At 55.3% G+C, this 413133-nt stretch overlaps 135 protein-coding genes and 4 non-coding genes across 139 annotated transcripts; 73 read left to right on the top strand and 66 right to left on the bottom strand.

Moving 5' to 3' along the window:
- Nucleotides 1-665: 665 nt before the first annotated feature.
- On the bottom strand, nucleotides 666-1274 carry B0T26DRAFT_804963 (uncharacterized protein; the record flags this gene model as incomplete). Its single annotated transcript, XM_060447142.1, has 4 exons — nucleotides 1164-1274; nucleotides 972-1032; nucleotides 718-832; nucleotides 666-686 (listed from the first exon to the last, which is right to left on the bottom strand). The coding sequence occupies exons 1-4, from the start codon at nucleotides 1267-1269 to the stop codon at nucleotides 666-668; spliced, it is 303 nt and encodes a 100-aa protein (XP_060292489.1). The 5' UTR covers nucleotides 1270-1274.
- Nucleotides 1275-16335: 15061 nt separating this feature from the next.
- On the bottom strand, nucleotides 16336-16562 carry B0T26DRAFT_720714 (uncharacterized protein; the record flags this gene model as incomplete). Its single annotated transcript, XM_060442502.1, has 1 exon — nucleotides 16336-16562. A coding segment is annotated over one exon (206 nt), but the record flags the coding sequence as incomplete, so codon positions are not given.
- A 3387-nt stretch (nucleotides 16563-19949) lies between these two features.
- B0T26DRAFT_754432 (uncharacterized protein) lies at nucleotides 19950-20335 on the top strand (the record flags this gene model as incomplete). The annotated part of the gene is made up of 2 exons (XM_060445822.1): nucleotides 19950-20112; nucleotides 20169-20335. The coding sequence occupies 2 exons, from the start codon at nucleotides 19950-19952 to the stop codon at nucleotides 20333-20335; spliced, it is 330 nt and encodes a 109-aa protein (XP_060292487.1).
- A 12390-nt stretch (nucleotides 20336-32725) lies between these two features.
- B0T26DRAFT_397519 (uncharacterized protein) lies at nucleotides 32726-33806 on the top strand. Its single transcript, XM_060434791.1, has 2 exons — nucleotides 32726-33158; nucleotides 33222-33806. The coding sequence occupies exons 1-2, from the start codon at nucleotides 33014-33016 to the stop codon at nucleotides 33698-33700; spliced, it is 624 nt and encodes a 207-aa protein (XP_060292486.1). The 5' UTR covers nucleotides 32726-33013; the 3' UTR covers nucleotides 33701-33806.
- B0T26DRAFT_397520 (uncharacterized protein) lies at nucleotides 33807-34784 on the top strand. Its single transcript, XM_060434792.1, has 2 exons — nucleotides 33807-34032; nucleotides 34093-34784. Exons 1-2 carry the CDS (start codon nucleotides 33913-33915, stop codon nucleotides 34744-34746), a joined length of 774 nt encoding a protein of 257 aa, XP_060292485.1. The 5' UTR covers nucleotides 33807-33912; the 3' UTR covers nucleotides 34747-34784.
- Nucleotides 34785-36610: 1826 nt separating this feature from the next.
- B0T26DRAFT_742743 (uncharacterized protein) lies at nucleotides 36611-37668 on the bottom strand (the record flags this gene model as incomplete). Its single annotated transcript, XM_060444161.1, has 4 exons — nucleotides 36611-37138; nucleotides 37199-37306; nucleotides 37405-37509; nucleotides 37552-37668. 4 exons carry the CDS (start codon nucleotides 37666-37668, stop codon nucleotides 36611-36613), a joined length of 858 nt encoding a protein of 285 aa, XP_060292484.1.
- Nucleotides 37669-37892: 224 nt separating this feature from the next.
- On the bottom strand, nucleotides 37893-40501 carry B0T26DRAFT_720678 (uncharacterized protein). The gene is made up of 8 exons (XM_060442501.1): nucleotides 40139-40501; nucleotides 39944-40064; nucleotides 39795-39867; nucleotides 39585-39705; nucleotides 39266-39514; nucleotides 39112-39197; nucleotides 38876-39038; nucleotides 37893-38788 (listed from the first exon to the last, which is right to left on the bottom strand). Exons 1-8 carry the CDS (start codon nucleotides 40412-40414, stop codon nucleotides 38195-38197), a joined length of 1683 nt encoding a protein of 560 aa, XP_060292483.1. The 5' UTR covers nucleotides 40415-40501; the 3' UTR covers nucleotides 37893-38194.
- Nucleotides 40502-41760: 1259 nt separating this feature from the next.
- On the bottom strand, nucleotides 41761-42891 carry B0T26DRAFT_754429 (uncharacterized protein; the record flags this gene model as incomplete). The annotated part of the gene is made up of 4 exons (XM_060445821.1): nucleotides 41761-42359; nucleotides 42428-42599; nucleotides 42705-42738; nucleotides 42827-42891. 4 exons carry the CDS (start codon nucleotides 42889-42891, stop codon nucleotides 41761-41763), a joined length of 870 nt encoding a protein of 289 aa, XP_060292482.1.
- A 935-nt stretch (nucleotides 42892-43826) lies between these two features.
- Nucleotides 43827-44751, bottom strand: B0T26DRAFT_678638 (carbohydrate-binding module family 52 protein; the record flags this gene model as incomplete). Its single annotated transcript, XM_060440253.1, has 2 exons — nucleotides 43827-44468; nucleotides 44647-44751. 2 exons carry the CDS (start codon nucleotides 44749-44751, stop codon nucleotides 43827-43829), a joined length of 747 nt encoding a protein of 248 aa, XP_060292481.1.
- Nucleotides 44752-45841: 1090 nt separating this feature from the next.
- B0T26DRAFT_678637 (uncharacterized protein) lies at nucleotides 45842-48082 on the bottom strand (the record flags this gene model as incomplete). The annotated part of the gene is made up of 5 exons (XM_060440252.1): nucleotides 45842-46000; nucleotides 46065-46602; nucleotides 46662-47240; nucleotides 47311-47620; nucleotides 47746-48082. The coding sequence occupies 5 exons, from the start codon at nucleotides 48080-48082 to the stop codon at nucleotides 45842-45844; spliced, it is 1923 nt and encodes a 640-aa protein (XP_060292480.1).
- An 847-nt stretch (nucleotides 48083-48929) lies between these two features.
- On the top strand, nucleotides 48930-50741 carry B0T26DRAFT_720660 (inosine/uridine-preferring nucleoside hydrolase). The gene is made up of 3 exons (XM_060442500.1): nucleotides 48930-49244; nucleotides 49438-49792; nucleotides 49876-50741. The coding sequence occupies exons 1-3, from the start codon at nucleotides 49093-49095 to the stop codon at nucleotides 50485-50487; spliced, it is 1119 nt and encodes a 372-aa protein (XP_060292479.1). The 5' UTR covers nucleotides 48930-49092; the 3' UTR covers nucleotides 50488-50741.
- On the bottom strand, nucleotides 50742-52498 carry B0T26DRAFT_720658 (uncharacterized protein). Its single transcript, XM_060442499.1, has 3 exons — nucleotides 52014-52498; nucleotides 51391-51928; nucleotides 50742-51317 (listed from the first exon to the last, which is right to left on the bottom strand). The coding sequence occupies exons 1-3, from the start codon at nucleotides 52478-52480 to the stop codon at nucleotides 50838-50840; spliced, it is 1485 nt and encodes a 494-aa protein (XP_060292478.1). The 5' UTR covers nucleotides 52481-52498; the 3' UTR covers nucleotides 50742-50837.
- Nucleotides 52499-54244: 1746 nt separating this feature from the next.
- B0T26DRAFT_678634 (uncharacterized protein) lies at nucleotides 54245-55066 on the bottom strand (the record flags this gene model as incomplete). The annotated part of the gene is made up of 1 exon (XM_060440251.1): nucleotides 54245-55066. One exon carries the CDS (start codon nucleotides 55064-55066, stop codon nucleotides 54245-54247), a length of 822 nt encoding a protein of 273 aa, XP_060292477.1.
- Nucleotides 55067-55820: 754 nt separating this feature from the next.
- B0T26DRAFT_654218 (uncharacterized protein) lies at nucleotides 55821-57161 on the bottom strand (the record flags this gene model as incomplete). The annotated part of the gene is made up of 3 exons (XM_060438525.1): nucleotides 55821-56016; nucleotides 56100-56644; nucleotides 56718-57161. The coding sequence occupies 3 exons, from the start codon at nucleotides 57159-57161 to the stop codon at nucleotides 55821-55823; spliced, it is 1185 nt and encodes a 394-aa protein (XP_060292476.1).
- Nucleotides 57162-58389: 1228 nt separating this feature from the next.
- B0T26DRAFT_742735 (major facilitator superfamily domain-containing protein) lies at nucleotides 58390-59899 on the top strand (the record flags this gene model as incomplete). The annotated part of the gene is made up of 6 exons (XM_060444160.1): nucleotides 58390-58484; nucleotides 58539-58717; nucleotides 58754-58773; nucleotides 58996-59297; nucleotides 59405-59581; nucleotides 59617-59899. 6 exons carry the CDS (start codon nucleotides 58390-58392, stop codon nucleotides 59897-59899), a joined length of 1056 nt encoding a protein of 351 aa, XP_060292475.1.
- Nucleotides 59900-60866: 967 nt separating this feature from the next.
- B0T26DRAFT_397120 (uncharacterized protein) lies at nucleotides 60867-62825 on the top strand. Its single transcript, XM_060434790.1, has 2 exons — nucleotides 60867-60885; nucleotides 60943-62825. Exon 2 carries the CDS (start codon nucleotides 61034-61036, stop codon nucleotides 62627-62629), a length of 1596 nt encoding a protein of 531 aa, XP_060292474.1. The 5' UTR covers nucleotides 60867-60885; nucleotides 60943-61033; the 3' UTR covers nucleotides 62630-62825.
- Nucleotides 62826-63379: 554 nt separating this feature from the next.
- On the top strand, nucleotides 63380-64705 carry B0T26DRAFT_396965 (uncharacterized protein). Its single transcript, XM_060434789.1, has 2 exons — nucleotides 63380-64443; nucleotides 64512-64705. Exon 1 carries the CDS (start codon nucleotides 63541-63543, stop codon nucleotides 64339-64341), a length of 801 nt encoding a protein of 266 aa, XP_060292473.1. The 5' UTR covers nucleotides 63380-63540; the 3' UTR covers nucleotides 64342-64443; nucleotides 64512-64705.
- Nucleotides 64706-65071: 366 nt separating this feature from the next.
- B0T26DRAFT_742732 (Scytalone dehydratase) lies at nucleotides 65072-65756 on the top strand (the record flags this gene model as incomplete). The annotated part of the gene is made up of 3 exons (XM_060444159.1): nucleotides 65072-65108; nucleotides 65171-65268; nucleotides 65370-65756. The coding sequence occupies 3 exons, from the start codon at nucleotides 65072-65074 to the stop codon at nucleotides 65754-65756; spliced, it is 522 nt and encodes a 173-aa protein (XP_060292472.1).
- Nucleotides 65757-66410: 654 nt separating this feature from the next.
- Nucleotides 66411-67937, top strand: B0T26DRAFT_742731 (uncharacterized protein; the record flags this gene model as incomplete). The annotated part of the gene is made up of 2 exons (XM_060444158.1): nucleotides 66411-66507; nucleotides 66610-67937. 2 exons carry the CDS (start codon nucleotides 66411-66413, stop codon nucleotides 67935-67937), a joined length of 1425 nt encoding a protein of 474 aa, XP_060292471.1.
- Nucleotides 67938-69825: 1888 nt separating this feature from the next.
- B0T26DRAFT_678627 (Zinc/iron permease) lies at nucleotides 69826-71019 on the top strand (the record flags this gene model as incomplete). The annotated part of the gene is made up of 1 exon (XM_060440250.1): nucleotides 69826-71019. The coding sequence occupies one exon, from the start codon at nucleotides 69826-69828 to the stop codon at nucleotides 71017-71019; it is 1194 nt and encodes a 397-aa protein (XP_060292470.1).
- A 703-nt stretch (nucleotides 71020-71722) lies between these two features.
- B0T26DRAFT_754417 (SNF2 family N-terminal domain-containing protein) lies at nucleotides 71723-75197 on the bottom strand (the record flags this gene model as incomplete). Its single annotated transcript, XM_060445820.1, has 2 exons — nucleotides 71723-73983; nucleotides 74042-75197. 2 exons carry the CDS (start codon nucleotides 75195-75197, stop codon nucleotides 71723-71725), a joined length of 3417 nt encoding a protein of 1138 aa, XP_060292469.1.
- Nucleotides 75198-76604: 1407 nt separating this feature from the next.
- On the bottom strand, nucleotides 76605-81480 carry B0T26DRAFT_396664 (Urb2/Npa2 family-domain-containing protein). Its single transcript, XM_060434787.1, has 6 exons — nucleotides 81360-81480; nucleotides 79127-81249; nucleotides 78920-79074; nucleotides 78596-78855; nucleotides 78397-78542; nucleotides 76605-78333 (listed from the first exon to the last, which is right to left on the bottom strand). Exons 1-6 carry the CDS (start codon nucleotides 81375-81377, stop codon nucleotides 76845-76847), a joined length of 4191 nt encoding a protein of 1396 aa, XP_060292468.1. The 5' UTR covers nucleotides 81378-81480; the 3' UTR covers nucleotides 76605-76844.
- Nucleotides 81481-81684: 204 nt separating this feature from the next.
- B0T26DRAFT_720627 (uncharacterized protein) lies at nucleotides 81685-82849 on the top strand. The gene is made up of 3 exons (XM_060442498.1): nucleotides 81685-81872; nucleotides 81985-82094; nucleotides 82299-82849. The coding sequence occupies exons 2-3, from the start codon at nucleotides 82017-82019 to the stop codon at nucleotides 82491-82493; spliced, it is 273 nt and encodes a 90-aa protein (XP_060292467.1). The 5' UTR covers nucleotides 81685-81872; nucleotides 81985-82016; the 3' UTR covers nucleotides 82494-82849.
- A 301-nt stretch (nucleotides 82850-83150) lies between these two features.
- B0T26DRAFT_678624 (uncharacterized protein) lies at nucleotides 83151-84302 on the bottom strand (the record flags this gene model as incomplete). The annotated part of the gene is made up of 2 exons (XM_060440249.1): nucleotides 83151-83475; nucleotides 83545-84302. 2 exons carry the CDS (start codon nucleotides 84300-84302, stop codon nucleotides 83151-83153), a joined length of 1083 nt encoding a protein of 360 aa, XP_060292466.1.
- A 775-nt stretch (nucleotides 84303-85077) lies between these two features.
- B0T26DRAFT_654595 (uncharacterized protein) lies at nucleotides 85078-86221 on the bottom strand (the record flags this gene model as incomplete). Its single annotated transcript, XM_060438561.1, has 3 exons — nucleotides 85078-85782; nucleotides 85871-85971; nucleotides 86179-86221. 3 exons carry the CDS (start codon nucleotides 86219-86221, stop codon nucleotides 85078-85080), a joined length of 849 nt encoding a protein of 282 aa, XP_060292465.1.
- A 1760-nt stretch (nucleotides 86222-87981) lies between these two features.
- Nucleotides 87982-88573, bottom strand: B0T26DRAFT_678622 (uncharacterized protein; the record flags this gene model as incomplete). Its single annotated transcript, XM_060440248.1, has 3 exons — nucleotides 87982-88054; nucleotides 88216-88331; nucleotides 88424-88573. 3 exons carry the CDS (start codon nucleotides 88571-88573, stop codon nucleotides 87982-87984), a joined length of 339 nt encoding a protein of 112 aa, XP_060292464.1.
- Nucleotides 88574-91092: 2519 nt separating this feature from the next.
- B0T26DRAFT_396352 (guanine nucleotide-binding protein subunit alpha) lies at nucleotides 91093-92370 on the top strand. Its single transcript, XM_060434785.1, has 2 exons — nucleotides 91093-91548; nucleotides 91609-92370. Exons 1-2 carry the CDS (start codon nucleotides 91244-91246, stop codon nucleotides 92183-92185), a joined length of 882 nt encoding a protein of 293 aa, XP_060292463.1. The 5' UTR covers nucleotides 91093-91243; the 3' UTR covers nucleotides 92186-92370.
- B0T26DRAFT_396357 (uncharacterized protein) lies at nucleotides 92370-93212 on the top strand. Its single transcript, XM_060434786.1, has one exon. The coding sequence runs from the start codon at nucleotides 92555-92557 to the stop codon at nucleotides 93053-93055; it is 501 nt and encodes a 166-aa protein (XP_060292462.1). The 5' UTR covers nucleotides 92370-92554; the 3' UTR covers nucleotides 93056-93212.
- Nucleotides 93213-97736: 4524 nt separating this feature from the next.
- On the bottom strand, nucleotides 97737-98863 carry B0T26DRAFT_652701 (uncharacterized protein; the record flags this gene model as incomplete). Its single annotated transcript, XM_060438391.1, has 2 exons — nucleotides 97737-98152; nucleotides 98221-98863. The coding sequence occupies 2 exons, from the start codon at nucleotides 98861-98863 to the stop codon at nucleotides 97737-97739; spliced, it is 1059 nt and encodes a 352-aa protein (XP_060292461.1).
- Nucleotides 98864-99384: 521 nt separating this feature from the next.
- B0T26DRAFT_396204 (uncharacterized protein) lies at nucleotides 99385-100366 on the top strand. The gene has a single exon (XM_060434783.1). It carries the CDS (start codon nucleotides 99507-99509, stop codon nucleotides 100197-100199), a length of 693 nt encoding a protein of 230 aa, XP_060292460.1. The 5' UTR covers nucleotides 99385-99506; the 3' UTR covers nucleotides 100200-100366.
- Nucleotides 100367-101151: 785 nt separating this feature from the next.
- On the top strand, nucleotides 101152-102630 carry B0T26DRAFT_742727 (uncharacterized protein; the record flags this gene model as incomplete). The annotated part of the gene is made up of 2 exons (XM_060444157.1): nucleotides 101152-102336; nucleotides 102598-102630. The coding sequence occupies 2 exons, from the start codon at nucleotides 101152-101154 to the stop codon at nucleotides 102628-102630; spliced, it is 1218 nt and encodes a 405-aa protein (XP_060292459.1).
- A 506-nt stretch (nucleotides 102631-103136) lies between these two features.
- Nucleotides 103137-104334, bottom strand: B0T26DRAFT_652448 (3-ketodihydrosphingosine reductase tsc-10; the record flags this gene model as incomplete). The annotated part of the gene is made up of 3 exons (XM_060438369.1): nucleotides 103137-103940; nucleotides 104050-104181; nucleotides 104290-104334. The coding sequence occupies 3 exons, from the start codon at nucleotides 104332-104334 to the stop codon at nucleotides 103137-103139; spliced, it is 981 nt and encodes a 326-aa protein (XP_060292458.1).
- Nucleotides 104335-105036: 702 nt separating this feature from the next.
- Nucleotides 105037-107787, top strand: B0T26DRAFT_720596 (Sas10 C-terminal domain-containing protein). Its single transcript, XM_060442497.1, has 3 exons — nucleotides 105037-105700; nucleotides 105776-106741; nucleotides 106798-107787. The coding sequence occupies exons 1-3, from the start codon at nucleotides 105239-105241 to the stop codon at nucleotides 107293-107295; spliced, it is 1926 nt and encodes a 641-aa protein (XP_060292457.1). The 5' UTR covers nucleotides 105037-105238; the 3' UTR covers nucleotides 107296-107787.
- A 709-nt stretch (nucleotides 107788-108496) lies between these two features.
- On the top strand, nucleotides 108497-110229 carry B0T26DRAFT_720592 (PQ loop repeat-domain-containing protein). The gene has a single exon (XM_060442496.1). The coding sequence runs from the start codon at nucleotides 108887-108889 to the stop codon at nucleotides 109814-109816; it is 930 nt and encodes a 309-aa protein (XP_060292456.1). The 5' UTR covers nucleotides 108497-108886; the 3' UTR covers nucleotides 109817-110229.
- Nucleotides 110230-111791, top strand: B0T26DRAFT_720588 (enoyl-CoA hydratase/isomerase). Its single transcript, XM_060442495.1, has 2 exons — nucleotides 110230-110855; nucleotides 111055-111791. Exons 1-2 carry the CDS (start codon nucleotides 110662-110664, stop codon nucleotides 111701-111703), a joined length of 843 nt encoding a protein of 280 aa, XP_060292455.1. The 5' UTR covers nucleotides 110230-110661; the 3' UTR covers nucleotides 111704-111791.
- Nucleotides 111792-111984: 193 nt separating this feature from the next.
- B0T26DRAFT_652984 (uncharacterized protein) lies at nucleotides 111985-114621 on the bottom strand (the record flags this gene model as incomplete). Its single annotated transcript, XM_060438413.1, has 2 exons — nucleotides 111985-112366; nucleotides 112475-114621. The coding sequence occupies 2 exons, from the start codon at nucleotides 114619-114621 to the stop codon at nucleotides 111985-111987; spliced, it is 2529 nt and encodes an 842-aa protein (XP_060292454.1).
- A 983-nt stretch (nucleotides 114622-115604) lies between these two features.
- On the top strand, nucleotides 115605-116932 carry B0T26DRAFT_653697 (NUDIX hydrolase domain-like protein; the record flags this gene model as incomplete). Its single annotated transcript, XM_060438479.1, has 2 exons — nucleotides 115605-116160; nucleotides 116247-116932. The coding sequence occupies 2 exons, from the start codon at nucleotides 115605-115607 to the stop codon at nucleotides 116930-116932; spliced, it is 1242 nt and encodes a 413-aa protein (XP_060292453.1).
- A 2997-nt stretch (nucleotides 116933-119929) lies between these two features.
- B0T26DRAFT_874297 (uncharacterized protein) lies at nucleotides 119930-123446 on the top strand (the record flags this gene model as incomplete). Its single annotated transcript, XM_060448034.1, has 2 exons — nucleotides 119930-121405; nucleotides 122149-123446. Exons 1-2 carry the CDS (start codon nucleotides 119959-119961, stop codon nucleotides 123444-123446), a joined length of 2745 nt encoding a protein of 914 aa, XP_060292452.1. The 5' UTR covers nucleotides 119930-119958.
- Nucleotides 123447-124078: 632 nt separating this feature from the next.
- B0T26DRAFT_t215 lies at nucleotides 124079-124166 on the top strand. The gene has a single exon. It is a non-coding gene; the product is annotated as a tRNA-Asp (tRNA).
- A 214-nt stretch (nucleotides 124167-124380) lies between these two features.
- B0T26DRAFT_720578 (uncharacterized protein) lies at nucleotides 124381-126129 on the bottom strand. Its single transcript, XM_060442494.1, has one exon. It carries the CDS (start codon nucleotides 125736-125738, stop codon nucleotides 124542-124544), a length of 1197 nt encoding a protein of 398 aa, XP_060292451.1. The 5' UTR covers nucleotides 125739-126129; the 3' UTR covers nucleotides 124381-124541.
- A 367-nt stretch (nucleotides 126130-126496) lies between these two features.
- On the top strand, nucleotides 126497-127794 carry B0T26DRAFT_813965 (uncharacterized protein; the record flags this gene model as incomplete). Its single annotated transcript, XM_060447347.1, has 2 exons — nucleotides 126497-126558; nucleotides 126670-127794. 2 exons carry the CDS (start codon nucleotides 126497-126499, stop codon nucleotides 127670-127672), a joined length of 1065 nt encoding a protein of 354 aa, XP_060292450.1. The 3' UTR covers nucleotides 127673-127794.
- A 537-nt stretch (nucleotides 127795-128331) lies between these two features.
- B0T26DRAFT_654589 (CAIB/BAIF family enzyme) lies at nucleotides 128332-130127 on the bottom strand (the record flags this gene model as incomplete). The annotated part of the gene is made up of 2 exons (XM_060438560.1): nucleotides 128332-129662; nucleotides 129722-130127. The coding sequence occupies 2 exons, from the start codon at nucleotides 130125-130127 to the stop codon at nucleotides 128332-128334; spliced, it is 1737 nt and encodes a 578-aa protein (XP_060292449.1).
- Nucleotides 130128-132757: 2630 nt separating this feature from the next.
- B0T26DRAFT_720572 (uncharacterized protein) lies at nucleotides 132758-134027 on the top strand. Its single transcript, XM_060442493.1, has 2 exons — nucleotides 132758-133277; nucleotides 133330-134027. Exons 1-2 carry the CDS (start codon nucleotides 133153-133155, stop codon nucleotides 133928-133930), a joined length of 726 nt encoding a protein of 241 aa, XP_060292448.1. The 5' UTR covers nucleotides 132758-133152; the 3' UTR covers nucleotides 133931-134027.
- A 1856-nt stretch (nucleotides 134028-135883) lies between these two features.
- Nucleotides 135884-138687, top strand: B0T26DRAFT_653152 (fungal-specific transcription factor domain-containing protein; the record flags this gene model as incomplete). The annotated part of the gene is made up of 5 exons (XM_060438427.1): nucleotides 135884-136376; nucleotides 136442-136659; nucleotides 136721-137072; nucleotides 137127-137814; nucleotides 137910-138687. 5 exons carry the CDS (start codon nucleotides 135884-135886, stop codon nucleotides 138685-138687), a joined length of 2529 nt encoding a protein of 842 aa, XP_060292447.1.
- Nucleotides 138688-139426: 739 nt separating this feature from the next.
- Nucleotides 139427-140430, bottom strand: B0T26DRAFT_652434 (Intradiol ring-cleavage dioxygenase; the record flags this gene model as incomplete). Its single annotated transcript, XM_060438366.1, has 2 exons — nucleotides 139427-140140; nucleotides 140236-140430. 2 exons carry the CDS (start codon nucleotides 140428-140430, stop codon nucleotides 139427-139429), a joined length of 909 nt encoding a protein of 302 aa, XP_060292446.1.
- A 708-nt stretch (nucleotides 140431-141138) lies between these two features.
- On the top strand, nucleotides 141139-142276 carry B0T26DRAFT_395802 (uncharacterized protein). Its single transcript, XM_060434782.1, has one exon. It carries the CDS (start codon nucleotides 141441-141443, stop codon nucleotides 142137-142139), a length of 699 nt encoding a protein of 232 aa, XP_060292445.1. The 5' UTR covers nucleotides 141139-141440; the 3' UTR covers nucleotides 142140-142276.
- Nucleotides 142277-145244: 2968 nt separating this feature from the next.
- Nucleotides 145245-145336, top strand: B0T26DRAFT_t216. The gene has a single exon. It is a non-coding gene; the product is annotated as a tRNA-Asp (tRNA).
- A 421-nt stretch (nucleotides 145337-145757) lies between these two features.
- B0T26DRAFT_742709 (OPT family small oligopeptide transporter) lies at nucleotides 145758-148640 on the bottom strand (the record flags this gene model as incomplete). Its single annotated transcript, XM_060444156.1, has 7 exons — nucleotides 145758-146245; nucleotides 146309-146550; nucleotides 146600-146805; nucleotides 146881-147076; nucleotides 147136-147354; nucleotides 147426-147765; nucleotides 147824-148640. The coding sequence occupies 7 exons, from the start codon at nucleotides 148638-148640 to the stop codon at nucleotides 145758-145760; spliced, it is 2508 nt and encodes an 835-aa protein (XP_060292444.1).
- A 5350-nt stretch (nucleotides 148641-153990) lies between these two features.
- On the top strand, nucleotides 153991-155421 carry B0T26DRAFT_653731 (putative3-oxoacyl--synthase; the record flags this gene model as incomplete). The annotated part of the gene is made up of 3 exons (XM_060438484.1): nucleotides 153991-154407; nucleotides 154473-155195; nucleotides 155260-155421. The coding sequence occupies 3 exons, from the start codon at nucleotides 153991-153993 to the stop codon at nucleotides 155419-155421; spliced, it is 1302 nt and encodes a 433-aa protein (XP_060292443.1).
- Nucleotides 155422-155781: 360 nt separating this feature from the next.
- Nucleotides 155782-156912, top strand: B0T26DRAFT_754394 (ubiquinol-cytochrome C chaperone-domain-containing protein; the record flags this gene model as incomplete). The annotated part of the gene is made up of 2 exons (XM_060445819.1): nucleotides 155782-156298; nucleotides 156365-156912. 2 exons carry the CDS (start codon nucleotides 155782-155784, stop codon nucleotides 156910-156912), a joined length of 1065 nt encoding a protein of 354 aa, XP_060292442.1.
- A 282-nt stretch (nucleotides 156913-157194) lies between these two features.
- On the bottom strand, nucleotides 157195-158499 carry B0T26DRAFT_720550 (dihydrofolate reductase-like domain-containing protein). The gene is made up of 2 exons (XM_060442492.1): nucleotides 158012-158499; nucleotides 157195-157927 (listed from the first exon to the last, which is right to left on the bottom strand). The coding sequence occupies exons 1-2, from the start codon at nucleotides 158162-158164 to the stop codon at nucleotides 157301-157303; spliced, it is 780 nt and encodes a 259-aa protein (XP_060292441.1). The 5' UTR covers nucleotides 158165-158499; the 3' UTR covers nucleotides 157195-157300.
- Nucleotides 158500-158501: 2 nt separating this feature from the next.
- On the top strand, nucleotides 158502-158589 carry B0T26DRAFT_t217. The gene has a single exon. It is a non-coding gene; the product is annotated as a tRNA-Tyr (tRNA).
- A 47-nt stretch (nucleotides 158590-158636) lies between these two features.
- B0T26DRAFT_874288 (uncharacterized protein) lies at nucleotides 158637-163187 on the bottom strand. The gene is made up of 4 exons (XM_060448033.1): nucleotides 162796-163187; nucleotides 162575-162695; nucleotides 159715-162503; nucleotides 158637-159607 (listed from the first exon to the last, which is right to left on the bottom strand). The coding sequence occupies exons 1-4, from the start codon at nucleotides 162796-162798 to the stop codon at nucleotides 158942-158944; spliced, it is 3579 nt and encodes a 1192-aa protein (XP_060292440.1). The 5' UTR covers nucleotides 162799-163187; the 3' UTR covers nucleotides 158637-158941.
- Nucleotides 163188-163755: 568 nt separating this feature from the next.
- Nucleotides 163756-166255, top strand: B0T26DRAFT_678601 (rRNA processing/ribosome biogenesis-domain-containing protein; the record flags this gene model as incomplete). The annotated part of the gene is made up of 2 exons (XM_060440247.1): nucleotides 163756-164091; nucleotides 164153-166255. 2 exons carry the CDS (start codon nucleotides 163756-163758, stop codon nucleotides 166253-166255), a joined length of 2439 nt encoding a protein of 812 aa, XP_060292439.1.
- A 964-nt stretch (nucleotides 166256-167219) lies between these two features.
- On the bottom strand, nucleotides 167220-168651 carry B0T26DRAFT_395676 (uncharacterized protein). Its single transcript, XM_060434781.1, has one exon. It carries the CDS (start codon nucleotides 168365-168367, stop codon nucleotides 167411-167413), a length of 957 nt encoding a protein of 318 aa, XP_060292438.1. The 5' UTR covers nucleotides 168368-168651; the 3' UTR covers nucleotides 167220-167410.
- Nucleotides 168652-169844: 1193 nt separating this feature from the next.
- B0T26DRAFT_754389 (uncharacterized protein) lies at nucleotides 169845-170813 on the bottom strand (the record flags this gene model as incomplete). The annotated part of the gene is made up of 4 exons (XM_060445818.1): nucleotides 169845-170036; nucleotides 170142-170542; nucleotides 170614-170655; nucleotides 170720-170813. 4 exons carry the CDS (start codon nucleotides 170811-170813, stop codon nucleotides 169845-169847), a joined length of 729 nt encoding a protein of 242 aa, XP_060292437.1.
- Nucleotides 170814-178977: 8164 nt separating this feature from the next.
- Nucleotides 178978-180131, bottom strand: B0T26DRAFT_395556 (uncharacterized protein). Its single transcript, XM_060434780.1, has 2 exons — nucleotides 179564-180131; nucleotides 178978-179472 (listed from the first exon to the last, which is right to left on the bottom strand). Exons 1-2 carry the CDS (start codon nucleotides 179917-179919, stop codon nucleotides 179133-179135), a joined length of 696 nt encoding a protein of 231 aa, XP_060292436.1. The 5' UTR covers nucleotides 179920-180131; the 3' UTR covers nucleotides 178978-179132.
- Nucleotides 180132-180818: 687 nt separating this feature from the next.
- Nucleotides 180819-183501, top strand: B0T26DRAFT_754387 (uncharacterized protein; the record flags this gene model as incomplete). Its single annotated transcript, XM_060445817.1, has 2 exons — nucleotides 180819-180851; nucleotides 180958-183501. 2 exons carry the CDS (start codon nucleotides 180819-180821, stop codon nucleotides 183499-183501), a joined length of 2577 nt encoding a protein of 858 aa, XP_060292435.1.
- A 3029-nt stretch (nucleotides 183502-186530) lies between these two features.
- On the top strand, nucleotides 186531-190503 carry B0T26DRAFT_652320 (uncharacterized protein; the record flags this gene model as incomplete). The annotated part of the gene is made up of 3 exons (XM_060438358.1): nucleotides 186531-188003; nucleotides 188079-189109; nucleotides 189171-190503. 3 exons carry the CDS (start codon nucleotides 186531-186533, stop codon nucleotides 190501-190503), a joined length of 3837 nt encoding a protein of 1278 aa, XP_060292434.1.
- A 1511-nt stretch (nucleotides 190504-192014) lies between these two features.
- B0T26DRAFT_754385 (uncharacterized protein) lies at nucleotides 192015-192504 on the top strand (the record flags this gene model as incomplete). Its single annotated transcript, XM_060445816.1, has 2 exons — nucleotides 192015-192140; nucleotides 192226-192504. 2 exons carry the CDS (start codon nucleotides 192015-192017, stop codon nucleotides 192502-192504), a joined length of 405 nt encoding a protein of 134 aa, XP_060292433.1.
- Nucleotides 192505-198581: 6077 nt separating this feature from the next.
- On the top strand, nucleotides 198582-199826 carry B0T26DRAFT_654156 (serine/threonine protein phosphatase PP1; the record flags this gene model as incomplete). Its single annotated transcript, XM_060438520.1, has 4 exons — nucleotides 198582-198761; nucleotides 198869-199270; nucleotides 199360-199659; nucleotides 199731-199826. 4 exons carry the CDS (start codon nucleotides 198582-198584, stop codon nucleotides 199824-199826), a joined length of 978 nt encoding a protein of 325 aa, XP_060292432.1.
- Nucleotides 199827-203085: 3259 nt separating this feature from the next.
- Nucleotides 203086-203839, bottom strand: B0T26DRAFT_620351 (Rdx type Seleno protein; the record flags this gene model as incomplete). The annotated part of the gene is made up of 2 exons (XM_060436064.1): nucleotides 203086-203403; nucleotides 203774-203839. Coding segments are annotated over 2 exons (384 nt in total), but the record flags the coding sequence as incomplete, so codon positions are not given.
- Nucleotides 203840-204870: 1031 nt separating this feature from the next.
- Nucleotides 204871-205283, bottom strand: B0T26DRAFT_742698 (GGL domain-containing protein; the record flags this gene model as incomplete). Its single annotated transcript, XM_060444155.1, has 2 exons — nucleotides 204871-204991; nucleotides 205123-205283. 2 exons carry the CDS (start codon nucleotides 205281-205283, stop codon nucleotides 204871-204873), a joined length of 282 nt encoding a protein of 93 aa, XP_060292430.1.
- Nucleotides 205284-206520: 1237 nt separating this feature from the next.
- On the top strand, nucleotides 206521-209944 carry B0T26DRAFT_678592 (uncharacterized protein; the record flags this gene model as incomplete). Its single annotated transcript, XM_060440246.1, has 2 exons — nucleotides 206521-206523; nucleotides 206699-209944. 2 exons carry the CDS (start codon nucleotides 206521-206523, stop codon nucleotides 209942-209944), a joined length of 3249 nt encoding a protein of 1082 aa, XP_060292429.1.
- A 1894-nt stretch (nucleotides 209945-211838) lies between these two features.
- On the top strand, nucleotides 211839-212942 carry B0T26DRAFT_720498 (uncharacterized protein). Its single transcript, XM_060442491.1, has one exon. The coding sequence runs from the start codon at nucleotides 211867-211869 to the stop codon at nucleotides 212239-212241; it is 375 nt and encodes a 124-aa protein (XP_060292428.1). The 5' UTR covers nucleotides 211839-211866; the 3' UTR covers nucleotides 212242-212942.
- Nucleotides 212943-215759: 2817 nt separating this feature from the next.
- Nucleotides 215760-219502, top strand: B0T26DRAFT_652531 (WSC domain-containing protein; the record flags this gene model as incomplete). The annotated part of the gene is made up of 4 exons (XM_060438376.1): nucleotides 215760-216339; nucleotides 216420-216702; nucleotides 218533-219185; nucleotides 219276-219502. 4 exons carry the CDS (start codon nucleotides 215760-215762, stop codon nucleotides 219500-219502), a joined length of 1743 nt encoding a protein of 580 aa, XP_060292427.1.
- A 367-nt stretch (nucleotides 219503-219869) lies between these two features.
- On the bottom strand, nucleotides 219870-220924 carry B0T26DRAFT_720487 (RNA polymerase, subunit omega/K/RPB6). Its single transcript, XM_060442490.1, has 4 exons — nucleotides 220755-220924; nucleotides 220413-220685; nucleotides 220147-220266; nucleotides 219870-220060 (listed from the first exon to the last, which is right to left on the bottom strand). Exons 1-4 carry the CDS (start codon nucleotides 220787-220789, stop codon nucleotides 220024-220026), a joined length of 465 nt encoding a protein of 154 aa, XP_060292426.1. The 5' UTR covers nucleotides 220790-220924; the 3' UTR covers nucleotides 219870-220023.
- A 248-nt stretch (nucleotides 220925-221172) lies between these two features.
- On the top strand, nucleotides 221173-223110 carry B0T26DRAFT_720483 (uncharacterized protein). The gene has a single exon (XM_060442489.1). It carries the CDS (start codon nucleotides 221239-221241, stop codon nucleotides 222775-222777), a length of 1539 nt encoding a protein of 512 aa, XP_060292425.1. The 5' UTR covers nucleotides 221173-221238; the 3' UTR covers nucleotides 222778-223110.
- Nucleotides 223111-223309: 199 nt separating this feature from the next.
- On the bottom strand, nucleotides 223310-224567 carry B0T26DRAFT_678587 (uncharacterized protein; the record flags this gene model as incomplete). The annotated part of the gene is made up of 3 exons (XM_060440245.1): nucleotides 223310-224338; nucleotides 224424-224450; nucleotides 224541-224567. The coding sequence occupies 3 exons, from the start codon at nucleotides 224565-224567 to the stop codon at nucleotides 223310-223312; spliced, it is 1083 nt and encodes a 360-aa protein (XP_060292424.1).
- A 1200-nt stretch (nucleotides 224568-225767) lies between these two features.
- B0T26DRAFT_653350 (uncharacterized protein) lies at nucleotides 225768-227852 on the bottom strand (the record flags this gene model as incomplete). The annotated part of the gene is made up of 1 exon (XM_060438450.1): nucleotides 225768-227852. One exon carries the CDS (start codon nucleotides 227850-227852, stop codon nucleotides 225768-225770), a length of 2085 nt encoding a protein of 694 aa, XP_060292423.1.
- Nucleotides 227853-227902: 50 nt separating this feature from the next.
- B0T26DRAFT_813944 (Isoprenylcysteine carboxyl methyltransferase family-domain-containing protein) lies at nucleotides 227903-230999 on the top strand (the record flags this gene model as incomplete). The annotated part of the gene is made up of 3 exons (XM_060447346.1): nucleotides 227903-227912; nucleotides 229524-229626; nucleotides 229799-230999. The coding sequence occupies 3 exons, from the start codon at nucleotides 227903-227905 to the stop codon at nucleotides 230634-230636; spliced, it is 951 nt and encodes a 316-aa protein (XP_060292422.1). The 3' UTR covers nucleotides 230637-230999.
- A 761-nt stretch (nucleotides 231000-231760) lies between these two features.
- Nucleotides 231761-234189, bottom strand: B0T26DRAFT_394883 (WD40-repeat-containing domain protein). The gene is made up of 2 exons (XM_060434779.1): nucleotides 233563-234189; nucleotides 231761-233502 (listed from the first exon to the last, which is right to left on the bottom strand). The coding sequence occupies exons 1-2, from the start codon at nucleotides 233746-233748 to the stop codon at nucleotides 231823-231825; spliced, it is 1866 nt and encodes a 621-aa protein (XP_060292421.1). The 5' UTR covers nucleotides 233749-234189; the 3' UTR covers nucleotides 231761-231822.
- Nucleotides 234190-235797: 1608 nt separating this feature from the next.
- On the top strand, nucleotides 235798-237724 carry B0T26DRAFT_652317 (MBOAT family protein; the record flags this gene model as incomplete). Its single annotated transcript, XM_060438357.1, has 4 exons — nucleotides 235798-236187; nucleotides 236246-237068; nucleotides 237184-237372; nucleotides 237477-237724. 4 exons carry the CDS (start codon nucleotides 235798-235800, stop codon nucleotides 237722-237724), a joined length of 1650 nt encoding a protein of 549 aa, XP_060292420.1.
- Nucleotides 237725-238862: 1138 nt separating this feature from the next.
- B0T26DRAFT_678581 (uncharacterized protein) lies at nucleotides 238863-239984 on the bottom strand (the record flags this gene model as incomplete). The annotated part of the gene is made up of 1 exon (XM_060440244.1): nucleotides 238863-239984. One exon carries the CDS (start codon nucleotides 239982-239984, stop codon nucleotides 238863-238865), a length of 1122 nt encoding a protein of 373 aa, XP_060292419.1.
- Nucleotides 239985-241808: 1824 nt separating this feature from the next.
- Nucleotides 241809-243465, top strand: B0T26DRAFT_654371 (Zinc/iron permease; the record flags this gene model as incomplete). The annotated part of the gene is made up of 3 exons (XM_060438539.1): nucleotides 241809-242006; nucleotides 242089-242739; nucleotides 242797-243465. The coding sequence occupies 3 exons, from the start codon at nucleotides 241809-241811 to the stop codon at nucleotides 243463-243465; spliced, it is 1518 nt and encodes a 505-aa protein (XP_060292418.1).
- Nucleotides 243466-244275: 810 nt separating this feature from the next.
- B0T26DRAFT_t218 lies at nucleotides 244276-244388 on the top strand. Its single transcript has one exon. It is a non-coding gene; the product is annotated as a tRNA-Thr (tRNA).
- Nucleotides 244389-245023: 635 nt separating this feature from the next.
- B0T26DRAFT_394644 (SNF2-family ATP dependent chromatin remodeling factor like protein) lies at nucleotides 245024-249895 on the bottom strand. The gene is made up of 3 exons (XM_060434778.1): nucleotides 249636-249895; nucleotides 245459-249532; nucleotides 245024-245392 (listed from the first exon to the last, which is right to left on the bottom strand). Exons 1-3 carry the CDS (start codon nucleotides 249723-249725, stop codon nucleotides 245159-245161), a joined length of 4398 nt encoding a protein of 1465 aa, XP_060292417.1. The 5' UTR covers nucleotides 249726-249895; the 3' UTR covers nucleotides 245024-245158.
- A 1096-nt stretch (nucleotides 249896-250991) lies between these two features.
- Nucleotides 250992-252719, bottom strand: B0T26DRAFT_652684 (WD40-repeat-containing domain protein; the record flags this gene model as incomplete). The annotated part of the gene is made up of 1 exon (XM_060438388.1): nucleotides 250992-252719. One exon carries the CDS (start codon nucleotides 252717-252719, stop codon nucleotides 250992-250994), a length of 1728 nt encoding a protein of 575 aa, XP_060292416.1.
- Nucleotides 252720-253139: 420 nt separating this feature from the next.
- Nucleotides 253140-254326, bottom strand: B0T26DRAFT_813939 (uncharacterized protein; the record flags this gene model as incomplete). The annotated part of the gene is made up of 6 exons (XM_060447345.1): nucleotides 254305-254326; nucleotides 254177-254251; nucleotides 253837-254034; nucleotides 253799-253802; nucleotides 253456-253720; nucleotides 253140-253329 (listed from the first exon to the last, which is right to left on the bottom strand). The coding sequence occupies exons 2-6, from the start codon at nucleotides 254243-254245 to the stop codon at nucleotides 253140-253142; spliced, it is 726 nt and encodes a 241-aa protein (XP_060292415.1). The 5' UTR covers nucleotides 254246-254251; nucleotides 254305-254326.
- An 870-nt stretch (nucleotides 254327-255196) lies between these two features.
- On the top strand, nucleotides 255197-256326 carry B0T26DRAFT_653256 (bucentaur or craniofacial development-domain-containing protein; the record flags this gene model as incomplete). Its single annotated transcript, XM_060438441.1, has 2 exons — nucleotides 255197-255546; nucleotides 255618-256326. The coding sequence occupies 2 exons, from the start codon at nucleotides 255197-255199 to the stop codon at nucleotides 256324-256326; spliced, it is 1059 nt and encodes a 352-aa protein (XP_060292414.1).
- Nucleotides 256327-256594: 268 nt separating this feature from the next.
- Nucleotides 256595-257818, bottom strand: B0T26DRAFT_652085 (thioredoxin-like protein; the record flags this gene model as incomplete). Its single annotated transcript, XM_060438334.1, has 6 exons — nucleotides 256595-256697; nucleotides 256783-257156; nucleotides 257271-257418; nucleotides 257490-257534; nucleotides 257604-257682; nucleotides 257785-257818. The coding sequence occupies 6 exons, from the start codon at nucleotides 257816-257818 to the stop codon at nucleotides 256595-256597; spliced, it is 783 nt and encodes a 260-aa protein (XP_060292413.1).
- Nucleotides 257819-258149: 331 nt separating this feature from the next.
- B0T26DRAFT_394436 (uncharacterized protein) lies at nucleotides 258150-259985 on the top strand. The gene is made up of 4 exons (XM_060434777.1): nucleotides 258150-258555; nucleotides 258642-258847; nucleotides 258992-259357; nucleotides 259492-259985. Exons 1-4 carry the CDS (start codon nucleotides 258423-258425, stop codon nucleotides 259810-259812), a joined length of 1026 nt encoding a protein of 341 aa, XP_060292412.1. The 5' UTR covers nucleotides 258150-258422; the 3' UTR covers nucleotides 259813-259985.
- A 1650-nt stretch (nucleotides 259986-261635) lies between these two features.
- On the top strand, nucleotides 261636-263564 carry B0T26DRAFT_804900 (RNA polymerase I associated factor, A49-like protein). Its single transcript, XM_060447141.1, has 3 exons — nucleotides 261636-261864; nucleotides 261924-262216; nucleotides 262273-263564. The coding sequence occupies exons 1-3, from the start codon at nucleotides 261708-261710 to the stop codon at nucleotides 263119-263121; spliced, it is 1299 nt and encodes a 432-aa protein (XP_060292411.1). The 5' UTR covers nucleotides 261636-261707; the 3' UTR covers nucleotides 263122-263564.
- Nucleotides 263565-265166: 1602 nt separating this feature from the next.
- On the top strand, nucleotides 265167-270415 carry B0T26DRAFT_654588 (uncharacterized protein; the record flags this gene model as incomplete). Its single annotated transcript, XM_060438559.1, has 2 exons — nucleotides 265167-268238; nucleotides 268295-270415. 2 exons carry the CDS (start codon nucleotides 265167-265169, stop codon nucleotides 270413-270415), a joined length of 5193 nt encoding a protein of 1730 aa, XP_060292410.1.
- Nucleotides 270416-273051: 2636 nt separating this feature from the next.
- On the bottom strand, nucleotides 273052-286085 carry B0T26DRAFT_720443 (uncharacterized protein). Its single transcript, XM_060442488.1, has one exon. It carries the CDS (start codon nucleotides 285703-285705, stop codon nucleotides 273079-273081), a length of 12627 nt encoding a protein of 4208 aa, XP_060292409.1. The 5' UTR covers nucleotides 285706-286085; the 3' UTR covers nucleotides 273052-273078.
- A 2085-nt stretch (nucleotides 286086-288170) lies between these two features.
- On the top strand, nucleotides 288171-289493 carry B0T26DRAFT_720439 (ribosomal protein L7/L12 C-terminal domain-containing protein). Its single transcript, XM_060442487.1, has 2 exons — nucleotides 288171-288855; nucleotides 289045-289493. The coding sequence occupies exons 1-2, from the start codon at nucleotides 288628-288630 to the stop codon at nucleotides 289378-289380; spliced, it is 564 nt and encodes a 187-aa protein (XP_060292408.1). The 5' UTR covers nucleotides 288171-288627; the 3' UTR covers nucleotides 289381-289493.
- A 472-nt stretch (nucleotides 289494-289965) lies between these two features.
- On the bottom strand, nucleotides 289966-290921 carry B0T26DRAFT_653433 (CTD kinase subunit gamma CTK3-domain-containing protein; the record flags this gene model as incomplete). Its single annotated transcript, XM_060438457.1, has 3 exons — nucleotides 289966-290288; nucleotides 290367-290688; nucleotides 290766-290921. 3 exons carry the CDS (start codon nucleotides 290919-290921, stop codon nucleotides 289966-289968), a joined length of 801 nt encoding a protein of 266 aa, XP_060292407.1.
- A 656-nt stretch (nucleotides 290922-291577) lies between these two features.
- On the top strand, nucleotides 291578-292746 carry B0T26DRAFT_742678 (pyrroline-5-carboxylate reductase dimerization-domain-containing protein; the record flags this gene model as incomplete). Its single annotated transcript, XM_060444154.1, has 2 exons — nucleotides 291578-291647; nucleotides 291782-292746. The coding sequence occupies 2 exons, from the start codon at nucleotides 291578-291580 to the stop codon at nucleotides 292744-292746; spliced, it is 1035 nt and encodes a 344-aa protein (XP_060292406.1).
- A 284-nt stretch (nucleotides 292747-293030) lies between these two features.
- Nucleotides 293031-294996, bottom strand: B0T26DRAFT_394242 (acyl-CoA N-acyltransferase). The gene is made up of 3 exons (XM_060434776.1): nucleotides 294877-294996; nucleotides 293428-294793; nucleotides 293031-293372 (listed from the first exon to the last, which is right to left on the bottom strand). The coding sequence occupies exons 1-3, from the start codon at nucleotides 294890-294892 to the stop codon at nucleotides 293315-293317; spliced, it is 1440 nt and encodes a 479-aa protein (XP_060292405.1). The 5' UTR covers nucleotides 294893-294996; the 3' UTR covers nucleotides 293031-293314.
- Nucleotides 294891-297181, top strand: B0T26DRAFT_754355 (Zinc/iron permease; the record flags this gene model as incomplete). The annotated part of the gene is made up of 5 exons (XM_060445814.1): nucleotides 294891-294907; nucleotides 295685-295769; nucleotides 295862-295878; nucleotides 296012-296920; nucleotides 296992-297181. The coding sequence occupies 5 exons, from the start codon at nucleotides 294891-294893 to the stop codon at nucleotides 297179-297181; spliced, it is 1218 nt and encodes a 405-aa protein (XP_060292404.1).
- Nucleotides 297182-300102: 2921 nt separating this feature from the next.
- Nucleotides 300103-301274, top strand: B0T26DRAFT_394172 (uncharacterized protein). The gene has a single exon (XM_060434775.1). The coding sequence runs from the start codon at nucleotides 300505-300507 to the stop codon at nucleotides 301090-301092; it is 588 nt and encodes a 195-aa protein (XP_060292402.1). The 5' UTR covers nucleotides 300103-300504; the 3' UTR covers nucleotides 301093-301274.
- B0T26DRAFT_678565 (uncharacterized protein) lies at nucleotides 300121-300486 on the top strand (the record flags this gene model as incomplete). Its single annotated transcript, XM_060440243.1, has 1 exon — nucleotides 300121-300486. One exon carries the CDS (start codon nucleotides 300121-300123, stop codon nucleotides 300484-300486), a length of 366 nt encoding a protein of 121 aa, XP_060292403.1.
- A 95-nt stretch (nucleotides 301275-301369) lies between the features above and the next one.
- B0T26DRAFT_720427 (uncharacterized protein) lies at nucleotides 301370-301643 on the bottom strand (the record flags this gene model as incomplete). Its single annotated transcript, XM_060442486.1, has 2 exons — nucleotides 301587-301643; nucleotides 301370-301550 (listed from the first exon to the last, which is right to left on the bottom strand). Coding segments are annotated over exons 1-2 (216 nt in total), but the record flags the coding sequence as incomplete, so codon positions are not given.
- A 1860-nt stretch (nucleotides 301644-303503) lies between these two features.
- Nucleotides 303504-305736, top strand: B0T26DRAFT_742674 (WD40-repeat-containing domain protein; the record flags this gene model as incomplete). The annotated part of the gene is made up of 5 exons (XM_060444153.1): nucleotides 303504-303941; nucleotides 304004-304626; nucleotides 304676-305038; nucleotides 305102-305450; nucleotides 305506-305736. The coding sequence occupies 5 exons, from the start codon at nucleotides 303504-303506 to the stop codon at nucleotides 305734-305736; spliced, it is 2004 nt and encodes a 667-aa protein (XP_060292400.1).
- Nucleotides 305737-306668: 932 nt separating this feature from the next.
- Nucleotides 306669-308735, top strand: B0T26DRAFT_720419 (dehydrogenase E1 component-domain-containing protein). The gene is made up of 5 exons (XM_060442485.1): nucleotides 306669-306870; nucleotides 307037-307170; nucleotides 307272-307639; nucleotides 307709-307795; nucleotides 307860-308735. The coding sequence occupies exons 1-5, from the start codon at nucleotides 306730-306732 to the stop codon at nucleotides 308369-308371; spliced, it is 1242 nt and encodes a 413-aa protein (XP_060292399.1). The 5' UTR covers nucleotides 306669-306729; the 3' UTR covers nucleotides 308372-308735.
- Nucleotides 308736-309765: 1030 nt separating this feature from the next.
- B0T26DRAFT_654341 (ATP-dependent DNA ligase) lies at nucleotides 309766-312155 on the top strand (the record flags this gene model as incomplete). The annotated part of the gene is made up of 3 exons (XM_060438535.1): nucleotides 309766-310736; nucleotides 310794-311562; nucleotides 311619-312155. 3 exons carry the CDS (start codon nucleotides 309766-309768, stop codon nucleotides 312153-312155), a joined length of 2277 nt encoding a protein of 758 aa, XP_060292398.1.
- A 1621-nt stretch (nucleotides 312156-313776) lies between these two features.
- On the bottom strand, nucleotides 313777-315910 carry B0T26DRAFT_393832 (uncharacterized protein). Its single transcript, XM_060434771.1, has 2 exons — nucleotides 313963-315910; nucleotides 313777-313896 (listed from the first exon to the last, which is right to left on the bottom strand). Exons 1-2 carry the CDS (start codon nucleotides 315687-315689, stop codon nucleotides 313848-313850), a joined length of 1776 nt encoding a protein of 591 aa, XP_060292397.1. The 5' UTR covers nucleotides 315690-315910; the 3' UTR covers nucleotides 313777-313847.
- Nucleotides 315911-317144: 1234 nt separating this feature from the next.
- On the bottom strand, nucleotides 317145-317829 carry B0T26DRAFT_653161 (ribosomal protein S8; the record flags this gene model as incomplete). Its single annotated transcript, XM_060438430.1, has 3 exons — nucleotides 317145-317334; nucleotides 317393-317462; nucleotides 317697-317829. The coding sequence occupies 3 exons, from the start codon at nucleotides 317827-317829 to the stop codon at nucleotides 317145-317147; spliced, it is 393 nt and encodes a 130-aa protein (XP_060292396.1).
- Nucleotides 317828-319360, top strand: B0T26DRAFT_742669 (40S ribosomal protein S12; the record flags this gene model as incomplete). Its single annotated transcript, XM_060444152.1, has 4 exons — nucleotides 317828-317830; nucleotides 318804-319113; nucleotides 319172-319263; nucleotides 319331-319360. The coding sequence occupies 4 exons, from the start codon at nucleotides 317828-317830 to the stop codon at nucleotides 319358-319360; spliced, it is 435 nt and encodes a 144-aa protein (XP_060292395.1).
- A 263-nt stretch (nucleotides 319361-319623) lies between these two features.
- B0T26DRAFT_618139 (uncharacterized protein) lies at nucleotides 319624-320112 on the bottom strand (the record flags this gene model as incomplete). Its single annotated transcript, XM_060436022.1, has 2 exons — nucleotides 319624-319751; nucleotides 319881-320112. Coding segments are annotated over 2 exons (360 nt in total), but the record flags the coding sequence as incomplete, so codon positions are not given.
- A 1230-nt stretch (nucleotides 320113-321342) lies between these two features.
- B0T26DRAFT_596663 (PUA-like domain-containing protein) lies at nucleotides 321343-322448 on the bottom strand (the record flags this gene model as incomplete). The annotated part of the gene is made up of 2 exons (XM_060435621.1): nucleotides 321343-321628; nucleotides 321712-322448. Coding segments are annotated over 2 exons (1023 nt in total), but the record flags the coding sequence as incomplete, so codon positions are not given.
- Nucleotides 322449-322555: 107 nt separating this feature from the next.
- B0T26DRAFT_394031 (uncharacterized protein) lies at nucleotides 322556-323628 on the bottom strand. The gene has a single exon (XM_060434773.1). It carries the CDS (start codon nucleotides 323347-323349, stop codon nucleotides 322747-322749), a length of 603 nt encoding a protein of 200 aa, XP_060292392.1. The 5' UTR covers nucleotides 323350-323628; the 3' UTR covers nucleotides 322556-322746.
- A 490-nt stretch (nucleotides 323629-324118) lies between these two features.
- On the bottom strand, nucleotides 324119-326131 carry B0T26DRAFT_678555 (uncharacterized protein; the record flags this gene model as incomplete). The annotated part of the gene is made up of 4 exons (XM_060440242.1): nucleotides 324119-325018; nucleotides 325137-325812; nucleotides 325872-325912; nucleotides 326126-326131. 4 exons carry the CDS (start codon nucleotides 326129-326131, stop codon nucleotides 324119-324121), a joined length of 1623 nt encoding a protein of 540 aa, XP_060292391.1.
- A 1474-nt stretch (nucleotides 326132-327605) lies between these two features.
- Nucleotides 327606-329678, bottom strand: B0T26DRAFT_742667 (uncharacterized protein; the record flags this gene model as incomplete). Its single annotated transcript, XM_060444151.1, has 3 exons — nucleotides 327606-327638; nucleotides 328020-329531; nucleotides 329598-329678. 3 exons carry the CDS (start codon nucleotides 329676-329678, stop codon nucleotides 327606-327608), a joined length of 1626 nt encoding a protein of 541 aa, XP_060292390.1.
- A 710-nt stretch (nucleotides 329679-330388) lies between these two features.
- Nucleotides 330389-331563, top strand: B0T26DRAFT_754344 (proteasome component PRE6; the record flags this gene model as incomplete). The annotated part of the gene is made up of 5 exons (XM_060445813.1): nucleotides 330389-330419; nucleotides 330504-330510; nucleotides 330588-330640; nucleotides 330753-331140; nucleotides 331242-331563. 5 exons carry the CDS (start codon nucleotides 330389-330391, stop codon nucleotides 331561-331563), a joined length of 801 nt encoding a protein of 266 aa, XP_060292389.1.
- Nucleotides 331564-331782: 219 nt separating this feature from the next.
- B0T26DRAFT_393442 (uncharacterized protein) lies at nucleotides 331783-332857 on the bottom strand. Its single transcript, XM_060434770.1, has 3 exons — nucleotides 332590-332857; nucleotides 332440-332483; nucleotides 331783-332275 (listed from the first exon to the last, which is right to left on the bottom strand). Exons 1-3 carry the CDS (start codon nucleotides 332592-332594, stop codon nucleotides 331956-331958), a joined length of 369 nt encoding a protein of 122 aa, XP_060292388.1. The 5' UTR covers nucleotides 332595-332857; the 3' UTR covers nucleotides 331783-331955.
- A 157-nt stretch (nucleotides 332858-333014) lies between these two features.
- Nucleotides 333015-336238, top strand: B0T26DRAFT_720379 (P-loop containing nucleoside triphosphate hydrolase protein). Its single transcript, XM_060442484.1, has one exon. It carries the CDS (start codon nucleotides 333253-333255, stop codon nucleotides 335779-335781), a length of 2529 nt encoding a protein of 842 aa, XP_060292387.1. The 5' UTR covers nucleotides 333015-333252; the 3' UTR covers nucleotides 335782-336238.
- A 601-nt stretch (nucleotides 336239-336839) lies between these two features.
- Nucleotides 336840-339628, bottom strand: B0T26DRAFT_654653 (cation transport protein-domain-containing protein; the record flags this gene model as incomplete). The annotated part of the gene is made up of 2 exons (XM_060438564.1): nucleotides 336840-339454; nucleotides 339532-339628. 2 exons carry the CDS (start codon nucleotides 339626-339628, stop codon nucleotides 336840-336842), a joined length of 2712 nt encoding a protein of 903 aa, XP_060292386.1.
- On the bottom strand, nucleotides 339289-341175 carry B0T26DRAFT_393344 (uncharacterized protein). The gene is made up of 4 exons (XM_060434769.1): nucleotides 340501-341175; nucleotides 340141-340398; nucleotides 339532-340013; nucleotides 339289-339454 (listed from the first exon to the last, which is right to left on the bottom strand). The coding sequence occupies exons 1-3, from the start codon at nucleotides 340917-340919 to the stop codon at nucleotides 339788-339790; spliced, it is 903 nt and encodes a 300-aa protein (XP_060292385.1). The 5' UTR covers nucleotides 340920-341175; the 3' UTR covers nucleotides 339289-339454; nucleotides 339532-339787.
- A 1721-nt stretch (nucleotides 341176-342896) lies between these two features.
- On the bottom strand, nucleotides 342897-343752 carry B0T26DRAFT_612765 (translation protein SH3-like domain-containing protein; the record flags this gene model as incomplete). Its single annotated transcript, XM_060435923.1, has 2 exons — nucleotides 342897-343495; nucleotides 343599-343752. Coding segments are annotated over 2 exons (753 nt in total), but the record flags the coding sequence as incomplete, so codon positions are not given.
- Nucleotides 343753-343970: 218 nt separating this feature from the next.
- B0T26DRAFT_874238 (uncharacterized protein) lies at nucleotides 343971-345535 on the top strand. The gene is made up of 2 exons (XM_060448031.1): nucleotides 343971-344258; nucleotides 344335-345535. Exons 1-2 carry the CDS (start codon nucleotides 344141-344143, stop codon nucleotides 345438-345440), a joined length of 1224 nt encoding a protein of 407 aa, XP_060292383.1. The 5' UTR covers nucleotides 343971-344140; the 3' UTR covers nucleotides 345441-345535.
- B0T26DRAFT_720368 (cysteine synthase) lies at nucleotides 345536-346354 on the bottom strand (the record flags this gene model as incomplete). Its single annotated transcript, XM_060442483.1, has 1 exon — nucleotides 345536-346354. Exon 1 carries the CDS (start codon nucleotides 346283-346285, stop codon nucleotides 345539-345541), a length of 747 nt encoding a protein of 248 aa, XP_060292382.1. The 5' UTR covers nucleotides 346286-346354.
- B0T26DRAFT_720367 (uncharacterized protein) lies at nucleotides 346355-347195 on the top strand (the record flags this gene model as incomplete). The annotated part of the gene is made up of 1 exon (XM_060442482.1): nucleotides 346355-347195. A coding segment is annotated over exon 1 (280 nt), but the record flags the coding sequence as incomplete, so codon positions are not given.
- Nucleotides 347196-347245: 50 nt separating this feature from the next.
- Nucleotides 347246-350227, top strand: B0T26DRAFT_720364 (YL1 nuclear protein-domain-containing protein). Its single transcript, XM_060442481.1, has 2 exons — nucleotides 347246-349364; nucleotides 349447-350227. The coding sequence occupies exons 1-2, from the start codon at nucleotides 347462-347464 to the stop codon at nucleotides 349950-349952; spliced, it is 2409 nt and encodes an 802-aa protein (XP_060292380.1). The 5' UTR covers nucleotides 347246-347461; the 3' UTR covers nucleotides 349953-350227.
- A 362-nt stretch (nucleotides 350228-350589) lies between these two features.
- On the bottom strand, nucleotides 350590-351755 carry B0T26DRAFT_614637 (Mis12 protein-domain-containing protein; the record flags this gene model as incomplete). The annotated part of the gene is made up of 2 exons (XM_060435963.1): nucleotides 350590-351606; nucleotides 351702-351755. Coding segments are annotated over 2 exons (1071 nt in total), but the record flags the coding sequence as incomplete, so codon positions are not given.
- A 406-nt stretch (nucleotides 351756-352161) lies between these two features.
- B0T26DRAFT_393302 (uncharacterized protein) lies at nucleotides 352162-354509 on the top strand. Its single transcript, XM_060434768.1, has 4 exons — nucleotides 352162-352475; nucleotides 352598-352630; nucleotides 352727-353505; nucleotides 353898-354509. Exons 1-4 carry the CDS (start codon nucleotides 352401-352403, stop codon nucleotides 354061-354063), a joined length of 1053 nt encoding a protein of 350 aa, XP_060292378.1. The 5' UTR covers nucleotides 352162-352400; the 3' UTR covers nucleotides 354064-354509.
- B0T26DRAFT_742656 (translationally-controlled tumor protein) lies at nucleotides 354366-355422 on the bottom strand (the record flags this gene model as incomplete). The annotated part of the gene is made up of 5 exons (XM_060444150.1): nucleotides 354366-354450; nucleotides 354523-354682; nucleotides 354823-354960; nucleotides 355162-355273; nucleotides 355408-355422. The coding sequence occupies 5 exons, from the start codon at nucleotides 355420-355422 to the stop codon at nucleotides 354366-354368; spliced, it is 510 nt and encodes a 169-aa protein (XP_060292377.1).
- A 2184-nt stretch (nucleotides 355423-357606) lies between these two features.
- B0T26DRAFT_742655 (fatty acid hydroxylase superfamily-domain-containing protein) lies at nucleotides 357607-358772 on the top strand (the record flags this gene model as incomplete). The annotated part of the gene is made up of 2 exons (XM_060444149.1): nucleotides 357607-358288; nucleotides 358360-358772. The coding sequence occupies 2 exons, from the start codon at nucleotides 357607-357609 to the stop codon at nucleotides 358770-358772; spliced, it is 1095 nt and encodes a 364-aa protein (XP_060292376.1).
- Nucleotides 358773-360238: 1466 nt separating this feature from the next.
- On the bottom strand, nucleotides 360239-360894 carry B0T26DRAFT_393138 (uncharacterized protein). The gene has a single exon (XM_060434767.1). It carries the CDS (start codon nucleotides 360848-360850, stop codon nucleotides 360440-360442), a length of 411 nt encoding a protein of 136 aa, XP_060292375.1. The 5' UTR covers nucleotides 360851-360894; the 3' UTR covers nucleotides 360239-360439.
- A 1078-nt stretch (nucleotides 360895-361972) lies between these two features.
- Nucleotides 361973-363085, top strand: B0T26DRAFT_804870 (uncharacterized protein; the record flags this gene model as incomplete). Its single annotated transcript, XM_060447140.1, has 2 exons — nucleotides 361973-362376; nucleotides 362797-363085. The coding sequence occupies 2 exons, from the start codon at nucleotides 361973-361975 to the stop codon at nucleotides 362822-362824; spliced, it is 432 nt and encodes a 143-aa protein (XP_060292374.1). The 3' UTR covers nucleotides 362825-363085.
- Nucleotides 363086-366043: 2958 nt separating this feature from the next.
- B0T26DRAFT_393027 (uncharacterized protein) lies at nucleotides 366044-367046 on the top strand. The gene has a single exon (XM_060434766.1). It carries the CDS (start codon nucleotides 366137-366139, stop codon nucleotides 366701-366703), a length of 567 nt encoding a protein of 188 aa, XP_060292373.1. The 5' UTR covers nucleotides 366044-366136; the 3' UTR covers nucleotides 366704-367046.
- A 728-nt stretch (nucleotides 367047-367774) lies between these two features.
- Nucleotides 367775-369220, top strand: B0T26DRAFT_652186 (uncharacterized protein; the record flags this gene model as incomplete). The annotated part of the gene is made up of 2 exons (XM_060438345.1): nucleotides 367775-367912; nucleotides 367979-369220. The coding sequence occupies 2 exons, from the start codon at nucleotides 367775-367777 to the stop codon at nucleotides 369218-369220; spliced, it is 1380 nt and encodes a 459-aa protein (XP_060292372.1).
- A 1263-nt stretch (nucleotides 369221-370483) lies between these two features.
- Nucleotides 370484-370738, bottom strand: B0T26DRAFT_720338 (uncharacterized protein). Its single transcript, XM_060442480.1, has one exon. The coding sequence runs from the start codon at nucleotides 370650-370652 to the stop codon at nucleotides 370491-370493; it is 162 nt and encodes a 53-aa protein (XP_060292371.1). The 5' UTR covers nucleotides 370653-370738; the 3' UTR covers nucleotides 370484-370490.
- An 850-nt stretch (nucleotides 370739-371588) lies between these two features.
- B0T26DRAFT_720333 (uncharacterized protein) lies at nucleotides 371589-371936 on the bottom strand (the record flags this gene model as incomplete). Its single annotated transcript, XM_060442479.1, is given in 5 exon segments — nucleotides 371589-371626; nucleotides 371640-371770; nucleotides 371818-371820; nucleotides 371870-371876; nucleotides 371901-371936. Coding segments are annotated over 5 exon segments (193 nt in total), but the record flags the coding sequence as incomplete, so codon positions are not given.
- On the bottom strand, nucleotides 371657-375047 carry B0T26DRAFT_720332 (uncharacterized protein). The gene has a single exon (XM_060442478.1). It carries the CDS (start codon nucleotides 374795-374797, stop codon nucleotides 372143-372145), a length of 2655 nt encoding a protein of 884 aa, XP_060292369.1. The 5' UTR covers nucleotides 374798-375047; the 3' UTR covers nucleotides 371657-372142.
- On the top strand, nucleotides 375036-377496 carry B0T26DRAFT_859542 (histidine phosphatase superfamily). The gene is made up of 2 exons (XM_060447729.1): nucleotides 375036-376908; nucleotides 376967-377496. The coding sequence occupies exons 1-2, from the start codon at nucleotides 375472-375474 to the stop codon at nucleotides 377081-377083; spliced, it is 1554 nt and encodes a 517-aa protein (XP_060292368.1). The 5' UTR covers nucleotides 375036-375471; the 3' UTR covers nucleotides 377084-377496.
- Nucleotides 377497-377582: 86 nt separating this feature from the next.
- B0T26DRAFT_678536 (uncharacterized protein) lies at nucleotides 377583-378371 on the bottom strand (the record flags this gene model as incomplete). Its single annotated transcript, XM_060440241.1, has 1 exon — nucleotides 377583-378371. One exon carries the CDS (start codon nucleotides 378369-378371, stop codon nucleotides 377583-377585), a length of 789 nt encoding a protein of 262 aa, XP_060292367.1.
- A 1816-nt stretch (nucleotides 378372-380187) lies between these two features.
- B0T26DRAFT_392993 (uncharacterized protein) lies at nucleotides 380188-381095 on the top strand. Its single transcript, XM_060434765.1, has 2 exons — nucleotides 380188-380693; nucleotides 380849-381095. The coding sequence occupies exon 1, from the start codon at nucleotides 380302-380304 to the stop codon at nucleotides 380680-380682; it is 381 nt and encodes a 126-aa protein (XP_060292366.1). The 5' UTR covers nucleotides 380188-380301; the 3' UTR covers nucleotides 380683-380693; nucleotides 380849-381095.
- A 658-nt stretch (nucleotides 381096-381753) lies between these two features.
- On the bottom strand, nucleotides 381754-382078 carry B0T26DRAFT_720323 (uncharacterized protein). The gene has a single exon (XM_060442477.1). The coding sequence runs from the start codon at nucleotides 381969-381971 to the stop codon at nucleotides 381771-381773; it is 201 nt and encodes a 66-aa protein (XP_060292365.1). The 5' UTR covers nucleotides 381972-382078; the 3' UTR covers nucleotides 381754-381770.
- Nucleotides 382079-382345: 267 nt separating this feature from the next.
- On the top strand, nucleotides 382346-383444 carry B0T26DRAFT_678535 (GTPase CDC42; the record flags this gene model as incomplete). The annotated part of the gene is made up of 4 exons (XM_060440240.1): nucleotides 382346-382365; nucleotides 382633-382752; nucleotides 382912-383290; nucleotides 383379-383444. The coding sequence occupies 4 exons, from the start codon at nucleotides 382346-382348 to the stop codon at nucleotides 383442-383444; spliced, it is 585 nt and encodes a 194-aa protein (XP_060292364.1).
- Nucleotides 383445-384490: 1046 nt separating this feature from the next.
- B0T26DRAFT_720316 (uncharacterized protein) lies at nucleotides 384491-384769 on the bottom strand (the record flags this gene model as incomplete). The annotated part of the gene is made up of 1 exon (XM_060442476.1): nucleotides 384491-384769. A coding segment is annotated over exon 1 (180 nt), but the record flags the coding sequence as incomplete, so codon positions are not given.
- Nucleotides 384770-384860: 91 nt separating this feature from the next.
- Nucleotides 384861-387144, top strand: B0T26DRAFT_720311 (agmatinase). Its single transcript, XM_060442475.1, has 5 exons — nucleotides 384861-384976; nucleotides 385049-385273; nucleotides 385629-385755; nucleotides 385817-386146; nucleotides 386232-387144. The coding sequence occupies exons 2-5, from the start codon at nucleotides 385076-385078 to the stop codon at nucleotides 386843-386845; spliced, it is 1269 nt and encodes a 422-aa protein (XP_060292362.1). The 5' UTR covers nucleotides 384861-384976; nucleotides 385049-385075; the 3' UTR covers nucleotides 386846-387144.
- Nucleotides 387145-388118: 974 nt separating this feature from the next.
- On the top strand, nucleotides 388119-389717 carry B0T26DRAFT_742651 (uncharacterized protein; the record flags this gene model as incomplete). The annotated part of the gene is made up of 5 exons (XM_060444148.1): nucleotides 388119-388221; nucleotides 388287-388507; nucleotides 388542-388836; nucleotides 388891-389555; nucleotides 389598-389717. The coding sequence occupies 5 exons, from the start codon at nucleotides 388119-388121 to the stop codon at nucleotides 389715-389717; spliced, it is 1404 nt and encodes a 467-aa protein (XP_060292361.1).
- A 757-nt stretch (nucleotides 389718-390474) lies between these two features.
- B0T26DRAFT_742643 (asparaginyl-tRNA synthetase) lies at nucleotides 390475-392374 on the top strand (the record flags this gene model as incomplete). The annotated part of the gene is made up of 4 exons (XM_060444147.1): nucleotides 390475-391510; nucleotides 391570-392041; nucleotides 392099-392194; nucleotides 392248-392374. The coding sequence occupies 4 exons, from the start codon at nucleotides 390475-390477 to the stop codon at nucleotides 392372-392374; spliced, it is 1731 nt and encodes a 576-aa protein (XP_060292360.1).
- Nucleotides 392375-397105: 4731 nt separating this feature from the next.
- B0T26DRAFT_742642 (uncharacterized protein) lies at nucleotides 397106-399550 on the top strand (the record flags this gene model as incomplete). Its single annotated transcript, XM_060444146.1, has 1 exon — nucleotides 397106-399550. One exon carries the CDS (start codon nucleotides 397106-397108, stop codon nucleotides 399548-399550), a length of 2445 nt encoding a protein of 814 aa, XP_060292359.1.
- A 737-nt stretch (nucleotides 399551-400287) lies between these two features.
- Nucleotides 400288-403970, bottom strand: B0T26DRAFT_720296 (chloride channel protein). Its single transcript, XM_060442474.1, has 5 exons — nucleotides 402545-403970; nucleotides 402328-402480; nucleotides 402145-402259; nucleotides 401996-402087; nucleotides 400288-401932 (listed from the first exon to the last, which is right to left on the bottom strand). The coding sequence occupies exons 1-5, from the start codon at nucleotides 403481-403483 to the stop codon at nucleotides 400406-400408; spliced, it is 2826 nt and encodes a 941-aa protein (XP_060292358.1). The 5' UTR covers nucleotides 403484-403970; the 3' UTR covers nucleotides 400288-400405.
- A 183-nt stretch (nucleotides 403971-404153) lies between these two features.
- B0T26DRAFT_874220 (Neurochondrin-domain-containing protein) lies at nucleotides 404154-406527 on the top strand. The gene is made up of 2 exons (XM_060448030.1): nucleotides 404154-404670; nucleotides 404729-406527. The coding sequence occupies exons 1-2, from the start codon at nucleotides 404255-404257 to the stop codon at nucleotides 406347-406349; spliced, it is 2037 nt and encodes a 678-aa protein (XP_060292357.1). The 5' UTR covers nucleotides 404154-404254; the 3' UTR covers nucleotides 406350-406527.
- Nucleotides 406528-407293: 766 nt separating this feature from the next.
- Nucleotides 407294-408703, bottom strand: B0T26DRAFT_616595 (RNA polymerase II-associated; the record flags this gene model as incomplete). Its single annotated transcript, XM_060435997.1, has 2 exons — nucleotides 407294-408372; nucleotides 408430-408703. Coding segments are annotated over 2 exons (1353 nt in total), but the record flags the coding sequence as incomplete, so codon positions are not given.
- Nucleotides 408704-409714: 1011 nt separating this feature from the next.
- Nucleotides 409715-410536, bottom strand: B0T26DRAFT_678527 (retrieval of early ER protein Rer1; the record flags this gene model as incomplete). Its single annotated transcript, XM_060440239.1, has 4 exons — nucleotides 409715-409800; nucleotides 409858-410157; nucleotides 410248-410365; nucleotides 410468-410536. 4 exons carry the CDS (start codon nucleotides 410534-410536, stop codon nucleotides 409715-409717), a joined length of 573 nt encoding a protein of 190 aa, XP_060292355.1.
- Nucleotides 410537-413133: the final 2597 nt, after the last annotated feature.

Raw genomic sequence — 413133 nt, 5'->3', positions numbered from 1 at the left:
CGATTTGACTGTATTACCCGCGCGATAGGAGCTTGCCCTTTGTTCTATCTTCATAATTACCAACCCCAGCATTCTGTGGAGCCCGTGCTCCCTTACAGACAGACGACCCTAACAGTCGAGTGGTTTGTAATACTTCTTTTGTTGTTTTTTCTAAGCCGGTCTTGGCTAATTGGTCTACTATCTCGTTACCAACGATTCCAACGTGGCTAGGGCACCAGTGGACTTCGACTTTGTGGCCTTTTTGGACTAGTAACGTGACTAATCTTTGGGCCCTTTTTGCATAGTATGTGTAGCCTTCTAGCCTCTGGATTGCCGCTTGGATATCCACGAAGATATAGAAGGTAGTAGACGTAGTGGTAGACGTAGTAGACGTAGTAGTGGTAATTCCTTAGGCCTCTTCTAGGGCTTTGATAATCCCGACGACCTCTGCGTCTGTGTAAGAGAAGGCAGGCACGCCTGATCAAGGTGGTCACGATGGAGGGAACAAGAGGGCGAGCAATGACTGGCATTGGTAAAAGACTTCAACCTGGCCCTCGCAAAGGAAGGTGGGCGAGGGCCACTATTTATATACATAATTGGGTGGCTCAATATGGCGGGTGCCTGGGCCGGGTGTTTGGGGCCAGCTGGTGGCGCCTGGGCCGGACCAGGCGTTCGGGGTGCTCTTGTCACGAATCCCTGTGGATTCCCTGTGGTTATGCACAAAGGTGGGGCATGCACTTTTGGCGCGAGCCAATCAGGAGCGTTCCAGGATTCCGAGCTCTGGAGCTCGGGGGCACGGGACAGGTCCGGCCGGGCGGTGACCCGGACGCGGGACCACGGGACAACGGAACCACTGTTATTGGTTACGTAGATAGATATATACGACGATCGTGTCCACGGTCCTAGATAGCTCTTGCTTGGTTCTTCAAGCAAGCAATACACATTCACTGCACTCATACACTTTGAGTTGCATTCCGATTTGACTGTATTACCTGTGCGATAGGAGCTTGCCCTTTGTCCTATCTTCATAATTGTAAGAGAAGGCAGGTACGCCTGATCAAGGTGGTCACAATAGGAGCAACAAGCAGGGCGAGCAATGACTGGTATTGGCGTAAGACTTCAACCTGGCCTGAGCTAAAGAGGTGTGCGAAGGCCATGGTCTATATACACGTGAAAGGGGTTACGAGTCATCCTTGCGTGGCCAGGGTGGTAGTGGCGATAGTGCGTGGCCCTGTTAGCGGTGGCGATAGTGGCAACGGTGGCGAGGGTGGCCCTGGTGGCGGTGGCCATGGTGGTTACGAGGGTTTTCTTAGCTCGTAGTGCTCTAGTGTGCCCTTTCTACCGTTGTGGGCTCTAAGGCTTCTGCTTGTGGTTGGTTGGGTAGTGGCTCTAGCCGTTGTCTTTCGTTATAGACGGTGAAAATATAGAAGCTTTCTAACCCAAATACCTCGATCACTTGTATATCGAGGTCGTTGGCTGTATCGTATCTTGGTGTGAATTCTAGCTGACTGTTTTTTCTAAAGTAGGCTATTATTCTGGGCCTGCAGCCTTTTTCCAACGTTGGTTGTGTATTACGAACCACTCGACTGTTAAGGTCGTCTCTCTGTAAGGGAGCACGGGCTCCACAGGATGCTGGGGTTGGTAATTATGAAGATAGAACAAAGGGCAAGCTCCTATCGCGCGGGTAATACAGTCAAATCGGAATGCCACTCAAAGTGTATGAGTGCAGTGAATGTGTATTGCATGCTTGAAGAACCAAGCAAGAACTATCTAAAACCGTGGGTACGGTCATCGTATATATCTAACTGTGTAACCAATAACAATGGTCCCACTGGCCCGTGGTCCCGAGACTTGCGGTCTCGGGACGCCGGGCGCGCGGGACAGTGGTGTTCATTTCAAATGCTTGTTGTAAGACGGTATGGTGAGCTCCGCTCTGTCTATCGACGCTGTGTTATAGTACTGATATAGGTTTTATCATATACACTTGGTCTTTACTGCTCTCACTACCTCCCAGTCTAGGCTTGTAGATTCGTGGCTTTCACTGCAGTTTTTGCACTTTCTTTCTAGGTGTTGGCATGGTCCTTGTTTTCCACAACTCTTGCAGTAGTGTGTGTTACTGTAGTGGCCTTTGGCACACCACTTACAGGCTACTGGCTGTTTACAGGTGTATGTGTTATGTCCAAATCCTTGGCATCGCCGGCACTGCGTTGTAGTGCTAAAGGTCTTGTATTTTACTACCTTCAGGCCGGTACCTTCAATATTCCGGCCCTGGAGACAGGCTTTTTCATCCGGCAAACTTTTTACTGCGAATACTGTAGAGCCTATAGCTTGTCCTTCTTTTAGTTAAACTAGCCATCTTGGTTGGCCTTGGATGTCTATGTGTTACGATCCTGGTTCAAGGTGCAGAGGGCGTCGCCGCCCGCTGCAGATTGGCTGAAACGGCACTTAGGGTGGGGCTCCCGCTAAGAGAAGGTGCATCCAATTAGAGAGTGCTCAGTAGGGTTAGTGCCAAGACGCACTGAGCGCGACCAAGCACGGCTGAGCTGAGAGCTCAGTATAACAAACCACTCGACTGTTAGGGTCGTCTGTCTGTAAGGGAGCACGGGCTCCACAGAATGCTGGGGTTGGTAATTATTGTAAGGAAACCACCCTGCCTAATAGTAAAGGATTTCAACCTACACCACCTATGGTGGAACGGAGAGGCCGACTCCACAACGGCTACAAAAGGCACTATACTAGTAGACTGGCTACAGATACAGAAGGCAAATATCCTAGTAGATCCTAGAGTAATAAAGGAAAGGGGAGGTACATACCATAGGTCTAACCTTATAACAAGAGTGTGTCTCCTCCGACTGTTAAAACGTCCCCAAATACTATAATCCACCACCCATAACCCTAACCCTGGCCACATACCCAGCCCGCCAGTACATCCATTATTCTGCCGCGCAGTAATTTACCATTTTTAACCACAACGCAACCGAACCTTACGTTTCCACTGCAACCGACCTTATATAACCACCAAAAAACATCGTCGGCACTGCATTCAATCGATGCATCGGTATGGCTTCATTTATTCATTGTTTACTTCGTTGCGTAGTACTAACTAGCGATAGAAATGGCCGCCCTTGAATATCTGAGCGATCTTAGCGACTTTGGCGATCTCAGCGATGCGCCCAATTCGGCGCCGCCGGTACCACCACCCCTCTCAAACCCACCTGCCGGCCATAAGCTTTTGATCACGAAATATGACAGCCTCGATGATCTTCTCGACGATTTGAAAGAATGGACCGCTTCTACGAGCTTCAATACGTTCAAAATACGAGCCTCCAACTACGCCAAGGACTTCGGCGCACCAGGGTCGATTTTGGCTGTCAATGTGGAAGAATCCAACAATCTAAGGCAACAGTGAACAAAAACCACCACCGATCACAGAGGCTGCGTTTGGCAGGGCGTAGCCAAAGCCCTCGTTTCTAACGATAGGAAATGGACCTTTGAGCTTCATCCCGAGCATACAGAGCATACAAATCATCCACCGAGCGCCCGGGACTTCGACCTCCTGAGGTCCAAAGTCGTTTTCGGTCCTGAGCATAAAGCAGTCATCGCCGAATACATCGACCGCCCAGCTGTCCTCAATAGGGAGGTTGCTAAAGGTACCTGCGGTACCCTGACTTTGACAGGGTTGAGCACCTTTGGGGCAGGCCTCGCAACACGACGGCGTTCGCAGCCGAGCTGAACGCTCCGCGGGTCACGACCACTCAGCCGGGCAGGAAGTCCGGGCTTATGCCTTCCATTCGGCGGAATCCCTCACAGTGGGAGGGCGCCACCCTTGACGATGACGACGACGATATTGACGACAACGATGTTGACGACGACGACGTTGACGAGCTTAGCCAGCCGCCTCCCCGCCGTACCGTCAACAACCTTGACTCGGCTCGCTGTGGCACCCGGGGTTCAGGGAGCAGGGGAAGCCGGGGCGGCACAACAACATCACGAGTTTCACGTGTCCCTGCAGCCTCTGCAGTGGCTGAAGGTCGTATTGTACGGCCTATATGAAGTGGAAGGGTCCCGCAGCCGACTGCCCGGGCCTTAGAAGGCATGGATCAGTAAAGCTGTCACTTGCATGCAGTTCTGAGTAATGTAAGCAGGCCTGTAGTCTTTTATTGCATTTTTTGCCCTATTACGTAAGCGAATTCAACGAAGTCAGCTTTGCATTTTACTGGAGATTTGAACGATTTGAGCGAATCTACCGTCCTGAGCTTCACTTACCGCATTTGGAAGTGTGTTGACGTTGGCGACGGCGGCGAGGTGCAATTGCGTTACAATTGCGTTGCCAGCGCTTGGAGCTGGGAAGCCAGCGAATGTGGTAATTTTGACTGTAAAATGTGGTATTTTCATGGGCGGTGAGCTGTAACGCTTGGGCGCCTATGTACCTACAGTATATGGAGACGTTTTAACAGTCGGAAGAGACGCACTCTATAACAACCTTAGTTATTGACCTAGCTTTCACTACACCCTTCAAATCGATTACCTGAAATAACTGGGACTATACCGAATCCACAGGATCTGACCACGAAGCTATAAGCTTCCAAGGCTGGCCAAAGTCAACGAAAACCACTAGCAAGCACACTAGTACAGGCAATCTCTTACCCTCTTACAACTACAAAAAGGCTAATTGGGATATATTTACTACAAAGTTGAACACAAATGAAAAAGAAGCCGCAAAAGCAGTCCAGACTGCTGCTATACAACAGAGCGATTGGAACAGTATAGCTGATATACTTAGTACAGTAATCACAAAAGCTGCAAACCAGGCAATCCCTAGGCTTAAGATTACTGAAAGATCAAAACCTTGGTCTAACGAACTTACATCTCTACAAAAGAGCTTACATCATGCCCAAAGAAACTATAAAAAGACCCTAACCAGGTACGAACCTATAAGACGGCCCGAAATACGTACTTCCATGCTATAAGGGCTGCAAAAACAACACACTGGCAAGAGTTCCTAACTAGGGCAGAGGCGAAAGAAGCGTTCAAGGCCCTAAGGTATACGAAGGTAACGAATAATACCGAAATACCCAGTATCAACTACGTAGAAAGGGCGTAAAAAAACAAGCCAACACCTTTGAAAAAAATGCAAGGCCTTTACAACTACCTTATTTCCAGAGCCCGTCACGCAGCTTATCACCCAGTCTGTCTCCCAGCCTATTACCCGGCCTAGGCAAAACCCAAAACGGGAATGGCCAGAACTAGAGGCTATAGAGGTGGAAAGAGCAATATTTAGCTCAAACCCTACTAAAGCACCGGGCCCGGATAGTTTGAACTTCGAGCTATTACAACAGGCCTACAAAGCTATACCGACGTTATTCAACCAAATCTACAAAGCTCTCTTCATCTGTGGAACCCATCCAGACTCCTGGAAACAAGGCGTTGTAATTATACTACCTAAACCTAAAAGGGGAGACTATACTATGCCAAAGGCCTATAGGGTAATAACTTTACTCAACTGTTTGAGTAAAACCCTAGAAAAGATCTACGCAACAAGGCTGAACTACCTAGCCAACAATAGCTCTAACCTGCTGAACCCCACACAGTTAGGTGACCGGAAACAAAGGTCTGCAATAAACACGGTCTTACTACTACTACATCACATACAACAACAGAAACAAAGGAAAAAAATCGACTATAACCACTACAATTTTCCTAGTATTACAAACCACTCGACTGTTAGGTTCGTCTGTTCGTAAGGGAGCACGGGCTCCACAGAATGCTGGGGTTGGTAATTATGAAGATAGAACAAAGGACAAGCTCCTATCGCACGGGTAATACAGTCAAATCGGAATGCCACTCAAAGTGTATGAGTGCAGTGAATGTGTATTGCTTGCTTGAAGAACCAAGCAAGAACTATCTAAGACCGTGGCTACGGTCGTCGTATATATCTATCTAAAGTGGGCCAATCAGGATCCTCAGTGTCTACGCCCTGCGGGTCCAGGGCGCTCTGCTCACAGAGCGCAGGAGCCCCACGGAGCGCCTGCTCTGTCCGCCCTGTTGGCCTTGGCAGCTAGCCGGACGGGGCGCTTCCTGATTGGCCGCATCCCACGCGGAGCGGGGACTGCCCCGTCCCCACCTCGTTACCCAATCATGGAGTAGAACAGAGCGCCTCCTGCACTTTTGAACCAGGATCGTAACACCTAGATGTGAAGGGAGCGTTTGACAACGTATCCAAACCACAGCTGATAACTGTACTTAAGAACCGTGGCCTACCAGAAAGCTTGGTGAATTGGGTAGACTCGTTTTGCAGTGGCCAGAAAATCCAACTTACTTTTGAAGGCCACGTACAACCAAGTACGGCAGTCAACACCGGAATCCCACAAGGCTCACTAATATCGCCAATCCTATTCATACTATATGTCGAGGCAATCGTGGCTCAACAGGGCCTACAACTATCGTATATCGACGACTTCAGTATATCGGTATCGTCAACGTCAGCAGCTAAGACCTGTAGACAACTAGAAGAGATCGTACAACTATTCCAACTAGCTAAAGAAAAGGCCATCGCATTTGACGAAGCCAAACCAGAGCTTATACACTTCCACAACAGAAAACCTATAACGGGCTCAATAATTACTAGCTCTATAGTGACTAGACCAGTAGAAGTAGTCCGCTGGCCAGGAGTATTTCTAGACACAAAAATAGACTTCAAAACTCACGTGGAAAAAAAGATAGAGGCGGCTACCGCCGTCTACTATGGCCTACAAAGACTCGGCACAACACAAAAAGAACTGTTGTTCAGGGCACTAAGGCAACTATACGTAGCCTGTATTACGTCAGTAGCCGACTACGGCGTCCAACTATGGTGAAAACTACCACCAACAGCAGCTAGTCCAAAAATACCAAAGGTTACAGAACCTAGCTGTAAAACAGATGCTGGGAGCGTTCAGAAACTCTCTCTACAAGGCCTTAGAAGTGGAAGCAGCTATCCTACCGCCACAAATTTGATTCGAAAAGGCTTGTAACAACTATAGCCAACGAATACTACTATTTCAAGATGGTCATGTTACGATCCTGGTCCAAGACTGCAGGAGGCGCTGGAAGCCAATTGCCAATTGGGCCGCACAGGTGGGCGGGGTCGGGCCCCGCAAGTGTTCGACACAGCCAATCAGGAGGCGCTCGGTAGTCTCTGAGACACTCGGGGTACCAAGCGTTAGGAGAAGCACTGAGCACGCAAAGAAAAAGTCCTGATTGGTTACCTGAATTAGATATATACGATGACCGTAGCCACGGTCTTAGACAGTTCTTGCTTGGTTCTTCAAGCAAGCAATACACATTCGCTGCACTCATACATATTACAAACCACTCGACTGTTAGGGTTGTCTGTCTGTAAGGGAGCACGGGCTCCACATGATTCTGGGGTTGGTAATTATGAAGATAGAACAAAGGGCAAGCTCCTATCGCACGGGTAATACAGTCAAATCGGAATGCCACTCAAAGTGTATGAGTGCAGTGAATGTGTATTGCTTGCTTGAAGAACCAAGCAAGAACTATCTAGGACCGTGGCTACGGTCGTCGTATATATCTATCTAAGGCGGACCAATCAGGGTTCTCCCTTACAGTGCTCAGGGCCTCCGGGGCGCTCAGTCTTCAAGGACGACTGAGCTCTCAATGGTAACTGAGCACTTTCCTGATTGGCTGTTCTTTCTGCTCAGTGGGTCTTCCCAGTCTTGGCACCCGAACGCACTGAGCGCCGCCTGATTGGCCGCACCGAGCTCATGTGGGGCCCGTCCTGCCCGCCAGTGCTGCCCAATCAGCAGTCGGCTTCCAGCGCCTCCTGCAGACTTGAGCCAGGATCGTAACAATACACTTTGAGTGGCATTCCAATTTGACTGTATTACCCGTGCGATAGGAGCTTGCCCTTTGTTCTATCTTCATAATTACCAACCCCAGAATCATGTGGAGCCCGTGCTCCCTTACAGACAGACAACCCTAACAGTCGAGTGGTTTGTAATACAAGGGTGGAAAAAACGAAGCCAAAAAGGACCACCTACAACAACTACTGAAGAGCCTCAAACCAACTATGGCGCCTACTGCAAAGGCTACTACGGTAGTATTCCACACAGACGGGTCACAAGGCTTCATAAAGGGCGGAATCACCAACTCAGCCGGCCTATGCCGACTGAGCGCAAACTTAGTACCTATAGTAGCTAGATCGTGGAACCTGGGCTCTGTGAGGACCCGTCCACCAAACTGGCCCTCAAGCAGCTAGAGCCGCCCAGAACCCCGGGCCTATCAGAAGCCGCCTCGAGGCCCCACCTACCCCACTGATAGATGAAAACTTATTCGCGAGCACGCGACGCGTTGTTGGACTTTTCCTTCTTTCCTTCCTCAGTTTAGAATCTTCGTCGATAGCACCCAATGGACTGAGTTCACCTCAATGCCTTGCCCTGGTCGTGACAGGCTCAATGTCACGAATCCCTGTTCGTACTGGTTGGGAAGCAGGGCAGGGGTGGCTGGACCCGCCTCGGCTAGTCACGTTAAAGGAGGGGCTTGGACTCACAGTTGCTCTGTTCGGTGGAGAACAGAGCAGAAGGGCCCGCATTTGCTCTGCACGGTGGAGTACAGAGCAACAGTCTGGTTGGCTGCTCTGTAGCTCTGTCGGGGAGCAACAGAGCAACAGTTTGGTTGGCTGCTCTGTAGCTCTGTCGGAGAGCAACAGAGCAATGCTCTGTAGCTCTGTCAAAGAGCAACAGAGCAACGCTCCAATTAGCCCAGCTTAGATAGATATATACGATGACCGTGGCACCGGTCTTAGGTAGTTCTTGCTTGGTTCTTCAAGCAAGCAATACACATTCACTGCACTCATACACTTTGAGTGGCATTCCGATTTGACTGTATTACCCGTGCGATAGGAGCTTGCCCTTTGTTCTATCTTTATAATTACCAACCCCAGCATTCTGTGGAGCCCGTGCTCCCTTACAGACAGACGACCCGAACAGTCGAGTGGTTTGTAATACTCAACCATCGAGGTGGCAGACTGTAAGGAAAGAGCTATTACAAACCACTCGACTGTTAGGGTCGTCTGTCTGTAAGGGAGCACGGGCTCTACAGAATGCTGGGGTTGGTAATTATGAAGATAGAACAGAGGGCAAGCTCCTATCGCACGGGTAATACAGTCAAATCGGAATGCCACTCAAAATGTATGAGTGCAGCAAATGTGTATTGCTTGCTTGAAGAACCAAGCAAGAACTATCTAAGACCGTGGACACGATCGTCGTATATATCTATTTACGTAACCAATAACAGTGGTTCCGTTGTCCCGTTGTCCCGCGTCCGGGTCACCGCCCGGCCGGACCTGTCCCGCGCCCCCGAGCTCCAGAGCTCGGAATCCTGGAACGCTCCTGATTGGCTCGCGCCAAAAGTGCATGCCCCACCTTTGTGCATAACCACAGGGAATCCATAGGGATTCGTGACACTCAGTAGGGACAGCGCCAAGACACACTGAGCGCGAATGAGCACGGCTGAGCATGTAAGGGAAGAACTCTAATTGTCCCACCTTAGATAGATATATACGACGGCCGTAGCCACGGTCTTACATAATTCTTGTTTGGTTCTTGTTACGATCCTGGTTCAAAGGTGCAGAGGGCGTTGCCCGCCCGCTGCGGATTGGCTGGAACGGCACTTAGGGTGGGGCTCTCGCTAAGAGAAGGTGCATCCAATTAGGGAGTGCTCAGTGGGGCCAGTGCCAAGGTGCACTGAGCATGGCTGAGCTCAGTAGGATCAGTGCCGAGACCCACTGAGCGCACTGAGCAGGGAGCTCAGTGGGGATCAGTGCGTCTAGGACTTAGCACAACTAAGCATGTAAGGCAGGAACTCTGATTGGTTGCTCATAGTTCTATATAGGAGCTGGCAGCACGCTCTCTCTGGGAGAACGGTTCTGCAGCTATCAATGCATCTGGTTAAGCATACATTGGTTGTGTGTTGAAAGCCTGTCTTTCGCAATCTGTGCACGATACTCCTTGTCTCCCGTCATCTCCTACCTGCCGTCCAGACCCCCACAATCCTAGGCCGGGCCTAGCTCCGTGGACATGTTGTCCAGATTGTAACAGTTCTCCAAGCAAGCATTACACATTCACTGCGCTCATATACTTTGAGTGGCATTCCGGATTGACTGTATTACCCGTGCGATAGGAGCTTACCCTTTGTTCTATCTTCATAATTACCAACCCCAGCATCCTGTGGAGCCCGTGCTTCCTTACAGACAGACGACCCTAACAGTCGAGTGGTTTGTAACACCTAGGCACAAGTTGTACAGGTCGGTTATCGCCCTACAGAAAGGAGATCTCGGATGTAGAAACCGCGTTCAGGAGGTGCTCGAGGGTCGAATAGACGCGGGTACTGGGCCCATAGGGAAACCAGGAAACGACAGCACGAGGCACGCGGGTACTGGGTTGAGCCCAGGGAATGATAGCGTAGGGCGTGCGGGTACTGGAATCCAGGGCAGACCAGGAAACAACAGCGTTGATGACGAGGAGGCCCTCCGTTACAAAGGCAGGCTAGTGATCACCGCAGTCCCAGCAGTGAAAAGAAAACTCATACGCTTGTACCATAATGACCCTAGAGCTGGGCATTTTGGGAGCCGCAAAACGGTTGACCTACTAAAACAAAGGTTCCATTGGGAGAACCTAGACGCAGAAGTGCAAGCCTATACAAAACAGTGCCAGGTGTACCTGGGTAACTGGCAACCTAGGCACAAGCCATAAGGCAAGCTGAGCTCCTTACCCCTACCTACTCAACCTTTTGAAGAAATCAGCCTAGACTTTATTACGAAGCTACCACCTTGCCAGCATAAGGACCGCATAGTAGATGCCGTTCTTGTGGTGGTAGATTGGTTCACAAAGACCGCACTTTTTATCCCGACCACTACCACAGTCACGGCAGCCGAGCTAGCCCAACTACTCTACGAGCATGTAGAAGGCCGATTTGGTACACCATTAGGTATGGTCTCCGACCGAGATTCCTTACTAACCAGCAACTTTTGGGTAGAACTCTCTAAGGCCCGCCAGGTCAAATAGAGGCTCTCGACGGCCTACCACCCACAGACCGATGGCCAGTCTGAACGAACGCACCAGAGTCTACATCACTACTTGAGGTGCTTTACCGACGAAGAAGCCCAGTGGGCGCCACTGCTCCATGAAGCCGAGTTCGCATACAACAATACCGTGCACGTGACCATCGGGGCGAGCCCGTTCGAGGCATTATACGGGCTACAACCCTTTGTATGGTGGATTACGTGGCCTCGGCCCAGCTGAAGGTGCAAGGGGTGCACGAACGCCTAAGCAAACTAACTAACCTAAGGGAGAGAATGTACCACAACTGGCAGAAGGCCGTGGACTCACAGAAAAGGTACTACGACGCACGAAACCAGTGGATTGGGTTCGAATTGGGAGAAACGGTTGGACTCTCCACGCAAAACTTTTGGTTCAAAACCGGAAGAAAGCTAGCACCTAGATTTATCCCAGTCAAGATCACGGAAAAGATCGGCACACAAGCATATCGTGTCGAACTACCAGCAAAGTACGCTCGGCTCCATGATGTTTTCCCAGTCTCCCTGTTAGAGAAATAGTCAGTGGCCGAAGGTCAGAAAGTGCTACCACTACCAGAGCTAGTCGAAGGAGAAGAATGGGAAGTGGAAGACATCGTGGAGCACAAGGATGGAGGGCGCAGGAGGTTCCTAGTCAAGTGACTAGTGGACGGGGACGTCGACCTACGGGGGGGAGGGGATAGTTGTAAGGAAACCACCCTCGTAGCCACCACCGCCACCGCCAGCAGGGCCACCATCGCCACTATCGCCACTATCGCCACTATCGCCACCGCTACCAGGGCTACGCACTATCGCCACTACTACTGTAAGGAAAGAGCACCCCAAACGCCCGGCCCAGCCCAGGCGCCACCAGCTGGCCCCAAACACCCGGCCTAGGCACCCGCCGGATTGAGCCACCCAACTATGTATATAAATAGTAGCCCTCGCCCACCTTCCTTTGCGAGGGCCAGGTTGAAGTCCTTTACCAATGCCAGTCATTGTTCGCCCCCTTGTTCCCTCCATCGTGACCACCTTGATCAGGTGTACCTGCCTTCTCTTACAACTACACTGGAAATAAGTAAGATGGCTACTACGCAATAAACCACCCAGCTTTCCATACTATTCTACCACAACCAACGTTGGAAAAAGGCCACAGGCCTAGAATAATAGCCTACTTTAGACAAAGTAGTGAGCCAGAATTCACACCAAGATTCGATATAGCCAACGACCTCGATATACAAGTAATCGAGGTATTTGGGTTAGAAAGCTTCTATATCTTCACTGTCTATAACGAAAGACAACGGCTAGACCCACTACCCAACCAACCACAAGCAGAAGTCTTAGGGCCTACAACGGTAGAAAGGGTACTACAACACTACGAGCTAAGAAAACCCTGCCTAATAGTAGGGAACTTCAACCTACACCACTGTTACGATCCTGGCACAGGTGTGCAGGAGGCGCCTTGAGCCCCCCTGCAGATTGGCTGGGGCAGCCAGGTGGGGTAGACCCACCTAGGGGCTGGTGCAGCCAACCAGGAGGTGGTCAGTCACGACGGGCCGCCAAGGCCCGACTGACCACCACTGGCAGGACGGTCAACCAGTCAGGAAGCGGTCAGTGTGATCAGTGCGATCAGTGTGGACTGATCGCAGTGATCGCTCTGACTTTTGGAGAAGGACTCTGATTGGTCCGCCTTAGATAGATATATATGACGACCGTAGCCACGGTCTTAGATAGTTCTTGCTTGGTTCTTCAAGCAAGCAATACACATTCACTGCACTCATACACTTTGAGTGGCATTCTGATTTGACTGTATTACCCGTGCGATAGGAGCTTGCCCTTTGTTCTATCTTCATAATTACCAACCCAAGCATTCTGTGGAGCCCGTGCTCCCTTACAGACAGACGACCCTAACAGTCGAGTGGTTTGTAATAACCACCCATGGTGGAACAGGGAGGCCGACTCCACAAAGGCTACAAAAGCGACTATACTAGTAGACTGGCTACAGATACAGAAGGCGGATATCCTAGTAGATCCTAGAGTAATAAAGGAAAAGGGAGGTACACAACATAGGTCTAATTTTATAACAACCTCAGTTATTGACCTAGCCTTCACTATACCCTTCAAATCGATTACCTGAAATAACTGGGACTATACCGAATCTACAGGATCTGACCACAAAGCTATAAGCTTCCAAGGCTGGCCAAAGTCAACAAAAACCACTAGAAAGCACACTAGTACAGGCAATCTCTTACCCTCGTACAACTACAAAAGGCTAATTGGGATATATTTACTATAAAGTTGAACACCAATGAAAAAGAAGCCACAAAAGCAGTCCAGACTGCTATACATCAAAGGGATTGGAACAGTATAGCTGATATACTTAGTACAGTAATCACAGAAGCTGCAAACCAGGCAATTTCAAGGCTTAAGATAACTGAAAGATCAAAGCCTTAGTGGTCTAACAACCTTACAACTCTACGAAAGAGCTTATATGTTACAGCCCGGCTCAAGTCTGCAGGAGGCGCTGGAAGCCGGTCGCTGGTTGGGCAGCACTAGCAGGCCAGCCGGGTGTAAGGAAAGAGCACCCCAAACGCCCGGTCCGGCCCAGGCGCCACCAGCTGGCCCCAAACACCCGGCCCAGGCACTCGCCAGATTGAGCCACCCAACTATGTATATAAGTAGTGGCCCTCGCCTACCTTCCTTTGCGAGGGCCAGGTTGAAGTCTTTTATCAATGCCAGTCATTGCTCGCCCCCTTGTTCCCTCCATCGTGACCACCTTGATCACGCGTACCTGCCTTCTCTTACACCGGGCCCCACAGGAGTTCGATGCAGCCAATAGCGGAGCGGTCAGCGCGATCAGTGTGCATTCGGCTACCAAGGTTGGGAAGACCCACTGATCGGGAAATGCTCGACCCAATTGGCCCACCTTAGATAGATATATACGATGACCGTGTCCACGGTCTTAGTTCTTGCTGGATTCTCCAAGCAAGCAATACACATTCACTGCACTCATACACTTTGAGTGGCATTCCGATTTGACTGTATTACCCGTACGATAGGAGCTTGCCCTTTGTTCTATCTTTAATTACCAACCCCAGCATCCTGTGGAGCCCGTGCTCCCTTACAAACAGACGACCCTAACAGTAGAGTGGTTTGTAATATTACATCATGCCCAAAGAAACTATAACGTAATCTACCACCTAGCAAGCCACACCACCTTGGCGAGCCAAAATTCCCCACCAAAACACGACCCGCACGCGTGTCTATCACCATAGCTGCAGCGATGACCAAGACAACCAGTTGCTTAATATCCCCCCAAAGGGTTCAATTAACCGTCAAGGCTTACCAACACAGCCAGTGCAAGTCGATGCGACAGGCTGCAACAGTCTACAATGTACCCCACCAGACATTGTCTGCGCGGCTTCGTGGTAGACGACCTTGGTACAATACACAAGTCAATAACTGAAAGCTATCGGTAGCCGAGGAGACTGCTCTAGTACAGTGAATCCTATCAATGGACGAGCGTGGTATGTCCCCGACAATCGACTATACGCGCCGTATGGCCAATTCATTGCTGGCAAGTCGTAGTGGAAAGCCGGTAGGCCCGACCTGGGCCCAACGATTCATCGAACGCTACGATGCGATCAAGCCCCGGTATTCTCGCTGTTAAGACTACCGACGTGCCCAGTGTGAAGACCCAGTACTTCTTGGGCAGTGGTTTGAGCGAGTCAGCAAGGCTATACAAAAGTATGGCATTGTAGATGAGGATATCTACAATTTCGATAAATCCGGGTTCCAACTTGGCGTAGCCCGTACAGCAAAAGTACTTACCCGGGCTGACCGCAAAGATCGGCCAATGGTGGCCCAGCCAGGATATCGGGAGTGAGCAACAGTCATCGAGGCTGTCAATTGTAAAGGATGGGCCTTACCACCTAAAATTATCCTACCCGGCAAAGTTCATCAAGCTGAGTGGTACTCTTGCGGTGCGCCGAGCGATTCGTCAATTGGAGTAAGTAAGAAGGGTGGACTGATGATGATCACTGCTTTGAGTGGTTAACCAAATCCTCGATCTAAATACTCAACACCGAGCTGTAGGCTAATACTGACTTCTAATTCTTGATGGTCATGGCAGTCACGTCGCTCCAGCCTTTGACCAATATTGTCGAGATAATAAGATTATTGTCATGCAAATGCCACCACACTCCTCTTACCTATGCCAACCACTCGACGTTGCCTGTTTTTCACCACTCAAATCATTCTACAGCAGCTTAGTACAACAAAAACTCTTTGCTGGGGTTAACCATATTGATAAACTCGATTTTCTTATTTTATACATACAAGCCCGACCACTAGGCCTCTCAGGCTCGAATATCCGAGCTGGTTTTGCCGGGGCCGGCTTACAGCCTATCGATCCAAGCCGAGTACTACGGAGACTTCAAATTCGAGTCACAGGCGCCACCACTGGCCCAGTCAACGGCGCCGTGGCCGGTCCAGGTACGGGCGCCACCTCCAGCCCAGGCACAGCTGCTGTAGCTAGCTCGGCTATAGGCACCACTGCCGGGACCGTGGTCGACTCAGTCACAGGCGCCACCTCCGGTGCTGCCGCGGCCAGCCTGGTCACAGGGCCACTACCGGCCCAGTCATAGACGCTACTGCCGGTCCAGTCAATAGCACCACCACTAGCTCAGTTAACGACGCCGTGGCTGGCCCAGTCAACAACACCACTACACCCAGTCCTACTGGAAGCCCACAACCTGCTAAGACTCCTTATAATCTAATCCAACTTACAGCCCATACTAGCCAATTACACCACCAACGGCCATCAAAGCCAGATTCGCCGATTTCACAAGCTATTGGCCAACTGGTTAAACGGTATGAGGTAGCCCTGAATAGTGCTGTCTTGTTCGCGGAGGAAAATCGAATCTTGCGAGAAGAAAACCAACGGAGGAAGCAGAGGAAGCAACACCGACGATATATAGCCAAAGGAGGTACCCTTACTATTGCAGAGGGTCTGGCTAAGATTAGCCACCTCGATAGCCAAGCCAGCCAGGCCGGTCAAGATAGTACTATTACGAACCACTCGACTGTTAGGGTCGTCTGTCTTTAAGAGAGTACGGGCTCCGCAGAATGCTGGGTTTGTAAATTATGAAGATGGAACAAAGGGCAAGCTCCTATCACACAGATAATACAGTCAAATCGGAATGCCACTCAAAGTATATGAGCGCAGTGAATGTGTATTGCTTGCTTGAAGAACCAAGCAAGAACTATCTAAGACCGTGGGTACGGTCATCGTATATATCTAACTATGTAACTAATAACAACGGTCCCACTGGCCTGTGGTCCCGAGACTTGCGGTCTCGGGACGCCGGGCGAGCGGGACACTGTCCCGCGTCCTCGACCTTAAGTGGTCCCGAACCTCGGGACCCAGGGACACTCCTAATTGGATCGTTCCATGGGACGCTCCTGATTGGTCCACACAAAACTGAGCGTGCCCCACTATTGCGCATTTCGACAAGGATTCGTAACAAGTACAGCTGGCTCGGGCAGTACAGAGGGTGCTAGGTGTGAGGGCCTGGTCCTCCAGGCCTCCCAGACGCTCTGACTAATCAGACGCCAGCCGGGTGGATCCACCCGACCAGCCAGACAGATCCACCTAACTGACTAATGGAAGCTCAGCCAGAGCCCCAGCTTGAGACGCCCTGGAAGAATCTCGCGAGGGGAGGCTTTGTATTACAAACCACTCGACTGTTAGGGTCGTCTGTCTGTAAGGGAGCACGGGCTCCACAGAATGCTGGGGTTGGTAATTATGAAGATAGAACAAAGGGCAAGCTCCTATCGCGCGGGTAATACAGTCAAATCGGAATGCCACTCAAAGTGTATGAGTGCAGTGAATGTGTATTGCTTGCTTGAAGAACCAAGCAAGAACTATCTAAGACCGTGGCTACGGTCGTCGTATATATCTATCTAAGGCGGACCAATCAGAGTCTTTCTCCAAAGGTCAGGGCGATCACTGCGGTCAGTCCACACTGATCGCACTGATCGCACTGACCGCTTCCTGACTGGTTGGCCGTCCTGCAAGTGGTGGTCAGTCGGGCCTTGGCGGCTCGTCGCGACTGACCACCTCCTGGTTGGCTGCACTAGCCCCTAGGTGGGTCTACCCCGCCTGGCTGCCCCAGCCAATCTGCAGGGGGGCAGAAGGCGCCTCCTGCACGCCTGTGCCAGGATCGTAACACTTTGAGCTTCTTTTCCCTTTTCCCTTTAGTTTAGAATCTTCGTCCATAGCGCCCAATAGAGGAGTTCCGCCCTCATTTCAAGCCGGCCGTAACACTAGGTTGGCCCGAGGTAGTAGTGTTGACCAAGGTGGTGCAGAAGCTCCTATGCAAGCCCAAGGCGGCCAGACTGGCCACAAACGTCGTCGAGCCCCTCCAAAGTGTAGTATTTGTGCTGCCTTGGATTACAACGCTCGAGTTTGTGAGAATAAGTAGTTGTTGGTGGGGATATTTTGTTGTAAGTTAGGGGGGCCGGGGAAGTGGGGAATTTTGGCTCGCCAAGGTGGTGTGGCTCCCTAGGTGGTAGATTACGTTAAAAAAGACCCTAACCAAGAACAAACCTATAACACGGCTTGAAATACGTACTTCCATGCTATAAGGGCTGCAAAAACAACACACTGGCAAGAGTTCCTAACTAGGGCAGAGGGGAAAGAAGCGTCCAAGACTCTAAGGTATACAAAGACAACGAATAATACCAAAATACCCACTATCAATTACGTAGAAAAGGGCGTGAAGGAATAAGCCAACACTATTACGATCCTGGTCCAAGACTGCAGGAGGCGCTGGAAGCCAATTGCCAATTGGGCCGCACAAGTGGGCGGGGTCAGGCCCCGCAAGTGTTCGACACAGCCAATCAGGAGGCGCTCGGTGCAACTGGTCTGCCAAGACCAGGCGAGCGCACCTAGCAGGGCGCTCGGTAGTCTCTGAGACGCTCGGTGTACCAAAGGTTAGGAGGAGCACTGAGCACGCAAAGGAAGAGCCCTGATTGGTTACCTGAATTAGATATAAACGATGACCGTAGCTACGGTCTTAGATAGTTCTTGCTTGGCTCTTCAAGCAAGCAATACACATTCACTGCACTCATACACTTTGAGTGGCATTCCAATTTGACTGTATTACCCGTGCGATAGGAGCTTGCTCTGTGTTCTATCTTCATAATTACCAACCCCAGCATTCTGTGGAGCCCGTGCTCTCTTACAGACAGACCACCCTAACAGTCGAGTGATTTGTAATAAACACCTTTGAAGAAAAAAGAAAGAAAGTGCAAGAACTGCGGTGAAAGCCACGAATCTACAAGCCTAGACTAGACTGCAGGGTAGTAAAAGCAGTAAAGACCAAGTGTATATGATTTTTTTTTCTTCATTACACGCATGCAGCCCCTAGGGCTATGGCGTGGCCGGTCAAAGACTGGAAGTCTATCTACCTAGTATACTGGTAGTAAATAGAGAAAGCAAGAGCTAAGTACATCGTTAGGCACGTGGCCTTGTTAACGTAATAGTTTCATGGTAATGGGGCTCTGTAAGGAAACCACCCTCGTAACCACCATGGCCACCGCCACAGGGACACCCTCGCCACCATCGCCACTATCGCCACCGCTAACAGGGCCACGCACTATCGCCACTACCACCCTGGCTACGCAAGGATGACTCGTAACCCCTTTCACGTGTATATAGACCATGGCCTTCGCACACCTCTTTAGCTCAGGCCAGGTTGAAGTCTTACGCCAATACCAGTCATTGCTCGCCCTGCTTGTTGTTCCTATTGTGACCACCTTGATCGGGCGTACCTGCCCTCTCTTACAGGTTCCTTTAGCCAGACTAATACTGTACCACCCTCGGGCCTGAATAATAAGGAAAGTATCGTATTATCCCAACAGGACCAACTAACTAAGTAAGGAAATATATGGATAAGAATAAAGAATAAAGGAAATAGATCAATCTTTCCTGGCTTCTTCTAGCCATATCATTGTACAAATCCTCGTACTACGAAGGAAGTCCCCTAGGGCCTTTTTCCCTCAGTGGTGTAGAATAGTATTTGGAGTGTGAGAGGGTAGTTTTTCAGGGCTTTTGACAAGGCCTTCCGCTCTACAGTGTATTTTTTGCACCGTAGTAGTATGTGTGTATGTGTTTGGTCGTCCAGACAATCGGGGCATTCGCTACTTTCCACTTTTCCAATCTTCGCTAGATAACTAGCTAAGAAGCCAATCCTGGTCTTCAACTGGATATAGGCTGACTGATTTGGTCGAGGTAGTGATGGTATTGTGGGCTTGAAGTTGTAAGTGATAAACTCTCGGGCTACCCTTCTATAGTGTGTGCCTAAGCCTTTGGATTTTTGTCCTATTGCTTATCTGTCTTCTTGGCTTAGCCAGTCGGTTTTCCAGGCTTTTTTTCAAGAGGCAGTCTATTCGTACGGTAAGAAGCGTCTTTTTGTACGGTAGGGTACAAAAAGTGACATGCGCGCCAAGCCGCCAAGCCACTAGCCCAGCCAAAGTCGGATTTTTACACCTAAAAAAGACTAGTTGAATAGATTGAACGCTTCTTTGGATGGCTTGCCCGGCACCCTGCGCCCGGCACCCTACGCCCGGGCCACTTTTTTACTTACAATTGAAGCCATCGCCAAATCCACCACCTGCGCCCGGCACCCTGCGCCTGGGCCACTCAGGCCAAATTTTACCTACAATTAAGGGCATCTGCCAATTCCACCAACACCTTCCACCTTCAACAACCACAACACCACAACACCACAATACCGTCTAATTGAGCTACACCAACAACAACGCGATTTTATCGCCGCGCAAGTGGGTGCACCGCTTCATTTTGCATCTACAAGACTAACAAGCGATCGTCATGCCTTCCATTCGCCGTAATGCCTCACAATGGGAGGGCGTCAGCTTGGAGCAGGAAGACAACAGGGACAACAGGGCTCAGGAAAACACCAGCGAAAACGCCCCTGCGCAGGCACAACGAACTGTGAATGGCCTCACTGTCCCTCGCGGCGGCGCCCGCTTCGGTGCGGCGAAGAGAGGCCCGGGCAGCCGGGGCGGCCGGGGCGGTCGTGGTGCAAAGGCAACATCAACACCACGCGCATCATCAGGGGTATTACGAACCCCGGCTTCATCTGGAGCACAGGCTTCAACCCCCAGGGCGCGCGGGTCTCGAGGAGGCATTACAAAGGCATCAACACGCGGTGCATCGACTCGTCGCACTACGAGGGCTTTGGCTGCAGCATTTGAGGCACAACAAAGCGATGAACTTGACGATGCATAGGCAGGGCAGGTTTTTATTGCATTTTAGGCATGTTATGTAAGCAACAACACAGGTTGAGCCTTCGGGTTTTATCGCAGAAATGAACGATTGAGCGCATCTACGGCCCTGAGCATATATTACTGCATTTGGAAGTATGTTGACGTTGGCGACGGCGGCGTGGTGTAATTGCGATGCGACTGCGATTGATCCGAAGATTTCTTACGTTGGTATCGTCCCAGGAATCAGCGTTATTTTTAGTGCGAAAAGTGGGTTTTTAATGGGCGGGTCCTAGCGCGCATGTCACTTTTTGTACTCTACCGTACAAAAAGACGCTTCCTACCGTACGAATAGACTGCCTGTTTTTCAATAAGGGTTTGGCTTGCCTTCGTAGGTAGGCTAGTGATACATATGCTTCTTTTGTTGTTTTTTCTAAGCCGGCCTTGGCTAATTGGTCTACTATCTCGTTACAAACGATTCCAACATGGCTAGGGCACTAGTGGAGTTCGACTTTGTAGCCTTTTTGGACTAGTAACCTGACTAGCCTTTGGGCCCTTTTGCATGGTATGTGTAGCCTTCTAGCCTTTGGATTGCCGCTTGGCTATCCACAAAGATATAGAAAGTAGTAGACGTGGTAGACGTATTGGACGTAGTAGTGGTAATTCCTTAGGCTTCTTCTAAAACTTTCATAATCCCGATGACCTCTGCGTCTGCTACTTCGATGGTTGAGCCCAGGTTCCACGATCTGGCCTTTGCAGTAGGCACCATAGTCGGTTTGAGGCTCTGTCGGGCAAGTAAGAGCTGCGCTCTTACTGGCCCGCCATAATTAAATAAATACTATGACCGTATCCACGGTCTTAGATAGTTCTTGCTTGGTTCTTCAAGCAAGCAATACGCATTCACTGCACTCATACACTTTGAGTGGCATTCCAATTTGACTATATTACCCGTGCGATAGGAGCTTGCCCTTTGTTTTATCTTCATAATTACCAGCCCCAGCATCCTGTGGAGCCCGTGCTCCCTTACAGACAGACGAGCCTAACAGTCGAGTGGTTTGTAATATCACGTGGAAAAGAAGATAGAGGCGGCTACGGCCGTCTACTATAGCCTACAAAGACTCGGCAGAACACAAAAGGGACTGTCGTTTAGGACACTAAGGCAACTATACGTAGCCTGTATTACGTCACTGGCCGACTACGGCGTCTAACTATTGTGGAAAGGCTATGAAGACAGCCAAGGCCACTACCACCAACAACAGCTAGTCCAAAAATACCAACGGCTACAGAACCTAGCGGTAAAACAGATGCTGGGAGCGTTTAGAAACTCTCCCTACAAGGCCTTAGAAGTGGAAGCAGCTATCTTACCGCCACAAATTCGATTCGAAAGGCTTGTAACATCTATAGCCTACGAATACTACTATTTCAAGAAGTTACCCTATAAAAACAAGCCCTCTACAGAGAAGTAAGAAATTAGCTACAAGAAGGGGATGATTATGGCCTACTCCCAAGCATACAACCCACCACACAGTTATTCAGATTCGTCACAAGGCTGAATAAACTAGTCACAATAAGCTGGAATATAGAGAAACCCTTAGCGCACTGGGTAAAGTCGTAGTGTTACGATCCTGGTTCAAAAGTGCAGGAGGCGCTCTGTCCTGCTCCATGATTGGGTAACGAGGTGGGGGCGGGCAGTCCCCGCTCCGCGTGGGATGCGGCCAATCAGGAAGCGCCCCGTCCGACTAGCTGCCAAGGCCAACAGGGCGGACAGGGCAGGCGCTCCGTGGGGCTCCTGTGCTCTGTGAGCAGAGCGCCCTGGACCCGCAGGGCGTAGACACTGAGGATCCTGATTGGTCCACTTTAGATAGATATATACGACGACCGTAGCCACGGTCTTAGATAGTTCTTGCTTGGTTCTTTAAGCAAGCAATACACATTCACTGCACTCATACACTTTGAGTGGCATTCCGATTTGACTGTATTACCGTGCGATAGGAGCTTGTCCTTTGTTCTATCTTCATAACTACCAGCCCCAGCATTCTGTGGAGCCCGTGCTCCCTTACAGACAGACGACCCTAACAGTCGAGTGGTTTGTAATAACATACCAGTAACGCATGCCCTACCAAAGGTAATAAGAAGGACGATCCAGATCATAAGGCCCGGACCTAGACCATTATCGATCGCTGGTCTAAGACAGAGTCCAATAAGAAAGTCTTAGACGATAGCGACCGAGAATCGGAGAAATCAGGAGAGGAGTCAACAAACTAAGTACCCTAGGAAATATTGATTCCCTGTTAAGGGAAGTATCGGCTACTAGACAAGCGTCTTCCGAGGATATCATCGATAAGTATCTTGGTGGCAAGGCATTTCTTCATGAGTAGAATAGCATATAATGGAGTATATTTAACTATAGATAACGTTTTGATCGATACGGGAGCGAACGGTTACCTCTTTACAAAGAACGAGTCTCCTGCAACTGTTTTTTTTTCTTTTTCTTCTTCCTTACACGCATGTAGCCTCTAGGGCTATGGCGTGGCTGGTCAAAGACTGGCAGTCTATCTACCTAGTGTACTAGTAGGAAATAGAGAAAGCAAGAACTAAGTACATCGATAGGCGCGTGGCCTTATTAACGTGATAGTTTCATAGTAATGGGGTTCCTTTGGCCAGACTTGTACTGTACCACCCTCGGGCCGGAATATGAATGAAAGTGTAGTGTTATCCCAATAGGACCAACTAACTAAGTAAGGAAATATATGGATAAGAAGAAAGGATAAAGGAAATAAATCAATCTTTGCTGACTTCTGGCCATTTCATTGTAAAAATCCTCGTACTATTAAGGAAGTCACCTAGAGCCTTTTTTTTCCCTCTGTGGCGTAGAATAGTATTTGAAGTGTGAGAGGGCAGTTTTTCAAGGCTTTTGACAAGGCCTTCCGCTCTATAGTGTACTTTGCACCGTAGTAGTAGGTGTGTAGGTGTTTGGTCCTCCAGATAACCAGGGCACTCGCTACTTTCCACTTTTCCAATCTTCGCTGAATAACTAGCTAAGAAGCCAATCCCAGTCTTCAGCTGGATATAGGCTGACTGATTTGGTCGAGGTAGTAGTGGTATTGTGGACTTGAAGTTGTAAGTGATCAATTCCCGGGCTACCCTTCTATAGTGTGTGCCTAAGCCTTCGGACATTTGTCCTATTGCTTCCCTATCTTCTTGGGTTAACCAGTCAGCTTTCTAGGCTTTTTTTCAATAAGGGTTTGGCTTGCCTTCGTAGGTAGGCTAGTGATACATATGCTTCTTTTGCTGTTCTTTCTAAGCCGGCCTTGGCTAATTGGTCTACAATCTCGTTACCAACAATTTTATCGTGGCTAAGGCACCAGTGGACTTCGACTTTGTGGCCTTTTTAGACTAGTAACCTGACTAGCCTTTTGGCCCTTTTTGCACGGTATCTGTAGCCTTCTAGCTTCTTGATTGCCGCTTGGCTACCCACAAAAATATAGAAAGTAATAGACGTAGTGGTAGACGTAGTAGACGTAGTAGTGGTAATTCCTTAGGCCTCTTCTATGGCTTTGATAATCCCGACGACCTCTGCGTCTGCCACCTCAATGGTTGAGCCCAGGTTCCACGATCTGGCTACTATAGGTGCTAAGTTCGCGCTCAGTCGGCATAGGCCGGCTGAGTTAGTAATTCCGCCCTCTATAAAGCCTTCTGATCTGTCTGTGTAGAATACTACCGTAGTAGCCTTTGCAGTAGGCACCATAGTCGGTTTAAGGCTCTGTAGTAATTGCAGGTGATCTTTTTAGCTTGTTTTTTTTCACCCTCTTGGATAGTGATTTTTGCTTCGATCTTCTGCTCCCACGGCTCTACCCAGCCAGTGTGCTAAGGGCTTCTCAATATTCCAGCTTATTGTAACTTTTTTTTTCCTTCAATACACGCATGCAGCCTCTAGGGCTATGGCGTGGTATCACAAACCACTCGACTGTTAGGGTCGTCTGTCTGTAAGGGAGCACGGGCTCCACAGAATGCTGGGGTTGGTAATTATGAAGATAGAACAAAGGGCAAGCTCCTATCGCACGGGTAATACAGTCAAATCGGAATGCCACTCAAAGTGTATGAGTGCAGTGAATGTGTATTGCTTGCTTGAAGAACCAAGCAAGAGCTATCTAAGACCGTGGCTACGGTCATCGTATTTATCTAATTCATGTAACCAATCAAAGTTCTTTCTTTGCGCTCCGTGGGCCCCGGGTGCTCTGCTCACAGAGCACGGAGGCCCCGCAGAGTGCCCGCTCCGTCCGCTCTGTTGGTCTTGGCATCAGATCGGACAGAGCGCTACCTGATTGGCTGCACTAAACCCCTGCGGGGCCCGGCCCGCCTGCCTGCCCTGCCCTGCCCAATTAGCAATCGGCTTCCAGCGCCTCCTGCACACTTAGACCAGGATCGTAACACGTGGCTGGTCAAAGACTGGCAGTCTATCTACCTAGTGTACTAGTAGGAAATAGAGAAACAAGAGCTAAGTACATCGATAGGCGCGTGGCCTCATTAACGTAATAGTTTCATAGTAATGAGGTTCCTTTGACCAAACTTATACTGTGCCACCTTCGGGCCCAAATAATAAGGAAAGTATAGTGTTATCCCAATAAGACCAACCGACTGAGTAAGGAATGAGTAAGGAAATATATGGATAAGAATAAAGAATAAAGGAAATAGATCAATCTTTGCTGACTTCTTCTAGCTATTTTATTGTACAAATCCTCGTACTACTAAGGAAGTCCCCTGGGGCCTTTTTTCCCTCGGTGGTGTAGAAAAGTATTTGGAGTGTGAGAGGGTAATGTCACGAAGTCCCCTGGCACTGGGCGCAGCGCGCCATGGTGGGGCACCAGGATCAGGAGCGGGGTAGTGGGGCCTCCGGCCACCACACGCTAGCGGGCCCAAGGGCATACGGGGAGCAGTTCGGGCCTGGCCCGAACTGGGGAAACATCACCTCCGGGCCTGCCCTCATTGGCCAGTCATAGATAGATATATACGACGACCGTGGCACCGGTCTTAGATAGTTCTTGCTTGGTTCCTCAAGCAAACAATACACATTCACTGCACTCATACACTTTGAGTAGCATTCCGATTTAGCTGTATTACTCGTGCAATAGGAGCTTGCCCTTTGTTCTATCTTTATAATTACCAACCTCAGCATTCTGTGGAGCTCGTGCTCCCTTACAGACAGACGACCCTAACAGTCGAGCGGTTTGTAATACTGTGTTCTATCTTCATAATTACCAACCCCAGCATCATGTGGAGCCCGTGCTCCCTTACAGACAGACGACCCTAACAGTCGAGTGGTTTGTAATACCGGGCTCAAAGGCTAGTTAGGCTACTAGTCCAAAAATGTCATAAAGTCGAAGTCCACTGGTGCCCTAGCCATGTTGGAATTGTTGGTAACGAGATAGTAGACCAATTAGCTAAGGCCGGCCTAGAAAAAACAACAAAAGAAGCATATGTATCACTAGCCTACGTACGAAGACAAGCCAAGACCTTATTGAAAAAAATCTGGAAAACCGACTGGCTAAGCCAAGAAGACAGATAAGCAATAGGACAAAAGTCCAAAGGCTTAGGCACACACTATAGAAGGGTAGCCCGGGACTTAATCACTTACAGCTTCAAGCCCACAATACCACTATTCCCTCGACCAAATCAGTCAGCCTATATCCAGTTGAAGACCGGGATTGGCTTCTTAGCTAGTCATCTAGCGAAGATGGGAAAAGTGGAGAGTAGCGAATGCCCTGGGTGTCTGGAGGACCAAACACCCACACATCTACTACTACAGTGCAAAAAATACACTGTAGAGCGGAAGGCCTTGATAAAAACCCTGAAAAACTACCCTCTCACACTCCAAATACCATTCCACACCACCAAGAGAAAAAAGGCCCTAGGGGACTTCCTTAGTAGTACGAGGATTTGTACAATGAAATGGCTAGAAGCCAGCAAAGATTGATCTATTTCCTTTATTCTTATCCATATATTTCCTTATTCAGTTGGTTGGTCCTATTATAACACTACACTTTCCTTATTAATCAGACGCGAGGGTGGTACAGTACAAGTCTGGCTAAAGGTGTTAACACTGTCAGAAAAAAGGGGGGGTTCTAGAAGGTGCTGGAATCATGGATTTGTCACTATCAGAAAGAAGGGAGATTCTAGAAGGTGCTAGAATCATGAATTTGTCACTATTAGCCACAGACGCGCAATAACCTCGCCACCTGGCCATGGCTATAAGAAATGCTCTCTGGCAGAGCCAGAGAGCCTAGAGAGAGGGCAATACAATCAAGCAATTACAACCCCATCAATTCCACAAGATCCAGTGTGCAGTGTTTCTGACAAACACTATTACTATGAAACTAATACGATAATAAGGCCACGCGCCTAACGGTGTACTTAGCTCTTGCTTTCTCTATTTCCTACTAGTACACTAGCTAGATAGACCGCTAGTCTTTGACTGGCTACGCCATAGCCCTAGAGGCTGCATGCGTGTAATTGTAAGGAAAGGACACTCCAAACAGCAGCCGCGCGCATAGGGTGCGCGCTCACCACCTGTTACCAACTAGCCGGAACACTGCCAGTTGTCACAAGCCACTACGCCACTGTCACGAATCCCTGTGGATTCCCTGTGGTTATGCACAAAGGTGGGGCATGCACTTTTGGCGCGGGCCAATTAGGAGCGTTCCAGGATTCCGAGCTCTGGAGCTTGGGGACGCGGGACAGGTCCGGTCGGGCGGTGACCCGGACGCGGGACCACGGGACAACGGAACCACTGTTATTGGTTACGTAGATAGATATATAAGACGATCGTGTCCACGGTCCTAGATAGTTTTTGCTTGGTTCTTCAAGCAAGCAATACACATTCACTGCACTCATACACTTTGAGTGGCATTCCGATTTGACTGTATTACCCGTGCGATAGGAGCTTGCCCTTTGTTCTATCTTCATAATTACCAACCCCAGCATTCTGTGGAGCCCGTGCTCCCTTACAGACAGACGACCCTAACAGTCGAGTGGTTTGTAATAGCAAGCTCCTATCGCACGGGTAATACAGTCAAATTGGAATGCCACTCAAAATGTATGAGTGCAGTGAATGTGTATTGCTTACTTGAAGAACCAAGCAAGAACTAAGACCGTGGCTACGGCCGTCGTATGTATCTATCTAAGGTGGGCCAATTAGGGCGTTGCTCTGTTGCTCTCATTGTGGGAACACAGAGCACATTGCTCTGTTCTCCACACGACAGAGCAACTGTGGGTCATCTGCTCTTCATCGAGGGGATTGGCCGGGGCGGGTCCCGCCGCCCCTGCCCCGCCTTCAAACCAGTAGAATAGGAATTCGTGACACACTGTTCGTCATCGCTCTTGGATTAGTCGAGGGATCGGTGGGGAGAGCTGCGTCTTAAGCTTGGAAAGATAGCCGTCGGAATGTTAGACTGTGGACGCGCGCATCGGTTCCGTTACAGAATGGATTTCTGCCTAGGGAGACATCATTATCGCTCCATATTGCGAGCTGCCATCTCTGGGGTGTGGGTTCTATAAGTAGTCGGACTGGGGCGCACCAATTCCCCATGCTTTTTTACACATTTGCTGGCGCTTAGTGCAAGACGAGGATATGATCGAAGCCTTTAGTTCTAGGAGTTCTATTCTTGTTGGTAGCAGGGAGCCAATAGGGTGCGACTTGCGTTTGACAAGGGGCGACTTCGATCGAAGTGCAAATTTTTTTTTTACTACTCCTACCCTCAGAATACGTTGCTGCTCGCTCATAACTAGCTTACAGACACCTTGTCCAAAAATAACCCCTTCATTCATTTATCTCTGCCGAGATATCGATAAGACAGTCTTGGCCAGCGTTGTTGTTGTGGATTTAGCCACCAGGATAATGCTAAAGTTGGGATCGGAATTGCAGCTTCTGAGATATACTCTTCGAATTCATCCTTAGTTTGTTGTATTAGAAGGATGTCGAGATTTTGAGCAAGGATGTCGAATTCATCGAGATTATTATCAATTCGTATTGATGGTATTATTGGAGATGAATTTGCTGATTGATCTTTATGCTCTTTCCAAAGCTTTCTAACAGAGTTGATTGCTGGTCGTATCCAATTTTTATCCCAATTATGTTTGAGATATAAGTATTACAAACCAGTCTGTAAGGGAGCATGGGCTCCACAGAATGCTGGGGTTGGTAATTATGAAGATAGAACAAAGGGCAAGCTCCTATCGCACGGGTAATACAGTCAAATCGGAATGCCACTCAAAGTGTATGAGTGCAGTGAATGTGTATTGCTTGCTTGGAGAACCAAGCAAGAACTATCTAAGACCGTGGCTACGGTCGTCGTATATATCTATCTAAGGCGGACCAATCAGAGCGTTGGTCCTAGGTGATCAGTGCGGTCAGTGTGCTCAGTGCGATCAGTTCCCACTGATCGCCCTGATCATACTGATCGCGCTGACCGCCTCGCTATTGGCTGCACTCCCGTGGAGCGGGGAACTGCCCCGCTTCCTTGCGCCAGCCAATAGCGGGAGGCTCCGTGCAGCCTGAACCAGGATCGTAACAATAAGGTTCGTCGTGATGGATGAAGGATCATAGCTGCTGCGTAGAATGGAGACTCCTTAGTCTTTAGATAATATTTATCGAATATAGCCCAGCTTTTATCGATCTGACGAAGTAAGAAAGGATTCGATTCGTATGTTGAAAAGCTTTTCTTGAAGTGCTGAATAAGAATGTCCATAGTAAATAGAACCCGATCGATTGTTGCCTGGTCTCCTTCGGTTGCTTTTGTTGCTCGATAGAATGGATGTAAAAAAGCTGATATTAATCAAAGATATTCCCAATCATCTGGGGAAAGATAATCCTTTTGAAGAGATTCATACCTCGATTTAATATATGAATCAATTACGCCTTCTTTATCAAGCGTAGTTTGAATCATTAAATACCAACTTTTCCATCGTGTAGAATTATCTAAAGGAATCATACGGCTAGCAAGTTGGATAAATTGATTCATTCGGCTAGGAGACCCTCTGATATGGCTGACAATGTTATACAGTTTGATAAGAGGGTTGAGATCAAGAGCAATCTGAGCCTCTTTCAACTCTAGATCTTCATCTTGGTTTGTATCCTGGAACAAAAATGCCCGGACAGCAGGATTGATGATATGCCCATTACATCGGTTTCGATTATCTGATGATGACCAGGGAATGGCCTCTTCGCTAAGGGTTGTTTCGAGGATCTTGCAAAGCTTATCGTTTGTTGAAGCATTGTCGCTGATAATTGTCCTAATTTTTAAAAGGATATTATAATCTTGAAGGATATGAAAAAGAGCTTCGTATTGAGTTGCTGCATGATGCGATGGGATAGATGGAAGGCCGATAAGTGCTTTTTTAAGGGTTTCTGATTCGAAATCCACAAAATGAGCGCAAATTGCCAGAAATAGCTTCTGATTTGGAGAAGTCTAGACATCGATAGAGAGGTGAATTATTGAACGGGATGATTGAAGTTTCTTCCGAACGATATCTTTGTGAAAGAGCCAGGATTTTCTAATACGCTCTTTAATTACCGAATGTGATGAAATGATTTCGTTTGATGCTGCTGGATTAAGGGCTTTGCAAAGGGCGTGGAAGTAGGGGCTTTCGACAACCCGGAAGGAAAGATTCTCAACAACAATAAGCGAAATAATCGCCTGCGTGATAATCTCCTTATTTAACGCTCGTTTGAGGATTTGAGTATTAAGTTTAGAAGACTAGTTAACTACTATTGCTTTCTCGTATAGAGATTGCAATGTAGTATTGCTGGAAGTGTCAATTCTTCTTGATTGGCTGATGACGATGATTCCGTGCTTGGATTGAAGATGTTGTCGGAAGTTTGTTGTATTTTGAGCACTCCATGCTATGCAGTGTTTGCAGTAATACACGAGGCTTTTACCCTTCCGTACGGGTTCTCCATTTTGGGGGGGTCGAGTATGCTCCAGAATTGGGGTTGAGATTCGGCCTGTATCTCTAGATATTGAAGAATCCTCAGAAATAAAAGGCATCTTTGTTGTTGAAGAAGTTGTTGCAGAAAGAGTTGGTGAATTTTTTACAGAAAGAGTTGGTGAACTGGTGAGGTTTGGGTAGTTAGGTTGCGTTGGGCAGCTAGAGCCAGATACTTTGTGGTTGGTTGCAGGTCGGCTGACTTAGCACACGATATTCGTCGATATTTACAATATTCCCGAATCGGAATTATTTGCTGACAAATACACGAATATTTTCATTCGCCGCCCACCCTGCGCGCGAAGACATGCTGGTGCCCGAGTGGTTGAGGTTGGGAGAAGCGGCGTACCGCAAAAGAAGTGTTCTCTTGCGGCGAAGCGGGAAACTGGATGAGACTGATATCTGTCTGTCTAGGCCCGTGAAGCCTGTAGGTGCGCAACTAAACTAGTGTCGAAAGTTGGAGAGAAAAGAGTGATGGAAAAAGTGAGAGATGAAGTGCGTTTTGGAGCTGGAGAGATCATGCCACCTTGCAGGACCGGAGGGGTGAAGTGGGCATGGCCCATACGTCCGCAATTTCTGCACGTTCGCAGCCGATACTCGTCTGTCGAATGGTCACCCGTCTTGCGGCATGCATGTCCTGCAGGTTGTCAAGCAGTCGGAAGCGAAGTGACCCGGTTGTCCGCACAGCTTGCATACCTGTACATTAGGGCACTCGGATGCAGGATGATCCTCCGAGTGGCACCTGAAACATGTGATGGTGGCGGTGCAGGTAGAGGTGCAGTGGTCTCTGGTTTCGCAGCGATGGCAAAACACGGCGTCGCAAGCCTTGGTGGAATGTTCATTAGAGCAGGCACAAGCGACTATGGCACTTGGCGACAGCTTCTTGCATTGCGCCGGGTCGTGTGTGGGGCCAAGTTCCTCGCACATGACACAAGTTGGCACTGATATGACTGCCTTGACCTTGGCTAGAGACACGTACATCCTCTCTAGAACTGCTACCCTGGCCATGAAATGCTCTTTCTGCTGCCAGCCGAGATACATCACCGGCCCGCCGAGGATGATCTCGGCCTGGCGTCCGCGAGTCAGGGTCAGGCACTGGCGCCTCTCGTCGCCGCCTGATGATTGTTAGCAAGTAGCCAATATGAAAACAAACCGGTAGACTTCACTCACAGAAACCAAAATCATCCATACGTATGAGGTCGATGAAAATCAATTCTGCTTCGTCGCCTTGCGAAGAGTCGAGGGTTGCCACGCGAATGCGGGAGCGTTGGTCTGGAGTCAGCTCCTTGTCCTCCAATGCCTTCTGTAAGAGCTCGTCGTAGGTTTGTACCTACGTTCGATAGTACGGCATCATCAAGATCTCGATAGGTCCGCCACTGAGATTCTTGAGCGACTTATCCTTGATCGCCATGACTGCCTGCGAGACAGCCCACCGTGCGTGAGCAATGTTCCTGGCTGACGTTCCAATATGTGAGACCCAGGAACCTGGAAGTGTGACCATGATCCGATTTTGATGATTTGGCAGGTCAGGCACCATCTTTTTCAGAAACTTGTTGAAACCTTTCGCAGACTCGGGGTACTGAGCCTGGCCTCCACGGTAAGGACCCATCACTCCCCGGTAGATGAGATTCGAGGGTAGAGTCGAAAGTTGGGTTGCCGGCAACCATTTTTCTGCTTGGCGCGCTTCTCTTTCGCGCCGTGAATATCGACGGAAGCTTTAATTATGATGTATGCGGCTAACATCTTGTCTACTTCGTTGAACTCGTCTCGTTATGAAGTTGCCTCATCCTTATCAAAGGGATCGACGTAGGGGCAATGCTTCTGCTTCAGTCCATCGATCTCTAAGTCATAGGAATACAGCCGGACGACATCCAAGCCCTTAACGCCGCGACAGTGACGCTCACTCTATACTTACTGTAGAGAACCTACGCCTGCGCTGGCTTGCAGTTCTCCGGCTCTTCCTCCCCACACCCGCCGAAGAACATGAGCATACTAAGGGTCAAGAGAAAGGTAGACTTTCCCGAAGCGGCGACTCCAGGTAGGAACTTGATATGGCCGTGCATCTGTTGGAGGCTCCCCAGAGCGCCCCGCTTCGCCGGATCCATCTTCTCGACCATGTCCACTACTCACTTCGGGCAGGTCCCATTGTCGTAGGCTCTGAGACCTTGAAACTTCTCGTACAGGTCGGTAGTTGCCCCGTCTTGCTCCTTAAAGCATAACGAGTAGTCGAAAGTAATCGGTATTCTTCCTTAACTTTAAGCTTAAGTTTCAACCTCGCCTCAGATCTCCTTTGTACGTGGCTTTTGCCGCCTTTGGCGGTTCTGCCGGTCACGTGAGCCTCAACTCTTCTTTCCCAACTTTGGCTTTTAAATTCACCGCGGGCATCCTTCCCCCCGGTCAGAAATTCGTTCTCGACTAGCCCTAATAAAGTTTTTAGCAACGCTGTCATCAAAAGAATTCATTTTGTTACAACCATTTCACTTCGTCTTGGCAACGGTGCGTCGGATGACTACCCGCTTACACTACATCTGACCGTTTCGGCCATTCACTATTCACCTACCCAATCACCTTTGACTGTCTCGCCCGATTGCCGGTTGGCCTGTCCAACCATTCACGACATCTCTGTCATTAGACCTCTTTAGAAACCATCCGGTCCATTACGCAACTACTCGCGTACGAAGATACAATATGGCTTCCGACCAGCTCTCGACTGGGCCAAAGAGGCCGTTCCAGGACACGCCGGACTGGCAGGCCGGAAAATTTAGCAAACGCACACGGATTGTTGGCGACGACATCAAAACTTGTACATCTCCACATATAAAGCTTATTCAGAGTAAGTGGTATCCCCGTTCTATTCTCTGCTTAACCTTGTGATCCTAATAAGTATTTCTGCAAGGAACGGATTCAAATTCCTGGGGACCTCCGGCAGTAGCCGCCGTCCGAGCAGAGCTCGAGGCTGTATCGGATACGAACGAGGGCCTCCTACGTACATATCATCCTGGCCTTGCCAACATCGGCAAGGTCTCAGTGATGAGAGAGCCTTCCACGGGGCATAAGATATGGATCACAAGTAATCCTAGAGCAGCGACCCACGTGGGCGGAAGAGAGGTCCACCTTGTGCCTTCATGCGGGTTTCGCCCTCGGGAGATTTATACGAAGTTCGTACCCGATGGGATGGAGGCTCCCCTTGACCCGCGGCGTCTCCTAACTTCCACGGAAATTGACGCATTGCGGCTGGCTTTCCCAGGTGCTATGGGCGTCCAAGTGTTCATCTCGGACTTCGTCGTACTGCTATATCCCTCGACGAGGTCAATCCTGAGGTCCTGGAACGACTTCGGAATCTCTAGCACTTGGGGAAACCTGCACGTGTTTTGAACCGTGCCAGATTGCCAGCCAAGCCGTCAATCTGGCGCTCGCATTGCCGACTCCCCAGATGCCGTGCATGGAACGGCCTCCCTTGGTCTTAAGCTACGCTTGCCAGATGGCACAGAGGCTATCACTGTCCCAACCTATGCTTTTGTGCGACAGTCTGGAATCATGGACCGGTTTGTGCTCAAGTGTATGGACATCTATATTAGGGCAAAGGAATGGGCATCAGAGAAGCTTTCGCTGCATCGACTGCTAATCCCGGCCATTGTGCGGACCTACGAGAACGCGTCCTTGACCCCAATCAACAAAAGCGTCTATGTGAAAAGACCAAGAATTTGGTAAGTATCTATTCCAAGTTCTCTCTTATTGGAGGTAGTCCACTGACGAAGCGATAACAGGTTGGGCAGATCACCATGACCTACGACCCTGTACCGCTCCCATCCACGATTCCATACCCGCACGGATACCTCCACGACCTTTCTCTGGTGACGGGCGACAGGCTGCCGAACCTTTCGAGCCCCCTAAATGCACCAGCAATTGCGGGCTGGGGTGGGGTCCAGGAAGTGCTCAACGGTGAGCCCTGCTTCGCCGCAGGCCAGCTGGTTGTATCTGGCAAGGCGAATATTATGGCCGGAGCTGGCCTGACAGACTCGGGTAAGGTTGCCGTCGTTGAATGCCTGCAGTATATTTGGAGGGAGAGGGCGGTATCGACCGCCGTTCTCTGGCGGATGGAGACAGACTGGGACTCTACTGAAGGCGTCTCGGGATCAGTTCTATTTCAAGGGACACCACAGGACGAAAATGTTACGGCAGTCTGCTTCCAAACTTTTGGGCTCACCGTCACAGCAGCCCAACTGCTTCGAGATCAGAGGGGTGGCCCTCGAGACGATATGCCTTGGTATTTTCTCAATGCTGGGTTCATGTTGCTAGATGAGATACTTCAGTCCAGCATCCTGTTAGATATTAATCCGGGTCGCCGGAGTGTGAGCCACCCCGAGCAAAAGTCGGAAGATATCGTCTATTGTGGGATACGGTCGTTTTCCGGGGCCTGATAGCAAGGGGTTCAGCTCTTCGGAGTCTTTGCTCTTCTTGCTCTTCTTGCTCTTCACTCCTCACCTCTTCGCCTTATCACGACTTTCTATGGCCCAAAGCGCCAAACCTAACACTCTCTTCCACTTGGTCCCGGTTAAAGACGTGGCCCGCGAGTCCCTCGGCCACCCTGATAACCAGCGCTTCGTCTCGAACTCCTGATCTGTGGCTGCGCACAGCGTTTGATGCTACCTCTTCCGCTAAACCATCACATGTCACTGCCTTCCCATTTCCCTCCTTTCCGTCATTCCACTTAGATCCCCAGACACCGAGTACTGGGATACCCGGTGAATATATGCAGGAGAAGTAGCCGTGACGAATCGGCGTGGCGAGAAACATTGACCTACACACCGGTGCACTGCGGTCCAACTCATGGGGTGGTGTTCTTGGCTCCGGACTGCGTGGTTTATACTATGAAACGTTCGCTGAACCTGGGGGAAGCAGGCAAGATGTGCACCGCCAGGTGGCGTGAGTACTATGTGTAGATATCCATGCATGCTTCACGCGATATTCACACAGCAGTGCAATTTGTGAGCCCAAAGGAAGATGCATTGTGCAGATGATCTGGAGCATAGTGCATTGTTGCCTGCCAGCCTGCATTATGTTGGCTCGCTGGCTGCAATTCATTGGAGTTCTAGGTTGCCCTGCGCGTATCGCTACCACATTTGTGCAGAGATATCATGTCGTACAAGGGGGCGAAGGTGTGAGTGACTCATTTTGTCAGCGAGTAGGGCCGCCGAATCTGCAGCCCGCCGTCGTTCGCAGCCTCGCCGACCAGCTACCACGCAGCCCACCAGAACAGCCGCCATTCCAGTTTCGGCGCCAGTAGGGAGCTCCGGTAGATTGATATATTTAAACAATGGCTTCTTTATTCAGACAACAGCTCCTATCAACCAAGTTCGAACCACAGCAACCAAATCGTCCACATCATTCACTCTGGAAACCAGCCTTCAACAGTGGATAGAAACTCTCTCTTCTATATAAGTGGCCTACGGCTACCTCTTTCTTCAATCTACAGATACATCAACAACCATCACTTGAACCACCAGTTTTCGGCGTGCAGTTACGCCCTGTTGCTTCCAGTACCGGTACCTGGTGATTCCAACAGTATCACTTCACCGAGGTGACGAGCATTGCACAGGATTTTCATAGGATTGTCAAACTCGTCGCATTCAATCTCATAAGCGAGTTTCGTTGGGGCCGGGACCCGAAAGAAAAGCAAGTCGCCCTGTCAAATCGTGCAAGGGTCGGCTGTCACTAACGACCAACGAGCACCAGTGTAGATTGCAAATCCGTGCCAAGTCCGCGGATGGGTGGGTATGCGAATTTCCCCTGCCAACTATGGGGCCATTATTCCTTACGGAGCCATATCCATGATACCGTTGCAAAAACTGGGCTAGTTGGGGTAACCATAAGCACTACTGATCTCTAACTTATGCGAGACTGGGAGCCCGTGGGGCTCGAGCTAAATTTAAGGAGTTGGGTAAGTTTAACTCCCCGTTATTGTTTATTTACTACCTAATTAGTGCCAACCAAGGACAGGGGTAACCGGTGTGAACTGGATTGGCTGGTTTTACTTTGTGGATTGTACACCCTAGGCCCTGAGTTATTGTTAGTTAGTTTGGTTCTTCGAACGCCTCACATCCAAGCGCATGTATGCCGATGAGCGAGGTCCAATTAGGAGGGACTAACCCAAGTTCATTTAGCTCTTGATCATTTCAATAATCATCGGGTCACATATCTAGTCATTCGTGTAGTTAGTGCCGCGTAATTGGCTACCGACTGAACCCATGGACGCGAGTTTGATTTTGATTCCCTGCTATTGTTTTATTGCCCCTTTTGTCCCCAGATTTTCTTCACCAAAACGTCAAAATCAGTCGGCCTCCTGCCTAGAATCTCCTCCATGTAGGACGTCATTGCGGCCGCTTCTCCGGCCCGAATGGCTTCCCAAGCAGTCGCCCAGGTTATTGCCTTCTCCCTGGACCTGAAAACGGCCTGCACCTGCTTCAACTCAACATACTCGTCGACCGAGACTTGTCTGATCTTGATGTCGTGCCCGGCGATTTCCACCAGCGCTTTCACCGTATCCTCCAGGGTCCAGACCTTGGTTCCAGTGAGCAGCACCGTGTCGTTGGTGTACTTGAACTTGTCGGAGTCTGCGGCGTAGCTGGCAATCAGCTTTGCAGAGGCCTCGCCGAGCTCGTCCCGCTCGACCCATGCAGTACCCAGGCCAGTTTCGTCGTGCGGGATCAGAATCTCGCTCACGGCAGGCTCCGCTTTGGGGCTGAAGAAGGCCGTGTAGATTGGCACCGACACGGCGTACAGACCTTCTCGGATGACCGTGTACGTAAACGACTAGTTCTCTGCGGCTATCTTAGCCAGATAGGCCTCGGTGGCAAGGTACGCCTGCATCACTTCGGCCACAGAGTGGTTGGACTTTACACCCCCAGCAAATGCCAGAGAGCTGTAGAAGACGTGAGTGACACCAGCACGGCGGGCGGCGTCAGTGGCAGGGAGTTGAACCTGTCGCAAGATGTTAGCGAAAATCTGGATCGGGGCTTAGTCGCAGCCTGGCTTCTGATGGGCATTGGATCTAGTAATTAATCAATAGAGGACCTCACTTTGACGCGGTAGTCGCGGACATGGCTGGGGTAGGATACTAGAAAGAGGGTCTCGATTCCTGCAAATACGACTTCTAGGTCGGCCGGGGACGACTCGTAAGAGGCCTGACGAGCTTGGACCCCAGCGTCGACATATGCCTACGACACCTTGTCTAGGTGGCGGCTGATCAAGACGACCTTTTGTTTTGGTACGATTTCCAGGAGGTGTCGATAGGTGCTCGTGCCGAGTCCGCCAGATGCGGGGAATATGCCCACCGTCTTCATGGCCATGGCTCTGGCCCCAAAGCTCCTAGTATGTCTAGTCTGGAAATTAAGTATGAAGTTATGAACAGAGTCTAGGCAATAGGTAAGAAGAATATTACAACAACTTGGCTATATACTGGCCAGTGCCAAGGTATCTTACTTATCTGGTCTGTAGAATATGAATTATATTGCTATGTAGCTCTAGCTCGTTTTATGCATGATTCATTATTGGTATTTACCCAGTGGCCGGAGCGAATCAACGCTGTTAGAAAGCCGAATGACGTATTTACTTCAGCAATAAAAATCTACCTGCCTATTCCTAGGTATAGGTTTGTCTAGCTTGATTTGAACCTAATACCTGTGGAGTTAAGCTAGAGTAAATCCACTCCAACACGAAGATGGTACTCAGGGTCTACTAATTGGATGACTGATCAACTTAATCATGGGTTTATTGGTTCTGCCGTCCCAAATATCTCGCTACCTGGTTCTCATTACATCCTAGATATTGTCCCTTCATACCAATTACCCCCAGCCTCACACTTGCCATTCAGGGCGCAGCAGCCGTTGCCGCCGCGGGCAGGCACGAGCAAGCCGAGCTGACCCGCGAGATAATGTTAGTGGTGCAAACCTTCTGTGCATAGGCAGGCACCACAGCAACGTCGACTACGTATGTCTTCGTGAAGCCGCCGCAGAACTGCTGGCTGGCGGCCAGGTTTGTTTCGCTGCGCAGGGCACGCAGGCAGTTGTCGGCGTTGCACGACTTGGCCTTACACTTCTCCCGCTTGGTCATCTTGACAAGGAATGCCCCGCGCTCGATGGTGTTGACAAAGATGAAACCAGACTTGAAGTAGGCATACGACGCCCACGTACCCGAGAACTCGACGGCGCCCCCGCCAGGCTCCGAGTCATCCTCGGGGAAAATGTCAAAGAAGGCAATCTCACACACGCCGCCGCCCGTGGGGTCCGCCGGGACCGAAGATACGTCGTAGACACGCAGCCCTGCCATGTAGTTTGACTGATACGACAGCCCGTCAATCACGTACTGGTTATGGTCGATGGCCCGCGTGGTGCCCTTGTAGAGGCCCGTATTCTTCGGCGACTGCAAGTTGCGGATATCCCATATGTAGGTAACCGGGTATCCCTTGATTGTTTCGAGTTTTCAAGTCAGCTGAATGGGATTCCCAGACCTGGGTAATTATCGAAATAATTAAGTAGGGAGCCAACTTACGTCTGTGCCCGGGCCAACGACATCGTACTCGTCATACTCATCATCCAACAGCAGGTACTCTTGATTGTTCACATCGAGTACCCACCCCTGGTGCGTGTACGATGCTCCCTCATAAGATGTGCGAGAAATGATGGTAGGCTTTGTCTTGTTCGTAACATCGTAACTATTGCTGCTGTCAGAAAACACGCGGACCGTCTTGCGGTCAACCGGAGGAGAATGGGAAATCCGAAACCCACATGGTCAAGGTATCTTCGTTATACCCATAGCAAATATCACGGCCTTGGTATCTGGTATCGGGCCCACGGTAGACCAGACATTGTGCCTATCGCCATTCCGTTAGCACACCCCACTGTGGCCGGGCTAGCAGCCTGGACATGAAATGAAACTGACGTCGTGGACATAGCCGTCCTGGCCATCGCAACCCAGTCTGGTGGGCTTGGAAGGGTTGGTTAGGTCGAAAAAGATGAGGCCAGCTCGGCATGCGTCAGTTCGAGGGGCCGCTCCCACGGCTACCCCGTAGCCCAGCTCCTGGTTGATGACCACGTTGTGGGTGCGTCCGAGGGGTAGGTCGGTAAAGTGGCCGGTCACGTCCGAAGTCGAAAAGGTGTGCGGGCCTTTGCGGGCATCGATGCTGAGAAGCTGCAGGGACGAAGAGGGGTGAGATGAGTCGGCAGCGGATTCGCGTATACTGGGAGAATAGGAATCTCACCTTCGTCATGTCAAAGATTTGGATTCCATGGCCAACTAGCTCGCTGCCAATGAGAATGTAATTCTTATACGGGCGAATCTCCTTCCACAGAGCATTCTGGCCCAGGGGCGCAGGGCAGGGGCTGAATGACGAGTAGTCCAGGCTGTGTCAGTATTACTCGATGAGGGTAGTCACTTTGTTTTGCGTATCAAGCGAGGGAGGGAATCTTACAGAAACCCGACATGCAGCATTTTCCCTATCGGTAAGATCTCAATAAAGGCGGTCCCCTGATACATGCCAGATGCTGAATGCGATGATGGTCAACAAATAATTTCTCCCATGTCAACGGCTTCACCGGAGTGAGATGGAGCTCGACATACCAATAAATTCCCGGCCAGACTTGGGGTCCGTCCATCCCCACGTAGAGCTGCCAGTTGAGCCATCAGTCTGACCCATGGGCGAGCCCAACGTTGCGTGGTTGATAAAATCATAGAGGTCAACCTAGTTAGGGTAGAGATCAGCTGGCTGGACATGGGGATGAGGGAACACGGCCTTGAACTGAACAGAATACACACATTCTTGCACCGAAAGGTATTCAGCGGATCGCCCTTGATGGCTTCGGCGACGCCATTGACACACTTGGTGTATCCGAGTCTGGGCCACTGGGAAGAATTCCAAGCTCCGGCTGCCAACTCGGCCTGCCAATGCTCCAGCTTGATGGCCATGATTTCGTCCATCTTAGCGCCAGAGTCATAAACCTCGAAGCCAAGCCGTTCATCTTTTGGAAGCTCCTTTGCCGCGGCGACAGCGGCACCGAGGGCTACGGCAGAGGCGACGGACGTTAGGCGCATGTTGGGGGCTTCGCGCAACTAGTCTTCGTGTAACTAGTTAATAATTTGTTAATTATATTATTAATTATTGGAGACGGGAATTACTCCCCATCCTCACGGTAGCCAAGGGGATCTTGCAATATTTATTGATACTCCCTGGCGGTAAAGCCTGCCTGCCTGTCTGGACGCTGACATGCATGGCAGCTGCGAGTTGCTACGAGAACCGTGGCCGGCATGGTAGAGCGGCGACCTGCTCAGAAGGGAAGCTGGAGCGTGTTAGCTGCGGGCAATGGCACAGCAGGAAGCAACTCTACAGCAGGAGATCTTCAGGCCGTGACTCGATGAATGGGGGTTTGTGTTGTATTCTTGCAGGGGATAGGGCATGCCAACACTGGAGTCTTCTTGGCTCCATCCACATCGGGAAGGAGGCCATTGTACAAGCCGGAGTGCCAAGAATGGGCCCTCGGACCTACTACCTACTGTTGGTAGGATTCGAAATCGGGCACCAAGTTGCAGGTTTATCTGTTGGTAAATGCCGCTTTTTTTAGACACTGCCAATCTGAGCGTTGAATTCGGTTGTGTTTTTTTCGCGTAATTATTGTCCTTGTTAACGCGGCAAACCCGCTGATTGGCTCACTAAATACTTTCAAACTACAAAGTGAAGCTGCATTCGCTTATATACGGGCTGCCGTAGTTCCGTTATACTTGCCTTCGGTGCTTACTGATGCAGTCTTGAAGTAGATATTCTCCCTGCTGCACTTAATCTTAAATACTCGCAGCTACAACTATCCCATCATGGGCTTGATGCGAGTAAAGACGCCGTTTACCACGAAAAGTCTGGATTATGCGTTTCTAGAAGATGGTTTGATACAACTGGAGGTTTAAGCATACGTGTAGCTCAAAGGTAAAACGCTCTAATTATTTGGACAGTAGGTATTGGGCTTTTACGTAGCGTGAGCTTGGTTCTCCTACTCGTAAACTCGGGTGTCCGAAGTAATCGCCGAAGACGCTGAGTACCAATAACTCCATAAGCTTCTTTAACCAAATTCGGCTTGCATTTAAGCCTCGAGAGGGCAACCCCAGAGATTTTGGTGCAGCCCCAAAGAATTAGACAAAAAAGGTTTCAGAGTTGTCAAATGAAGAGTTCGATTGTCAAATGCCGCTCGGGGCCATGAGCGTGACAGCGACAGCTAGTCAAATTCGAGTATCAATTGACCAGTCTCGTGCCTCTCCATGGAGATGCCCACAACTATCTGAAATGCCAGAGGCCGCGAGATTTGCTCGCAACTGTGTAACATTGATCGAGAAGGATGTGGCACTAACCTTGTAATAAATTTCTTTGCCGGCACCTTGCCGTCATGCAGGTTCTAGACTCCCTCGGTGATCCCTTCCAGCCCATTGGGAATTACCTTGTGCTGGTGGGGCTTAAATTTGCCATAGGCCAGAAGGTAGGAAAGATAGCGATAGAAGAAGTAGGCAAACTCGCCGTCCGCCTCAGCCTGCTCCTCGGTGATTCCAGGGTGCTTCTGGGAGTAGGAACTGGCCACAAAGGTCAACGAGAGCTCGACGTTTTCGGGGAACTTCCAGCCCTCGTCCTCAGCGGGATCAAGCATGTTGATCTTGCCTCCACCAGAGGCCGCGAGAACTTCGCTGACAACCTCATAAATTTTCTTGCCAGAGACTGCGTCCAAAGCGTGGTGCATCTGTTTGCCCCCAAGTGCGGCAAGAATGGCCCGGGCTACACCGCCCTTGCGATAGTCGATAATGTGCGTCGTCGCGCCTAGGGACTCAACGAACCCGATTCCAGAGCCCGCCACTGTGATGATAGGACTTAATTTGCTGAGCTTGGCGAGCTGAAGAGCAAATGCACCGACGGCAGTGGCGCCGCCGTAGATGAGCACGGGGGTGTCCTTTTGACCGGCCACCGTGGGGAGAGGCAAGCCGAGGCCCTGGTATAGGCCTAGATCTGCCGTCATGGAAGAGAGCGGAAGGCCGGCTCTAGCCTCGAATGAGATTCCGGGGGCCAGGAAGAACGTGGTTGATGCTGGGCAATGGGATATTCGGCGTAGGTGCCGAATGGCTCGCCCATGCGATGAAAGGCTGCGACACGGTCGCCTTGCTTGAATTCAAACACGTTGCTGCCCACGCGCTCGACGGTTCCCGACATGCCGTCTCCCGCGTTCAGCGCTCTATCCTCGCCGCGCCGCTTTGTGAAATATTAATATCGCCTAGGATTAGTACAGCCTGGCTTCACAATTGTCCGGGGCTCTGTATTTGCCTTCTAGTCCTTGGGGTTTAGGCCAGCCGCCACAACCTTGATCAAGACCTCATCCGGGCCGGGAGTTCTAAGAGGGTCGTTGATGTTAGCAACAAGCAATGTACTCGCTGGTCAAGAATAGCGACAGGGAATTAGTTAGTATATAAATCTCATACGGAATGTCAACCGTCCGCCGCTGCGAAGTGAATTTGGGAACTCCATAAAGCACGAGTTCCTGCATTTTGGGCCGGGGCTCTGGGTGGTGTTGGTTTTGTTTGTGTAATATTTGCTGGAGGTTGCGTTGTGAGCAGCGATTTAATAGCAGCAGAACTGGCTCTAAAGAGACGGTGGGCAACTGCGAGTCGAGTCCTGCGATTGCGCAAAAACATTGGATGTTCTGCCTTTAAATATGTGAGGTGGATTGGTCCCCAGGTCCTGGCCGGATCCTCATAGGGTGCATGCGCTCTGGTGGTAGGTTAGGGTGGCCTGGACTAAGTGTGGGGGATGCGTTTTCACTCTGTCGGAAAGGCCCCGTCGATGGAAAGAGTATCGGAAGATGCCCATTGCAGAAGCCACCAGAGACATTCATAGGGACCCAGCAACATGCATGCAGATATGATTCGTGACTCGCCAGTGACTCGAGATGAATATTCGTTTCGTTGCAGGGTGCTCCAAGTTGCGCGGAGTATTAGGTAGTGGCTGACGTTGTTACCTGTCTTACCTAGGGGCTTGGATTAACATGTGCCCAGAATGCCAGGAATGGGTCGTTAAGAAAACCCGTAGAGGGAACCTGAATAAAACCGATTGTGTAAGCGATTCTGACATGAGCTAAGCTGCCTCTGATGTCGGCTTCCTGACCAACAAGGGGTACCTAAGATGCATGTCTTCCGAAACTGACTTGGGATTGACCTGCTATGATCCTTTCCACTGATCCGACAACTAACAATAGGACGCATGGACGCATGGATACCTGTTTAACACCATCAAGGCACGGCCATTCCACATAAGAATGAATCATCGCTAAGGACCTAGAACCTGATAGGAAGCCCGGAACAGCAGCCGACACCAATTACGACGTAACCCTCCTTCCCACCCCCCCCGCCCCCAACCCGGCTCCAGCACTGATCCTACGTCAGCTTGTCGCCAACATCCCCAGACCTTTGCATACCTAAAACTCTAGGTATACTGCCAGGCGCCGTAGGTACCTTGTGGCAGGGGGTTGACCTTGAGGTTGACGGGGGTGCAGTTGTTCAGCGAGGCCGTGTTTGTCGAGTTCTTAGCCACGAGGTTCCACACGCCGCCGCCGCCCCCGGATGCGGTTGGGGGACACGCGACCCAGCCCCAGCCGTTGCCGTTTAGGTTGATGAACCCGCCGGCGGCATAGGCCGCAAACCCTGTCGTGGTGCTGCCTGGTGGGATGTATGCCGAGTGGGCCTGCGTGTAACCTACGTTCCAGAAGGCGTCGAGGTAGACCAGCTGGCCGCCCGGCACCATGACATCCATTGCTGCGCTGCCGCCGCTCGCAACAATCGCCGTGATGTTTCCCGGGGGACAGGCCAAGCCGACCTGCGACGGACAGTAGCTGCTGGTCTGGCCGCCAAGGTACCAGTGCTGCCCGCTGGCCGTAACAGCCTTCCCGTTAATGCTCAGGTTGGGGTTCGACACGGTCAAGGTAAAGGGTGAATCCACGGCGGGGAGGAGGGTCAAAACATTGTTGGTGCAAGTGTACATGAATTTGCTGTAGCAAGCCCCGGAGCAGTACGAGAGGGGCTCGCCTGCCGTCACAGGGCAGAGAAACTGGTTGTACCAACAAACGTACTATAGCAAACAGGAAGTGTGCTCAATTAGTTAGAAATTAATCAAATCCTGTATGTTCCGCTCTCAAACAAAGCGGCTCAGAGTTCAGGGGTAATTATGTGCCAATATGTAGGACATGTATTCAACTCCTTGTGCAACACTGATGTTTGATACACCTCTCGAAAAAGTGTCAACTTACCTGCGCCGGGTCATACTGTGCCTGGCCGCAGGTTTGGAGGGAGCCCATAACCGTGGCACTGATGCCTAGCAGAGCAACGGACACGAAAGACCACCGCAGAGCCATGGCGGGCTGTGTCGGGACCCCGCTTTGTTTGCTTGTAGTTGATTACCGCAATGAAGGCTTGCTGGCCGGATGGCTGAGGTAAGGGCAACAAGAAAGAGAAATGGGCCAGTTTGTGGACATGACCTTGACACAGCACAGCTCTGGGGCCATGGGGATAGCAGCCGAATTTATACTCAGCTCACTCGATTGTCTTCGGTGCCGGGCAATGTCCGCATTGTAACCAGGCACACTCGTACAGCAACCGGCTCTTCGGAAGCCGGGGAGTTAGGTCGGAAAACTTCAGAATATTCAAACGGCTGCATGTATGATTCGGCCAAGGAGGGCACCCGGCGCGCCCAGTTCGTGTTCGCGCGACTTTGATCATCGAGCCCAAAGCAGTGAGCATGTATATTCGGCGCTTCTTTAGGCCGCATATGCCCCCGCGACAAGCGTCATAACCGTGATTGGACCGTCAGAAGCCGGCATACCGAGGGCGTCCGATGCGAAGGGGCATTGGAGAAATCGGAATGTCACACAAGCCGTCCCTGTGGTCTGTCCTTACGCGATGGCGCATGACCTGGACCCGGCTCTGGCAGATAATTGGCCAGCTGGCCAAGAGGTCTGCACCGTCGGACGAGAATACGAGCAGGCCTTGAGAGACCTTACTGCCACACAGGTCAGCCGGCCGAGAGTGATCACCTCGAGCCGACCGCAAGCCACAACCTCGTATTCAAGTCAGCCCATGTCACCAGGATCGCCAGTCCTCCCCGGATAAGTTCAAACGTGTCCCATCACCAGCCAGAGAGCGGAGAATGTGCAGGTGGCATCCGGCGAGATGGCGAGCTTTGAGCAAGCCAACACGTCCATGCTACATCAGCAACTCCGGTTCTGGGTTAAGGGGGCCGTTAATGCCCTTCTGTTTAAACATTGACTTCGTAGACTCATTATATCCAAGACTAGCATCTACAAGCAAAAAAAGACATGCCAACGCTCGCTGAACTGGGTATTGTTACATCGACCAAAACCAAAAGAAAAGAGCCTACAAGAAAAGATTACAAGGACATGGCCACGATACAAGATACAGTTCTGTGTCTGGAATCCGGACTAGGAGCTACTTTCGTGCCCTTTCTCGTCTCTGCGAACGACGTTTTCGCAGGGACCCGATGTATCGACGTTGGGATAGAGAGCGGAAGTAATGCCAGATATCTTCCCACAATAAGATGACGATGACAGCGACGACGACGGGGGTCGCAATTTTCCAGCTGTTCCACTATTAGCGGCGTACATGCAAACAAATACTGCGGCAAAAGAGTCAAGACTTGCAAAAAATTGACGCTGCCTTTGATGTCTTCAAAATCGTTGAAGTTCTGGCCAAAATAGCCAGTCAAGAATGTCAAGGGTAGGAAGATGATGGTTGCCACAGTGAGCTGCTTCATGGACTCGTTCTGCGATGTCGAAATAGTGTTGAATATAAGTCCAATCATTCCGTCGGCCGAGCCCTTCAGCTGGTTTAAGGATTCAGTTATCAAGACGCAGTGGTCTAAGACATCCCCAAGATACGTGTACGTCATGGGGGTCAGGATGACACCGTGGGCTGGGTCCTGCAGCTTGCTAGCTGCTATTTCTTGCGGCATTTCTGTTTTGTGATCGCGTAAAGTGTTGATCAGAGTGACAATCGGGTTGATGAAGCTCAGCATCTTGTTGATCTCGGTGATGACAATGTAAAGCTTCTTGGTGTGACCGACATTGGGCCGCGTCAAGACGTCGAGCTCCAAGTCGCCAATCACGTCGCTGTAGCAGGCTGTTACCGGAATCGCTAGGTCGATAATGGCGTCGATAATGGCCTGGCCAACCATGGATGCATCGCAAGATCTATAACAATGGCCCGTAAGCGTTACCGGTCTAGGATAAGGGATGGAAGGAAGACATACTGTCGAAGGATGGTGTCGCTTGTCCGAAGACGCTTGACAATAGGCCCTTCAACGTCCTGTGCTGACATCTCAAAGAAGCTAATGATGGTGTTGTCGTTTGTGATGAACATTGACACCTGCTCACATGCAACTGCGAGATCCTTGGAGCTCAGTGATGAGTGCTTTTCCATGAACTTGGTCCGAGGATCGTTGGGTGACGCCTGGTATCTCTGCAATGTCCGGAGCCTGCTCTTATCCACGACTTCAGAGAACCCAGTTGGGTGGGATGCGAATTGCGCTTCAAATCTGCCTCCGAAGCTGCCCCCAGAGCCGGACTTGCCAGCCTCGACGCTTTCTTGTGCAGAGATATGCTTGCGGCGACGGAGCAGCCTTCTCAGGCGTTTGCGGATGCCACTGACCCACCCAATCCCGGTCTCCGAGTTATCACTTGTTTCGACCTCAATCCCGCCCTCGCCTTCTTCGCCCACGAAATCGTTGTCGGAATCTTCGCCGTCGTCGTCGTCGTCGTCGTCGTCATTTGAATCGTAGAGGTGGACGAGTTTCTGAAGAGTTAGTACGATGAAGGCGTGGGTTGAGAACCTTGAAGACCATACGTGTTAGACGGTAGATCACCGCACGTTTCTCTATGGGATCTATAGGACGGGCATACCACTCGGCCTTTGTTCTGTTCCTCGTGTTCATTATGTCTTCAATTGCAAGCCTGTGCAGGTTCTTGTATTGGCCCAGCTCCTTGATAACATCCCAACTGAGTCCATTGACGTTGATCCAGCGGCACTTGACCCAATCTGGCTTCGGCAGGTTGAGAAAGGCTTGCAGAGTTTCGTTGCCAAGTCTCTCGGGGGGGGAAAGGCGGTACTGCGAGAAGTCGATGACGGAGATCTGGCACGGCGCGTTAAGAGTTGGCATGGAGGCATGTCCTCCGTCGGGTTTGCTGGGGTCAACGCCTGGCTCGGCTCCGGCTGTAGGGATTCAAGGCGCGTCAGTAACCTCAACCGGCAAATGGTGCTGCACCAAGTAGCCGCGAGCTCACGGACCGAGCTGCTGCTAACTTCCAAGGACTCTCGTGCTTGAGGAGGTAACTTACGCTGCCAGCCAGGGCGGACCTCAAAGTCTTGGAAGTCCTCGACTGTCTTAAAGGTCCCAGCGCGAGCAGTGCGGCGACGAATGGTTGGACTAAGGATTGTATCCGAGCGCGCGAAACCGCGGCTGGCGGGTGTCGCTGGAGGACCCGGACTCGTGGCACTGCCAGCATTTGTGTGTATGTTGATGTTGGGCGGATAGCTGACATGCGGAGGTGCTGGGGCCGTGACTGGAGATGCTGTCGACGAGGGGTTGGGAGCTGTCGCGACGCCGAAATCCTGGGAATGCGAATTGGCTCCACCTGCAGCTTGCGCTGGCGCAGTTGGGTCTGCGGTCGACATCGCGGCCAAGGGGCTAGCCGGACGCGAGTCGTGATGGACAAAAGGAGACCTAGGAGGGCCAGGGGATACGGACGGCAGTCCGTACGCCTGGAGTGATGCGACTGCAATTGCAGCTTCCTCGATCTAAGAAACCTAAGGCAGCACAGTAAGTAGAAGGAAGCACAGGGAGGAATTTGACTGCATGCACGTCTTCCATCAATATTTTTCGTCCCAGGGTCAGGATTGCGATTGCCCAAGCAAGCACAAGCAAGCGCACAGCGCACACTGGCCCGGTCGCGGGAGGATCCTACGTCACACAATCCGAAATACCTGCCCGCTGCCGTCTTAGAGCCAAGCCCCCACTGAGAAGGTACTGTAGCATCCTGCGAGGAGGTGGCACTTTGGCCGGCCCAAATGCCCCTGTGCATCTGACTTTTCGACGTTCGTATCGTCCATATTTCCCGCCGTCAGCGTTGAGATCTGGATCATGTTTGGCTGTCGCTCGGAAGCTAAACGCCTCGAAATTACGCCGAGGATAGGTGCAGCGTTTCAAAGCCCAACTTGGAGGTCATGTTTATTACCACAAGTAGGTACCATTCACATGTCCGCGTCGCCCACCTAAGCAATGGAAGTAAAGAAGGTTCCGTAGATCGTAGGCCTCTCAATCAATAAACCGCATCCCGAACCTGCGGGAATAAGCTTTTGGGCCTTGTGAACTGTTGTGTCTGTAACCACCGTTAGGGTCTGTGACCCCTGTTCTTGCAGCACCATAGACGGATGTGTTAGTCTGTCTGCGCCACTCTTCGTTTCAGATGCATGCGCCACCCGGCGGGCAGTCGCAGAAATCCCCATATATCACACACCAATCCATCCGTCTGAAGTGGAAGATGGAACCATAAGTTAACACCCCATCAGCACCCCTTTTGTGCGGCTGCTGCATTAGCAAACACGAGGGTCTACGGAGAAAGTAGGACATTCTAGGGCCTAATTGACATGACTCCGCACGAACAATATCGGCGCCAGTGTCTGACATGACAGCAATTGCGATGCAAAATTCCGGCACAATAAAGCTTGTGTTGTTGGTCTCGCTGCTAGCTTCGGCTTTCCTCAGCGCCGCCGGGGACGGCGCGATCCCGCCCCGCAGGAATCTCATCATTGACACCGATCTTTTTAGCGACGTGGAGTAAGTCGTACCCTGTGAATGCAACGCCAAAGCATGTCCACCTCACCCAAGTTGCTCGAGAGGCGTAGACTTGGACCCAGTGGAACTTTAATGTCACCCGATGGCGGATGGTTCTTGGGGATTAGTCGATTAGAAGGGACGGACCTCTTTGGCTGAGTCACTCTGGCTGACATGAGATTGACCACAACTGAAGCGACGCAGGCGCCATAATGCTTGCGGCGACCTCGCCGTCGGTGCGCCTGCTGGCGGTCAACGTCAACCACCCTTCCTCGTACTCCGTTCTGGCCGCATCGGCCCTCTTGGCTCACTACGGCCACCCCCAGACTCCCGTAGGGGCTAGGCGCCCGCTCACGGCTGCCGCCTTCTTCGATTCCTGGTTCTTCGAGCTAGGCGAGTACGCCAGCAAGGTCGCCTATCGCTGGTCGGGAGGCACCTTGCCCTGGGGCCACGCTGAAAACTCCTGGGACCCCGTTGCGCTCTACCGGAAAGTCTTGTCTGAGGCCCCGGACCAGAGCGTCACTATTGCTTCCATTGGATTCTTTGAAAATGTTTGTCCATCCGCTCTCCTGCCTGGACGCAGCCGAGCAGAGCCACACCGCTGCCTGAGCTGATTGAGGTGTCCTGGTTACAGCTGTCCGGCCTCTTGAATTCCTCGGCAGACATCTATTCCACCCTCTCGGGCCCCGAACTGATTGCCGCCAAAGTTTCAGAGCTGGTTGTAATGGGCGGGGAATATCCATCTGGATACGAGTTCAATTTCTGGGGCGACAATTCTTCTCTTGCAGCCCACGTTGTGAACGAATGGAAAGGCCCCATTGTTTTCTCCGGCTTCGAACTCGGCGCCAATGTCAAGTCGGGAGGACCTCTTATGGCTGAGGGCCCGGAAAACGACCCGGTCCGGGCCGCTTATATCTACTACACCTACAACACCTCTCGTGCCTCTTGGGATCCCCTGACTGTCTTGTATGCCATGGGCGGCCTGGGGGAGCTCTTCGAATATGGAAATACCAACGGGTACAACCATGTAGTCGCAAACGGCTCGAATTCGTGGGTGTTTGACGACGCTATCAGGAACCAGCATTGGCTCAGACTAAGGGTTGCAGAAGAGGCTGCCGCCGCGGAACTGGACCGTCTCTTTCTGAAGGGGGCGTGGTCCGTACCGGATCAAGTTGCATCTATGGAGTCTGGCCACTTCGACCAGCACTTTTCGAGTCTACCTCCGGACCGATTGGCGGCGATGTGAACATAGAAATCGCCTCGCGAATTAACCTAGTATTAAGCAACTTTGGAGAATTTGGGGTCATGTTGCCCTCTTCTCGCACTGTCGATTAAACACCAGCGGTGTACCATGGCATTGACGTTTTGCAATACATTATACAAGGTGTGACATTGGCCACAACCTTCCTTCGCGCGTGAAATTTGGTGTTTTTTGTAACTAATTATTGTGGCAGGATCTTGTTATGTACATTTTATCGTGTCTGCATCTAATTAACGCGTTTCTGTCTTGATTCGAATGTCTGCTTTGCGTGCCCTTTCTCGACGCTTCAGTATTAGACACTAATTCACGTCAGACCGGCCAACGGGGCCAGACAACTACGTCAAGGTGGCCGGCTCGATGGATTGCGGGTAGTAGAAAACCTCGGTCGGGTCATACTGCGCCTTGAGCACCTTCAGCTTGTTCAGGCTCTGGCGATAGTAGACGTTTTGCGCATCGGCCCGAGACATGGTCGGATCCGCGTAGTTGATATACATGCCCCACTGGGACGTGGTGAGTCCGTCGGTGAACGTCTTCACCCAGCCGTCGAGGAAGCTAAAGCCGTTTGAGGGGTACGACCCGGAGTTGACGCGGTCGTAGAACTCGTAAAGCCAGAGCTTGTCGCCCCTGTAGGCGTACGACGTCGCGTTGGCCGGCACCTTGGTGGTTGCCGAGTTCACGCCGCCGTAAAAGTCGATGATGATGTACCAGTCGCGGTTGGTGCTCTTGGCCCTCGACATCCAGTATTGTCCGACGTTTTGCATGACGCTGCTGGGGAGAGCCGTCGTCACCAAGCTCTTGGAGTAAAATGTCTCGACCTAGGCCAGCCGGTGACGTTAGTTCGGTTCTAATTAACGAATCTAATTAGCCTAATGTTTGGAGTACACGTACCGAGTTGTACGGGTGGGTGACGTCGACGGTGCCCCCGTATGTGTAATACGAAAAGGCACCCATCCAGTCGTACTGTTGGGAGTTGGAAAGCGAAGCACCGAGCTTGCTGAGAAGCGGCTGGATGGCAGTTCGCATGTTGTTCGAGTTGCCGTGGTAGAGGCCCTGAATCTGCGTCTGGGAGGGACTGCCAAAGACGCGCGCGTTCATCTCCTTGGGCATGGTGTTCTGCACCCAGTCCTGGATTGTCGTCCACCCCGAGGCAATTGACGACGCGCTGTTCCATGGCAGATTCACCTGGAAGGCGGTGACCTGGGACGGTGCGGCGAACGTGTTGAACTTGAAGACAACCACGATTCCGAAGCTGGATCCGGCGCCGCGCATGGCCCAGAAGAGCTGAGGGTTGACTGTCTCCGAGGTCTCAACGACGGTTCCGTTGGCGAGAACGACGGTGGCACCGACAATCCAGTCCACCGCAAGGCCGTACGTGTGCGAGCTGAAGCCAAAGCCACCGTGCAGAGAATGCCCGCCTACGCCAACACTAGAAAAGGGGCACAAGTGGGCCTGTGAGCAGTGGGAACTCGTGAGAAGATGTTAAGTGATAGGTATTCATTTATGATACGCACCCTGGACATGTTCCGTGGCTGAAAGCCCTCTTGCCCTGATTATACAAGGCAGTTGCAACATGGCCGAGCCGAGCACCGGCCTGGACGGTTGCAATATTTGTTGACGAGTCGAGGGTGACCTTGCTCATGCGGTCGAGCTCGACGATGAGATGGCCGTTTTCTCCGCCGAGGCCGAAGGATGCGTAACTATGTCCGCCCGACTTGGGGTTCACCTTGAGGCCGACCTTTGCCGCGCAGGACACGGCGCCCTGCACGTGCTCGACCGACGTCGGCACCGCGATAGCAACCGGCGTGTAAGGCAACCTCTGGTTAAAGGGCCGAACATCCGAGGTCCAGTCGTTGGAGCCGCGGGTATCAACAGGGACCCCAGCCGACTTGAGGCAGTCGTCGATGGCAGCTCTCTTGCTGAGAGGATTTGCGCTAACCGAGGCGGCCAATGTGGCCGACAGGACAAGCTGGAACCTCATGTTGACGATGAACAACAAGTAAGCCGGCTGCCTTGTGCTTACAGACGCTGCTTTCCACTTTACGATGGGTCAACCGGGGCGGGTAGGGGCGAGGGGAGGAGGATTCGGCGACGGCACCGAGACTTGATATATGCCCTCGCCGGACAGTGCTTGAATCTCGCACCACGAGAGCACTGGCCGACGTAGCCGCGACTACCCCCCCTGCCATCTGAAGCGACGCGCCATAAATGTACACAGAGTCTGTCATGACGACAGCGAGTCCCCACGCTTTGTGGGGCGCCAACACGGAGACGCGGCATCGCCTGGCCGGGTTTAATCCCAAGCCGCAATCTGAAGAGCAGAAAGGGTGTCCAACTCTCCGGGATGCGGAGAAATGGAGGGTGGTACAGCGTCGCCAAGAACCCGGGTCTGCAGCGCGGATACGGTTGCGGCTGGCCGGCCTATAGAAGACTTGTATAACACATGGCCAACCGTTCGCCCTCGCTCCGTGGCAGGGGCATCTTGGCTGCCAAGAGCAGTGATCTTGTTTACTATGTGGGTGAGGCGTCCAGGGGTAATAGGCAACGGGTAACCCGGCATTATCCCAACGTCAAGCAACCCAAACCGACCGCTTGAAATGGGTAGTGGTTGCTGAACCAATCTGACGCAACATGGAACCCTTCAAGATAAGGATAGTAGATGAGTTTTAGGTGCCTCCCGGTCGCCGAGCTGCTTTTCTGAACCTTGGGCGGGAGGCAGTCCCGGAGCGTTGTTGATCTGATAAATTCGGCCGACGAACACCCACCCAATGTACCCCAATTTTCACCACCGGACGACAGGTTCCTCTGGGGAGACCACTATCTATGGCTGGCTTGGGACCACGATGACATGCTTCGGCAGAGATCTGCCCAGAGTGGTTGAATATAGGCTAAAGTGATCCCGCCCTCGACATCGACGCCGGCTGAAACACATCGATTGCGTTGTGGCTCGCGGCTAGTCCTAACGGAGCCGTTTTTGGGGGACGTTTTTGCAAAGCCATATTGCGCCCAATCTCGTGTTGATTTCCACGCCGCGTAGCGCTTTAGAGTGCTACATGCGTGCCGGCTGACTGCTTAGCTTGCAGAATACAGACGAGTGAAGACCAGGAAGCGGGTCCGCGCTGTACAGTGCACACCTAGTTGATGGTTCTGGTCCCAGCCAGGCGTAATTATGTACCAAGCCGGCCCCGGACCAGTGGAGGGAAAAAAGGAAAGGGCTCAACGGTTGCACACTTCCGCGGTACAAAATTGGACACATCAGCTTGGGAACAGAGACTGTAGTCATAGACGACCCTCCCTCGAGGGACTGAGTCTCCCCCGGAACAACCGGGATGCTCCACTGTTTGCTGGTAGATCAATTTGGCCACATAACTCGGACTAAGCCCGGTTTTGATGGCCTAGCCTACGAGGGGACTCAGACGAGGTACGGCCACCAGAACGGCGTTTCCACGCCGACTCGAGCCTCTCCTTGACATGCATTGTGTTTAATGCCCTGTTTGAAATTTTGGGCCCTTGGTTGAAGAATATGGTCTTGTATGATTAGATACGATAGGTGATTATTCTCGAGTTTCGGAAAGACGTGCCATGAATTTACTCACTCAAGCCAATCATTTGTTTTGTATAACGACACCCAGTAAGCAAAAGGGTGAAATGAAGTATTCCGCGGCCGGATCAATCATAAGTAACTCAATTCATTTCCCCCAAATGATTCATCGAAGATTCGAAATGGACATGGTTAGATTTTAACCTAATAATGTCGACTGCCTATTCTCGCCGACCCTGCCGTAAGCAGGTCAACGCCTGCCGGGCTCGAGGCAACAATCCTGACATGCACATCATCTTCTTCGTCAAACCCCTCCACAACTGTAAGCGCGGCCTCTCCAAACTCCAGGCCCAGTGTCTTCTGCGCATCGGCAGTGCTTCCAGTAGCTGAGCTGGAGCCGTCTCCCACATCAATCGTCTCGCCCGCCCCCGAAAGCTTGAGCTCCAACAATTCAAAAGCAAATACGACAGACGGCGACTCTCCGGGTGCTTCCTGCTCACTGAGTCCATTCCACGATGGGGCGTCGACGTTGATGGAGAGGTGCCATCCCTTCCGCTTGCGGGACGGCGCTTTCACGCCAGCGCCCTCGATCGTCTTGATCCCTGTCACCATGTATACCGACGCCTTGTAGTCGCTCGCGCGGCAGAACTGGGCGACGCGGTCCGTTTGCGCCAAGGCCTTGTGCTTCAGCGCTTCGCTGGGCACAAATGACTCGGTGCGTAGGCCGCGAAACGAGTACCACTCCACCGTCTTGCGGTCGTAGTGTACTTCCTCCTCGTCGCCCACGCCGAATAGGCGGAGAAATGTGCGGAATAGACCGGGGCGGCCGTCCCCCGCAGGGTCGATAGATGCGGCGAAAGTCGCCTTTTCTGATGTTTTCACTGTGGTGTCGATGTCGCCAGGAGAGGGCTTGAAGATAGCAAGCTGCGGCTGTGACGGGTTGGTGAAGACGCTGCCCAGAAGAACGGAGCCTGCCAAGCACTCCCAGCCCGGGGCTAAGAAGACTGTTTTTGGGCTTCCTGTCATTGTGTTTTCGGATGATGGTTCTGGTCGTACCGAGTGTGGGTATGTTTTCTTCGTTTGTGCGAGATCGAATTTTGCAAAGCACGCAGCAAACGAATAAATAGGCAGGCTCCGCTTGGTCGCAAACACCAGGAACAGAATGGTCCCGAACCTTTGGGAAGATTCAAATGGGCAATGACTCCCTTTCAGTGCTGGTGGTGTGATGTGATGTGACAATTTTTCGCAGACAGCCCACGCCCAGCTGTTCCTTCCGACCTCGGGTTCCAGGCTCCAATCTCTTTAGCCGCATCAGCTCACTTGTGCATGAGCGGTGAAAGAAGATTGGTTCATTTTCAGGTACATCTTGAAAACACGGGACTTGGCATGCAATTCTTTAACTTCTCTGCCGACTCGCTGCCACCACGAGTTTCTTTGACTGTGTAGCTTTTTTACCAGGAGAGGCAACCATCCCAACTCGTGTCGACGGCCCTTTTTAAAGTCCTTTTACGATTTCATACGTCAGTGCATACAACTCATGATATGAATTCAGGTAACTAGCTGATCAATCGCATGAGGTCGTTCAATAGCCCATCCCAGTTTCCGGTCTGGCTTCGATGCAACTAAGACTAAACTACAGCGAAAAAAGAGCTCCAGCGAAGTGAGAGTCGACAAACGTGGCGAGGTCCGAACTGACACTGCACACCCCCAACGCAAGCAACCACAAAAAAAAGGGAGCGCTCAGCAATATAGAGAATCAATGCCATGGGGAATTTCAAGCTCACAGCAAAGTCTCCCTGAGCTTAGCAGTGACAAGGTCCAAGGCTTCCTGCTCACCTTTGTCGAGAATCCCAAGAGCCTGGCGACGGGTGGGTGCCTTAGGGTCAAAGTAGGGAACCTCGGCAAGCGATGTGACGCGTGTGCCGTGGCGCGGGTAACGGCCGCCGTAGTCCCAGCTGGCATTGTGTATGGTGACCCTGAGGTGCCTGGTGTTAGCTACGGATATTCCGTCCCATAGTTGGCCTGCATCTCCCAGGAGTCAGGCCGCGAAGAGACTCACCTGTTATCCCAGAGCGCGCTGGTGTTCGGGGTCCACTTGAAGCGGACCTGGATGTCGACGTTCTTCTCGTACACGTCGTACAGGTAGTTGAGGATGAGGTCGCTCTCAGCCTTGTCGAGCCCCACGATCCTGTCAGTCATGCCCCGGTTCACCCAGAGCGCTTTCCAGCCCGTGGCCGGGTGCACGCGCACAAGGGGATGGGTGCGCTCAATGTGGTGGGGGCCGCCTGTAGGGTTCTCGCGGTCCAAATAGGAATGGGCCGAGCGATAGACGGCCTTCTTTCCGTCGAGGAAGGCACGGAAATCTGGGCTGAGCTTCTCGTACGCGCTATATCCCGATGCCCACAAGGTATCGCCACCGATGGGAGGTATGGCGTCGTTGTGTAGGTGGGTAATACCGGCTGGCTGCAGCTCATGGACGAGATCCGAGTGCCATCTAGAGGCGCCACCCGGCTTGCGGAAGCTGGGCGCCCCCAACTCCTGCGCAAACAGGTCTGGCCAAATGATATTTACGCCTGGAATACCAGGAACATGGGGGTGTTGGGGCTGTGTCACACAAGTGTCAGTCTTTCTCCTTCTCTCTCTCTGTGTGTGTATGAGCGAGTGTGTGTCTTCTTACATGGACCTCGACCTCGCCAAACCACTCGCCTAGCTCCTGTTGCTGCTGCGGCGAGATGTCCTGGTCTCGAAAAAACACAACGCTTCTCTCGGCGATTAGCAAGGCGAGCTCGTCCCGTTGCTCAGGGGTGAGGTCCTTGAGCTGAAGCCCTTCGATCTCGGTGCCGATGTGAACCGTCAGGTCCGTCACCTTGGTTGCCGCCGACAACAAGCTCTTCTTGGACTTGTCCGCCCTTGTCCCGGCGTCTACATACTCGCGCTCCTCGCCGCGGATCTTGTAGACGTCATCCAGGTACAGGGGCTTGGCCGGCCGGTACGGGTAGCCCTTGGACAGGTCGATGCCAGCTTTGGTCAGACGCTCAAGGGTCGCGTCTGGCAACGGGAGCGTGTCCTTCCTGGGCTCTACCACGTCGACAATGGCTTCGCTGATAGCTGAGGGTGCCATTGTTTTGTTGGGGGTGACAGTATCAACTAATCAATTAGATTGACAGAGACAGGTAGGTAGGTCAGGTAATAGGTAGGCAAGTGCAGTGATATTATGATACAGGCAACCCATTCCCAGGTCCAAAGCAGCGGTCCTTGGCCGTCTTTAATGTGACTGCTTGAATACTTTGTCTTGGCTCTGGAGGCCAGGGTTAGTCTAATTAGGCCCTAGTCTAGATTGTCTGGCTTGCCTCGGAAGGCGAGATGATTTGTTGGCACCGACGTCCCCCGCATTCTCGATCTGAAAGAGATGCAGCTCTTGATGTGGCGATTACCAAGCAGAGGTGATCTGTAATTAGGTATCTACGTCTACAGTGTCGGGATAGGTGGCTGTTATCAATGATCCCATACGCACTCCATATTGCGATTTCCCACTAATACCCCCCCACACTCCATGTCGTGACAACTCCGTGAGGGGTCGACTTTTCCGTCACCGCACGCGCAGCTTCCATTGAACAAGACCTCCCGCACCAGGCTCGGGGTAACATAGTGCCCGTCTTGATAACAACCACACGACCCGGTCTTGAAACCGAATCACACAACACATCCCAGACCCAGGCACAGTTATCTCCGACAGCCTAGCGCCCTGCAAGGTTGACGTTGGTTCACCCCTGCCTGCCTCCCCGCCATGGAGCTTTGCAGCTTGGCCGTCTTGTGACATTGGGGGTGCAGCTAGGCGCATGAAACGCCATCATGGCGAATGCCGAGGGCATGTTGCGCCATGTCCCATTGTTGCCCGCAATTGATTGTGTGCTGTTGCGCCCGTTCGTTCACGTTGCGATGCGACCCGGAGGGCGGCGATCCTAGACTTCCTATTCCGTGTCCAGTCGTCGGGGCTTAGTTAATCCCACTGCCGTCTACCGGAGGAGCACAAGGATGGCTGTTATCGAAAGCCGTTCTGTCATCGCTGGTAATTCAGAGACGTTGTGTTGGCGATCGTTGGCAGACCTGGCAGGACATAGGAGGTTAAGGTCGCCTGTTACGTTGGACAGTCTACGAAGTTACGAACCGTGATTTAGTTGACATAATTATATAATAAGTGAGACGCGGGATGTTGTCGGATCGCGACCCTGCGACTGTGACCATGATAATCAGGAACCGTGACCGCGACCTTAGCCGACCCTTCCATTCCTAGTAGTCTCCTAACTACGTACTGAACTCCATCAAATAGAATTCCACCCCTGTCCAACATGGCTGTCGTCAACGACGCCGAGGTCAAGCAACCACCCCTACACATTGATGATCTCGGAGCTGACAAGCCCCCATCCTCAAGTTCCGATAATGCGTCTAGCGAAGAGAGCCGCGTCGCATAACTCGTGTAGGAATAACCCAAGTCAAGCTGGAAATCTTATTTCTGGAACACACTGGACAAGTCCCCCGAGGAGCGCCGCTTTCTGTTCAAGCTGGACGCGGCTCTGTTGACCTTCACGTCGCTGGGCTACTTTATCAAGCATCTCGACCAGATCGACATCAACAACGCCTTTGCGTTAGGCATGAAGGAGGACCTGGGCCTCTACAGTATCTAGTTGGATATTGCCCAGGCTTGCTGGACAGTCGGCTATGTTCTGGACGACGTTCCAAGGTAAATACCTTCATTTAAGTTAATTAGGTTTATCACAACAATCAAACCCCGGGAAGCACCCCCATATTACTACTCCAGACCTGTTAGTTCTTACACACGAGTGTGTATTAACCTCTTGCTCACCCGTATTCGGCCCTCGAGCTAGATCCTAAGCTGCGAAGTGACGTGGGCGGTGTTGACAATCCTCTTGGCGAGAGTCTCAACCACAACCCAGCTCTACGTCCTCCACCTCTTTATTGGTCTGGCTGAGAGCATTTTCTACCCCGGCATGCAGTACATCATCGGCTCCTGGTATCGGAAAGACGAGCTAGCGAGCCGCTCGTCCATATCTCACGCAAGCGGCGCTCTTAGAACCATGTTCAGCGGCTACTCGATGGCCACAGTCTATAACCTCAACAGCCGAGGCGGATCTAAGGGGTGGCAATGGCTGTTCATTATCAATACTGCCATCTCGCTTCCGATTGCAATCGGCGGCTTCTTTTTCCTGCCGGGCCTGCTCAAAATCACCAGGCCATGGTATCTGACCCCCGGCGACATCGCGATAGCGCAGAAGCGGATGCAGCTCGGGGGCGCGCAACCCGGGCTCCATAAGCAAAGGAAAAGTTCAAGGAGTCCTTTTCGAGTTGGCACATTTATCTTTTTGTGGCACTCTACGTCGTCTTGAACAACGGCGGCGGAGCGCTTAGCCAGCCGGCCTTTCCGCTCTGGCCCAAGAGCAAGGGCTATTACTCGATCACGCAGATCAACACGTACCCGACTATCGCAGCCGCCATCACGGTTTTATCCGCGCTCATCTATGCGTGAACCTCTGATACCATCTTTAGGGGTGAGAGAGGGCGCCGATCGTCTTCTCGACACTGGCCAACATAGTCGTGTACTCGAGCCTGTCAGCCTGGAGCATCCCCGACGGGTGGAAATGGGTTTGCTTCTTGCTGGCCGGGTTTGGCGGCGGCATTGCCGGGATGGCCTTAGCGTGGGCGAATGAAGCCTGTAGCGACGGCAACGAGGAGCGCGCTCTGGTGGCGGGGTCCATGAACGAGCTGGTCTATGTGGTCCAGGCGTGGCTGCCTCTGTTGATCTGGCAGCAACCCGAGGCTCCGCGGTACTTCAAGGGCTAGGTACACAGCCATGATTTTTCTTGCCGTCGGGGTGATTGGCATCACCTTTCTGATCCGCTTCTTGCACCACCACGAGAGGGCAAAGAAGCTAGCATCGGCAACGGCAACGGCAACGGCAACAGCAACGGCAACGGCAACAGCAACGGCAACGGCAACTGATACTGCCACTGCTTGAGCTGTTCGGGTCAAAGAAAGGCCCGACATGGCCAGAGTGGAGGACTCGCCCCCACGCAGCTTGGGTTGTCACGTCACCAATTTAATTCCCTACTGAGCTTGCATGTCTAAGGTATTATTTGAGGTATTTTGTCTTCTCTCAATGCGTACTTACTAGCTTCGAGAACTAGGAAGCAATAGCTGAAACTCCGAGACTGCTATTACTAAAGAGGGTGGGATGTAATTATCGGATGCTCCCCCGTTGTTAACCACCTAATAATTAACTTCTCTAGTACTAATCAAGGTAGGTATAGCTATGTTGCGAACGAGACTTCTGCTTGGCATAACTAAACTAGTTAACTAATTAATTACCAGCTGGATTAATCAAACGGGAGAATAATTAATTATTGAACAGATCCCGCATCAACAACACCCACCCACCTACGCAGCAATTATGATCAAATGAAACGCCAAAAAAAGTATCGAGCAACGACAGGTGAGGTAATTTGCAAAGCGTTGAGCACTTCCCACTCGGAATGCATGGTTCCACCGAGGCGCAGAGGCACGGAGCGACCGGCATCCCTAGGCCAAGACACAACCTGCGCGATTGAAATCGCCATATGGCGTGCTCGCCGGGTGAGGGGGTCGCAGCACGCCTTGGTAAGCAAGCAACGCCAGACAAGACATTATCGCCGTATCAATAATTAGACCCGACCTATTAGTGCCAATAATGTTCTGCAACACTCACCTTTTCGAACTGGCGTTCTAGACCCCGGGTCGGCTTTAAGATGTGACACTCCGAGCCCCTTTTTAACTCTTCCCCCGATTTGACGGTACTACACTGGTCGATCACTGTTTGGATCTGTCTGGCACTGACTGTCTGGCTCCAGTCCCGTCCCATCACGGCTCAACCACATCAACAGACCTTCAAAACCGGGAACCGTCTTTTTTTTGCTATTTATTAGTTGATTAATTATCAAAATGGGATCCAAATCGTCATCCACGGCCGTGGCCGACTGGCGCTTCGGCGCCGGCCGGACCGTGGCCGTCATTGGTGCCGGGATAAGCGGTGTCTGCGCTGCGGCTCATCTGCAGAACCAGGGGCTTCAAGTGACCGTCTTCGAGCGCTCGAGTATTGCCGGCGGCATCTGGCACTACGACGACCGTGTGCCCGAGGACCCTCCGTACCCCAACCAGGCGCCCTCGTCGGGCGACTACAAGCTCTCCAAGCCGGGCGAGTTTGCCTATTCCACACCTCCCCCGGAGTCCCAGGATGAGAGAGACGGCAAAGGGCACGCCGCCGGCAGCGAAAGCGCAGATGATCTCGAAGTGCGCTTTGCGCCCCCAGGCCCGTGCTATGCCGGACTGAAAAACAACATTTCGACAAAAGTGCTGGTTAGCAGCCTAGGCCCTTGGCCCGAGAATACCGAGCCCCACGTCAGCCAGGAGATCGTCGAGCAATACATCCAAACACTAGCCCGCGACCAGGCCGTCGACGCCATCACGCACTTCCACGCCCGCGTCGAGGAGGCCAAGAAAACGCCAGACGGGTCCAAGTGGGAGATCCGGTCCGTCCTGCTGGTCAGAGACGCGTCAGGCCCGCGGCTCGTCGAGAGGCTGTCGTATTTCGACCTGCTCGTCGTCGCCTCGGGCCACTACGGCATGCCGCGGATCCCCGAAATCCAGGGGCTCAAGGAGTGGAAGGCAGCCTTCCCAGAGCACATCATCCACTCTAAGCGCTACCGCAAGCCGCACCCGTACCAGGGCCGGAACGTTCTGGTGCTCGGGGCCGGCGTGTCCTCGCTCGACATATGCCGTGAGCTCGAGGGCGTCGCCAACGCGACGTACCAGAGCGTGCGCGGGGGCCCATTTGACACGCCCGCCAGAATGTTGCCGCCGAACTCGATCCGGATTGGCGAAGTGGAGAAATTCGTCCTGGGAAGCCCGTCCCCCGGAGATACACAGTCAGCCGCGGGATCGCCCATCCTGGGGACCGTCGTTCTCAAGGACGGGCAAGTCCTCGACAACATTCACGACGTGGTGATTGCTACGGGATATGTTACGTCCTACCCCTTTCTGCCCCAGCTCCAGTCAGACACAGCACCCGTCACCGAGGCAGGCGAGAACCTGGTGGTGACTTCGGACGGGAGGATGGCGCACAACCTGCACCGCGACATATTCTACATCAACGACCCAACTCTGGCATTCGTGGGCGTGCCATACTACGTCTCGACCTTCTCGCTGTTCGACTACCAGGCACAGGCTCTCTCCCGCGTATTCGCCGGCACGGCTCGGCTGCCGCCCAAGGAGACGATGCGGGCAGCGTACGTGAAGCGTGTGCAGGAGAAGGGACTCGGCCGAGCATTTCACGCCCTGCACCTGCCAGGCCAGGAAGTAGGCTACGTGCGCGAGCTCGTCAGCTGGGTAAACGAAGACGCGAAAGAGCTGGGCGGCGAGCCAATGCGGGCACCGTCGGAGGCCTGGATCAAGGAGTATGACGAGCTCAAGGCGAAACTCGCGCTAAGTAGACTCTTCGACAAAGACCCAGTCGAGGCCGAGGCAGTCCAGAGTGCCTGATTAGTATTTACAGTGAACGCTTGATTGGGTATCATATTATACGATAGACTCCTTGCCTCTCTGCTGGGTAGGCCTTACACCTACATTACGAATATTATGATCAGCGGTTTATTATTAGTTATTTGCTCAAACAGAAAATACCAGTTCTAAGTAGATGCGATGAGAGCTAATAAAGTCCCAGATGCACGACTTGCTTATGAGATGGAAAGACAGCCAAATTTTAAGAACCCAGTCACTCTATTATTGTACACAACAGCTTCCTACCCGCCGAGTACTTTTAATAGCCGGACACTCCATCCCGGGAAACTGAGCCATGGTATAGCGCGAGGAAGATGTACGAAGATCAGAGTCCAGCCAAATAGGCCACTCGACTTTCTTCGGCTCACCTGAGCTAGCGCCGATGGGTGCTGGAGGGTGAAAGAAAATGGATGAGAGGCCGATTATTCACGAGAATGTGGCCAAACAGCACTTGGTTGCCCGGGCAATGCAATGATGGAATGGCGCTGGAGCTGTTCTCGAGCTGAGCCTCCACTGTTCTCTTGGGAATGCATCTTGACTCAGGTGTGCGTACATCTGCGCAATTCGGCATACTAGAGTAAGACTAGTTCTAATTAAAGGTCTTTCAGACTTGGCTACGACAAAGAGTTTTGTCGGCTTCTACGTTGCTTGCTCGACGTGCTGGTCTTTGTTATGGTGTTTGCATCTTTTAGCGTCCAGCACGCTTCCGGCGCGTTTTAGGGGGGGTGCACGGCCTAGTTCCAGGGCACGACTAGGTTCTGCCGAGACTCGAGCGCCTCACCTTCCTTTCGTTTATCTCGCTCACCGTACCTTATTCTCTCTTGACCAAAGTCCCGACCACGAGAATGTAAAAGGTGACGCGCTCGAACGAGGCCAAGCATACTGCAACCACCATGGCAAGAGACGAAATTGACGTTTCCCCGCGCGCCCCAATACCGAAGGGCTACGTCTTCGTGCCCAAGGGAGATGTTTACATCACCAAAAACTGCCGCAAGAAAACGCACGAGGCAGACAAGACGCTCTATGTAGTCGTCACCAAAACCGGAAAAGCGCTGGGCCTGCGGTGCCCCGCGGGGATCTACGCGTCTGTCGAGGCAGACCATAGAGCGACCGCCGTACGTCGGGCGGAGGCCGTCCAGAAACGGGATTCCGCCCTCGAAGAGACCTTTGAAAAGGCCATAGTGAAGCTGTTCCCCAAGATCCCCAAGGAGGCAATACCCAAGATCATAAACCGCGCGCTGGAGAAGCACAGCCGGCGCGTGGGCAGGACAGGCACCCTAACGTTGAATGAGAAAGTCAAGCTGGCCGTGAGAGCCCACATTCGGCACTGCCACACCGACTACGACAAGCTTCTCAAGCAGGGCGAGAACCGCGAGGTCGCGAGAGCAAAGATTTTGACCGAGATCAACGAGGTCGCCAGTGGTTGGGGCGGCCATATCCGGAGGCTTGTCAGCAATGTCGGCAGCGGTAAGGACAAGACCAAGAAGGCCTCCACAGGGGCAGTATCGGCGGCTGGAACGAGGACTAGGAAAGGTACGCTGCTCGCTAGGAAAGCGGTGCTCTCGGGAATCTCACGGGATGCAGATGCTATCATGCGGGACCTTGATAAAACAGACGCTGTCTTCACGAAGGGCGAAGACAGCGACCAGGCTAGCGACAGCAGCGATTGGAGCAACTGGAGTGATCCCGACTAACCACCGCCAGGGGGAGATATTGCGAATTCACGCTATATCTTAGCAGGGCTTGGGATATAACAGAAGAAAACAACGGCGAGAAGATGTCTTGACGTCTTGCAGGTTAGTGGTAGTAATTCTCGAGGCACCGGCGCTAAGCAAGAAATATTAACTCTTTTCCCCACATGCAGTTGACTTGGACGGGCCCCGTCTAGACCACAAGCGAGTGATAACTCAACGGCCCCGGATGGTGCGGAAGCGGCGCCCACGTGTGCTCAAGGCGCCGGCGCCTCAAAGTGCCCCGAGAAGGGGGTGTGAGATATGTCTTTGTCTCCGCCGGACCCGATAGTCTCGCCTAAAAACACCCAACCGGCGGTCCAGCGCTTCCGCGCTTATTGTTTCATAATCCTCCGGCAGAATTACCAACGACGACTAGCCGCACACGCGACTCGAGTTGGATTGGCCGGAATTAACTATAGTCGTAACTTGTTGGATCTCCTGGCACCAGGGAGGCGTAGGCCGCACCCGACCGGTGTCGAGCCCAGCCGCACATCCCCACCAACCTCCGGACTTCGGGCATGGGGGTAGCCGCACGGTCGTCCGCATAGTCTGGGCCCGACACAGCCAGGGACCCGCCGGCTATCCAAAACGATGCGGATAAGTAATGAGCCCTCCCGCCCATGACCAGAGCCTCGGGTATCTGGACACACTTCAATCTCTCGCTCGTCAATAATACGAAGTCACGTTCACCATGGCCGCCGAAAAGAAGCAGCAAATCACCTTCGAAGGTCTGTCGAGTCTTATGAATCATTCAGTTGGCTGGCCGATCGACTAACTGATGGAATCGCAGACTACCTCGGCCTCAGCGAGGCAGCCTTTGAGTGGGCCGATAGCTATGACTCTAAGGACTGGGACCGGCTACGAAAGTGCATCGCGCCCACACTGCGAGTATGTCAGCCACACAGGAAGCGAGGCCCTCGGTCCCATTGACCCCAATACCTGTCTTGTCTTAGCTCGGCTGACACCCATCTTTTTTGACTCAATGACAGATCGACTACCGCTCGTTCCTCAACAAGCTGTGGGAGGCGATGCCAGCTGAGGAATTTGTGGCCATGATCTCGGACAAGTCGGTGCTGGGCAACCCGCTGCTGCGCACACAGCATTTCATCGGCGGTGCGAGCAAGTGGGAAAAGGTGTCCGACACCGAGGTGATCGGCTACCACCAGCTGCGCGTGCCTCACCAGGTCTACACCGACGCCACCCTCAAGACGGTGGCCGTCAAGGGACACGCCCACAGCCACAACACGCACTACTACCGCAAGGTTGATGGCGTGTGGAAGTTTGCAGGCCTCAACCCGAACATCCGGTGGCACGAGTACGACTTCGAGAAAGTGTTTGCGAGCGGCCGTGACAGCTTCGGCGATGGCACAAACTAAAAATATATATTGCTTGAGATGGTGGTGGGCCCAAGGCGAGGTAGTTGCTTTACTGAAGAGAGGCGCCTGATTGAGTACAGGGTTTCACTGCCTACCATTTCCAGAGTTTGGGAGTTTGGGGCTCGCTGGTTTGAACGCTACTGGTATCTTACCATTGAAATCCATCCGTATTCTGTAGACTTCGAGGTATAGTGCCTACCTAGGTAGCTAGGTATGAGGGACAAGTCAAAATTTCCCAGCAACCTTCATTCGAGTATCAAATGTGATAGAGACAGACAGACATACCTGGTTTAAGGGGACGGGAGAGTGGAGCATTGAATGAGAACCCTGAGCTTTCCCCGTAACAAAAAGGTACGGTAATTAAGGTTCTGTGAGTAGACTCCATATGATTGGCCCCTGAGGGTTTCTGTGGAGACAGCCTTGCTTCCTCCGCAGTCTCAGGCGTGCGTGCCTTGGAACACTCGAAGCTGCGCGTTCGTTTGGAACGCTCGATAATAAACTCGCAGAAAGCTCCAGGGCCGAACACCAGCGCCACCGTCCATCTGGTGTTTGCAGAGTGTTCTTGCGGGAGGAGAGGCGATATTTAATTCATGACCAATCAACGGTAGCCTAACGCGCTCGCCTTACGTGCGACACGTAGGCCTCGAACCCACCATGCGCGAGTTTATGCACTACATCACAAATGCCTTCTACGGCGCCACAGGATGGAACGAGGACAACACCTACAAGGAACTGAACGCAACAGCCAGAGGCGGGTGGCCCTATTTTTGCGCACCTGCGAACTCCCAATGGTGCTGATTCCGTGTCCTCACGGCACATGTCGCGTCCTTTGCGCTGACAAGACGACCTGCAGAGCTGATTGACTTTCCCCTTCCCTTGGGCCTCCGCGTCAACCTCGCGTCCCTGGCGACCCCGCACTTCGCGACAAGCTACCAGCTAGGCACCGTTGGCATCGTCGACGGCTCCATCTCCTATCTATACAGCTCTGTCGCGCTGAGGGGCGTCACCGCTCAGTCCGACCGCATACCGCTTCCCGCACTCTTGCGCTCCTTTCGCCGGCTGCACGACCTTGGTTCGCGCGGTGACGAATCGGCTCCGAATGCGGGTGGGCCTGGCGCATCCGAAAGCCATGCGGTTAGTGTCGATACAGATGGCGGAGTGGGACTTGCACCAACTCTCGTCGGTGGAAACAAGGTCACAGGCCGAGACAGGGACAAGAGCTCGCTCCTCTACGGCCGGCTTTATCTTCCCCAGTCGCTCCTGGAGGGGCTGGTTGTGAAGCGCTTCAGCCCAGTGTTGCAAGTTCAGCTCTCGGCTGTCAGTGAACAGTCGTTGCGGAATGGCGGCACCTTGTTGGGGCTTATTCAATACGATAAAGGCAAATTCGGCGTCGAGGGTCTAGCGTCAACTGACGGCGGACTTCTTGGCGTTCGGGGCCTTTACAATTTTGGCGGAGATGCTTCTTCCCCGGGCGCAACTCCAACGGCATGCTCGACGAATGAGAGTAGCAGCAGCAGCAGCAGCCAGTCTGGGGAAAGGGAGCGCATATACGGCCGATTCAGCGTTGGTGGTGAGGTATACTACGGTACCCTGAACAAATCAGGAGGGATGTCTTTGGGAGCACGCTTCGCAACCCTGCCAGCACATCGAGGGACACCGCTCACAGCGGCATTGACTATTAACCCGCTCATGGGAAACATCAATGCCACGTACGCCATCTTGGCAAAGGAATATTGCTCTCTGGCAACGAGAATGGAATTCAACGTGTACAGCTACGAGAGCGACTGGGCAGTGGGCATGGAGTTGTGGAGCAACCGCCGGCCGGCCGGGTTTCTCCTTGGAGTCGACCCCAACAGACAGCGGGAGGAGGTCGCACAGAAGCTGGCGAAAACGAATGAGAGAAGTTTCCAGGCGAAAATGGAATGGCGCCTGGACGACCCCGAACCTACCACAGCCGCCGAAGAAGCGAAGGCGCACACAGGCCAAGACACGCCTAGCGTAACGAAGGAAGAAGAATATTTGGGTGTCTTAAAGGCGCGGCTCGACCAGAACCTCCGGATTGGACTGCTCTGGGAGGGCCGGGTTAAGTCGCTTATTTTTAGCCTTGGCACCGGGGTGGACTTGCATAAGCTGGATGAGCCCTTCCGAAGTCTAGGACTCGAGATCCAATACTCGTCCTAAGCCCAGCGGCCTTGCCTATTCGCCCACTTGCAGCTCATCAGCATCCCCAGCCTGCATGAGGGCCCTCCCCAGCCTGCATGAAGGCCCGACGCAGCGCGCATTGGTTTCCGTGAGTGGTTGTTGGCTTGCAGGGGACGGAGGAAAGCGGGACGGTGTGCCTCTGGCCGGCTCGAATATCGCCTGCCCCTACCAATTTGAGCGTCGCATTGGGTGATGGAGGGCCGCTCCTTCTAATTAGCCCATGCGATATTGGCTCGAATCGGGTGCTCCGGTGGTTTGGCTGTTCATGTTGCTGCAGAATCCCGACGCACGTGGAACGGTCGACTCAGAGAGCAAGAAGAACCCATCTGGTCCAGATCTCACACTCTTGGCAGGCCTAACCTGGGTGAAGCGCAGCACGTGCGACCAGGGGCTCCAAACATTGAATCTCGAAAATCATCCTAGAAAAAGACGTCACCAAACCCCGAATATCTGGAGTGGCGCAGCTCGTTTGTTCCGGAAAAAGCGAAAGAGCGGGGAGAATGATAAGACGAGCGAGCACCTTGATAGCTCGCTGACTGGATGAGAACCTTGATGGCCGATCTCGTGCAGTTCCCTGTGCCCCACCATAATCGGCCAATCGACATGACAATGTCTAGGTCAATCGGGTTTGGCGTGTGGGCCAACTCGAACGACGACGGCAGGGGCACGGCTGACGCACAGTTTCATCATTAGATACGTCCCGCCGTCTCGAGCTGCCGCCAACACCCACGATAATCAATACGATATGGAATACGCAAATGGATTCACGCTGCATTCGTCTCATTAAACTCCAATCGCAAACTCATGGCATCATCAATTGACACCCCTCTTGACTCCACTGTTTTGCCTACAGCGACTGTAGGTATTGGGTGTATGTGTGTACCTTGATGTCGTTATCTGGAGTCTGACCATCGAGGTTCTTACTTGGCGCCCTCCAGCCTTCCATTTTAGGCGTGCTGGATCCACCCTATTCCCCCTCCCCCTCCCCCCACCTTCGATCTCTCGGAAAGCGTCTTTTATTGATTTTGAGGCTTTCTCTTCTATTGACGTGGCTTTCTTTCCATCTGATAGCCGACCGCTCCTCATCATATCTGATCTTGGTTTAGAATCTCACCTCCATGTTCCGAGGGGCTGTTCCAAATCCCGGACCACAATACCTACTGCCAACATCTATCCGGCCTGATCGTGTTCTTCTCCGGCTCCATCTAGAGAGACAGCCCTTAGTTATCTACGCTGTAAGCAAGCAAGCAAGCAAGCACGCAGTAATATACCTTCCAATTGGAATTTCAACGTCTGTTAGTTGGGGGACCCTCAGGGCTTCGCGAGCCACATTGTCCCATTTTACAGGGGTCATTGTACGCAGGGCTTAGCGGTCGGTGGCCATCAAGGTTCTCAAGCGTGAGTTCGAGTTCTCGGCACAAACCAAGCCCGCACCCACATTCGAACCTTGCGGACCTCTCTGCCCAGCCGAGCGCGCGAGTCGTCGGAATGACGGCCAACCTATAACTACCACCTGTCGTGCCACCTCCACAAACAGCTCTCACCAGCAATTTACCCGACCGTTGCGATCTGCCGGCGCAAACAAAGGTATTGTCGGGAAACGAAAAACAGGCGACCTAACTATTTTCCGAACACGCACACCTCGCGGCTTATCGTTACCTTGTGAAGCCTCAGATCCTTTTTCCGAAAAACAAAGGGGAGCCGCGAACTCGCCATTTGTGTTTCTCATACCCCTCAAATCCGATCCGTCAAGCTAGTTACTGTTCCTGTAACAACGTCTCGGTTACGGAGCAGCCCTCTATCCTTGACCCCACCGGCGGTCTTTTTTTCATAGTCTCAGCACCAAAAGGAGAGCCAGTCGTCCACGATGCACCACCATCGCTATTCGCAGCTCGTGGCGCGTGACGAGGGAGACGATGCGCCGGCTCCAGCTTGCGAGGGCACATCGGCCAGCACAAGCCACTGGGACTTGCGAATTGCCTCCGTCTTTGTCATCCTTGCCGGTTCAGCACTAGGCGCACTCTTACCGATATGGCTGGCGCGAACCTCGCGGATGCGCGTACCCAAGCTTTGCTTCTTCGTGGCCAAGTATTTTGGATCTGGCGTGATCTTGGCGACAGCATGGATGCATCTTCTTTCTCCGGCTTCCGATAACCTGCGCGACGAGTGCCTGTCGGACATATTGCCCGATTACGACTGGGCAATGTTTATTGGCCTTATGACGGTCATGGCAATGTTCCTGCTAGAACTTGTTGTCGCGCGCTTCGACTTTGGGTTTGGTTCCGCTCATGCCCATGCCCATGGCCACGGCCATGATCACGTTGAGAAGGAGTCTGGTGACTCCGCCATGGGATCTCCCAGCGGCCAGAACCCCCGAGACATCGAGGCGGGTGGCTCGAGAAGCTCGCTCAGGTCAACGTCGGGCGGGAAAGGCACGGAGATCTCACCTGTCAAGCCTGGTGATAAGACTCGGATTCCGGGTCTTCGGGACGACGTTAGCTACCCACCAGGAGGGGAAGACCACCTGGGCCATCAAAGAGACCATGTCGAGGGCGATGAGCACGCCAACTATGCTGCGCAGATGACCGCCCTGTTCATACTGGAATTTGGTGTCATCTTCCACTCCATCTTCATCGGCCTGACCCTTGCGGTTACTGACAATTTCATCATCCTCTTCGTTGTTCTCGTCTTTCACCAGACCTTCGAAGGACTCGGACTTGGTGCCAGATTAGCCACCGCTACCTGGCCCGCGGACAGCCGCAGGTGGACGCCCTACTTTCTCGGTGCGCTGTACGCTGTCAGCACCCCCTTCGCGATCGGGATAGGGCTCATCGCAAACAAGTCGCTCGCGCTAGAAGCAGCAACAAGCAAGGTTGTCAATGGCGTCTTCGACGCGATCAGCGGCGGCATCCTCATGTACACGGGTCTCGTTGAGCTCCTGGCGCACGAGTTTATGTTCAACCCCGAGATGCGCAAGGCGGGCTTTAACATGCAGCTTTTCGCGTACTCTTGTGTTGCCCTCGGCGTTGGGCTGATGTCTCTCCTAGCTAAGTGGGCATGATGTGGGCAGTGTTTCGACATGGCCTTTCCTATCTCTTCCCGCTCAAGCCCATCCAACCGGCCTTAACGAATAACGACAATTTCCTTTTTCTGCTTCTACCAGATAGAACATATGGGCAAATATTTTGACCTTGGCGCCGGCATTGAGAGAAATAGATGGTCAGAAAGACCCTAGAAGGCCCAGCGGTATCCAGCGTCCCAGAGCACGTGTGCCAAACTGGCCTGGGGTTCATAAAAGGGAGGATGGATCAGGCGTTTGATACCCACTTAATACAGTTGTTTTTATGATCATTGTGTATTTAGTAACCATTTCATTGTGATTTTGAGCTAGGCTTCTAATCCTCATTTTCCAATTATCTTCGGTGACGTTCCGTACTTCTGGCCTCTTTTTCACCGGCCTCGCTTATATATCTGGGATTCGCAAAAGAAGAGATGGTTTAGTTGTGGACAAGTATGACAGAGGCAGTGAAGTAGATAAAACAAGACGGTTGGCGATGATATTATCCCTCCTATGAAAAAGGCCATGTATATCTCTTTACGCTGACCGCATCCATATATGCCCGTGGGCTCCATCGTTGCAAGTCATATTGTATGCTCTCTCGTTAATTCATTTTGCGCTCCCATGTTGCTGTGGTTTAAAGCTGAAATCAAAACCCACCGTGGCCCAGTTCATGTCCGCGATATGTAGTAAATATACACATACATCACTGATACTCGGACCTCAGAGTCCAGATGGCCCGCATGCTTGATCCGCGCTTGTCCATCTTAGCCACCTTGGCCAAAGCCGTCTTGAACTCCTCTGCCTGCTTCGCACCGGCGCAGTAGTGGTTGAAGTGGTCAACCAGCAGCTTCGATGGTACCTGGCCGCCATGCCTCTTGATGAATGCGGGGACCATCTTCTCAAAATCCTTCGCCTTCAAGTTGCGGTCCGCAGCACTCGGCGTTCCCGACCTTGAGCTACCTGCGCTTGGTATGCTCAAGGCTTGACGATTCTCAATACCGGCGAGGATGCCCGCCGAGCTGGGACCAGCGCGTCCACGGCGGATGTTGACAGGACGGCCAGCCTCTCCAAACTCTCCTGTCCACGTCACAGTACCGATTGGCACATTGCGGGCCGCTTCGCCGGCGCGGCGAAGACCCAGTGCCGCTTGTGCAGCGATGCGATTGGCCTCAAGCTGAAGCATCTTGCGATCTGCCTTGACAGACCGTTTGCCATTCATTATTTCATCATGCTCCAGGGCACTGTGCACCCCAGACCGCGCAAAGATGCCTTCCATTAGTCGATCTTCCTCGTTTGCGGGCGGAGCTTTTTCGTCTTGGAACGTTTCTAGCCCGGCGACTCCATCAATGTTGCGAAGCTCGCCTTCCTCGTTGCCGTTGCCACCGCGCTCGCCACCCTTTGCAACGCTGACTGGCGGCGCCCTGAAAGGAGTAGCGTCATGACTAGGCAAGATGAGCTCCCTAGGCTCAACTGGCTTGAAGCTCTTGACCTCGCTTCCTTTGAAGAGTTCGCCCGTTTCAGTAGTGCCATCTTCGTACGAACTGAGGGTAAACAGATCGTGCAAATCATGCAGATTGAAATTTGTTTGTTGTTTGGGGTCCTTCAGTACCTTGTTTGACAGAAACTGCTTGAAGATCTGGCGATGATAGATTTTCTCCTCAATTGTGCCAGCAGTCATCAGCCGATAGATGGTCACCTCCTTCTTCTGACCCAGGCGCCAAGCCCGCTCTCTTGCCTGTACGTCCGTAGAAGGGTTCCAATCGGGGTCAAAAATGATGACGCGATTGGCTCCAGTCAGGTTGACACCGAGCCCGCCCACCTTTGTGGTAAGTAAGAACACATCGAGATCAGGGTCGTTGTTGAACTGGTCGACCAGTGTCTGCCGCTGCTTGACTGGTGTTTTGCCATCCATGCGTATATAGCTGATGCCGTCTTGCCGCCTAATAAAGGCCTCCAGAACATCCAGCATCTGGACACCTTGGCAGAAGAGTAATGTCTTATGGCCAAGGCGCTTCCACATGGGCAGCAGCGACTTCACAACTGCCATCTTCCCAGACTTGTTAGCACTACCCCACAAGTAGCCCGGTTTGGTCTTGAGCCTAGGGTCAAGTAGGTCTGGATGGTTGCAAATCTTGCGCAAAATGTCAATACCATAAAGAGACTGACGGCTTCTGCTGAGGATTGAGGCCATGTCGTCCGATTTCAAGAACAGCTCGTAGGCCTCTCGCTGCTGCTTGGATAGCTTGCAGAACAGCACCTGCTCACTCTTCTTGGGCAAGTCAGCAGCCACGTCGACCTTCAAGCGCTGAAGGAGATAGGGACTAATTGTCTCCTTGAGTGTCTCGGCGCATTTCTGCGCAGTCATGATCTGGAGGTTCGTTGCATTCGCATAACCCCCCAGCCTGATTGGAATCTCGAATTGATTCCGGAAGGCAACAAGAGTACCGAGGCGCATGGGGTATATAAAATCGAACAAAGACCAGAGCTCGGTCAAGTTATTCTGCATCGGGGTCCCGGAGAGGATCATCCGATTGGGTGTTCGGAGCTCCTTGCAATAGATGGTGATGGCCGTGTTCGGGTTCCGAATCTTGTGGCCCTCATCTAGGACGGCATAGCCCCAGTCAACAGGTATCAAAACGTCGCTGTAGGTCTGGAGGCCCGCATAGGTGGTGACCAAGACGTGGCCGTGCTTGACCACTCTGTCGACGATCTTCTTTGCCGCCTTGCTTGACTTGCTCGGCTTTTTCTTGTCCCACACATCATCCTGGTCCTCGATCTCTCCCTCGTTCCGCACATTGAACATACCGCTGCCGGACGAGTGCAAAATCGAGACTCTGAGAGGCGGCCACCAACGGTGAAACTCGTTGACCCACTGCCGTAAGACGGTGGCAGGCGCAACAACAATGGTAGGCTTGTTGAGAATGTTACTGTGATGTAAGGCGGCCACGAAGGATATAAGCTGGACTAAATAGCTGTCAGTTATTTGCCCACAAACGAGAGGCCACAATGGAGTGCAGCATACCTGTCTTGCCCAGTCCCATTTCGTCGCCGACAATGCCGCCAACTTGTTGCGCATACAGCTCTGCAAGCCATTGTACGCCAGTCTTTTGGTAATCGAAAAGTGATGGATATATATCGCCCGGAAGCTTCAGCCCGTTCTCGAACTCGTGGTCGGCCTCGTCGGGAGAGGGCTTGAGCCACTCATCAACTCCGTCTGCCGCATCGCCGATCGGCTGCCCCAAGGCTTCCTGTCGGCGCCGTCTCGCCCGACTCCTCCTGTCCGTCCAATCCTTTAGTCTACTCTGGTAGACAGTTTCGCTACCGTCATCAATGCCGCTGAGATCGATCTTGTCCTCGCTCTCCTTGGTTGTTCCCTTTTTAGATTTGACCTTGGGCCTCATGTCAGTCATGTCCACTTCGTCGGAGATGTCAGACGCATAAGATGCAGGAGTGGCTGCTTCAGAGGTCGACTGGTTCGGCGCAAACTCGTCTAAGGAAGCGGCATCCTGTTGCACACGGCGTTTCTTCCTCGGGCGTAGGGAGAATTCGTCTTCGGCTACGCCACCGGTATAGTCGTTCTCCTCGGCAAACCCGGGGAGCCTCAGATTTTGGTGCGACCGCGGCCCGTCGGCACCCTGCTCTTCAATCTCCTCGGCCACAGCCTCATCTTCTGCGTCAATTATCGCATTGGCGAGGTCTCCTTGGATGCCATCGGGTCGGGGTCCGCCAATTTTTGCGAAAGGGGTAATCTTGCCAGTCCGAATGAGATACTCGCGCTGGCTCTCATTGGACAGTTTCCTTCCGGTAGTCGACGACGTATTGTCGGTCTTGCTCTGTCGGTTGCGCTGCTCGATGCGACTATTGAAGTCTGAGATGTCCGTGCTGTAAATCTGAATCTCGGCCTCTATTCGCGTAATCTCCTGCTGTGTCCGCAATCTTGCTGTCGAGCCGCCAGTTGCGGCCTGAAGTTTCTGCTGCTGGGTTCGACGCTGGTTCTCGAGCCTCAACTTAGATAGCTCGGCTTTCTCGATACGTTTTCGATCTCTCTTATCCTCGACTTCAATCAAGGCGCGATTTGCCTGCTCGGTGATGTCGCGTTCGAGATCGTCCTGGTTGCGGACATTTTCGGTAAGGTTCTTAAGCGCAGACGCTTCGTCAAATTCCCCAGCGCCGTCCATCGTGTCTGACCCGAGGGGTGGGAGGCTTGGCGAAGTCTGCTCGGTTTTAACACCAGGGAATGTCTCTGCAGTAAAGTTCATGGCGGATCTCGGGCGTCGCGGCCATAGAGGAAGGTACGGTTGGAAGCAGCGATTCAAGAGTGAGGGGGGAGGGGGGAGGAGAAAGAGAAGGAGATGCGCTTGAGGTCAGTAACGAGGATGCACGAGGCTGCTAAAAATAAAACGAGTGAGGTTTCTCGCCTTTCAGGCAAGATAGTGAGGAAAGAGAAGAAGAAAGAAACCGGCAGCGAATGGCAGATCGTTTTTTGTGAAGAGCTGGGATTTAACTTTGTCAGTTAAAACAAGTCGCAGAGCGGGAGAAGATGACGCATTCCGAAATCCGTCGCGACCAACGACTTCCAGGGCGCCCCCGCGCTGTCAGGTGACCTCCTGAATCAATTAGCCAACGGGTTAGGTATGATGTATGGCAGTAAGCGGCCGCTGAAGGCCCAGACGGTCGCCGCAACTAGGCTCAGCCCTACAGCCATCCCCGCCTCACCGTGCCCACGTCCATTCCAGTGTACCAGCTACTCTGTATGGTATTGTTGTACTGTACATACATGACAATAAAAACATTACCGCCTCCGCCGTACTTCAGGTGCAGACACCGATTACTGACCTGTGATTTGTGAAAAATTGGGACGGTATATATGACATCATCCACTCTAGAAGTTATCTCTCGGCATTTCCAGCGTTCCAGGGTTTAAGACGCAGCCTTGTCGTAACGGCGGTTGTTGTCAAGCAGACTCGTAGTGCACTCATAATGCATAACAAGGGCAATGTTGATCCAATTATGATTCCTACCCTTTTCATCGCGCCACTTTGCCTTCCTGCCATAGTCATTCTGCTACTTCGTCTGTGTGTGCCGGTTGGGGCTGACGGTTCGGACTCAAGATGAAGACGTGTGGCAAGGCCATGTCACCCAGAGTCAATGAAGCGAATCCTCGACATCTGGATTCTCAGGCCGACAGCCACACGCTCTCCGGGGTATCTGTACTAGGTTCGTTGGGGATGGAGTGGCAGGTTGGATACAGACTCCGCCTCCGGTCTGCGGTGAGTAACACTTGCCATGAGTCTGGTCGTATTCTAAATGTTGCTGATATAGTGAGATTAGGTATCAAGCAATGAATATAATGCCAATTTGTATACCGGATCAAGAAGAACCACTCTTGCGTTCTTCGTATGGCTCCGTAAAATAGTCAAGGTACTTTAGTTACTGAGGCTAAGCATTGTTTGCCAGATATCATTCTTCATCCCCTTTGCTAGATCATCAGGTCACTAGCTAGACTCTGAGTGTGCCTTTGGTTGACGCAATGCTCTTGCTGCACTGGGCTTCTTTTACCTAGTCGTCTCGGATCACAATTAGGTGCCGTTTTCCACGGGATGCGGTCTGGAGAATCTTCGTATCTTAGCGATACTAGACCACGATTTCCTATGACAGGTAGCTAAATACTCAATCTCATGCCATTTCGTGAGCCACTGAGAAAATCGCTATGTAGATCTTACATAACAAACATGTCCACTTAACCCCTGATGGCATATATCTATCTCTATATAGCACATGTCTATATACAGCGGCAAAACATATATAAACAAGTCTGACCGCGCTCACACGCCCTCCCACTTGCCAAACTTTTGATATTGCCTGTACAGCTCCTTGAAGATGATGCGCCCGCTGGGATCCATGGCGTCGCTCATGATCTGCAGCCCGTCGGGTGTCGTGATCTGCAGCACCGAGTACATGGCCGTATCGAGCGGCTCGCGCACCGCGAGCGGGAGCGGCGCGAGCTCCAGCTGCAGCTTGACGTACTGCATCAGCACGAGGCCCATGTGCTGGCCGGCGTAGCGCTTGGCGCGGTCCCGCTCCGAGACGAGCACGCTGCCGGGGCGCGACGACGACGACGATGACGACGACACCGAGGCCGCTGTCGGCTCGCACACGAGCGTCACCAGGCGCGCAAAGAGCCGGGCTTGCTTCTCCCAGTGCTGGCTCTGAGGTGCCGGGACGTTGCTGGCCATGTCGTGCGGTTGCTGAGAGGTAGAAGAAGCTAGAGACATGAGACGGCGCAGAAGCGACTGCAGCACCGTGACGAGGATGTGGAAGTGGCCATCGAGCCGGCGTCTGTGGCGCTTGATGACCACCTCGACCAGCTGGCACAGGCAGTGGTATGTCTTGGGGGACGAGGTAGGCGCCGCCTCTTCCCTGGAGCATAGGGCCGAAATGCTGCTGAGCGTGAGCTCAATATTCCACTGTGTCATGCTCGCCGCCTTCTGGTCGAGCAGCAGGTAGAGCGTCCGGGTAGTCAGAATAAACTCGCTCAGGTCCACGGTGGCCCGCAACCGGTTGCAGAGGATGTTGTGGGTCTGTGCGAGATCGAACCCGCTGTGGCTGTCTGGCAAAGTTGCCGGTCGAGAGCCTGCAGAAATATGATGCACCAGCCTGTGAACCACCAACAGATGAGCCAACGAGCCCGAGCTATCGCTATCCTGGAGCAAGAGTTCCTGGAGATATCCGAGCCTCGTGCCGTCATCCGCATCCTGAGTTGCCGCGTCAACATACTCCAGCACCGCCGTCTTGCCAACTACGGCCGCCCGGTCGAGAGCAGGTCCTATTTCTGTTACGTCCAGGCCGTCCCGGGCAGGGAGTTTTATCTTTAACGGGGAGCCCATGGCTGCTGTGAAGTGCTTTGCAAGAAACATTCGCGTTTCCATCCCACCCTGGACGCCGTGTTCAAGAAGCCAGTTGCCGGCCTCCAACAAGGACGGCACGGCACCCGAGAGCGCTTTGGCAACAGACGAGTGATCCAGTACGCCCATGGCCTCCAGGGCTGTCAGGAACGGCAGCAGGCCCTTACCGCGCCACTTTCCAGATGTGATGGGTGGCACGGCTATTGGTAGCAGATGGCTGGTTTTCAAGCCCTCGAGCTCAAAACTTGACTTCACGACCGAGGGAGAGTGTTGGATCACGGAGATGAAGGACTGGATGAGGGCAAGGCGCGGCTCCACGTCCGAGTCTTGGCATGGACACTCAAGAACAGCAACAGCGCCGGTGAGATACGCCTTCTCGCGCTCCTCAAGATTCCCATTCGCCATTTGCCTACAAGCACACCAACGTCAGCCTACGGATTGGGCATGGTATGGGTTGCGACCCGACACGTACCGTATAGTCAACTCGGCCAGCTGTTTCAGTAGCTGAAAGTCGGCCCACTCTTCTGACACGTCATCTGCCGAGCTCCCTTCCTTGGATCGGCGATGTGACTTTCGTATCGACCTCCCTATTGCCTCTAGCTGCGCGAAGCTCATCTCCTGTCGTCCTTGTCAGCTGGCGGTACTCTCCGGTTCCAAGCATGGGCACTTACATCGTAGAACGTTGGTCTGCCCATTAGCTTCACCATCAGACTCAGCACGGGTTTCCAAAACTCGACTCCAACCTTCTCAGGCTTATCCTGGTTCCGGCACAACGGCAAGACTAGGCGCTTCATAATGTCCTCTCGCTGGCTACGGCTAAGCGCATCCATCGGGACGTCAAGCAGAAACTGGACGGCTACTCTTGTCGTTGAACTAGACCTCCTGGATTTGGACGAGTCAATCCGTGAAATCATTGTTTCCAGCAGCTCATCTGATGAATGTAAGTAGGTGCACGTCTAGCTTCAGATAATAAGGTTTCCCTCATCTGAACTTACGCATGAGGTAGTAGTTGTTTGTAATGGTTTCATTTTCAAGCAGCAGGCGCGACGCTGACATGATGGACTCGAGGGCTTCTGTGTCGTCCTCCTCGCCAGGAGACAGGAGCGAAAGTATGATGTTTGGAACGCTTTTTTTCTTCTCGACAACCAAGCTGTGCATATTTTAGTGTAGTTCGGTGAAAGTAGACACGATGTGAGCCCTACCTCACTATGCTGGAAAGAATCCAGGAGGTGTAGGTCTCCTGGTTTATCGATGTCTCGGTATTGCTCCAACTAGACGACTTTGAGTGTCCGTCGCCCTCATCAAGCCTGTCAAGGAATGCACATGCGAGAGTAGCCGCCTCGCTCTCGTGCTCGCCGTGTGGGTAGTTTGAAAGCCAAAGCGCTGCGCAGCATTTGAACGCAGCCAAGGTATCTTCTCGGTACACTGGAGACTTTTGGAGCGCGCGAACGAGCTCCGACTTCACCCGAGACAAGACCTGGTCAGATTCTTCAAGGGTTCCCCTGGAAAGCGTCTTCTCGGCGATCATCCATCGCGATGCAGATACGGAGCTCGAGAGCTCTTTCCGTGAGATTTTGGTCGCAAACGCTGCCTCAAAGGTCTTCATACTAGCGGCATCAACGAACTCCTCCTGTGAAAGGCCACCTGAGATAGCTTCGAGGATGTGAATTCTTGCTACAATCTCGGCTGGCTGAGTGAGGGCCGAGAGCCAGTCCAGAATCTCCAAGAGCTGTTTGGCATTGAGAGACGTCTCAAGCAGCCCCGCCACAGTAGTAACGAGTTCTTGTTGGGACCACAGGGGCTCCAGCTTGACAGGGGCCTCAGCGACGGCGAGATACTTCAGCCAAACCTTGACAAAGCTCGAGAGATCGCGCGCCTTGGCATATCCCTTAGCGAGCGACACGATGAACTGCAAGGCCTTAGCAAAGAGATCAGCCTCGAAAGACTGCGACTCCCGCGTCTTCTCCAGAACTTGTTCGAGAAGCACCTGGCCGTCCTGCGAGACCAAGAAAACGTCGGGGTTGAGCTTGACAATGGAAAGCAATAGCTTCCAGTCATCCTTAGGCCCGATGGCATAGTCCTTGCAAACGGTGCGGAGGCTCGTGGCCGAGAGCGCCGTATTGCGCTCAGCAGCTATGTCCATTATCGTGCCAACTATCACCCGGTTTTTCTCGCGGCCGCGGGACTGCAGGGCAGTGATAGTGGCGTCAAAGACAGCCTGGATCCAAGCATCGTAGTCCTTTTTGGCAGTCTTGTCGCCCAAAATACGGCGCTGCTTGCTGACGAGGTCAAAGAGAACAGGGTACGACACAGCGGCCGAGACCATGGCCATGTTGACGGTGACCTGGATGACTTCCTGGCTTCCCCTGTTGAGGAAGGCGGCCCTTGAGGGGAGAATGACGTTGCGGGCTAGAAAGCGACGGAGGTCTCGCGCCCACCGCTGCTGCACAGCCGCGCTGATACCGAGCGTCTTCTGCGGCGCAAAGCCTGTCAGGTTGCCAAGCAAGCTGGTTCCCAGCCCAGACAGATGAGCTGCGACGTCTGCAGCATCACTGGAACTCTGAAGATGGAGATCCCAGATGGAGCTAAAAGTCGACAGCCACTCGGCCTGTCCCTTGAGCGGCGTTTCCTGGCTTCTGTTCACGGCGAGACGGCACAGGGTGAGGAGCGGGACCAGAATTTCCATGGTCTTGGTGGCTGACGAGGAGAACAAGGACTTGACGTGCTCGGCTCCCATGCGCTGACTGGGCAGTCCGTCGGACGATCTGAGCTCGCACCGAGACAGCAGCGTCCGTAGCGCCTCGAAGACGGACTCGGCCGTTTCGAGACAGCCCGAGAGCTGGCTCTGGACATCCAAGTCGAGAGTGGTTGACACGGAGCGCTTGCGCTTGCGCGTGCCCGTTGGAGACGGTGGGGGCGAGGCATTGGCCATCTCGACGTCGGAGTCGGCGCCGCCAAGTTGGGCAGCCACCTGCGGCTGTTGCTGCTGAGGCCTGGAGATGTCCTTGAGCGTCTGCTGGAGGACGTTCACGAAGCGGCGGTCGGCGAGCGACTTTGCGAGAGAGAAGAGGGGTATCCGCGAGAAGATGGCGCCGAGGATGTCCCAGGCGCGGGGACAGCGCCGGATGGTCTCGGCGGCAGTAGAGGTGGGGGGGCCGGCCATGTTCTTCAGCAGCCAGCGCAGCAGCATTTCCTCGGCGGCGTGGAAGCTGCCGCCATGGCATTGGGCTTGCGTGTCCCATAGTCGCTCGAGCTTGTCCGCCACCGTCTCGCCGTCTTTCCGGTCCAGCATCCGTACCTCCCTGACGAGGGCCGCTTCGCCCAGCTAGTTGTCGAGAAATGGGATCAAATTAGCAAGTTGCGATTAGACAGTAGAGAGAGAAGCAGAAGAGGAAGATGGAAGGTAAGAAAGGTAGAGGTGATTAGCGCACTCACCCAGGCCTTGTCGGTCATGATAATTGATTGTAGTTGCTTCTAGCTTAAAGTTTCATGTCTTGAGTCCTTTGTTGATTTTCGTCCTTTTTTTGCTCCTAGTGGTTGCTGAGCTATTCTGTCTGTTGCGCCCAGTCTGCAGCGCTCGACCGCCCCGCGTCGCTCCCGCCGTCGAAGCCCCAAAAATTTCCAGAATTCTGCCGGCCATTGGAACATTTGCTTGGCGGTGCAAGCCCACAGCGCACACCTCTCTCGCTCACCGCCTTCGGGTGACAACGGGAACAGCTGAGCTGGCCGCCTGGCCGCTCAGTGCTGTCCAACAGGCGCGGTGCAGCAGGCAAGCAAGCACCCAGCAAGCTCGGACGTCTTGCCACCAGATTCTGGCATCTTGAGTGAGCAACATAACAAACTTCAAAGCTGCCATCTCCGTAAACAATCGCAATTAACGTCCCGCCACAACCCCAATCCATTTGTCGCACCACACCTACCGCCAAACCCAGCGAGGGCATACATAACGTACGTAGCCCAGAGAGTCCAATTCCAATTCCCGAAAGAAATACTGCAACAACGCATGCGAAATAGAGACCTTGGCGTGCAATTGGAAGCTGAACTCGGGTTTCTCCCATAGACTTTGCGACGACACCCACAACAACAGCAACCATGCCCGAAACCACAACCCCCCCTGCGCCTTCGCGCGCCGTGTCGCGCCCGGTCAGCGAGGCACTCCTCAACGAAAAGGTTCGAGGCGTTCTACTTTCCCCCCCTCATCATCCCCTCCATGTGTTGTGTTCGATATCCCGAAATCCTCTCTTGGTAGGCAGGCAGTCCAGAGAAGGCTACGGGGAGAGACACGAAACGTCAAGAAACCCTTCCCCCCATTATATTCTATGTTTTCTGGATGATGCGCAACGTTAACCGATATACCTCGGGCCCAAATCGCAGTGGGACCGGTGCCTGTCGAACCTACTGATCAAGTCGACACTCGGGCTCGGCTTCGGCGTCGTCTTCTCAGTGCTGGTGTTCAAGCGGAGGGCGTGGCCGGCGTTTGTCGGGGCTGGTTTCGGGGCGGGACGGGCGTACGAGGAGTGCAACTACAGCCTCAAGGCGGCGTCAAAGGAGATCAAGAAGCAAGCGTGAAATTATAAAGGGGAAAGGGGGCGGAGTGTGTGTGTGTGGGAGACAGAAAGAGATAGAGCAAAGAGAAGGAAGAAGAAAAATCCAACGGGGTTTTCGCTCGGATGCGGGCATAAGGGTATACATATTTTTCCTTTTTTCCCCCTTTCACGAGAGCCGGGAGTGAGGAAAGGGGGGGAGAAACCGGGTCGGTACCGCGGCAGCATCACAGCAGCAGCAGCAGCAGCAGCAGCATCGGTCATTGGCGACGCCCCCCCGGTGGCCCATGGGTTGAGAGCAGCAATCACTGTACAAAAGCCTGTTCAATCATCTTAGACAAGACGACGACGCAGCATCATCACTGGGACAATTCCAGTCAGTCCTTTTTAGTCCGTGAATCCACAAGCACGTCTAAAACCCAAGCAAAACAGAAAATCGAGTCTTATGCTTTGTGAGTGTACTGCCATGAGAGATATCAAGCGTCGATTCTACATACAGCTTCGGGTAGAGAGAGCAGAGGGAGGGACAGACAGTTTGGGAGAGAGAAAGCGATTTTTGTCCCACACTCAGAGGCTTACTTCATGTGTCTCCCGAGTCAAGAAGAAAAAAAAAGCTCAGGATTCCCGCTGCTGATAGGTGTCCGCTGGCTGCACTTGGTCCATCCCCAAGAAGCCTCATACCTCAGACAAGTCTGAAAGGATCATTGCTCTCCGGGACCCAGTTCGAATGCCGCCGGAAGCTCCAGCCCGACGACGGCGTCCTGTCAGCAAAGGCAGCAGCAGCATGAAACGCGCCGCCGCCGCCCGTTCTCGAGCTGGCGAGGTTGCAGCAGTCATCAGCGCCGTCTCTACAGCTGAGCGAGGCGGCGTTATTGTTACCGGTAGTGTTACTGCTCGCTGCCGGGACCGGCCGCGCCGGGGCCACGCCGCTGGCGATGCCGACCTCGACGTCGTCCCTCGGCAGCGACGAAGATGACAAGCCCCCAGCCGAGCGCCCACCAGTACCACTACCACCACCGTGCCTCGGCGCGGCAACCGCCGTGGCCATGCGACGGCCGAGCTCCATCAGCTCCTACTGCACGGCCTCGGCGACCTGCTCGCTGGTCCGGCGCACGCGCTCCATCAGCGACCGTCTCTTGTTGCCATTACCGTTACCGTTCTTCTTGTCCGTCCCCGACGCAGACCCAGACCCAGACCCCAGCACGAGCCGGTCGTGGCGCAGCGGCGTCCCCGCGTCGCCAAACACATCCTTCCAGAGACACGAGCCGTGCTTGTCGTGGTCATCATAATCCTCGTCGCTTTCGTCATCATCGTCAGAGCCATAACTATCATCATCAGCCGCCGACTCCTCGTGCCCCCGCCCACGCCGTCTCCTTCTCCCTCGTCGGCCGCCGCCCCCCCAGCGCTGTCCTCGCTTGTGCGCCCCGTGCGGCCGCCTCACCACGCCGATCCACAGCAGCACGCCCATCTGCGCCACCAGCACCAGGATCCCCAGCGCCAGCAGCGCAATCTCGAACCGACTGGCCTGGAGGTCGCGTATTGTTCCCGATGGCGGCGAGGGCTGCGACGCGGCGATGTTTAGGTTCTGCCGCTGCTGCTGCTGCTGTTGCTGTGTGTCGCGCATATTGTGACTAGTGAGGCTGTCCTGCACGAGCCGGGCGTATGCGCCGTAGTCGAACACTGGCTGCTGTTGTTCTCGGCCTGCTGCTGCTGCTGCTGGTAATGATGGAGGGATCGTGAGGAGCTGGCTGCCTCTCCTGCAGCGGTAGTAGGGTCTCGACGCCTTGTGCGAGGTCGGCCGGAACGGGCTCGAGTACCGCAGCTCGACTCTCATGGGGAGGGACGTGTTTGTTGTTGCAGGGACGACGACATGAGCGAGGCGAAGGAAATAGAGGAAAACCCCCGGCACTCTTTACACGACGGGTAGGGAGGAGATTGAGGAGTAAAGAGACATGAGAGATACGGCCTCCCGCCCGCTCGCTGCGAGACAGACGGCCGCTGGCTGGGCGTGAGATGTTTTTCTTTGGGTTGGTAGAGGAGGAGAGGCGATCAATAGCACCTAATAGTACGATCGTGGAGGGGATTCCTAGGGACGGTTGTTTGTATGTTTCAGGAAAAGGGGGGGCGGAGGTGAGAAACTGACGAGGTAGGTTTTGGTTTTGCCGTCTTCCAGGCCAACCGTCCGTTCAAGGTGACTGCCTTGACTTGAGTGGGAGAAGCACGGAAAGGCCCGTCCTGCTCGGCCGCCCCCGTCTGTTTTGTGATTGCTGTGGCAGCTCCCACCCACCTACCGTACCTTGGGGGGTTGCGATGGCTGAGAGAGTAGTAACGGCACGACCACAAGGCAGCCAACCTAAAAGCAGGATGCATTGAATTTCAAATCATCCATTATATCCTGTGGACTTTCCATGTTTTGGCAATGCCCAAAACTCATCATCATATGACCTCGCCAGATTCCCCTTTCCCTACCTACCTATTTACTCCGAAACCGGCACTATAACCCAGCGACCAGAATTATCCCACGCCGAACGATGCATCAAGCCAGAAGACCGAAATCGCCAAAACCTTCCATGCAATAGATGGACACACGCACCTGATAAAGTAAGTGCCTACATAACAATGCAGCAGCCGTCGAGCTTCTTGAATATCCTCGGCAGCAGCTTTTCGACAAGCTGCTCGACTTCGTTTCCTTGCTGCTGCTGCTGTTGCTGTTGCTGATGGTGCTGCTGCTGCTGGTACCCCTGTTGCGGCGTATGGTGCTGCGCCTGAGGCTTGTGGCCGCCGCCCTGCTGATAGGGGCTCCCGGGATAGGGGCTGCCGCCGCCAGAATGGGAAGGGCTCCCGGGGTAGGGGCTGCCTCCGGAAGCGTAGCCGCCCTGGTAGCCGCCGGGCTGAGAGGGGAGGGACGGCAAACCATCAACCTGGCCGCCGCTCAGGTTGATGTAGAGGCGGCCCTCGTTCTCCTCGGTGGCGTACTGCAGGCCCATGTTCTGGCAGATCTGCTCGACGCGGGGCTTGATCTTCTGGACGTGGCCGGAGCTGTGGTTGCCCTTGCCGACGATGACATGCAGATGAGTCTGGCCGCGGGCCTGGGCGTCGCGGATGCGCGCCTCGAGGATGTCCTCGGCCTCCTCGACGAACTGGCCGTGGAGGTCGATGGTGTCGTCGCCGACGCGGCCCACGGCGTTGTTCTCGCGGAAGATGTACTCGGAAGCCTGCTTGTTGTAGGCGTCCCGCTGCTTCTGGTGGCGCTTGCCTTCCTCGGACTTGTGCTTGGCTCCGGCACCGTCACCGCTGGAGTAGAGCTCGTGGCTCTGCGAGGGTTGAGGAAGCTGTCAGCGGTGAAGGGTCGGATCAGAGCCAGACTGAGCGTCCAGCGAGCAAAGATGGGGCCAGAATTACCTGATCAAAACACGACCTCATCTTGTCGCCCTCGTTCCGGGCGAGGTCTCGCAGGCGGTCATATTCGGCTTCGGCATCGTTGCTAGCGCTGTGGTTGAAGGCTGCATCACACGTCGACCAGTCAGCCAGCCAGCCAGTCAGTCAGTCAGTCATCAGTCAGTCAGTGAGCCAGCCAGTCAGCCAATTGAGATAACCCCAGTGTTGTCGAAATAGGCAAGGGAGAAAGGGTCATGTGTGAGATTGGGGTTGAGAATGAGCATGAGCATGAGGGTGAGGGTGAGGTATGAGTGCAGAGTCACAGCACATACCACGATCCCCGATTCGGGACATGGGAATTGGAGACGCTGCCATGTCGGTCAAGGAGTAAGGGTAGCTGATGATGAATTAATGGGGGCCGAAAGGTCGCGGAGCCTCAATTGAGCGTGGCACGTCGTCGCAGAGTCGCGAGAATCACGAATGAATGCACGCGGTTACAAAATCGCGCCTGAGGTCAGATTCAGGCGAGCCATCGTGTCTCGCCAAAAAAAAAGTTGTCAATAACTAGCGCGTATTTTTGGCTACAGCTCGGTGCTGGCCAGCGAGGGCGGCCAATCGAATGGCCCAGCGACGACGGCCAGCAAGCAAGGGGCTACCTGACAAAGAAAAAGAAAAAAAGCCCGTCGCGTCCGCGGCTCAAGTGGCTGGCAGAATGGGGGCCATGCCATGGGGTTTTTGCATGGTTCCGGGGACTGCGGCTTTTTGTTATCGATCGAAACCGAGCAGTCAGCTTCAACTTCAACTTGAAGTTGTAGGGGCTTCTAGGTAGGTTTGCATGCGAAACGGAAACTAGAGAAACAGCCGTCTTCTGTCTTCGCCGTGCACCTAATCATACCTTCACCTCAACTGAAATGTTTAAATGTAGGATTATGGAATATATGGAGCCGCTGGGATTACAACTTGAAGCGGCCCGAGCTTATTTCACGTTTGACTTTGATTTGATCCGATCAGGACGTGCCCCTTTTTTCCCCTTTGGCCCCCCCTCTTCCCACAAAGGCCGTGACATTTTGTTCCACTCAATATGGGGCGCAGCCATCCCTTGCATCCATTCCATCATCCTGCGCGTCAAATGTCAGCTTCTAGAAGATATCCTCTTTCGAATTTAGCGTCTGTTCCCGGGTGGTCGAGCAATGAGATTTGAGATTGCTGCTCCTGCACCGGCGTCGGCGACGGCTAGATTCCAGAATGCAATGTCATGTCGTGGGAAACGGGGCAGCGGCGGCGGCAACAACGGCCGCCTTGCATACCTTACCTATACACGCTTGCCTACCATGCTATGTAGATGTGATGAGGCTATCGACACAACGTCGTGTGCTGGGCCCTGGTAACGTGTTTTGTATTGTACGTATGGATATCATCTCTCGCTTGTTGCCGTTTATCTGTTTTTTGTTCCGTTCGTTTTTATACTACTTATCAGATGTCTGCTTTGAGGCAGCCTACGCTACATACATTTCACACAAAACAGGCTCATGCCAACCCGGTTATTCATTCGGAAGAAGCAAGACGCATCCACGTGGCAGAGGCCAGCCCAACCTTCGCTTCAACGTTCGCGTCAGCTCCAAGACGCAATTCAATTCACGGCGAGGGGAACCCAGGAGGGAATGGGAGGGTAAGGGGGGCTCGTGATTACAGAGTGCTTTGGACTCCGTAGCGAGTAGCGAAACAACCTGGGAATGTTACCCAAGAGACCTTCGGTCGAATTGTGACACTCCAGCCCTGGTTTGATTGTATTTTTGTTTGAGGTACCTATCGTAGCCTGGCTCTGGGAATGGAGGACCCTGTCCGAAATTGAGAATATCTACACCAAGAAGAGCCATCACGAACGGGGAGAATGAGAAAATATAGGGTTGGCAATCATCTCAAGATCCTTTTTCATTTCAAGGCCGTACGCCGTTTTTCTGTGAAGATGGAGATTCCGACAGGACATCCGTGTCGTGCTGACCGCTGGAGTGTATTTCTCGCTACAACGATACAGTGGAGACTGATCTCGGTCGGCAGCCAGGGCAGGGTCTCCTTCCATGTGGCAGACCCACTGTCCCTGCTCGATAGTCCAATGTAGAGCAATGCTTTGGGGATTAGCTTGCGGGTTCCTTGAAATTGCCGTCGTTGTCGAATGGAGGATCCACTGCGTCCGATGAGGTCTCGACTCTAGAACAACCTAAGGAAGCCAATCTGGAACAAGCGGACACTACAGACCAGCTTCAGCTCTAGCTCCAGCTCCCAGCTTAGCTCCAGCTCCCAGCCTGGCTGAAGCTCATGGCAAAAGCTGTAACGGACTTGACCTCTTATTTCTTTGAGATTCAACGAACCTGAAGCAGCCTTTTGCTTTCCGTCCCTTCTTTCGGGACGCCACCCGTGGGTCGTCGATCATATGAACCGGGCGGTAGCCGCTCTCACGGAGCACGATCGATCTCCAATCCCCCCCCTATTCCCTATTTGGTCGTAGCGTGGTGAGGAAATAAAAAAAGGAGGCTCGCCGCGCCGCGGCAGATTTTCTTGACCTGCATTGGCGGCTACAATTCTGCAGAGCGCCCCTGTCAGACAGCGGCCGGCGAGCAACAATAATGGAACGGTGGAGGTGCCGGTCAAGAAGCTGAAGGTCAGCAGCAGCAGCAGCAGCAGCAGCAACAACGCCGCAGCATCCTGCAACTCCTTGCTACACAGCATCGTCGTCTTTCAGCCTTCTGCATAGTAGTCGAGTCCCGGCTAATTATGGCAAGTGTTTCAAGCACGCATGGACTGATGGACAGGTTTGGCGCACGGATAGCGAGTCGCGGCAGCGGGGGGCGAGGGGCGACCGAAACTAGATGCTGGATACCTTACCTAGGTTTCCAGAAGGGACGAAGCCTGGGTTGGTAATCCCCCCAGAGCCGCGGTTGAGAGCGTCGCACTGCACTCCACTGATACCTGGTAGTTCTACAGTATTACGTTGCCAAGGCGCTGGCTGCTCTGGCCAGAGAGTGCTCTGTGAATGAATGGCTAGCGACTTCAAGGCAGCCGGCCAGAGGGGGCCGATTTCTGAGGCGCTCGCTTTCGCCCCATCACAGCGTGAGGCTAATCGGTTCTCATGGCGCAGAACCCACAGCATCCTGAGGCCGGGCTAAATACCCAATGTCTTTATCGGACGGTTTTCATTTGGGACAGGCAAAGAATCCACAGCACTCCATCAAACCCGGGAATTGGGGGTAGATGCCAAGGCCGCTCATTTTGCGTCAACACCGATTCTGCCGTACGGTAGCACTGCCTAGGTATCGGGGCTGCCAGGTGAAAGTCGTCGGGACGGGCCCGTATGCATCTTGGGAACGTCCAGAACACCGGTATGTCCTTTGTTTACCAGAGCCCAAATGTCTCCAGGCACAGTGAGGCGCCTATCTACCTTTACCACGCTACCTTTCTCAGTACGTACGTACTCGGGTCGACTAAAGGCGGACCACAATGACGTCCATAGGCAGGCCTAATGTCAGCCTACTATCTGCACAGGTCAAAGATCGACCGCCTTGTTTCACTGTAATCTACCAACGAAGTTAATGTCAGGACTCCTCACCTGAGCACCCCTGGCACGTCATTCGGAGGCCAGTATCTGTAGGTAAGGTAGTTGAAAGAAACTGGTGAAACTGCCCCCCCCCCCAGGATTCGGAAGCAGGCGGCCATCGCCCAGAAAAGTTTCGAGGTTTGTTGACGGTACTCCGGCAATTCCCCAAATCCACCGGCATCAATCCCTCTGTTCCCTGTCTGAGACACGCAATGGGAACATCAATGTCCGCACCAGTGAGGAAGACGACGTCATTGAGTGAAAACAAGGGGTAGACATCTCGAGAGAGTTTGCGGCCGTTGGGCAATGAAGAGGGTCGGAATTATAACTGGCATCGGTTTCCATCGTGTCCCTCTCATAAGTGAAGTCAAAAGACGGGAGTTGGCGGTTCCAATTGCTTGATAAACTCTGCTTATTATTTGGCCTTTTTCGGCTAATGGGAACCGTTCATCATTTCTCCGTAGCACAAGCACAGGCCCGCCGACCTCACCTAGGTCGCTGCAGGGGCCTGAGGAGACATGGTCGCCTGAGACTGGAGCCTGTTCTTTTCCCCAGCGTCGCCACTGAATCCCCTACATTAGCAATATTTTTCTTGCGAGTGCCCCCTAGGAGGTGGGGGGCCGCCGAAAGGCGATGGTATCAATCAGTGCGGGGACAGACCCTTTCTGGGCCCTGGGGGTGCTGCGTGAAAAGGATGAGCCCACATCGCAGCAGTCCCGTCGAGCAATGCTTTGACCACTCCAGGATCTGGAGCCCCGCTTATGTGCGAGATTTGCGGCCCACGGTTGGTCAGTCCCCTGCTGGGCCGCTCCTCACCCCCCGAAATTCAACAGTGCATGCTCCATGTTTCCTCACATTAACAGGAACCAGCCCTCCCACTTCCTCTCGTTCCCTCGACTTCCGGCTCATCACACCCTCCCGCGAACGTGAACGAGAGAGCAGCAAGCCAAACCCCGTTCTGTTCTCCACTGCCTCTGCGCCGAGTCTGCGGTCGCGGCGTTATCCTTTTACATCGTTGTCGGTTTTCTTTTACTCCTCCACCCTCGATCGCACCCGTGGTCGATTGAAGGTCAGGGAGAGTTTTGGCGACCAAAAAAAAAGGTGAGCGCAGCTGCCCTGCCCACGCCCAAGCCCAATTGCACCCAGCCGTCTTGCTCCGTTCCCCAAAGCGACCGCCCGCCTCATCCCAAGCCACTGCAACGGCCTATCTCGTCATTTGGGCAGCCTCGTGTGAATGGGAGCATCGTTTTACCAGAGAGACGACGTGCGCACACTACGGAACTCTATTTTTGATACCCCTAATCGCGCGGGTGATGCTCCCTCCGACCTCGACGGCGCAGCCGATAAGTGGTTTAGATGACCACCGCCTCCCGGGAGTGGGGAAATTCCCAGACGGCCATCCGACCTTGAGGCCTCGTAGCCCGGCTGACCCGACAATTTCAGCCCATTGGCCTTGTATATTTGCGCTAACGCAAATTTGATGAAACCAGATACTCGAACCATTTTTCTTTCGTTTGAGCATAAACTCGCCAGTATCGATTTCACCTACGACAGCTAGCCAAGATGGGTTGCGGAATGAGCGCGGAGGAGAAGGAGGGCAAGGCCCGGAACGAGGAGATCGAGAACCAACTGAAGCGGGATCGCATGCAGCAGCGCAATGAGATCAAGATGCTTCTTCTGGGTACGTGGGGATTCTGGCCTCGCATTGCGCAATTGCGCCGTGGGTCGGCCTCTTTCGAATCCCTTCAGTCTAACAGCCGTGTGCAGGTGCTGGTGAATCCGGGAAGTCGACCATCTTGAAGCAGATGAAGCTCATCCACGAGGGCGGATACTCACGCGACGAGCGGGAGTCCTTTAAGGAAATCATCTTCAGCAACACAGTCCAGTCGATGCGCGTCATCCTCGAGGCGATGGAGTCGCTGGAGCTGCCGCTCTCCGACTCGCGCATGGAGTACCACGTCCAGACCATCTTCATGCAGCCCGCACAGATCGAAGGCGATGTTCTTCCCCCTGAGGTTGGAAATGCCATCGAGGCTCTCTGGAGGGATGTGGGTGTCCAGAGCTGTTTCAAGCGGTCCAGAGAGTACCAATTGAACGACTCTGCGCGGTAGTACGTGGCCACTCGCCGATCTATTCTCCTATCTCCCGTCGTTGCTGACACTTTCACTAGTTACTTCGATAACATCGCACGTATTGCCGCTCCCGACTACATGCCCAACGACCAGGATGTCCTCCGGTCCCGTGTCAAGACGACTGGTATTACTGAGACAACATTCATTATCGGTGAGCTCACGTACCGCATGTTCGACGTTGGTGGCCAGCGATCCGAGCGAAAGAAGTGGATTCACTGCTTCGAGAACGTCACCACCATCCTCTTCTTGGTCGCCATATCCGAGTACGATCAGCTGCTGTTTGAGGACGAGACGGTCAACCGTATGCAAGAGGCCCTCACCCTATTCGACTCGATCTGCAACTCGAGATGGTTCATCAAAACGTCGATCATCCTGTTCCTCAACAAGATTGATCGGTTCAAAGAGAAGCTACCCGTCAGCCCTATGAAGAACTACTTCCCCGACTACGAGGGCGGCGACGACTACCAAGCAGCGTGCGACTACATTCTCAACCGTTTCGTCAGCCTGAACCAGCACGAGACCAAGCAGATTTACACACATTTTACCTGCGCTACCGACACAACACAAATCCGCTTCGTCATGGCCGCGGTAAATGGTAAGACAAGCCGACGTTGAAAATGCAAGATAAAGCGCTGACATAGAAACCAGATATCATCATCCAGGAAAATCTCCGTCTTTGCGGTCTCATCTAAGCGACTGCAACGGCAAACACGACGTGCGGCCCAGTTTGATGACTCCGAGTCGCCATGATGTTTAATTGAGCAACGAAATCCTCGAGGTTCTCGTTTTGGATGGGCGAACATTATCCCGATATATTCGCATCCGACGTGCCTCGCTCGATGTGTAAGCGCTTTATTCGTATCACGAGCCGGGGCGCTCCACAACAAGATTGGCCCTAGGGCCCGCTTTTTACCACCAAAATGGAGGCATCAAAACAAAACGTGTCACTCGAGAAGTATCAGCGAAAGGGGAGTGGTGGTGAGAATGAGGGATAAAATATCTTGTTTAATTATGAGTGTGTTCTTTTTTTGTGCCCTGTATGAATTCTTTTTTTCTTTCTATTTTACCCCGTCGAGCCTAGGCGGCATGAGAAGCCCATCCCTCTTTGAGCTGGATGGATGGTGTGCGGTTTTTTCCCTCCCCGTTTTTTTATTTTTCATTTGCAATGAGAAGACGGCGCGGCGGATGAGGGATGGATGCTGGCTCGACCAGTGTAGGATGGATGTGGCTGAGGGGAGACGCGAGATGTCTGAAGGTGCGGGGAGCAGCGAAGCAAGCAAGCAAATGAAGCAAGCATATACCAGCTCAGCTAGGGGTTTTTTTTGTTTTTTTTTGTCATCTGGTTTCTTGTTTTTCCCCTTTTTTTTGTCTCACCGGAGCAATACGGGGCGGCGGTTCAAGGTTCATGGTTGGATTTGTCTCCCTCTATCTACCCACCTATACCTTTGCGCACGCACAACAAACAATACCATGAATTCTCTTTGACGTTGACTTGTCTTTGACGTGAGATGCTTCCATGGTGAAAGGCGAAGTTGGGCTTTTTATTGTTATTGCATTGGAGCAATCGTGTGAAATTAATTAGGAGACAGGCAGATTCTCTATATCCCATCTGCTCTGCCCGCCCTTTCCCCCCTTTCAGTGATGTGGTACGTTAACGGGTACCTATTTTATTTATCTTTTTAGGGGCTCAGGGGTACGTTAGTTTGGTTTGGTTAATATGGTGGTAGTTCATTTGCCGGGGCCCGAACCAACTTTTTTTTTTGAGCCTCAAGCTGGCTAAAAGATATACTACAGTCTACATCATGTATGTACCGCAGGTATAGTATAGTACAGTGTTGTATGATATATGTGTGCATGTATGTACGAGTAGCTGCTGCTGCTGCAGCATATTATCCGAACCGCTCGCTGGCTTGCGGGTTGGTTGGTTGATTGGTCGGTTGGTATGTACGTCAGGGTTGTCGGCAGAGTGGGTAGGAGGGTAGGTAGGTAGGTGGGATCGTCTTCCCGGGCTGCCGGCCGGCCTACCGTGGTGGAAATCAAGGTAGGCAAGTAAGTTGGTGAGTGAATAAGTGCATGCTTGCCCTGTCTATTGAGTGGGGGTTTTTCGGTCATGAGCTTGCGATGCGGTTCTGCATCTGCTTGGGTTATTTTCTCGGGGGTGTGGTTGGTGTGTTATGACTAGATTAGCTTCAGTGCAGTCAGTTATGCAGTGCGATACATCTGTCGGCCTGCCTGTCTTATGTCTGTCTATCTATCTCTCTGTCTACCTCATCTTGTCTATCTGTCTCTCTGTCTACCTCATCTTATAGGTTCGTCTATATATCTGTAAATCTGTTTTTTATATCTTCGATTTTGTTTATCTCGGTTGCGACCGCCATGATGATGCTTTCCATGTAGTTGAAGTTTTTTTATGAGCTCACTGATTTCGAGAGTGTCAGTCAAGCATGTCGCCGATGTTCTCCAACATGGCGATATCGGGGTTATTGGTTCGTCTGGCTTACTTGCACATCGGTGACTGTATATCGCTGATCCAGGTGTGTGATAAACTCGACTGCTGTCATACCATAGTTATGTGAGCTTGACAACTAGACGCGTATCTGAGTCCCGGATACAAAAATGTGCCACACGCGTGTCGGCATCATGTGCATGTTTCGGTATATATATATATATATAAGTGGAATATGTATATGGACCCTGACTGAGCCGGTTTGGGGCTCTTATACATGGCAGCCCGAGAAAGCATTCCGACGTATGCCTATGGGCGGAATAACTGGTTAAAACGAGGAACATGTCATATCAGGAGGAGTCACGCAAGGAGGTTATGACTATTGGAACCTAAACAGCCAGCTTAGGTACTGGTAATCTAGCCATAGTTCAGATAAGGGCCGGAGTTAAGATACCCCCAAGACCCAGTTTCTCCAGCATGATAAGTAACAGCGTATGGCTGATGGATTGCAATCGAATCTTTACATGTTCATCAGCGTGTGATTTTTCAAGACGTACAAGGCCACGTAGCCTAGCAGTTCGCCCTGACAATTCTTCTTAAAAGGAGGCGGTAGGACTCGGAGCCCCTGATATAAACCCCACCGCTGATGTTGCTATCAAAGCTAGCACGTCTTTCATCAACCTCGTCAGCACTATCAAGGAGGCCCCGGGAAAGGTCTAACGTTTGCGAAACGAGATTCGAGACCTTGGAAACGTCATTGTCCTCATCCGCACTCTTGTCACTCATCAGTCTCACGGTCCACGCTAAACAGCAGCCAGTCGTTGGATAGCCTTAAACAAGTGCTCCACGGCTGCCAGGACACGCTTAGCCGGTTAAATTTAGCACTCAGCCAATTCCTGACTAGTAGCTCGAGAGGAGCTAGTATATTTGCGCAGGTAAGATGGCGTGCCAACCACTTGCTAAGCGACCAAAAAATCAGGGATACGTGCCGAGAAGTAGGGAGAAGGCAACTCTGCTCCTACTTTTTGGCTATCACGGGAAGAGATGATGCTGCGGTGATTCACAGCCAGCTCTCATAAATGCGTTTGGAGTCGTAGGCGCGCCAGATCGGACTCCAACATGCGTTGCAGAAGGAGGCAACGGCAACCTATCGAGCGCTGTCAGCGACGCGGCTCGAATCGCAATCAAGTCAGAAAAGGATCCAAAGCACTGTACGTCGCGAGGCACTTGCCGTCAATCAAACCTTGACGACACTGCCGTGGCCAAATCGGGTTCGAATCCTACGTGAAAGCTCGCCTAGGTTAGGTTCTGGATGCTGTTGCAGCGCCTAAGCTCTCTGGAATCTCTATTGAACCCGACGTCTATGACCTAGTCTCCATCTAAGGCCTTGATTCTGAGCTTCAGCTACTTCCTCCGCTTCGAGCTCTGCGAGACCTCATTTCTAAGTCGTCTACTCTCGATGGGCCGCTCTGGAGACTTGTCGTTGGGCAGCTGGAAAGAATACGCGGCTCGGTTTTTATGCCATGCGCTGCGTCGGCGGATCAGCAAGCGAGCCTTGATATAAAGAACGTCGTTGAGCCGCTGTCCTCCCCAACTGGAGCAGCGTGACTGCTGTTGCGAGAGGGTTCGCGCCCTCTCAATCCAAAGCGAAAACCTTTTTATAGTCCAGCCGCGCGAGACGAGCGTTCTGAGGGCTAGAGTCAAAATAACTAGCTAGTAAGTCTAACTATTTTTTCTTCTTTCATAGATGAGCAAGCTCGCCACGGCGCTGGTCTTGGCAGCCTTCCGCCTGGCATCGAAAAGCAAAGTCCCCGTTAGCCGGAGGTTTGCCGCCACGAGCTTTGCTTCACCGTGGTCGTGCCCAGGAGCTTCGCTATGCTATCGCCATCCGAGCTCGGTCGGGTCAAGCTCAAGCCTACCTCCGCTGCGCGCTTGTGTACCGTATATGTCTGCCCTGGTACATGTTGTAACCCCCATCTAGGTCCAGGACGGCTCCGTCCGGAAACAGTGGTTTCTCCTCTACGACAACCTCCGGGACCAATGTTGCGCAGCCCAGGCGGGTAGGTTTCCTAGAGCACTATCCCTAGCTTCTCACAGTGGACGGCGTGTATGAGCTCCAAGTGAGGATGCATAATACTCCAAAGTTTCCATTTTTCTTTCTTCCGTTTTTGTGTTAGAAACGAGCGTGTTTATAAACTTCAAGTTAGTTGACGGGCTCACGGTTTCCAGTCCCCAAGGCATGAGAGGGTTCCAGAGGCGACTAGATGTGTGTAGCTCTCAACGCCAAAGTTATGGCAAAAAAAATCTATCGTGGTTCAACGGTATGAAAGTCCGCACTCGTCAAAAGGGCGGCAAATAATCAAATCCTACTGTCATATTCCTCACAGTATATCACCGCTTAGAAAGGGCAGTTGACGATGCTAAGATTGCTTTTGAAAGCCGGCCTAGGATATGTTCGTACAACATATAACAGAGAACACATACACACACGCAGAGGGATACAGAGAGAGACAAGGGGTATTTCCAGTTATTCTCTGGCGGACACAAAAGTTGACGGTGGCTCGTTTACATGTCCACCCAAATAAGGCAAGATGGGCAGGTACCTACACGACTGGTCACGTCCAACCATGACTGGCAGTGTTCCCGCCCTCGGCCATCCAATCCGTCCGCCAAATTTTCTTCTTCTTTTGCAATCTTGTTGCTTTCCTTTCCCATATCCACCACTTGACCGTGTGAGCATTCCCTCTCCGCCTCCAACGACAAACTAGCTAGATATCTAGCCATACAGTAGCCACGATAATAGCGAGAAGCCGCCCATCCTCGAGACAGCAAAAGCCATTATTTTCGACGCCCACCTAGGCAAGTGTCGAACAGAGACAACATAGTCAGTCGCAAAAGAGAAACAGCCCAGTCGCGGGGGTAAACGGTAACAAACGTCGTACACACGAATTAGGGTTTTGTTTTTGGCGACAATCTCTCTGCAATCCGGGGTAACACGCCAAGTTCGGCGACAGGGAGGTGGATGTAAGCACTGGGGGCTATTAGGCTGCGGGAGCCCAGTCGACTTTGTGCTCCGAAGGGTAAGTTAGGCTGGAGCTATTAGAAGCGCAACAGAAAACAGATATGAAGGGGTATCGCTGTGCAATCCATGCCGAAGTAGGAGATGTGGAAAGGGGAAGACAAGACAATTAAAAGACATATCCCTCCGGCTCGGATAGCCCAAGAGCGATCGCGATGAGGGGGAAAAAATGATTAAACAGAGGGGCTGGTTTGTGAATTGGGAATTGTGCATTATTCGCTTGGCCCGTCCATCCGCTAGAAGAAGGCCCAAGTCGGGGACTACAGCTGGTGTTGCAGTCGAGCGAATGGCGGAGATAGGCGTATCGGTATGAGGACAGGTTGTTGTGCAGTGAGCGGCGCAAATGACAAAAATGGAAGACGTCTGTGTGTCTCTGCTTCCGGCTTTCGCTAGCCAAACATCATATCCTCAATGAAGCCTGGGAAACCAGGTTGTGCTCAGACGCCCAAAGAAAATGCCACATTAATAACAGCCAGAACAGGCCAGGACCACGACTTCAGTCTTGCCCAGCTTGGCGAAGAGCGACGGTCTTTACGGATACTCGAGCGAGAGGGTGAAAGCAGACCGAAACGGGGCGCGACGGGTATCGTAGAGCAACGAACGAACAAACAAAAGAGAAAAATGCGCCGGTCCCGTCCTCTTCAGGCCCCCGTGTCGTCGCCCATGCCGCCTTGGCGCGAGATGCCGGGGCCGCCGGGCTGCTGCTGCTGCTGCTGCTGCGGGTCCTGGCCTGCCGCCATTTCCTCGTACTCGACAATCTGCAGGGCCAGCTGCTTCGCCGTGATGTCGATCAGGATCAGCTGTCTCGTGGCCTTGTCGGCCCCGCGCACGTCCGTCATGGCGCGGGTCACCATCTGCTGCAACATGGGGTTGCTGGTTAGCAGGGCGGGGTGGGCTACGGCTCCCCCCACGATGGTGGCATGGGCTAGACTATGGGGGGTGGGATAGTGGTAGGTTGGATCGGTAGCTGACAGGCCGACAGCACTGGTGGGTATGATTGGCGGGTGCTGCTGCTGCTGCTGCTGCTGCTGCTGTGCCAGCTGCGGGTTTCGAGTCTCTATACAACAAAGAATGAACGTGGTTAGTCATGTGTCCCAGCCAGTCGTGTGGGAAAGGGGGGCTTACCGTGGAAACTGCATCTAGCGCCGCTGGCGTTGAACCAACAGTTTGCGCAGCTGCCGCACATCTGGCCCTCGACCACGATGCAGCTTGTCCAGGGGCCGTGGCCCTTGTGGCAGTTCTTGCATGGGACGTGGGCAGGCTCGCCGGCGATGTGGGCAAAGAGGGCTTCGACGTTGCTGCGGCGGGCGAGATTGAGAAGCTGGTCGGGACGGCGCTGCTGGGCAAGGCGGTGGCCGGGTTCGCGGGCCAGGCGTTTAGCCAAGGCGCTCTCGACGTTGAGCCCGCTGTAGCCAGACTCGTGGGCAAAAACCTCGGTAGTTTTGACGAGCGACGGGTCCACGGACTGGTGGGAGGCTTGCATCTGGGCCTGGGGCTGCTGCTGCTGCTGCTGCTGCTGGAGTTGGTGGGGGAGAAGAGCCTGCGACATGTCCTGGGTTTGGTGTTGCTGGTGCTGGGGATGTTGTGAGTGCTGCTGGTGCTGGGCGGCCGAAGGGGTTGATGTACGAGGGCCGCCGCCTCCGCCGCCACCGCCGTTTGCCAAGAGGTTAGACGCAGCGGCGAGGTCAACATGGGAGCCAATGGCCTGCTGGGAGGCGGCCGAGGGGTAGTCGTTGTGGTCGGGGTCGTCGTCGTCGTCGTCGTCCATGTCGGCATCGGCCTCGGCTTCGCCCTGGGCATCGACGGTGGCGGCGTGCATGTCGGCGTCCATAACGGCGACGGCGGCGGCGGCGGCGTACTCGTCGGCGGCCATGGCAGCTACGGCGTCGTTGTCGTGAGGGGCGAAGGGGTTGTCGGGGTGTTGTTGCTGATGGGACTTGTCAAGGTCGTGGTCGGGGTGTTGGTGGGTGTGGTCAAGGTCGTGGTCGTGGTCGTGGTCGTGCTGGCCGTCGTCGAGGGCGTGGTTGAGGCCGTGCTCGAGGGCGCGCTGCAGCTCGGCCTGAGAGAGCTGGTGGTGGTGACGGGCTGGGCGGGCGGCGCGTGCCGGCGTGCCCGGCTTCGTCACCTTACTCGGCCGGCCTCGGGTCGGGCGCGCCACGGATTTCATGCTCAGGCCCGGCGAGCACTTCGTAAATCGCTAGTGTCACGAGCCTAGGTTGCGATGGGCTGGTGCGTCGCGGTCGCGGGCGGGAGGATTCGATGGCGATGAGCAGCTGTCGTCAGCTGTAAAATTGAGTATTTTTGGGCCTCGTAGAAAAGGGAGGGCTCAAGCCAGCCAGCCTGGTAATCTGCTAATCAGCTACACCTGATTAGCTTAGGTAGGGAACCAGAGCGGCCTGCGGGGAAATATCATGTCGCCATTGTCCAACCAGAAGCCAGCCGCTGGGGCATGGTCCGTGCTCATATCCCTGCTCTTTGCCTTGCAGTTGCAGTTGCCGACCAGAGACCGTCGGAGACTCAAATGGGTTTCTCCTTCCCTCACAAAGGATGGAGATGGTTCCATAGAGTTTGAACCAGGCCACGCAGCATATCTAGGTTCAAGTCTTGCAAACACAAACCTGCCTGCCTACGGACTCTGCGGCGCTGTGCGACAATTTGTGTGTCTGATTGCATCTCCCGTCGCACCGCTTTCCCTTGCAAAGCAAAACCAAGCGAGTGATTGCGCTGGTTACAGGCGTTTCGTTATCCAATCCTCCAGCAAACAAATCAACTCATTCGTAGGTAGGTTCATTCGTTGTGGTCACCGAAGCTGCCATCATGCTCGGTGCCCGATTATTCCCTATTTCCATCGTTCCGGTATCACGAACGGAAGGAACCTGGGTCTCAGCCAAGGCATCCGAGTTGAGGTGCCAGGTAGGTACTGCACCTCAGTAGGTAACGAGGTGTATCCACCTAACATAGTCCTAGAGGCTACCGAGGTGGTAGTGTTGTTGTGGGCAAACGGCAGTCAGCGACGGGAATGGAGATTGATGCGGCAGCTGGCTTCTGCTGGGGGCCGCGGATGCGTGTGTTTGGGTCTTGGGACGGGCCACGCAACCCAATGATACTCACCATCTCGGAGTCTCCGGTGCGTGGCCAGTTTCTCGCAGTCGTGGAAGCAAGCACTTGTCCCTCGACTCGCCGGCCCAGACAATCAGGCAGGTCGCATCCGCAACCATCCGCCTCTCTCTCCACTGTACATACTGCACTGCGCCTTCATTGGCGCCATGGCTCCGACAACGACTATCCGTTCGAAATATTCGCAAAGGTCAAGCGGATACGGATATGCCAAGCTCGAATGCTCGATCGACTAGGCGGCGAATATACAGATTCCTAGACGACCTCGAGGAGAAAGGGCTATTTTGGTGGTGCATTCATGCCATCCTTCTGCATATCGCATGTGTATGTGTGTAGCGTGTGCGTGTTGCGTGTTGCGGCAGGCAAGCAGGCCAGAGAGGAATTTAATCCATAAAAAGAAAATGGAACCAAGCAAAAGACGACAGGACAGATACCGAGCTGGCGGATCGCCGTCACATCCAGCATTCATTCCGGCACTGGCTCACCAATCCCGTCGATCGGTGCTGTTTGAGGCTTAGACGGGTGGCGGCCGATTCCCCTTTTCCATTTTTCGAGACACGGGGCCAATGCTCGGTCAAGCGATAGGGCTTAGCCTGTCCCCCGGCCCTATCCGCGTCCGCCTTCGGCAACACCACCCTGGCAACTTGGTTGTATCGGTCCGGTCCGGTCAAGACAGCGGCGCTATGCTCGTCCCGCACGCCCTTTGACGGCTGCGCGGGATTGGCTCCTCATGTCTGTCTGTATGTCTGTCTATCATAATGCAAGCCAAGCCCGTCACCATGGACGACTTCAAGCGCAAAAATTACAAAACCCCTTTTTCACCCTTTCTCCCTTCCCGAGCTTTCTTTTTCGTGGCTGCCGCACTGCCCACCAGTTCCCCATTAACCCAGGCGCAGGTTGGAGCAGACGTAGGAGGAAACACCACGGCAGCCACACACAATGCCCGTGACAGTCAGGCTATCGTCACGGATAGCCGAGAGCTGGGGTAAGCAGGGCCAGCTCCACGGCAGCGGCAGGTACGTTCAGGCAACATCCCCAGAACAGCTGCTGTCGAGCACGACGAGCAATGACGACGACGACGCCGCCGCCGCGGGCGTTGTCTCGGGTTTCGATGGGAGCCGGCGGGGGAGAGGCGGCCGTGACAGCGGTAGCCCGCGAGCCATGTCCCGGCGCACCGTCTTTGACAGCTCCTTCGCCGACCGACTCGACCGGCGGACCTCGACCACGTTCGCGACAAAAAACGGTCTCGTGCACGCCTGCATCGAGGCCTACAACGAGCACCACAACTTGGTGCTGCGGCCCGACGACGTGTGGTTCGCGATCCTAACCCAGCTCAGCGCCTACGTCAACGCCAACGCTGCGGACCTGCGCTCGAACCTAGTCGGGCAGCACGAGACATCGCCCCAGCAGCAGCAGAACCACCTCCACATCGACGCCGACGTCTCAGCTCCAAACTTCGACCACGGGGCCGTGGTCTCGCAGATGGGCCAGCTGCTCGGCACGCGCGTACGCGACCCGGCGCTGCGCGACTGGATCCTGCCGGCCTTCAGCACTACGCGTGCGACAGATCAGGCCGTCGCGAGCATCATCTTCATGGGCACGATGCAAAAGTACTTCACATACAGCTGGGGGACGCGGTGCGGCATCCCAGCCGTCACACTGCTGGGCGACGCCGCCGACTGGGACGAGATTGCCCGCCGCTGCGAGAGCCGGCTCTCCTTCCCGTCTTCAGACTTCGGCCCCGGCCCCGCCGAGTGGTACCGCCGCGTGCTGCGGCCTGTACTAACCAACCTGGCGGGCTCGTTCCGCGACCCCGATGGGCCTGCCGCGCGCCGCTTCTGGGCCGCCATCGTCGACCAGCACCGCCCTAACGGCAGCGGCCGCGTTACGTACTCGGGCTGGATTACGGCCTTCTGCTACTGGGACGAGGCCGGCCGCTGCCTCCATCCTCCCCTCCATCCTTCGTCGGGCTCGCCAGCCGGAGCAGGCGGCGGCGTTGTGAGCATCTCGAGGAGCGACGTGCCCGTCGGCTTCGCCAAGGTCCCCGTCACGCTGCTTGACGGTGGCGCCCGCATCCCCGTCGAGCTGCTCGCCGGGTCCTTGGCTATGCGCGTCACGCGATCCGTCGCGGAAGACGCGTCGCCGCTGGCGGGACGGATTAGCGATGCCGGCCCCGTCGAGCCGCCGTCCTCGTCTCTTGTGCTGGGCGGGAGTGGTGGTGGTAGGTGGGATGGCTATGACACCCTGCAACCAGAGTCTGGGTGGTTCATGTACTTGGCATGATGGATTGCATTTCTTTGCATGGCCGTCCGTCCCAGAAGAGATGCCCATGTCTCTGCTCTTCCTAATGTAATGTCTTGTTTCGTATCTTGTTCTGGCGTGCAGGGAAGGACTGGCCGCGTAGATCGTGGTCAATAGAAGTTGTCGTTTCGGGGGAGGTGGAGGGCGAGAGAGTCGTGATATGTACGGACGACGATTTGTGAGCGGTTTGCCTAAAGAAAAAACTGTACGTAGTATGATACCCTGGCCTTGAAACTAGTAGCAGTACAGAGCACAATCTGATTCCCTGGTGATATCTAGAAAGAATACTGATTTGGGCAAATGAAACAGGCCTGGAAAGGCCCTCGCTAGCCAACCACAAAAGGGAGACGAGCCGTCCTTGTGAATTTAATATTTTTGCTCTTCTCCTTCTCATAGTTACCGCCTCCCCTTTGACCCTTTGGTGAGCCATTAAGAGGGAGGCTAGTCCATCATTCGTCCATAATTTTTTTTTGGTACAGGGAGGTGTGAAGCTGTTGCTTGGCCTTCCACATTCTTCACTTTGTAACTCGGCCGTATTTGTACAATCTACTTTACACGATGATTTTCTCCCTGAGTGTACGGCAGGAGTCTCACGCTGCTGGCTCGAGTCTTACGCTGCTGGCTCAGGGCTTCTTGGCGTGCGCGCTGGGATGGCCATGCTTCTTGGCCCACCCGCGCACCTGACCGTCAAAGTCGCGGAGCACAAAGAAGTAGATGATGGGGACGAACCAGCCGATGAGGGTGTCGAGGAACCAGTTGTTGCGCGGCGAGGCGCCTATGATACCGCAGCGCATGAGGTTGCCCAGGAACGACATGGTGACGAAGTAGTGGCCGGCCTCGAGGCCGTCGATGGCGCGGCGGGCGACCGTGTCGGGCGTCTCCTGCGGCTCGGCCTTCTCGAGCTCGACGGTGATGGCAGGCTTGGTCAGGTTCTCGCGGTCGAACCCGGGGCTGGTGATGGTGGCCGGGTACACGACGTGCACGCGCACGGGGTGGTCTGGGTACAGCTGCAGCTCCATGGCGAGGGTGTCGGCGAGCCCGCGTAGCGCCCACTTGGAGGGCGAGTAAGGGCCGTAGCCGACGATGGCGAACAGGGCGAGCACCGAGGCCGTGAAGATGATGTGCTTGGGCTGGGCGTTGGGAATGGCGGCGGCGTTCTCGGGCGCCAGCCACACGCGTAGGATGGCGCGCGACATCTCGGCCGCGCCAAAGTAGTTGACGTCCATGTTGCGCCGCGCCGCGTCCATGGCCCCGTCGTCGGCCCACAGCATGGGCGTCGACATGCCCGCCACGCACCACACGATGTCGGGCGCCGCCCCGCCGTTCCACGCCATGGCCTCGGCCACCACGCGCTCGGCAAAGTCCTTCTCCGAGACGTCGGCCGAGATGTAGAGGAACCGCTGCGTCTGCGAGGATTTTGCGGCCGCCTGTGGGGAAGAAGAAGAAAAGGGGAGCGGTTAGTTAGGTAGGCCATATATAAGCATGCCCTGTTTAGGGGTTCCTAAACTGGTGGACGCGGGCAAGGTCTCTCCATACCTTGACCTCGACGAGAGCCTCCTCTAGGCGGCCAACGTTGCGCGACACAATGATGACGTTGGCGCCCTTGGCCGCTAGCTGCACGGCGGCACTGCGACCCATTCCCTCCGAGGCGCCAGTGACGAGGACCGTCTTGAAGAGAAAAAAGTCAGCTACTAGTAGCCATTGAGCCCCGCAGAGTTGCTTTGCTGCTTATGCTGGGGAAAACCACGACAAACAATGAGACACAAATGAACATACCCGGCCCTCGACGGGCATGTGGTTCTTTTTGCCAAACAGTCCCATGGCGGCGGCGATGACTATGGCGACAGTCAGGGTTGCTGCAACTACGGCCGATAAGGTCCAAGAGACGTTTTGGAGGCTCTGGCTCTGGTTCTGGCTCTGGAATAGTAAATGGCCCATCGAGAATACGGAATAGCTGCGGCAGACTCGGGGCCACAGGGTATTTAATATGTCCTCCGAGTAATTGCTAGTTTTCCCTAGGTAGTTTTAATATCCCATAGGTGCTGCGTATCAGCAGCCACCGACATGGGTTAGGTAGTTACTGAGCGCGATGAATTTGCCCAGTCTGACATTCATCACCCCTACCAATTATAAAGTAACTGCCCGCAATGGATGTCAACCCATCCGTGGAATGGTGGGTCCGTTGGCTCGGACTCGATGCCCTGCGCTGCTCCTTCCGCCCCTTTTGTATGCCAAAGAAGGAATACAGTTAGGCGCTCAGTCATAATAGCTAGGGATATTGACGAGAATATGGATAATGCGGATGCAATGGCAAATCACAATTCCAAGATTCAGTCTCAACTGGAAGAGGATTATTGCACGACTTCCATCCACGGATATTCCGTATAGCCCGGTACAGAAATACAACTGTAATTTGGCTAACGCACTGACCTAAGAGCTTAATATAGTGGGGACAGTAGTGGTTAGTGGGGTTCACCTGCCGTCTCTTAGGAACGGCCAGGCATGGCAGGCAAATGGGCGCCGAAAAAAATTCTCCCACAATCGCGAGTCCGATCATACAATTGCGAACCACTCAACGACGAAACAACGAGAAGCTAAATAAATTCCTTGGGAATACGACCCCATGAAATAGCATAGCGACGACAAGTGTGATCCAATTCTAAACTTGGGATCCTATCCTCAGAACACCCATACGATCGAAAGGAAGGCACTCCCTCCTGCAAATATGGCCAAGAAGCGCAAGGCGCCGAGGAACTCGGAGCCCGCGGGGCCCCGCGAGGTCGACCCCAACGATGCCCGGCTAGCGGTCAAGACGTACCGCGACGTGGCCGACTCGGAGGACGAGTACTTTGCAAAAGAGGAGGACCGCATCGACTTCGAGGATGAGCCGCGGTCGAAGCGGCTGCGCAGGCAGGAGAAGGAGGACGCCTTCCTCGAAGCTTCGGACGAGGAGATCTTCGCCAACGACAACGACAACAGCGACGAGGAAGAGCAGACAGAAGCCGCAGCTCCTACAATGAAGCAAAAAAAGTGCGGGGAGAAGGCAGCCGCTAAGAAGGACGACCTGTCCGACGACGATGAAGAGCAGGGCCAGCGCGGCGACCAAGAAGGCGACGACGGCTGGTGGGGCACTTCGCGCAAAGAGTACTACGATGCCGATGTCATTGAGACCGAGGCGGATGCCTTGGTAAGCTCGTTGCTGTTCTGACGGCCTTTGTCGGCAATCTGGCGATAGCCCCGCGTTCACTAACACGCACTGCAGGAAGAAGAGGCAGAGGCCCGGAGGCTCCAGGTCAAGAAGCTGGCCAAGATGAACGAGGCCGATTTCGCGTTTGACGAGGGCGAGTGGTTGGCTTCTACAACCAAGGGCGAAGCTGCAGCGGACGGCGCTGACGAGGACGTCGTGGTCGAGGTCCTCAACGACGCCGAGATCACGAGCGAGATGACTCCCGACGAGAGGTACAAGCTGTTGCAGGCGCGGTATCCCGAGTTCGACTACCTGGTGGACGAGTTCAGGGATCTGAAGTCCATGCTAGCTACCCTGCAGAAAGAAGCACTCGGCAAGCCGGCCAAGTCGATCGAGGTGGTGAAGTCTTGGGTACTCGCGTGCTATTTCGCCGCCCTGACCAGCTACTTCGCCATCCTGACGTCCCCGGCGAGGGACAGTGTCGATGGCCAGACGAAAACGCTCAGCCCCGCAGAGCTGCGGGATCACGAGGTCATGGAGACGCTGATGAGCTGTCGCGAGGCGTGGGTGAGGGTCGAGAAGCTCAAGCCGGCCAAGACTGCGGCTGTGTCGAGCATCGGCATGCTCTCGCCGCCGGAGGAAGAGGATCTGAGCATGTCTGATGGGTCGATAAAGCCAAAGAATAAAAAGGAGAAACTATCCAAGGGCGACATCAAGGCCAGTAAGAAGGCGGCTGACAAGGCCAAGAAGGCCAGGGCTGTCGAGCAGTCCCTGGCAGATATGTCTGCCCTGCTCAAGGGTACCATGACGGCAGCGGCCCGCGCAGAGGCTTTGTCTGTGCCGGTGGAAGACGGAGAGGATGACAACCGCTCCGACTTTGGCGAAGAGGAAACCATTGACGCCCGGACAGCCGCCGACAAGGTACAGCGCAAGAAGAGCCTGCGGTTCTACACTTCGCAGATCGTCCAGAAGGCTAGCCGTCGCGCTGGAGCAGGCCGTGACGCTGGTGGTGACATGGATATTCCGTACAGGGAGCGACTTGTAAGTGGACAATCCCCTTTTTACACCTCAAGAAGCCCAGCTAACTCTAGAACCAGCGTGACCGACAAGCACGCCTCAACGTCGAGGCGGAGCGTCGCGGCAAGAAGGATGGCAGGCCCGGCACGGAGCTGGGCGGCGACGGCGACCACAGCGGCGACGACAACGAGGGCACGGTGGCGCGGGAGGTGCGCGACGGTGAGGACGCGTACTACGACATGGTGGCGCACGCGGCGCAGCGGAAGCGGACGGACAAGACGGCGCGGCACGAGGCGCTGGCCAAGGCCAAGAAGGACGAGCGCATCGTGGAGTCGGCTGAGATAGGGCCCGACGGCAAGCGGCAGATCACGTACCAGATCCAGAAGAACAAGGGCCTCATGCCCACGCGCCGCAAGGAGGTGCGCAACCCGCGCGTCAAGAAGCGCATGATGTACGAGGACAAGAAGAAGAAGCTCCGCAGCGTCAAGGCCACGTACAAGGGCGGCGAGGGCCGCGGCGGGTACCAGGGAGAGCTGTCGGGTATCAAGACCAACCTGGTCAAGAGCACCAAGCTGTGAAGTGTGGGGGAGTGTAGACATAGATGTTGCCCTTTTGGGTGTGCTGCTGGCAATTGAGACTTGGAGACATGAAGTTGAGATGTTGTCTGACCGAGTTGAGTTGAGTGTTGACTGAGCTGAGTGAGTTCAGTCGAGTTGCTGAGTTGCCAAGACTCTTCAGAACACCAGCGCCCTGTGGTTGCCACTTGATTCCTTAGAGTGCAGTTTGAAGCTCGATCCTCATGTTTGACATCCATAACTGAAGCCCGTTGCTAACATGGGCGATTACACTGAAGCTGAAGCCGAGATTTTTGTTTCCGTTTCACGGTTTATTGACCTATATTGCTGCTTGGGAACCTTCCAGTCTCCAGATCCTCTGCCTTGGGTATAATTTCTCTGTTATTACTCTGTACACCTTTGAGTATATTCATTGCGTTTCTTGAGTGCAATTAAGGGTTCTTATTCATCACTTCCTGCCCCTTTGTTGTTTTATTTATTGATTTTGCTGCTCACATGTAAAAAGAAAATTTCTCTCTGCGGCTCAATAAAACCCCATCCGTTTCCCCGCAGCCCAGTGGCGTCATCAGCACCACCACCACACCACACCACACCACAACCACACGCCCAGGATCCCCCGGATTTGGCCCTTCCCCCCTCCACGCACTAAAACGGTTGGTCGGGTTAGGGACCTGCAGGCCCCAGCGCAAAACCACGCAAGGATGAACAAAGGAAGGGCTAGGCTCGGCTTTGGGACAAATGGGACAGAGCCTGAAACTTTTCCTCTTCTTTCGCTTTTTCCTTTTTTTGGGTTCTGCCCTTTCCGGCGTCGCATCTTTCTTGAGAACAACACCCCGGACTGTTTTCTTTTGAATAAGAGAAGCACAAAAAAGAAATAGGGGGTTAGTTTGCTCCGGATATTTGGGGGCGGCAAGGTGAAACTTTTTCGCTCCTTTTTTTTTATCGCTGGGAATTTACCCCACGCCGGGAGCTCGGAAAGAGACAGAGAGAGAGATTCTTCCAGCTTTGCTTTGTTTCTCGGGTTAACGCTCCAGCGTATTACGGCCAGCAGGAGATCGCTTGTCTCTCTTTCACTTCATTCCAGGCCCCCCCCCCCCCACTCACTCACTCACCCATCGCCATATCAGCGGACCTGGCCTTCTATTGCCTACCTCCAGGGGACCTCACTTTGTCTACCTTGCGGATTACTTTATATACATCACATACCATACCTACCTTGCCCAAGGTAAATCGCGGGCGCCTCTTCTCATGGCGCCTCCCACCCAGGCGCTCAACCTCGATGTCGAGGCCATCTCGGGCATCTGCGGGTGCGTGATTAAATTACGCCGCCCAGCTTTCCGTCCGTTCGTCCAGCCATTCTAACTTACTGTGTACAGGTCTATATCGATCGCCTGCTGGGTCGTCGTCTTCTCGCCGCAGATTATCGAGAACGTCCGCCGCGGCAGCGCCGATGGCCTGTCCATCCAGTTCATAGTCGTCTGGCTGCTGGGCGACGTCTTCAATATATTGGTATGACGTTCTTTCATCTCTTAATCTACCCCAATACTAAGACTTGTTCTCAAAGGGCGCCGTGCTGCAAGGCGTGCTGCCCACCATGGTCATCCTGGCCTTTTACTACACAATTGCCGACTTTGTGCTGCTTGGACAGTGCTTCTACTACCGGGGCTTCACGCTGCGGGACAGCGTGTTGCCGCCGGCGACGACCAAGCCTAAGCCCAAGAGCCGCGCCGCGTCCCGGCGCCAGCAGGAGCAGCATCAGCAGGCTACCGAGCGCACCGCCCTGCTCCCGGCCGCGGCGCCCTCGTACTTCGAGGACCGCGAGCGCCGCGGCTCCGACTGGTCGCACCTGTCGCCGGCGGTCCCGCTGGTGAGCGGGGCCGACGTGGCGGTGCGGCCGCCCCCGGCGCCGCCCACGCGGCTGCAGGCTGCGGCGTCCAACATGCTGGCCATCGTCATGGTGTGCGCGGCGGGCGTGCTCGGCTGGTGGCTGAGCCGGGGCTACGGGGAGCCGCCGGCGGGGGCCGAGGGCGGCGAGAACGCGCCTCCCATGACTATGAACCTGTGGGGCCAGGTGTTTGGGTGGCTGTGCGCGGCGCTGTATCTGGGCTCGCGGCTGCCGCAGCTGCTGCTCAACTACCGGCGCAAGTCGACCGACGGCGTGTCTATGCTGTTCTTCCTGTTCGCGTGCCTGGGCAACCTCACGTACGTGCTGTCCATCGTGGTCTTTGACCCGGCGTGTGAGGTCGACGGCGAGTGCCGCCAGGGAGAAGCCGCGGCCATCTACCGCCAGTACATGCTCGTCAACCTGTCGTGGCTGGCGGGCAGCGCGGGCACGCTGCTGCTGGACCTGGGCATCTTTGTGCAGTTCTTTGTGTATGACAAGAGCGGCGAGGACGACGACGATGATGAGAGCTCGTTTGAGGGCAGCAACGACGGCACGCTAGACGAGGAGCAGAGCATCGACGGCGAGGCGTGGGACGAGAGGCCTGTGCTAGAGAGGAACATTTCGGTGTATTCGACGTGAACAGGGGCTAATCTCAGAATAGAAGGGAACATAAAAGGAACATAAAAGGGGATCTACGGAATAAAAAGGGATGGGAAATAAAAGAAAAAAATAGAATGGTTGTATGCATGTATAGGTATGAGGTATGAATGTATGACTGCTCGTGTAAAAGGAACCCATATTCTATCTCTCTCTGGTCACATTCATACCGTCATCCGAGCTTCCCGCTTTGTGCTTGAATACGCGCACCGCACCTCAAGAGGTCTTATCCACCCAGCGCGTGCTCCAAGTCGCGAATACGCAAAAACAGGGCGCCGTTTTATTTATTTGGGGCAAGTATCATGGCACTAAAAGTGGATTGCCCAACTGGGAAGACACGTGCTGTCCCGCATTTTGACAATAGATGCAACTCCGATTCCCCCAGGCTTCATTCACTTCAACTCCACACTCAAAGACCGAGGCCTCGGCTCTCCGCATTCTGTCGTCCACTCAATCAATTGATCAATCCGGTAGGTGGAGGCTGTTCCTGAAGGGTGGGGAGCATATTATCATATTACCAACCCAAAATACAACGTAAGGTAGGTTGGAAAGTACCTTGACTTGGGTTACCTCTGTTATATATATCGACCTTGGGTTGGGGTCGTAGTCCATCGCATTTCATCGCCTGCCTAGGTCTCACTCACCCACTCGGAATTATAAAGTGGTAGGTAAGGAAGGTACTTGACCTAACCCCATCTCTATCGTGACCGGAGCTTCAACGTCTAAGACAATCCACCAAACCACATTTACTCGTTTTAATTTCTCATTAAATAGGCGCTTACTACCATAGCCACACCCACGCAAAAACAACCAGTTGATAATCAACAATGGCGTCGCCGGCCTCGGTCATCGGCGTCGAGTACCGCGGCCGTGTGGCCGTGCTGACCATCGACAACGAGGCCAAGCTCAACGCGCTCAGCCAGGCGCAATACTATGATTTGGCGCAGCGCATGCGCGAGGTGACGGCGCGCGACGACGTGTACATTACGCTGCTGATCGGCAAGGGCCGGTATTTCTCTGCGTGGGTCTCTCTCTCTCTTCCTTTCTTTCTTTCTCATTCTCTCTCTGTATGTGTAAGGGGGGCATGTGTGAGTGTGAGTGTGAGTGGGTGTGAATGTGTGTGTGTATGTTGTGCAACACAGATGGATGATTTATTACACATCACCCCATTCACTCATTCACTTATTTACATGTCCCATACTAACACAGATACAAAACAGCGGCGCAGACGTATCCCTTGCACGCGACGGGCCCTCCTCTCCCTCATCAGACACGGCCCCCCTCACCCCATCCGACGCATCCCACGCCTACTGGCTGCGCAACTTCGTGGCATCAAATCTGAACACCACGCAGGCCTTCTACTCACACCCCAAGATCCTCGTCGTGGGACTCAACGGGCCCGTGATCGGGCTGTCGGCGGCGCTGGTCGGGTTCGCCGACTTCGTGTACGCCACCCCCAGCACATTCCTCCTCACGCCATTCAGTTCCCTCGGACTCGTCGCCGAGGGCGGCGCGTCGCGCGGGCTAGTGCAGCGGCTGGGCGTGGCGCGGGCGAGCGAGGCGCTAATCATGAGCAAACGGCTCGACGTGTCCGAGCTGCTTGCGGCCGGGTTCGTGAATAAAGTGTTTGATCCTTCCGAGGGAGACTTCAAGACGGCCGTGCTGCGCGAGATCGACGAGCGGCTCGGCGACCATCTTGTCGGCGATAGTCTACTGGGCATCAAGGCGCTGATGCGGCGCCCCGAGCGCGCCGTGCTGGACGCGCAGAACGTTGCCGAGGTGTTTGCCGGGCTCGACCGCTTCGTGGCGGGCGTGCCGCAGGAGGAGTTCCTCAAGATCGCCACGGGCAAGAAGCGCCACAAGCTTTAGCGTGTCATTCTGCTATTGCGTGCGTGCGTGTGTGTGTGTGTGTGTATAGGCATCCATCTAATGCAAAGTAAATATTTATATGCAGTGCGATGCATTACGGGGAGCGCAGCGGGTTTGACTTTTAACTTCTTGACTTTATGCCTCATAAACGAATCCCAATAATAACAAGTCGTGGTTGAATCTATTGCGGGCTTGCTTGCTTAATCAGACTCCAATAGGGAATGCCTTGGTCATCATACATCCATCATCCATCATCAATCTGCCCCCCCAGCCCAACGACGTCACGCCAGCAAGCCAAAGAGCAGACTCGTCCGCTTCCAGTAGTCCTGCGACGCCTTGGCTAGCCGCTCCCGGGCGGCCACCACCTCGGCGCCGCCCGCCAGGCCCGTCCCTTGCATGACCGTGCTCTCGAGGTCCTTGAACTCATTGCCCCCGCCGGTCGAGGCCGAGGCCGATGCTGATGGCGACGACCCCAGGAAAAGCCCGAGATAGCAGAGGTCGAACAGCCACTGCACGAACAAGTCTTGTCGCCGAGCGAGGAGCGCTGCGTTACCATCGCCGGTGCCCACGGCGTTCCCTTGTTCGGGGGACGGCTCTTGCGAGGGTTTAGCACGGCCCTCGCCCCCGCCCTCATCTTTGGCTGCCTCGATGTCATGTTCACCCCTCCCACCGGACTGCATTTCCTCCTTGGATTCCTCCTTCTGCTTGTCCGCCGCCTCCTCTTCTGCCTCGACAATAGTAGCAGGCGACATGGGCGCGGCCGCGGCCGACTTGGCAGCGTCGAGCCAGCGCGCCGCCAGCTGCGTGCGGACGTGGCGCTTCAGGGCGGCGACGGCGGCGGGGCTCCACAGGTCGCCGCCGGCGTCGCCCATGGCCATGGAGAGGTTCCGCAGGAAGCGGAACGCACCCGGCGACGGAGAGGTGGGGAGGAGCAGCGACTCCGCCTCCGACGACGCGCCGCCCTCCCAGAGGCTCTTACCGGCCACCGTCGTGCGCGCAAGCGCCGCCGTCGCGAAGTCGTCCACCGGGCCCGCCGCCACCGCCGCCGCCACCGCCTCGTGCAGGTACGGCACGGCGGCGAGCCCGAACGCCCTAGCCGTGCCGAGGTCCAGCTCGGGCAGCCTCGCACGGATGTCGCGCAGCACGCGGAGGAGGTAGACGGCGATGGGGCCGCGGTTGGGCCCGCCGCGGTGCTTGCTCCACAGGGCCGCCAACTGGTCGTCGAGGGCGGCGAGGGCCCTGGCGAGCGAGGCATCGAGGTGGTCGTGCAACGTCTGCGGGTCGTCGCGGGCGAGCAGCTGCTGGCGCTGCTCGATGGTGTCCTCGTCCTCGATCTCGTCCACGTCGTTGTCCCAGCGGTGGCGGCGGAGCTGGTCGACTACTTGGCCGACGTCGTCGATGACGTGGAACCAGGACCGGTAGCAGTTGAGGGCGCGCGACACGGCGTCGTTCCGACCGTAGAGCCGCGCGATGACGTCCTGCGTAAACTGGGCGGCGCCGTGCGAGAGGTCCGTGTCGACCGAGCCGTCGTCCCACAGTCCCTGGTGCCGGTCGGTGGCGCCCTCGCGCCACGAGTCGAGCGCCGCCGACACCTCGGACCCGACGAGGCGGAGCTTGGACACCTTGGCCTCGAGGACCTGCAGCAGGTGCGCGTTGACGGCGTCCCGGATCCGGTTGAGCATGAGGGACGGGTCGAAGCCCCTCGCCTTGCCGCCCTCTGCGACCCACAGCTTGAGCACGCTGGTGCGCAGGTCGACGATGGCCTTGAACTCAGACATGCCATCCAGCGTCTTTTCGAGCCCGCCGAGCAGCACGTTGCTCCCTTCGCCGGCCCACTTGATCAGCGTCTCCTTGGCCTGCCTGCCGTCGAGGTCGTCGTGGCGGATGAATGGCGTGAAGAACTGGATCTCGTCGCCGCACCACCGCTTGTACACGTCGAGGCGCAGGCCCTCGATGGTCTGCAGCGACTCGTCGTCCAAGAGCGCAGTCTTCTTCAGGGCGATCAGAGCGTCGGTAAGCTTGTGGGGCACGAGAAACTGGACATCTTGGAGAGTCGCTGTGTAGAGGCCAAGGGATCTGAGAACTTCTCGGGGGTTCCTGGCGGCTCCCGCGGCGCCACCACGCTCTTCGGAGTCCGTCTCAAAGGCCAGCGCTATCGCCTGACTTCTGACATGCAGAAAGTGCCTCAGGACGTCCCGCGCGCCGCAGCTGTTTGCTAGGCTGTACGCGCTCAGAGCCTTGAGGAGGCCACCCTGCTTCGTCTTCTTCTCGCTGGCGCTCCGCAGCACGCCGTCGACGCTCCGCAGCAGCCTCGCATGGAGGTTCTCCAAAGTCTTCCGGGCCGAATCGATACCATAACCGTCCTTTGTCGCCGCCGCGGTGTCCCCAAAGCTCTTGACGAGCAGACGGCCCAGGACCCAGAGCTTGGCGGCGAGGACCAGCCTGTCCCCCTTTGATACCTGGGCATTGTTGTTGGTTCCATGATCCTTCAATTTCGTGCCATGCACCGCTGGGGTACTCCTCAGCACCCTGGCCAGGGTCAACAGGCAGGCGTCGAGCAGCCTGACCCTCGCGACGGCGCCGAGGCTGGTACCCGAGTCGAGGTGCAGGTCCTCGCGCTCGCCGACGAAGCGGGCGAGGCCGGCGACCTTAGCGTTGACGACAGCGCGGCCACAGCAGCCGCCCATGCGGCCCAGGGTGGCCTGGACCGTGTCCATGTCGTCGCGCATGCGCACGATGGTGTCGGCGGTGCCGAGCAGCTCGCGGTAGGAGCCGCCGACCTGGGTGCGCAGGCGGGCGGCCTTGTCGTCGATCTGGGCGTGCAGCGCCTTGTGGATGGCGCGGATCTGCGGCAGCGTGTGGCTGCCCGAGAAGATCTGCGCCGCGGACGTCAGCGCCGCGAGGTCAGGCGTTGCCATGGTCGTTCTGAGGTTCGGCTGGCCGGCAAGAAGGAGAGTGAAGGGATGGTTGACAGGTCAAAGTCGAGGTAGTAAAGGTAAGAAAGGTAGCTAAATCGGTCAATTAAGTCTAAAATCGAATGCGACTGCTCTAGGCATTGGACGTTATCTCCAGAGCCCCATTGGCAGCGTTTGCCGCACAGTTTGCCGTTAGTCGAGCTTTGTTGCTGCTTCGGGAGGTACTTACACTTGCTCGTGAACACCTGCAACTCCAAGATGCGGCGTCGGCCAATTTCCGTCCACTTCCGTCCACAGTGTCGCAGCTATAGTGTGGTGCAGATAATCAACCCTAACCCTGGCTTATAGCCGAGAAGGCAGCTCAGATGGCGAAATTTAGACACTGCCATCCCAACATGGCTTTTGATGTCTTTGACCGAGACCAACTGTCGCCATGCCCCGGGATTCCATGTGTTAAGGATTCATTTCCGGCCGCCGATATCGTTGACGTTTAAGAGATTGCATGGTACGTCAGGTACTACATCTTAATTCATAGATATCTCGTTGCTCCAATTTGCCGGGATGTATTGTTCCGCACATACGGAATACACACCCCGATACCCGCCCATTTTCGAGTTTCGACAAAGGTTCCGCGGATTGATTTACAAGCGCCATTACTCAGCACGCTCCGCTGGCGCTGCTTGCTGCAGTACCTACGTTAGTAGTAGTATTAGAGGTCAATGGAACTCGAGGTCTACTTCGTCAAAGACGGGAGCAGCTGCCGCTATCGCATGCCCCGCCCACGCCTATAAGAGCTACCGACCCGGCAATGATGCGATTCTGTCATCTAGCTCTTTGTTGCCGGCGTAGCTCAGCTTTGCACTCGCGGATCTCGACACGTCCACCCAGTGCACCAACAAACAGTAAAGTCGGCCTTGTCTCCTTCTGCCGTTTCACATCCACGCGCTCCCAGGCGACGCCTCCCAAATCCAAGCGCAGGCGCCGCCATGCCGACCCCCCTTCTCCCCGTCCTGGTCGACGAGGATTCGATGCTGTCCCAGAAGTTTGGCCGCGAGACAGCAAACTACTTCTCGGGCAGCCCGCTCAACCGGCTGTCCTTCCTGCGCACCGACCATGACTTCCTGCGCGCCGCCTTTGCGCACCCGTCGGCCGCCGTGCTGCTGATGAACAGCCTCTCGCCCCTGGTACAGCCGGACGCGTCCCAGCTGGCCATTGCGACCGCCGACGACGTCCTGCACCTGACCGGCCCAGACCCCTTTGGCAAGAAGGAGGACGAGCTGATCGGCGACTTCAACTCAGAAGACACGCAGACCGTCGTCCTCTTTCTCGGTATCGACGAGAAGGGCGAGCTGCCGTCGCACAACGACGTACAAGACACGTTCGCGTACAAGAACTTCAGGGGCACCCCGTACTTTGCCATCGACGTCACCCCGCGCGGCACCCTGGCCGACGCCGCCAACGCCCTGATCACCGCCGTGCTGGAGAAGGGCTTCTCCTTCCACGACGCATCCCCGAGGGCTATGGGGCTGGAGGCCGGCCAAGGTGAGCCGCTCGTCTGACGCCCCCTTTTATATATCTAAACTCCAAAGTCCGTCGCTAATGCTTGTTGCAACCAACCCCCTCCCTAGCGGCAACGTATGGACAGGCTCGTGCCCTACTCGACTGGAACGCGCGGAACCCGTTCTGCGCCCAGTGCGGCCAGCGCACGCTCTCCGTCAACGCCGGCACCAAACGAGTGTGTCCGCCGACGGACAAGGCGACCGGCGCCGCCGTGGACCGCCTGCCGTGCGCGACGCGGGGCACTGTGTCCAACCTCAGCTTCCCGCGGACCGACCCCACCGTCATCATGGCCATCATCAGCGCTGACGGCTCCAAGGTGCTGCTGGGGCGGCAGCGCCGCTGGCCAAAGTTCTGGTATTCTACTCTAGCCGGCTTCCAGGAGCCGGGCGAGTCGATTGAGGAGGCGGTCCGACGCGAGGTGTGGGAGGAGAGCGGCGTGCGCGTCGGTCGTGTCGTGTTACACTCGTCACAGCCGTGGCCGTTCCCCGCGAGCCTGATGATCGGCGCCGTCGGCCAGGCGCTATCGGGCGACGGCGAGACCATCTTCCTCGGCCACGACGCCGAGCTCGAGGACGCCAGGTGGGTCCCGCTCGAGGAAGCCAGGGAGGCCCTCGCCAAGGGCGTCAGCAACCTCGGAGAGCCCGCCCCCGAGGGCTATGCCAAGGGCAAGCTGCGCCTGCCGCCACCGCTGGCGATCGCGAACCGATTGATAACGTCAGTCGTGGAGGGCTGGTGGGTCCCGCCCAAGATATAGTGACAGTCAGGTGGGCAGCAGGTAGGAAGTTAGGTAGGGGGTAGCAGGTAGGTTTGGGTGTGGCTGGCCGTTTTGGTGTACTTACAGTGAAAGCAGAGCATGCGTGGTGTGATAGACTCGATAGAGCTTGGTAATTATTTTTACTCATTTATTTTCTTGAAAACCCGAAGCGGGGGGTGTAGATAGATGACAGGTGGAAGGATGCTAATTTGGATGTTCACAAAGCTGCCCAACGTGAAACTGCGCACGTGTCACCCCGAGACAGACACGATACTCTATGGGAGAGGAGGTGATGGGTCGAGCCAAACCCGGACTCGGAAACAACACGTGAACTACGTGTTTTGAGCATGGCACAATTATACGGGCGCTTCCAGACCAAGCACCGGGTGAGACTCTACTATGAAATCTCTAGATGCTTGTTAGCGGGTCTTTGTAGTAGTACCTATTCACGTCAGTCGAGTCAACCTTGTCCAGTCAACGAACATGTCCTAGATATCCAACCACACAACAAGGACAATTACACACCCGAGCCCGCAATAGTATGGAGCCTGCAGCCATGGTCATATCTAGGACTGCAGACCTGGAAGCCAGTGGTCACAAGAGACGGTCCCTTTCATTTCGACTCATAGCCACCGTTTTGATGTACTCTACACAGCCTCTATATAATCCGCTCGAGCGCGAGGGGCCAGAGGGCTAGACCAGTTTCACCGAGACCAGAGGAGCAGAGTCTGCCTTCAACAGCAGCCGCCGGCTCGGTCATCCATACTCGCCTCATGGGGAATTGTCCGACATGCTCCGGTTTAGCAATGTTTCTTGGCAAAGCGTTCGTTTGATTTGCTTTGGGCAAATTGTGATTGGCATACCAAGTTTGAGTACAGGCCAAGTCATGTTGTAGCGCTCCTACAGAGTCTATAAAAGAGTAAATATATCGCTCGTTCTCTTTGACTAGCAGCACGTAGACTTTCGAACTAAAGACCAGCTGCTCGAGAGCCCGCAGGCCCAGGGCCCTGTTGCGGCGCAGACGTTTACCTAGGGTCCCTACTCAAAAAGTTAACCTAACCCCCTGAATTGCTCCAGGGCGGCGACCCTTTAATTTACTATACTATCCGCGCGGCTAGGACTGCGAACTGCGGGATTTTCGCGCTGATATTAATAGGGCTGTGGCATACAAAGTCAGGCCCCGTACATGGACGGGTGGGATGGGTCGGTCAGGAGGAAAGGCTCTGACTCATCCATCCTCCTTCCCGGCACATGGAATGGGGCGGCGCTTGGTGTCCCACGGGGATGAAGAAGCGCTGCCTCCCCTGCTCTGTCTGTCTGTCTGTCTGTCTAGCTAGGGTAAGATAGTGAGGCAGCCAAGGTTAGACGCGCCAACATGGTCCCGTGGCAAGCGCCTTGAGCTGGATGTATGCGGCTGGGACTGGGACTGGGACTGGAACCAGTGCTGGGGTGACAACCTTGGTCCCCGATGAAAGTGGTTAATCGACCGGGAAGGATTGAGCCGGGGACAAAACCAGTCTTTTTCTTGAAATAAAACCCATCTCTCGACCATCTCTCGGCCTTCTATGCGCTTTTTTTTAGGAAAGAAACGGTGACAGGCTATACAGTATTGTGCTGGCTTTGTGCATTTCGCTCTCCATCGCGGAGGGCTTCCCTGTCTCGGTGCGGTGCTGTGACCGACTGCTGTCTCCGCAAGTGTACGGTTGCCCTGACTGACTTATTGAGAAGGCTGGCGAGGGATATGAAATGCACGAGATAAAGCCTTCCAGGTGAAATAAGGATGGGCCAGCGCGGCAGGCACGGTCGAGACCCAGCCTGTGTTGGTTCAACCCTTCAAGTTGGCTTCCAGTCACTGCCCGGTGGTACCACTAGTGCTAGACAGAGTTAATAATAAGCGCTTTTCACGTGGCTGCTCGCCCACTCATTTCACCTAGGTAGGTAAAAAGAAGGGGTGGGCAGCCAAGTTGCAGCTAGAACAATGGAACCTAAGAGCTGTGTGCAGTTGGAGTGAGGGTACTGTGTCGGCTGCGTCTAGCGGCACAGTGCGGAAGCGACCCAGCCAATGGGGGTTTAGGACTTACAAGAATGCGGGCAGCGATAATCGCAACTGCCGTTTTGAGTCTTCTTCCCATTGTTAGGTTAGAACCCAACAGTGCCTCCTTCATTGCCCGCCCAATTGCGTTTAGCTCTTTTTAACGCCAACCCTCTCTCTCTCTCTCTTTCTCTTTAGTGTAGGTTAGGCCAAACAGCCCGACTCTAGATGCTAAGAACAACGGCATGGAACCCCTTACCAGGCATACGGTGCCTCCTACGCACTCCTCTATTTGAGACAAAGATAAGACATGATGGAATAGCAAGTGGCATTTCGCTCGTTGGTTCCCGACCCACTCACACTTTCACTAAGGATGATAGCATTTTCGCGCCCGTGAGTGAAGCCCGAGGGTTCGTTCCCCGGCCTTCCCCCCGCCGTCTCGACCAAAGCCGGCTAGAATCCCATGGTTGGCAATTTTGTCTTCTCTTTTCAGAATGCCCGGACGCTACCTAGGCGAGCAGCCCTGGTGACAAGGTCCCGGCCGAGTTCCATTGGCTCAGGCACCGGTTGGTATTTTCGGGCGCTTGTCACACGGTCCTCGACCAGACTGTCGGGTCCCAGGGGTATGAGGCAGCCAATCCAGACACGCTATCGCCCGGTAGCATGCAGGTGCCACATTCTAAAGTCTTCACGTGTCGTGGCGCTGTACACGCTGGTCAGGGTCATACTTGGGATTGTCGAATACACTTCATGTTTCTCTAGATGGCATTGTGGGCGCCTGTAGATGGGTGCAAATCAGATATAAAGAGACAATGGTCGACAGGAAAATCTTGGCTGATCGTCTTGCAGCTCGCAGCTCGCAGCTCGCAGTTCACACATCGGCAAGATTGACAGACATCACAAACCCCATAATTCGGTTTCATCAACAGTCCTAACCCTCTCCAATTCTCAACCTTCTCAACCCTCTCACACCTCACCCCCTCTCGACACTCCAATGTGCGACGAACCGCCTTGGGCCCGTCCCGGGTTTGGTGTCTTCTACCTCCGGCCCTTGAACGACCGAGCCCAGGCAGCCATCGAGAACCCTAAGAACACGGTCCATGTCCGGCTCTCGAGAACCAACGAACGAGTCCTCTCGGTTGGCCATGTCCGCTCAACCAGGGGCGAGCACAGGACTACTCTCATCACAATCGGCCGCGACGCCGATATTGTAGTCGATGGATGCAGCATCGCCAAGATCCAGTGCTCGTTCGAGATTGATATCGAAAAGGGGCTTGTTGTCTTTTATGACAGATCGCACCTTCAGACCAGCAATATCCTCGGCCCCTGTGCCACACCCTTCCAATCGGGTAGCCCTCGCAACACTCCCCTGCTTGCTGGAACCGACACCATCATAGGCATGGGCGGTCCCCAGTCCACGCATGTCATGTTTGAACTTGTGTGGTATGACGACCGTTATAGAACCGTCGTGTCCCACCTGTACGATCTGCACATGAAGGACGAACAGCGGCTCTCCCGCATGCCAACCATCAACGACGCCGCCGACAAAACCCTGCTGTCCAAGAGAGAGGTCGAGTTCCTTGAGAACGAATCGGTATCCAAGGAGCAGCGACGACTCGAGAACCGTAAGTGGCATCTCATCTGGCGCCACCAGGCATCTTTTCCGGCCAACCAATTCAAGGCCGAAGTGAAAGCGGAGCTCGACAACCCCGAAATAAGACAAGAGGCAAACCGGTCCTGCCTCGACTTGGAGGTGGTTGCTGCAGATTACGTCAGACGATCCTGGATCAAAGAAGGCATCTGGGACTACTGCCGGGACGAATCAAAGGTCTGGAGATGGAGACACGAAGAAATTCCCGACCTCGGACTGGCCAAGGCAACGGAAACAATTCCCTTCACACTGTTCACCTTCAGGTGGCTCTCCGAGGAGGACCTGGTAGCGAACTCGGCCGTTCTCAGGATCATAATTCACCAGTGGGCAGAGCAAGACGGGGCATTCCTTGCCACCCCATTCTACAGATTCATGTACAAGGTGGTCACTGAGATTGACCACGGACAACTCAGGGAGGCCCGCCAAATAAGACGCACTTACGAAGATGTCAAGGCCGCCTGGGAACGGAGAGGAATATGGAGCCCAGATTGGGGGCCGGTTCCTGGCCTCGCCTGGACGCATGAACAGCCCCTTGACGAGTACCTCGCCCACGAGATGGCCAAGTATGACTCTGATGAAATGGACCGCAGTGCTGGGTCCCACCGCATTAGCGCACACCGGGCTTCATCACCTCGACGACCCTTTGTGTGGGGCGTGGTCACGCCAAGCGATGATGGAAAGGCAATGTCTCTGTTCGTGCCTGGAGATGATCCTGTCTCGCCAGCCCCGGACTCCAAGCGCAACCTCCTTTCTCCTGATAGGCTCAAAGACCGATCCGTCCAGAAGTTCGGTTCGTCATTGACACCTGGAGTGTTTGGCGGGCCCCCGTTCCCTGCTCTATCAACGGGCTCATCTAGTGTGGCATATGGATTTGGTTCGTGTAAGCCTGGCTCTGCTGGCAAGCTCAAAGCAGCAGCGTCTCCCAGAGTTTCACGCTCTGTGACTCCAAACGTGGACGTGACAATGCGTGACGTCCCATCCCAAGAACCACCACACTTTGCCAGGAATGTTTTGGGGCCCATTGCCCCTCCAAAGAAAACACAAGAGGAAATGTCGATATCGGCGCTTGATTTCTCGTTCCTTAGAGGTTCTGACTGGACCGAGCAAGAATCGAAAACGATGAACACGCCAATAACGCCACAGCCCGGTCAGTCTTTCGACGCGCCCCTTCTTTTTGGGACGACATCACCCACTTCAACGCAAGTTGCGTCCGTGTTTGCGCCGAAGCCAGGCGAGTTGCCACCACCGCCAGCGTTCATTTCGGGTGCCTCGGTCGTCGATTCACCTCAGATGTATGGTACTGCCAAGTTTTCCAGGTTCGATGATATCCAGCCGTTGTCTATCCCCTCTAGGGCACCTGTCTCACCCGCGTTTTTTCCAGCAGAGCCAAACAAGCCTTCGGGTGGAATCCTCTCCCCTCCCCCAAAAACGCTCTCGGCATCATAACCCGGGCCCCGAGGCCTAGGGTGCCACAAAGGCGGGAGACCAGGAAAGATAGCCAACCCTCAGCCAGCGCAGAAACAGCAATGACAGTCCTGAGCCAGATCCACCAGGCAAAGGTTTCGAAGCCAGCGGCCGGAGGAGCCGCTCCGGGTCCCAGAAAGAGTAGGTTTCTGGGGCGCATCATCAAGGTGCCGGCACCAGCGAGCGAGCAGGACCCCGAGCAAGTTGCCACGACGCCAGAGAACAGAAAGACGCAAGAGTTTGAGCCCAAAGCGTTCGTGCCCCTCCTCGACATGTCGGCAGAGGGGCGTGTCTATTGCGCTGCTGTCGCTTCTGCTACCTGGGCCAAGGTCGCCCTGGTCGCCGATAGGATCAGCGCTGCCGACAAAAGTGCTGCCGCGATTCTGCGGATCTTGATGGAACAGCCGATGGAAGTTGACTGCCACTATCCTATCTCTACTGATGAAGCCCAGCAGATCCTCAGCGCCGGGCGACGTCTCGCTTCGAAACTAGTAAAGCTGATGAGCGAGCCGGTGCGGATCAGCGTGACGCGCCGTATGGCGCCCATCGAGGCGGCCTACCTGGAGGCGTCTCTGGATGCCATGCGGAAAAAGCGAGTCGCTACTCGGTCTCAGGCTGCTATTCTCCGAGCCCAGGCGGTGACAGTAAACAATGTCGTCGTCGGTGTCGCGCCTCCCGACTGCTTCGACCAGCAGGCGGCCGCCGCCACCAATCTCTGTAAGCGAGCGACTGTCCGGTGTGTCGAAGAAAGAGTCAAGAAGAACGTCGAAGCCATCTTGCGCATGGCTACGTCCTTTATCTGCACTCACGATCCGCAGTTTGCTGGGCTTCTAGCCGAGACCACCTCTAAGACAGCCACAACCAACGACAGCGCCCGCACTCTGCAGCTTCAGGCCTCGGACCTATGGCTCGGCCAGATCCAAGCTGCGCTCCAAGCCGAGGCTGCCGCCGAGGTAGACAGCACCGACATCCACACCGCCACCGACACCAACCTTGGCATCTATCCCTCGCTTTATCATCATCACCAACAAGCCCTAGCAAAAAAACCCACCCGGCGGAGCAGCAGGATCCTCATCGCCTCGCGCAAGCACACCAGGTCGGCGCCCTCTGCAGCAGCACCACCAAAAGGAGGAGCAAGAACGGGCGGCGACGGGCCGGCAGCGAAACGCCTCCGCGCGGATCTCTGCTCGCACCTCATCCCGCAAATTCTCGCCGCGACGGCAGTGCGCAGGCGCAGGGACAGGGACGGGGAGGTTGCCCAGCTCGCTGCCACTGCTGCTGCTGCTGCTGAAGATGACAGGGCGAGTGCGGCGGGCGTCTGCTGCTGCCACTCGTGCAGGGCTGAGGCCGAGAAGCGCTTGCCGTGAGCGAGCTGGCTGCGCTTGCTCTGGTGTAGTGTGTGCTTTAGGTGCCAATGGGGGAGAGTGGCGGGATGGGATGTTGGTGACGGGTTTGTTTTTCTACCGTGGCTTGTGCTCTCTGCTCTCTGCTTTCTTTGGGCTTTTAATTTCTGCTTCGGGTTATGCTCCCTAGGTTCTTTTCTATCGTCTGCTTTTCCGTTTCCTGCATTCTAACCTTTGGCTTCTAGCTCCAGTTTTGGTTTTCTAGTTTTCGTTCTGCTTCTAGCATTACTTTCCAGTTTCTGTTCTAGTCTTTCTCCAGCTTCTGTTCTGGTTTCTAGGCTCTGTGCTGTCTTTGCTTTTCAGTTTGCTTTTGGCTTTGGCTTCTGTGTTGGCTTCTGGAATTTCTTTTCCAACTCTTATCTCGTAATACTCTGGTTTATGGCTTTACTTGGCTTTTGGTTTCTGCTCTGGGTTCTCGTTCTCATTTCGGGGGTTGGCTTCTATTCTAGCTTCTATTCTAGCTTCTGTTCTGGCTTTTGGTTCTGGGTTCTGTTCTGGCATGTTTTCAGTATCCATTATCAATATACTATAAGAGATACAATATCACATCATCACTGCATCAAACCCTAACACTACACAAGTGTCAACACTTGCAATCTTCCGTAGTATAGTGGTCAGTATATGAGCTTGTCAACTTCACAGAAGACTCCGCTCGGGACCCGGGTTCAATTCCCGGCGGGAGAGATTCCTTTTTTGGCCGGATTTCAGTTTTGTATAGTACATATAATTCAATCCTCCAGCAAGTTTTAGTCGTCAACTAGGACAAGATAGGGAAAGCCTGAAAGTGTCGCTCAACTTTCTCTCTAAATGCTTGTTTTTCACCTACCACTATAAGTCTAGAGAATTAGAACTATTAACGAGCAAGCTCAATATATCCATCCACTTGTTCATAGCATAATTAATAAAAAAAGAGGAAACTCTATTGATTTTCATAATTACCTATCTAGTTAGTACGGCGCAACAGAAAGGAGCTGGAGGCTACGCCAGACCAGACTAGACCAGACCAGATTAGACCAGACCAGACTGGACCAGACCAGACCGTCTCATCCATCTCCCCCATCAAAGCACTAGCCTGCCCGGCTCGTTCTCTAGCACAAGCTTTAGCCGCTCGAGGAAGACCTGGGCCCGCTTCTGCTCCACCCGCGGCACCTGCAGGCTAAACAAGTTGGGGCCCGTGGACAAGATCGCGGCCTCCTTCGCCGTCGCCGCGGTGCCGCGACCCGAGGCAAGCCCCGCCCGGCCAGACAGTAGGTCGATGATGTCCATCTCCTTGCGCTTCCTGGGCGCCGCCGCCAGGGGCCGCGTCTGCGAAAGCGCGGACACGAGCGGCGTGTACGAGCCCCGCGACGACGCCGCCTTCTTCGGCCCGCTGCTGCCGAGTCCGAGCACCTGGTCGAAGAGCTCGTCTGCCGAGGGCGCAGGTGGGGCCGCGCCGGCGGGTAGCGGCAGGTCGTCGTTGGCCACGTCGGCGGCGCGCTCGATGAAGGTCGTCAGCGGGAGGAAGACGCCCAGCGTGTGGTGGACCTTCTTCTGCACGCTCGTCACGGCCTCGAGGGACACGGGGAGCGCCACGAGCGAGGGCGGCGGCGGTGGTGATGCTTTCTCAGCGGCGGCGGGGGCTGCTGGCGCGGCCTTCTTGGCTGGTGCGGGGGCCACCTTGATGTTGCTGAGGTCGAGGTGGGACGCAGCGTTGAAGCGCGCCGACACGGCGGCGGGCGTCGCTGCGTCAATCTTACCTAGGTAGGCGAGCACGTCGCCCTTGAGCAGCCGGCCGTTGGGTCCCGTCGGCGTGATGTCGCGGGCGGCCGACTCGTCCAGGCCGTTCTTCTTGAGCAGGTGGGCCACGGAGGGGTAGAGCGGGTAGGTCTGCTTCGGAGCCCGCGTATTGGAGGGCGCCGACGCGGGCGGTGTAGATGAGGGGGAGGGCGAGGGGGAGGATGCCGGAGGGTCTGGTTTCGCTGCGGCTGCTGGCAGGGATTGCTGCTGGCGCGAGCTCTCGTCGGGGGGGAGCTCGAGGGTGCTGATGTCGTCGCCCTCCTCGGCAATGACGGCGATGCGGGCGCCGACCTGGACGCCCTTGCTGCTGTCGCCCCGCATGATCTTCATCAGGATGCCGTCCTCCTGGGCCTCAACATCCATCGTGGCCTTGTCCGTCTCGATCTCGAGCAGCACGTCGCCAGCGGCGAACCGGTCGCCCTCCTTGACCTGCCATTTCGCAATGTTGCCTTCGGTCATGGTCGGCGACAGCGCCGGCATAGTGAGGTTCTGCGCGGCGAGAGCGGCGGCCGAGGTCCTGAAGCCTGCGGTATGGGCGGTCCGTGTCAGCAAGTGCAGTGCGATGGTCAATCCCTCATACCATAATCATGAGGACGCGGCTTTTTCTGGTCTTGTTTGGGACGGGACGGGACTGACTCCTGGCGGCGGCATCGGGGTGCGACAGCCTCTGGCGAGCAACCCTCGCGGAAACGCGGCAAGCTGCCGCTGCAAGGGATGCCATGGTGGCGTGTGGTCGTGATGCGGTCGGAACCCAATTGAAGGGTTGGTCGGAGCCTATAGGTGAGGTTGGGTAGGGCAGCGGGCTATCGCGGGCGGCGGTCACGGTGGACCTTTTTCTGCCTCTCCGAAATGATCGGAGCTTGCTTACTGGAGAATCGTTTGGGGAGCCAAAAAAAAAAAAAGCTCGGGCCCCTCTTCAGTTCCTACTGTACAGGGATCTCTAGTAGGGGCTCCTGAAAAAGGGCCCGTCCGAATGGTTCATTCCTCAACCATCCCTGTCCCTCGGCCCGCAGTGACCTGCCAAGACGCCAAAAACGCTCTCTTTTTTTTTTTTCTTCCACACTAAGTAAAGCTCCAAAAGTTCAGATCAGATCCACTCAAACATTGCCCGCCACCGAGAAACAAATTCGAAGCTATCGACAGCTGACGACGATCGGGAAAAAAACGACTTGAATGTCGTGAGAAGGACCCTCAGGGTGCGACCCAGGCCCCAAAACCCCGAACCAGACTATCCATCAATGGCGTCCCCAGCGTTTTCACGAGCGCTGGCGCCCCAGTCCCACCTGCTTCTGCTCGTGCGGTCGTCGCGAACAGCTGGCGCCTGCACATTCTCCCACCAGCTCCCACCACCCACGCGCCTCCTCGTATTCCCCTCCGCCCGCTTAGGCCTCGACTCGCCGGCGTCGCGCAGACTGGCGCACGCGGCCGTAACAGCCCGGTCCAACACCATCACTACCACCACCAAGTCGACGACAACATCAGCAAAAGCTCCCCCCCGACAACAACCAAAAGCATCCGCCGCTACCAAGCCCAAGAAACTCACCGCGCCGCTCCTCGGCGGGGGCCCCGCCGGGGTCGTCGCACGGCGCGCCCTCCCATCCTACGCCGAGCAGCTCGCAGCCAAGGAGCGGACGATAATCTACGAGGCACCGTCGCACGCGTGGTTCCGGGGGGCGAGCTTCTCGACGAGCGCCTTCTGCGTAGCCTACGCTGTGTACCAGTACTGGACCATCTACCTGCACCCGCCGGACGATCTGGCGTGGTGGGTGCCACACGCGTTCGGGGTCGTGTGCATGTTCATGGCGAGCATGGGGGGCTACTTCGCGCTGGGCACGGCGCGCGTCGTCAAACAGATCGACGTGGTGCCGTTCGCGCCGTTCCTGGCGTCGACGACCGCGACCGCGTCCAAATCCAAGCGCCTGCTGCAGGTGTCGGCCGCGCTGCTGCGCGCCGCCAAGCAAAAGGCCGTGCCCCCCGTGCTAATCGAGGTGGCGACGCGCCGGCCCTTCCCGTTCCTCCCCGCCAAGCGCCGCCTGTTCCTCCCCGACGAGGTCCAGCTGCCGTTCCGCATGAACGGCGTGCTCTCCTCCACACCACCACCACCGCCAGCTTCTTTCCCCGGAACAGGTGCCGGAGGAAAAACAGCCACCACAGCGCAGGCACAGCGGGCCGAGCGCGAGCGGCGGGCGCGTGCGCGGCAGTACGAGCTGGACCACATCATGACGGCGCCGTTCCGCGACGCGTCGAAAGGCTTCCACCGCGTGTCGGAGCAGATGTCGCGCGTCTTCACGGGCGGCGGCTTCGCGCGCATCGACCTGCGTGGCGCCAGGCACAAACTCGACGTGACGGGCGGCTGGGCGCTCGACAACGGCCGCGCCATGGACAGGCTCCTGACTATCCGGTCTACTAAGTAAATCCTGGGTGCTGTCTGGGTGCTAGCTGGTAGTAAAACAAACCTTTCTGCTACGTACTCAGCTCGGTGTAATTAATTACCTTGTGTATAAGTAGCTAGAAAAAAAGAAACTATACCCCTGTACCTGGCGTCTTGAGTTATTTGTAGTTGAGAATTCTCCTTGTAGGCTGTCTGGGTAAGGGCATGTCACTTAAAGGGGGGGACAAGCAGAGGGGAAAGGGCGCGGGTGCCCTTTGTATACACTAATTATAGCACATTTCACCGACCGACATAATCACCAGCAGGACACAGAAAGGATGCTCGACAGTTTTGGATTTCCCGTCAAATTCGGGTGAAGGATATCCGCAATCAAGCAACCAACTTGAGGAAAGCCTAAGTTAGAATAACGAAGAGACCTCGCCACCAATAGCCCATCCACGCCCAACGCCGTCCCCGCTTTGAAAGGCCTATGGCAATCCCGAAAGCACGCTAAAAAGAAAAGAAACCTGCCCAAAAACGCCTCCCGCGGCGATCCCCCATCTGGCCATCTCGCACCCAAACCTCGAAGAGCCTGTGATGCGCTCGCCAGTACCCGACGGGGATTATGATAGCCTCAGGAAAAAGAGAATGTGGAAATGCGCTCAACTCTTTTGGTAGACAACTGTCCGTAACGACACCGCCCTAGCCGTCTATGATAGCGTCTTCCTCCCAGCCCTCCCAGCATGGCTTGTCGGCGCCATTAGGCCTGGCAGCACGCACATGACCGACCCTGACGCCCTGTACCTTGATAGCTTCGCGGGGCCACCTCAAAACGGCGTCGAACTTCGTGCTCCAGGCCGTGTGCATCATCTTCTCGGTGAACAGAGTGGGAGCGACTATCTTGACACTCTCTAGGGCCCGTTTACCAACCTCATCAACCGAGTCGTTGTGCTTGAGCGCAAAGAATGCCGAACGATGCTCCTTGCGAAGACGTGCTTGCTCGTCCTTGTCCAAGAGGCCGAGGCGCATTAGAAAAACGTCGTACTGGCACAGGCTAGTACGGCAGACCCACGAGCCGCCCTGGGTGGCGCGGCGGTATAGCCCAGACATGGCGGCCACGCAGCCGAGCGCACCCGTGCCATAGTCAGACATTGGGAATGGGGGGACCACAGGCTCTTTCAGACCCATGAACTCGCCCTGTGACCAGGCCACGCCAGTCACACAGTCGGCAATTTGCTGCCAGCCAGGTCGGCCGGCCCACTCGGCGCCCGAGACGCCCGTGCCACCGAAGCAATCCTCGGCAACGTATACAAATCCCCGGCCGCGGGCCTTGGCCAGTCGAGCCAGAGATTCTGCGCCATAGCCGAGGCGGTCCAAGCACCCGGGCCGGTAGCCATCGATCAAAACGTCCGCATCTCTGAGAAGATCATCGAATGTCTTCCTGTCCGCGGCATTCCGCAAGTCCAGTGACGTTGTATGTTTGCCAGTGTTGACGTCGACTTGAAAGAAGGGCACATCTGGGAGATTTTGCGACGTTACCTTCAAGACTGCGGCGCCGTGGGCGGCAAGCGAACGTCCTATAGTGGGTCCGGCAATGATACGGCACATCTCGATGACTTTGATGCCCCGGAGGGCATAGGGGGTGCCGAATCCCGTGGGACTGAAAGGGATGGCCGGAGTAGCGATCTCGACGGGCTTCACCGTGAAGGGCGGCAGCGACGAGAGCGCCTTGCCGTGGGGCGTGGCGAGGAACTCGTTCCAGGTCAGCACAGGGGCGCCGGCTTGCGCGTGTTGAGCGTTGATCTCCTCGAGCTGCTTGGTCGTGAACTTGGTGACCGCCTTCTCTATTGTATTTATGCAAGCTCGGTAGTCTGTCAGCTTGTCGTTGTGTGACGGAAGTCCGATCATCTTTAGCGTTGTCGATGCCTCGAGAGAGCCATGCATGTGATAAAATTCGCCGGGGTTTTTGGTGTTGTATAGGTTGGCAGAAAGGCGACGGTATAGCACCGATTGTGCCTCGTTCAGGTCGGTATCTTCATGAGGTCAGAATGCTTGACTGGCCTAGTATCATGTTGCAGCTAGCTCGACTCACCGGGGACCTTGCTCTTGACACTGGGGTGGGCCTTGTCCATTCCATTTATGGTGGTGAGATAGGCCGACATCAAGAAACAAGAGGTCTTGTCGATATCGACTTCTATGCGCCTGTGGCCTCCGCCGATTCCATATTGCAGATCAACAAGAGCGGCTGCAGCGCAGGCCTCGAGAGCTTTGATCGCGGCAATGGCGTTTTGCTCTTTGAGCGGTGTGGGGAAGTGCACTTGGTCTCCCTCTGGTGAAGTATATGTGAAAGCGACGTCACCCAAGCGTCGGAAGCTTTTAGGCACCTCGCTCTCGCAGATATTCAATAGAGATGTGAGAGCCTCCGATGATCCTTTGGTGACCGAGTAAGAAGGCGGGGCAGCCTTAGAGGCTCCTTTCTTAGCTGGGTACGAGTCCATGCTCAACGAGTTCCGCGAGGCACGTTCGAGGTCTCCGGCGTGTATGGCAAGTTGCGGCCAGCGGAATAACGGAGAAAGCGAAGGTGAACCATACGGCCAGTCTTTTTGTAGACCGAGCCCCCCTAGGCCCCGCCCGGGCATAGGGTCGAATTCCATTGTGCCCACCGTGCCCATTGTGTTAAACGTGTCTAGTATGATTTCGTGAGGGACTATGAAGGTTTGGATGAAAGTCTCCACAAGGCCAGGCTGTTGTTGGCTAGGCCTGGGTTAGACAATTGGCATGGGATGAAAGTGGGACGAGGCAGGTGTGTTGTATATGTGTTATATATATCGTGGGATGTCTTCGTTTCTGGTTTACTTTGACAGAGTCTCGGCGTATTCCGTGAACAATCTGCTGACCTGGCTCGGCCGAGGATACGAGTAGACCGGAGAGAAAGAAGCCCAAACGATGGCCTGGGTTGTCATGGGGGAGTAAATGAGCGAAGCTTCTGGGCTGCCGACTTCAAGCAGTATATAAACTTCACGGCTGGCCTTGTCCACACACGCGGACGCCTCTCTTTTCCCCAGGCCAGCCAAATTGGGAAACCAGCGTCGGAGGCGGGGCCTTGGACGAGGAACGGCATAACTGGAATTGTAGATGCCGTGAGGTCGGCGCTGTCGCCCATTTCCGACTAGCACCGTGTGCCCATCGTCGCCTCTCGACAGTTGACACAAACTCGTGTGGGATGATGGCCCGGCCCGTCGGGACCTGACACGGGTGGCTTTGGCCTCCAATCCACGCCCCGCGCACCAAACAAAGAGGTCATTCTGCAAAGGTAGCTCTTGGGTCAACCGGAAACAACTCGGAGCACGATCACGCGCTTGACAAAAGGCTAGCCCGCATCAAAACGAGCCAAGTGATCGACTCGTGCGCCGAGGGAAATGAGAGCGGCTCTTGTTTAGCGAGATCCATTGGTAGATGGAGTTACACGAGCCTCAACAGTCCCGGACAAAGGATGGATGGTCGTCAGAGCTCCACTTGTAGGTGGGGGGGGTTTGGGGTTTGGGGTTTGTATGTAGTGACAGGTTCTGGGTTCCATCTGGGTCCTGCGTCCTAGTGTACATACTGTAGGTCGAGTGTCTCAGGTAGTCTAGGTTTAGTGTATGTACAGTACATCCATACGGAATAGTGAATCTAGCGAAAAGCCTCCCTCGGGCCAACGACTCGGCACACCTTACCATCCCGGATTTGGCCTCCCTTGTGCAAGGCAAGCCGGGCCTGCGGGGAAAGGGGACGTGGTGGGGGGGAAAGGCTGTCGTCGTCGTTGGTGGGAAAGCGGGGGAGTGGAGGCAAGCATGCAGTTCCGGATTGACCCACCAATCCGTTGCCTTGTCCACTAGTCCACGGCATACCAAGGCAAGCTCTTGGCATCCACCTCAGAGCTCCCGCCAGGAGACTGAGACCAATTTCGTGATCAGTTGCTCTAGGTTCTCGCTGTTGAGTGGGTTGACAGCCCAGCCGCACTGCCGACTCCATATGTATGTACTCCGTACTGAGATAGCATCTGCAGCAAGGTTGGCAAGACGCGGGGGCTGGGCTGGACTGGACCACCCAGACAGCCCCAGATTGAACTCGCATGCTGGCCATTGAGAGACGGGAGTTTGTGGTTCTCCCCGGGTCCTCCATGCTTGCGTTCAAGTGGTGCGTGCACTCCGTACATACTCCGTACATACAGAAGGGACGGGGACGGCAAGGGCCCCTCCACACACTCCAGGTTGTCTCCGCACTCCGCATCTCCGCACTCCCTCCCCGCCTCCATGCGTCCCCCGCTGGGTTGCTTGTTGCTGCGGCTGCGTGTGTGGGCTGCGGTGCTTGTGCTTGTGGCGTTAGCTTCTGGCGCTTTAAGAGTATAATAATAAGTCAGCTGGTTCGCCTCTTCCCCGTATGGTCTCGCGACCCCGACTTGTGTCACCTACAATTGGAACCTCGCTCGGGTTTCTTGTTTCGCCGGCTTCTACGTTGGAAACTGACCGCAATGTGATGAACCTGTTGAGCGCTACCCGAAGACAGAAAAACACGGCGTACCGCGCGCACGCACGCGTCGCCGCCGCCACTAAGCTTTTTTACCTTTGCAGGATTAACCCGGTCATCTCGACAACACCCTTTCGGGGGGTTTCTTTCCTTTTTCGCCCCATGACGGCAACGATTTGCATCGTCTCGGTTCTACTTTTCAGTAGCTCTGAAGAAGGGGCCGGCCGCGTGGGAGATTTATCTTGCCTTGCCTTGATTACCGCCGTGGAATGCCGAGCACCCAACTGCATTACAACTGCATCACAACTGCATGATAGAGGCAAACTGCTGGCCGGGTCGCTTTGCGTCTCTTGCATCGTCATGGCGGATGGGCGAGACGAGGACGACGTCTCCTTTTCTTGTTCGGGTTCCAGGTTTTTCTTTTTCTCGAATTGGGCAAGTTACGGGTGGGTTGTCCCAGGAAATTCCCAGCTGGCCGTTCCATGTGGAGGGGAAGGTCCGAAGCTTTACATAGCCGTACCTACCTTAGGTTATAGACTTGGACACCTCCATAAGGCAATTACACTTTACACTTCTTACGGCGGCTGAGCTTGATTCTCGACAAGACGGCAGGAGCGTGGGCGAGGCAAAGGCAACTGCAACTGCAACTATACTACTACTACGTACTTGCAGTGTTCGTAGATTACTGAGTTGAGGTCCCATCGCGCCTGCCCACTTCCCGGGCGGGCAGTGAGTGGTCCAAGACTCTGAAGTGGTGGCCCCCACCCCGAAGGAGTGCTTGCAGCTCTTTCCGCCTTTGCAGGTCGCTAGCGTCCAGAGCGGGCTGCACTTGTGGTCTCTGTCCCAAAGCGGCCTGGGGAACCTGGGGAGCCTGGAGCTGAACCGCTGCTCATGGTCGGAGATGTGGTAGAGCGGACGTACCAAAGGTACCAGGTAGACGCGCCTGCCTGCCCGGGCTGTATCTACCTCAACTGGAAGGTACCACTGAAAAAGCGGGGTTAGGTGCATTATCCGATGGAGAGACACCTGTATTCTGGCAACAAACTCCCGCTGTTCCAGTTGCTTCGAGGCGTCTTCCGCTGTGTTTGTCGAGCACGGAAACATGGGCGACCCTCGGTCTCAGGTCGAGGTGTAACTCGCTATGATTGTTTTAGTTTTTGTTTGCACACCGGAGCTGAGGTCACCACTTGCCGTTGAAAGATGTCCTCCAGCAGGTCTTATTACTAATTCCCTATTCCGTACCACCTCAGGTGAGCGACGGGCGTCTGATGGTACGCCGGAGATGACGACAAGGGGGTCGGCGTTCCAAAACTCGCAACCCGCGGCGCTCGTGCGTCCTGCAAGCGGCCTTACATATTTTGCTCGCAGATTGGCAGCGAGACTGCAAGAGAGAGAGAGAGAGAGAAAATATTCCGCAAGGCGAGGCCGCAGCATCCATGTGGAGTGTCGACCCCAGCTTCCAATTGAAAATCCCAGCCTAAAGCGATACCGGTATGGAGTCCCATTCGTATGGCGAGCATGCAGCGACAGCCATCGCGGGCGTGGCCGTCGAGTGTGGAGGGGATCCGGAGGATGTAGGGATGGCGTGCGAGGGCAGAAGCTTTGCAGCTTTGCAGCTTCACACCCTTTTGCGGGGGAGCTCGGCATGCTCATGCTGGCGAGAGCGCTATGGGCGCGCCATAGCTCCCTCGATGCTCCTCTATCACACTCACCTCACTTATTGCTCTTGGCATCATGTCTGTCCAAGGCAGACGCGGCAAGCGAGGCAGCGTGGCCCTTTTGCGAGTGGTGAACCAGCGAGAGCGTGCGGGGGAAGCGTGTGGCCAGACCTCATTAGACGTTATCGAGAGGTTGGTCGCCGAGGTCCAAGACAAGTCGCCCGCTCCTGCAGCGGCCAGCGGGCGGGAGGAGCAAGCAGCAAGCAGCACCACTAGCACCACCAGCAGCGGGCAGCGTCGTTCGATCCTGGCAGTTTGCCCCCATTGCGACGACATGCAGCCCTGATGCTTGCATGGCGTTATCCGGGTACTTGCGCCACGTGTGCCCGGTGCTGAGACCTTCTGCAAACCACCGTGTCCACGGCCAGTCACTGGCTAGCGTGCGTCGAGGCAGATCTTGGGTAGATTTGGGCGCAAAGAGCGCATCCCCCATCCCACCACACGGGCTGCCGATTTTTATCCAAAGTGCCAACATGTCAACGCGGGCGGGCAGGGGTCTATTAGAGGCTCTCGCCCTCCCCAAGGCCCTAACGCGCCCCCAGCCCCATATCCGATAGCCCTGTCCTCCCATCCCCACGACGGAGCTTCCACTTCCCTCATCCTGCTTGCCTCGCTGCTTGCTGCTGCTGCCGCTGCTGCTGCTGCTGCTGTTGTTTCTGCTGCTGCTGACGGGCAACACCGCCGCCGCCAAACCGCTTGCTGACTGCCGGCTGTGATATCATTATTTACGGATCGTGAATCTATCTCGAGTTTCGCGTCGCCGTCGGTCCCTCGCGTCGCTGCACCATGCCCCGCACCCTTGTGCAGGCGGTCATGCCGATACCGTTGCCCGTTCGCATAGCTTAACTCTTAGGTTCCTCGCCAGCACTGTCGCTCCACCCCCCAGGCGCTGCTCCACCAGAAGACGCCTCCCAGCAGCTGAGAGACTGAGACGAGGTGACGAGAGGTGACGATCCGGACACGGGCGCGGCGCAGCGGATCGTGCCACAGACGACTGCCCGCTGCGGCGCTAGCTTCCCCAGAAACCCTGCGGAAGCCGGGCGTGTGCGGCTTGCGGATACATCACTACCCTCCCCCTACGTCTTCCGACAGTCCGCTCCATTGTCCCGGCCCAGCTGCCGACGTGTTTCGTGCAGCATCCGCTCCGCCCAGGCCCCCGGGCGGCGTCTCTTCCGATACCTAGCACTAAGACTCGTCATCCTCGCCTCCAGCTCGTTGCGCGTTGCACCTGCCGCTGCTGCTCCAGCCGCTGCTGCTCCTCCTGCTGCTTGTGTCAGGAGGCAGCGCGAGCTTGCTACCCGATGGCGGGGCGCCTGCGCGTGCTCTCTCCATATGCCCCTCCCCATCATGACGCGACCAAAGGTCCCCGACGACAAACGTCAGCGCACTGCCCAGGCTTGTGACTCTTGCAAGCGTCGAAAACAGAAGGTTAGTCTATAAACTTCCCCTTAGTCCTCTTGTCTTCTTTGTTTCGCCAACCTCGCCACGCCGTCGTCTCGTGCTCTCCATAGGCTTAAGTCCGGCGAGCCTCTTAGCTATTGTTTTGGCCCCACGGCTGTCTGTTTGTATTTCTTGTTCCGTAACTAGTCCTATTCTTCCCGAGCCTTCCCGAGCGGTGTGAGTTTGTGTGTGTTCCGGTCATCATAATTTATCCGTTATCATTTTTTTTGTCTCGCATCTTTATTGTCGCTGCTACTCTTGCTGCTCTTGTTGTTTCACTCTCCCCCAAATATGCCGCGCGAGCAGAAGAACCCGAGTCTGGTGTCGTGCTCGCTTGTCACGAAGCACAAGGTCTAGGAGGGTTGATGGCGTTGAAGAGTGTTACAAGTGTGGATCACCGCGTTCATATCTGGAGCACCCTCATTCACCACGTATTTCGGGTTCCGGGCCTGCCCGTTGTATGCGTTCTTGCGGACCAGTTCCGGGGAAAAGGATGGCTAGGCTTCCTTCACTTTACACATTTCCCGAACTCGTACCACACTCCGTTCTAGGCACTTCCCGAGCCAGCCAAGACGTGGCGGCTCATCATGAGTTACAGTCTCGCTGATACTCGCTGCTCCCAGTGTAATGGCTTGAAACCATGCCACACTTGTATCCGGAGGAAGCTGACGTGCTCCTACACCTCCAACAATGCCGACTATGGCCTCGGTGAATCTGGCGGCTCGCCTACCAAGAGGCGACACATCGAGGCATCCCCACCTTCCATCAACGCGGCCCTGGATGGGTCCGAGTCCTCTCCAACATATCAAGCCGGGAACGGCCAGTCCCAATCCTGGGACGAGGATGAGCCCAACTGTCAGTCAAACGAAGGCGATTCCGCGACATCAACGCCGATAGTGGCGGTAACAGCGCTAGTACCTGTGTCAGCACCGCAGCCTACGTCTGCCCATGAGCATGCTCGGAAGACGTCAACCTCGACTTCTACAGCCGCCCCAGTTCGCAGTAACGCCAACGGACAGAGCGAAGAAACCACCATCTACACAGAGACCAGAATGTTGCAAGACCAGACAGGCCGGCTTCGTATGTGATTTTGATGCTATTATTCCTCGTGAAAATACCGGGCCTTGTCTAACCTCCAATCATAGTCTATATTGGAGATGCCTCCACCCTATCTATTCTGCAACTTATCCGCATCATTGTTGAAAATACTGCCGGGGCCGAGATAGCAGCCCCCTTCATTGAAGACCCGAAGAGATTTAGCATCATGGAGAACATCATCAAGTTCCCCGAAAACACCAGGATACCAAGTTTCCTTCCAGACAAGGAAACGACTGACATTCTTGTCGAGTCGTACTTTACCAATGTAAGAACGCTCCTTCCCGTGCTCCTAGCTTGGATGTAGCGGTCGCTGACACGCTCCTTAGACGTGTGGTCTCATGGAGGTCTTTGACAAGACGACATTTATCAACTCGGTCAACGCATGCTACAAAGACCAGCTATTTGCCACCAACTACTTCTTGTGCCATCTATACCTCGTTCTGGCCCTCGGTCTGCTTTTTGCTACGCCCATCCCAGGAAGCAGAGAGGAGATAGTAATACAGAAGCAGCTAGCTTCGAAGCTAGATAGAGCCGAGCTCTTCTTTCGAAGTGCTAGGTCCATGAGCGACCCTGGCGCCGGCTTCGAGGACGCCGATTTCTGGTCTATCCAGGCATTGTCATTGATGACTGTCTACATGCTGGCTGTTTCAAAACGGAATACGGCCTACGCATACCTCGGTGAGTCTACTAATACGAAAGCTTACGGCCCTTGCTAACTGGTCGATTCTTTAGGCATGGCAGTTCGATCGGCTTATGCCTTGGGGCTGCACAGAGAAGAAACCATGAACGCGTTCATCTTCACGCCAGCGGAGATGAAAATCAGACGGAATATGTGGAAGACTTTGTTCATTCTCGACCGCTTTCTAGCCGCCACCCTTGGGAGACCGACGGCCATATCTGAGGACGACTGCTCATGCGAAATAATGCCAGCAAACGATGTGGGAAACATGACTCTGACGGGCAAGCCCACTGATGTTGTCCACGCCCAGAGCTTGAACGCTTGCGTCCGCGCCTGTCATGTCATTGGCATCACATTAAGGGTATTTTCTCAGAGGAAGATATCAACTTCGGTGGTTCAAGACATTGCAGACATGTCCAAGGACTGGGAACGAGGCCCGCGCGCGAATTTGCAAGGTCGAAGACTGCATAGCGTCCCAATGGATCCGGCGCAGGGTATCGCGACCCTCCACGTCAATCTTCTATCTCTGCACTCGTTGATCCTGCTCACCCGGCAGCTCTTTGTGATGCACAATTGGAAGCTCACAGAGCAGCGTTCCGGCCTTACGAAAGCAATCCCAACCCTTGACTCGCCCATCGCCAAGTACTCGGAGGCTTGCGTCATTGCCTCCTATCAAACGGTCCAACTAGTTCAGCGAGCTAGAGATGCCAGATACCTTCCGCAAAGGAACCCCTTTGTCATGTAAGCCTTCTTTTAACATTTCAGGGACTAATTTCTCACCCGTCCCCATCCATTCCCCGGATATATCTAACTCGCGTTTTTCTAACCTCGACCAGATACTTTCTTTTCGTGGCGAGTCTCATCGTCTTCATGAATCAGTTCGCATCACTGTACTACACCGATGCGTACGAGAAGACGGCCTCTGACGCGATCGCCCTCATGGAATACTGTGCAGAAAGCGACCCACAAGCCCAGCGGGTTCTTGAGATCATGCACAGATTCTCGATAGTCGTCTCCAAGTGGACCAGGAATAACACATATGAAGCGCCACCTCTCTCGGAGGATCTCAGCAACCTCTACAGCCAGGCGCCGAGTCCTGAGCTGCGCCATGCGCATACCAATTCTATACCAATAGTCTCAAGTCCCCACGATCGCTCCTCCGTAATGGTGAAAACCTCTCGTCAATCCTCGATGTCTTCCCCGACCGGTCCGCGGCTGCCAGTTTCCGAGCTTCTCATTCCGCACCCTTCGGCCTCTGTTCGAGACACACGGATGAATGGCATGTCACCACCCCATGTGACACCTCACTCACTACCTCCTCTGGTCAACGTGCGCCCAAGCGTCTCATCTCATCCGGTGATTGACAACTCTGATCTCAATGGAGACATTGAGTTTGAATTTGGGGTCTTGTGGGAGAACTACATAGGGCACGTCGCACCCGTGTCTGCCGTACTTGCTGGTCCGTCGAATCCTGCCCCCCACTTCCCGGCCTCCATTCTTGGAAGCACAAGTGATCCATATGCTGCACACCCACTATCACCAGAGTCCCGGATATCCCCACGATCTGGCATCGGTGCCAATATACCACTGTTTCATTCTTCCAACTTTGGATGAGAGATATCACCTTATCCAAGGGCCTATGGAATAGCTTTTGAGATTCTGGAGTGACGTCGTCACCCGTTTCGGCCCTCTCACGAGGCCATTGAACCTCGACAGCAAAAGCGGAGACCATTCTGGATTGGACAGTTGATCTGACACGGCGGGCAAAGCGTAAGAAAACCCAACCTTTGGGACGAAAACCCATGCATCTCATTGCCGGCGCAACACTGAGAGATGCCAATTCATCGTCGTGGTCGTTATGTACTCTGCAGAAAGACCAGAACCAGACGATATATCTAGCAACACCATGTCATTCCCCATCCTGGAGGGAACCCTGAAATCTTCGGCAGGTCATGAACATTTCCTTGGAGCTCTCCATCTGCGGAGCGTGGACGGATCATGTCACTACGGCAGCCATTGGTGCACGGTGGTATTCCATCGGATGCTCGCAGATAGTTTGCCCGGTATTCTTACCTTCCGGGTTTCATTTTGGTTAAGACTGCACGAAGTCAAAACGGAGACCAGAGATGCGTACACGCAGGAAGACGACGGTCTATAGTGGTCTACGAAAATATGAGATCCTTTTGGGAGACTGTATACCTGGACTTGGGTTGAACCGGCGGCCCGAGGCTACTGCATAGGTTCCGGTCGTGTCCGCTACCTGTAGTCTGAGAACGCCAATAACGCCGAGCATAAACTTTTGGATACCCCCTACTCTTCTCGCAAACTGCCGTCCTCGAAATCTAGGCCCTTCTCAGATCTCCTGCGAGCCGAGCACAAAGTCGTATTCAAGTGTCCATAGCGCCTTGGAATCTCCGTCACGAGGCTTGAACTTGACCACCAACTCGTCCTTGACGGCAAACACAGAGTCGTTTGTGATGTACTCGTCCCGGTCATCAAACACCTGCGTCGTCAAAGTCCGAAACCCAGAAGCAGACACGATAAAGTGAATATGGCCAGGGCGGTAGGGATGGCGGTCCAGCATGGCCAGGAGCCGGCCGGCGGGGCCGTCGTCTGGGATTGGGTATGCGACTGGGCGCAATGCGTAGAGTGAGTAACGGCCGTCGGCATCTGTGGCGAAGCGCCCACGCATATTCATGTCGGGCTGGCTCTCGTCCTGCTGCTCGTAGAGTCCGTTTGGCGCCGTATGCCAAACGTCTACCACTGCTCCCTTGATGGGCATACCGGAGCGGCCCGAAACGACGCGGCCGGTTAGGAAGGCCGAGTCGGCGATAGCCTGCTCGTACCACGAGACGGACGGGCTGAGGTTGACTATGGAATCGCCGTTGGACAGCAATGGAGCGTCTTGACGGTAGAAGGGGCCCAGAATGGCAGAAGGGGTCTCCGACATTGACGTTGCCAGCATCTTGGAGGTGATCTCATCCACGAGGCTTTCAAGTCCGATGATGTCGCAGAGAAGTTGGGTCTCGTTTCGGCGATCATCCGACATCTTGCCACACTCGTTGATCTACATTCAAAGACGAGAAGTACTCAGCAGCTGTCCTCGGGTTGTGCACATCTCGAAGTGACACCAGAGGCGAGAACCAAGACGACGAAGCTCACCATGTCTACCGCGGCCGTCCATTCTGCGACAGTGAGGTTTACTTCGCGCGCGAAGTCGTGTAGATGGCGAACCAGACTCGGCATCACTTGTGCGAGGCGTGGGTGCGCATTGGGCCCAGTGGCGGCGATGACCTTGTCAGTGATGGTAGGATCATACTGGGGCGTCTGCGGTCGGCCCTTGGAGCTGGGGTCCATGGCCGATGCAAAAGACATGCTGTGTGGCATTTGGTGCATCTTGAGGATGGAGGCCAGAAGTTGACCAATACATATGCTACAGAGAGAATTGATAAAGGCTAGTGACCTAGGTCTTCTCAAGTGCGGAGGAAGAGCGAGAGAAAGAGAAGGCAGTGCGTGGTGAGGGTGGAACGATTGCACAAGAAAAAGCGAGGGGCAGCAGGGCTTATCATATATGCAACTCGCAAGAGATGAGACGAAGCACGCGCTCTCGAGGAGCCGGTGGTTCGTCCGAAGTGATATCGAGGCTTGGCTGGCATTGCAGCAGGAGAAACCGCAGGACAAACGTCCCCACCCTGGATCGACTCACTCAGCAGCAACCTATCACGGTCGTCTCACAACACCAGTGCAACAACTTTGGATGCTAGTCATGCCTTGCAGCCATGAGCTCACGCTCAGGCCAGAGCCAACACCAAACGCACAGTCAGCCTGAAAGACGAGAAACAATAAAAAGTCCGAGCAGCCGAGCGCTTGCTGTCGAATCTCGACGCTGATACGGGCCAGTCACTTCGCCTACTTGCGGCGGTGGGCAACAGATAAAGGGGCTTAAGAAAAGGTGTGTGTAACCAACAATACGGCGGCAGGATGGGTGCTAGTACTGCTAGCAACACCGCTCCTCGGCACTGCCTGCACGACGCCGCGTAGCTGCTTCAGGAGCAGCCTACGTGAGCCTATGTGCGCTGTACGCGTATGTGTGACTAAAGAGGTAAGACAAGCGGGAAAGCAACAGGTATAGCCAACGGACAAAAAGCCGGGTCGGTGTGAGTCGAGATTTTGATGGCGGGCGTACTACCCAACCCACCCACCTTGATCGCCCGCTGGGAAGGGAGGCTCGGGCTTAGGGCTTACGTCCCAAAACTACCGTCCGATGTCGAGCGTGACGCAAGGGCCAACGACATCGCACCACATCGCACCATAGTACCTGCTCAACGAGACAAGAAGCCAACCACGGGTGGACAGAGATATGAGCGATGCTAGTGATAATAACGACAACGATGATTGACGGACGGACAGGGAGCATGCATGGCAATAGCGGTGGTGACACAGACCATGATTGCCAGCAGCCAGTGAATCAATTCCTCTCGCCGATCCCGGGGACAAGGACATGGGCAGCGAAAGACAGCGCGAGCGTGCCGGTCCCCGGATACCGAGAAGGCAAGGGAGGTTTGGCATTGGCAACTTGGCTCAACCTAGGTGCCAAGTGGGAGCGAGTCGAATGGACTCTTCTTTTAGTGCCACGGCTGAAACCCAAGTCCCGTGGGAAGATACTGCAGGCACGCAGCGCAGGCAGGCACCTACCAGTGCTGCACCGCATGGCCGGGCTTGCGTCAGTCTGCCCTGTCTCTTTGACATATCTGTCCGTTTTTCTGACCGTCTGTCGGAGGCAGGTGGGACCTACTTGCAACACTAGGCTAGAAGGAGGGGGTGTTGTGAGGGAGAGGCATGGAAAACATGGAAAACATGGCAAAGATGAAGTAATGGATGGGTGCTTGGATGAATGCAGTAAGCCGGACAGGCCGCCGGTTCCTGACCGCCCCGTCGACCTGCAGAGCGTGGAATCCCTGAGCGGCCATTGGCCCGTTGCCCTGCAAGGCGGGAGGATCGTTCACCGGCCGATCGGTCAAGGTGCCTGCCTCATGGCATCTTTTTTCTCGGGTTTGGTGTGGTGAGGGCTGTGAGGGCTGTGCGGCTTGGGATGAGAGAGACGGGTGGGGGTGCTGAGTGAGGGCGTGACAAAGAGGCTCAGCACTAGGGCAGGCAGCACGAGGATGGGATGACCTCGAGAGTCAAAAAAAAACAAGAGACTAAAGATTGAAGGAGATACGTACTACGTAATGGTGGCCGACGACGGACTTTTGGGGGGGAAAAGGGCAAGATGCAAACAAAAACTAAAACTGGCCTGCCATGACTGGATGCACGATGCACGGCAATATATAGAATTAATTTAATTCGGAGATAATGTTTCGTAGTATAGACTAACTCGCGGCAGCAAACAATACTGTATACGTGTATATGTATGTGATTAGTTTGCAGTCCTCGAGTTTCGCTTGACGCACCCGCCAGTGATGGACACTCGGATCTGTGTTCGTTCGTTGAATGGTTGCCACAGATGGGGACGCCATCCATGGCCTTTCTTCCCTCTTTTGGGATAGAACTTCGGGCACCTCGGGATACGCAGTACGTACTGGGAAAGCCTGTCTGTCCGTCTGTTCGTTTTGCTCAGTAATTGATTGACTGGGAGAAGAGAAGCCTGGGCTGAAATAGTTAGTAGACGGTTGAAGATCCGTGCGTGCGAGAGACAAATGTGTGTATGTGTGTGTAACGGGTGGGGAGGGATCTTTTTGTTCTTTGAACGGACGAACTTGCGGTGTCGAGTCGAGTTGACCGAGGGGGGGACAGCCAGCCAAGGAAAACGGAAATCTGAATAAGTCAAGTGAGTATCGGCTCATGCAGGTGATTCATTACAGCCAATACGTACGTACGAATGGATTAGTTTCTTTCCTTTGGATTTGGGGGGTTGCACACCATTAGTAACTGATTAAGTAACAGATACAGGTGTGGTAATTTCACTGCGAACCATTCATCAGCATGAACTCGCACACACACACACACACACACACACACACACATAACATGTATTCATGCCTGAAAATCAAGATAAGTACCTACTCTAAGAGATGTCTTGCAAAGGGCGCCGAGGAAGATTCGCTCGCTAGGTTGTCAAAAGATTAAGACGTAACCCCACCTTTGAAGGTATTTAAAATACCTTACCTACGGAGTACAACATCACGAAAAATACAATCCAATCCTTATTTGTTTGTTTGTTTGTTAGCGCGGAACTAGAGTAGGGGTCAAGTCTCTAAAACATAAGAATCTCCCATTTTACGGCTAGAAAAGCTAGTAGCATAGAGGAAAGGATGGATTATAAATAGATGAATAGAAAATAGTTAAATAAAAGGTTTTATTCGATAAAGATTCGATGCGCTGTTGTTGAGGTAAAAAGTAAAAGCAAAAAAGGTACCTCGGCAGTTCCGCACTAACAAACAAACAGGGATTGGATTAAAATACCAAGAAGAATTGCCCAAGTACCTTAGGTACGTAAGCGCCCAGACAGTAATGCGTGCTAGATCGGCGGCGGTTCCTTCTGGATTCCTTCTGGAAGGATTATTGGGCTTGGGGTTGGTACCCTACCTGGGTAAGTTACTGTTCTGATGATGTGCGTATATATATTTTCCGTAGTCACATTGTTATTTGTTCGATGGGGGGGACATGTGGAAAAAGCCGGGACTTCTTTGCTAGACTAGATGAGACGGACTAGACTACAGCACCAGAGCACCGAGGCCGGAGGAGCGCAGAGGTATGGCACTTTATTCGTGCCTTTGTTTTCACTATGGATGTAATTCTTGGTCGAGCCTCTCTCTTTCGCTATTTTTTTGTAATTGTGATTTGGGTCCTCCTCTGCTTTGGTACTCAGTCCAGTCGTCATCGTCATCTTTATTTGAGGAGTCATTCCCTATAGAGAATAAAAGGCAGCCCAGATGCAACTCCAAACTCCAGATTACCAACTACGTAAACTGCTAGAAACCATGTGCGCACACTGTGCAATAACCAATTCCAATTGCCTGGACTTTGTCGTCCGCTCATCCATCCATTCACCTGCCCGTTCTAGCAAGGCGTCCTCGTGTCGTGTTGGACTGTGCTGTCTCATTCGTATCATGTCGCGCCTCGTCGCCAATAAGCAAGCAAGCAGCAGCAGCATTAAGTCAGTCGCCGTCTTCGGAGCACCGACTGCTGGGATGTCTTGGTCCACGTTACCTTCCTTAGCTAAACCACCACCACCCCGCTTCAGCCAGAGTACCGCCAAAAGGCAAGAGAGCAAACCCGAGACATGATGTATGTATCGCGCTGTATGGGCAGCACAGGCGCATATGCCTACGGGTCACGGATTAAGATAATAATACACAAGCAGACGCGCATTTGCTCTTCTCGATATATTAATCAATTGACAGCCCAGGTTGAAACTTGAGAGAGTATTGGGAAACCAGCGGTCAAGACCCCTTTCGCTGTCCCGACGGTCCAGACTCTCGAGGCTCGACAAAACATAAATTAAAAAGTGATATGTGATTATCTATCTACCTTAACTGCTACCTCCCTAGATCAGATTACTGCCTCTTTTCTGTCTGCACTTACACTTGCGAATTGGAAAACTAAAGACTGACACGTAAAATGACCTCCGTTAGAAAGAGTGTCAGAGAGAAAGAAAGGAAAGAAAAGGGCCAAGCCGAGCCAGCAGCAGCAGCTAATGTTAGCAGCCGAAGGAGAATATCGTACACGTACAGACGTAATCGTCGTAATAGCCCGTATAAATGCAACATTGGCGTGCGTTTGCATTTGCATTACATGTTGGCATGTGTGTGTGTGCCTGGTGCGCAAAATTCCCGAGTCTAGTACAGTCCGACGCACGGGAATTAAAAGAAGAAAAAAATAAAAAAAATAAAAAAAATAAAGAAAAAATAAAGGAAAAAAGATCGTAACATCTATATATCTACCGCAGGCACCTACTTATCTAGATAATATGATGCAGTACAATACGATAAGAGTGAGAGAATAAGATAGGTAGCCCCTGCGAAACAACTACAATAGAACGAACGTACTGAGATATGTTGGTGCCAGAACGCTTGCTCACTCCGCTCCGTCATTCTCTGTATAATCGAAAACAAGAGCCTATCCTACGTCGAACCCTAACCCTACACAAGTGTTCCAGCACTTGCACATCTTCCGTAGTATAGTGGTCAGTATATGAGCTTGTCACCTTCACATGGCGAAGACCCCGCTCGGGACCCGGGTTCAATTCCCGGCGGGAGAGATACGATTTCTTTTTATTTCTTTTTTTTGCTCTTGCAACACATTTATTTCTTATTCAATCACAGATAGTTTATTCATTTTATAGGCTAGTTACCTAGTAGTAGGGCGGCGCCAGGAGCCCACCGAAGGCTCCCCCGCGTGCGAGATACACTGGGAATTGAGCCCACTTTACGGCGATCGAGTATTAAATTCCGGTGTCTTAATTGTATCTTTTTGAACTCTTCAGACTACTCCGTTATCCTGCCCACCTACTTACTCCTCAACGCCAAGGAAGAACCAGCCTAAGAGATTCCAAGATGCCATCGCAAGACTTTCGGAAACTATCCTCTGTACAACATCTTCATTACTTCATACACATTTACACATCCTCATCTCTTTATCATACAATGTTTCTTCATCTTCACAGAGCAAACCCCCCAAACCTACCACGACGTCGGCCCAAACGTCTGGCCCTCAGCCACCAGAGTCTGGATGGCCGTGTCCTGGTAGTCCATGGTGGTGGTGACGACGTCGTTGCCCCACCACGCGGGCGGCTGGACGTTGTTGAGGGTAAACGCGAAGAAGATGACCAGGGTGCTGAGCGCCAGGCCCAGGTCCAGGCCCGACGACGTCAAAAAGTTTAGCCGGCTCCACCAGCCAAAGTAGCGGTTGCGGATGTGGTACTGGAAGATGTAGCCGACGATGCCCCACGAGAGGTAGTTGAGCGGCGTGGCGGGCGGGATTGACCCGGCGCCGCCAAAGATCAGCGGCGCCATCAGGTACTTGATGGGCGACTTGGGCCACTTCTTAGCCGCGAAGTAGATGATGACGGGCACGATCGCCCCCAGGATGAAGAAGAAGAACAGCCCCGAGTAGATCTGGCCTGGCGAGAACATGCGCGCCGGGCCAATGAGGCCCCAGATGACAGAGGCTACAAAATTGTCAGCACCGCTTCCCCATCGTGTATCTCTCAGCCAAGTCTGCAGACACTTACCAGAGAAAAAGACGCGTCCTCCGGGGCAGGTAAAGTGCTCCGCCTGCGTCGGCGTGCAGACCTCGGGGATCGACTTCAGGGCGTAGTTCAGGACCATGATCTGGATGAAACACGAGAATGTCGTGGCGACGACCTGTGACATGAACATGGTCCGTGGAGGAATCTTCATGTAGTGCCCAAACTTGAGATCCGAAACAAAGTTCAACGCCTGGGCCATGGTGATATATCCAAATGTTTTGAAGCTAAGCAACCATTAGCACAGTTTCTCACAAAAAATGGGTCACAACTCACATCATTAGCGCCAGCGGCCTGCCGGGCTGGATGTAGCCGTACACAAACTCGGTGACGACATTCAGGCCAATCTGGTTATTCGTGACGGCCTGGATGATGCCGATCGGCAGCGAGAAGAAAAACGAGATGAAGACGGCCAGCAGGAACGCCCACCAGGACAAGTTGGTAGGCCACCCGAGGATGGTGACAAAACCCAGTCCGAGCATCTGGCATGCCGCGTTAGCATTAGATCTGTCTCGGGAAAATCATGTCGCGGCCCACAGCCCGAGACTACAACTTACGACAGTGAAAAGCGACATGTACCACCACGTTGGCGCCTCTTTGTATTTCCTCATTAGCTTCATGTGAATGTCTGGCTTTTCAGTGGTGCTGTTCTTGTATTGCCGCCAGATGGTCTGTCCATGGTGCAGGTACGTGTAGACAATAAGCGACGTGATTGCGGCGAATGACAGTCCATACGACATGGCAAACGTCGTGCTGCTCTTTTGTCAACACACACCCAAAAAGCTAGATAGGGTGTGTTAACTAGGGCGTACCTGAGAAACAGCGGCGAGTAGTTCTTGTAAGCCTCTTCGTTCAACGTGAACTCGGGGGTCAGGATCCGAGACACGTTGTATCTGCCTCCCGTATTGTCGTAGGTGCTGGAGTCGCTCATTGGCAGGAACTGAGCATACCAGGTCCCGCTATAGTGAAGTACAGAGGAGAAAAAGATGAAAAAGACGACAACGCCAATCATGGTGTTCGCAATTGCATGCCTATAACCACATTAGCAGTCTACTTCAGCTGCTTCGCTACAGAAGTAACATGCCAAGAGATGTAGACTTACCACGGCGGGATCAGAGGAGATCCAACGAACCCCGAGATCTGGGTCCAGTCAAACGTAATGGGAAGCATAGACAGGCCGGTCGAGTAGCCAAATAGCTGATTCACCACGGGGTTGTTCGGAGCGAGCCACGTCAGAAACGCGAACGAGCTCAGAAACTGGGCGAGGAAGCCGGGGATGAAATAGTAGACGAAGGCGCAGAGGGTGATGATGCCGAACCACCTGTACCGGGGCATGGAGCCGCCGATGACGGCGTGGTCCTTGATGTCAATTTTCTCGTACATTGCATTCATTAGCGTCACAGACACAAGATTACCGGGCCAGATCATGGAAGCAGGGTACACTGCGCACAAGTCAGCAAGTGTTGCCGCAAGACTAAATCTTGATTCGTCCAAACTAACCGAGAAACTTCCTCATCATGCCCGCAATGCCGTAGCCCAGAGACTGTGTCGATATTGTGAGCAGCAGCTGGAAGGGGATGCCAAAGTCCTGCTTATAGAATACCACCTGGGCCAGAATGATGTCGGTGGCGTAGGCGACCGAGAAAGAGACGCTGGCCATGACTACAATGATGGAGTGCTCCTTGATATTAAACGGCCCCGGGTTCAGGTTCCAGCGGATGCCAAAAGTGGTGAACTGCTTGTTGGGCATGACCTTTGCCCAGCCGTGGCCGAGGGGCCACGCAATGACCTGGGCGATGAGGGCGCCGAGCCCAATGGAGGGGGACCGCAGCGAGAACAGCGTGTTCATGGAGGCACCGAGGAAGATCAGGGCCAGGCCGATGGTCCAGGCGCGGATGGTGTTGCAGGGCATCTCTTCGTCGTAGTTGCGGACGGCGGCACGGACTTCGGGGTAAGGCGAGTCCTCCTCCTCGGCCTCGGCCTGCTTGAGGCCGGCCTCGTCGTCGTCGAAGCTCGTCGACCCGCGGGTACTGAAAGTGCGGAGGCGGTGCTGGTCCTCTTCTGGCATGTTCGGATCTAAGAAAGGTTCGTACTCTGATCCTTCATCTTCTTCCTCATCGTCATCACCATTGCGCCGGGCATTGGAAGACTCACCCCACATGGAGAGGCGGGCCTTGAGGTCGTCAACAGGGCTAAGATGGTGCGGCTCTTTCGAGGCTGACGCGGCCGTCTCTTTCCCTGTTGCGCCGGACGCCATCTCCGGCTCGCCTACTTCAGCTGTCGCCTTCAAGTCCCAGTCTTGGTCGTCGTCTCCCATCGTGACTCCAATCGTCGTGCCAGACGACGACGTGGAGCGGGATGGTTGGGCCATGGGTGCTGTGCTGCACGGTCCCAAACAGAGTAAAGAACGACCAAGGATCCGATGACTTGAAGGCTGGCATGGAAGCAGAGCGAACTATATGGGGTGGGGTGCTATCCAAGTGACCACGGGCGAGAGACGGAAAAGGGGGGAGGGGGTAACCTGGGACGGCGGTCCCAGAGCGACCATCAAGCTGGGCAACACCACCACGTCCGGCTGCAGTAGTCAGTCGCGACGAGGGCGGGCCAGAGACGGAGAGTGCAGTGCTGCTACTGCTGCACGACGCGAGGGTGTGTTACGCGTTGGGCGGCCTGGACTTGGTGCGTTCGCTGGGCCGACGACAGGAATAACCGGCGGCGGGCTGGAAGTGTCAAGGGGAGCCCGGCAGGCGTCAAGGCATAGCTCACTACGCGAGGAAGTCTTGGATGCCGAGGGCCCAACTGGCGATCGCGTCAATGCGTGTGGCTCGATACTGTTAAAGGCGGCTGAAGTGCGCCACGGCCATCTGCACCACCACCACCAAAAAAACGACGACGCCGGCGCGGCCTGCGATGTCTGGTGTGTGATGTGTATGGACAATGGTCTGAAACCAAGGGGCGCTATGGCAGCAATTGATGTGCTGTGTGGCGGTCTCAGTGGCTCTTCACCCTCCGAGACAGGCTATATTTGTGGTATCTGCTGATAACCGGCTCCGTGGCACGCAGGCGGCCGACGATCAAAATCAAAGCCACGGAAACGTTTATCAAAGCTTATTTCGGGTTTGGTATCTCGGGTATGGGTGCAGTGTGGTGTTGGGGTGAGAATGAAAATCGGGGTCAGGATGAAAATGCGCCGCACGGGGAAAGTCGTCAGATGAATAGCGCAGGTTAGCTATTGCCGGTCTTAGCTGAGTCGTTGCTGCTTCTTAGTAAGTCAGGTTCTTTCAAAAAGCCAGCATCAACGCTCTGCTCTTTGTAAGGTGACACCTTTTCCCAGAAACAGAAACACGCAGCAGTCAGCACATGGCATTGGCAAAGCGCTACAGTACTAAAGTGTATGGATACGTAGTCGAACGTTCCAATGGATTACGGGTTGATGACTAGTGGACTTTCGGCACGGGCCACCAGCACCCCCACGCTGCTCCGTCTCAGTGTCTCAAGTTGTGAGAGGGTGAGAGCGCGGAGGCTCATGCAACCAACCTAACCCAACATGCGCAAGGCTGTATGCAACCGATCCGGATACCAGCAGAGCCCTAAATAAACCTCAAAATCTAAAACGCCCGTGGTCAATATCAGAGCCTTTATGAGAGGGTTTGACACCAGTGTTTGCCGACCCCGATGGCATGCAACCCCCTCCCCAGTACCAAATAACGGCAACGTTCTGGCCAGGTGTCCCATTTCAAGATAGCTCGAAACGCGAACCTTTGTCCTCTCTCGGGGTGCGAGTCTCGGCCCCTCGCTTGCCCGCCGTTGTAACCCGAAAGGCGGCTGAATTGGAGATTCGAGGCACCCAGGCGGGCGGATAACCCCTGGGAGTCTCGTGCAGCGCGCTAAACCCCATGCAGTTAAATTGTTCCCTTCCGTCGGCACCTCGGATTCTGCAGCTCTCCTTTTCTTGGGACCTGTCGCATCCATGGAATATAAAAACATTCAACAAGCCCAACACCCGCGCATACACGGCGCGCGCAATCCAAGTCATCACGTTCCAATGTGGCATCATGGTACAGAGTCTCACATGGTACAGAGTCTCACATGGTACCGATTCGTTGATATTGATGCTCAAAACAGAAATTATATCCAGTGTAAAGCAGACTCGCGAGAGCCTGCTTTCTTCCCGGCGGCCCTTTGGCCAATCCACTTGCTGAACAACTACGCCGTCGTCTGTTCCCCCTTCTCAAAGAATGCAAGAATTAGACGACGAGAATGACGGTTTCGGCCCCATATATCGTGTGATCCGTCTATTTAAGCCTGCGATTGTGAGTCAGTCTCCTGCGGCTGGATAACGTAAAACCACCATGACCGGGGATGCCTACTTCTTCTTGGGGCGAAGCTGGTTGGTGTGGCCGCACTTGCGCTTACGGCAGTTGGTAGCACGGGGTGGCAGGCGTGCGTAACCTATACCGACATATTAGATATCTAACTCTGTTGACCAGCAAAGCGAGGTATACCGACATTTGCGACTGCAGGCATGACGGCCATTAGCATTCTGGACAAGCAGATAGACATCGGTAAGACGTGAAAGGTAAAGTCGCGGGGTAGTGGGGAGCATGTTGTAGACTCTTCCACGCCCAAGAGGGGAAATTTGGTGAGAAACAGTTCGGATGGGGGAAAACGCACCATATTTGCTTGTCGCAGTTGAAGGTGGATGCCAACTATAGTTGTGTCAGTTATGGATTCCTGGCAGCGTCGAGAAGTGCTCTCGGTTTCAGTGCGACAGAGCTATGGAATCAAAACACTAACCGCCTTGAGAGATGGCTCAATCATCTGGAGAAAAAATTGCGCCGTCAGTGTCTTGAAAATAGGGCAATTTGCCTTGGATCAACTTGGGATACATACCTTGAATCACGAGTCGTTCGGGTAACTAAGAGATGAACTGGACGAAGGTGAATACCACTGGCAGACGCGAAAGATTGAGGCTGCAAAACTCTGAATAGGAGTTGTGCGGCCAGAAACGTGCGGCGCCTTGTTCTTCCGCACCGTGTAGTGGATGCGCCCGGGTTTTTGGGAATGGCAGACCCAACCCCCACTATCAAGGATTCATGTTGAGAATTGCGATGCGGAATTCTTGTGTCTGGGATCATGGGCATAGCCAGACCCCACTTTGTTAATGTCGGTGTTTGATGCAGAATGTTTGGGTTTGGAGATGCGGCTGTTGGTGGCCAGCGACCTCTAGGTTGGTTGCTGTTGAAAGCCGTTCAATCGCGCCAAACATGCGCCTCCTCAGACGTCACATCTCAAACCACGCGGACCGGCTCATTTAACCGTTTGGGCTGGGTAACGTTTTGGAACGGAAAACGTGGAACGAGTCAGGTCTTCGAAAGAGCTTCACAGCTCTTCAAGTCTGTTTAGACTCTTCAGACCGAGTTTTTAGACTTGGAATGTCTCTTGATCTTTCCTCAAGTCTTGCAACAGTCGACAGTCACCAAAACGTGTTGCGAGAAGCTTTGTACCGTAGCCACGCTTCACATCGGGCTAGAGCATCCCGAACTCGGGCAACTTGCCCGCGAGCCTCCGGCTTGTCCACATCTTTTTGTCCGTCTTGGGCCGACTTCTGTCTCGTTGTAGTGCTGTTCGCCTGCCATTTGTCTTTGCGGGCGAGCCCGGTTTGTGTCTCAGGGAGAAAGTTGAAAAGAAAGTGAATTTAGTTCGGCAACTGAAACATGTGAGCCTTCCCCCCCCTTTTTTCTTTTTTTTCTTATCATACTTACCAGGCCATCCACCGTCTCAGGAGAATATTGTGCCATATTTGCAATGCCAGGGTTTCAAAAGCCAGGAGATTGAAATCTTTATGCCAATCTACGAAGGCAGCCTCCATGCCTCGATACCGCAATGGGAACATGAAGGGTTGCAAGCGACGAAAGAAATGACCAAGCGGATGCTCTTTCAGGTCTTGGGCGCACTTCATTATGTCCACTCGCACGACCCACCTGCCATTCATCGAGACATCAACCCTGCGAACATACTTTACAAAGGCATCCTAGGCGAAAAGTTCTTTCTGACTGACTTTGGCATTGCGAAGGTTGTCGACACGTCAAGGACTGGGATCGGGACGCCGTGGTACGCGGCACCTGAGGTTGTCCTGGGAAATGAGGAGGAAACGTCCAAGCTTGATATATTCTCACTTGGTGCGAGTGTTTGGCAGAACTCAGAGCCCCAAACGGGCGGCCGCCGTTGGAGCAATGGCTTAAAAAACTTCGGAGCAACCTGCACGAGCACTACCCTGAATTTGCATCTATGCTTGCCAACAACGCCCAAGGGCTTTTCAGCTCCTTGGTAGCTTCACTGCCCGACAATCCACTCCCCCTGTGCTACAACCCTCGCAATCCGATGTCACAATGGCAAGCTTGGCGGGATCATCGTCGGCGAGTCTGGCAAGCGAAAGGACAATCTCAGGCTTGGCGGCGCACATGGATTGGACACGAACATTTGCCCAATTAATTTCTGACTCTTTGCAGCCTCATACACAGACACCACACACACCACAGATGTCACAGATATCAGAGATACCACACATACCACACATACCACATATACCGCAGATATCACAGATACAACAGACAACCCCGAGTCAAGTGGCGCTTCCAAAATCCAGAAATGGAGGCTCTGTCAAGTCCGCAAAATCTGCAAAGTCAGGCAAAAGGGCGACGAGAGGCCGCCCATCGGTACGGGGTGGTCGCCGCGCGTTGTCTCAACCCACAGGTGTATCCAAACGAACATCGTCAAGCAGGGCGCAGCGGCCCACCACGAGGAGCATAGCCAGGGCACGGGAGCTGCAGGACTTGGTAGGTTGAAGGGCGAGCAGCGAATCTGCATTTCCAAACACACTGGGTGAGCTTCGTGGATCAAGGGAAAAAAAGGAATAGTGTCTGGATTTCCTCTTGTTCATTTGTTAAGCGGGGACGGAGTATCGTTGAGTACAAGGTACGGGTACTTGTTGGTGTTTCTTTCGTGCCAATTCTCTCTATTGTCCAATTTTCTTTTTCCCTCTCTCCCATTTGAACAGCTATATACACAGTAAAGCATGCTTGTTCCCGGAAGTTCGACGCGAGGGCCATCCGCCCAGGGACATGGTTCAAAAGGGCTGTTGTCCACAGCTTCACTCTTTACCCTACTTGGTGCTGTACTGTACAACTACACATGAGCGCCTCTCCACAGCGGGTACAATGCGAAAGACTAACCGCCTCGTTGCTGCTGTGTGACGGTGGTTCCCGAGACCGTGAATGGCCACTGCTGTCCGATTCTAGGGGGGTTACAACAGAATGCCCGCAACCATCAAAAGCTGAGGCGGTTGAATTAAGACGGTTTCTAACGGGTATTATTTAAACAGCACCCGACTGGGCAGGACTGAAATAGGTGGTTGCACTTTGACTCTAACTTTGGTGAAAGAAGTGTCGTTGCATTATAACGAATTGGGGGATGAAATGTACCCCGCCAACCCGCCCAAAAGTCTCTAGGGCGTATCAGGGCTTTGCAGTAGTGGGTCTAGTACCCATCGATGTAATGCCAAGCATTGGTTCGGTTTTCGGCGGGCTAAGGTAAGGTATGCACCCTCACGCCTCATTCTATCTAACGTCTGGCCGAAAAGCTAGAAACATGGAAATATCAACATAATGCGCCGAGTTGTAGTGACGGGCCTGGGCGCGATCTCGCCGCTGGGGGTCGGAGTGCGCGCGACGTGGCGACGACTGCTAGCAGGCGACTCAGGCATTGTCAGCGCCAGCCATCTCGAGCCTCAGGCAAAGTGGCGCGGCCTGACCAGCACCGCCGCCGGCCTCGTCCCCCGGGATACCAACACCACCACCAAAAATGATGACGCGTGGAGGTCCGCCGACTGGCTCGACGCCACGGACCAGCGGCGCATGTCCCAATTCGCCCAGTATGCCGCCGCCGCCGCCGACATGGCCCTCGCCGACGCCAGCTGGAAGCCCACCGCTATGGCCGACCTCGAGGCCACCGGCGTGTGTCTCGGCAGTGGCATCGGTAGCCTCGACGACTTTTACTCGACCAGTGTGGCGTACGAGAAAGGCGTAAGATTCACTCCATTTTTAATCTCCACTACCGCAAATCATCTTTATTAAACCATGACTTCTAGGGCTACAAGAAGGTGTCGCCGCTGTTCGTGCCGCGGATCTTGATCAACATGGCGGCGGGCCACGTGGCGATGCGGCACGGGTTCCGGGGGCCGAACCACGCGGCGACGACGGCGTGCACGACGGGGGCGCACTCGATCGGCGACGCGTCGCGGTTCATCGCCTTCGGCGACGCCGACGTTATGGTGGCCGGCGGCGCCGAGTCGTGCATCCATCCGCTGACCTTTGCCGGCTTCGGCCGGTCGCGGTCGCTGTCAACGGCATACAACGACGCGCCGCACGCCAGCTGCCGCCCCTTCGACCGCGACCGCGACGGTTTTATTGTCGCCGAGGGCGCCGCCGTCATGGTGCTCGAGGAGCTCGGCCACGCGCGCGCCCGCGGCGCCCGCGTGCTTGCCGAGCTGCGCGGCTATGGGTGCAGCGGCGATGCGTACCACATGACGGCGCCGCGCGAGGACGGCTCGGGCGCTCTGCTGGCCATGCGCCGCGCGCTCGCCAACGCCGCCATCGCGCCCGCCCGCGTCGACTACATCAACGCCCACGCCACGGGCACGCACGTCGGCGACGCCGCCGAGGCCGCCGCCATCCGCTCACTGATGATGGGCGACCACGGCGTCGACGATGAGGCCAGCGTCGCCGTCAGCAGCACCAAGGGCGCCGTGGGGCACCTGCTCGGGGCCGCTGGCGCCATCGAGGCCCTGTTTGCCGTCCTCGCCATAACCGAGGTGCGTAAGAACTTATTTTTTTTTTTGGAATGGGACGGACAGCTGATATTCAACTCGCTCGTAGAATGCCCTTCCGCCCACATTAAATCTCCACCACCCGAGCGTGGGCCCGCGGTTCAACTTCGTGCCCCTCCAGGCGCAGGACAAGCAGGTCAAGGTGGCCATGTCCAACAGCTTTGGCTTTGGCGGCACAAACGCGAGCCTAGTCTTTGCCGAGCTAGACTAGAAGCTGTCGATGCTGTGTAATTAGTAGGAAGGGCTGTCTGTATATATATGTGTGTGCTTGTACATATTTGTATTATGGTGGTAAACTGTCTACATCTAGATCCCTGTCTAAGATAGACAATATTCGAATTTCCTTGCATCGTGAAGACGGATCTCGCCCCTTCTCCTGATGTTCAATTTACACTCTCAACCCTAACCCTGAATCTTTAACGATTAAAATTGATGATCCATGCATGACGAAAAGACCTGGGGAGCTAATAATTCACAGCAGCTGCACGAAGCACAGAGCACAGCGCACAGCTCACCACCTGCCGATCCGAACAACCTCAGCCTCCCAACCCAGCGCGACGACAACCACGCAATGGCTTGCCGCAGCTGCAGCTCGAGCCTCGGCCGGCTGCCACGGCGGCCGGTGCCGTCTCTGCGACAGCAACAGCCCTTTGTCGAATCAACACCACGGTCCGTCGTGTCCGCATCCACATCCTCGCCAGCACGACCACCACCACCACCACCGTCATGCGCGCGCGGCCTCCACACCACACCAGCGGCGCGTCACCTGCAACAGCAGCAGCAGCAGCGGCCCAAGGCCAGCGGCAGTGATTCTGCTGCTGCCGCCACAAAGGAGGAAGGAGCCGGAGGCTTCGCCCAGCGCCTCGCCAGCAAGTTCGCGTCGGCGGTGCGGCGGCCGGGAGACGAGTCGATCAAGTCGGCCGTGGTGGGTTCCTACGCCTCGTACAAGGCCACAGAGCGCCTCGCCGCGGCCTGCGCCCACCAGGCCGACTACTCCATCAGCGCGGCCGACCGCAAGGCCGAGACGGTGCCGACGGCGGCTGATGGCGAGGAGATTGGCGTGGGCGGCGGTGGCGTGTGGCACAAGGGTACGTCGTCTGTTAATAATTCTTCTTATAAAAAAGAAAATGTAATATTTACTGACACATCCCCAGACTTCGACCTCCCCCCGACCTTCAGCACGTGGGCGCAGGTTAGCATGCTGCACATGTATCTGTTAGTGGTGCGCATGCGGTGCGTCGACGACCGCGACGTGCACGCGCGGTGGCAGTCGCAGCTGGTCGACCACTTCTTCGCGGCGGCCGAGGAGCGCATGGTGGTGGCGCACGCCATGGCGTCGGGCGGCGTGCGCCAGCGCTTCCTGCGCGACCTGTTCGTGCAGTGGCGCGGGCTGCTGCTGGCCTACGACGAGGGCCTCGTCCGCGGCGACGCCATGCTCGCCTCGGCCGTCTGGCGCAACCTGTACAAGGCCCGCGCCGACGTGGATTTGCGTGCGCTTGCGGCGGTCGTGAGCTGGATTCGTGCCTGTTTGGTTCAGTTCGAGCGCATGGATGATGTTGAGCTGCTTACGGGAGGCGAGCGCGTCTTTGCCGAGGTTCCTGCTGGCGCAGAGCTGGCTACGGTGGATAGGCTCGCCACGGGGCTGTCGTCGTCGGCGGCTGCTGTGCCTGAGTCTGCCGCTGGCGCTGCGGTCAAGAAATAAGTAAATAGCAGGTCGGTTCGCTCAGCTCGGCGCATCTGTTGTGCGCGTCTCGGTCATGAAAAAAATATGTACCACTACCGATCTTAGACAGGCAGTAAAAGGGGGAATCACCACTAGTGCACATGTATATACTTTATTGTACAACTAAAACTACCAAGACGAAACCGCTGGGATGGAGATTCTTGTAGCAAATATTGGGAAAGAAAAGGGGCTGTCTTCCGCCCATTTCTATTCTATTATCACACCAGATAGTAACATGTCAATGCCCCGATATACATACATACATCCATCTATTCCGTAGCCAGCGTTCTTAGAAAACCCACCACAGCCATAATAATAATAATAATAGCTATCATTATTTTCTCTTAGAAGCCATTTATTCTTCGTTTCAGTCGCGCTCCCACATCTGGAACTCGTACCGCGTGCCGTTCTCCTCCTGCACTCCCGCCGGCACCGCCTCGCCCGCCCACGCGTCCAACGCTGCCTGCCCGCGGCGCTTCCACTCTCCCCCTTCTCTTTCAACCTCTTGCATCTCTTCCTCCACCCCCGCCATCTTCTTCTTCTTCTCGCCATCATCACCATTACTCACATTCTGCTGTAGCGCTGCCAGTGGGAAAAACGTGTCGCACGCGAAATCCGTCAGCACGCGCGTGAGCAGGATTCGCCGCGTCTCGCGCAGCGCCAGCGCCGCGTCGTACATCTGCGCCCCGCCGATGATGAACACGCGCCCGATCTTTCCTAGTGTTGTTTCACTGCTACTATTACGAGAATGAGATGGAGAACTGGAAGTGTGCTGCTGCTGCAGGTACGCCAGCGCCTGCTCGAGCGACGGCGCCATGACGACGACATTTGTCTCGGCATTCTCTACAGCAGTGGCGCTAGGAAATAGGAGGAGTGGCGCGCTCCGGCTGATGACAATGTTGAGCCGGCCCCGCAGCGGCCGGAAGCGCGCCGGGATGCTGTCCCATGTCTTGCGGCCCATGATGACGGCGTTGAGAGCCGGTTGTTGTTGTTGCTAGAGTATCTCCTAGTCAGTTTACCTGGGATGAGAATTACAATAGCTTCATAATGTGATGGGATGATGGTGGGGCAAACATACTGATGGTGGTGGTGATGATGGTGGCACACGCTTCGTGACGCGCGCAAAATAGGCCATCTCCTTCTTCAGGCCTGTCCACGGCAGCGTGCCGTTGAGGCCGATGCCCATGTCGCGCGTCGCGGCAAGCACGAGGGTGAGCTCGAGCGGGAGCATCGTTTTCCTTATAAACCCGTTCAGAGGTTTTGCTATGTGTTGTGCAGTGTATTTATGCTTGCTGTGCTTCCTTTGAATTGCGATGCGATAGAATGCAGTGCGAGTTATTAGCCTTGCGTGGCGATCGCTCAATTTTGCAGTGAATTAGCCTCACTGGTAACTAACTCACTCACTCAATGCATGCAAGTCTCCCGTCAAAATATAGAATCAACGATCAACAGAGCAGCAGGTTGGCAGAACGAGAGTTCAACTTTCCAAGGTGGGGTAATTAAGACACCACCTACCCAGCCAAGAGACGAATTATTGACCATCGTCTACAGCGAAAACAAATTAACTCCTCCTTGTGGTGTAGTTGGCTATCACGTTCGGCTGTAAATGACAATTTGTATACCGAAAGGTCACCGGCTCGATTCCGGTCGAGGAGAATATTCTTTTGCCCTGTGGGTAATTACGCTTTTTTTTTTGCTTGTACCTCTGGCTTGCTTCAATGAATAATCACAATTAATTTTCCAGTCTCCCTTTTTTGCGCTGGCTAGGTACGGATGAAAAAGGGGCAAGACACAAACAAAAACACCCATAATTAAGTAGATAGGTAGGTAGGTATATTCCAAGCGAATAAATACTTCCACTTGCCACAAAGATATTTTCTGCACGCTTCTCAGACCATAGCTAGCTAGCCGTGCAAGTCTAAAACTAATAACCAGAATAAAAAATGACGTAAATTAGCTGCACCTGAAAAAAGGAAACATTATATTTTTCTCCCTCCTCACAAGACGTTCACAAGACGTACCCCCCCGCGCCGACACAGCTCCACTCCCTGATGCCCATGCCCTCCTCGAGCTCGACGCACCACCAAAGCGCGTCCTTGGCTTTGTCCAGCTGGTCACTCTCCTCGTAGGCCCTCGCCAGCGCGAACCACGCCTCCGAGTTGTTCCACCCGGACCCGCGCTTCGTCAGCCCCGACAGCAGCCCATACGCTCGGTCTCTCGCCGCCAGCCGGTCGAGAAGCGGCAGCGACGTTGCCTTGTGGAGCGGCGGCAGCTCCGCGTCAGGCGCGACAGATTTCGATGGGAATGCCGAGAACGGCTTCCCGTTCGCCTTTGGCTGCTCCTCCGGCTCCTTAGCCTTGGTGGTCACGAGGCCGAGCGGCTCCGACGGCAGCACCGGGAACTTGTCGGCCTTGGAGCGGACCGGCACCGTGATGGTAGAGGATGAGCCATTGGTGTTCGAGCTAGGCATGTACGGCGCGCCATGGGAAGAAGCGCCCCACAAGTCGAGCCCGGGAAATGCCAGGCTTGGGAGCAGGTCCTCCGAGTAAATGTCCATCAGAATGTTCGAGAGCCCGACCGAGGCCGCCGGGTGGTCAGGGAAGTGAGTAAGCGCAGCCTCGAAATCTGCGCATGCCTGGTACGGCCTCTCGCGTGCCAGTGACAGCTCGGCTTTCTGTTGCATATTGTCAGCCCGGTCACCCCAAAATTTGCATTCATAACATATAATAGAGAACAAATCCAAAATAAAATCAAACAAGACACAGAAGGGAATATGCTTACCACCGCCCATACATCGGCCGAGAGCTCCTCGACGCTCTTTTGCTCGCCCCAGCCGACCTGCCTCACCGAGAGAGCGCCCGAGGTGTCGGTCGAAACGTCGGCCTCCAAGCTCTGCACAATCTTGTGTGCCTCTGCGCACGCCTTCTGAGCATCGCCGAGCAGGTCCGCCCTGCGGTAGAAGCCGGCAATGACCAGCCAGACCTTGACAAGGAGCGCCTTGCGTCTCCTCCAGCTCTGGCCCTGAGGAAACTGGACAAACGGCAGCAGCGGCGAGAAGGACTCGACGCCGCCGACCGGGATTTCTGTCGGGTCGGTGTTCCCCAGCCGCGACGATGCATTCGAGGCCGACTTGCGCAAGCCCCCCGGCACCAGCGTCTCATACCCCGGGGTCTTACCAGAGGTAAAGAATTGCGGCAGGTTGACCTCGTCAAACGGCGTTAAAAACTTGTCGGGGTCGGCCCCGGCGCTGCTCACGGCCCGGTGCCGGCTCACGTTGCTGTTCCTCTTGCGGAGACTGTTCCTCTTGCCGGACTCGCTCCTTTTCTTGACGCTCTCCGACCTCTGCGACCTCCGGCTCGAGCGAGGGTCCGTGTCCTGCACTTCGCTGCTAGCCTGGACGGTCGGCGCCGTCGTGGCCATGCTCTGGACTGTCTGCATGGTTTGAGGCCTCGAGGGAATCGTCTCCATCTTCTCGTTCAGCACACTCTGCCGCGCGCGCCCAGACTTCTCGGACCGGGTACCAAACACGCTCCCCCTAAAGCTCCGCAACGTAGTAGCCGAGCTTTTGGGCGGCTCCAGCTTCGGGTTCAAATCCAGCTTCTCTTCCACCTCGCCAAAGAGCCTGGGAAATAGCGTAAGAAGCTCGGTGCTGGCGTTGACCGCATCCGCGGGCCCGTCGACGAGCTCGATAAGGGCAAGCTGGGTCATCTTAATCTCTAGAATGCCCTCTTTCTCGTAGTCGTCCATCTCGTCGACGAGGCCGTCTCCACCAGATGCGGCGTCCCTGGCGCCCGCGCCGTTCAAATGGTCGCTCCGGTAAGGTCCACTTAGGCCCTTACTCCCGAAGAGGACAAACGGATCCTTAAACTGCTCCATCGCTCCCTCGCAAGCCCGGGAAGCCAGCAGGTACTCCTGGCGCGCGCTCAGCATAAGCGCCAGAAGATGCCAGAGGGGAACGAGCGACCGCTCTCGCCAGTACGGCCCGTTCCACAGCACCTCGTTCTCCCCGACAGCCCTGTCTGTGAGCAGGGCCGTCTTGACCAGTTCGATTGCCACCGACAGCTTCCGCTGCTCGGCGTAGAGCAATCCGAGGGCAAACACGCCCCTAGTGTCGACAATCGAGCCGAACTCGGGAGACAGTGACTTGCGCAGGCACTGAACGGCCTTCTCCTGAATCTGCGTCCTGGATTCAGAGTCAAAGGTCATCCGCGCCCACTGGGCATGTGCTAGCCCGGCAGACTGCCACGCCAGCGCGAATATCTTGGGCGACACCTCAGTCCCAGTCACTTTCAAGCCTTCTTCGGCGCGTGCAAACTTTTCGATCCACGTCTCGAGTTCAGCAGCTAGGCCGCGCGCCTTTTCCGCAGCATCCATACTGCCGTATCGGCATAGAGCCGCGATACAGGCGGAGATAGTCTCGAGCATGGTCCCGTCGTCGTCGAGGGCGGGCTCGTAGTGGCCAGTCGTCTCGACTCTTATCTTGCCCTTCTTCACGAGCTCCAACCACGAGTTGAAGGACATGAAAGCGAGGTCGAACTCGGCAACGGCCAGGTGGACCGTGAAGAGATGGCGCAGAACGGCTGTCGAGTGGTACGTCTTTGTCGCAGCCCCGTACAGCGTGTCGAGGACCCCGTGGCTGAGCGACTCCCGACCGCCCGCGCCGAGGTCCTGTTCCTTCCATCCGCGCCCGTTCAGGATGGCCCAGTTGCTCATGATGCGGTGAACAAATTCCTCCACCTCGGCTCTCTGCTCGTCGGCCCTGGGAAACCGGGTCTCGGTGAAAAGCAGGCCCTGGTAGATGGTTTCGACCTTCTTGAGCTCGGCGCGTAGCTGGTTCCTAGCGGAAACCTCGTTGTTGGGCGGAGAGTGGCCGGTGGGGAAGGGCAGGTCCTGCCGGAGGATCTCGGATAGAGCAAAGTAATACTCGGACCACACTTGCCGCCTAGGCACAGACCCTCGAAAACCGTGACCCCCTGGAAGCGGGCCGCCTTTGCTGCCGGCCCAGTACCTGGACCAGGTGCGGAAGGAGGCGAGACAGTTGGACGTGGAGAGCGATTTTTCCTTGTCGCGGACTGCCTGGCCGGCCAACATGCAGTACTCTGTCAGAAACAGCTCGGCCCAGTAGCGCAGCTGCTGGCGAGCAGGCTTCGTAGTCCAGACGCCGGCGAGCGAGGGCAGGGCCGACTCGAAGGCCTCGAGAGCCTTGTCGCGCTGTCCACCGCGCGCCAGACAGTTTGCGCGGAGGTACGACGACTTGAGGGCGCAGACCATAGTCCACTCGGAGAGGGCGTCGAGACCATCGTATAGGGGGTATTCCTTGTCGAAGTTCCTGGGCAGGCGAGACAAGGCGAGGGCGTAGTCCTTCAGGACCCAGTGCGCCCAGCCAACGCAGACTTTGGCCTGGAACCGGTCTTGGGGGAACTCGTCTTCGGTCTCGATTCCGCCGAGGAGGTCGGGCAAGTGGTTCGAGATGTCGAGGCCGGCCGTGTCGCCAGCAGTCGACGGGCGCTCGCCTGTCTTCTTGCCAGCCTTGGTGATGACTCGTTCGGCGAGAGCGGTCAACGCGAGGCCTGTTCGGTGCAAGCGACGGTCAGTGTCAGTGCTAGTTGAGAGGGCGGAATGGCGCCTTTGCCGAACTTACAGGACCGATTGGGAGCATGCTTCCGCACCTTGCGGACCAGTTCGGGCACGGCATCCCAGTTTTCCTCACAGCGGGCATCGTCGAGCTGTTGCAGGTAATGCGCAGCTTTTACTGCGTCGGGCTAATTGGCGGGCGGGACAGCATTTTGAGTTAGCGACTTCGACTTTGGAGGAGCGGCCAGGGAGGGGAGGGCGGGGGTGTGAGGTGCCAGGTTGGTTTACCATATTTTCTGGAGTATTGCAAGCAGGCACGCACTACGATGACTTGTTTTTACAGCCAGGGGAATGCGGACGCAGCATTCTCGAGATGGCGGTGCGGGCAGGTGCGCGAACTAAATTTGGGGAGGGGAGGTGGGATGGGGACTGAGAGACGGGAGGCTTTCAGTGGGAATTGTCAACAACGAACAGACTAATGTAAGAAGAGCACAGAGACGTTGGCCAAGCTGGAAGATGGAGTGGAGGACGGGAAGGATAACAATACCTTATTACGGAGTAAAACGAGGCGCATGTAGAGCCACGACGGCAAAGCTATGGACCTGAGGGAGGTGGTTGCTAGTGTAGCGGACACGGGCAAAAACTTGGGATTGGATTTGGGGGTGCCGACGCGATGATGCCGGGCCCCGATTTCCTCAGCCAACGACGGCTAGAGATTGGCCAGCTCTAAGCAGGCGTTCGAGCATTGCAGGGGTCGTTACGGACTGGCGTGAAAGGTGGGTTGCGCACCCTGCTGTCTCGGTACCTGCCGCCTGGAACAAGCCTTCTGAGACGAAAAAAAGTTTCTTGAACGGGAAGTGCCTTCACGAGTTCCAGTGCATCCTTGTTCCTAGGTTATTTCGAGGAACAGCCATTCGAATTCTGAGAGAAAGACAACAGGCATTCCCAGACTCTACAAACTTGCATCTCTTCGGCGGTGAGTACCTGATCTCTCTGGGTTCGTTGCGACGCTTATTGGTTTGTGTACGAGCCCTCATCTGTGTATCATCACGGTCGTCGTCCAACACCTTTTTTTCAGTCTTTCGGTCTTGTTTTCTTTTTTCCTACCTTCACTTCAGCATGACAAACTTCACAAAAACAGAATATTATTGAACGAATACTGAGCCTCCTAATTTCCCAATAAACACCCTGTTCTAACAAAATCACAGGTGTTTCTCCATTTTTTTCCGCTGGCAATCAACCGCGAAAATGTCTGTTCCAACAGATTTGCGCGTGCTATGCCGCCGTCTCGCCTCAACGCCGGCTGACGACCTCCCGCGCTTCTGCCCGGTGCTCGTCAGCCATGTGCTGCGCTGCGGCGAGCCCCTTTCGGCTGCCCAGGAGGCAAAGGGCAAGGACAAGACGTCCGAGGCCCCGGTGCTCGTCCACAGGCTCAAGACTCACATCACCACCCTACTGACCGGCAAGAGCCCCGCTGGCCGCTTTGCTGCTGTCTGTCTCATCAAGGCCGTCATTGATGTGGGCGGGTGGGAAACTCTGAAGGCGTCGGACCCCTGGATACGGGGTCTGATCTCGGTGCTGCAGGTAGGACGTTCTCTCTCCTTTCCCCTTCCCCTGAATCCCACACGAGGCTAAACAATGCCAGAAACCCGACCCTCTTGCCTCCAAGGAGCTGTGCATCGTCACCTTGACGAGAATATACATGCTGCTACAGGACTATCCGACCCTGGTGAGAGAGATGGCTACCCCTACCCTCCCCAGCTTCATCACGGCTTGCCTGCAGCTCGTCAAGCCTCCAGCATCGGGCAAGCCGCTCAGGATATCGGCAGCAGTCGCCGAGACCATCGCCTCTGCTCTCTCCAAGCTCATTGTTCTGTATCCTACGACCATGCGGCCTTTCCGAGCGCAGATTATTGCCATCTTCAGCGCCTACGTGGCCCCGACCTGTTCGGACCCTCTGGTGGCCCCTCAGACCCTGAAGGAGAGCGCACGGCGCCTGCTGATTCTGCTGCACTGCACCGCGCCCAAAGACGGCAGCGGAGAGGATTGGATCCGCGCCATGCGCCTGTCTGTCAAAAGCTGCCATGCTACCGCTGACCAGGTCTTCCGAGCTGTGCACGAGTCGTGGGAGTCCAGCACCGGCTACATAAGCCAACCAGTCCGGACAGACTTGGAACCGTGTGGCGGCGGCGTCTCGGCCGACGAGTTCCCTTCCTGGACGGGCCTGCAGGCGGGCGCAGAGAGACTCGTCGGTCTTTTGGAGTTCCTAGCAGAGCATTTCCGGACGCCCACCAAGTCGGCCGTGGCCGTCTCGCTAGGCGAGCTGCTAGACTTGACCTCCCGGATAACTCTCATCACGCCGCCGGGCTCAGACGACGCGGTCGAGCTCAACGCCTCCATCGGGAGAGACGAGAAGGCCGAGCTGTGGAGCGTCCTACGAGACATCCACGCCGCCGTCATGCGCCTCCACGCCGCCATCGTCCAGCGCCTAGGAGACGGCGCCCTGCCCCTCGCAACCGATATTCTCGACCAGATAGCCCGCATCTTCAAGTCGAGCCGAAACGTCCGCTCGGTGCGCGAAGCCACGTACACGCTAGCTAAGGAGGTGCTCCTGCTCTCCGGCCCGATGCTCCCCCGGCTCACAGTCGACTCGGCTGCGCCCGTCATCCAGAGTTGCTGCCAGGACCTCCTGCGCGCGGCAGGCCACTCCGAGGACAAGCCGCAAGTTGCCGCCCCAGCTTCAGCCCCCACCTCCACGACCAGCAGCAACAGCAACAGCAACGGCTCCAAGAAAGGCAGCAACGGCAGGCCGCACCCGCAGCAGAACGTGACGGGCAACGCCGACGCGTTCCTCGGCCCCCCCAGCGGCACGACAAATCCCACAGCCACCCCCAGCCCCTTTTCCACCTCCAGCAGCCCCGACCACGGTGACGCCACGGCAGCGGCAGCGGCGGCCCTCCTCCCGCTGCTCCTGTCGCACCTGCCGCAGCGCCACCTCAGCCCCGAGGCACGTGGGCTCGTCGACCGCACCGCTATCCTCGCGGGCAGCCGGCCCGCCATGCTCGCCAGCTGCCTGCACCCCTACAAGGACAGCCGCGGCCGCCATTACGCCAGCATCCTGCCGTTCCTGGTCGGCCAGTTCCCACGCGACCAGGCCGTCGAGGTCCTGCGCACCAACCTGCTGCGCGCCGGCGCTGGCGCCACGGCATCAAACGCCACGCCGTACGCGACAGCCGGCGCGTGGGCCGACGACAACGATGACAATGATATGCATGACGAAGACGAAGACGCAGCAGCAGCAGCAGCAGCGGGCAAGCCCGACGATGCGTCCATGGCCAACGGCGACGGCGAAGACGCGGCCGAAAAGGAAACGGCGGCTACGGCTGCTGAAGCTACGCCCAAGACGAGCGGTTTCGGCGGGTGGGCTCCCTCGACCGACGCGGCAGCGGTCGCGGCGGCCGGGATTGACGCGAATGGGAACGGGAACGCGGACATGGATGTAGACTCAGCGATAATCGCGCCGCTGTCACCGCTGAAGCGCAAGAGCGACGGCGCGGGGCGGCTAGGCACAGCGGCCAAGAAGCAGCAGCGGGCCAAGCCTGCTCCGACGGCTGAGGCGGAAGACGATGGCAGCGGTAGTGATAACGACGATGGTAGCGAGAGCAGCAGCGTCCAGATTGATATGACGATAGACGACGATGATGAGGAGGAGGAGGAGGAGGAAGAGGAGGAGGGTGGAGAAGAGTGACCACATATCATATCAATGGATGGATGGATAGGTGGGTGGATGGATGGGTGGATGATGTAAATAGGTGGGTAGGTAAGTTTATATTACGTCCTATCGGGCAAGGCAAAGCCAGAGACACAAAATCAGCATGGCATGGCACGGCATAGCATAGCATAGCATGGCACCAAAATGTGCGATTTATCGGTGCTTTCTTCTCTTATTTACCTCAGACATAGGCAAGCCCATAGAACAGCCAGCCAGCCAGCACATACCCTTATTTATAGTCAACAGAATAGATGTATGCACATTTCCCCTTTCATACAAGGACAGCACGGCAAAAGAGACAAATGGAAACCTGCAAGGGCATCTATCTGCATTCAACAAGATGACTACCTACCTAGGGAGGCAGGAAAGGCAGGAGGAACAAGGCCAAACCTCCACTATCCGTCCATACACCACACACAGTAGATAAGTAAGTAGCCATTAGCAGCAGAACTACTACTAGCAGTCGTAGTCAATGAATAGTGAGTGAGTGAGCCTCACCACTCTCCTTGTCTTCATGCTCCTCCCGTAAACCTCGCCGGTGCGTACTTCTCTGCCAAGTCAAGCCACTGACTTTTGCTCATGCATACCAGAGTTTCCGCCCCCTTGAAAAAAAAAACACAGATCTGTTCTATTCTCGTCCTCTCTCGTCCTCTCCACCACATCCAGATAGGGTGAGAAAACAACGAAGAGATGTCGAGGGAGAATGAAAAAAAAACCCCCGACAAGGATATAAAAAAACATACACACATTCATACATATGGGAAGAAAAACGCCTTTCCTGGAAAAAGAAATCTCAGACCCAGCCCCTGTTCCGCCGTGAAAATGCTCAACCCATCCATGATGTCCTAAAGAGGTTTGCGATTCCCAGTATTTACCAAACACCAGTTATGCCCTGAGGCTGGTTGATGATGGTTCAAGGGGGGAAAAAAGGCAAAGGCAGTTGACTCCGAATAATTTCTTTTCCCTCCGGCCTGGCCTGGCCTTGGCATCCGTTGCTTTGCTCCTTGGTACCAAAAGGAGCATACCACCCTAGACAATTAGTGAGGAAAGACGAAAGTAAAAACACACAAGGGACAAGACCGGGGCTATTTATAGGAGGGAGAATGCATCTAGACCTCCTAGGAAATGCCCTCAGTCGCGGAGCCAAGCGCGGCGCTTCTCTTCCTTCTTAACGCGGCGCTTCTCCTTGAATGCCTTCAGCTCCGCCTTTGTCGGCTTCTTGCCCGAGCGCTCTGCTTTGAGGCTGCGGCCGTCGTGCATGTTGGCGGCCGCGTCAACGTCAAAGTACGCGCTCATCTGGCGCTTGCTCTTGGCCTCGTCAGTGTGGCGCTCTGGCCCAAAGTCGGGCTGCTGCCACTGGCCCGTCTGGCGGTTGAAGTAGGCGGCTGTGGCGACGGGGGCGCCTCCGGCGGCGGCGACAGACGCGAGGTACAAAGCTGGGTCGGCGATGGCGGCGCCGGGAATCGCCAGCTGCGAGGAAGCGGCGGCGGCTGCCTCGTCCGCGCGCGCCTTCTTGGCATACCACGCGTTCTCGTCGTAGTCACCGTGGATGGCCGGGTTGTACCCACCCGCAATCGACTCCGGATTGCTAAGGACAGTAACCTTCTCAGCCTGGGGAAGTGGAGCCGCAGCTGCTGCGTCGGCGGCTGCAGCTGCGGCTTGGACGGCGGCAGCATCGGGTACACGCGGGTTTTCCTTCTGCCAGACTCCTGTGAAACGGTTGTAAAACCACCAGTCGTTCTCAACCCAGTGAGGGTCCCAACCGTCGTCGACAGGGACGACGGGCAGAGGCTCGGCGGGGAGGGGAGGGACGCCTGCAGCAGCCTCTGGGTCTTGAACCGCGTCTGCGGCCTCGACGGTCTGGGGTTGGGGCGGCGAGGACGGCTCGAATTCGGAGCGTTCAGAGGCCGAGTCGGATTGCGGGGAGCTCTGAGATTGGGAAATGTCGGCGGGGGAGCTATTGTTGTCGCCGTCGAGCTCACGCGGGTCTGACTGTGCTCTCACAGCGGGATTAGTAGGTGCAGACGCATCCTCGTCCGCAGATTGGCGCTGCGGCGAGGTTGGTATGGTGGGAGTGGCAGAGGACATGATTGATTCGAGAAGGGAGGGATAAATCGGCGGTCGTTGGATGGATAGGGTGAAGCTAGTCAACGGGATAATGTTTGGCCGGAAAATAATAACTTGTGAGGGAAGATATTCATGGCCTTGCGATAATTGGTCTCACTGCGCAAAAGGAAAGAAGGTGGGGCGAAACCGCAATATGGCTCCAAGTTAGGTAGTTGTTGTAAGGCGTGTTAGGTTCTCGATCGACGTAGTGCTGTCACGAACTTGAAAGGTCTCGGAGGTTCCTGCTCAGCGCAAGCAGCCTCTCTACAACGCTGCGGCAGATCAAGGTGGGGTCGCAATCGGCCAATCGCTGGCCTTTAAATATGGAGCCCTGCCCATCGAGTCGGAGCATGGGTGTGTGCTCTTAGCTCAATCCCTAAACCCAAACCAAACATTTGTTATCGGGGGATTTGTCACTGTCCTGTCTCTTGGAAATAATACAACGTACTTCTGTCCTGGTCCGAGTCAATTCAATGTCCTCCTGGTCCGTCCATGGGTTTTGCTCTGAGGATGCGGACCTGCATCCCAGAGCCGCTCAGTTTTTTGCCTTTGGGTGATGAGGCAAGCCACTCAAGTGTAATAATATCAGGTTGGGCGTCGCGCCTCAATGTCCACCAGCTTATCATATCTTCCAAGCATTCTGACTCGTCGTCCGATTCCAATCCGTCGTCCATGATCCGTGGCTCGGTGAACAACGGTCTCTGTGATCGTGCCTCAAATTGTACGACACTCTGGTACTCCTTCCGTCCCCTGGCTGTGATTGGCTTTGTCTTTCTCCCCCAGTCGTGAACCGCTTCCAAGATCTGAAAGGCCTCAGGACATTACGGCTCGCCCTAAATGCTTTTCGCCGAGGGAGGTAGCAGCCATGAGAATGCCTATTATAGAATCTCGAAGCCGTATTACACTTTTACGAATTCCTTTATAAAAGCCGTTCTAGGGTGATTATATAGTTCCAGAATCTTTCTCTTCCCAAGCACTACACCAACAATCAATTCGACAATTCAACACACTCAGCAAATAACAGGCGGTACTTTTATAATCTGACAAGATTTCCGATTGGACGCTAGAGTTTTTAGTATTTGGTTTCCCTCTACTAGCGCGAAAAGGGATCAGATCAGGGGCTCGGAGCTCACAGTGATTGGTTGACAAGAGCAATTCGCATTCAGACTACAGTACACTACAGTAAGGTATCTACTCCGTATTTCCCAAGACACGAGCCCATCATACGGCAATTTCAGACAAGCTACGAGTCGGGTAGTCAATACTTGCTCCGCCCTCAACTCAGACAACGTCACAGCGGGCATCCGAAAATTCGATCTCAATGATATCGGAGCGGGAGTGCCATCCGGCGCAAACGGGACCGCAAAAGTGGTTTCTGCGTTGTTGACGAAGATGACTCGGGGCACGGCGGGCACGCTTTTGTCGTCTGCTACTTGCTCGCGCATGGCAGCTGCCGCGGTCATGGCTCTAGTTCGTGCCTGCTGGAAGTGCGACTTCTGCAGCTTTGGCGCCACGCGCCGAGGCTGGCCGGCTTGGGCGGCTTGGGAAACATGGCCTCCAACGCCTTGATCTCCTCTCCCAGATTCTCGTAGACGCCCTTCAGCATCGCGAGGATGCCGTGCTCGCCGTCAAAGATGGCGAATGTTCTGTTCTGGATCCGCGCTTAGTCTGCCCAGGTGTTGGCAAGGTGGTGAGACTCGACATGGTAGCGCTCGTCGCCGAAGTCTGAGGGCAGCCAGCGCAGTTAGAGATCGACGTCCATCCCCGGCATATGCGTAAACTCGTAGGACTTATCTATGATTATGTCAACAACTTTATAGTGGACCGCGGAGACTGCGGCTGCTCTCCAGTCCAGAACATCCAGCATCGTCTTGTTGTCCGAGAAGACCAACACTCGGGCCCTGGCCACAAAGTTCAGCATACGTCCGCCGAGGTTTTCGACGTACTTGTCGGTCCAAGCCCGCACCACTTTTCCGGCCACCTCGATGGCCTGCGCGACGGCAATGCCTTGGAGGGCGTCTTCTCCGGTGTTATAGAGCGGCCACGCAAGCACAATCTGCGCACCGTCGGGTTGCTTGAACACGAGAGCGTAGCCGTCATTTACGTCGCGGGCATGGTAGAGGCTGTTGGCAAAGACTGCGATCTGGATATCGTAATCTGACAGCGCGATCGTGTTCAGCTCGGCCTCAAGGGCAGCCTCAAGGGCATCGAAGGGTGGAGTCTGCTACCCTGGACGATGATACGGCCACAGAATTGGCGGCGCGCATTGCCTACTCGTTGAGTGTGAGGTTAGTGGCGGTTGCCTTGGTTACAAGAGCGTCGATGATATCTTACCTGAGACCTTGGCCTTTTTTGCCGCCGGTTCCTCAGCTCGGGGAGGTTTGACATCTGGTTCAGTCGGCGACCGCTCTCTTTTGATCTTCGTCATTGTTTTGGCGTACACGAGTCCTCTGGTGCTTGCAGGATGTGGTTTGGAAAGTGTTTAGCAGAGATTCCCCGCCGTCCTTGGTCGAGTGTGGCGGATGTTTACCGGACGAAAAATGGTACTGGGCTCGTCACCGGGCAGGTTCTCAGATGCCCCTCTCTTTTTGAGCAGCTTTTCATCTGAATAAAAGTATCCGGTAGTATGTTACCTGCAATTAGGAAAGGACGTCTACGTTGATGGGATGAATCGCCAAATTGATGAAAGCCAGACCACGTTGGGCAATCAGACCACCATGGCAGTACACTCGTGTTTACCAGTGGATTTCTTACAGCAAAATAGTCAAAGAATAAAGAGAAAAGGTCGTGGAATCACGTCAGGGGCCGTAATCAACTTCAGACCCGTGGTTTCAACGTATATGTTTATTTATAAATTTATTTTTCGACGAGTTCACCATAACAAATACACATATTTCGATTTATCTCACCATTAATCACAAACTCTGTTACCTTATTCTAAACAGTAATGTCACTAAATCCTCCAAGTTGTCCTTGGGGGTGGTCTTGAGGTATATGCCTTTGTGACAGGAAGGACTCGATACACGTGTGTCCTTTTTTCAGTATTTACTGACCAACGTCAACAACATGATGAGCCCAAGTGACGAGTAAAAGGTAATAAATCATGCGATGAATACTGCGCTGTGAACATTCTAATCTGAGTATTGTAACTGAAGACTTGCTAGCCGTCGAGTGAGGAAATCTACAGACAAAGGTGGCCAAGAAAGGGGTCAATATTGGTTGATGGAAAACAAAACAGTCACTGGGTGGGTCTTTCTAGGGGCTAGTCATAACGTAGTCTGAGAAGAAAGGGGCATGGACAGAACACACAAACGACGCTCAAGGGCTCGCCACACTAAGCTAATCCTGATCCTTTCCCTGGCCTCCTTTTCTAAAGCGCAGCTACACAACATGCCTCTCCTGACATTGAAACCCATATAATCACCTCGATGTCCCCAAAACTCTCGAATAAGGCGCCATCCTATCCCGGCAACGAGCCCTACCTCAGAAAAAACCCGAGAGAGAAATCCCGTTCCCATGACCGCGCCTTGATCACCCAACACCAGACTAAAATCAAGGTGAGGTCAGCAATAGCCACCACGTCGGAAGTAGCACCCCTGATATTAATCTAAAAGCACACCGAACCGTGACACCCTTAATTAACATCCGCAGCAATGGCCCCTTACTAACCCACGGACACAACAACCCAGACAGGCCAGCTGTAAGACAACGCCACCACCCTACCTATCTACCTACACGATATGAACAACGTCAATCGCCACACAAGGCAGGCAGGCCACCCAGTGTGCGATATAGGCGGGCCGTGTGTGTGTGTGTGTGTGTGTGAGTAAGACAGGTAGTGCCGTCCGATTTCGGCAATCTCGATTCGTCTGGTCGTACTGTTTACACCCGCACACAGTGACCTGTAAGTAAGTACTCTCCACGGACAGATAGACATACAAGAGCACATATGACAGTTGCCGTAGTCACATATCTTTACACACACAATATATATACACAATACCTTTCTTAGTTAGGTAAAGTAGGTAGGCGAACCTGCACCTGCAAATGTAGATGCATATACACACCTCGACCAATTCTGCCAAGAAAAGACAAAACAAGACAAGACAAAACAACGCTGCCAGTCTCAGAAATAGGTCCAACAGAAAAAAAGGGGAAGGACTACAGACTCGAGATAAAGAAAGCCAGAAAACCCCCGACCTACCCACAATACCCTGCGATTGCTCCGAGATTCGTCTCCCGGTTTCAGTCCGAGACATCGGGGAGGGGGAAACATGTACTACTCCAAACGAAGCGCCATACCATGCCATCTACCTTAGTACCTCAGATACCTACCATTCGACAGGTACATACCTACTTGGCCACACCGCCCATTCGCTTCTCGAATTAACTGGAAGGGGGGCAACATCTCACCCATCTGATATAATTAGGTATTTACTCATCCTAAACCTCACTCCAGGACATATATCCGTACAGGTAGGTAGGTATATAATTCGAAGTAGAGCGGTCAACAATAACCCTGCCGCATATGTTTACGAGGCATGCCCAGGCCAACATGCTGAACGAAGCGTAGATGAACTAATTTTTGCTTTGTCCCCCATTGACACGAGAGAGCGGTAACAACATGGACGGCGACAGCGACGGCGATGGCGACGGCCCGCTCTGTCACCCGTCCCCGTCCCCGTCCCCGTCCCCGTCCGGGTCCCCATCCTCCTTGAGCACAAGCACGAGTATGGACCATGATGAAGATCATGATTTGAACAAGCCCATGGGCCCCGAGTAGCCGTGAGAGACACGAACATGCGCACTACCTCATTTTCTCCTCCTGAAATGCACTCCTACATTTCTACACTCGTACATAGAGTACCTACCTTGCTTGGTTTGTCTGGCTTGCCTATCTTGGCTCGGTAGGCAAAGGCAAAGCGTACAGACACACATACACACACACACACATCCGTACACGCACACCATAAAGTCACAACCGTCGTTGTGGCGTGTATGCGGTGTACGACCAGAGGGAAGGGGGAAGTGTCCATGCACCAAGGGATCTTCTGCACCTTCCCCCCCTTCCCCCCCAGCCAGTCAGGGTAGGGTAGGGTAGTCGGTCTGGGATCGTGGTCTACATACGTATCCGTAAGTAAGGTAGTCCGTGCATCTCACCTCTCTTTCCTCGGACTCTTACTCATCTAGTCATTAGTACTCTTCACCTTCGTTTCAATTTGGTATTTTACTACGAGGGTGGTCTTTTTTTGCTTTTCTTACTTGCATTATGCATCTGCAAGACATTTTGCGATTCCCTTTCCTTGCTTATTCTAACAACAACAACAACAACAACAGCAGCAGCAGCAGCAGCCGTTGGAATGGACACAGCAGCAAGATATAAGAAAAGAAATCCTATACCCACACACAACACGCACACACACACCAAAACTATGCAGAAAATGGAATGTGCTCGAGAGCAAGGGCTATATAAGAAGAATAAAAAGGATTAACATACCTACCCCGCCGCGGCCGGGACTGCATGCTGCACCACAACTGTGCACACACATATACACACACACACACACATAGTCTTTTTTATTATTATTATTATTATTATTATTATTCTATCTCCCTACAACACATAGATACCCCCCCTCCCCCTCCTCACCCCTCCTTCTCATGTGAGAGAGAGAAAAAGAGAGGAGAAGGAGGGGAGCGGTGAGAGAGACACACAGCGAGACATAGATTAGGAATTGGCGTATCGCAGCTCGAGAAATGGCAGGGCCGTACATTATCTTTTGTTTTGGCTAGAGCACGCTTCGGCACGGTAGCAAGGGAGAGTGCCGCCGTCAACCAAAAGCAAACAAGCGCACACTGGCGCCGTCGCAATCGGAATCGTTCGGTGTGTGGGGGTTTTTCGTCTCGTGAAGCCAAAAAAAAAGACGGGAAAAAGAAAGAAAACCTGGGGCTGGCCTGTTCGACTCCGACCCACAGTAGTTGCGCCACTGAAAAATGTGTGCGAGCATGGTATCAGGTGAACCGTGCAACCCTTGGAAGCACCCGCCGTCGCCCATGTTCAGGCATCTGGGAAACAGCCATCGCTAGCGGGGCCGGCTTGTGAACGTGATGAAACTAAACTGCCCCGCGCAAGCAGGCAAGCGATAACGATGTTCTTTCTCACCCCGCGCAGTCTACCAAGACATGGCATGAGCCCCAGCCCAGCGGGATGAAAGCTGGCGACGGCGAGGAATGTTGGGAAGCCGCTGACCTAAGAATGAGGTCACGCTGAGGCAGCTAGGCCAACGCTTCTCACCGTAAAATGGGCGCACAAACGAGAAAATTCAGTCGCTCCCTACACACGTTGAAGGGGAGGGTGAGGTGAGGACAAGCCGTGTGGTGGACCACCCCCCATCCACACGCTAGCCTACCTTAAGGTAAGACCAGATCTGGAGCAACTAGGGGGGCCGAGGGCCATCCACGGCGGCGTCCTGCATGAGCACCTCCCTCCTCAAGTCGTCGTTCTAGCAAACGTCGAACGATCCTAGGCCGTCGACGAGATCTCCGGCGCCGGTTATGGTTATGAGCTGCGGAATTGGTCGCCTTTGACGCCAAAGCAGCACCGGCTAGTTTTTCGTGAGGGGACCTGTTCTTCCCGTTGGCTTGCCCAATATGCATCTGGTTCAATGAGATGACTTTCCCTGACCGACGGAAAATCAGAGGGCATTTTTCACTGTCGGATCTGCGTCTGGGATCCTCACAGACATGCCTGATTCTGGAAAAGCCAATCAGATGTCATATGGCCGTCCAAACCAGGCAATATCAGATGCCTGACAGTCAGCTTGGGTGGCGACTCTCAACCGCTCGTCTCCATTCACGGGAGCCTTCTCCAGCTGATGCAGCAACAAGCACACTGGAGAAGAATGGAGAATTAGTACTAGTAGCAGAGGCGGTGAGGCTGCAGCACGCACGTAGGCGCTGCTGAACCTTATCATTATTGAAAGGATCCGATTGCTGCAAACCTCTTCGAGGCCAAGCCCAAAGGTCGGCGTCCTGCACGCTCATGCAGCCTGTGGTTGGCGAGACGGATTCGCACGACGATGCGCGTACCCGAACAAATTCAACGCCGTCTGTTCTAATCCCGCTCTGCGCCGGCCCTTCAGCCCAAAGTTCGATCAATACAGGCGCGCCAGCCAACCCTCGGGCGGGAGACGGAATGTGCACTGTCTGTTGGTAACCTGGGGCAAGGAAGTACGTACTGTAGGTGACACGCATTCGATCCATTTTTGGCATTTGCGAGTCGCCCTTTGGTGGGTGTGGCACTGTTCACATGATAATGTTCTTGGCTGACGGCTGACATTCCGTGCGTCGGCTACAGCGTTGGTCGCCATCGAGGGGGGCACCGGACCGTGCTTTGTCATGTCCTCGAACTCGTCGACAACAGGGTCAACTCAACTAGGCCAGGAGGTGTGCTCAGGGTCGTACGGTGACTGGAGCGCGTGGGTTGAGGGCGATTGCGAAAGATAGAGTTGCCTGCAAGGTTAGGCTAAGCTGGGAAAAGAGCTTGACATGACATGGCCCTAGCTGACATCCTAATCACGAGGCGCTGGTGCTTTTTGGGCCTGTCGAGTACCTATGACATAATTGCACCCCATCACCACATGCAAGATGTGGGATGCATTGGTGGGTAAAATGCCAGTCTGGGGGAGCAAACAGTGGGAGGTTACATGCGATGCCGGCAAAAGGTTGCCCAACACATCAACAAGTACACTATAGAAGTTCCATGCTGGCTCGGTCCTGGCTTGTAATTGGCGATGATCACTAGCAGAGGCATTATTATGCTGCAATATGTCATCGTTTGACTTCTGTTGATGGCGGTTGCTAAATAGTTCCGTCCTGCAAGACGGCACTCTTCAACAATATAAAGAATTTACTCGTTAGCAGTCCGTCAATCATTAATAACACAAAACAAAACAAAGACTGCGTGTCTTCGGCTGTCCCTTTGGAGCTAGCCGAAGCCGGGAGGCTCGGCATGGCACAAATATAGAATGTCGTGACTTTTGGCGTCTGTTTCTCGTCCGTGGGGAATAAATGAATCGTGCACGGTCCTAGATCTGGCTACCCTGGGTTGCTGCTTGGCTTGGCTTGCAGGCGAAGGACCCTCGCCAGGGATCCCAGAAGGTCCGAAACATGCTTGTCGCAAGGTCGCGACTCCAGAGTCGCCGTCGGCGATGAGAGAGACATCTTATCAAGAAACTCCCGTCGGATCAGCAGCCCTTGGTAGGCTTGCGGTGTGGAATACTCCGAACTTATATACGTTTCTTGACGAAGAGGCACCGCTCCGTCGTGGAACCCGACCGAGACCCGGAGGCTTCCTAGGTATATATTGCATACATTTCTATTCGCACACCTATTCATGGCCCCGAGACGTTCAGAGCGGTTGAGTGGAGGTGCTATGGCTTCCGGGTAGGCGCCCTAAGCGACTGTTTTGTGAGCCCGTCGAGCCTCAGGGTCGAGGAGGCCTACGTACGACCTTCCTTCGCCTCCAGCTCTCCACAAACCAAATATCAGCGAGGCCATCCGCCGGCCCCCACCGGGCACGCACGCCCAGCGCGCAGCGGCTGGAGAGACCGTGCACCAAAGCTGATGCCAGACAGGCTACAGGCTCCAGGCCGCTGGTAATTTGGTTAATAGCCACTAGCAGCAATGCGTAAGGACTTAATCACCGGCGCGGGGCCAAGAGTAGGATCCTGTGCCATCGGTTTGCCAAAGTAAACAAATGGAACTCCAAGACCAGATTGGCATTGTAAACATGGCGCAAAGAAACTCCACGTCATTGTGCCTGTTGCCGGAGAGGGGAAACATGTGCTAGGTGATTTTGGGTATAGATATGTTAGAGATCAGAGTGGTGATCTGTAGTGCAGGCTAGACGGAAGTCTCAATGACGGAATGATCTTCGATGTATAGGTGGAAGCCGAAGAGCTGTGCCCACCAAAGCGGCACCATTGCCCCTAAAGAGCCTGCTTCCGCCGTTTTGTTTAGGTGGTTGTGCTGTTGATCTGCTAGATCAGACACACAGACGGACGACTAACACGCCAAGCTCTGGGGCGCAACTCTAAGCAGAAGTCAACCCCGTACAGTGCAGCAAACTGTGGTCCTCCGGTCCAGGCTCGTCCGGATGAGGTCGACGGTTCCAGGGACCTATGGCGCCGGGCCTCGCCGGTCGCTTGTCTGTGCTGATATTCGTACGGAGTATCAACTTGGATTTCTCGGGTGTCAGCCTCTTGGCTGAGGGGGAGCAGCGGTGCTGCCGCTGTCGAGAACCTCGTCCTGTGTAACCTATGTCTTGTCCAGCCCAAATGTGCGAAACATGACATTTTCCGGTGTCGCTGCACGATTCAATGGAGGTTGCCTTCCTTGGCCACTCACACCAGTTCTGAGACATATGCGGCGTCCTGCGGAAGCGCTGCGAGTGCTAATGCATCCTTGGAGGAAAGCCGCTATTGGCCCGGGCATTGCTGCAGGCTCTTAGGCGTAAGAGCGAGCCGGCTGGCGGACGGGGCATTTCCGGGCTCTTGGGCGTCTGCGCGCATTGGGCATTGGGCTTCAGGCATCTCTTCACGGGCTTCTATGATACGACTCGAGCAGCCGATGATGCTTCTGCTGATGTGCAGGTGTCGTCGGGTATTCTTGTTCGTCGGGAGAATTGGTAAGTCAAGAGAACGAAGGTCCATACCGAGAGCAAAGACGCGGTTGAGGGGCGTGCAGGGTGTGCAAGGCGATGCGGTACAGTGGGGCAGCCTGCGATGGAAGGATAGACGGCATGCTAACTCGTCGTCGTCGAGACAAGCGAAATGACGGTGAGAGGGAGGAAGCATCTGAGCCGAGACGCCGTGGAAGCTCAACCTACCCAAGACGAGCTCGAAAAGTCAGGCAACTGGCTGCCGCTCAAGCTGCAATGCAGCCCCCGACAGCGCCTTGGAGGCACGGCCGCCTTCATCTGCACCTCAGGCAAGGCAGGGTAGGGCAAGGCAATCTCGAGTCTCGCTGCTGCCAATTGCTGTCGTTGCCGGGCACGGCAAAACACAACAAACTCGAAACATGGAAATGGCCCCGAGTTGCTGATTGATATTCCCCAAGATGGATTGATATTGATAGATTGTCTGACGGGCTGACGGTGCCGATCAGGTCCCTGATGCGCAAGGATTCAAAGGAAGGAGCTGATTGATAGCGGATATGGACTTTGCCATGTCCACGGGCAGGTGGGTTCCCGCCTTGAACAAACAGTGCGAAAAGCTAAACCGGGATGGGTCCTCCATTGGAAATGCCATCGCCAAAAGTGCCAAACCCCAGTTGAAGCGCTCACAGCAGCATCGGTGCAGCACAGTGGAAGCTCACCTTAGTGTACGGCGGGTTGGATTTTCACGATTCCATCCAGGCATTCCATTCCAGGTTTGATTTCACTGCAACCGTATCCCCGGTCGCTAAGGCGGCTAGTTGGTGTAGTGCAGGACTGCAGGTAGGCCCGCAGTGCGCAGTAGGAGCACCTCACCTCAGTCGCCGACGCAGGCGCCACTTAGCCCAAGACCCTCATTTCTGGCCTGCCCCCTCGCTAGTGCCGCCGCTTTTTGGACGCTGGCTGCTGGACCCCCATGAACTTGCATTGCCAATGCCCAGACCAGACCCAGACCCGCCTTCCCTTCCCTGCTCCATTCGATTTTTAATTTAGTCGACGTCGGCCCCCCAAACATCGGAAAACCCTTCGTTTTTACTCTCTTTCCCCTCCGTGGTTGCCCGCGACGGAAAGCAACACCAGAAGCGAGAGTGAGAGTCGAGTGAGAATCGAGTGAGAGTGAGATAGAGAGAGAGCGTGCGGAACGGTATCGTCGCTTTCATCGCCATCTTGCTTCCTCCACTCCGTGCCTCGCGCCTCCGCAGCAGGCCCGCGACCCCTTCCCTGGGCTATTCGGTTTATCTTTCCTTTCCCCGCGTCCTTCCCTAGACCCGGCCCGCCAACTTTGCTTTTTTTGGGCACCTCTCTGCGGGCACCAGCTTCTCGACCCAGAAGCCAAGCCCAGAAGGCCGACTGCAGCCCCAGACTTTGACCCGAGGTCTCTGGTCTCCCGCCGGTGGCCGTGCCCGAATTAGACCTTGTGAGTGGCCTTTTTTTTTCTTTTCTTGTTCTTGATTCTGCCTCCCTCCTGGGGGCCTCGGGTTGCTCTGGTCCTTCTTGATGCCGCCTCGTCTCGCTGTGTCGCCTCGCCCCGCCTCAACTCTAGTATCCTCCGTGCTGTTCTTCCCAAGGTCGACTGTTCGCTGCGCCCTGAACTGCCCTGCCTACCTGCTTTTCGCCGCAGTAGTTGCTGTTGTGGTGGTTGTGGTGACGATGATGGATGCCCACTGCTCGCGCACCCGATCATCTTGTATCGACAGGACATGACACCCAGGAATAACTTCTCGGCCGGAGAACGGTGCGGCCGCGGGCGTGGTCCTTCCAGCCTTCGTGTATCCACAAGCGTGATCTGCTCTTGATGCCTACTATCCTGCTCCCTCATCCGGAAGGGATGCGTGGCGCCGACAGCAGTTGAGCGCTACACGTGCACACCTTTGATACCCCCTATGTGCCAACGCCAGCCTTGAAACCGGCGAGCAAACAAGCGGCCGCGGGCCCCGGCGGCCAAGGCGGCCCAACGCGAACGACCGGACCGATGGCCTAATCGAGTGCACCGCCAGCTTCGAGGTTCTCTTGTGTCATACGCCGCCGCAACCAGCATACCTTATATTATGCGCCGCAAAGCCGCTCCCACCCCACCCGACACTTTCCCTCGACTTTTGCGACCTTCTACCCACCCGAGTTCGCCCTGGCCGAGCCCACCCCGCCGCAACCTGCCTGCGACGACAGCGCCCTGACGGGAGACTACTTCGAGGTAGTGTCCCATCGGTAGCCCCGCCGAAAACCCCTTGCCCGGTCGACGAACGCCTACCTAAGCACCCGACTTCTATTACCTAAGGCACACCGCCTGCTACCTAGGCCGCTGGTCCATTTTAGAGCCCAGCAACCAAATCTCCTGTTAACTAGGTCCAAAAGTTCGTCTGGCTGCGTGGCCTGCGCGCCGCCCGCTGCCCGCGGTAATAGTCACATTCCTAGCCACAAAGCAGCCCACAGGCAACGGAGGACAGGGGACAGAGAATAGCCAGCAGACCACACCTGCACCACAGCAAGCGTCAGTGCGAGGTGACAGGTCGGACTAACATTTGCCAATTTGTAGGCTGCTGTCCCGCTTTTGCCACGACAACATCCTCAAAGACGTGAGACTCGCTTCCATCGGCCGCCGACAAACTCGGACGCCCCGGAGACGAGTCGAACCTCCCTCCCATCCCCCGCCCCGTAGGCTCGGGACGCGTAGCCTTCCGCTCTTTAAATATCATACCTGATGCATTCTTATCCGTGAAGATGGATTCGGAAGACGGGGAGTACTTTATAAAGGTTCGTCTGTATTCGCCCCCTTGCCCTTCCTCCCCCGCCCCCCTTGCCGCGCATGCAGCGCAGCGTACAAGGATTGCCGACTGACAAGCAGGATGGGGAACAATAGCAACTCGCCAGCTTTGTGCGGACGCACGAAAAGGCGCTTGCGAACGCGCTGCAGTTTCGGAGACAAAACGCTCCTCGGCATGGATCCTCGCAGAGCGTCTCGTCGGTCGCGTCCATACCCGTGCCCAGCTCGCCGTCCGTGCCTGAGCGACCGTCGACCTCAGCGTCAACGTCGAGTACACTGGCTGCCGCCTTGTCGCTCGGCACTCTGAACTTCACATCCCACAGTGTGAAGTCAGCGAAGTTGGCCCTCACCCCCCACCACTTGTTCTATTTGCTCTCGCGTTTTGAAGAACTAGGCATTCCTGTTGGGCCCATGAAAGTCCGTCTCGAGAACCTGCACGACAGCACCACGTCAGCCAATTACGTGTCGTTTCTTGGCCAGTCCCAGCGCTCCAAGACCCATGGCTCCGAGGTTGGTTCGATTCGCTCTGTCTCGAGTATTCGGAGCGTCATGTCGGGCATGTCGGCCCTTTGGGCCAGCTTTGGTATTGGCTCTAGCATATCCGCCGCACGGACTGAGCGACAAAAGGCGGCGGTCCAGGCCGATCTGAAATACCTATATTCCGCCTTCACCAAGATCCCTTGTCTGAGACTGGCACCCGACTGGCGGGCCCGGCTGATCAAAGGCTACGAGGAGTTCCCTTTTGACTCGGCCGTGCCGCTCTATGTGTTCAAGAACGTCCAGGCTCTCGAGGTGAGCGATATCGACTTCAGGCAGTTCTTCGGCTGGGACAAGCTTGCCGATCAGCTCCGGTCCCTGACCGTGAAGCGTGCAAGTATTGATGATCCAGCCGATATCTTGATCGATATTGTGCTGGACGACATGGACAAGCGGCGACGTCGCAGCTCCAAGGCGCAGACGTCGCCAACTACGCCTTGGGCACAATCGGCGAGTCCAAGGAGAAGTCCTACGGTCTCGCATGCCGAGCTTCACAAGTCCACTTCGGCCCCTGGTTCTCCCGAACCCCGGAAGTCGACGACTGATCTGCCCGTTGGATCGCTTAGCTCTGAAATTGGAACGGATCAGGATGGATCCAATGACCCGGATAGCAGGCGGCCGTCTATTGTCAGGGCGGATAGCGACGAACCAAGATCGCCTAGCAAGGCTTCCCGGCCCCGGAGCCACTCCCCCCGCCGGCCCTCGAGCTCTAGGAATGGATCGGCCAATGTGCGCGGATCCTACAAGATACGGCGCTCCGGGTCTGGAAGCTCCCACTCCAGCCTGTCGGACTCGTGGCATAACTCTCGCGGAAGCTCTTCAAATCTCCTGGTCATGGGCATTCTCCCGGCTTCCAAGTGGCGGTTCCTCAAGCATCTGAGTTTGGCAGATAACTCGCTAACCTCGATTCCCTCGTCGAGCCTGTCGCCGCTTTCAAACACGCTGCATTCGCTCGACCTTTCGTCTAACCTGTTCACTCAAATACCTGACAGTCTTGCAAATCTTACCGCTTTGCGTGCACTGAACTTGGCTCAATGCATGATAGATTCTTTGCACTCGCTGACTCGCAATCCGTTGCCCGCCATCACTGCCCTGAACTTGCGGGCAAACCGTCTGCAATCGCTTGCTGGGATTGAGCGTCTTTACCCCCTGGAGAGACTAGACCTGAGAGACAACCGCCTTACGGACCCCCTGGAACTGGCACGGCTAACTGGCCTCCCGGAAATACGTGAAGTATACGTAGAGGGTAACCCTTTTACGCGCACACATCGTGATTACCGTGTCACCATTTTCAACCTCTTCCGCAAGACACCGGGATATACGGATGACATCACCATCGATGCTACTGGACCGAGCTATTCCGAGAAGCGCTACCTGATAGAGCGTGTTGATGAACCAGAAGCTGTGCCTGTGGTTAAGCCTGTGCCGCTGGAGATTCCCGCAGTCGACGTCAGCAAGCCGGCCATCATTTATGACGCGCCACTCAATGAGCCTGCTCTGCTTCGGAAGGAGCGGCCAGCGCCCTTGAGTGCCTCCAGCGAGGTCAACACAAGCTCGACACGTCGTCGCAGAGCCCCCAAACGACGCATCGTCGATCTTGCCACGAACGAAGGCTCGGTTCCTCACGCTCAGCCCGTTGACCGGTATAGAGCGAGTAACAATGGTGCCGCTTTGGGCTTGGACAAAACCTATCTCGTCGGTCAACCTCTAGAGACCAAAAGGGCAACGCAAAACACTCTAGTGGAGAGCCCGCTACCTAGCGCGCAAATCCACCCGGATGTTCCGAGAATCGATACCAGTGTTATCCCGCAGCTGCCGCCTATCTACGCCTCCCACGACAGCCCGCCGACCAACCACATTTGGAATGAGAATCCAGACTGGGACGTCGGCGGTGAACTATACCGTCGTAAGATAGAGGCTCTCCGCGACAAGGTCGGAAGCGGCTATTTGAGCGTCCTTAACGAAGAGGGGTGGAATCCTACATCCCGCCCTCTAGATTATCACGAGGCTGACTTCGGTCCTGCCTCTCCTCTACACACCAACCCAACCACGCCCCGGGCTGCGAGCGTCCAGCCGATACACAGCGGCCGCACGCTTGGTTGAAACTTTACTCTTTTAAAGATACCCCCTTCCTACCAGCTTCTGAGCGAATGTTCCTGGGCTTTGATTCTTCTATGAGAATAAGTCATTTACCCTTGCTTTCGTTCTAGGTTATCTTACTAGAAGAGGCGGCGTTAGAGAATACCCCCTATATTCTTTCCCCGACGGCGTCTCTGTGTCTGTGTGATTTTCTCGAAGCTAGAGGCTGCTGTTTTTGTTTTTGCATCGGTTTATTGCTTAATGGGAAACCTGGGTGTTTGCATTTCAAGATATCAATTGGAGCATAGCGTACTGGCGTTTGATTTTATGTTTATTTTTTTTCACTTTTCTTTTGCTCATGGGGCAGAGGACGGCGTCGGCATCAATTACATGATCTTTTTCTCTGTCTTTCTATTATACTTTCTCAAACCTCTTAAACTTTCTCCTCACGCCTTTGGGGTACAGGACAGGACAAGGATGGTGGCGGTCGTCATAGCGGCTTGGCAAGACCAAATAATCTGTTTCCTTTTTCGTTTCTCCAAAGGTACCCTCGAACTCACACTGCAAGGGTTTTTTTGCTTGGAGGGCAGGCGTCCTTTTATGTGTTGGCCGGCGGTTTTTTTCCTCTGTACAAAAAGTTAAAAAGACCTGGCCCTGTTATTTATTTTCTTCTGGTTTCTTCTCTGGGAAGGAGCAAAGGAGAGTTATATAGGGAGTTGATGATGGAGACGGACAAGTGTACGCACTGACATCGGCGCGGCTGGCTGGCTGTACCAGGCAGGCAGACGGAGAGACTAGAGAGAGAGAGACAGCGTGGAATGAATGGATAAGATGTTTTCGTCCTTGCTTTCGTCGTTTGTTGTTTACCCATTTCACTCGCTGGCTTTGGTGTGTATGCGTGCATGCGTGTTTCTTTGCTTGTGTCTCTGTTTGTCCCTTTGGGGGCTGAGGGTATCCAAGGTTGGGCACTAAGCCTCCATATTAAGATACAGGTGAAGATTGACGTGTTGGTCTACTTGTTCACACTACCCCCTACCTAGCATAGCGTAACTGTATCGCATCATGCCCTAGTGTAATTAAGCAGTACTCTCGCTACTGTCAGGACTACCATCTTGACGTTATATGATTATTTTCTTTCGTCTACTATAGGAGCGAGTTCAACAACAGTCAGATCTACTACCAAAGTGAAATAGCCTATACCCATCACCGTGCACACAATAATCGACGTTGTATGTTTATGTTTCGATAGACGCATATAGTTTTACAGCAGTGACTCTTGTTTCCATGTGAAGCTGCGCCAACCTGTCTGGGCTGTCGCCCATGTATGTTGATTACCTTTTCCAGCTCGTTGTTCCCTCACGGCCATAATTATGAGACTGTCGTAAGAGCTACTCTGTCTGATCTAGCGCCGGCAGCTAGGCGTTCTGTGGCAGCTAAGGTAGGCAAGTGCTAAAAGGGTGCGTGTAGCGTGCACCTTCTAGCGACACTGTTATTGACGACGGAAGGACGGGTTTTACGAGCCGAGAGAAAAAGTAAGGGGCGATGGCGTCGAGTTCAGGGCGGACCGTTCAAAGTTTCCATGGTCGTATATCTGTATTTCCCCACATAATTTTTCTTGTAGGTTCGGTTTGGCGGTTCAGTGCGGCATATTGACTGAAGAAGGGAGCTTGGGCATGTCACGTCGGCGAGGAATAGAATTGGTGTGCGGCCATTGGGAATCCACTACGAAGTGGTGATATTTTCCCACCGACAGCCGTCGTCGCAAGTTGGCAGAGTTTGAGATGGGATGGAGGCTATTTATTGGCCAATTGCAGCTGTGGACAACTTCAGAGCCCAGGCAGGTCCCGGCCATGTAGTGATGTAATTGAATCCAGCCCGGCAGTGGGAAGGAACCTAGGGCCGCAAAACGGGCCAGGTCGCGGCCGCATGCGCTCCGTCTCTGATTGGCCCGGCGCATTCCCTTTGCTGCTGGCCGCTGTACCCACTGATTGACGGGTAGGTAACCGACGGGGTGGGAATCCGAAAGTGGGAACGGAAGCGGGTGGGAAACGCGCTAAGCCTGTCAAGTTGTGTCCTTATTCTGTCCAGTCCAGTCCTGAGGAAAGGCCCAGACTCGGGAAACAGATGAGTAACAAGCCAGCGCGAGGGTGCCACGCAATGGTGTCTCGCGTTTGAGGCTCTGCCCTACCAGCACAGTTGTGGGGTAGCTTTCCTTGACAGTTCCGGGGTCCAGGCACCATTCAGGTCATAATTCGTACGTACTCCGTCGGTGGACTTACATACAGCATTTGGCATTTTGAAAGTCCGCAGAACTTCGAGTTTAAGCTTGGAGCGTCTGACAGCTCCAAATGCGTATACTGTATCCATAATCGGCATCAATTACATCCTGTGCCGTGGTGCGTTGCCACACGGCTAATCGAAGAATTGGACGACGAGGAAGGAAGCTCGTTGGACTAAAAAAAGATCAATGAACAAATAACGTAGGCCGGTTTTTGAAGGACGCTTGGACCCTCATGCCACTCGTGTCCGGAGGGGTAAGGTGCTAGTCCCAACAACAGAGAACAGAGACCTAAATTACGTAAGCCGACCAGGGAGTCACAGCGCGATTGCCTCCACAGCTGACCAAAGCGCTGTGATTGGCCCGCGCACGACGGGCGCCGCGTTTTCCCACGCACTTTCGAACGTCACGTCGTAAGAAAGCCACGGTCCTTCCCACGACATTCCGCATCTTGCGGCATCCCATCGAGGCTCTCGCTGGCCAGTGAGACTCGACGTCGCACCCAGGTACGGCGCATCTCCGCACCTCATGCCAAAGTGCTCAGGTTGAGCTGTCGACCGCCCTGCCCTGCCTCGAGAGACGCCGCAGGCTGCGCTGCACCACCGACCTCGACCTCGACCCAAACGAAGCTCCCGTCACTTGCACCACCTTCCTTATCCTGTCTTGCCACATCTGCATTCTATAAACCTCACTCGCCGTTCTAAACTCCCCCGTCCAACCCACACCCAGACAGGACGCGAATTTATCACTACCCACCTACCTCTTCCCTTCCCTAATGGCTCCGGTGTCCACTACACCAAGGCGCCAGGCTAGTGGTCGCCCGCGCGGCCGCCCCAAGGGCAACACCCCCGCGAGATCTTCCCGTGCTCGAAAGAGCGCACACGACGCCCCAGCTTCGGAACCGCCCCCCAAGAGGAGAAAATACATTCCTGGTGGCCCAGGCGGTGGTGGCCGCTTCGTCGACGAGGACGGTATCGAGACCCCTGCCGAGCCAACCGTCTCTACTTCCGCCCCGCGGGCCCGAAGTTCCGCAATAACACTCTCCAACCCCGCTCCGTCAACCATGTATCCCCGTCGCGAGCGAAGCACGAGAATCCGCACCGCCGTAAACCGAGATGATCTCGATGATAGACAGTATAGCTCTGCCGCCGCCGTAGCCGCTGCTGTGGTCCATAACGAGGGCTACAAACCACGCGAGGAGCGAGGCTGGGAGGAATTTCATCCCAACCTCGACATCGAGGCGGTATTTATAGTCTTCCCCGCGCCAGAGGTCGATGGATTCCCTAAGTCGGCCCCTCCAACACCCGCTGTCCAGCAAGCTCCGACCACCCCGCTCAACGGCTCCAGCACACCAACTAAGGAGCTCCTTACCGGCACCGCCGCAGATGGCACAAGTGGCACGCTGACATGGCAAAGCAAACCCTCGTTTGGAGTGGCGCTACCAGACACGCCTAGCAGGCGCCGTGCTGGAAGGCCGACTCGCGACTCGGTTTCGCTTTACGCCTCTCGGCCTTTAGATCTGGGCACAAGTCCAAAGATCCCCAAGGTCCTCCCGATCCATGGCCAGACCTCCAAGGAGAAGCTTGACCTCAAGCTGCCATCCTACCGAAAAACCGACCGGATCTCGCTCTTCGAGAGCAAAACCTTTGGCCAGGCAAGATATGTTGACAAATCCATGATGAATGTGGGCTACCAAGAAAGCGACCACTTCATCAGGCCCGAGGGCAAGCTGATAAAGTCGGTCGACGCCAATGTGGAGGAGGATATTGATCAAACTGTGGCGGTCAAGGTCGACATCGACCCTATCCAGCACACTGCCGGGGCGGCGGGCCGTGTTGAATACGACATGGACGAACAGGATGATATGTGGCTGGAGAAGCTCAACTCGCAACGCAAAGGTTCTGATCTTGACCCGATAACGCGCGAGATATTTGAGATCACAATCACCAAGATCGAGAAGGAATGGCATGCTCTCGAGAAGAGAATACCGAAGCCAAATCCAAAACCCCCGCAGACGCACAGGCCGAGGTCAAGTTCAGCCGCCGCGGTCAATGGTGAGCCTCAGGTCGGCGAAGAGCAGGACAGCAAGTGCGCCATCTGTGACGATGGCGATTGCGAAAACACAAATGCCATTGTCTTCTGTGACGGCTGCGACCTGGCCGTCCATCAGGAGTGCTATGGCGTGCCTTTTATCCCCGAGGGCCAGTGGCTGTGTCGCAAATGCCAGCTGATTGGACGTGGAATTCCTGTAAGCACAAAACAACACCCCCCTTGTGTGCGGGTGTCTCTGTGTCCCTGTTGCTAACGGTGCTTTTTTTTCCAGACGTGCATATTCTGTCCAAACACGGATGGCGCATTCAAACAGACCAACTCGTCAAAATGGGCACATCTTCTCTGCGCAATGTGGATTCCCGAGGTGTCCCTCGGCAACCACACCTTCATGGAGCCGGTAATGGAGGTGGAAAAGGTGCCCAGGACGAGGTGGAAGTTGTCGTGCTACATATGCAACCAACGCATGGGCGCCTGCATCCAGTGTTCGAACAAAAGTTGCTACCAGGCCTTCCATGTAACGTGTGCCAGGAGGTGTCGGCTGTATCTGAAGATGAAGAACAGCCAGGGCGCCCTTGCCGTCCTCGACGGAACCCTACCTCTCAAGGCCTTTTGCGACAAGCACTGCCCCCAGGATCATGCCAAAGAGAACGCCGTCAGCCAGGCCACAAGAGAAGCAAAACGCTTCTACAAGCGCACGATGAAGGGCCGCATCTGGGCCGACAGCCAGGCCTCGGCTCTCCAGATAGCCGCTACTCATCGCCACGCTATCACTGAACACCCGCCCGACGAGTCGCAGATGACAGGCGCTAAAGTGTCAGCGGTCCTGGCCGACAAGAAGAAGGGCCAACCTGGCAAACACATCTGGAAGCTACCCTCGGGCGCCCCCATCATCCCCCAAGCAGTATACGACTTGGTTGAGAGCTCACTCGCACGTTTTAATATTCGCAAGCGTAAGGACTTTGTCGGAGAGGCGTGTCGATACTGGACGCTCAAACGTGAGGCTCGCCGTGGCGCTGCCCTGCTCAAGCGGTTACAGCTGCAGATGGAAACCTTTTCGTCTATGGAGCTCACACGCCGCAATTTTGCGGCTATGGGCCCGTCTGGCAAGACGCGCCTGACAAGGAGAATCGAGTTTGCCCGGGGCCTCATCAAGGACCTTGAACAGCTTAAGGCGCTATCGGAAGATGTTGTCCAGCGTGAGGCCAGCAAGCTCGAGGCCGCCGAGATGGAACTCGACTTTGTCGACAACTGCTACTTTCCTGTCTACAGGATGCTGGTGCCAGTGGTTGAGAGGGCGCTCCAGTAAGTCGACCCCCATCTCCGTTCCCATATCTGAATTGACCTTGTACTAATAAATTTGCAGGCTCGACAAGAACATCTTCAAGCCAGGGTTGGCGGGCTTGCAGGAGAAGCTGGATGTACGCTTCTACACCACCTGCCTACAATTTGCGCATGACCTCTGCGAGGCAGTCAGTGCGGGAATAAACGCAGCAGCGAAGCTGTCGGCAGCCGAGGAGCCGCGAGTTGATTCCCTAGATGCCTCGCCAGCTAAACACAACGACTACTCGGGGGTAAAAGACAGACGACGACTTGGCAAGAGGATACTTAAATCAGTCCAGCCGCACCTCGAAGCAGCTTTGAGGGCTGAGGCGGATATATGTGCCAAGCCTTTTGACGCTCTCTTGATGGAGCTCAAAGGCATGGTAGATGCCAGTCTCGAAGTGAAACAGCCAACCATCACAGTATCGCAGGACGACAATACCGGGACAGACCCTAGCCAAGACGTTGAGATGCTAGACGCGCCGGAAGAGGCCCAGATTATTGTGGCTGCTGATCAGCTCGCTGGCGTGGTGGTTGCCAAAGCTGAAGCAGGAATCGACGATGACGATGCCGATGAGGTCATGGCCGAGACGGATGCCGTTGTGGCTGTAAACGGAATTAGTACGTCACGACGTCGACACGGCGCCGATGTCAGTATTGAGGTGAACACATCCGCCGATCACCTCGATGGCGAGGACGAAACTTCGAACCCAAACGGCAATGGTGTCTCGTCCAATAACTCAGTCGTGGGCGAACAGCAGGCTGCTAAATCGCAAGGAGATGATCACAGGCACCATCATTCTCCCCCGGGCCAGTTGACCAACGGCGCTAGCTTCAAAGAATCGGACTCTCCCCCATCCCTGACGGCTGGGAGTGTCTACGGTTCAGTCGTACTGCATCCGTCATCGAACTCCAATGGCAACGGTAGCAGCAATGGGAACACCATCAGCAACGGCAGCGGAGGTCCCCTGACGCCGCCGCAGTCCAACGGCAGCTTTGGAAGGGACCCGACCAACATACTCGCCGAGGGTGGGCTGCCGTGGTACTTGCAGGGCTTCGCACTCAAGGGCACGTCGGCTGTGGAGGAGCAGTGGACGGGCCGTGACGCGGTGCGCAGCCTAAGCGAGGAGCTCACTGACATGGACGACGAAGCGCTCAAGGACCTCGAGTTTGACGTCGACGACGACACCATCACGGCGTCGCCCGTCAACGCATCTTCTACCGACAAGGACCACCGCCATATTAATGACAGTATTAGTGGCTCGTCGTCTCTGTTGTCGGTGAACTCCGCATCGACGCCAGGGAGTGCTAAGCGCGTGAGGGCCAATCCTGCCATGTTCAGGAAGGGCGTGCGGTCGTCAGCGAGGAAGCGGTGATTTGTTCGGGTCTCTTTCTTCTACCATATTTATCATCGGAGTTGTTGGTTACGTGTTGTTAGAGGGCAACCAAACCCCTTTGTGTGGCGATTGGTGGGCAGTATCAGGGCTAGGGGGTTTATTATTATTGGGGAAAATATAGCTATGTCTAGCCTAGGGTCTGTTTTTGTTTTTTTGTTTGTTTCTGTCCTGTCGATGGCGATGTAGGTCTTGGTGTTGCGGTTAACTGTTTGTTGTATGAGTACAGAGATCTTGTCCCGGATGCAGTAGTTTCTTTTATTTACCCCAAGGTTATTTACACGTTGGGGGGATTGTCTCTCTGTCTCCTGTCTCTTTCGCAGCGAGGACTGGAGATGATTATTTTCTACCTTACTTACCTTACATACCTACTTTACCTCGCCTATCCTACATTATTCCGACCCCTTTTCCTCTACTCGAGCTTAGCTTTTGTCCCCGTTATAGCGGTGGGCAGGTACCTATCGCTATCTATGCGCTTTCTTGGCGCTTTGTTCAAGGAACATGAGAGAATGAGGGACACGAACTGCTGCGATTGACTGGTTGATAGATACCTAGCGTGTTCAGAAGCTCCGTATCCGTACCCGGTGTATTTATATCGGATGGGAAAGAAGAACCGAGCAAGCCGGAAAGTTGATTTAACTCGGTGTTGCATTTCTTTCATGCACTGTGAATCTTATTAGGATGTTCCCAGCTGCTAGGCAGGTGTCCAGGTGATCGTTGGCCTGTGCGGACGGTGCGAACGCACATGGCAGTACGTGTGTATGTACATTTACATGTACAGGACGAACCTGGAACGGCGGAACACTGAATCTCTCTCTCGACCAATCATCAAGAGCCGAGAGAGTAGGAAGACGCCGCCGGCGCCTTCTGTGGATATAAGTTGGTCCAATGTCTAGACTCAACTGCCAGCGACAAAGATTGCAAACGGAAAGATCACCTCGTATCGTACAAAACACAATTAATCCAACCTGAAAGTGGCGGACCACACCAACTTTTATCTATTCCCCCCTCGCACTCATACAAAACCAAACTCCGTACTCCGTATCGTTCCCAAAATAGCAGTCCCGGACGACGACACGTATTGCGCCATTCGCAGAAACTGAAAGGCCTTCTACATCCGCGTGCTGCCCTCTCAGTTTGTCGACTTGCCCAAGACCAAGGACTTGTGGTTGTCCTACCTCGGGTTGGTGCGGTCAGGCTAGGAAGAGCTCGGAAACATCTACCTGGACGACGTCATTGAGTGGCTCACGCAGCCATGTGAGCCACTTTTCGCCGAGCTGGCGTCCGATACCGATATGCCTCCCCCGGGGGGGGGGGGGCGGGCAAAGGTCACGCTCGAGCAATACATCCGGCCCGAATTCTTCTACATCGTGTTGGACGTTGTCGGCGAGCAGCTGAAACCGCGTCGCAAAGACATGGACGGCTCGCCGTTCCGCCCCCCTCGCGTCTAGATGAGCAACGAGTTCATCCACGACGTGAAGACTTAGGCTACCATGTACAATCCTGCAGACATCGTACTGAGATTCGGCGACCCGGAAGACGCGCTCTACGAGTTTCCTACCAAGGTCCTCGTCGACAACGAATCAACGCCGTGCTTCTTCAAACAGTGCAACTCGACCGTAAGACCAAGACCGAGCTCGAGACGTACAAAAATCTCAGCACGGCCAAGATAGATCCAGGGCTGTATATATGCCGTTTTCATAGAGTCGTGACGGACAAAACGACGACTTCCTGGGCTTGCTGCTGACACCTATTGATATCAAAGCCGCCGGACCCCTGAGCTGCTGCATTAGCCCTATCGGGACACGCTGGGCAACCCAGATCGAGGCAGCTGTTTCCGCGCTTCACAAGGCCGGGATCGTCTGGGGGGATGTCAAGGCTGAAAATGTCCTCGTCGACCGGGACGACAATGCGTGGATCATCGATTTCGGGGGCGGTTACACTCGCGGCTGGCTGGATGCTGATCTCGCTGGGACAGTCTGAGCACTGGCGAACTAGAACCGAACAACCGAGACTCGTCAATTCTCCACTAGCCCTTTTGATGCGCCCTTGAATGATTATCAGCTCTTTGGTCATGGTCCTCGTGTCTTCGTATCTGAAGGTGGGCCCGACGTTCTGCCTGCCTCAGTGATATCGATACCACCAACCAAGGACGATTGGGAAACACCCCAGGTCGAGTAAACGCCCAGTATCATTAGTTTTAGTTCCTGCTCCCGGTTGAGCCAGGCAGTTGCGCGGTAACTCGCATTCTGGGTGATAACCGCCGGTGTCAGACTGCCGGGGCCGCGTCAGAAACCTCCGCAAGAGCCAACAACAAAGTAGCCGACCGCAGTCGAGAACCTAGTGAATAATAGTTCGAGCCCCAACGAAAGAGGACGGAAGACTCAAAATCTTATTTGTTTCCTTTGCCGCTCGGTCGGTAGAGCAGGCCAACGACAGCTATAGCTTCTGGCGTTTGATCTTGAGCGGGGTTGAGAAGACCGCCATCTCAGGAGGCGCAACATGTATCGTCAAATATCCATATAAACTGGTCGTTCCTTGATATATGTCGTCCATCTCGTATAGCTTCAACCCTCACAGCGCGCTTGCTGCCTCTTCTCAGTACCTAGAGCTGCTCCTCGCTTCCTTCTTGACCTCCTCGTCTTAATAAGCCCCCCTGTCGACTATACCAAAGTTTACTTGACCCTTCTTCCGGCGCCACAACCCGCCCCCCAACCCAGACTCATCACGACTCTTCTGTTATCCTCCATCTTTCCCAACCCACACCGTGCACAAGATAGGTAAAATATACCAGAAGCGAGCTCGGTGCACCCATCAGTACGGCCCAGTGCGTCTCGACGCCGTGAACCCCAGAGACTGCGAGGAGGCGGTGTACGCGCGAACCGCAGCCACCGGCGGATGGGGAAGCTGCTGCACTGCCCGCCGCCGAGGACGACGACGGTGGCGCAGGACGACTCCGTGCTGTGCGGCAAGAAGGACTGCTACTTCCGCTACGTCCTGCTCGTGCGTGGCTGGATCTGCTGCAAACGTGGCTTCGTCAGCGGCCCCGGTGTCGAGCAGTGCTACGGCCCCGACGAGGACCACGAAATGTGCTGCCACTTTCCCTGCCAACCCCAAAGGTCAGAACGTCAACAAGTGCCGGCTCATTCCCAGGTCAGATGGATAAATGGCCCGGAAGAGATCCGCCGTGGCCGGAAAGTCGGGTGGCGATCTAGGTTTTTATTTATTTATTTATTTCTTTCTTTCTTTTTATTCTATCTTTCTTTTGCAAGACGTTTTAGATGAGAATGATTAGGTTGAAGCTTCTGAGAGCGTTAGGTTCCTTATTTGTTTTCTGATGGGGTGGTCGTTGTTAGTTTTGTTTTTCAAGTTGGATTAGGTATAGCATGTTGTTGCAGTTTGGGGCTGTTCCGTTATGGCACTTGGAAATTGCACTCTTGTCTGGCTGTTGGCTCTGCAGACCTAATTTGCGCTAGGGTGTGTGTGTGTGTGTACAGTGAAGTGATTCTAGTATTCACATCCCTAACACAAAAGGGTTACCTGTTTCGACGTTTTCTATTTTATGGTTGGGCAAACGAATCCCCCCCTTTTCCCATGGAATGGCATCACTCCACACTACCACATATCTTCAAGTGATTCCTGCTCCGGACACTAGAATGAAGAATATGAACTTTACAGTAAGGATACGGTCCAGAAATGTGCTCTCTTTCGGCTTTAGTCTGTCATGATTGCCGTTTATGCTCACAGGCTATTGTTGTCGAGATTGACTACCATCAAAATCATGCCCATGTTCCTGGCCAGACAGTTTGCTTTATCTCTATTTCCCCGAGCGTGCCGTAGACAGGGTACCTGGGGGCACCGGGTGGATGCGAACGAGACTTAACAAGGCAGAGGGTGATGAGTTTGTAGCTTACTGAGCGAGGTGACCACTTCTCACAAAAAATTGGATAGTGAGAAGAAGGGGAGGAGCATTACGAGGTGGAACAACTAGGTGAATATTTAGAGCAACAGATAAGAGTTGATAGTTGACTACTGTTTCGTTCCAAGTCGGGTCGACACCACATCTTGTAACAAGAGAGCAGTTTTACTCTTCGATTTCTTAGTTGACTTCTATTTACTCTTTTTCCAAGTTTCCGCCGAATAGGGGTTGTTCGTCAGTTTTCAGGCCGATATAGCTCGGCGTTCTGGTCCCCTCAAACGGAGTTGTTTCGCTTGATACGAGCCTAAAGTTCTTACAAAGGACTTTACTCAAGTCGTGATCGTGTCAACGTACTTCATAGTCGGCTAGTTCCATTGTATACCCAGGTTGCCTGAAGTATCGGGTTTGCTTGAATCTCGCAGGAGTCACAAAGCAGTGACATTTGAAGAGCTGGAGGATACGTAGGACTAAGCTGCAGATCGAGTAAGTTATGGCGAGCTCGCGAGGTTGGACAGAAGCTCCATCTCGACTATCCCAGCTTCAGTTTGCATGCAGGGCGCTTGTCGATCCTGTACCGTCAATACCCGATGGAGCTCTTAGCATTCTCGCCGTCCCCACTCCCCTTCCCTCGCTGTATCGTCCCTTTTTATACAAGAAACCCACGAGTGACGAACCGCGGGCAGCCCAGAGCAATAGAAGGACTAATCGACTAGGAGCTGAAGGGGACGGTGAGACGAACTAACACGTGGAGGAGGCGAATTTTAGACGAATAAAGAGAGGTACGGCGTCAAAAAGAAGGCGAGTGAGTGCGTCTAATTGGGCTGATTGGCCCGATGTCTCACGATCAGGTTGCATCTGGAGTGCTTAGTCTTTTTGATGGTTTAGTCCCAAGCCAGCATCCCAATTGGTGATAATCCGTCGTCGCGCACGATGACAGCATTGCAAGTCGCGAAGGGGAAGAGGGGCAGGAGGGGGAACGGAGGGAAGGAGGGGTATCGGAGAGAGGGGCAGTCGATGCAACTTTGAACAGCCCCGCCTACCCGCCTGCCTTCATTCACTTGACCGTCCGGGTGGGAGGGGCTATCTTGGGCAGCGGGGCAGGGCAGAAGCAGAAGAGCTTTTTTCCATTTCAATAGTCATCTAGTATAGGTTCCTGGATCTTGGTCGAAGACATGGAGCTCTGAAGAGGACGCATCCGCCGAAACCACTCAAAGGGACCACGTTCTCAGCGACCTGCGTTCCAGACGTTGCGGGCGCCTTCCGACAGCAACATTGAAGAGGCACGCCCCCTCAAAAAGGTAACTGCTGCTGTTGCATCATGCATGTGGCCCAAGCAGGACGGAGTCGCGTGAGTCAACAAGGCAAAGAACCTACCTCTACTCGTCCATGGAGGACGGCAAGGGAGAGCGGGCCTGGGCTGTCTTGTTAAAATAGAGACTGCACCATGGGGCACGCACGGCGTCTGTGCCCGCTCGTGGCTCGCACTTCTTCTCCCTTGCTCGGGCCTGTCGCCGACTTATTAACTAAGGTAGTAGTCATCCGGAGTTCCATGTCGTAACTCGTCACTTAGGGGCATGCGAAGGCGCCGACTGATGGCTCGCGGTGATATAGCACATAGCTGTCTGTAGGCGGCGAACTGCCTCGCGACTGCAGATGCAGCACAGCGTCGCCCTGGGGCGCGCCGTAAATTAGTCGCTGAAACCTTGAGTCAAAGGATGAAATGGAAGTTGGAAGGGATGGCGAACCGACATGGGCAAATTAGAGCACTTCTCACGACTAAGGCATGGGTCGAGGTGTGCGGCCTCTTGCCGCTCTCAGCCTGACACCTCCCTTCCCTTCTTCTCCCACCACCACCACCACCCGCGGCACCACACCCCACAGCCTTTCCCCTGCGGCGCAGCCCAGAGTCCCGGCGCCAAGCGAAGAGCCATGGCCCATGGCATGGCATGGCCAAGGGCAATTGCCTATGGGGCATGTTTCGTGCCCCATTGCGCTTTCTAGGAGTCCCGTCCTCCATCCCAAACCCAAGTTCAGTTGGGACCGTTCTGGATGGATCTCGTTGTCCCGCCCCCACCAGCCCGTCGTCTTGAGGGTTTGGCTCCCGCACCCCTGGTTCAGCGCCCGGGCTTAAGGCTCAGGGGTAAATTTCACTACGAGTTGTAGGGCGAGCTTTCGCGGGGCTCTGGGTCTTGGTGAATGAAGAGGGAGGCTGGTGCTGACGAGCAGCGCTTACTAGAATGGGTATTAAATGCCTATGCTGCTGGAGATGAGAACTAGGGAGTAATAGTCCCTACATTAATCGCATTTGCATGGATACCTGACGGCGGCCGACTTAGTTGCACGGTGCAGTCGCCGTCGACATTTGGTGGGGCTCTGTTCCGCAACCTGTATGATGTCGGCAGCCTCCATACTTGCCCCAACGAAGTCAAAAACCGGGGGGCTCTACAGCCCAGACAAAGGTAATCGCGGAGGCGGCACATCTGGGGAAAATAGGGTTTGCATCTGGGTTGGTAGGTAGAGAGAAACCCGTCTGACGCTGAGTGTTGAACAAGGTACGGTAGGTAGGATTCAAGGCACCAACCTTACCTCCAGTGAAGACGCAGTTGGTTCTGTCTCGCAGCGCGTAAAAGCGAGATAGAGTCGGCCACAATAGCCATAGGCACAGGCACCTCGCCGTGGTTGAAACTCATACGCAGAAGCGTGCCAGCCAGGCCAGGTGATCGCCTCGCTGTAAACGCTTCCACTTGCTGTGCGACATAAGCTGTCCCGTCAAGTTTAACAGGTGCTGTGATGTGCTGTAGGAGGAGGGAGTGCTCTCAATTTCAAAGAACGCTCGGTTTCAAATTGACAAGGGTCAGGAGGAGAGTTCAAGAGTCCCAATCCACTTCGGGACTGCAGCAACAGTTAGACGAGCCAATCCAGAGCTGTGCTCAGCCAGCGGAGTGCCTTGGGACTGGAAAGGTCAAAACCACTCCCTAACAAGTGGCTTCATGTGTTTGGTGCGATATGCAGCCAAATTCTCCTCAACCCCGTTAGTGAGTGACCGTATGGATCTCGGAATCCCGCTGCGTGGTAATAGTCCAATTTTTCGCCTGGGGAGGCAGCGCAGCAGCACGCCGGGCCGCCCGCCAATGGGCCTTCCCACCGCTGGTAGCCCTGTGCGCGTTGCCCGCGCCCATGCTCTCATAACCTGCCCCGGTGTGCCGTAACCTTCTCCTCCAAAAGTCTCAAACGACCGCCAACTTCGATTTTTTTTTCGACAGTCTATCGCAACCTCGACGGCAACTTTTGTCACCCAGAGACGCAGAATCCCAAACGGCGACCAAAGTCCTATTTTAGGCACTGCGCGCTATCTCTTGCGTCTTTCAGAAATTGAGACGAATCCCGCGAATTCCCCACCTGCGAAAGCGATTTGCACTCAGTTGCCCTCCACCATTTTCCCGACCGAGCAGCCTCTCGCTCTCACTTCTCTCCCCCAAGAGAACCAAAACAAGCCAACCCCTTCACCCGCCCTCGTCGACGAAAAAGGCTCCGCCTTGGCCATCAGCGACACACGTCCCACGGGCGATTTTTATCTCGTTGCTTGATTGCTGACATTTCAACGCCACGTAACATCGAGGCGATTTCACCAATTTCTGACGATTTGGCATCCGCATTGCTGTCGCTCCCTGAAAGCTGTCAGCCCTCCGCCAAACACCCGGCGACGATAACCCAAACAGCAATCCGCCCGCATCCGAGAGAAGGTCTGGTCAAGAGGGGAAAAGCACGGGTACTTTTTTTTTTTGCAAGATCCGACGACGGGGTTCCTTCCCCCATTTTCTTTCCCTCTTCCACATAGCCACTTTATTGCCGAGATCGCTTCTGAGCGTAAGTTGACCACTCTACCTCGGCTTCACGTCGCTCATTTACGATCCACGTATTCTCGCGCCTCGTTGCTCAAATGGTGCCGATCGCGACCTTTGCTGACATTGGCATTGCTGCTCTCTCCAGCCGCCTTGGAGCGCATCGTCCCCCAAAGGGTTTCACGCGTGCCCTCCTTTCTCCCGTTCATTTCTTTGACGGGTTGGCATCTGTCGGTCGCTTCCAAGACTCCTCCACTGTGTGCGCCATCTGTCTGGTTGGCTGGTGAGGATCCTTTACAATGGCGGATCAACACGAAGTCGATCTCGACTCTATAATCGACCGCCTCTTGGAGGTGCGGGGCAGCCGACCGGGCAAGCAAGTCCAGCTGCTTGAGGCTGAGATTCGCTACCTTTGCACCAAGGCTCGTGAAATATTCATTTCTCAGCCCATTTTGCTCGAGCTGGAAGCTCCTATCAAGGTATGACACGGCAGCCCCCGGGCTCTCTGTCTTCTGAAACAGCTTGTCGCGTGACCGCCCTCCCTACGCGTAGGTTCGCTAATTTCATGTCTGCCGTTGTCTCGTAGATTTGCGGTGATATCCACGGCCAATACTATGATCTTCTCCGTCTCTTCGAGTACGGCGGGTTCCCGCCTGAGGCCAACTACCTCTTCCTAGGCGACTACGTCGACCGAGGCAAGCAGTCTCTGGAGACCATTTGCCTGCTGCTCGCATACAAGATCAAGTACCCCGAGAACTTCTTCATCCTGCGCGGCAACCACGAGTGCGCATCCATCAACCGCATCTACGGTTTCTACGACGAGTGCAAGCGCCGCTACAATATCAAGCTGTGGAAGACGTTTACGGATTGCTTCAACTGCCTGCCAATTGCCGCCATCATTGACGAGAAGATCTTCACCATGCATGGAGGACTCAGCCCGGATCTGAACTCGATGGAGCAGATCCGCCGCGTCATGCGCCCAACTGATGTTCGTTCTCTCCTACCTTGAACCCTCTTCCTTTCCCTGCGACACCCCGGGCATCTGCCTGCGATGGACACTAACACTTAGCGCTATAGATCCCCGACTGCGGTCTGCTCTGCGACCTCTTGTGGTCCGACCCCGACAAGGACATCACAGGGTGGAGCGAGAACGATCGCGGTGTTTCGTTCACCTTCGGACCCGATGTCGTGTCCCGCTTCCTCCAAAAACATGACATGGACCTCATCTGCCGTGCTCACCAGGTCGTCGAGGATGGCTACGAATTCTTCTCCAAGCGCCAACTCGTCACTCTTTTCAGCGCTCCCAACTACTGCGGCGAGTTCGACAACGCAGGGGCAATGATGAGTGTAGACGAAAGTCTACTCTGCTCCTTCCAGGTTCGTATCTCTTTCTGGGGCACGCCGATAAGCCCCGATGCCGCAACGCCGTGCTAACGAACCCTTTGTAGATCCTCAAACCCGCAGAGAAGAAACAAAAGTACGTTCACGGCCTTGGAGGCGGTAGCAGACCCATCACTCCTCCCAGGAAGCAGTCCAAGACGTAGAAGAAAGAGTTTATACGAACTTCCCCGTCTATTTAGGTTCGGCCGTCGATAAACATGCTTCCTTAATCGACACACCAAAGCGAGCAAGATCATCCCATTTTGTCAGCACGTCTACTGCCTCCACGTTATTGATCGCCAAGGGCCCTGTACGCTACCCACGTTTCCCCCTCCCCGTATCTTCCGACAGCCCGTCATCCTATATTGGCTCCTGTCTTGAGTCTGCCGTCGAGCGAAACCATGTCTGTTTATTAATCTACGCCAAAAGGTCGGAAGGGGGCAGAGAAGATTCTGTTTTGGAAGGGACGAATAACGACTTTCATTGTCTGTCACCGCCGCAGGAACATATAGATAGCTGGTGCGTGTCGGGGAAATTCGTGTGCGGTTTTCAAAGCAAACGGGTTTCATCTCTGATCACGTTCGTCCGTCTAGCGGTCGTTCTTCGCGCTCCCTCGCCGTTCAAAGCGTAACGGCATGTACAATTCAGCATCTGGACTTTCCCTTTTTTAACTTACGACATCCCGTCCCCCAAAGTATATGACCGTGACGATGCGATAATCACACAAAGGTCTGCGAGCCTTTGGCCGGGTATTCATATGCGCATATTCCGAAACGGGTAGGTTATGGACAATGTTCTGGCAGGGGATCACGGGGGCGTCTGGGTAGGTGGGAAGGGAAAGCGAAAGGGTTATGGAAAGGGGACTATGGAAAGGGGCCTATGGAATCTGAATTTGTTTTTTCATTTTCTTATTTTTAGAACCAAATCTCTTCTTGTCGTTGTTGTTTTTACGTCATGGTTGTTACGGCTGTTACTAACTATTGTTTTGTTGCTGAATTTTCCGCTGCCGGTGTTACTGTTGCTGCCATTGCGCTTGCTGCTGCCGTTGCGTACCCCACGTCTGTTGATGTCGTGCTGAAAGAGGATTTCCCCTTTCTTGCCGTTTTCTCTTCCGCTTGGTCTTTCTGCTCCCCTCCACTCGGCCACGTTGGCGCGGTGAGGGAAATCCGAGTCCTCCGTGATCCGGATACTCGTTCTGGCCTTGATGCTAGCTCACGATGAAGTGTGTCGTGGACTATCGAGGCGTGGTTAGCCGAGATGATTCACCTGGTCTTTCCCTCCTTCCCTTTTTGTTTCTTCTCTTCTCTTCTCTTCTTGTCCTTTCTAGGCTAAGTGCCGTGTAGTTAGTTTCTGAAAGGGTAGTAAGGTGTAGATAATGTAGAAAGGGAGACGAACAGTAATTCTGAGGGGAGAGTTGGGCAGGGAGGACTTGATGCTGGCAGGGAGGACTTGATGCTGGCAGGGGACTGAAAAGATGGGGCGTGGATGGTTTGCATGGAAAAGAGGCTCGTGAAAGGAAAAGAGAACTCATGACCTGTGGCTGGAATCGTATGGTGTAGTCTGTTGGGCATGAAACCGAAACAAAATAGTAGACGTTCTCGATCTTTCTCTCCCTGCGCATATATATTTTTATATAATGTCTTACGTGCAGAGCCTTTTCGCGGCAGCTTTCACGGCTAGGTGATTATTGTCGTTCTGCGCCTAGGGCGCACTAGGACGGCATATGTTTCATGATCCGGATTTCGCGGTGAGCTTCGTCTGAACGCCTCCATTTCCAGCGCCTGCGATGGATCGGAACGAACCGGTTATCCCAGTTGGGCCGCGTTATGAATGTATGTGGTTGATGTCTCTGATTTGGGTGATGACTAGAAGGTATGTGCAAAGAAGAGACCCTTTCGTCAATTGCAGCATTCTTATTCTATCTGTACTCGGGCCGGCCGATCGAGTTTGACACCACGGCACGGCGTGAGTCTTCTCGGTGTACGTGTCATCGGCAAATCTATGGTTGTGCCGAATCTTGACGGCTCCGGGCCGTTCAAAGCTCGGGTGTGTGGAGCAGAGCAGCCGGCATGTGATGCGCCAGTTGTAGCCGGATCCGAGAACCTTTCATGTTGGACTTGTGCTTCGTGCTTCCGCCAGGTATTGGCTTTTTTTTCGTAACCAATTTTAATCTATACATCACATATATACAATGTAGAAGTTGAACATGAGGCGAATCAACAATACAAACATACACAGGAAATAGTGGACGGGTGCTCACTCCTCGGTGCTGTGGGTGTTGATGGGCTACAAATTAAGCAGTGTTTACTTGGGTGAATAGCACATCTCGTTGGGAATAGACAACCACAGTAAAATGCAAGATACCGCTATTTAGTAGGATGGCATAACTGGCACGCCGACCGCAACAAAATAAGCCCAAAGTGAAGAGATACTAACAAATAACTGACTTGGGTTTGTGTCTTGATGGGATCTACTTGTCTGGTGTTGGCTGGTAGCCATGGTAACTAGTTCGGCGAGCTTCAAACAGCCATACTAACCTGTAAGCAAGGGCCATATGCCGGATTGTTAGAAGATGAATTCCAGGCAGCGAAAGTCTTTGATCCGTGACTTTGATATATGACTGGTTCCGCAAAACAGAAAATAGGTGACCGTGTCCCGGTGATAACCGCCTTAGATAGGATCGTGTAGCCTCAACCAAGCCTTCGAAATACCATATTGCGCTTCCTGGACAGACCATGTGAGAGGCGTGCGTCGTTTCTGGTCCAACCCAACTGGTCTTTCTCACCGCGAAATAGATCAGCATATGTTTATTTATGTTGGTTCGTGTGTGGCTTTTGTGAGTTTCTATCTAGCCCAATCCCTGAGTGCCTATCAGCGCGGTACCCGAAGAGAAGAATAGGGGTTATGGCACATAAATCGGCCAGGAAAAGGTTTGAGTAGGTATCTCCAAGAGAGAGACGGGTCTCGAGGATTCTATACCCGGGCTTCCAAGAACTACCGTCTCCCCCTGAGAAAAACATTTAGACTAAGCCGTTAGGTCCTGGGACCTTCCATATCTGGGAAGTCAACCGCTACTGAACTGTTAGGGGTTGGACTTTATGCGGGAGCCAGAACTTCACATGAATCTCACCAGCCTGGAAGATTACACGGCACTGGCAGACTCCCCTGCCGAACCCCAAAATAGTTTTATTTTCATTATTTCCTGACGAATTACTCGCAGTCCTCGCAATTCCTTTCTTTCCCCGGAGCGCAAGTGGCGCCGGCAGAGGCTTTTCTAGCTTCATCCCCTGTAGCCGTCTTGCCGCTCGAGGCCTCGGCACTAGTCTCCCCTCCTTCGGGGATATCTGCCGGAAGCTCGCCTCTGCTCGCCGGAGCCGTTGCCGCAGCGGCCGAGGCTTCATCCTTGGAGCCGCCGCCGCGGGGGTAGTTCCGGTCGACGTGGCCGAGGTCCCGGCCCGGCTGGATGGCGTCTCGGACTCTGCGCTTGAGCTCCTTGGTCTCTGGGAAGCCGCCGTCGACTTTGCGGTCCCAGAGAACGGCGCGGCGGTGGGACGACAGGTTATTTGATGGTGCCGAACCTGCCGTCTGTTGTTGGTTTCTGGTTCCTCCGTCTGCTGCCGCCGTAGGCGTGTCTGGCTCGGCGGGGAAAGTAATCTCGACTACGAACAGCCCGCCCGTTGCTGGCTGCAGAGCGACCTCCCCTAGTGCCGTCGAGAAGGTAGACAGCAGCTCCTGCGCGTACTGTATGTTTTGCGGATCTGTTAGTGGCATAGTGCATGTGCGAGTTGGTAGTGGGAGGAGTGAGAGAAGGATGTCCCAGTATGGGGTGTCTTGACCCGGGGCTGGAGCCATGTCTATTTCATGATGAGATACCGGATAAGGTATGGTAAGGACAGGTAACAAATGAAATAAAAATAAGGATGAGTTGTTGGAGTGAAGCTATTCGAACTCCTTGACCGTTGACCTATGGTGAAAAAGGTAAGGTGAGGTAAAGGTATATATTGCACCTATGCGGACATTGTACACCAGGCAATTCTAAGCCGCCAGAGAGCAATCGCCATCAAATTTTTCTTTGCACGCAAGGCTAGGCTAGGCTAGGCCAAATACTTACGTAGGCTGCCCGCAGCAGCCATTTGCACTGGGTGCAGTACTGAATGGTGACGCGAGGCAGGAGAGGCGGCTTCGCGCCGCCGATAGATCCGGACACGGCTTGAGTCTCGGCCATCATTGGCAGTTCTGAAATCGGGGAGGCGGCGGGCTGGCACGAGTTAAGGGCGCCGACGAAACAAATCACCCGTCCGTGTTGGTAGGGATAGCTTCCCCCGGATTCCGTCTTGGTTGTGGATTTTGCGAGTTCAATTGGCAGAGTCAAAAGGTGGGGGGGCCCAGAACCAAGGCCTGGGCTGGCGGCGGGGATGGAAAGCAAACTCGGAATCAGGCTCCATCCTGGCAATGGAGGGAAGCCCCTTGGACAGCCAGCCGTATCCAAACCTGAGCACCCTCAGTCGAGCAAAAGGCCGATTGATTTGCACGGATGGATGGAAAACTCATCGACTAAAAATGTAAATGTGTATCTCATTTGCCTCGGTGTTCATTTCGTGAATCCGTTCAGGGGAGGGTGGACACGCTACGCACACAGCGAAACATCCAGGTATCTATATACAGTGGAAGAGGATGGAAGATGTGACGGGAAGGGGCCCAAAAAAAGGAACAAAAAAGAAAAAAAGTACAACAGGAGTAAACACGGGGGGAAAATAAATAGAAAACAAGGAATAAAAGATATTATATGCTGAAGAGCTGCCGTGCCTGACTGCGATACGCAGAAACAGAAGGGGGTATGAGCTGAAGCATTATCGTAGGGACCGCCATCATCTCATCCCTTCCATGCCCCCCCCCTTTTCCCGGTGGGCTTCTCTCTCTCTCGGACTCTCCTCTTTTTTTTCTCCTCGCTACCACGGCGAAGACGGACGCGTGGTCGTCGCTGAGCGACAACCATTTTTCTTTATTTTCTCTCGTGTCGGTAGCCCCGCTAGGGGCTTTCCCTTTCGCCCTCTGATCAAACGCCGTGGACCCGCGAGAGTTTCCTTTAAAACGGTTACCGGGGAGCCAAGTAGCTCCGAACGCTCGCGACAACGACAGCCAAAATCAAAAGCGGGTCGGCCCGTTTCGGGACTCAGCATAATCCAACGATCGTGGTCGTAGTTCGTCCTACATGACTACACAGCAGCCGCCAGTCTGTGGTGGCGCGTACGGGTCCTCGCCCTTGGGAACTGGCCCCCACACGCTGGGCACCATGTAGTCTCGGGTGCTGTTGCAGTAGGCGATGATGCTAGACAAACGGCGAGACAGTCGGTCAGTACAACAGGACAAACATGCAACATATGTATATATGGACGGCGACGTGCTATGCAAGGGTGGGGGCAGTGGGGTTGTTGTTCTATTCGCTGGTGACTTTCTTACCCCCTGGAGGCCTGGCTGACGGGGATGCGTTCCCGGTCGAGGTCTTCGCGTAGTCGGTTGTTCAGCTCTGTCAACCGGCGTAGCTTCAGGTCGGCCATGCTCTGCTTGTTCTTCTTGATTTGCGACGGATCGCCGACATCGCGAGATGTGTATTGAGGCATTTCGATCTGGAGAGGCCGCAACTCGCCGCGCGGAGCGCCGTATTGCTGATCGAGCCTCGAAAACGACGAGGGGGATACTCCGGCCGTGGTGGCGGAGGTTCGGCCAACGAGGCTTCGAAGCCGCGCTGGACTGGCGCTTCTGCCGTGTTTCTCTGATTCTGCTGGCGATAACTGCGCCGACGACGAGCTGGGAGATTCCTGACGGCTGTGCGTCTGTTTGAACATGGTTGTTGGTTAGTGCCTGATCGCGACTTTTGTTCGGGGGGGGGGTTTTGACCCGGGTCGCGGCGTGGTTTCTCCCCCCTTCCTCGAGGCCGACTCTCCCGACGTGCTTGATTGATTCCACCGGTCGCAAACCATCACATTCCATCGACAAGTGCATAAATATCGGGTGGCACTTACCGAAAAGAGCAGAAACGCTAGATTGGGGACGGGTTATGACGCTTGTAGCGAGACTCGGCGAAGGTGCGATTGATTGACTGGTATGCGGTTGCCAAAGTGCTAGGTACGAGGCGGATTGGATCGAGGCGTCGGAAGCTTGGGGGAAGGGGGTCGACCGTCGAGGGCCCGGAGATGGTCCGTGCCCCTCTGTCCCTCCAGTGGAAGCAAACTAAATGAGACAATCAGGGGTGAGTGAGATTAGCTATCTTGGTAAAGGCAATCCCCCGAGTAGTGCATTTATCCTGTTCCGGGCCTGTCATCCGCAATCGCTATTCTCGACTGCAATACCTCGGCATAGGGATATCTAGCTAATCGTATTCCACCCTCTGCGCGGCGAATGAAGGGGAAGTGAATTGTGTGGAGACTGGAGACCCTTTGTGATGAGTCGCAAAAAAAACCTCGGTGATTTGGATTCATCATGGAAACGGTTGGTGAAGAGCTATCGCAAACAGCAAAAAGACACAATATTTCAATAGACAGAGAACAATATTATAATGCCATAAAGACCTTTGCACCCGAGTCCCATCGTTCATTGCCAGAAGCGATCTTGCAGCCCCTTCGAGGCTGTTATAAGCGTCCCGTCACGTGACCTCTTCGCAATTTGAGCCCACAAATTCGGCAAAATCGTACCTTCCAAGCCCTGGCCTTCAACAACATCTTCTCCACGAGCCAAAAAAAATCTCTGGTCAACGCCAGTACGGTTGCCAGCATTTACCAACGCTGCTTTGCGCAGCTCCCCGATAACAAAAACCCGAATCTCCTCTAGTCCTGCATCGCGCAGAGGAGGTTGCCCATCATGGTAAGTCGCGACCGAGTGCTGACCCGATCGATGGACTGCCCCTCCTCCCTCGCACTCGCCCTCGCCCTCGCCCCTCCCTCGTCGACTGTGTCATCACATCGCCAATATTATCACGCCGTCTCGTGCGGCCCCAACGTCGGGCCCCTGACCTTGAGCCCAGCTGATCGTTTCTTAGCCTCCCCCACCACATCAAAAACCCGAAAATGTCCTCAAGCGGGCTCATGAGCTCATCGGGGTCAACCAGGCCCCAGCGGCCCTGACCCTGCTTCACGAGCACATCACTTCGAAACGGTCCCGCAATGTTCCCATCGCATCTCTCGAGCCGGTTATGGTCCTGCTCGTCGAGCTGTCGGTCGAACAGAAGAAGGGAAAGCTGGCCAAGGATGCTCTTTACCAGTACAAGAACATTGCCCAGAACACCAACGTCGCCACAATAGAGTTGGTTCTGAAGAAATTCATCGAGCTCGCTGCCGAGAAGGTCACGGCAGCCCAGCAAAAGGCCGATGAGGTTCAGTCCACCATCGAGGCCACTGCCACTTCCAGCGTCGAGGATCTCGAGGCCAGCGAGACGCCCGAGTCCATTCTCCTAGCCACTGTCTCGGGTGAGCAGTCTCGGGATCGCACAGACCGCGCCATCGTCACCCCTTGGCTGAAATTCCTCTGGGAGGCTTATCGTACCGTCCTGGACATCCTTAGGAACAATGCCCGACTTGAGCTTCTATACCAGAGCACTGCGATGCAGGCCTTCGACTTTTGCCTCAAGTACGCCCGCAAGACCGAGTTTCGCCGCCTCTGCGAGCTCCTTCGGAACCATGTGCAGACGGCTGCCAAGTACTCGGCTCAGATGCACGCTATCAACTTGAATGACCCCGACACGCTCCAGCGCCATCTTGAGACGCGCTTCCAGCAGCTCAATGTCGCCGTTGAACTGGAACTCTGGCAGGAGGCTTTCCGCAGCGTTGAGGATATCCACACCCTGCTCAACCTGAGCAAGCGCCCGCCCAAGAACATTATGATGGCCAACTACTACGAGAAGCTCACGCGCATCTTCCTGGTTGGCGAAAACTACCTCTTCCACGCTGCCGCTTGGGCCAGATACTACAACCTGCTGCGACAGTCGGCCGTCATGGCTGCCACTGGACAGGGAAAGAAATCCGACAACCCGCCTTCCAGCGAGGCCGACATGCAGCGGGCTGCTACCTTCGTCATCCTCTCTGCTCTGTCGATTCCTGTCATCAGCACGTCGCGGTCTCGCGGCGCCATGGTCGACTTTGACGAGGCGCGCAAGAACAAGAACTCGCGCCTGACGCACCTCCTGGGCATGTCCCAGGCACCGACCCGTGCCGGTCTGTTCCGCGATGCTTTGTCAAAGTCTCTCCTTCGCAGAGCCCGCCCTCAGATCCGAGATCTTTACAATATCCTCGAGGTTGATTTCCACCCGCTCTCTATCTGCCAGAAGATTTCTCCTATCCTCGCTGAGATCGGCGCCGACGAGGAGATGCAAAAGTACATCCATCCTCTGCAGCAAGTCATCCTCACCCGTCTCTTCCAGCAGCTTTCTCAGGTGTATGAGACCGTCGATCTACAGTTTGTTGAGAGCCTGGCACAGTTCCCAGAACCCTTCCAGGTTACCCGTGGCACAATCGAAAAGTTCATCATGAACGGCAACAAGAAGGGTGACCTTGCCGTTCGCATGGATCACGCCACTGGTGTTCTGAGCTTTGATGCCGACGTCTTTTCTTCTGCCAAGGCTGCACATGCCGGCTCCGCCGCCGGTTCTGCCGAGGCCGAGACGGGATCTGTTCAACGCCTCCAGAGCACTCCTTCCCAGATTGTGCGCTCTCAACTCACTCGCGTTGCCGAAGTGCTCTACACGACCTGCCGTTACATCGACCCTACCTTCAACGAGGACCGGATCAAGACTCGCGACGCAGCCTTCGCTCGGGCCAAGGATGGAGCTGAGAAGGAACACGAGGCCGTCTTGGCCAGAAAGCTGATCATCCAAAAGCGCAAAGACAAGGCTTCTGAAGCACAGGCTCAGAAGGAGAAGGAGATCGCCAGAAAGAAGATGCTCCAAGAGCAAGCCCTGGCGGCGGCTGAATCCAACCGCCTGGCCGAGGAGCAGAAGATCCGGGAGGCTAAGCGGATGGCGACTGAGCGTGAGAACATCAAGAGAGAGGAGGTCAAGAACATGCTCAAGGACATGAAGCTTGAGGATCTAGGAGACGAGGATATCGTCAATCTGGACAGCAACAAGATCCGCATGATCAAGCTTCAACAACTGGAGCGGGAGAAGAACACCGTCGCAGAGAAACTCCGCGTTACCGGCAAACGTATGGACCATCTGGAGCGAGCCTTGAGAAAGGAAGAGGCCAAGAAGCTCCCCCAGGACTATGCCCGGCAGCGGGAGCATGATCTCGCCGCCTACAAACTCATGACGGCCCAGACTCTGAAGGAGGCTGAGCGGAAGCACAAGGAGGACCTCGAGCTCAAGCACAGGTTGACTCGCCTCATGCCATTCTACGAGGAATTCAGGTCTAACCTCCACGAGCGCCGTCGTGACGAGTTTGAGAGGCGACGCCGCGATGCCGACCGGGAGCTGGCGAAGCAGATTGCTGCGCGCCACAAGGAGCATCGCGACCTCAAGCTGCGGGAGAAGCGAGAACGCGAGGAGAAGGAGCGGGCGCTCCACGAGGCGGAAGAGCGTGCTGCCAAGGAGAAGGAAGAAGAGAAGAAGCGGCTGGAGGCGCGGAAGGAGGAGATGGCCAAGATCAAGGAGGAGAGGGAGAAGGAGCGCGAGAAGGCCAAGGAGGCACAGGCCCGCCAGCAACAGCGCGAGGACGAGGCCATGGCCAGACGCAAGGCCGAGAAGGCTGCCGCTGCCCCGGCTTCGATCCAGATCCGGAGAGGACCAGAGGCACCGCCTGCGGACCGAGCGGAGCCAACTGGACCGCCTCGGCTGGCGCTTGCTGGAACCAAGCCAAGTTGGAGAGAACGCGAGGCTTCTTTGCGAGCTGCCTCGGGAGCTGGGCCGGCCGATGCGGCGGCGCCACCAGCGCGGGCACCCATCGAGCGGGCGCCCATCGAGCGGGCACCCATCGAGCGGGCACCCATTGAGCGAAGCGACTCACCCCTTGCTGGACCTCCCCGCCTCAACCTGGCTGGTGGCAAGCCGAGCTGGCGTGACAGAGAAGCTGCCAAGGCAGGCGGCGCCGGTGGAAGCGCGGCGGGTGACCGGCCTACTCCTCCTCTTCGTGTTGCATCTGGCACTCGGACTATTCCCATGGAGCGTGGAGATTCGGGCCGCGGCGAGGATGCCAAGGATAAGGCAGCTCTACCGGTCGAGCCCCTAAAAGCGAGCGGCGCACCCGGTAAATATGTGCCTAAGTGGAAGCGGGGCGGTGATGCTAGCGGCAACTAGATAGACACGTTTGGGGGAGAGGATTTCGGCTGCAGCCATTTCACACTCGCTTTAATCATTGGAGTTTGATATGCCCTCCCCATTACGAAGGCGAATTTGTAGAATAGCATCACGTAATCAGGGCATACTGCAGTTGAGAATGGAAAGCAAGTGATTTTCGCACCGCCACTCGGTACCTAAGCTCGAGTCCTCGGCCTGGCCTGGCCTGGCCTGGCCTCAGGCGGGCTGGCATATAACGTCTTGGGCACAAGTGTTTATTCTCCCATGTTCATGTTAAGATGACCGATGTGGTAGCCTACCTTGGGGGGCCCAAGGCGGAAGCCACCCTCCACAAGTTAAGCATACCTAGTTTACGAGACACTATAGAGCTGAGCCGGAGGCGGACTCCGAGGAGTATCTTGAGGTTGAGTATTCTGATTTTCGAGTCTACTTATGTTATGTGTTGTGCAGACGCTAGTCTAGGTATCTCGTACGTGTATTCGCATTTAATAATAGCTCATTCGTACTGTACATATTCATACTGTACATATACATCAAACATTGAGAATTTGGTTGAGGAATGAGTGGGCGGGCGTGGGAAGCATCTTGTGAGGCGTGGATTGAGCCCGTTGTTGGTTGGTCCTATGCGTACTGTACCAGTGCCGGATCGGCGGAGCTCGCCAACGGGCACATGCGACTTGCAAAGTTGCAAAGGAGTCGAGATTGTTCCCTTTGCGGCCTTGATCGGCGGGCAGACTGGCAATGTTTCCCGTATCGTATTTATCTATTTGTATCGAACGGGAATAAGGAAGGCACTGTCAAAGAGTCGAGTCGAGTCGGGGGTATAATCCGTCATCCAAGTTCCTAACAAACAAGCAGCACAGCAAGCAGCCACCGAGTTTCAGGTAGAGTGAGAGCCTGCCTAGTTGGCAAGCCTAGGTACAGACAAACCGGCTCAGTTGAAACACTTTCTCTTTTTCTCTCCGTCTCCCGCTTCCCGCGCAACCCGCCGCCGAGGCCTAGATGAGGTGGTAGAGCGAGGCGCGTCCATGCCATAGCCGTCTTACTCTCCACTCTGCGCGCGCACCGTAGCGGCCCGGCACCCGGGGTTCGTGTTGGAGGAGAGAATGTGGGTGAGTGAATGGGGATGGGCTGGCTTGTGGAGGACAGTATTCGTATGTATGTAAGGTATGTGTTTTATTTGTTTTATTTCGTCTGGTTCAATGAGGCTCTGCTCAAGGAGGGACTTCCACAATTAAATTTATCACAAAAGTGAAATGGCTCATGCCTATCACCATGTACACATTCAAAGTTCTATGTAAGGAGGCATATGTTCGCCAGGCACATACCTACCTGCACAAGTACACACTGGGAGTGGGGTGCGCTTCCATGGGGCACCTGGAACTCTATCGTCACACACACACGACTCCGGCATTCAGCGCCGAGACGAGGTTGGCTCAGGGCAGCATTACACTCGGCGGCCAACTGTGGTTGGGTTGGGTTGGTTTGTCGTTAGTCTCTATGCTCGGGGCGAGGTAAGTAAGACGGGAGGGAGAGAGCGGCGGGGGGGGCACGCTCCAACGGTCTGTGTGTCTCTGCTAGGCCCCAGCGACGACGAAGGCGGCGCGGCGGGGGGAATCGTGGATGGAAGGACGAGCAGGCCGCCATCAGCGGCCACCTTCACTCCGTCGCTCGCTCGCTCGCTCGCTCACTGACTGCTGCTGCTGCTGTTGATGGATGCAGGCAGGCAGGCCACCCAAAGGCGGCGGACAGCAGGCAAGCAAGCAATTATTGTAAAACATGCCGCTTTGGGCTAGTCTAGGCCAAGCAAGGTCATGTCATGTCAGGTCAGGTCAGGTCAGGTCAGGTCAGGCTAGGTAGCCGCCATATTCTCGTATGCACGGATCGCGGAGGGAGAAGATGCAAATGTGCCATGGCCGCACATGTTGAGGCATTCCTGTCTACTGTGTCTGCTCTTCTCCGATTTGCGGGCGCGCTCGTTTTCTTTTTTCTTGCAGCAGCAGGAGCAGCAATGGAACAATGAGACGCTGCATGTCGAGGCCAATATTCTCTTTTCATGGCGGCGGCGGCACGGGCAGGGCAGCCAGCATAACTCGATTACCTCCCGAGGTTGCATGCCCGGTATAGAATTGGAATTGGAAGGTCGCCACCTTACCTTTGGTTACAGAGCACCTTGGTTGGAGGCTTACCGTGAGGTCGGGGGACAATTCCCGCCTCGGGATTTCGAGAAAATGTCTTACCTACCAACGGCCTGGAACTCAGGGACGTACTGTACGTCTAGAATTGGCCTCCGGTGACAGGCCAGGTGATATCTAAAATCAAATAAGGCGAGGCTTTTGGCTCGGGCTGGGGGTTCCATTGTGTTATGCCCGTCACTCAGTGCAGTCCTGTACGTAATATACCAAAAACCCACTAGTATCGATCCCGATTGGCGCCTCTTGACAAGCCCCAAAAAGCCCAAAGCGACGCCGCCCCGACGACTGCAGCACTGCCTAATTACCACCACCCGATTTGAGGTTCTCTGCGAGCTTCAGCAAAACCAAAATGGATTACCTAAATTCTAAACACGACGTCCACGCACAACATCTTTCCCCCCTTTCGCCGCCATACGGGAACAACCCCAGAATAAACACGGATGCCCCAGAATGCCCGACATGCAGACACCCATGTTGGCTGTATGACACGTCTGGTTGTCTAGCTTTTGCAATACGACGACAGCGACGATGACAGAGCCGTAGTCGTACAGCTGCTGCAAATATTTACCCTTTCAATATATATAGCCTTACCTGGCCAATGTACCAGCAGTATGTAGACGTACGGACGCCTTGGCTATTGTTAGCACTTTATACATACCTAAAAAGTAAATGGCTTGACCCAATGTCTCTGTTACCTTGGAACTTATACCTTCCACCCAAGAAGGTATGCAGGTAGGTACGGAGTCAGGTAGTGTTGCTTGCAACAGCTTCAAATTTCAGCCAGCCAGCCAGCCAGCCAGCCACATGCCGGCCGGGAAACCAGTCGGAGCCCTCCAAGTCGAGAGAGCGAGTGTGTGGGCGGGCGGGCGGCGGCAAGCCAAAGGCGAGAAAAAACGAGGGCATACACACATTCGGAAATTGCTTTTTCTCTTTTTGCTGCACGAGCAGGAAAATAACGACAACAGCCACAGCCCAAAGCGCGCGCCCGCCCGAGAACAGTACGTAGACGATAAGTCGAACCTCGAGTGTGGTTACACCTCGGCACACACCACACACACTTACACACACAGATATATGTAAACATTCCTATGTATGCACATACATACCGTCCACAGCGCCTAGGGCCCGGCCGGCATGGCGTTGCGCCAAGTCTACGGAGTGCAGTACATATCTAGCTTGCTTGTTATTACCGTGGTGCTGAGAGTGACGGTGACGAGACGTCCCCAGTTGATTCAGCGGGGACGGCATAGACGCCAACGGCGCGACCCTACGTGCAGCCGGTTCCGTAAATCCGTATTTCGTTCCTGGGAAACAACCTAGTACGCATAGAACAAAGCTGCTGCCTCATATGGATGTCATGTCTTTGTGCCGTGCCGGGCCGGGATTTGTTTGTTTGTAAGTACGTACATCGACGCCCTACCGGTTGAACTACGGAGTAGTAGCCAATGTATATCCTACCATACATACTTGGTGGTGCTGCATGTACCCGTATGTATGTACCTACATACATGCCTGGGGAGGTGTGTTGTATACGTACCTTCCAGATGTCAGCTGAACGCGTGCAACACCAGACGCACTGCATGTCTTTCCAGACCACAGGCACGCATATTCTAGCCCTTTCGTGCTCTGACTCTGGTCTCGTCACACCAGCACATACGAGAATGCGGGGAGGATTCCACATCACTGCTGCTGTGCGCGGGCGGGTGACGGACAGACAGACAGATGGCCTGGCTGTTGTGGCTTGCTTCCCGAGAGGCTCTATCACTACGTGAGTATGTATATCATCTAAACAAAACAAGAGGCGAGGCGTCGAGGCCTATGTAGGACGATCGACCAGAGCCCCCCTCGGCTCGGCTCGCAAATTGCCTCGCCTCGACCGTCGGTCGGTCGGTTGGTCGGCCGGCCGGTCTGGAGATGGAAGGGCGATATATTGTATTGTACTACTTACTCCGAACTTTAGGGGAACGGCGTGTGGCGCATTCTTTGCTCTTTGGGTGAGTCGATTACGGAACGCTTGAGAAAATGGAAAAGGTGAAGAAGCATTCGGCTCTAATGGCTGGCATCGAATCTCAGCTATCCAATGCCTACGTAACCACTGTCTAGGCCAGGATAGCACTCCTTCCCCCCCCCGCGCCGGCAGGCAAGAGCCCGAGATCTAATTAGATGCACGCCTAGACTGCACCTGCCCGCCCTGGGGAAACGACCCGGACCCTTTGGGGACCGCTAATGCAGGTACTTGGGCCTGCCACGATGTGCCCAATGGGAAGGAACGAGGGAGGCAAGCAGGGTGCGCAGGGGCCCTCCGCATCATTTCACCTCACTGCAGTTCTGCCTCTGCACGACCACCTTTTCTGAGGCTTTTAGTTTTTTTGTTTTGTTTTCATTGAACGAAAAAGCTACACCGGCAAAGGCGACGACGCAAAGACCAAAGAACATGTCACCTGAAGAGAAGAGAATACCTCGGGAATTACGTCCCAACAGGTGGCCGCGAGTTTCGGGGCCCACCGACTCTCGCTGCTCCCCCTTACCTCGCCTTGCCTTGCCGTATTAGCGTCTGAAGTTCCCGGTGTTGCTCTCATTCTGATGGAGGCGCTGGCTTGGGCCTCTCGTTGCGCCTCTTCTACTCTCTCTCTCCCGTGCGCGCACAGTTTGTGCGCACTGCCAAAGCAACGTTGGATCTCTTTATCCTCGTATTGGTCTGTCTGTCTGTCCGTTAGTTCTTGTGTGTCTGCGTCTCTCTCTTCTCGTTGGCGAATGCATGCATCTGTCTAATCTGTGTCCGCTCAAAGCGGCGTGACGAGGGGAGACAAGGCAAGGCCAAGACAGACAGACCAACCAGGCCAAGTCTATCGTGAATCAATGTGATTCGAGGTGATCGGGATGAGGATGTGGGTGGCGATGGGAGTACAATTCGCTCGGGGCGGTCAGGACAGTGCCGGCTAGCCATCGTCTGTCGTCCGCCGTTTATCGCCCACCCGACAGCTTTCTTGACTATTCACACCGAATAGCAACTATACATGCCGGCCCAGGCACATACTGGCTTCGCTCAACCGACTGCTTGCATGCAGCCGTCGAGCTAGCGGCCTCGCCCCTAATGCACCTCGACGTACAGTTCCGAGAGCAACATCTGCGTTTGAGCTGTGCCCGCAACATCGTTCCTACTCAAGGGGGGGGAAAGCTTGATGATCCCCGATCTGCCCCCTCGTCTCCGTCGTCTCGCCGACTCGGGCTCAAGGCCAAGCTTTCTAACCCGACATGGTGTTCTTGTCCACCCTGCCCTGCCCTGCCCTGCCCTGGCTTGCCTCGCACACCCACCAGGTACTGTACCAACAACTCTTCCTGCCTAGCTGGTGGTGGAGCCTCTCGGGTGCTCCCATCGCTGTCATGCTTCTCTCGTTCCCCCCTTGTCATTATCCAAGGGCACGGTATGGCGTCCGTGATGGCATACCGTGCGTGCTATGCCATCCATAAAGCCTCCCGTCCCCCGGATCCTCGGGCCCCGTCTTTCTGCTTTGCTCCCCAGGGTCCCCCTCCAAGCTAGACTCTAGCTTCTCTCGTTTGTTGACGACGGTCTAGCATCTTGAGCTCCGTCTCCACGCTCGTTGAGCCTCTCGTTCGCCATGGCCTTCGTCCGATCCGTGGTGGCCACCCTAGCGGTGGCCGCCTTCGTCGGTCGTGTCCATGTCCGGGCAAACGAGGTCCCCTTGCCCCCTTGCTCTGGGTCCTACACGCCATTCGCCTATTCGGGCTGCTTCACCGACTCCGGCAGCTCCAATGCCCTGACCTTCCGCAGCCCCCTCGACACGCAGAGCATGACGGTCGAGAAGTGCACCGCCGAGTGCAAGGGCAACGGCTACCGCTATGCCGGCCTCGAGTACTACGGCGAGTGCTTCTGCGGCTCTGCCATCGGCGGTTCCGCCGTTCCCGAATCCAAGTGTAGCTTCTCCTGCACCGGCAACTCGACCCAGAAGTGCGGCGGTAGCAGCATCATCTCGGTATACCAGGACAACACCTTCCCGTCCGCCGGCGGTGTGACCGCTGCCGACTATGCTCCCCTTGGCTGCTACACCGATAACTCGTCCAAGGGCAAGGCCCTGACCTCCCGACAGGACCAGCTCGACACCGGCTCCTTGACGACGGCTAAGTGCTTGGAGGCTTGCAAGAACGGTGGCTTCCCTTATGCCGGCACCGAGTACGGCGGTATGTTGCGGCCCATGCCTGCTCTGTCATCTGCGTCACAACCTGTAAACTAACCTATGAACTAACCTGTGATATACTAGGCGAGTGTTATTGCGGCGTTGTCATTCGTGACGACACTGCTGCGGTACCAGCCGCCGACTGCAATAAGCCCTGCAGTGGTGCCCCGGGTGAGAAGTGCGGTGGAAACTCTCGTTTGACCGTCTATGTTGCCGATAAACTACGGAGTTCCCAGCCTTGTGGCTATAACCCACCGCCGCCGCCGCCGCCGCCGCCGTCCTCTACGCCTTGCCCAGAGTCTTCTACTTCGAAGCCGCCGCCGCCGCCTCCTCCTCCGTCCTCGACCCCTTGCCCGGAGTCTTCCAAGTCTCCCGTTTCTTCGTCGAAGCCGCCACCCCCGCCACCGCCTCCGTCCTCCACGCCGTGCCCGGAGTCTTCGACATCAAAGCCGCCCCCGCCGCCACCACCACCGCCGTCTTCTAGCAAACCTCCAATTTCTTCTTATAAACCGCCACCACCGTCCTCCACGCCGTGCCCGGAGTCTTCGACATCAAAGCCGCCCCCGCCGCCACCACCACCGCCGTCTTCTAGCAAACCTCCAGTTTCTTCTTATAAACCGCCACCACCGTCCTCAACGCCGTGCCCGGAGTCTTCGACATCAAAGCCGCCCCCGCCGCCACCACCACCGCCGTCTTCTAGCAAACCTCCAGTTTCTTCTTATAAACCACCACCACCGTCCTCAACGCCGTGCCCGGAGTCTTCGACGTCAAAGCCGCCACCACCTCCGCCCCCTCCTTCCTCTACACCCTGCCCGGAGTCTTCTACATCGAAGTCGCCGCCACCGCCACCGCCACCGCCGCCGTCTTCTAGCAAACCTCCGGTTTCTTCCTATACACCGCCACCACCACCGCCGCCGCCTCCGTCCTCCACGCCGTGCCCGGAGTCTTCGACATCAAAGCCGCCGCCGCCGCCACCGCCGCCACCATCTTCTAGCAAGCCTCCGGTTTCTTCTTATACACCGCCGCCACCACCCCCGCCCCCTCCGTCTTCTACACCTTGCCCGGAGTCTTCTACGTCGAAGCCGCCACCACCTCCGCCGCCTCCATCCTCTACGCCTTGCCCGGAGTCTTCGACATCAAAGCCGCCGCCGCCACCGCCACCGCCGCCATCTTCTAGCAAACCTCCGGTTTCTTCTTATACACCGCCACCACCACCGCCGCCGCCTCCGTCCTCTACACCTTGCCCGGAATCTTCCACATCGAAGCCGCCGCCGCCGCCATCTTCTAGCAAAACTCCGGTTTCTTCTTATACACCGCCGCCACCACCCCCGCCCCCTCCGTCTTCTACACCTTGCCCGGAGTCTTCGACGTCAAAACCGCCACCACCTCCGCCCCCTCCATCTTCAACGTCCCCAGTATCTTCTTCTACACCGCCGCCGCCGCCGCCCCCGTCTTCGAGCAAACCTCCGGTTTCTTCTTATACACCGCCGCCACCACCACCTCCCCCTTCCTCTACACCATGCCCGGAATCTTCCACATCGAAGCCGCCGCCACCACCTCCGCCTCCGTCTTCCAGTAAACCTCCAGTTTCGTCTTATACACCTCCGCCGCCACCACCTCCTCCACCTTCCTCTACTCCTTGCCCGGAATCTTCAACATCGCCACCGCCACCTCCTCCCCCGTCCTCTAGTAAACCACCGGTTTCGTCTTACACACCGCCACCACCCCCTCCTCCGTCCTCTACTCCTTGCCCGGAATCTTCCACATCGCCACCGCCGCCGCCGCCGCCTCCTCCTCCGTCTTCTAGTAAACCACCGGTTTCGTCTTACACACCGCCGCCACCTCCTCCTCCGTCTTCTAGCAAGCCCCCAGTTTCGTCGTATTCACCGCCGCCACCACCACCTCCTCCGTCCTCTACTCCGTGCCCGGAATCTTCCACATCGACGCCACCGCCTCCTCCACCTCCGTCTTCTAGCAAGCCTCCAGTTTCGTCGTATACACCGCCGCCACCTCCTCCTCCGTCTTCTAGCAAACCTCCGATCTCCTCTTATACACCCCCGCCGCCACCTCCATCATCTTCTAAGCCGCCATCTCCTCCGTCTTCTAGCAAACCCCCGGTTTCGTCGTATACACCACCGCCACCACCACCTCCGTCTTCTACTCACAAGCCCCCTACGACGTCAAAGCCACAGACAAGCACCAAGACTACCAGCACAATCTGTTATGCGACCACAACGGTGGCGCCAACATGTGAATACCGTTGCGGAAACTGGTGTGCATCCCCGCTCCCCAACTGGGGAGATGTGTCGGGCTGCAAGGCGGGCTACTCCCAGTGCAAGCTGCAGGTTAATGCCTGCTATAAAAATGCTGGATGGCCCGCGGCAATGGAGTGCTCCGACTATGACTCTTGGTGCTCATCCGTCAACGGCTACTGCGGCGGCGGCGGCACCAACGGGAAGTGTTCCAAGTCGGACTTTTGGGGCAAGAAGCCAGGCAAGGGCTCCTCGCCGCCCAAGACAACGGTCATCACGGTACCGTGCAAGCCAACCCCGACTCCGACGCCCTCCTCAACCAAGTGCCCGATCCCAACGCCCACAAACATCTGCAAACAGCCTACCAACAACCAGTACGGCTATGCGCCAGGGAAGCCTGTCGGCGGCATCGATTTGCCCGTCCTAACGTGCAACAATCTCGCTAAGGACTTCGGCAGCGGCCCCTTCAAGCTCTACACCGACAGCGACAGCTCCAAGTGCAAATCGTACCCCCGTAATCAATGCACCAACGCCTGCGTCGACGCCTGCAAGGAGCAGCTCAATGACTGCAAAGCCGTCTACGTCAAGGGCTGCAGCGGTAAGGAAGGTAAGCGCAGTGGAGACGGCTATACTAGTGGCGGTGCCGGCGGTCACGGCGGCGGTGGCTACGGAGGTGGCGTCTATGGAGGTGGCGTTCCCGGCGGTAACGGCCACAGCTATGGCGGTCGTGGCGGCAGCGGCCACGGATCGTACTTCCACTGGGCTCGCGCCGACGACCTTGAGCGTCGCACCTATGGCTGGACGGACTCGTCCAGCGCCGCATCCAACAAGTGCACACAGCAGTACAATGACTGCGTTGCCGTCAACAAGGGCTCGAATGGTGCGGGCAAGTGCCCCAGCTTCGGTACATACTAAGTTTAGCACTCGCTTGCTAGGCTGTGATGCAGCATCATTTCTTTTCTTGAATTTTGTCTTCTTTCATGTCAGCAAAGGGCGCGAATGGCGCTCCTTTATTAATCATGAGTGTTTTCCCTGTTGTTCGTATCAAGGAGAGCAGCGACCAAAGAGAAGAGGGTGGATTATTGCAGGATGAGTAGGAAAATGTGAGCGATAGCGAAGGAAGTATTGGCAATGTATTGATCGAAACGTGACATAGGGATGAGGATGCTGGATGGACACTGTACAATCAACGCCCGGCGTACGTCTCACACACAGCGCTCACATGAGTATCTAGATTTCTTCTCCACGCTCCCTACAGAGATGCATGCACATGCACGTGGACATAGTTTGACAATTAGTTAATTAAAGTTCTTATTTACATACAAGAGTGACTGGCGGTGAAACTCAGTGCTTGGGGTGACGTCGGGGGTGAGGATGGGAGGGAGAGACTGAGAAGATGAGAGTGAGAGTTAGTGTGAGTGAGTATCGATCCCATCTCATTGAAGAAGCTCCTCGCAGGTCCAGTCCTCGTAGCTTTTTTTAGGGAAAAAAAAGTCAGTCTGCTATCGGGGCTGGGCTGGGCTGGGGTGAGGAAAGAATAAGACATAAGACCAACTTACTATCCGTCGGGCAGGTACCGCCGCACAATCAGAGGGATCTTCTTCTGCCTCAGCTCCTTGATGGCGATCTGCAGCGGGTCCGTCTCGCCCTCGAGATCGACCAGGACGGGCGCGTTCATGCTATGAAATTAACAAGTACATTGGTCAACTGAGTTTTTTTCTTCTCGGTCTATTTTTGAAAAGGCCTCTTTTTGTTTTCTTTCGGACCGATCGAGAGTGAACGGAACGGGGGGTGGGTGAACAGAGAAGAAGAAAAAAAAACGAACCTGATCTGCAGGGCGCGCGTTCCCAGGATGCGCGCCTTCTCGTACTTTGTCATGAAGGGCGTCGTGGTGCGCGACTCGTTCGGGATCTTCTTGTCCTTGTGCGACTTATCGTTGCCCTTGCCGACGTTGGCGTGCGCGCTGGGGTCGCCCGACACGATGTGGTCCGTGTCGCCCTCCTCGGCGTCGGCGCCGTTGGCCTGGTCGTCGCCCCCTGCCGGCTCGGGCTCGGGCTCGTAGTACTCGTCAAGATCCTCTTCGAAGGCGGGCTCGTCGCTGTTGCGGTTTGTTTTTGTTAGAGAAAGGGCCCCGAGGGAGGGGGAGGGGGAGAGGAGGATTGCTCACAGCGGCTCAGCTCCGTCGTCGCCGTAGTCAGACATTTTTTGTTCTCTTTGGGGTTTGGGCGCTGGGCTTGCTATAGATGTCGCTGTCGTGTTGACCAGGAGGCGCGCGACTGGCGTTGTGGTATGTACTGCGACTGAAGATTGCTTTGGACGTCGAAGGCGATGTGGAGAGAGCCCAGCGCGGGGCAGTAAAAAATTAGAGTGGGCCCCCAAGGCGAGGGTGGGCGAGGCTGAACCGTTTTCACGATTTCGTCACTATCGGGGCGCCGATTTGCCTGCCGCGGATTTGGAGAAGCTTGTCAGAACTTTGAGGCGGACAAATCAGCCAATCAGCGGCCAGAGTTAGTGCCAGTGCACGCACAAAAAAAGTTGCAAGTTTTTCACCTCGTCTATTAGCCTTCTTTTTCTCTCGAGCTCTAGAAACTACCAAACTCTTAGATTGCCCAATTTAGCTCGGCAGGTGCCGCCCAAGCCAAGCCGTAACAATGAAGAGAAAAGCAAGCGACCAGGAGAGTGCTGCGTCTTACAAAAGACACTTTAGCGACTCGGACTGGGCTCCGTCGGCGTCGGAAGACGCCGAGGCCGACACAGCTTCCGTCTTCTCAGCTGCGTCCACTCTGCAGCCCACCCCCGGCCAGACACTCGCCGGGACCTCGATTACAGCCTCATCCCCCTCATCTCGAACCGGCCGAAAGTTTCCCTCGGATCTCAAGACGATAAAATGCACATTTGTTGGCTGCCCCAAGACGTTCAATCGGCCCGCTCGCCTGGCCGCCCATTTACGGTCCCACGCCAATGACCGCCCCTTTCGCTGCCCCTATGAGGCCTGCGGCAAGAATTACATCGAGGAGAAGCACCTGTCCCAGCACGTCAAGGGCTCACATACCCACGAGCGCCGCTATGCCTGCCAGGAGCCCGACTGCACCAAGTCATTTGTCACGGCTACGAGGCTGAGGAGGCATGCCGCCGTCCACGAGGGTGCCGAGCGCTTCCGGTGCCGCGGATACGACGGCTGCAGTCAGAGCTTCCGCAAGCACCAGACGCTGCAGCGCCACATCCGCACCGCACACCTCGACCAATCCGCCTACACGTGCGGGAACGACGGCTGTGACGTTGGCTTCGACACGGCCAGCGCCTTGCGCCGCCACATTGAGCGCGAGCACGGCGAGCTGAAGTTTTGGTGCGACGAATGCACCGGCAACGGCGGAGACGGAGACGGAGAAGACGACGACGACTACGACGACACCCCCAAAGAACGCCGCCGCATCGGCTTCACGACGCTGCTGCTATTGCAGGCCCACATGCGGCGCGAGCACATCAACTGCATGTTCTGCGACGCTAAGTGCGGCAGCCAGGGCGACCTGGAGCGGCACATCGACAAGTACCACTCGGGCACGACGGTTGAGGAGCGCAAGACGGTCGCTTGCACGTGGGAGGGCTGCGACAAGCGCTTCACGCGCGTGTCCAACCTCAACACGCACGTCAAGACGGCGCACGAGGGTCTGCGCTTCGTCTGCGGCCAGGTCGACACGTTCGGGGCCAGCGACATTGCCGACTGGAACTGGATGGAGGAGGGCTGCGGCGCCGACTTTGTGAGCCGCCTCAAGCTCGAGGAGCACGTGCGCTTCATACACCTAGGCCGCAGGCGCCCCCCCAAGCTATACACCATGTCGTCGTCGACCAACCTGTCGCCCGTCGTTACCGACGAGCTGACAGGCGTGGCCACAGCCCGCAATATCCCCTGCACCGTCGCCGGCTGCCCGGCCAAGTTCATCCGCTACCGCGATATCGACAGGCACATCCAGAAGGACCACCAATCGTCAGACACGAATATCGTTGCTAACGGCTACGGGGACCAAGACCACGTCATCGACCCTCGTCTTACCCTGCCGCTGCAACCTGGCGAGTCCTGCATGTTTGCCGCCGGAGCAGCCGACTCCCCCATGCAGGGCAATTTCGATGCAGAGTGGACTGAAATGCGGCAGCTGATTGATATAGACGCCCTAGTCGACGGGAAAAAATAGAGGCTACTGTTTGAAACACCACTATTATGTATTTCGCTCTTTTTCTTAAAGGTCATGGCATGGCATGGTTAAATATGGAAGCATTTGATACCCTTGGGATTTTATTATTGGGAACTAGGTCGTTGCAGGATACTTCATTAGCTCAAAGGGTGAAAGAAGGACACTGCTCTTTCAGTGTAGAGGGATAACGAATGGGGGAAAAAGAATGGAGTATTGGAACCGATGGGAATCATATGTCGCAGCTAACGACGCGCCCTTGCTGTCTGTCTTTATAGCATTATTTATATCAGGTCTTATTTAACTTGACTTGGCAGAACTAGGCTCAAAAATACAAAAAAAGCTGAATGAAATGCAATGCTAAGGCAAAAAGGATCGTAAACATGGTTTGGCCTATCTCCATCCCTACGCGTGACCCCTTCCTCGTAGCTAACTACCTAACCAGGTAGTTACTCAGGCCCCCATTGCTCATACGTAGTAATGAAATACGCAAAACGAATGAACAGAGATGAACGCGACTGCCGTCTGTCTGTCTCTACTCGTCCTCAAGAGAGAGGCCCTCAGCCTGGCTGGCCAGCCTGTCCACGCCGCCCGACCTGCTGCTGCCGTACTCGTCGCTCTGCTGCTGCTGCTCGCCATCGTCATCGCCGCTGCTGCCGCGCCCACCATACGACGACGATTGCTTGTATCCAATGCTGGTGGTATTCTCCTCGTCATCGCCGCCCGCGCCGTACGCTGCCAACGACGGCTTGTTGCCGCTGCGGCTGCTCAGGCCGTAGCTGCTCTCCTCTTCGTTCTCGTCGTCGCCGGTGGTGCCGTAGGACGATTTCTTGGTGTTTGACGAGCCGTAGCTGGTGTCCTCTTCGTCGTCTCCGGTGGCGCCGTAGGATGACTTCTTGGTCGACGAGTCCTCTTCGTCATCTCCGGTGGAGCCGTAGGACGACTTCTTGGTCGCTGAGCTGTCCTCTTCATCATCTCCAATAGCGCCATAAGGCGACTTCTTAGTGCTGGAACCGTAGCTAGTGTCCTCGTCACCGCCGGTGGAGCCGTAGGACGATTTCTTAGTCGCCGAGGTGTCCTCTTCGTCATTGTTGGAGGTGCCATAGAACGACTTCTTGTTGCCGAAGCTATAGCTAGTGTCCTCGTTGTCACCGGTGGAGCCATAAGACGACTTCTTCGTCGCCGAGGTGTCGTCGTCGTTGTCGTCGTCGGTGGTGCCATACGACGACTTCTGGTTGCCCGAGGAGCCGTAGCTGGTGTCCTCAGCGTCGTCTCCAGACGTGCCGTAGGACGACTTCTTATTGCCCGAGCCGTAGCTGGTGTCCTCGTCGTCGTTGGAGGTGCCGTAGGACGACTTCTTGGTCACGGAGCTGTCCTCGTCATCTTCGGTGGTGCCGTACGACGATTTCTTGTTGGATGAGCCGTAGCTATCCTCGTCGTCGCCAGTGGAGCCATAGGACGACTTCTTGGTGTCGGACGAGCCGTAGCTGTCCTCGTTGTCTCCACTTCCGTACGAAGACTGCTTAGTCTTAGAGCCGTAGCTGTCGTCGCCACCGGACGATCCCTGATGAGTTGATAGATCAAATGGTTAGCTTCTCATTCTAAGTCGCCAGCCACCGGCAACAAGGCGGGGTGAAAGCATCACTTACGTAGCTGTCGGTCTGACCGTACGATGACTTGATATTAGAGAAGAGAACATGTAAGTTCAACGACACGTGGATGGATTACGACATGGACGAGAAAGAGACACGGAATATGGAACGTACGTCCTCGTTGTCGTCATTGTAAGACATGATGAGAAGATGCTCAAGGGATATAGGGGAGAAAGGGGCAGAGGTGTACTAGTGAGACAATGGCTCTCTGAATTGGCTACAGTATAAGATGTTGATAGACTGCTGAAAGACTTGGGGATATGGTCCTTCCGTTAGATGCTGAGGCGAGAAGCCCCTTCTTAAAGAACCTGGCACGATCCCCTCCTTCCTCGACCGTGCCAAATCCGTACAACCAGTCCATGAATCGCCTAGCAGCAAGAACTCGGAGGCCTGTTTGAGAGCTTGTGCCTCCCTTGCCCAGCTATGATTCGGCCGCAGCGAGGAGGGGCTGTCCTCATGGAGGGGCAATTGTTTACGTCCCACACACCCCCTCCAACGCCATTAAGGCCTGATTTGGTTTTAGGATGACGCTCTAGGCGCGTACAAATCGATATCCAAAGTCCTCATGGCGAAACGAGGACGAGCACAGCACACCATGCTGCGCGGGGTGAAGGTGGCCACACTCCAAATTGGCATCAGACGGGCTCCAAAAATCGCTCAACCCCTCCATTTGGAGATAGTTAGGATGATGGTGCAGATCTAGTTCTCTTCAAAGCTCTAGAGGCGCCGACTTGCCGTCCAGCTCGAGGTGGAAGCCGCAGCTCATTCGGCAGTGCTGCGCCGCCGGTATCCTACAATTGGACCGTCACGCACGGAAAAAGCAAGTCGACAGCTTGTTATCCTAGCCAATGTCTCAGATGCCTGAGCAGCTGGCGTCATGGAGCAAAGACCGCGAATGGACCCCAAAACTTGAGCTCAGCCTCATTCGCTGGACACGATTGGCACGATAGTGCAACTGCATGAGCGGCAAAGCCGAATAAAACTTGTCTTGATGTGATATCGCGGCCAATTTTTGTGAAATAACCAAGATTTCGAGAACAGGTGAATGAGGGTGGAATTGCACCCGCTGGACGTGAGTGACAATGCCTGCTTGTGACACGCCACGGTGCGGGACGGGTTTCAAGCAACCGGGGGCCAGTTAGGCAACCCGAGATGCCCACATGCTCAATAGGCTTCTCAACCAACCCTTTCAGCTAGACAGGGGGGTGCTGAATTGGCGGCTCCAAAGACCTGGAACCGCCTTTTCGGTCTAGGACTTGGCAATTTTAATGACCGATGACGATTTTAGAATGGAGCGGCACGGCTTGATATGTATGGGTAGTCAGCATTGGAGATAAGGCATCAGAGCCTGCTGCTCTCCCCGCGATCGTTGGCGATTGCTCCGCTCATCATGGATTTCTCAGGGGGGGCCAGCCCACGAGCACTGTACAGGACCGCCTCTCTCCCACCCTTGGTGCCCCACCATGCCACCCCGATCGCCGCCCTTTCAACGTCCATTTCTCCGCTGACTAGTATCTGCCAGAATCTCCTTTTGGCGACGTCTCTTATTGCCGAGTCCTCAATTCCGTCCAAGGCTAGCGCGGCCAGCGTCATCCAGTCCTCAAAGATAGTGAGATGGAGGAACGGCAATGAGTCAATCAGCGTAAGGACCAATGTGCTCTGCTCCGACGTGGGCTCTTGTGTGACCGACTGCGACTGTGCGTCCTGGGCCGGTGGCAGCGGCAACCCACTTGCAATGGTTGAGCGAAATCGAATCATCTCCAAAAGGGCCTCTGCAAGCTGTGGATGACTTTCCGATATGGGAAACGGCGGTGACAGGATCTGCATCATGGTTTTGAAGGCCAAGCGGAACTGGCGAGGGGATATATACGACGGAAACGAGGAACTGAGGGTCTCGGCATAGAAAGGCACCAGCTCAACGGCGATGGGAGCATTGTGAGGGCAAGAGAGCGCCGACAGTACAGCGCTGTGTGCCGCCTCAAATAACTCCACCATGCGAGGCGAGAGCGGAGCCGCATTCGTCAAGTACGTGACGGCCGGCTGCACGATCAGGGCATCACATGCCTTGACAGGTAAGTTGAGGGGCAAGTGTTCGGCAAGGTTCAGGTAGAACAAGTCCAAGGTCCTAAGAAGCGGATGTGGCGGTATAGACCCCAAGTCGGCCGGTTTGATGTTTTGCAGAAAAGAGACGGCGGCATCGGGATAGCGCGCCAGACTGTCGATGGACGCGAGATATGTGAATGTGTAAACCTGGAAAGCATCGCTTCCATTCCGAGACGAGATGAAGTACAGGTTCCTCAAGACACTGAGCGTCTTTGTGGCCACCATCGGGGCAGCTGCGTCGTTCCTCAGGCGGGGATCGAGAAGGCTTCGTGCAACGGCGGCGTGCAAGACAGCCACGACGCCGTACATAATCTTCTTTAGGAGCTGCCATAGAGCTGGCCACGTGCTCCGCATCGTCTCGGTAGTCAGAAAGACGGCCTCTTCCGAGGGCTCTATTTCGGAGAGTTTGTTGGTCTGCCATTGTTGGTGTAGTTTCTCTGTGAAGAGCATCAAATCGTTCTGGGTCCGCAGCACGACTTCAGAGTCCCTCGCATGCTCAATTGCGTATGCCAGTAACCTCGACAAGGGGCCGAGGCCGGATACCAGGGGCTTCTGTTCAAGCTGGCGCAGAAGAAGAAAGGAAGGTGACGTGGCTGACCAGACAAACTGTTGGCCGGTTTGCCGCACGTCGAGATCGATGGCTCCAAGGAAGAGGGCGTCCTGGAGGCCATCTGCAGCAAGCATTGCCTGCGTGGCAGCGGGGACAAGGGCATCGCAGTCGAGTGCGCGACGGTGTGATTCGGACAGCAGGGGGAAGGCAAAGTTGAGGGCCAGCAAGAGGGGCCCGGCGGGGGCGCGCGGCTCGGGGTCTCTGGCTTGGAGGGCGAGATTCGTAGCCATGACGACGGCCTGCTCAAGCTTGTTGCGCATTGACCTGCTCAGCGACTGGCGGTCGCCGCCCTCAAAGCCCATCAGGAGGCCGGCGAGGACCAGGAGATGCTGCCACCTGTTAGAGAGGTCGTCGGCGCCCTTGACGGCAGCTGCAGCCCACACATCGCTGCGCATACCGCTGCCCACGGGCGGGGTGGGCAGTGTGGAAGGGAGCTTGGGCTTTGCATTTTTTAGTTCGTTTTTGCGGACGTGGATGGCGGCCGTGTTGAAGATGCTAATGACACGATAGCAGGCGCGCATGCCATTGCCCGGCCCGCGGCCCCATATTGCGGGCGCGACGAGCAGCTGCGACGTGAGCAGCGAGAGGTTCAGGGGGTTGGAGAGGGTCGTCAGCAGCGTGGTGGTGGTCGAGTAGATGTACTCGGTGCGGGCATCGTCGTGCACGTCCTGGTAGAGCTGCAGGAGCGTCGTCAGGAGCCGGTCGATGGACATTTCGGGACCAGCCAGACTCGAGCCCTGGCGCGAGGCTGATGACGGCTACGATGGCTGCAGGTGTCGGCGTGTATTGTAATTAAATGCTAGGCATGGCCAAGTCGAAAAATTGCCGTGTGTGCGAGATGACACTTGTTGAAGAGAAGCTGCGATGTGCTAGCTCGGCAATGACATGGGACCATCCAGAAGCGACGCATCTGATGGAGTGGACGAAAGAGGCAGTGACATTTTCGGCTAATGCCGAGGTACAGATACGGAGTACGGATAGGCACGCAATTATACTCAGTATGCAGGTAATTATTGTATGCACATATCGAGCTCCCCTAAGCTCTTGCGGCCTTGGCGTATTCTTGAGTAATTGATTCCGAACGGTTAGCTACCTAAGGACCAACTTCAGCGCGCAACATCAGTGCAAACCCATTGTATGCCATTGAACTTTACAACCAATTTCTTCATAATTGCATCGCAGCCGCAGCAGCTCGCAGCCATGGCGAGTTCAGCAGTGGACGAGCTTCTGCCCAGCAACACGACGCCTCCGTTTCCCTCGCTGTCGCTGCCTCTGGAAACCCCCAGGTGGACCCTGTCGAGTCTTTACGACATCTGGCGCTTCACACTTCTCTGGACACTCATCCTCTATGGCCTTTTCCACATGGGCGCAGCCGCCATTGCGCTGCTGATGCAGGCGGGCAATACCAAGTCGAGGTCGAGTTGGAAGTACCTCTGGATGGTGCCGCTGGTCTATGCCTTTGTCGCTGGAGTGGAAGCCCTTCTGGCTGGAAGTGTCGTTGGCCTGATGTCTGTGTCCCCATATCTCTTCCTTCCACTGCCCTCCCCGGCGACTGATGATTTTTGCCGCTTAGAGTCGGTGCAAGCTACAGAGCTGGCGGCTTTACCATGTCGACGTGGATTCCATTCATCTGGGGATGGGTCAACGTCATGGTCCTGCTTGTGTCGTCCTTTAGAATCATGGGCGGACTCTAAGGTGCCAGGTGGACCAAACCCCTCCGTCATTCTACTCGTCAACATCACACCAAGTATTATCCGCAGACAGGATGCGTTTTTTTAGTTGTGCTGTTGCTGAGCTGTGCATTGCACATCCTTTGCCAGTTCAGACGGAGTGCGGCAGGCAGTTGCGTCATAACGGGGTTTAGCAGCTACTGGACGCGGTTGCACCAACCAATGCAGGGACCGTCCAGTTCATTCGAGTTACAGCGGGGCCTGAACTGAACTTCAGCTACCTATCCCGACATCGAAAGCAAATCAACCACCCCGCGTCACAGCGACAGTTAAAGTCTAGTCTCCCGATTGAGCTAGCATATGCTGAACAAAGCCGACGAGTCTATGGCATAGACGAAGAAAGCGCGAGTACAACAGCCTAGCGGGCCCACCGGCCCTGTCTTTGTCTCGATCCCCAGTCTGAAGCTTCTCTTTCCCGAGACTGCCTCCGATTAGCAGCTGGTCCCATCCTTGCACACGGGAATGGAAGCCTCGACCAGCCTGCGGCGAGCGCATTGGTCCCATAGAAACAATAGTAACGACTTGTAAGCGCAAACAGCCTTTCTTTTGTTTTCGACTCTCTTTATTGCACAATCGTAACCCTGCTGCGCGGCCTCGTGCTGGGCCAATACATATGTCGACGTTTCATATCCTCGTGTCTCCTATCCTTTCAAGCCGCCTCATGCCAACCCTCCGCCACCTACATCTACAACTCGCTTGAGTCTCCCCGCACCCACTACTCCCAGCATGGCTCAACCTACTGCCTCGTCGCTTCTCCGTCGCCGTCCCTCGGGAGGCAACGGGGAGGACCAGCAGCAGTCATGGGCAGCTGGCCGTGACCGCGTCAACAGCGCCACTGTTCGCCATCACCGCCGCTCGCGTGAAATCCCCTCTGCCATTGATGCCCATGTCGGCTCGCCTTTTCCCGCGGCGTCCAACGCCTCGGCCAGTCCCCATAGCGTGGACGACCGCCAGGGTGGCCAAGAGCAAGAAGAAGACGCTAACCTAACGCTCCCTGTGCTCAGCCCTGCCGCCGCCGCCGCCGCCTCTCCTCTCAGCCCAGACCGCGCATACTTTCCGCATCAGCCCAAATCCCTCGCCGGCATTGCCGTCCGGTCCTTTTGCCTGGGAGTCGCCCTCGCTATTGGCGTGGCGGGCACCGTCGGGCTGGCCCTTTTCTGGCCTAGTCCGCTGTGGCGCCTGCCGTTCTTCCTGGCTGCGCTGTCGCTGTTCCACTTCCTCGAGTTCTGGACTACGGCTGCCTACAACACGCGTGCCGCCGAGGTCAGCTCGTTTCTGTTAACCGCCAACTGGCCCGGCTATGCCATCGCGCACAGCTTCGCGACGCTCGAGTGCTTGGTCACGAACCTGGTGTGGCCTGATCGGGCGTGGACCCCAGGGCCGGCAGCCAGCGGCGCCACACTGTTGTGTCTGCTCGGCCTCGTGCTCGTCATAGTCGGCCAGATAGTGCGCAGCGTTGCCATGATCCAGGCCGGCCCCAGTTTCAACCACCTCGTACAGCACCAGCGCACGGCCGGCCACGTCCTCGTGACGACGGGCATCTACGCCCGACTCCGCCATCCCAGCTATTTCGGCTTCTTCTGGTGGGCCCTCGGTACCCAGGTGGTACTCGGCAACCCCGTTAGCTTTATCCTGTATGCTGCCGTGCTTTGGAGGTTCTTCAGCGCTAGGATCCGCATCGAAGAGGACTTTCTCGTGCGCTTCTTTGGCGACGAGTATCTCGACTATCGCAAGATGGTCGCCACCAGAATCCCCTTTGTGCCATAAGAAGCTTCTGCAGAATTGGAATACAGAGTGGGAGGCGTTACTTGCGCGAAATTGGGGTTTGTATATAACTGTACTACCATTAGTGCACCGGTACGGGTATGGGTGTTGCGGCTGGCTCTATAGACAGGGAACTTATAAACCTAACCTATGCTCTGACACGGTACTTTACATTATGCCCAGCTTGTGATTTAGCTTGCGTGCTCGAGAGATCCTGGTGCATAATACCTATTTATTCACTTGGATTCTGATTCGTAGGCTGAACATAGAAACCTAATAAAGACGACCTTAGGATCCAATTTCAGTGAAACCAGTGACCTAGGTGTCTTCAGTATCCTAAGTAAGTAACTCGTTAGTTTTGGACTTCATCTAGGTTAGATACAGGCTACGTTCAAGTTACATCTAAGTTAAACCCAGGTTAGGCCTAAGTTACATCTAGGTTACGCCCAGTTTAGGTCCTGGTTGGGTTCAAGTTGGCTCCCGGTTTCCTGAAGAAGAGTTGACTCGTGGCCCAAGAGAGGTCATAATTAGTTTCCTTGAATAAGTCATCACTAGTTATGTATGGGTCCATCTCACCTGCGTGCAGGCAGACTTCAAAGAGGCACGTCAAGTCGCTCGCCCCTACAGTAATTCTCTGTCTCTCTTTTTTTTGTGTATGAAAGACCTCAGCTAAGTCCAGTAAACTACGTTACTTATATGCAGAAGAATCCTGAATATCCTCCATAGATTCTTGGGTAGCCTGGATAGGTAGGTAGGTAGGTATGCATTAGATATACAACTACCGCAAAGAATGTTTTGCTTGTTTAATGATGATAATAAACCCCCTCTCCGACCAAGAGTCCTCGTCAAGCCAAACTCCCAAAGACGGCAGAAGGAAGACGGAAGGATGTACTTTTTGTTTTTACACTTTTTCCCTGCCCTGAAAAAAAACTCCTGCAAGAAGCGCAATCTGTTCTTCTTTCGTGCGCTTCCTCGCATTTTCGCCCCTCAGTCACTCTTTTCCTGCCAGCTCCGCTTCTTAGCCTTCCCTCCGCTGCTTGACTACCATGATCAGATCATCTCGTGATATAGATAGATAGATTGATAAGCCCCTATGTCTACCGCGCTGTTATTAAAAACCACTGCTACTGTCCTCTCCGCTCTCGTCACAGCCACCACCACCGCCATCACCACTTCCTCCCCTCGGGGACTATCTGAGGCGAGTGTAGTGGCCCCTGCTCTGCTCCAGGCGCAGGCTCTCTTCCTGGCTCGGCAGAGGCGCCCGCCTCCGGATGGACTCCGCGGTCTGCTCGGCATCGTAGGCGGCCTGCGCGACCTGCTGCTGCTGCTGCTGGGCCAGGAGGTGCGGCGGCGGCGGCGGGAACCCGGGCGGCAGGGGGAAACCCGGCGGCGGGATGAGACCTGGGGGGAGCATGCCCGGCGGGAGGTGTCCGCCTGGGGGTGGAGGCGGCGGTATGCCCGCTTTCTTCATCATCTCAGCAATCGCGGCCAGGTCCGGCGGGTTCTTGAGGTCCATGCCCGGGAGGGGCGGGACGCCGTGCATGCCGGGCAGAGGGAAGGGGAGGGGCGGCGGGTGGTGCGCGCCGCCGACGCCGGGGATCACGGGCGGCAGCGGGATCATGCCGCCAGGACCCATCTTCTGGAGAGGCAGGCCTGGAATGCCGGGAAAGCCCGAGGGCGGCTGCTTGATAGGTAGCTTCTGGTCGACCAGGCCGTCCATCTCGTCCTCGAGCTCCTGCTCCTCCTCGACCTGGCGCATGTGGCGGCCGCCCCGGCGGTCCCAGGTGCCCTGGGCCTCGGCGGCGGCCTCGCCGATGTGATAGCGGTCGTTGAAGGAATCGGCCTCGCCCGGTCGCGCTCGAGACCAGAACCTCGTGATACGATCGTTGGACCCCGACGCTAGAATGTGGCCCAGCGGGTGCCAGTCAAGAGACCAGATGGCAAAATCATGGGCAAAGGGGACCTTGTGGGCGGGATAGATGGCCTGGGCTGGAGCTAGACTGGGGTCTGGGCAATCATAAGGGGCAATGGTTGTGGCCTGGCCCGGGGGCGTATTGGGCTCGTCTAAAAGGTAGTGGAAGAGCGAGCCTTCGGAGCCGCCGGTGCTGAGGAGGTTTGAGTGTATGGGATGCCAGGCCACGGTGGATATGTCCTTCTCGTGGCCGCGGAGGAGACAGATATCGCGCATCATACGCAAGTCGAAGACGCGGGCTGTCTGGTCGCGAGCCGACGTGGCCAGGCACATGCCCTGAACCCTCTCGAAGACGGTCTTGGTGATGGTGTTCTTGTGGCCGTGGAGGGTTGTCAGGCAGCGGCCAGTCCTGGGGTCCCAGAGCTTGACCAGGTGGTCTTTGGAGCCCGAGACGATCAGGCCCTTTGTGGGGTGCCAGTCGCAGCTCTTGGCGTCCCAGCCGTGGCCCGACAGCGTAGACTCGGCTACTCCGCCGGCAAAGTCAAAGATGCGCAGGGTTGAGTCGTCGGAAGCCGTGACAAACTTCGAGTCGTTGGGGCTGAAGGCGAGGTCTCGCACGGGGTCCTGGTGGCCGCGGATGCTCTCGACATTGTTGAAGTTTGGTTGCCAGTACTTGATGACACCGTCATGGTCGGCCGACACGAGCCAGTCGTCGCTGTGCGAGTAGGCGAGGGCGCGAATGGCGGAATCGTGAGCCTGCATGATGGTTTCAAAATTGAAGCCAGTGCCATTCCAGAGGGTAAACTCGCCGCTGCTCGAGGCGGTCAACAATCGGCGGCCTTCTGGCGTCCACCTTATAACATTGACTGGGTGCTTGATCTTATTCAGCGATGAGTGCAGGTGTCGCGACGGCACCGAGTCGGCAGGGCTTGCGACGCGGGCATACGGTGGGAGCATCTACCGAACAAGTCAGGTTGGGAAGCGGCGGCACGGAAGGAGAAGAGGCGGGGGACGTACGTCAACCATGTAGCTGGGGCTCGGTCTCTCGAGTTCGCCTTGGTAGGAGCCCTTGTACCTGGGCTCACGATGGCGCATCCAGTGGACAATAGTAGAGCCATAGTCAGTGACAGGGCCTTTCCAAAGCAGGGTTAGCTTGCCTTCGTTTGTGCCGTATCGCGCATTGAACACATAGATTTTAGCCATGTTGGCAGCGAATGAAAGGTAGGGGTGTTAATAATGAAGGTAGAAGGTAGATTTGTTGGGCTACGAGTGTGCGCAGCAACTGCTGCTGGAGCACGACGTCGAAGGATGTCTTGATATCCGAGTAGAGGACGGCTAGATTCAAGCAGAACAACAGACTGTTCCCGAACATGTAGAGGAGAACAGACTTGTTCCCCGGACAGGGCCAGGCCAGGGCCAGAGATGGAGCAGGAGACGGGATGAAATGAGGCATGGCCCCCATCACCCACAACCAGACAGACAGATGACTGTCTGACTGACAGACTGACAGACCGACAGACTGGCTTTGCGCGGAAAGGAAAAGGGAAAAGAAAGAACGAGGACTGAAAGGATATGATGGGAAGCCTTTTGTGTCATGCAGGAACCTGAATTAAATGTGAAAATGTAAACTTACGTCTCCCTCTTGCCCGGGGAGGTCCCCCATCGTATCCTCCTCCTCCTCCTCCACCACCGCCACCACCACCGCCATACCCCCCTCTGTCGCCATAGTCACCCCGATCCCCTCGGTCTCCCTTGTCCCCCCTTGGCTCGTAGGCCATGATGGCACCTCGCGGCACAAAAAAAAAAGAGAAGCTCAGAAAGTCGAATGCATGGACCAGCGAATACCAGCGGATACCAGATACCATGTACCAGTCGATACCACGCAGAGCCAAAGCCAGAGCCTACTGCAGATTACCGTACTCGAACAGAAACTCAATACCCTAGGCACGCAGGCGCCCAGACGCCAATTGACACGGCTTAGGATCTCCTAGTGTTTACTGCTTGAACCCTGCCGTCTATTGATAGGAAGCCGTCGCGGGTTCGTCGTGAAAGCAGGGGTGGTTTGCTCTTGGGGGGTTTTTCTTATATAACGGCGGCTCTCAGAAATACTAATTAAATGCTTCTTTGTCGTCGCGGTCGCGCAGCCAGCCCAGCCAAACACAGCGTGGGTAGGTCTGGGTCTAGCCTCGCTGACTGCAAGCCACCATATAATCTGTGCTTGAGGTGGAGCTAAAGCTGTGGTTGTGGCTGTGGCTGTAGGTGTGGCTGTGGCTGTGGCTTGTATGGATAGAGCAGAGCGAGCACAGACTCGGAGTGTGCTATCCGATCTGCTGCACCTTCCTTGATTGATTATCTGCCAAGCACTCAAAGACAAGCACCCCTGCTCCGCCGTTGTGACGGTTTCTGCACGGAATTGCATGTGCATCGCGCTCTCACCAGTCTCCCAGGACGCCCAGGACCCCCCAAACCACGAGATTACCTACCTACGTATGTACGTACGTGTCCCATCCTGTCCACCGTGTCTAAGGGCATCGATCCATTGGCCTCACTGGACTTTGATATCGCATTTGCAGGCAAGCCTCACATCATTGGGCAGCCCATGGCCTAGGTCGCCTGCAGGGTGGGCTGGGACTGTTGTTGGACTGTCACTGCACAGCGTCTGAGCCGAGCGGCAAGTCGATCATTCCATGAAACAATCACACAGCAGGAAACCCCAGATAATTAACTTATTCCAGGAATGAGGGCTATCTATCTTATCTCTAATAGACAACCCCTTCCGTCACAACATCGTGGGCTGAAGGTGCCCGTCCCCATCCCCCGCATGCTTAAATTATAAATTGTTTGCTCTGCCTGTCCAGCTCATTTGAAGCTAGCTGTCCTGTCACCGCGAGAGGTTGGATCCATTGTATTGTTGCCCATCTTTGGTCCCTCCTTGTTTGCTTGCTGCCCTGTTTTGGTGCCCCTGGCTTCCTCGGCCTGCCCGTCCCGAGGGAATTGAAAATCGGTCCCTCGCCCGAGGCGCCAACGCCAACGCCGAGGCGCCATTAGGAAAGGGCGACTTTTTCGCCCCTCACTGGAGTCAGGCATCCTACACTTCACACTGGACCCCAGTGAATGACTGAACCGACTGTACAAAGCTAGAATATGCGCACCAGCTTGCTCTGTGCCTGAACTATTTTGTGGAATCCCATCCTGTTCGCAGTCTCTGGTTTTGCCGTCAATAGCATTTTCGTCGGCCAATGTTTGCGCACCATGAATAAGGATAAGGAGGCCACGGCGACGGGGACAAGCCTCAATGGCTCCAGTGATGGCGTCATTCACAGGACAGGACCCAGTAGCTCGAGGGGGCCGAGTAACAACACCCAAAACAACAACAACAACAACTCTGCCGTCCCAAACAAGGACGCCCAGCCAGACGCAATCACCAATTCAGATACAAGCAGCTCCCTTGACACAACTGAGCAACTGAAGAGGTCGTTTCGCAAAAAGTACCGCCATGTCGAAGCTGTCCACTCCAGCTCGACACCCTCGTGTCTCAGCCACGATGCTACTGAGACGCCCAGCTTCCTGGGCTTCAGGAATCTGATGGTGATTGTGCTCGTTGTTGGCAATCTTCGTTTGGTGATTGAGAATATCCAAAAGGTTACATTCTCGCCCTTTCATCTTGTGTCCGGCGATGTGAGACTGACTCCCGTTGCAGTATGGCGTTCTCATCTGCGTCGGATGCCACGACTTCCGCAAGACGGATATCCAGCTAGGCTTATGTCTATACTTTCTCATACCGTGCCATCTCCTGATCGCCTACGCCATTGAGTCAATCGCGGCTGCCCAGGCCAAGTACGAGCGGGCCAGGTCCGACAAGCGCGACGGATCAACCAGCCCTACCGAAGACGAGCACAACAGGTTCCAGTCCACCTGGAAGATGGTCTGGGTTGCACACGCCATCAACGTAACCTACGTGCTCGTCTTCACTAGCTACATTGTCTATTATAAAATCCACCATCCCCTGATCGGCACCCTGACCGAAATACACGCCGTCATTGTCTGGCTCAAGACGGCCTCGTATGCCTTCACCAACAGGGACCTTCGCCACGCCTACCTTCACCCCGTAAAGGGGAAGCTGGATGCGTTGCCCGAGATTTACAAGCAGTGTCCCTACCCGAACAACATCACCATGGGCAACCTCGTCTACTTCTGGTGGGCCCCAACACTCGTCTACCAGCCCGCCTATCCCCGGGCCGATAAGATCCGTTGGATCTTTGTCTTCAAGCGTCTTGGGGAGGGTATCTGCCTGAGTGTCTTCATTTGGTTTGCCAGCGCCCAGTACGCCACCCCGGTGTTGATCAACTCCCTCGACAAGATTGCCTCGCTGGACTACCCCTCGATTCTCGAACGCCTGCTCAAGCTGTCAACCATATCGCTGGTCATCTGGCTGGCTGGCTTCTTTGCCCTCTTCCAGTCCTTCTTGAACGCACTGGCCGAGGTCACACGGTTTGGAGACCGTTCGTTTTACGATCCTTGGTGTACGTATTTGATCCTGAGTGCTTCTCCCCTTGCTCTTTCTCGTGTCAGGCAGTCTGGTCCACGGAGCACTATACATCGAATCGGTCCCTAACCGCAAATCCTCTCTGAATATAGGGAACAGCGAGAGCCTTGGCATGTATTGGCGCACGTGGAATAAACCTGTCTACCAGTTCTTCAGGCGGCACGTTTACTCGCCCATGCGGTCTAGGGGTTGGAGCCATAAGGTGGCCAGCCTTACCGTATTTCTCGTCTCGGCAATATTGCACGAGCTTCTCGTCGGCGTGCCCACTCATAACCTCATCGGTCAGTCCTTCACTCGCAGTCGTTCCCTTGCCTCTCACCAGTTGCTCCCCGCAAGGGAAAACTTGGAGTTATATTCCTTTACTGACATGTCTTGCCCCCCCCAGGAGTGGCATTCCTCGGCATGTTCCTCCAGCTGCCCCTAATCCAGCTCACGCAGCCGCTCGAGAAGATGAAGTCCAATTCCGGCAAGCTGCTGGGCAACACCATCTTCTGGGTCTCGTTCACCATCCTCGGTCAGCCGTTCGCCGCCCTCATGTACTTTTACGCCTGGCAGGCCAAGTACGGCAGCGTCAGCAAAGTCATGGCTGCCGCGGCGGCCCATCCTCCTGCATACGCGACTTGCCCTGCGTGAAGCTGTTGCCACAGCAGATACTGTATGTCGGTCGACTGCCAGAAAATAATTCGTTCTTGATGGGATTTACAGGATGAACTTGGTTAGCTCCTTTTGGTTCAGTGTTATATAAAAATATGGCGTCATGGTAACGAGGGCACAAGAGTATGGCGAGGGCCGGGGGTTGGCCATTATTTATCCGTTTTGGGGATTGGGGTTGGGGGAGGTCTTTAGAAAGGGGATTTGGATGCATAATAATGTGTAGTTCTACATCATAATGACACTGACGCTTCTGAACACGGTGCAATACAATAGTGTTCGCACCATGGCCATAGCAGTTTGTCTAGTCCCCGACTTGTCTGCTTGGTGTAGTCGTCTCTACCTTCAAAACAAATCCAATCGCAAATAGCAGGCCACCTCGCGGTCTATCTGGGCAACGCATGTTCCCCCCTCTTGAGCCGAGTCCCATAATATGGCACCATAGAGCATATCTTTGAAGGATTGTATGGCTACAGTGCCTAACTGACTACCTATCTAGATTCAAATAAAACATATCAGGGTGTTGCTCCGCATGGACTTCCCGAAATCCTCCACTCACCGGGTCTTCCCCACCACCAGACACTCTGCTAACCATCCGCCCATAGCCACCCATATATACACATATATACAAGAAACGTCTCAAAAAACCACGAATGCATCCACGCTGCACAGCCAGCCACCTCGCTCCGTACTAGAGTCCCCTGTCGCCAGGATGGACGGAAACTAACCCCGGGAAAAAAAAAGTTGCCGCCGATTGCTATTTATTGCCACGGTATGAATACAAGAGGGGTTCGGACGTAGAATAATAGAACACACATAAAAATATAATTGGAAGGAGAAAAACAACGCGCCAGTGATCCCCCCTTCTCTGTCTCTCTCCCACTGCAACGAGAAGAGAAGAGAAGAGAGGGAGATGCTATGCTCTGAAATGCTAAGAGAGATAATGAATAAAAAAAAAAGCTATCGGCCGTGCAAGATGATGTGTGATGATACAGCGACGAGAAAATGAGACCAAGGGAATTAAAGCTCCAACTCCTTCTCTGAGAGAGACAGAGATAAGAGACCAGATGAGGGTGATTAGTCAGCAAACGCCCCGTACCCCCCGAAACCTGGACACCTATCACCGGCTGGTGTTCCGCGGGGGGCTGGAGCCGCCCTTGGCAAAGGCCTTTTGGCGGTCGGCGTACTCCTTGATGATGAGGGAGCAGGGGGTGTCGGCGCAGAGGCGTTTGCGGCGCTGGGTGGGGAGCTTGGTGGCAAACTCGAGGCCGCTGGCGCGCTCGACGGCCTCGACGGGGACCTCGAAGTCGGTGAGGGGCTTCTCGTTGGGGATGGGGGCGTTGGGGAGGACAAAGGCGCCGAGGGCGACTTTACCGGAGGCGCCGCCGCCGGCCCCCTCTTCTTCGGCGAAGATGACCTTGTAGAAGTGCGTCGGCACGGCCACATTGGGTGGGTTGCCGATGACCTCGTAGCGCACGTACCACTTGTCGTCGGCGGGGTCGCGGCGCGGCAGGTACAGCGGGCCCGTGACGATGCGGACCGAGGGATACTTTTGCGTGAGGCGGCGGCAGAAGTCCTCGAAGTGGGCCCAGTAGTCGCGGTTGAAGCCCTCGCCGACCTGCGGGCACATGTTGGTCAGGTAGAAGGTGTCGTCCATGGCCGTCTGCGACCACTTGCAATCGGCGGCGGGCACCTGGTGCCCCCGGTCGTAGCCCGAGCGCGCGTAGTCCTTGAGCCGCGCGCGGAACTTGTCGGGCACGGCGTCGTCCTCGCGGAACGCGCTGTTCTTGCGGTCACCGTCGCGCTTGGCCAGCGACTCGGGTGTGATGTGCTCCACCACCCACTGCGGGTTGCGTAGTCGCCGGTCGAATGACGAGATCAGCGCCTGCCGCGCCGCGATGTCCGACACGGGCCCCGGGAAGCCGTACTCGAAGAGCCCCGACGGGTCGACGAGCGCGCCGAGGGTGGCAACGGCGATGGGGCTTGTGGTTGTGGTGGTGGTAGCAGCGGCGACGGGGCTTGCGTTGGTGGTGGTAGCAGCGGCGGTGCCGTTGAAGACTTGAGAGGCGGGGACGGGCAGCTTGGATGCGGCGGTAGCGAGGGTGTTTGTTTTTGTTGTTGTCGTGGTTGTAATGGACTCGATTTTCTTGTCGGAGGACCGCAGCGAATACATAGCGGCTGTGGCGGCAGCTCCAGCTCCGGCGCTCACGGCGGCAATGACGGCTATGGTAGACTTTGACATTGTGAAGATCGCGCGTCTTTCGTCCCAGGAGCGGCAAGTCGTGAATATATAGCGAAGGGCAAAAGGCGTTGCGTGGCTTCGCGCGAGGGAAATCAGGCGGGCGGTCGGCGGTGACTCTGCTAGTGCTCACGGGGGTGGGATGCGACCTCGTGCAGTGCCGAAGGTGGGCTTGGTCGATGTCTTATTATTCTCTGGTCGTGTCGTGTCGTGGGGCTCAAGTCGAGGCTCTTGACATGGAAGTTACCTAACTTGCAGGGTGTCTCAATTTTTTGCGGCGATCGGATCAGCCACCGTCACAACCCCTGTCACACTTTCCAAGCCTTGCGCCGGCACCGGATTCCGGGCTCCGGTACAGCGGCAGGTGGGTGGGGGGAGGGGAATGGGGGCTCTCGTATGCCCCGCGTCAGAGCCTCCCAGTAATAGCACATGGGCAGTCACGAACTGTGGGAGCCACAATCCCCTCGGTCATGGGAGCGAGACATGGTCTAAAAGGGTCGGGTGGTTTCCTGCAAGGAACCGTGACACGCTGCTAATACTGTCTTGGGATCTGTAATAGCAATAGGGGCCAAATTTGTTGCCTGCTGGACGTCGTAGGGTGTATTTACACAGTAGGTCTCGCTGTCCACTGGACGTGGTAATTACCTTAGTCACACATGTAAATTTCAAAGGGGTTTTGGAGACTCTTTCAAGGTGACTGTGATTTGGAATATGAAGACCATGACAGTGATTACATATTCCCCTCAAGAAGCTACGGAATGCGGAATACCCTACCCTGCCAGTGCTGCTCTTTGCCTTGTGTGAGGCGTAACAGGGCTGGCCAAGTGCGACCCGGGGCGAGGCGACAGGCAAACAGCAGCCCTGTATGTCCGTACTATGTATTACCGCCGACATGCATTTCCCATGTTCCCGTCCCGGCGGCGTCGGGTCTCACTCTTTCTCTCTTCACGACCACCCGGCCTCGCCTCACGGCACAGACAGCTTAAAAAAACCACCCCAGACGCCGCACAACTCGTACCCGGGCAGGCCAACGCTGCCCCGCCCTCTGTTGACCGTGTTTCGAATATTAAAAGAGACAGACGGGTCAATGCACTACTGAGCCCGCAAGCCACGCGCAAAGTCAACGTCCAAGCTGCACGGCGACAGCCTGACGTCCACTTCGCGTCACTGTCAAGAGCTCGTCAGTAGGCCAAGAACTGTCCGACTAAGGCAGGCGTGGCCCACTAATTGCCTAACGTCGCGGCAGTGAAGGCGGATACCCGAGAGAATACCGGAAGGTCTGGCTAGGGTAGCAAACGACCTTGAGAAGTTCGGCAGGGTACGACGTTCCCGTACTCTGCACTAGGCAGACCCAGTCCTTGGCTAGCCCGACCTGTCTGGTGGATGGTCTAAGCTTGCGAGGCCTGGCCATCGAGGTTCTCACTTCTCACACCGCACCAGCGCGCCTTTCATCTTACTACTTACCCTACCTATCAAGGTACCTTCCAAGTTCTTGGGTTGCCTATTTACCTCTCGAGTACCTCCATGCCGCTTTCCCGCCTTCCGCCCCCCGCTCTTTGTCCAAACGTCGTAAAGCATCGATTTCGGTTCGAGGGCGCCTGCCATTCTCTTCTCCGTCCACACCTCTGTTATTCAAACCCGGGCATTGTTGTCATCACGGACGGGGCAGCCCACGAGCACAGCAGCTACAAGAAAAGTGTTAGCCTCCTCCAGTCTTAAGAATCAACGGCGCAGAACGTCTAGACCTAGAGTCGCAAAGCTCGCCAGAACCTACCAAGGCCACCACCACGCCGCGGGGTCGCAGCGTCGCAGGGAGACGCCACTGCCATGGAGGACGCAGGCGGCGTTGACAATGACACGCGAGGCTGGATCATGGCCTCGGTCAGCGGCATAGCCTGTGTCGTTGGCGCGTCCATTATTTGCGTCGACTCTCTCGTTCGCCTCATACCCAGCAAGCGCCAGTTCCGCATCCAGGAGAGCAGCATGTTTCTCGCATGCTCGCTCAGCCTGAGCTTTGGCGTCATGGTTAGTCACAGTCCTTCCTGTCGCCAGCTCCAGCTCTCTTCTTGACTGTCGCCGTCCCCGTTCTGACCCGGCACCCTCGCAGCTTTTCTCGGCATTGTATAGTATGCTGCCGTCGTCCATGCACTATCTGATTAAGGGGGAGTGGGACCGGCAGATGGCCGGCTTCGTCATGATGGGCTCCTTCGTCAGCGGCTTCTTCGGCATCCAGATCATCTCGCGCCTCTTGCACCAGTACATGCCCTCGCATGTTGTCGACTGCGACCACACCCATCTTGACCACGTCGACGAGGACCACTCGAGTTCCCTTAGCCACCAGCATTCGAGGACGAGTAGGAGTCGACAACGGTCCATGCGCAGGGTATCCTCGCACTCGGCTACTGCGCATCCGCCTCACATGGTCGAGGTCGGAAATACTACCGTGACAGAGTCGACGCCGCTGCTAGCCACCGTTGAGACCGACCACAACGCACAGCCCGACGTCGTTGCCCACTCCCACGGCCCGTCAAAGGATACACGCAGCCGAGCTGCCACCCAAAACAGACGGCCGTCGGTGCCTTCTCACGTCCAACACCGCGTCATGTCCTTCGTCAAGGATACCAAGCCTAATTGCGACGAGTTTGGCCCATGCTACGGCTATTCGGATCCATGTGGGCAAGAGTGCTTCAAGCATATCACCACGCGCTCTGGTCTTTCTCGAAATCCCACTCTCCTGCGCACCGCCACAGGAACCACCGTACAAAACCAGACCACGTCTGTCTCTGAGGCCCCTGGAGGCCACGAGGATGACGAGGGCTCTCTAACGAGTCTAGGGATCTACCGTATCAGCCGCGCCCAGTCCCGAGACTCGGCGCCGGGGCACTACGACGATTGCGATTCCCACACACACCTCGCCCACAGTGACGACGATAGTGTCGCCGCCGGCGAGTGCTTGTCTCCAATGCAAGACGACTTGGAGGCGCAACATCACCATCACGTACCTACCAATGCGTTCCTCTCCATTGGCCTGCAGACGGTCATCGCCATTGCGCTTCACAAGTTCCCCGAGGGCTTCATCACGTACGCCACCAACCACGCCAGCCCAGCGCTCGGGTTTAACGTATTCATGGCCCTGTTTGTGCACAACATCGCCGAGGGCTTCGCGCTGGCGCTGCCTCTTTACATGGCCCTAGGCAGCCGCCTCAAGGCCCTGCTCTGGTCCACCCTGCTCGGCGGCTTCAGCCAGCCACTCGGCGCCGGAGCCGCCGCCCTGTGGTTCAAGCTCGCCAACCACTCGCACTTTGACATCGACAACACGGCCTACGCCTGTCTCTTTGCCGTCACGGCGGGCATCATGACAAGCGTCGCCCTGCAGCTGTTTGTCGAGAGCCTGAGCTTAAACCATAACAGGAATTTGAGCATCTTCTTTGGCTTTCTGGGCATGACGATTCTGGGCGTCAGCAATGCGATTGTAGCTGACTGATTGCGGATAGGCGGCTGACATGTCTGATACTTTGCGGGTTTGGGCTATGGCGTGTCGGTTCATGTTTGGCGTTACCAGTAACATTGGCAACCGGCACGTTTCCTGTGTGTTTTTTTTTTCTTTACGGACACGAACTAGAAATGAAACGGAGTACGTTAGGAAGGTAAAGGTTCGCTCATGTTCTCTAATGGGTTGGCGAGCGAGCGAGAAAATGGGACCGTGGGTATTGCCGTTCTCTTTTTGACGAGGGCATAAACGGCTGTAAAAAGGACGCAAAGGACCGACCAACATAGAGTCTTCTATATAGCGTGACTAGGTGGCATCGTGGTAGACAATAGAATGTCCTCATGAACCAAGACTTTGACGATGCAGTATTACAGAGCGCGTGATATACTCCTTTCCAGCCCTGTCACCGCAAAAGTATTAACCCCCTCAACGTGGGATTCCTTTTCATTGGGGCTGTTACCCTGTTTGGATTATGCCGTAACGAGAGATAAACATTATGTGGTTCAAAACTGAAGCCATTGCAAGAGCCCTTGATTTAGGCGTCACCAAACACAGCTACGGTTGCAAAGCCAATACGAGCAAAATAAAACTGAACTCACCCCATCCATCCATTTACAGTATCCATCCCCACCTAAGTTCCAACCATGCGGAAAGCTTAAAATAAAGTAAATCCAAACAAGAAAAGACGAAAAGACGTCTCCGTTTTCTACACACAAATCCACAGACAGCTCTTACAGTACTTAACCCAGCACAAGCAAGACGCTTCACATCGAAACACCTCATCTGTCTACGGTGAAGAAAAAAGCCGGGTTAGCGTAGTGGCTAATGCGTTGCACTTGTATCCACACCAGAGGTGCCCCATCCCTTAGGTCGTCGACGACATGCAAAGATCACAGGTTCGATTCCTGTATCAGGCATACCGAAATATTTCTGCAGTTCCACAAACGCAGAACGGATTCCTTTTTTTGTATGTTTCTTTTTTGGTCCTTCTGTAACCCCCCTTCTTTGCCTTTTCGTTATGGAACGCAAAACAAACCTACTTACTGCATGCATGTCTACAACTGCCACGACGAGCCAACGGCGACAGACGACTGCACCACGATAGTCACCCGTCCCGTGCCACCTCCACACAGGAAAAAACCAAACAGGCCTCAGCATATCGCCAATTGCAAAGAATGTTTCTATTAGAATACAGTATAATCTAAACAGCGTAACATCCCAACCCAAAAGTTCCGCAGAGATCAGGGACAGCGCTGCCTCCAAGAACAACAATAATAATAGAACCCTCTTCCCAGCCCTTGTTTCTTCCTCTCCCCCTTTGCTGCTCCCCCAACCAGAGCCGACCCGCAAGAAAAAAAAAACTCCGAAACACTCGCCGTCCGCCACAAACGGTCGTTCCAATCGCTCTTCTTCTCATCTCCTACTCTTAGCAAGGTATTTACCCGTGTCCCCCTTTCCCTGCCCTATCCTACCGTGCGCCCAGAAAATCATCGAGTCGTAAAAAAAGTGATCCGCCTTCGGAACAACCGCTTGCATCCGGCAAACCAGATGGGGAGAATAGAAGGAAAAAAAAAGAAGGCGACAAGTTCACCCCTCAACCCCGTTGTAACGCCGCTGTGGATCAGTTGCGCAGACATATACATTAAAAACGGGCAAGCAAATTACCGCCACCACCTCTCGTCCTTTTTCAGTCCTCGTCACTCTGTACACCGCTGCTTCCGCCATTTATTTGGCTGGCACCGTTTGAGTTAGACACGAGCTTGATCCTGGTCGGCCCGCTAGGGGTGGGTTGAGGAGTGGCCGACATGGCCGACATGGTCGAGGGAGGAGCCGATGTGTCCTTTGGTGGCGAACCTTCTTCTAGGCTGCGGAGGTCGGCGTTTTCTGCGAGCTCCCTTTCAAATTGCGCCTTAAAGAATGCCTAATTATCCGGCAAGGTTAGTAACAGTTTCACCGTAAAGTCTAAATTAGACTATGGCAGACATACCTGTATCGTGTTGGCATCGACGCAAATTCCGCTACTCTCCTCATTGAAAGTTCGGCAGTTGTTCACCAAAAGCTCCAGGTCTTTACGCATCGCCACCAGGCTGTGGTACTCTTCCTTCTTGATTTTCTTCTGGATGTCGCTCATGCAGATGGGGTTCTGGATGATAAGGTAGTAGTCGCCCCAGTCTCGTTTTGGCGGCAGTTTGACAAACGGCCCGATGACCAGGCGTTTCGGCGGCCCGTCTTCGTCATCCTTCTCGCCCTCGGGTTTCTCCTCGGGCTCTTCATCGTCTACCTCGAGATTCATCAAGCCCTCATAGATCTTCTTCAAGCTCCGCTGCAGCTTGTCACGGACCTCGGCCGACATGCCTGCGCCGTTCGCAGCAACCGATTTCGGCCGGCCAAGGGGGCCACGACGCTTCTTTGCCGGTGGCTCGTCTTCACCTTCTTCTGCTTTTCGCTTCTCGATGTTCTTACTGCCAGGCTTGCGGCCCCGTTTCTTCACCGGTGTCTCGACATCCTCGGTACTAGCGCGGCTGGCGGACGGTGAATTCTCCATAGACGCAACCATACCTGAAGCCCTCTTCATCCTGTTGTTCTCCCTCCTGTCTTTACGCGCCTGCTTCCTCGCAGCAGCAGCCTCGGGTGTGTCCTCCTCGTCATCAACCGCATTGAGCCACTGCTCCTCGGTGAGGCCGTCGTCATATTTCACCTTGGTGCGCTCGCGAGCTCCGCGGCCGAGGATCACCTCCGCCTCGTCTTCGACAGGATTTCCTTCAGAAAGATAAATCTCGGGCAGTTCATTCTCAGCCATAAGGCGCGGTACACCCTTGCAGCCTGGGAGTGTTCCATAGACGGGATCACGACTGCGTTCCTCGTCCATTTTCTGGAAAACTACGAGCTCGTTCTCACTCCGGGCCAAGATCATGTTCAGCTCTTCGTCGTCCATCTCTTCCGGCTCACCAGACTCGGCCATATCAGCCGTCTCTAAGAGTGTTCTGAGCATGGCATCTCGATCTGTTTCTGACGACTTGTTGTCGAAACGACCGGCCTGAATGACCTTGCCATCCATGTCGAGCTTGAATCTGGCACGCTCTAGAATCTTTTCTTCGACTGACGAAGAGCTGATCAGGCGGAGAATCCGCACCTCATTCTTCTGGCCGATACGATGGGCACGATCCTGAGCCTGCAAATCCTGATGAGGATTCCAGTCGGAATCATAAATGATGACAGTATCAGCCGTCTGCAAATTGAGACCCAGACCACCTGCACGGGTGGAGAGTAGGAAGATAAAATAGGGCGAATCTGGTCGGTTGAAATCTCTGAGAAGGTCAGAGCGGTCCTCAGACTTGGTGGTGCCGTCGAGACGGAGGTACTGGATGTTGCGGTAGCGAAGAAAGTCTTCCATGATATCCATGATGGCCGTCATCTGGAAAAACATCAAGACGCGATGACCGGTCGCCTGGTACTTTGGAAGGATCCTGTCCAAGAGCTCGAACTTGCCCGAGGTTCTCCAGAGAACATCGTTGCTGACATTCATCGGGTTCATCTGGTTCTCCACCTCGTCGAATACGAAAGGATGATTGCAAAGCTTCCGCAGCTGCATGATCATGTTGCTCAAGCCACGAGCTCCCGCCTTGCCGCCCTTGCCGTCGCTAACAGCAATCTTTTGGTGAGTGACCATCTGCTTGTATAGACGTGATTGCAGGGCCGAGAAATTGCACTTGATGACCTTCTCCGTCTTGTCGGGAAGGTCCTTCTCGACGTCCTTCTTCAGACGACGCAGCAAGAAGGGGCGGAGCACTTTATGGAGACGGCGAATGACGAGAATTTGTTCTTCTTCTGTGAGCTCCATCTTGTCCTGGCCGCCGGTATTGGCAAAGGGCGTGTTGAACCAGTCATCGAAAGTCTTGGCCGACTTGAAGATGTTGGGGAGGACAAAGTTGAGCATGGCCCACAGTTCTGCCAGATTGTTCTGGAGAGGGGTACCAGTGAGGATGAGGCGGAACCGGGTGCTGTAGTATTGCTGAATGGTGAAGCTCAACTTGGAGTTTGAGTTTTTCATACGGTGACCCTCGTCGATGATCATGTGGAACCACTTGATCTTGCTCAGAAGCGGTCGGTCCTTGATGACATATTCGTAAGTTGTGAGGAGAACCTGGAATTTGCCCTGGCGAATCTTCTCCTGTTGCAGCTTCCTGGTATTTGGAGGACCCTTGTAGACGATCTTGGATACACCAGGTGCCCATTTGTCGAACTCGAGATTCCAGTTGGTCAGGGTACTAAGCGGGACTATGACCAAGTACGGCCCGTTTTGCTGTTTCCTCTCAATCAGGTACGTCACCAGACTAATGGTTTGAATTGTCTTGCCCAAGCCCATTTCGTCGGCTAGAATACCGTTGAGGTTGTTGTTGTAGAGCGAAATCATCCACTGCAAACCCTTGATCTGATACTCCTTGAGGGTTCCTCCGACGAGAAGGTCAGCCTGTCCGGTAACTTCTTCCTTGTGCCTGTGAGCAACGGCATAGTAGTCGATCTTCCGGCCACTTTCTCCCTCATCCTCCTCAATGTCGCTCTCCTCTGGAAGCACTGTCCCCTCCTCTGCATACTTCTCTTCTGCCTGCCGCTGTTGTGCGCGGACGGAAGAGGCAAGTTGATGCAGGAAGCCATCAGTCTGGCGAAGGAGATGAGTGATACGAGTATCCTTGGCTTGGTCGAGCAGCTTAAGGTAAGCCTCTTCATCGTTGGCTTTCAAGGCCTGGAGACGTTGTTTCGCTGTCTTCTCAACCCTCTTCTGCTCCTCCTTCTCGATATTGAAGTGGTGAGCATACATGAGGCGGCCCATCTTCTCCATCTTGTTGCGGCGAGTCTGGCTCGAGTTAAGAATTTCAACTTTGTGGGAATGAACAGCCTGCAAGAAATCGACGTGCTTCTTGCGCTCTCGGCTTTCGCGTGCATCGCGCTGTTGCTTTTCGAGCTTTTCAGTGATGCGAGCCTCCTTCACACTCTGCTTCTTCATCCGGCGATATTGTGACCGGTTTGTCGTCATGGCGAGGTTGTCGTAATGCATCATCTGCTTCCCAATCTTGTCCCTCAAAGCCCGCTGCTTGGAGTAGAGGGCCAGCGACTTCATCTCGATGATGGCCTTCCGCTTCGCCGTATCGTCGGCCACAAGAGCATCCTTTGTCGTGTCCCAGTGAGCCAAATTACCAGGAAGACTTTTCAGTTCCGAGTATCTGGCGCTCATGCGGTTGAACACGATTTTCTCTCGATCATTCCGAAGTTGATCAAAATCGATGCCAGTAGGGAATATGCCGGGTATAATTAAACGGTTCTTGCGCCGGCCATGATCCATGTAGTTGATATTCTTGCGCACGAGGCTGCCATCGTAAGGGGACTTAACTGTCTTAAAGTTCTTGGTTGCTTTAGGGTTTGGCGCGACTTCACCATCGGCAGTACCATTGGCGTCAGGCTTGGACGCATCTTGGGCCGGCGTTGCAGCTGATGCATTCGCAGCAGAGACCTGGGCGGCGTGTTCAGTCAACGAGGCATGGCGTCGGGCCCGGCTTTCGTAGATGGCCTTTTGCATCTGCAGAGGCACGCCGGCATTCTTGCCAAGCATTTTGAAGGCCTGTATTTGGGACCGCAGGAGAGTTAGCTGTTGCGGTGTGAACTGGCTTGGACCATGACCCTGGGTAGAGGATGCGCCGGCTGAATTTGGCGCCGAGGCATTTGAAGGAGGTGGTAGAGCAGAAGCGCCGAGGGCGTTGGCCGATAAGGGCTGTCCCGTCTGCAGAGGGGCCTGTTGAGGAAGACGACTGGGCGGGACACCATTGGTGGCACCGTTAACGCCATTCTGCATATGCTGCTGCTGCTGCTGTTGTTGTTGTTGTTGTTGTTGTTGTTGTTGTTGTTGTTGTTGTTGCTGCTGCTGCTGCTGCTGCTGCTGCTGGAAGTGTAGTTGCTGATGCTTGCGAAGCTCCTGTTGTCTGTGGATGGTCGAGAGCATCTGCTGTAGTTTGATGATTTCGGGGTCGGAGTTGGGGACGCCTTGTCTCTTCATCTGCGTGAACTTCTGCTAGGAGTTAGAGCAAATCCCATCTCAATAGCATTGGGAATAAAGTGCAGCAACAGACGATAAAGGGCAAGGAGAGAGGGGGTGGAGGTGAGGCACGAACCTGGTAGAGTTCCTGGACCTGTTGTTGGGTCATGCCGGCGGGCAGGGCAGAGCCATGCTGCACAGCAGGCGGCACCTGGACGCTAGCCATAGTGACGCGACGATGGGATTGTCGAATATGCCAAGCGGATATCAATTGCTGGGTGCGCCGTTATAGTCCGCGCATATCTGGAGGCTGGCGGCGGGATCGGTCGGGGGCAGTGGAACCCTGGACGAATGCGATCGACGCGGCGTCTCAAAACGAATGACAGGGCACACTGGGGCAAAATCTCAAGAAGGGTGGGTCGGCGCGTCTAGATTGCGGGCAACAATTAGGTGGCGACGATGCGGTGGCAGGAGGGAGCGAGGGTGGTTGTGGATGGAAATGCGGACTGCGACGGCGACGGTGGGGATGCGCGGTGGTCGCGTCGGTGGAACTGGCGCAAAGGTTGATGGTGGTCGACGAAATCAGCCGCGCCGAGAAGGCGACGTGCTCAGTGCTGTGGGGGGAAGGGGAATGCAAAATACAACGAGGGCGGAAAGGGCGTGGTGAAAAAAGTCAAATAGAGGCGAAAGGCGGCCTGTGGAGTGTGGCCGCGGGGTGGGATGCGCCGGGAATCGCGTGTCCCGTGTTTGGTCGCCGATTTCGAGATGGCCTCGATGAGTCGCAGAGGGAGACTGGTGATTTTTTGATGCGCGCCGTCGCCTTTGGCAATGATGGAGAGGTGAAGGCAGAGACCCGAGGAGATTGAATGGCGGGCGATAGTCGAGCCTGTGCTGCTGCCTACGGCTGCACAAATTAGAACGGCTTATGTAACATGCAGGGGCCGGCAATACATCGGCTTTAGCACAGTCAAGGCGGCTTAACCTGTAAGGGGCAGGCAGCGCACTGTACAATACATACAATACAGTATAGATTAGATTTGAATGCATCACTGAATCGGAACAAAGACAGCAACCGTGAAAGGTAAACACTCCCTGTTTTGAATAGGTGCCTGGTATGGGGATTGAGTAAGGAAAAGGGCATTATTAGGTGACTATTGTTAACTTGAATCTAACGTCCTTGCGTCTGTGCATCTCCCGCAGTATTTAGGTTTACGGTATTCCGTACTGTACGCAGTGTCACCTCATTGAGTTGCCAGGTTAGGTGTTCCAGGTCTTGGAGGCAAATTAACAACCTAGATGTGCTTGATAGTCTTGCATCACAGATCACTCAGTAACGTTAAATAAATAGAACATAACGGGTTTCTCTTGCATTCTATATATGTATGTATGCATGTATGTTTTGGTATCATTTCCCATTAATCCCACGCGCCGAATAATGCAAGCTAAGCAAGAAACATGACCCATATACGCTAAAAAGCAAAACCCTCCTATTCTATCTTTTCACCTTCTTGTTCGGTCCACCGTCAGCCTCGTCGTCACTTATTTCAGCATACTGCGTGACAGGCTGTGTGCTTTTCCAAGCGCCCGTGAACTTGGGGTCTTTTTTCGCAATGTCTGCGTATTTCAAGAGCGCCTCTCGAGGATCCTCGTGCAGCATGCGACTCAGGGGGATATTTTCCGAAATATGTTTCTCGTCCGGCTGACTCCTCATGAACGGCGTGATCTGTTGCACCTGCGGCCTCCTCGGGTCGCGAGACTTCCCGGACGCTGTCACTCCCCCGCGCTTCGTCCCCTGTATCGCGCCCGGTGTGATTATCGAGTCGGCCGATATGCCGGCGCTTTGGTCCATGGTGAAAGCTGGGTCGTCGTCGACGTGTCGCTTCTTGGGAGCGCGCGTCATGACCTCAAGCGCACCGCGAGTCGACATGGTGGGGTTATACAGCACATGCGTTTCCGAATTCGCCGAGCCCGTCACGATCTGGTTAAGCCTGGCATGCCAGTCCACCACAATGAGCGGTGCTCCAGGGGTAACCGGTGTGACGAGTTCTACTCTGAGATTCCCCGGATTTAGAATGTGGAGGTGGCCCGAGGCGGAGCCGGTGATGATGCACGACGAGTTGGGGGCATATTTAATGTTGGTCATGGGGAAACGGTCAGAGGTAGACGCATGCTCAACCTTGACCAGCGGCTCTTTGAACTTGCGAGTGTCCCAAAGTTTGATCAGGCCATCGCCGCCTCGCGTCACGACCATTCGCCCGTCAGAGCTGATATCAACTCCTCCAGTCCAGGTATCAGGCTTATGTGCATCGCGAATCTCTGCTGTGGGTCGGTTGAATGGGCTATTGCCACTGTACATGACCAGAGACCCATCCAGTGCGGCCGCCACCAGAACAGGGTTGCCGCCCTGGGCCGGTGCGCCCCATGCGACGGCCGTCATCCTTGTGCGACCGGCGGTGCCGACCACCTTAGACTTGAAGGCAATCACGTCTCTCTGACTTCTCTTGTTGTTGACGTCCCATATTCTCAAAGTACTGTCTGAACCAGCCGTGACGCAGATGTTCTGGTCCGTGGGATGCCATGCGCCGGCCGCAATCTCCCCCACGTGGCCCTTGGTGTTGTTCATGTCGCGCAGGTACATATCGCCCTTGACAAATTCAGTCAACACATCGCCGTCTCTCGACATTATCTTCGCCTGGGGGTGCGCCGTAATGCAGAGAAAGACGCTCCCGGAGAGCGGGCTGAACGCTATGTGTTGGATCGGATGCGAATCGGGCGCGTTGGAGGACTTTTTTGCCTCCCATGGATCTACGCTTTTGAAAGCCCTCAACGTGGTTGGCGTCATGGCTGCAAAGTCGTGAAACTTGACGGTGCCATCGAGGGAGCCGCTGAGCATTCGGGCGCCAGCCGGGTCCAGGGCGACGGTTGTAATTGCGCGGTCATGGGTGTGGAGGACCAGTTCGTGTGAGACGGGGAACTTGTCCTCGTCTTCCGAGTCGTCCGAGTCATCATCGTCGCTGTCGCTGTCGCTGTCACTGTCTGTTCCAGACGCGGCCTTCTTCGAAGCCACTGGAGCCTCCACCTGCCTCCTTGACTGCTCTATCTGGGTAGCAATGTTGGCCTCCTTGGACCTTTTGCCGAACGACGTGGGCAGAAAGTTCCGCATGGGGTCGTCGGGGGCAAGTTCTGGCTCTTCAACCTGGTATTTATCGCTGTCGCTCATCTTGGCGTCGGTAAGGGTTCGTGACGGTAACCGGATCCCAGTTTAACAAATGGAGCGCAAACTGCCGGTTGTCGAGGATTGGAGGTGAAAAGAATCCAGATTCCACGGAGGTTTGGGATGCCTAATCTACAAGAGGCTAACTTGGCGTGCTAAAAGCGGGACTAGCCTCAGGGCGCCTTACCCTGGACTCTAAATTTTAGCGGCCTGGGGGTTCCGAATTGCTGGAACCCGTTTGGTCCCGAGTCTCAACCGCCGACAACTTGCCGGCATCGAACAACCTTACCCGGTGCAATGGCGTACTTTATTTCCATATTATCTTTGTATTAGAAAACAAAGTTTGAAGTGAGCTCTTTCTTCATATATCCGTAGGACTTGACGTACGCGAAGCTGGAAAACAGTGTCAAAGATGGACTACCATACTTAGGCCGCGGCAGTCCCCTTTTCAGCCAGCTCCAGTCTTTTCAGCTCCTCCAACTTCATCCTCTCCTGGATCCGGACCCTTTCGGGTATGAACTCTTCCCTCGCGGCGGCGATTTTCCAGTCTTTCAGCCGATCCTTGCCCAGAGCCCTTAGCGCGACCTGCTCAACAAGGCTGTAGTTGCCGTCGGGTCTGTTGAAGCAAAAGGGCTGGTTGAGCGAAACAGGAGGATTCGTGATGATGCGCACGTTCCGCACCGCGTTGGTTGATGCCGAGTAAAGCATGAGGGGATGGAAGAGGTAAACATCGCCAACCTACCCCGTCGCCTCGACGAAGTGCGAGCAGCCCCGCGCAAGGCTGTTAAACCAGTCTAGGTTCTTCTCTTGAGTGGAACCCGGCTTGCCGCGCGGCGTCATCCGCGGCGATACTCCTTCCGGGTGCTCGTACAAATACTTTGCCATCTTGGGAATAGCCCCGGGGCAGATGACGGTGCCGCCCGCATCGGGGGCGATGTCGGTAAACAGCGGCGTGACCAGCAAGCCCTGCTCGGGGCTATCAAGATAATGCACAAAAAAGTCGCCGTCTAGGCCTCAGAGTTTTAGACGGCTGCTCCAGCTGCGGAGTCTATGTTTTCTAGACATCCATCGCTATTGACGTTGACGTACCTACGTGCCACCCGTCGAGATCTTAGGGCCGCACCGGCTTGCCCACTGCTTCAACCAAGCCCAGATTGACTATGAGCGAGTCCTTCCAGATCTTAGAATGCGGCGTGACGCGCTCCTCGCCGCCAGACAGCTCGCAAATCGCGGCCCAGGCGCGAGGAGCGAACTCAGATGCGTCAAAGGTGAAGTGGAATGGCATGTTGGTGCGCAGTCGTGTCCACGTGGACTTGTCTGTCTCAGACATGTTAAGCCTCATTCAGACATTTCCGTCACGCCCTCAGCTTGTTCCTTGGTGAAAGCGTTCGGGATCCTAAGATAATAATCAGCACTGTGTCCTCAACAACACACATGACATGTCCATCAGTTAGGTAAGGTACTTTCTTTATCCAGCCGTGGGTCAAGAAGTGATCCTTATCCTCCTGGTCCAGAACCGATTGTGGCGACATGATAGGCTTCAAGTCTCAATGACAAGAACTTGAGATATTGTTCAGGGGTTTCAGCACACCAGGTTGTCAGAGAAGTAAGGTAGCTAAGGTAGGCAACCTGTTGCAGTCTTGGTCTTGGAGAGCGGATGGAGAGTGGTAGTTAGCCTGGGGTTTCCAGTCTTATACACACTTCAGGACCAGCGGCGCATGGCGAATTGGAACGCAACTCAATTCTCCGCCCTTCCTAATAAGCAGCCACCACAGAAGAGTCCTCGCGGAAACTAGAACACTTCGGGTCTGATTAGTGAGTATCAGGTCGGTCACGCGCTGCGGGGCTGCAATAGATTCTAGGTTGGGTGCCCAGCTTCGGAGTTCGGGAAATCGGATAAGACACCTCACAAGTTAACAGGGCACCTATGAATCTATGAGCCTAGTTATGGAAATGGCGACGGTATCAATATTCTCTCAATTATGTTCCATGTAGCCAAGGCATTTCTTGGGTAACTGATTGGCTTGAATGTTTGCGAGGGTCAAAATATAGCCCAGATACTGGACATGTTACGGAACTGAATAACTGACGTGAGTTTTGTGAATAGTAGCAACTTCGAAAATAGAGACCCATTCTAGTTACTTTATGCCAGGTATCGGGTACCGTCATATCCACCTCAGGTACCGCAGGTAAGTGTATACGAACGGCCCGGGGTGCGGCGCCCGGCGCATCACAAACCCCCACGTTCCGGGTACCTGGAGTGATCGCGGGGAAGCTCTGGCAAGCTAAACGCTGCCAAAACAGCACCTTGTTCAACATCCCTGGGACCCCATTGGCCATTTATACCCCTGGCTGGAGTCAGTTCCCGAAACGGCTCTTTGATATTCCGCATCGCAAAGTCATTCGTCATTTCCCATTTACGGTCCTAACTTATTTACCATTCCACGCTCGCTTCTAACAAGACCCGGCCACTCAAGCACAAGATGCCCCCAGCGATCGACCCCGAAGAGTCCGACGACTACGCATCGGAAGAAGATACCGACTTCAACGTAGATGGCTCGCCTAAAAACTACTCCTCCGGGTCGGAAGACGAGGTTGACGACGAAGCCGCACCCAGCGGCAAAAGTACGGCACCAATCAAGCGACAGCGTCAAGCTGGCGATGGCGATGGAGAGGCAGAAGATGCCGGGTTCGAAAATTCGGGAGACGAGGCCATCATACAAAAGGGCAAAAAGAGCCGGAAGAAGCGCAAGGCAAACGACGGAGCGGCCGTCGATGACGACGATGGCGGCGATGGGGGTCTGATCAAGACGCGCAGCATGCGTGCCGCCGAGTATGGAGCCATATTCAGTGTGTTGATGCAGCGGGCTCGTCCAGGATTGCTGACAGTTTATTTCTATACAGGAAAATCGAGCGGAAGACGGCGGCCGTCAGCGGACCCGTTACGGTCGATGTCGAGGCGCTGTGGACACAGATGATCGGCTCCTCAACCACGCACCCGCAGCCGTCAGAGCAGCAGGGCGGTTCTAGAGTCGATGCCACAGCTGTAGAGCCCGCTAATGACGACACTCTGAAGGTTCCTGCGGCGCCACAATTAGTCGCGCCGGGCGAAGCCGGCAAACAAGCCGATTTAATACGGATAAAACGGACCTACAACTTCGCTGGCAAAGTCCACACCGAGGAGAAGCTCGTTCCCCGCGACTCTGCCGAAGCACGGCTCTACCTAGCCTCTTTGGGAGAGAACGGCAACGCCGAGGCAATTTTGGCAGAATCCCTGTCGTCGCCAAAGCGCATGCCCAAGAAGGCCTTCCGCTCTGCGTTTGAGCCCATCATCATCGACCAGTCTCTACAGCGGTCTGACCTCAACCTGGGCATGTCGGTCAGGTTGCGGGCCAGGGATCTCGCCAACGAGGCCAGCGCCAAGAAACTCAACACTGTCGAGAAGAGCCGCATGGACTGGGCCGGATTCGTGGACAAAGAAGGCATCAAGGACGAGCTTGATCTCGCGGGCAAATCCAAGGACTCTTTTGCGGCGCGCCAAGACTTCTTGGCAAGAAGCGAGGCCAAGAGAGACGAGGATGCAAGACGAGCTCGGCTCGCTGGCCAGACATGAAGCCAGCAATGCGGGCTACCTACGGCCTCACTATCGCGACTTTGCTCGAGGTCAGGAGACGAGCTTACACAGTGCCTGCACGGCATCTAGGCCACTTTGCGCACCGACAACCTACGGTATCCGCCTGCCGATCCAGCGTCCAAATATACTACGACTGGCCATCTTTCCGTCTTAATTTGCTGCACTTGGCGCTCACCCGTCTATGGAAGTATTACTGCAATACAGATTCCGAACGCCCCACCTTACATGCTCAAACCTTGGAGGAGCCTCAAAGCTTCGGCTTATCCCCCGTACTCACCTGTTCCAGAGAAGAGGACAGCAGGGTAACGTCTTGGAAAGGGAGATCCAGGAACTTGTAGACGAAGTGGAATCTACATCATGCACGAACAGAGATGAGTTCTTGTCGCAATGCCACTCTTGGAATGCCAGGGTGGTGCAACGTGGCGCGGCACGTACCTATCGCTTCCGAAGAAGGGCTCGGCTTTGCCCGTGCGATTGTTAGTCACCCACAGCCAAGGGTTGCCAAATGCCCCTCGGTCGAGAGCTTCTTTGGTAGCTGCTTTGAGCTGCTCCTTGACCTCTTGCGACGACGTGGCTGCCACGATGGCCTGCACCTCGTCTGCGCTGAAAAGCGGCGCCGCTGTGCTGCTGGCTCTTGCCGGAATACTGCCGAAATCCGCAGGCACCTCGGACAGGGCTGTGGCTAGGTTTTCCGGGGGGCACAGATTCGCGTTGGGCGGCGTCCAGAAGCAGTGGAAGAGGTAGTGCAGGCTAGTTTCGAACGTCTTGCGGGGGTACTTGCGCTTGATAAAGTGGAGAGCTCGCAGCGGCTGAGCAATGTCAGTGTCAGTGCCCATATACCGGATGAAAGGACAATGTCGGCCGTCAACTGCGGCGAGCTTTGGAAAAGCCGCCAATTGATATGGAGGATCATGTAAGCTTACGGCGACGGTCATGGACACGGCCATCAGGTCCTCTGGGGCCTGAAGCACGAGACCAGGAAAGCGAGCTATCGATCGTTGCATGTCATAGACTAAGTACGTCGCTTTTGCAGGCAGCATCCATGGCGGCTTGTTTCCTGCATCCCCGCCGCTGTTAGCGATGCTTTCACTTGCTGTTGCATCTGCCTTAGGTAGTTTAAGGAATAACAGAATTTACGCGACTTGCCTGATTCTGCGTTGATGGCGCCGAGCAGCACGGGGTGATACCTTGGTGCGGCCGCGTGTCAGTGGCTCTCTGTCTGTCTTGTAAACTGAATCCGGGCGTGAGCGGCGTACTCGATCTCGACATTATGTGATGCAAGCGCCTCCCGGTTTTTGAGCAGTTCGAGAAAACCCAGATAGCTGTACATGGACGCTGGGTAGGGAGGAAGGTAAGGGTAGCGTACGTGTCAGTTAGTGATGCTAGGACATGGCGTATGTTCGGTGGTTTTCATGCTGGTTGAGGGACAGAACTCACTGATGTCAAGGTAGCATTCGATTCGACCACCCATCCTCTTTTTCTGGATTGTTTGTTTTTTGGTTGCCATGTCTGTGACAAGGGTAGGTAGGCAGGTTCTGAATAGGGGTTCGCCGGTGAGAAGGTGCGGAGGGAGGACAAGACGGCGGCCGTTGGGCAATAGCCTAGTCGTTGAAGTTGGATAAAACGCACAAGAACCGGCTGGGAAAACGTGTTTGTCCGTATCATGTATATGCCTCTTTTCGACATCTAGTAGGTCTACCTAGTTGCACTAATTCTAGGTGAGCTCCCCGCATTGGGATCGCCTCGGCTGTCGTCTGTGAGACAGTCACGGGTTCCCGCCTTGGAGCTGTCGTAACATCCCGCCCCGGCTAGATTCGATCAGTAATCGCGCCAAGTGCCGAACGGCCACCCTCGCCCGCTCCACTTCTCTCGGCCAAACCCCCGGCCGCCTCGGTTGACTTGCAAGCCGGTGCGGGCTACCGGCGGGCGCATTACCTATAGATGGGCGCTCGTCACTGTCTACCTGTCGCTAAGTTGCTCTGTAGTTAGCTACGTAGTAGAGAGGAGTGCTGCCCGTCTCCCCCTTACACGGCCCCATCTGTGCACAACTGTCAAGGCAGCTCTCAACACTCAACATGGCGACCAATGCCAGCAGCAATAGCAGTTCCAGCACTGCCGCCGCCGGCAAACCGGTCGCCCTCCTGGTCGGAGCGTCCAGGGGCATCGGCCGGCAGGTGGCCATCGACCTAGCCGCAAACGGCTATGCAGGTGTGTGAAGCCCCCACCCCCTTTTCTCCTTCCATCTTTAGCACACACCTATTTGCTAAAAAGAGGCTTATATAAAATACAAACAGTGGTCGTAGCCGCGAGGTCAGAGTCGGGGAGCGGCGATGGCAAGTCAGAGAAGGCGGCGTGGTTCCCGCCCGACCCAAACTCGCCCCAGTCAACCATCACTACGGTCGCGCGCGAGATCCGCGAGGCCGGCGGCGACGCAGCTGCCATCCCCGTCGATACGCGCGACTTTGCCAGCGTGCAGGCGCTCGTCGCCCGGACCGTCGAGGTGTGTTTTCTTCTCTCTTACTGCTTTCTTTTTTCTTCTTTTTTTCTTTCTCGTTCTGTCTGAGCAAGGCTCTGTCGGTGGTATGATTTCGAGAAGAATTGAGGAAAAAAGAGTCAAAAAGACCAACTGCTGATGTGCGTCCAGAGATACGGCCGCCTGGACGTGCTCGTATACAACTCCGGCGCCATTTGGTGGGCGTCAGTCGAAGACACATCCATAGCGCGCTTCCAGCTCATGCAGCGCGTCAACGTCGAGGGGCTGTACGGGGCCGTGCAGGCGACGCTGCCGCACCTCAAAGGGTCCTCTTTTTCTGGGGGAGGAGGGCGCATCGTCGTGGTGTGTCCGCCCATCTACAGCCGCTTCTTCCGCGGCAAGACTGCCTACGCCGTCGGAAAGGTTGGCATGAGCGTGCTGGTCAAGGGGCTGGCCATGGACTTTGAGAGGCAGCAGCAGCAGGGGACTGGTGAAGGGGGCCTTGGTATGGCTGTCACGGGGATTTGGCCTGCCGCGGTGAGTACCTTGGTTGTTCTCTTTCTTTCCAATATTTTCCTATTTCAGTATTCTTTTCTTTTACGGGCTATCCTTTTGCTTCCCCGACTGGAAATAGTTACAATGAGAACTGACGATCATATACCTGCTGGCAGGCCATCGAGTCGGCCGCGACGGAAAAGTTCACGCGCCAAGACCCGTCATACGCGCGGGACCTGCGCAAGCCCACCATCTTCTCGGACGCCATCCTGGCCATGCTCCGCGCGCCCGCAGCCGTCGTCAACGGCCAGCTCGAGCTGGACGAGGACTTCCTCCGGCGCCACGCCGGGATACAAGACTTTTCCAGATACGCCGTAGTGCCAGGAGCGTCGCCGCGGAGGATCATGCCCACCCAGCTGCCCGACCTGACCGTCAAGGAGCAGGATGACGAAGGGATGAGGGCGGATAGCACAAAGCCTGCAGGTGCAAAGCTTTGAGTTTGTTCTCTATCCGACCTCATAACTGTTGTTCCCTGCGGTGGTTCAACCACAATTCAGCCCGGGTTTGAGGGTTGGCGCAATACATGCTGCTAGGCCTCTCTCCCTTCTCTACATGCTCTAGGTAGGGCCTTTTTGGCAAAATCACGACGCAAGAGAAACCGATACAGAAAAGCGGGGGTAATGATTAATCTACCTCTCGGCCAGAGTGTGTGCTTGTATCTCCGAAAAGGACCTGCGCTGCGGCAGCCAGCCCACGTCAACTCGGAATATTCAATGCATTACCGGAAAAGAATATGGAGATGTGCTAGCACCTTGGGTGGCATGTATGACGGATTTAAAGCATCAGTGTGTCTGGGGGGGCATCGGAGGGGGGTTCAGAGTACTGGCTTCGGCTTCGTAAATGCTCAGACCGGGGTTCTTTGGAAATTACTTTTAGTTGTGTTCCGGGATCCAAGCTCTACAATTTGTCCCCATCAGACAGCTCCCAACTATGGCAAGGAAGGAGCCCCCTGGTGTCTTTGTAAGACAAGAGCCGAGGTAGGTGGGGGAGGAAGGAAAACTTGGTGCGGGATCTGTCGAGCGCTGGCATCACATGACTTACCCCACAGGGCTCCTGCCCTCTTGCCCTAGTTAAGAAAAGCTCCCCTCCAAAAAATATCTTGAACTTTTCCTCCTCTACCAACAAGCACAACTCATCTTCGATATTGTAAGACCCCTCTAACGGCTGCGGTTTGCCTTGCGCAATACTAACCTCGCCCAGCATTCAAGATGAGAGCGAAGTGGAGAAAGAAGCGCGTTCGTCGCCTCAAGCGCAAGAGAAGAAAGATGAGGGCTAGATCGTGAGTTATCGCCACCTCCAAGCAAGACCTCGCCCAGGCGCTGACTCTGAACAGCAAATAAACGCCCGGTCTCTTCGCTCGACCCCAACCAGCATCTGGCATAATGCCGAGTCACCATTTGACGAACTGAGCGCGGCGTCAACCCGCATTGAGGCTCGTCGTCCACTGGACCAACCCATCGCCACGCAACGCACCTAGACCCTCGGGGGTCTCGGCAGTTTTCAAGATCATGTCTCCCGGTAAAGGAGACACAGTTCAGTAAATCTACGGCACAAAATGGCGAGGTCCATTTTTGGGAAATGGGGGCAGCTGGTTGCCCTTCAATTATTACGGCTGAGCTGGAAATTCGGAATGTTTATGAGGGTAAGGAGGCACAGTGGCAAATGCATATTCGGTATCTTTGAGATTTGCAGGGGAATCAAACACAGCTGGGCTTTCGATGACATTTACCGTTTAACTGCGATTTTGTGTGGCTTGGTTCTTGTGATATGCTCTGCGAACCGTCATCATCGTGACCTGTTTCAGGAGCTGAAACGCGCCATTGCTTTGTAGACGTCAATGATTTCTTACTTACTTCATTCACGCATAAGCTATTGATATTAAACGCATTACGGACTATAGGTCATACGTACATCTGGCTTAACAGACACCAACCCCTCTTTCTTGGATTGAGGTCTCACGAGGCCAGGGGCGGCGGTTTTGGTGACGGAGGAGCATTCCAAACTGCAATTGCGTCCAAACCCGGCCAATTTCCTAAATTCTGCAGTACCACTTGTACATGGCAAGCATCCTCGCAAACCCTGAATCGTTTTGTTCACTTCGCTTCTTAGAATTCTGCAGAGTAAATGGTGATACTCTCGCAACTTCCGGTTGGGCTGGCTGCCGACGAGGGCGGTGAGCGACTGGTGGCAGCGCACGGGCCCGGCAGTGCTGGCAGAAAAAAGTTAGCTCCTTCCCTCGACTTTAAGACCACCCGCCGCCCATTAATTTTGGAAGTGGGTGATGCAGCTTTGCGCAATTACCGTGTCACTATAACCCGCCATAGACATCACAATGACAGACTCACCTGCCGAGAAAAGAAGACGTTCTAGGGATGGGTCGTCTCGGAAAGATACCAAGAAAGCTGATCTCCAACGGACGGAACCCCGTGTCGCGCTCGTCGCACATGTCTCCAAGGTTTTCAAGTTGAAAGTTTCGCCCCCAGTAGTAGGTAAGAAAATCCGGAGCACCATATTTGACGGCGTGAAGCGGTTCTAACTGGGAGACTAGCTGTTTCGCCTGGAATCATCCTCTCCGACGCCCTGAAGTTCGATACCTACGAAAAGGAGAGACCGGCGACCAAGAAGAGAAAGCATGACACACCAAACGAGATTATCCTGCGTTCCAGCACTCACAGGACAATCGACTACACTGGTGTCGAAGACAACCCATATCTGAATCACTATGTGGGCATATACGACCCGGAGTCTGGAGATCTGGAAGTCATCCAGGCTAAGAACTTGACGGTCCGGGGCAATGTGCGGACATACGACTTTCCCGACCAAGCGAGCTCTGACGGAAAGGTTTGTGGAGCGACTGCTATTTTGGTATTGATTGTCTTGCTGACTGGGCTTTGCAGACCATGATGAGCAAGAGGCAGGAACTCGGTGAAGCCTTTGGAACGAGGAAGTCGAAGAAAGCGATCCAGTCGATGCTAGAAAACAACCTCATGGGCGCAGGTTCAGGAGAGAAACTGGCCGTGGGCGACCGAATGATCGTCGATAGCATCAAAAAAAGGTCTCGAAATATGGCTACGCGAGAAGAACTCCAGGCAGAGGTCGACCAAGCCCGGCCGGTCCCTCGTGGCAACTACGACGCCGAAGAGATCCAGGACGTCTACATTCCAGCAGAGCTCATCGGCCCGGAGGTGCTCAATGCGATACCTATTATGGACTGGCAGCAGAAGGTGAGAGCACAAGAGGAGTTGCTTGTTCCATCTCGGTTTGTTGCGAGCCGCGTCAACCGTGTCGCCGGCAACGACAATGCCGTCGAGAGACTCAAGGTGATGCGGTATCTCTTGTGGGTCATCATATTCTGGGCATCTACGACAAAAGGGAAAGAGCGCGGAACCCTGAGCATAGGCAGAAGAGATAAACTGAGGGAGCTCCTGGCGCCGGCTCCCGAGATTGTCATTGAGAGCATCCGACGAAAATTCTCAGACAGCGGTGTGATGCGCAAGGCACATACCGACCTCCTCATGACCCACTGCTGCGTTTTTGCCAGCATCATCGACAACTTCGAAGTCAATACTTGGGACTTGCGGGAAGACCTTAAGTTAGAGCAGAAGCAAATCACTCAGTATTTCTTGGAGATTGGAGCTCGTGTGAAGCAATCCAAGGGTGGCGATCGGATGAACTACATCGCCAAGCTCGCTCTGCCTCTCCAGTTTCCTCAAGTCCGGCAAGTCAGACAAGCAAAACGCAGATAATCCAGCCCAGGAGTTTGGGCAACATTCTTTCAAGCTACAGGGGTTGAAACCCCTCTTATTGTGGCCGGAGTGGGGGGTGACGATTATTTGGCGTTGAATAACATGTATAGAATTGGGGAAAGTCAAAGTGCGAGCCGAGATGGTTGGGGCAGACCGTGGCTGGCCTCGCTATCATCGCTAGCCGCAAAACTGTGGCTGGCTCGAGCCTGAAAGACCAAGCCTGTTAATGAACGGCCTTGGTCCCCAGGATACCTACCTTATTTATGACTTGCAATGAGCCAAGATGCTGGGAACATGTCAAATAGGTATCAAACTGTATTCGTTAGGAGTGGGAATAACGGACTCGGTCACTTTGAACTCACAGTGCTCAACTCGAGGGTTTTGGTAGTGTAGAGTAGAAGCAAACGAGGCGGCAGCTAGACTGTTGACCCTTTCCTAACTTCCCCCTCCGTGCCCCTAATAACTTACAAGTCCCCTCTCTACTGCAGCAAAAGAAACCAGCCCCAGCAAACCCTAGCCCAGCTCTACTTTCCACCTCACTCACCAGACTCTCCGGCCTTAGGCTGTCAGTGTCACTATCAATGTAGGGCTGGGCCGAAGGCGGGAAAGGCGGACTTCGTGGAGCTGTTCCTTGCTTGCGGCAAACCTAGAGCCGCATCGGCGTGCCTCCACTTGGGATTTCCCCACAGTCCCGGGGAGGTCCAACTCGGCGCGCCCGCCCGCACAAGGGCGCAAAACCGCAGCAACGAAATATGACGACATTTGGTATATTCACTTCTCGCGAGAACAGCGCCTTCGCGATGCAAAACGCGTTTCCCAACCTGTAGGCCAAACGAGTAGCAACGGGAAATGCCATGCTCAAATGCGGCTGCGGCCAATCGCATGGGCACCGCGAGATGCGGACTGCCGTCGGCTGCTAGATCCTGGCTTCATTTTCTGGGTTTTGTGCACCGGGCTCCCGCAATGGCTTGGGTTGTGCTTTTCCCGACGCGGTTGCGGTGATGGGAAAACGTCGAAGTGTGAAGGGTATTCGCAAAACCATGGGTGTGGGGCGGCGCGGCGGGGGGAAAAGCTGAGGTGGGCTGGTGCCTGCGAAGTGGAAACAAAAAGCTTTGACCCTGAAAAGGGTTTTATTGTGGGGCAGCGCGGGATTGGTTGGCTGGCACCTACCCTGGGGGCGCCGCCCGCGAATGGAACGCGCGACCTGTTTTTCTGAGTGGTCAGGTTATCCGCAAAGACAGAGACATGAGCATGAGAGAAGTAACCTCCTGTTTCTAGGCGTCGCGCCGGATTGCAACCTTCGTGCTTGCGCCCTACATTTTTCGCTGCCGACAGTTGCCGACTAGAACTTCTTTATTTTCTCTTGTTTGCATTTCCCATTTTGTACCTATCGTTTGATGCTTGTTGGTTCTTTTTTTCCCGCTCAGCCCGCTTCCCTCACTCAGCAGCCCACTGCGACTCGACGCAGCAGCAGCAGCAGTTTGCCCGCGTCCTGTTTATGCCAGCTGTGCGAGGACATCGCCGCTGCATTGTGAACAGCATCGACGAACCGAGCTCTTCCAGCATCGAAATAAACCGCCCCCCTCAACAATCTACCCACCACGCTCACCACCACCAAATAGCATCGCCGCCTGCAACAGTGCGCTGCCAGCAGTACAACCATTTGATTGACCATTAGCGATCGAGCAAGTTGTATGTTTTCCTCTCTTTCCTCTCTCTTCCACTTCCTGCTTCGAGCTCTCCTTCTATTGACTGTCGCCTCATCTCGCGCCCATCTTGCCCTCGCCTTCCTCAAGCTTCCCACCCCCTTCGCGCCCTCCTATCCCCTGGCGTGCCGTTTGTCGCGACAGCTCTGCTCGGTCTGCGCATTCGATTGATCGACCAACCTACCCGTCGACTAAGCATGTACTGACTTTGTGTCCAGCTCCTCGCTTCCTATCTGTGACAACGGCGGCCCGCAAGATTCTTCGGCCGCGCTTTTTTTGCCTGATTTTGCGATCTGCTGTAGCATAGACGGTTCCCCAGCTGTACGAATCCCGATCACAATGCCGGCAAAGCGTAAGCGCGACATTCTCGACGGGTTCGACCCTAACAAGTCGGACTCGGAGGACGAGAACTTCGACCCTAGCGAGGACCGACCCCGTCGCTCGGCCAAGAAGTCGCGCGCGCCGCGACCCAAGACTCCAGGAGCAGCATCTCGAAGTAAGAGAGTAAAGTACCGAGGATCCGACATTGAAGATGACGAGCTGTCAGAAAGTGAGCTTGAGGACTCGTTTGGAGAAAACGAAGAAGAGGAGGATGATGAAGACGAAGATTTGCCCTTGAATGCAACTGGCCGCCGAATGAGACATGCCGCCGTCAAACATCAGTCGTACAAAGAGAGCTCGGATGATGAAAGCGTAGTTCTGGATTCGGACGATACAGTCATTAAAAAAACTAGCAAGCGACTGTCGCTGCTTGTTACCCTCAAAGCGCCAAACAGCATGCGCACGTCGGGACGACCAAAACGAGGCGTGAAAGACGAGGCCGCGCAACAAATGCCGCCGCCCACGCGTCGCTACACTAGAGCTCGCACCGAGGAGACGGAAGAGCCGCTGTTGGAGCTTTCCAACTCGGGAAGGCACGTACAGACGGTGCGTGCTTCAAAGAGCAGAAGCCCAGAGGCCATGAGTCGTGCCACCAGAGCCACTCGCGCCGGAAAGGGGTTGAAGAAACTCCCAGAGCCGATTGAGGAAGCAACCCAGGAGAGCGACCCTAAAGAGGGAACCAAGGATTTCCGCGACGATGACGTCGATGAGCTTGTCGGCAGCGATGGAGAGAACGGTTTTGAAAAGGCCGATCAACAAGACGAAGAAGATGCTGCCTCTCATCAAGAAGATGAAGCTACCTACGAGAACCAGGAGGAAGGAGATGCAGCCGAGATTGAAGAAGCTACTCCTACCGAAGGAGACGATGACGACGATAGTGATCGCCCACTCACTCGGCGGACGCGTGCAGCAAGAGCGGCTGCAACGACGCCTGCCGCTGCTGAGGATGCCGATGCCGATGGCGATGGCGATGGCGATGGCGATGGCGAAGGTGAAGGTGAAGGTGAAGTCGAAAAGGCTGCAGAGCCCCGCCGCGGGACACGCACCTCGCGACTCCGGAGGAAAAAGAGTATGCAAGAGCCGAGCAGTGACTTCGAGCCTGGCGAGGAGTCTGGCGAGGCTGAAGCTTCGGCCTCGGAAGCTGTCGGCAAGGCCAAGAGCAAGAGCAACAGGCGCAGTGCTAATGCTAGTGAAGATGACTCGACGACCCCAGTTCCTGCTCGTGGACGCGGTGCCCGCAGCCAAACGCGAGGCACCAAGAGAACTCGTCGCAGCCAGGCCGACTCTGGCGACGAAGAGGTGGAGCTCGACAAGGATGAGATGGCCGAAGAGCTCGAAGAGCTGCGGCAGAGCTCCCGCTCGCGGCCCCGACGTACACGTCACCGGTCTCCCTCTATCCAATACGAGGAACGCGCCTCCAAGAAGCGGCGTACCAAGCCGGTCGACTACAGCATTCCAGCGATTGATTATGCCGCCCTGGAGGCTGAAGAAGAAGAGCCGGCGCAGACGCCAGCAAGAACCCGCAAAGGCGGAAAGAACGGCGGAAATCAGTCTTGGGAACGCACTATCAACAATACCTACGGGCCATTTGGCGGTGGCGGCGGAGCCGGGTCCCTGCTAGCGGGCCCTTGGGGCACTGGGGCCACTGGCGGTGTTGATTCGGACAGTAGCGACGATGAGATGGTGCAGCGGAGCGGGCTTGGGGGCGCCGTTGGCATGACGCCAACCTCGGCCGCAGCACCCGGAGGAGGCCTTTTCGGCGCCGCCGCTCAGTCACACGGAACCGACGGCCCACTGGCTGTCGGCGGAGCGACTCCCAACGTGGGCAAGGTCAAGAACACGAAGGCCCTCGCCGACGCCGATCCTCTCGGGGTCGACCTGAATGTCGACTTCAGCAAGGTCGGAGGCTTGCAAGGCCACATCGACCAGCTCAAGGAGATGGTGCAACTGCCTCTCCTCTACCCTGAGCTTTTCCTCAAATTCCACGTCACACCACCCCGTGGCGTTCTCTTCCACGGTCCTCCTGGTACCGGTAAGACGCTCCTCGCTAGAGCTCTTGCTAATTCCGTCGGATCCGGAGGCCGCAAGATCAGCTTCTACATGCGAAAGGGTGCCGACGCCCTCAGCAAATGGGTCGGCGAGGCTGAGAAACAGCTGCGTCTGCTTTTTGAAGAAGCCCGCAGAACACAACCAAGCATCATCTTCTTTGACGAGATTGACGGCTTGGCTCCAGTGCGCTCTAGTAAACAGGAACAGATCCACGCCAGCATCGTGTCGACACTGTTGGCACTCATGGACGGCATGGATGGTCGAGGCCAGGTCATCGTGATCGGAGCGACAAATCGCCCCGACAACATTGATCCTGCGCTGCGCCGACCGGGTCGCTTCGACAGAGAGTTCTACTTTCCCCTCCCAGATGTGGAGGGCCGGCGGTCCATTATCGATATCCACACCAAAGACTGGGGCATCTCTGGCGATTTCAAGAACGCCCTGGCCGAGAATACCAAAGGGTACGGAGGTGCCGATCTTCGCGCCCTCTGCACTGAGGCAGCTCTCAACGCCATCCAGCGAACTTACCCCCAGATCTATTCGTCTCAGGAGAAGCTCGTGGTGGATCCGGAGAAGATCACGATCCATGCCACTGATTTCATGCTCTCGGTCAAGAAGATGATCCCCTCTTCCGAGCGGTCGGCCTCGTCGTCGGCGACGCCGCTCCCGCGCTCCGTTGAGCCGCTCCTGAGAACCCAGTACCAGTCAATCACCAAGGTGCTGGAGAACATCATGCCCCGCCCCAAGAAGATGACGGCGCTTGACGAGGCCATGTATGAGCCATTCGAAGACGCGGACCATGGCTTTGGCCGCGAGGCTATGCACCAAGAGTTTGAGCGCTCTCGCATCTTCCGGCCTCGGCTGCTCATCTGCGGCGTGCCTGGAATGGGCCAGAACTACTTGGCAGGCGCCGTGCTGCACCACATGGAGGGTGTTCACGTCCAGACGATGGACCTTGCGACCCTGCTTGGCGACGGTCGCGTACGTACCTCGTAATCCCAAGTTTGCACGTTGAATCTATGCTAAATATTGCGCAGCCGCTTGAACAGGTAATTGTAAGTCTCTTCACAGAAGTGAAGCGCCATCGACCCAGCATCATCTACGTCCCCAACATCGACGTCTGGTGGACCAGCATTGGTGAGGCGGCCATTACTACATTTACCACGATGATGCGCAGCATCCCACCCGCGGACCCTGTCCTCCTCATGGCAACGTCCGAGGTGGCGCCCGCGTCTATCGCCCCCGATATCCTCAAGGAGCTCTTTGGCTTCTCCAAACGGAACCGCGTCATCGTTGATCGCCCCGGCCGGGAGAACCGGCTTGAGTTCTTCGAGAACATCATCGTGCATCTGAGGAAGTCGCCTACCGAGTTTCCGGATCCTTCGGACCGGAAAAAGCGAGTACTCGAGGTGCTTCCGGTCGCGCCGCCACCGCCGCCCAGGACATTGACCAAGGAGGAGATCAAGGCCCAGCGCAAAACCGACCTCCACCATCTAAATCTGCTGAAGATGCGACTGCAGCCGATCATGGACCAGATCAACCGCAAATACCGGAAGTTCAGGACGCCATTGGTCAGCCAAGGAAGTCTTCAATACTTGATAGACGAAGCACAACCGAACTTCGTTCGTGCTGATGTGCCTGATAACATGCCTCGCCCATACGCGTTGACGCACGATAAGGATGGAGTGCAATGTTTCACTGAGATCACGACGGGCAAATTGTTTTACAACCTCGAGACTAGTACCATCGAGGAGCGCTTAGCCAATGGCTATTACGCTAGGCCTGTCGACTTTTACAAGGACATCAACAAGCTCTATATTGACGGAAAGACTTTCGGAGACCGCGAGCGGACGCTGAAGGCGAACGAACTTCGCACCAACGTGGAAGTCGACGTGCATGACATTTCACAGACGCTGGCAAACCAAGGAATCCGATTTGAGGAGATTTACCAGCGGCAGGTCCAGAGGACCAAGGAGGCAGAGGAACGGGCACGCAAGAAGAAGGCCCTTCAGGAAGTCGTTGACCTAGTGCAGTCCGATGTGGGGGGAGACGGCGACGCCGACAGCGACTCGGCGGGGCCTGTGGGGGTCGCCGTGTTGGATACCGCAACGACGGGCGCTCGGTTTGTGCCAATGATGAGTCCGCCACCGAATGGGCATGCCGGTTCCTCGGAGTCTCGGCCCCTAACTAACGGCACGTCGGCGCCCTCCCACCCAGACGGCGACGACGTTGAGATGGGAGGACTCGACAACACGCATCCTCACTCTGGTCACAATGCAGACCTGAACGAGCCACACCGCTGGAGGCTAGAGCCCCGGCCGCTCGGAGACTCGACGGTGGCAACAGCCGGGACGCAAATATCTCAGCGTTCGGCATTGACGGCTGTGCCGGCAGGTGTATCTCCATCTGCCATTCTGAACGACGCCTCGACTACAAAGACGTCGGATCCCTCGACAACCCGGTCGAATAACTGGAGCACCCAGAACACCAACGGCGTGGCCGGGAATCCGGACTCGCAGCTAGTCGACACTCAAGACCAGGGCCTCTCTGGCCCGAGCCAGGCCACCTCTAGCGGGAGAGATTGGGCGCACTCGCAGGCGGCGGCCATCGTTCGGGGTATCTTGCCGCCCCGCCCGGAGATGCACCAGCAGTTCTCGGGCGGGCTGATCGAGGAGAACAGCCCGACGTCGTCGCAGGCCGTCGCAGGCAAATCCGCCAATATCACGAGCCTAAACAACATTCTGAACGACAGCGTAAATACCACCACCACCAGCAGTTCTTCGCTGCGCAATACGGTCTCTTCAGGCTCGTCGCAGCAGCCCGTGATGCACGAGGGGAAGATCAACGAGTTTCTGGCGACGCTAGCAGACCGCACGTCCGGCTGCAGCGTGGAGCAGCTGGAGCAGATCAACCGGGAGCTTATGGACGAGATATGGAAGACACGCAACGAGTGGAACCGTATGACGGTCTTGTCCACTCTGACGTCCGTCTTCAACGACACCATTAGCGACATTGAGCTCGTGCAGGGCATGCTGGACAACAATAGCCAGCTACCGCAGGACGAACAGGACCAGCAGCAGCCGGGGCCGTCACAGCAACAAGATTCGATGCTAGACACGAGCGAATCGTCGCTGGAGCCTTTTGTGCACCTAACTTGAAATATACTAACCAGGTTAGATCATGTTGGACTATTTTTTTCGCCATATCCGCGCGATAAACGGCCAGAGGCCTCAGAAAGCCCGCCACATTTTGCGCGCAGCATGCTGCCCATGGCTGCACTATCAGCTGCATATTTACTGTGGATACGAAGACCCGACACGGGCCCGGCCGCCGAGGTGGCCGGATAGCTGGATCAATGAATCCGACGGACGGGGTGTGGTGGGATCGAGGACGAGGACGGGGAAAGGAGGAAAATGATCTTGGGGTGTCTATTTGGATTTTTCTCTTTGGTTCTTCTCACCACGCGTCTCTCTGCATAATTCTTTTTTGCGCTTACGCTTTTTTCTCGTCTCCTTGGCTTTTTGTCTCTCTTAAGCGGGGAACACGAAAGGAATACAGCGCGGATGGGGAGATGATGTACTAACTTTGCTGTTTTTTTTTTCGGGCCGGTGTCTATAACTGTGTTAGATTTATATATATATACTTTCTAGTGGCAACTGAACTGCGAGTTAAGAAAGGGCCTCGGTGCGGGGCTGGACCGGTGGCTTCTTTTACTGAATACATGCCTGCGTATTTCTGACGGTCTGGCCGGCTTGCTGGGGCGTTTAAAAGCCGAGGAGCCATGAGTACTAGTATGCAGTCAAGATATCAGATATCGTAGATTGATAAGTAGGTAGACAGACTTAGCTCAGCACCCCCCTCTAGACTTATAGCTGTCGCGACATCGGCCAGGGACGGACGGCGCAGGATATGGCAGATTCGTCCCACGCTCACCCTGCATGCTATTCATACTACGTACACGCTCTGCGGTTAATTAAGTATGTGTGTATGTAGATGAGATATTCTTAGCGTGTGCATGGTGATGATGGGGTATATGCAATGCCATTTTACTTTGATGCCATTTTACTTTGATGCCATTTTACTTTGATGCCATTTTACTTTAGTGATGGATCTAATTGTTGGAAATCGTTCATGATTAGAGCAGACAGAATAAAACATACAACATGTCTGTAGGTGGTGTCTTGGGTACCTGAACTGTTTGCTTTTTTCTCTCTTTCTTGCGCCGCGGAAATGATGATGTAATTGCGTTTATTTTAGTGTGTGTATGGTGATAGCAGGGTATACATGAGTACATGTATGGGTGTTGACAATTTCACTGTCATGGTATGTAGATATAATACTGTGTGGGGGTCGGTTGTTTTCGATGGAGATGACGAATGGATTCTCTAAAAATTAGTGACGTGTGTAACTAAAGTAACTACTATGCTCTGGGTGTCCGACTTTTACATCTGGCTGACAGGCTGGGGGTTGTTTAGTTTAGATTCGTAGGTACGTAAGTTGGGTGGTGGTTTTATTTCTTGACTGGGAGGTGCTGATTGGGGTCTGGTGTTGGCCTTCCTAGGTAAGGTAAGGTGGCTGTCTATGAGTATACCTTTATTTGAGCTTTATTTAGCTCGGACAAGAGTTCTATCGAATTAGATTCGAGTTGGGGTTGTGTTATGCTTGACTTGTCTGAGCAAGAGCTGGTTTTTTTGCTACCTAATGTACTCTTATGTTACGTTTTTGTTCGGGTTTGGGTTCAGTTCAAGTTCTGGTTCAAGCTGAGTTACGTCTTGGTTGAACACGAGTTATGACCAAGTCGAGTCTTTGTTTGAACGGAATTATTTCTTAGTTAAATACTAGCTATATCTAGATTAAGCCCCAGTTCTTGCTGGGTTGTATCTTGATTGAGTACGAGTTGCAATCAAGTTAAATAGTTGTTCCAACTGAGTTGTATCTTAGTTAAAGACGAGTCACAACCAAATCAAGTCTCAGACTAACCCGTACTAAATAAAGTATTGTCAACGGCCAAAGGAGAGTTGGTTCCGAATACAAGACGTGATGGTTTCAGCAAGTATTAACTATCTATCTATTAACTTCTTTACATATTTAATAATATTCACTCGAACTTTGAGAGAATATTCACACGGTGGTTGGTAGTTGATATTCGCCATTTCAATTTCAATATCTAGGTCAAGACCCAAAGAAACTAGTCTCACTCACCCTCAAGTATCCATCTGTGCACGTATCTTACAGTGAACACCCCTCACGACGCACATCACAACACGACGCACATCACAGCCTGTAGATACCATGACACTTTAACATCAACCGCATACATACGACTTATAGATTATCTTGATAGTTTAATACATACCTAGCCAAACAACCAACACTAACTATCAAGCTGCTAAGGTAGGCACTTAAACTCGCATCTTCATCCTCGAATATAGATATTTATCCAGATTAATTGTACTCATTCAAGTGTTCACGGTGACGGTTGATCAATCATAACCCACATTCACTGTGGCAATAAACCTTACAGTGAAAGTCCTTCCTAGAATAGACGAAATAATATCTAAGGTATCTATCGATCTCATCTGTCAACCCTTCTCCCTTAATAGCAATCTAAAACTTTTGTTTATTTATCTACCAACAACACTTCCCCCCCTATTCATTGTGCCGGGAGAAGCACAGATACAACGAAACAAAAGAGGAAACAAAAGCAAACACCTATAATACACAATCAACTTTTCCCTTTTCCACTTTTAAGACGAAACAAAACGCCCCCCCCCCCCCCCCCCCAAACATAAATCCCCCTAACACACACAGACTACAAAGCCTACGAATTGACCTCGGCAAACCACGTGCGCAGCAGCGCAGCGAGGGCGCTGGGTAGGTCGTCGAGGTGGTGAACAATGAGGTAATACGGGAAGGGGAACGAGTCGAGGTATCTGTGGATGACGGGGATGCCGTCTGGGCCGAAGCGGGCCTCCTTGAGCTCGAGGACGCTCGTGCCACGGACACCAACACCCGCAGAAGAAGACGAAGCGGCGTCGTCCATGACGATAAACACGACCATGACGCGCTGCTCCATGGCGTCGCGCAGGAGGGGGCGCAGACGGGCGTGGTCCTTGGATTGGACGAGCCCATCGGATAGGATCAGGGCGAGCTGCCAGAGGTCCTCGGCGCCGGTGGCGGCGCCGGCCTGCGTTAGGCGGGCGGCGGCGAAGTGGTCGATGGTGGTGCGTAGCAGGCGGCACATGTCGGTGCCCTGCTGATCGAAAGTGAAGCGCTGCAGGATGCGGGCGCCGGCGTCGTGCGAGGCCAGCGGCTCCGTCAGCTCGTGGGCCACGAAGACGTCAGTCCCGAACCCGAGCACGCCGACCTGGCCGACCTCGAGCGTGGTCAGGGCGCGCGTGACCATGACGAGCGACTCGAGGGCTAGGCGGCCCGAGCTGTTGTCGCCCATGCTGCTGCTGTCGTCGACGCACAGCAGGATCTGGTAGGCGCGCTTGCTGGGGATGCTGCGGCGCATCCAGATCTTGTCGCGCTTGTAGCTCGATGCGATGTAGGGGATGATCTTCTTGATGTTGAGCCGCTTGCCCGTCCGGAACGACCCCGACAGCCTGGTCGACTGTGTCGGCGTCAGGATCAGCCGCAGCTGCGACGACAGCGACTGCGAGAGCCCCTGCGTCTTGGTCTGGAAGGCCGTCCACATGTCCATGGCCTCGGAGAAGCCGCGCAGCCCCGCCTCGTCGCTGATGTGCGTCGCTGACAGCTGCGTTGACGTCTCCTGCACCTTCTCGTCGTCGAGCTTGCCTGACGGCGCGTTGGTGCGGGGCAGCTTGTCGTCCGCGTCAAACGCGCCCTTGCGCGTAGACACGCCTGAGCGGCCGTCCTCGCAGTCCGTCTTAGGCGCCTCAGGCGCTTCGTCGGCGTCGCCCATCTCGACGTCTTGCGGGGCTTCGTCTGCCTTGTCTGCCTTGTCTTCCTCGTCCGGCAGAATCTGGTTGCGGCCCTCGTCCATCTCCGTGTCGATGGCCATGGCGTTGTCCATCGGACGCAACTCCTCGTCCGTGGCGGTGCCGAGCGCCTGGGCGTCAGCCTCGGCGTTCTCGTCGTGTAGGTGCTGGAACTCGGCGCGGGCCATGTCCGTGTCGGGCTTGCCCGAGTCCTCCTGGTCGTCCTGGGCGCTGCGAATGTCTTGCTGCTTGTTATACCACCGCTCCAGCGCGTCCCCGAGCTTTTTGAACGGTTGCGAGTCCTTCGAGTCCTGCGGCTCCTCTGCCTGGTCCGAGGGCCTCTGTTCCTGGTCAGACCTCGAGAGGGCGCCCTGTTCTCCGGCGGCCGTCTTTTGGTCTGACGGCTGCTTGCCGAGCGCGCCCTGGTCTCTCTGGGCCGCCTTGTTGTCCGGTTGCTCTTCTTGCAGGTTGTCGGCGTCCTCTTCGGTCTGGCCGCCGCCCGTCTGCACGTCGGTAGGGGCTGCGTTTCCGTCATCGGCCATTTGCTGCTTGCTCTTGTCCGCGTCCTTGTCCTCGTCCTCCTGCTCGCCTGCCTCCTCGTCCTGCATCTCCACATCATCCACCTCCTCATTACCACCAACGGCGTTAACGTCCTCCTCCTCCGCATCATCAATCTCATCCTCCGAGCCGCACTGATCCTGCTGCTCCTCTCCAGGCCGCTCATCCTCGTCTCCCTTCCCAGAGCCATCGTCCTCCACCTCGGGCTCATCTTCGGCGCCATCAATCTCAGGCAGATCATCGAGATTGTCGTCATCTCCGCTGGCCGACTCATCCTCAAGATCGATATTCATGTCGTCAGGCAGAGCTAACGTGTCGTTCTCCTGCACGTTCTGGTCCTGGCGGTTGAGCTCTTCTTGGGCGAGGGCCTCCTGCTCCTGCTCTTGGCCGGGGTCTCCGTCGGCGTCTTCGTCGTCGTCGCCCTGCTGCTGCTCGGCGTTGTCTTCCCTGTCCATCTTCTCCTCCTCGCCCTTCTTATCCTTTTGGTCGTCGGCGCCAGCAGCCGTCTTGTCGTCTTCTTCCTTGCCGGCAGACTTGTCGCCTTGCTGGTCCTTCTCGGTGTCGTCCTCGTCGCTGCCATCCCACATCTTCTCGTCGATAGCCGTGGGATCTAGGTCGTCGACGTCGCCCGCCTCCTCGTTCTCGTCGTCTCCATTCTCATCACCCGAGTCATCTCCGTCTTCCTTCTCCTTGTCCTCGTCCTCCCCAGCAACACTGCCAAGGTCGCCCTCGAGCTCGCCCTCGCCCATGTCGACGGCGTCCTCGTTGTCCTCGATGTCGCCCTGCGTCTTGTTGTTGGGGTCCTGTGCCAGGTCCTCAAGGTCCTCGTCAGGCTTGATGTCCTTGCTGATGTCCTCGGCGCCCTCGCCGTCTCCGAGGCCGGTGCCGTTCTCGACGTCGCCCGACTCCTTGGTCTTGTCGTCGCTCTTCTCTTGCGGCGTGCAGAACCCCTGCGCCGCGATCTGTACAAACGAGCTGCTGAGAGTATAGCCTAGCCTAGAGGTTGTGCGGTGCAGGTCACCGTAGCGGGCGAGGTTTTGCCGGCACGCCGCGGCATACTGCTCGAAAACCGGGAGCATGAGTCGTAGCAGTGCCGTTGCCGCCTGTCCGACTGCCGCGTGGCCACTGTCCATGGCTCCGAGCAGCGCGACGAGCGCGTCGACCTCGGCCGCGATCTTGACCATCTGGAAGGCGTCGATGGATCTTTCCAGCCCTTCGCTGTACTTGACGAACCACGAAGCGTCGTCTGGCGCCTGGGGCATGGCCTGGGAGGCCCTCTGGAAGTTCTGCACCGCCACCAGGATCTTGCTCGACAGCGTCAGGGCCGACGCCGCAAAGTTGTCGATGCCGTCTCCCTCGAGCTCGATCGCAACATCCGAGGTCTGCGAGCCAGTCCACAGCTGGACTTGGCTCATGACAAAGGCCAGGTCGGGTCTCTCTCGCAGGACTTGTTCCAAGCCCAGGCGGAAGGCCTCCAGCTCTCTCTCCACGTCGGCCTGGAGCTGATCATGGGCCGTCGAGCTGAAGCCCACCGGGAGACGGGGAAGATTGTCCTGAGCAGCATCGAGTGCCGTGAATGTCTGGACCCAGCCCTGGAACAACCCAAGCACATGTTGATTGTTGCCGCCTCCGAGCTTAGCATGGAGTTCGACCAGGTGTGCGCCAAACTTGAGGACCTGGACCAGCCAGCGCAGAAGCTGGGGGTGGTTTGTCAGACGCTTCTGCGGGCCAATGACTCGGCCGTCGCTCTTGGAGAGCTCGGCGACGGCGGCGATGGCTCGGTCGAGAGCTCGCTCGGCCGTGGCGGCGCGCGAGAGGTACTTGCGCTGGCGGAACATGACGTGCAGGATGCCTTCTAAGAAGCCGATGCTGCGGCTCATGAGCTCGCGATTGAGGTCGTCGGAGTGGTCCAGAGTCGCGTGCCGGACTCGCGGGGCTAGGTCTAGCGTCTTGTGGTAAAAGTACTCGAGGGCGTCCAGCGCGGAGCCGCTCAGATAAGGGACGAGCCCCGAGCCGACGAGGACCAGCTGGGTCGAGCTCTGGCGCGCAAGGAGGGTGGTGCCGAGGTTTCGGCTGAAGCCCATGGCGCGGAGCGTCTTGAGGGTATCGCTGTACAGCGTCGTCTTGCGTGTCTTGAGATGCTGGACCAAGCCCTTGTTCTCGCCCGTCAGCAGGCCGGGCGTTTCCTTCCTGAGAGCTGCCATGTTCGAGACCAGCTCCGTGATGTACTCGTCCAGGGTGTCGGACGCGTCAATGACCGAGGCAGGCAACGAGCCGTGCTTGGACATGGCTTTGAGAACGGCGCCGAGGTTGGTCATCCTCGCCCACTGAGCGTGTTCCTGTATGGCGGGGACCAGTTGATGGCAGACAAGGACGGCGTTGCTGTCGGCCGGCGAGGTAGAAACCACGGGCACGGCCAGCGACTCGCCGACTCTGGGGTGGTCCTCGTCGGGGAGGCCCTGGTCGGTCAGGGTCTTGACAGGCTGCTGGAGCACGAGGCGGAACTTGCGGACGAGCCTGAAGAGCTTCTGGTGGGATCTTTTGGCGCTGTCGCGGAGTGACTCGATGTTCTTGTCGCGCCACTTGGAGAGGAGTAGCACGTCCTTCATTTTCCTGTCGAGCGGCGCTCTGCCGGCGCGGATCGTGTTGGCCACCTTGGCCTCGAAACGGCTGTAGAAGACAATAAAGTTCTGCACGGCGTCGCGGACCGTGGCCAGGGCGTGCTCGTCTAGCACAAGCAGCTCGAGCTGGCTCTTGAGCTGCCTCAGCAGACCGAGGCGCGAGGAAAACTGGCCGACATTGGCGCCCGTAAAGTACGACTCGAGGATGGCCAGGAGCTTGACGGCGTGGTCGTTGAGGTCTTCGCCCGCCTGCAGCCTGGCGAACGGCTCGAGGATGACGGCGCCGTAGGCAATGAACCACCACGACTTGGCCTCGTCGTGGTTCTTGCGGGCCTCCATGTCGAAGAGGCACGACCAGCTCGACAGTTCGAGGCGGCGCCAGTCGCAGATGGTGTCGCGGAGCCTCTCGTACAGCACGGTTGCCTTGTTCGCGCGGGTGGCCCAGCCGCCCTCGTGCCACTCGTAGACGAACGAGTGCAGGCGCTCGACGCTAACCATGACCATGGCCAGCGGATCGTCAATGGCCATGTCTAGCACGTGGTCGCAGGCCGTGGTGATGTCGGCCAGCGTCTGATGGTGGCCGATCTCGTCGACGGCCTGTAGCTCTTGGAAGCGCTTCTTGATGGCGCTCGCAAGGGTTAGTATCTTGCGAACCTCGACGAGGTTGGCATCGGTGTAGAAGTTGTAGTTGTCCGACCCGACGTTGGCTTCAAAGGCCCGCGACTGCTCGTCAAACGTCATGATGGCGGCCGGCAGCAGCAGCCTGTCGAGCTCGGGCTCGCCCACCACCTCGTGGCGCTTCTCGTGGGCCACCTTGCGGGCCACCTGCGCGCAGAGGGCCTGGATGCTCTGCTGGGCGTCTCGGGACGGCAGGAAGATCTTCTCGTGGGCCTCGGCTAGCATGATGGCCAGGTCGCGGCCCCCGCGCTGCTGCCGTCTCTGCTTGGGCGTGCTGTCCTCGGTGGCGTAGTTGGGGAACAGCTGGTTGAACTCCTCCTGGTCAAACTCCTCTTCGTCCTCCAGGCTGCCCTTGAACTTGAACAGGCTCCTCCGGGCCTCCTCGATCTTGCGGTCGGCCTCGAGCTTCTTGCTCCACTCCTCGTGGTACGAGGCCAGCGACTCGTGGAGCGACTGCCGGAGGAAGGCGGGGAGGTTGTCGAGCCCCTCCACCGCCGTGACGACCTGCACAAAGGCGAGAAACTCGAACGAGCGAAGCGGCAGGCTGCTGGCCTTGGCGTTCCACACGGTGCCGCTGAGGAAGGGGGTGATGGTGAGCAGGGCCTGGGAGTTGCCCTCTTCGGGTGACGCGGGTGCAGCGGCCGGCATGGCTGCGCGGCCCAGCGACAAGCCCATCTGGAGGCAGCGAAGGAAGCTAACCAAGGGCATCGTCAGGTCTCGGTAGGCATCGTAGCGGCACACTAAGCGGCTAATCAGGAGAACTACGTTCTGCTCGATGAGAGCTAGCTCCTGGGCGGCTTCTTCCGACGATGCCGACATGGACCGCAAGTGCAACGCCGACACGTCGTTCCGGAGCAGCATGTTGAGCACATTGTTGAACTCGCCCTGTAGGCTGCGGAGCTCGGCGCCGCCGGGTCGGTAGATAGACTGCACATGTGGCGGCTCGCCCAGCGCTAGCGCTTCCTCAGTGAGGAGCGTGGTCCGGATACTGGTCTGCTGTCCCGTAAAAGCTAGCTGGAACGCCTCGAGGGCTGCTAGCTGCTGCTGCAGGTGCTGGTGCATCTCGCTGTGTTCGTCTGCCTCGACCTGGGCCCGGTTGTGGGGATCGAAGACCTTGTCGGGCACGAAGAGCTTGACACAGGCCAGGGAGAACTGAACCCACGCAACTGACGTGTATGCCGCTCTCGGCTGCAGGCCCTTGGCTGCGCCGGCCAGCGCCATCAGGGCCCTGAAGAAATGTCCCTTGAAGATCTCGACGAGATGTTGGGGCCAGCCATCTCCTAGACCCTGGAGGAGATCCGCGTGTTCGAGCCACAGCTCAGGTCCCGCGATATAGAAGGTGGAAAAGTCGCCCCTGTCCAAGAGGTCCTGGTAGAGCGATGCGACCTCGCCGCTGCATGAGTCGTCGTGGGCGTAGATGACCTCGCCCATGAGCTTCAGCAGCAGGTGCTCTGCTTTCTTGAGAGGGTCTGCCGCCAGCGCCTCGGATGCTCCGGCGAGAGCCTTGCCCATGATGGGTATCTCGACTTCGAGAGAGCGGAGCTCACGCAGACTGGCCGATGCTGCCGCGTCGTATCTAAGCAGCAGCGACTTGGACAGTGCGCCGCCCCAGGGCCGGACGTCGGTGTCTTGGGCTAAGATGCAGTCGACTGACTCTAGAGCGGTCCGTCCCGTGCTTTGAAGGCGCATCAGGCCGACAGTCGGCATGCTCGAGAGCACGTCGATGTCCGACGAGCCCGGCAGCACCCCGATGTCCTGTGAGATTTGATGGAGGACAAGGGCCTGCCTGAGGCCCTCAAAGCTGGACGCGAAGAAAGGCTGGTGCTCTCCCGAATGCTGCCCGATTCCGGCCTCGAGAACAGATATTTCAGCCTCCAAATCTTTGACCAGGGAAGCGCCATCTCCCTTGCCTGTCCTGACGAACGAGTACGCTCGTGCCATGGACTCTTGCACGTTCCGCAGCGTCGAGATGGTGGCATCCACTCTCCAGCGCAGCGAGTCAAAGCGGTCGGCCAGGCGCTCCATCTGCATGACCTGCCCCAGGGTCTGCAAATCCGGGATGGGGTCAGGACGCAGCCGGTTCCAGAGGATCTCCATGCTGAGGCCCGTGAGTAGCTTGAAGCCGAGCACAAAATCGCGCTCGAGGAACCCAGCGAGCGTCGAGAGCATCTTTTGATCCCGCTGCTCCGGCGAAGCCAACATGGTGCGCTGCAGGAAGTCGGACCCCTGGGTGAGGTGAGCCTGGAACCGCGCCTCCTCAAACGAGGCTGCGGTCAGAGACTCGAGTGTGCGTCTCCAGAAGACCATCAACCGCCTCAGTGCTAAGCGGCGCTCCTTCCAGGCGCCGGGGTCGTCTAGGTGCTCGAACAGAAAGGCCTTGATTGCCTGCATAAACGAGGACAGAAAGCGCACCGCGTTGACGGTCGAGTCCTTGGAGAGCGAGGCGACCTTGTCCGCAACCCAGGACCTCTGCAGGCGGTTCATCAGAGACGGCTTGCTGAGGTTGACCTTGCTGAGCTGGGCTTCCATGGTGCTCTGCAGCGTCTGCATGTCGAGGTAAAGTTCGTAGCAAGTGGCTACCCAGTATGCAAGCCCTTCGCGATCTGCTTCCAGGAGCGGGACAATGGGGGCGTTGAGAAGGGGATGCAGCGGCATCAGCATCCTGTCTGGGGACAAGCCATAGAGATCCGAGACGGCTTTCCTCAGAGGAGCCGCGTCGTCCGAGTCCACGTACGACTTGTTTTGGCCCAGTTTCTGGCTGGCAGCCGACGACTGTACCAAGGACGAAGACGCAAACGAATCCAGCACCTTTGTATCCCCAAGAGAGACAAGGTCAAAGGCCAGGGGGGCAAGCAGCTCCTCGTGTGGTGAATTGTCCAGCAACTTGGTTGCTCTGTGGAACCTTTGCAAGCTGCCACCGACAGTGGCAATGTGGTCAGCGCTGGCCGTGGTCGGGGGCGTCCCGTCGAGGTAGATCTCGATCGAACGATTCCGCATGGCCCGGGAGAGCTCGCCATAGCGCGGATCGACGGTAAGGAAGATTCTGAAGTCAGGGTGCAGCGTGACCACTCTCGGCTCGCCGCCCGGGCTGCTGTGCTCGTTGATGCTCAGAGTGCCGTTTGGACGTTCGAGGAGGGAGTTGAGCCTGTCAAGCACCGAGGCGCTGCAGAGATTGGCGTTATCGAGAACCAGCCAGGCGCCCGTCTCGACGGCCCGGACAATGACACCGTCAAGCCACTCGAAACGCGGCTTCTCCATGGTCAAGTCGCTGCGTAGCAGTTGAGATGCCTCGGCGAGCAGAGCGGCGAGCTCGTCGGCCAGGGACGTGTCGTTCTCCAGATCCTCAACCATGGACAGGATGCTATCAAATCGTTGCTCATCTTCCGTGGCAGAGTTTAGCAGACTCAGCAGGTCAACCAACGAGCCAGACACGGGGCTCGGGACGACGCGTAGAATATGGTCTTGAAGGGCGCGGCCCAGCTTGGCTAGACACGTCCGAAGCTCCCTGTGGGGGTCTGCCTGCTCGAAGCCTCCGATGAGATCCATCGTGTCGACGTCGGAATTGAGAGGGAAGATGACCAGGGCCTTTCCAGCCAGGGCAGCGACGTGGGCCAGGAGGGCCGACTTACCGCTTCCCGACGGACCAACAAGGATGCACGGCAGGTCCTGCTCGATGGCGATCAAGATAGACTCGATCTCCTTCAGTTTGGGCACCGGGTCGATGCAGGGAAAGGGTGTCAGCTGAGACAGCGGGTTCCGTTGCAGCGTGGCGAGCCCGACCTGAGCAAAGTGGGGGTTGATGTCGTGGTAGAGGCTGTGGCTTTCGGGGGTCCGTTGGAAGACGCTGGAAAAGAGCCTGTCGACCTCGAGCCTGTCGCGATCCGACCTGAAGCGCTGGCGGATGATGACGTCCAGGTAGTCGTCTGGCTTTCTGCCTCCCAGGAGGGCATGTTGCGACGTCAACAAACCCCCCCACCGGAGAATGTCTCGCAGGTTGAACTCCCACGGCGACCCCTGCGAGCCAAATGCCCTGTCCGTGACGACGGCATCGTCCAGCTTCGAGATAAACTCAATCAGTTGGTGCCGAGTCTGCTCGCCGAGGTTGTGGAACTTCTTAGCCGTGATGTGAAGCAGATCTTGCTTAGTAAACACGTCCGAGTAGACGACGATGAAGCGGTTCACAAAGGAGCTGGGAAGGCCCTTGCGGCCGCCGCCCTGGTGGTGCGGGTTTTGGGCGGCGAACAGCCTGAAGTCGGGATGCCGCTTGAACACCTGGTCGAGTTCTGCAATGTAGACCTCTCCACGGTGGTCGAGGCATGCGTTCAGGCCTTCGAGCACCGTCTGAGACGCCAGATTCATCTCATCAAGCAACACCCAGGATCCGTTTTGCATGGCTTCCAGAAAAGGAGCATTCTGCCACACGAAATTGCCTGCCTCGGCGCCCTCAACCGGGACGTCTGTGCCGAATAGATCCATCAAGTCCGTCTGGTCCGAGAGGTTGATTCTAGTCAGTGGCCTCCCGCAGGCCCGTGCCAGGGCTGTAATGAGCGTTGTCTTGCCGACTCCTGGATTTCCCTCGAGAAGAATCGGCTTTGTGCCCTGGAGGGCCCTGACGACCCGCATGGCATTCATCTTGGTGGTCGGCACGCCAAACTCGTCTCCGGCGTCTATGTTCCGAGTCAGGGACCTGTCGATGCTGAAGTTGCCGATCAAGAGGAGCTTTTCTTCCATGGTCACCTGCGGTTCCTGCAAGTACAGTGGCAGCAGATCGTAGCTGCTCAGGGCGCTGAGCTTCTCGAGACAGGTCAGCTTCTGCGATTCCATGGCTCTGGGGTCGACGGCGACCAGCGCCGACGGGTTCGCGCCAATGGTGTCGATGAACACCATGGCAGCGCCGTGGAGGAGAGCGACCTCTGCCGGGAAGTGACACGCGTTCATAAACTGGACCCAGGCGAGGATGTCTCGGACGGAAAAGGCCGTGGTGGACGACGGCCTGAATGTCTTGCCAAACCACGATGAGAACTCGACAATGATCTTGGACACAGACTTTGCTCCCTTTTTGCCATTGGCCTTGAACCGGCCATCCAGCTTGGAGATGACAATGTCGTGGACGTCCTCCTCCTCCGAGAGGGGCGGGACCCAGACCTCGGTGAACCGATTGCGCAGTGCGGGCGAGAGCTCCTTCTTGCCAAAGTCGCCACCCGGGTTCATGGTAGCGAAGAACTGGAAGCCCTCGACGGCCTCGATGAAGGAATCGTCCACTCCCTTTTCGGCAAGTAGGAGACTACGGTGTGGCTCGAGGACCGAGTTCAGCCTCTCCAGCACCGAGTCTTCGGCCAGGGAGATCTCGTCTAGCAAGAAGTAGTTCCCTTCCTTCATGGCATGGACGAGACTGCCATCGCTCCACTCAAACAACGCCTTGCTCTTAGAGCTTCTAGACTGAATTCTCGCCTTTAACGGCTCTGGTAGCTTGGAAAGATCATCGCGGGAAAGTGAGCGATACCAAGCCTGCAGGTCGTCGAGAGACGAGCCGGCATCCTTTCCTACAAGGCCGGCAGCCTCCTGCAGGTCTCGTAGAAGCGACTCGACGATGGCACCACGGTTTCTCACCGGTCTCTGAGAGCCTATGAGGTCTCCAGTTTCCGTGTTCTGGTGAGCATTGACGATGTGCAGCAGTTTCTTGTCAAACTCGGAGAGCAGCTGGCAAACCGTCGTTTTACCGCAGCCCGTCTCGCCGACAAGCAGCACGGGCTCGTTGTTCTGAATAGCCCGCTTGACGAGGACGTAGAGACGCCGCATCGCCTTTGTCCAGATGACGCCTTGGCTGTTTGTGTCTCCATGCATGTTGCGAAACTCTGGGGCCAGGTCCCGGTCGTACAGGCGGTCGGGGTTGATGGTGACCTTGAAGACTTCCTCGATTACGTGTTTCACCTCTGCGCGCTCTTCTTGCTTGCGCACGCGCTCGGCGAGCAGCATGAAGCCATTCTCTGCAATGTCTTGCCGGGTATCCGCCTCTCGCAGAGTCCAGCGAAAGAGATCTCTCAGGGTGGCAAAGCTGTTCTTTTGCTCAAAGACGCGGCTCTCCTGTCGGAGGCGGGTAAGCTGCTTGTAGACGGCCACAATGCGGCGGCAGTCCGACGGCGCCGTGTTGCGGCTTCTCTTCTGTAGAATTGTCTCCAATTCGTTCTCGGGAATGTCGTCAAAGTGCAGCTCCAGGAATCTGTTACGGAAGGCTCGAGACAGCACCTTTCTGCCTCCGTAGAGGCCCGGGGGATTCTGGGTAGCAAAAAGGCAAAAGTTCTCGGCAGGCCGCACAATCTCCTGCGTCTCGGGGATCAGAAGCTCTCGATTGTCGTCTAGCAGGCGGTTGAGGGCTTCCAAGACGTCGGTGGGCGCCAGGTTGAGCTCGTCTAGCACGATCCACGATCCTTCTCTCATGGCTTGGACCAGCAGGCCCTCCTGGAATCTGAGCTTCCCCTCCGAATCGGACACATAGGTGCCCAGATACTCCTGGAGGTCCGTGTGCTCGTGGTTGTTGATTCGCACAAACTTGTTCCCGGTGAAATTTGCCAGATATTCGATCATGCTCGTCTTTCCAGACGACGTCGGCCCCTGTATTAAAATTGGGTATCTGCGCGTCGACGTGGCCCTGACCAAGTTCAGGAGATTCCTCTCGACGTAGGGCGTAATAATGTAGTCGCCTCGCTCCATGGGCATTTCGTTACCTTGCAAGAGCCAGTACTGGTGGTCCTTGGCTGTGTTCTTAAAGGAGACGTAGTGCCTCCCGTCGATAGGTTTTTTGGGCGGCACAGACAGGATGTTGGGCCTCTTTAGCAGGTGTTGTTGTATCAGGGGAATCACAGTCCGCTCCGACTCCTCGCTGAGCAGCGTCGTAAACCCCATGCAGAAGCCTTCGTATATAGCCCGCTCGAGGCCATAGAAAGGAGAGACGTCGTTGGCATATGTCAAGACGCGAGTAAGCGTACGGAGGCTAAAGTGCGGAACCTCGTTCGCCTGGTCCACCAGAGTCTTCAGCTCGGCCCGTCCCTTGATCTCGAGATACAGGTCGGCAATGTCGTCTGACAGCCGGTCAATCCCGCTGTTATTGCCTTTAAGATATGTCTTGATAATGGTGAGGAGGTCTTTCTTGTCCCGGTCTGGGCTTCCGACATAAATTTCGGTAAATCTAGATCTCAGGCCGAGCGGCAGGTCCCGTTTGCCAACGTCGGTAGCCGGGTTCATGGCACCGATGACGCGGAAATTAGGGTGGGCCTGAATGCTCTCAATCTCTCCCGTCTCCGAGAGGAGAAGAGAGGGAGAGGGGTGGAAGAGACCGGCGATGCTCTCCAGCGTGTCGGGGTTGGCAAGGTTGATTTCGTCTAGGAGAACCCAGTCTCCATTCCTCACGGCCTTGACGAGCTTGCCTTCGACAAAGGCAAACGCAAAGCCTCCCGGACCGCCCGAGATTTGCCTATCAAACTGGTCGAGGCTTTCCGAGAAGGTGCCCCAGCGCTGCCTCAGTTCCTGCAGACGAAGCAGCTTGGTCGACCCTGTTTTGCGGCGTTTGGCGCGCTGGACGTCCGACCCTTGAGCATCTTGGTTGCGGGCTTGGCTACTCTCGAGCGTTGCGAGGATGGCTTCAAACATCTTGGGGGCCTTTCGCCACTCCTTGGACACCTCCTTCCACCTCCCCTTTGCGAACTTTTTGGTAATGCGGTCCAGGTACTCCTTGTTCTTTTCCGCAGAGACGCCCGTCTTCTCCAACAGGTCCTCAAACTCTTCCTTCAGGGGTATGGCGAGACTTTGCGAGCTGACGGGCTTGAACCCGCCTAAAAGATCGCCTGCCTCGCTTTGCTGCGACAGGTTAACGGCAATGAGCTGGTGGCCAAGCGACTCGGCCAGCTGCTGGATCACCGTCGTCTTGCCAATGCCTGTCTCGCCGACCAGCAGCAGTGGCTCGCGGTGTTTGACGGCGACTGCTATCTGCTCGAGCAGCTTCTTGGCGTGGGTAGTAGTGGCAAACGGCCTCTTCGACTTGGTCACGCGGCTTGAGCGTCTCGCCTTGGGCATGGATACGCGCCCAATTACCAGCCTTGTCTCTTGGTCTCCAAGGTCGGGGATGTAGCTGGTCAGGTAGTGCTGCACTCTCTCGGGGGAGAGCTGCATTTCCTTTGCAATCGTCGAGATTAGCGCGTTCCGAGCTGCCGGCTCCTGGACGCTCCCCACGAAGCAATCGACAGCCTCCAAGAACATGCGGTCTCTGATAGTGTCACTAATGGGCTCGTCGCCGGTCTTGCAGCCGACGGCGCGCAGGATATCGTCGAGGCGAGCACACCATTTAAGCAAGTCTCTGGTGCCGATGGGACGTTCCATGGCCGAACGGCCAAGAGCCATGCGAGTAGAGCCGCTGGTCGAGGCCATGAGCTGGTCGAAAACGGCCAGTACTCCCGTGATGTACTTGTGGAGCAGAGGATACCGGCCGCCAATGACGTCCCGCAGGTCATCGCGGGGGAGGGCCTTGACGTGAAGCAGCTGCCAGAGACGCAGGCCGATGAGACTGGGGAGGTTCTCCCTGTCGTTCATGCCGAGCTGGGTGCGGACGGTGGCAAACATGCGGAAGCCGGCCGAGGCCTTAATTCTCTCGCCGCGTCCGGGGATGAGAAGCTCGCCACGCTCGATAAGGGGCAGCAGGGTGCTCATGACCTCGGTAGGAGCGCGGTCGAGGTCTTCGATCAAGACCCACCTCCCCTCCCTGACGGCCGTGGTCAAGACACCGGCGCGCCACTGGAAGGAGCCGGGCTTGGAGTCGGTCGTGTAGAGACCCAACAGCATCTTAGCATCCGTCTGCTCGTTGAGGTGCAGAGTTACTAGATTTTGCTGCTTGCCCAACTCGCGGGCCACCTCGTGGACCAGAGAAGTCTTGCCAGCGCCGGAGAGGCCGTGCAGCAGGACGGGGCCAGGGCGCCGGAGCAGGCTGGCGAGATTTTCCAGGTTCTCTACCGTGGTGGAGGTGAAGGAGAGAGCACTGGGGGTGTTCACGGGGCCCAGGGGACGGGGAAGAACAGTGTTGCCATACTTGACAACAAGAGGAGTTAGATTTTGCACTGGCACTAACAATGGCACTGACTGAGCCTTCTTCTCCTTGGGGTCCTGCTCAGGGAGGCCAGTCTGGGTCCTGATTCTACTGCGGAGGGCCTGCACGTCTCGACACCTCTGGTCCTCATACAGGGGCAGAAAAGTGTAGTCGGCCGTCTTCCCGTCCAGCTGATCGGCGAGGCTGGCGTCCTTCTGCAGGTGCTTTGTGAGCAGGGCCTCCAACTTGAGGTCGGCGGCGTCGTGGAGCTGGCAGAAAATGATGATGGCGAGGTATCTGACTGCGGGCCGGGGGTGGGCAAACAGAGACTGGAGCTGGGAGGGCCTGGCCAGGGGCGAGAAGGCGGCCTTGTCGAAGTTGTTGAGGCGCCACAGAGCCACAAGCACGGCGAGCAGGTCTGTATCGTCGCTGAACAGGGCCAGATCCAGCACGTCGAGGGGGCCCGTCTCAGTCTGGAGAAAGGCCGTGAGGAAGACGGCCAGCGACGGGGCAAAGGGCAGGATCCTTGCAAATACGCCCAGCACGCGCACGTCGAGCCTGGCTGACGAGAGCACCAACCGCGCGCAGATGTCTGCAAACAGCGGCTCGAAGTGGCAGAACACGCCGTCGGGGGCGACCAGGGCGGCACTGGCGATGCTATCTAAAAAGCGCTGATTCTGGTTCTGGTTCTGATTCTGGTGGTGGTCCTGGATCACTGCCAGCAGCTCACTCGGCAGCTGCTGCAGTGTTGCTGCATCCCCCAGAAGGGATACTCTCTGCGCACTCACGTCGATTGAGGCCATCCTGGTACTTAACAAAATTAGGTAGGTATCGCAGGGCGGCGTCACGACGGTTTTGGTTGCTGCAGAGTTGTGTATAAGTTTGGGTTATCATATGTGAGTCTCGAACATAGACAGGCTCTCTCTCATAGGTCCATCTCAACTCTCTTTTTTTTTTTTTTGCCCGCGCGAACACCCTGCTGGACATTTAGGTGGGGTGGGGCACTCTCCCGTAGCACGGACGATTCGCGCTACCTACAGTTCTGCTTAGCGGGAGCTTCGGTACCCGAGGCCGCTGAGACTGGTGCTGGTTAGCACATCTCTTTAGTGCCACACCCACTAACGCTTCGTACCTCTCAGCCCCTAGGTATCAGCCGCCCAGCTCAGTGCCCGCGCAGATTCATTTCGCTCCAGCACTATGTCGGCCCACGGCGGAGGCTGTCAAAGCTCCCAGGCACCTCGAGCGAGCCATTAGCCAATCAGAACCGCCGCCAGTGGGGACCTGTGCTCTGGGACGGGACGACAGTCGAAAAAATTCCCGGGGTTCATCATTCTTCGACGACAAAAGCCACCAGCCAGCCAGCCAGCCAGCAGCAGCACATCGCTAAGAGAGTTGCCCAATTTGACGCGCCCGTCTTCTCCCTTCCCAAGCTCCTTCTCCTCGCAAACCCACCACCTCCAATCCGGCCAGAAAAAAAGAAAAAAAGGGGCACCATCATGTCGCTCTCGTGCCGGTACGCAGCCCAGTGCTGCGCGCGCCAGCTCCGAACCGTCACCTCCACCACACCACACGTCCGCATCGTCCTGGCCTCGGCGCGGCGGTACAACTCGACCGAGGCAGCAGCAGCAGCTGCTGTTGCGAGCAGTCCCAAGATCTCCACCATCGTCGACCAGATCAGCCAATTAACGCTGCTCGAGACGTCGGAGCTGGTCGCGAGCTTGAAGGTGGGAAGGCCCCCAGCACAGCATAGCATAGCACAGCACATACCTGCCCTCAGCCCCCCCCCTCATATGCCCGTATGCCCCCTTTACCCATCAGGGACAGATTCAGGGGGGGAGGAGAAAACAAACACAATGCCTACACCCATCCCCCGCCTCACTCGTCTCATTCGCTAACAAACCATCAAAAAACAGTCGCGACTCAACATCCCCGACCTGCCGGTAGGCGGCTTCGCGGCGGGGCCTGGCGCCGGCGGCCCAGCGACGGCAGCAACACCGGTGGAGGAGGAGGAGGCGGCGCCGGCGCCGGCGGAGAAGACGCTGTTCGCTATCAAGCTGATGGGTTTCGAGGCCGGGGCCAAGCCCAAGGTGATCAAGGAGGTCAAGGGCCTGCTGGGGCTCAGCCTGGTCGAGTCTAAGAAGTTTGTCGAGAGCGCGCCCAAGGTAATGAAGGAGTCGGTGCCCAAGGAGGAGGCCGAGAAGATTGTCGCCACCATGAAGGAGCTCGGCGCCACCGTCGTCATGGAGTGAGTGAGTTAAGCTGTGTCGTGCTCCCTTGATGGGGAGGGCATCCAGGCTCGGCCCCGCTTGCATGTACAAAAAACTGAAATAAAAACATGTAACATTACTATTACTCAATATATACCAGGGAACTCGCCTTGTCCACAATCCATATGTCTCATCTAGATTAATCGATGTAGGTATAATTTCCCGACTTTTGAGGTTTTATACCTATAACTCCCAATGCTCCTTTCCCACCCGTTTCCTGCCTTGCTCTTTTCTTGTTCATGCTTACGCCTTTAACCAAAACCAAGGGGAAAATATTGTGCATGGCCCTTTCCATTGCCATATGAACACACAGTCCAGCCCCAACGCCGCCATTTATGCCCATGCCCATGTCCATATCCATGCCAACCTAAAAACGCCCGCCAGAGAAAAGAAACCGCGGGATCCGTACATCGCGGTGGGGAATGGGGTTAATGACAGAAGAGGGAGGATTTGGCGGGGATATCATGCGGAAAAATTGCTACGCCGCCAGTGTAAATGTTCGAAACCAGTTTCAAAAATCAAAGAAAAAGGAAGAGAAAAAGGAAGAGAAAAAGCCACGCAACACATTCAAGAGTGCTTGCCATTGGCAGCGTCCTCCCGGCGGTGTGGGCAGCTGTTCTGCGCGGCGAGCTTCCACTCCTGGTACTCCTCCTCGCCCATGCGGTGGTCGTCCTCGCCGAGGTCGCTCGTCTCCTCCCACATCTTCTCCATCTCGGCGTAGTCGCCAGACGGCACGGCCCAGATGTCTTCGCGCTGCCGCTTGTGCCGCTCGCGGTCCTCCTCGATGCGCTGCTCGACCTGCTTTTTGTCCAGCTTGGGCGGCGCGTTGCCCCGGCGGTGCGGAACCGCCACCGCAGCAGCAGCAGCCAGCGTCTGCGACGGCGGCATGTCTCCGAGGTCCATGCTGTCCGTGATTGCCAGCCCCCCTCCGCCCTCTCCTCCTTCTCTGCTGCTGCCGTTCGCGAAACCGCTCCGGTCGCCGCCGTGGCCGCCCGCCGGCGGCGACGACATGACAATGTCCTGCGTGGCCGTGTCGCGCTCCCGCAGCACCTCCTCGATCTGCCGCACGGCCTCGCCCTCGAGGAAGCTCTTGTGCTGCAGCGCCTGGAGCACCTTGCGCACGACCTTGACGTTGGCGGCCCCGGACCGGTCCTCGGGCGCCACCGCGTCCACCACGCGGATGATGTCGCGCTGCATCATGCGCACGTACTCATCGTGGCCCTCCTTGTGCGCCATGTCGAGAAAGTGCTCGATGAAGTACATGATGTTGGCTCGCGTGTTCATGCTGTTCTGTGCGGCGCGAGGACAGCGGATGCGAGGTTAGCATTTTTTGGCCTCCTTTCTACCGTGCAGGGGGGATGGGTTACCCGCTCGAGCTGCTCAAGAATGCACGAGTGCAGGTCCTCGGCCGAGTCGCGATATTTGAGCGCATACTGCGCCGCCTTCTGTGCCGAGTTGACTGATGCGTTGAGCTGGCGCAGCTGGTTTGTAAACCGCATGCGGACCTCGAACGGGTCCGCCATTCTTTTACGAAATATATATGTGTCTTGGTCTATCTCGGCGCCTATTCCTTCGTTGGAGTGATTTTTTTGCTGCTAAATGTTTTAGTTCTCTCGTGGTTGCATTACCGTCCGGAGGTTGGAGGGAGAATGTGCAATATATTTCCAGGTTGTTCAGCGGTGGAATTGCTTGGTGCAGTCGATTGATGAACTCCAACGGCTTCCGGCAGGCAGCTCGACCCTTGTTTAGCTCGTAGCCCAGGAGGACCGCTAGTCTGAACTGGGAAGGCGGTGAAGGTCTACGTAGCTTTTAAATTTTGAACTTTGTTCGGTTGATGGTCGGAGTCAATGTATTAATTTTTGGTCTCTGGTTTGGGGTTCAAGATTGACAGGGATGTCCCTCTATGGCGATGAGAGGCGAAGATGACGGGACTCTGTCTGGCCAACAAGTCCATACCTGGATGGTTTCATTTAGTTTCGACATAAAAGAAGGAGTAAAGCCAAGTAGGAGCTGATTCGAGCAAGGTGAAAACGAGGCTGCATCTTGAGAAAGCCGAAATTCCATTTTTATTGAACCACTTAGTCGAATCCCAATTCCCCTTCTCAACCCCTCTCTCCCTGTCTCAAGCACCGAACATCGGCGCCGCTTGCCTTCTTTCCAAAGACACCAAACCGCCACGATGAGTTCTACCGACCTTTCAAGCCAGGGCAATGGCTCTTCGGAGCTTACCGTGACCGTTCTTGGGTGCGGTAAGTAGAATTTTTGCCCGCATTAAATAGAGGGAAAAGAAAGAAGAAAAAGAAAAAGAAAAGAAAGAAAGGAACCAACCGAGGCCACGCCGTGCTGTATGTCCCTGCTCATCATGTTAACCCTCTTTAATTAGGCACAATGGGCATAGCCATCCTGTCAGGTATCCTGGCCTCGCTGCACGACATGCAGGGCCGTGTAGTACTGGCGCCGTCGTCGTCAGGCACATCGACGCCGCAGGTGCCTGAGGAGATGCCGGCGCGGCTGCCGTCGCGGTTCATCGCGTGCGTGCGGCGGCCCGAGAGCGCCAAGAAGGTCAAGTCGGCGCTACGGGAGCACCTGGGCGCCGTGCGCATTGTGCAGAACGACAACGTGGCCGCCGTGCAGCAGGCCGAGGTCGTGCTGCTGGCCTGCAAGCCCTTTATGGTCAAGGACGTGCTAGGCGAGCCCGGCATGGCCGCCGCCCTGTCGGGCAAGCTGCTCATCAGCATCCTGGCCGGCGTCGGTGAGGCCCAGCTCGAGCGGACCCTCTATCCCGACGGCGGCAGCAACTCTGATTCTACTGCTGCGACGACGACCAGGTGTCGCATCGTGCGCGCCATGCCCAACACGGCGTCGCTGATCCGCGAGTCCATGACCGTCATCAATACGCCGAGCCCACCGCTGCCGCAGGAGACGAGCGACTTGGTGACGTGGATCTTCCGGCGCATCGGCGAGGTGGTGTACCTGCCGCCGGCCAACATGGACGCGTGCACGGCGCTGTGTGGGTCGGGCCCGGCCTTCTTCGCTCTGATGCTCGAGGCGGCCATCGACGGCGCCGTGGCCATGGGCCTGCCGCGTACCGAGGCCCAGCGCATGGCCGCCCAGACCATGCGCGGCACCGCCGGCCTAGTCCTCAACGGCGACCACCCCGCCCTGCTCCGCGACAAGGTCAGCACTCCTGGCGGCTGCACTATTGGCGGCCTTCTCGTGCTCGAGGAGGGCCGGGTCCGCGGCACCGTCGCCCGCGCCGTCCGCGAGGCCACCGTCGTCGCGAGCCAGCTCGGCAAGGGCGTCCAGGGCGTCAACGGCACGAGGTTCTCGAGCAGCCAGCTAGACTAGACTAGACAGAAAGGTCTAGGAGGACGTGGTAGGTGGTTACGGGGGCCTTTATAGACAGGCAGATATTTGACCAGGCGTGGAGCTATTACGAGGTAGCTTTCCATCCATCTTGTTTAGACAGGGCGATCAAGCGCACTCTTAGACCAGGCCAGACCAGATCTTCACAGGAGAAGGCACTGGGGCGCGCGGGCAATTCGGCCGAATACTCCGTGTCATACTCATCGCGGTTTTCAAGGGCGTTTCGGTCCGTTTCTAGTTGTACAATACCTACAAAAAACCCACATACCCCTATAAAGAACCAAACAACAAAGACCTCCCCCCCCCCCGTAAGACACTAAAAAAGATCAATGCTCATTTCCCACCTGCTTGTCCATGCTCCATCTCCAAGCCAGACAGGCTCATAAAGGTATTAGCGCAAACAAACCAAAGGCAGCAATGGACACGATGTCCATGGCGACAGTTTACTTCCTCATGTATGGAGACCATGCGGACTCCTGCTTTTGCTCTGGCCCAGACCCGAGTCGTACAACAAGCTGGTTGCAACAAGTCCAGGCTGTCCATACTCGTGCTACATGCCCACGCTCACGCCCATGCCCGTGCCTCCGTTCATGCTCGTGTCTAAATTACTACTCGTCGTTAACCCTGGCCTTTTTATTCGACGTAAAGACAGCGTCATCCAACCCTATTTTCCGTTTTCCATTGGAGACGGCCGAAGCCTCCGGCTGGGCCTCGGCCTTGGCTACCAGCCGCGCAAAGTCGAACTCGACGCCGGAGACGGTCTCATTGAGCTTCTCGATGCGCTCGGGGACCTCGATCTGGCCGAGCTCGTCCTTGTTGTGGATGTATAGGCGCTTTTTGACCATCAGCCTCCATAGCTTGTATCTGTGCTCGTCCTGCTTCGTCGCCCGGGCTGTCGACTTCTCGGGGAAGATCCCCGGCCGCACGGCGTCGGACAGCTTCGACATGAGGTGCATCTCCAGGACCCGGTAGAACTGCCGCGGCGCGATCTTGTACTTCCTCCGCACTGCCTCCGAAGCGTCCTTGTCGACAATGTTGGCTGGTGCGGGGCCGTGTTTGGGGACGACAATGCTAGTGTTGATGTGCAGCGCGCTGAACTCTAGGGTCTGCCGCAGGAAGCGAAGATCCGCGACATCCCGCATGTCGTCAAAAGCCTCGTTTGGATCCTCCACAGTGATTTCAAGTGTCTGGGGGTGCTTGAGATATTCTTGGTAGATGATGCTGTAGAGCTGCGGCCCCAGGCCCTTGTGCTGGAAGGGCGGGATGACGAGAAACTGGGAGATGCGGGTCCGGCAAGGGAGCTGCAGTAGATCAAAGTCGTCCTTGCCCAGAGCCAACTCTTCCTCAGCTTTGTGCTGAGTCGCGTCCTTCTCGGACGGAGACGCAGGAGGCGTGAGCGGCCGGAACAAGAAGAAGCGATATACAGTGCTATAGCCTGCAAACAGATAAGAGAATGCGCCGGGCTTGCCAACTACCGGGGCCTTTTGGTAGAGGAAAAATACCGTCCACCGATCAGCATCTGGGTCATCAACGTCGATAGCCGTACCGCCTTCAATGAAAAGGGGCACAAGAATCTGGATACGCGAGACAAGCTGCTTTACGGCCTGATCGGCAAGATTAGATTTCCAGACTTCATACGTCGCAGCCCTACTGGCAAACGTCGTCACTAGCTCGCCCGGGGGAGTCCAGTTGTCGCGGAGCCGCTTGACTGCCGTATCAAAGTCGCGTTGTTTCTGAAAGGCTACCTCGGGGAGGAAGTCGCGCAGGGCCTCCTCAATATCGGCCGCCTTCGTCTCGCCTATCGCCTTGAACTTCTTGCTGTATGAGATGGCAAGGTTGGGCCGCATATCGCTCGCGCCGTAGCGGAGGTCAATCTTGAGGTTCTGGTAGCCAAAGATGGCCTCGTCATCGCCAAAGACTGGGTATGTAAACCTAGGATTAAAAGTGGCGATAGTCTTGAGCCCGCTCATGTCGCCGGTCGCGGGGGCGACTAGCGATATCGAGAGCGTCTCGTTGGCGTTCGCCGTCCCTGCTTTAGTTAGTGACATGGTCTTGATCCAGTGCTGAAACCCCTAAAATAAAAAGCAGTGATTTAACTGAGGGTTTCCTCACAAGCGTCAGCAGACATGGCGAACACTCTAGAGTAGGCGTAAGCTCAGCGGCGAGCGCGATATCTGAAGAGGCGGAAGTGGGCGTGGGTACTCGTTCGCGGCCAGTTTTAAAACGACTGAAAATCGAAATAGCCCCGCGATTGATGTTGCGGGTTGGAACTCAAGGGATGACAAATTGGCGGCATACAAGGGTTTGCGGCGACTAGGTTGCCGGAAAATAGGTGAGCTATTCGCAGGCAGATGCAAGTGTTGCTGAAGGGCGTTTTGTAATACTTCTGCGGTTTGGTTGGTAACTCAAAAGTCCCGTTCCAGTCGCGGTCGCGATCGCGTTTCTTAATTGAAAAAGCTTGGGCCCTTCTGCATCCACGCCGCGGGGTGCTTTGTTACCACATTTGATCTGCTCTTCAGTGGGCTCCCGAGGGCTACGAGCCTTTGGACGCCCAGGTGTAACCCAAGCACAGTCATCTAATGCGCTAGCCTCAAAGGGCTAGCGGGGCTACATCCCCTGACCGCGAAGCAAGGGCTCCGGCTCAGCCAACACGGGCACGCACGCCGTCCGTGCCATTGACGTTAAGTGCCAAACAGAACACCAAGTCGTTTGCAGGCTTGGCAATCTGGGGCAGATGGATGGGTTCTCCAGGTCTAGGAGCTCCAATTGATCTTAACGCAGGATCTCACTAGGGATACGGAGGCATTTCCCGAGTCCACTTTGTGCTGCAGCAGCGGTCGAGCTGTCATTCTTATCTACCGGCTTCCTGCGTAGGTGCGCCATGAGTCGTCAATCTTGAAGCCGCTCTACACATCTGTAGCATCGCCTTCGACATCGCCATTCCCATCGCCTTCAACAACCTCACGCGATGGGCGGGTTACTTCTTCTTCTGGCCCTCTGTGTATGTTCGCCCCCGGCTGCCTCTAAAGCCCACCAAGCGCTCACTCTCCTCCGGCTCTTCTTTTTGGCGATGCAGCTAACATGTCGCTTCGAATAGGTGGTCATGGCCCTGGCGTACGTCGAAATTCGACCTCTCTCCTTTTGTCGTCGTGCGCGAGCTGATTATACTACATGACAGTTCTTTCTTGGCCGGGGCTCTGCCACTTTCCATGACCCTCAGTCAGTCGCAACTACGACTTATCTCTAGCATCGGCATCGGCATTCTTGTCGGCACATCGCTTATCGTGATTATACCCGAGGGCATTGAAGCCATTGCGACGACAGGGATGGGGGCGCATTCACATTCGCACGATGCCCGGCATCTGGGAGGGCAGAGGGGCTTGGGCGTTGACTGGGAGTCCGGAGCGCATGTCCTAAACGGCGGCGATAAGGCAGTCAAGCTCAGGAGATGGGAGTCCTCGGGCGCGAATACTTTCGACAGGGTGTCCAGGGATCTCCAGTCCGGCGGGCCGAAAATAAGGGCAGAAGAACAACACCAAGATCATGACGACGAGGACCGCCCCAAAATTCCGGTTGTCGAGGATGACTACGGCCCGCCTCACATGCCTACGTTTTACATTGGATTCTCCTTGATGCTGGGATTTGTGCTCATGTTTTTGATCGACAGGTTGCCTCGCCATGCGACTGAGACATTCCAAGCAGTGCCCACAACCAGACACATCAGCCTCGACGATCTGGCTGCGTCCAGCGTCTCTGGGGAAGAAGAAGCTGAGGGATTCCTAGGTTCGCTCGCCCCGTCACCAAAGCAAACCCGCAGTCTTGCAACGACAACAGGCCTCGTGATCCATGCGGCAGCAGACGGAATCGCGATGGGCGCATCAGCCACCACGTCCGATATGAAGCTCGGGCTCATCATCTTTGTTGCTATCATGGCACACAAGGCTCCGGCCGCCTTCGGCTTAACCTCGGTCCTGTTAAAGCAAGGTCTCCCAAAACGGGCCGCCAGAGGCCATCTCATTGTCTTCAGTCTCGCAGCCCCGGTTGGAGCGCTGTTGACATACCTAATTATATTCTTGATCGGGGGCGATCACATGCAGGGTGAGGCGGGACAGTGGTGGACCGGCATGCTGCTGCTCTTCTCCGCCGGCACCTTCCTGTAAGAAATTACATCCGTCTTCTTTTCCGCCACACGCCTGCCTGCAACTCTACTGACTCTTTCTCCCTCAGATATGTGGCCATGCACGCCATGCAGGAAGAAAACCACTCTTCGAGCCATGAGCACCACTCCAGCGTAAATGCGCTAGACGGCACCAATGTCGTGCAGCGAAAGCAAGTCAAGCCGCAGATGCGAGATACGCTTGCCACTGTAGGGGGGATGTTGCTCCCGCTCCTCACGCAATTCGGCCATCATCATTGATGTCCCGCCGGGTGTACTAGATTGCAATGGTAGGCGTTTGGACTTAGACCTAGTATGTAGGCACCCCTCTGCATTCTCCTTCCAATTTCTTTTTTTATTGTTCTTTTGAAGTAGCGGCATGAAAAGGACAGGAGTTGGGGAGGCTCTTATTACTTGTATTTGATACTACGTACCCGTCCAGACTTGTATTATATATGCGAACATGTCTCTAGACCTAGTGTAGTGGATTGACATGAACGGAAGCTGGCCTAGTCTCTATCAGGCTGACTGAATGACGCCACAGGTTTAGTTATGTTGGGAAATCCTGAGCCTTTTCTATCTTTTTTTTTCTCTCGCTCCCTCTTGAAGCTCAAGGCGCCACTATACTATTGCTGTAGCTGCTAGTTCGCTACTGATTTTAGTCCTTGCAACGCCGATATTGCTACGCCTATTGCCGGACCGGTTGAAGTTAAAAATGGACTTGTTCCATGGAGAGCGGCGGGAAGGCACATCACTAATAAAAAGAAAACGAGCCTATGAAATAGTTCCAAGCCGATGTTTCAGACCTCCACCGAGTGAGCCGCAGCGGAGGATTTTAGTCAAATATCCACATGTTTCAATCGAGGGGCTAGGTTTGACATTTATTGCTACGTAGCTTGCTTGCCAGGGGGGAAACTGGACAGTTGGAAACGGATCTGGGCCTTTTTGGCCCTTCCATCGCTACGCCTCAGCAAGGGCGGCGCCGCCGCCCCAGCCGTGAATCACTTGCAGCAATGCCAACCTAGGAAAGGTAGTCTTGGTCAGGCTGGTCAGGCCAGACCAGCTCCAGCTCATGTGTTGGTCAGACAGAGCAGATGAGAGAAGGGTGGCCAAGACCCCACACTAATGAGGGGGGCGTCAAGCAAGCAGTAAGCAGTGCAGCGAACCGAGAATCAAGATCAAGCGAGAGATACGGCAATTAATCAGCACCCGACGTAAGCGGGAGGGAGAACTGCCCTGACTTGGCGATGATATTCTCACGAGATATCAAGAGTTTTTTCCCCCATTCTCAAGCTGCATCATGAAAAAGGGGGAAGGGAGGGCCTAGGCTTCCGATCCTAAATGACCGGCCTAGTGTCCCCTGCGGCTGGCCCATGCTGAACGTAACTTGCAAAAATCTGGTAAATCAATGTTTCGGGCATGAAGAGCGAGAAATTTGGACCGTCAAGCGCACAATTTGACGGCCGCGCCGTGTCCTTCATGCGGCGATGGATCAGGGTGGGAAATCACAAAAGTCTCGGCCGGCGGCACAGCGCTTCGGGTGCCTGACGACGCCTCGAGCCCACCTGCTTGCTGCTTGTTGCTTCGCTGCACGCCCCGCCGAACATGGAACCTCGACGCACCACCTCCGGGGCTGGCTGCTGCCATCCTTCTTCCAGGTTTCCACTCACTCCATCTGACATGCAGACGCAGACCGCAGACGCTTCGTTCAGTTTGGCCACTTTGGTGGTTGTTTCTAAGGCTGTTTCCGATCCCACACCACACACCCCACAAGAAGTACTCGCAAAGTACCAACAGAACGGAAGAATGCTGCCTTTGCCGCAATCCCCCATGTCGGATGTCCCAACTTCAATCAACATGGAGGCGTGTCTCGAGCTATAGCTGGTAGCTAATGGGTGCGGCACCAGACTGGGCAGTGGGCACTGGCAATGGGTCTCGCGAGGGCATAACCCAGTGATCAGAGTTGAGATGAACTCTCAAATCCGTGGGTTGCAGCACTGAGCTGCACGCCTGGGCGGCAGCGAGACAGCGACGAGGCTATGGCGCTGGGTCTCAGCGCCGCACTATCCACCACCCACGGCCCTGACGTACAGGCGTACATACACCTACGTCCTACCTACGTAAAGTACCCCTCATCATCTCTTGTGTGAGTATTATAGAACACGGTGCTGCACGTTCCGGGAATGGCGCCCTCCCCCAACTCTCCTCATTTGGTTTAGCGCAGCCATTGCATCATCCCCGCGACTCTACGTCCTTGCGCCTAAACATAAATAAAAATACCTCCCCCGGCGTCTCTTTCTTGTATTATTGACCTTTGCCCTTCTCCATATTCTTCGTAACTGCACCAGCATGCAATACGGCGGTTTGTACGCCAGATACAGCGATCTAATCTTTAGCGCACTTCCTCCCAGGCCAGCCAGGCAATGTTGGATGCCCGGAGTGCAAGACCACATTAACACCTAGGCCCCCGGCAAACCCATCTACAATCCCGAGCAGGACGCAATATACACCACCAGAATCTTTTCCCACTCCTGAATTTCCGGTCGCGCAGCCTCCTATGCTACCATTTGAAGGGAGCGCAATGTTACCTGCTGTACCATCAATCTTGGGTTACAACCCTGCACACAACACCACGCTGGCCATATATGTTGATGGCCATTGCTTGGCAAGCTCCTCCTTCTGGACCCAGCTCGAACACAGGTGCCACGGAATGGCCATCTTCACCAGTAATCTAGATCCTCCAAAAAGGTCCTTAATGTTGCTAGGGCGAGGCTCTTGATAGGATAGTAAACGTCCTTCAGACTGCAACAGCATGTGCAAACCAATAGAAATCTGGACCTGGATAGCGCCTGCCGTGAAAATGTGACACTAGTTTCAGCCAGCTGCAATTGTTCCTAAGATGAAGTTGGGAGCTCCGCGATACGTCTACCATAAAACTAGAATAAAACGACGATTATTCGGCCATCAATAATGGTAGTTATTCCTCTAGGACCAAGTGGCTAAAGCTGGACATTTAAAGTTTTAAATGGCTTAAAAATACTACACGGACTATCGAAACCCTATATACTAGTGCCTAGCTTCAAAACTTTACTCGTTCCTGCCAAAAATAAAATTCCAACGCACTGCCGAGTTCTAGTCACCATCTTCCCTTTCCGAGAAACCTCAGATAACAACTCAATTATCGCTTGCCCCGTCCCGCCATGTCGAGCACAAATCAGACGCGGGTTCTCACCCCGACCTCAGAAGTCATTACGACTCACCGAAGCTCCTTGGCTCCTCCTCCGAAGCGTGGGTTCTCTGCGATTTCCCGCGCGTCGTATTCCTCGAGCTCGTCAGCGTCCGACTATCACGACATAGTCGAAATTCCCGAGGTGCTGAACTCGCAGGAGACATTGGAGTTCTTTGGCTTCCAGCCCGACGCTGCCAAAATGATCTTTGAGTCTTGGGAGCAGCTACAGCAGACGCCGCGACAATTGGGACACGGCGAGAACATCCTCACAGCAGCAGAACATTACATTATTCGCATGGCAGACGTCGAAGATGCATGGCTTCCTACCCATAACTAGCGACAGGCACTAATCAAGATGGGAGTCAACAGTAACTTGATAGACGCTATTCTCGATAACAATTTCGACAAGATTCGCAAGTCTGCGTCTGCATCTGCGTGGGTTATCGACACTTTCAGGACATCTTGGGAATTCCTAGAAGGTCTCGATAAGCGAGTTAGCCGTAAGAAGGACGAGATGGATCGCCTCGTCACTCCCTCACCCAGCATCCTACCACGTCCTGCCATCCGCAACCAGCCCGGCCTCTTAGATGGCTATAGCGAGCCTCCTATCTTGAAGCTTACTACAATTACTACTATGCCGGACATTGTTGAGGGGAGAGTCATGTTGCACAAGGGAGGAGCCATGACGAGATTGGTTTCCGTATTTAATGATAACGGATCTCTCAATCTTGCCCGACTTTTTTCCCTTGCCCCTACGGACTTCCATCGTACCAGAGTAGATCTTCTTTACTTTACCAAGCATCTCGACATCGCTGAGCAGTACGGCAACTTTACCCAGCGTCGCGTCCCAGGTGAAGAGGGTGCAGTCCTGTCTTTTGCTGTCCCAACCGAGCTCCTCGATGATCACAGAGAGATACTTGGTCGAGATTGGCAGCAGCTTTAATGGTGGTCCAGGGGCCCTGTCCGTTCATTGGAGGATGTCCAACTCACAGCATCGCTCACTCAGTACACAGACGCCCCTATTCTCATCGGCTTTATCTGTGGCATGGCGAACGACAAGGTTGCCTAGCTCAACGCCTCTTCTGAGTTGACCGGACAGTACATGAAGACGACGAACGAGTCAAACGCGTCTCAGCATGTCTTTCAGTCTACATCTGTCCAAGCAGAGCTGCAGACTCAGTGCACCGGATGGGTGTGGATTCGCTCTATGCGATACTCACCTGAGTTCGCCAAGCGTTTACTCCCCAAAGACAAGGATGAGACAGCATAACGGCAAAGAACAAGTCTAAGAGGCCACGGAGGAGATTCAGGGGAATTGTAAGTGAAGGCAGGTACGCCTGATCAAGGTGGTCACACTGAAGGTACTGAAGAGAGCGAGCAAGGACTGGTATTGATAAGAGACTTCAACCTGGCCCTCGCAAAGGGGGCGAGGGCCACTGCTTATATACATGACAGAGTGCAGGGCGGGCCATGACAAAGGAGTGAGGTCTTGGCCCACTCGGTACGCGTGTGAGTTGGTCGTGTGTGCGGGTTGGGGTTCTTTCCTTACACATGCCCAGATCCCGGATACCATTGAACGGATGAACTCCGCCGGTCGCCTGTTTGCTATACTGTAGCATAACCGTGATTAATTATCAACTATTCAAATGTTCTCTTAGAGCTCAAACCGTGACGGAGATGCGTGGCATAAGCCGGCTCAGGAGCTAGGCTCCCTATAGTACAGGCCCCTTGTGGTGCGCTATGTATCCATCGGTTCTATGGATGCGCGCTAGAAAGGCTGCCATAACACAGGTACCCACACGGTACTTGTAAGAGACTTGTGCACTTGGTGTCGAAGCCGCCGAAAATGGCGACACGCGCCAGCCAAATTCGGCTGCCAGAACACCGTATTCTCTGTGTATCGTGTATTATTAGGCATGTATGTAGGCATGTACATGCTGTATGTATGTATGTATGTACATACATACACCGGCGCTCATTGAGTGGCTGGAACAGGCCGGTCAAGAATTGGCTGGATGGCAAGTCTCTGTTCGATCAGCGCTCTGGATGCCCAACCGGACAGCAAAGGCACGTCTTAGAATCGGCATATGCGAAATTGCTGCCAGCGAAGCGTCGATAGCTTCAACCGCCTCCCGCGGCTCTCGCCCGTTGCGAAACAGGTCCAAAAGAGGTTTGAAGGCCGTTGTGATTCGAGATCGTGGCTCCATCTGGAGTTGCTTTTGGCGATGCCGGTACGGAGCACCTTCAGGTTACCTTGTCCGCCATTGCGCAAGGGTGCGGGTCGAGGGCTGGGGGGGCCATGGCGATTGGACGGCGGCCCCTTTTCACCCACACCAGCGCGAGCTTCCCACGTGATTTAGGGCCCACCCCAGCGGATGTACCATTGTACCGCCCCTGTTTGGGGACCCCCAGGACCGCAGCTTCCGTCTCCTCATTCGACCCAATTATGGCATCCCAGAAGGGCCCTCCCGCCTCGTATTTCTTGGAACGGTAGCCCGTCCTTCAGCGCTGCTCAGCGCCCTCCTCCCGCCCTCATCAGCCCTCGATATCTTTCTCGGAAATAATCCACCCTTGAGACCAACTCTTTCTCCCTCTCTCTCCCTTGCGAGCGCCATAGTCCGTTGTCGATTTGTGTGTTTTTCGGCGTCTGGCGTTGCAGTGTGTATGGACGAAGCCCAAAGTGTTCGCACGCCTGATCGATCACTGTGATCGCTGTGTATAATCGCCCCCCGCCCGCCCTCGACCTCGCCCTTGTCCTCTCCGTCGCCCCTCCCTGCGGAACCCGTGCCTTTCGATGGCTCGTTAGCCAACATCCGCAATCCACTTACTCCCCACCCGGGACCCTTGATCCCGCCATAACCCCGGGTTCCTCTTCTGCCCTCTTAGATCCCCCAGACGCAGCAGTGGGCATTGGTTTGGTCGCTCTACATATTGTCTGTCATCTTGACGAGGCCCTGCTTTTGGTTTGCGAGCAGCTGCAGGGTCGAGCGCACGTAGATTTGAAGTTGGCCGACTCGAATGGTCTTGGGCCCAGCATCTAACCTACTTTCCAACACCCGCCAACGCCACCCCGGCATTGCTACGACTCGCACCCCGACGACGTCCCCTCGGCGAACTCGAGCCCTCCCGCGACGTCGATGAGATACTGTACACGATCGCTTCTGTTCTGCTTAGACCTCGTCTGATCCGCTACTGTTAGGCGCTCCTCGATCTTTGTCCTTTGTGTTCTAGCCTTGGACCACACCTGTTGGACAAAACAAGACTCGTCCAAAACGCTCTTCCAGTCTACAAGCCGATTACGCTGTCAGATTGCTAGCAGGCAGCCCTGAGTCTCTGTGTGGTTGGACTTGCAATATGGCGGGATATTCCAGACCGCTCAGCTTTTCTGAAAGGCGAGGGAGTGTGTTCAGCGACGAACTATCTCTCAATACTCATTCAGTCAAAATGTCGCAACAGCGTCCTCGGGGACCTCCCACCCCGAGCATGAGCACGCCGGCAGCCGATTTTGATCAGCAGCTCACTGGCTCCCCACCGCCGCCACCGACGCCAGCGGCATCGCCAGGACCGTCGCACTCACGGCCCAACTGGAGCAGCGCCGAAGAAAGCGAGGAGGTGTATTTATCCGAGCTTCGACAACACTTCGCCAAGTGCAGTAGCCCGCAGAGAACACGCCTTCTTGCTGACTTGCTAAACCTCTGCACCAGCCAGCAACTCAGCTTTGTGCATCAATTTGTCAGCCCGCTGCTGAAAAAGGATCCCTTTACCAGCCTTCCAGATGAACTCTGCCTTAGAGTAAGATCCTTTTCTCTCTAGTCTAGTTGTTGACCGAGAGCTTGATATTGACAATTCCTTAGATTCTGTCGTTCATCGACGACCCAAAAGTGTTGGCGCGGGCATCCCAGGTTTCCCGGAGGTGGCGCGATCTTCTCAGCGATGACATGACGTGGAAAAATCTGTGCGTAAAACACGACTATCAGCGGAGGCTGTCTGAGGTCCACCCGTCAATGCAACTGCTCCCAGTCATCAGACCAGAAATATTCCCAATCAGCCACCAAGATGGCGCCCCCACGAGTCACAGCTATCCGGGAGCGATTCCGCAGCTGCCGTCGATTACACCGGGGTCTCTGAGCCTCGATGGGAGCTCTAGCGCAATTACGACTTCTCGACCCAGGGTCAAGTCATACAAGTCGCACTTCAAGCAGAGATATCTTGTCGATGCTGCCTGGCGGACCGGCGGTCACAACATCACGAGGAACATCACTCAAGACGGTGGCGTTGTGACTAGCCTGCATCTCACTTCCAAGTACATCATTGTGGCCCTTGACAACGCCAAGATCCATGTATTCGATACTGAAGGAAATGCGCAACGGACTCTCCAGGGCCACGTTATGGGTGTGTGGGCGATGGTGCCTTGGGAAGATATTTTGGTTAGCGGCGGTTGCGATCGCGATGTCCGAGTCTGGGATTTGAAGACAGGGTAAGTTAGCGGAAGATTTTCTCTCCCCGGCCGCCACTGACAAATGTAGGGCTTGTCTTCACACTTTGCGGGGGCACACCTCAACCGTCCGCTGCCTTAAGATGTCAGACGCCAATACAGCGATATCTGGGTCTAGGGACACGACTCTGCGGGTATGGGACATCCGAACAGGGCTGTGCAAGAACGTCCTTGTGGGCCATCAGGCGAGTGTCCGCTGCCTTGAAATTAAGGGCGATATCGTTGTCTCTGGCAGTTACGATACCACGGCCAAGGTTTGGAGCATATCGGAAGGCCGCTGCCTTCACACCCTTCAGGGACACTACAGCCAGATTTACGCAATCGCCTTTGACGGCTACAGAGTAGCCACCGGCAGCCTTGATACGAGTGTCAGGATTTGGAATGCCGCTACTGGGTAGGTTTCCTATTTTCTAGGTGATTGTGTTTTGTGAGCAACCCGCTGACAATCTTGATGCAGTGAATGCCAGGCGGTTCTCCAGGGCCATACGTCACTCGTCGGGCAACTTCAAATGCGTGGCGGTACGCTCGTTACTGGAGGTAGCGATGGGTCGGTTAGAGTCTGGTCATTAGAGAGGTTTTGCCCTATTCACCGCCTCGCTGCGCACGACAACAGTGTCACCAGCCTGCAGTTTGACGACACGCGAGTTGTCAGCGGTGGCAGCGATGGGCGAGTCAAAGTCTGGGATCTCAAGACTGGCCACCTTGTTCGCGAACTCATAACCCAAGGTGAAGCAGTATGGCGCGTTGCCTTTGAGGAGGAAAAGTGTGTCGCCATGGCGCTGAAGAACAGCAGAACGGTTATGGAGGTAAGCAAACCCAGCCACCTCAATTCTGCATCAGCCCTCTAACAAATGTGTTTAGGTCTGGTCTTTCTCTCCTCCCGATGAGGTGCTTTATGAACGGCCCTTTTCATTACCTCAGAGGGTATTAGACGCGCCGGTTCCTGAAAGGCCGCTGAGTGCCTTCTCTCTCGACTACGACAAGTCCGGGAGCGTTATGCAGGACGTGGAGATGCTCGATGCCGGTCCGTCCACTGCTCCTCTACAGCAATCTAGGACTAACTTCTTCAACGATGACGATGAGAACTTGTGAGGCAGTGGATCAAGGTCGACAACGATTGCATGAAGACGTCCGATGTCGGGACGTTTCCGAGAGATTAAAAAAGACCGGATCGAAACATAAACTACATGTTAGGGCATAAACTTTTATCTGATTTTCGTCTGATTTTATCTTTATTTTGTTTTTTCATCGGCTTTCAGCCCATCCCCACATTGGCATATGGATCCTTAGGACAGGCATTTCTGGTCTATCAAAACACGAGCGGGAATGTGGAGGCATTGCTACGGCGTTATTAGCATGGTTGGTAAGATATCAGGAACAGCGTTTTGGAGGTCAGTCACAATTATGGTATTACATAGCGCAAGAAGACAGACAATGTTTGAATCCCGAACCTAGTGGATATGGCCACATGAGTATACCAGGTAGGCAAGCCCAGGAATAATTGTTTTGCATTAAAGCGGTTTAAGTCTCGGAGCTTCCTTGATATTGATTTATGTCTCTGCTACATTGCATACTAGGTACTAAGGCCCAACTACCGCAAGATCGAGAGAAGTTTGACTGCCGTGGTAAGCGCGGAGGCTGTTAAGTCGTAGCGAGCCAGCACTCGGTTCCCAATGCCCGAACTAACCCAGCGTCTGCGGTTTTATCTCTCCTGGAGCTCGACCGAACCGGTATTAGGTTGAATTTTCATCTCATAACACAAAAAATTAAGGTACGGAGGAATCCAAGACTAAAATAAAATAAATACCTGATTCCTTAGTAAGTTCGGTTTCAACACTGGTCTTTTAGCGTTGCAGAAACTCACCAAAAAAAGCCCCCACCAAAAAAAGGGCTCAAAAAGCTTTGCTCCGATTGGTTCCCGACCCCCAACCCTGCGGTTCGCCAAACCCGGCTTAGCGTCTGCCTGAGCTCGTTCAACAAGCATCCGTCGCTTCCCCAACGGGTCGCTTTTTTTCTCAGTCCGAACCGAACACCGCGCAAATCGCATCGCCGTGCACCTGTCGATTCCTCCGCCATTACACCATAATGTTCTCGCGAGCCGTCCGACTTACAAGGGCAGCGCCCTTCCGGGCCGCCCCGCGCGCCCCCATCCCTTCCCTCGCGGCCAGGCGAACTGTCACCACCAATGCCGCCTCTGCGCAGGTCGACAAGAGCTCCGTCCCCCAGGTGTGTGGAAGTGCATCCGTCAGCTAGCAGCTGTCCCATCAATCGATGCTGTGTTTTCGGACCCCCCGCCATATTTCCTCCCTGTGCTCCTGCTGCGTGCTCCCGTCTGCTCTCAAGCGTCGGCAGCGATCTTATAAGGGGCCGATCTAATGCTTACTCCGATTAGTCCGACGATGAGCCTTTCCAGGTCACGCTCAGTGATGAGAGCTTCGAGACCTACGAGCTCGACCCCCCGCCGTACACAATGGAGGTGACCAAGAAGGAGCTGAAGCAGATGTACTACGACATGGTCGTCATCAGGTACGCGGTCCGCTGCAGTGCGAGTTGCTGACTGACGGAGCAACAACAGTTGCGTCAATTGCGTGCGTCGGAGCTGACCGGGGCTGTTTTTGGTTCGCTAGGCAAATGGAGATGGCCGCCGACAGGCTATACAAGGAGAAGAAGATTCGGGGGTTCTGCCACCTTTCCACGGGTCAGGAAGCTGTCGCGGTCGGAATTGAACATGCGATCGAGAAGACGGACGATCTCATCACCGCCTACCGATGCCACGGCTATGCCTACATGCGCGGCGGTACCGTCCGCTCCATCATCGGAGAGCTCCTCGGCCGGCGTGAGGGGATCGCCTACGGAAAGGGCGGCTCTATGCACATGTTCACTAAGGGCTTCTACGGCGGCAACGGCATCGTCGGTGCCCAGGTCCCCATCGGTGCCGGACTCGCCTTTGCCCAGAAGTACACGGGCACCAAGAGGGCCACCGTAATTCTCTACGGTAGGAGAAACCACAACCACTGAGGCGTGTCAATTGGAAAGCTAATGCTGACTTTGTAATGTTACTCAGGTGATGGCGCCAGCAACCAGGGTCAGGTCTTTGAGGCTTTCAACATGGCGAAGCTCTGGAAGCTGCCGGCCCTCTTCGGCTGCGAGAGTAAGGCCCAAATTCTAATGCGCGAACTATTCCCGGGGAATTGCAGTTGCTGACAATCGTGCAGACAATAAGTATGGCATGGGCACGTCGGCGGCCCGCTCGTCGGCGCTGACGGACTACTACAAGCGCGGACAGTACATTCCTGGACTCAAGGTCAACGGCATGGACGTCCTCGCCGTCAAGGCCGCTGTTAAGTACGGCAAGCAGTGGACCGAGGAGGAGAACGGCCCTATGGTTCTCGAGTATGTGACGTACCGGTATGGTGGTCACAGTATGTCGGATCCCGGCACCACATACCGTACCCGTGAGGAGATTCAGCGGATGCGGTCGACCAACGACCCCATCGCCGGCCTGAAGCAGCACATCCTCGACTGGGGTGTTGCTCAGGAGGACGAGCTCAAGGGCCTTGACAAGGAGGCGCGCAGCCACGTCAACGAGGAGGTGGCCGCTGCTGAGGCCATGGCAGTGCCGGACGCTATGCCCAAGATCCTGTTTGAGGACATCTACGTCCGGGGGACTGAGCCCGAGTTCATCCGGGGCCGCACATTGGACGAGTCCTTCTATTTTGAGAAGTGAGGGCGCCCCGTGTTAGCCCTCGAACCCGAAAAGCCAAGATCAAGCTTTCTTTGATACCACTTGGAATCTACCTTGAGGAAACGCGATTTTCCATCCATCATGCCCTATCAGAAATGCTCAGCGTGGGTGTGTGTTTTTTTTTTTGTACAGTACTCTAATTCGTAAACAATAGATGAAGCCTGGGAAAGTCTGAAATTGAATTGCGCCCAGGATGGTCCTTTTGAAAAGCTATATACTCTGTGTAGTGAGTCAATTGGGCTGTCTTACCATGATATTGTGAATTTAGGGAGAGAGTTCAGTGTCGGCGTTACTCTGTTTAGAGTGCTTGGCAGCTGTGAAAGCAATTTTTAGCGCATCCCGACAGTTGACATCCGTAGTGGCTGTTGAACCTACTTAGGCTTGACGCTACAGACTGCAGCAGTACCCGGTTGTCCAGGGGTTCGCGCATGTGACTTGTGCCACTTTACGCGAGAGCGGGTCGCTGCTGCCTTCACTCAAGTCGCGTCATGAGCGCGTCCAAAGAGTGATTGGCCTCGACTTTGGCCCAGCAAACAGAAGCAGGAAAGCCACCTCGACGCCTGCCTTCCATCAGTTGGGAAGGTTCTCTCTTTCTTTAAGGTCCACCACTGCAGTAATCGTGGCTTCACGGCACTTTCTCCGAGCTGCAACGAGTGCATCCCGAAATCTGCTCATCAAAATGCCCCCCAAGAAGCAGCAGCAGGCCACGCTGGGGTACGTGAAATCCTCGCAGACAACGTTGGGGTGTGTCCCTTCCCCGCCAAAGCCGCCTGCCGCCTTCTTTGCGCGCACCCCCACATCTTCAGCTTCCAATTCCCTCCCCTCATGCTGTCCAGTCGCGATGTAGTGTGTAAGTAGAATGCTTGGCTGACATTGCCTGTCGATCGCGCAGCAAGTTCTTCAGCAAGGCCAACGGAGCCACCGCAAAGCCTGTCCCGACGCAGCAGACCACGCTCTCCTTTTCAACCAATGCCTCCAGCAAACCCCAAAAGCCCGCACCCGCTGCTGCTACTTCTGAGGAGGATGTGCCGAAACCAGATGGCGACGTCGTGGTTTCTAGCAATGTCGAGAAGCCTAGCGAGAAGCCGAGCGTGAAGGAGGAGGCAACAGATTCCGACAAAGGTGAGCCTCTCGCTGTGTCTTGAAAGATGATTGATCGTGAAACTAATACTTCTTTTTCCTCTTGTAAAGACAGCAAGAAGAGGTCAAGGTCAACAGTGGCAAACGGAAAATCTTCAACTAAGCCGTCCAAGCCCAACGGGAAGAGCATAGGGGCTGTTGAGGATGATGACGATGTCGAGAGTGCCGCACCCGCTAGTAAGCGCCTCAGGAGAGGTCGTCGTGTCATCGAGGAGGAGGACGATGAAGATGAGGCAATGGACGACGCTTCTTCGCTAAAGGTTAAGACAAAACCTCCCCCCAAATCTAAGAAAGCAGCCCCCGCGCCAAAAGCCCCGCAGTTAAAGGGCCCCAAACCACCGGCGCCAGTTGTGAAGGAAGAAGTTGAAGAGGCTGCCTCCGAGCCGGCGTCTGAAGTTGAAGAGGATATCGACGAAGACGTCGAAGACGAAGAAGAAAAGCCTGAGGTAGCCGCCAAAGTCCGCAAGACGGTCCAGGCCGCCCTAACTTCCAAGACCAAGGACCCCTATCCGGACTGGAAGCCCGGCGAGCCTGTTCCTTACGCTGCCCTCTGCAAGACCTTCTCTCTCGTCGAGCTCACGACCAAGAGGCTCATAATTATGGAGCACTGCTCTCTGTTTTTGCGCCAGGTCCTGAGGCTTACCCCTGGCGATCTCCTATCCACGGTGCTGCTAATGATAAATAAGCTCGCCCCCGACTATGCTGGCATCGAGCTTGGTATTGGCGAGTCTCTTATCATGAAAGCGATAGGGGAGACCACGGGCCGCAGTTTAGCCGTCATCAAGCAAGATCAGAAGGAAATTGGAGACCTTGGTCTTGTCGCGGTGAAGTCGCGTTCCACTCAGCCGACCATGTTCAAGCCCAAGGCCTTGACCATACAGGGTGTTCATAAGGGGCTTATGAATATCGCTACTGTCACGGGTAACGGCGCCCAGGGCAGGAAGGTGGATGGTATCAAGAAGCTGCTCTCGGCAGCGGATGCCAACTCATCTGGCAAGGTAGACATTACTAAAGACAAGGGCGGCCCCAGCGAGGCCAAGTATCTTGTCCGCTTTCTGGAGGGCAAGTTAAGGCTCGGTCTTGCCGAAAGGACAGTTCTTGTCTCGCTAGCCCATGCTATCGTAGCCCACGAGGCCGCCGAGAAGGACCAGGTTCCCAGCACCGCTGATATCGAGAAGGCTGAGGCCATTCTCAAGACTGTCTACAGGTTTGTGCAAACGCCCCATCGCATGACATGGCCACCTACTGACTACAAGCCCACTAGCGAGCTTCCAAGCTACGATTTCATCATCCCGGCAATGGTTGAGCACGGCATCATGAACTTGCGCGAGCACTGCAAGCTCCGGCCTGGGGTGCCTCTCAAGCCCATGTTGGCCAAGCCTACCAAGGCCATCACCGAAGTCCTCGATCGCTTCGAAGGGCAGACGTTCACATGCGAGTACAAGTACGATGGCGAGAGAGCCCAGATCCATTACGTCGCCAAGGATGCCGACGAGGAGCTTAGCCAGTCGTTGCCAAGCGCTAGCACAGAGGTTGGTCGTGGCGTTGCTTCCATCTTCTCGAGGAACTCGGAAGATCTGTCTAGGAAGTATCCCGACGTTCTTGCGAAACTTGCCACATGGGTCAAGGAGGATACCCGGAGCTTCGTCCTGGACTGCGAGTCGGTGGCATGGGATGTCGTTGAGAAGAAGGTCTTGCCCTTCCAGCAGCTCATGACAAGAAAGAAGAAGGACGTCAAGATCGAGGACGTGTTAATCAAGGTGTGCGTGTTTGCGTTTGACTTGCTCTACCTGAACGGCGAGTCTATCGTGGAGAAGTCGCTCCGAGAACGTCGTGAGCTTCTCCGCCAGTCGTTTCAGCAGGTCGAGGGCGAGTTTTCGTATGCGACAAGCATGGACGGCCAGGAGCTAGACGAGATCCAGACATTCCTTGATGAGTCGGTCAAGGCGTCGTGCGAGGGCCTGATGGTCAAGATGCTGGACGGCACCGAGAGCGGATACGAGCCTAGCAAACGCAGTCGGAATTGGCTAAAGGTGAGTGACCAAAATCGGTTCGCAATATTATCGGCTAATAATTTTTTGTTATATAGATCAAAAAGGACTACCTATCTGGGATAGGAGACTCGCTGGATTTGGTCGTCTTGGGGGCTTATTACGGCAAGGGCAAGCGTACTTCGGTTTACGGGGCGTTCCTGCTGGCCTGCTACAGTCCGTCAACGGACACGTACGAGACAGTGTGCAACATCGGCACGGGCTTCAGTGAGGCCGTGCTTGAGGAGTTGCACAAGGCTCTGTCGGAGACGGTCATCGACCGGCCCAAGCCCTTTTACTCTCATAGCTCTGGCGGCCAGCACCAGCCGGACGTCTGGTTTGAACCGCGGTTCGTCTGGGAGGTCAAGACGGCCGACTTGACGCTGAGCCCTCGTTACAAGGCGGGCATAAAGGAGGGTGTCGACCCCGCCAGCGAAAAGGGCATCAGTCTTCGCTTCCCCCGCTTCATCAAGGTCCGCGACGACAAGAAACCCGACGAGGCGACTACCAGCCGCCAGGTGGCTGAGATGTACCGCAAGCAGGAGAGCGTTACCAAGAGCAAGGGTCCTGCCGTGGATGATGATTTCGAGTACTGAGGGCTAACCCTTAGTGCGTGTGCGCTTGACTACTATCAGAAATCATGTCTTATCACGTGCGTTTGTGTATAACGACAGGGACGGGGAAATGTCCGGCATTGCTGAAGAGACGAACGTTTGCATGTCTTTTATTGCTCAAAGGAATATCACGGGTGGCCTGTTGCGTTAGCTGCGTTGTCTTGCTCTCATCCTTGCTTTATGAAATACAGGTGCTTTCCCCCTTACTTCGAAGTTCAAATGTTGATGCCAAGTAATATTGGGCGAAGACGTTACATGTTGCGCCCTAGGACTAGATGTTTGAGCACGAGGTAATTATACGTGTAGATACGTGCTACACTCCAATCCCTGCATGTTTGTTGACTTGGTACTTGGGCAGAATAAATGTTATAGCACAGCAAATAAACCGGCCAGGAAAAGCCTTGGTATTTTGAAGAGATAGGCCACCAAGATTACAAAACAGGGATTCTAGTAGCTTTTACTAGTAGCTTTCACCTCTATCAGCGGAAAACCTACAAGGCGAGCCGTATAGAACGGAGGCCTTTCAAATCTTGGAAAGTCTTCCACTAACTAACATTTAGGGATTGGGTTGTGTGCTCGTGTAAGTGAGGTGTCACAGACTGATGTACGTATTGTTCTATACCATTCCGCGCACGACATAGAAGCCTCCCTTTTGCTAGGCTCCTTTATGTCTCACCTAACTATTTAAGTTCACGTATCCATATATCTAGCTCTGTATCCTTACACCGGTCGACACAGTAGCTACAAACACATAGTCACATAGTCACCGCACGCCCATGGTAGATAGGATAGTAGATAGCATTGAAGTCGTATCCAGCATCTCGGTATCCTAGCCCGTTTCATCCAGTCCAGTCCAGCCCAGCCCAGTCCGATAGTTTAGATAGAGAGATAGCCTCATGGAAAGTTGGCATCCTCAAAACCAAGAAAGAAAAACGATCAACCAAACAACCATACAACGCCCATCCAAATGCTATGTGTGAAAAAAGAAAATGGAGAGAAAAGGACAAACTAAAGGGAAAATAAACTCCCCTCCCCAACGGTTCTCCTCCCACACACCTTTCTATGGGCACAGAATTCTATCCAGTGTCGTCACTCTGATATCGTCTCATCTCGTCTCGTCTCGTCAGACGAGGAGGCAACGCAACGCCGCCAAAACGCCTTTTTGCTCTCGCTGCAGCGAGCGAAAAATAAATAAGAATAAAACCCGTGGAGATGCCATCTTCCTTTCTTATACAAGAATTGTTCTTCTCTCCCACTATCATCGTTCGTCCTCCGCGCTGCCCGTGCGATGATAACAAAAAACAGTTATCATGCTTCCACACGTGTCGGGGGGTAAGCTCATTATGTAGTTATTCCAATCGGGTTTCAGAGAGGAATCCCATTCCTCCATCTTTTTTACCTTGTCCCAGAGGCAGTTTTACAAAAATCCAAGTCTCGGTGTGTCCAGATTTCGATTATAGTGTTCGTGTTTTAAGTGTGCTGTTTCCATTTGGGTGCTGTTTCCATTTGGGTGCTGTCCGGCGCTGGGATTGATGAATGAATGGATGGGTATCTAGTTGGGCAGGAGGGGTGTTGAGAGGTATAGGCGTAGGTAAGATATCCAGGTCCGGGGAATGGTATACGAGACGTATAAACAGGGGGAGCCAAAGCGGAATATGTCGTGAGTGAGATCGTTCATGTGAAGCCGATACTCTCTCGGTTATCATCAATGACTCGGCCGTATCTGTTGTGGGGTCAGTCGGCTTCACCACCCGATGCCTGAAGAGAAGAGTGAATGGGTAATACATACTCCAACAGCAGGCGGAAAAACCACACCTCCATGTCCTCGCGTCGGACGACTTTGTTGGCCCAGTCGCGGCTCTGGATGGCGACGCGCTCGGCCTCCTTCTTACCTAGGGTGCTGTCGGTGAAGTAGCGCACAGCCTCGAGCCAGTCGTCGCCCTGCGGGCTCATGGGGATGTAGTGGGCCCAGGGGCGCAGCAACTCGGCGTGCCACTCGCGGAAGATGGCAAACTTGTAGACGAGGCTACGGCTGCGCAGCAGGCCGTAGAAGCGGCCCGAGAAGGCGTTGCCGTCGAGGTCGAGGACGTACTTGTACTGGTATGGCACCTCCTGGTCGATGCGGTCCTCGAGCCCGAAAAAGTCCTTTTGGGCGTCGCAGTCGCCCTGGTCGCACTGGCCAATGTGCGAGAAGTGCACGTCCATGACCTGCTTGTACTCGCCGCGCGGCACCTCCTTGACGGCCCACCGCTGGCTGGTCTCGGAGCCTTCGTTGGTCAGGACCTTGGCCTGGTCGCCCGCATTGAGCTTCCTGACGACGCGCTGCCGGTGCTGCCGACGCCAGCCGCCGTTGCGGCTGTAGCCGCCCGTCGTCGAGCCGCGCCAGAACAGCTGGTCTTTCTTGTTGGCCCAAGCCGGATCCTTGCCCTCTTTGTATTCCACCCTGTCGGCCCAGTACCAGGGCGAGGGGTAGATGATGTCATTGTATGACGAGATCTTGGACTGGGAAAAGATGGGGAACAGGTCATGCACAACGCTGTAGGCATTGGGGCGGTCAAAGAATCCAAAGGTCTCGCTCAGGGACGGCGTCAGACAAATGTCGGACATTGCCGTGGCGTTGTAGACGAAACCCAGCTCGCTCAGGCCGTACTTGCTCACGTCGTCGACTCGGTCGGCGTCGTCAAGCACGCGGGCGGGGCTGTCTGGCGGGCACGAGGAGCGTGAGTGCGTCCAGGTGGGCTGGTGGGCGAACTCGTTAAAGCGGGTGAGCTTGGTCTCGTCGAAGCGGAGGCCGTCGTTGAGGCCTTCGGGGCTCTTGGTGAACTCGTTCCTCAAGCGGCGCATAGAGCTGGCAGCAGGTATGTTGACGGTGCGGGCTATGTTGACCAGCCTCGACATGTCGTCGTGGGGGACGACAACGCGGGGTTCGTCATTGCAGTTGAAGGCTAGGTCCATGTCGGGCAGGAACTGGAGAAAGGGCTCAATCATGCCGCGGGTGGCATCCTGCTGCCATTCCAAGCCGCCGGCGATGTGGGAGACGTTGGCGCCGCGGATAGCTACGCCCATGACAGCGTTGGGAAAGCCGAGCACCTCCTTGGCTCGGGCGCGGATGGTGGCAGGCTTGAGCCCCCAGAAGGGCGTCAAGAGGTCGGCAATAGTGTCAAACTCGTCGACTAGTTGCACATTCTTGCTCTTGGCGAAGGCCCACCACTTGTCGAAGTTGGGAGGCGGGGGCAGGCCGTAGCGGCGGCGGTACTCGGCCACGGCCTGGCTAAGAGTGCGCGACTGACGCGCCTTGACTGCCTCGAAATCGCGCTCGGCATTGTTGATCAGGTGCCATATCGGGTGGGAGCTCGCCGGGGCTGGCTTGGGCCGCGGGTTGGGATTGCGGTTGGCACTCAAGGGTGTGGCATGCGGGCCGCCCAAGTTGTGTGTGGACCGGGACCGGGAGAAGGAGTATAGACAGACGGCGAAAAACAGCAGCGCGGTAACGCCGACGAGATGGCGTGACCGCATCCTGGAGGGGGAAAGAAAATACGTAGGTAGGTATTGGTAATAAATAGGAGGCGCCTCGCACCTTGGCCTCGTAGTCGTCACGCAGCGCGGCCCGACCTCGCCGTGGTCGATTGGCGCACGAGGCTGCTCTGGAGGCAAGCAAGGCTGTACGGATATATATCAGGATTATTATGGCCGCCCTCCTTTTAGCCGTGTCTTGCGATGCCGCAGGCCGTGTGCTGCTGCTGTTGTCGCTATCGCCGCTATTGCTGTTGTGGTCGTTCGGCGTGGGCGCTCTGCTGCTCGTCGTGTTCCTGCTGCCAACGAGCCGTCGGATGGCATTGGAGCGAAAAAGAATGCGAGATCTGAAATCCTTTTACCGTGCCTGGTCGGGTCGAGGGGGGGCGGGTCGAATGCGCCAGGAGGAGCCTATTGTCACCGTCCAAGACGTGCGAGTTCCAGTTTAGCTTGGATGCGACTTGGCGACTGCTAGTTCTAGGCCCAAAATGCGGCATGCGCCGCAACAACAGACTGGGCCATTGAAGAAAAGGCGGGATAGGGGATTGAGCTCCGTGTGTAAGTGGCTTGCCTGTCGCATGCTGCATGTACTATACTGCAGTGATACACCCCTGTAATCTACCGGCCACCTTATCTCTGCGGGCCCAGGCCGTTGTCAGGGTATTCTGGAGGTACCAGTACAAAACACATCTGACGAGAGAAGACTTGGCCAGGGCTTTACTTTTGCAAAGAACCTTAACCCTATTTACAAGCTACACCTTCTCCTCGTAAACTCGAGAAAATAAAGCACCATAAAATATGGCGTTGACTTGGGTCAATGGTGACGGGCCGCCGATATCATTTATACAAAACCACGCATCACCTTTAAGTGTGAGGCCTTGGGGATGCAGGGGCTACGACAGGCGGCTGCATCCGTTGAGGACATGCACATATGTACAGAGGACCTTCGGTAGGAACGGGACGGATTGTATGTATAATTTACCGATGATATACCTCATAGTGAGGGCACTCCCCACTTCGGATAATCGTAACCAGCTCAATAAAATTAGGGAAAGAGCAAACCACTTGGATTTAGGATTACATCCACTGCGTCGGCGGTACGGAGAACTCCGTCTCCGTCCCCCTCGCGATCTTGTAAATGACAAACAGAATTACCTTCCTTCACCCCCACGGCCTCGCCCGCGACCCGAAAGTAATCTAATTATCGATAGTCAAGAGAACGGTAATATACTTCACATTAGCTACTCTACGATTAGCTTTGAAATTCAGAGGCAGAGGTTAACTGATCACTTCAGGGCGCGATATCTGCAACGTATTGAGACACAAAATGTATTCCCTTTGATGCCCATTTCAAATCAAAATGGTATCAGCCCTCACGCCATCAACGCCACAAGTATTCAGTATGCCATACTCGTCATATTTTCATCATTTTCTGCCCCTTTCGACCCAAAGTCTAGTCTAGTAGAAGAACCCAATAATCTTGCCAGAGACGTGCTTGCGGCGGGCCTCCTCCTGGTCCATAATTCCGGCCGAGGTGGTGAGGATGATATAGCCGAACTGACGGGCAGGGAGAAGCTTGACAACCCACTTCTCGAGCTCGCCAAGACGGACGTTGTAGCGGGGGGAAATGACACCGCACTTGTTAAGGCTAAGGCACAAAGAGTTAGCTCTGGTTGACGAGTATATCAGGGGCAAGAAGCACTCACCGGCCGTTGAGCTGGACAACGATCTTCCCGGAGCGGTGATCATCGACCTGCTCGAACTCGCCAATATATCCTGAACGCAAAACATCAGTATGTTGCAAGAATATAAACATTGGTCGTCATGTGTTAACTCCGAAAACGTGTAAGATCCTCGCATGGTGTTTAATATATCGGCAACTTAAAGGACAGCAATCGTGGGGCGTTTTGAGACCACCGTCTAGTTATCATGCCGAATGTTTGAGGCAGGGAATTGGCTGGCTGCGAGGATCTTACACGACAGAGACAAGAGGGTATAGGGGCGACTCACCGTGGCGCTGCATAACCTCAAGGAACTTGACGATGACCTTGGAGCTGGGGCGGATCAGGACCTGGCGCTTGCCGGACTTCTCGGCGTTGTTGATGCTGTTGAGTGCATCGTGCAGAACGGAGGTGCGGACCATGGTTGCGGTTGAGTTGCGGAGAGATTCTCAAATCGTCAAAGGGGGGAGATGAGGTGTCTGTCAGATCGCTAACCGTCAGCCTTCCCGAGGCCAGATAAGCATGGAGAGTGCCCTCATTGACAAGTTCAAAGAGGGTTCAGCCTGCTCAGTTGCCGTTGAGGAGAAGCGTATCAGATACGGCGCGCAGCAGCCCTGTCGAGTGCCAGAGGACGCCCCTCTCCCGCCGCCATGTTTATAATGTTCGACGAAGCCCGCGAGTCCCAATCGCCTATGGGGATTTCTCAGTGCAGCTCAAGGGCTGCAGCCTGCGACATCTCTGATTGCTCTCCTCGGCCTTCGCGAAAGGCATTGCCTGATTGTCATATCATCGTTGAGCGTGTGATCAACATACCTCAATGTCGCGCCGCTGGTGCCGAATTTGGTGATTGAGGAATCGGAGAATGTTCAATTTCGGGGCTCGAGGAAAAGATAAATTCAACCCAGAGGCCATTGAGGAAGTCTGTGGTGGTCCGTGCCAATGAAAACCGGTGTGTGCAGCCCTAATCGCGAGCTCTATGGGTTGCGCTAGTGCTTATTAAGACTAGCGCACAGCCTGCCAGCAAAATTTAGCGGGGGTTATTTGTCCAACGCACAATTTGCCCGCTGTCGGTGTGTGAACTTCTTCCGAGGCCTTCATAGACAGAAAAAGGTATCACCCTACAACTCTTCGAGGATCGCTTCCGACACCTTACTTGAAATCACAACATCAAGATGGTAAGACCCTACCCCTCTTTTAAATGAAGCTGCACACAGTTTTTCTCCCATGATGCCTAGCCCGAGCTCGATACTCGCCGACGGGCGGTTGTATCTTTCGCCCCCCTTAGGCAACCGACGTAGTTGAGGACAACGGCGTCGCCCCCGAGCAACGCCTGTCGCCAGAGAACGAATTGGCTTGAGAGGAAGATGGCTCCGCTAATACGTGTTTGTCTCCGCAGTCGGACGTAGAAGAGAACAACGCCCCCGAGGAGGTCGAGGTTTCGGCCGATGCCGCCCCCAAGGGCCAGATGTCCGTTCTGGACGCCCTCAAGGGTGTCTTGAAGGTGGCTCTGATCAACGACGGTCTTGCCCGCGGTCTGCGCGAGGCGTCCAAGGCTCTGGATCGCCGCCAGGCGCATCTGTGCGTCCTTAACGAGGCTTGCGAGGAGGAGGCGTATAAGAAGCTTGTCATTGCCCTCTGCTCCGAGCACAAGATCCCCCTCATCAAGGTTCCCGATGGAAAGCAGCTCGGCGAGTGGGCTGGTCTCTGTGAGTACCTCTAAACTGGTTTTCGGCATGCAGGCTGCTTGCTAACAGGTTTTGTCAGGCGTCCTGGATCGCGAGGGTAACGCCCGCAAGGTCGTCAACTGCTCGTGCGTCGTGATTACGAACTGGGGCGAGTCGTCCAGCGAGAGAGATGTATGTTCTGGTCGCCTCCCCCCAACAATGTCGCGGACGAGACATGAGACTAACTTTTGTCCTTTAGATCCTCCTGGCGCACTTCAACGAGAACTAGGCGATCTACCGGCGACGGGGCGTTTCTGGGACGGTAATATCATTCAAGGAGTACGATGTTCCCCTTTCCGGTCTCGTGTCCAGGGCTGCTTCACATGTACAGACTCTAAGGCTGAGCATTCTTTTCGGGCATAGAGCATGAGGGCCCCAGATGTGGTCTACATAGGGAACGATCTGGAAAAAGTCAAGCAAAAAGAATAAACCTCGTTAAAGCGGGAACTGTGCGGTTGCTTGTTCGTGGTGTGAAAGTGCTTATTCTCTGTGCTCGACAACTATCAAATGGTAGCCGTGTACCGTCTTGGCCTCGCCGACCTGGCCGATGGGGAGCTTGAATGCGACCTCCTCGAAGGGGGCCTCGAGGGACCCCTTGGTCTTTTTGCCGAGCAGACCACCTAATCGAGGCGCAGAATGGGCAGATTGTATGAGTAACAAGCAAGCAGCAAGCGGTCTGGGCGGCCCAGGCCATGGTTTGAATATATATGAATTCGCGGTAAGTGTGGTGGTGTGTATGTCTCTCTTACCTTGGCGAGCCTTGTCTTCCGAGTACTCCCGGGCCACGTCGGCAAAGCTCTCGCCGGCGTTGATCTTGGCCAGAGCCTCTTCCTTACGCGAGTGCTTGCCGCACAGGATGTGCCGCACCGTGATGGTCTGCGCGCCCTTGGCGGCGGCGGCGGTGTTGTTGTCGCCGCTCTTGTCGGTCTTCTTTGCGTCCTTACCGCCGCCGCCCTTGCCTTTGCTGTCCTTGCTGTCCTTGGCGCCCTTTCCTGGCTTCGCGGCCGCCGGCTGCTTCTTCGGGTCTTCCTTTTTCTTGGCCATTTTGGTTTTCGTAAGGGGATTGTTTTCTCTTCTTCTTCTTCTTCTTCTTCTTCTTCTTCTAAGGAATGAAGAAACCTCGATAGAATGGAACGTGTGATAGGGTCTTCTCTTGTCTGGCGGTTTTATCGCCTTTTATTCTCTCTCTCTCTCTGTCGACTTTGAAGCTTTTGAGCTTTCGAGGTGGCGTGGGGTGGGGGGATTGAAATGCCATCGGCCCAGACCCCGACCCCGTGCCATAAAATAAGCGGCCCGGACGGTTTGAACCCTAACCCTAACCCTTCCGCACATAGATGTCTATGTACCTTGCCTTTCAAATAGAACACAAATATTCGAGATGGATCCAAGGCCCATACTTAAAAGTTTAAATTAAAAAAAAACCCCCTTTTCCGAAATGAATCAAGATGAAGAAAAAATCTCCTAAGCCGAAAAGTCGCAACCACTTATATCACACAGAATAGGGGCAGAAGGGGTAAAAAGAAAAGCCAACACCAACTTCACCTCACAAAACATTAGAGCTCTCAGGTCCCATGGAACTACTTTTCAGACAGCCAACCGTCCACATAAATTGCACGAGAATTAAATATTTCCTCGCAATGATGTATTAAGAAGAGAGCTTGGAAACCAACAGTCAGTTAACCAAAGACAATAAACCACAGCAATGCATTGAGAGGGAAAAAACCTGGTCAACAAAGCAGGTAAGCAGATGATTCAACCAAAAACATCCTAATACTAGATCTTTAGGTACTACGCTAACATACACACAGACAGGTTGAAACAAAAGTTGCAACAAAAAAACTTCCAAGTATCAAAGAAACATTTACAAGTAACGATAACTTATCATATGACACCAGAGGCTTCTTCTCACCCCTCGCTTCCCTCGGCAATCCTCCGGGCCGAGTATTCCTTGTTCTGGTTAGTGTCGATGACGGCCCTCCTGCCGCCCGCGGCGGCGGCGGTGGCATTCTTTCCCTTTTTTTCCCCGTTCGCCTTGGCTAGGGCGTGTGCGGCGGCCGGGGGCAGCGTGAGCTTCATGGCGCTCTTCATCGTCTTGCTAGTTCCGGTCGCCGCAGCCGTCGCCTCCGCAGGCGCAGGCGCAGTAGCAGAAGTAGCCGACGGCGAGCGCTTGACCCCCCCTGGGCTTGCTCCGACCGTGGTCCCCCCTCCTACGCTGATGCTCGACCTGAACTCGCGGACGCGCTTCCACTGCTCGCGCTCCAGCCGGTCGGCTTCCTTCTGCACCTTCCACTGGAAGGCCATCTGCTCGCCCGTGGCCTGCCTGATCTTGTCCGCCTCGAGCTTCTCGTACAGGTGCCAGTCGTCGAGCTGCGACGGCGTGGGGATCCTGGCGAGTTCCGACATGGGAGGCTGGCCGTCGACGCGCGCCAGCGTCAGCTCAAGGCGGTATATCTCCGTGCTGAGGTCGAGCTTGTGGCGGTAGTTCGTGAGTTTCCACCTAGACACAGAAAGTAAAAGCAGCGTCTTGTCAATTACATCTCGTCACCCCACTCCAGCGTGGACTAGCCACCAAAAACTTACAAGCCATCATAGCGAACGCCGGCCGACGGGGCGTGGGGACTCCTCAGCTGGTACCCCCTCAAGATGCGAATCTGTCTTCCGACCTTCGTCATGAGCGAGACGTGCATGTCCTTCAGGGTTCCCTCAAAGGTGTATCTCAACTGGTTGCCTTCGAAGAGGTCCTCTTTTCCCGTCAGCAAGGGCAACGTTGAAAGGCCGTATTTTCCCGTCGTGACTTTTTGAGAATCACTGGCAACCAGACTATCGCGGTGCGCGCACGCGATGTTCAAGGCCCAGTACCCGGCTTCAAAGTTGAGATTGAGATTGCTCCCGAGGTGCGGCCTGGGGTTTGGGTCCGTCACCTTCCAGGCGCCGGGGGCTCCGGGGGCCGGGGCAACAAAGGCGACGCCCTCGAGGCGGCCAGTGGTGGCCAGGTCCGCGGTGCGGATCTCGTCCATCATGAAGTACTGGGCCTTGAAGCGGGCGCGCCAGGCGCGCAGCAGGCTGTCGGCGGCGGCCGAGTCGCTGAGGCACTTGGCCGACACGATGGTGCCGCGCTTGGCGCAGTCGACCAGCTCCGCCACCATCTTGTCCAGGCGCGCCAGCTTGATGGCCTCGAAGCCGATGGGCGACACGCCGCGCGCCTCCTCGGCCAGCGCGTTCTCGAGGAACATAGTCAGCCGGTCCGAGTCCGGGCCCGAGTGCCCCGCCTCCGAGAGCCACCGCCGCACCGAGTCCGACAGCTTCAGCAGCGACTCGGCGTCGAAGCTCACCTTTTGCAGGTCCGCTGAGCTGCCCGACGTGTGGGAGAAGGCCGAGTCCGATACCGAATATATGCCTGCAGAGTCGGCAAGTCAGCCAGCTGTGTGCCCTGCGGGCCGAAGAATGTAGGACTGGCTGGTCTATCTAGACTACGCCGACTTACTAGACAGGGGAGGGTGGCTGCGTACTACTAGCTCGGACCCAGAAGGTTGGCGCGACGTGCTCATAGACATGCTGCCGTCGTACCGCCCGCCCTGGGATATGAGATGAAGCTGGGCCACGCGGTCAGCGTCTTCACCAATGCGTCCCATCCCGGAACCGTCTGTGCCATGCGTTGTCTTTGGGTATGTACTTGCTTACATGGGACTCGCTGACGCTGTCGGCGCTCAGGTTCCTCCGCTGCATGCCGCCGTCCCAGTCGACGACGGCGTGGTCGGCTAGGGAGAAGGACGAGGTGAGGAGGCGGGCGTAGTGGTGGGGATGGCGGCGGCGGTGGTGGTGTGGGGAGAAGGCCCTCGCCACGCCCTTCAAGGCATGCGTAAACCACTTTTTGTGTTCATGGTTTGTTGGCGACCCTGGGCTGCGGTGGTGGAAGAGAGACATGGTTTTGGACTCGACAGACGGGAGGACAGGAGACAGAACAGAGAGTTTGCTAAAAACAAATATCGGATCGGGTACACCACACCGCGGTATATCAACTGCCAGGCACCAAGACCTTACCAGCAAGTCCAGGGGCGAGGTAGAGCCGGTATTCTGGGCTGCTGTCTCTCCTATTGCTAGAGACCGGTCCAGGGTTCCAGCCAGAAAGAATCCAGAAAGACTCGGATAAATGGACGGCACCGCTGTGCCATGCATCCATTGCAGCGCGGCGAGGAAGGCTTGTCGTGGCCGCGGCATGAAGACTGCAAGAAGAACCTTACGGCCCACAGTGGCACGAGCGTAAGGGCTGTGGAAGGTGCTGGGCAAGGTAGAAGGCAAGGCCCATCTTTAGCTCTGGGCTCTTACTAAGACAGAGCACAGTAATTAAGTTTGGAAATCCGGAGCAGAGGAGGACGTGGCCAAATATTTGACTTTGGTACCTTGCATTAACGAGTGCTTCTATCCAGAGCCAAGACAGCAAGGTTAGTTAGTCCTTGAGCAAGTAGTTGGCAGGCAGAAAGCATAAGGATATCATTTCCCCAGAACTAAAATCACCAATAGCAAGCACCATTCCCTAGATACTCCTTCGCCATCTACCGGTACCCATATATCCTCCCAAGATATCCGAATCATCAGCTCGCTCATGCTGCTTCCCTTCTTCTTTTCCTCTTGCTCACAAGCTAAACTGGCGAAAAGCCAACGCAGAAAGGCAAACATGGTGGGCGAGGAAGTGCAGCGCCCCCCTTCCCACTTTTGTAATTTCGTCCCGGACATGCCAACCATAAAGATGTTAAAGCAAAAGAAAGAAGTCAGTAACAGACGTTAGAGCAAGGTTCCAGAGAGAAGAAAGAGACAAGGAAAAGCAAGTTTTGCTTAGAGCACCAGCAACCCCTTTTGGTCTCCTTTTTTTTCCCTGCGTAAAGTATCGTAGCCAAGGCTGCCCAAACTCCAGGCCCAGCCTGGAGCGGCGGCTCCAGCACAAAAAAAGGGGAACTGACATCCGCATTATAAACTCAATCAGATCAAATCAGTACGACGCCAGGTCCTGCCACCGCCTAGTCTGAACAACGTCGAGCAAGTCTTGGCCCTTGGCCTCGAGGCGGGCGCGGAACCCGTCGCACCACATGAGCTCGAGACGGTTGTCGGCAAGGACGAGGTTGTCGTGGTGGAGGAGGAGGTCGCCGGCGGCAGCGACGGCAGCCGCCTGCTCGAAGAACTGGCGGGCAATGAACAGCGGGGCGACGAGCATGTCGGGCTGCACCGTGGCCGAGAGGGCAAAGTCGAGGCTGCGGCAGATATGCACGGCGAGCTCGCGCACCTCTTTGGCGCTGTAGCGCGCCGGGTTGACCTGCTGTAGGTGCGCCGGCAGCACCGGCATGGCTTGCGGCATCGGCCCGTCGACCACGGGCTCGAACATGGCCCAGTACAACCGCTCAATGCACGGGTAGAACAACACCAGCGCCATCCAGTAGTAGATGAACATGATGGCTGTCACGCCGTCTCGGAACCCGTACATGTCGCAAAACGGAATGTTGTCCACGATGACCGGAGGCGGTGGGGAAGACGACGAGGCTGCTGTTCCTCCTACTCCTCCTGTTGCTGCCACCGCCGCAGCCGCCGCAGCCGCCGCGTCCAACGGATCCTGCACCCAAAAGGCTCCTGGTTGGTGTGTGGCCGCCGTGTACCACTCGTCGAGCTGCCGCTCAATGTTGAGACAGTTGATTAACAGGTCTTGGGCCATCAACCGCCGCCCCATGGTCTGCTCCTGGGACAGAATGCGGTCCGACCGCGCCAGCACAGCGGGCAACGACACCAGAATGTCGAGGAGTCGGTCGAAGAAGGTCTTGGGGTGAAGCTCCCACGGCGTAGCCATCCATTCCGGGTTGGCGAGGAAAATCGGTGTTCGGTTCAGAAGAGCGGCACAGATCTGATCGGGAGAGTTAGAAAATGTGTCAAAACAGAAGCAAGGAGACCAAGAAAAGAGAAAGAAAAGGGAGAAGAATAGAGGAAAGAAAACTTGCAGCATTGTGCCGATAGACGCGGACAAAGAAGTGGTGGTTGGGAAACGAGCGGAAGCTGTCGGGGCCCAGCCGCCGCACGGTATTGTTCTGTATCGACGGGTCTCTCCACGGGGCTTGGTTGCTGGAGAAGACGGAGTGGTTGTGCTCATAGAGGAACAGGCATATGCTGTCTGCCGTTGCCGACATGGTGTCCGACTGGCTGTCCTCTTGGGGAGCAAGGTGCACCACGGCCTGCGATTTCAGCTGGAAGTCGTCTTGGCTCATGAAGGGCTGGACGTCGGGAGTCCGGTAGGCTGGGAGGTGGAGAAAGGAGAACTTGTTGCTGCTGGTGGTGATACTACTACTGCCGCCGCCACTGCCGCTTCCACCGCCTCCTTCGTCACCCTCTCCGTCGTCGTCGTCGTCGCCACTCCAGGCTCCAGCCGGCCCTCGCACTATCCCCTGCAGATTCGTGTGGACGGCGGCAATCTGGACTTGGTGCTGGCCCTTTCCACGGTTTAAGACTGAGACCAGGTCGTCCCAGGCTGGCTGCAGAGGCTCTGTGGAAGTGAGTTCCAGCCTATCTTCGTCGGCTCTCGACGACGACTTCCCCTTTTTTGATGACTTGACTACCCGAGGGGGGTGTGAGGAGCAGCGGCCGCCGTCCTCGATGGTTCCGATGATAAAGACAGTCTCCCGTTCATAGCTGCATTCTCGGCCCCTTTTGCGAGTTAGCATCACCCCGACAGCGTCGTCGTTGTGGCAAGAGAAAGTACTCACGAGTCCCGGCACTTTTTGCAGAGCGGTCGCTCGTTATCGCACTACGAGCAACGGCGAAGCCTCTAGGTCAGTCTTGCAAGTCGGAGAGGGGGGGTTTCCACGACAGAGTTTGTTGGAAGGAAGTACCTTGACCCTGCGGAGGCGGCAGGTATTACATCCTCGATATTTTCCTTTTACGCCCTTTTTGTAATTTGTGTTTTAGCTTGTAGCAGAAGACCGAGGCCAAGACAGAAGGACGGGGCGCTGTCACTTACCACCATGGTTGCCGTCAGCGTTAGGGCGATGGGGCATGACAGAGCAACTAACAAATAACTTCGGGCCGGGGGTTTGGGCTGGCGTGTTCCGACAGAGGTTTTATGGCAGTCTGGAGGAAGCCCACGGATCCGGTTCAACGGAGTAGGGCCTCCAAGTCAATCCCTATATCCCGCCCGGTGACTCGGGTTGGAAAGGCTGCAGGATAGGGCACGTCACCTAACATCCAGACGCAACACCACACGCACTCACACACGCTCTTGGACTCACACGCCAGTCTTACACCCTCACTCGCAGCCCCCCTGGATCACTAGAGTGCAATCCTCTTTGCAAGATATATTCAAAGTTGGCAAGCGTGCGCTGCGGAATTGCGTGTTGGGACCAGACCCATTACGGCTGGGACGTGGCAGATAGCGGAGCCCTCAGGCGAGCTACGACGGGGACGTGAGGGATCGCAGCAGCTTATGGGACGACAGTGACGAATTAATCACTAGTTGTGCGTAAAAGCTCTGCGGGCCATGCAGTAGAGCAGGCCGTGCAGTAGTGGTAGCCTCATGCCCGCGCTCCATGCAGCACGTCTTGGGTTGACCGAGCCCCGAGATACGCCGCCAGTCCAGTCCCAGGCCTACGACTGTCAGAGAAGAGAGGCTGCGATATCAAAACCTGTTTGCTTGATGAGGTGCGTGTGGGCTTGCAAATCCTGGGCTCGTCCTTGAAATCTCGGGTGCAGCAAGTCTGGGGTTGGATTCGACGCAGCGGCGTTGTCGGCTCGCCAATAAGGCCTTCCCATAGGATCAGAACCGGCTGGCTCCTCGAAAAAGAAGGTACTGCACAGTTCACAGTCGCACCGCCGGGGGCGCCGCAAGTGCGTAAGGCGTAAGGCGTAGGAGGAGAAGGGAGTTAGCGGGTCACTGACGTCCCACAGGGCCGTACGGGAGTCGTAGGGCTGCAGCGACTCCGTCAGGTTCGCAGGGGTGCGGTGCCAAGCTGGTAGGGCTGGAGTGCTTGGAAAGGGTAGAAAGGCCTCTCAGCAGGTCGGTCGCCAGAACTCAGCATCCTGGTTGGCCAGCCCCCGAAAGGGGCCGACAAGAGGGAGCAGGCGGCCCCAAATTAGTTCGGCGGAATAAAACCAAGCAGAAGCCAAGCTGTCCATCTTACCAAGCAGCATGTTGCAGGGTCCGTTTTTCGCACGCTGTCCAATGAAGAGGCCACACCGCACTTTGGACAGCTGCATCAATTTACGTCGGATTGAGGGAACACAGACACAGAATGCCAGGTCGCACAGACTAGGTAGCTAGCTCGCTGCATGGAAAGAGCTGGCGGCAGCCGAGGAACAATACGGAACCAATTTGCGGGACTGCGGGACTGTGGAACTGCAAGACTGCAAGTCGGCGGAATTTGGCCGAGCCGCTCGCCTCGCTCCTTATGTACAAAATCGGAAAGCCCCGTATTTTCTCCTGTCGACGAAGCCGAGTTCCTACATTATATGTATTTGTAAGGATTCAAGATGCCATTCTGCAACAACGTTAGCCACGGCAATCGGAAACAAGGGGCACGGCCGCCCACGTATGCACATCATGGAGGGCCCAGGTCGGGGGAAAGCTGCGGGTAGGGCTAGCTGACGGGCTCTTGTGCCCCAGTGGCCAAGTGGCTCAGTGGCCCAGCGGAGGAAGTTCTAGGGCGCGGGAGGAAGGGTGAGAGTGAGGGGGAGGGGAGGCTAGAGACTAGCGTAGTCTGTTTGACCTGACCGCAAGCCGGGCAGGGAGAGTCTAGCCTGCCCTGCGGACCCGAGGGTAGGTGTGAAACGAAACGCCTCATTGGCACGGCTAGTTCCTGGCCTTCCACTTCCTCGACACGGGGCACGGGGCGCAAAAAGGAGGAGCGGGAGAGGCTCACCGGGTCATATAACGTCTTGATGTGTTTCATCAGACCAAGCATGGTGGGAGTGCGGCTGTACCCAATGTACTTCTTCTTGGCCAGCCCTAGCCCGTGCTCAGCACTGATGCTGCCCTGGCGCTCGGAAATCCACTCGTAGACGAAGGGCTCGAGCACCTTCTCGACCCTCTCGTCGAAGCGCCGGGTCGACACGTTGAGGTGGAGGTTCGAGTCTCCCATGTGGCCGTACCCCACAACGGCCCGCACGGGATGCTCATCCGTGTCGCCCAGCAGGCCAGCGGCGTCGATCCGCGCGCGCGTGTCCTCGACCATCTGGTACATCTGCTTGATCGGTATGGACACATCGTACTTGTAGACACCGCCAAAGTGGCCCAGGACTTCCGGAATGCCCTCGCGCCACCCCCACAGCGCTCGCCTCTGCGTCTCGTCCTGCGCCAGCGTGCCGTCGAGCACAATGCCCTTCTCCATGACGTCCTCGAGGAACGCCTCGAGCTTCTCGCTGTCGTGGTCGGCATTGGACCCGCTCGTCTCCACCAGGCAGTAGAAGGGATACTGGCCGTCCAGCGGTCTCCTGTTGCCAGTCACCTCCCGGACCAGCGCCTGGCTGCCCTCGTCCATGAGCTCAAAGGCTGAGAGGATCTCGGAGAGCTGGCCCTTGGCCGCCCGGAATGCCTTTTGGACCTGCTCGAATGACTCGAGGCCGAAGAAGGCGACGTTCTGGGCCGGAGAGCGCTGGGGACACTGGATAGACACCTTAGTGATGATGCCAATGGTACCCTCTGCGCCGATGAACAGCTGCTTCAGGTCGTAGCCCGTGTTGTTCTTGCGCAGCTTGCAGAGATCGTCGACAATGGTGCCATCGGCGAGCACGGCCTCAATGCCGAGCACACTACCGTGCAGGCTCCCATATCGCAGCAGGCGCAAGCCGCCCGCATTGGTGGATAGGTTGCCTCCAATGTGGCACGAGCCCTTAGCGCCGAGGTCGAGGGGAAAGATGTAGCCTTTTCCGGCCAGGAACTGGTCAGCAACCTCAAGGATGCATCCAGCGCCGGCAACCAAGGTGCCGCTGACATCGTCAAACTCGATAATCTGGTCCATGCGGCTGAGGTTGATGACGATCTCATCGAATACGGGGACGGAGCCACCGACGAGGCCGGTATTGCCGCCTTGGGGGACGACGGCCAGCATGTTATCGTTGCAGTACTTGAGGATCTTGCTGACCTCGTCCGTCGAGCCAGGCTTGAGCACCAGCTGGCAGTGGCCGCGGTATTTGCGCATCCAATCGCTGTTGAAAGACTCCAGATCGTCGGCCGCAGCGTCGCTTGTTACACCGTCGATCACGGCGGACCCGCTGCCGAGGAGGCCTTTGAAGAAGGCGACATGGTCGGGCGTGAGCCGCGCAAAGCGGTCATCCCTCTTGATGTCCGGATACTTGGTGCTGGTGTAGTCACCCTGGGCCTGGCAAGTTGCCGTCTGCTGGAGAAGTCGCGGGCGGCCGCTGCTGAAGCACCGCTGGGCTGGTGCAAGTGCAGTTGCATTCGGAGTTGCAGTTGCAGCGCGGGCAAAGGTTGACTGCACCGCCGCCTGCCGGCCAAGCTGCACCGAGCCCGTTGCCAGTCTCCTCAGGGCAGGCGTGAGCGGATATCGCGTGGTTGCCATTGCAATTGGAGCCTTGGACTCGTGCGCTGGCTGGCTGCTGGCTGGCTGGCTTAAGGTAAGGTAGCTTGGAGGTGCAGAACGGGAAGAATGGCAAGCTGGGCTGGAACAGAAACGGAAGTCACCGAAACAAAACTCCCTTTACAAGCCCGCAAAAGAGAAAGAAAAAAAATTATACGGATAGATGCTAAGAAATAACGAGCCTTGAAGGTAAGGCTCCTGAAAAAGAAAACGTATATACACACTAGCCTGCTCTACTAGTGACACAAGGTGCAATTGACAACTTGCAAAGGCAGCTTACGAGTTTAAAAGACTTCAAGTTGAAGTTGTCTCAATGATTTGGGAAGCTCTTTCTCTCAACGAAATCGGCGTCGGGAAGCAACGGTGACGCCATCTTGGCGCCAGCTGTTGACGGTCCGAATTCCAGAAAGACCAAGGCCCCACTGTTTCTTTTGCCAGACCCAGTCCATCAGCTCGGGCCCAGCTGGACTTCAACAACGCCTGAGTGGCCCAAGCTCAGAAGGCTGACGCCCCAGCCAAGCCGTAGCTTCCCCAAGCTCGTCGTAACCGCTTCAGCCTGCTGTGTGCTGCAACTACATACTGCATCACCAACATCCTTCCCTTCGCGCCGCATTCCCGGCACCAATATCTCCGTCGAGCCACCACTAATCCTTTTTTTCCACAACCGAATCCCGCCTCTAAACTAAACGACCATGGCGTCGGGATACGACAGAGCTCTGTCAGGTGAGTAGTTGCGCTGTTGTTCTCAGGCCCTGGCCTGACCTCTATCTGGAAAACATGTTACTAACAAACTATGCCGCCATGCAGTTTTCAGGTCCGTCGTAGTCGCAATCGCGTCACCCAGCGTCGCCATTTCCTTTCCCCCCATCTCTTGGCTGACTCCTTCAATAGCCCCGATGGACACGTGTTCCAGGTCGAATATGCGGGCGAGGCCGTAAAACGAGGTACGAATCCAATGCATTGATGGGCGGCGGGCACACTCGTCGCGGACATATTAGGGGGAGCGACATAACGCAAGACTCAAAAGCATTCTGATTTCTAACCGACATGTGATAGGTACCTGCGCTGTTGGCGTCAAGGGCCAAGATGTGGTGGTGCTAGGCTGCGAGAAGAGGTCGGCGATGAAGCTGCAAGACACGCGGATCACGCCGTCCAAAATCGGCCTCATTGACACGCACGTGTGCCTGGCCTTTGCCGGGCTCAACGCCGACGCCCGCATCCTGGTGGACAAGGCGCGGTTAGAAGCCCAGTCGCACCGCCTCAACCTCGAAGACCCTGTGACGATCGAGTACATCACCAAGTACGTGGCCGGTGTGCAGCAGCGGTACACACAGAGCGGAGGCGTCCGGCCCTTTGGCATCAGCACCCTCATCGTCGGCTTTGACAACGGCAGCATCACCCCGAGACTGTACCAGACCGAGCCGTCGGGCATCTATTCCGCGTGGTACGCTTAGACTCCCCAATCTCCCCTCTCCACCCTCTATTCAACCTATCTCGAAACTCGGGAGGGGAATTATTGTTTGGCTGACTCTTGTGACTGTGTAGGAAAGCCAATGCGATCGGCCGTTCTAGCAAGACAGTCCGTGAGTTTTTGGAGCGAAACTACAAGGAAGACATGGATCGCGAGGCTACGGTCCGGCTTGCCATCAAGTCGCTGTTGGAAGTCGTTCAGACGGGCGCCAAGAACATTGAGATCGCCATCATGGCCCCTGGAAAGCCCATCGAGATGCTGCCGGTGGAGGATATCGAGGGCTACGTCAAGAACATTGAGCAGGAGAAGCAGGAGGAGGCTGCCAAGAAGAAGACGGGCAGAACTCCGGGTCAGGGGAGCGCGGCTATACTGACCCGGAGCCAGGATGAACCTTAGGTCGGCGGATTGGGGTAACCGGGCCGGGAGTTGTCGCTGCCTCTTAGAGGCGCGTAGCGTAGCCTGGCTGCCGAAAGGGGATTCTGTAAGATAAAAGACATGCTACGAGGGCATGGTCATGGCAAGATGCATTTTCTTGAGCCTGGTTGTTTTGTTGAGGCTCCTGATTTAGACTCTTGTCTGTCCCTTTTCCCCTTTTTTTGTCTATCACATCGCGTGCTTGGGTATACTTTTTTCAACAACAGCAACAACGGCCAAACTCTTGCAGGTTAGTTAGCCTGATCCTTCCCGGACATGATATAGTAGTAATGTTCTCCAGATCATGATTCCCTTTCTCTGCCTCTCTCTCTGTACCCCATTCGTCGGCAAGCCCTCTCCTCTAGCACACAGCTTCAACCAAGCTTCTCGACATTGGGTTCGGGGTCGAAGACGGTCCGCATGTCCTCCGTCTTGACGCGGTCGTCCTTGAGCATGCGATTGTCGACGCGCACGTCCTCGCTCTCGACCGAGATGGCGGCCTGCGGCGTCTTGGCCGGGATGATGAAGTGGTTGTCGCAGTGCGGGCAGTACTCGTCGGCCTCCTCAAACTCCTGCGCGTCCTTGCGGAAGCACTTCTTGCACTTCTTGCACGCGAATATCATCTCGAACCGCTGCAGCAGCGGGTGCGTCTCCTGCTCCTGGTGGCAGTCGGCGCAGTCGAACCACTTCTTGCCTGTAGTGTGGGGTGTACCGTAAGTCTACTAGCCTATGTTGATTAAAGCAAGAGGGCGCATGTTTTACGAGTTATACGGGTTATATATGAGATGTGTGTGGATGTGTCTGTGTATGTGGCTTTGGTGATGATTGGTGGGTGGTTTTGTTTCCTGTCTCACATACAACATGGTGACCGCACAGCCACTTGCGCATTTAGAACGTGTTTACTGTAGACGTAGAAGGTGTTCTAGAGTTAGCTGCTATTCATTCCTCTTGCCGAGCGAGATGCAGTCATCGAAGAAGTTCCGTAGCGGACTGCGACAGGTGGCGTACCACATTGTGCTGGAGTTGGGTAGCCTGAGGCCGTGGGCTCGGTCGCGTGGTAAAGATAAAACAGGCTCTCGCGCAAGTCGGGGGAAAAATACAAAAGGGAGGCTGTTTCGTTTGCCGTCGTCGTCGTTATCGTCGCCCGCCGTGATGGTTTGTCGGACCTGACCTTGGATTTGAGATGTCTACCTCTCTGGACAGCCCACCTGCAGGCGATCGTGGTGGAGATGATGGGGTATAGGCAAGCTGCGGGTGGGGAAAATATTCTTTCGAGGAGGGGAAATGGAAATTCCAGTTGAAATGTCAGATGGCCCCACAAAGCTTTTCCACTAGAAGTGTAAATGCCTAATCTTTGACTGGAGTGGTGCCTACGAATTAGTGGGGCTGCTGTCATCAATTGGCGGGCTTATTAAGGGCCAGAAACGAACCTCTAACTCAAAGAACCGACCCTGACTCTTCCGCTTACAATTCAACATTTGGTAACCCGTCGTCAATCACCTACCTCAGGCCTGGCATCGGTGATTTCGACCACGAGCGCTGCGCGCCTCTTCTTTCTGGCGCAGCGCAGTACGGTGAAGAGAAAAGAGAGAGAAAAGGAGGGAAAAAAGTGGCAGACGGACGGACGGGAGGAGAGAAAGGAGGGCAGGACAGACCAGACCACCCGTAGAGATGCCACCTAAGAGAAAGGCTGCAGCACCCGCGGCGGCCACGGCTACCAAAGCCGGGCGCACATCTGCCTTGTCGACGCCTGGCCCGGCGACGCCGCGCAGTCTCGACAGCTCCATGATGTCGGAGGCCGACGAGGAGCTCGACGAGGATGTGACCGAGGCCCAGAAGGAGCGCGAGGAGCTGTTGGGCAAGGAGGCCGACGAGTTCGTCAACAACTGGGCCATATCGAGCAAGCGCTTCCAGAACCAGGGCGAGGGCCAGAAGCGAGATGCCGCTACGCCCTACTTTGGGAAGCGCGACTTCTCGGGCCTCCCGCTGAAGGCGGACCACCACAACCGGCCCATATGGATTGACCCCGACAAGGGCACTATCGTGCTGGAGCGCTTCAACGTGCTGGCCGAGCAGGCCACCGACTTCCTCATCACCATCGCCGAGCCCAAGTCGCGCCCGGCCTTCCTGCATGAGTATGCCCTGACCACGCACAGCCTCTACGCGGCCGTGTCGGTCGGCTTGCGTCCCAAGGACATCATAAACACGCTGGACCGCTTCTTGAAGACGGCCCTGCCGAGCTCTATCAACAACTTCATCCAGCAGTGCACTAACAGCTACGGCAAGGTGAAGCTGGTGCTCAAGAACAATAAGTATTTCGTAGAGAGCGTAGATGCCGACATGTTGCAGAGGCTGCTCAAGGATGAGGTCATCGGCCCGCTCCGCGTCCAGGGCTCCGACGCCATCACCACCACGTATGCCCCGACCATGGGCGGCCTCGTTATCCCGGGCACCAAGAACGCCGCTGGCGTCCGCCAGGCCGCTCTGCAGAAGCCAGGCGACAAGCCAACCACCGACACGGCCAAGGACCCCGATCTCTTCGCTGCCCTTAACGAGGAGGACGACGACGATGACAAGGAAGCCGTCCATGCCTTTGAGATAGGCGACACGGCTGTCGAGACGGTCCAGAAGCGCTGTCTGGACATTGGCTATCCCATCCTGGAAGAGTACGACTTCCGGAACGACGACGTGAACCCCAATCTCGAGATTGATCTGCAGCCCAACACCCAGATCCGACCGTACCAAGAGAAGAGCCTGAGCAAGATGTTTGGTAACGGCCGAGCCAAGAGCGGCATCATTGTGTTGCCCTGCGGCGCCGGTAAGACGCTGGTCGGCATCACAGCTGCCTGCACCATCAAGAAGGGGGTCATCGTGCTATGCACGAGTTCCATGTCGGTCGTGCAGTGGCGCCAGGAATTCCTCAAGTGGTCCAACATCAACCCGGACGACGTGGCTGTCTTCACTGCCGAGAGCAAGAACAAGTTCTCGGGCAGCACCGGAATCATCGTCACGACCTACTCGATGGTTACTAACAACCGGGAGCGTTCTCATGACTCTAAGAAGATGATGGACTTCCTCAAGGGGCGAGAGTGGGGCCTCATGCTCTTGGACGAGGTGCACGTCGTTCCCGCCGATGTCTTCCGCCGCGTCATCTCGTCCATCAAGTCGCACTCAAAGCTCGGGCTCACGGCGACGCTTCTGAGAGAGGATGACAAGATCTCTCATCTTAACTTCCTCATCGGACCGAAACTATACGAAGCCAACTGGATGGAGCTCTCACAGCAAGGCCACATCGCCAAAGTCCAGTGTGCCGAAGTCTGGTGCCAGATGCCAACAGAGTTCTACGACGAATACCTGCGTGCAAACGCGCGCATGAAGCGCACGCTCTACGCCATGAACCCTCGCAAGTTCCAGGCCTGCCAGTATCTGATAAACTATCACGAGGCCCGCGGCGACAAGATCATCGTCTTCTCGGACGAACTCTACTCGCTCAAGAAGTACGCCGAGACGCTCGGAAAGGTGTACATCTACGGCGGCACTAGCCAGTCGGAGCGCATGCACATCCTGGCCAACTTCCAACACAATCCAGAGGTCAACACGCTGTTCCTCTCCAAGATTGGCGACACCTCGCTCGACCTGCCCGAGGCTACGTGCCTTATCCAGATCTCCTCCCACTTTGGTTCCCGCCGTCAGGAAGCGCAGCGTCTCGGCCGTATCTTGCGGGCCAAGCGTCGTAACGACGAGGGCTTCAACGCCTTCTTCTACTCGCTCGTCTCAAAGGACACGCAGGAGATGTACTACTCGTCCAAGCGCCAAGCCTTTCTGGTCGACCAGGGCTACGCCTTCAAGGTCATCACCCAGCTCGCAAACATCGAGAACACGCCAAACCTTGCCTTTGCCTCGCCCCAGGAGCGCCGCGAGCTCCTGCAGATGACACTCGTCGACAACGAGAAGGGCACCATGGAAGACGTCGAGACGGACGACCTCTTCGGCAAGGTCGGAGGAGGCCGCGGCAGGAAGAAGAAGGGCCTCGCGGCCCGTCGCACCGCCGGCACCCTCGGCGAGCTCAGCGGCGGCCAGGACATGGCCTACATTGAGCAAAACAAGGGCGCCAACAAGCAGCTCAAAAAGAACCAAAAGGCCGAGCGCGACACCTTCTTCAAGAAGATTGCCAGGGAGAAAGAACGCAACCGCGGTTGAAGGTGGTTGGAAATATCGTCTGCGGGTGTTGTCCATTCCAAATTTTCCATTTTCCTCCAAAACGTATCTTTTTTTCTCTTCTTTTCTTCAGTTGTCTGGTTATATACCTAGGTGTTTTGGGCCGTGGGGCGTCTTTGCTTCTTTCGGCCTGTGTCAAGTCATTCTAGGTACAATGTATGTAATGGTGGTGCATCAGAAAAAGACTGGGTTGTCTTTTTTGGCGAAAAAATGGGCGAGTGTGACGGAGGGTGGACCTCCTTTTTGCGGGTTATTTATTCCCTTGTATAACAACAATACAAATACCAAAAAGGGTAGCGCTGCCAAATATGGTATATGCATACAATGAGAGCGTCGTCGGGTGGACGATGACTAGTAGTGCAGCAGACCGACCGGTAGGGTCGGGATACTCGGTGGTGTGGTGGCTGAGAATTTGGTTTGTCAAGAGCCCAGAGCCATATAAATTGAAAGCCAGTGGCATTAATTTAACAAATTAAATACATATATACACGAGGAAGTAGAAATTGAAGAAATAGTATTATATAAAATAAGTGACGCCGTAGACTTGGCCCAAAAGTCGGTATAAAAGAACCTTTCCCATGCACTCTCCGTGTCATACCCTTAGGGTACATAGTTAACCACGGTCTCTCAGCGGCGCTCAAAATGAATAAACGAAGAAGTTAAAAAAAAAAAAGACAAAGTACCTCCATACTATTTGCCCGTCCGGTAAATGCCTTGAGAATGGCCGAACAATGTCGGTGCCATCTAGTTTTGAAACCCATCCCCCCCGTATAATCCCATATATTTCCGACGCCTTGATGTGAATCCCCTCGTTTGGTTAATAGGTAACACTAGAAGAAGAAGAAGAAGAAGAAGAAAACAAAAAGACTAAGTACGCCCCCAACCTCCATTCTTCGCAATCTAAACGTTGTTCGCGGAAATGTATGCCCAAGTGCAAATAGGCCACTACCATCCAGAATGTTGCCCCCCTTTCTAGCGCCATGCTTGTCTATGCCATTATAGGTGAAAAACAACCGTCCCGCAGTAAACAAATAGAACTTTTATTGGGCCGCTTCGTTGGTAGCGCGCGGGCGCAGCGATGCCATATCGAACTCTACCCGCGACGTACTACGCGCTGCTGAGTACGGCGTAGCGTCCTCGTGGGCTGGGTCCGTGGATCTCCTCGAGCTGGTTGCCGTGAGTGGTTCAAGCCGGGAAGGTCCCCCATGCGAAGGTCCCGGATGCAGCAGCGAGATAAGAATGTTGCTCCGTTGGTCGCCACTCATGGTCCGGGCGCGCCGGAAACTGGCCCGACGGCCGTCAGCAGCCCCCGTTACGTGTGAATATTGCCGCGCCATCCTCGCATCGGCATCAGCGGCCTCCTTTTGGTTGAGTGATTCGCTTGGGAGAAGGATGGCCCGGTCTAGCCCGTATGGCAGACCGCGATGTCTGCCACGGATCATCATGGCGATCAGGACCAGTTTACCGACGACACTGAACTGGGAGCAAAGCGATTCGTCTCCATCGGGATAGCCGAGGCTCATGCCGACGGTGCCGTAGGCGCTGACAATCTCGAACAGGACAGCAAACATTGAGAAGCTATTGGCATCGTCTGCTCCTGCTGTTCTCCCCTCAATCAGGCGGGGGCCCTCTGAGATGGAGAGGATGAAAAAGCCAACAAATATATACCACAAGTCGAAAGAGAGCTGCCGTCGCAAATGTGCCCCGACGTAGGAGAAAGCGTTGTTGCCCGCCTGCTGTTCGTCAAACTCGTTGTTGTTGTAAATTCCGAGCGACTTTTCTTCGTAGACGTTTGTTCGACGAACGGAGATGGCGATGGGGAAGACGGAGATGTACATCATAATCATGTACGAGACTTGAACACCGGGATGGAGCTGCGCCAGATTGACGCATGAGAAACCGGCCGTTCTTGTCGACGCAGCTTCAAAAAGTCCGTTCAATAACTTGAGCCCGCCTGTTGGCAAACCCTCCAGGGGCTGAGTGCCGATGTCAAGGACGATGAAGAATATCACATCGAGTCCGTTGAGAACGACAAGAAGCCAAAAGAGCCACCAGGTAGCGCCAGAGGGAAAGAGAAGGGTGAAGCACCGACGTGGATGGTCGAGCAGAAACCTTATTTCCTCATATAGCCCTGTGCCCGTGGGAAGAATGAGCGACAAGGACCAGATAATGAACCGAAGCATGACGGGAAATCCCGTGTTTCCAATGACAATGAGGAAGCTCATTAAGAGCAAAGGGAAAACCGCAGTGTTGAACGAGTTCATGCTGTCGGGGGTCAAGGTGTAGCCCAGATCCAGGAAAGCCGAGTTAGCGGTGAAGAATCCCCACCATGTCCTGCCTTGCGCTGCGTCGTCAACAACCTGACCCCATCTATCAATATTCAGGATCCACGGCACAAGACAGGCCACCCCAAAGACCGAAAACAGCCAGAAATAGCACGTCAAGATCAGAGCAAGCGTCTTGAGAGACCGATATTCGATACCACCGAGTTCCTCTCTCTGCTCGACCGTAAGGTCTGGAAACTGGGAGTTGCGACCAATAGTCGGCTCCCAGCTCAGATAGGGGGTTTCGTTCGTCTTGTCTCTAGAAAAGGCTGTCCGCAGCGTGCTGATGGACGGACGTCTACTCCTCGAGGCTGCTGCTTCCACATTGCCTTCGTTGTTGGTGGCCTGTTTCTTCCGGCCCCAAGAGTGATGCTTCAGATTTGATAACACACCGACGACGGCTCTAGCGTCTTCGACAACAGGATCATCATCATCCTCCAACTCTTCAAACTTCCGCCGGTCAGGCTCCTCAATAGTGATGGCCTGCTGGCGAGTGTCGGAGGTCTGAGACTGAGGCGACCCCTCCACTGATAAGTCGAAATGTGCTCTCTGGGGCGAAAGCAGTTCAGTATCAATGTCATCGCCATGCTCAACTCGCTTGGGGCGCATACCCCGTTCAGCGTCTCTCGGGTTAGGGATGCGCAGAACCTCGTCGGACCCCTTTCTCTGCCGCTCGAGAATGGCAATATGATCCTCGTCGGGTCGCGACGGGGGGATTTTGAGAGCGTCCTCCCCAAGACCATCGCTCCTCGTGACCATTTTGGAGAACTTTATTTTTGGGATTTGCGAATGCCGACGGTCATCGTGTTCTTCTCCATTCCCGCCCCCCTCGGCCTGCCCCTCGAAATTAGGTTCGTCGCTGTTATCGAGGGCTGGCCCATCTCTCGCCTTGCTAGTAGTAGCAGCGTTTTCTAGTAGGGTGCCGTCGTTTGTGATGCGCGATCGGGTGCCATTGTGCATGACGGTAATGCGTCTCCCATTGACCCCTTTCTCGGGATCAATGACGTCGCCCTTGGACTTGGATCTTGACTTGGACAAGGTGGCCCTTCTCTGTCGGGCCTCGCGAACAATGTGCTGAAACCGCTTCTCAAACCAGTAAAGCCGGAGGAAGACGACAAACGAATTGACCGTGATGGGGTTCGCCAACATGGTCATGAGGTAAAGCACAACCTGCTGAAAGGTGTTGAGGCGGTTGACATTGACCGTGTTCAACCCCGCCTGGGTGCTGGCACCACTCGCAAAGAAAAGGGCGTCAATGTAGGCCAAGTTGTGCTGGCCCGAGAAAAATAGGACGATTGATCCGGTTATGGCAAGGCCGCATATCCATAGGTCTGATATCTAGCGAGTTAGCACCTAGAGCGTCAAGCATGGGAGCTGGCTGTCAATGGGGCCGGGGCGCGGCGCTTACAGTGTGTAGATATGAAGTTGAAATGGGGCTTCTTGGCGAGAAACGATGGGCGTAGGGCCTTGAACTGGCCAACAACGATTTCTCGGAAGCTCTCCATGGCGCGGGGATAGGGCTTGAACAGGTATATATCTCGCGAAGACGTATCAAGATGGCTAAGGAAATCAGTGTCGATATGGCGAGATGTTGCCGAGCAGGCGATGGCGACTGAGGAGGTGAAATAAATAAATATCAAAATGTTGTTGTCAAATGCGTATATTTAGAGGCTAGCGTGCCATTGACGCCTAACTCTACCTCGCGCGCGAGAGATCACGAAAACCGGGCCAGAGCAGGCGTCAGTCGAGCTTGCTGTCAAGAGCCCAGGGATGCAGTTGCGGCGCTGACATGGTGGCGTGGGCTTTAGGGGGTTTGTTCCAGATTGGGAGCCTGCGGCAAACAAAACAGGCCACAGATGGCGGACGGCAGGAGGGATTGGATTTTGGAAACTGAGCAAGACCACCTCAGTTGTGTTGTTCAGAGGGAAACAAGTCCCGATGCCAGCCGCGTTCTTGGGTGTTTCCCGAACATTAAACAACAAGGGCGGCCTAGGGGCCGGGTTACTCAGTAGCCTACCGTCTGATGAGGTGGGGGGAAATGAGCCTCAACGGCGTCGTGGTGATGCGAAGACGCAAGAAACTTAGTTCCAGTTCATTACCGGCACAAGGATATACGCCGCGGGGTTCCCGCAAACCGAAAGCCTTCGCCGAGGTGGCTGAGCGGGTGGACCACACCTGATTAACAGGGCCCCCAGAGGTTTGAAAGAATATGCCCGGGAAAGAGAAAAAGAACCGAAGTGGGACCCCAAGGCAGGTAAGCTCGGGCGAGCTAACCCTGACAAAGCGCAGGCGCGAGAGAGAAATCGTTAGACAGGAAACCGAAGCTTAAAAGGCTCACGAAGTCGGCTTATATCTTTAATTTAGATTTTGTACCCACCCGCCAAGAGAAAGGTCCAGATGCCCCGGAGACTGCCAAGTTCCAGTCCCAGGGACCTGCCACCTGGCTGGAGCACGGGTGCGTGCCAAGGCCAACGACAGATTGGAAATTGGAACGTTGGAGACTCCGTAAGGAAGGGGGCGAGGGTTGGAGTCGGGGGAGGGGGGATGCTGTTGAGGCGGTGGGTGAAAGTCTCTGAGACAATGTGAAAAGTGTGAACTGTGAACGAGATGGAGAGACTCAAGTGGATAAAATACCGTAAGTACCTGGTGGTTAGTGGGGACTTTCTGTTGGCGTCTCAGAAGGCGCGATGCCGGGCACATGGGGGCCAAGCCCTCCTTTGACTGGACTCGAGACTTGGAGACGGATAACAAAACCAACAAGCATGACGTGCTGAGGCACGGAGTGCACATATACATGTTACCGTTTCATTGCGCAGTTTTTGTCCTTTTTCCTCTCTCCTTGCCGAGTCGGACCTTATCTCGACCTCGCATGCAGACGAGCATTATATGTTGCCGCTCAGGGCAGGTATTCGGAGCTATCTCCAGCCCCAAAGGTGCCCTGCGTATCTGCCGACGTGTAATTCGGGAGAGCCAACCGGATGGCAGCGTATCATGAGCACCGCACCTGGCCCGCGTAGCCCGTGCGCGCCGACAACGTCAGCGACCCGCAGCCCAGTTACCAAGTCCAGTGCAGTGCAGTTACCGCAGTGAAGGCGAGCTGCCCCGAGCGGCTGCCCGGGCCCGCATGATATCATTGGGGCATGCGTTGACGAGAGGCCGGCAAAGACGGCCACGGACTAGCCGAGACAGCAAAGGCTATCAGAGGCACTTGCGAATCCGCCGGCTCTTGTCCGAGACTATTCCGTACTGTATGTATGCACAGCACCCGGCCGCCAAGACTGAGGTGGCTGGCATCAGGTTCTGTCAGCTCCAGCGATCGAGATTTCCCATGGCGAGAAACTTGGAACCCACCTGCGCGTACGCCTGCCCCAGACTACTGCCAAGTATTCGTATAAAGCCGACGCGGATCGGAATCAATTGGAATCAATTGGTCAGGGCAGTGCTCAGAGTCGTCCTTGGCAACTGACTTGGAATCAATTGACCGGCCTGGCAGTGCTCATGTTCATGAGAAGAGCCGATTCTGTCGGTCGACAGCTTGAAGGGACAGGATTGAAACGACGCGACATCGGAGAATCACAATATACCGCCAAGTGCCCTCCCAAAGCCGCCCGCTCCTCACCGCTCCTAGACAATGGCCTGATGAGAATCGCAGACGAATTTCTTCTACCTTGCTGCATATCGCCCAGAGATGGGATGGGACTGGGTTTCTCGTTTCTCTCAGCACGCACGTCTCAGCTGCCTGGCCGCCAATCAGCTCTCTGCACTCAAGCACGCCCGTTACTGAGTGAGTATGATCCATCAAAAATATCAACAATAATAAGACGGGCTGCTACTACGGTCCTATCTCTGATCGCCCGCCCGTGCTTGCATTGCAGATTGGATGCGTGTTCCCCGTTACTCACATCACGGAATCAAATATCCCTCGGGATCAGGGCCGGAGCGAATAATAATGGAAACGTGAGCTATCGCCTCTTTCCTTCTCTCGGGTCAACTAGACCCGAGCACCGTTGCATCCCCCCATTGTGTGGAGGAGGGCGAGCTGCAAAGATCGGCCTTGACACGTCTGCCATCAGGCCCGCATCGGAGGGTGAGAAGGCCTCTGAGAGAAACATGGAGGGAGCGGTGAAGAGAAAGAGCAGCTGGAAGAAGACCGAGCTTATCTATCCCAGGTAAGGAAGGTAGGTAGGTATTTACTTTCACACCTGCCGAGATTGCATAGCATAATGGCAGCAGCGGTGGCGGCGAGGGGTTTAGGCCGACATACGGAATCACTCAAAGGAATCGCGCATGGCAGTCTCGAGACTTGGAATGACAGGTAGGATTTGTCCACCCGCTCGAGGATCGCTCCTATGACAGGAAACAAACGCCTGTAAACAACCTGCACTCACTCATACTGTCGAGGTGAGCTTGGCTGTGCTCCTAGGCCCCAAGGTCCGCTCAAACAACGCGTTTTTATATATACAATTGGCATTGTGAGCCAAAGCCTTGCTAGTTGCAAGTTGCTTGATTCCTATGCCTCGACGTCCTGCAAGATTCTATACATACATGATATACATGGTACATGCGAGTGGCCCTGTTTCGCCGTGACACCAAGTTTCCCATAGACGTACACCTTTTGTCAAGTAGCAAAAAACATACCTGATGGCGCAGAAATATTTAATAGGAGATAGGGGGTGCCGTTCATTTCTTTTTCCCTGCACCGCTCTTAGCCTTAGCCGCAGCAGTAGCGGCAGCGGCGGCTGCGGCAGCCTTCTTCTTCTTCTCGGCCGAGCCGCTGGTAAACACCTTGCGCGAGGCCCTCCAGTCGTGGACAATCTCGGACACGCTGCCCATGTCGTGCTTGGGCTGGCGCATGAAGGTGAGGCGGGCGCGGCGAGCGCGCTTGAGGCGGCGCTTGACGAGCTCGATGCCGGCTACGTTGCGATTGTAGATCTTGAACCACATCTCGACGCCGACCTTGCTCAGGTGGTTGCGCAGCAGGATGGCCGTGTCGATGCCCGCGCGCCGGATCGACAGGCACACGCCCGAGAAGGGCTCGCCGCCCCGCCGGTGCGTCACCGTGAGGATGTCGCCCGCCCGCACCCCCTGCTTGGTCTTGGCGAACATAGCCGTCCGCGCCCCCGTCGGGTCTAGCCGCTCAATCTGCGCTGCGTGCAGCGCCGGCAGCGGGTCCGTCACCGGCGCCGTCAGCACCTTGGGCATCGTCGTGTTCCGGTTGGTCCACGGCAGCCGGAACACGGGCTTCCCATCGACGAACTCTGTTACCGGTTTCGGCTTGATGTCTGAGGAGTGGGCGTCCTTGATGACGCTCGGGGGGTTGTACACGGCGAAGGCCGTCCGGATCTTGCCCGTCTTGGGGTCCTGGATTTTGTCTGTAGACGCCCGCCTGTCAGTAACCACCCCTTCAATTCGCTTGCTTGCCTCGTTCCCTCTCGCAAGTGAGGGGTGCAAGAGAAGAGAATAGAGCCAACATACAAAAGTTGGGCTCTGGTAGGGGGCCGAGACCCGGACCCGTCCGCGACCGAATTTTGGTCGCCGCCGTCGCAAGCTGTCGGCGAAAAAGTCGTTGCTGCCTCGCCTGGCGCAGGCCTGCCTTCAGACAGCCCAGAGGCTGCCGGGCGAGCGGTGCGGCGTTCATGGTGCAATTGCTTCGCGCGACGTGTCGACGCGGGCGATCAGGTCGATTCGGGCCTTGAGCTGGGCGTTTGGTGAAGCTTTCCTTTCCCTGGAGCACAGGACAGGACCCATCGTTGTGGTTGTGTCGGGAATCGCTAATTCGCAGGCGGTCTGGCTCCACAGGAACTTTGGTTGCTGGCCGGGCATTCGGCCAATCATCGCGCAGCCTTTCACAGTCTGGCGGGGGGTGAATAGGGAATTTCGGCGATCCGCTTTTTCAACAGCTCCAAACGCTGGCCCGAGTTCCTGGCCGCGTTACTATCGTCAAAAGAAAGAAGAAGAAAAAAGACGCCCATATTTATTTGTTGGGGGGTATCGATTGAGAAGCGCCCGCCAAAGCCATGTCTGGCATATCTTCCAGAAGCGCCCTCCGGGCCAGGGGCGGCAGGGCATGGGAGGCGCTATTCAAGAAGGCCCCGGTGCAAACGAGGTGTCTGCACTTGACGCCCTCTCGTCAAGGTATGTTCAGCCATAACTCACTCAGTCACCCGCGCAGACTACCCGCATTCTCTAACACGTTGCCCGATGCATGTAGTGGAAATCCCGAGCTTCGACACCACACGCGCGCCGCCAGAGCTCAAGGAGGCGCTGAACACGTTGCGCTCCAAAATCATCCTTCCGTCGTACCTGTCCCCCGAGACGCAGAAGATGCTGTTCCGCCCAAAGCACAAGAAGAGGATCGAGGCGGACCCGCCGACAATAGAAATCAACGACGAGGTGATCCAGTTCGCGCCCATGAACCGGCTCAAGGACCTGCCCGCGATGAAGCCGATGGTCAACGCCGCCATTAACAACATGAAGAGCGCCAGCGACTTCCAAAACCTGCGGCCGCTGCTCGACGGCCTGCGGCACGCGCACCGCACCCTGCCAGAGTACATGTGGACGCGCATGACGAGGAAGGCCGCCCTGGCCAACGCGCTGCCCAGCATCATGACGTGCGTGCAGCATGTCGACAAGACGCACTTCAAGCTCAACCAGTCCGTGACGGTCAACGAGCTGCTGGGCTACATCCAGCAGAAGGCGGTGGACAAGTGGGAGTTCGCCGACCTCAAGAGGGCGCTCGGCCGGACGCGCATGATCCTCGAGGTGCTCGAGACGGAGCCCCTACACAAGCGGTCTCCTGACGAGCCGGGGGCGGCGAAGTATCCCTCGCTGCACCAGGACCCCCAAATACAAGCGGCGAGGCTGCACATGGCGGCGGCGATGGCCGTGAGGCATTACAAGGGCAAGGACAAGGGCGGGCTCGTCGAGAAGTACGCGCGAGAGCTCTTGACACTGTGGCCGAGGAACAAGGGCCTGCTCACCCTCTACCCGAAGGAGGCCTACGAGAACAAGATGTCCATGCACTACCTGACCGTGCCAGGAAACTTCACCTGGTATGCGGCGCCTATGGCGCACGGGCTAAAGCTGGCGGCTCAGATCGTTCCGGAGCTCGCTCCTCAGTTGCTGTCCAGGGCAAAGACGGTCGAGTGCGAGATCAAGGATGAGATGAGGAAGCATCCCCTAAAGGCAAGAAGCCAGGCCATGTACGACGCGCTCTTCAATCCAGAGAAGCCTTTAGGTGCGCCCAAGGCTCCCAAGCCAGCAGAAGAGTCAGCAGAGGGGCCAGCAGAGGAGCCGGTAAAGGAGCCAATAGCCTAGGGGAAATAACCAACTAGCCGAGTCCAGGCGGCGTCCCCGGTCTGTATGTACAGTTTTATTTTTGCAACAATATATATATACCTCGTAAAAGGCGATGGCTAGGGTAACACTATGTACTTCTCTAAGTGCTTGGGAATGGCCGAGAGCAGGTTCTTGCTCTCCAGCCACGTTCGCGAGAACAGGCGGTCGGCGTAGCGGTAAGCGCCGTCGCAGAGCACCGTCACGACGGTGTGGCCCCTGCCCAGCTTCTCGGCCACCTCCTTGGCGGCGACGACGTTGAGCGACGAGCTCGCGCCGAGGTAGAGGCCCTCCTCGTCGAGGCAGCGGTACACCATCTCGATGCTCTTCTCGTCGCTAATGTGCAGCGACCCGTCGAGCAGGTCGAGGTCGGGCTGAAGGTTGTCGGTAATGCGGCCCTGGCCGATGCCCTCGGTGATGCTCGACCCGCTGCGCTCGACCAGCTTGCCGCCCGAGCTTAGGTACGAGTGCAGCACGCTACCCGGCGGGTCGGCCAGGAAGCACTTGACGCGGCCGTCCGACACCGTCTTGAGGTAGCGCGTGGTGCCGGCGAGGGTGCCGGCAGTGCCCGTGGCGCACGTGAAGGCGTCGATGCGGCCGGCCGTCTGGTGCCAGATCTCGGGGCCCGTCGTCTCGATGTGCGCGCGGCGGTTGGCCGTGTTGTCGAACTGGTTAGTCCACACGGCGTTGTCCAGGCGCTCGGCGTGCCGCCGCGCCTGGTGGTTGTAGTTGTCTACGTTCTCAAACGCTACCGCCGGCACCGGGTACACCTCGGCGCCCAGCAGCCGCAGCAGGTCGATCTTGCCTTTCGACTGCGTGTTGGGCATGTAGATGACCAGCCGGTACCCGCGGCTGCGGCACACGTGCGCGAGCCCGATGCCCGTGTTGCCCGCCGTGCCCTCCACCACCGTGCCCCCCGGCCGCAGCAGCCCGCGCTCCTCGGCGTCCTTGACCACGAACAGCGCCGCCCGGTCCTTGATGGACCCGCCTGGGTTCATGAACTCGGCCTTGCCCAGCACCTCGCACCCCGTCTCCTCCGACAGCCGGTTGAGGCGAATGAGCGGTGTGTTGCCGATGGCTTTTCGTTGGGTTTAGCGCAGAGTCAGTCAAAATGTCTCATGGCTTCATCCATTGGGTGGATATGTGCAGCGTCGGCCGCTCAAGTGGTGGTATTTGTGCAATTGTATGCTGAAGTGTTGTTGGCATCTTGCAACGCTTTTGACATCTTCGACACTCGAGCGTATGCGTGCTTCTTCATGTATGGGTCTTGTCCCTCGGGTTGTATTTACCTTCTGTGAGCCCCTTGGCTATCCCCTGAGCCTTCGAGACGGCGATGAGATGCTGGCTCGGCTCTGCCATGCGCAGCGCGTTGGTCGCAAACCTGCGAACGCCGTGGCGGAGCATGGTGACAGACGTGCGCTTCCGCACACCAGCGCTGCGGCAATAATTATGAGAGATGAGGTGAGGTAGGTTAGGTGTTTATGAATGCCGTTAGGACTAAGGTCCAAGTCTGGCCAGAGCAATGGAAATAGACGTTAGAAGCGCCTTGTAGGGGACCAAAGTCTTAAACTCGGTTTGGCCTAAAAGCTAGAAACGAGACAGACAAGCTGATGACAACCTAGGTAACCTCGAAACCGCTCAACCCAACACAGCGCAAGTGAGGTGGGTTCAATGGTGGGGTCGTGGAGCTCTCAATATCATCAGACAATAGATAATGAATCGAAGCCGGGAAGCCGGGAAGCCGGCGGATGGCGCAATCGGAGTGTGCTAACCCGCCTGAGTGGCAGGTCTCTCTAGGTGGGGTGCAGGGATGTGGGACCTAATGCGGCCACGAAGCTCGGCCCACTTACCGCGATTGTCGAAATCCAACAACCAACCTATTCCGAACTCTGTATCTGTATCTGTTACTTGACATCAAAACATCGTTTCAACCCAACGCAACTGCCACCGGCGGGTGACTCCCCAGCTTCTCGTCGCGCTCGAAAATAAATCAGCAACCTGGCATGGCGACAAACGATGACGACAGTAAGGCCTCGGCGAGAGACGAATTGTCGGATTCTCTCAGCTCAGACGAAAGTGACAATGACAACAAAACAAATAACAACGATGATGATGATGGCGACAGCGATACGGGCGGCGAGCCGCAGCAGATTGAATGGCTTGCCACAACGCGTGCCAGGCGGTCAACGGCCGGAAACCGCCTGAAGGCCATGTTGGCAAATGAGAAGCCGCTCGCTGCCGTTGATGACGAGGACGACCTCGAACTCCTGTTCGCCGAAGACGAAGACGACGCGGGCTTTACTGATGATGCCAAGGAAGATGCCTCGGACGTGCAGATGGACTCGTCCTCTGACGAGGAGGACCAAGGGGGCGCCGCCGACGACGATCTAGAAGGCGAGAAAGAGCTGGAGCGTCAGGCGCAAGAGAAGAAGCTGGCCCAGCGCAAACGGAAGGCGAACGAAGCCATCCCCGAAAAGTTCAGGAAAAGGGTCCGCATCAAACCGCCGCCTACTGCAACCGGCTCGGCTAGCCCCAGCTCGGCCACCCCGGTGCCGTCCAACCCTAGGCCGAAGAAGAAGTCGGAGAGGCTTAGCTGGCTGCCCTCGACGAACGACAAGCCAGTTCGAGCTTCAGAGCGTCAGACCACGAAAGAGAGCAAGGAACAGCTCCTCCAGAAAATGGTCGAAGATGAGGTCAAGCGCAAGAAGACGCAGGAGAATGCGGAGAAGAACGCCAAAAGGCAAGAAGCTTCGAAGAAGCCCCCAATGACTCAAGCAGAGCGCATGCAGGAAGCGGCCCTTGTCGAGAAAAGGAATTCCAAGAGTCTGAATCGATGGGAGGTGGCCGAGAAGCAGAGAGAAGAGGAACGCCTGAGGAGAATTGCGGCACTCAACAACCGTAAGCTTGACGGGCCTGTGGTGACTTTCTGGAGCGGCATCCAAAAGCTCGAGGAGGGGCAGCAGAAGCACGTGGGCAACTTGGTGTCGATTGAGGAGAAAGCGCCGCGAAAAAAGAGACAACCAGCTGCTGCTACTCTCGCGGCCCGAGAGGCAGAGAAAGCAAAGGCCGGGGACACGTCAAAGCCGCCTTCGCCGACCGAGACTGCCGACCCGAAGCCCGCCAATGCCGGTTTGGGCTTCGATGCTACACCGGAAGTCGTACCGGTCATCAAGCCGGAAGAGGCGCCTGACCCGTTGCTTCCGTCGTATGTGCCGCTCTCAACCGCCGCCGAGCCACCGGTGCCACCACCTCCAGTTCAAATCACATCGACAACTAATGACGCACCCCAGGAGCCGCCTGCCGTAGCGGCAGTACCGTCGCTCAATACTTCCCCGCCTATTCCCCCGCCCATAGATACCAAACAGCCCTCGGCAGTGCTTGCTGCTCCTATTCTCGCACCACCATTCGGGGCGACGCCTCCCATGCTAGGCGGCCAGATGCCCATGCTCGGGTTTTCGGCCTCCAACGGGAAATCCAATGTACTCGCGCACCCCAACACATCACAGGGGCCATCCCCTTTCTCCTTGCCGGCAACTACTTCAGTTATAAATACCCCTGCTACCCCTACGCCAGCGCCAGCGCCGGTGTCAACACCGACGCCATCGGTACCTAAGACACCCGCTCCTCCGTCGTCGAGTACCTCTGCGCCTGCGGCACCGCCTCCTCTTGCTCCTCTTACTCCTCTCACTCCTCTTACACCTTTTACTACTCTACAGCCAACCCAGGGCAAAGCCCAGCCTGCCCCAAGCGGTCCAGATACGCCTCAGGAAACATCAGCCCAACCTGCGCGTGAAGGAAAAGTGACTCGCAGCTGTATCATCCTCCAGAACTTTGACGAGAACGCGATTAAAGATCGTCAGATCCAGACACAGATCCTCTTCGGGAGGAAGATGAATAAGCTAGCCAGTGAGCACCCGCAACATCTGTTCGTCTGGTGGAGAAGCCGAGACTAGTCGGATCAAACATGACTGACAAACTGTTCTCTCAGAACCCGCGCATGCTCCGCTCTGTGCAATCACCAACCATCCCGCCAAATATCGAGATATCAAGACGGGACTGCCGTACGCTAATACGTACGCGTACCGGGAGATACAACGCGTGTACTGTGGTGACTACAAGTTCAGTCGCCTCGCCGGCGCGTACGTCGGCAGCGACAACTACGCGGCAAGCGGCGTCCCGGATAGGTTCCTAGACCCGACAAAAAAGCGCGTGGAGCCTGCCCTTGTGCCCAAGGAGGGCGATGGAGTTGCCAAAAAGGAGGAAGAGACAGGGCCTCAAACCCAAGAGCTCGAAGGGGCGCCAATGGAGGAGCCTAGGCTGGTACCTGTCCTGGAGCCAAAGGCGCCCGTGGCCTTTGCTGTAGAGACGACGATGCCACAGACGACGATACCGCGGCCCCAGTTCGCTCCGATAGAACAGCAGCCGTCCATGCCGCCCGAGTTTCAAAACGCCGACGAAAGAAAAGGCGCAAACCCTTCAGCACTTGTCGCATGACAGCCGAGCCGCGCTACAGGGTCCAGCACCTACCTCTATTTCGGATCATATTGTCTTTGGATGAACAAGGAGCTGGTGGGTGGAGCGAGCTTGAAAAGCCGTGATGCCCGATAGGGTCTTCATGAGCAGAGTACATGTCTGCTTTACTTGATGTATAAGGTATACAGGCCTTTTTGGAGATTACTGCATTAAACACAGGCCATTCAAGGCCAGAGTAGCTTAGAGCGGAAGACAAAATTATGGAAGACCGGGCAACATGGTTGTAAGACTGAGAGTCTTTGAAATATTATTTAAATTACTGCTTCCAGCCGCCAACGCGGTCGTACATTGGTATCTTGAATCATGAGCTCGCTGCGCGCCACTGGTGATTTGTTTTGTTTTAGGGGGCGTGGACGAAGAAAGCCTCCTATGATCCGGATCCGTACCCATTCCAACCCCTACCGTACAACACACCACAAAGATAGCAAAAGGTATTTCCCCTTAAACGCCAAAACACAGGATAGCATGAAATTACCGACTAAGTTCTCGTCGTCGTTTTCTTTTTCCCCTCTCGTTTTTGGGGGGGTTGTCGTGCCTGTCATGATTCGTCCATCTCGGCCGGAAGGGGTTCCGGTTCAACTAGACCAGCAGCAGCACTGCCACCTCCGAGTATAGCGACGACCTTCTCGAGACCCTCGACCTCGCCCGGCTGCAGGCGGCGGCCCTCGCCGTGCCACTCGCCGTCGCGCACCTCGCCGTTGCGGCCGAGCTCCAGCCCGCGCACGTGCTCGAGGTGCTTGCGCGTCGCCGTCTCGACGTAGGCGATGCGGTCCCTCCGCCAGCTCTTTTTGCGCCTGTCGTCGTCATCGTCGTTGTCGTCGTCATTGTCATCGTCATCCTCATCGGCTAGGTCCGGCAGGATGCTCTGGAGCGATGAGGATAGTGCTCTTAGTGCTTGCAGCTGCGACAGCGTGAAGGCTGTCGTTGTGGTCAGCGGCGAATCGGCGCCGCCTTCGGCTAGGTCGCCCTGCTGGTGCAGAAACCCAAAAAGCGGTTTTCCGGCTGCTGCTGCGGGAGGGGCGCCCTCTTGCTGCTCCTCCGTCGCCCCTTCTTCTTCCTTTATGCCTTGCCGCCCCCCGCTGCCGCTGCCGCTGCCGCCGACCAGCTTGCGCAACTCGCCCAGCAGCGCCGCGTTGCGCGCCCGCTCGGCGTAGAGCATGCCGTTGAGCTTCTGGCTGGCCTGCAGCCGGCGCCGCAGGCGGTTGACGCTCTCGACGGTCGGGCTGCTGGCGCTGGTAGTGGTAATGGCGGCAGCGCCAGCGCCAGCGCCAAAGTCGAGGCCCTCGTAGTGCGACAGGCGGATCCAGTCGCGGTCCTCGGGGCGCACGGTCAGGATGTAGCGCATGACGTACAACTCGAACTTGTCAAAGTTCTTGTCGATGCTCGCACACAGCAGCGTCTCGAGCTGGTGCGTGCCGGCCTCAATCTCGTGGCGGTGCGCCTCCTCGGCGTTGGGCAGCCCGCCATTTTCTTTGTTGCTGCTGTTGGCGAGCGAATGCGTCGGCGGCCGGAAACCCAGGGATGCCGGCGGCGCGTTGAGCAGGCCCTGCTCGACGCTGTTGAGCGCGCGCTCGGCGAGGATGTTGATGCTGTTGATGATGTCGTCGAGCAAGCTCTGGCCGCGTTGAGCTCGATAGTTAGCTTTTGATGGGAAACAGCGGACAAAAGAAGTGCCATTAGGAGGAAAGAAAAGGCGCGGCACTGACGCACCACAGGAGGATACCCGAAATGCTCTGTCAAGAGCTCAATGTCGGAGCTGCAGGCTGGTGCGGCCGCCATTTTTTGGGTGGGCACAGGGAGGGTTTGTGTTTGTTTTGTCGCAATATCCCGAGATGGATGCGGTGGACCGGGCCGGAAGACGCGATCCCGTTTCTTTTTACGTGCTGTCGCGGGGCTGCGAGTGACCGCGTGGGGTAGCGAAAGAGTGTAGGGATGTTGTGGCCTGAAGCGCAAGGCGACAATTCCTGCATGAATTCCATGGAAGCAACATCCCGGGCACGGCAGCGGCGTATCACATCACGCCAGTGACGCCACAGCGCCTGCCGGCCGCTAAAAATTGGGATGGATGGCGGCGGTTACCCCCCGCTAGGCTAGGCGGGTTGGTCCCATCCACGGTGAGGTGAGGGGCTTTCTGCAACCTGGGAAAGAAAGGGAAAAGACGACTTGAAGAGAGAGAGCTGCCCGTTTCAATAACTCACGACCTCGACCTCCTCCTAGAACCTGAGAGCTCTGTCTAGAATCCTTTTCCTGTCGTGCAGCAAGAGAATCAGCTGGTATCCTAGGTTGAGACGACCTCGACCTCGGCTCTCCAAACTCGCACTCGTTTGCTTTGCTGGCATTCCTGTCTAGACTCTCGCTCCTCGCATTCCGCACAGCCTTGTCTCGACTGCACTGCGCCGCCGATCCGCCATGTCGGGATTTCCCGACCGGATCAAGCAGAAGCTGGGAGGTGCCGGCGAGGGCACGGGGATCCGCGGACAGATCGTATGTCACCTTCTTATTCCCGAAACACGCTGCATATCTTAGTCACTCGGCCATCACCAACAACCAAACATGCGGCTTGATGTCCCCCAGAACATGAGCGACTCATTAACCAACCCACACAGAAAAGCTTAGTCGGGCGCGGGGATGACTTGGAAGTATGCCTATCCCCCCCGAGTCCGTAAAGGAACTGCACGTAGCACGGCAACTCAACAGAGACACACCTTTTTTATTAATCGTTCTACTAACCGCAGCAGGTTCACCGGGCCGGCCACGTCGCACAGCCGCTGTCGTCGCTGAGAGACCCCGCCTCGTTCCCTCCTCCGCCCAGGCACATAGGGCGGCGCGCGACAACCACCAGCAACATCAACGCCCCGTCTCTCACGCAGGCGTCGTCGCCCTCACTAACATACCCGTCCAAGTCGCCGCCGCCTACCTACTACTCGCCCAGAGCGGCAGCCGACGATGATTATGACGGCAGCGCCAGCGCCAGCGGCAGCATCGCATCATGGCTGAGCCAGACCTCGACCGGCGGGCCGCCGCTGCCCCCGAGACTGCCGCCCCGGTCATCCACCGTCAGCGGGGGCGGCGCATCTCCACCTCCTCCTCCTCCTCAGCGACCCGCATGGCTAGCGCTCCCGGGCCGGCGCAGCGCCGCGCCCGAGCCGTCATCGCCACCGTTGCTGCCCCCGCCGCTCACCAGCCCTAGCACACTGAACCAGGGCGCCATCGGCCGGCTAGGCGCAGCGGGGATCTCCGTGCCGGCGTTTGGCATCGGCCCTGGGACCGCCAGCCCCTCATCAACGGCCAACGGCGGGGGTGGCGGCAGCGACGGCGGTGGCGGGGGTGGCGGCGGCACGACATGGAAGCAGAAGCAAAACGCGCTGCGCACGGCGTCGGCGCTGCAAAAGGAGCCGAGCAAGGTGTCGCTGGCCGAGCTGCAGTCCGCCGGCTCGACCTTCCAAAACTTTAGCCAGCGCCACGGCGACCAGGTCGCCGCGGGGTTGCGGACCGCCGGCAACTTGCGCGACAAATACGGCGGTGGCGGTGGTGGTGCAGGCAGAGGGTGGGAAGGGGCAGGGGGAGACAATACTATCCCGGGTGAACGAGAGCAAGACCCATCTTACAACAACTACAGCAGTAATCGCGAAGCTACCACAGAACGAAGAATAATTGCACCGCCGCCACAGCTACAGCAACAGCAACAGCAAGCCGAGACCTCGCCACAACCTTCGCCAGCGGCAACCATGGCTGCGCTGATCGCTGCCACCAAGAAGAAGAAGCCGGCGCCTCCGCCTCCCAAGAAGAAGCCCGCCATGATGGGCCAGCGGCTCACAGCGACGAGGCAGGATTACGGAGGGACAGGAGCAGCGGCAGGCGGGGACAGCGGCAGTAGTGACAACGGCTTGGCGTCGCCGCCGCCACCGCCCGTACCGATTTCTTCGAGGCCCGTATTTTAAAAGGGGCCCGGCCCACAGGGCAATGTTTATTTTTATTATTATTCTACTTTTTGGAAGCCGACAGGTCTGCAAGTCAGATACGTACGGGGCAAAAGAATCAACCAAACAAGCATAGGACGAGTATTCTTTGACATACATCACAGGCAAAAGATTACAAATTACAATGCACCCGCAAATAATGCGGCGTTTGGATGCAGAAAATAGCCAGGCTTTCTCTCTACATGAAGGTATTGCGGTAAACAAGCGAGCTAACTCATCATCAATGAGCTGGCGGTATATATGCCAAACGGAATACCAAGCAGAGAGTCGAACTCTTTTTGTTTCAGATTGTCTGGTTGGTACTGCAGTAACAGCAATGGCTAAAAAATGGAGATAGATGGTTTGTATTTTTTGGTTCGGGGGAGATGGGCTGTCTGTCTCGGGTTCCGGATTTTTAAACCTTGGTGCCCTTGAGGCCGTGCTTCCAGACAACGACGTAGGGGGTGGTGCCGTCCTCGCGGTAGTTGAGGAGAACGACCCTGTGCTCTCTGTCAGTTTCCATGTCCAGAATGGTGCCGGCGGGTAGTGGATGGGGCGCAAAGTCAACTTACATTCCGTCGGGGTTCATCGACTCGCCCGTGTAGAACTCCCAGTCCTTGAAGCTGGTGACAATCTTCTTGGCGAAACCACCGGCCTTGGTCTCGAAGTCCTTGACCTCCTCATCAGACTTGCCAGTCTCCTGGAGATGCTTCTTGACAGTCTTCATGTAGCCTGCAGTTTTGGGGGGAGAGCTTGTGTCAGCTTTTCTGGCCAGCTAACCTCGGTGTCGTGAAGAAACATGTCAAAGCGGCGAATTTGGCGAGACCCCAACGGAAAATACTCGGGGCAAGACAGGGGAGAAGCATATATACCCTTGAGATAAGAAAGATACTGCTTCTTGTCGAAGCTGGTGTTCTGGAGACGGAATGAGCGGATAACGTTGTTGACCTTGATCGCGGTATCCTCGACACCCTCCTCGGCCTCCTCAGCCGACGCATTGGCGCCAATGTCTGCATTTGGGAAAAGGCAAGCTCGTTAGCCAACCATTGCTTTCAATTTGCCCCCTAATGTGTTTGTGTGCGTGCGTGTTTGTGTGTGTGCGTGTGTGTGTGTGTGTGTGCGCAGGTATGTACACAAGCACGCAGGCTCAACACATCTGGGCGGCGCTGGACGAACCGAGACTTGGTGTAGGTGGGGGTGGCTTCACGAACCGACTTCGACGGCGTTCTCCGTCACCATCTGGCAGTCAATCTCGTAGGCGACTCCATCGACCTCAGTCATGGGGAAGGAGTCCGAGATGATCTCGTCACCAGTGACAATGTCCTACGGGCGTGAAGTGAAGCGGGGTTGTTAGTTTATTATTGATGCGATTTTCTATTGATTAATTTGCGCCAGCGACGCGACCAGGACTAGGATCGGTCGGTGAGCTTGCGCCGGGGGTGGGTGAGCGTGCTTACCGTAAAGATAATCATCTTGAAAATTTTATTATTTTCTGAGAATCGAAGACGAGAGGATGGAGGCTTATCGAGGGCGTTTGGGAGTTGCGCAAGGTGAGGGAATGGGAATAGGTTGAAAAATTATAGAGACGGTCGAGAGGAGGGGTCGTTGAGGGGCAAGTTTTCTTGTAGGGCTAGGCTCGATCTGGGATGGCGCAGATCTGGAGAGTGCCCAACGTCTGTGCAAGTTTGGCAGACTTGCAGCCTGCCTGTCAGTTGGCACCACCTGCAGGCTGCTGTCAACGGGTTTACTGGTTACCCTCACAAACTTTGATTCTGGGATGTCCCCATCTCATCTTTGCCCAAATGCCCATGTACTTCAAATGCAGTTCCATAAAACTGCAGCAAGACATGGGTTTATCCGAAACACACTTCGGTCTCGGGAATATTTATTTAAGTCATTTATGTGTAGCGCAAATCTTTATTTCTTGTCATAGTTCAGTTCAAGATGCACGTTGCAACCATGAACCCAACTTAACGGCGACTTTACGATTCAAGAGTTAGATTTGCAATCCAACCTCGGCATTTGTATATGATACTACGGTCGCTGGATTCTCGGAGTGGCCTTCTGTGGACGGCCAGAAAGTCTTCATTGTGGGATGTCGACGCCGGGTACTTGCCTGCGTCTTGGAGGGCAGAGCCATGAGCCTGAGTAAACACCTCGTGGAGATCTTCATGGCGGCTGGCGATAGTCCCTAATTACACGCATAGGGCTGACAGCGGGTGTTCGATTCCTGGTACATACCAAAATGTACAAGCATTGGCACGCATAAGGGCATAAATGACGACAACTCCGGGTTAGGGGTTCTGTTACTTCTTCCTCGTCCCGTCTTTTTGCTCGTCCTCTGAACATAGAAGGTTTCTTTTTAGAAGGAAGAACAAAAATAGTAGGAAGTACGACATATCAGGCGCACTTACAACCTCTCTTTCCTGGTTGCCAAATACACCGTTAGCTGCTGTGGACATCAGGAGCTCAGATATGTCCTAGCAAGGCTTAGGACACTGCTGGTAACAACCCGCGGGACCCGCGTCTCCACCAAAGAGCGAGGCACGCCTGGTGTGGTGGGTTCTTGAGTCTTGGGTTTTGTTCTTGTGTCAGTCGTTCCGTGGGTCTGGTTTTCGTCCGAGATTGTCGGGCATAGATGGTGAGTCGACCCAATTACCGGTCTATTCGCTGGGGCAAGGAAGATGTAATTGTTTTATTCCAAGAAATGTTCATCTCGGGGGTTTGCTAGCAAAGAATCGGAAGTGTCTTCGAATCGGCGGCTTAACGGCACCTCGATATTGAACAAGCCAATGGAGAGCAGCAGTCTCTAACGGAGGATCCGTGAAGGATCCGTGGAGTGGGTACGGATACATCATGTCTTCATTTACCTTTCCTTTCACTTACCTTACAGAACCTTAGTTATCGATGCTCACAGGCCCGTCCGTGCACACTGACTGCATTGGCTCAGCCTGGTTCGATTTAATTTCGAGGAATAGAATCCTAACTTAAATATCAAGCAGCTCGAGGTCAATTCATTAACAAGAAAATAGAGACGTTCAACAATAGTTCGGGAAGCAGCCGATAGTGGCCTGACTCAGCAAGGCAGCCTGTCGCGGCATGTGGTGTTGCGAGTGTGCAGGTGGTGTGTGCGACAGTGGGCAGTTCCGATTGTGGGCTGCTGTGGGCCCCTGTTAGCACTCGCTGGGTGGGTGGCGGCCTAAAAGCGGATCTGCAAGCGAGATTGATGAAAAAGTTCGGGGCGTCTAGACGCGCAACCGCAACGATCCGTAAGCCCGTCCGTTCCTGACCCTGGCTGGTCCTGTCATCCCACCTTAGAGGCGGATCGCATTCGCATTCACGTCCCGTCTCTCCTTTTATTATCACGGGGCCCCAAAAAAACTCGCCCAACGCCCCGTGTGTCAGAGTGCGACTTGTTACTCTTTCTTCAGAACAAGACCGGCCGTCCGTTCGTCCGTCCTCCTCGCCGAGGCCTCCTCTGTTCGAGTTGTCTCGCCCTGCCCTGCCTTGCCCTGCATCGCCTGCCTTGCCTTGCCTTGCCTTGCCTTACGCGAATAAGGTCCGCACACACCTTCGCACGCACGCGAACTGTCGACACGCCCACCCGCCGCCCCTGACCGTGTGTCGCCCCCTTTAAGCATTCGTGGTTGCACGCCATGGCGAACGCAACCGTCGCGGCCCACGGGCTGCCGCCTCTGCCGGCCTTCGAGGTCCGCCCGATGCCGGACCTGCTGCCCTTCATTTCAGACTTCTGGCTCTCGCTCGTGCTCCCGCACATCGCCTATTGGGCCGTGTCTATGTTCTTCCACTTCATCGACATCTACGACCTCTTCCCGCAATACCGCCTCCACACCCCCGAAGAGATCACCCAGCGCAACCTCGTGTCGCGCTTCGACGTCGCCCGTGATGTCTTTCTCGAGCAGATCATCCAAATTGCCACTTCGGCCTTCCTGTCTCTTACCGAGGCCCGCCAGATGACGGGCATGCAAGACTACGACATTGCCGTCTGGGCCACGCGCATCCGCCTTGCCCAGCGCGCCTTGCCCGGCTTCCTCGGCCTGCTCGGCCTCAATGCTGCCGCCATCTCCCAGAACATGGCTTCTGAGCACCCCCTGCTCGCCGGCGCCCTGGCTGGCGGCCACTACCCGTTCCTTACTACGGAGCTCGAAGGCGTCACCGGAACCCACGTGCCGGCTTTCGCGGCCTGGGAGATGTTGGTCGCCAAGGCCCTTTACTGGCTGCTGATACCCACCATTCAGGTCTGCGTCGCTGTCTGCTTCCTCGACACATGGCAGTACTTTGTCCATCGCGCCATGCATGTCAACAAGTGGATGTACAGTGAGTTTCCCTCGGTCGCCGCGCAACCAGTCGCATTACAAGAGACGATAAGAAGCTAACACGGAGCGCAGCAAAATGGCACGCCAGGCACCACCGGCTCTACGTTCCTTATGCGTACGGCGCGCTTTACAACCACCCAGTCGAGGCCTTCGTTATGGACACGTTGGGCGCGGGGCTCGCCTACAAGGTCTCCATGATGACTCCCAGGTTCGGCATGTGGTTCTTCGTATTCAGCATGATCAAGACTGTCGATGATCACTGCGGCTATGTCCTCCCGTGGGACCCGCTGCAGCATGTCTCGAGCAACAACGCGGCGTACCACGACATCCACCATCAGAGCTGGGGCATCAAGTCCAACTTCTCCCAGCCCTACCTCACCTTCTGGGATAGGATCCTCGGGACAATGTGGAAGGGCGACACCAAGCTAAAGTACGCGCGCACGAGAGAGGCGGCGGCGTCCAAGGCCCCCAAGAAGCAGCAGTGATGCAGACTGCTTGGGAACATCTTCGGCCGAGCCGAGGCTGAGGTTTGGATTCGGTAACATTCGCAGGGCTTGTATTACTGACAGTTGTCAACGACATATGGTTGCCGTTTTGTTTCTTTTTTTTTTTCGTTTGGCGAGCCGCACGGACAACTGCTTTTTTGGATCACTGGGTTTAAGGCAATTGCGCCGTCCAGGCGAGCGAAGAAGAAAGACGAATGAGGGCATAACAACTTATTCTGGAGTCATTGGGGAAGGCGTTTTTCTGCTATTTCCGCTCCTCTCCCTCCTCACATTCATCTCTCTCTTTCATCCCCTATCACACTCACCCTCAAAGTGGCCGGGGGGGGGCGAGGAACGGAGAAGGACGACACGAGGGGGGCTGAGACTGTCCATAATTGGTATGATAAGTAAGCGGGCTCCGTGTACAAAAGATCACCACTCTCTCCTACGCGGGAAACAATCTCGAAAACAGGAACGGCGGCGATTCCGCCAGGAAGGAATGGAGGAAGGGCGAGAGGGAGGTCAGACGAGAAGGAATATCTCTGTTTCCCTCGCTCGCTCTCTCCGATGCAAGCCAGTGTACTGGCCGGTCCGGATGACTGTCCTGCCGACAGTCATAATCACCATCGAGCCCGGCCAGGCAATATAACTGACGCTGAGAAGGGGGGGTATGAGAGAGAATGTGGGATGTTGGGGGCAGCGACCGGGGGGGAAAAGTCGTACGCCCTACTTACATATAATGATAATAAGCTTTAGACCACCACCATCACGAACCAAGAAAAAAAAAAAGTCTTGTCCTACACCATATCTGTTTTTGTGGCTTGGTTTGGTTTCGTTTTGCGAAGCGAAGGATTGATCAGAGGAAACCGGGGTGACGGTCGTGCGGCGCGGCCCTATGCGCCCCCCGCCGTGCTACCTCGGTGCCGTGCTTTGCCGTCCGTGAGGATCGCGCCGTTGAGTATTTGCAGCCAGGGGCGGTGGGTGGGGGATGTTTGTCAACTTGTGTGGGTGGGTGGTTCAATGTTCTTTTGCTGGTCTTTCCTTACTCCTTCTCTCCCGAAACCATGCATCGAATTCCTCCCAACCGGCGCCCCCTTTTTCGCTATCGAGCCCCAACAACAAAACAAATAAACTAAAATCATGATTCGTAACAAGATACGCACGGCCGCGGCGCCGACGAAGGAAGCCAGCGGGAGCAAGTGAGCTCTGCTCTCGAGCTCCCCTTCCCACCCCACCCCCTTCCTTCTCTGCCGGCGGATGCCCATCCCTGCCAGTTGGAATCAGTCGCTCGGGTCGTCGTCGTCAGTCAGCCCGTCTCAAAATATATATGTGTATGGATGGAGGGTAGGTTAGCTAGAACTCCCCCAGCCTTACCCGCCGCTCGCCATTGCATTCTTCAATATCTATCGATCATACCTTGCCTCGCACTCGGTTACCTACCTTGGGCTGGCCGAGAAAAGAAACAGGAAGGAAGGATTAAATTTAGCACAGCCGGGGGAGAGGCAAGGTGTTGCGGTGCCAACCCTCACTAGCGTAAGTAGCCTTTCCCGAAAGACCGGGACCGGGACCGGGGGGGAGGGGAGGGAGGGGAGGGCCCACCCGGGTGAGTGCGCTTCGCCGCTTGCCGGCGTCTGAAACACGGACAGACAGACAGACAGACAGACAGACTACTGTGTTAGGACTTGGGAGATGTCCGTAGCTAATAATACACACTCACAGTCACACGGAGCTGAATAAGTAACTGAGTGGGTGGTGAGGGGACCGTTGGTTCGGTTCGGCCAGGAATTATCCGGACGGACGGACGGGGTCCGAAGTTGTTCGCCAGCGTTTGAGGCAGACACAGCCAGCAACCTGGGCTCCATGCCTAATAATACACACGCACACATAGGATCCATCCGGACTCGGGGCGGAAGAGCGATGATACGTAGGTACCTAGTGTGCTGAGGTGTAATGTAGTATAGTGTAAGATGGGCGGAATGAGGAAGGGGGCGGCAAGGAAACACAGCTACGTAGGTACATACACAGAAGAGAGGCTCTGCGAAGCGAAGCGGAATAAACGTGGAATGCGAGGGTTCCATTAGGTGAGAATGATTAATCGGGCACCCTGCCCGGGCATATAGACATATAGATACAATGCGCACAGGGAGGAAGGGAGCCTCGGACTGCGGACCTGGACATGGGCCGAGACCTTCACCTCGACCCACCTTACCTTACCTCACATCGGTGGGTTTTTATTGCTTGTTGGAAATAAAATTAAAATCTTTTGTCATTTCCTCGCGTTGCAGGCACGCGTCTCTGGGAAATTCGAGTCATATCTTTATTTACCTCACCCTTTGCTTCTACGTACTATTACTGTTGTCGAGAACTAACGTAGTTTTAGAAAAGCAAATGTCCATTTCTCGAGGTAATTTTGCACAGACACAAGTTCGGAGGGTTATTTGATATCGGATTCACGAATTTGGCTTCATCCTAGGGACGATGATTGCTAGGTGTCATTTCGTTCTCAAAGGTTGTTTCCGTTTCGACCTCACCTATCTTAGGCACCTACCTACCTTGAGGAACCTTGAATAGTGTCTTGCTGTTGAAGCCTTGACGCTGATGACTCTGCCAAGACTGGTTCCCCCCATCTTGTTCCAAACCGTGAAGTATGTAGACGTATGTGCCAAAAAGACGTCAAGGTCTGGCTCAACCGCGGATACTCGGCAACATGTACGTGTACGATGTGAAGATGCCACGTCGTAGCCTGGTGTCAAACTTAACCGGCCGGCTCGAGTATATGCAGAACAAGAACAAGAATGCTGCAATTTATGGAATATGACTGCACCGACTGTGCGCCGCCCAAAGGTCCCGATATGAAGGCCTTGAAAACGGACGGCAACACCATCATCGCCGCATCGTTGTTCCAACTTCTCTCAGCACTCAGCACGTAGGAACCAAACGGTAGCTTGCTGCTCGACATTAGCGCCCACTCGCCCAGCGACTCGGAGCCCTGGTTCAAGTATCTGACCTTTGGCCCTGACGCTCCGGCTCCTTTCGACGCGCGCGGTGGCTGGGGCCGGCGGCGGGGAAAGGGGCCGCCGTTGGAACTACGACGACCACCGGCACGGCTGGAGTAATGGCAGACAAATTTCCGCTCCAAACATGTGGACGTTCCGCAAATTCTCTCAACATATCTTGGGCGAGTTTCCGTCGAAAACACAATGGTGGAAAGAGATGCCCTCCGTCCCAGCGGTGACCGGCGTGCTCCTACGGCAGCAAACACGTCGGCGATGGGTGCCGGCCTCGCTGGGACGAGAGTTCCAAACCACCAAGTGAGCTCGGCACTCGCCATGGCTAGTCTCGAGCTCGAGTACCTCTCGGCGTCGTTTATGGTGGACGCCGCTGACTTCTTCGATGCTTGTCGACCGTCCTGGAAGTGGCCCAACCTGACATCGCTCGCACTGACTTCACAACTGCTCACGCCCGATAGGCATTGGGCCGCCATGATCGACAAGATGCTCCAGGCAGCGGCAGCAGCGGGCATAGAAATGCCAAGACTCGAGACAATGGAGATATGGAACGGAGGAGAGGGGCTGGCGGCGCTCTTTAGATACCAGTCAGGCAGGTGCGGGCTGGCAGTGATAACCTGGAAAGGAACTTGGGAGCTCTCCCTGTGCCCTCTTGTAATCTGGGCTTGGGCATAAGTCACCTTCAAGCATCATGGCTGCAGTTGCATCGTGGTCAAGGAATTGCTGGATGCAGCTGCTGTTGTCAAGTCTCGGGGCGATGCAGTCCACCATTTGAACATGTCAAATATGGTACATCGGCCGATTTCATTGTGGCAAATTCGGAGGGAGCAAGCAATTCGTGAAGGAACGAACCCCTAGCTGGCTACCTCGGTAGCTTATTGCTTGTTACTAGTCTTGGAACGTAGCCTTGTCTAAGACATTCTTACTTACCGCGAATATGAGTGATGGTCCATCTGTCTGCCTGTGTCAAGTAGGGTGCTGAATGTTGTAAGCCAGACTATACATGACGACGTTAGATGTAGCAGCATATACTGGACGTGTTGAAATATGCCCAAAAGCTGTATTTTAGGACCCTGAGATCTGAGAGCCCGGCCAGGGCGATGCGGCGGGAAATTCCAGAGGTCCTATCACGGCTTGATAGAGAGCATATTCAGGCAGGACGCTGGGTGCCCCTGAATTTGCGAGGGCGCGGCCCCACACAAGGGAGAAGGGGCGCGGCTGAGCCCATTGTCCAATGAGCATCGGCTGCGGGTCTTGCCCTTCTTACTCTTGCACGACAACGCAGAGGTGGTGGACTGGTTGGCCGCCTGCCGGGCGGGCCATGGGGAACAGCCGAGAGACGGGGACGAGCCGTGGGGGTCCGTCCGGGTCGGATTACTGGCCCGTCAAGGGCGGGATCTGATCCGTGGCATCCCCCTTTCCATTGGCTGCTGACTACTATTCGTCCAGACGCAGCATGCGCTGGCAACAACATAAAGCACTCGCATCCTCATCCTGGCTGCAGCGGTCGAGTGAAGTTAGGTCAGGTACGGGACATGAGCAACACCAGGCTGCATGGGCTCTCGGCCACTCGACCGACTTGTCGTGACCTGAGCTTGTTTCCAGCGTCCATCCCATCTCTCTTGCACATGCACTCGTCGTCATTGCCATGCGTGCGTAGGCAGCCCCCTCCTCCTGGTTTGTGTGCAACGTCCGTAAGCTCCGCATGCAACGGGCGATCTCAATCGAAGATTCGACACAGTCTTCGGCTCCACGCTGTGCCTCCGCCACGACTCGCTGGCAGCTTACACCTAGCTCTGGTGTGCCCCCCGTACATGTGCGGGTGTACAAGAGCTCTCACTTTAGCACTGCAAAGCGTGTCTTGTCTTGCAACCAGGCAATAAAGCTTGGAAAAGAGGGGAGCGGTCTCAGTTACGAAACCAATGGCATGGCTCTCGCCCTCGGAGACTTGATCTGGGAGCGCGCGCACCACCAAAACATACGACAATCGTAAGAGATGGCGGCGGACATTAGAGCCCGAGCCCGAGGCCGAGTCTGTCTATCTGTCTGTCTCACACAGGGCAATAGATGAGGGTAATGAGCTCATGGAATTCCGTTTTTGGTGAAACACACCGTCTTCGGGGAGGCGGCGCCTAGGCGCCAATCGAGCTCTTCTCCCTCCCTTCGCAAGCCGCAAGGATACTACGTACCCGCAAAAGTACTCGGGTTCCATGTGTAAGAAAAGCCTCTACGTGGAGCGTGGAGTGTTGTTGGCAACGAAAATTTAGGATGGAAGGTAAAAAAAAGTGTAAGAAGCTTGTCGTGCCACCACCGACCGACCGCATCCGTCTGAAGTCCACCTCACCACCAATCGTTGGGGACCCACAGTGTTTGTCTGCCTGCCTGGCGTCCATGCATTGGATGCATGCATGCATGCTGCTCCACAATCCATTGTCTCAGGACTCTCAGCCAGGACAGATCAGTGGCCCGTGCACCCTTCTCGAATTTGGCATTGCCTCTCGTCCACTCGTCCGCGACAATTGTCGGCCAATTTGGCGGGCCGTTCGATGATTTCGTCAGAAAAAAAAGAGTGTCCCATTTAAATTCCCGACGGCGAGGGATGAGAATTTTTTTTTTTTGCGAAATTTCACTCGGAGACAATCCGAACAAAAGGGGGTGGGGGGAGTCGAGTTTATGGAGTAAAATAAGGGGGGAGAAAGAGCTTCATGGAAGGAAATGATTCGTCCACTCCCAAAAGAAAGCCCTTTTCTTTCTACCTCATACCAACTACCATGCACACAAACATATGGATTTCAACCAGGTTCGAGTTGCCCGAGATACCATGTCATTATAACAGAACGGTATTCCATTTCCCGGGGAAGCCCCTCTCTCCTGGCCTGGCCGGGCATGATTTCCCAGGTCCGCCACGCTGAGACAGCGCTGGGTTTGCACTTGCACGATGGTGAGGAATAGATTTGGGCTTTAAGCCGGGGACGAGTGCAAGTGCCGAGGGCGGTCGTTCTCGACCCCCCATTTTACTCAGAGCTGCTGACTTGGCCTCCTTTTGGGGCCGCAGCGTGCGTCGGTCTATAGCCTGAGCTTTGGTAAGCCTGCCTCAAGCAAGCGGTCGGGCCTGCTTGCTTTTGCAGTTTCCTGCCCCGATCTCTGGATGTGGAAAAAGCTCGACGCCCTCAACCCTACCTTACCGTAGGTTGTGGTCTTCATTGCTTTCCCAGAGCCAAAAAAAAAAGTCGGCCAATGCCCTGCTGCACACCTCGTCACTCCCCGTCCGCTTTGGGCGATGGATTTGATCATGGCTGCATGGTGCAACACCACTAGGTTTCTCCACACAGGCCACGGCTAGTTATCGATCGTCTCCACCAGCCGCCTTATTTTCCTTTCTTTTGTCTTGTGCGTAGCTAGTAACTTCCATGTTGGCAGTGGGTTTCTAGTGTATCGAAAACAACAACTGGCGGTTCCACCGCGTACGCTTCTCCTGTCTCAGAGTGCATGGATATTGGTGGAGGCGGACAGACGGTGTTGGCGCCTCTCGCCGCCTCTCTCGGCTGATGGCTGATGGCTGGCTGTTTGGCTGTTTGGCTGTTTTCAGGGTCCTTTTGTATTTTATTTTTAAACAAAGTAACCAACCATAACGTACCTACTATACAGTACGAGATCCGAAGAGGCAGTTTGCGGCTGCATTTAGTACCTATCCAAACTTGCATCCCAGGTCTTTAAGTTGTCCGAGCCGCCCGCCTGTTCCCGAAACGTGAACGCCACAGGGCACCGGGTAGGCTTTTGTCTTTTTTTTGGCTGGGAGCTCCGAGGTGAGATCAGTGGACGACGGCGTGCTGCGTCACGGTCAGATACCGATGCAACCGGAGATTCCGCGCGACGGTACTTGGTTGTGCGGGCATGACGGTATTACCCCGATCCAATTAACCTCCCACATGGCTGACAGGCCTTCCCGGCATGGGCTGAGCTGAGCCCTGGCGAGATTAGCGGTACATGGCATGAACCTTTTAGGCCAATCCCCGCTTCGATCCTGTTGCAAGCCGCTCCCTAGCGTGCAGCCAAGCTTGCGCCTGGAGCCCGCGCCCAAAGCGTCCGCTCGCTTTTCTTGTGCGTTCAATGGGCCAGCGCGGCCCCCGTCCACGCCCAGCGTCGCGTCGCCCACCACACAGGTCCATGCTGGCTGGCGTGCATGCGAGTTGCGAGATGGGGGACGAAAGGGGAAATGGAAGCTGGGGGAGAGGAGGGCTGGACCTAGACTGCCCTGAGCTGGCCGCCTTGGGCTGGCTGGCTGTCTGTCTGTGGGTTCAATGGTGCCCTGCCCTTGTCGGTGTCTGTGTCCTCCTCAGCCTGAAATAGCGCACGATGCCGCCATTCTCATTGCGGGAAGGCAAGGACGGGATGAGAGGGGTTTCTATTGCCATTGCTCTATTGTTGTCATTGTCGTTGTCACTGTCGCTGTCAAGGTCATTTATGGTTGCTTCGTCGTCCTCTTTCCCTTCCCTTGACCACCATCGACCATCCATCCACACTCACCTCGCCTCGTCTCGCCTCACCCGCCTCGCCGCTCACCTCGACAGTGCTCTCCACCTCGGGGCCTACCCAAGGTCCATACCTTACGGATACCTTCCATTGGTTGCTACCCAAGGTTCCAGGCCAACCAAGATCGGGTACCTTGCGTTGCCGTCATCTCGCTCGCTCGCTCGCGGATGCGGATGCGGCGCAGGTGGTAGTGCAATCCCTCAGAGTCCCGCCCGCCGTGTTGGTTGGAGCCAGCAGAGTGGTGCCCGAGAGAGCAGAAACACCTGCCAGGCCAAACTCGAAACATCGACCCTCGCCGTTGCTGGTTGTTTAAGCGCCAACCACTCACGACGCGGCCCTTGCTTTGCTGCTCACCATCACGGCGCTTCCACTGCCCCCTGGACCCTCTGATTGGCCCGCCACCCCTTCCTTCAATAACGGCCGTGGACAGCACTGCAAAACCACACGCTGCCCAGACATTGTCTAATGTCTTGAAGCCTTGTCGGCAAGCAAGCAGGGTGGATCGCTCATCTTGATCTAGACGCAGCCGCCGGGCGCGAAGTCCATTAAGTCTGAGAGTCTGTCGGTGTCGTATAAGACGAAGCTCGCCTCTCCCCGCCACGAGACTCGTCCGCTCAAGCGCGGCGAGTCACCTTCACCCACTCCGGCATGGATCCGACTACTACACTCTTTACCTTCATGTTGTGAGTTGTTCTCAGACGTAGCTCTGTTTGCGCTCTCTCTGGTTTTTTGTACCCCTTTTGCTTTATTTTGGTTGCTATTATTCACGCCAGAGACTCCTCACTCTATTCAACCTCTCTCATTCTCTCACTCTCACTCTCACACTCGCTCTCGCTCTGCCTATTATTCTTGTGCTGCTCTGCTCAGTCTGGTCCTGCGCACGCATACTGCCCTGATTCCTTCATCCATCTCTCGCTATCCTGTTTTTCTCGGAATCACCTTGCTCCGCTTGCACCGCCCTCTGATTTCAAATACAATCGAAAAAGAAAAGAAAAAGAAAGAAGCCGTACGTTTCACTGCTGTGGTCCCAGCAATTTCATCTCATCCCAGCTTTCCTTCTGCCCTGCAGCTAGCAAGGGGTTTGTTGACTCCGTTGGTGGATGCTGCTTCGTCTGCAAGGCAAAACTCCCTGGTATAACGTCAGCCTTAAATCCTTTGGTGGGGAGTACGCTACCACGCAGGGGACTACGCAAGGATGTGGCCGTTGTCAGGCGTCCTAGCCTAGCCGCGTCGTCTCGTCTCGCCATGAGCCACAGGCCAGGCCGAGGCAGCATCGTCGCCATGGATATCGAGTGAATTCTCCTGCCTGCCCATATCTTTACCGTCTCTTCCGTCTTCAGCCGCCGTATAACAGTGCGCTTTCTCCCGGAACATGAACTGACCGATTCCAGACAAACCCACCCCTCGGTCAAAGCCGTCCATCTCGTCGGGTCTTGGGACAACTTTGCAAAGGCCTACACAATGGAACGCGACTCTCGACGGGACCGAAGCCAGTGGCGGGGGTGCCACACCTTCAAAGACATCATCTGCGACGGTGACACTGGCAGCATCCCAAAACGAAACGGCGGTCTCAAAATGGGCAGCACGTACTACTACTATGTGAGTCGCTCCCGGCCCTTGCTATTTGCTCTTTGTCCGTCCCCATCTCTAACCCGAGACCGCCAGTATGAGCTAGATGGGGCTTCCGAGACACACGACCCGGCTCTGCCTTCCACCAGCACCTGCCCTTATCTCCCTGGCCAGACGGTCAACACGCTCTGGGTCCCCGTCGAGCAGTCCACCCGGACTCGCAGCGCCTCGCTCAACTCGATGAGCGACGACGACTACAAGACCATGAACCCAGCCGACAAGTTCGTCTCCCCCCGCCCCGCCCCGCCAGTGCCCTCGCCAGAAATGCCCTCGCCTCGCCGCGTAGGGAGTGCGCCCTTGCGTCTCCAGCAACAGCACAAGCGCTCGGCAAGATCCCTCTCGCCGGGTTCTAACTGGACCTTCTCCCCGCGGAAGCTGTTCAGCCGCAAAGCCAGTTCCTCGTCTCTGAAGGATGCCATTCAGCCCCCCGCTGTGGCTGAAGACGCACGGAGCTTCAGGTCGTCCGACGGCAGCCGCTCTCGGGACATCTCGCCCGAGTCCTTGCGCAAGTTCCTGGTCGAAGACGTGCCCCTTGACGAGGAGTCAAAGGAATCGTCTGCAGCTCCAGTCAGCAATGACTGGTCTGCCATCGCCATACCCGAGGACATTGTCGAGGAGAACGAGGACGACGACAACTTTGCCACCTCTGCCGTGTCCGAGTCGATGGCCTTCACCGGGCTATCGCCTCCTCCGTCCCAGCAGAGATCTCCCTCTCCCCAGCCAAGGCTGACGACAGACCACCATACCGACGGGACACCTGCCGCCTCAATACGACACGCTCCCCAGGTACCCCCGCCGCAGCTGCAAATCCAGCAACCGCAGTCGCGCTTCTCCGTGTCCGACTCCAGCTTCTACACAAACGACTCCCCCCAGTCGCCAGACTCCAACTCGCTCCCCTCCTTCTACCATTCCGAAGAGGACGACAACGACGACGAAGACGACGACGATGAGGAAGAAGTGGTCGACGAGCAAGCCGAAGCCACCGCCCCGCGCAAAACCTCCAGCGCCTTCGCGAGGAGCCTGACGGCCTCTTTCTCAACCTACAGCCTCCCGCCGCAGGAAGAGATGGCCGGCGCCAAAGCACACTCCGCCGCCGTCGTGGGTGGCTCTTCCCCGGCTATCCTCACAACAGCGACGGCGACTAAAACCTCGGCCGCCTCCGTCCTCGCTAACAGCACCATCCCCAACGCCGGTCTCGACGACCTCGTCAGCGAGCTGGGCTGGATTGCCGATATCATTCGTGACGGCGGCAGCGGCGGCGTCGCCAAAGGCATCTGAAGCCCCCTCCCTTTTTTCGAACAAAAAGAAAATCACTTTTATTCTTGGCATATCTATCTACATTGTTCCAAAAAAGATATATATCCGTTTATTCACTTTTTTTGCATTGGGTTAGCAGGCGTCTTTTTTCCTAACGGGCGTGTTACTAGACAGACTGGACTCGGGGTTTCAAATTGGTATTCTTTTCTTTTAGGGTCGGTCTGGCATCATCATTAGATTGGGATACATGGGGTATTTTTTTTTTGGGAGGGGATATATACCATTTTTTTCCTGTCTACCAACCCTTTTTGAGAGGGGAGGGGCAAAAAGTTTCTAGGCCATCCTTCAGACACACACACACACACACACAGCACATATATACCCCCCTCCTTCTATACTCTCAAATTTGGCCGCTGGAGGTTTTGGTTATTGCGGGCTTATTTAGCTACGTGCCTTGGGTTAGGTTAGGTAGCCGTTTGGTTGGAAGGACTGGCTCGCGAAAAATTGGATTGGGTGTCATAATGGCTGGTGATGGGATGGGAAGAGCTAGGGAGTTCTTGAAAACATATCGGGACCGGGACCGAGGAGGAGGGCCTTGGGAAATCAAGACGGCGAAGGACAGATTCCGCCGCGGTTGATATATACATATAACAGAATATTGAAAGATATAATTCTACGCATGTATACATACGCACGTGCCACTTTTTGTGTGTTTGATTCCATGCACACATATTCTCCGTTACGTGTGTAGATATAAATGACGTGGCTCTCACAGCGTTGTACATTTTGGGAGATAATACGCAAAAAACCGAAACAATATACAGATATATACATGTCAGAATTACATGTGTATTATTAGAGAACACGGTGCTGCACGCTCCGGGAATGGCGCCCTCTCCCAACTCCCCTCATTTGGTTTAGCGCGGCCATTGCATCTTGGCAGCTTGGGCCCGCTAATCTCGGCACCCCGAAACACTAATCGCTCTGCATCACCAGTTCCTTCCATCACCAATAACGCAAGCGAAGCAATTGCTCTACAACACCTTTTCCTTCGTCGTAACAAGCAAACGAGCTCTACTCCTTGAAGTCGCCCTGGATGCACCAACATTCTATCTCCATCATCAGCCATCCGCCCATATAGATAGCAAGAAAGCAATCACCGCCCAGCTCGATTAGCTCCCCCTCAATCGGCTGACTCTCTACCCCGGGGATGTCATCGATTCTGAGGCAATCGGGCCAGTACCCAAAATCTTTGAGCCCGATGCAAAGGATTCGTTCCCCATCGACCAAACTACCATCCACCGCCCGAAAGATACCTATTGCGTCTCAGCTGCTTCAAGTACGGCTTCCCCATCTTCCTCAATATATCTTGGTCGCTACACAGTGACGCTAGCTTCTTTTCCCTTCTCCCGGTATTCAAGGTCAATCCCAATAACGACTTGGGTCCGCCCATTTGAACCTAGGATATACTCATCTGCAAGGAATGGCAAATCTTGTCGTTATTGTGAATGGGAGACCTCCAAGATAACACATGCTACCTCGTATCTTCGTGCGCAAACGACCCGTCTGGGTAATGGGAACCCATCCCTCTCAATCTTGGGGCTTCCTGCTCCGCGTATGCCCCGAGTGAAACCGGCAGCGACTTGGTCGTTACTCTACGCGATAACATATAGTTGTCGTATAACTAGGCTTTTGAATGCTTCGACAACGCCTTCGTGGATAGTGCCCGCCATTCGCAAGACGAACTTGGCGAGCTGAGGGAAGTAGTCGTACCTAATCAGAGGTTAGCGAATGTAGTGCTAGACAAGTAGCTGGACGAAGAGGGACAGAGAGATAGAGGGACAAAGGGATAGGATACCTACTTTGGCCAGCGGTAGTCCCCTTCGGCTTCGAAACGCGCCTTAAAAGCCTTGATCTCGTCACGATTGAGGCTGATGCACCACCACTCCTCTTCGACCTCGACTCGGCCACAGATGCGATTGCGAATTTCGGCGATAATCTTATCGACACCAGAGACCGGTAAGCTCACGGATGGTGTGGGGGAGTTGAGGGATGCCGTCTCTGGAGGCGTTGCTGGGAGATTACCATTTCGTTTTCTCAACTTTACGAAATAGTGCAGGAGGCTGAGGCTAGAGCGGAGCGCTGGGATCGTGGGCGCAGGAAGATTCAGCATGAGAATTATTTGAAGCGGCCAAGGGTTCGGTCACCACTACAGCAACTCACAGAATCAGACGAGGAGCGGTTTAAGGTAACCGAGAAAAGAGTCAAGAGGCAGCTTAGCGACCAGGATAGCGATTATATCCCAGAGTAGGATTCTATTTTGGGGCAGGTGGCAAAGATAGAGCTTGTAGAATATTTAGATCCGTGGATCCTGGGTTCTGGGCGCTACCCCCATATATATATTTTAAGCTGTAGTCTGCGCGCTCCTCAATACGTAACTACATCAGTTCCCTGCTCGTCCTTCTTCCTTTCTGTAGCTTTGAATACAGGCTTGTTAGTTACGAAGTCCTCTATCCAGGTTCGAAACGTGGCGGCATATACCCAGATCCCGGATGCCCCTGGAACGGATGAACCGATCAATCATATTGTGCTGTCTCTTGAAGCACCTACCTAGATACTCTTTCGACCGTGACGGAGATGCGCTAGAAAGGCCGCTATGACATAGGTACACCGACGGTACTTGTAAGAGACTTGTGCGCTTGGTGTTAAAGCCGCCGAAAATGGCAGCATGCGCCAGCCAAATTCGGCGGCCAGAACACTGCTTTCTCTGTTTGTGGAGTAAAATATGCATATTATGGGACAAATGCATAATGGAACAGCGCGTTACTGAGCCAATTAAGCACAACAGCAACTCCACCACCACAGGTACAAGAAACACGTATAATACAAGAGACCACATCCGCCGTTCACATCATGAAGAGCACATTCCCTATAACGGCCAGCCTAGTAGAGATAATCCGTCTGGGTCTCGGCTTCTTGGAGGTTGTGACGGAGGTCGTCGGGGAGCAGGCCGTACTGCTCGGCGTGGTGCCAGAACCTGTGTTTCCAAAACCGGCCGCCTTCGCGCATCAGCTCGTCGCCTTCCTTGATTGTGGTGGCAAGCCTGACAACGCTGGACGCCTCGGCCATCTGGCCAGTGCGGATCAGGGCGAGCAAGAATTCGTCGAGAGTGCTAAAGGTTATGGTGCTGCCCGAGTTGAAGATTCTTTTGAAGATGTCGACGGCCCTGGCTGTCTCGCCAGTGTGGCAGTAGCCCTTGATTACGCGCTCCCAGAACACGCGATCAATGTTCTTGTTGGCCTGCAGGTTGCGATTGTGGATGAGGGCCGTCACGGCGGCCGGGTTGGGCGGGTCTCTCGAGAAGTAGTGTTCTGCTAGCATGGTGTAGATGTGCGACGAGAGCTCTAGACCGCGGCTCTGAATGTGGGCCAAGATGGCCTGGACGGCCGCCGTAGCACTGTCGCCCTCTCGTAGAAGCACGTAAATCATCTTGGCATATGTCTGGATGTTGGCCTCCAGCCCCGACGCCTCCATGCTAGCAATGAGTTTAGAGACGATGCCAATCTGCTGTTTGGGGGTCTGTGAGCCGATGTTTGCCAGGGCCCCGTCTACCAAAATGGTGTAAGTCGCGACATCTGGCTTGATGGATAGCTCTTGCATCATGTTGAAGATGGCTGCGACGTGCTCCGTCTGCCCTCCCCGGACCAGAGGCCGAAGCAGAGTGTTGAAGGTGTAGATGTCCGGGTTAATGCCTTGGCGGCCTGCCCACGATAGCACCCTTTGGGCATCAGACATCCTCCCGAGCCGGATGAGGCCGGCAATGGCGCCATTGATGGGCTCGATTGTCGGTTGAATGGCTTGGGATGGGGCGTCGGGGTGAAGAAGTCGCTCGCGCCACAGCCGAGCCATCTCGTCTAATGCAAGGATGCCGCCTTGAGGGTCACCGCTGGTGATGAGGCCAGATATTCGAGCTGTCCAAACGGCCGTGTCAAGCTCTGTGTCAGAGATGACTAGTTTCTCCCAGACCGCCTTGATCCCTCGGGGGTTTCTCGTGTTTGCGCATCCCTGTATCATATTTGTCCAAGTCTTAGTGCTCGCCTTGATACCGACACGCTGCATGCGGTTCCACACATCGATGGCTTGCATAAGCCGGCGCATCCTCACAAAGCCCAGTATAAAAGAATCAAATATTTCAGGTGTTGCTGCCAGTTCGTGAACTCTGGCAGGACCAGGGAGGGGTTCATCGCCCCAGAAATCCGACCACGCTGAGTTGAGCTCTTTAAGGTTTCTTCTTTTGATCGCTTGTTCGATGCACAGTTGGAAACTAAGAGGCTTGGGAGACCTGAGAGACTTGAAAGGCCAGCTCGCCGCATTCTCGGCGCCCATTTCGTCAACCCGGGCGTAAACGTAGTCAAGTAGAATAGGATACCTGTCACGTATTCTATCCAAGAAAAGTAGGGTAGAACGACCACATTTTGATATAAGCCGCTCGTGCATGAAGAGAAAAGGGGTCGTCTGTTGGTCAAAGGGTGGTTTGAAGTTGCCAAGGTCATTCAGCAGCACAGAGGCTACATGTGCTGCCCGCAGAGCGTCCCCCGCTAGCTCACGTTCGCTATACTGAGGAAATAAGACCTTGAGGTAGTTTTTGGTAGCCCGGGGAACATTTGAAGGGACATCTTTCTCAGGGACACGACTATGGGGTGGAAGCGCGGCTCTGGCCCTGGATGCGGACCGAGAGTTGATGTCGTCCACCGCATGCCCCGAAGCTTCAAGCTTGGTACACGACCCAGCAAACGCATCCCATGCCCCCCGGAGATCGGCGAGTAGCGCATCACGTCCGGGGAGGGAGTGCTTGAACTTCTCATCCAATAAGGATCCGTCCGGGGAGGCGCTAAGCTGGCAGATTTGCTGGCTCAGCTGGAGCATCAGGGTCGACCATGTTTCCAGGTTGAGAAACTCGAGGTCAACCAGGACCTGCGTGATGTAGGTCGCGGTGGGGAGGTCTGAGGCGTCCAAAGCCTCCGCCTTTGCGGCGACCATTCTCATGGCAAGAAATGTTTGTAGTTGGCCTTTGGCGAGGCGGTAGGCGGGGGAATCCTTTTGCTCCTTGATGTGCGGGTAAATGGTCTGGCCGAACGAGGTAAAAATGGCGGCGGGGTTTGCGTCAGCTTTCAGCATGGCGGCGACCATTTCGATGTTTTTGAGCAGCTCCGCGTCTAGAGCATCGCCAGCCGGAGGACGGTGTGCTGGTTGACGGGGCTGATTCTCGATGATACTCTTGAACATGGCGAGAGAGGCGGAGCCGGATGCCGAAGCACCGGCACTGGCACTGGCACCAGCACCGGCACCGGCACCGGCACCGGCGCCAGCACCACCATCACTACCATCGCGCCGACTCCCCGAGTTGTGGGCCGGTGCTGGTGCAGGCCGTAGTGGCGGCTGCGCAGACGATGCAGCAGTGGTGTAGGCCGAGGATGCAGGCGAAATGGTAATGGCGCGGGCGCGACGAGACAGGCGAGAGACGGGACCTCGGGATGCGGCGGCGAGCATCTTAACGCGGCACGCCAGGCAAATATGGCCCAGCTCGCGCATGGCCATCCGTATCCGTAACGTGACCCTTGGGGCTTAGAGCTTGGAGCTTGGGGCCTGGGGTCTCGGCGGTCCTGGAGGCTAGACGTGTTGTGTTCTGTTCGACGCCTTAGAGCCCCTCAATCGATGGTCTCGTAGTCTGGGAGGCGTTGGACACGGCCGGCGAGCGATGCGCAGGCTGATACGATACGGTCCGGGTTCGCTCCCAGGCTTAGGCTTTGCTGGGTCCCAAAAAAAGTATTTCAAAGTTAGAGCTTGGAGGTTCTGGCTTTTGTGGAGCTTTTCTTTGGGCGGACGGTAGACAACCCCTGCACTCGAGCTCGTCACCGACTGGTTGGGTGGGGCTGTTGACACCCCTAATTAAGGTACAGGGGTGTGCGTACCGTGCATGCTGACTGGCGCACTGTCGACGTCATTATCCCTCCCTCCTTTGAAAGGACGGAATAGTGTACCAGGACCCTGCTGTGCTACTGGCGTGCTCCGTACGAACTCCGAATGACAGAGTCAGGTAGGTAAGGTATGGATGTGCACTTGCTCCTTCCCGATTGTCGAGCCCACCCGGCCTTCCCATCTACTTCCCAGTCTATAATGGAGCTTTCAAAGTCGGATTAGACTTCAGAGTTCAGGCCCGCTGAACGGAGCAAAACGCCTAGAACCTCGAGCCTGAGCCCCAAGCAGCAACCATGGCAGCACTGGTCCCGCGCAAGGCCTACACGGACGAAGAGCTAAGACACCTCTATCCCCATGGTCTCGAGCTGCAGCTCGTGCAGGTGCTGATGCGCCATGGCGAGCGGACTCCGGTCTCGGCAAGATTCCAGAAGACGGGACTGCCCGCCTTCTGGCCCTACTGCGCTAGCGTCGTCCACCTCAAGTCGGCCGTCATGACCCTCGCCCGCGGTCCGGGCGACGGCTCCCCCTTCGACACGTTCCAGTGGAAGCGCCACCTCGAGACGTTCGGCCAGAACGACGAGCCCGTCGTCGCCACAGGCCCCGGCGGCGAGCTGGACAATGTCTGTGACATGGGCAGCCTCACCGACCAGGGCCGCCAGACTACCTACAAGCTGGGTCTACGCCTGCGCGAGCTGTACGTTGACCGCCTTGGCTTCTTGCCTCGCACCACCAGCTCCCTTGACTTTCTCTACCTCCGGGCCACGCCAGTCACGCGCGCCCTCGAGTCTCTCCAGCAGGCTTTCGCCGCCCTGTATCCCCCGTCGGGCCTCGAGGCCGACGAGCGCGGCAGATATCCTGTCCCCACTATCCTGACGAGGGCTCCCGCAGACGAGACGCTCTACCCAAACGACAGCAACTGTCGCCGGTTTGCCGCTCTGTCGAGGGCCTTTGCCCAGCGATCTGCCGACAGGTGGAATGCCACTGACGAGATGGACTACCTCAACAAGCTGTACTCCAAGTGGATGCCCTCCAACTCGCGTGTTGCCGTCGACTCGCGCCCGCGCCTCTCGGGAATCATGGACACGATAAACTCTACGGCCGCCCACGGCCCCGAGACAAGGCTGCCGCAGGAATTTTACGACGGAAAGGCCAAGGAGATCATCGAGAAGATTACCGTTGAAGAGTGGTTTGCCGGCTTCAAGGAGTCTCGCGACTACCGCATGCTTGGCGTTGGCGGTCTCTTGGGAGACGTTGTGGGCCGCATGGTTGGCAGTGCCGAGCAAACCTCGGCCGACGGCGAGAGCGAGATCGCGGCGCAAAAGGGGCAGCCTAGTCCCCGCATCAAATTCGGTCTCAGCGGCTGCCATGACACGACTCTCGCTGCCGTGCTAGCCAGCCTAGGCGCCTTTGATACCAACTCGTGGCCTCCGTTCACGAGCCATATCGCCATCGAGATGTTCCGCAAGTCCGACAAGCAGGCTCCGTCCGCCAATAGGCCCACGGTGGCTGCCGCGCGGCCAAAACGGAGCTGGTGGGACGCTTTGTCCTTGGGGACAAGCACACCACCCCCCGACATTGGACGCAGGGTCACGGCAGACCTGACGCCTAGCGAGAAGAAGAAGCTAGACGGGTACTACGTGCGTCTCCGGTACAACGACGAGCCAGTCACCATCCCAGGATGCAAGACGCCCGGAAACCACCTCGAAGGCGATGAATCGTTTTGCACTCTGGTGAGTTTCCCCCCTGTTTTCTTGTTCATTGACGTCGTCCTTGCTGACAAACGCCCAGGCTGCCTTTAAGGCTATTGTGGACAAGTTCACTCCTCGAGACTGGAAGCAGCAATGCCGGATAGATAGAAATATACCGACACCCCAGATAAAGGAGCCCGAGTGGGCGGGATACTGATACGAGGCGCGGGAGTATCACAACACGTTCTGGATTGCCCCCCCCCCCAAAAAAAATTTAAAAAAATAAGCACACTTGACTTGCTGCCCCGAGAGGCGGCAAGCTACCCCTCATGTGGAGCCGAACAACGATGGCCATTTCAGAAACTGGTTGGGTGGCACTCTTGATGTCAGCAGGTCGTGCAGCAAGGGCGGGACATAAGGTGCTCGGAGATGGCACACACCCAGTAGACTGTCACGGTAGAAGCTGAGCCATGGCTTACTTGGGCGCCACAGCGAGATCCCTGACGTCTCGAAGGGATAAGAGGTGCGAGCTACTGCTCTGGCTGTGCTGAAGATTGCAGAAAGGCCAATATAACAATATACCCCGGCCGTCAATGGAGTAGTATGAAATAACACATTAATAAATCTCTCCCTTTTTTTCTAACATTTCTAATAAGGCACGTATTTAGTAGGTAGGTAGCTATCTCGATTTGATCTCCACGTTCCGACTTTGGTTTTCACTCGGCCAGAACCTCTGCTCGGCCGGGCTTGTCTCGGCCGTCCACTCGCTTCTCGAGTTTATTTTCCTCTTCCTCCTGCTGCCGTTTCTCCTCCGCGGCAACGGCCTTGGCCCGCTTCTTGCGCGTCCGCCGCACCTCGACCTCGACGCCGGCCATCTCGGCGCTGACCGTCGCCAGCCGCGGGACGAGGTCATGGACAGCCTCGACCGCCTGCCCCTGCGCTGCGCGCAGAGCCATTGGCGTCAGCACGCCGAACCAGCGCAGCGGGTCGTGCGGCTTGGGCTTTTTCTTTTTCGTCTTGTTATTGTTCTGGGCTGGTTGCTGTTGCTGTTCATTAGGTTTCTCCTCATTGGCTTGCTGCTCGTCGACGCCGTTGGCCGGCTCCACCTCCACCTCGGCCGCCTCACCCTCGTCCTTGTCGTCCTCCTCGGGACTGTGCACCACGACCTCGAACACGGGACTGCCGCCAGCACCGGCACCAGGAGTGGTGACCCTGAGCCGCCGCGTGGCCTGCATGCGCTCGTCGTAGTAGTCCTGGCCGTAGCGGCGGACGCCGCGCTCAGCGGTGAAGTTGGCGCGCGCCAGGCTCTGGAACACGGTGCTCTGCAGGGCGCCGAGCGCGGCGCGCAGCCGCGTGTACTCGTCGAGCAGCGACAGGTAGCGTAGCAAGAGGCTGTCCACTGCGTCGTCGTAGTCGGCCACGTTCCGGCTCGGGGCCTGATGCGGCTGCTGCTGCTGCTGTGGCCCGACCGCCGCCCCGGTCTTCTCGGCTAGATCTTGCCCCATTTTCTTTATTATTTTGGGGGGTTGACGGGCTTGTAGGTTGGTTTGCTCGACGTTGTGATGTGATGCAGATGTTCAAATTCAAGCTATGTACGTATTCGTATGGACGTAGACTTGAGGTACCTAACCCAGCCCAGTAATGGAACCCCCTCGGCGAGTCCCCAAAATGCCTGCCCCCACTTCAAAACCAGCTCGCCGCGAATGCGTGACACACGCATCATCATCATACAAACCTCGAGTATTTATCCCCTCTTACAATCTACGCAACCAAAATCCACAAAACAGACCTTGGAGATGAGGTTTAGACAATATGGAAGGAGAACTGGGCTGCACGTTTTAGTAAGACCCACGTTTCCCGCCCATGCACCAATACCTTAGGAGTTAATCTACTGGCAACAACGGCCAAGACAAAGACTCGAAAAGAACCATTCCGTGCTTGTCACACTTTAACAACCCGGAAAAGACGCCAGTTTCAGACGTGCGTTTCGAGATTCCGGGACCCCGAACGCTTAATCCCGCCACGGAGCACCGTCCTCGCCCAGTGCGACGCCGGGCTCCTGACGCATCCACGCCAACAGTCCAGTCCAGTCCAGTCCAGTTTATGGTTGTGTATATCCATAGCCGTGTACTATATTGGCACCTACCGTTGGAAGATGTGGAATCTCAAATCAACGGCTATCGCCATGTAGGGTCTGCCCTTGCCGCTAAGCAGCAAGCCAGCAACTCTTGATGCCCCAAAGAGGGAACAAGGCGAGGGGTGCTGTCAAGAACGGTGGGTGTCATACTGCACATGTACGTACTGAGTACAATATATATATCCTTCTGGGGCCTTGCGTCTCTGCTGAGGCAAACAAAACACCTCGCTCCCGAGAGCCCCCTAGGGATCCCTATCCGTATCTGGGCCCCTGCCACAGATCTCAAGCACGTTGCCTCGCACGGCACCAACGTGAGCTGCCGATACGCGGAGCATGCGGGCGGCCGAGCCTGCGTGTATGCGTGCGTGCGTGCGTGCGTGTGCCTGTGTTTCCACGGGCGTGCCTTCTGTTGCACAAGACGAAGCTACTACGTATACTAGTATGTATCATCTTGGAAGGGGTGCACACTAGAAAAGGTGAGAGACTTGCGTCGGTCTGGAGCGAAAGCCACCTCGCTGGTGCTGCCCCAGGAATGCAGACTGTGACCGACTGGCAATATCAGCCGGATATTGAACGGGGGCGCTAAATGGCCCATGTGCCGGGTGCGAGCATGAAGGGAAACACAGCAAACATCGATCCCCCAGCAGGTCTCTTGTATGGAAAGAAAAGAGCTTGTCCGACCCGACAACCTCACTCATCACCTGCAAGACGATGGAATGGAAAGAGCAACATCAAGCAGCCCCACCCACAACTCACCCACCCACCCTATCAACAGAGGTGCTGCATGGCTGGCCGACAGGGGCCCCTGCCAAGAGAACTTGGAGTGCGCCCGCTCAGCTGCCCTGTCTGTTTGTCACCTGCCCTGCTCGAGAAACCTCTCATCGGTGGAGGTCACCTCAGGGTTTTGTTAGTGTGGTGGTGATGCCGTCCGCACGGCTTCTAGAAGGCGTCGCTGCGCATCCTCGCATCCTCCAGACCCGACAGAAGCCAACATCCCTCCCCGAAAAGAAAGTCCAGACAGTGATCGCCCATTTCGGGCTCATGCATTCTACCGCTTTTCCATGCAGCATATCCGTACACGCAGTACATATTTAGACTCTACATACAGATATACCAAGCCAAGGCCGACCATTACGTCTACTACCCAAGGGAAGGGAAAAACATGTTACATACCTACCTCGCCAGTTACTAAGGTCCGTTACGGTGCTGAGTTGCTCCAATGGGGGCCGACTACAATGGAGGCAGCATGGGTTACTATGTACAACGTAGAGCGTCGCATGTAATAACTTCAGTATCCCATGGACGTTCATGTATTGACAATTATGAACATGCCATACTGTGCGCTGGTATTATTCTCATTATTCTCTAGCTACGGAGTACTGTACCGCGAGGGAGAAGGACTTCCATGGGTTCTTGGCTCTCGCAGCTGCTCGCCGTGTCGCTCTTTCCTTTCTTTCCGCATATGCCTTGTCTCGGACGCCTCGTTTCTTATCAGATTGCCTGGCAGTGCTTTGCCTGTCTGTGACTCTGTGTCTGTGCTGCAGCGGCATCTGCCACCAACAACAGGAGGAAGGTTCGGTTCAGGTTTAGGTTCAGGTTCCCCCGCCGCCTGCCGGCGAGTGTTTGTCAATGGATGGATTTTCTCTCGGATACGGGTACGGAAGGCCCCGCCGTGTTAATGCGAGGTGTTGTGAGACGTCCCCATTACTGCCTTCACTTCCACGTCCACGCCCACGCCCACGACCACAGCAGCCTGTGGGCGCCCGCCCCCTTCCCTTTCCCCCTCCCCCTCCAAAATAGCAAAGCCAGCTAATAAGCACTCTGTGCGGTCGCACCACCGGACAGCGCTGGGGCGGGCGTCTCTGAAGGGCGGGAATCCGGATCCATTGGCGACCCTACCTACCTACTCTACCCAAACAATTCCCACGCCGACGGCCAGGTTCAGAGTATAAGGGTAGGTAGGCAGCAGGCTTCTCGTTGGAGAAGAGGGGTCTCAGTGTGACTTGCAGCAACCTAACCATTGGAGGCAAGAGTGTTGGAGGTTTGGTCGACGTGTTACCCAATCACCCTGCAGTCGAGCACAAAGCGTACTAGCCTGGCAGGAGAAATGATGCTGCTTGCAGGCTGGATCGTGAGCCGGACAAGCCATTTCTTCAAGGGCGCAACAGCTGCTCTTGATAGGCGGGCCCTGGACCTGAAGAACTACCACACTGAATCGGGTATTGCGTGCCATACGTACAAATACTGAACCGAGTATATTCGGAAGTCAATTGGGCTTCCAAAAAGTGTTTAGTGTCCTTCTGTTCTGTATCTCGCTGGGACAAAAAGGACACCAGTCCCGTGACACCGTCACTCGCTCGCCTTCTTTTGTCCCATGTCCCGATACGTGCCACATTCATGCCTAGCCTCACAGCCACGGCTGCTCTCACAAGCAGGTTGTATGCCAAAAAAAATAACCTTGGAAAAAGGCAATCTAAAAGATGCAGCAGGGAGCATGCACTGTGGACGGTGGTTTGCAGTAATTGCATGACTCTGTAATCCGTACTGTACACTCCGTAATATACACATAGGATACGGACAGTATGTATACCGGCTGCGCACGTTCCATTCAATGGGGCCCGGGCGGTTGTCAGTCATCACTAAAATCGAGCAAATGGGCGCGCACACAGCAAGAAGAAGCCTGCCACAGGAAGCCTGGCTGGCTGGCCAGTAGAAACTCCAACGCCAGGGTCCCCGCAGGTTTCTCCAAGCTCCCCGTAATCTTACACTACGAGGCTACTGGCCTGGCCTGCCACAACAAAACCACCAGCACCCCTAATTCCTCTGCTCTTCTCAATTGCTGCTCGACTGCTCGGCTGCGCTGGCTTGCAAACCCACCTGCCCTGACACTAGCTTCTTCTCTTCTCTCCTTCATCGAGTCTTCCGGCTCCCTCTTTGTCTCTGCGCCAGGTCCCTGACGAGATAGCATCAACGGCCATCCACCGCCCTCGACTCGGGTCAGGTCAGGTCGCGCATGCTGCTTGCCTAGATTGCTTTTTTTTTTCCGCACACCACCCACCGCCGGCCAAAAAAAAACAGCTGAACTGAACTGAAGTGAACCTGGGTGCTCATTTCGTGTTCCCATTTTCCCCATTCATTCCCTCTTCGACTCCACTCCGCCCTCGCACACACGAATTGCCGATAGATTGCCAGCACCCTGCGTGCGATAAGGCGTGCCCCCGATTACGTGCCAGTCTTGTCTCGAGACAGACAGACAGAGAGAAAGCCGCCCGTCGAAAGAGTCTCCAGTGATCACGCTCGCGACACGCCTTGCTCCTGTCCGGGGCGCCGTCATTAGGAAACATGGTGCTTGGAACCATCAAGTTCGTCAGCCCTCTTTAACCTTTGGTGCCGCCATCTCACCACCCCCTCCCCCCCTGCCACTTTGATGGCGGTTCTCGTGCGTAGCAGTCCTGGCTGCTTTACGCCGCCTGCCTCCGCTAGCACTACGACTGCTGCTGCTGATGCTGCATCTCGAACTACCCCCCCTCCACCCCATTTAGGCGCGTCGTTATAGGCGTGTGTCGATGGCGGTGGGGAGTGCATCACTAGGTTGAATTCCGCTCGCTAACTCGGCTCCCGCTGCTCAGGTGCGTGGTCGTTGGCGACGGTGCGGTCGGAAAGACATGTCTTCTCATCAGCTACACAACCAACAAGTTCCCCTCGGAATATGTACCTACAGTGTTCGACAACTATGCTGTCACGGTCATGTATGTTGTTGCCCCGCGCGCCCCCTTTCTTGGCCGCTTCTCGAGGGACCTGCCATGTCTCACCCGACAGGAGCCTCCCGCTCGCTTCTCCTCCCCCTCTTGCAGCCATCCACCCCCTTAGCCCAGAGACCTCTGCTAAGACGGCATCATCGCCATTAGGATCGGGGATGAGCCGTATACCCTCGGGCTGTTTGATACTGCCGGGCAAGAAGATTACGATCGCCTGCGGCCTCTGTCATACCCACAGACGGACGTCTTTCTGGTCTGTTTCAGCATTACATCACAGGCATCCTTCGACAACGTCAAGGATAAATGGTTTCCCGAGGTTCACCATCACTGCCCTGGCGTGCCGTGCCTGATTGTCGGGACCCAGGTAGATTTACGGGACGACGAGCAGGCGCTCGCGAAGCTTTCAAAAACCAAGGGGCGCATGATACGGAAGGAGGACGGCGAGGCCATGGCCAGGCAGCTTGGGGCCGTCAAGTATGTCGAGTGCAGTGCCCTGACACAGTACAAGCTCAAGGATGTCTTCGACGAGGTATGTGACAGGACGGCCGTGACAAGCATACGATCCAGGCGAAAATTGCCCCCGGAGTGTTGAGAGACGCTGACAAGAGGAAACACAGGCCATCGTTGCTGCACTAGAACCGCCGGCGCCGAAGAAGAAGTCCCACAAGTGTTTGGTTCTCTGATTGTGGCGCGCGACTTGGGCGGCACTTTTAAGCCCGCCGACCCCGATTTTTAAACCAACGTAGATCACATCAGATAAAAGGACCGATGACGACAGCTCCTCTCTGTCATGGCCTAGTTTCTTTTTTGGAGGCGTGGGGGTGGGCGGGCCGACGTGACTCGGGGGGGGTTGAAGTCGTTATTTTTCTGGGGGGAGGACGACAGCTAGGCAATAGACGGGACTGAAAGCGCTCCCGCTGTTCTTTTTGAAGAGCACCTACTGCTGGGCGTTGGGATAGGCAGGCCCCCCTTCTCTCCCTCTTACCGTCGCTGCGTCGGTCCGCCAGAGAGGACAAACAAACCCCCTTTCCCGTAACCGGGAACGGCAAGCTGCTCTACTGCCTCGGAAGAAAGAGGGAGAGTTTTTTTTTTTGAGTAACCAGGCACGAGTAGAGCTCTACCCCCTAGCGGTGCGGATTTCCCCTCGCAGATGGACGCTCTGGCCGCAGTTGTTGGTATCTGGCCTGTTTAGCACATTTTTCTACCTTCTTGCTACTATCTCCCTTTTGAGTAAGAGCGGGGATCTTGATAAACGCAGGGAGGGACGCTTTTTTCAATAGGGACAGTTTGGCGATTGGAGTGCAAAGTTGAATCAAGGCTTTCCTGCTTGCACTGGAGCGTTGTATCTCTCTGTTGCCAGAAATAAAACCTTTTTTTTTATTACGAGAAGTCCGTCTTGTGGTTATGGAGCGGCGGTGTCTTTGGTTTCTTCGTCATTTCTGGTTCTACATGTTTGACACTTTACTTTGCGAGGGAGGATATCCATATTTTATATAGAACGTATGCAGCCCCTACTTTTGCTTTTGCGAGTACTTGGTACAGATCTATCTCACCTCGGGAGGACCCGTGCTCGCGCTCGCGCTCCGTGAGGAGATGTGGTACGTGTGGTTATGTATGGATGTATGTATGTATGTATGTATGTATGGATGTATGGATGTATGGATGTATGGATGGATGGATGGATGGATGTATGGATGTATGGATGTATGGATGTATGGATGTATGGATGTATGGATGTATGGATGTATGGATGTATGGATGTATGGATGTATGGATGTATGGTAGGACTTTGAACCAATTATGTACGGCCGTGGAGGGACGCTTGCGTGCTATGCTGAACTGCTGATGGCCTATCGTATGATGGATGTGCATGCAGAATCCCCCTCCTTCCCTCTCCCCCAATTCATTCATTCAATTGGATGGCTGACTGGCTGACTGGCTGGCTGGCTGGCTGGCTGGCTGGCTGGCTGGGTTGTCGGTGCGGAAATGGTGAAAGGCCGATGGCGGATTGCCGTTCGTTCGTTAACTAGGTAAGGGGGAGTGATGTGCGGTGAGATAAGTATGGGGAAGGGTATGCATATTTAGGTAGGTACATATATGTACATTAGGTATTTGCTCATGTGAGTAAAGTCTAACTGCTCTGTCTATCTATCTACTGGTGCAGCAGCAAAACAAATACCGTCCAGTACCTACCGATCTAATCACATCTACCTAGGTAAGGTCTCGTTCATATGCAAAGGACTTCTGCCGTTGCCTACCTACCCTCCCTTATCCTCACTCGGCTTAGCAACGACGGAACGAATTATACACGCACATGCGACGTGTGCGTCTTGGGTCGGGGCTGTTTGTCTTTTTTTCCCAGCAGGCCACGATGAAGTCCCTGTTCCTGCGACTGCCACTGCTGCTTCTGCTTCCCGCCACCGCCGTGCACGCGTGCGGAGCTCACGCCGACCACGAGCAGGAATGGTCCCCCGAGCAGCTGGCTGAGTTGGAGAGGAAGTGGGGATTTGAAGTGAGTTAGTTTCTGTGGGCTTGTTCTAGATTGTTATCTTATTTCTAATTGCGGGTGAGCTGGTGAGCTGATGAGCTAGTGAGGGGGGGTGTGTTATGTGTCTACTTGGTGTCCGTGTCTACTCAGGAAGTCTCGTCATGTCGTTTTGTTGTTTTCCCATTACCCCATTCACGTTGACAGGAGCAGGATATTATGTGAGAGGCTGTTTGTGTGATAGCGAGAGAGTGTGAGAGTGGGGGTGGTGCTTCAAGAATTGCTTGACCTGTCCCTCAGAGTATCTCTTCAGTCAGCGTGAGTGGGTTGTACCATGAGATAGGAGACTGACTGGCATGGCCCGGTCCGTCCACGGCCGCAGTGGGGATTCTCCGGCATAGGCTCGTTTGCCCACCTCAAGCATGTCAAGTGCCTGACGACGCCGGGCGAGCTGTTCGACATTGGAATCATCGGCGCCCCTTTTGACACGGCGACGAGCTACAGGCCAGGTAAACAACCCCCCATCCCTTACTTTGTCTTGCACAGAAGACATGGCTTATCCTCCGGCAGGTGCTCGGTTTGGCCCTAGAGCGATCCGCCAGGCGTCGAGCCGGCAGACGTCGTTCAGGGGCTTCAACCCGCGGGCCAACATCAACCCGTACCAGAACTGGGCCACCATCATCGACTGCGGCGACATACCCATCTCGCCCATGGACAACGCCGTCGCCATCGCCCAGATGACGGCCGCCTTCACCGAGCTGGGTCACCGCGGCACCGCGTCGCCGCTGCTGCGCAAGCCCAAGCTCATCACCCTCGGCGGCGACCACAGCCTGGCCCTGCCCGCGCTAAGGGCGCTGAAGGAGATCTACGGCAAGCCTCTGCGGGTCTTGCACTTTGACGGTCGGTAACGGATCTCCTATATGTCCGAGTCCTGCGGCTGCTTTCCCACCCTGACGAGTACGTATGTCTGACTGACTCCTGACAGCCCATCTCGACACATGGCACCCGGAAAAGTACCCATCGGCGTGGCCGTCGGACCAATCGCACTTCAACCACGGGTCCATGTTCTGGCTGGCAGGCAACGAGGGCCTACTCGCCAACGCCAGCGCAGGACCATCAGTGCACGCGGGGCTGCGCACGCGGCTGTCGGGCGACGGGTGGGACGATTTCGACGACGACACGCGACAGAACTGGGTGCGGCTCAGCGCCGACGACATTGACGAGATCGGCACGAGCGGCATCGTCAAGGCCATCCTCGAGAGTTTTGCCACTCCCTCCGGAGAAGGAGAGGAGGCTGCGCCCGTGTACCTCTCGGTCGACATCGACGTTCTAGACCCGGCGTTCGCGCCTGGCACCGGCACGCCCGAGCCCGGCGGCTGGACGACGCGCGAGCTGATCCGCATCCTCAGGGGCATCGAAAGCCTTGACATTGTCGGCGCTGATGCCGTCGAGGTCGCCCCCGCGTACCAGGGCGCTGGCGAAGAGACGGCTCTCGCTGCTGCTCAGGTCGTCTACGAGATTCTTAGCTCTATGGTCAAGAAGGGCATGCAAGACATGGGCAGAACGGTCCGCCCGGGGGAGAGGCACGATGAGCTGTGATGTGATGTGCGTCTCTGGGATCGTGTATCGTACATACGACACCACATACTGTTTATTTCGCACCATAAACGGCTAGAGAGCCTCAGATCAGGTGGGCAGGTAAGAATACGTACTTTCAAAGAGCCTCAGACAGTCAGTTTCTGGTTGCTATTGCTGGCATGTGATCCCGCCGATGATTCACAGTGTCCAATTCAATATGTATTCACTCCAGCTCGCACCAGGATGGATCTCGTCGCTCGTTGGCCGGTTCATATTCAATATACACTCGACGCCCGCGCAGCCTGCCTCTACCACCCCCCCCCCCCCCCCCCCCCTGGCTGCTCCCAGGACATGAAGAACGACGACACCATCCCCAAGAGATAGGTATAAATATAGATCGAGAGGCCGTCCCTTTGAGGGAGCCTTGGCCGCTCCCCTTATCCCCTTTCCGAACCTGCCCTGTTCGTCAGCAAGCCCAGTAAGCTACGAGAATCGTACTTATCCACAATGTCGGACCCGTCCGCCTCGCAGCAAGTCACCCAGGCTATTGCCAGCGGCAGCACTCAGGACATAAACCGTCTGGTAGACGCTAGCAACTCGTCCAGGAACAGGCGCCGCGATCTTGCCTAGGCCAAAGCCCGGCGTGAGGCCGAGAAGAAGGCTAAGGGCCAAGAAGCTGCCAGTATCCCTCCTGGTTCTGCCCTCTCTGTGTGGACAAAATGCACCACTGACGCCCTGCCTGTGGTGTGCTGCAGAAGAAGAAGGACTGATGGGTCTCGAGATATCTGATTTCGGAACTTTGAGGGACTCAGCCTCATATGCTCCTCTCCCAAATGTCGTCACCGATGTTAGAATCAGAGTAGCGACCTATCCTGCAATGATGCTTGGCTTGGCTGTCTATGTATGGGTGCATACCTACTTTGCACCTTTTGCCGATTTGATTTTGGTTTAACATATGTAGTACTCGGTATTTTAAGCAAAAATGTCTTACCATTGACAACAGGGGTGTTCCGTTGACGTGTTCATGGCATGCATGCGTAGCGTCTATGTTTCGTTAAAGAGCGGCATCGAAATCCAGTGAGGTTAGGAATTAGGTAAGTTGTATGAACCCATCCCTTTTTAGGGAAGGGAGGGGAGGGGAGAGAAGTCACGGTTCGGTTCCTCTTACCTTGCTCTCTCTTTCGCACGTTTCTAAACGGGCACGAGGGCACTCTGTGCAACACCACACTGCTAACTGCCTTATCTGGTATGTGCATGGCTACACGCATCCATGCACTGTACATACTGCACCTAGATGAAAAATGAGGCTGCAACGGTGCATCAAAACCCGACCTTCCTCGAGAGCCTCGCCGCTTGGCCCCTCCACCCGTATCCTTCCAAAGAGGGAGTATTTCTGGGTAACACATGGAAACCGACGAGTGCATTGAACTGGAGCATCAAGCCCAGGGCGAGCTCTGAGAAGATCGCCTAAACGAAGCACATCGAAGCGGGAGTCTCCGGGAATGGCTTTCGAGCTTTCATCCAGGCCAACTCCCTTGTTGGCTTGCCAGAAACGACGCCCATTACGGCTCGTGCAATGTCGGGCTCCAGTTTCTCTTCAGCGATGGCACCGTTTGGCTGCTCCGGCTGCCGAGGGTTGGCAAGGTCAGTGACTGCTATCTTGACGAAAAGGTGGCCATGGAGGTTGCCGCCATCAATCCCATCCGCCGCGGCACAGAACCCCCTCGGCCTAGGCCCCTTTATTATTATAGAGTTTATGCAGGACTGTGTAAGTCTCAATGACTTGCTCAAGAACCCAACCGAAGGCACCAGGCTCTTGACCGAAAACATCAGCGACGCCGAGATAGAGATTATCTACAGGCAGATGGCCAGTTTCCAGCTTCAACTTTTCAAACTCGACTTCAACAGCATCGGTAAACTGGACTCTCCCACTCCGGGGACTTGCTTCCCGACACGGCCGCTGACCTGGAAGGCCCATGATATCCTGCAGACTGGGGGAGTGGACACATTTGGTATGTTCCTCTCGCCGCCGTTTTTCGCAAATGCACTTACAGAATAAAACTCAGGCGACCGTACCAAGGGGTTTTCGTCGACGACTGACTCTTTCCAGTACGTTGTAGAACAAGACTGGGAACAGCTTGTGCGCCAACCAAACTCAGCCTACGGCAAGTACGATGCCACGGCCAGATACCGGTCCTTCAAGGTCCTCAAGTCTCTGGCCCCAAGGTTCGTCCACGGTCAGTACGACCGCGCCAAGTTCAAGATTATCTGCGACGACCTTGGCCTAGCAAACTTGATGGCCAGGAGCAGACGAGACCTCAACGTCGTCGGAGTGGTTGATCTCGAATGGTCCTACGTCGGACCTGCCCAGCTGTTAGGCTCGGCGCCCTGGTGGCTGCTCATGGACCGTCCGACAAGCCAGGCGTGGGACTGCGACGGCGACGGCGACGACGACGACACGGGAGAGCCAGCCCACATCACGGGCCGCTACTTCAGGTACCTAGGCATATTCAAGCGGGTCCTGGGCGAGGAAGAGGCCAAGACGCCCGGCCACGAGAATCGAAAGTTGTCGAGCCTCATCCAGTGGTCGCAAGAGTCGAGCGCCATGTGGTTCCACATGCTGCTCCTGACTGGCTTCAACGATCGTTGTTCGTTCCCCTTCACTAAGCTGGTCCAGCACGTGGGCGAGGACGAGTGGGACAGGCTGGAACGACAGCTCGACGACGGCGAGGTGGAAGCTTTCGGAGAACAGAAGGTGCTGCAGTTGGAACAGTACAGCCACGAACCGGAGATGGCTAGTCGAGCCCTCGTCGACGAGTCTGAGCCTCGGCTTGACATAGCACAGGTTGCTGCAGCAGCAAAGTTGACCTTGGGACGAGTGGCAACGGCCTGACTGTTTGAGCACCACCCACGTATGCCAAACAAGAAGAAAAATAGAAACAGAAACAGAAACAGAAAAAAAAAAAACATAAGTAAACGAGGAAAATGCCAGATAAATAAGAAACGGGACTAATAACTTTACTGCCTTCTATCCTGGGGCGGAACCGAAACCTGCGCCTGAGGAATGGCCTCTTGTCCGAGACGAGACAGGACCCCCTATTTTACTTAGCCCCCAGGGCATGGTAGGTGACTCGACCGCAATGTGACACAGACAGGTCGTCATTATCAAGTATCTGGACCATACCCAGACTACAATAGACTGCGATGCAGAGTGAAATAGGGAAATGGGGTATTAGGAGGTATTGACGAATTAAATAGACATTTTAGGAAAGAGAGGATGCCGTCTTCGAGGGCCCAACTCATCCCAAGTCGGAGGGTTGGGCTCAAGGGCAAGGGGGTGGGATTATCAATCGCCGTTCCAGCTTTATCATGCTGGCCCAAAGCATGACATGTCTGCGACTGTGTAGCAGCCTAGCGCACCGGCGTCCTGTCCGGTCCGGGTGTTTCGACGGAAGCTGTCTATCCTTAATTTTACGCTGATAGGTTGTGAGTCAGAGACACTGCGAATCGGGTAGGCGGGTTGTTTGATGTGCCCCGCCAACTTTCTTATAACGGGCGAACCCCACCATCAATTCACGTACTCCCTTCCCCCTCTCGTACGCCAACAGAAGAAATCTTGCCATTGTTTGCGCACCACTTCGCAAGACAACATGGCAACCCCTCAGGCGCTTGCGGACCGCACCGTCAAGAGCGACGCAAAGTGCTACATCGACTCGGCGGCTGGCAAGGACGACGAATCCGCCGACGGCTCCCAATCGAAGCCCTATCAGTCTCTCTACCATGCCCTGGTCCAGCACCTCGATAAGCCCGCGCCTACGTACCTCACCCGAGTCCCCCCCAAGGAGGGCTCCGCCGATGGTTCTACCTGGGAAGAGCCCGCCAAGACCTCCCTGAAGAAGGCCGTCGGCCGCGTCGACGCCTACAAGAAGAAGCTGGCCAAGGACGAGCTGGCCAGCAAGAAGGAGGAGGAGGAGCGCCAGCAGCGCCTCAAGAATCTCGAGGATGCCAAGAAGATTATGCTCCAAGAGGACCCGTCGCTGCCGCCCGCCGTCAGGATCAAGCTGAACAACAAGTCGGTCGAGCTGGGCACCCGCATCAAGGTCTTTGGCCGCATCCACCGCCTGCGGTCCCAGAAGCAGGCGACCTTCATCACCCTGCGGGACGGCTACGGCCTCCTGCAATGCGTCTTACCCGCCGGCGACCTGACTAAGACGTACGACGCCTTGGTCTTTGCTCAGGAAACCTCCATCGTGCTGTACGGCGAGTTGAAGCAGCTGCCGCCCGGCGCCAGTGCCCCCGACAACCGGGAGCTCCAGGTCGACTATTACAGGGTTCTCGGCTCGGCCCCGAGCGACCTAGACGCCATCACCAACAAGGTCTCCAGGGATCAGGACCCTTGGGATGCCCAGATGCTTGACAACAGGCACTTGGTTCTCCGCGGCGAGACTGCCTCGGCCGTCATGAAGCTCCGCGAGTTCGTCGAGCTTGCCTTCATTGACACGTACCGCGAAATGCACTTCACCAAAGTGTCCCCCCCCGCCATGGTCCAGACCCAGGTCGAGGGAGGCAGCACGCTCTTCAAGTATGACTACTACGGCGAGGAAGCCTACCTCACCCAGTCGTCCCAGCTGTACCTCGAGACGGTCATCCCGTCTCTTGGCGACGTCTACTGCATCGAGAAGTCCTGTAAGAGCCGCGCCCCAGATCCCGTGCTATCGCAGAAGTACCAACTAACCTACCTCTAGTCCGAGCGGAGAAGAGTCTCACGCGCCGGCATCTCAGCGAATACACGCACATTGAGGGTGAGATGGACTTCATCGAGTTTGACGACCTGCTCGAGCATCTCGAGGAGATCATCTCGCGGGTTGTCGACAAGGTCCAGGGTAACGCGGAAGTGGCGGCGTACTTGAAGCTCCTGAACCCCGGCTTCGAGAAGCCGTCACGGCCATTTATGCGTATGAAGTACGAAGACGCCATTGAGTGGCTCAACAAGCAGGACCCCCCTATCCTCAACGAGGAGGGCAACGTCCACAGCTTCGGCGACGATATTGCTGAGGCTGCGGAGCGGAGGATGACGGACATTATTAACCGTCCAATCTTCCTCACGCACTTCCCCGTCGAGATCAAGGCGTTCTACATGAAGAAGGACCCCAAGGACCTCCGTGTGACGGAATCCGTAGACGTTCTCATCCCGGGAGTTGGCGAGATCGTAGGAGGGCAGGTTTCCCCTAATTTCCCACCTTGTCGGAATTTTATCTAATATCTTGTTTCCAGGTCCATGCGCATGGAGGACTACGACGAGCTGATCGCGGCGTACAAGAAGAACGGGATTGGCCCGGAGCCCTACTACTGGTATACGGACCAGCGGAAGTAAGTACTGTTGCTGAGACTGCCGGGTTTTCCGTTGCTAACCAATGGCTCAGGTTTGGAACAACCCCGCATGGAGGATACGGGCTGGGCTTGGAAAGATTCCTCGCCTGGATGGCCGGCCAGCACACGGTAAGGACAACGACGCTCTACCCGCGCTTCATGGGTCGCGCGAGACCTTAGAACACGAAGTCGAGACGGAAAGGAGGGCTGGGGGGTGGGAGGACTGCCATTTTATAGACGATGGGAGAAGGCATGGAGTTTGGTGCTCAGTACCCTTGCAGCAAGATCCCCGGAAATAGATTCAGTCTTTGATCATTTGTTTCATTGTGTTATTGTGACAGCCTCTGTAGAGAGTGGCTACTATTTTCCTCTACTTGATGTCGTAGTAGTTGTTCGAGCCCCTATTTCCCACCCACAAGGGCACTAGTAAAGCGATTTTCTTGGCCAGTTTTATTTACCAAAACCCCTACCTCACCTTACTTTGTATCCAAGTACCGAGTGCAGCGCTACGCCAATAGGAATCGGGTTTAATCATCATCGTTAGCTGCAGGGGATTGCATCGTATTCTGGCGCGGATCGCTACCCTACCTACATACCTAGGTACGTGGAAGTAGGCAGCCAGAAGAAAGCCACGCCGCATGCAAGTTGTTGGCTGAAACGCCTCCCCCGCCGCCACAAACGTTGTAGGTGGGTATGTTTGCATATGTGTGTGTACGGGGTGTAGATACCTGCCTGCCTGCGTTGCCTTGCCTTGCCTTACGTCGGGTAATTCGGAAGAGCATATCTGCCCTGCTGGAGGTTCTCTTTTGGATATAGAGAGATAGGAGATTCTATTGATGGTTTGGCTTGACTTGGGTTGACTTGGCTGCGTACTTCGTACATAGACACATGTCTAAGACGAGGAAATGACGGGAGATGATGATAGACAGATGGGCGTGAGGAAGATGCATATCTCTTACAGACACCTACCTAGATACCTTGGGTAAGTTGATGGGAAAGGCTGGCTCTATGTTTTGATTACCTTGCCTCGCCTCGCCTTGCCATGCCTTGCCTCGCCTTACCTTGGCCTTGCCTACTTTGCCTCTACTTCCCTGACCTTAGCCACATGCGCCGTTCTGGTTGAATTTTTCTTGGTGATAACATGTAGGTATGTACGCTGCGGCCAAAAGAGGCCCGGTACTGTCCTGTATAGACATGTTTTCTGCTTTGCTCGCCTCTTGCAGCGGGTTCCTGTAGGAACAAGAACAAATGTGGCACAACTGGCTGTCTGGCCCATCCCGGATGGCCTTTTCGTCTGCCTGCCTGCCTTACCTCCTGCCTTACTACTTCCAGTGTCTCTCTTTTTTTTTTTTTGGCAGCCACTTCCCCTTTTACGAGCTATCACCGACAACCTGGAAGATGGCGGAGGCTTGGTTGTCGTACGTAGTGGTTGGTGGTGTCAATGGCTGTGTTGGTTCTTGGGCTGCATATCACTCACACACAGCCGGCAGGCACAAAAGGAAGGTGATCTTGATCGGACATGTTGCCAAAAAAAACGAAACACTTGAGATTCTAGAACAGGGCACCAGTGATCCCCGAGCCCCCAAGACAGGTCTCTCTAAAACTTTTATGTTTTGAACCTTTTTTTGGTATATAGTCCAGGGCGCCGGCTGGCTGGCCGGCTGGCCGACTGGCCGGCTGGCCGACTGGCTGCCCGTGAATGAATTGGGGGGGATTCGAGGTCTCTAGCCCTGTAGTCATTTCGCCGCCCATAATGCGCACGGTGCTGGACAGCGCTTGCTGAAATGACAAGACTACAGTGCGAGCTAGCCAGAATCTGATTTTGTACGGTATGAGGGATGAAACATTGCCGGCTGGGTAGCCCTTTTCTAGCTCTACCGTGGACCGTGGGGACCTCTCTCCAGTCTCCACCCTCCCCTCGCCTACGGTGGTTTCAACCCAAACCTTCGGTGACCGTCGCCCCTACCTTACTCCCTAGCACGCGATTTCTTTCCTCAACAAGCTACGATCTCCCCCCCCCCTTTAGGTTGAGACACTGCATTCGCCTTGATGCCTCGATGGGGGGGGCAAACAGACAACCAGAGAGACGGCGTGGAGAGTGGCCTAGGTGGGCTTATTATTGTCTAATCTGACTTCTAGGAACAAGACAGGCAGCGTCAATCGCCGTCGGGATCCCGCTGGTTGGCCGCCCTGGCTCTGTAGGCTGGCCGTTGTAGTGTGCGTACCTTGCGCAGTGCGTGTAGTACATACCATATGTAGGTGACGAGCATCCGGGTATTCTTGACCCTGCACGGCATTGGTGGTTTGTGGGTGTCCGCGCCCGCGGGAGATCGGCTAGTTCGCTCCTCCTCTTTCCTGCTCGACCTCAATCCCCCCTATCCAGAACTCTCTCCACAGTTACGGATATTAGTTCAATGAGGCGGGATTCCCACCGAGCAAGCCGATCATCACAAGGCGACTACGTACCTGGGTTCGGATGGAGAGCTAAACATTTCACTTCACAGCCAGCCTGGGAGAGAATGTGCTGATGATTGAATGCATGGTCATTACTAAGGTAGATCGGATACGGAGAGAAAGATCTGTACCGGGTAGCTATTGGTGGCCGTGAGACCGGTAAATTTGCTCCCCCTCTTCCATTCCAATGGCGGACGAGTCGGTGGTGGTGCTGCATTGGCAGTGATCTTGTCTCGCCGCAAGGCTAAGAACTCTTCTCCCGTGTGACCAGCTCCGGACGGATACTGTAAGTTGGAATATTGTACAGTACTGTGCCTGTGTATCAGTGATGAAGAGGTTTATTGGCATTATGTCCACTGTCTAGGCATGGCCCCGGATTGCATGATGGCGACCCCCTCTAGACGTCTCCTCTCCTTTCCCACCAGTGCCCCCATCACCCTTTAGATAGTAAGGGTCCCGCCAGCTGCCCTCCGTGGGGATGCAACGGTGCAACCCCGTTCCTGAATCTGACGAGTCTAGGCGCGTCTGCTGCTGGGTTAACTCAGCAGCTAACGTGCTCAGATCAGACAGGGGCCGCAAGGGGCTGCAGGACTGCGTGTAGTGTGCAGCAAAACCAACTCCTCACTTAGTATAGTAAGAGAACTTTAATTCATCAAGATCGCATCTCGCAGTTTGCATCTCGCATCGATGGCGCTGGTGGTGGCACTTGGGACTGAGTGGTGGCCGACATTTACATCAGATGAGTGTTTGACTCTGGCCCCATTCATTGCCGATCAAAGGAGCGGCAAGCGACCGAGACCTTGCCGGGCTCGGTACGGAATGCATGTATGTACAGTCCGGAGTAGGTACAGTATACCTGGCCAAATTACTGTGGTTTGCACACGTCGTGATCGTCAACGCAATTCATTTATCAGGGCCGTCCCTCAACGCTGCGCGATCGGTACATGAAGTAGAGATGGAAGTCGCATTTATCGCCGTGGTGGTGTCGGTTGCAGACTTATTGGCAGGGTGTGTATTGGTGGAACATGGACAAGTGTGGATAACGGTCGTGTTGTACTGGCTCAGGGCTAGAACCTGCTAATTCGCGGCTATTTTTGCGCCGTCTCGCGCCACGGCAGCGACCTGGGGACAAGAAAAGGGGACCTGGCGGTTGGTAGGCCAAACGTACTGTACCGTACCGTACCCGACCGGGCTCCGAGCGTCTACTCTAAGGTACCCACCTCCTGAGATCCCCTGCCCAGCAGCAATTAAACTAGCTCCCTGAGCCAGTCCCGTTTAGGGCCGCCTCCCTCTTAGGTTGTCAGTCCTCCACCCGGGCTCCCTTCTCCCTCCCTGTCACCACTCGCCCCTTCGCCTTCTTTTTCCTCTTTTATTTCTCTTGTGCTCACTCCCTCACTCATTCGACTTTTTTTTTTTGGCCGTTTTTTAACCTCCCCTCGGTATATCTTTTTTTTCTTCTTCTCCGACTTCGTTTTTTGCCGGCCCCTTTTGCAGGAGCTCTCTCGGACGTGCGCGTGATTTCTAAAAGTCGCGTCCTCGCCCATCCTTTGCGGACACGGGCTGCGCTTCCCAGCTTTTTTCTCTCAAGTTCTCAACTCTCGTCGTTGGGACTGACCAGCCGCCCTACCTCCTTTGTGGGCTTGCCTTCGTTCATCTCCACATTCGTTCCTCGAGATATTCGTTTCTAATAATTTGTTCCAACCAACCAATACTGGACGACGGCTTTTTGCCCAACCTTCTAGTCCCAGAAAACAGCTTTACCTCTGTCTACCAGAAGATTGAAGGGGGAAAAAACAGCCTGCCCCCCTACAAGTCTCTTGACCCCTTCTCGACGCTCGCTTGAAGAGAACACAATTGCTCGAACTGAATTACGATAGCCTTTTAATAACAGCATCCATATCCTACCTCCTTTGTTTCTCGATCGAACACTCTCGAACCCCTTGCGCGAGCCGGTTGTCTTTGGTCGAGCCCCACGGGAAAGAAAAAGGGGCCGCTCTCGCCTCGGCCTAGTTCTATTGGAAGAAAGGGGAATTGCATTGCCTTGCCTTGTCGAATACTTTCTGGATCCGGCCTGTGCCGTCCAGCGCCGCCGCCTCTCCGTGTTCCAAGCCTTTTTACTTTTGGGCAACCTTCAATAAGGCCCCCAAATTACACTCCGCGCCGCCCTGCGCCTTTGAGCTGTCTTGCGGTTTGCCCTTCTCTTAGTGCATCGTCGAGTAGCGTCACGACAACCTCGAAGGAGGATCCGAACCCCGAGCTCCGCCATTGAATCGGTCTATACTCTCCCGGAAGACCAATCTTGAGACAGCGGTCCGTGTTCCGTGCGAACACCACTTCCTACACATTCTAACGTGTATCCCCCGAGTTCGTGCCTTCTCAAAGGGCACGTAATCCTTCAAAACGGCTGTCCTATCCCACGTCGCTAGGGACAGTCTTGTCCCTCCGCATCTGCTCGGGATGCAGGACATGTCTGGTCCCCAGGCCGGGCCCAGCGCCTCTGGCCGTTTTGGCCATGCCTCGAAGCCTTCTAACAGCGACACGGGCTTCTCCCATGGCGCTTTCGCTTCCAACATCTCTAGCTTCGGCGACAGACATCCTCGACGCGCCAACATTCCTTCCATCAACACGCAGCCAGTACAGCAGGCGCCCGTCAATGGCGCCGACATGACCACTCCTGGCACTGCCTTTGACATGCAGTTCACGCCTTTGCTTCCGTCCCAACTGCTCCTCGGGAGCCCCTTCCAGCCCGGAACCCCTGCCGCCTTCAGCAACCCTCATTTCCAGAGTGTGTCGAGCTACCAGCATGCCCAGCAGCAGAACCTGCAGAACCTACAGAACCTACAGAATCTCCAGAACCTTCAGCAAGCTCAGCAGAACCAGCAGCAGCAGCAGCAGCAGCAGCAGCAGCAGAACGGCGCCTCGAGCCCGGCCCAGCAGCACATCTCCCCCCAGATGTATCAGACGATGGTGTCTCCCTCGGCTTATGGCGCCCCCCAGTTCTACTCGCCCCAGTCGCCAACCGTCTCTTTTGGCAACATGACGGGCCAGATGCAGGTTCAGATGCAGCCGACCTCGCCAGTGTCGATGGGTCCTAGCATGGTCACGGGCACCAGCCGCACCGTGTATCTAGGCAACATCCCCCCCGACACGTCTGCCGAGGAGATCCTGGGACACGTCCGCAGCGGTCAGATCGAGTCAGTCCGGCTTCTGCCCGACAAGAACTGCGCTTTCATCTCGTTCCTGGACGCAAGCTCCGCCACGCATTTCCACTCTGATGCCATCTTGAAAAAGCTCTGCGTCAAGGGCCAGGATATCAAAATTGGCTGGGGTAAGCCCTCGCAGGTACCGTCGTCTGTCGCTGTCGCCGTCCAGCAGTCCGGCGCCTCCCGGAACGTCTACCTCGGAAACATGCCCGAGGACATCAGCGAAGAGGAGCTGCGCGAGGATCTCGGCAAGTTTGGTGCCATTGACACCATCAAGATTGTGCGCGAGAAGAACATTGCCTTTGTCCATTTCCTCTCCATCGCGAATGCCATCAAGGCGGTGTCCCAGCTCCCCCAGGAGCCGAAGTGGCAGTCGCCCCGCCGCGTCTACTACGGAAAGGACCGGTGTGCCTACGTCTCCAAGACGCAGCAGCAGAACGCCGCTCAGTACCTCGGCATCGCCCCTGGCTATGCGCACATGCTGACCGGTGCCGACCGGGACCTCATCTCTAGCGCTCTGGCCCAGCAGTCGGTGGCTGCGGCTGCGGTCGCGACTACGGCTGGCGGGATCAACAACCTCGGCAACCGGACCATCTACCTCGGAAATATCCACCCCGAGACCACAATCGAGGAAATCTGCAATGTGGTGCGAGGAGGGCTGCTGCACCACATCAGATATATCCCCGACAAGCACATCTGCTTCGTCACTTTCATTGACCCCACGGCTGCGGCGTCTTTCTACGCGCTGAGCAATTTGCAGGGACTCATGATCCACAACCGCCGCCTGAAGATTGGCTGGGGAAAGCACTCGGGCGCTCTCCCGCCTGCCATCGCCCTGGCTGTCAGCGGTGGAGCCTCGCGCAACGTGTATATCGGAAATCTCGACGACACGTGGACCGAAGAGCGCCTGAGGCAGGATTTTTCAGAGTATGGCGAGATTGAGCTGGTCAACACGCTGCGCGAGAAGAGCTGCGCGTTTGTCAACTTTACCAACATTGCAAATGCCATCAAGGCCATTGAGGCTGTCCGAGGTAAGGAGGAGTACAAGAAGTTCAAGGTTAACTTTGGCAAAGACCGCTGTGGCAACCCCCCTCGCCAGGCGCAGCAATCCCAATCCCCGCGGGAGCAGGTCCCCTCGCCTCCGCCCCAGGGTTCTAGCCAAAACGGAAGCTCGCCGACGAATTCAGGCACTCCCAGCGGCCCCGGGCTGTTCAACACCTCGAGCAATCCCCTGACGCTATACCTGAGCCACGTGTCTCAGCAAGCTCATCAGCAGCAGCACCAGCAGCACCAGGTGCTGGCTGTCCAGCAGGCGGCGCTCTTTGGGACGGCCGCTTCGTCGCCCAACGAGCCCGGCCTCACTCTGGAAGTCCCACAAGGACCCATTTCTGGCCATCAGCAGTCTGCGAGTATGTCCAACGGGTATATCACGAACACCAGCACGTCTGGTGCCACAACCATTGGCGGGCTGCTCGCGCCTGGGCGGGCGTCCCACAGCCGCGCCGTGAGCCTTCCGGTTCTGGCCCCCGGGTTTGAGAACGGCGGCACAAGCCCGAACAGCCTCCAGGGTAGCACCGGGGGCAGCGACGGCGAGCGCCGCGGCCATCAATACCAGGGTAGTTATGGGGGTATGGGAGGGTTTGGCCTGGCCATCCAAGGCAGTCTTAATGGTTGGGTCGAGGAGGAAGTGGCAAACTAGGACGCAGGGTAATTGTCTAGCGGCGACTAATTGGGATGGGAATTGGTACGAGCAGGACGCACGTGCGGCGGCGAGATGAGGACGGGGACAAGTCTGGTTAGTTTTGTTGTAATTGCTGGGGATTGTTTATTCGGTTCCGGTTTCTACTTTGGTTCCCTCTCCTTTTTCATCTCTTGTTTAATCTACCGGGATCTTCTATTGTAATAGCGGAGTACTTCGGCTGTATCATGTTCCGTCTTGAGATTGTTTATTCTGTGAAGTTCAAGTTCGTTGGTATTCTCGCTTGGCTGGTGGGATGGGCGGGCGTGGTGTCTTGTTTTTAAACAAAGCAGGGATATCGGCGTGCTTTGTGTTATACTTATCCAAGGTGCTTTTTGAACGTACGTACGTAAATGCATGCTCCGAGTTTGTTTCATGAGGGCCGTCTTGGGTTTAACCTATATGTTGTGTGCACTTGGCCAGCTGCCGGGTTTGGATCAAGTGAGTGTATAAGTGTTGTATGAGTGTGAGTATGAGTGTGAGTATGTGTACGAGTTTGTGTATGAGTGTGAGGATTGAGTGAGTAAGTATATGGGTATGAGTATGAGTGTGAGAGAGTTTGTATGTGTATATGTGACCGAGCATAAGATATACACATGCATGGTAAAGGGGTACGTACCTAAGCAAGCCGAGTAAGTAGCAGCAGACACTACCAGCAAACACCACCATCACACACAGAGCAATCCACGCTGCCGAAGATCATTGAACCAAGCTTAGAAATTCTATTACGTTCGATAAAAAAAAGATAAATGACAAAAACTCGCTTGAATCCCCCCGGGATGGATATTCACCAAAATGAAAACTGGAAAAAATCTACTACAGTATGCTGGCGGTGTCGGCGCCGGGACTGACCAGGTCGTCGAGGACGCTGCCGCGCAAGAGGCCGGCTTGCTCGCCGTCGCCGTCCTCGCGCGTAATACCCGTCTCGACGCCGCCGTTCAAGCCGGGCGCGTCGGTGCCGTCACCGCCGCCACCGCCGGTACCGGTGCGGCGCGTCTCCTCGGCGCCGTTGAGGACATACCAGACGTCCTTCTTGGTCAGCAGGCCCTGCAGCACGCCGCGGTCGCTGAAGAGCACGTAGCGCAGGCCCAGCTTCTGGAAGTAGCTGACGGCCAGGTGCAGGCGGCTGCGGCTGGGTAGGGTGAGCGGGGTCTGGTCCATCCAGGGGCGCAGGTCGAGGGTGGTGTTGGGGTCGGCGAGCGGCTGGTGGGCGAAGAAGGCCTCGGTCTCAGGGGGCAGGGAGCGCGGCGGCTGCGTCGACGTGTGCAGGTTGTAGGCCAGCTCAGCGCGGCTGATGTAGCCGAGGAGGATGGCGTCGCGCGGGTCCGAGACGACGGGGAAGCCGCGGTAGGGGTGGGCGTCGAGGATGGCGGTGAGGCTCGCGATGGTGTGGCCCGTGGCGGTCAGAACCACCAGGTCCTCGATGCGTGTCATGATCTGCGACGCGGGGATGTCCGGGATCTGCATCTCCTCGCTGTTGTCCAGGAAGGGGTACTCGTTGAAGTGGATCCACGACTCGTAGATGCCGCGGCGCGAGAAGGCGTCGCCAACCCACTTGGCCATCATGACGGCCACCATGATGGGCAGCACGTACGTCAGGGCGCCCGTCAGCTCGAACATGATGACGACGATGGAGACGGTCATGCGCGTCACGCCAGCCAGGGCGGCAGCGGCGCCGATGATGGCGTAGGTCCCCGGCGTGATGCAGGGGATGTCGGGCTCGCATGTCCGGAAGGCGATGAAGCCCGGGTGGTTGAGCTGCCAAATCTCCATGATGATGCCCGTGGCGCGGCCAGTCAGGGCGCCAATGGCCATGGACGGCAGGATGATGCCCGCCGGGATTTGCAGGCCAAAGGTGATGGCGGCCAGGAAGAAGCCCAGCACGGCTGCGAAGACCAGGAGCACGATGGTGCCGGCCGAGGCGGCGCCCGTCTTGCAGAGGCCGAACTGATCGTCTAGCAGCATGGAGCACTCGGAAAACAGGTTGGACACCAGCTCCGAGGACTGGGCACGCATGTAGTTGTTGGGGTAGTTGACGAGAGCAGTCAGGAGAGCCACAACGACAACCTGGACGACGGGGCCGGGCAGCCACGTGGTCGACTTCTTCCACTGGGCGACCTTCATGTTGGCCTTGATGAAGAGACCTCCGTAGATGCCGCCAAGGATGCCTAGCATGACAAAGGGCACAAGCTCGAAGCCGTGCCAGCTGGAGGTGTACGTCACTTGGTAGAGCACCAGCTTCCCCGACCGGAAGGGGTCAAAGGCCTGCAGCATCACGGCGGCCGTCATGGCGCACACGAAGCTCTGCCACATGGTCTTGTCTGGGAAGTAGTACGACAGTTGCTATGTAGCAGGGGTCGTGTTAGGATACAGCTGACAAGCGGGAGTGGTAGCGGCTTGTCTTACCTCGAGACTGAACAAGACGCCTCCGATGGGGGACCCAAAGGCGACAGAAATGCCTGAGGCTGCGGCTGCGGAGAGAACCTCCCTCTTCCGCGCTTGCTGGGAGTCAGCTTTGGCAGCGCTTTACGACAGGAAAGAATCCTAACACGTACCTTCATTATTATTTATGTTTGGGAATAACTTGGTAAACAGGTTAGCGCAGCAGCAAGCGACGTGAACTAGGGGGCCTTCTTTTCCCAACCACATGCCGGATGCCACGGCTAGAACCTAGGTAGAGGGCATTAGGACTTAGCATGCCGTCACGGATCTATAACGATTTACGGAGAGGGGCATACCAATCCCAGCGATTTTGTAATCAAGGTCCAGACGCCCAAAAACCGCCTGATGATGAAGCCGCCCAAAACCGTCTTGATCTCGGGAATGCCGCTGTGCTTTGCGTATATGGCGTACTCCCTGACCAATGCGCTCGCCGAGAGAGCAAACAAGATCTGTACAGATGAGTTAGGATTAGGTGAAGACAAGGGACAGAGACAGCAACGGTGCTTCACGCACTGCTAGAACGAGGTAGAAAAAGTACTCTATGAACCACTTGCCGCCGGGCGAGGTGATGCCCAGGGCGGCGCTCCAGGAGCGCCAGCCGCCGCACATGGCGTGCTCGTCGTAGCCAAAGCAGCAGAAGCTCTTGCTGAGGTAGAAGGCGCCGCCGTCGGTGGTGGAGCAGAAGCCGAACTTGAGGTCGCCCAGCCAGTCGGTGGTGACGTCGATGGCGGCGGCCAGGGCGCCGACGGCCAGGCCGGTGAGGACGAGGATGACCCAGACCTGGCTGGCGTCGAGGAGGCGCTGGAGGTAGCCGAGCAGGCCGGCGGCGCTCGAGTGCAGCACGCGCAGGCGCTGGCGCTCCTTTGTGTACTCGAAGATCCAGTCGATGGCCGTCAGGTCCTCGTAGCCGACCCGCCTCCCGGGGCCCTCGACGTACCAGTCCAGCGGCACGCCGTCTTTGGAGTTTGTGTGCAGGCCATCGGCGGGGGCCAGACCTTCAAGCCGTGTGCTGCCCGAGCCCGAGCCAGTTGGACGGTAGCTGCTGCTGCTGCTGTTGCTGTAGGGAGATGCGCCAGCGCCGCCTGTGAGGGCGCTCAGGAGGCGTGCGGGTTGCGAGAGGAGGCCCTGCTTCTGCTTGCGCTTGAAGGACAGCGGCTCGGCCAGGTCGTCACGTAGGGGGTCGTCGCGCAGGATGTCGCTGTCGTCGTTGTCGTCGTCATTGTCATGGCCGCTGGCATGGTGGAGGTAGTGGGCAGCATCGCGATGGCCCCCTGTGCCAAAGGGGTCGCCGTCGAGGCCGTCGGGGTAGTGCGTATTCTGGGGGGTGTTTTGGGGGGGCTGCGCACTGGCACTGGCACTGGAACTGGAACTGGAACTGGAACTGGAACTGGCACCAGCGCTGGCGCTGGCACTCGATGACGACGCGTTGTTCATTGCGTGGGTCGGGGACATGGCAATGGCAGTGGCAATGGTGCAGCAAAAGCAAAAACCACCGACGTCGCATCTGCCATGTCGTGGGCCCGTATGGGACAGATGGCGGCCCTGGATGCTGTCTTTGTGAGGGTCGATGCGATGTTCGGCTCGGCTCAGCAGCTCAGCTCGCTATCGACTCCCGTCCTTTCGTCAGCTGTCTTATCGCCGGATTGCAGGCACTTATCGCACGGCGCCTCAGCCCTCAAGGTTGACCGCCAAGATTGTCAGTGCGCGACCTGATCCGCACGGTGCTGCGAAGTACCTTGCACCCGACGTCTGGATACACCAGGATGCAGTGCCCAACTCGTGTATTAATGATTGGAAGCACACAAGGATTGTGTAAACAAATTTGGACAAAGCTTCCAAGAAAAGGTCCGAGAAGCGGTGCTGAACGCCAGTTTCCATGTCCCCAGAGGGATGGATCTGAAGTAATGTACGGAGTAAAGGTACTGGGTATGGATATTTGTGTAGGTACGGATAAATCGATGGAAGCTTGCTCCAGCACGTCAGGATCCGTTCGGGACGCTAGAATACAGGTGCCTTAGCGAGTGGATGCCAGGCTTGAAAAAACGGAGAGGCTGGCGCACGTGCCATATCTAAGCATTATTCCAACAATAGGCATGCATGCATGCAGGCAGGCAGGCAGGCAATGACATCAATTCCGCTGCTCTCCAAGCTTGGTTTAATTTAAACCAAAACTGCGATTCCGACACGCCAAAGTCGGAAAGCGCAAGTGGAGGAAATCTCGACATGGACACGCCGTCGGCGCAAGAGCAGGCGCAAGAGCAAGAGCAGGCGAGCTCAATCGAGAAAATCAAGACGCTGCTCGCTGCACACGACGACACATCGCGCTTCGTCGGACTGGCCCTGCTCAAGTCGGTGCTCGACAACTCGCCCGACCTTCGACAGCATAAGCATGAGCCTATCATTGTCGCCCTCTGGGAGAGCATCCCACCAAAGTTCCTCGACCGCCTGATGCGCACCGCCTCCCGCCAAAAGAAACCACAAACAACTCAGACCCAGAAACAGAGAGGCGATGCCCGAGACATGCTCGACCTGGCCGTCGCCGTGCTCCACACATTCACGGCCCTGCTGCCCGACCAGGCCAAGAGAGACGCCAGGCTCGTCGGCCGGATCCCCCAGCTCGTCGCCTGTCTCGTGCACAGGTACTACCCACCCCAGCATCCTGCAGTCTGTGGTACCAGCACAACTAACTCTGAACAGTTCAGACGACACTACCCGCCTAGCGCTCGAGACACTCCTGAGCCTGGCCAGCCAGCCAGAGGGCGCCCGCGTCTTGACGGCCGTCGACGACCTGGCGCCCCTGACCGAGATCGCCCCGTCGCAGCCCCTCGCGCTGGACACGCTCTCGCACGCCTTTCTCACTGCCATGACTGCCGCCATCACCGACACCGACAAGGCCGCCCTGTGCGCCAAGATCGACGCCACAATCACCCACCTCGCCTCGTCCTTCAGGGGAACCGACGGCGTCACGCTGCTGGCCTTTCTCGCCGCCCTGCTCCCGCGCCTCGAGCCAGACGTCCTCCCACGCAACCCCGCCTGGATCGCGCCCGTCGTCAACTTCGTCCGCGGCCTGGTCGTCAGCCGGCCCACGGCGGCCGCCCGCGCCGCCTACACCAGCCTCGCGGCCGCGCTGCTCGAGGCGTACCCGCACGACGCGCCGAGCGCGCTCTTCTCCGCCGACGACGGCACGGGTACGGGTACGGGCACGGGTACGGGCACGGCGGCGGCCGACAAGAAGCCCTTCGCGTACCTGCTCGTCAGCCTCGCGCTGGTCGACCTACGCTCATCACTACCAACACTGCTCGGCCAGCCGCACACGCCGCAGCACGCGGCGGCGACGCGGCGCCTGGCGTCGGCCTACGACGTCGTGTCCAACTTCATCGGCTTCCTCATCCGCTCGCTCGACGACGAGCACGCGCCGCTGGTCGTGCCGCCCGACTACGTGCTGCGGCTGCGCACGTCCATCTCTGAGACCATGTCGCTGTCGACCGAGTACCTGCGCGACCGGTGGGACGCGGCCGTGGCCGGCGCCATGGGCCTGCATCCGGACGCCCGACCTGGCGCTCCTTCGAATTCCCGCCTCCCGCTCGCCTGGGACTCGCTGGCCGGGTCTGTGACTGACGACCCGCTGGTCCTGGCCGCCGTGCGCGCCCTGGCCCTCTGGCTGCGCGAGGATGACGGCGAGCTGCTGCGCAAGGAGGCCGCTGGCCTGTCCGACATGCTGGTCGACCTGTACCGCAGCAGCAGCACCGACAAAAAAAAGCCGCTGCTCGACTTCCGTGACCCCGTGCTCGTCGCTTTCGAGGGCATCACGGCCGAGGACGACGGCACCGAGGCCTTCCTCGACAACGGCGGCTGGCAGGCCCTGGCCTACGACCTGGCGGGCATCATGGCGCAGCAGTCGGCAGGAGCTCGCCACGATGACGACGACGAGGTATCCGCTGCCTCGGCGCGCGGCATCGAGGTCGTCCGGCTGCTGATGCATGTCGTCGAGGCCGACCCCCCCGGCCCGCGCGAGGAGTGGCTGGACATAGTGACGAAAGTCGCGGCCTGGTATGTACCCGACCACAATAACCAGAACGCATCCTCCTCCTCCACAGTGGTCGACGAGTTCCGCGCCGCCGTGCTGCAGCTCGTCGCCGCGCTGCTCGTCAACGCCCCGCCGGGCGTGCGCCGCCGCTACGTGCACTCAACGGCCGCCGTCGCGGGGCTCGCGCGCCAGCTGCGCGGCAGACTGCGCGGCGGCGGCGGCGGCGGCGGCCCCGCGGGGCTCGCAGAGTCGCTTGACGATGTCGTGGCGACGCTGGCTGCGCTACGTTGAGATGAGACGCGGTGCGCAGGTACGGGTATGGAAAAGTGGGAAATAGTGGGCTTCTAGTTTTAGCACGGCAAGATGGAAGGCTCTTGAAGAATAGTGTGTATATATGTACAAAAAACTGGACAGGCTGGGAAAGTGAAAACGAAACAGACAAAATAATGAAGCATGAAGTCACACCAAAACACCAACACCTACTTTGTAGCAAACCTGTCTGTGCCCATATATACGTATACGAGATATCCCAACCAGTGACCAGATCACATCTAGACGGGACGAGCGTTACTGCCACGTACAATCTCGGATAGAGGAAAAACTTACATGGCATGGTAGCCTAGACTGGTCCATCTGTGAAACTAGCCCCTTATGCATTCCATCTTGCTAACTATCTATTCATTCAGGCACATCGGAATAGAAGACACAGCCGAAACAAGAGGGGATACAGGCAGCGTTGTGCAATATAAATTAAATACATACAATAAAACAAACAAACTCCATGGACACCGACCTCGACGCCCGACGCCGCCGCCTCGAAAAGAAAGGAGAGCTTGCCCGGCTGCTTATCTCTACCCTCTCTACCCTAGCTAGCCTGGCTTCTCCCCCCCCTCCCCGTCTGTCTACCAGAGGCACAACCCACACGCAACCTGCGTAAACCAGTGAAATGATGCTATGCGTTCCTATTTTTCTTCTTCGTCCGGCCAAGCCTCTTTTTCTTCCCGTTCGTCTCTGCTGGTTCTTCCAGTGCTGCTTCATTCGACCAAGCCTCCTTTTTTCTCACATTTGTCTTTGCTTTTCAATCTCCTACCGTCTTTCGTCTCCTTTTCCCACCTTAACTCTTCGTCTTCTCTCTACTCCTCGTCTCCCTCGTCTGCCTCATCTCCCTCGGCATCCTGGTCCTCCTGGCTGTCAGCAGGAGCAGCAGAAGTCTTGGCCGCCGCAGTCTCCTCCTCTTCGTCCTCATCCTCGTCGTCGTCGGGCAGGAAGCCGGTGGGCTGCTGCTTGAAGCGCAGAAGCTCGTTCTTGAGGGCTTCGCTGGGCTCGTCGACGCGGACCTGCAGCTCGTCGAGGTGCGTCTCGTCGTCGTCCGCGGGGACGCCAATGGTGCGCGCAATGTTGCGCGACCGCTGGTTGCGGATCGTGCTGCGCTGCATGACGGGGTAGTAGTAGACGGCCTTTTGAGAGCTGTCGTCGGGGCCGCCGCGGCGCTGCGACTCGTCGTCGCGGTACGCCAGGATTACCTCCTCGTCGTACTTGTTGTCGTGGTCCATCTCCTTCTCCTGCGACGTCTCATAGGCGCGCAGGCGCGGGAACCGGAAGCAGCCCCCGTCGGCCGTCGACGTGTACAGCGCCGGGTTGTGGCGGTCAGGGTTGTCTACGTCGAAGCGCTGGCGGAACTTCTCGGCCGTCTCACCTTCCGCCGCCAAGAAGAAGTCATAGTTCATCATGTTAGAGGGCTTCGGGTTTCGGACCGGGTCGCGCTCGTGCGCGGCGAACGCTGCCTCGAACGCCTGCTCTTCGGCCGCGCTGCGCTCGATGGGCTTGAAGATACCCGACGTGAGGCGCCTGTCGTAGGTGCTGCTTGTTGCCACAGGGTTGGTGGCAAACTTTACCGTCACGTACGCCCCAGAGTCGGGGAATGCATCGAGATCTGGCAGCAGCGGGAAGGAGTCCACCACCTTGAGACTGCTACGCTTTGATGGGTGCCTGACTTTGGTGCGATCTGCCAGCTGTGCGGCAGCGATCTCGAAGCTCCTGTTGATCCGGCGGCGGATCCACGCCGGCGTGCCCCTGTCGGGCTCCGGGGACGCCTTCCGTTTCTCTGGTCGCTTAGCCGAGGCGCTTGCCGACGGCTTCATGAACACGTTGCCGCCTGGGCGCGGCCGTGATTGCGACGACGAGATATACTCTGTGCGTCTTAGGAAAGAGACCTCGGTTTCGGCAGACTTTGGCTTCATGAGCTGGGCGAGTGTTCTGAGGAGGACCTTGTCACGGGGATGGACCGGGGGGGGATCGGCTGGAGCCTGGATAGCTGGGGGGGGGAGTCAGTACTCTGTCAACAGGCATCTCGTGAAGCAAGGAAACCCACAGCTCTCATCGCCGTCAAAGACGCCCGGCATTCCCACCAGGTCCAGGTGCATTCCGAGCTCGGCATCGGCCACAATGTTTAGTTTCTGCTCGCGGACGAGGCGCGAGGCAAAGGCGGGATCGGTGTAGGTTCCACTAGAGAGGCCCGAGTTGGGGATGTCGAGAAGCTTCGGCGGGTTTGGTGGGGGAGGGAGCGCATTGGAATAGCGAATGCGGGCAATGTAGTCCTGATGGATCATGCGCTCGCCGCCACCGCGAGCCTGCGACGACGACATTACTACTGCAGCCTTACCGTGTGCTGTCTGTCGATGCGATGTCGGGACTTGTCGATTGGATATTAGGTGCAACGATTCGTGGAGAGCGAACGGTGCCGGAGTCGATAAAGCAACGAGAGTTCGTGCAATCAAAGCTGCGCAGTCGAGGCCGCTCAGTCGAGGTTGCGCGGGTCGACGAATTTGAAAAAGGTTTAGAGGTGAAAGGCGCGGCCGCTGCTGCCATTCAGCTGCATGCAGGGAGAGAAGGCGGGCCCACTTTTCCCCACTACCACTGAACAGTTGTTGTTCAGGCTTCAGAGAGACGACTTGGAGTAGGAGTGGCGCTGTTTGATCGAGAATCTCGGTCAACCGAACTGTTTTTCTAGCTGGTTGACTGGCTTTCTCGTCTCCCGAATTTTTACCTGTTTCTTCTCGGAGGCGAGCCACTGCAAGCAAGCAGTGTCAGCTCACAAAAGTCAGCCTTCAGTTGCGGAACACAACTTTGCGGCCAAATCACCATTCGCTCAGCATGCACTGAACTCATACCCACCGTCTCCCGCGCAACCACGTCCATTCTGCGCTGTCGAGCTGAGCTGAAGAACATGCCTACGCAGTAGGTGATCCAAATGTTCTAGATGACGGAAACTGGTCAACCTCCCAACTCCCGTCCCCCGCTCTGCATCCTCGCGCCCCGCCCACTCGGAATCCATCTCATCGACAAATCCCATTTCTCCCCCGAAAAGAACCTAGCTGAAAGCCGCCACCACAGCGATCTGCCCAGGTGAATTATAAATGTGTATGTAACATTATACAGGATTTGTCATGAGTGTCGGAGCGGGGCGTGGTGAGAGCGTGCACGTCAGTCATAATACATGGAGCCGGCGGCCCTCCCTTTTCTATTCGCAGCCGTCCGTGGCTTATGCCCCGTCCCCGCCCATTCTGCTCCGAAGAGGAAAAAAAAACCGCAAAAAAGTGCTCGTTTTGAAAAAGTTGGGCAAAGCGCCCCGTCTGCGAATTCGCTCCATTCCCTGCTCACGAGCTGTTCTTGTTGTAGCGCGCCTTGCCCATTGTGAAGGGGACGTAGCGGTACTTGATCATGTGCTGAATTTGCTTTCGCACTACGCGTGAAACGGTCAGCTTTTTGTCTGTTCTGGTGCAGGAAGGGGGAGACGCACTCGTCAGGACAAATAACATGATCCAGTACATGACCAGGACGGGCCAGAAGACGGGCACGTTGAAGATCTCAAACCAGGCGCACACAAACGAGATGGCGACGGCGCGCGTGGCCGAGTGCCAGAACTTGAACTCGGGCAGCCGGCGGATGAAGGGCCGGAACTCCTCGTCCTGCTTGGTCGGGAGCGAGCCGACCGCGCCGTCCTCCATGTCGTTGTCGATGGCCTCATTGGACGGGTCGAACTTGGGCTGCAGGAAGGCCAGGAACAGGTTGAGCAGGTAGATGCCGAGGGCATAGGCGACTGTCGTTGCACAAATCCTTGGTTAGCGAACCGGCGCTACCGCTTTGTGGCTCTTGGCGAGGCGCAAGCACGCAGGCAATTGCCACTCACCGATGTACCACCCTTGTGCGATAAACACGCGGATGAAAAAGATGAACAGGCCGACAGCCGTGCCAGCCCACCGGTACAGGACAAACGGCGTCGACTTGTCAAGTAGCGCTTGGTATTGCTGCAAGGGAACAAAAGGTCAGTCACGATGCCGTCGCAAGACACTAGCCCCCCTTTTACCCCTATCGAGAAGAGGACGGGAGCAAGCTGGGGAGATGCGCACCCTTTGGAGCTTGTTTGACTGGGCGGTAAAAGTGCTGAAAGGCGTAGACGGCTCCTCTGTGGACTCCATGTCGGCGACGGGTTATGCGTCTAGTGTGTTTAGTTTGGGTCGGGCTCGGATTTGCTTCGACTCGTTGGCCTAGTTGGGTCCCTTAGGGCACGGGAACGGCGGCAGATTGCGCAAGCTGAGTAGCTGCTGCTGTGCTGCGGCTTTTAGCCTGAGATGGAAAGGAGTGTGGGAATTAGTCGGAACTCGTCCAGGCGACGTTCGTGATCGTGTATTATGGTGTCGTCGATGTTATCGTTGGGGCGGGTCGTGTCGTGGTGGAAGGAAAAGGGAAATTTAAAAAGTAGGTAGGGGTAGGGGTAGGGTAGCCGAGTGTTCGTTGCGCGTCCCTTGTCCTCCCACTGTCTGGAGATCTGGCGTCAGCTAAGCCACACGCTAACAAACGTGCGCTAGTGCAGCTGTTTCGGGGGATTTGGAGATGTGGCGCTCGATGTTGAGAGGTCACGTTGTGGCGCAGCACTTTCGAATGTGCCCAACGTTTGACGTCGCTTCACGGGATGAGATACGGAGGTGCCTTTCAAAAGTTTTGCGCAGTGCCAAGAAAGCCACCCTCTTTAATTACATACGACCCTGGCCATCTTGGCCCCCTAGCTCCTTATTCTTTTCCGGCCCTCTCGATACTCGTTACCTCCTTCGCACTTTATTACCTGTTGTATATGCTCAACAATCCTTTCAATCCAGGCTTGAATACGCTGCTGAGTAAGTTTTTCGTTCCAGCAATGTTCCCATGCTCGAATAGCCTCAGCCCTGCTTTTTGGGGCTCCCTTTTTGGTTGTTTCTCTCTTCATCCAGAACCAACAAGGCTCTATCATATTAAGATCAGGTGAGTTACCTGGCCAGAGGAGGCGGAGTACCTGATGGATATCGTATATACGCTGTTGAGCGCGATGAGCGTGTGCGCCAGCCTTATCCTCCTGAACAAGCGTATTCGGCCCACAGCTTTTGGCGAAAGGGATAAGCTTTGGTATAAGGATCTTGGTTTGATAGCGATACCAGTCGATGCCTCCCTTGGATTCTCGTACGAGTTTGCCGTTCGCTTTGTTCCATCGCCATTGTGGTTTTCTGCCTCGTTTCGTAACCAAAGAGAGCCTTCCCATTTTGGTATCCAACTCCCACTCTTCACGCATTATTGGTTCCAACTCCTTATTCCATTCCTCAAGATCCTTCTCAGCTTGCTCCTTTTCAGCCTTTGTTTCCGGAAGCCAACAATGGCAAGGCCCCTTTTGATCGTACGAAAAGCAACCCCAAAACATAAACTCCGAATATCCTTTCCACCGTTCACGAATACAGCTTTTAAGAAAACGCTCATCAGCTTTCCTCCAAATACGATATCCTCCTCGGCGATGAAGTAATACAATAGAAGTTTCATCAGACCAAATAACACGTTTCCAATCTTCTAAAGTCCAATCTTTATGATCAAGACACCACTTCAGTCGTTCCTCCTTCATCTTCTTCGTCAATCCAGGCTTCCTCGTTGGCTTCGTTTTGTTGAATCCTGCTAATTTGAGGATCCTCCAGATTGTGATAGCTGAGATGTCGAGGCCCTCGGTACTGAGCTCACCGGCCAGATCAGCACAGGATTTCTCACGGCCATATCGATCTTTGCGAACCTTGGCGATAACCTTCTCGGTATTTTCGGGGGTGTGTTTTCGTGGACGGCCAGAGCGAGGGGCATCTTCAACCCATTCATCCTTAATAATTAAGGGCCGTATATTTGGATCAAATCCACGCTCAATAGCCCTGGCATATATTCGATTGACGGTACTAACGGAAACCCCGGTTTGTGCAAAGACATCGGCCGAAGAAAGGCCCACAATAGGAGATTTGAGGGTAACTATAAGCGCACGCATGGAAATATCTGTATTTGGCGACATCTTGATCGTTGTGTTGACTGTTGAGCTGTGGAAGCGGGGTTGAGGGGTAAGATTACGTGGCCAAACCAGATGTGGTGTGGTCGCTGATCATTCAGCTAAAGGGGTGTGGCTGGCTTGGCATTGCGCAAAACTTTTGAAAGGCACTTCCGTACACCAGCTAGGAAAAGCCTTTGATAGGTATTTCTAGGATAGAGAAAGGCCTCTAGGATTCTATAATAGGGATCCTAATAACGATTACATCCCTTAGCGAAAAATCTTCAGGGCGAGCGGAAAGTTATTAAGGCCTTTCGATTCTCGGAAAGTCCCTCACTAACAAACATTCAGGGGTAAGGTATGATGACCTAGGTACCAAATTCCACAGTAGTATACTACGAAATACGAAATACGAAATATGAAATACTAAATACCGCTTCTACACTAATTGAAAGGCCGGCCTAATAAGCAGAGGGAGTACCTACCTAGTCTTTGTCCAGGTCGCCTATAATATCTCGGTACCTGTAGATTGAACGTTGTAAGTCAGTGGGATCATGGTTCTCCATAGCTGCAAGGAACCAAAGTCAGTACTACTATTGCATTAGTACATTCGTACCCATATCAATTAGCAGGGACTCTCAACATGTCTCAATTGGCTCAAAGCAAAGAAGCTGCGCCATACCTAGCTCTGTGGCTTTGAACTGAAAAGCATGTCAACAGCTCTTGCACCAAGAGCTGGTAGATTGAAGCGTA

The sequence above is a fragment of the Lasiosphaeria miniovina genome (genome assembly GCF_030549165.1).
Source record: "Lasiosphaeria miniovina strain SMH2392-1A chromosome Unknown B0T26scaffold_6, whole genome shotgun sequence".
NCBI classification, from domain to species: Eukaryota; Fungi; Ascomycota; class Sordariomycetes; order Sordariales; family Lasiosphaeriaceae; genus Lasiosphaeria; species Lasiosphaeria miniovina.
The sequence above is the reverse complement of the archived record's forward strand: the minus strand, read 5'-3'. Positions and strand labels throughout refer to the sequence as shown.

Coding starts and splice junctions, on each gene's coding strand:
- B0T26DRAFT_874238 (XM_060448031.1), top strand. CDS start 344,141: ATGTCTGGCATATCTTCCAGAAGCGCCCTCCGGGCCAGGGGCGGCAGG. Junction 344,259..344,334: donor CTTGACGCCCTCTCGTCAAG/GTATGTTCAGCC, acceptor CGATGCATGTAG/TGGAAATCCCGAGCTTCGAC.
- B0T26DRAFT_720572 (XM_060442493.1), top strand. CDS start 133,153: ATGGAGAGACACCTGTATTCTGGCAACAAACTCCCGCTGTTCCAGTTG. Junction 133,278..133,329: donor TCAGGTCGAGGTGTAACTCG/CTATGATTGTTT, acceptor GTCACCACTTGC/CGTTGAAAGATGTCCTCCAG.
- B0T26DRAFT_720332 (XM_060442478.1), bottom strand. CDS start 374,797: ATGGCCATGCGCGAGCTGGGCCATATTTGCCTGGCGTGCCGCGTTAAG.
- B0T26DRAFT_720678 (XM_060442501.1), bottom strand. CDS start 40,414: ATGCGCCTAACGTCCGTCGCCTCTGCCGTAGCCCTCGGTGCCGCTGTC. Junction 39,198..39,265: donor AGGACGGCTATGTCCACGAC/GTCAGTTTCATT, acceptor GAATGGCGATAG/GCACAATGTCTGGTCTACCG. Junction 39,039..39,111: donor AACGAAGATACCTTGACCAT/GTGGGTTTCGGA, acceptor CAGCAGCAATAG/TTACGATGTTACGAACAAGA.
- B0T26DRAFT_720338 (XM_060442480.1), bottom strand. CDS start 370,652: ATGGGCGGACCCAAGTCGTTATTGGGATTGACCTTGAATACCGGGAGA.
- B0T26DRAFT_393442 (XM_060434770.1), bottom strand. Junction 332,276..332,439: donor GGCTGTGCGGTCACCATGTT/GTATGTGAGACA, acceptor CCCACACTACAG/GCAAGAAGTGGTTCGACTGC.
- B0T26DRAFT_395802 (XM_060434782.1), top strand. CDS start 141,441: ATGCTAGTGATAATAACGACAACGATGATTGACGGACGGACAGGGAGC.
- B0T26DRAFT_394172 (XM_060434775.1), top strand. CDS start 300,505: ATGGGAGTCAACAGTAACTTGATAGACGCTATTCTCGATAACAATTTC.
- B0T26DRAFT_397120 (XM_060434790.1), top strand. CDS start 61,034: ATGGGATCCAAATCGTCATCCACGGCCGTGGCCGACTGGCGCTTCGGC.
- B0T26DRAFT_392993 (XM_060434765.1), top strand. CDS start 380,302: ATGGACGTTCATGTATTGACAATTATGAACATGCCATACTGTGCGCTG.
- B0T26DRAFT_396204 (XM_060434783.1), top strand. CDS start 99,507: ATGTCGCCATTGTCCAACCAGAAGCCAGCCGCTGGGGCATGGTCCGTG.
- B0T26DRAFT_720483 (XM_060442489.1), top strand. CDS start 221,239: ATGAAGAGAAAAGCAAGCGACCAGGAGAGTGCTGCGTCTTACAAAAGA.
- B0T26DRAFT_395676 (XM_060434781.1), bottom strand. CDS start 168,367: ATGTCCTCTGCCACTCCCACCATACCAACCTCGCCGCAGCGCCAATCT.
- B0T26DRAFT_720658 (XM_060442499.1), bottom strand. CDS start 52,480: ATGAGGTTCCAGCTTGTCCTGTCGGCCACATTGGCCGCCTCGGTTAGC. Junction 51,929..52,013: donor AGCCACGGAACATGTCCAGG/GTGCGTATCATA, acceptor CCCCTTTTCTAG/TGTTGGCGTAGGCGGGCATT. Junction 51,318..51,390: donor TCACCCACCCGTACAACTCG/GTACGTGTACTC, acceptor CGGCTGGCCTAG/GTCGAGACATTTTACTCCAA.
- B0T26DRAFT_396965 (XM_060434789.1), top strand. CDS start 63,541: ATGGCAAGAGACGAAATTGACGTTTCCCCGCGCGCCCCAATACCGAAG.
- B0T26DRAFT_720550 (XM_060442492.1), bottom strand. CDS start 158,164: ATGCTCCCGCTCGAGCTCACCCTCGTGCTTGCCGCGACGCGCGACATG. Junction 157,928..158,011: donor CATCATCACCACCACCATCA/GTATGTTTGCCC, acceptor GAGATACTCTAG/CAACAACAACAACCGGCTCT.
- B0T26DRAFT_720296 (XM_060442474.1), bottom strand. CDS start 403,483: ATGTCCCCGACCCACGCAATGAACAACGCGTCGTCATCGAGTGCCAGC. Junction 402,260..402,327: donor TTACAAAATCGCTGGGATTG/GTATGCCCCTCT, acceptor CCCTCTACCTAG/GTTCTAGCCGTGGCATCCGG. Junction 402,088..402,144: donor AAACATAAATAATAATGAAG/GTACGTGTTAGG, acceptor ACTCCCAGCAAG/CGCGGAAGAGGGAGGTTCTC.
- B0T26DRAFT_720596 (XM_060442497.1), top strand. CDS start 105,239: ATGGCCAAGAAGCGCAAGGCGCCGAGGAACTCGGAGCCCGCGGGGCCC. Junction 105,701..105,775: donor AGACCGAGGCGGATGCCTTG/GTAAGCTCGTTG, acceptor CACGCACTGCAG/GAAGAAGAGGCAGAGGCCCG. Junction 106,742..106,797: donor TTCCGTACAGGGAGCGACTT/GTAAGTGGACAA, acceptor CTCTAGAACCAG/CGTGACCGACAAGCACGCCT.
- B0T26DRAFT_720311 (XM_060442475.1), top strand. CDS start 385,076: ATGCGACGTGTGCGTCTTGGGTCGGGGCTGTTTGTCTTTTTTTCCCAG. Junction 385,756..385,816: donor GGCGACGAGCTACAGGCCAG/GTAAACAACCCC, acceptor ATCCTCCGGCAG/GTGCTCGGTTTGGCCCTAGA. Junction 386,147..386,231: donor GCGGGTCTTGCACTTTGACG/GTCGGTAACGGA, acceptor GACTCCTGACAG/CCCATCTCGACACATGGCAC.
- B0T26DRAFT_874220 (XM_060448030.1), top strand. CDS start 404,255: ATGGACACGCCGTCGGCGCAAGAGCAGGCGCAAGAGCAAGAGCAGGCG. Junction 404,671..404,728: donor GTCGCCTGTCTCGTGCACAG/GTACTACCCACC, acceptor AACTCTGAACAG/TTCAGACGACACTACCCGCC.
- B0T26DRAFT_720364 (XM_060442481.1), top strand. CDS start 347,462: ATGGCGACAAACGATGACGACAGTAAGGCCTCGGCGAGAGACGAATTG. Junction 349,365..349,446: donor GAAGATGAATAAGCTAGCCA/GTGAGCACCCGC, acceptor CTGTTCTCTCAG/AACCCGCGCATGCTCCGCTC.
- B0T26DRAFT_396357 (XM_060434786.1), top strand. CDS start 92,555: ATGAGGGATAAAATATCTTGTTTAATTATGAGTGTGTTCTTTTTTTGT.
- B0T26DRAFT_720578 (XM_060442494.1), bottom strand. CDS start 125,738: ATGCCGGCGCTGTCGCCGACCATGACCGAAGGCAACATTGCGAAATGG.
- B0T26DRAFT_394644 (XM_060434778.1), bottom strand. CDS start 249,725: ATGGCTAGCGTCCAGGTGCCGCCTGCTGTGCAGCATGGCTCTGCCCTG. Junction 249,533..249,635: donor AGGTCCAGGAACTCTACCAG/GTTCGTGCCTCA, acceptor AACTCCTAGCAG/AAGTTCACGCAGATGAAGAG. Junction 245,393..245,458: donor TCGATGCCAACACGATACAG/GTATGTCTGCCA, acceptor CCGGATAATTAG/GCATTCTTTAAGGCGCAATT.
- B0T26DRAFT_859542 (XM_060447729.1), top strand. CDS start 375,472: ATGGCAGCACTGGTCCCGCGCAAGGCCTACACGGACGAAGAGCTAAGA. Junction 376,909..376,966: donor ATGAATCGTTTTGCACTCTG/GTGAGTTTCCCC, acceptor ACAAACGCCCAG/GCTGCCTTTAAGGCTATTGT.
- B0T26DRAFT_874288 (XM_060448033.1), bottom strand. Junction 162,504..162,574: donor GCATGCTCCCAATCGGTCCT/GTAAGTTCGGCA, acceptor TGCACCGAACAG/GCCTCGCGTTGACCGCTCTC. Junction 159,608..159,714: donor CGGCCGATGTATGGGCGGTG/GTAAGCATATTC, acceptor AATATGCAACAG/AAAGCCGAGCTGTCACTGGC.
- B0T26DRAFT_394436 (XM_060434777.1), top strand. CDS start 258,423: ATGGCGACCAATGCCAGCAGCAATAGCAGTTCCAGCACTGCCGCCGCC. Junction 258,556..258,641: donor AGCCGCAAACGGCTATGCAG/GTGTGTGAAGCC, acceptor AAATACAAACAG/TGGTCGTAGCCGCGAGGTCA. Junction 258,848..258,991: donor TCGTCGCCCGGACCGTCGAG/GTGTGTTTTCTT, acceptor ATGTGCGTCCAG/AGATACGGCCGCCTGGACGT.
- B0T26DRAFT_720498 (XM_060442491.1), top strand. CDS start 211,867: ATGTTGAGGCATTCCTGTCTACTGTGTCTGCTCTTCTCCGATTTGCGG.
- B0T26DRAFT_396352 (XM_060434785.1), top strand. CDS start 91,244: ATGAAGCTCATCCACGAGGGCGGATACTCACGCGACGAGCGGGAGTCC. Junction 91,549..91,608: donor TTGAACGACTCTGCGCGGTA/GTACGTGGCCAC, acceptor CACTTTCACTAG/TTACTTCGATAACATCGCAC.
- B0T26DRAFT_720379 (XM_060442484.1), top strand. CDS start 333,253: ATGCCACCTAAGAGAAAGGCTGCAGCACCCGCGGCGGCCACGGCTACC.
- B0T26DRAFT_393027 (XM_060434766.1), top strand. CDS start 366,137: ATGCCGCCATTCTCATTGCGGGAAGGCAAGGACGGGATGAGAGGGGTT.
- B0T26DRAFT_393302 (XM_060434768.1), top strand. CDS start 352,401: ATGTCGGGATTTCCCGACCGGATCAAGCAGAAGCTGGGAGGTGCCGGC. Junction 352,631..352,726: donor GGCGCGGGGATGACTTGGAA/GTATGCCTATCC, acceptor TACTAACCGCAG/CAGGTTCACCGGGCCGGCCA. Junction 353,506..353,897: donor GCCGGCAACTTGCGCGACAA/ATACGGCGGTGG, acceptor CGCCGCCGCCAC/CGCCCGTACCGATTTCTTCG.
- B0T26DRAFT_804900 (XM_060447141.1), top strand. CDS start 261,708: ATGACAGACTCACCTGCCGAGAAAAGAAGACGTTCTAGGGATGGGTCG. Junction 261,865..261,923: donor AGTTTCGCCCCCAGTAGTAG/GTAAGAAAATCC, acceptor CTGGGAGACTAG/CTGTTTCGCCTGGAATCATC. Junction 262,217..262,272: donor AAGCGAGCTCTGACGGAAAG/GTTTGTGGAGCG, acceptor TGGGCTTTGCAG/ACCATGATGAGCAAGAGGCA.
- B0T26DRAFT_720627 (XM_060442498.1), top strand. CDS start 82,017: ATGCCCGAAACCACAACCCCCCCTGCGCCTTCGCGCGCCGTGTCGCGC. Junction 82,095..82,298: donor AGGCACTCCTCAACGAAAAG/GTTCGAGGCGTT, acceptor CCCAAATCGCAG/TGGGACCGGTGCCTGTCGAA.
- B0T26DRAFT_395556 (XM_060434780.1), bottom strand. CDS start 179,919: ATGAGGGAGCAGGATAGTAGGCATCAAGAGCAGATCACGCTTGTGGAT. Junction 179,473..179,563: donor GCAACCCGAGGCCCCCAGGA/GGGAGGCAGAAT, acceptor ACCAGAGACCTC/GGGTCAAAGTCTGGGGCTGC.
- B0T26DRAFT_394242 (XM_060434776.1), bottom strand. Junction 293,373..293,427: donor AATGGAAAACGGAAAATAGG/GTTGGATGACGC, acceptor AACGACGAGTAG/TAATTTAGACACGAGCATGA.
- B0T26DRAFT_393138 (XM_060434767.1), bottom strand. CDS start 360,850: ATGGAACCCTCGCATTCCACGTTTATTCCGCTTCGCTTCGCAGAGCCT.
- B0T26DRAFT_720439 (XM_060442487.1), top strand. CDS start 288,628: ATGTCGCTCTCGTGCCGGTACGCAGCCCAGTGCTGCGCGCGCCAGCTC. Junction 288,856..289,044: donor AGCTGGTCGCGAGCTTGAAG/GTGGGAAGGCCC, acceptor ATCAAAAAACAG/TCGCGACTCAACATCCCCGA.
- B0T26DRAFT_393832 (XM_060434771.1), bottom strand. CDS start 315,689: ATGCGGTCACGCCATCTCGTCGGCGTTACCGCGCTGCTGTTTTTCGCC. Junction 313,897..313,962: donor TTTTTCCGCCTGCTGTTGGA/GTATGTATTACC, acceptor ACCCCACAACAG/ATACGGCCGAGTCATTGATG.
- B0T26DRAFT_720592 (XM_060442496.1), top strand. CDS start 108,887: ATGGTCATCCTGGCCTTTTACTACACAATTGCCGACTTTGTGCTGCTT.
- B0T26DRAFT_720660 (XM_060442500.1), top strand. CDS start 49,093: ATGACAGCAATTGCGATGCAAAATTCCGGCACAATAAAGCTTGTGTTG. Junction 49,245..49,437: donor GATCTTTTTAGCGACGTGGA/GTAAGTCGTACC, acceptor CCACAACTGAAG/CGACGCAGGCGCCATAATGC. Junction 49,793..49,875: donor CCATTGGATTCTTTGAAAAT/GTTTGTCCATCC, acceptor TCCTGGTTACAG/CTGTCCGGCCTCTTGAATTC.
- B0T26DRAFT_394883 (XM_060434779.1), bottom strand. CDS start 233,748: ATGGCTAAAATCTATGTGTTCAATGCGCGATACGGCACAAACGAAGGC. Junction 233,503..233,562: donor GCCCCAGCTACATGGTTGAC/GTACGTCCCCCG, acceptor CTTGTTCGGTAG/ATGCTCCCACCGTATGCCCG.
- B0T26DRAFT_720487 (XM_060442490.1), bottom strand. CDS start 220,789: ATGTCTGACTACGGCGACGACGGAGCTGAGCCGCT. Junction 220,686..220,754: donor GACGACGGAGCTGAGCCGCT/GTGAGCAATCCT, acceptor AAACCGCAACAG/CGACGAGCCCGCCTTCGAAG. Junction 220,267..220,412: donor ACGCGCGCCCTGCAGATCAG/GTTCGTTTTTTT, acceptor TTAATTTCATAG/CATGAACGCGCCCGTCCTGG.
- B0T26DRAFT_720323 (XM_060442477.1), bottom strand. CDS start 381,971: ATGCTATCTCGTCAGGGACCTGGCGCAGAGACAAAGAGGGAGCCGGAA.
- B0T26DRAFT_394031 (XM_060434773.1), bottom strand. CDS start 323,349: ATGCCGCGGCCACGACAAGCCTTCCTCGCCGCGCTGCAATGGATGCAT.
- B0T26DRAFT_720419 (XM_060442485.1), top strand. CDS start 306,730: ATGTTCTCGCGAGCCGTCCGACTTACAAGGGCAGCGCCCTTCCGGGCC. Junction 307,171..307,271: donor TACGACATGGTCGTCATCAG/GTACGCGGTCCG, acceptor TTGGTTCGCTAG/GCAAATGGAGATGGCCGCCG. Junction 307,640..307,708: donor GGCCACCGTAATTCTCTACG/GTAGGAGAAACC, acceptor AATGTTACTCAG/GTGATGGCGCCAGCAACCAG.
- B0T26DRAFT_396664 (XM_060434787.1), bottom strand. Junction 78,543..78,595: donor GCAGACCAACGTTCTACGAT/GTAAGTGCCCAT, acceptor CAAGGACGACAG/GAGATGAGCTTCGCGCAGCT. Junction 78,334..78,396: donor CTGGCCGAGTTGACTATACG/GTACGTGTCGGG, acceptor GTGTGCTTGTAG/GCAAATGGCGAATGGGAATC.
- B0T26DRAFT_720588 (XM_060442495.1), top strand. CDS start 110,662: ATGGCGTCGCCGGCCTCGGTCATCGGCGTCGAGTACCGCGGCCGTGTG. Junction 110,856..111,054: donor AAGGGCCGGTATTTCTCTGC/GTGGGTCTCTCT, acceptor GATACAAAACAG/CGGCGCAGACGTATCCCTTG.
- B0T26DRAFT_397520 (XM_060434792.1), top strand. CDS start 33,913: ATGGGCATCAGAGAAGCTTTCGCTGCATCGACTGCTAATCCCGGCCAT. Junction 34,033..34,092: donor GTGAAAAGACCAAGAATTTG/GTAAGTATCTAT, acceptor AAGCGATAACAG/GTTGGGCAGATCACCATGAC.
- B0T26DRAFT_720443 (XM_060442488.1), bottom strand. CDS start 285,705: ATGTTTGAAGCCATCCTCGCAACGCTCGAGAGTAGCCAAGCCCGCAAC.
- B0T26DRAFT_393344 (XM_060434769.1), bottom strand. CDS start 340,919: ATGTATATGTGCACTCCGTGCCTCAGCACGTCATGCTTGTTGGTTTTG. Junction 340,399..340,500: donor CTGGACCTTTCTCTTGGCGG/GTGGGTACAAAA, acceptor GCGCTTTGTCAG/GGTTAGCTCGCCCGAGCTTA. Junction 340,014..340,140: donor TCCCCCCACCTCATCAGACG/GTAGGCTACTGA, acceptor GGTCTTGCTCAG/TTTCCAAAATCCAATCCCTC.
- B0T26DRAFT_397519 (XM_060434791.1), top strand. CDS start 33,014: ATGGCTTCCGACCAGCTCTCGACTGGGCCAAAGAGGCCGTTCCAGGAC. Junction 33,159..33,221: donor ACATATAAAGCTTATTCAGA/GTAAGTGGTATC, acceptor TATTTCTGCAAG/GAACGGATTCAAATTCCTGG.